Raw genomic sequence first — 576,716 nt, 5'->3', positions numbered from 1 at the left:
TCGGTATTTCCAAATGCGAGATTATATACAGAAGAAGACCACATTATTAGACAGTCGCTACAAATCGGATAGGGAGAGAAGAGTGCTATGGCCAATGGGTCCACCCTCGGTCAGTACCCTTTATCACTCATTACATAATGAAGTATCGAAAGACATGGAACAACTGTTTAAAACATGGAACCAGAAATTGGGGTTAGAAATCCCTTCATAAATGTGGGAGGAAATCTGGGAAAATGCAAGAAAGATCTCTATTTGTAATAGAACTCAAGCTATTCAATTAAAGATCCTCCATAGGGCTCATATAGCACCGGAACGATTGGCAAAATTTAGGGTAGGAACATCCCCAATGTGTCCTAAATGTAAAATAGAAGTGGGCACTCTCACTGTTGATGGACATGTCACAAGATCTGCAAATACTGGGGCAGAGTAGCGAATGCTCTGACAGAAAACTTGGGAACGGAGATTGGATTGTCTCTTCCCAGTGTCTCTTCTCCTGGGCTTTTCAAATCTGCCCTCCGTGGATGTGCACGGGAGGAAACTATTCTCCATCCTCTTTCTGTGCAAGGAAAAATACCTTAGTCAATTGGGTAGCTGAGGGCCCTCCAGGACTTTCGAATTGGCACAGGTTAATCATGGAATACATCCCCCTTGACTTCCTCACAAATATGGTGCACCAAAAAACTGAATTATTCTATAAAATATGGCAGCCCTTTCTGAACTGTATAGACACAGATATTTGGGCCATATTGTCAAGGGCTTTTGTCTAGCTGTGGTAGTGGTTCTGGCTGGTCTGGGGGCCCAGGAGGAGGAATCCCGTATAAATATGGGTTTTATTATGACTTGATGTTAATCCATTTTGAGTATGTTCTTAATTATTTAATTATTATGTTATTTCTTACTAGTAATGTAAGATATCTTATTTTATGTTTTGGTTGTTTGTAGGATAGATTAGTAGCTAGCTGAGTTTTTTTCTCTTTTTTGTTGTGTTTTGGTTATTATTTGTTTCTTTTTTATATATACTTAATTGTATATCAATGTTTATACTTGTTTTTATTACTTTGTAATTTTGTAAAAAATGTTTTAAAAATTCCTTTTTTTCTTTCAATAAAATACCTATTAAAAAAATTGCTTATTCCACCTATATTACATGGAATACAACACTCATTAATAACCTCCACGTGGTGTCATCACCAAACCTAAACCAGATAGTGCTCTTTCTTTCCTAAACCTTGCATTAGTGAATCATGGTTATAGTTTCAACAATCTGTTTCACATACATATTGAAGGTTTAATGCAGGTTGGAGAACAAGGTACAGGTAGAAGTGCTAGCACTAATAGCTAACACATTCATCATAGTGTCATGTAGATGCAGAGATGTCTGAACCTTTTAAGAGTTACTGGAAGGACACTTTAGAGTTTCTTTAAAACATTAAAAACATTTAATGGCAAACTCAAGTTTATATCTGGAGCTTGGTAGTCAATGGAACCTTTTTCTTTATTCTTTCATGGAATGTGGATGTTAATGGCGAGGCCAGCATTTTTTGCCAGTCCATAATTGCCAGAGAGCAGTTAAGAAGAGTCAACCACGTTGCTGTGGGACTGGAGTCCATTTAGGTCAGGTCAGGTAAAGATAGCACATTTCCTTTCCGAAATGACATTAGTGAACTAGGTGGTTTTTAAAATAATTGACAATGACTATGCAGTCACCATTCAAAATGTTTTTTTATTCCAGATTTCAACTGAATTCAATTTCACCAGCTCCCATGATGGACTTAAACTCCATGTCACTATGCCATCAACCTGGGGTTCTACATTATTAGTCCACCATGCCAATGCTTTCCCAATTTGTGAAAAGACATCATAGGTTTGGGTTTTTGGCTATCATTTAAAAAAAAAAGTTTGGAAAGGTCATTTGGAGTGTACTGTGCAAAACGCAAATGCATCTTTTCCACTCTTTTTTTGAGAAAACTGTTTTGAAATGACTTTGCGTGGGAGATCATGCCTCACAAATTTGTTAGAGTTCTTTGAAGTGACCAAGAAGGTTGACGAGGGCAGGGTGATGGATGCAGTCTATATGAATTTCAGTAAGGCCTTTGATAAGGTTCCACATGGTAGGCTGCTCTAGAAGGTTAGATCGCATGGAATCCAGGGGAGCTGGCAAATTGGATACACAATTGGCTTCATCGTAGGGAGTAGAGGATAACAGTGGAAGGATGCTTGACCCATTGGAGGCCTGTCACTAGTGCAGTGCCTCAGGGGCGGACCCATTGCTGTTTGTTATCTATATCAATCATTTGGACGAGAAAGTACAAGGCATGGTTAGAAGTTTGTAGGTGACACTAAAATAGGAGATATTGTGGACTGAGGAAGATTATCAGAAATTGTAGAAGAGCCTTGATCTTCTGGTGAAATAGATTGAGAAATGGCAAATGGAGTTTAATATAGGTAAGTGTGAGATGTTGCATTTTGGAAAGTCAAATTAAGGTAGGAGTTGCATGTTGAATGGTAGGGCCTTAAGGAGCGTCATGAATCAGAGGGACCTCTGGGTTTGGATGAACAGTTCTCTGAAAGTGGAGTCACAGGTGGACAGGGCAGTGAAGAAGGCTTTTAGCTCACTTGCCTTCATCAGTCAGGACATTGAGGATAGAAGTTGGGAAGTTATGTTGCAGTTATACAGGTCGTTGGTGAGGCCGCATTTGAGAGTATTGTATTTGGTTTTGGTCACCTTGCTGTAGGAAGCATGTTATTAAACTGGAAAGAATGTAGATGAAATTTACAAGGATGTTGCCAGGACTGAAGTATAGAGAGAGGTTGGACAAGCTAGGACGTTTTTCTTTAGATCTTAGAAGACTGAGGGGGAATCTTGTAGAAGTGTATAAAATAAGAGAGGCATGGATAGGGTGAATGCACTCAGTATTTTTCCCAAGGTTGGTCAATCAAGGGCTGGAAAGCATCAGTTTAAGGTTAGAAGGAAAAGAATAAAAAGGAACCTGAGGAGCAACATTATTAAACAAAGATGGTACACATGTGGAATGAGCTGCCAGGGAAGTGGTTGAGGTGGGTACATTAACAACATTTATGAGGCATTTGGACAAATACATGGATAGGAAAGGTTTAGACTGATCTGGATGAAGTGCAGGCAAATGGGTGGTGATGGACATTTTGGTTGGCATGGACCCATTTGGGCCAAAGGGCCTGTCTCTGTGCTGTAGGACTGTATGACTCTATGACAGCTGATTCACTGATGCAATAATTCTCCTGAACACCACTGGAAGATTTCCTTTTGATATTTCCTGAATGATGTGCTTCTTAAAAGATTGCAATTAAATTCACAAGTCTGGTGATACTCATCTACACGTATCAGGATGTTAGACTGAAAGATGCCCGAAACATTTCATATCTTATCTGTTTTCTTCAGGAATTACCAATTATTTGGCTAAAATATTTTTATTTCAAGGTGATGTCTGCAAAGAAAATGTACTTTTCTTTAAACAGTGTGTATGTTTGAGGCTATGTTAGACTACTTGGAAGGATTCATATTTACACTTTGTTATAGCAAACTGTGTGTTATCAGCCTTTCATCTTTATTGAGTAATTCTTGTTGTTTATAATAAACATCTAATTTTGTTGTTTTTTTGGTCCACCACTCCACGGTCCCCAGATTGTAAACAAAATCACATATGTGTTTATGACTATTTTTTCAAAGGACCAGAGCAGTTGGAATTAGAGAATGACAGTACATTCATCTAACTTTGGTGTTAGTAACAATTAAATTTCCTTTTATCCAGCATAATTTTTTCAGATTCATAATAATCTTTATCCTCTTCCTCGGAATTTTGATTAGATTAGATTCCCTAAGTGTGGAGGTAAAAACAATAACTGCAGATGCTGGAAACCAAATTCTGGATTAGTGGTGCTGGAAGAGCACAGCAGTTCAGGCAGCATCCAATGAGCAGCGAAATCGACGTTTTGGGCAAAAGCCCTTCATCAAGAATAAAGGCAGTGAGCCTGAAGCGTGGAGAGATAAGCTAGAGGAGGGTGGGGGTGGGGAGAGAGTAGCATAGAGTACAATGGGTGAGTGGGGGAGGAGATGAAGGTGATAGGTCAGGGAGGGGAGGGTGGAGTGGATAGGTGGAAAAGGAGCTAGGCAGGTCGGACAAGTCAAGGGGACAGTGCTGAACTGGAAGTTTGAAACTAGGATGATGTGGGGGAAGGGGAAATGAGGAAGCTGTTGAAGTCCACATTGATGCCCTAGGGTTGAAGTGTTCTGAGGCGGAAGATGAAGCGTTCTTCCTCCAGGCATCTGGTGGTGAGGGAGCGACGGTGAAGGAGGCCCAGGACCTCCATGTCCTCGGCAGAGTGGTGGTGGGGGGGGGGGGGGGAGTTGAAATGTTGGGCCACGGGGCGGTGTGGTTGATTGGTGCGGGTGTTCCAGAGATGTTCCCTAAAGCGCTCTGCTAGGAGGCGCCCAGTCTCCCCAATGTAGAGGAGACCCCATCGGGAGAACGGATACAATAAATGATATTAGTGGATGTGGAGGTACAACTTTGGATGTGGAAGGCTCCTTTAGGGCCTTGGATAGAGGTGAGGGAGGAGGTGTGGGCACAGGTTTTACAGTTCCTGCAGTGGCAGGGGAAAGTGCCAGAATGGGAGGGTGGGTTGTAGGGGAGTGTGGACCTGACCAGGTAGTCACGGAGGGAACGGTCTTTGCGGAAGGCGGAAAGGGGTGGGGAGGGAAATATATTCAAAGTTTGGGAGAAGATTTGTAGCTCAGGTGCTCGTTGTTGTGGTTCTGTTCGCCGAGCTGGGAATTTGTCTTGCAAACGTTTCGTCCCCTGTCTAGGTGACATCCTCAGTGCTTGGGACCCTCCTGTGAAGCGCTTCTGTGCTGTTTCCTCCGGCATTTATAGTGGCCTGTCTCTGCCGCTTCTGGCTGTCAGTTCCAGCTGTCCGCTGTAGTGGCCGGTATATTGGGTCCAGGTCGATGTGTTTGTTGATAGAGTCTGTGGATGAGTGCCAAGCCTCTAGGAATTCCCTGGCTGTTCTCTGTTTGGTTTGCCCTATAATGGTAGTGTTGTCCCCGTCGAATTCATGTTGCTTGTCATCTGTGTGTGGGGCTACTAAGGGAAATTGCGGTCTCTAAAGAAGGAGGCCATCTGGAGTGTTCTATGGTGGAACTGGTCCGCCTGGGAGCAGATAGGGCGGAGGTGGAGAAATTGGGAATACAGGATGGCACTTTTGCAAGAGATAGGGTGGGAAGAGGTGTAATCCAGGTAGCTGTGGGAGTCGGTGGGTTTGTAAAAAATGTCAGTGTCAAGTCGGTCGTCACTAATGGAGGTGGAGAGGTCCAGGAAGGGGAGGGAGGTGTCAGAGATGGTCCAGGTAAATTTAAGGTCAGGGTGGAATGTGTTAGTGAAGTTGATGAATTGGTCAGGGTGGAATGTCAGGCCCTTCGGCCAACCAATCCACACCGACCTTCTGAAGAGTAACCCATCCAGACCCATTTCCCTCCGATTAATGCACCTAATACTATGGGTAATTTAGCATGGCCAATTCACCTAACCTGCACATCTTTGGACTGTGGGAGGAAACCGGAGGAAACCCATGCAGACACGGGGAGAATGTGCAAACTCCACACAGTCACATGAGGCTGGAACTGAACTCAAGTCCTGATGATGTGAAGCAGCAATACTAACCACTGAGCCACCTTGCTGCCCTAAATTTGCTTCATCATTTTTTCCCATCACGGAATGGTTAGTCAGAGACTTTCCGATTGTAGAAATGTTAATTACTAGGGTGCATAGGTTTATGCGGTTAAGTCTAAAGGAGATGTGAGGGCTGGGTTTTTTAAAATCGAGGGTGGTAAGTGCCTGGAATGTGCTGCCAGAGGAGCTGCTGGAGGCAGATATACAATAACAACATTTAAAAGGCAACTTGACAGATTTATGAATAGACAGGCAATAGAGGGTTATGGGCTGTGTAGAGGCAAAAGGTTTTTTTTTACTTTAGAAAGACGTTATGTGTCAGCACTGTGTGTTGAAGAAAATCTCTTGAGACACAGACCTTGAGAACTGATTAGTTTATTACACGACATATCATGGGGAATTCACCATCCTAACTGTGGCTGGGTGCTATTCTGAAATACCTCAGAACACTACAGGATTATATAGAGAAAACAGATAGGAGCGGATCACTAATTACAAGGCTTCGGCATGCTTACAAGATGGTACTGAATTAGTGGTCAGCTGTTTGGGTCAAAACTGAATACTATGACACATTCCACAAGTGGACCAAAGTAAATGTTATCACTGTGTGTTCTATTTACACAGATCTGTTAACACTATGTATGAGTTAGCTGAGCAACCGTGAAATGGCAATAATTTGTAGGACTAATTGACAAGTCTAGGTCTGCTTGATTGACTACGCTGCATGCACTGGCCATCCATCCAAATGGGAAAAACACTAACTTGACAGGCTTAGAGGCCTTGGATAGATAAGGCCTACTTATAGCATTGTCTCATAATAAGGGGTGCACAGCTAACATAACAACTACCATTGCTTTACAAAATGGTTTCTCAGCTGGAATAGGAAAATGGCTTCCAGGCAAACCATGCCAAATTTTCCTCCACACACAGTGTTGGTGGGCTGAAGGGCCTGTTCTTGTGCTGTACTGTACTTTATTCTTCTTTATTTAACATTTCATGGACCATGCCTCTCCATTTGGGGCAGTTCACCATAAAATATTTTGAGTTTTACCTGAAGTATTTCTGAACTGTTCCATGGGTATTCCATGGATAGTCATTCATTCCACTTTTATCACCTGCAGATAATCAGGTTTGATAAGAATGCTTTCATCATTATTCTGTCTGCGTTTCATCCTTGCAGTGTTCTTTATGCCATTGTGGAATGTTCCATTTGTTTTCCCAAGAATCAATTAAATCACTCTTTCCCCATGATTGTTTTCGGGGCAGGAGACATCTGATCCAACAGGTCTCCCTCTCTGAGATCCAAACACGGTATAGAATCAGTGATCTGTCATTGAGACATCTTAACATGATCCAGCAATTTAAATATTAGGATGGTTGGAGTGATTTCCCAAGATTTTATATCCCATGTTAATTTTCATGATATCTTTTTCCATGGAATTTCTATCCATATTCTGCATTGCTCTATGTTCTATGTTCGATGTTCTATTCTGAAATCTGTCAAAATCTAAGCATGATTCAGAGGCATTCAACAGATCATCTTTAAATATAGACTTCACTAAAGAACTTTATTAGATAAATTTCAAGCTTCATCACTGTCCAAGTGACAGACATGTTTCTTGGAAAATAATTCTGATTTGAGTGTTCGTAAGAAACAATAGAGCCAAAGCTAAAATTATTATCTCTTTGCTGGGGCATATGCCATGTCCGCATACCCATTTTATTCTTCCACTGATCATATAGTTCAGAGAACATCGAAAGGTAATCATAGTCCACCAATTTACATTTGCTTTCTGACATTTTCCGCAATGACACATCAAATTGTACAGTAAGCTATGGTTACGTTGTTGAAAATTACAACTTTAACTGAAACAACTTTAAGTGAAACATAAAACCAAAAGAATTGTGGATGCTGGAAATCAGAAACAAAAAAAATTGGAAAAACTCATTAGGTCTGGCAGCATCTGTGGAGAGAAATCAGAGTTATCGTTTGGGTCGAGTGATTAGAGTCATAGAGATGTACAGCATGGAAACAGACCCTTCGGTCCAACCCATCCATGCTGACCAGATATCCCAACCCAATCTTGTACCACCTGCCAGCACCCGGCCCATATCTCTCCAAACCCTTCCTATTCATCTACCCATCCAAATGCCTCTTAAATGTTGCGATTGTATCAGTCTCCACCACTTCCTCTGGCAGCTCATTCCATACACGCACCACTCTGTGTGAAAACGTTGCCCCTTAGGTCTCTTCTATATTTTTCTCCTCTCACCCTAAATCTATGCCTTCTAGATCTGGACTCCCTGAGCCCAGGGAAAAGACCTTGCCTATTTACCCTATTCATGCCCCTCATAATTTTGTAAACCTCTATAAGGTCACCCCTCAGCTTCCAACATTCCAGGGAAAACAGCCCCAGCCTATTCAGCCTCTCCCTATAGCTCTGATCCTCTAACCCTGGCAACATCCTTGTAAATCTTTTCTGTACCCTTTCAAGCTAGTATGCTTCCAATTAAACCTGTTGGACTATAACCTGGTGTTGTGTGATTTTTAAGTTTCACAACATCTTTCCGATGGGAAGGAGACCAGGATTGCATGCAATATTCCAACAGTTGCCTAACCAATGTCCTGTACAGTTGCAACATGACCTCCCAATTCATGTACTCAATACTCTGACCAATAAAGGAAAGCATATGAAATGCCTTCTTCACTATCCTATCTACTTGCGACTCCACTTTCAAGGAGTTATGAACCTGCACTCCAAGGTCTCTTTGTTCAGCAACACTCCCTAGGACCTTACCATTATGTGTATAAGTCCTACCAAGATTTTCTTTCCCAAAATGCAGATTCTTCCTCAGAATTAATGGTAGCTAGGAAAAGATTGGTATTTATACAGAAGATGAGGTTGAGGGAACGGAGGAAAGTAAATGACAGGTGGAGATAGAGCTCAAAGAAAGAAAATAAGAGTTGGATGGAGAAAGGAGTGGTTAAAGGTCAGTCTGGGGGAATGAATAGCTACCAATGGGAGCTTTTAGTAGCTGACAATGGGTAGTGTGTGGTAGCAGCCCATGTCATAGAATCATAGAGTAGTACAGCACGGAAACAGGCACTTTGGTCCAATTCGGTAAAAACAATGACTGCAGATGCTGGAAACCAGCGTCTAGATTAGAGTGGTGTTGGAAGAGCACAGCAGTTCAGGCAGCATCCGAGGAGCAGTAAAATCGACGTTTCGGGCAAAAGCCCTTCATCATATTCCTGATGAAGGGCTTTTGCCCGAAACGTCGATTTTACTGCTCCTCGGATGCTGCCTGAACTGCTGTGCTCTTCCAGTACCACTCTAATCTAGACACTTTGGTCCAATTTGTCCACGCTGACCTGATATTCTAAATTAATCTAATCCTATTTGCCAGTATTTGGTCCATATCCCTCTAAACCCTTCCTATTCATGTACCAATCCAGGTGACTTTTAAATGTTGTAACTGTGTTGACAAGGCCTAGTGTATTGGGGGTGGGGTAAGGATGTGGCCTCAATCCCTAACATTGTTGAACTTGATATTACGTCCGGAAGACTGCAGAGGTCCCTAGTGGAAAATGAGGTGATGTTCTTCCAGCTTGAGCTAACCTTCGTTGGAGTACTGTAGCAAGCCCCTAAGATAGAGATGTTGGCCAGGGGGGACACTGGTGTGTTGAAGTGGCAGGCAGCTGTAAGCTCAGGGTCTTTTTTTGCAGACAGATTGTAGACATTCTGCAAAATGGTCACCCAGTCTGCACTTTGTTTCTCCAATGTAGAGGAGACCACATTGTGAGCAGTGAATAACTTGATTGAGTGAAGTGCAGGTATGCTGCTGCTTCAAATGGAAAGTGTGTTTGGGGCCTTGCATAGTGAGGAGGGAGGAAGGAATGGACAGGTTATATACTTACTATGATTTTTGGGGAAGGTGCTGTGAGGCTGTGGGGATATTTTAGGAGTGAAGGAGGAGCAGACTTGTGTGTCCTGGAGGAAACTGCCCCTGCGGAAGGCTGACAAAGGAGGAGAGGGGAATACATGTCTGGTGGTGGCATCCTGTTGGAGGTGGTGAAAATGGTGGCTAATGACCCTATGGATATGGAGGCCTGGTGGGATGGCAGGTGAGGACAAAGGGGACCCTATCGCTGTTTGGGAGCGAAGAGAGGGGGAGAGGGCCAAAGTGCGGGAGATGGGTTGGTTCGGGCTGAGGGCCCTGTTAACTAGAGTGCTGAGAATCCTAATTTGAGCAAGAAGGTAGATATTTTGGAGGCCCTCTTGTCGAAATTGGCATTGTTAGAACTGATGTGATGAAGACAGAGGAACTGAGAGAATTGAATAGAGTCTTTGCAGGAAGTGAGGATGTATGGCCAATGCAACTGTGGGGGTTTATTGGTTTGTAGATGGCCAGCTATCCCCAGAAATGGAAACAGAGATGTTATGGGAGGGAAGGAAGGAGTCAGAAATGGACCAGGTGAAGGTGAGACCAGGGTAGAAATTGGAAACGAAATAGGTAAACTTTTTTAATCCAGGAGGATAGAGGGAAGCAGCACGTCATCTATATACCGATAAAGATTTGTGGTGTCCTGAGTAGAAGGGATTAAGGAATGTTCCACATACTCCACAGAGTGACATGCATAATTTGGGCCTATATGGGTGCATATGGCCACACCTTTGAACTAAAGGAAGTGAGATGAGTTAAAAGAGAAGGTGTTTGGACTGAGGAGGCAGAGGAGGTGGTGGTGAATGGAGACAGTTCAGTCCTTTTTTCCAGGAAGAATCAGAGTCCTGAGATCATCATGATGGGGGATGGATGTGTAAAGGAATTGTACATACATGATAATGGGGAGGCAGCTGGAGCCCACAAACTGGAAATTCTGAGGCTGACATAGGGTGTCAGAGGAATTGCGGATATGAGTGGGAAGGGACTTGACAAGGGGAGAAAAATTGAGTCGGGTTAGGAAGAAATTAGTTCCTTGAGGTGGGAGCAGGCAGAAACAATGGGTCTGCTCAGACAGTCCTGTTTGTGGATTCTGGGAATGAGGGAGAAGCAGCTGTGTGAGGTTTGGACGTTGTGAACTTGGAGGCAGTGGTGGGTGAAAGATGACCAGATGAAATGAGGTTGGTGATCTTTGTGGACACATGACCTGGTGTTTGATAGTGGGGGTCATGGTCTGGGGGAAATAGGAGCAGGTATCTAAGAGCTGTTGCTCAGCCTCTGCAGGATCAGTATCAAGGACTCCCATGTGTACATAAATAGTGACTTGATCTTGGGATCTTAGCCTCTATGGAATTATTTCAGCAGGTTTAATTTCAAAGTTGGATCTGAAAGCACAGAGAACAGTCAGTTTAGAGGGAGATAGGTTGGAATGGGTGAGGGGGCAGAGAAATTGAGGTAACCAACATCATGTCGACATCTGCCTGACTAAGCTCATCCTCACTCTGCATAACGTCTCTTTGATCTGAAGAAAGTGAGAGCAGTTAAGAGGTGTGGCCATGGGTATGCCCGACTCAGAACAAGGGTGTTGAAGACCTAAAGGCCCAGATTAAACTTCTGGTCGACAAAGTCATGGTCCATCCCACATTGCTAAATGGAGCTGAAACATGGACTACCTCCACTAGGCACCTTTAAAGCACTAGAACAACACCACCAGAGATCCCTAAGAAAACTCTAATGGATCACCTGGGAAGACAAATGCATTAACACCAGCATGTTGGAGGAGGCCAACATAGCCAGCATCAACACCACCATACTTCAACAGCAACTTTGATGGACCGGCCATGTCTTCTGAATGCCCAACACATGCCTCCCAAAACAGATCATATACTCCCAGTTGAAGGAAGGTCAGCATGCTCCAGGGGCCAAAAGAAATACTTCAAAGGTAGCATCCAGCCAGCCTCAAGAAATTTTATATTAATATGAACAACTGGGAGTACGTGGCTACAAACCAGAATCACTGGAGAAACCTCATCCAGAAGAGGGCTATACAGGGCTACAAAACCAAGTCTTCGCCGCACCACTGACTCTTGTGCAAAGGAGAGACTGAACATCAGGATGGCCCGACCATTGCCACTCACCAATGCCCACACTGCAGTAGAATCTATGGATCCTGTATTGGCCTCTTCAGTCATCTGAAGACCAACAAATAGATGTCTTTATGGAGGGTAATCATACTCGACCTAAGTGACCACCATTATTATTATTATTATTACCTTGACTTCACAATACTCCGCACTTCTTTGTTTGTCCAAGCTCACTTTCTTATTTACTGTTCGATCTACAAGTAAAGTCTCTGCTGCAGAAATGCTGGGACCATTATAATCCATGGCCTGGGTGCTGCAAAACCAATAACAGCAAATGTTGAGACTTCGATTGATAGTAAGGACTCCAAAGGCAACGCAGTTTCCAGTGATTGCGCTTGCTCCTTATACTGGAAGTTGAGGTGTTCCTCAATGGGTTCCAGAGGATCACACACACTGTTGGTCCTGCCAGACTGGTGTGTGAAGCAACAGGGACCAATAATTTGGCAATTTAGAATGATTATCCTGGGATTTATGCTTACTTTTACCATTTGTTTTTCTGGGTTTATACTCATCGACAAGAAGGCAGCAGTCCTGGTCAGGAACACATAACAAGTATAAAATACCTGAACACGCTCTTGTTAAAAGTGGACATAGGTGCTTCTGCCCCTCACGGGTGTCATTCATCTCTAGAACCCTTGCTGATGTTAGAACTCTGGCATTATATTGGTTCGGGGAAGCTGCCTAAAGCCTAGTGCATGTGGATCACCCTTACCCACAGAGATGTTGGAGGAACCAGTTAGTACGATGGCGGTTAGTTTGTAGTCGTGTCAAAGCAACTGCTTTGTAATGGATCTGCTGAAACTGGGTCAGACTGGAAACAATGCCAAATTTACTTTCGTGATGTTAATCACGACTTGAGGCCCCATTAACCATAAAACATTAAAGTGAAATAATATTAAAGGGGCAATGTTAATGAGGGCTTACTGCAGCTTTTCCCTGGATTTTTATTCCTAGGTTCCAACCTTTACCTTCAGGCAACCTGTCTAAGCTATAATCCATTATTACTGAATTTTACTTTTTTTTGGCAAAGTCCATGTTGTGTTATGTTTGCTGGGGTGATTCTTGCTATGAGGCAGAGCAAGTTTTCACATATTATTTTACCAAACTCACTGCATTGCTTGACATTTGAACTCACAGTACGTATCATGTCTGATTTGCACCCCATCTTACCATGTGCCATTTCCTGAACAATTCCCAACTCCTAGATATTCTAGAATTCACCAGAATTCCTTGCAGCAATGCACACTTTCAAAGGCTGTTTTGCACCCAGACAGCACTACGAATTCAGAGTTGCTCTGCACTGTTTCTGATATTTTCCCCAGATGTAGCAGAAGGGAAAATCAGGGTGCTGGAGGTCCTGCTAAATGAGGTGGTGTACAGCCATCACATCCTGTTCCCTCAGGACCAGCAGTGGTGGCTACAACACGAGACTATGCCGACCTAGTCCAAGATTGATCCAGTTTAAAGCACTCTCAACTATCTGAAGGAACACACAGCACTGGAGGAAGAACTTTAACATTCTTCATTTTGCCAGGCTAAGTCCAACAATCTTCAGTCATTATTTCACATGAACACAATCTACTGCTCCTCCCACCAAGATACATGCTCAACCACATTCGCTCTGCAATACCTTCCACACCTATCCTCACCCACCCCCATCTGTGCCACCACAAACCCTGCATGCCCTCTGCAATGTCTACTCACTTGTTCAGGACTCCTCCCAACTACATGATCAGTGATAACTGTGCCACCTACTTTTGTCTTCCATCATACCTACCTTTCTGTTATTCCATGAAGAAAGTAACCCACTCAAGGGCAGAAAGATGGATGGTGTGCTGCCCATCATTTGGCTCCTCACCCCTTATGGTGGACAGATTCTGACTGTGACTGCACTGAGCAAGGTACCCTGTGCAAAGGCTGTTGCCCTTTACTTGACTGAGGTCTACTCACAGCCCTGCGTTAGCACTTAGTGGCATGGAAAGACTGCAATAATATGAGTCTGGTATCTCTGGCTGAGGGGACAAAGTATAAAATGCTAAGGCAACAATGCTTATGAGCTTTTGGGTTGGGTTCAGAATGAGTAAGAATAGTGACAGTCTGTGCAGAGCCTGAAGATATAGGTTGGTTCTTTCCATGACCTGGTGCATGTCCCTGAATGCAAAGTGTCCTATACAACTTGCGATGCAGCATTGAAGTACAAAACATCCTTTAAGTGGCTCAGAAATATTCCTTGATGGTTCTTAGAGGCTGATAGATGTCAGATGCCAATGCCTATGGATATGGGGTGCATGGGTCTTGTGCTCATGGAGAATACCCTGAAATGTTGGTCACTGGGGTCCAACATGTAATCTGGAAGTAAGGAAATCAGAGTTCAGAATAACTTGGAAGAAGCAAAAAGGGCACAACATCAAATCCTGTGCACTGGTGCTATTGAACTGTTACCCCAGTATTTTTCACACCATCCATAACATCTATTATTGGTTGTGTCTGTTTACATGCATAGAACATAGAACATAGAACATTACAGCACAGTATAGGCCTTTCAGCCTCAATGTTGCGCAGTCCTGTCATACTAATCTGAAGCCCATCCCACCTACACTATTCCATGTACGTCCGTATGCCTGTCCAATGACGACTTAAATGCACTTAAACTTGGCGAATCTACTACCGTTGCAGGCAAAGCATTCCATACCCTTACTACTCTCTGAGTAAAGAAACTACCTCTGACGTCTGTCTTATACCTATCTCCCCTCACTTTAAAGTTGTGTTCCCTCGTGTTTGCCGTCCCCATACTTGGAAAAAGGCTCTCCCTGTCCACCCTATCTAACCCTCTGATTATCTTGTATTTCTCTATTAAGTCACCTCTCAACCTTCTTTTCTCTAACAAGAACAGCCTCAAAGCCCTCAGCCTTTCCTCATAAGACATTCCTTCCATACCAGGCAACATCCTAGTAAATCTCCTCTGCACCCTTTCCAAAGCTTCCACATCCTCCTTATAATACGGTGACCAGAACTGCACACAATACTCCAAGTGTGGCCGTACCAGAGCTTTGTACAGCTGCAGCATAACCTCCTGGTTCCGGAACTCAATCCATCTATTAATAAAGGCCAAAACACAGTATGCCTTCTTAACAACCTTGTCAATCTGGGTGGCAACTTTCAGGGATCTGTGTACATGGACACAGATCTCTCTGCTCATCTGCACTCCCAAGAATCTTACCATTAGCCCATTACTTTGCATTCCGATTACTCTGTCCAAAGTGTATCACCTCACACTTGTCCACATTAAATTCCATTTGCCACCTCTCAGCCCAGCTTTGCATCCTATCTATGTCTCTCTGCAACCTACTACATCCTTCGTCATTATCCACAACTCCACCGACCTTAGTGTCATCTGCAAATTTACTAACCCACCCTTCTAAGCCCTCATCCACGTCATTTATAGAAATGACGAACAGCAGTGGACCCAACACCAACCCTTGCGGTATGCCACTAGTAACTGGACACCAAGATGAACATGTTCCATCAACTACAACCCTCTGTTTTCTTTCAGCAAGCCAATTACTGATCCAAACTGCTATGTCTCCCACAATCCCATTCCTCCTCATTTTATACAATAGCCTACTGTGGGGAACCTTATCGAACGCCTTGCTGAAATCCATATACACCACATCAACCAGTTTATTCTCATCTACCTGTTTGGTCACTTTGTTAAAAAACTCAATAAGATTCGTTAGGCACGACCCACCCTTCACAAAACCGTGCTGACTTTCCCTGATCAGATTATTCTTTTCTAGATGTTTATAAATCCTATCTCTTATAACCTTTTCCAACACCTTACCAACAACTGAAGTGAGACTCACTGATCTGTAATTACCAGGGTTGTCTCTACTACCCTTTTTGAATAAGGGAACCACATTTGCTATCCTCTCATCCTCAGGCACTATTCCTGTAGACAATGATGATTTGAAGATCAATGCCAAAAGCTTGGCAATCTCTTCCCTTGCTTCCCAGAGGATCCTAGGATAGATCCCATCCGGCCCAGGGGACTTGTCTATTTTCACACTCTGCAGTATTTCTAATACCTCTTCCTTGTGAACCTCAATCTCTTCTCGTCTACATGCAAGTATCTCTGTATCGTCCTTGCCAACATTTTCATTTTCTATAGTGAACACTGTCGAAAAATATTTATTTAGTGCTTCCCCTATCTCCTCTGACTCCACACACATCTTCCCACTAATATCCTTGATTGGTCCTAATTTAACTCTCGTCATTCTTTTATTCCTGACATACCCATGGAAAGCCTTAGGGTTAACCCTGATCCTATCCGCCAACAACTTCTCATGTCTCCTCCTGGCTCTTCTGAGCTCTCTTTTTAGGTCTTTCCTGACTTCCTTGTAACCCTCAAGCGCCCTAACTGAGTTTTCACATTTTGTCCTAACATGAGCCGCCTTCTTCTTCTTGACCAGGGATTCCACTTCCTTTGGGGAGAAAGTGAGGACTGCAGATGCTGGAGTTCAGAGCTGAAAATGTGTTGCTGGAAAAGCGCAGCAGGTCAGGCGGCATCCAAGGAGCAGGCGAATCGACATTTCGGGCATGAGGATTCCTGAAGAAGGGCTCATTCCGCTTCCTTAGTAAACCATGGCTCACGCGTTCTATATCTTCCTCCCTGCCTGACAGGTACATATTTATCTAGGACACACAAGAGCTTTTCCTTGATTAAGCTCCACATTTTTATTGTGCTCATCCCCTGCAGTTTCCTTCCCCATTCTATACTCCCTAAATCTTTCCTAATTGCATCGTAATTTCCCTTCCCCTTAGCTGTAACTCTTGCTCGGTGGAATACACCTATCCCTTTCCATCACTAAAGTAAATCTGACAGAATTGTGATCGCTGTCTCCAAAGTGCTCACCTACTTCCAAATCTAACACCTGGCCAGGCTCATTACCTAGTACTAAATCTAAATTGGCTTCACCCCTTTTAGGCCTGTCTACATACTGTGTCAAGAAGCCCTCCTGCAAACACTGGACAAATTTCTTGGAAGGGAATATAACAGAGTTATAAGTTGGTAATGAATATTTTTGTTTTCCTTTGGTAACAATTGATTTATTTGCAACGAATCATTGTTTCTTGTTCGGTACAGAAACTTGTATGGTGTCTTATCTGAAAGGAAACTTGGGGACTTTGAGTGATTTAGAGTCATCAAGCTGTACAGCATGGAAACAGACCCTTCAGTCCAACCCGTCCAATCCGACCAAATATCATAAACTAATCTAGTCCCATTTGCCAGCACTTGGCCCATATCCCTCCAAACCCTTCCTATTCATTTATCCTTCCAGATGCCTTTTAAATGTTGTAATTGTACCAGCCTCCACTACTACTTATGGCAGCTCATTCCATACACGCACCCCCTCTGCGTGAAAAGTTGCCCTCCGGTCCCTTTTAAATCTTTCCCCTCTCATCTTAAACCTATGCCCTCTAGTTTGGACTCTGCTACCAAGGGGAAAAGACAGCGTCTACTTACCATATCTATGCCCCTCATGATTTTGTAAACTTATAAGGTCACCCCTCAGCTTCTGTCACTCTAGGGAAAACAGCCCCAGCCTATTCAGCCTCTCCTTATAACTCAAACCCTCCAACCCTGGCAATGTCCTTTTATAAATCTTTTCTGAAGCCTTTCAAATTTGACAACATCCTTCCTATAGCAGGGAGACCAGAAATGAACGCAGTATTCCAAAAGTGTCCTAACCAATGTCCTGTACAACCACAACATGACCTCTCAACTCCTATACGCAATGCACTGACCAATAAAAGGAAGCAGTTATGATTAGAGTGGGGCTGGAAAAGCATAGCAGGTCAGGCAGCGTCCGAGGAGCAGGAAAATTGACGTTTCGGGCAGGAGCCCTTTAGCAGGAATGAGGTTGGAAGCCTCGGGGGTGGAGAGATAAATGGCAGGGGAGTGGGGCTGGGGGGATGGCAGCTGAGAGTGCAGTAGGTGGATGGAGGAAGGGGTAAAGGTGATAGGCTGGAGAGGAGGGTAGAGAGGATGTGTGGGAAGGAAGATTGATAGGTGGGACAGGTAATGAGGATGTTGCTAAGCTGGAATTTTGGAACTGGGGTAAGGTGGGAGGGAGACGAAATGAGGAAACTGGTGAAGTCCACTTTAATGCCCTGGGGTTGAAGGGTTCTGCGGCGGAAGATGAGGCATTCTTCCTCCAGGCTTTGGTTGGTGAGGGAGTGGCAGTGGAGGAGGCCCAGGACCTGCACATCCTTAGCAAAGTGGGAGGGGGAGTTGAAATGTTTGGCCATGGGGCGGTGGGGTTGATTGGTCCGGGTGTTCTGGAGATGTTCCCTGAAGTGCTCTGCGAGAAGGCATCCAGTCTCCCAATGTAAAGGACACCGCATCAGGTGCAACGGATACAATAAATGACATTTGTGGAAGTGCAGGTGAAACTTTGGATGTGGAAGGCTCCTTTGGGGCCTTGGATGGAGGTGGGGGCGGGAGGTGTGGGTGCAAATTTTGCAATTCCTGCCGAGGCAGGGGAAGTTGCCAGGAGGGGAGGGTGGGTATTTGGGGGACGGAGCGTGGACCTGACCGGGTAGTCACAGAGGGATGGTCTTTGTGGAAAGCGGATAGGAGTGGAGAGGGAAATATATCCCTGGTGGTGGTGTCCATTTGTAGGTGGCGGCGATGTCAGCGGATGATGCGGTTTACGTGGAGGTTGGCGAGGTGGAAGGTGAAGACTAGGAGGTTCTGTCCTTGTTGCGGTTGGAGGAGTGGGGTTTGAGGGCGGAGGTGCGGGACGTGGATGAGATGCATTGGAGGGTATCTTCAACCATGTGGGAGGGGAAATTGCGATCTTTAAAGAAGGAGGCTGTCTGGTGTGTTCTGTGGTGGAACTGGTCCACTTGGGAGCAGATACGGTGGAGGCAGAGGAATTGGGAGTACGGGATGGCATTTTTGCAGGAGGTAGGGTGGGAAGAGGTGTAATCTAGGTGGCTGTGGGAGTCTGTGGGTTGTAAAAAATGTCAGTGTTGAGTTGGTCGTCATTGATGGAGATGGAGAGGTCTGGAAAGGGGAGGGCGGCGTTAGAGATGGTCCATGTGAATTTAAGGTCAGGGTGGAATTTCCTCATTTTCCCCCCCCCCACCTTACCCCAGTTCCAAACTTCAGCTCAGCACCATCCTCATGACCTGTCCCACCTGTCACTCTTCCTTCCCACCCATCCCCTCCACCCTCCTCTCCGATCTATCACCTTTACCCCTTCCTCCATCCGTCTATTGCGCACTCAGCTACTTTCCCCCAGCCCCACCCTCCTCCCATTTATCTCTCCACCCCTGAGGCTTGCAGCCTCATTCCTAATGAAGGGCTTCTGCCCGAAACATCGATTTTCCTGCTCCTTGGATGCTGCCTGGTCTGCTGTGCTTTTCCAGCACCACTCTAATCTTGACTCTAATCTCCAGCATCTGCAGTTCTTACTTTTGCCTAATAAAAGCAAGCATACCATTCTTGACTTCCTATCTACCTGCGACTCCACTTTCAAGGAGCTATGAACCTGCACTCCAAGGTCTCTTTGTTCAACAATATTCCCTTCGACCTTACCATTAAGTGCATAAATCCTGCTCTGATTTGTCTTTTCAAAATACAGTACCTGACATTTATTTAAATTTGTTTAAATCTTTATACGAGTCTAATTTTCCATTCTAATACCAGATAGTCAGATAGTGACATTTTGAACTGGAGCCAATCTTTACATACATCTATGAACATTTATTTACAGTATTTACTTGTAACAATCACCCAAACGAACTCAATAACCACACTTTCCGTCTTTGCCTATTTTTAGGAGCATAGGTGAATCCCCACTCAATGCCGCTCGCTTCCACATAATTAAACACAAATGATGAACAATACAGAGTGAAGTCCTGATACCAGTGACAAAGCACACTATTAGAGTCATAGAGTCATACAGATGTACAGCACGGAAACAGACCCTTCGTTCAAACTCATCCATGCTGAACCGATATCCCAACCCAACCTAGTCTTACTTGCTCGTACCCGGCCCATATTCCTCCAAACCCTTCCTATTCATATACCCATCTAGATGTCTTTTAAGTGTTGCAATTGTACCAGCCTCCACCACTTCCTCTGGAAGCCCATTCCACACGTGCACCACCCTCTGTGTGAAAAAGTTGCCTTTAAGTCTCTCTTATATCTTGCCCCTCTTACCCTAAACCTATGCCCTCTTGTTCTGGACTCTCCCATCCCCGGGAAAAGATCTTGTCTATTTACCCTATCCATGCCCCTTATGATTTTATAAACCTCTCTAAGGTCACCCCTCAGCCTCCGAAGCTCCAGGGAAAACAGCCCCAACCTATTCAACCTCTCCCTATAGCTCAAATCCTCCAACCCTGGCAACATCCTTGTAAATCTTTTCTGAACTCTTTCAAGTTTCACACCATCTTTCTGATAGGACGGAGACCAGAATTGCACATAATGTTCCAACAGTGGTCTAGCCAATATCCTGTACAGCTGCAACATGACCTCCCAACTCCAGTACTCAATACTCTGATCAATAAAGGAAAGCATACCAAAAACCTCCTTCACTATCCTGTCTACCTACGACTCTACTATCAAGGAGCTATGAACCTGCACGCCAAGGTCACTTTGTTCAGCAACACTCCCCAGGACCTTAGCATTAAACTCAATTACTAACATCAGTCTGCAGCGCAAAAAGCTCTTAGCCACTGGCAAGTTGTTCATTGGAAGTGCTAATCTCACCCCCCTCATCCCACTCCTGATGACTCACTTTTGATATTGAAACTAAAAGAGATTATAAAATTAGAAAAGATTGTAAAACATAATCATATAAAAATATTATATACAAGTATCAGCTATATTAAAAATAATTGGAACAATGATTGAGAGGCATGAAGGAACTTATGGTATGAGCACCAACAAAATATTTTAATAAAGCTATGAATCAAAATTATTTCATGTGTTAGTTCCAATGCTGTGTTTTGCCTTCAAGAGTCTAGGTAGGTCTTCTAAAAGGTGGTGGTTGTGTTCTTCTGCAGTCCCACATTATAGAGAATTCTCACTTTACAAACAGCGTTTAAAGTGCTGGTGATACACGTTACAGCCAGCACACATTTTAAAAGTTCATGCTTGAGAAACTGTCCCCAGTTCGTCAATTGTGTTACTGCGAATTTAGGTTAACGAAACACACGTTATAGCAGAATAACTTTTATTGCTTAGACAAGCCTTTATAAAGTTAACAGGGAAAACAATTAGCCAGCTTAGCAGAAACCTTTCCAAGTATGGAATACTGGGGAAACTGACAAATTAAAAGTACACTCAGTAGAGAGTCACACTGGGTTAAGTCAACCACATTACACTTTTGCACTCTTTCTTGGGTGTTTTCTCTGTCTGATTGATGCTGTATAACTGAAAACTGGAAAGCAAAATCTTTTTATTAGGAAATTCACTCTCCCTGAAGAAGCCTCAGACCAATTCACGCCCAACAATGTGCTCTGAAAACTCCATTCACATTGGACAGCTGTATATATTTTCTATAGAGCAGCTGAGACAATCCATGACATTCTAAAACAATCAACAACATTCTCAATAAGACAATTCTCAACAGTCCATATCACAGGAGAGGAGGTGTTGGATGTATAAGAATGTATGAAGGTGGATAAATCTCCTGGTCCTGACCAGATATATCCATAAATGTTGCAAGTTGATAGAGAGGAAATTACAGGGATCCTGGCTGATATTTTTGCATCATCGTTAGCCACAGGTGAGGTCCCTGGAAGACTGGAGGGTAGTGAATGTTATGTCATTATTCAAGAAGGGCTGCAAAGAAAAGCCTGGGAACTATAGACAAATAAGCTGAACATCTGTCGTGGGTAAGTTACTTGAGAAGATTCTGAGGGATACGATATACATGCATTTTGAAAGACAGGGTTTGATTAGTAGTAGTGGGAGATCATGCCTCACAAACTTGTTAGTGCTATTTGATGAAGTGACCAGGAAGGTTGACAAGGGCAGGGCAGTAATTGTATTCTAAATGGATTTCAATAAGGCCTTTGATAAGGTTCCACATGGTGGGCTGCTCTGGAAAATCAGTTCATATAGAATCCAGGGCGAGCTGACAAATTGGATACAAAATTGGCTTGATGGTAGGAAGGAAAGGGTAATAGTGGAAGGATGCTTTTTGGACTGGAGACCTGTGATTGGTGGAGTGCCTCGGGTCAGTGCTGTGCCCAATATTGTTTGTTATCTATATCAATGATTTAGATGAGAATGTACAAAGCATGATTAGTAAGTATGCTGGTGACACTAAAATACAAGGTATCGTGGACAGTGAGGAAGGTTGTCAGAAATTGCAGCATGACCTTGATCAGCTGGGGAAGTGGGCTGAGAAATGGCAAATGGAGTTTAATATAGAGAAGTGTGTGAGGTGTTGCATTTTGGAAAATCAAATCAAGGTAGGAGTTTCATGATGAAAGATAGGGCCTTAAGGAGTGGAGTGGAGCAGAGGGATCTTGAAGTTCAGGTTCACTGTTCTCTGAAAATGGAGTCACAGGTAGACAGAGCAGTGAAGAAGTCTTTTTTTGCATACTGGCCTTCATCAGTCAGGGCATTGAGGATAGAAGTTGGGAAGTTATGTTGCAGTTATGCAGGACATTGGTGAGGCTGTATTTGGAGTATTGCATTCAGTTTTGGTCACCTTGTTATAGGAAGGATGTTATTAAACTGGTAAGAGAGTACAGAAGAAGTTTACAAGGATCTTGCCTGAACTCAATGGTCTGAGTTATAGGGAGTGGTTGGGCAAGCTAGGACATTTTCCTTTCAGGCGTAGGAGACTTAGGGGGCTCTTATAGAAGTGTATAAGATTATGAGAGGCATGACTGCACTCAAGTCTTTTTCCTAGGGTTGAGAAATCGAGGACTAGAGGGCATCAGTTTAAGGTTAGAAGGAAAAGAATAAAAAGGAACCTGAGGGGCAACTTTTTTTCCACAGAGGATGACACATGTATGGAATGAACTGCCAGTGGAAGTGGTTGAGGCAGGTACATTAACAACATTTAAAAGGCATTTGGATAAATATATGGATAGGAAAGGATTAAAAATGATATGGGCCACGTGCAGTGAAATGGATCAGCATGGACCAGTTTGAGCCAAAGGGCCTGTCTTCATGGCTGTCGGACTCTGAGTCTATTATTAAAAAAATCAATTTTTCTTTCAGGATCTGAATTCACATTTTTATTAAAACTAATCAGTTCCTCCTTGGGCCATACCTATCTCTGCACCATATTTCATTGAAACTATTAGCTTTCGACATTGTTATGAAGATGTGGGTGTACCTTTAAGAGAATGAAGGACTTGACAAATACATGGAGTGCTGGAGAATTTACAAAGTAACATTTGATTAAGAACAAACAGCATTTGCTGAGTTGCTATGAGACAAAAACACAAATTCGAATTCAGCCAATCAATTTAAATTATATCCCAAGAAATATCAAACTCCAATCCATTTGGATTGAGTATACTGATAATCTTAAAAGCCAATGACACAATTCGATGCTTTGGAGGGTATAAGACTGGGGAAAATTGAACAGTTGAGAGGAGAACTGTCAAGCCCAGCATGTTAACAGACTGCTTGAAAAATAGCTCTGTTAAAAGTACCTATTCGATCAGTAACCTGTGATGCAGAAATTCCTAAGAAGAAAAGAAGACACAGGAAGATCTGAACAGAAGCACAAAAGCTGCTTGGTTTTGAGATAAAAAGTGTGGTTTTGTAAATCTTAATTGGGAGTTTAATCAAACTAGTATTATAGAAGGGAAGGTAAAAGATAGGTTAAAGGAAGAAATGGTAAATAGTTGTTCATAAATTATTCTCTGTTATACTTCAAGAAATAAAGTTTTTTTTTTACTTTAAATAGTTCCTAGTGACTCGAATTTTTACGGATTACTGCATGGGATAAATCTTTTCTGTGTTACTGGTTTTAAATTAAGCAGGAGGGTTTACCCCATTTTGTAACAACATATTTACAGTCTAATAACCTCACAGAGGTAATTAAGCCATGAAGATCAAAGTTCTCAGAACTTCAGCCTAAGCAAGTTTTTACACCTTTAAATCTGATACTGCACAAAGTATGGATTTTTAATAGGTGTCTAAGCAGTGTGGGCTGCAGCGAGATGTGTGGCAGAATCAGTGACAACTGCAGTGAGGCTCATCTCAACATTGATATCTTTCATGCTTTTCACAAGTGTCATGGTGAAAGTTTTGCTAGGCAATGGCAATCCACCAATTGACAGTCATTATTGCTTGTTACATACCTTGGGGATGCCACAGGTCACCTCATTAACATCCACGCCTTCACTTTATCAAACATGCCAACAAGATGGGCATCAGGAAAATGTGACAGGGAGACCAAAGTGGTATACTGGCAGATTCAGCTCGATGCTTGATCTGAATTATCTTCGTGTAGCTTGTGACCAAACAGCAACCCAGGGCATGATACACAGGCACCAGCTGCATTTACTCACTCACTCCATGGGTATTACCATCTTACATTTCTCAGCTCATCATGACTGTCCTGGTGCTTTAACAAGTGTCTGGCAGTGCGATCTGGAAGCACAAATCCACACTGCAAAGTGCGCCAGCACCTTCCATTAAAAGACAGCAGGGACATTTTGCAAGCAGTGACAGGCACTCAGTTCACAGACTGGACTGAATTGCATCTTTGGGATGCTTACTTACTCATAGCACTCGCTCACTTACTGCTTGCCTGCATGCTCACAGCATCCTGCCTTACCTTGCCTTGCCATGTCAAGTAGTGCAGTCACACAACCAGGCAGTTTGTATTGTCACTAGGCAGTCCTCAGTCTAGATGTACATGTTTTGCTGTACAGCAGTGTGCAACTTCACCCCCGCATCTGCTCCATGTGCCAGCAGGGACTAGAAGCTGAAGGATCTGAGTACAGATGGAGTAAATTGGTGAAGGTGAGTAGAAGCATTTGCAAGGGGCAATGGGGTGGATGCTAGGACATCAGTGCAGAAGTCAACGCTGAAGCATTTGCAATCACCTTTTACCAGAAATGCTGAGTTTATGTCCCAGCTTGGTCTCCTCCTATGGTCCCCAGCATCATAGTTGACCATTTTCAACCATTTTGATTCACTTCATATGATGTGAAGAACCAACTGAAAGTACTTGACACTGCAAAGGCTATGTGCTCATCTTCCGCCTCGGAACACTTCAACCCCAGGGCATCAATGTGGACTTCAACAGCTTCCTCATTTCCCCTTCCCCCATCCTCATCCTAGTTTCAAACTTCTAGCTCAGCACTGTCTCCTTGACTTGTCCGGACTTGTCCGACCTGCCTATCTCCTTTTCGACCTATCCACTCCACCCTCTCCTCCTTGACCTATCACCTTCATCTCCTTCCCCACTCACCCATTGTACTCTATACTACTCTCTCCCCACCCCCACCCTCCTCTAGCTTATCTCTCCACGCTTCAGGCTCACTGCCTTTATTCCTGATGAAGGGCTTTTGCCCGAAACGTCGATTTCGCTGCTCCTTGGATGCTGCCTGAACTGCTGTGCTCTTCCAGCACCACTAATCCAGTATTTGGTTTTCAGCATCTGCAGTCATTGATTTTACCTCTGTCTAACTGACCCTGTTGAAGGCTTGGAGTAGTTTTTGCAGAATCATGCACCTATAGATATTGCTGGCCTATTACAGTTACTTCAAACTTGTGACCTTCTTTTATCAGTATATCAATGGTATATTTTCATAGAAGTACCTATTAGCAAGCTACATGCTGTAGCTTTCCATTAACATTTGCCTGTGGATTAGTTGAGTGCTTCCAAGGGAAGATTAATTCTTTCTTTGAATAACTGAACCTCTGACAGAATGTCATTGAAGTGCCAATCTAGAGTGTTTTAAGGTTTGCTTTTCATATTTGCTGGGCAGATTTGTGTGCTTTATAATTACCAAAAGGAAATCTGTGTTTCAGTATAATTATTTTATTTTCTGTTAGGTTCTCTGATGATTTCCTGGTTGCAGCTTAAACAAAACATAGCAGACTTGTGTCTGTAGGTAGCTTTATTTCAAAATGAAGTTTTTATGTCACAGCCTTTTCTCTTTGTCCTTGCACCCTTTCTCAGAAGCACAATGCTGGAACAATAACATCTGCACATGGATAAGACATTTTAATAAGTAGACCTTTTTAATGTTTATTTTCACTATATTTTATCCGAGACTGCTTGGCAGGTTGGAAAAAAATTAAATCAGCTGTGGCCTCCCTTTTTCTTCCAAAAATAAAGAAAGAGTTTATTTACAAATACATATAGTCAAAATAATGTGGATGCTGGAAATCTGACAAACACAGAGAATGCTGGATAAACGCAGCAGGTCTGGCAGCATCTGTGGAGCGAGAAATAGCTTAATCTTTTGAGTCCAGTATGATTTTTCTTCACAACTGAAAGATCCTGGAAAATCGTATATAAAACAACATTTTTTCCCACCCTTTCAATTCTGAAGATGTCATACTGACATAAAACGTTAACTGTTTCTCTTCTCATAGATGTTCCCGGAACTTTTGAGTTTTTCCAGCATTTTCCGTGCTTCTTATATTTTTATTTACAATTATTTCTTGCTTTGGTAGAGTTGTAGCCTTCAGGCCATGTTGTTGTTATTGTAACCTTAGCTCTGTGTGCAGACAAGCAATGGATGGCTGTTAGGAAAATACATTTTACATTGCCACTGCTAAAATAGTCTTTAGTACCATATTGCTGCCAATAGCTTGCAATCATTATCTTCTAGTATCCTGCTGAAACTCATTGAAACTTACAGAATACTGAGAGGCCTGGATAGAGTGGACACAGAGAAAATGTTTCTACTAGTGAGAGACTAGGACCCGAGGGCTAATGAAGGGATGACCATTTGGAACTGAGATGTGGAGGAATCTTTTAAGACAGATGGTGGTGAATCTGTGGAACTCATTACTGCAGTAGGCTGTTGAGGTTAAGTCTTTAAATGTATTTAAGACAAGGGGACAGGAGAATGGGGTTGAGGAACATATCAGGTATCATCGAATGGTAGCGCAGACTCGATGAGCAGTTGGCTTAATTCTGCTCCTATATCTCATGATCTTCTAGTCTTTTAGAATGTGGAAGATCGTGGTTCAGGTTCCAATTAAGTGGGTTGCTTTATTTTGAATCATGTTAAACTTCTAGATTGGTGTTGGAAATGCAGCCATCCAGGCATCCACACTCCTGACATATGCCTTGTTGGTGATATATAGGAACTGAGGAGACAGAAGGTGAGTTACTCACTCCAGATTTCAGAGTCTTTGATCTGCTGTTATAATGTCTGTTATAATGGCAATTCACATCACATTTAAGGGATCAAACTGTTTGTACATTGGCATCTATGATGCTGACAATGTCAGGAGAAGGCTGAAATAGATCATCTATTTGTTACTTTTATCTGAAGATGTTTATAAGTGTGACAGCCTCATCTTTTGATGTGCTAGGCTTCTTCACTGTCGAGTATGGGGATATTTGTAGAAGCTCCTCCTCTTGTCAATTGTTTAATTGTCTGTACTGCTGCTGTTGGCCCACAGTGCCTCATGGATGCATAGGTTTGAGCTGAGTTTTCAAAGTCTGTCCCATCTAGCATAGTGGTGGTGCCACACAACACAATGGAGGGTATCCTCAATGCGAGCAGAGGACCATGCAATGGTCACTGCTACTATAAGACGATAAGATATATGAACAGAAAATATGCCATTTGGCCCATCAAATCCAGTTAGTGGAAAAGGCAGGAAAGTGGAGTTAAGGATTATCATATCAGCCATGACCTCATTAAATGGAGGAGCAGACTTGATGGGCTGAATGGCGTAATTCTGCTCCAACATCTTCTTGCCCTTTTTTCATATAACCTTTGATTTCCTTACTGATTAAAGATCTGTCTATCTCAGCTTTAACTATAAAGCCTTGATAGCCCTTTGTGGAAATCTACAGATTGACTACCATCTGAGAAAAAAAATCTTTCCTCACCTCTGACTTAAAGGATGACCTTTCACTCTGAGGTTATGCCCTGTGGTCCTGTACTCTCCTACAAGGAGAAACAACTTATCCAAAGTAATTCTGTCAAGCCCTCCAAGAATATATACATGTGCAGAAATGAATACAATTATGGTCCAATGTATCTGCAATAAGTAGATTGATGCGGATGAAGTCATGTTATTCTTTTCCTCTTGTTGATTTTCTCACTATTTACTGCAAACCCAGTCTAGCAGTTGTAATCTGTATTTACTGACCTGACTTAATCCTGGTGGTGCTACTGAGCCACTCTTGATAATGGTCATTAAAGTCCTTCACCCAGCATACATTACATGTCCTTGCCAGCCTCTGTGCTTTTACCAAGGAGTGTTCAATGTGCAGGTGTACTGCTTCATCAGTTAGCAAAGGGCAGTAACTGATAATCAACAGTGGGCTTTCTTGTCAGTTTGACTTGATATCATGAAACTTCATGGGGTTCAAAGTCAGTATTGAGAATTTCCCACGCAATAGCATTCTGACAGTATAGCACTGTGCTGCCATCTTTGTGGATCTATTGTGTGCTATTTAATGCGCTCTGTGGGATGTTTGGCTATGCTGTGTCTGTTAACCATATTTACATTGTGCTAATTTTGATTATTAGCATAAAAGTTGAATTGTGGGTTCCCTATTTATGATCGCCTGACTTAAGAATGCTCGAGCTTATGAATGAGATCTCATACATTGGTGTAATTTGAAAGATCTGACATTCAAACACTTTCTGTCCAATTCCTTTATATCGTCCTGTAATATGTTCTGACTTGTACAAATAGACTTCAAAATGGACTACAGACAGAACCTATTTGCAATCTGGGACCTGCCTATAAATGTATTGGAGATTGTTTTACTGGACTAAGTTTACTTTGTTCATTCAATTTTGTCAAGTCTTGTGACTTTATTCTCGTATTAAGCAGCTTGGATATCAAATATTTTCTACTTTATAACAAAAATAATCCTTTCTTGATCCCTAGTTAGACTGTTAAGAAAATGTCAAAAAGGGTGGCGCTGGAAAAGCACAGCAAGTCAGGCAGCATCTAAGGAGCAGGAGTCAACATTTCGGACATAAGCCTGATCGTGATGAAGGGCTTATGCTCGAAACATCGACTCTTCTGCTCTTCGGATGTTGCCTGACCTGCTGTGCTTTTCCAGCGCCACACTTTTTGACTCTGAGGACTGCAGATGCTAGAGATCACTTTCTCCTGTTCAAAAAGTGTTGCAGTCTCATCAATGATCGTAACATATCATACTTACAATGTGGTAATTTTGAAATAGAAATAGTTATGAGTATACGCTGGATGCAATACTTGCAATTTTGAAAGATCAATGTTCTTCTAGTGTTAAACCTCTTTAGCAAACAGTACATTAGTTGGCTGATATGCAAATAACGTCTTTGCTTTGTGATAAAAGGCTATTTTTAGCTACAGTTTTAAAAATATCTTTAAGTTTTCATGTGAGAGCATGTGGTTGAAAATGTTTTGTATCTTTTAGTTCAACTATGCTATGCGCTAAAACATTTTATCCCGTGCCGGTTTTTAACACCTTAATGCAAAAAGTTCCCTTGCCATCGATTCTTGTAACCTTTATTCCGATTCATCTATTCTTCCTGCCTTCATTTGAGAATCATTAGCTTACTGTTTCTTGTACTTGTTTTATGTTCTTTAGTCTCACATCTATTTGTCAGCAAGCAATAATTAAGTTAACCAGGAATAAGCTGCCGTTATTTGATAACTGATTGTCATAGAGTCATAGAGATAGTACAGCATGGAAATAGACCCTTCGTCCAACCCGAACATGCCAACCAGATATCCCAACCCAATCTAGTCCCACCTGCCAGCACCTGGCCCATATCCCTCCAAACCCTTCCTATTCATATACCCATCCAAGTACCTCTTAAATGTTGCAATTGTACCAGCCTCCATCACTTTCTCTGGCAGCTCATTCCATACCCATACCACCCTCTGTGTTAAAAAGTTGTCCTGTAGTTCTCTTTTATATCTTTAGCCTCTTCCACCATAGTAATGCAAAAGAGTGGAGAAGAGTTCTTACCTTATTATACTAGTTTCAGTTCTTAACGCTTTTCTCTCTGAGTCGGAGGTTGTTGGTTCAAGTCTACTCTAGAGGCTTGAACACAAAATCTTAGACTGACTCTTCAGTAAAGCATGAGAGGATGTGCGGCACGGTGGCACTGCTGTTTCACAGCGCCAGAGACCTGGGTTCAATTCCCACCTTGGACAACTGTCTATGTGGAGTTTGCACATTCTCCCTGTGTCTGTGTGGGTTTCCTCTGGGTGCTCCAGTTTCCTCCCACAGTCCAAAGATGTGCAGGTTGGGTGAATTGGCCATGCTAAATTGCCCATAGTGTCAGGTGAAGGGGTAAATGTAGGGGAACGGGTCTGGGTGGGTTGCTCTTCGGAGGATCGGTGTGGACTTGTTGGGCTGAAGGGCTTGTTTCCACACTGTAAGTAATCTAAACTAATCATGAAGGAGGCTATTTTCAGATGAGAGGTAAAGGCTCTCTCATGTGGATATAAAAGATAACTCTGCACTATTTCAAAGTGGAGTCAGGGAATTAGCCCTGGTTTCTTGTCCAATATTTATTCCTTAATCAAAATCACAAAATCTGGTCTTTATGAGATTACTTTTTGTGTGAGTTTGGCTACATGCAAATTGGCTGCCTTATTTCCTACATTACAATATTTGAGACCCTTCAAAAGTTATTCATTGTTTGTAAAACACTTTGGATCATCCTGTAAATACTTGCTGTACACATGGATTTCCTGTTGCTTTCTACATTTTGCTAACTGCAAGAGTTTCTACTTTCCTTTTTCACTACTGATATGTCCCTTCTTTCACTCTCTGCCTCCAGTCTAGTAAATTAGATATTTACGTTTAGAACATAGAAAAGTACAGCAAAGAACAGGCCCTTTGGCCCACGATGTTGTGCCGAGATTAATCCTAATGTAAAATATAGTAACTTAATCCACGCACCCCTCAACTCACTGCTATCCATGTGCATGTCCAGCAGTCGCTCAAATGTCCCCAATGACTCTGCTTCCACCACCACAGCTGGCAATGCATTCCATGCATTCACAACTCTCTGTGCAAAGGACCGGCCTCCGACGTCTCCTTTATACCTTCCTCCTAATATCTTCAAACTATAACTCCTTGTACCAGTCAATCCTGCCCTGTGGAAAAGTCTCTGGCTATTGACTCTATCTATTCCACTCATTATTTTGTATACCTCAGTCAGGTCTCCTCTCTTCCTCCTTTTCTCCAGAGAGAGAAGTCTGAGCTTATTCATAAGGAAAGCCCTTCAGTCTGGGCAGCATCCTGGTAAACCTTCTTTGCACCCTCTCCAAAGCCTCTGTATCTTTCCTATAGTAGGGCGACCAGAACAGGACACAATATTCCAAATGTGGTCTCACCAGGGACTTGCAGAGCTGCAGCAAAACCTCGTGGTTCTTAAACTTGATCCCCCTGTTAATGAAAGCCAAAACACCATATGCTTTCTTAACAACCCTATCCACTTGGGTGGCAACTTTGAGGGATCTATGTACTTGCACACCCAGATCCCTCTGTTCCTCCACACTGCCAAGAAACTTGTCTTTAATTCTGTATTCAGCATTCGAGTTCGACCTTCCAAAATGTACCACTTCAAATTTATCCAGGTTGCGAATGTAATAGAATTGGGGAGTTGAATGAATTTTGTAAATAGAGAAGCAAATGCAGTAGAATAAATGAAAAATCTTTCAGAAGCATTTAGCTTGATCAAGCCACATTAATATCTCAGATACATATCTCCTAATAGTCCATAAAAACTGAATGCAGTACAACAGATGAAATCTCAACAATTCCTTATTTAACTGTAGCATCTCCTTGGCCCTTTGTATTCCTTTCTCTGAGATAAGGGCCAACATCCCATTGTCATTTTTGGATATCTTGTGCATCACAATTGCAGAGTTATTGTAACTGAAGATTTCCTAACTTTTGTGTAGCATATTGGACTTTGTGGTGCATTTAGAAAGTACACTAGCTACATCTACTGGTAGTTGAGGTGTACAGTGGGAACATTGAATGGCATGCTACCCAAACCAGATAAAATGTATATTGGAAAATTATTTATCTACTAGTCACAAATTAATTTATTATAGTAAACAACTCAACTTATTCGCATGAGATTCTTCATTCACGGGATTTGGGCATTGCTGGAGAGATCAGCATTTGTTGCCCATCCTGAATTCCCTTTGAGAAGGTGGTGATGAATATAACTTGAATGAAACTCTGAAACATAACTGGATAGTTTGTTAGGCTATTACAAAGGGTAGTTGAGAGTCAATCACTTTGTTGTTTCTCAGGAGTCATGTATTATATATACCAGATTAGGCAAGGAGAGCAGTTTCCTTCCCTAAAGAGCATCAGTGAACCAGCTGGGTTTTTACAACAGTCTGTGTTCACTGTAGTTTCATATTCACTGTTACTGGTAATAGCTTAGAATTCCAATTGACTTTAAGTTCCCAGCTACAGTTTGGTATTTGAAATGAATCGCCAGATCATTTTGCTGTGCTACTATAACCTTAAAGAATATTTACACTGTTTGGTAATTGATACCAATTTAAATGCAACAAAGACAGACAAAGTCAAAAATAGGAGCTCCTTTGGGTTACTAACTTTTGGAACAACCATGATTGAATGGCAGAACAAACCCGATGGGCTGAATGGCCTAATTTCTGCTCCTATGTCTTGTGGTCTTATGGCCTAATATGCTGCACAGTATTACAGCTGATATTTGAACGATTCCTTATATATTGCAGCATCTCCTTTGCATCTTTGTATTCCATCTTCTGAGAATAAAGGCAAAAATTCCAGTATCCTTTTAGGATTACCTCTAACATTTGTGGGTGGCATGGTGGCACAGTGGTTAGCACTGCTGCCTCACAGCACCAGAGACCTGGGTTCAAGTCCCACCTCAGGCGACTGACTGTGTGGAGTTTGCACGTTCTCCCTGTGGCTGCATGGGTTTGCTCCGGTTTCCTCCCACAGTCCAAGAATGTGTGGGTTAGGTGAATTGGCCATGCTAAATTGCCTGTAGTGTTAGATGTAGGGGAATGGGTTTGGGTGGATTGCACTTCAGTGGTTGGTGTGGACTTGTTGGGCCAAAGGGCCTGTTTCCACACTGTAAGTAATCTAAAGTGTTTCTGTATACAAACATATAGATTCTAAAAGTTCTTCAGAACTGATATTATTTTGAGAGATTCGAATAAGCTTTTTCTTTGCTTCCTTCTTAACTATTAGAGTGACATTTGCAAGTTTTGATTCAATTGGTACAAATATCTAAACTAGAGAATTTTAGAAAATGATGACCAACAATTTTGGAATGCTTTCCCTTGTTTCTTTTCATATCTTAGGAAGGAAGCCAGTACCAATGACAATCATTAGCCCAAAGTGCCGAGTCGATCCCAAAACCCTCAACAGCACAGGGACTATTCTTCATCAGATTCAATTCTGTTCTTGTGATATCAAGAAACAGCCAAAGGTAGAGGGCTATTGGCCCTGACAACATCACTGCTGTGGTATTAAGATTTGTGCTCCAGAACTGGCTGCACCCTTAACTAATTTGTTCCAGCACAGGTACAACAACATATGGCAAATTACATCGGTATATCCGGTTCACAGAAAGCAGGATAGCCCCAAGTGACAAATGACCACCTACTCAATGTATTTTCCATTAGTAAAGTAGGAAGCTGTCACCAGCAATGCTATCAAGTGGCATTTGCTCAGCTGGATTTAACCAGAGCCCATGGATCCTTGCTGAGTTGAATAGAGATTGTGATGACAAGAGTTAAGTTCCAGAGGAGAGCGAGAGTGACTGTCTTTGACATCACGGCAAGAAATTGACTGATTGTCGTAAATGATTGCTAACAAAATTGAAGTAATTAGAAATTGTGAGAGGATTCTCCACAGGTTGGAGTGTCACACCTAGCATACAGGAAATAGAATAGAATAGAAAATCAATTTATTGTCGTGTGTACTCAATTGCAGAAGTACAGAGAAAAGCTTTTACAATGTCTACTTTTTATGGCACCATCTTAGGTACAAGTACCTTGGGACAAATTTTGGATACAAAAGAGGAATAAAAAGTAGTTACATTACTTTACAGAGTTTAAAAGACAAGTTAGAAATAAGACATTGTTAAGGAGTGACGTTGCAGTCAGGTAAGAAATTTCAAATAAACATTGCATTGTAGCAACCCCGCACATGGTCTGACCGCCTGCGCCACACCCCAGTCCAACAGCCATTCCCACTACACTCCAAGTATCCAGGCTGTTCCATTCCAGCACACAGCTGTGCCAAAGTAAGTTCCAGGACTGTCGCCCCGTGCTGGTCTCTGCCCGGGACTCGCTGCTTTCCCGTGCGCTTCCCTACACGTTGCTCTGGGGCTTGCTGCCTATGCTGCTCCGGGGCTGCTTCCCAACACACTGCTCTAAGGCTTACTGGTCATACACTGCTCCAGGACTCGCTGCCCCACAACTCACTGCCCATGCTGCTACAGGGCTGCTTTCCCAAGCACTGCTCTGGGGCTTGTTGCCTACTACTCCGGGAGTTGCTGCCCACATGCTGCTCCAGGACTCGCTGCCTGCGCCTGCTGCTTCTCCAGGATTCACCTCTGAGTCTAAGGGGAGAGAAAGAAAGAAAAAACACAGACAGAGCAGAGGAACTCCAGTAGGTGCATCTTACTCTGCCACCATCTTGCCAATATGGTTTGATTGTTGGAAGCCAAACACCTTAGCCAGAGAACATCACTTCAGGAGTTCCTCAGGGTAGCATCCTGGACACATCAATCTTAAGCTGCTTCAAATATAATCTCCTCTCCATCATAAAGTCAAAAATAGAGATGATTCCTCAAAACTGGAGCAGTCTGTGTCCATATGCATCTAGACCTGGACAATATTCAGGATTGTACTATTGTCGTAAGAACTTTTGTGAAAAAAAAGCAAGTGCCTGACAATAATTATTTCAAACAAGAGAGAATTTAGCCGGCTCCCATTGCCATTCAACAGCATTACTCCCACTGAAAGCATGACATCAACGTCCTACAGGTTACCATTGATCAGAAACTAAACTAAACTGGACCAGCCAGTTATGGTTGTGAGAGCAGATCTGAGTCTCGGAATTCTATGCTGGTTAAATCACTTCCCAACTCACCAAAGCCTGACGTCTACTTACAAATGTTGGGTATGTGATGTAATTCTCTCTGCTTGTCTAGATGTGTGTAGCTTCAACAACATTCAAGCTCAATGAAATAACTCCTTTGATTCAAATTCCATCCAGTATCTTAACTATTCACTCCTTCCAACACTGTCTGGTGTCAGAAGTGTATAGAAACTCACTGAATGCCCTCTGATAGCAGCTTCCTAACTCACCAGTATCATCTAGAAGGACAAGAGCAGCAGATGCATGGGGACACCATAATCTGGCACTTTTTTACCTAGCGATGCACCGTTTGGCTTTTGAAATCAAACTATTGTTCCTTCAGCATGGCCATGTCAAATGCCTTGAATTGCTTCTGTGGGTGTATGTACACCAGGCAGACTGGAGCAGTTCACAAGACCCATTGCCATCTGCTCAAGAGCATGAAGAGAGCGGTAACAGATGCTGGCCTTTACAGCAATGCTCAAATCTCTTACCTATTTGTTATACATTGTTTGTTAATTACACAAGTGGTACATTATTTTAGGTGTATGTATTGGTATTTTATGAGATACTTTCTTTGAACAATTTGAATTGAAGATTTATTCATCAACAATTCTCATAGAGCCATAGAGATGTATAGCATGGAAATAAACCCTTCGGTCCAACTTATCCATGCTGACCAGATGTCCTAAGTAAATCTAGTCCCACTTGCCAGCATTTGGCCCATATCTTTCTAAACTGTTCCTATTCATATACCCATCCAGATACCTTTTAAATTAGTGAGTTTTGAGAAGATTTGTAGCTCAGATTGAGGTTTTGGATGTAGGTTTGCTCACTGAGCTGGAAGGTTCATTTCTAGACATTTCATAACTTTACTAGGTACCCTCTTTAGTGGACCTCATGCAAAGCAATACTGAAAATTCCTGCTTTATATTTATATGTTTGGGTTTCTTTGGGTTGGTGATGTCATTTCCTGTGGTGAAGTCACTTCCGGTTCCTTTTTTCAGGGGGTGGTAGATGGGATCTAACGTGATATGTTTGTTGATAGAGTTCCAGGTGGAATGCCATGCTTCTAGGAATTCTCGTGCATGTCTTTGTTTGGCTTGTCCTAGGATGAATGTATTGTCCCAGTCGAAGTGGTGTCCTTCCTCATCTGTGAGGATACTAGTGAGAGTGAGTCATGTCTTTTTGTGGCTAGTTGGTGTTCATGTAACCTGGTGGCTAGTTTTCTGCCTGTTTGTCCAATGTAGTGTTTGTTACAGTCCTTGCATGGTATTTTGTAAATGATGTTACTTTTGCTCATTGTATAGTTTCTTTCAAGTTCATTGGCTGCTGTTTTAGTGTGTTGGTGGGTTTGTGGGCTCTATAGGGTCTCCCCTCAGCTTCTGATCCTCCAGGGAAAATAGCCCCAGCCTATTCTGCGTCTCCCTACAGCTCAATTTACATTGAATAATCTTATTTCCTTATCCTCTACAAGTTTAAAATGAAGTGCAATTTGAATGAAAATGTAGAAATTGCATCAACTGAATACATCTCAAGAGGACCCTTATTAACTTGCTTTGCATTCATTAATAATTAACTCTGAAGGTATTCTCATGTATTCACTTGCAGCATTTTATAATTAGAATTAGTGTTAACTGTTTATTCCCCATTATTTGTAAGTAAGATATACTTTCTGTTGGGGTAAAGTTAACATTAATTGTCTGGAAACCATTTTCCTGATTCAGCTGAGAGTTCCATTTTGTGTCCCCAGCCAGAACTTTGCTGGCTATGCATTCCTTGCTATGAGGTAATGTGAAAGGTTGTCCTTATCTTCCTTCTCAAGATAGTGCCTCCTCCCTTTGCTGAATGATCAGTGCAGGCTGTAGAACCAGTCAAGCTAACATAGACTTAGTCCCCCTTCCTTCTCTAGTTATTGCCTCTTCACGGTCATTCAACAAATTAAGGATATCTCTGCTTCGTATTAGCAATTTGTGTAACTAGAGCAGATGGTGATACCATTTGATCTGTCCACTTGAAGAATGCATAATAGTGCTTTAGTTTTGAACTTAATGATTAACCTCTAATTTAGTATCAACTTGTAAGCTTGCCAAACTCTGTAATTAATGATCAACTCCTATCTGTTTTCTCTCTATAATCTTGTAGTATCCTGATGTACTTTGGAATAACACTGAGCCACAGTTAGGACGGAGAATTCCCCATGATATATTGTGTAATAAACTATTCAGTTCGCAAGATCCGAGTCTCGAGAGCTTTTTCAACATTTTCCAACAGGGAAGTCTGGTAGAATAGTTACACGGTAATCTACTTTTGACGTACATTTTCCCGTCAAAACATAAATAAACTAAGATTCATTTGTTTGTAAATGCAATCAGTTAACAGACACCATTGTCTTTGTCTGAATCTGTTTATTAATGGCACTGAGAGGGTCCTTTTACTTAAACTAGTATGAGTTCTATTAATGTATTGTATTTTTTATAATCATGGGATGAAGGTGTCACTGCATTTAATGCAGCATTTCTTGACCATTCCTAATTGCCCTGAGGGCAGTTAAGAGTCAACTACAAACTATATAAATGGACGATGTAATTGTGTGCAGCCCTGATATTGTCCATTTAAAACAATATTAAAAGTAAACATGAGGAGCCTTATTTTAAGTTTTCAATGTGCAATCACAGACTGGTAGAAAGCAAATTACCTCAAATGATTCTCTACAATTTTAGCTCTGATGTTGTGGAGCTGACTTAGATAAAGAATAATGTTAATAGATCCCTGTCTGCTTTTGCATCTGTGGCCAAGGAGTGCTGCGAAAATCATCAAAGTGTTATAAAACCATAGAGCATAAGACATAGGAGCCGAAGTAGACGGTTTAGCCCATTGAGTCTGCTCTACCATTCAATGAGATCATGATTGAAGGCAGGGAAACTTAAAAAAAATGTATAACAATGCTATATGAGATGTTATTTTGGCACAATGATATGCTCCTACCTTTGAGCATGGAGGCTGTGGTTCAAGTCCTACTTGCCCTGGAGTGTGTTATAACATGTTTGAACAGATTAATAAGCAATGCTGTTATGAAAATAGCCACAACATATCTTAGTGTAGTTGCGGATCAAAGTATTTCTTTATTATAGGCAAATTACCAACCCTAAATGCTTTACTGCAGTGTAAAGATTTCCGGGATACCACTGCAAAGAAATAATATGAACGTTGCAATTAAGCCTACTAAAAAATCAAGATTAAACTAACAACTGATTTATCATATTTAACTTAAAACCCAAACCCATAAAATGGAATAGTTTTACGAAAGGAATCTGTAGACTTGTTAGCATTGGTTTGTTGATCAAAGAATATATTGCATGAGTTCTGATAAATAGCAGTCTCTGCTGTGTTCAAAATCAATACTTTCACAGATCCTTTGATTATCTGAAAAGCTTATAAGAACCATTCTTCACAGGAGGTTATTGTTCAGTGTTGAATACATTTGACAGTTAGGAGATCTCGAATTTCAACTATATCATGATATTGAACACTTGGAAAGAGAAAAAAAGCAATTAAAAACAGCAGGAACTCCATAATGGAACACAACAGGGGATTATCCCATAACAGTTCTGTATTACAACTACAGATTACAAATGTGTAGGTTTGTAATGGATCATTTAAGCATTTTCAACCCACATACCCATTTCATAATATTGACTTAATGACAACAGTAATTGTTAAAGCCTATAACTGGCTAATACCAGCATAATGATTGTTAGCAAATAGTATATCAGCTGTGGTTCAGTCTCACTCCAGGAAGTTAGCCGTAACTAGTGCTGAATGAGACACCAATACAGTATATAAAGCTTTTACTTGAAGTGAATATATTAACTAATGCACAATGTCACAGATCTCTCCCCAATTCCAACCATTCCCTCTTTATGCTTTTGAGTACTTGTAAGAAAACATGTTAAACAATTAACTCTTAAATAAAATTTACAGTGACAGTCCCTTAATAGTGTCACACATTTATATTTCATCCACTGTCATACTGAAATTTGAATTCAAGTCCCTGTTATATGTCTATAGCTCTACACCACTTACTCAGGTGATTAATTAATACCTATCACACCAATGGTTTTCCTTTCAACCATAACTGTTTGATATTAACACATGACTTGAGCACAAAAATCAAAGAAGACATTTCAAGAACTGAGAGCACTGTACTGTTGGGGGTACAGGGTACTACATTCCGGATCAGATGGTAAACCAGATCCCTATCTGTCCTCTTCACCCTCTACGTGAAAAAGTTGCCCCTTAGGTCTCTTTTATATCTTTCCCCTCTCACCCTAAACCTATGCCCTCTAGTTCTGGACTCCCTGATCCCAGGGAAAAGACTTTGTCTGTTTATCCTATCCATGCCCCTCATAATTTTGTAAACCTCTATAAGGTCACCCCTCAGCCTCTGACGCTCCAGGGAAAACAGTCCCAGCCTGTTCACCTGTAGCTGAAATTCTCCAACCCTGGCAACATCCTTGTAAATCTTTTCTGGACTCTTTCAAGTTTCACAACATCTTTCCGATAGGAAAGAGATCAGAATTGCACGCAATATTCCAACAGTTGCCTAACCAACGTCCTGTACAGCTGCAACATGACCTCCCAACTCCTGTACTAGGAATGAGCTGCCAGAGGATGTGGTGGATGCTGGTACAATTGCAACATTTAAGAGACATTTGGATGGGTATATGAATTGGAAGGGTTTGGAGGGGTATGGGCCGGGTGCTGGCAGGTGGGACGAGATTGGGTTGGGATATCTGGTCGGCGTGAACAGGTTAGATCGCATGGTCTGTTTCCATGCTGTACATCTCTATGACTTTATGACGCTATTTAGCAGAAGCGCAGGAGAATTATTCTTGGTATCCTGGTTGAGACTTACCCTCCAATCCTAGAAACAGATTATCTGATCATTATGACATCATTGTTAGTGAGAACTTGCTGGGTGCAATTCCTACATTACAACAGTGACTGCACTTCAAACAATTTCATTGGCTTGCAATTACCATGGCCATTTTGTGGCATTTAAAGGCATTATGTAAATCCAGAATTTTATCTATAGCACTGTACTGAAATTGAAATCTAACAAGGGAAAACCTTAAATATACAGTAAGCATGCAATATAAGTGCAGAGTGAGGCTATTTGAATCAATGGAACAAAATTGCAAATGCACTACATGCTCATCAGTTGAGTTAAAATCCAAACCACTCATGTGCTTTTATTGTATTGAGGAAAAATGAATGATGTTCAAAGTGATTTCAATTGAAAGATAGATTCCATGAAAAATAAAAGCTTCAATGCTTTTTATTTACAATATTTGAATTCCAGAAACTTCATTATATTTGACATTCAAGACATATAGAAAGTTCTGAATGAAGCTTCATCCAGGGGCTCACTGGTGATGTTACCTAGTATGGTGACGAAACGTCTGAAAACTGAACCTTCTAGCTCAGCGAGCAACCTACATCCAGAGCCTCAATTTGAGCTACAAATCTTCTCAAAACTCGCTAACATGTAGAAAGTATTTTATATTTAAAAAATACTGAAGAGCAAAAAAGAGAACTGCTCAAAGGAATGAGAACTGAAAACCTGTTCAATCTCAGACTTTGATTTATAAAAATAGGAGAATGAGGATAGACTAGACTTGTTGATTAGCAAGCTTGCAGATGACACTAAGATTAGTAAAGTAGCAGATAGTGAAGGGGACTGTCAGAGAATGCAGCAGAATATAGATAGATAGATTGGAGAGTTAAGTGAAAAAATAGCAGATGGATTTCAATCTGGGCAAATGCGAGGTGGGCATTTTGGCAGATCCAATTCAAGAGTGAACTACCTGTACACGGTAAATGGAAAAACCCTGAGGAAAATTGATGTACAGAGAGATCTGGGAGTTCAGGTCCACTGTAACCTGTTAGTGGCTACGCAGTTTGATAGAGCGGTCAAGAAGGCATACGACATGGTTTCCCTCATCGGACGAGATATTGAGTACAAGACTTGGCAAGTCATGTTACAGTTGTGTAAAACTTTGGTTCGGCCACATTTGGAATACTGCGTACAGTTCTGGTCGCCACATTACCAAAAGAGTGTGGATGTTTTGGAGATGGTGCAGAGGAGGTTCACCAGGATGTTGCCTGGTATGGAGAGTACTAACTATGAAGAGAGGTTCAGTAGATTAGGATTATTTTCATTAGAAAGACAGATGTTCAGGGAGGACCTGATTGAGGTCTACAAAATCATGAGAGGTGTCTACAGGGTAGATAGCAAGAAGCGTTTTCCCAGAGTGGGGAACTCAATTACTAGAGGTCATGAGTTCAAGGTAAGAGGCAAACAATTTAAGGGAGATATGCATGGAAAGTTCTTTACTCAGAGGGTGGTGGGTACCTGGAATGCGTTGCCAGCGGAGATGGTAGAGGCAGGCACGATAGCGTCATTTCTTAGAGTCATAGAGATGTACAGCACGGAAACAGACCGTTTGGTCCAACTTGTTCGAGAATGTGTCAGTGTGCAACACTCAGATACTGACAGCTTGATGATGTTTACCTCAGTGTCCATTCCCACAAAAAGCCCATTGTACTAAGTCCCACATTATGAAATTCCTCGCATCTTCCTTAAGTACTTGCAATCACTTTAAGTACCTGATGGCTGCTTCATTTTGGCATAGGAGCCCACCATGCATATCAAATAATCACAATCCAGGGAATTGCATTTGGGTCGGGAGAGAACTAGAGGAATATTGTTTCAAGCAGTTGAAGAAGGGTGAATTTGCTCTCCTCTTCTCAACCTTCTCAACCTTCTTGGCCTACACAAGGCTACATTTCTCTCTAACAAAAGAGTAGTCACCCAATGTTTACTCTATCAGTAAAGAGTCAATGACGAAGCTTTCTTGTGTTAGAGCAAGACAAATTTTATTTTCTGCTATTCTTGATATTTTGTATCACACACTCAGGATAGAATCCAGAAGAAAAGGAAGATGAAATATATATTTGTTTAAAATACTTAGGATGAGTGCATTTCTGATCTCCCTCCTGAAGGAAGGATGTTGTGAAACTTCAAAGGGTTCCAAAGTGGTTCACAAGGATGTTGCCAGGATTGGAGGTTTTGAGCTCTAAGGAGAGTCTGGGGCTGTTTTCTCTGGAGCGTCGGAAGCTGAGGGGTGACCTTATATAGGCTTATAAAATCATGATGGGCATGGATAGAGTAAATAGACAAGATATTTTCCCTGAGGTGGATGAGTCAAGAACTCGAGGGCATAGATTTAGAGTGAGAGGAGAAAAATTTAAAAAGGACCTAAAGGACAACTTTTTCATGCAAAGGGTGGTGGTGTTTGGAGTGAGCTGCCAGAGGAAGTGATGGAGGCTGGTACAATTACAACATTTGAAAGGCATCTGAATGGGTATATAAATAGAAAGGGTTTCGACGGGTATGAGCCAAGTGCTGACAAATGGGAATAGCTTAATTTAGGATAGCTGGTCGGCATGGACGAGTTGGACCGAAGGGTCTGTGTCTGTGCTGTACAACTCTATGACTCTACGTCCTTGAGGTGCATGGTTTCTTCCCGAGAATATTGTTGTTGAATTGGTGTCTTGAATAATCAGCAGTATGGAATATTTCAGTTGTCTTTTGTTCTTAGTATTCTGATACATTTTAATCAGTCCTGGCACTAGGCATTCTGTTTCGAGAGAGGTCAATTGAGTATTTTATCCAGTTAGTTCCAGTTGCAGTCAAAAATCCATTTCTTCTACTCTGCCAAAAGCAGTTCCTTGAAATATAAACTTGTTTTATGCATTTCATCGATGGAAATTATACTTCTTTATATTTACTGATTGTTTGTGAGGCCACATCTCTAATATGAGAAAGATTGCATAAAGTTGTAAATCAAGACAGATGACAAAGCTTTCCTCACAGCTGACTGAGTCAATTAATTTCAGCGTCTATATCAAATGTTAATTTTGGTTCAGACTGTCTTTGCTTATCTCAGATTGCTTTCTTGACCTGGCCAACGAGTGACCAAGTGATTGTTGTGGCTATTTTAGGTTTTTCCATTTTAAAACCATTTCGGTCCACAAAAGTCCAAGATATTCAAAAATCAAAAGTCCATACTCTATCACTGTTGTGGCAGAATGCAGTACCCAGTCTCAACTGTTGTCAGAACTTCAAGTAGAAAAAAGTGTACATCCCAATCTGTGAACTGGATATCTTTAGTGAAATGTTAAGCAGGATTTATCGAAGATATACTTAGGACCCCAAGATGTGTAACTGTAATTGTGCATCATCTAATTCTGCTTAAAAAAAATTAACAAAGCAGCATAATGGTTTCCATACAATATATATTCCATACAATATACAATACGTTGAAAGATTTGTTGTGGTAAAAATTGAGTATCGTCCAGCAGGACTACATTGTTAAACACAGGAAAATCATAGAAATTTCAAGCCATCTTCAACTTTTGGAGTTATTCATCAATTGTTATTTCTAGATTAGATGCCCCATTGTGTGGGAATAGGCCCTTCAGCCCACACCAACCCTCCAAAGAGTAACCCACCCAGACCAACTTTCTTCTGACTAATGCACCTAGCACTATGGGCAATTTAACATGGCCAACTCACCTGACCTGCATGTCTTTGGATTGTGGGAGGTAACCAGAGCACCCGGAGGAAACCCATGGAGACACAGAGAGAATGTGTAAACTCCACACAGACAGTTGCTTGAGGCTGGAATTGAACCTGGGACCCTGCTGCTGTGAGGCAGCAGTGCTAACCATTGAGTCACCATGCCACCCTAATCAGGCCTTTTCTCGAGAATGTTAACACATGCCAATGAAGCCATTCAATGAACAAAGTTAAAAATCACACATCATCAGGTTATAGTCCAACAGGTTTAATTGGAAGCACACTAGCTTTTGGAGCGTCACTCCTTCATCAGGTGGTAGTGGAGGGCTCAATCCTAAAATACAGAACTTATAGCAAAAATTTACAGTGTGATGTAACTGAAATTATACATTGAAAAATTGATTGTCTGTTAAGCCTTTCATCTGTTAGAATACCATGACAGTTTCACTTCTTTCATGTGTAAATCACAAAACCTTTTTTTAAAACGTTGCCTTCTCAGGTTAGCTATTAACAATGGTGATAGCTAGACAATATGTTGAAGGTGTTGGCCCCCTGTGTTCTCTGTCTATGCCATGATGTTTAGTTTGATTCTAATCTAAAAAGTGAGATAACGGAGTTCTACATGAATGCATGCAGTTTTTGAGCAAAGTACAATGTAACCCTGCAAGTACAAATTCACCCCACAAAATATATGTGTGCATGTGGTTCTTTGTCGGTGTGTGTGTGTTTGTGTGTCTGTCTGGGTTGGGGGTTGCGACTGTGAGAAAGTATATGTGTATGTGTAGTGAGTGCAGAGTGTCTTAAGTCTGTGAGTGCAGAGCGTCTTACGCCATGTTCTTCATGACCCTGCAACACATTATCAATGAGGATGAGCACCTCACCAAGATGTTCCCCACACCTCCACTACTTGCCTTTAAACAACCGCCAAACCTCAAACAGATCGTTGTTCGGAGCAAGCTGCCCGGCTCTCAGGACAACTCCATACAACCCTGTCACGGTTGGCGCTGCAAGACGTGTCAGAGTGTGGACATAGATACCACTATTACGCATTGGGACACCTCCCACCTTGTACATGGGAGGTACTCATGTGAATTAGCCAACGTTGTCTTTCTTATACATTGCAGGCAAGGGTGCCCGGAGGCATGGTACATTGGGGAAACTGAGCAAAGGCTACGACAACGGATGAATGGGCACCACACAACAATCAACAGACAGGAGGGTTCCCTCCCAGTTGGGGAACACTTCAGTGGTCCAGGACATTCAGCCTCGGATCTTCGGGTGACCATCCTCCAAGGTGGACTTCGGGACAGGCAGCAGTGAAAAGTGACCAAGCAGAGGCTGATAGCTAAGTTCGGTACCCATAGGGAGGGCCTCAACCTGGACCTTAGGTTCATGTCACATTACAGGTGACCACCATTGCACTATACACACACACAGATAATCCTACTTACACACACAGGCACTCCTATACACATGGACACACATATACACAGATGTGCACACAGACACCCACACACACCCTTACAGACACACACACTCCCACACTCACACATGCACCCCCTCACAGACTTAAGCGACGCTCTGCACTCAGTATACACACACATACACTTTCTCACGCTCACAATCCCCACCCCAGACCGACAGACAGACACACACACAGACAAAGACCCACATGCACACATATATTTTGTGGGGTGAATTTGTACTTGCAGGGTTACATTGTACTTTGCTCAAAAACTGCATGAATTCATGTAAAACTCTGTTATCTCACTTTTTAGATTAGAATCAATCTAAACATCATGGCATAGACAGAGAACACAGGGGGCCAACACCTTCAACATATTGTCTAGCTATCACCATTGTTAACAGCTAACCCGAGAATGCAACTTTTTAAAAAAAGGTTTTGTGATTTACACATGAAAGAAGTGAAGCTATCACAGTATTCTAACAGATGAAAGGCTTAACAGACAATCAAATTTTTCAATGTATAATTTCAGTTACATCACACTGTAAATTTTTGCTATAAATTCTGTGTGTTAGGATTGAGCCCTCCACTACCACCTGATGAAGGAGCGACGCTCCAAAAGCTAGTGTGCTTCCAATTAAACCTGTTGGACTATAACCTGGTGTTGAGTGAATTTTAACTTTGTCCACCCCAATCCAACACCGGCATCTCCAAATCACACAAAGAACAAGTCGAGTCCTTGTCTGTTTATCAGGGTGTTTCTGAAGAATGCCTCTGACTTTTGGCTGGTGAGTTTTCTAAGCTTGTTAGGTTTCCAAGATAGTTAGGTTGGGAGAATCTTTCTAATATATTCACAAGGTGTAGGCATGCTGAAGGAAGTGAAATGTATCTGAAGTTTATAAAATTGTGGGGGGTCTGGTTGGAATGGTTAGGAAGACATAATTCCCTTTGGTTTAAGGGGCATAAATTTAGGGTAAGAAATAGTATGCTTTGGCGGATTGAAACATTTTTTTTCACCCAGTGGCCAGTGGAAATCTGTACCTAACTGCCTGAAGTGCTGATTGATGTAGAAAACCTCACAACATTTCTAAAATAGTTAGACCCTGTGATGTACAAGGCCATGAACTAAATTGAAAAGTAGGATTAGGCTGGATGACTACTTGCCACCTATAGAAATGTGCTTGACTGAAAATAGTCTCCTTCCAAGCTGTATCTTTTTGGTGCAAATATTAAAGATGGATAGTTATTGCCAGAGTTCAGTCTCAAAATAACTTTGCTGTTTAAATTACACAAAATCAGTACAATTAACCATGGATTTAGCTTGGCTATCAAACATCTTTTATGAAATGACCAGCACTAAAAATAAAAGCAGCAGGCCCTGCAGGAAACATGGGCACTTGTGATGCAAACCAGAGGGAAACTTATGCTAATAAGGTCACCTCACTGCATTAATTCCCTGTGTCAGTCATCAAATAGAATAGGTTTATGGTGTAGACTTTAATTTTGTTGAAATGGGATAAATATTAGTTTACTGAAGCTTCAGGTTTTAGGATTTGTGTATTTGCTTCTGTCTTTGGGTAAACTGTGAATAGATTACATTTTATTTCTCCAGTTTTTATTTTATACATTCATGGGCGCCACTGGTTGGGCCAGCATTTATTGCCTGTCCCTGGTTGTCCTTGAGAGGTGGTGGTGAGTTGCTTTTCTGAGCTACTGCAGTCCATGTTCTTAGGCAGATCCACAATGCTGTGTGAGAGAGAATTCCAGGACTTGCCCCGTGACTATTATTTATTACAAAATATAAATATTTCTTTCCACAGAACTCATCTTTGTAAGTAATGCCACTTAGAATGAATGTCTAACTTGTGGAAAGGCAACCAAGGAAATTATTGATCAAGGACATTTAGGAAATCATAATGCAATCCTATTGAATCAACATGGATTTATGACAGGGAAAGTGCAAATTTGCTGTTTATATGATGATAGGCAAGGAAGCAAGTTTTGGGGAAGATACAAAGAACTTGCAATGGGATATCAATAGTTGAGTAGGCAAAAACATTGGTAGGTGAGGAATAATATAGGAAAATGTAGGTTGCAGTTAGGACCCTGATAAAATCTATAAAAGATGTGGAGATCCTTACTCTGATATACCCAGTGAGATAATTAAATTTCTTTGTGTACTGCAGTCAGGTCTTTGTATAAATATTGCTTATATTCACACCGGTATTCTTTCACCGGCTTTGTTGAAAATTTACCTTGACCTGCAACACATACTGGGGTAGGTGTAAACTTCCTGTTCTCACAAACTTGTTACAACAGCAACTCCATAGATGATATGAAACATCACAGAGTTCTGCTACGACTTGTACTCTCCTGGCATTTTCTTGCAGTTCCATAATGTGTCTTTCCTGTATGACCATGACAAACAAAAAATTGCGCCCCTCTTAATCTGCTGTGCTTAAGATCCTGCAGCAATATTGCATTTCCTGCCTCCTAGTCAATAAGCTGCACATGGGAAGCACATGATATTTTGTATTAACTCCATTTGTAATTCCTCAGGAAATGAAATAGTCCATTCCTATATATAACATAATTCAGCAATGGAATAATAATTGGCAAGTCACATTTAAACCATATAGCTACCCAGCAATGACCATCTTCAGCAAGAGACACCAGAGCTCCTATTAATATTTAATGCCATTTTCATATTCCCCACCATCAACATGAGTGTCACCACTACCCATAAATTAAAGAGAATAATTATATAAATGTTGTAGGTACTGCCAAATTTTGTGGGTATTACCAAAAAATCTATTCCACACCATTTACAAGGACCAGGTCAGAGTATTGTCCAATTGTTTGGATGATTGTAGTTGCACCAGCAGTCTCAAAGCCCAAAATTGTCTTGAACAAAATAGACCATTTGATCAGGTCCCTGTTCATTAGTTTAAATATCCATCACTTCTGCTATCAATGTTGCACGATACCAGGGTAAGGGCTCCTCAGAAACACTTCCCAAACTTCAATCTCCACTGTTTAGGGGGAATAGGGCTGCAGATAATGGAAAAAACCATCACCTATTAGGATATGACATCATTCCTTCACTGTTTCTGAAATAAAGCCCTGGAATTCCATCCCAAAGATCATTGCACCTTCATTATATAGCCTACTGTGATTCAATAAAAGGACTGTGGACATCCTTCTCAAGGACAACTAAGGACCGGCAAGACATCCCAGCTCTCCTGGGTCATCCAAGAGTGAATAATTGAAGAAACATTTGTCTACTGTTTATTAGTGATGGGCCTGACTGGAAAATGAGGCAAAATATTTACAAGCTCTGCTAGGAAAGTTCCCATTGCCAGCTCTAATTTAGCCTAGAACCTGGAATCTTTACTTTGGAGGTCATATTTCTCTGGCTTAATTAAAGCCTATTGTAGGACTAGAGACTAGAGCACCATGTTAGATAATGTGCATCCCATCAAGATTGCATAATTAGGTCTCACTGTGTAGGGATGGGAGCAGGCAAGTGGAGTTGTCTAGATCCTCAGAAAAAAGGTAGATTTTTGTTTTCAAATCATTATGGTGGTGTTTCCCTGCAGTTGGAAGGAGTCATGAAGTGACGGGGAGTGGAATGGAACCTGACGAGCTGACAATGCCCCCTCAACTCCTACCACCCCATTAATGGCATCAAACCATTGTATTTCCTGGCAAATATCATTACAGCTCCAGGAATGCATTCGTAGTTATGTGGCCACCTGCTGGCTTCATGCAAGTGAGGTAACCTCCACTGACTCTGCAACATCTGATGGGGTCAGAACTGAGGAGCTCCAATGGGTGGGATCACTGAGGAGATTCTTCGAGCCTTTCAAAAACAAATGTTTCTGCAAACCCTTGGAATATGCATCTGAAGTAACATTTACACAGAGCCGTCTGTTCTCCAATAGAACATTGCAATGCCACAGTCACAATAATAACTAAAAAATCAGGCAGAAAAGCATAGTTAAGATGTTTGAACTGCTGCAACATCACTTTTTATAGATTAACTAAAAATGATAACTTCTCACAGTAGTGAAGCAGAGAGATACAAACAAATTACATTCAATGACATTAATAGTAAATCATACTCTTCAGCAAATGCTTAATTAGCAATATTTCAGTGGGACTGTGAGCTTGAATAAATAACTAGGTCATGAAGACTTCATTGTGAAACATGTTCTATTAATAAATAATAGTGTGAAGCAGTTACAAATGTTCAGATTGGGTGTTATTAAATCACTGCAGAGTAAAACTCACTTAATTCTTTTACATTTTAGCCTGTCAGAACATTTTTCTCTGAACTTTCTACTGCTAAATTACAGTGCACATTGGTTAATAAAATATATTTGTTCACCTCTAGTGCTGTATAGTTGACAAACCCTGTTGTTAATTCCTGTAAATATATACTAAATATCAACCACTGTAGAGATACTCATGTTTGGGAGCACAATAATCTGGGTAAGAAATAAACCATCTACCACCTTACAGGGATACAGTAGCCATGTAATGTTTGATATAATCATTCATAATGTCAATAATAAAAGTATATGCATTTTTACAGCTTATTCTGTATGCCAATCTAGTGTAAAATGAATTGCGAACTTTTTGTAATGATTAGAATGAATGGGACAGCCATCACTTTTCAAGGGCATGTGTTCATTACCTGACAAGATTTCCTTGCACAATCATATATCAATCAGAACAGCATTCAAGACAAACAGGAAATTTTCTACGAGGTAATAGAATATACCTAAATGAAATTCATAATTGCTTTTTATTTATGGTTATAGAAAGTATCACCTTGCCAAAATTTTGTGAATAATAATTTTTTTACATGAGATAGATGTACTTACAGAACATAGAACAATACAGACATGGTTTTGTTTTGGGATCATTCTTTTAAATTTTTTTGTATACCTTAGATCTTGTTGTTGGAGGAATCGTTTGCAAGTTTTGTAGTCTAAAATGTTTGTAAACTTCAGAAATGCGAAAGAGACTGAACTTCTGCAAACAGATTGAGAAATGGAGGCAAAAGATTGGACTGTAGCAGATGGCCTTCAGTGTAGGTAGATGGGCTGATTTAATGACAAGTGTACTTGGAGTCTACCTGGCACTGAATTAAAATCAATTGAGAGAGAACAGGATCATAAATCCTTATTCAAAGCAAATAATGCATTAGGTCAGAAAAATGGAACTATTTATTATCAAATAATATGCATTGTCTTTTCTTATAAGAGATTCTGGATGGAATCTTCTATACGGAATGGTTGGTGGCAGAGAATCAATCAAGCAGAAGGGTGATGGGTGGGGATCCCACCACTTTCCAGCTTCTGCACCAGTTAAATCCATGGGGAAAATCATCACAAATTTAATTGAGGTTTTTAAAGGAAGTAACCAAGAAGATTGCTGAGGGCAGATATTGTTTATTTGGACTTTAGTAAAGCCTTTGACAAGGTTCCACACAGTAGACTAATTAGTAAAGTTAGATCACAAGGGATTCAGGGTGAACTTGTCATTTGGATACAAAATTGGCTCAGCAGCAGGAGACAGAGTGATGGTGGAGGGTTGAAATTCGGGCTGGAGGCCTGTTACCAGCGGTGTTTCACAGGGATTGGTGCTGGGTACACTTTTGTTTGTAATTTTATATAAATTACTTAGATGAGAATATAGAAGACATGGTGAGTAAATTTACAGATGACACCAAAATTGATTGTATTGTGGACAGCAAAGAAGATTATTTAAGATTACAAAAAGATCTTGATCAATTGGATCAATCAGCCAAGGAGTGGCAGATGGAGTTTAATTTGGATAAATGTGAAGTATTGCATTGCTGGCAAAACAGATAAGGACAGAAGTTATACAATTAAAAGTAGGGCCTTGGGTAGTCTCGTATAACAAAGAGGTCTAGGGGTTCAGGTATATAATTATTTTTGCATCACATGTACCTCATAAGGCCATAGTATCAAGGCTTAATGAAGAAGAAGCTCTGCCTGCCCTGCTGTTACACTCACAAGCCATCTTTCCCTGCCCTTGAACTTGCTACAAACCTGTCATTTCTTGAACATTTTCCATTTCTAGTCAAATGTCATCAACCTGAAACATTGGATAGAATTTTATTACACAATGGCATGAGTTAATCTATAATCATGCATAAAGCTGTGATCGAAAGATAGTGTGGGAACTATGATTAAAGGTATGGGACTTATATGCATTTTAACTTAATTTATTTTACAGTTTGGATTTTGAACCAGTGACATATGGGTTTTGCTGTGTGTATATTAGAGGTTTAATGATCAATTTGTTGCTAGTTCTGGAGCCATAATTTTTCTTAAACCAGTTAGAGAGGGAAACCCTGGGGTGACAATGTGAAATTGTTTATATTTTGAGAGTTTAACAACCTTAAGAGTAAACAGTAAGGACCAGTAGCTTGCTTTCAGTTTGGAAGGATCAGGAGGTTTTTCTTCGCTTAGGAGAGGAGTGCAGAGCAGAGAATAGTCTGGAACTGTTAGGAAATAGGTTACTCAGTGTAAAGGTTTTAGGTTGGAAATTCCAGATCATAAAAGTCTGTTTAGAACCCTGAAAGGGTTGTTACAAGTTGATAAAGTCTAACCTTAGTTGTGTGACCACTCAAAGAAGAGGCTACCAAACTCTCAAATCTGGGAATTGAAAGAAATAGTTAAATTAATCTTTCAGACAACTCTCTGTAGTGTTTGCGTACTGCAAAGTGATGGTGTTGGAATTGATGGGATGGTGTTTGTGCAGTGTGTTTCAAAATCTTTTCATCTTTTCTTTTGCATAATCAATTTCAAAAACAAAAGTGTGACCTGGAAAGACACATTTTAGATTGATTTGATTTTGATGTACTGAGATGCAGTGAAAGTATTGTTCTGAATGCTAGCCAGGCAAATCATACCTTTACATATGGGCTCTAACTTGTCTAGGACAATTTTCATCTGCACTGACATTACAAAATCACATGTTATTATTCTTAATTTTTTGCAGCACACAACTGAATTATTCTGCTCTAGCTGGCTATCACAAAACAGTGCAGTGGAGAATACAACTTAAGTTTCCAAAAGGTGGCAGCGGAATAGATTTTTGATTTCCTCTCACTGTGAAGTAAATCCAGAACAAAATAAAATCAATACTTACCAGAACATTCTTGTCACTTTTTTGCTACATTTTGAAAAAAACAGCTAACTATTCTCTGATATCTGACTTAACTGACTAGTCCTACTGCATGAAGTATGGAATTGAGCATAAATTGAGTTAAAGAAATAGAGCCATTGAGGTTGCCAAATCACTTCCGTTCATTTTGCTGTCAAGACAAATTTATACTTCAATTAGTATTGGCAAACTATTCAACCATTTAAGGCAGCATAGTGATTTGCGATACTGTCCTGGCTCAACACTTGCACATGTACACTTCCCAATAGCATCACTAGATGGAGATCTAATGAAGAATCTTTGCTTACTTCTTCCTTGTCCAGAACATAGGATCTGTAAGTGATATTTTCTCTGCTGAAATCAGCGAAATCAACAATTTGATACTTATGTTATCTTTGTGGTTTAAGACTGTACATAGAGCAAGAAACATTAACCCAGATTTTCTGCTGGCCAGATAATCATTTCTGCTAGCTTAGATTGGAGGTGGACATGGACACCCTGCATGAAATAATCACTCAGGAAAATGCAACTATTAAATGTATAATGCAACTCCTGAGTAACCATTTAACAGACATCATACTTACCTCACACACATCCAACTACATCTCCCCCATACCCTTACACTCCCAAGACCTTACCTGACATCCTCCGGGGACTCAACACCCATGCTCACCAGAACCTGAAACCTCATCCTCAGACCTGACAATCTCTGCCCCACTCCACAGCTGATCCTCCCCCGCTGCACCTAAACCAACACCCCACTCCACTGCCTCTTCCATCACTGCCACCAGACCCAACCTAATCCCCATGCTGCTGCCCACTGACCTGACGCCCACCCTTACTGTTCCCTGTTGATCTGATTTCCTGACCATCCTGACTACCCAAAGCACAACATCATTTAACTGTCCCTTTGCCAGCTTATGCCTTGGTACCTTTACCACTTGACACTCTATGCCCTTTCCACTTGGCATTCTACCCACATGATATCCTACCCTTTATATATCTGGCACCCTGATGAGCTGTCACACTATTTAACTGGCACCCAATCCAAATGACACCCTAATTACCTAGCCCCATACCCACTGGGTACCTTAGACCTTAGCTCCCAGATACTCTATCCAGCTGGCTCCCTACTTACCGAGCACACTTCTCCTACCCACCTGGCAGTTTGCCCCCTACTACCAACACTCTACCTATCAGGCATCCTACTTACCTGGAACCTTACCCCTATCCATCTGGCATCCTACCTTCTAAGAACCTAACATTGCAGCTAGTGGCTATGAGATGGAGGCATGGGTTTGTTTCCTCTGACAGTTTTCAGCTATAAAAGAACTGTCAGAATGAAAACATAGAAGGTGCACTGAGTGAAATCGTCTTCCAGAAACACAGAGCTCCCTTCTTTCTTAGAAAAAGGGCAGAGTGGAAATCTGCATGAGATTGGGTGCTCACTCAGGTAAACACAGTAAAGGAAAATCCATGGCTATTCACAGACATTTTTCCTGTCAGTGTGGCATTCATGCAAAAAACACTCCCTAAAATAGACATGAGAGCATGTTATCTGTCATAAGGGGACTAATTGGCTTTTGGAGACAGCCTAAAAACTTATTAGTGGAAACTTCAAAGTTAGGCCACGTGTCCAAGGTGCCATTTCCGAGATACACATAACCATACAAACAAGGAGCAAGGATAGTTCATTCAATCTGTCCATATTTCAATAAAATCATAGATGATCCAATTGTAACCTCAAATCCACATGCCTACCTACCTCTGATAACCTTTCACCCCTTCCTTAAAATGATTTTATCCACATCTGCCTTAAAAATATTTAATGAGTCAGCTTCTACTGTCTTCACTGCATATTTTTAAGGCAGAATAGCCATGGATTTTTCCCTGAAAAAAATGCATCACTTATTTTTCAAATGGGCAACCACTTTATTTTTTAAACAATAACCCCATTTCTAGATTCTCCCATAAACAAAATACCCTTTCCACATGCAAGGGTGTCAAGCCCCCTCAGGATCTTTCATTTCAGTGAAGTGGCAACAGCTTTTCTAATTATTTGCTGCACATGTTTACTAGCTTTTTGTGATATATGCACTTGGTATACCGATTGCTCTCCATCTGAGACCTCTGCAATCTCTCACTATTAAGAACATAGAACATAGAGCAATACAGCGCAGAACAGGTCCTTCAGTCCTCATTGTGCCGACCTGTGAACTAACCTAAGCCAATCCCCCTACACTATCCCATCATTATCCATGTGCTTATCCAAGGATTGTTTAAATCTCCCTAATGTGGCTGAGTTAACTACATTGGCAGGCAGGGCATTCCACGCCCTTACCACTCTCTGAATAAAGAGCGTACCTCTGACAGCTGTCTTAAATCTATCACCCCTGAATTTGTAGCTCGTACAAGCTGACATCATCATCCTAAGAAAAAAGACTTTCACTGTCTACCCTATCTAATCTTCTGATCATCTTGTATGTCTCTATCAAATCCCCTCTTAGCCTTCTTCTTTCCAATCAGCCTTTCCTCATAAGACCATCCCTCCAGACCAGGCAACATCCTGGTAAATCTCCTCTGCACCTTTTCCAGTGCTTCCCCAACCTTCCTGTATGCGGCGACCAGAACTGTACACAATATTCTAAGTGAGGCCGCACTGGCGTTTTGTATAGTTGCAGCATGACATTACGGCTCCGGAACTCAATACCTCGACCAATAAAACCTAACACACAGTATGCCTTCTTCACAGCACTATCAACCTGGGTGGCAACTTTGAGGGATCTATGTACGTGGACACCAAGATCCCTGTGCACATCCACACTACCAAAAATCTTACCATTGACCCAGTACTCTGCCTTCCTGTTATTCTTACCAAAGTGAATCACCTTGCATTTATCTGCATTGAACTCCATTTGCCACCTCTCAGCCCAGTTCTGCAGTTTATCCAAGTCCCCCTGATACCTGCAACCTTCTTCCATGTTGTCCACTACTCCACTGACTTTAGTGTTGTCTGCAAGCATACCAACCCGTCCACTTGTATCTATGTCATTTATAAAAATGACAAACACCAGTGGTCCCAAAACAGATCCTTATGGCATATCACTAGTAAACCAGACTCCAGGCTGAATATTTTCCATCAACCACCACTCACTGCCTTCTTACAGAAAGGCAGTTTCTAATCCAAAATGCTAAATCACCCTCAATCCCATGCCTCTGCATTTTCTCCAACAGCCTACCATGTGGCACCTTACCAAAGGCCTTACTGAAGTCCATGTACACCGCACCAACTGCCTTACCCTCATCCACATGCTTGGTCACCTCTGGTATGAAACCTGTAGACAATGACGACTCAAATATCAAAGCCAATGGCTCCAACGCCTCAACCCTAGCTTCCCAGAGAATCCTCTGATAAATCCCATCTGGCCCAGGGGACTTGTCTACTTTTCACTCCTAGATTTGATAACACCTCTTCCTTACTAACCTTGATCCTTTCTAGTCTAATATCTCGAATCTCATTCTTCTTCTCTACAATATTCTCCTTTTCCTGAGTGAGAGCAAATGAGAAATATTCATTTAGCAATTTATTCATTTAGATTATATAGCTTTTTTTATTCTTCCTGTCAAGCTCAAACAATTTCATATTTTTCCTCATTATACTTGATTTGCCGGATCTTTGCCCACTCATATAACCTATCTACAGAGGAACCTCGATTATCCGAAGACACAGGCTGGGAGTATTTTGTTCGGTTAATCGAATTCCAGATAATTGAATGCCGAATAACATAGTTTAACTAAGCATTGGGACCTTGCAATCTTGCCAGATAGTCTAATATTCAGGTAATCGAATGCGGGATAATCAAGGTTTCTCTGTATAACTTTTTATTCCCTCCTTACGTTCTTTTCATAACTTACTTTCCTACCTATCTTCGTGCCACCAGGAAATTTTACAACCATACCTTCTAACTCTTCATTCAATCACTACTCATTACATGTTGCCAACCTGAAAAAAACACATTTATGTCTAGTCTCAGCTTCCTGTGAGCCAGCCAATCTTCTATCCATGCCAATATGACACCCTTTTATCATGAGCTTTTATTTACAGCATCACCTTCAATGGGGCACTTTATGAAATTATTTCTGGTAATCTGAGTATGATACTTCTGTTGGTTTCCATTTATCTCAGGATATGTCATTTCCTCAAAGAGCTCTATTAGAATAGTTCAACATGATTTCCCTTTTACAAAACCCACGTAACTCTGCTTGATTACTTTGAGTGTATTCAAGTGATATTTCTTTTTTAATTAAAAGCTCCTAATGTTTTTCCTGTGGCAAATATTAAGCTAACTGGCCTGTAATTTCTTGTTTTCTGTCACCCTGTTTTTTTTGTCATCCTTCAATCTAATGAGACCTTTTAGGAATCAAGGGAGTTTGGAAAATTAAAACCAATGCATCAACCACTGACTAAAGACTTCTTTAAGACCCTAGTATTGAGTCAATCAGGACTTTGGTACTTGTCAGCCCGCAGCTCCAACAGTTTAGTCAGTACCACTTCTCTGTATTTGTAATTCTCCCTCTTTTCTCCCCTGCTTCTATTTCTTGGTTTACCACTGCTTCTGAGATGTTACTTAGACTCTCTACAATGAAGACTGATTCAAAATACCTGTTCAATTCATCTGCCGTGTCTTTATTTTCTATTACTAGTTCTCCAGTTTCCCTTTCTAAAGGACCAATTCTCACGTTATTAGCTGTTTACATTTAAAAGTAATGACAGAAACTCTTAGAATCTGTGTTTCTGGCCAGCTTTCTCTCATAGTTTAATTTATCACTCCTTCATAAAATTTTAACTATTCTCTGCTGTTTTTATTTGGTGTTGCTCCGAGATTGCATTGCTTGTCAGTGTGGATTTGCTGTCTGATGCACATTCATAGGTGTTGGCACCCTCTATTGGATGAGCTCTACACAAGGCTCCTTCAGCAGCCAGGAGTTCCTCTCCACCATACTTCCACTAATAGACCCTTCCACTAACAGAGGCACTTCTTCCCCTTAAACTTAGTAACTTTTCTTAAGCGGTGTGGAAGGATCATATCTATTTATTTACCAATTTATCTTAGTCTATGTTCATGTGTTTAATGCTGTGGGTAGCCTAATTGGCTCAGGTTTACGATAATCATTGCAAGTGATCTTCATCTGTCTCTCATCCTAGTGAGTTATCAAATGGCTCAAATTTTGTGTATATCAGAGGATTTGCATTCATGACTCATTGGCACTCATTGTCAGCCAAGGACAGAATATTTTGGTAAAAAGCAGAAAAATTTACTGCCTATTCATTCGGTTAGTGGTGATATGCAGGTTTTGGATTAACATTTCTGCATTTAGATGTGCATATTCATGTAACTGGCTTAGAGAATATAATCTTCAGCATTTGAAATGAAGTTGGTCAGAAATCTGCTGTTTTTACAGCTTTCGGTGACTGGTGATTTTAAAAAAATCTATATGTGCGTATTTGATGCCTTTTTATGTGTTACATTCACAACTAGGTTCAACTGCAGACAAATGCGAAAAAAAAAGCAGATGTCTCATTAAATCAGTTCTAGTAGTTGCTGGTAAGAAGATGTACAAAATTTCATGGGGTGAATCAAGGATGGTTAATGCCTGCTTGAATGATACAAGTTTGACAGGTAAAGATTAGCCTTACAGAGTCTCCTTTATAATTATGTCCTCGTGTGGTGGGGGGGAGGAGTGGCGTGGGCATGTGCTAAGCAGTCATAATTGTAAATTTTGGCACTGTGCACTTGGATTTCTGATTATGTGGGCCAGTCAGAAAATATTTGAATTTTACACACATTTCACACCATTCAATCCATCACATCCATGCCAACTCTTTGACAAAGATTGATGTTCATTGATGTTCATATGATTTAGCACCTTTTATTGGGCTCAGATACAAGTGACTTGTGGGACGCATTAAGCCTTAGAAATTCTATGAGAGTTGACTGTCCCCCACTGTAACTTCTGCAAGAGAGCAGTGTAACCTGGAAGAAGAGCCATACATGGGAATTTTTAATCTTGCACAGTTTCTCTGCACATTTCAAATGCTGTCCCATTGTGACACAGAGAATATGTATGAATTTAGCATCAAAACCACGTTTGGTTATATATAGTGCTTCAAGTCCAGCTAATTTTAATATAAGGTCCAAGCTTCTACTGTTGCAGTTATTTGATATATGTTTTTGCCATGTCTTAACAGAACAGGCCAACATCAGCAGCCAATCTATCTTCTTCAGAAAGTTAAAAGACAACTGATATGAATAATATATGCCATAAAATGGTTGGTGTAGACAGCTGGGTGAGAGAAAAGGTTTTCTTTTTAAATAGCATTAGAGGAAACACATACAGGAAGGTTATGCATCATTGGTGGTGGCTTGTGCCCCATCCTTTGTCAATATTCCTCTTTGTACCTCTCCTCCTCACCCTCAAACCTCCATCCTACTTCCTCTGTATGCTCCCTGATACTTTTGCATTCAAAAAACCTGGACTTACCCCATTTCTGTCATCATTGTTCTCCTCTGTGGGGCTCCTTGCAGACACAGCAGTGCTTACTACTGATATCTGATACCCTCAGGATGAGATTTCCTTCAACTGAAGGACAGAAATCTGACTCTCAACTGCTTAAGGCTACCCAGAATGTATTATTACTGTTTAGTGCCCTTGTTGAGTGTCAATTTTCTTTCTGGAGGAGGCTATGGTAAACAGTATGCATGTCTCACCACAATCCCCATAGAATTTAATCCCCGGGGACATTGTCTGTAATAATACCTTTTGGTTGCTTCAAATAATATTGACCTTTAAGACATAATGGACGTCAAGTTGTCTTTATTTTACCAACGGGAATAGATGTTCAGTGTTAGCAGATCCTGTGAATTATAACACTTTTTAAATTAGTACTGAAGACTTGTAACTTATGACAGTGATCTTTCATGTGAATCAAATCAAGTCTGGAATTCTGTGTGACTGGCATAAAATACCTTTTGTTAGATCCATGCTATTCACTTGAAAATCTGGATTTTTCAGATTTTAACTTGACAGATTTGTTGCGCAATGTAATTTTGATTATTGATTTGCTTCTCTTACTGAAGTTTCTGCATTATTGCTTATGCATTAGGTTTTCCTACTACTTGCTGCTACATTAAAGGACCCACAGCAAGTCTTGATACTGCTGGCAGCTGCAAAACTTAGTTGCAATCATGGTGCTTCCTGCATAATTTATACATGATTGATAGTCAAACAGGATCTGTAAACTTGTTGGGAAGTACAACAGTATCTCTTGGTTCCCTTTTCATATATTTGTACATGGGATGTGGTGTCACTGACTACACCATCCTTATTGCCCATCCTTAACTGAGTGGCTTGCTTGGCCTTTTCAGAGGGCATGAGAAAGTGAGGACTGCAGATGCTAGAGATCAGAGTTGAGAGTGTGGTGCTGGAAAAGCACAGTAAGTCAGGCAACATCCGAAGAGCAGGAGAATCAACGTTTCAGGCATAAGCCCTTCATTGGGAATGGCTCTTCATCATTTCAAAGCGCAGTTAAGAAACAACATCTTTGCTGTGGATCTGGAGTTGCAAGCAGGCCAGACCAGGTCAAGATTGCAAATTTCATTCCCTCAAAGACAATAGAGAACCAAATGGGCTTTAACAACAAAAATAGTGCTAACATGCTAGCTTTTTTAAACTTCAATTCAAATTTTGTAACTTGTCATGATGGGATTTGAGCCCTTGGCACAGAAAACAAGTCTGGCCCCTGATTACTAGTCCAGTGATTATGTCTATTTCCTACCCACCCTGGAAATAAAGCTGGGAGTTCTACATCTAGCCTGAGCGTCGACAACGTTATTGCACACTTTTAAATGTACGTCCCCAGACGGGCAGAGGATGGATGAGAGCACCACTATCTACAAGTTCTTCTCAATTTTGACTTGGAAACAGTTCGCCATTCCTTCCCTAACATAACTGACTATGTCCTTACACCCCAAGGTCTGCAGCAGTTCAAGAAAACAGCTCACCTCCACCTTCTCAAGGACAGCTAAGGATGGGCAATAACCACTGGCTCAGCCAATGACAGTCCAGTGATTTCACCTCTTTGCCATGCCTCTGCCTCCTGATGGCTGATAAAGTTCTGCTCTACTTCAACTTCATTGTATCTTAGAGGATCTCAATCAGAATTACCATGGGCTGCTTTGCTTCAACGCAAGTTAAACATTGCAGATCTGTCCTGTGACCAAATCTTACCAAGTGACCAAATCTTAGAGTTTTACAAAAATACAAGAAGTAGGAGCAGGAGTAAACCATGAACCTGCTATACCATACAATAAGAAGATTGACCTTCCTTTGACTTCAACTCCATGTTCCTACAGATCCGCATATCCTCTTAGATTTCTGGAATCTATCAATTTCAGCCGTGACTATCTTCATTAACTGAGCATTTCAGAGTCTCTGGGGTAGACAATTCTGAAGATTCACAACTCTCTGGATGAAGATAATTCTACTTATCTCAGTCCTGTGACTGTGCCTCCAGTTATAAACTCTCCAGTTAGACAAAACAGCCTCTAAGGCACTGCCATCTCCATCCCTTGAAACATTTCAGGCTCATTTTCCAATGGACTCTTTAAAATGGCAGGCTGGGCATGATTCGTGGATTCCTGACCTCGTTCCATTTCCCAGCATTACTTTTTTTAAAATTCATTCAAGGGATGTGACTGTCATTGGCTGAGCCAGCGGTTATTGCCCATCCTTAGCTGTCCTTAAGAAGGTGGAGGTGAACTGTTTTCTTGAACTGCAGCAGACCTTGGGGTATAGGGACATTGTCAGTTATGTTAGTGAGAGGGTTCTAAGATCGAAGCAAACTATTTCCAAGTCAAGATGATGTGTGGTTTGGAGAAGGACTTGCAGATGGTGGTGCTCTCATCCATCTGCTGCCCCTTTGGAGATGCATGTTTCAAAAGTGTGCAATAACATTGTGGACAATCAGGCCAGATGTCGAACCTCCAGCTTTGTTTCCAGGCTGGGTTGGAAAGAGACATAATTCAAAGTCTCTCAGGCAAATCATGATTCAAGGAGAGCTCCTGTCTCAAGGGGGCAGCCAAGAAGAAAGTTTCCTATTTCAGTAATTCTTCAATTCGTAGGCTTTGAAAAATAAAAACAAATTGTTATTTCATATTGATTAGTTAGATGCTATATTGTAAGTTTGATGTGTTTTTGCTTCAGTGATTGATCCTAAGTCTCTGTCCTGCAAAGGTAAGTTGACTGTTACTTTGATCTGCATTCGAGTTTTCTTCTCATTGGGAAAAGTATGTTTATGCATTCAACTTGGAAAACAAAGACTGCTAACTGGATATAGTGTAAGGTGAGGTGATTTGAATTTGTTACTTTTAAACTGGAAAAATATACTTTGATTCAGCAGCTTGTTTCTATACTGTTTTAATTGACAGGATTTATCATGTAGCTTAGTCAAAAAAAGTGTTTTTTTCAGCTTCAGTGGATTCTTATATTTAGCTTTCCCAGTTTTGTTTTGACAATAAGCCCTATATAAATGCTTTGCTGTGGTAAGAAAGGATGTGGTAAGTAAATAAGTACAGGCTTGTTTATAAAGCAGATTGGCCATTTAAAGGGATTATTTTCTGAATGTCTTTTCAGAACCAGATTATTTTTTTCAGGATCAAGTGTGTTTAAATGACAACTGTTAGATTGTTAGAGCTTTTCAATTTTCACATTCCTTTACCCTTACTTCACTTGAATGACTTCTCTGAACGGTGATGTTGTATTCAGCTTGTTCATCTACTCTGGAGTTCGCCCTCTTCCACAACAGATATCAACAACCTCAAAGCTACACAACAGCAAAACACTGTAGATGCTAGAAATCTGAAATAAAAACTAAATATTGAAAACACTCAGTATGTCTGGCACCATCTGTGAACAGAGAATTAGAGTAAAAATTTCAGGTCTTTGACCTCTCATCAGGTGATCAAAGGGTCAAATGTCCCAGTTAACCCTTCCCCCCCATAGTTTGCTTCAATTATTACACCTTGGGCTTCCCCCTAACAATTCTGATCTACAGTTCCTCCACATTCAGGCAATAACTGTGGATATGGTTGTCCAGGATTATAATAAACTCCACATCCTCCAACGTACTGCAACAATGGTTCAAAACCTGTACTATATTCCTATCCAGACTTGTTTTAAGTAATTAATTAACTTAGTTTACACTTAAGTTAATTTGCTAACAATATTTTTTTTATCGAGTTAATTTTACAAATATAAATTAAAATAAATATTTAGCTGTAACTGAGATTGATACATGTGCAGGGGGCAAAAACTTTCTTCTTGCCCCACCAAATTCTCACTCTCGGCAAGTTTCCAACTTTCACATACTGTTTACAATGCACTCCATTTGCAAGCAATCTGTGCATCAACAGAAACTATTAACTTGGTTGTGGTTTTAAAAAAGGTGGATAGAAATTAAACAGTGCTTACTCAACTGTCTGTTCGCTTTCAGTTGATTGATTTTAACCCTCCTGTGAATCCTCTTGCAATCATACCTGCCTTGAAGAAGTTTTCCTCCTCTCTTTACAAGAACCTCAGTGAGTCTCTCTCTCGCTGCAATTCCCAGGTCATCTCCTCTGCCCTGAAGCTCTTCAACCATGTCCTGAAACAGACTTGACCTATTGTACTCTTTGCTACCTTCCCCCACCCTCCTCTCTGACCTATCACCTCCATCCCCATCCCCACTCACCCATTCTACTCTATGATACTTTCTTCCCACCCCCACCCCACTCCCATTTATCCCTCCACCCTGGAGGCTCCCTGCCTATATTCCTGATGAAGGGCTTTTGCCCAAAACATTGATTTTCCTGCTCCTCGGATGCTGCCTGACTTGCTGTGCTTTTCCAGCACCACTCTAATCTAGACTCTGGTTTCCAGCATCTGCAGTCCTTGTTTTTACCTACCTGATTGTTAACATTGCTGATTGGCAGTTTCTGTTAGGTGCTAACTGCCTTGTAGTTTCTTTTACAGTTTTTAATATTCTACATTAAAATCAAATATTAAATGAAACTTCTGTAAATCTTTTCACCCAGATCTTGGCAATGAATTCCTACTCTTCCCAAATACACCTCCTACAATGTTCAGGTAGAATATGACACTTCAACCACCACACTCCCTCCTCCCCGCCCCCCCCATCCACCACCACACTCTTGACTCTGATCTCCAGCAGCTGCAGTCCTTACTTTCTCCTTATATTTATATTATGAATATTCATGTCCATGTAAAATTCTGTTGTCAGAATAGATCAAAAGAGAAATTGTCTTCTGTATGAACCCTAATTTTGTGACACTAAGAGGAAACACACTTCTGCAAGAGGGCAAGGAGTAGATTAGATTAGATTAGATTAGATTAGATTACTTACAGTGTGGAAACAGGCCCTTCGGCCCAACAAGTCCACACCGCCCCGCCGAAGCGTAACCCACCCATACCCCTACATCTACATCTACCCCTTACCTAACACTACGGGCAATTTAGCATGGCCAATTCACCTTGCCTGCACATCTTTGGAGTGTGGGAGGAAACCGGAGCACCCGGAGGAAACCCACGCAGACACGGGGAGAACATGCAAACTCCACACAGTCAGTCGCCTGAGGCGGGAATTGAACCCGGATCTCTGGCGCTGTGAGGCAGCAGTGCTAACCACTGTGCCACCGTGCCGTTCAGTATAGTTTGGAAAGTTGAAGGAGAAATCCAATCCAATTATTGCTATTATGCAGCTTAACAAACAGATGTAACCTGCAACAAACATTCTCATGAGCAGTGCCAAGGCCCTTTTCATAAGATTATTACAGTTAGATCTTGCTGTTTGCTGCTAACTGCCTTGCAGTTTATTGTACGCTTTTAGTTTTCTGAGATGGTTTCCTGAAAGATGGTTCCTATCCCATTCTCACCTCCCTGAATTAGTGCAATGTTGCAAAAGTGACAGTCAGTGAGACTCCAGGTCTGCCCCTTTTCTGGAACAGCTGTTGTATCTTGTGCCAGTCATACAGATCTGTGGTAGGTCTTGCCCTGGGACTCTCGGGTCAGATGTCCTGTCTGATGAAATTTGCTGCCCAATCAGAGGCTGGCAACGCATGTAACTCTGCAGTTTCACAACGGAAAAGGTGGCTACTGCTGATACTGCACCCACATAATCCCTTAGTTTGAGGATAAACCCAGGCACAGTTGAATGATGGTGAGTTGGTGGTTGCAGGGGAGGGAGTTGGCAGCAGGAGCAGCAGGTGGCTTTCAACAGGAATAAGATCCCTGAGGCCAGGTCCCTTTGATCAGACACTAAACATCTCTGAATGATGACCCCTTTAGAACCCGAAACAAATGTGCCAGGCTTATTTGTTGTGCTTCCTGCAGCCTCCTCCCCTGAAAGCTGTCGCTGGGTTAGAGGGTGGGAAGGCCATCCATGGTTCTTCCTGTTAGAAACTTAATAAGGCTGGTGACAGGAAAATGACATGGTCCCCTGCTGCCTGATGAAAAGCCCCTACACTACCAAACTTTCCACACAAGAGAGCACAAGTTTTTGCCCAATATCTCCATAGCCCATTTCCATCTTCCACTAGAGCGATGTAAGATGTGGTGGAGTTTTCTGAAAAAAAGTCAAGATGGGTGGAGCTGGAAAAGCACAGCAGGTCAGGCAGTATTTGAGGAGCAGGAGAATCCTGGAAAAAGGAAAAGCAAGGTTTTTGCCAGCTCTTTAGCTACTGGCTAAGACGTCTAATACCCTTGACAAGATCTTCCTGTTGCGGCGTGTAGTAGAGTGGAGTGTAATGGCGATGAGATCATTCCCAGTATTGTACACAGTATGACTTTCAAGGCATAAAAGACAGTCGTCAATGGCATAAAAGCAGAGCATACAGATGCTCATCATGTGTGAATTCTGTATACTATTGGTACATGGCAGGCTGGGTCTGATTAATAAGGTAAGGTAGGGTCATAATAAAATAAAATGACCATCATCTTCCTGCAGGGAGGTTATTTATAGGACCTTTCCGTCGAGGTAAACCACTTGGTAAACTAAATCAAAGAGACTCTCGTCTTAAATAAAATGTAGTTTATTGGATGAAAGCAACCAGGTACAAGTTATGTTAATGGAATAGACATCTTTATAGCTGCTGTGAGGAAAACCCAAATGGTTGGTCTAATTTCTTTGAGATCCTATGCAGCTCTCCTACCAGGTCTGTAAGACATCATGAAAGGTGCTTATGACAGTCCTCAGTGTTAACTCTTTCAGATCCTTATTCAGCAGTCAAAGCATCTATCTTAGCAAAACTGTGATCTGGAGTTCCAACTCTTCATGAGGATTGATATAGGCATTCCCAAATATGAAAATATTCTCACAGAAGAATGTCATGTACATTCCCAATGTCTCAGTATGCAACAATGATACTGAATCAATCTCTGTCTTGCTTCCGATAAAGTTTATATGTTCTCATATAATTTAGAAAGGATTAGTCATGTCAAAATCCATTCAACTTTATTGCTACCATTGCCTCATTGCTTTCTTAGTCAACAGCAACAAATATGATGTCAACATGAACCTCTTTATCGTGTACCATAATAATCTTGGTTATTAGGCTACGATTATAAGGAATGATGCATTTAACTGAATCACACTAATTTATGTCAAGTTTCATTTAATTTTCTGGGAACAGTTGACACTGCTTGGGTAAGAGGTGAACCAAGACAATTTTTCTTACAGACTATGATTAAAATGTTATCTCCCTCCTGTAAAGTAGCAAAATTGACATTTGACAAAGAATGTTTAATGATACATTTTTGTATTTTGGATTAACTTCTGGCTCAGTATGACTGTAAAAACATATCACTTTCCAAACCTAATAAACAGCATTTTTAGAAAAGGATATAAGATTGTAATGTGCTTTTGTGCACCCTGCATATAACAAGGTTTAATAATATTATGTAATATGTATAATTCATGTGTATATCTCCCTAGGTGCACGGTAGCATGAATATGTTCATCAGAAAGAACCTTTATTTAATGCATGACATGCATGTGAATCCAAATATCTGTAATCATCTAGACCTGAAAGAAATTGGATTTAATATTCCATTAATATTAATGGTCTTAATGACTTTCAGGACAAACAGTTGATTAGGATTCTCATTTTCATTTTTTTATGATGCATTGATCTTCATCAAAGTTCTGCCTTCCTGACATGAAATTATTGATATACCATATTATAAGCCATTAATAATAATCATCTCTGTTCTTTTTTCATTCTGCTTCTGGGAGTATTAGCACAAAATGATTGTTGAAAAGACGTTTTCCTCAGTGTTTGCTAACCACATGTTAAAGGATGAAAGGAAACAATGCACTGAGAAATCTAAAGATCTCGCGAGTAAAATGCCAGACATCTTGAAAATGTACGGTCAAGCATCTGTATTCCAATTATACTTCCCTATCAATACTAATAACATCACAATGATGCAAAACTGCATAGGGTTCAGTTGCCCTTTAACACCCATATGGAGGAATGTTTTATACAGATACCTTCAAACCCAAATGCTTTCCTATGTGCTATACTTCCTTGTAACAAAAAAGAGCTGATGAAGCAGTTAGCTATTTTCAGTCTGTAGTAAGCACTGTACTGTGAGCACTGTGCTGCCAAGCCTGGACAAAAATGTAAATGAAAGGCAGATTGCACACAGCAGAGCTTGCAGAACATTGATGTAACTATTTAAAGATTTGCTCAGTATTAGTAGTGTAGTGCTGGCAGAAGCACAAAAAAAACCCATGGTGTAACAGAGGCTTTAAACATGAGGACAACAGCAGCCCACAGATTAAAAACTGGCGTATGTCCAAAGCATGTATCACCAGAATGCCAGATTTGAAAAAGCTCCACCATTTCAGAGGTATTAGAAATGCACTAAAAAGCTTGCAAAACGACGAGAGAAGGTTCAGGGTGAATGATGGCTGGTGTGCCCATCATTCTCTTTACCTTTTGAACAGTTTCAGGGCAGGTGGAGAACAGTATACCTCACCTGTCTAGAAGGCAATTGTGCCACTTAACTGACCATTGAAGGGCCCCTTTTTACAGCCACTGGCATATTACTCATAGCAAGAGACCTTCTGAATCTTGGGAATAGTGCCTGGTGAATCCCAGCAGGTTGGCAGTTTGAGGAGGTGGCCATCCTAGTTCAGCATTCTGTGACCCATGGAGTGGACTTCCATCAGCAGTAGCCACCCCACCTGCCCTCACCAATCACTACAAGTCACCTGCACTGAACCCAGGCCTGTCTAATGGTCCCAATGTCACCACTGCTCCCCCCCCCACCGACCCCACAGAATTGTTACACTCAGAAGGAGTCCACTCAGTCTCAATCTCCATCTGACTATTGCTGTGTTTTTTGGTTGGATGCAGAGAGTTGCCATTCCTACTGGTGCCACTGAGACTAACCAGCTCCCTGATTGGACTAAACAGCAGCTCTTGGGGGTAAACTCCCACTTTTAAAGGGTATCCCACTGATTGCTTATTAGTTGCAGAATGGATCTAGTTTTTTTTCTTGCTGGTGTTCAGTGCAAGAGGATTACTTGACACTCCCTGGGGTACTGCGAGTGATGATGGAGACAGTTTTTCCTTGATCGTCATTCTGCAAAGAGCCTACAGGTCCATGGAAGGGCACATGTTATCAGCCCAACTCTGCATCTTGTCAGTATCACGTTGCAATCTCAAACAGCCCTCCACACTATTTATCACTGAAACAACCTTGGTGTCATTGGCAAACATACTAATTCATCTTTCCACTTCCTCATCCAAGTCATTTATAAAAATCACAAAGAGCAGAGGTCCCAGAACTGATCCCTGTGGAACACCACTGGTTTCCAAACTCCAGGTTGAATACTTTCCATATACTACCACTCTCTGTCTTCTATGGTCAGCCAATTCTATATCCAGACAGCCAGATTTCCCTGTACCCCATGTCTCCCTATTTTCTGAATGACCCTACCATAGGGAACCTTATCAAATGCCTTGCTGAAGTCCATGTACACCATATCCACTACTCTAACTTCATCAATGTGTTTGGTCATATCCTCAAAGAATTCAATAAGGTTTGTGAGGCATGACCTGCCCCTCACAAAGCCATGCTGACCATCTCTAATCAAGCTATGGTTTTCCAAATAATCATAAGTCCTGACTCTCAGAATGATGTCCAATAGTTTGCCCACCACTGAAGTAAGATTGACTGGTCAGTAATTCCCAGGATTGTCCATATTCCCAGGATTGTCCATATTCCCTTTCTTGAACACCAGAATGACATTTGCCACCTTCCAATCAACTGGTTCTACTCCAGTGGACAAAGAGGATGCAAAGATCATTGCCAAAAGTGTAGCAATCTCTTCCCTTGCTTCCTGTAGTTACCAAGGGTAACATCCTTATTTTTTCAAAATTTTCAACACATCATCCTTCCTAACATCAACATATTGAAGCATATCAGTCTGTTTCTCCTATCTTCAGAAACGTCAAGGTCCCTGTCAGTAGTGAATACTGAAGCAAAATATTCATTAAGGACATCCTCTATTGCCTCCAACTCCAGGTGCAGGTTCCCTTCACTATCCCTGATTGGTCCTATCCTCATTCTGGCTATCCTGTTGTTCCTCATATAAGTGTAGAATGCCTTAGGGATTTCCTTATTCCTGCCTGCTAGAGCTTTTTCATGCCCCCTTCTAGCTCTCTGAGGCCTATTCTTCAGTTCCTTCCTGGCTACCTTGCAGCCCTCTAAAATCCTGTCTGATCCTTGCCTCCTCAACCTTAAGTAAGCCTCCTTCTTCCTCTTGACTGGATGTTTCACATGGTAAAAACAATGACTGCAGATGCTGGAAACCAAATACTGGATTAGTGGTGCTGGAAGAGCACAGCAGTTCAGGCAGCATCCAATGAGCAGCAAAATCTACTGAGCTGCTGTGCTCTTCCAGCACCACTAATCCAGTAGATGTTTCACATTACTTGTCACCCAAGGTTCTTTCAACTTACCATCCCTTCCTTCTTTCAGTGCGACAAACCTGTCCAGGACTATCAGCAAGTGCTTCCTAAACAACCTACACCTTTCTGTTGTGCATTTCCCTCAGAACATCTGCGCCCATTTTAGGTGCCCCAGTTCCTGCCTAATAGCATTGTAATTCCCCCTCACCCAATTAAATACTTTCCCAAACCATCTGCTCCTTTCCCTCTCCATGACTATAGTAAAGGTCAGGGAGTTGTGATCACTACTACAGAAATGCTCTTCCCCTGAGAGACCTGACACCTGACTTGGTTTATTGCCAAGCACCAAATCCAATTTGGCCTCCCCTCTGGTTGCCTATCAACATATTCAGTCAGGAACCCTTCCTGGACACACCTGACAAAAACTGCTCCATCCGAGCTATTTGAACTAAGTAGGTTCCGATCAATATTCAGGAAGTTAAAGTCACCCATGATAACAACCCTGTTACTTCAGCACCTTACCAAAATCTGCCTACAATCTGCTTTTCTGTGTCTCTGCTATTGGGGTATATGTAGAAAACTCCCTATAAAATGACTGCTCCTTTCCTCTTTCTGGCTTTCACCCATACTGACTCTGTAGACAAATCCTCCTCTGTGGTCTCCCTTTTTGCAGCTGTGATATTGATTAGCAATGCCATTCCTCCATCTCTTTTACCTCCCTCCCTATTCCTTTTGAAACATCTAAATCTTGGAACATCCTAAAACCATTCCTGCTGCTGTGATATCCAAGTCTCTGTAATGGCCACAACATCATAGTTCCAAGAGCTGATCCATGCTCTGAGTTCATCACCCTTATTCCTGAGACTTCTTGCATTGAAATACACATACTTCAACCCATCACACTAATTGCACCTTTCCCCAATCAAGTGCCTATCCCTCCTCACAGTCCATCTGCAAGCTATATGTGGCTGTTCACTACCTACTCTATCATCTGATCCATAGCTCCGGTTCCCCCCCCCCCCCCCAACATCTCCAGCAATCTGGTTTAAACCCTCCCGAAGAGCTCTAGCTCTTGTCCAGGATATTGGTGCCCCTCCAGTTCAGGTACAACCTGTCCTTCTCATACAGGTCCCACTTTCCCCAGAAGGTATCCCAATGATCCACGCACCCGAAGCCCTCCTTCCTATACCAGCCCTGCATCCACATGTTCATCTGCACTTGCTCTCTATTCCTAGCCTCACTGGCACGTGGCACCAGTAGCAATCCTGATTTTACTACTCTAGTCATCCCAACTTCTAGCTTCCAACCTAACTCCCTCTCTTCCCTTTTCCAGTCCTCATCCCTTTCCCTACATATGTCATTGGTACCAATGTGTACCACAACATCTAGCTGCTTTGCCTCTCTCTTAAGAATCCTGTAGATTCAATCCGAGACATCCCTGGACCTGATACCTGGGAGGCAACATACCAACCAGGAATCTCATTCATGACCACAAAATCTCCTGTCTGTTCCTCCCATGACTGAATCTCCTATCACTATCACTTTTCTATTCTTCCCCTTTCTTTCTGAGCCAAAGAGCCTCAATGCCAGAAACCTGCCAGCTGTGGCTTTCCCCTGGTAGGTTGTCCCCTCAATAGTATCCAAAATGGTATACTTATTATTGAGGGGAATGTCCACAGGGGGTCCCTGCACTGTCTGCCTATTCCCTTTCTCTTCCCTTGCCTATTCCTGAACTAGATTAGCAGGGGAGTGGGAAGCTGACCTATGGATCAGATGAAGGAGTAGGTAGTGAACAACCAGATACAGCACGCAGATAGAATGTCCGGGGGTTGGGAGGGACTTGACAGGGAAAAGGTGTAGTCAGTGTCATGGGTTAAGTGTGTCTATTTTAATGCAAGAAGTCTAAGGAATAAGGGTGATGAACTTTGAGCGTGGATCAGTACTTGGAACAATGATATTGTGCCCATTATGGATACTTGGATATTACAGGGGCAGGAACAGTGGTTGGATGTTCCAAGGTTTAGATGTTTCAAAAGGAATGGAGGTGGGGGGAGGGGGAGGAGGAGAGGAGGGTGGAAGGGGAAGGTAAAAGAGGTGAAGGAGTGCCATTGCTAATCAGGGATAGTATCACAGCTGCACAAAGGGAAATCATCGAGGAGGATTTGTCTACGGAGTCAGTATTGGTGGAAGTCAGAAACAGGAAAGGCGCAGTCACTTTATAGGGAGTTTTCTACAGGCATCCCAATAGCAGCAGAGACACAGAGAAGCAGATTGTGGGTAGATTTTCGAAAGGGGCTGAAATAACAGGGTTGTTGTCATGGGTGACTTTAACTTCCCTAATATTGATTGGAACCTCCTTAGTTCAAACAATTTGGATGGACCAGTTTTGTCAGGTGTGTCCAGGAAGGGTTCCTGACTGAATATGTTGATAGGCTGACTAGAGGGGAGGCCATATTGGTTTGGTGCTTGGCAATGAGTCATGCCAGATGTCAGATCTCTCATTGGGAGAGCATTTTGGTAATGGTGATCACAACTCCCTGACCTTTACAATGCTCATGGAGAAGGATAGGAGCAGGTGCTATGGGAAAGTATTTAATTGGGGAAGGGAGAATTACCATGCTATTAGGCAGGAACTGGGGCACCTAAATTGGGAACAGATATTCTCAGGGAGATGCACAACAGGAATGTGGAGATTGGTTAGAAAGCACTTGCTGTTAGTGTTGGACAAGTTTGTTCCACTGCGGCAAGGAAGGGATGGTAGGGTGAAGAAATCTTGGGTGACAAATGGATGTGGAACATCTAGTCAAAAGGAAGAAGCAAGCTCACTTAAGGTTGATGAGGCAAGGATCAGTCAAGGCTCTAGAGGGTTGCAAGGTGGCCAGGAAGGAACCGAAGAATGGATTTAGGAGAGCTAAAAGGGGGCATGAAAACGCTCTAACAGGTAGGATTAAGGAAAGTCCAAAGGCATTCTACACTTATGTGAGGAACAAGAAGATGGCCAGAATGAGGGCAGGGCCGATCAGGAAGAGTGGAGGGAGCTTGCGCGTGGAGTTGGAGGCAGTAGAGGAGGTCCTTAATGAATACTTTGCTTCAGTATTCACTACTGAGAGGGTCCTTGCCGTTTCTGAGGACAGTGTGAAATGGGCTGATATGCTTGAACTGATTAATGTTCGAAAGGAGGATATACTAAAAATTTTGAAAATCATAAAGATAGATAAATCCCCTGGGCCAGGCCAGGCATATCCTAGGTTACTACAGGAAGTAAGGGAAGGGATTGCTGCACCTTTGGCGATGATCTTTGCATCCTCACTGTACACTGGAGTATTGCCAGATGATTGGACAGTGGCAAACATTATTCTCTTGTTCAATAAAAGGAATAGGCATAATCTTGGGAATTTCCCATGTCTGTTTTGAGTAAAGTATTGGAGAGGATTCTGAGAGACAGGAGTTATGATTACTTGGAAAACCGTAGCATTATTGCTAATCAGTGAGTGCATCACAGCTACAGAAATGAAGGTTGTTGAGGAAGGTTTGTCTACTGAGTCAGTATGGATGGAAGTTAGAAACAGCAAGGGAGGAGCCACCTCATTAGGGGTTTTCTACAGCCCCCCCCTAATAGCAATAGGGAGGTTGAAGAACTCATAGGCCGGCAGATTTTGGAAAAATGTAGTGGTAGCAGAGTTGTTGTTATGGGTGACTTCAACTTTCCCAATATTGACTAGAATCCCCTTCCTGCAGATGGTTTGAATAGAGCCGTTTTTGTCAGGTGTGTTCAGGAGGGTTTCCTTACTCAATATGTAGACAGGCCAACAAGGAGAGAGGCCATTTTGGATTTGGTGCTCAGCAATGAGCCAGGACAGGTGTCAGATCTCAAGGTGGGAGAATACTTTGGTGACAATGACCACAATTGGCTCACATTTACCATAGCCATGGAGAGGGAAAGGAGCAGTTACCAAGGGAAGATATTTAATTGGAGAAAACGAAATTATGACGCTATCAGACAGGAGTTGGGAAGTACAGATAGGGAGCAATTGTTCCACACAAAGGACACAACAGACATGTGGAGACTGTTTAAGGAGCAGTTGTTACAAGTAATGCACAAATTTGTTCCTCTGAGACAGGTAAGAAGGGGTAAGATTAAGGAACCTTGGATGATGGGAACAGAGGAGCTTATGTCAAAAGGAAGAAAGCAGCTTATGTAAGGTGGAGGAAGCAAGGATCTAGCACAGCTTTAGAGGATTACAAACTTACTAGAAAGGACCTCAGAAATGGACTGAGGAGAGCCAGGAGGGGGCATGGAAAAGGCTTGGCAGGAAGGGTTAGGGAGAACCCAAAGGAATTTTACTCATACGTGAGGAATAAGAGAATGATCAGGGAGAAGGTAGGGCTGATCAGGGATAGCGTAGGGAACTTGTGTGTGGAGTCTGAGCAGATAGGGGAAGACCTAAATGAGTTGTTTGCTTCGGTTTTCACTAAGGAAAGGGACCTTGTTGTGAATAAGAACTTTGAGGAGCTAGGAAACAGGCTTGAACAGATCAAGATTGATGAGGTTGATGTGCTGGAAATTTTGGCAAACATTAAGATTGATAAGTCCCCAGGGCCAGACCAGATTTATCCTAGGCTGCTCCGGGAAGTGAGAAAGGAGGTTGCTAAGGCGCTGGCGAAGATCTTTGCTTCCTCACTCTCCATGGGAGTCGTACCGGAGGATTGGAGGGAGGTGAATGTTAATCCTCTTTTCAAGAAGGGGAATGGGGAAATCCCTGGCAATTACAGGCCAGTCAGTCTTACGTCTGTGGTCAGCAAGGTTTTGGAAAGAATTCAGAGGGATAGGATTTAAGACTGTTTGGAAAACATAGCGTGATTAAAGGCAGTCAGCAGGTCGTGCCTCACAAATCTTATTGAGTTCTTTGAGAAGGTGACGAGACAGGTCGACGATGGTCGAGCAGTGGATGTGGTGTTTGTGGACTTCAGCAAGGCATTTGATAAAGTTCTCTTTGGTAGGTTCATTCATAAAGTCAGGAGGCATGGGATACAGGGAGATTTGGTTGTCTGGATTCAGAATTGGTTGGCTGACAGAAGGCAGAGAGGGGTTGTAGTTAGAAAGTATTCTGCCTGGAGGTCAGTGGTGAGTAGTGTTCTGCAGGGCTCTGTTCTTATGCCTCTGCTCTTTGTAGTTTTTATAAAAGACTTGGATGAGGAGGTTGAGGGGTGGGTTCATAAATTTGACGATGACACAAAGATTTGACGTGCTGTTGATAGTATCGAGGGCTGTTGCAGGCTGCAACATGACATAGACAGGATGCAGAGCTGGGCTGAAAAATGGCAGATGGAGTTCAACCTGGATACATGTGAAGGTATACATTTTGGAAGTTCGAACTTGAATGCTGAATATAGGATTAAAGACAAGATTCTTGGCAGTGTGGAGGAATAGCGAAATGTTGGTGTTCAAGGACATAGATCCCTCAAAGTTGCCACCCAATTGGATAGGATTGTTAAGAAAGCATATGGTGTTTTGGCTTTCATTAACAGGAGGATCGAGTTTAAGAGCTGCAAAGTTTTGCTGCAGCTCTACAAGACCCTGGTGAGACCACACTTGGAATATTGTGTTCGGTTCTGGTCGCCCTAATATAGGAAAGATACAGAGGCTTTGGAGAGGGTGCTAAGAAGGTTTACCAGGATGCTGCCTGGACTTTAGGGCTTCTCTTATGAAGAGAAGTTGACTAAGCTTGGACTTCTCTCTCTGGAAAGGAGGAAGACAGGTGACCTGATCGAGGGTACAAACACCCCAGTCCAACAGCGGCATCTCCAAATCATGAAGGAAATGAGAGGCATGGATAGAGTCAATAGCCAGAGACTTTTCCCTAGGGCAGGATTGACTGGCACGAGGGGTCATCGTTTTAAGATATTAGAAGGAAGGTATAGAGGAAACATCAGAGGAAGGTTCTTTACGCAGAGAGTTGTGAATGCATGGAATGCATTGCCAGCAGTGGTGGTGGAAGCAGAGTCATTAGGAACATTTAAGCAACTGCTGGACATGCACGTGGACAGCAGTGAATTGAGGGGTGCATTGGTTAGGTTATTTTATTTTAGATTAGGAATAATCCTTAGCACAACATTGTGGGCCAAAGGACCTGTTCTGTGCTGTACATTTCCATGTTCTGTGTTCTGTTAGAGAGTGACAGAATAGCTTTGTGTGGGGCGGATCATGCCTCACAAACCTTATTGAATTCTTTTGAGGACGTGACCAAAAACAATTATGAAGGTACAGCACTGGACGTCATGTACATGGATTTTAGCAAGGTGCTTGAGTAGGTTCCCCCTGGTAGGCTCATTCAGAAAGTAAGGCGGAATGGGATACAGGGAAATATGGCTGTTTGGATACAGAATTGGCTGGCCCATAAAAGACAGAGTGTGGTGGTAGATGGAAAGTATTCAGCCTAGAGCTCGGTGACCAGTGGTGTTCTGCAGGGACCGGTTCTGGGACCTCTGCTCTTTGTGATTTTTATAAATGACTTGGATGAGGAAGTGGAAGGGTGGGTTAGTAAGTATGCCGATGACACAAAGCTTGATGGAGTGGTAGATATTGTGGAGGGCTGTTGTAGGTTGCAATGGGATATTGTCAGGATGCGAAACTGGGCTGATAAATGGCAGATGGAGTTTAACCTTGAAAAGTGTGAAGTGATTCACTTTGGCCGGTTGAATTTGAATGCAGAATACCGGGTTAAAGGCAGGATTCCTGGCAGTGTGGAGGAACAGAGTAATCTTGGGGTCCATGTCCATAGATCCCTCAAAGTTGCCACCCAGGTTGATAGGGTTGTCAAGAAGGCATATGAGGTATTGGCTTTCATTAGCGGGGGATTGAGTTTAAGAGCCGTGAGGTTATGCTGCAGCTCTTTCGAGCCCTGGATAGACCACACATTTCATATTGTGTTCAGTTCTAGTCGCCTCATTTTAGGAAAGATGTGGAAGCTTTAGAGAAGGTGCAGAGGGGATCTTCCAGGACACTACCTGGACGGGAGGGCATGTCTTATTAAGAAAGGTTGAGGGAGCTACAGCTTTTCTCATTGTACCGAAGAAGGATGAGAGGTGACTTGATAGAGGTGTAAAAGATGATGAGACGCATAGATCGAATGGATAGCCAGAGACATTTTCCCAGTGCGGAAATGACTGTCATAAAGGGGCATAATTTTAAGGTGATTGGAGGAAGATTTAGGGGAGATGTCAGAGGTAGGTTCTTTACACAGAGAGTGATGGGTGTGTGGAATGCACTGTCAGCTGTAGAGACAGATACATTAGGGACATTTAAGCGATTGACAGGATGTACATGTATTTGGAAAGGCAAGGACTGATTCGGGATAGTCAACATGGCTTTGTGCATGGGAAATCTTGTCTCACAAACTTGATTGAGTTTTTTGAAGAAGTAACAAAGAAGATTGATGAGGGCAGAGCTGTAGATGTGATCTATATGGACTTCAGTAAGGCTTTCGACAAGGTTCCCCATGGGAGACTGATTAGCAAGGTTAGTCTCATGGAATACAGGGAGAACTAGCCATTTGGATACAGAACTGGCTCAAACGTAGAAGACAGAGGGTGGTGGTGGAGGGTTGTTTTTCAAACTGGAGGTCTGTGACCAGTGGAGTGCCACAAGGATCGGTGCTGGGCCCTCTACTTTTTGTCATTTATATAAATGATTTGGATGTGAGCATAAGAGGTACAGTTAGCATGTTTGTAGATGACACCAAAATTGGAAGTGTAATGGACAGCGAAGAGGGTTACCTCCGATTACAACAGGATCTTGACCAGATGGGCCAATGGGCTGAGAAGTGGCAGATGGAGTTTAATTCAGATAAATGCGAGGTGCTGCATTTTGGGAAAGCAAATCTTAGCAGGACTTATACACTTAATGGTAATGTCCTAGGGAGTGTTGCTGAACAAAGAGACCTTGGAGTGCAGGTTCATAGCTCCTTGAAAGTGGAGTCGCAGGTAGATAGGATAGTGAAGAAGATGTTTGGTATGCTTTCCTTTATTGGTCATAGTATTGAGTACTATGTTGGGAGGTCATGTTGTGGCTGTACAGGACATTGGTTAGGCCACTGATGGAATATTGCATGCAATTCTGGTCTCCTTCCTATCAGAAAGATGTTGTGAAACTTGAAAGGGTTCAGAAAAGATTTACAAGGATGTTGCCAGGGTTGGAGGATCTGAGCTATAGGGAGAGGCTGAATAGGCTGGGGCTGTTTTCCCTGGAGTGTCGGAAGCTGAGGGGTGAACTTATAGAGGTTTACAAAATTATGAGGGGCATGGATAGGATAAATAGACAAAGTATTTTCCCTGGGATCGGGGAGTCCAGAACTAGAGGGCATAGGTTTAGGGGAAAGATATAAAAGAGACCTAAGGGGTAACGTTTTCACACAGAGGGTGGTATGTGTATGGAATGAGCTGCCACAGGATGTGGTGGAGGCTGGTACAATTGCAGCTTTTAAAAGGCACTTGGATGGGTATATGAATAGGAAGGGTTTGGAGGGATATGGGCCGGGTGCTGGCAGGTGGGACTAGATTCGGTTGGGATATCTGGTCAGCATGGACGGGTTGGATCGAAGGGTCTGTTTCCATGCTGTACATCTCTGTGACTCTATGACTCTTGGATAGGCCCGTGGAAGATAGTGCAATGAAGAGTATGTCGGTTGGTTTTATCTTAGAGTAAGATAAAAGGTTGGCACAACATCGAGGGCCGAAGGGTCTGTACTGTACTGTACTGGTTTTTTGTTCTGTCTTCTATGTTTTAAGTTTGATAATTGACATCCAGTTAGTTAACAATCTTACTGTTTGGACATTTTGTATGAACTGGGAGCTTAGTTGAAATAGTCATGGAACTTATATTGTAAAGCTTTGTTACTGTTAGCCTATGTTACATCAAAAAAGCATTCAAACATGTAAGGAGTAGGCCACTTAGCTGTGGCTGAAGGAGCAAAGAACAGTAAGCTAAAGCAATGTATGGCAAGGATGCTGTGACCATCCAGGTAGGCTCAGACTGAGTGACTGCTTTGACAGTAATCAGACAGGCCATTAATAAAGTCTGGTCCAGTCCATGAACTGGGTGTGTGTCCCTGAGCACAAATTGTCCCTGCAGCAGCAATACAATAATGGATGCCAGTGCAGTTCAACTTGCAACATGGAAGGTGGAGAAGCCTCCTGTAAGTGAATTGGAGATGTATCATGAGGGTTTATAGAAGCTGTTACATATCAGACATCAGTATCCATGGATTTAACATGAAGTGGTTGGCACTTATGGAGAGTGCCCTGAGTTTTGGTGCCTGAAATCCAACTTGAAGATTCTTTGAAGCAAGTAGTGAGCAGAAGTCACTGCTCTAATTCCCATATTGAGAATTCTCGGCATCTAGTTTTTCAACGTATTAGGTAAGATAGGAAGCTCAATGTTAACAAGGCAAGAGGTGCTGTTAATAAGGTGATTAACAAGCTGTAATCCCCTTTTACTGCCTTTTCAGAAACTCACATTGATGTCTGGCAGATTCAGAAGAGGCGTGCTAAGTTACTCTCAATGTCTAGACAGTTCTCAGATGCCTTGCGTGATTTTGCCACAAATATTGTCGTACTCATGTTGTGTAATAAAGATTCCGCCCATGAGTTTCATTGTCTTTTGAGGAAGAGTGCCAAAGACTCACAGCCCTTTATGACAAAATAATTTTCCTGGCTCAGATGACCCCTTACTTTAAGTCGAGTCCCTGGTTATACATTTTTCCTCAAGAGGAAAAGTCTTTTCTACGTGCACCCTGTTAAGATCACCTCAGGATCAAATATATTTCAATCAAGTTACTTCCTACACTTTTAAACATCAGTAGATGCAAGCCTAGCCTGGTCAACATTTCCTCCTGAAACAACCCACCTATTCCCAGCATTATTTTTGCAAGCCAGCCCTGAACTGTTTCCAACACATTTACATTCTTCCTTAAGTAAGGAGACCGGTATTGTACAGCATCTGTGAAGAGAGAAATGGAGTTAATATTTTGAATCCAGTATGACTCTTCTTCAGACCTCAAAGAAGTTAGAAAATTGTGTTGTATTATGCTGTTGGTTGAGAGAGAGGAGGAACAAGTGGAACAGAGTGTGAGGGGATGCAAAAGACAAAGAGAGTGATGGTGGAGGTAAAGGAGAGATAGACCAATAAATGGGTTTACTCTGTTGAGACAAAGTCAACGAGGCTCAAACGAGATGGGCCTGGGGAGGGTGGGGACTGTGAGCAAGATGGAGGCAGAGGTCATATTCTGAAGTAGCTCTCAATTTTGAGTCCTAGAAGTTGTACATTACCTAAGCAGAAACTGAGACTTTGTTCCTCCAGCTTTCATTGAACTTTGTTAGGCCCAGATGGAAATAATAGCAAGGGACCAAGGTGGTTCATGGAAATGGAAAGCATCCAAAGATCGGATATTCATAATAACAGAGTGGAGCTATCCTACAAAGCATCATGTGGTCTGCATTTGATCTTGCCAATGTAAAGAAAAATGCCCCTTTTCATGTGTTCACCCAAAAAGATATGAAACTTCATTTTTAAATTCCAGCACCAGGTAAATGTAATTAATGAAATTAATGCAATAAATGTAATTAATGACACAGTAAAATTGCATTAATTCACCCTCACTCGGTCCTTATCTTTCATCTCAAATTCTTAAACTATTCCCACACAGTCACATTTTTGATCCAAAATCCTCGCACAATCCTCTGAGAGATATAAAAAAAATCCCGTTATCTCTGTTCTAAACAGGCAAACTCCAATTTTAAAGCAGCACTTGCAACAGGAAACAATCTTTCCATGTCCAATTTGCCAGGGCCATTCAGGATCCTGTACACTTCAAATAAATCATCCTTCATGCCTCTAATTTTCAGTGAAAACAAGCCTAGTCTATCCATTGTTTCTTCATAAGACAATTCAAGCATTCCAGATATACCTAGTAAACTTCCTCTGAACTGCTTTCAATGCATTTATATCCTTCCTTAAATAAGGAGACCAAAACTGTACACAGTATTGGATATGTGGTCTCCCCAATACCCTGTAGAAGCGTAGCATAACATCCTGAACTTTTATGCACAATTCAAGATATTCAAGATGTTTGTTTGTATGTTTGTATCCTTATTTTTATGCCCATTTCCTTTCATAGTAAATTAAAGCATCCCATTAACCATCTTAATCACTTCCTGTACCTGCATACTAATGCATTCAACCTTTCCAGCTGTTCTGCTGTCATATCTTTGGACAATGGGGAAACTGAATTTGATCCAGATCTGGAAATAAGAACGTCTGTTCAAAAATTACAGCAGCCAATCAAGGAGAAATATTACCTTTCTTGCCAAAGTGTGGTTGATTTATTGGGAAAAACAAAATTACATACTAATTATTGTTCAAAAATATGCACCTTACACTTAGAATCTAATAAAAGAGACAGCAAAAAGCTGACAAAGATCTGATTTTTAAACTACTTTGGAAGCTATGCTTCTGACTTCAACTGCAGCTGTTATTTTATAGCTTGCCTACTCACGCTGATTTACCATTAAGAACTGTAGCAGCCTGTCTAGCTCATAACAAATACAGATTTTCTACTAATTTTTCTCTTCTGTATACTGATGCCTCTAATCTATTCTTCTATTAATTTATTATTGAGGACAAAGCAACATTCTCTGGAGATCATGATGCTCAATATTTTGGTACAATTTCAATCTCCAACATAATATATTCATGACTTATCTCTGTCTGTTACGAATCAATGTTAGCTCTCTCAGGTATAGTATTTGACAGCTGGATCAACAGCTGCTACCTAGGAGTCAGTTTTCAGACTGCCTGACTGTTTTCTCCACTGTTTGCATTTGAGTGTGTGCTTTCAAGGACCAGTGCTTGAGCTAATGACACTGTTTATCATTCATTTATGGAATGTGAGTCTTGCTGGCAAGACCAAAATTTATTGCCAATCCCTTATTGACCTGGAGACAGTGGTGGTGAGCTTCCTTCTTGAAACACAGCAGTCCATATGGTGTTAGATGCACCCAGTGCTGTTAGGGAGAAAATTCCAGCAATTTGACCCAACAACAAAAGAAGAATGGTGATGTATTTCCAAATCAGAGTGGTGTGTGTGACTTACGGTGAAACACACAAGTGGTGAAGTTCAAACGCATCTGCTGTCCCTATCCTTCTAGAAGGTAGAGTTCATGGGTTTAGAAGATATTGTCAAAGAAGTCTTGGCAAGTTGCTGCCACAGTGCGCTGGTGATGGAGGGACTGAATGTTTGAGAAGGTGGATGAGGTGTTGATTATCAGAGTGCTTTATTCTGGATCATGTTGATTTTCTTGAGTGACAAGTAAGCTGTATTTTATCAAGGCTAGTGTAACGTATTCCATTCTACTCCTACATCCATGTGCCTCATGGATGATGTTCAAACTTTGGCAAGTCTGAACCAGTTTCAAGGCATATGATTCCATCTGCAAAGCCACACTAAAGGACCTCTGTCCAAGGCCCCAAAGGATCTCTTCACATCTGGCAGAAATATTCCTGCACATCCAAGCACCTCATCTACTGTGTCCATTGTTCTCGATGTGTTCTTCTCTATATGGATGCCGAGTCGTGGAACATTTAAGGGAATATCTGTGGGACATGAGCATCAAACAACCCCACTGCCCTGTGACCAACCACTTCAATTCTCCCTCCCACTCCGCCAAGGACATGCAAGTCCTGGGCCTCCTCCACTGCCAAATCCAAGCCATCTGTTGACTGGAGGAAGAACGCCTCATCATCTTCCTTGGGACCCTTCAACTACACGGCATCAACATCGGCTTCACTAATTTTCTAATCTCCCTCCCCCCTACCATATCCCATATTCGTCCTTCCAACTCAGCACCGCCCTCTTGAACTGTTCTACCTGTCCATCTTCCTTCCCACCTATTTACTCCACCCTTTTCTCTGACCTATCACCATCATCCCCCACCTGCATCCACGAAGCTACCTTCCGCCCAACCTCCTATTTTTCTCTCAACCGCCTTCATACCACCACACACACACACACACACACACACACACACACACACTCCTGATGAAGGGCTTATGCCTGAGACATTGACTCTCCTGCTCCTCAGATGCTGCCTGACCTGTTGCGCTTTTTGACTTAAGTATTAGACACTCTGGGTTCTGTTGTAATTGTGATCTTTACCAGGGATGAAAAATAATAGTTTTCTGCAACTTTCTGACCAGGACACAAAAGTAGGGATGTTATGCTTCAGTTTTACAACACATTAATTGGTGAGACTACATTTGGAGTCCAGAGATGCTGCCAGACCTGCTGAGTTTCTCTAGCACTTCCTGTTTTTATTTCAGATTTCTAACATTTACAGTATTTTATGTTTTTTCACATCTGTTTATTTTGTTGGTCTATAAACTGAAATGAAAGTCAAACAGCGTCATATAGGTAGAATACCAGAGAGATTTGGAACTCAAAAAAAAAATCAAGTGGTATATTTTTTACATGGTGAAGGCTATGTTGATTTTGGAGATTTTAGGTCATTAGACAGCAGTACTAGGAATCTTTGAGTTAAGAAAAACCTGTCTGATTTAAGCTCTCAGCTTGACTGAAGTGTGATTTGATATGAAATTATGAGAACAGTGTAGCCAGAGCCATCCAGAGTCAGCAAACAGAAAACATCTCTCTCTCTCTCTCTCTCTCCCCCCCACTTCTTTTCACTGAGAAAAAAAGTCTATCAATTTAAAAGAAATAACTCGAATACAAAAAAGGCTTATAGCCACCTGATCCAGTATCAAACTGAAGAATGATCATTGCTCTACAAACAACAGCATGTCATCTTTCATAAAATCAAAAGAGTTGTGAGGAATAACTTTCCACTTCATGGTCTGGATTTAGATTTATAGAGCCATACAACACGGAAACAGACCCTTTGGTCTAACCAGTCCACATCAAACGCAATCCCCTATACTAGTACCACCTGCCTGCTCCTGGTCAATATCCCTCCAAACCTTTACTATTCATGTACCTATCCAAATGTCTTTTAAACATTGTAATTATACCCACATCCACCACTTCCTCAGGAAGTTCATTCCAGACTCAAACCGCCCTTTGTGTAAAGAATTTGCCTTTCATGTCTTTTTTTAATTCTCTCTCATCTCACCTTAAAAATGTGCCCCTAGTCTTGATATCTTCTATCCTGGGGGAAAGACAACTACTGTTGACTCTGTCTACACCCCTCATTATTTTATAAACTTCTATGAGGTCGCCTCTCAACCTCCTATACTCCAATGAAAGAAGTCCTAGCCTATTCAGCCTTTCTTTATAACTCAAACCTTCCATATCTGGCAACATCCTGATACATCTCTTCTGAACCCTCTCCCGCTTAATAGTACCCTTCTTATAACTGGGCAACCAGAACTGGACATAGTATTCCAAATGCCTTTTTAACCAACCTGTCTATATGTGATACAAACTTTAAAGAATTATGTGCTTGTACCCTTAGGTCTCTCTGTTCTACAACACTACCCAAGGCCCTGTTGTTAATTGTATAAGCCCTACCCTTGTTTGTTGCACCAAAATGCAATACAACACATTTATCCAGATTGAACTACATCAGCCATTTTCAGCCCATTGACCCATTTGTAATCTTCTGATTTCCAAAGTTTTGTTTTCCCTATCTATATATTTCCACCCATCATATTTGGGTCAAATAATATGTCTATTTCTCTTTTTTATGAATGAATGCCTTTGTGCTTGAATTTTAAAGAGGCGTAATGTAAGTTGTGTTGGAAAAGCTGAGCAGGTCAGGCAGCATCTGTGGACAGAAAAGAGACATTTTGGGTTGAGTTAACTCTCTTTTCTCTCCTCAGATGCTGCCAGACTGACTGAGCTTTTCTAATAATTTCTGTTTTTGCGTTGGATCAGCTTGGTGGCTTAAATTGGTTTTTCCATATTTGTGATTGTTTGTGGAACAGTGAGCTTTGATTATCTTTCCCCGTTAAGTTGTAACGATAAGCATATGTTGAAAGTATCCAGCCAAACGGGATCTGTCATAGTGTGCCCAGCATTATGTTGAGAATAATCGAAAAACTACACACTGAAATTTCTTTCGTAAATTTGTCTAACCAATAAATAGCCATACAGAGACAATAAGAATGTGCTACATTTAGAAAAGACTGAGGAAAATTTCTCAGTGAAATTATCAATAGTGATTCATGCTTAAAGTTAGAAAGAAAGGTCAATTAGCTAAAGCTTATTAGTTAATGAAAAGGAATTAGATTGAATTAGAGAAAATCAGCTGAATGCATTAAATGATCAGAAATATCTTGAACCATACAATATTATGTTACAATACGAAGACAGATGGCCAAAACAAAATCAGCCTTCCTGTACCTGTACTTGCATCACAGTAGAATTAAAATACTCAATCACCCTCAACTTTGACCCCAATGGTTCCAAAGCAGATTTTTTTGTGTAGCCAGTACTAACCTTTGTAAGTAATCAGTATGAGACACTGGGTTTATAGCTCAACGAATCATTAACAATTTATTAATAATACAGTAGCTTTAGCAGAGCAAAGTTAAAGCACAAAATCATTAATGTCACTGATTAAACCCAGTCTTCCTTAATTCTAGCCCCCTCTCTCACACAAAGACAGATGGACAAATTGACACAGTTAAGGGATAAATCAAAATGAAAAATAAATTAGATAAAACTAGCCAGTTCACTTTAGCATTCTGAATAATCCATAACAATTAATAGGTATCCAACTTTCCAAATAGCACGCATTTCTGAGGTTTCAAATACTTCCTTTTTTTCTCTTCAGCAACTCACAGCTTTTCCTGTAGACAGGCCTTCTAACCCACAATGCAGAGTCGTTTACCCTTTTCTGTTGTAATCTTCTTATAGGATTAACTGTAATCTGTCAAAATTGGCAGAATAACAAACTCAGATCTGGATATTTACTGATGTATTTACTTACAAATACTAAACATGAAACAGAGGTAGAATTCAATAAATCATGAACAGTACAACAAAAGATAATAGATGTCAATTGGAATATTCATATTGATATTCCAGAAGACTATATGTGCAATGATTAGACAAAAAAATGTTTTTTTTTTGTTTCAAGTGGCTAAGCATACAAGATGATATTCAAATACCAGAAGTTCCTTCTTTAACACTTGGTTAGTTGGCAACTCTTTTCCCTAAAACTTATTCAGGAGCAGACACAGATGGATTTCCTGACATGCAACATGATTTTGTAACCATCTTTCAATTTGATGTCAAGTTCCCAGTGAAGCTTTGACAAGATTATTGTACATAAATGCGTTTAACAAAGCTTGACAATATTCCGCTTCAAATACACAACTTCTCATTGAAGCTAAACTGCACTTTCGATCACTAGTTTTATTTAATTAACAAAACTGTGAACCATGAACATCCTTTATTTCTGTCAGAGTACAGCAAAGAATTATGTATATTTAAGTGACAATTAGTATTTTATAGTGACAATGTAATTGATTCAATGAACAAAGAAAATATTTACAGGATATATAATGAAAGGTTTAAATGAGGAAGGCCCTGCAATAAAGTCAAATTCATTTTTGTATAGCACTAACTATATCACCTTCTGATCATACTGACAGTTGTTTCTTATGTGAGTTCTGTATCCTATGCCCAATATCTCTATTCCAGCTGTTAATCAAATTTTGCATAAAGAAATACATCAAGTAATTAAAATGAATTGTGAAGGCATTATTTTTAACATCCGCTACAGATAGTATTAATTAATTGAAGGTTTACAATTACTACATAAATTATTAGATTAGATTAGATTAGATTACTTACAGTGTGGAAACAGGCCCTTCGGCCCAACAAGTCCACACCGACCCTCCGAAGAGCAACCCACCCAGACCCATTCCCCTACATTTACCCCTTCACCTAACACTACAGGCAATTTAGCATGGCCAATTCACCTAACCTGCACATTTTTGGAGTTATCATAGTTATCATAGCATTAACAGTCAAACAGCAAGATTAATGAATTCTAGCACCTGATTATTTATTGATGTTGAAGGCTGTGTTTTTCTTTTGTCAACATTATGAATTATATTTTCCCTCTCTTCACAGAATCCTTCAGAGGTTATTTTGAACAGGCTCAAGATCTGGTATTTCTTTCTTTAACTAAGCCCTGAAGAGAACAATTTCAGGAGAATCAACTTAAAAAGTAATGAGTTGTAATTTTATCTTACTGTTCTTAATTTGAAAATGTTTTGATACCGTACCACCACTAAACAGAATTTGCGTGCTGTCTCTATTAGTGTATAACTGCTGAAGACATTGAATGAGAACAAGTACTGACCAGCATTTTGTTTTATCGTCACCGTACAGAATTCTATCATTTCCTAAGATTGAGATATCCACATCAATCTGAGAATGAAGGACTTATTATGGTTGTTAAAATTTCAATACATTTTGCTGTAGAGCATTATTGACAGTAAGTATCTGACACAGCCAATTGTATAATAGTGGCAAACAAGCTCAGGGGTCATGAGGTTCTGCACACCAAGTCCAGGTCATCATTTTTTGCACAGTTTTTCAGTATGATAGATTGTTGGCAGTACTTAACATGCAAGTTGGGAGATTTCAGGCATCTTAAAAGGGCGAGCTGCAAAACTGGAGCTTTCGTACATTCTGTGATAAATGGACACATCCAATCCATATGAAATGGCTTGTGGAGCTCAAAAGATTCCTGTATTCAGGAGTTAGAAACTAAATATAGCAATGTTAATATTTTCCACGTAGACATCAGAAATCCCATGATATTTAGTTTACCAAGCAAGGATCAGTAGGAATAGAGAAGGATACTTGAGATATCAGGTGGGTGCTAGAAGTGCATCAAGGGCACTTATCAACAGGCTAATCCATTGTGTTATAAACCTGGCATAGTTACCTTGTCATAACTGAATAGTGCTCTCTCTGGAGGCCATGGTTTGTCAAGGAAACAATTCTGTAGCTTAGCCACTTGCTTTAAGGAGATACAGAAACAATCTTGAGCATTCAGTTAACACTGCTAGTTACTGTTAAAGTAATCAAGTTTCTTAACAGCTACACAAAAGCAGTAAGCACTATGGACACTGGAAATCTGCCAAAAAAGTAGAAAACTTTGGAAATGTTCAGCAGGTCAGGTAGCATCTGTGGAGAGAAGTTGAATTAATGCTTTGAGTCAGTAACCTTTCATCAGCTTTGAAATGAAACTCCAGGAGCTCACTTAGCAACACAGCTGACTCTAAGCCAGGAACTCCAGGCTCAACATCCTGGAGAATTGTTTGCTGCAGAAGGAGTATTTATGATGAAATTGACCACATTGATAATCACCCTCAATAATTTCTCATTTGAATCCTGCCACTTCCTTCAGACCAAAGGAGTAGCCATGGGCCCTCGGGGCCCCAGTTATGCCTGCCTCTTCATTGGGTACGTGGAACAGTCCATCTTCTGCAGCTACACCGGCACGTTCCCCACCTTTTCCTCTGCTACATTGATGACTATATTGGTGCCACCTTGTGCTCCCATGAGGAGGTTGAACAGTTCATCAACTTCACTAACACGTTCCACCCCGACCTTAAGTTCACCAGAACTATCTCGGGCAGTTCTCTCCCCACGCTTCCTGGACCTCTCCATCTCCATCATTAGTCACCGACTTAACACGCACATCTTCCTCACTGCTCCCCCCCACCCCTGACATTGATAATCAGCCTGTTAGTCCTTTCTGTTCTCACCTAACATTCCCAAAAGGGAAAAGCAGTATCAATATCAATATTTGTACAGTCAGTCCACTCACTGCTTCATGCAAAGAAAAATATTTTGCTCCCAGAAGGTGCAGCTAGTCTGACCAACCACATAATCCAGTGCCAGTTATGTTTTTACTTTGCAGTAATCATTAGGGAAGCCTCAATTACAAATGAAGGAAAACAAGAACGCTTTAGTCCTTGCTGAACCATTTAACTGCTTAGGAAAAGAAATGCAAATCCAAAGAAGCCTATGTAATCATCAGGAAAGCTGCTGAGCACATCATCAATATTTTAAAGTTGAGCTTCCTATGTTATGGCAGGTCTGGGAGTCTTACTATACTTTAATAAGTGTAGACGAGGCCAACATGGAATCAAGGCCATTGACCAAAAACATTGATGCAGCCAGGAAGGACTATAGGTTTATCATAAAGTAAAAGCTGTGATCAAGTGAAGGGAAGGAGCAGAACAGTCATTTTCTTGCGAGATTACAATGGTACAATGCTTGATCTCAGTTAGCCACTGCTTGTCAATAACATTGCATTGACAACTTTTTCATCCTGAAACATAGCAGTCTATTGGTCTTCTACTTGCTGATGACATTTGCAGCAAGATTATGGGCCATATATCATGTTAAGATGATTGTGAAAAAACTTTCAGGAGCCTCGTGCTTTACCGTTGCAACAGGATTTGATTTGAGAAGTTCTTACTACTGATACACAGAACTTTGGTGCGACCACACCAGGAGTATTGCATATAGTTTTGAACTTCTTACCTAAGAAAGAAGCAACTTGCCTAAGAGGGCCTGCAGCAGATCTTCACTAGGGTGATACTAAGGGTAGGAGGACTGTCCTAAAGGAGATCAGATTGACTGGTCCTGTAATTTTTAGTATTTAAAAGGATGAGCAAAGATCTCATTAAAACATATAAAATTCCAACAGGGCTGAACAGACGAGATGCAGGGAGGATGGTTACCTTGGTTAGATTAGATTAGATTAGATTACTTACAGTGCGGAAACAGGCCCTTCGGCCCAACAAGTCCACACTGCCCTGCCGAAGCACAACCCACCCATACCCCTACATGTACCCCTTACCGAACACTATGGGCAATTTAGCATGGCCAATTCACCTGACCTGCACATCTTTGGACTGTGGGAGGAAACCGGAGGAAACCCACGCAGACACGGGGAGAATGTGCAAACTCCACACAGTCAGTCGCCTGAGGCGGGAATTGAACCTGGGTCTCTGGCGGTGTGAGGCAGCAGTGCTAACCACTGTGCCACCGTGCCGCCCACGAGTCTAGATTTTGGGGACACAGTCTCAGGATAAAGAACAGACTACTTAGGACTGAGATGAGGAAAGATTTCTTCATTCAAAGTTTAATGAACCTTAGAACTGAATTGAATGATTTATTTTCATTTGTATTAAACAAATAAATAGAATGAAAAGTGTAATGTGTTACCACGTTCTGTTGCCATTTTGACTTATAGAAGATTTTAAGATAAGAATATCTTTTATTTTCACATGTATCCAATATAATGTGCAGTGAAAAGTGTGTACCATCGCTCATGCATAAGCGCCATTCACATTAACTTGGAATAAACTAAAAAAATCTTAAAGCGAATCCAACTTTCCTTCTTCTCTGCCGCTCCGGGCTTCCCAGCCCACACCATGCTGCAGAGAGTGTCCTGCTCAGGGCTACACAAGTCTATGCCATGTCACCATCAGGGGCCCACTCCACATGGAAGCGAGTTTCCTGCTCCAGGCTTCACAGGCCAATCAACCAACTGTGTGGCCATGCTGCTTCTGATGATGCCGCTGCTGCTCCAGAGCCCGTCGAAGCCACTTCCTGTCAAAGAGCACTCTTTACGTTTGAGAAAAAAAAGAGGGGCAGAAGGAAAGCACAAAAAAAAACACAGAGGACAGGCCTGGGCACAGGAGCCCAAACGCTGCCTACTCTGCCTTTGCCAACTTGACTTGAAAATATCCACAAAATAAGACTGAAATTAAGATTTAAGACTTAAATATTAGTAAAACAGAGTCGCGTTCCTCTTCTTTTGCTCCGCTGGACATTGGGAGCGGGACTGAAGCCCAACATTCCCGATTCCGACACTGACTACAGATACAGCCTTCTCCACCGATGCCGCCATGATGCCCATTCTGCCATCACTTGTCGCTGCCCGCACCGGGCCCAACCAATGTGGAAGTTGCTGATCATTAGGTGCCATCTTTCGCCACTGAGCCTATCTCGCCGACATCACCTCCACCAATGTAGCAGTCACCATTGCCGATACTGGCTCCTATGCTCGCGCCTCCACCAACATCTCTGCCACCATCTTATCAGAATTTTCCACCATCAATCCATGCTGGGCCCACTCAAGTACCCACTGGGCTTAGACAAATCCACGCTGTGCTCAGTCGCCACCATCAATGTCATCATCGCGACCGAGCTCTTCACAGAAAGTAAGTACAAGAAGAAAAAGAGTGAGAAGAGAGAAAAACAAAAAGAGAAGTGGATGGACTAGCTAAGTCCCGAGCTCAGGAGCCCTGCTCCACCACCATCTTGGAGAGGTCTTCTAACACAGATGTCTCTACTGGAGAAGTGGCATTGAATATATTCTAAAAAGTGATGAATAAATTTTTAGATTTTAAAGACAGCAATGGGTATAGGGAGAAATTGCAAATGTAGCATTGAGATAGAGATTAGCCATGATCATTTTGAATGGTGGAGCCGGTTCAGAGGTCACAATGGCCTACTGCTGCACAAAGATTCTATGTTTCTGTCTTCCTAAGTATAGTCTTATGTTGCAAGCCTCAGATTCACTGACATCCTTTGATTATTACTATGACTTGTGCCATTAGCCAAGTTCATACAGAATTTTTGGAATCTCCTAAAATAGTGTTTCTCAATCTATTTTCCAATGGGACCCCATTTTAATACTTGAAATTGACGTGAACCCAGGTGCAACACAAATATTCAATACTTCAGAATATTTGATTACTAAAGTTTGAAGAGTCAGCTAGACATTTGATGATTTTTTTTGTGCATTGTTCCCTGTGAATGATGCATTGAATCTCAGATAGACAGCGGTTGGAGATAAATAAGGTCTGCTGAGCGTGAGCTGTCAATAACAGACATGATCCCTTGTGGCAGGAAAGACTCATCATTTTTAGTTCTACGCGTGTTTCATGCCGTTTTACATTTGCAAAAGAATCAGATTTGCTGTTGGAGGTATAAGCCCTGAATACAAATGACCGAAGGTCTTATAGCATAGTGTTAGTTTCCAAAGGGGTCCCACCTTCAGAGGTGTGTCATAGCATATCTGAAAACGTTGATTTAAAAAAAATGTAAATATTTGCCCAGTTATTATTATCCTAAATTAGGTTGTGGAGCTGCAAATTCAGACGCACCCGGATATTTCTGCCCATTTTTCCCGCCCCCTTCCTCACCTCAACTGTGCAAATTTGCAGCATGACCCTCTCCTCACCACCACCATGAGCCGCGGAGCTTCCAATCGGGCTCCCTTTGATCAATGAGGCGTTCCACATGTTTTTGATTTAGTAAAGGGAGCTCTCGTTGACAATGTGAAGTGCTAACGCACGGAAAGTGTTAGGGTGTGCTGGGTGAAAATTCTTGAACAGTGCTTGCTAAACGTTTTCCTATGTGACCTCGTTTCCTCCTCGTGTCCCTCTCCCGTCCCTGGCATCTATAAGACATCGGAGTGTGTATTGATGTGGCAGGTACTGTTGGAAATCGCCGAGAGGACAAACAGTTCTGCCATGAACGTTTGGGAATCTTTGTCCTCGAGTTTACGCAGCCTGCTTTCAGCCAGAACAAATCTCGAACTTTCAATTCTCCCAGTCTCCTGCCGGCTCCCGGGTACCTGGCGAATCCTGAGGGAATTCTCACGTTGTTATCAGAGTCAAAAAGTGCGGTGTTGGAAAAGCGCAGTCGTTCAGGCAGCATCCGAAGCGCTTATGCTCGGAACGTCGACTCTCCTGCTCCTCGGATACTGCCTGACCTGCTGTGTTTTTCCAGCACCACACTTTTGACTCTGATCTCCAGCATCTGCAGCCCTCACTTTCTCCCTCCCGTTGTAATCACCCGGCTTTTCTTGATGGAGCTGGTCAGCGAAGCACTATTCTTCTTCCCAAACCGGGATGAACCAAAAAAAAACATCGCAAAGGAATTGGTGACGGGTTGAATGTACCTTTAAAGAGCTAAGCAGGTTTCCTAGACTTGTCTGCAACTCAGTGGCGCAACTCCGGCCTCGAAGATCTAACTGCAGCTCAAAAGCAAAACCCGTTGCAGATCAGGCAATGTCTGCTCTCACAGCACCGGACAAAGCAGTCTTTCACTGTGTCGGGTACTGGCTTCCCAATTTAATCAAACAACAGAAATGTCCCAAAATAATGAAACGCCTGTTCTTCAACGGTACTGAATTAATCCCATCGTGGAACCCAGTGACTGCAACCTTCAACCCCATAATGTAGCCTAGTGACTGCAACCTTCAACCGGGACTGCGTTAAAAAGAATGTTTTACAAAGATGGCTTACACTAACAGGGTTTTAGGATTAGAATAGCAACTCACGTCTCACGCTGGGGCTTTGTGTTTAGCACACGACACACTGTTTTGGATTCAGTCCACATTTTGCAATGTGCTGTCAAGTGAGCACAGGGGCTCCTGGCTGGTGCTGAAATGGACAGCGATATTCCCGGCTGGCGGCCGTTCGCTTTGAGCCTGAAGGGGACGGCCTGCTTTCGCAAACAGCTTTGAATTGACAACATCAACTTGGCGACGTATCCAACACACGGTGACTCATCAAGTGGATCACATTCTTTGCAATAATGTCTGAACATTCCAAAAACACTCTGCCTTCCCAGTGTTGCACCATCCAGTTGTCTCTTAGCAGTTGCAGCTAGTCGCCTTCAATTTTGTTATTTCAACCCGACCGAGAAGAAAGGGGAACCAAGGGGAGAACCTAAACTGGGGGAAAACTATGTAACTTTTGCACCGGACATCTTTGCGAGGGACATCAATATCTCCAGTGAACATTAACACAATCAACACGAGATACACCGTCGCCCAGACCCTTTTGAATATTGTGTACCGTTCACTACCTGGAGCTGGTCATGTATTCTATCTCAGTGTGGTTATCAGGACACCTTCAGTTCATTAGAAAATGAATATTGTGTATAGCCTGTCCCTAATATGCAGGATGGTGCAGTGATAGTGTAGAGATGAACGGCACTTGTTTAAGCTTCATTGAAATTTAGACTTGACGCATTTTAAAACGGCATCTAATATTCAATGGACCAGCGATAGAGTCCTTCAATTGAAAACCAAAAGGCAAGAATCATGGTATGGTCTAATTGTTCCGGCCATTAGCTTATCCGGAAACTGGCCGTATATAAGTCTTTGGACCTGGAAGTGAATTTGACATTTCAAATTTGGACTGAAAGGTGCAAACCCTTTTCACAAAGGAGCATCATAGTGCAGTGTGAACACAATTCGGCAGTCAACCACCTGCACTACTCTTCAGACTTTCAGTTTACGGGCGCTTTGACCTTCTGTGCATTGCCTCTCTCCCTTCAGACTCCTCTTTGTTCGTGTTGGCAGGGGTTCTGTTGGTGGCCATTTTATCCCTAAATCAGAATATTACGAATTAAACGTCTCACTTGCTCAAAGGCAGGAGCACAGAAATAGAGGCAGATTCTCCAGTGCATTACTGAGGGAGTGCCGTACTGTGTTTCGAACGAAACTTTAAAACAAAGTCGCACCCCAGTATAGAAACGGAAAGTGTTGGGGAACTCCGCAGCTCTGGCGAAATCTGTGGATAGAGACACGGAGTTAACGTTTCGAGTCCGGTATGATTCTAATCTTGGGAACCGGAGTGTAGGTGGATGGAAAAAAGATCAAAAGGAGCCATTTCAGCGAAGATTAGGGGATTCTCCCCAGGGTCCGAGTCAATATCCAGCTATTAATCAACGTCCCAAAATTATGACCTCGCCATTGTCACACAATAGGGCGTTGTGTGACAATGAGGACTAATATTGGTCACTTGGTCATTTTCACGACTGGGGGAATGTGCTTTAGTCAATTGGCTGCCCAGTTCCCTACATAAATAACGTGGCTTCAAAAAAAAGTATTTCAATGGATGTAATGCGCTATAAAATGTCCTGTGGTGAAAACTGCCAAATAAATGCAATTGTTTCTGATTTGCATTCCACGTCCTCATATACCTTTGACCTTCTCCCCGGATCTCCCAACTGCTACAACATTCAGAAATCATTTCCAAACCGTATTTTTGATCATGTCCAATCTATGCATTCGCCTGACTAGCACCTTAGGATGCTACGAATGTTCAAAACTTGGCTGAATATCGGATTGTATTAGTAATGCACCCAAGCTGTGCCTTTGTGGATAGGGTTTGCACCGTTGAATAGAAAATTATTATTTCACTACAGTCTCATGACTCCGAATAACTCTGGCGGTTCCTGCATTAAACGTTGACTTTTGGACATTTAACCTGGGACCTCTTTTCAAAAATAAAATTTTAATCACACCATTAAGATATGACATAACATACACGTCTGGAACAGGTAGAATTTGAAGCCGGGCTTCCTGGCTGAGAGGTGGGGACACTACCATGCGTCACAAGAATCCTACCTGGCGCCTTATTTTAGTTGGTCACCATTACTTTGTGTGCGTTGATATTCAAGATTTGTTGGCATTTTCCATATCAACCTGTTCTGAGATGCCATGACACACATGTCTGGAGCAGATGGGATTTGACCCCCGGGCCTCAGAGGTCGGAGTATTACCACTGCACCAGAAGAACCCTACCTGGGTCATTATTTATGTGGGGACTTTTGCCGTACGAATGCAGATTTTCAAAGATGTGTCTCAGACTGACCCCAATTTAAGTTGTGGCTGGATTCCATGAAATGGAGAGCAGCAGTCCAGTCTGATTTATTGGAGAGAATAACCTCGCCTGCCCCCCACCCAATTCTCCCCATATTGTTCCTGTAACAGTGATGATGGTGAGCTGTAATGCGGCGCCTCCTCCTGGGCAGTACAATTGAATAGGGATCACCTACTGACTCCCACTCACCTGTCCTGAGCTCGGCATGACAGCCCTGGCCGAACAAGGCGTCCGGGATGCTGCCCAATTGTGCATCACTGCAAGTGTGTGTTTGTGTGTGTGTGTAGTCCTGCCTTTCCCCGCTCCAACTTTTCACACTCGAATACATCGAGGCGCTGGGAGAAATCCGTTTGCGATTCTGGATGGGGCCATTGCGCCTTACCGAAGCAAGTAGCATCCAACAGTTAGCCCTGTCCAAAAACAGCCACTTCCACGTGGAGGGAAGGAGACTGCGGGCTTCAGACAGTCATTGGGCGCATCAATGCTGTGTCCCTGGGCGACTTGTGGGGCGAGAACTCCTTTTGTTTTAGTTCCTCTGCATTTGTTGCTTGTAACCATCTTTTTCCGCAGTCCCCATTCGCTTCCCATCAGCCTTACAATGCTGTAGCATTTTAGATTTAGAGAGACGTTTGGTTACAATTTATGCTTTTTACAAAAAAAAAGACTGCATTTCTTGATGAAATTATATTACGCAGTATATAAAAGTCATTGGCAAAGGATGATTTAACATCTTTTGTATTGCACGAGTAATTTCGCGCCTGTTCTGGAAATAGTACATTCATCGATCCCCTACACTCACGACTATGTTAATCTATATAATGTACAGAAAGAGAGAGAAATGAAGCGACTATATAGAACGCCCACGGAATGAAGGGGATCGAATGAATGAGATAAGCGGCGCTACAATGTGAGAATTCGCCAGGCGCAGCCAAAAAACAAGGGAACGAGCAGATTAATCTTCAAGCGGAGAAATTCCGAGCTACGTGAGCAATGTTGTAATGTGTGAAGGAAAGGGAAGGACGTGTTTTAAACTGCTCCAGGATCCCCTCCCCCTCCCACCCCCTTCAGACTGACATAGGTGACAAACTGCCTTCTAACCGGAGTCACTGAGGGATCTCTCTTTCGCATGGCGTGGATTTGGACTAAACCCGAGAGCCGAGTCGGATTGCTGCCCGGGTCATTCGGAGCACGAACGCTGACTCCCCCTGAAATTCAAACCAACGCTGTTCATGTTCAGTGGAGCTGAGGCGATATTTTGTCTTGATCTGCTCCCCCCCGCACCCCCCCCCCCCCCCAACCTCCCCAATTAACGCCCACTTTTGCTATTGCTCGCAACACCACATTCGCTCAGAGTTTTACGGAGCTCTCCGAATGCGGACTGTACTCCGATCTTGGTCTCAGTTATTCCTGTCCCGGTCCCCGGCGCACTCAGTATCCCACCCGGCTTCCTTCCCCCACTCAGTAAAGTCCACTTTATGTGTCCAACCTAATGTCCTATTGCGGTTAAGGCGTGAAAAAAGCTTCAACCGGTTCTGTTCCGGTACTGTGCACGTTCTCAGAGTTGGTTTGCTGTGTATACTGCTATTGCAGTGGACCCAGGCAGACCGACACATACCCTTGGTCAAGCAACGGCGGACCCTGTTCCTTCACAATATCCTTTGCTTTCTGCTTTTGAGCCAATTGATAGAACGAGCTGTTCGTTCCAAGCGACTGGATTCGGATGGATTCATTCACTGGGTTAGACCGTCCTCTAGTCTTTGACGTTCAGAAACCCTTAAGAAGTGGAGTCGGTTTGCTACGCTGAAAAAAAGATGGTACGTCAAACAAGCTGCTTCTAAGATTCCTTTTTTTAGTAAATAGGGCTGGACTGAAGACACACATCTCCATACACTTCTCCGAGTCACACCGACCGCTGCTGTAATTCACATTGTCTCCATAAGGATGTGTTGTTGACTTAATCCCTCAAACAGAGAGTATTGCAGTCTTGACTAGAGGCAGACTGGAGGATTTGGGGCAGAAGAGTTCGCCGAGTCTGGCGTTTGGTTTTACTGCTGTCTGAAAGTCCGAGGGAGCTCAGCCCAACGCCTCGGCACTGATGGGAGCGCCTTTGCATTTTCCACGATGAGACCGGCTGGTTTGGTGGCACATGTCAGGAGCATGTTATATGCATCCGCCGACAGGCGAGCGCACCGCGGAAATATTCGCTGGCGTTGTGGGTTTCAGTACAAATGGGTTATCCTGCAATCTCATTATCGAGCATAGGCGCTGCAGCGATGTGCGAGAATGATGCTGTAAGTATATTCGCTTTTGTTTCTTGTGTGCGCGGTCACCTTTTTTTTTGCAGTAGTCTTTATGTTTCCCTTTGCAACAATTATTCCTGAACATAAGATTCGCTCTTTGATTTAATTTTCCACCTTGCGGGCTTTTGCTTGCACAGTACCCCGTCTCACTGGGTTAACACCGCGCGTTGTTCCAAACTGAGTCGGATTTGTCCCGTGTGCAAACCGGCTTTTTCACAACGTGGGGCACTGCCGGCTGCAAATAAATTCACCCAAACCCAGAGAACGAGCAATTCGCAGCATTGGGGTGCCTCGTCTAAAACAAAAAGTGCAAAAAGAAAGAGAGAAAAGATTTGAAGCGTGTTGAACTTATTTTTTTTTCTTGTAATCGGGCTCACTGCATTTTATGCCCAATGTAGACCAACTTTGCATACTTTCATGCTTCGATAGTTGCCGGTACAAGGACCGCTGCTGCTGAGTGCAAAGGAGATAAACTGGAGATTAAAGTGGCATTCTGTGGAGATGCGGGGACCTACACAGTAACCCTCGGTGTTGGGGGCCAAGACATGCAAATCCTTCCAACATGCCAACAGGGAGATTCATTTTGTGATATTGAAGGTATGTGACCCAGGTAATCCTGCTGCTTGCTGTCCGCCTTCCTGCATCAGGCTCTCACGCCAGGCGCCAGCAGGGGCCGCTGTCGCTCTCTCCTCCCGCCAACTCGTGTGAAAGAGTCTGTGGCTTCGGGATGGACTTGATACCCATTTGTTTCACGTCGCTTACCGGTTCAGTTAGCTCACCAGTTTGAGCAGCCTAGCCTTCCCAAACGCGGGCTTCGTCGAGCCCACCTTTGAACTAGCTCGCGCCCATTAAAACATTGATGGTGTGTAGGGAATGTTGCGTGTGTGCAGATGGGATTGGGAAGTGTTTCAATGAGATTGATAATTCAATTCATGCCTCGCGTCTCTTGTATATCAACATGGTAGAGACTAAATGATTCATCCGATTATCAGTGAAACCTGAACGCCCACTCCATGCACAATGTTACATTTCGTGACTTCAAGCTGTTACTAAAATAGCTCCTCATATGCTGGCGGTTAAGTTGATATTCATTTACTACCTTCGCAATGACACTCGGAGTCGATTTGTACATTTTAACTAGCTCCCCCCAAACCACCGGCACGTTAAGCCAAACGTGTTTTCTTGATTGTTGCAGGGCGCTATGCTGCATTGTTCCAACTCCGGAAACATCCCCCTTCCGATTTCAAACCGAAATTGACAAGTTTGCCAAAGGCTACCGTGCAATGCATTAACCAGCACCTTTCGGGAGCTGTCTGGGGACAGGACTCTGATTTCTCCTGTGTGTGTAATATGAGTTGTGGGGGGGGGGGGGGGGGAACGGAACCCCTTGCTGATTTAAAACAAACACCCGCAGAAGCCCCAAATAATTGGTGACCCGAAGCGAGAGGAGAGTCTTATACACCCTGCCCTGAATACTCAGTAGGATGGAGATCAGGTCAGGTGCCTTTATTGGGTCTTCATAACGAGGGGGGGAGAGCAAGGCACCTCTCCAAAAATGCGGAGACTGCGGTTTCCTTTCTCCTTATTTGGTGAGCAGGTGAACTTTTCCATGTTTGTACCTTGCAAATGTTATTAAAGATCTAAAAGGGAGTGTGTATGTGTGTTTGGTGTGGGGTGTGGGGGTGGGGGGGGGGTGGTTAGAGAGAGAGAGAGGGTGTGTTTCTGGGTTTTGTTTTGGTGCAGTCTGAGAGCTGTTTCTCCGTCTTGCCCCTTTTTCAGGCGAAGGAGCTTCGGAGAATGGGGCGCGTGGGCTTGCTGGCGGTGCTGGCCTTGGACTTGCTGATCGTGCACTTGGAGCTGAGCGGGGGCCAGCCGGCTTACCCCACCCTGAACATCGCCGTCATCCTGGGCAGGAGCCCCGACAGCCCCGGCTTTCGGGACGTGTGGATCCGGGAGGACGGCCCTGCCTTCCCCATCGATGTCAACGTGGTGAGTGTGGCGGTGAACCAGACCGACCCGAAGAGTATCATCACCCACGTGTGTGACCTCATGTCAGGCACCAAGATTCACGGCGTGGTCTTTGGAGATGACACCGACCAGGAGGCTATTGCTCAGATTTTGGATTTTATCTCCTCCCAGACTTTTATCCCCATCCTGGGAATACACGGCGGCTCTTCCATGATTCTGGCAGATAAAGTAAGTGGAGGGGGCACTGTTTCTGCTGGTAGTTTGTCTTTATTTTCACAGGAGCAAGGATCCTTTCCTCACCAGCTGTGAGAAAGGTAGAATTAAGGTAGCTGCAGCATCTCTCTGTGTGTCACGTTGAAGGATGTCTGCAGTCCAAACTGCAACTCCAGAATTCCCTTTTCTATTTTTAGCTGGGACCCAGCTCGTTCTCGGGGTGCATGGTATGACTGGACTTTTGATGGGTGTAGAAAAGGGGCGGTAGGAGTGTTTCAGCCAGAGCACAATGAGCACTCCGCACATTGGGCAGCGGACCTCACTCCACCCGATCTCTGCTTAAGAGTGCAAGGCGTCTATTGTCCTTAGCGCTTCAGACATGAGGGAAATGGTGAGGTTTACAGTGGTCCTGGGAGTGTGAGAGAGAGGGGACTAGCGGAGTTGGACACCACTCACTTCATTCATACGCTCACTTCAATGAGTCAACCGCAGAGTCGCAACTCCAAACTCCCAAACTTGCCAGGCGTTATCTTAGGAAAGCAATTCAGCTGGACTGATCAAAGCAAGAACCATAGACTGGCAGCAACGATTAGAAACAGATTCTTGAGGAGGGGAACGGGGATAGCGCAAAGCAATCTCATTGGCTTGCAAGGCAACGACGATTTATTTAAATGGTTCCAGATAAATGCACTGTTCCCAAATTAAATAATTTACATCAGCAATTTAATGTTCATATTTGGAACATACCATCCAAATTATATCTCTTCTTAAACTTGATATGAATAACAGCAGTAACAAAAACATCATTTTGACCTTTGTCACAGTTTATGGTTTTGGGGGGGGGGGGATTTACTCTCAGTTTGGTTTAATTAAACATTTTTCTTCTAACAGTTGCAGGTTTCCAATGATTTATTTAGTACTGTGGACTCATGTCAGCAGAAATTCATTACACAACGTTTGGTATATGCCAGTTCTGTGAATGGAAGGGAGTTAAAACATAACTGGGAGTGAGCAATACATGAAATTAATCAAAGACCACAAGTGACATTATACACCATAGATATGTGAGAATGAATGAGACTGGGAACAAAACAAAAGATTATTTAAATCCATATTGAGTTATCCCCAAAATTAACCCACCTCCCCCAACCTAGAACACATGGTTCATCAACTCTATCTCTTGATTGATTCTCCCGCCGAATATGTGTCCAAAGGATAAGGCTTGAATAATGTATTGTGGACGTTGTCTGACCCAGATATTAAGTGATAACCTTTTGTTCACTCATTGTTCCAGTTTTATAATATATACTGTAATGGCTCTGGTGGTGTCATGCTAGTGACCCTACCCTCAAGGTCCACCTGGACCATAGGTGTGTCATAACCTGCCTGAACAGGTTGATTTAAAAATATGTATAATATATACTGCATTACTTTAGCCAATTCAAGATAATGTTGATCACATCTAGGTGAATTAATGAAATGAGGTCTATGAGAGCCTGTTGCTATGACATTACTGCAGAGTGATGAGTCACACCAAACAGTAAGTTATTCAGCCCCTCAAGCTTGCTCTACCATTCAATTTGATCACGGTTGATCCATATTGTAATTCCATTTACTTAGCTTGCTTCCATATCTCTTAATACCCTTGCTACATAAAATGGAGGGAGGTGCAATGAAGGAATTATTTTACATTTATCATCTGGAATTGTCAGAATTGAGAGTATGATATATATTAAAATGTCCTTTCATGCCAAATATAAAGATAATGTCCATTTGGAAATTGTAATGTCGCAATTAAAAATTCTAATGAAAGGACCAATTTTAATTGATTCTTTCTTTGTAGCAGTACTAGAAGACCATCTGAACTAGGAGCTGCAGAACTGATCTTTCCAGCCTGCTGTGTCACTCAATAAGATGATGGCTTATGTAACTCAATTTCAACCTCCTCCACTGTCCCCATTTCCTGTAATTCGCTTAATAGCCTGACATCTATTGATACGTTCTGTGACTTACCGTCCACAGCTTCTCTTATGGAGAGATTTCCAGACTCTCAGAACCCTTTGAGTGAAGAAATTTCACATCACCTCGATCCAAACTGGCTGATCAGTTACTCTGAGTCTGTAACCTCTATTTGTAGACTTACCAGCCAGATTAGATTAGATTACTTACAGTGTGGAAACAGGCCCTTCGGCCCACACCGACCCGCAACCCACCCAGACCCATTCCCCTACATTTACCCCTTCACCTAACACTACGGGCAATTTAGCCTGGTCAATTCACCTAAACTGCACATTTTTGGACTGTGGGAGGAAACCGGAGCACCTGGAGGAAACCCACGCAGACACAGGGAGAATGTGCAAACTCCACACAGTCAGTCGCCTGAGGCGGGAATGGAACCCGGGTCTCTGGCGCTGTGAGGCAGCAGTGCTAACCACTGTGCCTGAAACGTTCTTTCATGATTCACCCATGAAATATCACATTTGCGTCAATTAGATCTCCTCTCATTCTTAATGGAATATAGACCTAGTTTACTTAATTTCTCCCAGGACAATTCTCCCAGCCCAGGAATAAATTTAGCAAGCACTCATTACATTTTCTCGAAGACTTTGTTTGTGTATCTGGACCAAACTGTACAAGGTACACTAGGTATGGTCTCATCAAGACTCTATATAACACTAATAAGACTTCTTTACTCATAACTAACATATCATTTGTGTCTTAATTGCTTTGTGCACCTTCTCTGATTGATGTACAAGGTCATACAGATAGCTCTGAACGTCAACATCTCCTGCTCTCTCTCAATTTACAAAAAAAATTCTGTTTTTTGAGTTCTACTCACCAAGTGACTAATTTTGCATTCCCCCATGTTATAGTATAATCTGTGTTCCTGAAAGTTTTGTATTTAGTGTGTGTAGATTGTCTTTTGGCATGTTTCATAATTTCAAATTTATAACTGATTTAACAATATAAGGCAAATATGTACAAAGACCATTATAGAGAAACAGAAGGAAATACTGTGAATGCTGGAAAATTGAAACAAGTACAGGGAATGCTGGCAGCATCTGTGGAGAAGGAAATAGAATTAATATTTCAAGTCCAGTGTGAAGTTTGGAAGAAGAGGCATAATGGACTTGAAATATTAAGTCTGTTTCTCTCTCCAGCGTAAAAGTAAAAGCTAAATGAAGAAACCCTCCTCTGGGTGCTCCGGTTTCACCCCACAGTCACAAGTATGTACAGGTCAGGGTGAATTGGCCACGCTAAATTGCCCGTAGTGTTAGGTGCATTAGTTAGAGGGAAATGGGTCTGGGTGAGTTACTCTTCGGAGGGTCGATGTGGACTTGTTGGACCAAACGGCCTGTTTCCACACTGTGGGGAATCTAATCTATTCAAACTGTATATAAAAACAACTATTTCTTTTATGCCTTTGTAGAATGGTAAGAGGAGTATACCAGATCATTGAAACAAGAAAGGCATTAAATGTCCAAAAAGACTCTGGAGTTAAAAACAGATTCATAGCAGTGCAAGTACAAATTAGTTCTGGAGGATGAAAAGGGAGTATTTGAATGCTGAGTTAAAAACATTTATAAATGAATGATTTTCAGAAATTGTGAACAGTTAAACAAATAATTCAGTTCATTCATAGGATGAGGGTGTCACTGGTTAGGTCATTCATTTATTGCCATCTCTAATTGTCCAGCGGACAGTTAAGAATCAAGCGTATTGCTGTGGGCCTCCAGTCACATGTAGATCAGACCAGGTAAGGATGGCAAATTTCCTTCTGTAAAGAACAGTAGTGACCCATTTGCATTCATCCTTAACAATCCAACAATGGTGTCATGGTCATCACAATCACTTAATTCTAGAGTTTTATTAAATTCAAACTCCACCATTCGCCCTGGTGGGATTCAAATCTGGGTCCCCAGAACATAATCTACTACCTTTGTGTCTCTTTATTAATAATCCAATGATAATACCACTCAGCCACTGCTTTCCCATCATTATTACACTGCAATGAATATTCTGTATTTGGTTGGTCAAGGCAAATGAAAACTAATAAATTCTTCCGATTGCTGAAGGTTACAAGATTGTGAGTTAGTTGCTGTCTATAGTGGTAAAAGATCCTTTGGGTACAGGAGAGATTCTGTAAACATAGAATCATGGAGACAAACTATTGACGCTTTAAGGACATGTATTTGTTCTGGAAAATTGGATGCCAGGTTTTCCACCATTGCCAAGGGAGGGAAAAATAGAAACCACACTAATTTGGAGGCATCTGTACATAACATGTCTTAATGAGAAATCATCACCAAGGATTCAGAAGGGGACAATGCTGCTTGATTTATTTCCCAAAATTACCGAAACATAGACCGTGGAACCAACTTTGATGTAAATTATTCCAAAAAGCCTTTGACAAAGTACATCACAAATTAAAGTTAATCAAACTAGATTTTATTGGGACTCTAATGTTGACCATACAAAACAGAATCAAAAAGGTAGAAAACAGTGTACATGAGAAAGATAATGTCAAGCTGGATTGAGGAGCTGCTAAGTAGACTACTGATGAACCTCAGGCTTGAACGGCTGTTGTTTCTTATTTGCAACAATGTACAGGGAAGAGAAAACAGAAGCCAACTGTAAATTTGTCCTGTTAACAGCACTAAAGTAGGGAATACAGTAGGCATGGGGAATGTTAGTGAACAGATTAATGAGGATTTGTAAACTCTGTTATGAAGTTGAGCAGACAATTGCTAAAACTTTGCACTTGGAATGGAAAACAAGAAACAAATAATCAGGAAATTAGAATTAGTATTGGTAGATCTTTCAAAATGATTGGGTCCATTTATGATGCTCATGTCTGGGGCAAGGTGGAGAGGTGATTAAACAAAGCAAATAAAACCTTGGGCAGCATACTACACAGCTCGAAGGTCAGCAGAAATTATATTGAGGCACATACTATACTGGTGACATTCACTTGATGTTTTCTGTATAACATTGGCTAATCTGATTCCGAGTGGACATATGTGTATTTCTCAAGCTGAAAGAATGGGCAATTAGAATGATTGGAGTGTGAAAGGGATGATGAATGATTAGAAAAGTTTAAACTTTGAGAATGGAATAAATCGGCACTGTGGTGGATAAGTGAGAAGTATCTCCTTAATGGTTCATTTTTCCTTCTTAGAACTATTTCCCAAAAGGTATTCAAATACTTCAGTTTTCTTTCTAGTTTTGTTTGCCATTATTTTACCAATATATATTCTGATACTTCTGACATTATCGTCACTTGATATTGATTGCTCTCAGTCCAAGTGCTGTTGTATACTATTGATGCAGTATTGAAAACCTGGTATAGCGTGAGTGTCCTATAAGGAGTCTTGGATTCAATGTGACAAGAAACAGTTTGGTATCATATTTTCCCTTGGTACAAAATAAATTGTTCTAATAGATGTGGCACAAAAATGTTTCTTAATTATGTATCCCCTGAGATATTCTCAAAGGCGTCGGCCAATAATCCAGTGACTCAACTTGGCTATTGCTTTCAATCTTCTGGATTTTGTGTCTTATAGGATCATGGAACTAAATAGTATCTGCATTGCAGAAACAGGCCACTCAGTCCTAAAGCTTTATACTAATGCTTGTGCTGTGATGAGAGTTCTCCCACCCTTCTTCACTTAATCCCATCAGTATATCCTTCACAGAGATCCCTGATTTATGAATGTCCAATGTACAAACACTTGTACTTATGAACACGATAAAGATTTGACTTATGAACATATACTGTAATTATAAATGGCTCCTTCACATTGTTCTGCATTGTGTTCTGACTTGTACATAAATCAACTTACAAATGAATGCCAGAATGGAATCCGTTCACAACCTAGAACTGCCTGTATTCCAGTCTCTTTCATGTTTATCTTATTTACCCATAGATGATACACAATTCAACCATGTCTTATGGTAGTGAGTTTCATATTTTTACAGCTTTCTGATTTCAGAAATTTTATCCTGACTTTTTTGTTAATGACTGCTGTATAATTATGGCCTGGAATTCTGGTCTTATCTATACGTTGGAATATTGAAAACTCTTAACAAATCTTTTTGGAATATTAATGAGCTCCAAAGAGTCTTCATCAGTTCTTTCTTTCCTTGAGAGAAAATTCTGGCCTGTTCAGTCTTTCCTCAAAAGTGTATCTTCTCAGTTCTCATATCATCCTTGTGAATCTGATTTTGCACCTTTCTGAACACAAGAACCATGAGCTGAAGTAGTCCGTTCAGCCCATCAAGCCCGGTCTGTCATTTGATATGATCATGGCTGATCTCATATCGGCCTCAACTCCACTATCCTGCTCGGTTGCTGTCATCCTTCGTCCCAGTACTAATTAAAATCTGTGTATCTCCTCAAATTTATTCAATATACGAGCATCCACTGCACTCTAGGTAGCGAATTCTGTAGATTCATGACCCTTTGAGAGAAGTAATTTCTCCTCAGCTCTATTTTAAATCTGCTACCCCTTATGACCTCTCATTCTAGACTGCCCCACATTAGGAATCAGCCTTTTAATGCTAAATTTGTCAATCACTTTAGCATCATGTACACCTCAATTAGATCTCCTCTCATTCTTCTAAACTCCAGAGAGTATAGGCCTAAACTGCTCAAGCTCTATTCAAAGATAAAATCTTGATATGCGGAGGGATCTGGGTGTGCAGGTCTAGAGATCACTGAAGGTGGCAGCATAGGTAGATAAGGTGGGTGGTAGAAAAGGCCTATGGCATACTTGCCTTCATTGGAAGGGACATTGAATAGAAGGATAGGCAAGTTATGCTGTAGTTTGATAGAACTGTAGTTAGACCACTCTTAGAATATTGCGTAAATTACTGGTCACCACACTACCAGAAGGATGTGGATGCTTTGGAGAGCGTAAAGAAAAGGTTTACCAGGATGTTGCCTGATATGGGGGATTTCACTTATGAAGAAAGGTTGGATAGACTAGGTTTGTTTTCGCTGGAACACAGGAGGTGAGGGGCAACCTGATAGAAGTTTGTAAGATTGTGAATGACATGGATTAGAGTGAAGAGTATGAGTCATTTTCCCAGGATGGAGGGGTCAATTGTTAGGGAACACAGATTCAAGGTGTGGTGGGGGTGAAAGTTTAAAAGAGATGTGTGAAGCAGGTTTTTCACGCAAAGCACAGTGAGTGCCTGGAAGGCCCTGCCAGAGGTGGTGGTGGGAGCAGACACAAAAGCAGCATTCAAGAAACACTTGGACGAATACATGAATAGGATGGGAATAGAGGGATATGAATCCTGTCAGTGAAGACAATTTGAGTATGGAAGGGCAAAATGAGGCAGCACAGGCTTGGAGGGCCAAAAGGCCTCATCCTGTGCTGTGTTGTTCTTTGTTCTTATTCTTTGTCCTTCATCTCCAGAAGCAATCTAATGAACCTTCTCTAAGCTATCTCAAATGCAATTAAGTCTCTCCTCAAGTAAGGGGAAAAAAACTGTTAGCAGTACTCCAGGTGCGGTCTCAATAATGGGTGAAAGTGAGGACTGCAGATGCTGGAGGTCGGAGTCGGGAGTGTGGTGCTGGAAAAGGCAGCATCCGAGGAGCAGGAGAGTTGATGTTTTGGGCAAAAGCCTTTCATCGGGAATGCTGCCTGACCTGCTGGGCTTTTCCAGCAGCATACTCTCCATTCTGTGGTCTCAATAATATCTTATGCGGTTGCAGTAACACTTCCCTACTTTTATACTCCATTCCTTTAGCAATAAATGCCAAAATTCCATTTGCCTTCCTTATTACCTGCTATTAGTTCTCTGTGATTCATGTACGAGAACAATCAGGACTTCATCAGGACTTAAACATCAACTCTTCTGCTTTTCAAGCGCCTCATTTTTTGACTCTGATCTCCAGCTTCTGCAGTCCTTACTTTCTCCACATTTAAATCTGCCCTCATTGTACTGTTTATTCCTGTCTAGACGACCATGATCAGATTGTTTCCCTCTAAGTCCTTAAACTTAATTTACAGAAGACCAATCACAGGTTTATTTGCTTCAGTCACACCCTAAAAGGAGATGTTCACAAATCTTATAATTGAATTCCTTTGTACCCTCACTTCTTCCTACTATTCTGTTTTTGTTTAATATTCTCTAAATCCTGTGTACATTTAGCCTCAAACATTTTTGTTACTCTTATTCGTCCACTGTTTTATTCCCCTACATCTAATATTTTTACTGTACCTAACTATAATCCACTTCTTATACTTCCAAACAGGCAAAAGGCAGAAGGCGTCAGAGGGAGACAAAACAAACTGAAGACAAAAGGATATAAATGTATAAATTAGAGTGGAAGGCAAGCATCTTAGGGGAGATGTTGTTGCAGTGGTAACATAATTAGGCTAATATTCCAGAAGGCTAGGCTAATGCTATGATTAAATCCCACCAGCAGCCAGTGGAACTTAGATCCAATCAATAACATCTTGAATGAAAAGCCAGTTTTAGCAATGATGACCATGAAACCACTCTTCTGCTGTTGTAAAATCCCAACTGGTTCACTAACATTTGTACTTCAAATGTTAACACTTGGAAAAAATCATTCCAGGAATGAGAAACTTCAGTTATGGGGTTAGATTAAAGAAGTTGGATAGTTTTCAATGGAAAGAGAAAGGAAAAAGCTGTTCCCATTCGAAAAAGAAAAAGGAATGAATGGGTATAGCTTTAAAGTGATGTGCAAATGAAGTAGGGGTGATGTGAAAAAAAAAACCTTTTACCCAGCGAGTTGGTAGGGCCTGGAATGCACTGCCTGGAAATATGGAGGAGGCAGGTTTAATTGAGGCATTCAAGAGGGTTAAATGGTAATTCGAATAGAAATGAAGTATAGGGATATGGGGAAAAGGCAGAATAAAAGCCAGAGGTGATAGAAGAGCACGATGGGCCAAATGGCCTCCTTCTGTACTATAACAATTCCGTGATTCTGAACATCCTTTAGAGAAGGAAATCTGCCTTCCTTATTCAGTCTGGCCTGAATGTGACTCTGAAAAATGTGTTGCTGGAAAAGCGCAGCAGGTCAGGCAGCATCCAAGGAGCAGGAGAATGCCCGAAACGTCGATTCTCCTGCTCCTTGGATGCTGCCTGTCCTGATGCACTTTTCCAGCAACACATTTTTCAGCTCTGATCTCCACCATTTGCAGTCCTCACTTTCTCCTACACGTGACTCTGCTGACATCCCATGAAAGGATAAAATACTAGAGTTAAATTCAACTTTCAATGTTACAGAAGTTATTTGTCTTTATTATACTGGATGAAAAGTTTTCATGTGAGACAAAAACAAAGTATTCAATCCCAAACTCAAAGCAGAATATGCCAGCAGAATCAGTGAGGTCATTTCTACTAATGCATCCATTAAACTCTTCGTGTGTGAAATGATTCCCATCTCAGTCCATTACATCCACTCTGTCATATAGTTGAAAAGTGTTGTATCTTGGTGCCCGAGGGGCAAATGCATTATGGATATTTCTTCTGTGGGGCTGCGCCATTTTTAAAGCAATGCTTAACAAGAAAATGTGTAAATGTGAGGCTTTTTCATTTCTTCAGGTGCATGGTGAGGTAAATTACTTATTAATAGCCAATCCTGACACTTCATCATTCTTTTCAATACAAATATTTTCGGTTACAATTATAGTTGCTGTCTTTGATTTTTATCATCCACCCCACAGAAATAAAATTAAACCCTTTAGATCCTTTGCTGCAATGTTGTGAAATTAAATGGCACAATCCCTACAAATTCAGCTAGGTATCATGGCCAGAGAATGAAATTGTGATTGCATACGACACCAGAACCAAAAAATGCTGCTGATTTTCTGGAGATCAGAAAAATAGATGCAATTCTGTTATTATATAAAAATGCGATTTTTGGGCTGAATTTGGAAGAAGTCGTTTGGCACATCAATTCACTGCTGTCTAAACCAATCAGTCTCATTCCCCCACTCTATCTCTTTAGCCCTCAAAGGTTATATCACTCAAGTTGCCATTTATTGTCCAATGAAATTATCTGCACTTCCACCAGCCTTCCAAAGGGAAAAGGCAGTGAATTACTGGTAATACTTGGAAACAAATCTATTGGCCATATTGTTCCTCCATCTTGAAGTACAAAAGAAAACTTATGTGCCTCTTGGACTTTTACTGGTTTTTCTTTCTGGTCCACCTCAGAGGTAGCAAGTTCCAGGAAAACTATCAGCATCACATATTCAGTACACATATCCTTGCTAAGTGCACACAATGTTGAGTGTCCAGGTGTGATAGAAGAGTGTGGTGCTAGAAAAGCACAGCCAGTCAGGCAGCATCCGAGGAGCAGGACAATTAACATTTTGGGTGTAAGCTCTTCATCAGGAATGAGGCTGATGCCCAAAACGTCGATTCTCCTGCTCTTTGGATGCTGCCTGACAGGCTGTGCTTTTCCAGCACCACCACTCTTTGACTCTGATGTCCAGCATCTGCAGTCCTCACTTTCTCCTTCCAGTCATAATGTTGAACACCCCAGCATTTGTGCAGAGGATGTCACCCGGCAATCTTCAACATCTACAAAACAGTGCAAGTGGAAGTACAACTCTGTAAAACTCTGAGCTGTCTGACATAGTTTTCACTGGTATGGTAAAAATGAGTGGAGATTGTATTGAAAATCGGATTCAGATGCTATTGATCGCCCACTGACAGTATTAACTGGTCACTTACTCTCTAAGGCACGATACCTTTTTCTTCAGTGTTTTAAAAACATTGTAGGAGTTAATCTGTGAAGTAGTCACTCCAGAATCGGGTGGCAATCACAAAACTACATGACTGATTTCACTGAATTATGTTTTACTGAAAGTCCTATTTCCAGCTTCGAATATCATTTCATGGACTCCTCGCTCAAAATAATATGAAAGTAAAACTGTAATCTTTTAGACAGCACCTTTGTCTCAGCCCTAAAATTGGAGTTCCTTTCCTAAGCATCTCCATTTCTCTGTTTCACTTATCTCTCCTCTTTTGAAATCCTATCTCTTTGATCAAATTATTGGACATCTGTCCAATTATTTCTAATTTCTATTTCAAGATTATTGTTAACATATGCAAAAGTCCATTGCCCTTTAGTGAGTATTGGCATGGGATTTTTAATGTCTACCTTGAACTAAATGAAAGTTTGCTGTCTTATCCGAAGGACGTTATCTCCAACAATCAATCACTCATTCAGTATTGCACTAGTATGTGAGTCGAAACATAGGGCTTAAGCCAAGATGAGGAAAAAAAAGCTTTGACATGCAATTTCTGGCTGAAGAATTGAGTGATTGCAGAAGTATTGCCTTTCTTTTGAACTGTCAAAGCTAATTACCACAGTATTGTAATAATTGAAGTATTTTTGGATCAGTAGCAAATGAGCTGTATTTAATAAGAATCTGCATTTCAACCAGAATTCAGAATACATTAAACATCTTACTCAGATTTTTCAGGAGTTTGCCAGTGAAGCTCCATTCTGAACAATAAAAGGGATGTGGTCTTAACATAGTGAATCTCATTTGCTTAGTTCTCTAAGTACCTAAGTGACCTTGTGTATGGGATTCTGACTCCATGCTGATGGGTGCCAGAACCTTGGCCACCACTTTTACCGGTGAGCTCAATTAAGAAGCTCCCATTGGGGCTGCCATCTTTACCATCCAATTTAAAATGGTGCCACACTTCCCAGAGCTGCCAACTCAAACGGATGACCTACAGATTGGGAACCTTGGCAGTGTATGGAGAGAAGGTATAGTTCCCATCTATAATATGTCAGGGCCAGCCAGGCAGGAGTGAATATGGAATATATGTGAAATTTTAGGAGTATAAGAAAATATAGCACTGTTCCTTCAGAGTTACTGAATCAAAATCCTGGAATTCCCTCTCTAAGGGCATTGTCGTTTTCCCTACAGCACAAGGCAACTCACCCCTACCTTCTCAAGGGCAGCTAGGGACAGGCAATAAATGCTTTCCCAGCCAGTGATGCCAATGTCCCATGACTGAATAATAGTAAGAAAACTCAATGATTAGTGAGGAATGGGTGACATGGAGGGAAAATATGAACTTTATATCTGTGGCATCTAGCCCTAGGGCCTGCCATTACCCTGAGGGGTTGTCCCTCTGTAGTCCATAGTGTGGCCATAGAGGGATAAGATAGCCTTAGTAGTCAGGGCAGCTGGTTTGCAATGCAGTGTGATGCCAACAGTGTGGGTTCAATTTCCATTCCAGCTGAGGTTACCATGAAGGACTATCCTTCTCAACCTCTCCCCTCACCTTGTGGTGACCCTCAGGCTGAACCAGATGTCTCTCTCTCTCTAATGATTGATCAGGTCTATTATGGTGAGACTAGTTAGTTCCTTTCATAGAAGGATAGCTTGCCCAACTATATTCCTCTCCTCAAGGTTACCTGGTGGTCTCCCAGTGCAGGGGCAATGCCTTCAGACATTGGTGAAATGCTGGTGGGGTTGGGTTTGGTCCTTAATTGGGAAATGAGTGATTTATGTGGGCATAAGTATGAAGATATCCAGATCTGCTCTTGAGACCTTCTGATGTAATTTCACAAGCCATTGCACAACCCCACCTTTCTCAAGCACTCTGGTAAAATCCAGACCATTCTTTTCAAATCGTACTTCTCTTCCAGAAAACATTATTCCATCCATGACTATGATGATGTTAGGGGCATGGCTGTAGAAAATGTTCAAGTCAAAATTATTAATGCATTTTGACTAATTGTAGAATTCACTTTTGCTTCACAGTTAATAGAATTTTAATCTTTCAACAAAAAACATGTTGAATTCGGGAGATTGCAGAATATGAATATATTATTCGTGACACAGGAGGCAGAGAGCACTTTTTGCCACAGGCTTGGGACATTGGTGTTGTGTGTGGGGGTGGATAGTGCACTTTTCTCAGCTGGGTGGTGGAGCCTTTTAGTGAAAGAAGTCTAACCTTGTGCCCGAGGACCAAGAATGTTCAGCGATGACCAAAAGCCCTCTGTGTTAAAATTAAGCTTCTCACAATTCATTATCAGGTAGTGGCAGAAACATGGGTACCCATTAAGCCAATTCAGTACAATGAGTGTAGTGCCCATAAATTTGTATATGCCAGCGCTGAACTGCAGAGTGGAAAGATTTGAAAATACTTCTGGTGCAAATAACTCGACATGAGAAGGGAAGATACATAATGGTGCTCGCCTGCAGGGCGGATGGAGCAAAATAAAAGCCTGTGGTAATGTTCCAATGTAAAACCATGCTGAGCATCAGGTCTCCTGCAGGAGGTTTTGCACATATCCAAGACAACAGATGGGTCTTTTAGGGATGGAATGAAGTTGTGGATCAATAATGCGTGATACGGATGTTCTATGCCTCATGAAAAGAATCCAACTTACTAGTTTATACCAAGACATATTCAGGTTTCTTCTAACTGATAAAACCTGTGAAGGAAGAATGCTCACAGTGCAGTTACACCAGGAGGTCTAATATCTCGATTAACGTAAGAATAAAATGTGAATCGCTGAACTGAGGATTGATGGTCATCATTGTGAAGTGTGAAAAAAAGAGGAAACATCAGGAATTCATATTAATGTGGCACAACTAATTGAATTAGTCAATTGCATAAAGATATATTTAACAAGTAAAGCATTTTAAAAAGTAAATCTTTTTCAGCTTCCAATGCAAAGAGTTCATTGGAGTCATTTTGGTTTGTCATCATTGTAAGGATCTCATTCTGGGTCCATACCATAACAATTCATTCATAGGTCATGTTCAGTCCGAAAGAAATAAGTGGATGGTTGATGGAGAAACAAATGTTCACAAAGTGTCGAAATACGTATGCTGTCATACTTGATGATTTAGAGTCATAGACTCATAGAGATGTATAGCATGGCTGGTTTCATAATTAATGAGCTTCAAACACTGCGGCACATCCGGGAGGGGGAGAGTTGCCAGGACGCTTTGCTTAAGGAGACAGTCACACTTGGGAGATTAAGTAATTCACATTCAGTTAGTGATCAGGGACATCAGAGTGTGAATGTAAGTGAGGCAGGCAGGGGGAACTTGAGCCCAGGAGTGCAGGAGCCTCAGCCCTTGACCTTGTCCAACAGCTATGAGATTCTTGTTCCCTATACGGATGAGGAAAAGGGCTCTGGACAGGATGAAGTATTCTATGCAAGCCGGATCGGGAGTCTCGCATGGTGTGTTGCCTGCCCGGTGCCAGGATGTGGGACATCTCCGCCCGGCTTGAAAGGATATTGGAGCGGAGGGGGAGGATCCAGTTTTTGTGGTCCACGTTGGGACTAACAACATAGGCAAAGCTAGGATGGAGGACCTGTTTGGGAATTATCAAGCACTAGGAAGGAAATTGAAGTACAGGTCCTCAAGGGTCATAATTGCCAGATTACTGCCGAGCCACGTGCCAAGTGGCATAAGGATAAGAAAATTAGTAAATTAGGGAAGTAAACACATGGCTAAGGGATTGGTGTGGGAAAGGGGGATTCCATTTTATGGGGCATTGGCATCAGTTTTGAAACCGGGGTGATCTGTACCGTTGGGACGGTCTCCACCTGAACCGATCTGGTACCAATGTTCTAGCGAAGAGGATAAATAGGGTGGTCAGTAGGACTTTAAACTTCTGAGTTGGGGGGAAGGGAAAGTGAAAGCGACAGGGAGCATGGAGTTAAATGGAAAGATAAGCAGGAGAATAGCATGTATGCGGGTGGATTTAACCTTGAGGCAGATTAGGAATGCAATAAAAAGGAAGGATAACTTAGGACATGTTATGACTTCCAATATCTCTAATGATAAGAATGTTAGCATTAAGGCACTTTACCTGAATGCTCGTAGCATTCGTAACAAAATAGATGAACTAACGGCACAGATCATCGTGAATGATTATGATGTGGTAGGCATCACAGAGACATGGTTGCAGGGGGGTCAGGACTGGCGGTTAAACATCCAAGGATTTACAACTTATTGAAAAGACAGGGAGGTGGGCAGAGGGGGCGGGGTGGCATTGTTAGTTAAGAACAAAATTAAATCTATGGCACTGAATGACATAGGATCGTATGATGTGGAGTCTGTGTGGGTGGAATTGAGGAACGACAAAGGCAAAAAAACCATAATGGGAGTTATGTACAGACTTCCGAACAGTGGTCAGGACCAGAGGCACAACATGTACCGGGAAATAGAGAAGGCATGTCAGAAAGGCAAGGTCACGGTGATCATGGGGGACTTCAATATGCAGGTGGACTGGGTAAATAATGTTGCCAGTGGATCCAAAGAAAGGGAATTCTTGGAATGCTTACAGTATGGCTTTTTGGAACAGCTTGTCATGGAGCCCACAAGGGAGCAGGCTATTTTGGACCTAGTCCTATGTAATGAACCAGACTTTATAAAAGATCTTAAAGTAAAGGAACACTTAGGAAGCAGCGATCATAATATGGTAGAGTTCAGTCTGGAGTTTGAAAGAGAGAAGGCAAAATCGGGTGTAATGGTGTTACAGTTAAACAAAAGTAATAATGAGGGCATGAGAGAGGAACTGACGAAAATCGACTGGAAGCAGACCCTAGCAGGGAAGACAGTAGAGCAAAAATGGCAGGAGTTTGTGGGTATAATTGAGGACACAGTACAGAGGTTCATCACCAAGAAAAGAAAGATTATTCGGGGAGGGATTAGACAGCCATGGCTGACAAAGGAAGTCAGGAAATGAATCAAAGAAAAAGAGAGATCCTATAAAGTGGCCAAGAGCACTGGGAAATCAGAAGATTGGGAAGGCTACAAAAACAAACAGAGGATAACAAAGAGAGAAATAAGGAAGGAGAGGATCAAATATGAAGGTAGGCTATCCAGTAATATTAGAAATGATAGTAAAAGTTTCTTTCAATACATAAGAAACACACGACAGGCAAAAGTAGACATTGGGCCACTTCAAACTGATGCCGGAAGGCTAGTGATGGAAGATAAGGAAATAGCTGGAGAACTTAACAAGTACTTTGCGTCAGTCTTCACAGTGGAAGACATGAGTAATATCCCAACAATTAAAGGGAGTCAGGGGGCTGAGTTGGGTATGGTTGCCATTACAAAAGAGATAGTGCTAGAAAAGCTAAAAGCTCTTAAAATTGACAAATCTCCTGGCCCCTATGGGCTACATCCTAGAGTTCTCAGGGAAGTGGCTGAGGAAATAGTGGAGGCGTTGGTTGAGATCTTTCAAAAGTCACTGGAGTCAGGGAAAGTCCCGGATGATTGGAAAACCACTGTTGTAACCCCATTGTTCAAGAAAGGATCAAGACAAAAGATGGAAAATTATACGCCAATTAGCCTAACCTTGGTTGTTGGTAAAATTCTAGAATCCATCATTAAGGATGAGGTTTCTAAATTCTTGGAAGAGCAGGGTCGGATTAGAACAAGTCAACATGGATTTAGTAAGGGGAGGTCGTGCCTGACAAACATGTTAGAATTCTTTGAAGAGGTGACAAGTAAGTTGACCAGGGAAACCCAGTGGGTGTGGTCTATCTAGACTTCCAAAAGGCCTTTGATAAGGTGCCACACGGGAGGCTGCTGAGTAAGGTGAGGGCCCATGGTGTTTGAGGTGAGCCACTGGCATGGATTGAGGATTGGCTATCTGACAGAAGGCAGAGAGTTGGGATAAGAGGTTCTTTTTCGGAATGGCAGCTGGTGACAAGCGGTGTCCCACAGGGTTCAGTGTTGGGGCCGCAGCTGTTCACGTTATATATTAATGATCTGGATGAAGGGACTGGGGCATTCTAGTGAAGTTTGCTGATGATACGAAGATAGGTGGACAGGCAGGTAGTACTGAGGAAGTGGGGAGGCTACAGAAGGATCTAGACAGTTTGGGAGAGTGGTCCAGGAAATGGTTGATGAAGTTCAATGCGAGCAAATGCAAGGTCTTGCACTTTGGAAAAAAGAATACAGCATGGACTACTTTCTAAACGGTGAGAAAATTCATAAAGCCAAAGTACAAAGGGATCTGGGAGTGCTAGTCGAGGATTCTCTCAAGGTAAACATGCAGGTTGAGTCTGTGATTAAGAAAGCGAATGCAATGTTGTCATTTATCTCAAGAGGGTTGGAATATAAAAGCAATGATGTGCTACTGAGACTTTATAAAGCTCTGGTTAGGCCCCAGTTGGAGTATTGTGTCCAGTTTTGGTCCCCACACCTCAGGAAGGACATATGGCACTGGAGCATGTCCAGCGGAGATTCACACGGATGATCCCTGGAATGGTAGGTCTAACATACGAGGAATGACTGAGGATCCAGGGATTGTATTCATTGGAGTTTAGAAGGTTAAGGGGAGATCTAATAGGAACTTACAAGATAATACATGGCTTGGAAAGGGTGGGCGCTAAGAAATTGTTTCCGTTAGGCAGGGAGACTAGGACCCGTGGGCACAGCCTTAAAATTTGAGGGGGTCCATTCAGAACAGAAATTCGGAGACATTTCTTCAGCCAGAGAGTGGTGGGCCTGTGGAATTCATTGCTGCAGAGTGCAGTGGAGGCTGGGATGCTAAATGTCTTCAAGGCAGAGATTGATAAATTCCTGATGTCACAAGGAATTAAGGGCTACGGGGAGAATGCAGGTAAGTGGAGTTGAAACGCCCATCAACCATGATTAAACGGCGGAGTGGACTCGATGGGCCAAATGGCCTTACTTCCACTCCTATTCTTATGGTCTTATGGTCTTAAATCCTGAAATGCTGTTTATGATCAAAGTGTCATCAGATCAATTCAAAAGATGTGGAATGCCCAATTCAGTAGATGGAGCCAATGACAATTTATTGTGGTGGGATGATTCTGAAAGCAAAAGTGCCAAATTTGGTGAAGAGTGGGATCTTCATGAAATTATCAGTCAAAATGATTGGAATAAACAAATATTTGGTTTCTCTGGGAATAGTGGGATATGAAGAGTGAGTGTGAAAGTGGAGTTGAAAACTAGATTAACCATTGAAAGTGAGCAGATTTGATGAACTGGACAGCTTCCTTATACTACCATTTCTAATATTTCTTCTGTTCTATGTTCAGAGGGCTCAATGTAAAGGTCTTTTGGCACTCTTCAGCTTCCATCTAATTGGTTCCTGACCACTCTGATGAAGGATAGGTGTGTAAAAGACCTTAAACGGGCTGATATCAGGACTCCATTAGTGTAAGTCTCATTGAGACTTTTCAGGGGAGTGAAAGGCAGGAATTCTACTGACATCAATACTTGTCTCCCAACCATTAACCAAGCCTAGTGGGAGCTAAATATTGGTCTTCCCTCATATATAAAACAAAATGTGACTGCTGCGAAATAAGAATTCCCTGCAGTGTAAATTTTCTCTATGTCTTCTTAGCTTCCATAAATCTCTTCAATACAGACCAATCAGTAGGAGAGAAAGATAGAATTGTCTAACCCACAGTTTCACCACCAGCCAGCTTTGTTCTCTGATTAATAAGCGCAGTTAGTCTTCAGAAGATCAAGGAGAGAAAATATCCTCAGGCCTTCCACCCCCTACAACAGTTATGCTTTGTATTTGTTTTTCCTGATCTGATTTGACCCAGAATGACAACTGCATCCTGTAAATTGATTAATAGAGATTAGTTTAAAAGTTTTCCACTTAATGGAAAAAGTGAATATTGTAAATACTTTGCGCAAAATTTTCTTAGGACGATAAGTAATTTGCAGTTTACAAGGTGTCACTGGATAAGTGAACATCAGCCCTCCCCCCCCCCCACTGATTTTGCCCCCCATTTGAGCTCCCAGTTGATCATATCCTTCCTATTGTTACTCATTCCTTGATCCTCTCTTCATTGCGTCATTGCGATTGTGCATCAACAGATGAGATGCCTGCCGCTTTGTGGAGACTGATTACTGGCTCAATATAAATGTGGCCTGAGGCCCAAAAGTAAGGCTGCCTCAGGCCTCATCATTATCTGAATATCTGGGCCCGTTCCTCTGGGTTCTGCTTTAACCAGATTTCTGCCAAATTAATTGTCAAGGTTGGCGAAAATGGCAGAGGTCCTGCAGAGATTCTATTCCAGTGGCCTTCACCTGAATCCATGCTCATTGCTCTTTTACGTGTTATGTTTTGAATGTTCAGTAGAATCAAAAGCATCAAAGAGTTTCCAAATGTCAAACGTTAGAATTCCTGATGCTGATTCTCTTAGCTCATTTTTAAAAAATTGTCATGTTAAGCATTTCCTTTATTGTGCTGGATAACAGGATGATTGTGCAGCTACGTTTAAATCAAGTAATGACAAAATTAATCAACTATAACGTTTTGATATTTCAAAGAATGCTGAATATTGAATGTAATTTTGCAAGTGTAATGCATCTAGCTATGCATTGTGATGCACTTTTTGCTGCAACTTAGCAACCACAATTCTAAACTCAGTGGCTACAAGAAAATGAATTTAAACCTCAATTGATCATATTTTCTGACCAGAATCAAATAGATACACTAAAATTAACATATCCCTGATCATAATGCAACAATAAATGAGCACAAAATGCCAAAAACTAATTTACCTTTTTAATGTGCTCAGTTTAAAAAGAATAAAAATGGAACTAACCATTGTGCAAGATCTGTTTTGAAACTGAGGCTCTACAGTTTAGCTATGATATTCTATCTCCCCCACTCCCACATCTGACCATATTTCTTTATTAACAGTGAGAGAGAAGTACAAAGGAAAATCTGCAGCTTATGGCCTAAATGAAGATGTTATATAAAATGATGCAGCGTTTTGTCCCTGCTATTATAAAAGATGAGTGCATGGTATAGTGTCCTCAGAAGGCAGGACCACTGTGAATGAGTGCAATTCACTAAAATCTTTCAGTTCCCTGCCCTGCTGCGAGTCCCACTCCACACTTGGGACCTCCACATTGCAGTTTATCTCCCATAATGCATTTGCAATCACTAAAAAGTGGACAAAGTTCGAGAGATTGGATTGGGCTTTGGTGTTGTGTTAGTGGAGGTGAGGAACTTGAAAACAGATTGACAGATATTAGGTTTCTTTCACCAAACTCTAGAAATGTCCTTCTCAAAATCACTGACTGCTCATCCTGTTGCATTTCAAAAAATGAATTGCATTGAAGTTTTCCAGTGGAAAGTTTTAACTTGCGTAGAAATTGGCACCCGTCTGTGCAGGACTTTGTTGACACAGATCACTAATTCACTACTGTGAAGACTAATGAAAAACATATTAGAACTTTGAAGTTAGACTTCTTTGTGAAAATGACTTGCATAGTTATGTATGTTACTTTTGCATTAATTCACTAAGTGAACAGTAAGAGGGTAGTGAGAGAGAATGAGATTCAGTTCTCCTCAAAGTGTTGCATCAGGCTAACACTGATTGTTCTAGCTGAATTGTAAATGGAAGAACTAAGTAAAACAGATGGTGGTAGTGAGAACAATAAAGACAGTAAAGCCAGCCTTACACCATGCAATGAATTTGTTAGTGTTTCACTTTGAAAATCACAGGCATTGTTAGTAGGTTAGTAAGAAATACAATAATTCAAGTCCAAAGCAATATTTGGTTTGATGCCTGGGTGGAGAAAGTGAGGACTGCAGATGCTGGAGATCAGAGCTGAAAATGTGTTGCTGGAAAAGCGCAGCAGGTCAGGCAGCATCCAAGGAGCAGGAGAATCGACGTTTCGGGCATAAGCCCTTCTTCAGGAGGGCTTATGCCCGAAACGTCGATTTTCCTTTTAATGCCTGGATCTCCGTTTAAAGTTGAGCAGTGAACACTACTTCGTGCAATGATGTTTCTTTTGGTTTGTGGGATGTGAGTGTCACTGGCAGCATTTATTGCTGGTCCCTAGTTGTCTTTGAGAAGATGGGGATGAACTACCTTCTTGAACCACTGCAGTCCATGTGCTGTAGGTGGATCGACAATACCATTAGGAAGGGAATTTCAGGATTTTGACCCAGTGACAGGGAAGGAGCGGTGATATGTTTCCACGTCAGGATTGCGAGTGGCTTGGAAGGAAACATGCATGTTGTGGTGTTCCCATGTACTTGCTACCCTTGTTCTTCTAGATGGCAGTGTGCGTGGGTTTTGAAGATGCTGTCAAATGATCTTTGGACTATTTGTCCAGTGCATCTCATAGATGGTACACTGCTGCTACTGAGCATCGGTGGTTGAAGGAATGGACATGGTACTAATGAAGATGGCTGCTTTGCAATCACATTCACAAATATCCATTCTCTCCACCTCTTATGATTATTGAAGAATTATGTAACAAAATTTTCCTAGTTAAACTTGATTTGGCCAGGTTTTTAATTAAAGAAATACAGGCATATCTTTGCGTTTTAACTCTTACTTTGGTTCATTACATTACTGCATTACAGCAACTAATCAAAATGTACATTGTTATGGATTTTCCAAGCAGTTAAGAGAACTGCATTTGTTCATCTAAAGTAAGTAAATGTTGCATTTATGTAACAATGTAATATTTCAAATTATCAACTCAGCCTATTGGGACAATTCTGTTCTGCTGTGTATGTGTCAAAAGTTGCTGTGTGTCTTTATCAGAGAAGCCAGAAAACAAAGGTAGAAATAGTTTGATGGCAAAGAAAGAGAGAGAGGTGAGTCTCCAACATGAGCCCAAATCTGAAGGACCAAGACTGGCTTGAAATTAGGCCATATCTAAATATTTTGAGGAAACAGCTGAGACTGAGCACACCTCTGGACACAGCTTGCAATTGAGCACAGACGTATTTCTCCAAGAAAACCCGTGTGGAGAGGGATACAAACCCTGTGGGAAATAGTTGTGTGAATTCATGAAAGGCATTGTTCATCCTCATTGATCCATATCACCAATTCTAAAAAAAACTTTTTTTTTATTGGCCTGCTCCACTGAAGGACAGAGGGAGCCCAATTTTTCAGAGGGTTCTTAAAAAGGCACCATTATTACATGCAAATAGCCTAATTCTTTTATAGGCAGTTTCTTGAAAAAAAACGTTCATCATGATGTTAGAGGCCTTGATATTTACAGGGATTCGGGAAGTGTGTCAGAGGGTCTGCAGTTGACAACCTGAAAGGTTTGTTGTCACACTGCTAGAGTCTTGGAGTTTGGTGGTAGGCACAAAATGAGGATTTGGTAGGGAAGGAGGAAGAGTGCTGTCTGCCGCAGTGAGAACATGGAGAAGGATTGAGAGTTGGAGTGTGATGCACTCTTAAAAATTATGATGCAGAAAAGCTGAAGATGTTACATGGAGAGCTAACTTGGGCATTCCTACCTGAGCAAGTGACCTGACACACATCATTTATTCATCTACTTCCCGCTTTTTAGCAAATGGAATTTTATTTAGAAAGACTTACGAAATAGAACCATAAACCTACTGTAAGATACATTTGCTCCTAACGTGGCTTCTTTTAAAATGGCATAACGATGTTTAATCCTTCTTTCAACATTTACATTAATGTGTACTGTAAATTGCAACATGCATGAATTTTCTTGTGGCTTTTATATACTGCTGCCTTTAGTTTTTCGGTTGTGGTCAGGAATTTTGTCAACAGCAAGCCATTTCCAACTGCGAGTTGTTCTAGTTGAAACTGTGTGCCAATTCCACATTCCTTTTGCCATTTCTCATGTGATTATAACCTGAATTCCAAACACTTGTGGTGTGCCTATAAAACACATTCAAATTAATGCTGCGGATACTTCTGAGTGGGGATCTCTAAAACCTGTTGGCAATGCAGTATTCATGAGCAGCATGTTAAAGTGCCTCTGGTCAAACAAGGTCAAACTCTGGTCATCAAAGCCACATCTGTCCTAATCCATTACCATTGACATCAAATTTAAGAGCACAATAGCGGCATGGATATTGCATTAAATATTATGTGCAGCTATGTTATATTACAATGCTTTCACATTTGTCTGTGCATTATTATTGTTTGTTGGGATGAGCTTAGTTAGAGTGCAAGATGATATAGCAGACGTTATGGTCAGCGCCGTATGTTTAGAGTTATGGGGGAGTGAGAGACAGTTCCTGTTTTGTTTTTATTCACTCTTTACTGAATATTCATTTTAATGTCCAGCAATGTACTCACTGTGCTCAGCCTTCCTTCCCTTCTATTCACTGTCAAGGACTCATCTGAGGAAAACCTCAAATAGGTTTAGGAAATCTGGTAGGCATGGACGAGTTGGGCAGAAGGGTCTGTTTCCATGTTGTATAGCTCTATGACTCTGTGAGGATAATAATATGTTGTAGGTGAATTCAAAGCCTTGCAAAACATCAGTGAGTCAACATCTTGAGATGAACATAAATGTGGACAAGACTGACACCACCCTTTGTTGCCTTATTTTCTTACTTTGGTTGTCACTGCGACCCCCACCCTGGACACCAACATTTCCTACCATGCCCTCAACCCTTTCTTCTGCCCTTCGTCTTTGACTGCTGCATTACCTTAATGTTGCCTATCCTGAGCCTCCATGCAAGAGTCCATTCTCCTCTCCATTGAGTCATAGATCTAAACAAGTAAATCCACTCACCTTAAACACAGCTACATAAAAGCAATCAGTGCATGCCACCCTTCAACAATCATGAACCAAATGCCATGAATTCTTGTGCATTGCAAGAAGTGGAAATCTTTTGTGAGGGAGACAGAGTTTTAAAGAAATTTTGTCTTCCGTTCTTATTTGGATGAATTGCTGAGAAATTTGTGGGATCTGTCTTTGTTGTATCAGCCATTTAGTGTGCAGTTTGCAATGTATTAACCACAGTTTGTCAATTCATGTTTATCACATATTAATTCTGGATGTTAAGAGTTTAAGATAGATATTGTTATTTGTTTACTTTTGCATAGTAAACATTTCCACCATTTGTTTGGAAACAGTAGAATTATGTGCCTTTGCTCTCTGAGTAAGTAACTGGGATTTCAAATTTTATCTGCTAAGGAAAAAAGTTACTGGTCCCGAACTGGACGATAATGAGGTTAGGAGGTCTGGTCAGAGATCATAATATTTTATAGAAAATTATTATCCTGACCTTAAGTGTACTACTAACCCAGGAAAGTAACCATAAATACTCTTTGGAATCTGTAACTGATATCCATGTCTTTTGAATTTCTTGTACTACAAATCTCTAAAGTCAGATCACGCTAATACCAAATGAGAAGTTTGGTATTAACCACTTTTACACAGTAAGGATACTTATACAGAATAATAGGTCAATTTCAAAACACTCAGTTTAATTTAATTATTTGCGAAAACAAGAAGACATGACACTATTCAGACTGATTGGTCGCCTTACTTAACTTAAACGTATCTCTTTTTTCTTTCTTACACCACAAGAACAAGTCTTCCATTCTGAAACATGCTATCTTTTTAATTTTAAAAAATTGAACATTCTAATTGTGTTGATTTTAAATCTACTTTCAAATGCCAGGTTACCCCATTAGGTGTCTAAGATTTGGCTTAGTTCCTGACTGTTCACAGTTTATAGGTGATCAAAATTCCTCTAACACATTGGGTGCAAATTGTTGACCAGTTCTGGAGCCAAACCACCAAATTTTACATTGCTTACTGTCTGATAATAATAATCTTCAATTAGCATGGGATCTGCAGGGTTGGAAGACCCACATACCAAGAGCTGCTGGTTAACCAGATGCCAGCAGCTCTAATGAATGGCAGTGCAACTGGGGAGGTTGGGGCTACTGTCTCTTTGATATCTACCAGGTGTCTTGGATCATTGCTAGATCCCCAGGTCAGAGGTGAATGATAGAAAAGTTGGATTTGTTGGTGTGGGAAAATAAATGGCAGTCATGGGAATGTAGTGGAGGTTAATTCAATAGAAACACAAACACACACCAACATACATACTCCAACACATACGCACACACACTCTATAACATTCCAATACACACACCAATACACACATACACACACACCAACACACACACTCTAACGCACAGACACTCCAACAGAAACATGCACTCTCCAACACACAACACATGCACCAGCACATGCACTCACCAACACACACACATACACACACATGCATACCTACTCCAACACATGCACACACCAACACATCCATCATGCTGAAGTTCAGTTTTGAAGCAGGTTGTGAGTTGCTCCAAATAAAGGATATCCCGGGGGTGCATACAAAACAGTTCTGACTTACTGGCAACAAGAATGAAACTGTCACCTGATCTCAGTAGGTTTTTGTTTGTGTTTCACCTCATGGCAATCAGACTGTGTAGGCATATCTGTCAAGCTAAAAGAGACTGTTTAAAACAACCATTTTGGATTGTTCAACATCTGTGATAACATTAATTAGTGGACTATTTATGATGCAGTGCTTTTTTTCCACACATTCATATTTTGCAGCTTTTACCATTGGTAGCAGAATATGACTCTGTTATTTAAATTTACTTTGGTGAAATAAGCCTTCTTGGAAATCCATAGTGGTTGTATTGGTTCACAGTCGCAGGAGTGTTACGTGCAAAAGAGGCCATTTGACACATTGTGCCTGCACCTGCTCATTGAATGAGTGTTATTGTCTAATGCCTGCTTCCTGCCTGATACTCTTGCATACTATTTTTACCCAAATAATCATCTTATGCCTTCTTGAATGCCTCAATTGCATCTGGTGTTGACCACATTTCCAGACATTGCATTCTATATATTTAACTATTCACTGAGTGAAAAAAAGTTACCTTACTTCACTTTTGTTTCTTTTGCATATCACTTTAAATCCAGGCTATTGTGTTCCTGTTCCTTTTACAATCGGGAAGTTCCTCCTGGTACATTATCTGTGCCATTCATGATTTTGAAAACCTCTATCAGATCTCCTTTCAGCCTTTTTCTCTCCAAGGAGAACAGTCCCAACTTCTTCAATCTATCCTCACCACTGAAGTTCCTCATCCCTGCAATCATTCTTGTGAACTGTCTTTGCACTCTCTGCAATGCATTCACATATTTCCTATGATGTACACATGTACACAATATTCCAGATGAGGCCAAATATAATGAAGAATGATATTCAATAATATTCTTTTAGCTTGCTTTGTCAACTTATGTCACCGTCAACCTGGATTATAGGCTTCAGCTTCCTGAGTTAATGTTATGCAATAAGAATTAATTTTCAATCAATCTTTTTAGACACATTTCTTTGCAGATAAAATGTGAACCCAGTCCTTCTTGGCCAGAGCTAGGGATGTTATCATTACACCACAAGACCCTCACGACAAGACATGTTCAAAATTTGCATTTGTCAATTAGAAGTCATTCACCCGACTATTTCTCTACTTTTCTGGTGAATAATCTTCCACTTATGTAGCTGCTCTGTGTTATCTGCCTTCAGTGATTTAATCTTGTGTTCAGTTTAGTACAAAGCAGTTATACCAACATTTGGATTCATTTGCACAACATTCCAGTTATATTTTCACCAGTGATTGACAACAGCAATCTGTTATTTCTATGATAATCAGAACATCCTAATACATGCACCTCAGTCCCACTTATGCTACCTAGTAGGAAATTTAATAATTAACTACTGACAGTTTTATTTTATCACAGGATTGCTCTTCAGTCATTATAGCTCCTGCTACAGTCTGCTTCCCTCTCCAGTGGATTTCCTGATGAATCTGCATTGTATATAATCTGTTGTAGTTTGGTTTAATCAAACAATACTTGTATCCAAATATTGGTGGCCAACCTGAATCTGTTCTTGCTTCACCCATTTTTTTCTATTCTGGTCACACTTACATTAGATTTATTAAAAATTCAGTTCACACTGCGTAGAACTGAGCAATCAATTTCCTTTAGGGATGTATAATGTGTCCATGGAGGAGAAAGGGGCAGAAGGATATGTTGATAGAGTGAAATAAACCTGCAGTAATTCCCAGTATGGACCTGTAGGTCCAAATGTCCTGTTACTGGGTTAATAAATGCTATGAAATTCTATCTTATGCAAACAGCAAACAGAGATCAGCTTGCTCACTTATTTTGAATCACTCCTTCAACATGAATAAATGTGTGTAGGTGTTGTAAAAATTAATTTGTAAACTTATTGAGTGTATCTGGACCCAGGATTTAATTGCAATCATTGCACAACACATTCACCATCAGCTGGTAAAGTATTTGGATTATCAGATCCCTTTGTTTAGACAGATTGGGATATAGTTTGTGTTAATTTGTAAGGAAATTTGTCATGGTCATTAAGATTCCATTGGACAAGACTTGAGATACATTTACCACATCTAGTCAAAAGTGCTGGCATAATGTCAAACTGTAACATGAACAGTTGATACTGTAGGTTATAGATTGGGGATTTCTATTTAATTGTGCTCAATTTCAGTACTTTCCTCAACTAAGGTGAATCTGATGAGGTAAATGACTCCAATCAAACAATTTTGAAAAGTTTGAATTAATTTTAAGCAAATTATGAAAGATTGAGTATCATACCCCAATATAATTAAAAGTCGTTTTGTACATTATTTTCAGAAATTTACAATTGCTTACTCAGAGGTGATGAATTGACTCTGTGATAAATCAATTTTCATCTGTATTATTCGATTTTTGCCAAATCATTGCTCTTAAAGCAAGGAAATGTTATTTCAGCACACTTCAAAATAAAATTAACAAAGAAATTATGTTGTAAAATGCTGCCTGATTACAAAGTTAATGGCAGATTTTACATTTCGACCATAATTAGATCATAAGAAATAGAAACAGGAGTAGGTTGTTCGATCTTTTGAGCCATTCAATGGGGTCTTTGTTGATCTGACAACACTTGAAGCCCATTTTCGTTCTCTTTCTGCATTATATGCAAATGAGCTTGAGGTGCATCCTCAATGGGTTTTTTTTAAACCAGCTGCAATTTTAGGTGCACTTTATGCTGGAATCATCCATCACACCCAAGTCAAACAATGCTTCAATATACAGACAAATGATTATGGGGTAAAGAAAGAAACAAGCAAAGTAATCATGTCTTTTCCCACACGATTCTTCTTTAGGTGGTTCAATTGTGGTAAACCTTTGGCCCATCACTCCTTGATGCATCACACCAGTAAGACACACCTGCACTGTAGAATTTTAAAGATTCCATTGGCTGATAGGATGCTTCTTCCCTTATGGGGGTTCAGAGAATTAGTGGTATCGTGGTAAAATTGCTGAAGGGACAATCCAGCTGCCGGAGCTAATACACTGAGGACAATAGTTTGCAACAGCAGCTGGTGAAATTTAAATTCAGTGAACAAAACTGGAAATGAAAGCTAGTGTCAGTAATGGTAACCTTAGAACTATCATTAAAAGCTGATCTGGTTCACTTATGTTTTTGTGTGGGGAGCGTTGTCTGGCCTACATGTAAGTCCAGATCCACTGTAATGTGGATGTACAAATGGCTTAGCAAGACACTCAAAGTATTATGGATCAGCCACAAATACTGGCCTTGACAGTGACACTCACATTTTATCATATAAGGATGATAAATTCATATCCTCTCACATATTTCAAAGCTACATCTGTTGATGAGATGCCAGACTTTATGAGGCACTAGGCTAACAGGGCAGTAAGCTCCTGTTTTCCCTGTTGCTAACGTGCCCACACTCTGGTACATACTTTAATAGTGATGTAGGTTGTTAGTCACACTGTCATTTCTACAACAAAACCTTACTCGTGAGTGTTTCTCATTGTTCAGAAGTAAAGCTGCCACTTCAGATAGACACACATTTTTCAAAGTGTTGCTTTGAAATACAAACCTCACTGCTAATATGCAGCGATAAACTAACAGGTACAGAGAAAAGCTAAACATAACTCTCAGGTTTTCGTAATACAAACACAACTACGTTCAAAAACTGTTTCCTTCAAGAGCTTCGAATGACACATTTGCAAACCTGGCTCACAGTTCAGGGGATAATTCAGTCACAGAGAAAAGGCCAATCAAGTCTCACTGTCTCTGACAAAGTAGCTTTCTTTATTTTGAGGCATGTTTCTCAGAAGTTATAAAGAATTGATATTATTAGATGCAATAGCCCTTTTATTGTTAATGGAGAAATGGGACTAGTTAGTACCACACCCTGATACTGAACTATTGAGTTAGTTTTCAGCTTACATCCTCAGATTTCTTTTAGAACTTTACATCTTACTCTTCTCTAGAGGCTCTTGATTCATTTATGTGGAATTGTTGAAACTTTTCATAATAACTTGCCCTTTATTGAAGCAATTTTCAGAAAGTTATCTTTCCAGAGCTGATTTAAAGCTGGGCACATGGGGTTAAAATTCTTTGCTTTTAAATGTTGCGTTGTAGGTTAGAAAGAATGATGTAAGTAGAAGAAGCTGGAAATCACCAGCAGTCCGGCCCAGGCTGGACCATTAAAGTAAAGCACAAGGCGTCTTTTTTTTACCTTTGGGAGCTGCTACTGAGAGATTGAAAGGGTTTTTCTTCCTGGCTGTAGGTTGTTAGCGGATGGTTTATGATAAGAGACTGCAGGACAAAAAAGACACAATGTCACCTTCGCTCACCAGACCACATTCTCCATTTAACATAAAGATAGCTGAACAGCTTGAACTTAATTTGTTTCTATTGCACTAAATTACTATTAAGACAGTTCTTCATAGATAAATCAAGTTTATTCCGAAGTAATCCATGGTAATGAGCACCATGGAGGATGATTATTTAGTTTAGTTCACTGGAATAACATCTGTTTAATTGCACTTTCTTTGGGATAAATCCCATAACAGGTTGGTCACCACATCATGAAGAAATCTCTGAGCTTCACTTGGCATTTATTCTTCCTTAATCATAGCGCCTGTCATTGTCCTAAATTTGAAAAGTTGTACCTGATGACAAGGGAATCCAGAATCAGGAATCATAATCTAAGGATATGGATTAGGCCATTCAGGACTGAGGTGAAGAAAAGTTTCTTCACCCAGAGAGTGGTTAGCTTGTGGAATTCTCTTCTGTTGAGGCTAAAACATTGAATGTTTTCTGGAATGAGTCAGACATAGTTCTTAGGAGGAAAGGGATCAAAGGCTACGGGGAGAAAGCAGCAATAGGGTACAGAATAGGAACATTTACTTGCACTTCCACACACGTCATTTACTGTATCGGTTGCTCCCGACGCAGTCTCCTCTGCAATGGGGAGACAGGACATCTACTAGCAGAACGCTTCAGAGAACTTTTTTGGAACACACGCATGAAACAGCCCCACCACCCTATGGCTGAACACTTTAATTCCCCCTCCCATTCCCCCATAGGCATACAGATCCTGGGCCTCCTCCACCACTAAACCTTTACCACTGGCCACCTGGAGGAAGAACACCTCATCTTCTGCCTTGGGACCCTCCAACCACATGGGATCAATGTGGATTTCACCACTTTCCTCATTTCCCCTCCCCTCACCTTATTCCAGATCCAACCTTCCAATTCAGCACTGCCGTCTTGACTTGTCCGACCTGTCCATCTTCTTTCCCACCTATCCGCTCCATCCTCCTCTCCGATCTATCACCATCAACCCCCACCTTCATCAACCTATCACATTCTCAGCTAACTTCCCTCCAGCCTCACCCCCGTCACATTTAACTCTCAGTCCTCATGGCCCACAAGCTTCGTTCCTGGGCTTATACTTGAAAGGTCAACTCTCCTGCTCCTTGGATCCTGCCTGACCAGCTGTGCTTTTCCAGCACCACACTGTTGACAACTGAGTGGGAACATCAGCCACGAATTGGCAGAGCAGGCTTCAAGAGCTGAATAACCTAATTCTGCTTCCGTTTTATATGTTTCTATGCTCCCTGTTAGGGACTGCACCAAATGTGGTGTAAATGAAAACAGGAAGATAGGGCAGATGAATGCGTGGCTGAGGAGCTGGTGCAGGGGAGAAGGGTTCACATTTTTGGATCATTGGAATCTCTTTTGGGGTAGAAGTGACCTGTAGAACAAGGACGGATTGCACCTGAATTGGAAGGGGGCTAATATACTGGCAGGCAGACTTGCTAGAGCTGCTCAGGATGATTTAAACTTGTAAGGTGGGGGGGGATGGGACCTAGGGAGATAGTGAGGAATGAGATCAATCTGAGACTGGTACAGTTGGGAAAAAGAGCGAGTCAATGGTTATGGTAGGGGATTTTAACTTTCCAAACACAGACTGGGACTACCATAGTGTTAAGGGTTCAGATCGAGAGAAATTTGTTATGTGTGTACAAGAAAGTTTTCTGATTCAGTATGTGAATGTACCTACTAAAGAAGGTGCAAAAGTCTTGGAAATTAAGTGGGGAAGGTTGACTGAGGTGTCAGTGGGGGAGCACTTTGGCACCAGCGACCATAATTCTATTAGTGTTAAAATAGTGATGAAAAGGATAGACCGAATCTAAAAGTTGAAGTTCTAAATTGAAGGAAGGCTAATTTTGACAGTATTAGGCAGGAACATTCAAAGGCTGATTGGGGTAGATGTTTGCAGGTAAAGGGATGGCTGGGAAATGGGAATCCTTCAGAAATGAGATAATGAGAGTCCAGAGACAGTACATTTCTGTAGGTTGAAAGGAAAGGCTGGTAGGTGTAGGGAATGATGGATGACGAGAGAATTGAGGTTTTGGTTAAGAAAAAGAAGGAAGCATATGTTAGGTATGGACAGGAGAGATCGAGTGAATCCTTAGAAGAGTATAAAGGCAATAAGAGTATACTTAAGAGGGAAATCAGGAGGGCAAAAAGGGGACATCAGATAGCTTTGGCAAATAGGGCTACGGAGAATCCAAAGGGTTTTTATATATACATTAAGGACAAAAGGGTAACTAGGGAGAGAATAGGGCCCCTCAAAGATCAGCAAGGTGGCCTATGTTTGGAGCTGCAGGAGATGAAAGAGATACTAAATGAGTATTTTGCATCAGTGTTTACTGTGGAGAGGAACATGGAAGATATAGAATGTGGGAAAATAGATGGTGACATCTTGAAAAATGTCCATATTACCGAAGAGGAGGTGCTGCATGTTTTGAAATGTATAAAAATGTATAAATTCTCAGAACCTGATCAGGTATACCCTAGAACTTGGTGGGAAGCTAGAGAAGTGATTGCTGGGCCACTTGCTGAGATATTTGTATTATCGATAGTCACAGGTGAGGTGCAAGAAGACCGGAGGTTGCCAAACGTGGGGCCACTATTAAAGAAGGTGGTAAGGAAAAGCCAGGGAACTACAGATGGGTGAGTCTGACGTCGCTGGTGGGCAAGTTGTTGGAGGGAACCCTGAGGGACAGGATTTACACATATTTGGAAAGGCAAGGTCTAATTAGGGATAGTCAAGATGGCTTTATGCATGGGAAATCATGTCTCACAAATTTGATTGAGCTTTTTGAAGAAGTAACAAAGAGGATTGATGAGGGCTGAGTGGTAGACATGATCTATATGGACTTCAGTAAGGCGTTTGACAAGGTTTCTCATGGGAGATTGGTTAGCAGGTTAGATTTCTTGGAATGCAGGGAGAACTAGCCATTTGGATACAGAACTGGCTCGATGGTAGATGACAGAGTGTGGTGGTGGAGGATTGCTTTTCAGACTGGAGGCCTGTGACCAGTGGAGTGGCACAAGGATTGGTGCTGGGTCCACTACCTTTTATATAAATGACTTGGATGTGAATATAGGAGGTATTGTCAGTAAGTTTCCAGATGATACCAATATTGGAGGTGTAGTGGACAGTGAAGAAGGTTACCTCAGAGTACAATGTGATCTTGATCAGATGGGTCAATGAACTGAGGAGTGGCAGATGGAGTTTAATTTAGATAAGTGTGAGGTGCTGCATTTTGGAAAAGCAAATCTTAAAAGGATCTATACACTTAATGGTAAGGTCCTAGGGAGTGTTGCTGAACAAAGAGACCTTGGAGTGCAGGTTCATAGCCCCTTGAAAGTGGAGTCGCAGGTAGATAGGATAGTGAAGAAAGCGTTTGGTATACTTTCCTTTATTGGCCAGAGTATTGAGTACAGGAGTTGGGAAGTCATGTTGTGACTTTACAGGACATTGGTTAGGCCACTTTTGAAATATTGTGTGCAATTCTCATCTCCCTCCTATCGGAAGGATGTTGTAAAACTTGAAAGGGTTCAGAAAAAGATGTTGCCAGGGTTGGAGGATTTGAGCTATTGGGAGAGTCTGAATAGGCTGGGGCTGTTTTCCCTGGAGTGTCGGAGGCTGAGGGGTGACCTTATTGAGGTTTATAAAATCATGAGGACCATGGATAGGGTAAATAGGCAAAGTCTCTTCCCTGGGGTGGGGGAGTCTAGACCTCGAGGACATAGGTTTCGGGTGAGAGGTGAAAGATATAAAAGAGACCTAAGGGACAACCTTTTCACGGAGAGGGTGGTACGTGTATGGAATGAGCTGCCAGAAGATGTGGTGGAGGCTGGTACAATCGCAACATTTAAAAGATATATGGATGGGTATATGAATAGGAAGGGTTTGGAGGGATATGGGCCAAGTGCTGGCAAATGGAACTAGATTAGATTAGCACATCTGGTCAGCATGGACGATTTGGATCGAAGGATCTGTTTCCGTGTTCTACAACCCTATGACTCTATCTCCCACCTATTCATTTTAAACATGGTACATCACAATCAATCACGTGGCAAGGATTGTACTTGGGCAGTGACAATTTGTCAACCAATCTGAGTATTCACATTCAACTTCTCCTGATCAGCCCTGAATGTGGTGTGAAATTGAGTGAATAGTTAACAAGCCATTAAGCAAATATAATTAATAACACTTGCAGATATCAGCAAAAGTCATGTGACTGAATATCCAGAAATAGATCCAAAAGAATTTGGTAACTGCGCTTGACATTGAAGCATGTAGCCAGTACAAACCAGCTGTTCATCATATTGACTATAAAGGTTTGAATTTAGGTGAAAAATTCACAGCTTATTTAACGGGAAACCGAAAATGTAATTGTTTACTTCTGAATGTCTCCTTCACAAGGAACGTAACTGTCACTATTGGTATCATTCCTGTAATTAACTAGCACAACACTATAAGCCTCAGTAATATTAATGTACGGAGTTTGTATTTGAGTCTTCAAGGTCAACTTTGTGTAGCATTCAGCTGTAATTACTTTTCAATTCCAAACTACTTCACACTTATTACCACTGTGGTTTGATGTTAAATAGCTTTTAAGGAGATAATTTGTAAAATGTTAAGTTAATTTTGTTTTTCTTACAAATTACAGAAATGGGTTCAGAGTCAAACGATAGAATTGTGCTTTAACATGCAATGGATTTTAACCAAATATGCCCAGTGGGAAACTGAGCTGATTGGATTGGTTATCTGTTTTGCAATCCACCTATTAAAAACAGTAGAAAGTAAAATGGCATAAGGTGTAAAAGAAACTTTTGTTTGGATCTTGTTTGATGAGTTAGGATAAAGTAACATTTCTGTCCATTCCAGCATTGAAATTAATATCACAAACTCATCAGTCACTAACGATATTGGTTGACCATATTTGGAGTACTGTGTTCAGTTCTGGTCACTCAGCTATAGGCAGGATATTATTAAATTGGAAAGGTTGCAGAAAAGATATATAAAGATTTTACCGGGACTGGAGGGTTTGACTGAAAGGGAGACACTGTAAAGCCTTGGACATTTTTCCCTGGAGCGCAGGAGAATGAGGGGTGACTTTGTTGAGGTTTATAAAATCATAAGGGGCATAGATGGGGTAAATATCAAAGATCTATGTCCTAGGGTAGTGGAGTTCAAAACTAGAGGGTATAATTTTACAGTGAGAGGAGAAAGATTTAAAAGGCATCTGAGGGGCAGCTTTTTTATGCAGAGGGTGGTTTGAATGTGGAATGAACTGCCGGAAGAAGTAGTAGCAGAAAGGAGGTATAGTTGCAACATTTATATGACACGAACAGGAAATGTTTAGAGGGTTGTGGACAAAATGCAGGCAAATGGGACTAGCTTATTTTGGGAAACCTGGTCGGCATGAGTGTGTTGGACCAAAGGATCTGTTTCTGTGCTGAATGACTCTATGATTCTGTGCAAAACACAGATATCAAGACAATTAAGTACACAATGCTCCTGGCAGAGGAATAAGAAACTACTATGAGAAAACTCAAGTTTTACTGAAGAGAATCAGAAGTTATGCCTTAAAAGGAGTGATATCATAACTTTGTGTTTGATTCTTTATTAAATATTTGTTCAGTTATTATTTGATTAGCACTTCTAGACATTTAGATTGCATGATGCTCTGTAGCACAGTCCGCAGGATCAATGTCAAGTCTTTAGAGATCATTGATCAGAATTGTAAATATTGATGTTCACAGAGGATTCAGGAAAGCAAGTCAAGATAACAAAGATATCTGTTTAAACAAGCTTTCTTGCTAAAGAAGACTGAGTTTCAAGAACAGCATCTCCAAAATAATAATTAAAAATAATTACAGAAAGATGTTCTATGAAATATTTACAGCTCCAGCTTTGCAAATCAAATTAGAAAGTTACTCCACTGGATTAGATTTTGTGTTTGGAATTTACAGTGAGACAGATTTTAATTAGTAAGCGAATCAAGGGTTATGGGGGAAATGGCAGGAAAGTGAAGTTGAGGATTATCAGATCAGCCATGATCTCATTGAATGGCAGAGCAGACTCAATAGACTGAATGGTCAAATCTGCTCCGACAACTTATAATCTTACAGTGAGAGTGAAGAAGCATTAGCCAGTATGAATACAGTGTAATTAATAAATGCCAAAATATATTAATGTTTTGTAGGCATTTTCATATCTTTATAAAAAGCAATACATATTTTAACAGCCTGCTCAAAGACAACTGCAGAATAGGAGTAGACACTTTTTTTTGTGATTAGAAACTTCTAAAGCACTTTGCACTTACAGCTGGAGAAAATGAGGCTGCATTTAGTACCTATGGCCTCTCATACTGAAAGTGGAGTTTCACAGTAGAAACCACATAAGAATAGGGAAGAACTTTAATCATAGTGGGTATGGACTAAATTGGGAGCCCTAAGGCTTAGACAAAATTTTACCGCAGCCCTCATTTTATCAAATGTGGCAAACTGTTAGTAGGACCAATTACCTGACTGACCATAGCGAGTCCCCTGGCTGGATTTCGATGAGTCCCTTGACTAAATGTGTCAATACTCCCTAGCTGATCGCAGGCCCTTTGACCCTCTTTGATTCTCAGAAATAGCCATTTTCTCGAAGCTCATGCACTGTTTTTAAGGCGTAAACTAGTTGCTCATGCTACATGTCTGATGTTGACATAGCCTGGTGCCATACAATGAAATGTCCATCAAATCATTGTTCAGTGTGAAAAACTGTCTGTCTGTTACCCTGTGCTCCAAACCAATACAAGCCGCTATGAGAGGAAGCTTCCCAGTTAGTACAGAGTGGGTAAGCACTGAGAAAGCAAGCTCAGAGCTGTAAGCTATAATCTGTGTGGATGCAGGAGATTTGTGTGTGTCTTTGTACTGACAGTGACCTGATAGAAGTATGCAAGTTGGAGGTGTCGCTGAGCTCCACGTAAAGTGTTGGAGGGCTGAAGTAGTGTGAGAGTTAGTCAAAGAGCATTCATGATGATGTGGTCAGGCTGGTGGCTTGGCTGTACTGATATGTGAGATGAAGGGCCGAAGAGAATGATGGCCCGGACAAACAACTGAGGAGCTGTAGTCACTGGGTACCTGCTCTAACTTCCATGTTGGGAATTTGTACCATGTTGTTTATGAAAGAAGTAGAGGAAAATTGGAAATGGTGTAGAAATAATATGGGTCGGGATAATAATGAGATGTTACTTGCTGCTGAATAGCGCAATTTTGAAGCCATCATTAAAATCTCAAGCGGAAAATTGTAAAACGTTTTCTCAGTGTTGAGATCCTGACTTTTCATTCTTGCCAACTTTCTCCAACTTTCTCGCCATGTCCCATGCCACACAAGGGAGGGAAACCTTTGACCATCCTTTGTGTCTAAGTCATATCACCAAGCTCAATGGCACAACTCAAGTTTGCATAACAAGTTGGGAACTGGGAATTACTCATCATAGTGTTTCCATAAATTAACTTGTAGGATGAATGAAATAGCTCTGTAATAATTTGATCCAAGCTTGGCAAACATTTATATTTTAAATAGGTTGCTACAGGAATTACCTTTGGCTTCTGTAGGTGTTTTTCAGTAATGATTAGATTAGATTAGATTACTTACAGTGTAGAAACAGGCCCTTCGGCCCAACAAGTCCACACTGACCCTCCGAAGAGCAACCCACCCAGACCCAAACCCCTACATTTACCCTTTCACCTAACACTACAGGCAATTTAGCATGGCCAATTCACCTAACCTGTACATTTTTGGACTGTGGGAGGAAACCGGAGCATCCTGAGGAAACCCACGCAAACATGGGGAGAATGTGCAAACTCCACACAGACAGTTGCCTGAGACGGGAAGTGAACCCAGGTCTCTGGCGCTGTGCTACTGTGCCGCCCACCGTAGTCATTCATGTAATTTGTTGTGTAATTTGTATCATTTTGAATGGCAGAGCAAGTTTGAAGGGCTGAATAGCCTAATTCTGCTCCTTCTAGACTTTTATGCTTTTTGTTAAGTACTGCACAAATGAGAACATCTCCCACCTATTCATTTTAAACATGGTACATAACAAAGTAAAATGATGATTGTACTTGGACAGTGGCAATTTGTCCACCAGTCTGAGTATTCATATTTAACAATTTCTTCCTGCTCAACCCTAAACGTAGTGTGAAATTGAGTGAACAGTTAACAAACCATTAAACGAACACTTGCAACAACAGTCATGTGGCTGAATCTCCAGAAATAGATCCAAAAGGAGTTGGTAACTGCACTTGACATCGAAGTGCATAGTCAGTACAAACCAGCTGTTCATCATATTGACTGTCATCAAGGTTTGAACTTCGGTGGAAAATGTACAACATATTTAATGGGAAGCCAAGAATGTCATTGTTTATTTCTGAATGTCTCATTCACAAGGAAAGCAACTGCCAATATTTGTATTATTCCTGAGATATATTATTTGCAAAACCCTCAGTACTAACTGACAGTCTCATTTTGAGGCACTTGCATAATTTCCTTAATGAGGGCAAGTTGTTAAACCTGGTTGTACTTCTAATGAATGGCTTGTCAAATATGGGGAGTACGAACTGGTGCTCCCAAAGGCCCCTCCTAAGGTGTGATTCTCTCTTGAATAATGACTGCTAGAATCGCTGCTGCAGTTGAACTGTCTGGTGCTTTTCCTTGGACTGTGCTGTGGAGTCCTTGATGGTGGAAGTGGCTATAAGCAACAAGTTACCATTCCCACGAAGTAACCCAACAACCAAAAGCAGTGGTAGCAAAACACATGACTGTCAGGAATTTACCAACACAGACTGGCTGCAGTGTATAAAGAAGTATGAAGACTCAAACAAAGCTGTTCAAAAGTAAGATTCCCATTCATAGTTTTCTTATTATCTGTACTACTCTATAACCCCAGAATCTACAAGCTGTGCAACCTTTGCTTTCTAACTCTGATCACCCGTCAGTCTGCTTCCTCTTATTTCCACTTGTTCACTCTAAACCTAATAATGCTGTCACAACTACCGGTCCCTTTTCAATGCGATACCTTGTCTTTTTTAAACAAGTGAATCATGGTCTTTTTACTTGATTACAATGGGAACCTGTCAATGCCCACTTTCAGGGCAGGAGTTCCATTGGGCCTTTGAGGCCTATTCAGAGTGATGAGCTGTTGAAGACAAAATCACATCCCTTTGAGTGGCTGCACATTAACATGGTTCCATAGTTGTTCCTGAACAACATCTCCACCTCTAGAGGATGGCCACCAGATTAATGAAAGAGGTAAACGTCAGTACGAACTCAAAATTGTGCTTGATTAGGAGACCAAGGGAAATCTCCTAAGGGATGGCCAGACATCTTGTCTCTTGAGACTAAACACTTTCTCGTGACATATTGGGAATCTCAGGCTGGTGACCTATTCAACTCTTCTCCATTTACTCTTTATTCCCTTGGTCTGAATCATAGGCATATCTGGAGTGATGAAGTGGATGATAACCCCTTTGAAGAGGCGCTATTGTTCACTGTGTTCCTGGGCTACACAGTAAGTGAATGTTAGGGGCTGACACTGGATGATTCACTGAGCACAATTAGGAAGGGAGAGGAAAATAGAAACTTGTAATCATGGGAAAGGTAATAGCCCTGTCTTCCTATGTTGTGCAAACAGATAAAGTCACTTTCTCTGGAGATCAGGACTTCCATCATCTATAGGCATGCACAGTTGAATGACTAATATTGTTATTAACACATTGCTTTTGACACCTGCTGTCACTCAGGAAGAGCCTAGGCACAAACCGATCAACATCACCTGCAAACCCATAACTAGGTTTCAAAGTGAATGATGAAACTCTTCTATTAAAGGACCAGCGACAGCTCTTAAAAGAAGAATTTTTGCCAGATTCCTAATTAATCTGATGCAAAGAGCTAACGTTTTCCAAATGAGTTGCAAGGCAACCCCCTAGATTCCCCAATGCCTTCCTCTGAATTGTGATAGAAGACGTAAGGACAGAAACGAACATTCACTATCCCAGTATTGTAAAGAAAATTCCGAGGAAGGTTATGCTGCAGGCCTGGAAAGAAATGGCTGAGCTTGACAATTGAAGGAATATCATCCTAAAAACTGGACACGATAAACGAAACAATGTAGTAATCTGAAACAAGCAGCAAGGATGAGGATAGCTCTTTTTCTCTTAAAACTGGTAACAATGCTTCCCATCCCTTCCTCCAGAACTCTGAACGCTTCCTTAACCTGCATTAGAACCTTCCATGCCAATCACAATACCATCTATCATTCAGAGTAGTCATATCCTCTTTGCTCACAGCCATCACTGCACCACTAAATGCACTATATTCTGACATTGCAGCAATTACAGAATATGAATGTTGCTGAAAATATTGCTGAAAATCAGGACAATTTTGATACTGGGTGTTGCCATGGAGAATGTACCAGGTAGATGATGACTGACAGTTAACTGCCAAAGAATATCCAATGAATGAAGTGGTCTTTTGAGCAATAATTTTCAAGTAGTTTTTAAATAGATGTTTGTTTATCATGATAATTTTATGGCCACCTGACAGGATAGTTACGTTTGAGGTGAGTTTTAAATGAAATTCTTTAATTTGACAATTTTGTACACATCTCAAATACTTTCCAGTGCTATTATAGAGCCTACCAACTCTATGTAGAATGTATACTGGGTGTGCGCACATGAGGAATGAGGAGGTATGGGTAGCGATTGAGTGCATGAGAAAAGGAGGCATGGGACATGGTGGGTAGTGGTTCAGCATTGGGCAGCCTCACATATATCAACTGATTTGGGCCAATGTCTCAGAGCAACAGAGCTGAGACTCTCAGCTAGTCTGCCTTGGCATCTGCCCTCTTTCAGTCTTGCCTCAGGTCTTCTTCTGGAGATGGCAGCCCTGACTCCATCCTGGCCTCACCAGCCCATGATGAAAGTAATATAAGCAGGTGTAGGAAGCTGAACAGGATGAGTTTCATGACTTTGGGAAATGGCCCAACCAGTGATAACCTCTTTGAAAATGAAGACCTCGGTCCAGGTTTCTATTCATTAAGTTCAGCTTCCCAATGATTTTTGTTTAAAATCACCTTATCAACTGACTGTGCCACCTTCAATAGTTGTTTCTGTACTGCTTGGCTTCCCTGTTCCTGGATCCTGGTTAGCACTGCAGCCTCACAGCACCAGGGACCCAGGTTCGAATCCAGCCTTGGGCAACTGTTTACGTGGAGTTTGCACATTCTCCCCGTGTCTGCGTGGGTTTCCTCCGGGTGCTCCGGTTTCCTCCCACAGTCCAAAGATGTGCAGGTTTGGTGGATTGGTCATGCTAAATTGCCCATAGTGTTAGGTGCATTAGTCAGAGGGAAACTGGTTACTCTTCGGAGGGTTGGTGTGGACTTGTTGGGCCGAAGGGCCTGTTCCACACTGTAGGAAATCTAATCAAAGTTGTACCTAGTCATTTATACTGCTTCTGTCTGCATAGTACATGTTGAATTTCATCTTCCATATGTGTACCAATTCCATCAGCCTGTCCATTTGTTTTTGAACCATCGTTGTCCCCCTCACTGTTTACTATGCTTCCAAATTATAAACCATCTGCCATTGTATTTTGAGTCTCTTCCTCTTTTTATCCCTGCAGGTTATGAGTAACATGCAATTTGAATGTATCAATCAAAATTTTACAGTGCACCGGCTAATGCATTAAACTGACATTGAAAACAGAGAGAAAAAAAAGCATATTTCTCAGCATCCTTTGCTGCAAAACGAGCTTTTATGATGCAGAGATAGTGTCAGTAAATCTGATCCATGAGGCCCTGCTTCAAGGCCCTATCTGTTCCAGATGAGTGTAACATCTCTGGGCAGGTTGATGAGAAAATATCTCCATTGCTGTGAATTATGAATGGTGGAAAGAAACTGTTATAGTTACATGTGCCCCATTGATGGGATTTCACAAAAACATAGCATCAGAGTCTTGCTCTAATTCTTAATTCAAAATTTCAGGACTGACGCTTCAATTTTAGGTCATGCCCACCAGTAGGGTTTCAAAACAGGATTTAGGGGTTGTAATTTGCTCTGTGGATTGAATTCTAACAGCTCCTCTAAATCTATTATTAATGAGAATGGCTTAATGGACAAACCTCTGTCCTGCCTTCATGCTGCTGCAAAAACCATCTGAAAAAGGTACATGCTCATCTTCTCTGCAGTGAAACAACTTCCCCTTCCACCTTGTTCAGGAACTGAACTTCTCTCCCACATACCAGCTGCAATTGGCCTCCACCTCAACCTCATCTCCTGGGATTAAGAAAAGTCTGAGGCATTATGATGCGGTCACACTGGGAAAATGTTGTTCTAAAACTGAGAAATGCATTTTAAAAGGTGATATTGTAAAGTAAAATAAAGTGAGTCTAGTAGGATGCAGAAATTACTCGATTTTTTTGTCTGGTGATGATTAAGTATTGATTAGTCTCTTTCACACCAGGGAAATGTTCTGACTATTAAGCCCTTTATAGAAATATATATCACAATTAACCTGATATTAGTCATGAACTGCAGAACCACATGTGTATAGCAATTTCAGACTACTGTATCTGTAGTGTAAATTAGATAAAGCAGTGCCAGGCATGATTCATAATTTTGTTAATTATACTGCTAATTTTTTGTATTAGAGTATAAAAAGTAAGTATTGTAATATTTCCAAATGTTTATCTGCAATCACACACAAGTCACATGCTAGAAGCTGCTCAGCTGTGTTTTCTTGTAAAGTGAAATGAAATATGACTGGGATATCTTATGGTTCATTTGAGTGGAAACTGCTGTAAATATTTGTAATCACCCTGTTCAGAGATGGTAGGACATACCTCCAGAGCAGGTGGGCCATAAACCTGGGCCTTCTAATGCTGAGGTGGGGACATTACCTTCCACTGTGCCACAAGAGCCTACAAAATTTAACAATGGATGTGATAACACAAAACTTGGTTCCATGGAGATTTGAACACAGATTAATGGATTCAAAGTCCAGTGTGCTCACTGTTACACCTCATGGAATCTTATGATTTTTGTTTGTGGTTAAGTTCGGAGTCAAACTTGGAATCTTGTAATAAGAGTGTAACTAACTGAAGTGCAGCTGAAGCAGTGAGATCTGCTGCATAGCTATGCTATACTCTCCAGTTAAATGATTTTACTAACCAAAAGAGAATAAACGTTCCTTTTATTTCCAAAAAGGAACTAAGTTGTAGGATCAAATTTTTAAAACACCGTTGCACTTCAAAGACTTACTCCTAATTTTGCAGTTCATGCGATAAAGTTACATACAGGATTGAATACTCCCGGTTGGTCTACTACCAGGAACACCACAAAGCATTGTGGAAAAATGGTTATATAGGTAAGATATACTGAGAAGACATCAGGTTAATTAGGAAAGACTGACTGCATGATAAGCAATTAAATTGGGTCTAATTGCTCAGTTTAAATGCTGTGTATTGTTAGTATAACTACTCAACATCTCCATTAAATTTAATCTGAATGAAACTACTTACAGAAAATATTGAATAACTAATCTATGTACAATAAAACATTATCTTCCCAAAAGGTGCACATGAGAGATGTGTTTACATTCGCATCAATTTAAACAGAAGAGAAAAAGTCATTGCCTAAAGTTATAAAAATGACGCTATTGCCTTGACAGTGAAGTATTGATAGTAAATTAATAGATTAAAGAGGAAAGGAATGTATGACAGTGTATATTGTGTGCCTAATGCAATGCCGCCTTTTTTTATACAGCTAATTATTTCTGTGTTTATCACACAGTGTGAGCATGTGAAGGGGCAATAATGGATATCTGTGGCTTGAAGCTTGGGTATACTTCCTTGTAGGCATGTTGCAGTTCAGACCTCTGGGATGGTGCTCTAGAGTGGCACAAGGGGACAAATCTCCTCTCAAGTGTCTGTTAAATACATGAGGGTAAATGTTTGTTAGAATGAATCCAGGCATTTACTTTTCTAGTTTTATTTTAACCACAAATTCCCACAGAAGCGCTCAATCAATTTTGATGAGTTAATCAATAAACAGTTATCATTAGACCATTATCATAAAAAAATGGTTTAATCAATCATTGGTGAAAGGGATAGGGAGTGGCAATATGTACCAAATGGTACTACACACAGGGACAGAGGAACGTTGTAGTTCATATGTGTATCATATTGGATCTTCAGCTTAATAAATAGAGGTATTGAGTGTAAAAGTTGTGAACCTCTGCTTTAACCACAATTGGAATATTGCATCTAGTTCTGGTCACCAAACTTTAGGGAGAACTTAAGTGTCCTTGATACATCAGAGAATGACCAGGATGGTTCCATTAACACCAAGATAATCTTGGGAATCTGTAGTTATTTTTTATTTATTCATCTCCATAGAGCAAAGAAGATTGTGTGAGATTCAGTATAAATGCATGTATTAGATGGTGACAGGTTCAGAAAAAGAACACAAAGAAAAGTTATTCTTCGTAGATGGTGGTACAAAGTCTTGTGGACATAGCTGTAAGGTTTTAAACATGGGATGCAGTAAACATGCAGTAAACAATAATGTACTGAAACTCTGTGCTTCCAAAACACTTGGAGCAGGGATAAATGATTCAAAAGGAAATTGGATGTGCACACAAAGGAAATAAACTGACAGAATTATTGGGATGGAATGGAGGTATGAGATTGAATGAATTGCTCTACAAAATAAGCAGACGTTTGCCATTAACTATCAAACTGGAGGAACTTTAGAACCATAACATCTTCAGGCTGCAATATCTGGTCAAAATGCAATAAATGGCAAGAATATCCAATGCATTTTGAAAATAAATTACCCTACAGGCCTGTGATGCTAATATTGAGGTTGTCTATTCTGGTGTTGCAAAATCTCAAAGTCAGAGCTTGTAGAGGTTTATTGAAAAGCGAACAACTATAAATAATTTAATCTTTTCTTGCCCGAAATCATGTTGATAATGACTTTAAATGAACTCAATTTTATTTTACAAACAGTTGGCAAATGAACAGTTGAGTACCCAAGCTCCAATATGTCATTTTCTATGTAAAATATTCCTTTTGTATCTAGTCTCAAATGGCAATTTTTTCCCTATCATTTGCGCAGCATTTGGAAAATCATAGAAATCCCATTCGACCCATTGATCCCATACTGATCCTCTGAAGAACATCCCACTCAGACCCAACCCCTACCCTCTCCCTGCATTTCCCATGGCTAATCTACCTAGCCTGTACATCTCTGGACACTACGGGCAATTTAGCTTGACCAATCCACCTAACCTGCACACTTTGGACTGTGGGAGGAAATCGGAGCACCCGGAGGAAACCCACGCAGACAGGGAGCGAACATGCAAATTCCACACAGACAGATGCCAGAGGGTGAAATCAAACCTGGATCCTTGGTGCTGTGAAGTAGCAGTGCTAACCACTGAGCCACTGTGCTGCCCAATGTCAAATAGTAATTTATTCATTCATGGAATATGAGCATCATTGACTGCTACAGCACTGCTTGCCCGTCCCTAACCGAAGGGGATGGTGATCTGCCTTCTTGAACTGTTATAGTCCTTGGACTGTAGGAACACACTCAAGGCTGTTAGATCTTTCTTTAGATTCTGTATAATTTGATACAACTCAGTGGCTTGTGAGGCCAACTCAGAGCACGGTCAAGATTTGAGCACTTTGTTATAGGTCTGGAGTTGCATGAAGGCCAGACTAGGCAAAGACAGCAGATTTCCTTCCCTAGAAGGACATTAGTGGACCAGATGGGATTTTATGATAATCGATAATGATGATAGATGCTTAAAATTCTACTAAATAACTAATCAGTAGGGTTTCTTAGTAGCACAATTATTGAATGGGAATATTAGAGAGTACTATTGAAAGAAAATGCATATATATAAATTCAATGGAATGTTATAAGTTTACTATCTTTGACATTGAGCTTTCTTAAAGAATGTTTAGCAGTTTCCTGCAATTTTCATTAACTAATTTATTAATATTTTGCTGTTTTATAAGGTAATGCAGAATATTAGCATTACAACAATATGGTAGAATATTTGCTCTGTATTTTTCGTTTTATCAGTGACCACCTTTCTTGGCTGAGGGTATGAAACATTGTCAGCTCAAATGCACCTGCAATTGATACTTAATTCTCAGCCTTTAGGAGGTGCAGGAGATTATATGTTGACAATGTAAGAAAGTGGATTGCCCATCCAGATCAAGCAGCTCCCACCTTTCCTTCCTGCCTTCCCAGAACTGCATTCCTGAACTTTTGGACTCCCATGAGAGTACTGTTCTCCTCTCCAGAATCAGATTTAATCTCATGGTTTCCTAAATATATTCAGGGTCTCAAGGTGTTGCTGTTTTGCTTCCTCTTTTCTATTAGTTTCTTACACGACATCTTAACATACAAGTTAGAAGCAGAAATAGGCAATGTTCCATCAGGCCACACAGCAATTCAAGGTCTCCCACATGTTAATTGGACAAAAGGTGGAGGGAAGATAGTCAATAGCCATTCTCCCCTCAGGCCTGCTCTACCATTCAATAAGGTCATAGCTAATTTGTTTGAGTTCCAAATTCTACATTTCCATCTATACTAGAAGGAGATCAAACGTTTACAGAGTTGTCGTGGACTGGGCATTTGAGATGTGGTCTCATCAATGCCCCGTATAGCTGAGATACAACATCCTTACTTTTATTTTCAATCCTTATCGTAATAAGGGATTGCATCAAAGGGCTCCTGCATCTTGCAGTCACAGCTAATCAACTGTCCTGCCATCTATATTGTGTGCTAGTTAATTAATAATTTAAATGAATTTATAATTAATAAACACTTGATCTCTAGTCAGTATAATACTGTTGTTAAGCTTTAACAATACTAATAAAGAGCTATAATTACTCATGATTGTATGCAGTTCAAGTCTTTAAAATTTAGAAGTGAGTGAGTATAGAAAAAGAAAATGGATAAAGTACTCGCCTTACTTACACTGGAAAATTACAGAAAAATCCGATCACTTTCCACTCTTCCAAGGGTTATCTGATTTGATTTGAGTGGGACCTGAAAATATCTGGCCTAAAAAGAGCTTTATTTAAATTCGTATTGGGGTGTATGCAAAATGTAGGATAACATACATTTTCCAGGTATCAATGAGTGGAACAAATGCCACATTTCATCCCTCGAGTTTTACTAGTTGTTGTGCGCCTTCACCAATACCAATCTTTTTTGAAAATGGCCAGGTCCAAAGCTTTCATGCCGTAGATTTTTGTGGGGACTAACAATCATGAGTTTATCTGATCTGTTAAAAAATCTTACTATTCACCCTTTCCTGGCCCTGTTGTGAGGATTAACTGCTAATCTAACTCTCTGGAAGAGTTCCTGGATTTTCCAGATAATGAACTAACGAGACTAGGACCCGTGGACACAGCCTTAGAATTAGAGGGGGTAAATTCAGAACAGAAATGCGGAGACATTTCTTCAGCCAGAGAGTGGTGGGCCTGTGGAATTCATTGCCGCAGAGTGCAGTGGAGGCCGGGACACTAGATGTCTTCAAGGCAGAGATTGATAGATTCTTGTTGTCTCGGGGAATTAAGGGCTACGGGGAGAATGCGGGTAAGTGGAGTTGAAGTGCCCATCAGTCATGATTGAATGGTGGAGTGGACTCGATGGGCCGAATGACCTTACTTCCGCTCCTATGTCTTATGGTCTTATGGTCTTGTCAGTATTTATTGAGCATTTGAAAATCAAACAAATTCAAATTTGGCCTGACCATGAAAATACTTGCGACCTCTTGTTTGTGCTGTCGAATGGGTGGACCATGGAGGGTTGACATGGTCTTGGCATATTTGGATCAATACCATTAGCATTTATCATTTGGCTTGCCTGTCTGAACAAATTATGAGTTATGTATTTAGTGATACAAATGATATTTGACTCAAATTGCAATGCTATTCACTTTTGCTGATGAATGGGACATCTGAATGATTTGCAGGCAGTCCCGAAGAATAAAGTAGGCATGTTTTTCATCTTGGCTCCCTGGCATACCTTCATAATGTAGTCATTGATTTCCGCCAAATATATAGTCCATTCATTCTTATTGATCTCTTCTATGTCATCTTGTTGGACGCTAACCTGGTGTCACGTGTCTACCCCAGTCTGCCATCAGCACCTTCATGTCATCTTTTGTATCCCCTTTTTATTAATCATACTTTTTAAAGTCAATCTAAGAATGCCAAGAATCACTCAAATTGTGGTTAGTATCTACAGCTTGTTCTAAATAAGTCACAATTTTCTGTGCAATTTCTGATCTTATTTTTAACTTCAGTGTATAATGGTTAAGAAGAATGGCTATGTTGCCAAAACTGATTTTGAACAACCAACCTGATCAACCCTTGTACTCATTAAAATACTGATTACTATTCAACTCATTAAACTGGCTATTATGAATACTTAGTGTTGGAGCAGGCTACAAATATTTGATAAGATGGTCAGTTTGGGCTTTATTTTCCAGCAGAGATCCAGCCTTGCACATGTTGATTAAGCATGCCATTTAGAAAGCTATAGATTTTAGATTAGATGTTTCTTTTAATAACATCGAAGAAGTCTTCTTCACCAAATTAGACCAATTCTTAGAATTTGTTTCTCCACTGGGATAGAGTAATATCTGTTGATCATCCAATCAGAATGCAATATTTTAATATGCTCATGCACTAATGATTTCTAAAGTTACCTTAAATAGCACTGATGATACAAATAGTAATCACAGGCAATTATAATGATTTGAGAATGGCTGGTTGCTTCCCCTGGTGCTAATGAACTCCCACTAGGCAGATACAAACTTTGCAAGTATGTTGTACTCAAAAAGAATGTGAGACGCTCCAGGGAATGAAAAGACTGCAATAATTGCACATTCTGAACTCCAAAGGATCGGTACAATTGCATGCCCACGAGACGTTTTCTTGTGAGAATAAGTTAAACACCCCGAGAGATCCTAAGTGATGTCTTTGTTAAAATATAGGAAATGTAGCAAGTAACCACTTCCCACAGGTTTTAGCTTTGACAATTGCAATATTACACTGCACTTGCAATGCTCGTAAATTGTTAAAGAATAATTTCATATGACTTCAAAGCAATGGCTTAGTTTTCTTCTGGTCTGTGCAAAATAGAAGATTGCAACTATAAGCATTGAGTAACTTAGGTGTTTAAACAGGACTTATCTCTTTTTCTTGGCATGTGAGCATTGCTGGTAAGGTCATTTATTGCCCATCCCTGGTTGCTCTTGGACTAAGTGGCTAATTCAGAGGGCAGTGAAGAGTCAGACACATTGCTATAGGCTCATCAAATGAAAAGACCAAAAGTGATAACACTGAAAATAGCAAATGAAATACTAATTTGATTAAGAACCATTCTGAGGTGCATAAGAACATAAGACCTCGGAGCAGGAGTAGCCATCCAGCCCTTTGAGCCTGCTCCGCCATTCAATAAGTTCATGGCTGGGCTTTTCGTGGACTCAGCTCCACTTACCTGCATTTTCACCATATCCCTTAATTCCTTTATTTTTCAAAACAGTATCTATCTTAGCTTTAAAAGCGATGACTGAAGAAGCATCAACTATGAACTCTGCTTCTCATGAAAACATTTGCCTTATTTGGGGCTGTCAATTGAAAATATCCTCTTCTAGCAATTTTATACAGCTGTCTTTCTCTTAGTCATGCTGATCTTCTGTGAAAACAAAGCCTCCTGCTACTTTGTTGTCAAACGTAGTGATGAACATGGAAAAAAGCAAGGCGGTGACAGTTTAATTATTACGCGATGCCTTTATAAAATGCTGATTTCTTTGCCCTTTAAAAGAAATCCAGAAGCTGCTGCCAGTTGCACTTTGAGAGTGCATTAGCTGACACCTCAATGTGATTATACGATAGCGCTTGCTGAATAATTTACGTTCAAAAAGAACTTCAGGAGACGAAGTTCAATTTAAGCCAGCCTTATTTACATTGCAGAATCATCATGGATAATCCAGGCAGCCTTTGAAAGGTGTGATACGCAGGCAAGCCTGTACTGGGGCCGAAGAGCATGGCTACCTGAAATAGGTGTAAGGCTGCTTAGGTATACAGATCGGAGTCCTATAGTTGTTAGATCCTGACTGCAAAATTCAAGTGCATATGTCTGGACTCAATGCGACTGTATAAGACACATGGCTGAAAAGGGTCTTTTAAATAGCTCCACCCACTGATATATAAATGACTGTACCTAGAAGCAGCTAGTCAGATGTTAGTTGTCAGTCAGTTCCACTGTCTACAGACATGTAGCATAGAGCTAGTTATAGAGTCATCAAGTCATACAGATGTATAGCACAGAAACAGACCCTTCGGTCCAACCTGTTCATGCCAACCAGATATCCCAACCCAATCTAGTCCCACTTGCCAGCAGATGCCCTTTAAAATAAATCCTTCTTATTCATATACCCATCCAGATGCTTTCTAAACATTGCAATTGTACCAGCCTCCACCACTTCCTCTGGCAGCTCATTCCATGCACACACCACCCTCTGCGCGGAAAAGTTGCCCCTTAGGTCTCTTTTATATCTTTCCCCTCTCACCCTAAACCTATGGCCTCTAGTTCTGGACTCCCCCATCCCAGGGAAAAGACCTTGTCTATTTATCCTATCCATGCCCTTTATGATTTTATAAACCTTTATAAAGTCACCCCTCAGCCTCTTGACATTCCAGCCAATTCAACCTCTCCTTATAACTCAAATCGTGGCAACATCCTTGTAAATCTTTTCTGAACCTTTTCAAGTTTCACAACATCCTTCTGATAGGAAGGAGACCAGAACTGAAAACAGTATTCCAAAAAAGACCTAACTAATGTGCTGTACAGCCGCAACATGACCTCCCAACTCCTATACTCAATACTCTGACCAATAAAGACCAATATAGTTACAATCCCTTGGGAGATAACAATATTCCTGAATTCATATTGATTAAGTTAAGCATTCTTAAACTATTGTAATCTGTTATCTTACTATTATATAATGAACTCCTTTTCAGGTGCCTCTTCTGCCTTGTTCATGGTTCACTAATTAATAAGGACATTAGAATTTTGTTTGGATAGTAATGGTACAGGGAATGATACAGGAAATAGCAGGAGATTGGCATCAGGAAATAGAGCCAGACTAACCTGTACAGACATGATGGGTGGAATAACATCCTTCTGCACTGTAATAGTTCTGTGATTGTCCAACACTAGCAAGCCCAGAAGACTAGTATTACAAGAAGGGCGAGCAACTCTATCCAAAGACAATCCAAGCACAATAGGTGCCAGCTGTAGGCATTTTTCATAATATAAGGGCTGCATTGTAGATGAGGCATTGAGTAGCCTAAAGAGAACAATACCAGCTGCTCAAGAAAATACCAGAAGTAATGCCTCATTTTAAATTTTGTTGGAAAGAAGGAGTGCATTCCCTGAATCCACAAGAAAACTCCAGTCAGTCATAACTACCCAACTATTGATTTGTAGTGGCTTTGTTCTTTGTCTCTTTGTGTCTAAATTCTCTGGAAAGTTATAGAGTCATAGAGTTGTGTAGCAGGGAAACAGACCATATGTTCCAACCTGTCCATGCTGACCAGATATCCTAAATTAATTAAATCCCTTGTGTCAGTATTTGGCCCATATTCCTCTAAACCCTTCCTATTCATGTACCCATCCACGCACCTTTCAAATGTTGCAATTGTACCAGTCTCCACAACTTCCTCTGGGAGCTCATTCCATACAGAAGGAAGTGCCCTTTCTAATAACTCCACAGAGGCCGGTATCCCGTCACCAAGTCACCCTTTATTTATACGAGGAGAGTCCTTGACACTGATCCAGCTCCCTCAGAGTGAACAGGATGTCTGACGCTACTATTCTTTTTTTCTTTTCCCATTACCCCACACCACCACCTTACTGCAGTAGTACTTATTTTTTCCCCACACCCATGTTGTGTGTGTGCTAGTGCGAGACACAGTGAAAGACACAAGGTGCATGAATCTTTATTCACTTTCCACCACCAGAAAGAAAAGAAACACCCAAGTGGCCAGTGACCAGCACTGCCCCTCACATCAAAGGGCAATGCAGTGTGATCAAACAGTGAAGGGGAGGGCAGAGGTTAAATCAAAATAGAATTGGATGGGGAAATAATGCACTCCACTCCCTGCAGGGCCCACCTCTCCCTGAACAACTCCAGGGTGTTGGTGGACACCATATGCTCCTTCTCCAGAGACACCTGGGCTCTAACATAACCACGGAAGAGGAGCAGCTGGCAGTCGGCCCTAACAACCCCCTCCACGGCCCGATGCCTGGACCTGTTTATGGCCAGTTTGACCAGGCCCAGGAGCAGACCCATGAGGAGGTCTTCAGACATGCCATCCCCGCTCTGTACCAGGTGTCTGAAGATCAGGAGCATGGGACTGAAGTGCAACCAAAAACAGAGAAGGAGGTTTTTGACAAAATCAAAAAGGGAGTGCAAGCGCCCACACCCAATATTAACATGGTCCACAGACTCCACAGCACCGCAGAACAAGCAGTTGGGCTGGGAGTCCGTGAACCTCCTCAATCTGTGGTTACAGGGGACCGCTGCATGCAGCACCCTCCACCCCAGATCCCCAAGAGAGACAGTCCTGTTTTATCTGTCAGCCAGGGCTCCTTGATTGGACCAAATTAACAGCCCCAATCAGGGAACTCAAATTCTATGAAGTGCAATTGGCTGACCTCGTTACAATCATTGCATACCTAAACTAAAGAGAGCCCATGGTTGCACAAAAGCAGAATTAGTTGAAATTGATTCACAAGGGCTATATGGTGAAGTATGAGAGGTCATTAAAATAACAAAAGATTTTGGTATAGAGAATGTTTCCTTTTGTGGGGAGAACATACTTGGAGGCCATCAATATTAGATAAACACTAAGAGATCCAACAGGAAATTGAAATGATCATCTTTAGCCAAAGAATGGTATGAGTGTGGAACTGACTGGGTATGGTTGGGGAGAATAGTGTAGATGCAGTTAAGGGGAACCTAGTCAAGCAATTCAAAGAGAAGGGAATAGTGAGTTATGATGATAGATTTAGAAAAGGAAACTGGGATGGGGTCTTGAGTGGAACATTAAACCTGCAATGCACTGGTTGGACTCAATGGGCTCTTTCTGTGTCATGTTGCTTCTGTAATCTTCTGTAGAACATACAGTCAGATCAAAATCACAAGTCATATTAGGTCATTGCTGCAGTGATTACAGCATTAAAGAACAATATGTACAAAATACTAGACAGCACCAATTCCAGGTCACTTTGGAATGAACTCAGTTAACTGTTTTACAAAGATATTGAAACCTTCTTGGTTCCTAATGGATGTATTGGAGGTATAACTAGTAGGTGTTTGAGTAAAGTTCTCTTCTGGATCCCCCCGCTCCTGACCCCAACCGAAGTTGGTTTCCTACCCAGTAAGAATAATTAAAATTGACTACAATGTTAACTAATCATTGGACCTAATGACTCAGATCAGAAATTATTGAATTAAATGGCAAAGAAAAGCAGATTCTTCAACTAACATCTCTTTCCTCATCAAAATCTAAAATTATTACTTTTGTTCATGACTCTGAGACTATGATTTGCTCCTAAAACACAATAGGGAAATATTGATTCTATGATGCCTGTGCCAGACCGTGGCCCGAGCTAAATTGGACATTGTACCTCATTCAAAGGTTTATAAAATCATGAGGGGCATGGATAGGGTGAATAGCCAAGGTCTTTTTCCTAGTTTAGGTGAGTCCAAAACTAGAGGACATAGGTTTAAACTGAGAGAGGAAAGATTTAAAAGGGACCTAGGGGCAACTTCTTTCAGCAGAGGGTTTAGGGTAACAGGTAGGAAAATGGATTTGAGACCAAGATCAGACTAGCTATGATCTTCCTGATGGCAGAGAAAAGTTGAAAGGATGTAAAGCCGACTCTGTTGTACAAAGATTCCGGGACCCTGGAGCTATTTTGCAATAATATCATGGTGCTGTACAACACAAAGTTTTAAGTAGCACAGTGTGGATAGTGTTAGAGCACAGAAGAGTCAGATCTTCTGGGTGAATCACAGAGGGTACATGGAGATAATTGTCTGAAGAAAATGGTTTAGCCCTTACCTAACGCAATTATATGATCATAGTCTTGTATATCTGTGATTATCATGTGTGGCAATATTTAATATGAAAATATAACAAATTGTGTTATTTTAAAGTCTAAGCTGAAGTCCATTCTTTACTACATCTTCTCTTCAACTGCTGTGTCTCAAATCCAAACCCAGAGTGACATACATGATAAAAGATGCTCTCGATTATTGTCCCTAAGTCCTATTGCTCATTTCATTATCTTCAAACACATCTGTGTCTATTCTCAAAACTGGTTAGCACAGAATTCAACCAACAGTGTTAACCAGTATGGAGATGGAGGCATGAAGATAAGGAAATGGGCAACAGAGACAGTAGGATGAAGTAGACTGGATAGAAAGAAAACAATGGAATGAAGTGAAATGCCCTGTAGTGGCAGATAAGCAATCTTGGCTTTTCTTGCAAAGCACCACAGAAAGGTGAAGGACCAGAAGGGAGGTTGATTTTGAAAATCTGTTAAGTATTGACTAAGTGCTGGAATATAATCGGAGAAAATAAAATGCAAAGTTGGAATTAAATCAACTGCTGATTTACTAGAAAAGATGAATAACATGACAGCTGTGTAATTTTAGATCAATTTGCTCATAAAAGAGCTTTTCAAACATCTTTAAAAGTGATTCGTACAGGAGAAGCATGAGTTAATTATAAAAATTAATTTGCAATGAGACCATGTCCAAACTGTTGAGTATGTTCATCTTTATTGACTGAGACTGTAGAATGGGAACATCACAGTGAATCCCTGTAGAGATAACAAAATGGAATTTAATTTGAAGATAGGGAAGTGCAAGTGATTCACATGCATGGTAGTTTATATTGGTGTTTTCACTGGCAAAGGTACACGTTTGATCATTTTGAATTATCCTGAAAATTTCTTACTTGAACCATGTAGTTTGTATGATGATAGAATTATCTGTTAAACTATAAACTTGCTTTCAAAAGACTATCGCAGAATGGGATGGAGATGCATCTAGTTCAAATTGGATAGTGCTGGCAGCCTGACTTCCTGAAAGAAATTAGTGAAATGTTAGAGTTTTTATTACAATCCAATTATATGAATGGCTAATTTCTGTAACTAACTCAAAAAAATGTTAGGTTCATTGAACTTAATTTTGCAATTTGAGCTCACAGTTCGTTGACTACTATTTATTCATTCATGGAATATAGCAAGGAAAATGTTTATTGACCATCTCTAGTTACCCTTGAACTGCAGAGTGAATCATGTTGGATGTGAAGTCCCATGGGTCAAATCGACAACATATGGAAAGGGATGAGCTTTTTATAACAATTCCACGGTTTCGTGATTACAACTGATGAAACTAACATTTTATTCCAGATCTATTAATCAAATTTAATTTCTCTTAGCTACTGTTGTGCATTTTGAATTTATATCTCCAGAGCATTTTATAGGCTTCTGGATTACTACACAAATAACTTTATATGACCTTCAACCTTACCATGAGGCAACCTTCTGGCTGTTGCCCTTGAGAAGCTTGTGGCAAGCTACCAGCTTGACCTACTGCAGTGTCTCTTAAGTTGGTACACCCAGAGTGCTGTCAGGTAAGAAGTTTTAGGATTTTGACAGTGAAGGAGCGCTAATATATTTCCCAAGTGTGTGGTGGTAGAAGAACTTGCAGATATTTCCTTGTGTTTCTGCTCTTTTTGTTCTGAGTGGTGGAAGTCATGGATTTGGAAGGTATTGTTAAAGTAGCACGGTGCATTACTGGAGCTGTTTTAATACCACAATGCCTCGGCTGTCATACCTGTTAACAATTACACAATACCAGGTTATAGTCCAACAGGTTTATTCGGTGGCACGATAAACATGTTGAACTATAACCTGGTGTTGTGAGATTTTTAACTTTGTCCACCCTAGTCCAACACCAGCTCATGCAAATCCTTTTAACAATCATTTCTGAGTGGTGCAGGGAAATGAATAACTGTCAAAATCTAGATCAAATACTATTAAAGCTAATTTGTTCAAATTGATATCATCAGCCTACAAGGTGGAACTTTGCAATATTTGTTAACATGCTTTATGGAATCATACGAGCGATTTTTGTTTTTGACATTATCGTATAATCTCTTCTGTCTGGATATTTCACGAATGTTAATTTAGAACTGAACTTGTCATAAACTGACAACTGATGGGGATTATTCACCCTGAACCAGTCAAAGTCTGCTCATCTGGAACATAAATATGACCTAGTGAAGATCACAATGGTTTTGCATCACATGCTTACCAGCATGTCTGCTTATCTATAAATTTTATAACTAGGTAAAAAATATCTTAGCCAACAAAAAAAAGGCTGGATAACAACAATAGCTAATTGAGTATATGTTTAAAAAATACAGCTTAGCTCTACATCAGTTATTGTTAATGAGCACATGTGCTGACATGTACACAGTGTGAAATGAAGAATATGATCTTGTGTTACAGTAGATGTATGTACATTAGAAAACATGAATGTGACCTACTTATCTTATGCTCTTCATGCTTTCCTGGATTCATGTCCTTTGAGGTTTGGTTTAGCTTTGACATCCTGCTAGGTGCTCATTCCTCATGAGGATAGAGAATGTCGAACGGGGCGCAGTGTTCCTGTCCTTCCTCACACTGGAGCAATGGGATGGAAATTAGGAACTCCTCACTTGTTCCCTTGACTTGTGGCAAAAGGCTTGGTTAGTGGAGCTATTGCTGTTGCTTAGGATCAGGTAGAAGCATGGAATTGAGACCAAGTATACAGATCGGAGATGTTTCGATGCAAGTTAACAATTAGAAAGTTTCCAATGGTAAAGGAGTTAGCAACTAGTTGATGCATTTCAAACAATAGGCAGAAGAACCAGAGGGAAGTCAAGATTTTTATTGCTGCATGTTCTGATATGGTGTGCACTACTTTATTCTTAGCTCATTTGTGGATCGAGAAGAAAAGGACAGTTGGGAACTTTGACCAATTGGACCATTCTATCAAGCTGTAAGGACAATGCATTGAATTAATTCCTGGACTTCAACTCAACAAATGAAATATCAGTCATTTTCTGAAGTAAATTGAAATAAACTGTAAACCTATTTTTATCCTGTTTCTTACACCATTAATATGCTTGATTTTGTGGAGGTTTGGATGATGAAACACCAAAGTGTTTTCACTTTGCTTTTTCCTCTGAGTTGGAAATTTGATTATGATTATCTCAGTTGCACATACCTGTTGAGAAATCTGCTATCCTTTTCTGTTCTGACCTACACATGATCTCTGACCTAATATGGTTCATCCTCAGTGAAATAAAGGCTGTTATTGCTATAACATCAAGACTGTTTTTGTGTTGAAGGATGCTGTCATCATTCCTCTTTCCTTGATAGAGTCAAGAGGGAATCGAGAGTCAATCACATTGTTGTGGATCTGGAGTCACATGGAGGTGAGACCTGGTTAGGACAGCAGACTCCCTTCTCTAAAAGACTGAACCAGATTGGCTTTTTACAACAATTGGCAGTGGTTACAGGATTGTCATTAGGCTTTCCTAATTCCAGATTTTATTGAATTAATCTGCTATGGTGGGATTTGAACCCCTCTCCTCAGAACCTTCTGGCAGCATGCTGGATTATTAGACTAGTAACATTTCCACTATACCAGGCCTCCCCATATATGATAAAAATTCCCCACAAGCCTTTCTTTAGGATAGCTAACATTTGTACATTCACGTATGAAAGTGCATTTGCCATTACTGCATCTCCCCCTAAATCTTTGACTTCAAAAATTCAGGAGGTCTTGATATTTAACAGTTCTTGCTTGAACACAGTCTGTTCACACTTGGAAAATTGTTAGGTCCTTGACTTAAGAACTACTGACCTTGATTTTGATAATATATGATCAGTACAATGTGTCTCTGCTTGAGGGCATTGTCTCTTGGATATCCTTTACAGAGGACATTGTTTCTATTAACTTGGGTTGTTGGCCCATTTACCTCATCTGGAGGTCACTTAATTTCCTGACTGTCTTTTCAAGAGGACAATTAAGAGTCAACCCTCTTGCTATAGCTATGGAGTCACATGTAGGTCAGACCAAGTAAGGATAACAGATTTTCCTCCCTTAGCTGGCATTAGTGAACAAGAATTTCTTTAACAGAAGTTGACAATAGTTATTGTTTTATTCTGGATTTTCATTGATCTGCCATGATGAGATTTGACCCCAGACCCCTAATGGCACTACCACAACACTACTTTCTCCACACTTTATGGAAAGGAGGCATACTTTGGTGTTAAACTTACATGGATATTCAAAGTTTGTGAGAAGATTTGTAGCTCGGGTGCTCGTTGTTGTGGTTCTATACAAAGGTTAGATATGTGGATGACACCTTTGTAATTATTGAAAACACAGAAATAGAGAACACACACCAGATCATCAACGCCACACTCACAGGCATCCGATTCACTAGAGAGGAAGAAAAGGACAACCAACTCCCATTCCTAGACGTGATGGTACAGAGAACACTGAACGGAGAATTCACCACAAAGGTATACAGGAAAGCCACTCACACAGACCAAGTCCTGAACTACGAAAGCAACCACCCCAACACACACAAAAGAAGTTGCATCAAGAGACTGTTCCAAAGGGCCACAACACACTGCAGTACACCAGAACTGCAAAAAGAGGAAGAAGAACACCTATACAATGTATTTGCCAAAAACGGATACCCCGCGCAATTTCATCAACAGATGCCTAAGAGAAAGACAACGGAACGAGGACATGCCACAACCCAAAGGACTAGCCATGTTACCATACATCAAGAGCATTTCCAAACTGACAGCCAGACTACTACAACAAGTAGGACTCATAACAGCACACAACAACAGCCACTCTCAGACAACAACTCACCAGACCAAAGGACCTGATACCCAGCATGAGTAAAACCAATGTAGTGTACAAGATCCCATGCAAGGACTGCACAAAACACTACATAGGACAAACAGGAAGACAGCTAACGATCTGCATCCATGAAGCAGAATGGGACAACACTACTATTATAGGACAAACCAAACAGAGAACAGCCAGGGAATTCCTAGAGGCATGGCACTCATCCACAGATTAAATCAATAAGCACATCGACCTGGACCCAATATAGCGGCCACTGCAGCGGACAGCTGGAACTGACAACCAGAAGCGATAGATTCAAACCCCACTACAAATGTCAGAGGAAAAATCACAGAAGCGCTTCACAGGAGGCTCCCAAGCACTGAGGATGTCACCTAGACAGGGGACGAAATGTCTGCAACACAAATTCCCAGCTCAGCGAACAGAACCATTAAATGGATATTTGTTATTCATTCATGGGATATGGACATCACTGGTGAGTCTATTATTATATATCTCTAATTGCCCTGCAGGGGGGGCTGATGAGCTGGCTTCTTGAACCACTGCTGTCCTTCGTGTGTAGGAACACACTGTGTTATTAGGAAGGGAGCTCGTAGATTTAGACCCAACAACAATGAAGAAACCACGGTATAGTGTTAAATTAGGAGAGTATAAGGCTTGGAACATAACTTGGAAATGGCAGTGTATGCATCTATAGTCCTTGTCTTTACAGTAGCTAGGCACGAGGCTGGAAGAACATAGCAAGCCAGGCAGCATCAGAAGGTGCAGAAGTTCGGTTTAGGTTCGGTCTCCCCAATGTAGAGGCGCCACCTTATTTTCCGCCTGGGCACCCTATGGCCCAGAGGACTCAACCTTTGAGATCTCCAATTTCAAATCACCTCCCTTCCCCTCCACTGCTCCCTACCACCAACCGGATTCATTCCTCCCATTGACCAACCAGGTTGTACCCTCTACCTCATCTTCACCTATCCCCACTTCACCCTCCCTGCCCCGCCTCCCCCTTTTCCTGCAGATCCTCCCATACCCACCCCCAGTATGAAGAAGGGTTACACCCGAAAGATCGACGTTTGCACCTTCTGATGCTGTTTGGCTTGCTGTGTTCCTCCAGCCTGCTACCTGTCTTCTTTGGATTCCAGCATTTGCAGCTTTTTTTGTCTCCGCCCTTGTCTTTACAGGCAGATGATTTCACGGATTTGGTAAGCGCTATTTTGGGGGTTTCCTGAGTCATTCCATTGCATTAGTGCTGAGTGGGTGATTGTTGAAGATGGAGATTGGTTTGTCAATCAAATAAGGTGCTTTATCTTTGATGATGTCAATCTTCTTAAATGTTGTTGATCCACCCATGAAGGCCATTTAAAGCATTCAATCACGCTCATGATTTGTGCTTTGTAGATGGTGGACAGATCTTGGGGTGACAAGAAATCATAGAATTCCTAGCCTTTGACCTGCTGTTGTAGCCGCAATATTTATGTGGCGGGCTCCATTCAGTTTCTGGTCAGTGGTAACCCCCAAGATTTTTGTAGTGGAGGATTCAGTGATGATAATGTCATTGGGCATTTGGAAGTGGTTAGATTCTCTCTTGTTGGAGGTGGTCATTGCCTAGTATTTGGGTGGCATGAATGTAACTTGTCACTTATTAGCCCAAGCCAGGATGTCGTCCCAGTCTTGCTGCATATGGACATAATCTGCTTCAAACTGATTCTAAACATTCTATAATTATCAACAAGTACCCCTACTTCTGACTTTCTAATAGTGCTAAGTTCATAAGATGGAGTTTAAGATGATTGGGGCCTAGAAAAACATTCCGAGGAATTCCTGCAGAGATGCTCAGGGGCTGGGATGAATGATGTCCAACATCACACCATTTTTCTTTGTTCTTTGCTGGGTATAACTCCAACCAATGGAGAGATTTCCTTCTGAATCTCATTGACTCCAATTCTGTTGGGGCTCTTTGATGCCGTACTACTACCTAGATGTTAAAGACAGTCACTCGCCTCTGGAGTTTAACACTTTTGTCCATGTTTGGACCAAAACTGTGATGAGGTCAACATCTGAGTGGCCCTGGCAGAACCAAAACTAAGCACCTGTGAGCAGATAATCAACGAGCAATTGCCAAGTGATAATGTCAATGACTCCTTTCATCGTTTAAACTGATGACTGGGATAATGATTAGGTCTGCCAAAGCTGTCATGAAATTGTCCATGAGACCGAATCAAGAAACATTGCTAAGTATTTCACTGTTACTAGTTTCCTTTAGCTTGAGTTATTTTACTGGTGAGAGAGAGAGACAGGGACACACATCACCTTCCCTTCCTGAGGTCTGAGTGCTTCTCACTGTATTGTTCATATCCTCCAGCTGTTCAGCTACCCAGGAACCAATCAACCAGTTGTTTCTAGTCTGATGATCTTTAGCATCCATAATTGGCCATAACGGCACAAACCAATCAGCTACTTGTTGTCGATGAATCTCACTATGTACATGCTCTGGTGCCATGCCATCTATTTATAGGGACTGGAATATGAGAATGCAGAAGTCATGTTGCAGTTATGTCAAATGCTGGTAAAACCTCACTTGAAATACTGTGAGCAGGCCTGAGTTCCACACCTTAGGAAGGATATATTGACCTTGCAGGATGACCCCAAGTAGTTTTCCAAGAATGATATCTGGACTTCAGGGTTTAAATTATGAGGAGAAGCCTATTTTCTTTAGAATTAAGAAAGGTAAGGGTGACATGATTGAAGTCTTCAAGATATTAACAGGAAAAGACAGGGTAGAGAAAGATAAACTACTTCCACTCGGGGAATTTTAAAACTTGGGGCATATTCTAATTGGGGGGGTGGCATTGCTAATTAGAAATGGTATAACGGCTGCAGAAAGGAAGTTTGAGGGGGATCTGCCTCTGGAGGTAGTATGGGCTGAAGTCAGAAATAGGAAAGGTGCAGTCACCTTATTGGGTGTTTATTATAGGCCCCCCAATAGCAGCAGAGATGTGGAGAAACAGATTGGGAAACAGATTTTGGAAAGGTGCAGAAGCCACAGGGTCGTAGTCATGGGCGACTTCAACTTCCCAAATATTGATTGGAAGCTCTTTAGATCAAGTAGATTGGATGGGGCGGTGTTTGTGCAGTGTGTCCAGGAAGCTTTTCTAACGCAGTATGTAGATTGTCCAACCAGAGGGGAGGCCATATTGGATTTGGTACTCGGTAACGAACCGGGACAAGTGGTGGGCTTGTTGGTGGGTGAACATTTTGGTGATGGCGACCACAATTCTGTGACTTTCACCTTGGTTATGGAGAGAGATAGGTGCGCACAACAAGGTAGATTTTACAATTGGGGGAAGGGAAATTACGATGCTGTAAGACAGGATTTGAGGGGCATACGTTGGGAGCATAGGCTGTTAGGGAAGGATGGGGTGGAAATGTGGGACTTTTTCAAGGAGCAGATACGACGTGTCCTTGATATGTATGTACCGATCAGGCAGGGAAGAAATGGTCGTGTGAGGGAGCCTTGGTTGACGAGGGAGGTTGAATGTCTAGTAAAGAGGAAGAAGGAGGCTTACATAAGGTTGAGGAAACAAGGTTCAGACAGAGCAGTGGAGGAATACAGGATAGCCAGAAGGGACCTGAAGAAAGGGATTAGGAGAGCTAAGAGAGGGCATGAAAAATCCCTGGCGGATAGGATCAAGGATAACCCCAAGGCATTCTATGCATATGTGAGAAACCTGAGAATGACGAGAACGAGGGTAGGTCCGATCAAGGACAGTGGTGGGAGACTGTGTATTGAGTCGGAAGAGATAGGAGAGGTCTTGAACAAGTACTTCTCTTCAGTATTTACGAACGAGAGGGACCGTATTGTTGAAGAGGAGAGTGTGAAACGGACTGATAAGCTAGAAGAGATACCTGTTAGGAAGGAAGATGTGTTGGACATTTTGAACAACTTGAGGATAGACAAGTCCCCCGGGCCTGACGGGATATATCCTAGGATTATGTGGGAAGCAAGAGAGGAAATTGCAGTACCGTTGGCAATGATCTTCTCGTCTTCACTGGCAACTGGGGTGGTACCAGGGGACTGGAGAGTAGCGAATGTTGTGCCCCTGTTCAAAAAAGGGAATAGGGATAACCCCGGGAATTACAGGCCAGTTAGTCTTACTTCTGTGGCAGGCAAAGTAATGGAAAGGGTACTGAGGGATAGGATTTACGAGTATCTGGAAAGACACTGCTTGATTAGGGACAGCCAGCACGGATTTGTGAAGGGTAGGTCTTGCCTTACAAGTCTTATTGAATTCTTCGAGGAGGTGACCAAGCATGTGGATGAGGGTAGAGCAGTGGATGTAGTGTACATGGATTTTAGTAAGGCATTTGATAAGGTTCCCCATGGTAGGGTTATGCGGAAAGTCAGGAGGCATGGGATAGAGGGAAATTTGGCCAATTGGATAGAAAACTGGCTAACTGGTAGAAGTCAGAGAGTGGTGGTAGATGGTAAATATTCAGCATGGAGTCCAGTTACAAGTGGAGTTCCGCAGGGATCAGTTCTGGGTCCTCTGCTGTTTGTAATTTTTATTAATGACTTAGAGGAGGGAGTCGAAGGGTGGGTCAGTAAATTTGCAGATGATACAAAGATAGGTGGAGTTGTGGACAGTGAGGAGGGCTGTTGTCGGCTGCAGAGGGACTTAGATAGGATGCAGAGCTGGGCTGAGGAGTGGCAGATGGAGTTCAACCCTGCCAAGTGTGAGGTTGTCCATTTTGGAAGAACAAATCAGAATGCGGAATACAGGGTTAATGGTAGGGTTCTTGGTCAGGTGGAGGAACAGAGGGATCTTGGGGTCTATGTACATAGATCTTTGAAGGTTGCCACTCAGGTGGATAGAGTTTGTAAGAAGGCCTATGGAGTATTATCGTTCATTAGCAGAGGGATTGAATTCAAGAGTCGTGAGGTGATGTTGCAGCTGTACAGGACTTTGGTTAGGCCACATTTGGAGTACTGTGTGCAGTTCTGGTCGCCTCACTTTAGGAAAGATGTGGAAGCTTTGGAGAGGGTGCAGAGAAGATTTACCAGGATGTTGCCTGGAATGGAGAGTAGGTCGTACGAGGATAGGTTGAGAGTTCTCGGCCTTTTCTCGTTGGAACGGCGAAGGATGAGGGGTGACTTGATCGAGGTTTATAAGATGATCAGAGGAATAGATAGAGTGGACAGTCAGAAACTTTTTCCCCGGGTACAACAGAGTGTTACAAGGGGACATAAATTTAAGGTGAAGGGTGGAAGGTATAGGGGAGATGTCAGGGGTGGGTTCTTTACCCAGAGAGTGGTGGGGGCATGGAATGCGCTGCCCGAGGGAGTGGTAGAGTCAGATTCATTGGCGACCTTTAAGCGGCATTTGGATAGGTACATGGATGGGTGTTTAATCTAGGATAGAAGTTCGGCACAACATCGTGGGCCGAAGGGCCTGTTCTGTGCTGTATTGTTCTATGTTCTATTCTGAGAATTAAGACCAGGCTGTTCAAGAGATTTTCAGGAAGCACTTCTATACACAAGGATGGTAGATATTGGAATTCTGGATGTAGGTTTGCTCGCTGAGCTGGAAGGTTCATTTTCAGATGTTTCGTCACCATACTAGGTAAAATCTTCAGTGAGTCTCTGGACGAAGCACTGCTGATGTTCCTGCTTTCTGTTTATATGCTTGGGTTTCTTTGGGTTGTCAATGTCATTTCCTGTGGTGATGTCATTTCCTGTTCTTTTTCTTAGCGTATGGTAAATGGGGTCCAAGTCAATGTGTTTGTTGATAGAGTTCCAGTTGGAATGCCATGTTTCTAGGAATGCTCATGCATTTCTCTGTTTGGCTTGTCCTAGGATGGATGTGTTGTCCCAGTCAAAATGGTGTCCTTCCTTATCTGTATGTAAGAATACTAGTGAGAGTGGTTCATGTTGTTTTGTGGCTAGTTGATGATGATATCAACAAACACGTTGACTTGGACACCATTTACCACCCCCTGAGAAAAAGAACAGGAAATGACATCACCATCAGAAATAACATCACCAACCCAACAAAACCCAAGCATATAAATAGAAAGCAGGAATCATCAGCAGTGCTTCTTCAGGAGCTCATTGAAGATGTTACCTAGTATGGTGACGAAACGTCTGAAAATGAACCTTCCAGCTCAGCAAGCAAACTTACATCCAGAACCTCAACCTGAGCTACAAATCTTCTCAAAACTCACTAATATTGGAATTCTCTTACATAAATGGCAATGGATGCTGGATCAGTTGTTAATTTTAAACTTGAGGTAGATTTTTTTTGTTAAGCGAAAGTGTTAAGGGAATAGTCTGCCTGAACTGCTGTGCTCTTCCAGCACCACTAATCCAGAATCTGGTTTCCAGCATCTGCAGTCATTGTTTTTACCTCTTAAGGGAATAGGGCCAAAGGCAGGTATATGGAACTAGGCCACAGATCAACCATGGTGAAACAGGTTTGAGGGGATCGAATGGCCGACTCCTGTTCCAGTGACACCTCCCCTTGCTTGCAAAGCAACAGTGTAAACACAAGTTACAATGAGTCTCAGTAACCTAATTGCAGCAATTAGGACATCAATTCCTTTCCCAATATAGTCCACAATCAAAAATAAAGTAAAAAAGAAAAATTTTTAAAATGCTATTGTTGGATATTTCTATTTTCTCCCACTCTTATTGTAGTCTCATAAGTATTCTATCTCCTTATGATAAACATCTGCTTTAGCTTTTACATTGTCCCTATTGTCACTTTAAATCTGTTTTATTACATTCCTGCTACTATGACCTCAGTATAAATTATTTCTGTGGCCCTTGATTTCCTCATTGTCGGTGAGGCTTGCAGTATCTGTTCACTACAGTGACAATGCTCATTGTGAACTGAGGTTTTTTATTTTAACTTATCCTTCTCAACTTGCTTTTGCTCTGTTAATTTAAAGATTTTCCCCTTACCCGGTGGAATTTTTAACTTTACTCGTGGAGCTCTGCCAAGCTGAACTTTTAACTGAGAATGATACTGAAGATCACTGCTTCTTAATGGAATTTTTAGTTGCCAGATGTGACTTGTCCTTAAGCTGTTTCCAGCCCACATTCCTTCTTTGTTGTTGTACTAGGTCTGAAGTAAAGACTTGAGCCTCAAGTGCTGTTTCTCCCTTGTTTGACTTCCCACAAGTTCCTGCAGAGCATTCGCTTGTTCAGGCTCTTTCAGCTGTGAGTAGTAAAGACTTTAAAGCTGTAAACTCACTTAACATTCTAGAAATTTCTTCACCTGAGTTCAAAGGATTTTACCTTGCGGCATTAAGCAGCAATGAGCCCTGCTGATCACCATGTGGTATTTGTGGGAAAGAGGATTCTGCCACCATTCCTCATTCCTTGTCTGGGCTGTATTAAATATGAGAGGGAGAGGAACAACCACTAGTGACCACTAAAGTGGCATTGTGGCTCGGTAGTTAGCACTGTTAGCTCATACCTCCAGGGACTTGGGTTTGATTCTGCCCTCAGATGGCTGTTTGTGTAGAGTTTGCATATTCTCCCTGTGTCTGTGCAGGTTTTCTCCATGTGTTCTGCTTTCCTCTCACAGTCCAATGATGTGGGGATTAGGTGGATCATCCATGGAGAATGCAGGGTTTCAGGGATGAGTGGGTTTGGTGGGGTGCTCTTTGGAGGGTCAGTGGGATTTGTTGGGCTGAATGACCTGCTGTAGGGATTCTATTATATGATTCTTATCAAGGAGTAGCACTTAGGTTAGTATTGGTTCAACTTAAATTAGCTAGTTCGGAATTGATACTAAGGCCACTGGGAGAAACAGAAACCACATCTATCCCCTTCAAGGTCCAGAGGTATTCCCAGATTCCCCACCCAAGGCTTTATAACAGTATCAGGTTGCATAAAGCTTAATAATTTCAGGACTAAACTTCATATTCTGTGTGTGAGTAAATAACAGACAATTAAATTCTAGTGTAGTTTAATAATCTCTTAATTAGAGAAAGTAACAATAAAGTAAAAAAGGATAATATTAAACAGTACCTCTATAATGAGGTTGTACACACCATTCTAATGAATGCTTTACATTCATTTCCTGAGTTTTGTAAAGAACAATAACAAAAGACTGAAGAGTACTATGTGGATGATTATCAGGAAAAAATGAGGAAAAAGGAAAGCAAAAAGGTGTGAAGAATAAAGCTTGTGTGTTCAAACTCTACAAAGACATATATGAACTGCTTCAAACAATGTGACACTTCAAGAATAAATCTACATCTATACAGCTAGTCTGGGGCCAGGTGATAGACTTGGTGTAGAAGAGGCAACGTTCCAAAGAAGATTACAAAGAGGTTACAGTAAAAGTGGGAAATCTATAATTTGAACCTATAGAAATCTGAGATATACGACTTTATTTGGCAGTACTGTGGGAAAGAACATGCATTGTGTATTTGCACATCAAAGGTGGGAAATCATTCATTTTGACTGAAAAGTAGGAAATCCTCCTGGAGAAACGAAGGTGCATGAAAGCCCTGAGATCTGTATTTCCTGTCAGAAGTTGTTTCAAACTGGGTCAGGTTCTTTAGGTGTGTGCTATAAATCCAGGCTCGATCCTTTTTAAGAACTGCTGAAGATCAAAACAAAGAATGCATGAGAATCATGCAAATTTTTGCGCTGATTGGTAAGATTGAGGGTAGGCATGGTGATTGGATTCTATGATACCGATTTTGATCACAGGGAGGTTACAAAAGCATGCTCCATTAAGATGGATAATTTTGAGAAAGAATTATTCCATCCTACAGTTTTCATTTCCAATCTTTTCATTAGCTTTTCCATTATAAATCAACTAAAGACATCAAGCTCAAAAAATATTGAGATGGTCCGAAAGTAATGTCCTAAAGGAGTAGATAAATGATGATGCAAAAACTCTTTAAAGAATGCTGATGCGAGTTTTTTTAATATAAACTCCAGGCATAAATCTTTATGAGATCTCTTAATTTTATTCATTGTGATTTGAATCTTGGCTGCGATCACAAAATGTTGAGCAGTCAAGAACCTTGATGATTGATTGTCATTAAAAAATTCAATCTAATTAATGAATGGAATAATAAATATAGTGCTTGGCAAAGAATGAAGAACAACTTGGAACTCACACTCCAGGGGACTATTATACGTAATAGCCAATTCAACTACAGTATAAATACCTTGTTGCTGATTATTTTTCTTTAATTCCACAATGAATGTTCTTTTGCCTTACTGATCTCTCTGGGTTCACAGTTTCTGTCTCTGAGAACATGGCTGAAAATCTACTGCAGATGGAATTGCTACATTTTTGCCCACATAAGAAACTGGTTACCACAACAGATTGTTTCTATATGAGTGCCCTACGACTAGCTTTGTCCCCTGATGACAAGTTGAAATTAGTCCTATGGAGTCATGCTACAACCTGAGTTACTTGCTATTTTGATGATCAGTATTTTCGTTGGCTTGAAGGCAGTGGTGACAACTAGGCTCCCATCATGAAGTGCTGTTGGAATTGACTTCACTCAATGTTCCAAGGCCATTGCATACAATGTGCATATTATGATAGGGTAGGCACTGTCAAGAATAAATCTACATCTTCAACCCATTACTAATTTAAAAATCTATCTCCTCTTTAAATTTACTGAACGCTCTGGCATCCCATTAACAATAACTACAATACCCATCAAAAATAACCTCATCAGGAACCCCTGATCAGGTCAGTTACAGGGTGCTGTGGAAGTAAGGATGCTTTTTACAACTTTAGGCTATCCTAAAGGGCTTTACAATCAACAATGTATAGCACTGGGAACACAGGGGCCAATTTGCACACCAAAGTTCCTGCAAGTGGAAATGTGGTAACGACTGGATAGTTGTAGAGATGAGGAGGAATTGCTTCTCTTAAAGGTTCATGAGTTGGTGGACTATTTGTGTAACAAACAGCAAGTGCAGTGGATGCCAGAGTGTTGAGTAAATTGAAAGAGGAGATAGATTTTTAATTAGTAATGGGTTGAAGAGTTGCAGATGTCATGCAGAAAAGTGGAGTTGAGGCTGAATATAGATCAGCTATGGTCATATTGATTGTATTGTTCCCTCTATTATGACATTTGAGTAACACTGTTTGGTGACTGTGGAATTAGAATTATTTTAAAGCATTTTTTTCCAGATTTATAGCTGATTAGAACACAAACCTACTACTAAAACAAAAGTATGCTATACACTATCCTTCATGACAATCTCCATCAATGTGAAATAAAGTACATATTATAAAATAAAGCATGTCAATACATTCTTCACTCATTTAAAATTGATCAGGTCATCCTTTAAAGCTGTTGAAGACAGAATTCATGACTGTTGTTTCTGCTTTGAGGATATGTTTGACTCATTTTGTCAGAGTCCTATCAACCATTTTGTTTCAGTTGAGATGGCCACATCTTCTTTTAATTACTCAATCGGTTTTATGTGGTGAACATTTCTCATAAATATTGTCTTCATTGTTGATTTTCTTTCAATTTTGTCATAAAAGATTGTCTATGTTCAGTATCAGTCATAAAGGGGAAAAGTTGACTATTGTTTCACTCAGATAGTCCTAAAGAAACAGAACAACAAAACAAAGAAATAAACTGAGAGATTTAACAACTCACGACTGAGAGTGGTGTTCAGAATTAGAAATTAAATATATCTTGGTTTAAGTAAATGAGCAACACTGATTGAATGATTACCATAATTCAAAATCACATACACACCTAAAAAGAGTTGGAAAGCAAATCCCTTTTTTTATTTCATTCATTGCATATTATTTAGGCAGTGCTAGAGTTGTACCTGTTTGGAACAGTTTGGCTAGGGGAGCAGCATGTACTGGGGCACAAGTCTTCAGTATTACTGCCAGGATGTTGTCATGGCTCATAGTTTTTGCAGTACCTAGTATCTCCAGCCATTTCTTGCTGAACATGAAGTGAATTGAATTGGCTGAGAACTACTATCTGTGATGCTGGGGGCGTCTGGAGGAGGGCAAGATGAATCATCGACTTGGCATTTATGACTGAAGATTGTTGCAAATATTTCAGCCTTATCTTTTGCACTGATGTGTGGAGCTCCTCCATCACTGAGGCTGGGAAGGTTTGTGCAGCCTCCTCCTCCAGTGAGTTGTTTAATTGTCCCCCCCAATTCATAACTGGTTGTGGCCAGACTTTGGAATCTTGATCTGATCCACTGGTTGTGCGATCACTTATCTCTGTCAATTACTTGCTATTTTTGTTGTTTGTTACACAAGTAGTCCTGTTTGGTTTCTTCACCAGGTTGATATCTAATTTTTAGGTATTCCTGGTGCTGCTCCTGGTATAAACTGCTGCACTCTTCAAGTGAACCAGGGTTGATTCTGAGGCTTGAATAGTAATGGTTCATTAGGAAAATGCTAGGCCATGAGTTTGCAGATTGTGTACAATTTTGCTGCTGCTGATGGCCCACAGTATCCCATGGATTGCTACTTTTAAATTGTTAGCTAAGGTCAAAGCCTATCCCATTTAGAATGGTGATTGTACCACGTAACACAATGGAAGATATTCTCCATGTGAAGGACAAACTTTGTCTCCACAAGGACTGTGCGGTGGTCACTCTTATTGATTTTGTCAAGAACAAATACATCTGCAGTAGGCAGATTGATGAGGATAAGGTCAAGTATGCTTTTCATTTTTAATTATTCCCTTACCACCTACCACAAGCCCAGTCTAGCAGCTATGTCCTTTAGGACTCAACCAGTTCAGTCAGTGGTAGTGCTGCCAAGTCACACATGGTGATGGACATTGAAATCCCCAACCAGAATAAACTCTGTGACCTTATCACCCTCAGTGCTTCACTCAAGTGTTGTTCAACATAGAACATAGAACATTATAGTGGAGTACAGGCCCTTCGGCCCTCAATGCTGTGGTGACCTGTGACACCAATCCAAAGCCCATCTAACCTACACTATTCCATTATGTTTATTCAATGACCATTTAAATGCCCTTAAAGTTCACGAGTCTACTACTGTTGCAGACAGGACATTCCATGCCTTTACTACTCTCTGAGTAAAGAACCTACACCTGACCTCTGTTCTATGTCTATCACCCCTCAGTTTAAAGCTATGTCCCCACATGCTAGCCATCACCATTGGAGGAAAAAGGCTCTTACTGTCCACCCTATCTAATCCTCTGATTATCTTGTATGCCTCCATTAAGTCACCTCTTAACCTTCTTTGCACTAGTGAAAACAGCCTCAAGTTCCTCAGCCTTTCCTCATAAGACCTTCCGTCCATACCAGGCAACATCCTGGTAAATCTCCTCTGAACCCTTTCCAAAGCTTCCACATCCTTCCCATAATGTGGTGACCAGAACTGTAGACAGTACTCAAGTGTGGCCACACCAGAGTTTTGTACAGCTGCCACATGACCCCATGGCTCTGAAATTCAGTCCCTTTACCAATAAAAGCTAACACACTATATGCCCTCTTAATGATCCTATCAACCTGGGTGGCAACTTTCAGAGATCTATGCACACGCACACTGAAATCTCTCTGCTCATCCACACTACCATGAGCCTGTATTCCTGTTACTCTTATCAAAGTGAATCACCTCACACTTTTGTGCACTAAAATCCATTTGCCATCTCTCAGCTCAGTTCTGCAGCTTATCTATGTCCTCTAGAACCTGCAACATTCTTCCGCACTGTCCACAGCTCCACCGACTTTAGTATCATCCGCAATTTACTAACCCATCCTTTTATGCCCTCAGCTAGATTATTTATAAAAATGACAAACAGCAGTGGCCCCAAAACAGATCCTTGTGGTACCCCACTAGTAACTGAACTCCAGGATGAATATTTTCGATCAACCATCACCTTCTGTCTTCTTCCAGCTAACCAATTCCTGACCCAAACTGCTAAATCACCCTCACTCCCATGTGCCTGTATTTTGTGCAATAGCCTACCGTGTGAAACCTTATCAAATGCTTTACTGAAATCCGTATACACCACATCAACCATTTTACCCTCATCCACCTGTTTGGTCACCTTCTCAAAGAACTCAATAAAGTTTGTGAGGCACGACCTACGTTCACAAAGCCACATTGACCATCCCTAATCAAATTATTCCTTTCTAGATGATTATCAATCCTATCTCTTATAACCCTTTCCAACACTTTACACAGAACCAAAGTAAGGCTCACAGGTCTATAATTTCCAGTGTTATCTCCACTCCCCTTCTTGAACAAGGGGACAACATTTGTAATCCTCCAGTCTTCTGGCACTACTCCTGAAGACAATGATGACATAAAGATTAAAGAAGTGTACTGATTCATCAGCTGATGGAAGATGGTACATGGTACCCAGCAGGAGGTTTGCTTGCTCATGTTTGATTTGAAGCCATGAGACTTCATGGCTTCTAAAGTCAATTTTGAGGATTCTCGGCAACTCCCTTCCGACTGTTCACAAGTATGCTGCTATCACAGCTAGATCTGTCCTACATGTAAATGGGGATAGTGATAGTGTTGTCTGGGACTCTCCCAATTTTGGCATGAGTACCCATAGGATTTTGCAGGGTTGGCAGCAGTGTATTTAATGAAGTTGTTTCTAGTGCCTTAGTCTGTTTATTTTCATTCCTGTTCTGAGAATTTCTAGCATGACTTGCTAGGTATTCCTCAGGGCAGTTAAGAGTCGACCACACTGCAGTGGCCTGAACACATGTAAACCTGACCAGGTAAGGACAGCAGTGAACAGGTAGGCTTTTACAGCAATCAACAATGATCTCATGGTTATCATTGGGCCTTTAATTCCAGATTCGCAGTGAATTCATATTCCACGATTGGCTGTGCTAGGATTGGGACCCAGGTGCCCAGAAAATTACCTGGGTTACTAGTCCAGAGACAGTACCACCCATTGCTTCCCCTATTTGCAATATACATCAATTAAATCTCAAATTGTGCAGTCAATAAAAAAAAAGAATGTTTAAACAGATCTCTTTTCTCAGGAGATATTTAATGTCCAAATTATGGTGAAGGCAAATAAAGTCTTGCCTTCTGTTGAGTGTGCCTAAAGTTTGCTCAACTAGTTGACTAAATGAAGCAGATTGAGATGAATACAAAAAGAGATGATCTCAAACCCAAACTGACTAACTTTATGATAGTTGTCACATCTAAGATTGCAATTTACAATTGGAATGGATTCTTGTTGGCAAAGTTGCCATTTACATTCTCAGTGTTATGTTTTGGACTGACTCTGGGCATGTAAAGACCAAATAAAAAGATTGATTTGCTTTTGAGTCACAGCCAGTTGCAATTTTGCTTCGATGAAATACAACTTTGAAAAGACCTGCAGCCTTGTATGTAAAAAGTTATGAAGTGAAGTAGCACTAAAAGTCTGTAGTTTACTGATTAAAATGATGTACACTTATAATTTTAAAAGCTGTAATAGAAGTGGAGGAAGATTTACCAAAACTAAGTTGAATAATACAGCAATTTTGCAAGCAAATGACCTTGCTATAATGTCTTCTTGATGATCACTGAAACAATTGACTAAATCAGAAGTGGCAGTATTCCTGGAGCATTTCCATTTATATACCAGAATGTCAAATTGAAATTCATCTCTCTCAAGCAATGGAAACAATCTACATTTCGCTCACACACTGCAAGGAGGAGAGGAGAATAGAATAAGACCATCCATGGAAGAGTACAGCTGAAACTTGATCGAAGCACAACTTGTTTGCCAAAAGATGTTGCATTTGAACCAGGAGGCCAATAAAATAGAGATAAAAATAACTTGCCCTTTCCAACAGTAATAGGATCATTGAAATGTTAGCAGCAGCATGTTTCTATAGCTGTGACTCCTTCAAAACTGTGATTATCCTACAAAAAAGCAACTTATTGAACACGAAGAACTTTTAAGACAACCTCAAGGCACAATAAGGTGCAATGTAAATGCAGGATCTCTTCTTCTAAATGATTCCCTGTGTTGCTTATTTTGTTTCATTCAAAATAATCTTGAATAGTTGCAATGCTTAGTATATTAATATCTTATAATAGTGTATTAATATTATTAACTTGCTGTCAAAACCAGAATTAATTCAAGCAGTTTGACACAAAATAAAGGCTGATCTAGATTTTAGAGAAACAGAGTTTTTTTTATTTGTATTATTAAAATCATCAGGTTTTAATATTAAATAGGCTGAGCTATTGAGTGACAGAAAGCAGGACTTAGTGAAGTACAAACCATGTGGAACAAATACAGATAGAACACAAGTATATCCACAAAATGAAAGCTATTTGAAGCTTCTTTCATTGTTGAGAGCAGGGATTTGTAATTGATAGAGCCTGTTGATAAGAGTTCAACTCAACGTTTCAATATTTATGTTACCCCTCATGAAATAAGAAACTGATTATCGATACCAAGGTATTGAAAAATCCGACCAATGTTTATTGTATCTAGCTAACATTAAGCTGTTACATTACAATGAGCCAGTGCTTCCAGGAGAATGTCATGCTTCAAGTGATCTCGGGGTAAAATGGAATGTGACACTTTTATATCTATAGGTCACATGCTATGATACAGAGATAATATTGTGAACATGTTTCTCAAAGACACACTGAGCAGAATATATACCACAACATTGTAATATAATCACACTTTCGCAAGACCAACCACCACTGTCACAGTAGGACCCTATGTGGTAGTGGCCCTTTGTGGCAGAGGACCTAATTTGAACAGAATTTCCATCACAAATCTATTGATCAGGGTTTCAGAGACCAAAGGCTGGCCTCTTCTGCAGTCAAGTTAGTAAGGAGAAGGTGCTGGGGATGCTAAAAGGTCCAAAGGTGGATAAATATCCAGGTCCCGATGGAATACACCCCAGAATTCTGAAGGAGATAGCTGAGGACATCATAGAGGCAAAGGTATGATCTTTCAGGAATCACTAGAGTTAGGGAAAGTCACAGAGACTGGAAAATGGCTAATATAATAGCCCAGCTTAAAATGGAGGGAGGCAGAAGATGGAAAATTATAGGCCAGTCATTGGTATGACACCTCAGTCATTGGTATGATTTTTGATTTTGTTATTAACGATGAGATTGTGGAGTACTTGGAAGATTAGCGTAAAATAGGGCTGAGTCAACATGGGTTCATCATGGGGAGGTCATGCCTTACAAATCTGTTAGAATTCTTTGAGGAGGCGATGAGCAAGTTAGAAAAAGGAGAGCCAGTGGATGTGATCTATTTGGATTTCCAGAAGGCATTTGACAAAGTGCCGCGCCAAAGACTGATAAATAAGAATGAGTCCATGATGTTAGAGGCAAGGTACTGGCATGGATAGAGGATTGGCTGACTGGCAGAAGGCAGTGAGTAAGAATAAAGGAATATTTTTCAGAATGGCAGTCGGTGACTAATGAAGTTCAGCAGCGTTCCATGTTGGGACCACAACTATTGATGTTATGTGTTAACAATCTAGGTGAAGGAACTGAGGGCATTGTTGGTGAGTTTGAAGATGGCACCATGATAAAAGTGGAGGGACAGTGAGTTTTGAGGAAGTGGGGAGGCTGCAGAAGAATTTGGACGTAAGTGGCATTTAGAATACAGCATGGGAAAATGTGAGGTTATGCAATTTGGGAGAAGGATAAAGGCGCAGTTTACTTTCCACAAGGGGAAAGAATTTGGAAATCTAAAGCACTTCGGGCCTTAGGAGTTCTGATTCAGGATTATTTTGAGGTTAACATGCAGCTGGCTGTTGGGAAGGCAAATGCAATGTTGGCATTCATTTCAAGGGGGCTAGATTACAAGAGTAGAGATATACTGCTAAGACTGTGTAATGTTCTGGTCAGACCACATATGGAACATTAAGAGCAGTTTTGGGCCCTGTATCTAAGCTAGGATGTGCTGGCATTGAAGGGGGTCCAGACGAGGTTCACAAGAATGATCCCAGGGATGAAGAGTTCATCATATGAGGAGCGGTTGAGGACTCTGGGTTTGTACTTAATGGAGTTTAGATGGATGAGGTAGGATCTGATTGAAACTTATAGAATACTGAGAGGTCTAGATAGAAAGTATGTGGAGAAAATGTTTCTACGAGTAGGAGAGACTAGGACTTGAGCGCATAGTCTCAGAGTTAAGGGGCAACCCTTTAGAACTGGATAATCCAAGATGGAAGATGGGAAAAATTTCTGGCTGTGAGAGCTGCTCCTTTATTGAGATATTTCAGGTGTTGGAGGTGATTTCCTCAAATTCCAGGAGCAGCAATTACTGTTTTATATGCTGTTGCACTGTTTTGGAACTTTGGGGAAAAAAAAGTCAAAACAACAACAGTTTTACAAGGGATAAGAATAGACAAAGGAAGCACATGGTGAGTTCAGTGCAGGAGAGAGAGAGAAAGAATTTTTTACAGCAGTGAACCTGCACAGTTACTGCCTTTGCTGTTTGAATTCATGTATCACTGGACATCGGAGTACATCTGGGAAAATGAACAAACAGTGAAGTTCACAACTGATCTTGGAGGAAATATTTGGGCAAAGTTCAAAGCACAGAAGCAGATAGGTGTATTGTTTTTAAGTGGGACCTACAGAAAGTCTGCATTAGTGAGTAGAGTGGGTTCTTCCTTGGAATATATGCTTTTTGAGATGTCTCATGATTAAATTCAACATATAAGCCATAACTATTAATCTAACCTGGGACAGTGTTTCATAGACAAATAAGACCGTGTTATTTTCTATGTCTGTAGATTGTGAAGGAGCAAAAATGGCCTTTAATAGAGTGATACGTGCTTCTTGTCAGATGTGGGAGTTTAAAGAGAGTTTAAGGGTTACTGCGGATTATATCTGCAATAAATGCTATTGGCCGTGAATCCTAGCAGATCAAATGGATCGGTTGGAGAGATAGTTAGAAGCAATGAGGAATTTGCAACAACAGCAGTATGTGATGGATGGCAGTTATAGGAAAGGGGAAAGTCTCAGATTCAGTCACATTGATGAGTTAACTTCAGGAAAGGTAAGAGAGGTAGGCAGCTAATGCAGGTATATTCTGTGGCTATACCATTTCAAACAAGTGTGCTGTTTTGGAAAATGTAGGGGGTGATGGATTCTCAAGGGAATGTAGCACAAACAGCTAAATTTCTGGTAATGAAACTGGCTTTAATGCAACAAGGGGTATGTCGGGTTCCAAGAGATCAATTGTGTTTGAAGAATCTCTACTCCGAGGTACAGACAGACGTTTCTGTAGCCAGCAGCAAAAAATCAGAATGGTGTATTGCTTCCCTGGTGGCAGGATCAAGGATGTCTCAGAGAGGGTCAGAATGTTCTCAAGGGGGATAGGGACCAGCAATAGGTCATTGTCCACATTGGAACCAACGACATAGGAATGGAAAAGGTTGAGATTCTGAAGGGCAATTACAGAGAGTTAGGCAGGAATTTAAAAAGGAGGTCCTCAAGAGTAGTAATATCTGGATTACTCCCGGTGCTATGAACTAGTGAGGGTGGGAATAGGAGGATAGAGCAGATCAATGTATGGCTAAGGAGCTGGTGTATGGGAGATGGATTCACATTTTTGGACCATTGGAATCTCTTTTTGGGTAGAAGTGACCTGTACAGGAAGGACAGATTGCACCTAAATTAGAAGGGGACTAACACTGGCAGGGAGACTTGCTTGAGCTGTTTGGGAGGATTTAAACTAGTAAGGTAGACAGTGAGGAAAGAGATCAATCTGAGACAGGTACAGTTTAGAACAGAAGCGAGTAAAACAGTCAGGGCAGGCAGGGACAAGGTAGGACTAATAAATTAAACTGCATTTATTTCAATGCAAGGGGCCTAACGGGAAAGGCAGATGAACTCAGAGCATGGTTGGGAACGTGGGACTGGGATATCATAGCAATAACAGAAACATGGCTCAAAGATGGGCAGGACTGGCAGCTTAATGTTCCAGGATACAAATGCTACAGGAAGGATAGAATGGGAGAAAAGAGGGTGGGGGGTGGAGAGGTGAGGGGATGGTGTTTTTGATTAGGGATAGCATTTACAGCTGTGCTGAGGGAGGATATTCCTGGAAATACATCCAGGCAAGTTATTTGGGTGGAACTAAGAAATAAGAAAAGGATGATCTCTGATTGGGATTGTATTACAGGCCCCCTAATAGTCAGAGTGAAATTGAGAAACAAACTTGTAAGGAAATCTCAGCTTTTTGTAAGAATGATAGGGTGGTTATGGTAGAGGATTGTAACTTTCTGAACATAGACTGGGACTGCCATAGTGTTAAGGAGAAGAATTTGTTTAGTATGTACAAGAAAATTTTGTGATTCATGATGTGGATATACCTACGAGAGAAGGTGCAAAACTTGACCTGCGGTGTCAGTGGAGGAGCACTTTGGGGCCAGCGACTATAATTCTAGTGACGGAAAAGGATAGACCAGATCTAAAAGTTGAAGTTCTAAATTGGAGAACTGCCAATTTTGATGGTATTAGGCAAGAACTTTCAAAAGCTGATTGGGGGCAGATGTTCGCAGGTAAAGGGATGGCTGGAAAATGGGAAGCCTTCAGAAATGAGATAACGAGAATCCAGAGAAAGTATATTCCTGTCAGGGTGAAAGGAAAAGCTGGTCGGTATGGGGAATGCTGGATGACTAAAGAAATTGAGGGTTTGGTTAAGAAAAAGAAGGAAGCATATGTAAGGTCTAGACAGGATAGATCGAGTGAATCCTGAGAAGAGTATAAAAGAAGTAGGAGTATACTTAAGAGGGAAATCAGGAAGGCAAAAAGGGGACATGAGATAGCTTTGGCAAATAGAGTTAAGGAGAATCCAAAGGGTTTTTACAAATATATTACGGACAAAAGAATAACTATGGATAGAATAGGACCCCTCAAAGATCAGCAAGACAATCTTTGTGTGGAGCCGCGGAAAATGGGAGGTGGTGGTGAAGGGTTGTTTTTCAGACTGGAGGCCTGTGATCCGTGGAGTGCCACAAGGGATCGGTGCTGGGTCCTCTACTTTTCATCATTTATATATAAATGATTTGGATGTGAACATAAGAGGTACATTTAGTAAGTTTGCAGATGACATAAAAATTGGAGGTGCAGTGGACAGTGAAGAAGGTTACCTCAGATTACAACAGGATCTTGACCAGATGGGCCAATGGGCTGAGAAATGGCAGATCGAGTTTAATTCAGAATAAATGCGAGGTGCTGCATTTTGGGAAAGCAAATCTTAGCAGGACTTATACACTTAATGGTAAGCTCCTAGGGAGTGTTGCTGAACAAAGAGACCTTGGAATGCAGGTTCATAGCTCCTTGAAAGTGGAGTCGCAAGTAGATGGGATAGTGAAGAAGGCGTTTGGTATGCTTTCCTTTATTGGTCAGAGTATTGAGTACAGGAGTTGGGAAGTCATGTTGCAGCTGTCCAGGATATTGGTTAGGCCACTGTTGGAATATTGTGTGCAATTCTAGTCTCCTTCTTATCAAAAAAAATGTTGTGAAACTTGAAAGGGTTCAGAAAAGATTTACAAGGATGTTGCCAGGGTTGGAGGTTTTGAGCTATAGGGAGAGGCTGAACAGGCTGGGGCTGTTTTCCCTGGAGCGTTAGAGGCTGAAGGGTGACCTTATAGAGACTTACAAAATTATGATTAGATTAGATTAGTTACAGTGTGGAAACATGCCCTTCGGCCCAACAAGTCCATGCCGACCCTCCGAAGAGCAACGCAACCAGACCCATTCCCCTACATATACCCCTTCACCTAACACTGCGGGTAATTTAGCCTGGCCAATTCACCTAACCTGCACATTTTTGGACTGTGGGATGAAACCGGAGCACCTGGAGGAAACCCACACAGACACTGGGAGAATGTGCAAACTCCATACACACAGTTGCCTGAGGTGGGAATTGAACCCGGGTCTCTAGCGCTGTGAGGCAGCAGTGCTAACCACTGTGCCACTGTGCTGCCCCCCACTGTGCCACCGTGCCATGAGGGGCATGGATAGGATAAATAGACAAAGTCTTTTCCCTGGGGTGGGGGTTGGGGAGTTCAGAACTAGAGGGCATAGGTTTAAGGTGAGAGGGGAAAGATATAAAAGAGATCTAAGGGGCAATTTTTTAACACAGAGGGTGGTACGTGTATGAAATGAGTTGCCAGAGGATGTGGTGGAAGTTGGTACAATTGCAACATTTAAAAGGCATTTGGATGGGTATATGAATAGGAAGGGTTTGGAAGGATATGGTCCAGATGCTGGCAGGTGGGACTAGATTGCGTTGGGATATCTGGTCGGCATGGACGGGTTGGACAGAAGGGTCTGTTTCCATGCTGTACATCTCCATGACTATGACTCTATAACTGAGCCAGAGAGTGATGAATCTGTGAAACTCATTGCTGAGGAATGCTGTAAGGCCAAGTTATTGAATGTATTGAAGATCAGTTCTTGATTAGTAAGGAGATGAAGGGAGCAGGCAGAAGAACGGGTTTGAAAAGTATTATCAGCCATAATTGAATGGTAGAGCAGACTTTTATGGACTGAATGGCCTAATTCTATTTTTACATCTTATGGTCCTGTGAACTTGATGGTAATTAAGGGAGGATTTACTTGACTTCATTGCCACCCAGTTTGCTTTCCCAACCTACAGCTCTCTGGTCGTGCTCAATAATACACAACACCTTGCGAATAGTAGGATCTGTCTTAAATGATGAAGTCTCAGGGTGAAGCTCATTCATCTTACTCAATCACGAATGCACAGAAGAGTACCCATACCTTCAAATGACAGCACACAATAATTGCATCCCGAGGTGCAGAAACAGAGTGCTGGTGACTCATGCTTTCGGAGATCTTTTACAATTTATTTTGCCCCTAAAGAGCAATATTGCAAAGAAGCAACAAAACAATTTATTGGACACTATACTGATCCTTTTGCAGCTGCTGCTTAGCAGAAACACAACAGAGGAGAAAGATATCTTGCCAGGCACGCCTTATTTTTAAAATTTGTTCTCAGCACTTGTAGCGTAGTGGACTTGGCTATTATTGTCATTTTATTCAAATCTTTAATGAGCCTAGAACATTAAAAGTCAGCGGCTGTTCAGTGTCACAGGCATTTCCCAGTCAGCTTACAGCTTGCAGGGTGCTGAATAGCCCCTAGGCTTCAATACCTTATAATGTGAGGAGGTGGTGCCTGTGTATGCCAGGACTACCAACACTGACACTCTGATTATTGGCTTCGATTGCGTACACAACTGCATTGCACTTTTGCTGTGTTTTGAGATTGCAACAAGGTGACTGTTTCAGCAGAAACTGACATTCATCTGAACTTATTAACTAAGATGAGATAAGAGTCGAGAGTGTAATGCTGGAAAAGCACAGCAGGTCAGGCAGCATCCCAGGAGCAGGAGAATTGACATTTCAGGCTGGAACCCCGAAATGTCGATTCTCCTGCTCCTCGGATGTTGCCTGACCTGCTGTGCTTTTCCAGCAACACACTCTTGACTCTGATCTTCAGCATCTGCAGACCTCACTTTCCCTAAGATGAGATAAGCCCTAGTATGTAGCCCAAAAGGTTAAAGATCTGGCTGCAGGATTTTTTTTTCATGCCATTAATATGACCTGAAAGATCAAGATCTTGGTGCTTTCCATCCTAGCCCTTTGATGTTTCTTATCATTATTGGTTTATATTTGCAGCTCTCCACAGTACAATTTTCCTAAGTGTGATATTAGGCTCGGTAATGACTATATTTTTGTTCAAGCTACAAAGTGCTCTGAGTGATTGAGAGTGCCCTCCATAATTTGAGTGCATATCTCTCTATTGTAAAACATGCCAGATGTCATCTTGCTAAGAGTGATAGCACATAGTTAACATCTGGCAGAGATAGGCAGAGCAAGCAGAACATGTTGTCATTCAGAGCACATTGCGAGTGTTGCCATTTTGCCTCAGCTTCCTTAAGCTTGCACTGTTAAACATGGATGAAGCAGTGGGAAGGAGTTGGCATTGATACAAGTTTAGAGGATCATCAAATGGCTTATGTGTTAGTTGTTGGTTGGTTTCCATTGGCCGTTGTGCCAATTGCACATCGATCTGGATCATGTTTCAAAGGTTTACAGAGATTCTTGTGGCAAGTGGAGGGGTGCTTCATGTTTACTCCCAGGCTTTTGCTCTGAATGGCTACACCCATACAAGGAGGCAAGAGCAAGCCCATCCCTTGGAATAGAGCATAGTTTGGAGGATAAGCAGAAGCCATGTAGCTCTGGATAAGCTACTGGAAATGGTGGTGAGGGTGGCTCTCAGTAGACGGATCCTACCTGTCTACCAATTTGACTAACCAAACCTCAGTGTGGAGTAACATTTGAGATCTCTGTGCTTCATCAAAGGCATCTTTGCTAAACTCTGCCAATAAGTGCAAGTCACAATGCCGACCTTAGAATAGGGCAAGGACCCCTGTAAAGGTAGCTCTGACTATGAGCATTTATGCTTTGGACTCCTACTAGTCTGGATCTGAAGATATTAGCAACCTCCTGTCATTTGCTGTCCACGATAGTATAGAGGAGATCACTGAGACTCTAAGAGGAAGAGATGCCTTCATTTCTTTCCCTCCGGCTAGAGTCAGGCAGGTAGACAGGTAAACCATCAGCAATATGGTTTATAAGCTTCTCTGAGACATCACTGACTCCGCATGTTCATTCTGTCCTGGTCTAGAATTGAAAGAGATTCTACTCCCTCACTTTGCTTGCATGGAGGCAGCTCCAACAACACTCAAGACATTTGACACAATCCAGGAAGAAGCAGCCCACTTTATTGACACCACATCCACCAATACTCACACCCAGCATCACTGACCACTGCAGCAACAATGTGTCCCATCTACAAGATGCATTGAAGAAATTCTCCAAGGTTCTTTAGACAGAACCTCCCAAACCACAAACACTATCATTGAGAAGGATGAGGGAACACCACCACCTTCACCTTCCCTTCCAAGCTGCATACCATTCTGAATTGGAAATATATGGGATTAGACAGGATTGAGGTGCATAAGGAAGAGGTGTTAGCAATTTTGGAATGTGTGAAAATAGGTAAGTCCTCTGGGCTGGATGGGATTTATCCGAGGATTCTTTGGGAAACCAGTGAGGAAATTGCCAGGCCTTTGGCTTTGACCATTATGTCATCATTGTCGGCAGGAATATTGCCAGAGGACTGGAGGATAGCATGTGTCCCCTTGTTCAAGAAGGGGAGTAGAGACAATCCTAGAAATTATAGACCTGTGACCCTTACTTCCGTTCTGTGTAAAGTGTTGGAAAGGGTTATAAGAGATAGGATTTATAATCATCTAGAAAGGAATAAGTTGATAAGGGATAGTCACCATGGCTTTGTGAAGGGTAGTCATGCCTCACAAATTTTATTGAGTTCTTTGAGAAGATGACCAAACAGGTGGATGAGGGTAAAGCAGTTGATGTGGTATATTTGGATTTCAATAAGGTGTTTGATAAGGTTCCCCATAATAGGCTATTGCATTAAATTCGGGGATTGATGGTGTTTTAGCGGTTTGGATCAGAAATGGCTAGCTGAAAGAAGACAGAGGGTTGTCATTGATAGGGAATATTCATCCTGGAGTTCACTTACTAGTGGGGTGGGGTGGGGTAAGGATCTGTTCAGGGTCCACTGTAATTTGTCATTTTTATAATGACCTGGATGAGGGCATGGAAGGATGAGTTAGTAAATTTGCGGATGACACTAAGGTCGATAGAGTTGTGGATAGGTTAGGTTACTTACAGTGTGGAAACAGGCCCTTCGGCCCAACAAGTCCACACTGACCCTCCGAAGAGCAACTCACCCAGACCCATTCCCCTACATTTACCCCTTCACCTAACACTACGGGCAATTTAGCACGGCCAATTCACCTAACCTGCACATTTTTGGACTGTGGGAGGAAACTGGAGTACCCGGAGGAAACCTACGCAGACACAGGGAGAATGTGCAAACGCCACACAGGCAGTTGCCTGAGGCAGGAACTGAACCTGGGTCTCTGGCGCAGTGAGGCAGCAGTGCTAACCCTTGTGCTACCATGCTGCCCGTAGTGAAGGATACTGTAGGTTACAGAGAGACATAGGTAAGCTGCAGAGCTGGGCTAAGAGGTGGCAAATGGAACTTAATGCAGAAAAATGTGAGGTGATTCACTTTAGAAGGAGCAACAGGAATGCAGAGTACTGGGCTCATGGTAAGATTCTTGGTCGTGTAGATGAGCAGAGAGATCTCCGTGTCCAGGTGCATAGATCCTTGAAAATTGCCACCCAGGTTGATAGGGTTGTTAAGAAGGCATACAGTGAGTTAGCTTTATTGGTAGAGGGACTGAGTTTCGGAACCATGAGACCATGCTGCAGCTGTACAAAACTCTGGTACGGCCATGTTTGAAGTATTGCATACAGTTCTGATCACCACATTGTAGGAAAGATGTGGGAGCTTTGGAAAGGGTTCAGAGGAGATTTATTAGAATGTTGCATGGTATGGAGGGAAGGTCTTTTGAGGAAAGGCTGAGGGACTTGAGGCTGTTTTCATTGGACAGAAGAAGATTGAGACGAGACTTAGTTGAGATAATCAGAGGGTTAGATAGGTTGGATAGTGAGACTTTTCCTCAGATAGTGATAGCTAGCATGAGGGGCATAGCTTTAAGTTGAGGAGTGATAGATATAGGACAGATATCAGAGGTAGTTTCTTTTCTCAGAGAGTAGTGGGGGAGTGGAACGCACTGATTGCAATAGTAGTAGACGCGCCAATTTTAAGGGCATTTAAATAGTCATATGGACGAAAATGGAATAGTCTGGGTTAGATGGGCTTCAGATTGGTTCCACAGGTCAATAGACAATAGGTGCAGGAGGAGGCCATTCAGCACTTCGAGCCAGCACCACCATTCATTATGATCATGGCTGATCACCCACAATCAGTATCCTCTTCCTGCCTTATGCCCATAACCCTTGATTCCACTATCTTTAAGAGGTCTATCTATCTCTTTCTTAAAAGTACCCAGAGACTTGGCCTCGACTGCATTCTGGGCAGAGCATTTGATATATCCACCACTCTCTGGGTGATGCAGATTCTCCTCAACTCTGTTCTAAATGGCCTACCCCTTCATTTTAAACTGTGTCCTCTGGTTCTGGACTCACCAATCAGCAGAAACATGTTTCCTGCCTCCAGAATGTCCAAGCATAGTGTCATAGATATGTACAGCATGGAAACAGACCCTTCGGTCCAACCCGTCCATGCCGACCAGATATCCCAACCCAATCTAGTCCCACCTGCCAGCACCCGGCCCATATCCGTCCAAACCCTTCATATACCCATCCAAATGCCTTTTAAATGTTGTAATTGTACCAGCCTCCACAATTTCCTCTGGCAGCTCATTCCATACACGTACCGCCCTCTGTGTGAAAAAGTTGCCCCTTAGGTCTCTTTTATATCTTTCCCCTCTCACCTTAAACCTATGCCCTCTAGTTCTGGACTCCCCCACCCCACGGAAAAGACTTTGTCGACTTATCCTATCCATGCCCCTCATAATTGCATAAACCTCTATAAGGTCACCCCTCAGCCTCCGACACTCCAGGGAAAACAGCCCCAGCCTGTTCAGCCTCTCCCTATAGTTCAAATCCTCCAACCCTGGCAACATCCTTGTAAATCTTTTCTGAACCCTTTCAAGTTTCACAACATCTTTTTGATAAGAAGGAGACCAGAATTGCACACAATATTCCAACAGTGGCCTAACCAATGTCCTGTACAGCTGCAACATGACTTCCCAACTCCTGTACTCAATACTCTGACCAATAAAGGAAAGCATACCAAACGCTTTCTTCACTATCCCATCTACCTGCGACTCCACTTTCAAGGAGCTATGAACCTGCATTCCAAGGTCTCTTTGTTCAGCAACACTCCCTAGGACTTTACAATTAAGTGTGTAAGTCCTGCTGAGATTCACTTTCCCAAAATGCAGCACCTTACATTTGTCTGAATTAAACACCATCTGCCACTTTTCAGCCTATTGACCTATCTGGTCAAGATTCTGTTGTAATCTGAGGTAACCCTCTTCGCTGTCCACTACACCTGCAATTTTGGTGTCATCTGCAAACTTACTAACTGTACCTCTTATGCTCACATCCAAATCATTTATGTAAATGACAAAAAGCAGAGGGCCCAGCACCGATCCTTGTGGCACTTCACTGGTCACAGGCCTCCAGTCTGAAAAACAACCCTCCACCACCACCCTCTGTCTTCGACCTTTGAGCCAGTTCTGTATCCAAATGGCTAGTTCTCCCTGTATTCTGTGAGATGTAACCTTGCTAACCAGTCTCCCATGGGGAATCTTGTTGAACGTCTTAATGAAGTCCATATAGATTACATCTACCACTCTGCCCTCATCAATCCTCTTTGTTACTTCTTCAAAAAACTCAATCAAGTTTGTGAGACATGATTTCCCACACACAAACCCATGTTGATGATCCCTAATTAGTCCTTGCCTTTCCAAATACATGTACATCCTTTCCCTCAGGATTCCCTCCAACAACTTGCCCACCACCAACGTCAGGCTCACTGGTCTTTAGTTCCCTGGCTTGTCCTTACCACCCTTCTTAAAGAGTGGCACCACATGAGCCAACCTCTAGACCTCCAGCACCTCATCTGTGACTGTCAATGATACAAATATCTCAGCAAGAGGCCCAGCAATCACTTCCCTAGCTTCCCACAGAGTTCTAGGGTACACCTGATCAAGTCCTGGGGATTTATCCATCTTTTTGCATTTCAAGACATCCAGCACTTCCTCCTTTGTAATATGGACATTTTGCTCGGTGTCACCATCTACTTCCCTACATTCTATATCTTCCATATCCTTTTCCACAGTAAATACTGATGCAAAATACTTGTTTAGTATCTCTCCCATTTTCTGCGGCCCCACACAAAGGCTGCCTTGCTGATCTTTGAGGGGCCCTATTTTCTCCCTAGTTATTCAGATAGCTGCGATATCCTTACAAGTTTGTTTCTCAATTTCCCTCTGACTATTAGGGGTCTATAATACAATCCCAATGAGGTGATCATCCCTTTCTTATTTCTCAGTTCCACACAAATAACTTCCCTGGATGTATTTCCAGGAAAATCCTCCCTCAGCACAACTGTAATGCTTTCCCTTAACAAAAACGCCACACACCCTCCTCTCTTGCCTCCTTTTCTATCCTTCCTGGAGCATTTGTGTCCTGAAACATTAAGCTGCCAGTCCTGCCCATCCCTGAGCCATTTTTCTGTTATTGCTATGATATCCCATTCCCATGTTCCCAACCATGCCCTTCCCCGTTAGGCCCCTTGCATTGAAATAAATGCAGTTTAATTTATTAGTCCTACCTTGTCCCTGCCTGTCCTGACTGTTTGACTCTCTTCTGTTCTGAACTTTACCAGTCTCAGATTTATCTCTTACCTCACTATCTTCCTGGGTCCCACGCCCCCACCTTACTAGTTAAATCCTTCCGAGCAGCTCTAGCAAATCTCCCTGCCAGTATATTAGTCCTCTTTCAATTTAGGTGAATCTGTCCTTCTTGTACAGGTCACTTCTACCCCAACAGAGATTCCAATGATCCAAAAATGTGAATCCTTCTCTCATACACTAGCTCCTCAGCCATGCATTCATCTGCTCTATCCTCCTATTCCTGCCCTCACTAGCTCGTAGCACCGGGAGTAATCCAGATATTACTACTCTCGAGGACGTCCTTTTTAAATTCCTGCCTAACTCTCTGTAATCACTCTTCCGAATCTCAACCTTTTCCCTTCCTTTTTCATTGGTTCCAATGTGGACAATGACCACTTGCTAGCCCCTCTCCCCTGTGAGAACATTCCGCACCCTTTCTGAGACATCCTTGATTCTGGCACCAGGGAAGCAACACACCATTCTGATTTTTTGCTGCTGGCTACAGAAACGTCTGTCTGTACCTCGGACTAAAGAATCCCCTAATACAATTGACCTCTTGGAACCCGACGTACCCCGCATTGCACTAGAGCCAGTTTCAATGCCAGAAATTTGGCTGTTTGTGTTACATTCCCCTGAGAATCCATCACCCCTTACATTTTCCAAAACAGCATACTTGTTTGAAATGGGTATAGCCACAGAATGCACCTGCACTAGCTGCCTACCTCTCTTACCTTTCCTCAAGTTAGCTCATCTATGTGACTTTATCTGAGACTTCCCTCCCCCCTTGCTATAACTGCCATCCATCACTTACTGCTGCTGTTGCAAATTCCTCATTGCTTTTAACTGTCTCTCCAACCAATCCATTCGATCTGATAAGATTTGTAACCAACAGCACTTATTGCAGATATAATCTGCAGTAACCCTTAAACTCTCTTTAAACTCCTACATCTGACAAGAAGCACATATCACTCTACTAAAGGCCATTCTTGCTCCTTCAAAATCTAGGACCCAGAAAATAACACCCATTTTATTCCTCTACAAAACACTGCCCGGGGTTAAATTAATAGTTAATGCTTATATTTTAAGTTTCCTTTAATAATCTTATACCTCTCCATCAGATCCCCCCTCATCCTTCTATACTCAAGTCTATACAAGCCCAGTAGCTCCAACCTTTCCACAAATGATAGTCCCGCCATTCCAGGAATTGACCTGGTGAACCTACTCTGCACTTCCTCAATAGCCAGGATGTCCTTCCTCAAACTTGGAGACCCAAACTGCTCACAATACTTCAGGTGTGGTCTCACCAGCGCCCTGTACAGCTGCAGAAGGAGGTCTTTGCTCCGATACTCAATTCCTCTTGTTATGAAGGTCAGCATGCCATTAGCTTTCTTCACTGCCTGCTGTACCTGCATGCTTGCACAAATTGAGTTGAATAGGTAAACAGTGGCAAAAACAAAAACACAGGTACAGGCGAATGCTAAGAGTTTGTGAGTTCATTCAGAATTCTAACAACAGTAGGGTAGAAACTGTTTCTAAACCGGCTGGTGCGTGTGTTCAGGGTCACGTGTTTCAGGACTCAAAACATTAACTCTGTTTTGCTCTCTACAAATATTAACAGACTTTCTGACTATTCCTGTCGTCTGTCTGGCTATGTCAGGATTTTATATTTTTCAATGAAATCACCTCTCATTCTTCTAAACTCCAGTCAATACAGGGCCTAATATGTCCTTAAACAACAAACTTGCCATATCTACACTGCTCTCCATTGATGGTAAGTGAATGTTGGTTAGCTCAGTTTATTAGACAGCTGGCTTGTTGGATGATACCAACACTGTGGGTTCAATTCCTGTACTAGTTGAGGTTATCATAACAAACATTCCTTTTCAATCTCTTCTGTTGCCTGAGGTGTGTGACCCTCAGATTAAACCAGCACTAGGTATCTCCGTCTAATGACAGAGCAGCAGTGGTTTTATCTCTTTCATGGCAAGTATATCTTTTCTTAGGTAAAGAGACCAAAGCTGCAGGCAATACTCTGGGTGTGATCTCACCAAAATTCGGTACAGCTGCGATAAGATTTTCTTGTTCTTGTACTCAAACCTGCTCCCAATGAAGGCCAACATACCATTTGTCTTACTGACAACTTGCTGCAACTGCATTGCTTGCTTTCTGTGATCAATGTACACAGACACCTATGGTCCCTAAGTACTTCAACCTTTCCAAATGTTATCGCCATTTAAATAATACTCTACCATTCGGTTTTTCTTACCAAAGTGGACAACTTCACATTTATTCAGGTTATGCTCTATCTGCCATGTATTTCCCCACACACTCAACTTGTTTAAATCATCCTATAGCCTATTTATGTCCTCTATACCACTGACACTCCCACCTAGATTTCTGTCATCAGAAATTTGGAGATATTATACTCAAATCCCTCATCCAAGTCATTGGTATATATTATATATATATATATCAATGTGAATGGCTGGGGCCCAAGCGCTTTTCGGTGTAGTATCTCATTGTTACCACCTTCCATGCCAAAAATGCACTATATATTGCTACTCTCTACTTCTGTTTGCCAACAAATTCTCAGTCAATCTCAGTAAATATCCACCCCTCCCCCCAATTCCATGTGTTTTAATGTTGTGCAATAACCTCTAATGCAGGACTTCATTAAAAGCTTTCTGAAAATCCAAATCCACCGCATCCGTTGGTGCTCCCTTATCTATCCTACTAGTGGCATCCTCAAATAATTCCATAAGGTTTGTCAAACCCAGTTTCCTTTTCAGAAGTCCATGAAGACATCGTGTAATACCAGTGTCATTTTTTAAGTATCCTGTTATCATTTGCTTTGTAACTGACACCAGCATTTTCACTACTACTATCAAGCTAACCTTTCCCAGTTTTCTTCCGCCTTCCTTTTTAAAGGCGTGGTGCTAAATTGGCAACCCACCAATCTGCAAACCATCAAAACCACATTCCTGAAGAAGGGCTAATGCCTGAAACGTTGACTCCTTGCTCCTCGGATAGTGCCAGACCTGCTGTGCTTTTCTTGCGAAAACCTTTTCAACTCCAACCTACCAATCTATCAGGACTATTCAAGAAATTACAGAATATTTGAAGATGACTAGAAACGTATACACTATTTCCATTGCTGTTAGTTCCATTCCGTTAGTACTGCGGAATATAGATGATCAGGCCCTGGGCATTTATCAGCTTTCACTCACATTAATTTGTCTAGCACTATCTTTTTACTCATACTCATTTCCTTCAATTTCTCCTTCTCCATTGCCTCTTTTTTTTCTAGTGTTTGTGGAAAACCTGTGTGTGTTTCCTGTGAAGACAGAAAAAACGTGTTTGTTTAGTTGCTCTTCTATTTTCTTGTTCTCCATTATCCGTTCTCCTGTATCAGATTGTGAGAACTCAACATGTGTCTTCACTAATCTTTATCTTTTCTTTTTCCTCTTTTGAGGGAATGCTACACTATTGGAGGTACTGTCTTTTAGATGAGATATTAAACCAAGCTCTCTTGCATGGATGAAAAAGATCTGACAACCGCGTCTCAAAGCTGAGCCGAGCATTTCTCCCCAGAGTCTTGGCTAAACATTTATCCCTCGACTGACATCACTGAAATAGATCACCTGATCACTATCACACCGCTGTTTATCCACCCTTGCTATGTATAACTCATTGCTGTATTTCCTACATTCCAAAGTAGCTGCACTTCAAAAAGACACCATGAGGCTCTGAAAGGTGCAATATGGATGTGATAACAGTCAGATTATGCACAAAATGTAATCCATCAAAAATTGTCCTTCCTTAAGCAATAGAAGTAGCGACAAACAGACAGGTTGACTAGAATCTAATGTTAGGCAGCTGTCCACTCCCAGCAGGAGGCCCATACCGGATAGGCACTCCAGCTGCAAGGCAATTTACAGCTCATTTCACAAGTGCAGTCTGGCCCGAGGGTCCTGGCAAATTGACAGACGTTCTATAATCGGAAATTCTTAAAAATGGAAAGTATAAATGAAAAGGATATCCTTTCAACACTTCCAAGTATTAATGTTTCCAAACACAGGCTTCCATCATAGCAAGGAAGCTCTGCATGCCAGCTCACACAATGACCAATCGACCATGAATACTCCATCAACAGAAACCTAAGGGCACAGCCTTTCCTTTGTGCTGCAAAAGTATGTTTGCGATCTTCTACTTTTGATGATGGTAAGGCTTACCATTTATACTGAAAATATTTCTCCCTGTATCTTTGTTGGATTAGTCAACATGTTTATTTCCATTCCTGCACTACTGCTGAACTAGAACCAGTTGCCAGGAAGTATGAAAAATGGTCATCATGTAGTTCTCCATCTAATCTTCTATCTCTGCTGATTTTGAAAACCAGTTTCTTGTACTTTTCCCATCTTGCCAGTGAAATGGAAGCTTGCCAAGACTGAGTAGATTGATGCTCTACAAAATGACTCAACTTCAGCTAGCCCCCTTTTCACAGGTGACACATTGAGGAAGAGGTAGTTATGGAAATTAAAGAAGTGAGGCCATTTCACCAATACTTGAGGAACGGTGTTCCATATGCTCCTTGCGTTTCCACTGGGACCTTTATAGAATAAAGAGAATATTTGAAAATCATCATCAATGCACTGTATCTCTGCAACATTCTCTTTCTCTAGGAGACAAACCATTTCCAGTGGGCTTGTCAAACTTTAATCTCTTGGGTTTTCCAATAATTTTTCAGGGCTGATATTAATTATCTTAATTTCCTCACTCTTACTGGCCTCGAGGTTATCTTCTATTTCTGGTCTGCAATTTGTGCCTATTGTGAAGTCAGGCAAAAAATATTTGTTCAATGTCCATAGAATTTCTTTAATCACCATGAAAATTGCTCTTTTCCCCATCTCTAAGGACCAAAGTTTACTTCAGCTACTCTCTGTCTTTTTATTTACCTGTGAAGACTCTTAAAACTTGTTTTTATTTTCTTGGTTCGCTTAGTCGCATATTTGGTTATTTTCCTTCTTAGCACCTATTTGTTGACCCTTTACTTGTTTCTAAATTATACCTAATCCTCAGAGTTACTACTTTGTTTTTTGCAACTCTGTAAGTCTCTTCTTTTATTCTTGTGTGTCCTTAATCTCCTCAGGAAGCAATAAATGAATCTTTCTTGATAATTTTGCTTTATTGGAGCTATCTTGCTAAACATTTGTAATTGTTTCTATGATTGTTTCACTCTGTTTGATTAGTGTCATCCCTCTCAGTCAATTTACTCAAGCAAACTCAACTATCTCTCTCATAATACCCATGTCATTGGTGTTGTTTAAATTTAAGATTTAAGTTTCCAAAGCAGTATATAACTTTTAAACTTAACTTGGAACTCAGTTATATAATGATCGCTATTTCTCAAAGAATGTTTTACTGCTTGATTGCACAATACTAGACCTAAAATGGTTTTACGTGAGCCCATCTCCCCTTAGTTATCTCATTCACTGTGGAGAAAGGCTTCCAATTGTTACCAGTGGCACAGCAAGTGGCATACTCCCCTTTAACTGAACAGAAAGCTGCAGGGTTAAACTTGCCAGGCTGCACACTGCCAAACAGGCTCATCTTATCACAGTATCACTGGTTACGGAGTTAGGTGAAAAACCAGAAATCAGCTCTGGGTTTTATGACAGAGGCATTTTTCAAAGGGATCATTTAATCAGCCCTCTATTGAAGATTATTTTTTGTCTCTGCTGGGAAAGTACAATAGTGCAGATGCTGAAAATCTGAAACAAAAGCAGGAAGTCCTGGTGAACTCCAGGACTCTGGTAGCATCGGTGAAGAGAGAAACAGGGTGAATGCTTTGTGTTGAACTGTATTCCACTTAAAACATTGGCTCTTAATTTTTCTCTCTCCACATATATTCTGAGCATTTCCAGCCGTAATTATTTTATTTGGCTCTGATTTCTTTGCCCAGTAGAAGTCCCCAGCTCAGGCTGACTTTGACGTAGTGCACCCTTAGACATGCAAATGTATTTGGATCAGACACTATATATATGAAACAGCAGAAGAAGGACACTTCAGAATCTTGCCCTTGAGAAGAAATGTTGAAAACTGCCTATTTAAAATTTGGGGTCTTGAGGTTAGAATGATTTTGAAAATTAAAAAAAAGCTAAATCAATCATAGTTTTATGTGGAAGGGATGAACATTTTAATGAATAGTTTAAAATTATTTACAATATCTGTGCTTTCCATCTTCTTTTCATTGTTTACCCGTCTACATTTCTTAGGTTGATTTTAACTGGCTCTCTTAAACATCCATGTCTTTGTTAAATTCAGATTTAAATATTCCAATGCTCATCTGGCTGAGGTGTCATCTTTCACTCTCCATAAACCTATTCTCATTGAATACTCTGTTGTTAATTCCTAACCCTTGTTGCTTAGTCCTTTGTTCACCGATTTATGTTGACATACAGTCATTACAAGCCAATATTTTAAAATTCTATCATTCAAATCTTTCCACAGCCTCACACCTCTCTAACTGTGTATCCTCTTCCAGCCCCACAGCTCTTCAAGGTGTCTGCATTCATTCAACTCGAACATCTTATTTGTCACACACCTTTCCTTTACACTGCCTATGGTAACCAAAAAGGCTTAGAACATAGAACAATACAGCACAGGCATGGACCCTTCGGCCCATGACATCATGCTGAACATGACACCAAATTAAATTGATGACTTCTGGTCCATATCCTTCCATTCTTTAGATTAGAATCCCTACAGTATGGAAGTAGGCCCTTTGGCCCAATAAGTCCACGCCGACCCTCTGAAGAGTAACCCACCCAGATCCATTCCCCATATTTATCCCTGACTAATGCAATGGGCAATTTAGCATGGACAATTCACCTGGCCTTCACATCTTTGGATTGTGGCCACTTTCAGGGAGCTATGGGCTTAATCCCCAAGATCTCTCTGTACATCAATGCTGTTCAGGGGCCTGTCATTAACTGTATACTTTTCCTTAATATTTGATCTCCCAAAGTGCAGCACCTTGTATTACATGGATTAAACCTCTTCTGCCATTTTTCCTTCCATATCTGCAACTGATCTAAATCCTGTCATATCTTTTGACAACCTTCAACACTGTCACAACTCCATTGATTTTCGTATCATCTGAAAACTTACTAACCCACCCATCTACATTTTCATCCAAGTCATATCATAAACAGCAGAGGTCCCAGTTTGGATCCCTGTGGAACACCTCTAGTCACAGACCTCCAGCCTGAAAAGCAACTTGCCATCACTACCCTCTATAGGCAAATCAATTCTGAATCCATGTGGCCAAGTCTCCATGGTTCCCATGCACCTTTATCTTCTGGATGAGCCAATCATGAGGGATTCTGTCAAAAGCCTTACTAAAATCCATGTATACAACATCCACTGCTCTATCCTCATCAATCACTTTCGTCACCTCCTTGAAAAATTCAATCAAGTTAGTAAGACATGACTTGCCCTTCACAACATTATGCAGACTATTCCCAATTAGACAATGCTTTTCTAAATGTGCGTAAATCCTATTCCTAAGAATTGTCTCCAATAGCTTCCCAACTACCGATGTGAGACTCATCAATCGATAGTTTCCTGGATTATCCCTATTTCCCTTCTTGAACAGAGGAACAGCATTAGCTACTTTCCAGCCCTCTGGGACTTCTCGAGTGGCTAATGAGGGTGCAAAGGGGTCTTGGTCAAGGCCCCAGCAGTCTCCTCTCTTGCCTCTGTCAATAACCTGAGGTAGACACCATTGGGCCCTGGGGACTTATCCACGTTAATGCTCTTCAAGAGACCCAGTACTATTTCTTTCTTGATCTCAAAATGCCAGAGCACATTAGCATGCTCCACAAAAATCTCACTATCCTAAATATCATTTTCCTGGGTGAATATTGATGCAAAGTACTCATTTAGAATCTCACCCACATCCTCTGCCTCCAAGCAAAAATTCCCTCCTTTATCCTTGACTGGCCCTACCTTCTCCCTAGTTATCCTCTGGTTTTTAAGGTATATATAGAATGCCTTGGGATTCTTTTTAACCCGACTTGACAAGGTCATTTCACGATCCCTTCTTGCTCTCCCAATTCCCTGCTTGACTTCTTTCCAGTTTGCTTTATATTCCTCATTGGCCCTGTCCAGTTTTAACTTCCTAAACCTTATATATGCTTCTTTTTCCCTTTTGACAAAATTCATAACCTCCTTCATTATCCAACCTTGCCTTACCTTGCCAACCTTGTCCTTCCTCTTTACTGGAATGTGCCGGTCCCCATCAACAGGCCTTTAAACAATTTCCACATGTGAAATGTGGAATTGCTTGATAACAGCTCCTCCCAATGAACACTCCCTAGCTCCTGCCTAATACTGGTGTAATTTGTCCTCTCTCAATTTAGTACCTTGCCACAAGGTCCTGTCTTATCCTTATTTATCTTAAAAAGTTAAGGAGTTGTGATGATTGTTTCCAAAATGCTCTCCCATGGAAAGGTCAGTCACCTGGCCAGTCTTATTAAGCAGTATAAGGTCCAGTATGACCGCTCCTTTAGTTGGACTATCCATGCACTGTTTCAAGAAACAGTTCTTGGATTTCTTCCAAAAAAGTTTTACCTCTTTCTCTTCCTTTAATACTTTTTGTTAAGACCATAAGATATAGGAATTGAAGTAGGCCATTCAGCCCATCAAGTTTGCTCAATGAATCAATGATTCAATGTATCATGGCTGATCCGATCGTCCTCAACCCCACTTTCCTGCCTTTTCCCATAACTCTTTATTCCCTTACTGATTATTTTAGCCTTGAATATATTTAATGACCCAACCTCAACAGTCCTCTGTCATAAAGGATTCCACAGATTTGCCTCCCTCTGAGAAAAGAAATTCCTCCTCATCTCTGTCTTAAATATATGATTTCTTACTCTGAGTTTATGCCCTCTCTTCTTAGATTGTACCATTAGGGGAAACAATCTTTCTGCATCTCCGATAAGTTTCTAAGATGTCATAGAGTCATACAGTCCTCAGTGTCTATGCTGACCAACAAATACCAGACTAATCCCATTTACCTGTACTTGGCCCATAGCCAACTATGTCCTGACATTTTAAGTGCTCATCCAGATGCTCCTTAAATGTTATGAGCGTACCTGTTTCCACCACCCTCACAGGCATCACGTCCCATATTTCTGCCACCTCAGGCAAAAAGATATTTTCCCAGATCTCCTCGAAACCACTTGCTTCTCAGCTTAAACCTATGCCCTCGGGTCTTGGACACGTCTGCCATACGGAAGAGACTCTCACCATTTACTTGACAGTGCCTCTCGTAATTTTGTATAACTCAGTCAGATCTGCCCTCAACCTCCTTTGCTCCAAGGAAAACAAATCCAGTCTATCCAAAAAGAAAACAGTGTAGGAGAGCAAATTGAAGAGTTTCAAAAGGTTCATCTATTCCTGAGCAAATCATTGCTACGTACGAGTTATCCAAGGTATTTGCACCGTTTTCCAGTTAATCAAAGGACTTCATTTATATAGCATCTTTCACCATTTGAGGTCTCGAGAAAGTACTTTACAGCCGATCAAGTACTTGTTTTGAAGTGTATTCGCTGTTGTCATGCAGGAATCTTGGCAGCCAATTTGCACATGGCAAGATTCCACAAACAGCAATGCAGTAATGACTAGAACGGCATTAGTGATGTTAGTTGAGGGATAAACCACATAGTGATATTCTTAAAAATTAAGCTACAGAATCCTTTGCACCCCCCCTCCCCCACCAAGAGGGCAGATGGGACTTCGATTTATCATCCACCAAAAGGCAGCACCTTTGACAGTGCAGCATTCAGTGTGAGGGTCATCTTCGAATTCTAGACTGTTGTCTCTGGAGTGAGACCCAAACCCATATGATGTGCAAACACATTATCGTGTATTCAGATATTACCCACTGAGCTGCAGTCAGATCTTGATCAATGAAACAAAATAAGTAACCTATCCCACCGACAATTTGCAAATAAAGAAATTTTGCTTTTCTTTAACCATTTCAATCCTTTGATCCCAGTCTGAGGGAAACAGCTGTATTTCATGGAGAAATGAAAAGTCTTAGTCCTCACCCAGGACCTGAGTTTGATTCACATATGGCTCCAGTCAATCACAGCAGATAATGATTTAATGGTTTAAGGCAGCTGAAATACTTCAAAGGCTGCTTACATATGGCAAACAGTAAGTTAGTAACACAGATTAATTACTTCAGAGTCACATATACCTTCGAGACTGCTAGTCCTCGTAAGACTGGGTTCCCATGTTGTCCCAGTATCTCCCTTGTTCCCTGTTTCCATGTCAAGACCTCTAAGAATCTTGTATGTTAACAAATACCTCTTTTACCAAGCTATTGGCGTCTCTCCAATATCTAATATGTCCAATATTCTGCTTTATTTGATGGCGTTTTTGTTAGGTAATGCTGCTGTGAAGTGTTTTAAGTGTTTTACTATGTTAAAGTTACAATATAAATTCAACTTGTTATAAAAGCTGATAGTTCAATTTTATCTGCTGTTCTCCTATTGTCCTGCTAGTATTTGTTTATTCATTCATAGGGCTTGAGCATCACTCACTGGGCCAGCATTTATTGCCTGTTCCTAATTGCCCTTGAGAAGATGGTGGTGAGCTGCCTTCTTGAACTGCTGCAATCCATCTGCTGTGCATTCACCCATAATGCCAGCTGGGAGGGTATTCCAGGATTTTGACCCAGTGACATTGGAGGAATGGTGGTGTATTTCCAAGACAAGGTAGTGAATGGCTTGGAGGGGAACTAGCAGATACCAGCATATATCTGCTGCCCTTGCCCTTCTAGACAAAAGTGATTGTGGGTTTGCGAGATGCTGTATGAGGATCTTTGATAGATTTCTGCAGTGCATCTTGTAGGTAGTGGGTAGGCTTTGGGGGGGAAGGTGGTGAGCTAGTCGCCACAGTATTCCTAGCGTCTGACCTGTGTTTCTGGTCAGTCCTAACTTCCAGGATGTTGATAGTGAGGGATTCAGTGATGGTAACGCCACTGAATATCAAGAAGCGGTCATTAGATTTTCTCTTATTGGGTGATGTCATAGCCTGGCATTTATGTGGCGCGAATGTTATTTGCCACTTGTCAGCCCAAGCCTGGATATTGTCCACATGTTGTTGCATTTGGACACAAACTGCTTCAGTATCTGAGGAGTCGTGAATAGTGCTGAACATTGTGCAATCATTGGCAAACATCCCCACTTCTAACCTTTTGATCAATAGGAGGTCATTTATGAAGCAGCTGAAGATGATTGGGTCTAGAACACTACCCTGAGGAACTCCTGCAGATTGGTCCTGGAGCTGAGTTGACTGACCTCTAACAATCACAACCATCTTCCAATGTGCCAGATGTGACTCCAACCAGTGGAGAATTTACCCACTGATACCTATTGGTTTCAGTTTTGTGGAGATCCTTGATGCTGCACGCAGTCAAATACAGCCTTACTGTCAAGGGCTGACACTCTCCCCTCCCCTCTGGAATTCAGCTCTTTTGTCCATGTTTGAACCAAGGCTGTAATGAGGTCAGGAGCTGAGTGGACCTGTGGAACCCAAACTGGCCGTCACTGAGCAGGTGTTACTTGATAGTACTGTTGATGTCTCTTTCCATCACGAATATCATAGAGTGTAAATTCTGCCCATTCATGGTTTTGGATTTGGTGTATGACTGTGTGGCTACTATTGGGTAGGGATTCCATTCAGAAATACACATTATTGCTGTTGGAGTATTAATTTCTTATGGAGGTCAGAGGTAGCTATGTAATTGATAAAAATCATGCAGAACAAACCTGTCTGTCTCTCAATCAATTGATATATAGCTCCTGTGGGAGGCTCAGTGATATTGTAAACTTTGGTGTACTGTGTTCTGTATTTAAACTCCAACCCTGCAAGGCAAAACAAATTGAGAGATCTCATCCTTAGGTTTGAAGGAACAGAGTGCCTTTTATGTCTTTGAGTCTGTCCAGATTTTTGAAAACACTCCTGAAATCACTTCAGTTGACATTTCTGTCTTAAAACTAAATTCAACCAGTTTCTCTTAACGGCTTTTGATGACTGAACTGTCATCAATTGATGACTGAACGGTGACTGAACTGTGATTCAAAGATTATTGGATTATTGTGTTTTACAACACAAAGTGCAAGGAGCCATTCAGATCAGCCAGTGCAATCATATTATTTATTGAAAACTTAACTTCTCTCTGAGATCTCCTCATGATTTTGCCATCTGTTGTTAGTTTCAAGTACTTGAAATCAGGTGAAGTCATGCCTTTGGTTTTGAATCCAGTAATTATAAAGCCAAGGCTGAGGGGTGACCTTATAGAGTTTTACAAAATCATGAGGGGCATGGATAACATAAATAGACAAAGTCTTTTTCTTGGGTTGGGGGAGTCCAGAACTAGAGGCCAGAACCTGTGCCCAGACGGGTTGGACTGAAGAGTACATTTCCGTGCTGTACATCTCTATGACTCTATGACCCACACCTACATTGCAATCCCACTGGTCAATCCCATCGATTGAGTACAGTAGCCTTGAGCAGGAGGAACCCCCCCCCCCACCACCAATATACTGCAGACACACCCTGGCTCTCTACTTGAGAGGAGGGGAAAGACATAAAAGAGACCTAAGGGGCAACATTTTCATGCAGAGGGTGATATATGTATGGAATGAGCTGCCAGAGGAAGTGGTAGAGGCTGGTACAATTGCAACATTAAGAGGCATTTGGATGGGTATATGAATAGGAAGGGTTTGGAGGGATATGGGTCAGGTGCTGGCAGGTGGGACTAGATTGGGTTGGGATATCTAGTTGGCATGGACGGGTTGGACTGAAGGGTACATTTCCATGCTATACATCTCTATGACTCTATGACCCACACCTACATTGCAGTTCTTCTTCATTACAACATTACTTCCCTTCAAAGAAACTTCACTGGCTGCATTGAAACACCCTGAGATCACAAAAGGTTCCTTACAAACACAACACTTTCTTTACAAGCTAGGGAATTAGAAAGAATCGTGTAGCACTTTATTAATGATGTAGTGACTATAAATCCAGCATGCGTTGGCTAAAATCATTACAGTGTTCAGACTGTGAGAGACATCAATTAATCTGTCCTTTGCTATGATGTTCACTCAATCATCAAAATTTAATTGTTGTAACAGTGGGCTTTTCCACCAGGTAGAGAGCTGGAGGCAATCCCATTGCAGCCATTTCTGGGAACTCTGACGGGATAAAATCCCAATTGCAGAACCCACTGGCTACCTTTGGGGTTTTTGGTTTCTCTTGGGGTGATTCTGCACCTTGCATTCTGGTGTAGGGATAACTGCCAGGCAAGCAGAGGCTAGCATCCTTTCAGTAGTGCCTTTGGGCGTGATGGCCACTGCACATATTGTAGTAAGCTCGAGGATGAGGATCATTGTTGGAGCATGAGGATGAGAGTGAATGAGGTGGGAATGCTGGTGTCATTCAGCATGTGAATGGGGAGGGGAGTATTCTGAAGGGAAGGAGATGGCTTCCCACTGGTCAATCCCATCGATTGAGTACAGTAGCCTTGAGCAGGAGGGACCCCCCCACCACCAATATACTGCAGACACACCCTAGCTCTCTACTTCCACGATATGCCCCCAGCCTGAAGATCTTAAACAGCATTTAATTGGCTTATTGGAATAAGGCCTTTCCTCTATCCTCTAGTGGAGAACTAAATTCTGTGTGATGTTTCTGTTGTCCCTCAATCTCTGACTTAGAAAAGTAAAAAAAAAGTCTCCATCACAAATGAAATTGAAGGTGAAAAGGTAAACATTCTACTCTAAAGCTCCATTATAAGTTTTTATGCAACTGGAATTAGTTAGAGGACCTCAGAGGCATAAGCTACAGAAGCATTCAGGCAGGAATATAGTTGAGAGGATTAAAAATGGTTTTTCTTCAGAAAAATATCTAAGTTACTTTATGTTTCATTTCCATTCATTAATGCTGTAGTCTTTTGTGATTTGAATTCTGGATTTAAATAATTGACTGAATGAAGCTAAAATTACCTAAATTGATTCATCTTGATCCACTTCTATTAATTTTCTCATTAGCTAAACTTGATTTTTAATCTATCACTTAAATAAAAACAGCACAATGTTCTACGTAGTTGAAACAGATGTGCAACCATATGTGAATAGATAAAGTTTAAATTCTCTTGTTTCGCTCTCGTGAAGTGTACTATTTTCACAGGAAAGTTTGCTAATTATTTCTTTATGATGTTAATTTCTATAACTTATCATTCTCTGAAGTCTCGGAACAATGAAAAGCATAATAAATATATCTATGGTGATGTGTTACAGTGGGGAGAGTGAGTTTGTTGTGTTGTACCCTGTAGTTGGACAGTGATGCTAGAGACACCAATATTCTCTCCATCACTCAGCTCACCAAGATCTACATGCAAAGGACTTCAGAGGTTCAAGAAGGCAGCTGACCACTACCTTCCCCAGAGCAATTAAGGATGGGCAATAAATGCTGTTCAAGTAAAAACATCCACATCCGGTGAATAAATATGATAAAATGAATGCCCTTTTTTGCTGTTAATGTATGTTGGAAGAATTTGTAATTTGATAACTAACTTGGTTGCCACATTATGAATTCACGTTTTTGGGCATTTTGGAACTTGAAATGGGAGCTTTGGGCTCAGAGGTAGCAGTGCTACCCATTGCATCACAAGACCACAACCAACTAGTGACCATAATGCCATTTGAATAGCAGCGTTGTTTTTTCAGTAGTCCTAGTGAATAAAAAATAATTATAAAAGCAACTCAAAGGCATAGTAGACATTATTGCAAGTGATGGACTCTTATACCTTTTACTACAATACTATAAATGCATCTAAAGTGAATTAAATTGTGCAATGGACTACACACGGACCTTTCATCTTTGGGAACTTAGTTTGAATCCTGCCCTGACTGGTATAATTTATACCTCTTTTGTTTGTTGAATATTATAATTCTAAATTAAATCATTTGTCTTTCCGCCATACAGTTCTTGAAGCTGAACACATAATCTGACTTTTTCCTCAAACAACTTATTTTGAACTAGCTCATGGCCATTGTCATATAAACTAGGATGGACTCAGTAATAAATTCATGGATGTGATGTTAACAGTACTGTGAAAGTTGACAAAATTAGAATTTGAAAATTATGTTTATTTGCAATTCCTTGGAATTCCTTGGAAGAGCAATCTCAATACTAAGTGTAATAAACTTCAATATGAGGATAATGCTGTTGAATTTTAATTGCTTTACATCTCTATTTATTCAGTTTAGACTAATACTTTACAAAGCTATTTTGAATGATGAATAAGAAATTTGAATAATTTGAATAGTAAGCTGAAAAGGGTTCATTCGTAATAAAGGCTGTTACATTAATCTGCCTTCCTCTCAATTCAGAATGGGGATTTATCCATTTCAAGGGCCAAAATTAACATCTATCCTGTAAGTGAATAACCTAACAATAACATCATGGACTGTTGTTGAATCACATCTTGAAAATAATTGTATTCTTAATATTCAACTCAGTTCCTTGCTTTGTGACCTATGAGAGAATCATTTCATTCCCAACACCATTGGGTTTAATGAGCAAACTAGTCTGTTGTTATCAGAGCTATTATAGCAACTATTTTGTTATATATGAGTTTGGTTTGAGTTGTAATGGTGGGCTATCATCATAATGCTGGTTAACCAGTATCTATGGTGAGATTAAGCAGTTCTGAGTTGTGTTAATAGATGAGGCATTCATGTGAAGGAAATGCTGAAACAGCCAATGTTACCATATGAAAAGAATAATCTTTTAATTGATTTATGTGACAGAGTAGGCTTTCTGGATGAGTCTACCAACCATATTCTCAAATATTAAAAATAAAAATAAAGTATGTTGAAAATTCACTCACTCAGCAAGACTAAGTGACATCCCATTATTGCTGAACTATGAAATAAGACAATTTTGCTTTGCTTTTTATCACCATTCACTTTCCTCTATATCTAATCATCTTTCCTCTCTTTCCCAACTTCCCCTGATTTCTGGCTTCTGCTTTACTTCTGTTGCAACACAGACAAATATCCACATTCCGTCAATGTGTATATAACTGTAGCTAAATCAGACATTATCTGCTGAGAGGGTAGATCTGATATTGAAAGTATTTTATTGGAAATAATCTAAAGATGGACCTTGAAGGTTTCAAGAGACTGTTACTATTCATTTGGCATTTATTTCCTTGTGGGATTTTCTTTGGGAATAAACTGTCTTAAATTTTCCATGTTCCTTTTTGGAAGGGTTCTTATTTTCCTGTGGAATAATTTGCTTCAGAATACCTTTCCTCAACACCGTTGCGCATGTTGCTACACCAAATGGTCTTCAACGATTCAAGAAGACAACTCACCACTACCTTCTCAAGGGTAACTAGAAGTTAATAATAAATGTTTTCCCAGCCAGGGACAGCCACATCCCATGAATGAATTAAAATACATTTTTATTATTCATTCGTGGGATGTGGGCATCACTGGTCAGGCCAGCATTTATTGGCCATCCCTAATTACCCAGAGGGCAGTTAAGAGTCAACCACATTATCTGGTCTGAAGTCACATGTAGGATGGCAGTAGATAAGGATGGCAGTTTCCTTCCCTAAAGGACATTGGTAAACGAGATGGGTTTTTCCTGACTACTGGCGATGGATTAATGGTCATCATTGGGCTCTTAATTCCAGCCAATTATTGAATTCACATTGCATGATTTGCCTTGTTGGGATTCAAACCTAGGCTCCTGAAGATGACCTCAGTCTCCGGATGAACAGTCCAGCGATAGTGCCACTAGGCTGTCACCTCTCCTCGTTTTAATGTTAGTAACACTTTTTTTGGCAGTCAAATGATTTTTTTTGAATAAAATGTAAAAGTCTCTCTCAGCTGAGAGGCTTCTTTAAAATGTGCCTTCACGCTGAAACAGTATGCTGCCCATTCAGTGTCTGTACCACGGAATGATGGATGCTGGCTTGAGTCTGTGTTTTGCCACATGCTGAAATTATGATTGCAAACTGGCCATCTGTGGGTGGAATCAGCAAGGTCATTTCCCGCAGGGAGGGAGAAAGGAACATTTAGAAACTGAACGAACCAACACACGAACCAAGGATCTACATATAGGGTAGCATTGGAAAAATGTGGGTATTTGGTTGACTGCCCATATTGGTCATCATCTGTGAGGTGGAAAGAATTTATGTGAGAGAAACAAAAATCATATTTTATGCAATGTTTTTGCTCTGCTAAAAAAAAATCCCGCTCTTGTATGCTAGTGCAAGAATGTCATAACTATATTTCTGCCATCAAATATGTCTGCATATCATCCAGTTGATAGGTGTTCTGGCTTAATAGTTAATACAATCAATGCGCTTTGATGCTAACGCAATTTATCAATTTGTGGCCAATTTTCAGAGTGTGCGGATGGCTCCTCTTGCCTGCAAAATTACTACAATTAAAGAATTAACTCGTCACATAAATGTTTATAAAGCCACAGTCCAGGATTGCAAGAAGACCTTAAAATATTGGTTGGAAAAAGGATTAGAAGATGAGTTCTGATATCAAAATGAATAACTTTACACTAGACTAGTTTCATGTGACATGTTTTACATGAGTCAGTCCTCAAGAAAGGTCAACTTTCATGGTGATATTTCTCTGCTTGCTATCAAACTCCTGCAGATACAAGATGACAAGGGAATTGGTTACTTGCTATTTGTAACCCAGCTAGAAATTGGGCATTGATGCAGACACAGTTTTCACATCATTTGCTGCCAGTGAAAAACTGATGATTTTTTTTTCTATTATCCTGTAACATTGATTTGCTCCTTTAACAGGGGCTGTGTTTGGTATTAGCATTAACTATATCCATGTTGTTTTAGTAGAATGAGATTAAATATTCAACCATATACAAATGTCACGTTGTTTGAGATTGTTTGACTATTCTTCCCAGAAAAGATTTGGACAGTTTAGATTATATTCACTACAGTGTGGAAACAGGCCCTTCAGCCCAACAAATCTACAGCAACCCTCCGCAGAGCAACCCACCCCCCTACATTTACCCCTGACTAATGCACCTATCACTATAGGCAATTTAGCATGGCCAATTCACCTGATCTGCACATCTTTGGGCTGTGAGAGGAAACAGGAGCACCTGGAGGAAACCAACGCAGACGCGGGGAGAATATGCAAACTCCACACAGACAGTTACCTGAGGTGGGAATTGAACCTGAGCCCCTGACGCTGTGAGGCACCAGTGCTAACCACTGAGCCACCATTCCTTTTAAACGTTGAACTGATAAAGCAAATTGTATGCACATACACATGCTCTGCTAACAAAAAGAACATCTGGATCAACAATAGTTAATACACTAATAAAATGGTTCTCCAAAGCATGAAAATAATAATCGATATGTTCAGTTTTGGCAGTTGTTAAATATCTCACACTCACTGCTGGCTGCAGTAAATATGATTCCTGATGGAGGTCTTTTGTCCGAAATGTCAATTTTCCTCTCCTCGGATGCTGTTGTGCTTTTCCTGTTGTGACCTGTTGTGCTTTTCCAGCACCACCCTCTCGGTCTCACACTCACTGCTGACTGCAGTAAATATCTCACATTTTCTGGCTCTGAATAGAAAGTGAGACCAAACAGTGACAAAAAGCTTTAAAATCAGTTTAGCTTTAAGCACAAAGTGGTGGGAGCAAGCTTTGGCCAAACACTAGAATTTTGTACACAAGAATTATGTTATGTCAAGTGATGTGGAGAAGCATTGAGTAGTCATTATTTAATATTATTTGCAATGACGAGCTGTAATCTTTAACCTCCGTTAATCTGAACATGATTATTGCCCTACACCATTACAGACTCTGCAATAAAGCACCTAGGTTGACCTCTTGAGGAATGCTTTCCTTAGTTTGTCTGCAAACCTGGCAACAATGCTACATGTGATAGACCTGACTATTAAATTGAAGTTACAAGTTGATACCATTTTTATACCCCTGAATGATGCTGTTAACTAGTTAGACATCTGGCAGTGCAGACAGACCCTTACATAATAAGCAGATTGTGTGGAGGATCGATCAGAAACACTTAATCTGAGAGATTGACTAAACTTTTAACTCAGATCCACAGACAAGAAGTGGAAATCTCATCATATGATAGGTGTATAATGATATGTACAGTGTTAATCATCTTCAGAATTATGGAAGGCAATCAAGCTTACCTGTGACTCATAGCCAATAATAATGACTTTTAGAAATGGTAGAAGTATCAACCTGCTTTTTTTAAAAAAACTCAAATTTGCATCAAATATTCAGATCAAATTGAGAATCAAAATGAATTATTAAATGAAAACTTTGGACAGAGAAACATAAGAAATAGAAGCAGGAGTAGTGCATAAGGCTCCTTGAGCCTGCTCCGCCTTTCAATATGACCATGGTTATCTTATTTGGCTTCACCACCACTTTCCTGCTGGCTCACTATATCCCTTGCTTCCTTGAGGGACCAAAAAATCTGTCTATCTCAGCCTTAAGCACATGCAGTGATGGAACATCCCAATCCCCTGTGACAGAGAATTCAAAGATTTGAAAAATTGCTTGTTGTGAATACAGTTATAGAGTTATACAGCATACACAAATAAAGATATAAGATGAGAATTTAGGAGCACTTTAAAATGAAGAATTAGCTTTTAACCTTATCATATGCCCAATGCTTCATTTTACAACATATCCTGATACTTGGAGCATTGATTTGTGGCTCTGAAATTTCGCCGTTTTATGCTCCCTAAAAATCAAAGTTCATCATTGTCTGGAAGGGATTTTACATTAATTTGGCAAAGGAAATGAAGAAAAAAAGAAGAGGTAAATGTTTGGATTTTATCATACTCTGTGCCTCTTCAAAATATCTTCACATCAACATTGTCTTTGAATGCAGGTGAATGTGGCAAAGAAGTTTTGCATCGTTGTTTTGATAACTTTGAATGTCATTATTAAGCTTGGCATTGTAAAGTAGATGTGTTTCTTAAGTGTGATCACCAGAGAAATATGTTGCTTAAAAGTAAGTTCACTCTTATATTCACCAGCCTTGTATATTTTTTAGCATTGCATTGCTTTTCCAATGGAGAAAATGTTGTTAAAAAAAACCCTACAAAATGTTCTGGCATTCTGTGCTGTCATAATTTCTACTGTGATTTCAATTTCTTTGGCTAAGAGATAGAAAAGATAATTAAATCAAAGCATGTTATAGTAACCTGTCCAAATGTTTCAGGCTGCTCAGCAGCTTTCTATTTCCTTCACAATCTCTGAATACTGGTAGGATTTAATGGGCTTCCAAAACCCACAAATGGATAAAGATGGAGTAAAGGAAGAAATCCCATTTTTATTCCTCAGTTAATATGGGGAAACTGACTCCAGCAGGGTTGGGGTGTGCATTTTGAAAGAAGGCCCAAGTTTTTGCCACAATGGGGACAGTCCTGCTGTGGCAAAAATGCAAGCAGTTGGGAATGAAAAGTCTGACCCCTGAACCTGATGTTGCTCATGCTGAACAGGGCGAGTTTGGGGGCAGGCTGCAGCTCATGCTCAGCAGTCCCTGGAGGCAACTGGCCATTTAAATGATACCTGCCTCTACTGAAATCAGATTTTGGAGTATGGGACACAGAATGTGCAGGTTAGACAAATGTATTTTAATGAATTCATGGAAGGTGGGTGTCACTATCCAGGCCAGCATTTATTGCCCAGACCACATGCCCCTTGAGAGAATGCTGAGCTGGTTTCTTGAACCCCTGTTTCCTTGGGGTTTAAAGTTATCCACTGTGCTATTCGGGAGAGAGTTCCAGGATTTTAACACAGTGGCAATGAAGGAGCAATATAATACCAAGTCAGAGTTGGAAAATGTGATGCTGGAAAAGCACAGCAGGTCAGGCAGCATCTGAGGAGCAGGAGAGTCAATGTTTTGGGCATAAGCCCTTCATCAGTCATTCCTGATGAGGGGCTTAAGGCCAAAATGTCAACAGTCCTGCTGCACGGAAGCTTCCTGAAGTGCTGTGCTTTTCCAGTGCCAACTTCTCAACTTTGACTCTCCAGTATCTGCAGTCCTCACTTTCTCCGAGCAATATAATACCAAGTCAGGATGGTGGAGGGGAACTTGCAGGCAGTGGTGTTCCCATGCAAGTGTTGCTCTTGTCAAAGAGATTGAAAACTTGTAAGGTGCCTTGGTGAGTATATCTTTGTAGATAGTACACACTGCTGCTATGGCATGCCAATGGTGAAGTCAGAGAATGTTGAAGATGGTATCTGTGTAACTCATCAAGTGGGCTTCTTTGTCCTGGATAGTGCCAAGCTTCTTGAGTGTTGCCGAAGCTGCGGTCATCCAGTTTTCCATCACACTCCTGACTTGTGCCTTGTAGGTTGTGGACAGGCTTTGGAAAACCAGGAAGTGCAATATTCCTAGCTTCTGGCCTGCTTTTGTAGCCACTGTGTTTATATGGTGAATCCAGTTCAGATTGCTTTAAGATAGTGAAGCATTTCGTGATGGCAACACCACTGAATATCAAGGGCTGATGGGTAGACTTCTCTTGGAGATGATTATTACTTGGCATTTTTACCCTGAGGAACTTCTGAACAGATGGCATAGAATTGGGAAGATCAAACTCCAACATCACAACCATTTTCCCTTTTGCCAGCTATCACTCCAACTGATGGAGTGTTTCCCTCTGATTCCCACTGATACCAGTTTTGCTGATGTTCTTGCAGTCAAACACAGTCAAGTACTGCCTTCACCTCAAGGGCAGTCACTTGCAGCTCCTCACTGAAATTCAGCTCCCTTGCCCAGAATTGGGCAAGGCTGTATTGAGGTCAGCATTTTAAAGTGGCCCTGGTAGAACATAAACTGAGCATCCGTGAGCAGGTTGTTGCTAAGTATGGCACTTGATTGCACTGTCAATAACACTTTGCACCACTTTCTTGATGACTGTGAAGATGAATGGCACTGCCAAATCTATGAAAATTGTGGAGAAACATCCAAAGTTTTCAAAGAACTCTCTACAAAAATTCCTCTTTATCTCTGTCTTAAATCACCCTTTTAAAACAAAGATGTGTAGGAATTTCCCCTCTGAGGTTAGTGAACCTCTGCAATTCTTTATCAACGAGGGCTGTGGAGGCTGGTTCATTAAGTATACTCAAGGCTAAACAGATTTTTAGTCAGTAAGGAAATCAAGGGTTATGGGGGAAGAAAGTGAAGTTGAGCATAATCAGTTCAGCTATGATTGCATTGAATGGCAGAGTGGACTTGATGGGCTGAATGGCCTACTTCTGTTCCCATGTCCTATGGTGTTGAATTTAAAAGAAATCAATTAGGAAAAAGTGAGGACTGCAGATGCTGGAGATCAGAGTCAAAGAGTGTGGTGCTGGAAAAGCACAGCCAGTCAGGCAGCACCCGAGGAGCAGGAGAGTCGATGTTTTGGGTATAAGCCCTTCATTAAGAATGAGGATTGTAGACAAAGGTGGCTGAGAGATAAATGGAAGGGGGGATGGGGGGGGGCGCGGTTGGTGTGTGGTGGCAGTGGGGGGGCTGGGGAAAGGGAGCTGGGAATGCGATAGGTAGATGAAGGTGGGGTGAAAGTGATGGGTTGGAGAGGAGGGTAGAGCAGATAGGCGGGAAGAAAGATAGACAGGTAGGGCAGGTCAAGGGGGTGGCGTCGAGTTGGAAGATTGGGACTGGGATAAGGTGGGGGGAGGGGAAATGAGGAAACTGGTGAAATCTGCATTGGTCCCATGTGATTGGAGGGTCCCGAGTTGGAAGATGAGGCGTCCTTCCTCCAGTAATCGGGTGGTTAGAGTTTAGCGGTGGATAAGGTCCAGGGCCTGCATTTCCTTGGCAGAGTGGGAGGGAGGGTTAAAGTGTTCAGCCACAGGACAGTGGAGTTTGTTAGTGTGGTATCCCAGAGATGAAACAATCCACAAGTTGATGTCCTGTCTCCCCAGTGTAGAGGAGACCATATCGGGTCCAACTGATACAGTAGATGATGTTTGTGGAAGTGCAGGTAAATTTTTGTTGCAATGTTTGGTATTGCAGCATTCCTGGTAATGTAAGTTATTGTAGGATTAGTGCTGCATGACTGATTTGCCAAATTATCATTTTCGCTACAGGTACCTATCTAGAGAGCATACTGATGTAACTCCAACAGTTTATAGATTACATATGTTTAATGCATAAGTGATTAAGCAGTTGAGGGATTAAGCAGTAAACGGAAATGCTTGTTTACATAATGGATTCGTTGAAAGAATTTTAATATATTGATTGCTTTTCGTAGCAATCAGGATGTACATTTTCAGCAGTGAAATCATTAAGAAAAAATTACTTTTTCTGTCTGACATATGTCCACAGTGTGGATTTTAGATGAATTGACATGGAGAGGGGAGGCCATGAGGGGTGAAGGGAGATTGGTTAGCGAAATATTAAGATGGTATGTGAGGGTCTGGGAGAGGTATAGCTTGTACTAGTATAACTGTGATTTTGGGGCCATGGGTGTGGGTAGAGGGCAAAGATTGATATGAATGTATTGGGAAACTTGCATATGGGCACAGAGCATTAGCAAGCATGGGGTGGCATGGATGCAACATACAGCGTGAGGTGGTAAGAGCAGGGTTTATGTCTTATGTCTTTACCTTTAGTTTTACACAATGTCTGCATCCTCAGCCTGTCCCAGGAACTAACAGCCTCCTAGGTTACCTGGCCCTGCTCCCAGTCTAGTTTGTACCTTGAGATTAAAATTAGGAAACATAGGCAGCTATTTTTAAAAGTTGAGTTTGTGGAGCTAGGATTTCTCCCACTTCTTCTCATCCAATCGAGGAATGGGAATCTTGGCTCATGTGTTCACAGCCCAAAAACTAGGCCGGACAGGTGGTTAGAATGCGGAGGAAGTTTGGATTTCTTCCAAAGAAAAGCTAAGGCCTCAGTTTTCACTCCCTGTCAGTTTGATTCCTGGATTTGCAAACCTGACCCAGGCGCTAATGCTTGGGAATTTCAGATTTTCATTCCGGGGCTGGGAGGTAAATGGGTGCAGCTGACCCCAGAATGTGTACGGGGGACTTCTGGGCCATAAGCCTGCTACTGTGCTCTGACTCCACATTGAAGCTTTGAGAAAATAAAAGTAAAAATAACCTTCACCAATCATATCCCCTCAATCCACCTCTCAGGTCCCGTGCCCACTCCATACCAATACATACCAATGTACCACCATTCCCCACATGGCATCTCACCACCAGAAAGCCAGTCTCTGATCTTCTGCTTTGCCCAATTCCAAGGGCTCTCCTCATGCTAACTTAGTGCCAACTAATGTTAATACATTCTTCACCCTTCAACTTTACACCAATCAGGTGGTAGGTTCAAAACTGAAATGAGGAGGAACTCCTTCTCTCAGATGGTTGTGAATCTGTGGAACTCATTACCCCACAGTGCAGTGGATGCAGAATCAAGCAATAGACTCAAGAAAGAAATAAAATATGTTTCTGATGAAACACTAGATGATGGATTATGGGGAATAGACAAGAAAGTGGAGTTGACACCAATATATAATCAGCCATGATCCAGTTAAATGGCAGAGTGAGCATGAAGGGCTGAATTGCCTGCTCCCACTCCTAATTCATAATTCTTAACCATGCTAACTCACCAGTATCCAGCATAGGTTTACCTTAAAATTCATGCTGAAATCAAATAAAGTTCTTAAATGCAGGCTGATGAATTCATTGTTTAATCAATGATTTTTTCAAAAAGGCTATTTACTGCAGTCAATTCTTTATAAAATCAAACAATGAAATAAATGGTCCATTTCAAAAAGTTTATAAGCAGTTGGAGCTGTCAGTCAAACTGTAAACTGACGTGCACCACACTGTTCTAATGAAGGGTTGTGAAATTAACCATGCAATACTAATCGCATAATGATAGACATCAGGCTTACGTCAATAAACAGTGTATAATAATAAGCGTTGACTTTTTTTTTAAAACACAGCATTTTTTTCAAATATTTAAATAGCAGGCTTTAACATGCCACAACATCTTGACAGTTCCCTATCACAACTCTCTTTAATAACTGTATTGATAGTTCTTTTGATACTATCTTGACAATTGTAATGCCAGTACACTTGACAGTTATCTTGATGGTCGAATGGATTTCTGCGCTTCATACATATGATCATGCCTGCTTTTAACAATCTTAAAGGGCACCTTTCCTCACACAAATCGCACTTAAATACACATAATGATGGATTCAAGAACAGCTCCCTCCCCACTATTATTAGACTTTTGAATGGACCTCTGAAATTTTAAATTTAATGTTGATCTCGCTCTTTGTCCCCGTTCTCCACAGCCGTAACATTGTATTCCTCGTTCTGTTTTATTACCCTAATGCATTTTGTATGGTGTGGTCTGCCAGTACTGCATGCTAAACAAAACTTTTCATTGTACGGAGGTGCACGTGACAACAAATTAAATCAAAAAACTTGATCTTCACTGAAAATGCTGATTCAGAAGGATGTCTTGTCTTTCGAAAACAGCACCTTGCCTCCCCAAGGCTCCAGTGAAATTTTTCTTCCGACAGTAATGTTCTTCAATATCAACCTCCATGATGGTAACTTATGGAAGTAGACTATGTATTTATTGCAGACTGGCAAAGGCACTGAGTAATTAGTGTTTTTGAATTTAATAGCATAAGCTGCTTTGTTTTACTTTTTTGGTTGTGGTTTGTGAAGCTGTGGGATTTCTGAGCTGCAGAATTAATGCAAATTTATTTCTGCTCAGCTGAAAAAATGTTTTGCTGATTCGTGTTGCTGTTTGTCACAGCAAGAAACAGTAAAATGGAAATGGCAGTGACGGAATGCTCAATGCAGCCAACTTGGTTCATTAATAACTAATCACCACACAGGGTGATACTGAACCAGTCAGGTCAGAAAGACCCTTTGTCTGGTCTGGAGTTGACTGTTTTTGGTCTTAGAATCTTGAGGACATTGAAATTATGAACAGTATGTGAGGAAAGCTAATGTTGTGACCCTAAAAACAAATTGTCATTGCACTCATAGACAGAATTAAACTTCCTTTATGTGAACTTTTCTGGAAATTGTTTCTCACTTAGAGTCACAGAGTCAGAGAGATATATAGCACGGAAACAGACCCTTCGGTCCAACTCATCCATGCTGACCAGATATCCTAAACTAATCTAGTCCCATTCGCCAGCACTTGGCCCATATCCCTCAAAATCTTTCTTTTTCATCTTTCCCGTCCAGATGCCTTTTAAATGCTGTAGTTATACCAAACTCCACCACTTCCTTTGGCAGCTTAGTCCATACACATACCACCCTCTGCGTGAAAAAGTTGCCCCTTAGGTCCATTTTATATCTTTCCTCTCTCTTCTAAATCTATGCCCTCTAGTTCTGGACTCCCCCACCCCAGGGAAAAGACTTTATCTATTTATCCTAGTCATGCCCCTCATGATTTTATAAACCTCTATAAAGGTCACCCCTCAGCCTCCAAAGCTCCAGGGAAAACAGCCCCAGTCTATTCAGCCTCCCGCTATAGCTCAAGTCCTCCAACCCTGGCAACATTCTTGTAAATATTTTCTGAATCCTTTCAAGTTTCACAACATATATCCTGTGCAGCCACAACATGACCTCCCAATTCCTATATTTAATGCTTTGACCAATAAAGGAAAGCATACCAAATGCCTTCTTCACTACCTTATCTACCTATGACTCTACTTTCAAGGAACAATGAACCTGCACTCCAAGGTCATTTTGTTCAGCAACACTCATCAGGACCTTAGCACTAAGTGTATAAGTCCTGCTAAGATTTGCTTTTCCAAAATGCAGCACCTCGTATTTATCTAAATTAAACACCATCTGCCACTCCTTAGCCCATTGGCCCATCTGATCAAGATCCCGTTGTAATCTGAGGTAACCTTCTTCGCTGTCCACTGCACCTCCAATTTTGGTGTCATTTGCAAGCTTACTAACTATATTTTCTATGTTCACATGAAAATCATTTATATAAATGATGAAAGGTAGTGGACCCAGCACCGAGCCTTTTGGCACACCATTGGTCACAGGCCTCCAGTCTGAAAAGCAACACTCCACCACCACTCTCTGTCTTCTACCTTCAAGCCAGTTCTATATCCAAATGACTAGCTCTCCCTGTATTCCATGAGATCTAACTTTGCTAACCAGTCTCCCATGAGGAACCTGAAGGCTCATTTACAGTCCATTTTGTTTGGGGATTTGCCCTAACCTGACAGGGAAAGCTACTAAGTAGTCTTCTTCATGAGGATTCTCTGTTTTTTTTATTTCTTAGAGGAGGAATACCACAGGCCATCCAGGAGACCAAACTTAAAGGGAAGAAACACCAAAGATTTAGATTGTCTACAGTTACCTAACTACCAGGGAGTATTATCCCAAAAGACCATTCCCAATGTACTCATGAGGAGCTTATATGTCTTGTGAGGGTGTCTACAGCAGATCTTGGAGTTGATGTTCACCCTGATCTATTGCTTCAGGGTGATCTACTTTGGAGAGAACCCTGCAGTGATTTGGCCAAGAAGAACAGCAGCATTCAGAAGGCTTTGTAATGATTTTGTACCTAGCTAAGTTGGCTCAATGGCTGGGTTTGGAATACAGAGTAATATTAACAATGTGGGTTCAAGTCCTGCACTGACTGAGGTTCCTCCTTCTTGACCTTTCCCCTTGCCTGAAGAGCGGTGAACATCAGGTTAAACCATAACAACTTTGCTTTTTACTTAACATGGTCACCATTATGTAGCTTTACCCAGTTGGCAAAGATGAAAATTTTACCCTATTAAATTTTCATATAGTGATCAGAAGTCCTCAACTTAATTATTCCATTTTCCACCTAATGACGACAGTAATCACTTTTAGATAAGATCTTACATTGTTCTGTTGGTAGAGATTATAATATCTCCATAATGATGTATATCATTTCCAACCTTGATTACCCTGTCCCTCTTAATGGATGAATAGTTCCAACAGCTAACATGGACAAAAAAGTGATAAGAGTTATAAATCTATTGAGATAATATATTGTTCCCTTCAACTTGCTAATGTTCATAAAGCAAGAATAATTCATCCCATTCATGCTAATATTTCTGTCCTGACCTGCTGCACAGTTCCACTGAAGCACAAAGCAAGCTTCAGGAACACCACAAAGGCACTGTACAGCGAGAGGGCTCAAGATTAAATTCAATAACTTTAGAAACTGACTGTATTATGTTGTTTGCCATTTTTCTTACATCTCTCCCCCCTCATTCCCCTGTTGTTTTCATGCCTTGTTTACTTTGCACTGAGTAGAGGGAACTAATTTGATCCCTTTCACTCCTTAATTTTACTTACCTTTTTTTTTCTCCACTACTATCAATCTTTTTGTCTTTTGCACTGGGTCTCCACAGCAGTCAATCCTCTTGCGCCTTCTCTGCCTCTGTCAAAAAGAATAAAAAATAACCTATTTTCCAACACCTGTCAGTTCTGAAGAAGTCATACTGGACTTGAAATGTTAACACTGTTTCTCTCTGCACGGATACTGCCAGCCCTGCTGAGTTTCTCCAGCATTCTCTGTGTTTGTTTCAGATTTCCAGGATCTGCAGTGTTTTGCTTTCATTACCACAAAGTTTGCAAGGATGGTGGACCCCTCTTATGGACATCAATGCTCATTTGTGCCACAGCTTGATCATAATTTTGTGTTTCTCAGACTTTGTCAGATAGAATTGGATTTAGCCTGCTTAAAGTTGTCTCATCACCCTTGTCATTTTGTTTGAGAGATTTAATGAACTTGGCATAATATTGCATGAAGCTGGTGTCAGCTGGAAACCTTAAGAATGGAACCAACTGACTGAGAGATACAGACATCTGATGATGGGCCAACTTTAGTGGGGGAGATTGACTATACTGACAAGGCACACAAGGCTATGGGCCAAGTGCTAGAAAATGGGATTAGCAGAATTAAGTGGTTGTTTTTGACTGGCACAGACTCAATGGGCTGAAAAACCTTTCTCTGCACTGTAGACCTCTACGGCTGTATGACAAGAAAAAGGACAATGAGATGGTCACCCGCCATCTACCAAACCAACTGTAAATTACAGCATCTTTCCATTGTGAAGGTGAACACGGTCCATTCAACACATCACACACTGGGGAGAATCTTTCTTGGTCTTGAGGTGCAGGGCCAACGGTGAGAAATTTGGGGGAATGTGCTGAGAATGAAAGGTGGCTCAGTGGTTAGCACTGCTGCCTCACAGCACCAGGGAGCCAGGTTCAATTCCAGCCTCAGGTGACTGTCTGCATGGACTTTACACGTTGTCTGCGTGGGTTTCCTCACACAATCCAAAGATGTGCAGGTTAGGTAAATTGGCCATGCTAATTTGCCCATAGTATTCAGAGATGTGTAGGTGCATTAGTCAGGGGGATGGGTCTGGATGGGTTACTCTTTAGAGGATCAATGTGGACTTGTTGGGCCAAATGGCCTGTGTTCACACTGTAGGGTTTCTATGAAATTATATTTTCTCCATTGAGAAAAAGATGTCTAATTTTCCATTTATGATTTCAACAATTAGATATTGCCAGCAAACAACAAGGGCCCTCATTCCACACATTTGCACTTATGACTGATAAATGTTGCCTCCATTTCAAGGGGCTGAATGGCCATTCCTGTTCCTTGAGCTTGTTCAAAACACACTCCTGAGGAAAATCACACAACGTCATAGTAATGTTCATCAGAGCTGTTGAGAGCTTGGCAAAAACCTCATGCTGATACTCACCCACACACTCCCACACGACCCATCCGGCGACCTTGCAAATTATTCAACATATGGGAAGTGTTTAGTATCTTATTGTCTCTACAGCACAGATGTATATTGCTTACATTGACCTCCAATACAATGTCGTGTTGATCTTAATTTCATTAAAAGATAATTGCATCACATGTTGTACATAATTGCACATTCCTTTATCGAGACAGTTCAAGAAATCAAAATGATGCTGAAATTGAGCTCAATATTTCAAGAAAGACAGTTATGTGCAGATTATACAGTATGCGAGATCACAGAACAGGTTGAAGACCAAGAACTGAGACTTGCAAATTTCTCATTTAATGCAAAAAAACTTAGTACTTTAAGAATAAGATTACATATGCAAAAAATGTAAAATGTCTTTGGAACAGAATATGGACGATGTGAATGGGCAAAAAAGCTTGGAAGTGGTTATTAGGAAGGGAAAATATTTATTTGCAATCACGGAAAAAGTCTATTGGGTTTGATAACATCCAATTTGCATTGCAAATTTGCTACAATACAGATTGTATTGAGTCAAATCCTGCAAAATGTGTTATGTGCAGTTTCTTTGCCAATGTGCTGTGTCTTACTAAACCAAGGTCTGCAAGGTACAGGGTTTGGAATGAGTGACTTGCAGATGCTCAGTTTAGTCTTCCAACAATTTATCAAATAGGAGCTAGAAACACACATCAGAAAGTTGACAAAAAGCCCTGGAAGATAGTGAGTACAATGTATGCTTCAGAATTTTACGTTCGGGGTAATTCACTTAATATTTCCTGCAGGGTAAACTGTTGCCAAGTATTGCTCATTTCTATTTAAAGTTGTTTCAACTTCTGTGCAAGAAGGCTCAGCGTTTATCCTAATCTTCAGTTCTGAAGAAGATTCATAGCAGACTCAAAATGTTAACTCTGTTCCTCTCCACAGATGCTAGCAGATCTGCTGAGTTTTTCCAGCATTGTCTGTGCTTGTTGCATATTTTTCCAGCATCTGTATTACTTTGCTTTTATTATTTAGTAAATCCTAATTGACGTGTTTCAAATTACGGAGGGCTTTAATCGTGTAGATGTCGCAACATATTGCTACTTGTGGGGATTTGCAAAATCAGTGGTCATGAATATAAGTTTGTCACTAATAAATACAATAGGGAATTCAGGAGAAACTGCTTTACTCAGTGTTGAGACTATTAAACTTGCCACCGTATAGTCATAGAGTTGTACTGCACAGAAACAGACCCTTCAGTCCAATTGGCCCATGTCGACCAGGTATTCTAAATTAATCTTATCAAATTTGCCAGTATTTAGCCCATATCCCTCTTAACCCTTCCTATTCATGTACCCATCCACATATCTTTGAAATGTATTTATACCAGCTCCAGCACCTTCTCTGGCCACCTCCTGTACCAAAAGGAGTAACTGAAGCAAATATTATGGGTGGAATCTGATAGGGGCCTGAGTTACGTGGGCTATGGCAGGATCTGCAACAGAATTGGACAAGGTGTCCAGTGGGGTCCATTTCGATGTTGGGAGCCACTTGCTGTGCCTTTTTCTTTTACTCAGCAGTGATGAGTTGCCAATTCAGGGGATTATTGCTCATTAAACACCTTGTTAAAAACATAACACACCTCATTAACATTTAGCTTCCTAACTTATCAAAAGCTTGACCTGGAAGGCAGAGTGGGCACCTGGGGAACTCAACTTGCAGCTGGCTGTGAGGTGTCTCCATGTTGATCAGCACCAACCTGATCATGATTCATAAACACCACTCACATGCACCCTTCATCCATGGACATTCGCATCTGACCGTGCCACTGCCTCATGATCTTCATGGTGCCTCTCTGATGCACTTGCAGGTTGCTTTCCACCAGCAACTAGTGTTGAAAGGCTGCAACAGCTGGACAAGGTTATATCTCAGGGCTGCTCACTTGCTCTCTTCACACTCGTTCACTGAGCGTCCACCAGCTTGCTTGCAGCATCCATACATTGCCTTGTTAACACGTTGATGCTGCAGCCAGAGGCAAAGGGTATTAGTACTGCCATATCAACAAGCTCTTTCATGTAGACACCACAGGAAGGCTGCTTGTCAGCAGGGATCTGTTTGGCGTGACAAGGGTGGACATCCTGATGTATGGCACACGACGGTTTTTATCTAATACCTACAGCCGCCAATGTGGCAAACACATCATCTGTATACACAAATAGCTATGTTGGAAAGTGAGTGGGGTCTAGTCCTCAGTCCAGTCAAAGGGAGGATGGGAGGTGGCGGGCTCCATTGTTGGTCAAGGTTCCTGGTATCATCACTCATGGACTCAGTCCACGCAAAGCCCCAGGAGTTTGGCCATGGTCAGTCATCAACTTGGGCCAGTTACAGTCAGGGGACCTATCCAGCATCAGATTGAGGAGTGGGCAGCAGTCCGTCCTGTAGGGCCAGCAGCAGCAGTCAGGGTAATCATGCCTTGTTAGTCAGAGAGCTGTAAAGACAGTGACTAGGGTCTAGTCAGTCATGTCCAGGGGCTGATCTTCCAAGTTGGTCAGAGGTCTGTGGCAAATGCAGTTCTGGATGTCTGTCTGTTGAATATTAAGGAGGGTGCAAGGTGGGGGCCTTTTGGAGCAGCATCGGGGTCATCCCAAACAGGGTCGAAGTGTTCGAGGGGGTGCGGAGCAGAGGCATTTGCAGAGATGGAGACAAGGATGGCTGTGGGGATTACGCAAGGTGCATTGGATGTGACAGAATAGCGTCATAGGGCGGGGTAGGCTGTGACAGAGGAAACTTAGTGGCACTGACCACCACCCTAGTCTCCTCTATGGGAGCATAGAGGAGCAGGGTGGCATCATTAAGGTGCAATGTCAGGGTTTAAGGGTATGGTGGACACTTGGATGCAAAGTTCAATATAGTGGAATATAACATTGGAGGGAGGGGTGGAAATGGGCTGACAGGATGGAAAGGGGTCATTGATGCTTGGGGTGGCGGGGGTTGGGGGGCACCTGGTGACCAGATTGGACCCAGAACTAACAGTGCTCACTGTGAGCTAGCTTCCCTGCCATCACTCCCCATTCTCTGGAAACGCACGTTTCAACACCCAGGGTGGGCTAAGTCACTGTTAGTTTGATGGGAAAATGTGTGAGACCTTTGTCTAGGCTGGCCACAACAAAGACTTTGAATTCTTTTTACAATCCAGCCATATCATACTTTGAGTAGGATGACATTGGCTGGTTCAAAAGATGGAGAGTAATTACAAGATCTTCTTGAATGAAAGAAAGAAGAGTTTTATTGCTCAATCCTGAGAAAAATAATAAGATGTGCCAACAAATACACACAAACACAACGATAAAGTTTATGCAGTTAAAAAAATGTCCTAAGAATCGTTAGGCATCAGGTTTAAAATGAGACCCGTTATTTAATTGGTGACTTGTATCCTCTGCAATGACAAAATTTGTAGCTATCTTTGAATTCTTGGTAGATTGATGTTTCTCCCATTTGCTTTGTCATCTAGTCTTTTTTAGAGCCTGAGAGAAAACAGGGAGACAGCTCTCTCTTGTTCTCCTGTTATAAATATATCTTTCCCTCTCTCTGTTCTTCCCAAAAGCAGTTGCCTGTTTTCCTATGTCTGACCTTCTGGATGATTTACAGCAGGTTTCACACAAATATGTGAAACTTCCAGAAAATTATAAATCGAACAGGAGGCACAGGTCTGATTGACTGATTTCGATCTTTTGACAACATGTAATTTTCTATAGACATTGAGACTTGGTTGTTGATGTTCCCGTGAAGCTTGGCTCAACCTGGTTGGATATTCACTCCAACGATCTTAAGTTAATGTTTTTTGTTGAGGAGCATTGGCATTTAGAGCACAGAAGGAGGCCATCCAGCCCATCACATCTGGTACTAGTTAACAAAAATCTGATTACACTGATTTCATTTTCCAGCTCTTGTAGCCCTGGAAGCTCTGGCAAATCACAAGTGGATATCGAAATGCTGCTAAATGTTACAAGAGTTTCTGACTCATCCACTCTATCATGCAGTGAGTTCCAAGGAAAAGAATTCTCTGCAACATTCCCTTTTAAGAATAATTTTGATCCGTGAAATGTCCTACATATTATCATCAAACGATGCAAGATGAAACTTGATAGCCCACTTTTACCACTGTCATAACAAATAGCAATGAACCAGTAGGTAGGAGTGCAATGTTAAGTAGTTGTTTTGGATTGAAGGAACCATCCCTGGTCTTAACATAAGTCAGTATTGGGCACATGGAGCAGGAACCTGGGTTAAATGGTGGAGATCTGGATAGGGAAGCCCTAATTCTGCCTGCAGACTCTACACCTAATTTTTCAGTTCCCACAAACAAGTTAAAAATCAAACATTTAACATATTTGGCAACTCGATTGGTCCCAACTCCTTTGTCCCGCTCGGCTGACTTGCTATGGACACAGTTTAAACAGCAGCCATACTCCAGTGAGATAGTCAGGGCTGGATCTCTATAATCAAAGACTGATCTGACCAGTTTTTGCAAAATGTCTTTCCTGTCCAGGTTAAAATTGCAGCATGTGAGCAAGGTGTTTGTCCCACAAGCGATTTTAACTACCCACTTGTGTGGTGTTTACTGGGCAGGTTGGGAAGAAGCACACTACCAGTCATTGCTGTTTTTTAACCAAAGATAAATTTTGAACCCAAAATGGCTTGGTTCAGTCCTAGCTTTGGTAATTTGGAAGAATTTAAATCCAGATGAAGTCAGGATTCTTTGGATGCAATTTATTTTCATTGACAAAATAGCCCAGCAGTTGGATATGTTTCCATTGCAGCTCTAATGTAATCTTAAACTCATTGCCCATTCAACTGATCCTAACGATTGCTGTCAAATGCTTTGAATGGATGTTGAGGGGCTCCCACCAAATTACTGGCAGCAGGTTGTAGTGAGAAACATAATGAATTGAAGAAGAATCAATAGCTATTATGGAGAGCACGGTGACTGTTACTAATACAATGCCATTTTACTTAATGAAAAATTGATCTTTGGCTCCATTGATAAGCAATCTTGTCAACCAAGTTCACTTAAACAATAATGATTGTCAACCAGATTGCTGCATGGAACATTGACCTATATAGCTCTCTTTCTTCCATTAAGATGTTTTACAAACCTCTTTGACTGTGTTTTTGATCACCTGTGTCCTCATCTGGCTTTGTTACATTTTGTCTGAATTGCTCTTGCCAAGCGCCATGTGACACCTTTTTCAGATTTCCCCAAAGCAAGTTACCGTATCCATTGCATTTTTAATTGACTGCCAATTTTATTCACTGTGTTTTGTTTTCAATTGTTAAAACGCCTCTTCATTCCAATTGCAGGATCAGCAATCAACATTTTTCCAGTTTGGTGCTTCCATTCAACAACAAGTTGGAGTGATGCTAAATATCATGGAAGAATATGACTGGCATGAGTTTTCCATTGTAACCAGCACCTTTCCTGGATACCATGAGTTTATCAGTATACTAAAAACAATAGTTGAAAACAGTTTTGTTGGCTGGGAGCTACTCAGCACCATCACATTAGATGCTGTTGATGGGGATTCAAAGGCTCAAATCCAGTTGAAGAAAATACAATCGTCAGTCATTCTGCTGTACTGTTCGAAAGATGAAGCCATATTTATACTGGAGGAAGCCCGTTCACTGGGCCTTACAGGCTATGGTTTCATTTGGATTGTGCCCAGTCTGGTAACAGGTAACACAGACATCATACCAGAGGCATTTCCAGCTGGGTTAATTTCCGTATCGTACGATGAGTGGGACTACACCCTGACAGAAAGGGTGACGGATGGCGTTGGGATCATAACAACAGCTGCTTCTGCCATGATGGAACAATATGGATACATTCCGGAAGCAAAAACGAGTTGCTATGGCCAACTGGAGAGGAAAGTTCTTCCATTCCTTTCACTGCACAAGTAAGTTCCTGATGTGCATGCACAATTCTGAGAACACACATCACGCAGTATCTGACATTTCTATATTTACTTTTCTACTAATGAAACACTGTTGGGAATGAAAAACAAAGAAAACAACAGATAATATTTGCAGGACATGTAAGACCTCCCTTAGGTCAGAATTAAGCGAATGACTATTGCACATAGTAGAGCTCTGACTACAATCGATGGAACATCAGGACCTGGTTCCTGTCTTATTCTGGGTTTCTAATCAGGTAGATGTGGTTGGGAGAATTACTGACTGAAAGCAATTTGAACATGGCTTCAGGGAAAATTCACAGATTCTTTACCTGAGGTTACTTTAGTGCACTTGTTCACAGTCAAAGTAAAACAGTAAGAAACCTAGGAGGAAGCTATTGTCTCATTTGAGCACAGAAACCAGGGTGTAGAGACAACATACCCAGAAGAAAGAAGAGAGGGAATTGTAAATTTGTATGTATGTATGTATATAAAAATAATCTGCTTAAAACATATTTACTAAAAGGTTCGGGGGGAAAAGAGAATTGAGTAAAGAAAGATTAAAGACCATTGAATATCCAGTGCATTTGACCACATCTAATTAAGTCATCAGTGAATGATACATTTCCTGTGGGCTCCACAAAATCTGAAAGTTCACCTGTGGTTAAAAGCAGCAGCTATTTTACGCTCTGGAAACATTGTGGAATTTGCTTAAGCGACTAGGCCACTGCCAAGACAGTTATCTTGAGAAGTGTTGACATAGTTTCTACGTTCCTGTGGGTGTTATGATATCTTCTAAATTTATTAGTTGACTTTATTTTTAAAGAAACCTGCAGTTCCGGATGACAATTGTCAACTTGCTTCTGCATCATCTTTCCACTGAGAACGAATGGGAATATAATGGCGCCATGATGTCAGCAAATCTTAAGAGAACTTGATGGATGCTTGAAAAATAAACGCTGTGACGTAGGGGCATGAATGTGGAAATAATTGGATGGCCCTTTCAAAGAGGTATCAAAGGCATGCTGGGCCAAATGGCCTACTGTCCTGTGTCAATTTATGAATTATGTAAAAGCAAGATACTGCAGATCATGAAGCATCTATGGAAAGATAATGAATGAAAACTGGTGAAGGGATTCTAAAGGATCCCACAAGAGCAGAGAACATAGCATGCAGGGTGACGTCATTAGACAGGCTGTGAAATTTCAATTGATACTGGGGTTGGCTGCAGGAATAAAGTCAATGGTGTTTTTGCAGTGAGCTGGACTTCATACTGGGCTCTGGTTCTGACTAGTAAGATATTTGCATCCCATGAACATTCATTCGTGTGAAACATTTTAAAAATTGATATCCTACCTTGAAGATTAGACCATGCATAAAAGTGAGCTATGCACAGTAATCTCATGGCACCTGGTCCACCCACAATTGTGGTGTGCTACAGTCAGCTACATGCAGTTGTGTGCTAGGTCAGCAGCCTTCAATGTGTACTTCTCCAGCACAAGGGAGTGGAGCAGGAGAATGGACCCTTGCATGGAATCTCAGGGTCGGTCAGTGGTAAGGGGAGTTGTGGAGTGGGATTTGAAGGAATGGACATGGTGGGACAGAGGGGCATGGAGGAGTGAAATGGAAAGGGTTTGGCATCCTGGGTGTGGTGGTGGTGGGTTGCGGCCTATCAGTCAAGGTAAATAAATATTGGGACCAAAGGGTGTGTCAGTATTGTCCACAAATGTGTCGTAAGATCATAAGATATAGGAGCAAAAATAGACCATCGAGTCTGTCCCGTCATTCGATCATGACTGATTCTCAAACCCAATCTCTTGCCCTTATCCGTGTAATCTTTGAATGCCTTACTAATCAAGTAGCTATGTCTCTGTCTTAAATACACAGCCTTCTGCACCAATGAGTTCCACAGATTAACTACTCTCTCTCTGAAGAAATCCCCCTCATCCCCCAGTTCTGAAGGCTCTCCCCCTCACTCTGAGGCTTTGCCATCACGTCCTACCAGTGGAAATATCTTCACCATGTTCACTCTAAGCAGGCCTCTCAGCATACTGGATGTTTCAGTGAAATTCCCTCTTACCTTTCGAAACTCCATTGAGTACCCACCCAGAATCCTCAACCGCTTCTCAAATGACAAGTCTTTCACCTCTGGGATCATTCTTGTAAACCTCCTCTCTACCGTCTCCAAGGCCAGTACATTCTTTCTTAGATACAGGGCAAAAACTGCTCACAATATTCCAAATGCAGCCTGACCAGACTGTTAGACAGAATCAGCAGAACATCCCTATTCTTGTATTTGAGCTCTCTTGAAATGAATACCATCAGTGCATTTGCTATCCTAACTGCCAAGTGAACCTATATGTTAACCTTAAGAGAATCCTAAGTTAGAACTCCTAAGTCCCTTTGTATTTCAGACTTCTGAAGCCTTTCCCCATTTAGAAAATCATCTATGTTCTATTCTTCATAGAATCATAGAATCCCTACAATGGGGAAACAGACCATTTGGCCAAACAAGTCTACACCGACCCTCCGAAGAGTAACCCATCCAGACCCATTCCCCTACCCTATTACTTTACGTTCCCTCTGACTAATGCACCTAACCTACACATCCCAGAACACTGTGGGCAATTTAGCATGGTCAATTCACCTAACCTGCACATCTTTGGACTGTGGGAAGAAACCAAAGCACCCAGAGGAAATCCACACAGACACGGGGAAAATGTGCAAACTCCACACAGACAGTTGCCTGAGGTTGGACTTGAATCTGGGTCCCTGGCACTGTGAGGCAGCAGTTCTAACCACTGAGCCACTGTGCTGTCCTATTCTTCTTACCAAATTGCATAATCTCTTAATTTCCCATTTGTATTCCATCTGCCACTTCTTTGCCCACTGTCCTAGCACGTCCAATCCCTTCTGCAGCCTTCCTGCCTCTCCAACACTACATGTCTCTTCACCTGTCTCTGTGTCACCTGTAAATTTCACAATAATGCCATCAGCTCATTCATCCATATCATTAATGTATAATGTAATAGTTGTGGTTCCAACACTGACCCCTGCAGAACTGCATTAGTCACTGGCTGCTATCCTGAAAACGATCCCTTTATTCCTACTCTCTGCCTTCCGCCAGTCAGCTGATCCTCTATCCATGCCAGTACCTTGCCCCTAACAACATGGACAGTTATCTTATTTAGCAGCCCCTCATGTGCAGCACCTTGACAAATACCTTCTGAAAATCCAAAAATGTCACATCCACTGGCTGTCCTTGTATAATTTCATTCTCAAAGGATTCTATCATATTTAACAGGCATGGAACCCCTATGATGAAGCCATGTAGACTTAACCCTACTTTACCATACACTTCCAAGTACTCCCACAATTTCATCCTTAATAATCAACTCTGAAATCTTTGCAATGACTGAGGTCAGGCTAACTGGCCTAAAGTTGCCTGTCTTCTGCCTCCCTCCCTCCTTAAACAGGGATGTTACATAAACCATTGTCCAATTCTCTGAGACTCTTCCTGGCTCCAGTGTTTTCTGACAGATCACCACCAATACCTCCACAATCTCCTCAGCTGTCTCCTTCAGAACTCTGGGATATAGTCCAAACCAGGTGATTTATCCATTTTCAAGTCTTTCAGCTTCCCTAGCACCTTCTCCTCACAAATGCACTCACCTCTGTTCAACTGACTGACATTAAGCTAATAAATTAAAACTGAGCAGCCTGCTTTCAATAAAGTGTCATGCTTCAAGTGATCTTGGGGTAAGATTGTGAATAAGATGTATACCCTTATATCACCTGCAGTGATGCAGTGATGGTTGCACGATCAAGCATCTAAAAGGTAAACTGACATACTGACCAAGAGACATGATACAACATTCCGCACCTTCCACTGTGATACAGACTGTCTCTTTGTTTTTCTATTTGCCTCTTTCACTTAAGCTAAATCATTTATAACTCTTCTCTGCTCACAGCCCTGAAACATTGACCTTGTTTCCTATCTGCTGTTGCTGCCAGACCTACTTAGCACTTACAGCGTTTTCTGTGTCCGTTTTGGGCCATGCTTGCTTTGTTCAGGTTATAAAGTAAATGTCGATAGAGTGGTGCTGGAAAAGCCCAGCAGGTCAGGCAGCAGCTGAGGAGCAGGAGAATCGGTGGGAGAATTAACCTCATTCCTGATGAAGGGCTCTTGCCCAAAACATCGATTCTCCTGCTCCCCGGATGCTGCCTGACCTGCTGTGCTTTTCCAATACTACACTCTCGACTCTGATCTTCAGGATCTGCAGTCCTCACTTTCTCCTGGTAAAATAAATGAACAACTCCCAACCTGCTTTATCAGTGCACTGAACATTTTGCTATCAGCGTATCTTCCCATTTAAAAGCAAACTTGCTGATGGAAAACTGGAATCCTCATCTCTGCTCCAGTTTTATAAACTATGCCATAATCTGCAAACCACTAAAGCACAGCCAGTCTATGTCTGGATTATTCAGAGCCCACTTCTAATGTGATGCAGAAGACAGATGGTACTAAGCAATGTTTGGAGAATTGTGGTTGGAGGGCAAGGCTGATGATTAATGATGATAATTTATTAACACCAAATCATAACATTAGGTTATTTAAATTTTAACTGCAAAGGTGCAAACATCTTATCACATTCATGTCATAAGCTATTTATTTTTTAATAAAAATATTTGGATTACCATCATGCTTGCTGTTGTGGCAAACGTCTTTGTTTCAAAGGCAGCAAAACAACATGCAGGTCATGACATATTGAAGGAAACCTGAAGATAATTGTTCTGAAGGCATGTGATAAATGGGAGTGAACAATAGCAGGGGATAGGGTAGCACAGTGCCTCACAGCACTAGCGATCCGGATTTGATCCCACCCTTGGGTGACTGTCTTGTGGAGTGTCTGTGGGTTGCCTCCCACAGTCCAAAGATGTGCAGGTTAGGTGGATTACCCATATTGTCCAGGGTGGATTAGCCATGGGAAGTGTGTGGATATAGGGGATAAAGTAGGAGGCATGGGGCTGGGTGGGATGCTATATGGAGAGTTGGTGCAGAGTTGAATGGCCTGCTTCCATGTTTTAATGATTCTATGATTTCACTTGGGTTGCAGTCATGATAACTTACTCCTGTAACTTCCAAGTGCACTTTAGTGCTGTGACTGATGTTGGCAGATTTCTAGTACAATGTCTGACTGTGAACAGAACTTTTGTTGTTCCAATGTATGGAGGGTATGATAATGACTGCACTGGGCCTCAGGTACTTTTACAGCAATCTTTATGGGCAAGGAAGAATTGAATGCTATTCCAGGTCCTTGCTAGGAGTCCTGGATACCTCCTTGTCTCTGCATCCTTCCCTACCTGTAGATGTCCCTCTCTAACTCCGGCACTTCCCTTAAGCTGGGACCACCTCTTTTGATCCAAGTATCACCCTGTTCCTGCTCCAGTCCTAACTTCACCATTACCACTGGTTTCGGGCAAGATATAGATCTTTTCAACCATTGAAATCATCTGAGCTTCAATTGCTTAACTGCTTTCTAGTGAGACCTCTCCTGTATGATCTCGCCCCTCCCTCCCTGAATTATGATCAACCCCTCTTAAGATGTCAGTAAAGAAATAGTAGATAAGCCTTGGAAGAAGGTAAATGAGATGGTATGTGTGTATATAGGGAAAGGTAGTGGTACAGTGGTAATGTCACTGGGCAATGTTCTGAGGTCCAGCATATGAGGAATGGCTGAGGATACTGGGATTGTATTCATTGGAGTTTAGAAGATTAAGGGGAGACTTAATAGAGACGTACAAAATAATACATGGCTTGGAAAAGGTGGATGCTAGGAAATTGTTTCCGTTAGACGAGGAGACTAGGACCCGTGGACACAGCCTTAGAATTAGAGGGGGTCATTTCAGAACAGAAATGCGGAGACATCTCTTCAGCCAGAGAGTGGTGGGCCTGTGGAATTCATTGCCACGGAGTGCAGTGGAAGCCGGGACGCTAAATGTCTTCAAGGCCGAGATTGATAGACTCTTGTTGTCTAGAGGAATTAAGGGCTACGGGGAGAACGCTGGTAAGTGGAGCTGAAATGCGCATCAGCCATGATTGAATGGCGGAGTGGACTCGATGGGCCGAATGGCCTTACTTCCACTCCTATGTCTTATGGTCTTATGGTCTTATGGTCTTATGATATGGTTTCAAACCCCAACATGGAAGATAGTGAGACTTAAATTCAGTTAAAAGCTAGCATAATGGAGATTGCGTCACCATTGTCAATTGTTGTAAAAATTCATCTGGTTCACTAATGCCCTTTAGGGAAGAGAATATTTCATCTTACATGTGAGTCTCGACTCTGCAATGTGCAATGAGGAATAAGCAATAAATGCTGCTTTAATCAGTGGTGCCTGTGTCCAATGGAGGGATATTTCCATTTAAGACATGACTGAGGGAAAGAGGTCATTAACACATTGGAAAGTAATTGGAAAGTAGTTCAGCTTCTGATACCCCCTGTGCATCATTAGGAATGTGATGGTAAACCTCCCTGTTGTCTGGGTGGCAAACATCTACAAGATACACTGCAGCAACTCACTAAGCCTCCTTTGGCAGGATCTTCCAAACCCATGACCTCTACTACTCAGAGGAAAAGGTCAGCAGGAAAATGGGAAAAGCACCTGTAGGTGGCCTCAAAGCCATTGTGACTTAGAAATGTTACACCATTCCTTCAGCATCATTGCATCAAGCACCTGGAACTCCCACCCTAACGGTATGATGGATACACTGACACTACATGGACTGCAATAATTGCACCTTCTAAACAGCAACTAGAGATAGGTGATAAGTGCTGACCCTACTAGAGACACTGGCATCCCATCAATTAATGTAGAAAAGCAGTTCAGGACTGATTCAGGAAAGATTGGCAAAAATGGGATCAATGTAAGTCCACAAAGGGGTATTAATAATTTTCTTGATGGAATGTTGGAGGCAATAACTCACAAATAATTCAACACTTAGCGAGTTTTGAGAAAATTTGTAGCTCAGGTTGAGGTTGTGGATGTAGGTTTGCTCGCTGAGCTAGAAGGTTTGTTTTCAGACCTTCCAAAGGAAGCTGCACCACACTCTCTAACTCTTGAATTAGAACAGAATATGAAAAAGAACAGGAAATGACACCACCATAGGAAATTATGTCACTACAGGAAATGACATCACCAACCCTAGGAAACGCAAACATTTCAATAGAAAGTGGGCTACAACACCAGTGCTTTGTTCAGAGGTTCACTGAAGATGTTGCCTTCATTCCTGATGAAGGGCTTTTGCACGAAACGTCGATTTTCCTGCTCCTCTGATGCTGCCTGACCTGCTGTGCTTTTCCAGCACCACTCTAATCTTGACTCTGATCTCCAGCATCTGCAGTCCTCACTTTCGCCTACTTTGTCGAACTAAGGCAAAATACTGCGGATGCTGGAAATCTGAAACAAACAAAGAAAGTACTGGAGAAACACAAGTCTGGCAACATCTGGGGAGAGGGAAACAGTTAACTTTTGAGTGCAATATGACTCCTCTTCAGAAAAAGAAATTGCAGATATAGACCCAAGTATTCACAGGATCAGACAGGGGACAATTTTTTATTTCCAGGTGGAAAGAATTTGGCACTGAAGCTGGGATTTTATCCTTTTTTTCAGGAGACCTAGTTTGAATCCTTCCATGGCAGATGGTAGATTTTGAATTAAATTTAAAAAGTCTAGAATTACGATGACCATGAATCAATTGTTGATTATTAGAAAAATCCATCTGGCTCACTAATGCCCATTAGGGAAGGAAGCTGCCATCCTTACCTGGTCTGGCCTACATGTGACTCCAGACGCACAGCAATGTTGTTGACTCTTCACTGCCCTCTGGCAACTCAGAATAAGCAATAAATGTTGGCCTAGCCAATCCTGTGAATGATTGACCTGGTCCTTTGCATTCTAGTGAGGATGAGGAGGAGCAAGGAACACTGTGAGTGAATATGTGGTCAGCTTCTCCGCACCGCAGACTTTGGTTGGGAAGTGATCTTCAGCATTCCATTCTTTGTGTACTTAGACGATCTCAGCAGAACATATGCCAGCAGACAGCTGGGGTGAGATTTTCACTTCCAAGGCGAGAAGTCGAATCAAGAAATTTCCTGACTTGGCAAACCTGCTTCAGTTTAATGGGCCTTGCCCTCATTTGGGAAAGACAGCAGTGGGTTAGTATTAGAATGGCTGACTTCAGAAGTAGATTGTAGGTAACCACAAGGGTGAGTAAGCAGCTCAGCTGTGCTGGTCCACTTCAGTTCTCTGGGCCTTATAGAATCATAGAACCCTGGCAGTGCAGAAAGAGGCTATTCAGCTCATTGAGTCTGCATCAACCCTCCGAAGAGCATCCCACCCAGGCCCATCACCCCCCTGTAACCCCACATGATTTTTTTTTACCGTGTTCAATCCACCTAACCTGCATATCCCTGAACACTATGGGCAATTCCCCATGACCAATCCACCTAATCTGCACATCATTGGTCTGTGGGAGGAAACTGGAGCACCCAGCAGAAACCCACACAGACACAGGGAGAATACACAAATTCCACATGGACAACTGCCCAAGGGTGGAATTGAACTTGAGACCCTGGTGTTGTGAGGCAGCCATGCTGACCACTGTGCCAATGTGTTGCCATTCATTAAATTTTTTTAAAAGTGATCATCCAAGAACGGTTTCAGTCAAATTTCCAGACTTCCAGATGTCTGGTCACCTGATTAATCTAAAACCATTCTGAGTGGTGATGGTTTAATGGTAATATTACGAGACTAGTAATTCCAAGCTCTGGGCTAATGTGTGGGGTGCATGAGTTCAAATCCCACCATAGCTGATGGGGAAATTTTAATGCAATAAATTCTGGAATCAAAAGCTGGTCTAATAGCAACCTTGTGATCACTGTTGATCACGAATTTCCTTTTAAGGAAGGCAATCTGCCATTCTTACCCATGTCTCTGGACTCATCGAAATGTTGTTGACTCTAAACTACCCTTTGGCAGTTAAGGATGGGGAATAAATGCTAACAATTATCAACATCCCTTGGAGAAAAATAAATAAAATATATTTTTGGACATATGTATTCTCCACCTGTGCTTAAAGATTTATGGAGCTGTACAGCTGGTCCAATTCGTCCATGCTGACCTGATATCCTAAATTAATCTAGTTCCATTTGCCAGCACATGGTCCATATCTCTCCAAACCCTTCCTTTGCATATATCCATCCTTTTAAATGCTGTAATTGTACCAGCTTCCACCACCTCCTCTGGTAGCTCATTCCATACACGCACCACCCTCTGCATGAAAATGTTGCCCTTTTGGTCCCTTTTACATCTTTCCCCTCTCACCTTAAAACTATGCCCTCTGGTTTTGGACTCCGCTACCATGGGGAAAAGGCCTTGTGTATTCACCCTATCCTTGTTCCTTCATGATTATATAGACTTCTATCTGTAATATAGTTCAAGATGGTGGCAGAGTAAAATACTCCTCTGTTCCTCTGCTCGCCAATTCCTTTTACCTTTCCCTTCTCTTTCTACAGTTTTTCTTACTCACTTCCCCCAAAACTTTTAATTTCTTAAACTACCCCTCCTAGAGGAATGGAGAATGAAGTCCGGACAGAGGCCAGTACATGGTTGCAGTGAGACCTCGTGTTCTGAAGGCCGGTGGGCACGGACTCAATGTCCTGTACAACTGCAACATGACCTCCCAACTCTTATACTCAATGCACTGACCAGTAAAGGCAGGTGTACCAAATGCCATCTTCACTATCCTATCTACTTGAGGCTTCGCTTTCAAGGAATTATGAACCTGCACTCGCTTTGTTCAGCAATACACCCAAGACCTCACCATTAAGTGTGTATGTCCTGCCCTGATTTGCCTTTCCAAAATGCAGCACCTCACATTTATCTAAACTCCATCTGCCCCTCCTCAGCCCATTGGCCCACCTGATCAAGGTTGTGTTGTTTTTTGAGGTAACCTTCTTCACTGTACCTACACTACCCCTCCAATTTTGGTGTCATTTGCGAACTTATTAATCATCCTTTTTCTGTTCACATCCAAATCATTTATATAAATGACAAAAAGCAATGGACCCAGCACTGATCCTGTCTTACACTACTGGTCACAAGCCTCCAGTTTGAAAAGCAACCTTCCAGCATGACCCTTCGTCTCCTGCCTTCGAGCCTGTTCTGTATCCAAATGGCTTGGCTCAATGCCACAAATACTTTAGCCCAACAAGGCTTCTGATTTAACAATAGTGTTTATTTTGCTTGATTAATATCTTAATTTGGCCATAATAAGTGTTACATTCTGTTATGCCTTTTGTCAATACCTGAATATTTATTTGGACAAGATTAAGAGATGTAAAGTTGTTAAATGAATGACTACTATTTAGGTACTGTTCACGACTGGGCTGCAATAATTTCAGCTTCCACCAGATGAAAAAGGTGGATGCCATATAAACATAGAATTGGTACAGCCATTCGGCTCATCGAGTCCACATCATCCCTGTGAAGAGCACCCCACCCAGTCCCACCTCTCTACCCAGTCACTGTAACTCAACATTCCCCATGGCTAATTCAACTATCCTACATCCCCCTGGACACTATGGGAAATTTAGCATTGCCAATCCATCTAATCTCAACATCTTTAGACTGTGAGAGGAGATCGGAGCACACGGTGGAAATCCAGGCAGACACACAGAAAAAGTACACTCCATCTGCATTGACATAGGTCAGGGCATAGCCGCTGGAAGCCACCTTTGTCTTTATGTCTGATCTCCTTCCCTGTAATCCTCAATCCCAGAAACTTACTTCTCTGACAAAAAAACACTTCCCTGACACCATCCTTGGGATGTTAGTTGCTTTTTTGGCAGAGCCATGGTGGTCCTTATAGACAATAGACAATAGACAATAGGTGCAGGAGTAGACCATTCTGCCCTTCGAACCAGCACCACCATTCATTATGATCATGGCTGATCATCCTCAGTTATGCAGTGCTTCTTCTGAGTGTGAGAGCTGCCTACCTCTGACTCACGAGCAGCTCTAAAATCAGAGAAAGGACCAAGCTGTCTGATTACGGAAAATACTGTTTGATATTTTTAGGTGAGATAACACCAATATACAGAGTAGCTGGACAACAGGCAGTGAATACAATTATCAAATTACAGACAGTCACATACCAAAAATGACATTGCGAAATATGACTGTTAATTTGGCAGCTCCTCAGGAGTTTCCTATGTTCAACAGCATTCAGTATCATGTCTGCTTGCATGCACAAATGCACAAATGTAACATGACAGAACATCATTGTTGGCGAGTACAGTAAATGTGCTGCAGGATTCAGGATCGACTAACATTTAAGGGGTGTTGACACAATACAAGGAGTCTGGTGACTGTGGTAATACCTTGTTTTATTTATTCCCACCTATGGCCTGTCATAGCCCACAGTGAGATAATAAATATCTTCACTCAAGAGGCTATAACCCACTTCTAAGTTTGCTGTTCATACATTATCTAGTTGGCTAAGTTTGGTGACATTAATTGTAGCAGACTGTTCGCCTTGTTCTCTCTTTATAGTCATTGGATCGTAAGAATAATTATAAACAGCCCTAGAAAATATTCTCTGTCCCTATCAATGGTCATAGGTCAGGTATGAGCTATTTTGCCCTTCCCTAAGTGCAATCTTATAGTATTAAAAATATTGGGAAACTCGCAGTAGCTTGAGACACAATGGAGCTTTTAAACCAGAAGAGGTTTGACAAGAAATTGCTCTGGTGAGTTGATTTCCTTCCTGATAGTGGCCACAAGAATCCCTGACAATTCTAACCATGACAACTACTTTGTAGCAAAACATAATGAAGATTGGACAGCTCTTGGCTATACTGACTTTAGGTAAACATCTAGCCCCATGCAAAACATATTGAGACATGTCAGAGAGACGTCTCTTTTTTTCAGATCAATTTCAAACCCTCCTTCAAGCCAGCACAAAAATCAGAGGTGCTTCTTGATCAGACTTTGATTAAAATAGCATCTGGGTCCTCAATGCCAACATGCATAGATACATGAAGCAGGTGTCTACTTTAGTTGGCCACCTTGTCAGCTTGCAAAGCCCTGCAAATTAGCTTCACAAACAGTTAAGATCTAAACAAGAAAGTAACCTGATTCTTCGTAGCCACCGGTTTGCATTGGGATGTTCAGTTAAAATTAACTCTAATATGTGGGATGTTAACTCATTGAGAGCTCATCCACTTGCACAGAACTACAATATGGCTTGTGGATTTCTGAAAGAAATGAGCTTAGCATGGTTTCCAATCTAGATGTAAATATTTGATTACCCCTGTAATTGGGAATGGGTCTCTCGTAGAATGTGGTGGGGCACCAACATGCCTGGATGTGTGTAGATTGTTTTAAATGCCCGAACCCGAAAAAAAACCGAATAGTACTAAATAATCTATGGGAGATTGTTGAGGTCTAATGGCTGTCTTTAATATTAGAGAAGGTTTTGGTAGGTAGACAAGGAGAATATTTTCAACTGTTTGGGGAAGAGGCGGTATTCAAAACAAGGTAGTCATTAGTAACTCCAATAAGGAATGAGTGGGGTGGCACAATGGCTCAGTGGTTAGCAGTGCTCTCCTCACAGCACCAGGGACCTGGGTTTGATTCCACCCTCGGGTGGAATCAATGTAAGTGTGGAGTTTGCACATTCTCTCTGTGTCTGCTCGAGTTTGCTTTGGTTTCCTCCCACAGTCCAAAGATGTGCGGGTCAGGTGGATTGGCCATGGGAAATGCAGGGTTGCAAGGATGGGTTGGGTCTGCGTGGGTGGGATGCTGTTTAAAGGGTCAATGTGGACTCAATGGGTTGAAACTGAAAATGTGTTGCTGGAAAAGCGCAGCAGGTCAGGCAGCATCCAAGGAACAGGTGAATCGACGTTTCGGGCATAAGCTCCTGAAGAAGGGCTCATGCCCGAAACGTTGATTCTCCTGCTCCTTGGATGCTGCCTGACCTGCTGTGCTTTTCCAGCAACACATTTTCAGCTCTGAGCTCCAGCATCTGCAATCCTCACTTTCTCCTCAATGGGTTGAAAGGCTTGCTTCCAGCATTGGAATATAGGCGATATCTGTTTAGCCCAGCCATGGCTAGAAACTGTACCTCATGGAGTATATGAGATGAATAGCTTTGATGCAATTGATGGGAAGCCAGATACAGGAGGGAGAAAGGAGTAGAAAGAGTTAGAGGCCCTAGTTCAGCATTTACTCAGAACAAATACAGTCAGACCAAATGACCTATTTCTGTGTTTCAATTTTTATTTAAAATATTAGAATCCCTGACAGAATGTATGATGTGGAGGTGCCAGTGTTGGACTAGGGTGGACAAAGTCAGAAGTCACTCAACACCAGGTTATAATCCAACACTTTACTCACAATGTCTAACATTCTTGGTTGCCTGCAGAGACGTAGTATTCAACAATCCAATCATACCTGTTGTATAATCTTTTGATCTCTCTGCCTATAAACTCTGCATCTGTCTGCGCTACTCTCCCACTACATCTGATGAAGGGGCTGTACTCCAAAAGCTTGTGATTTCATATAAACCTGTTGGACTATAACCTGGTGTTGTGTGACTTCTGATTTTAACAGGATGTATGAAGACCTTTTGTTATTATTTGCTAAATTATTCAATATTTCATGTATTGTTCACAATGAACAGTAATATATCTGTGAATCAACTGCAAAATGAAGCAAAATCTTACTTAGTATCTGTGATATTCAAAGTGTGCAATTCTGATGCAGGATTCTGTTGTCTGCAGCTGGCGTAAAAATAGCATAGAACTACTCCTGTGAACTCTGCCTATGTTAGGCGAATGACTGCTAGCTAGAGTATCTGTCAAGGACATAATCTCATTCACAGTTCAAATGAGGCTTACAAATCATGTGAGTTTTGGTCTCATGCTTTTGTGACACTACCTGAACCTTTGGTGATGTCTCATAAAGCATTGTAGGTTTGTGCTGTAAAAATAAACCCATTCAGTCAGTTTGCTTACAAGAGAAACCTTTATAATTCAGTTGTTACGCCCTCTGCAAAAGAAATTCCTATTCTAGAGCTCTCCCTCTGAGTCTCCTCTAAATGTATTACTCTGTATTGCATGCAATCTATATTTAGATAAAAAATGTAAGGATCAAGTAAGTCTGCACTTACGTGACAGTAATTCAATGTGACAGTAACTGACCAGGGCAATCAGGTGCCCGATGCCTTTTAGTTCACTGGAGTACCATCATTTATGTAACAGGAAATGGGCAAAGATCCAAAGTGGAAAGCTGGATGGCAGACGAGTGGGTTTGCAACATCCTGAGAAGTCTTTAACATAACAGATGACATTGGTCTTCAGGCAGTCACTCTCATAGAATTGCACACAGCTCATGTCCACCTTGTGGAGCATTGTAAATATACTGATGAACAGAGGAGCTTGTTGCTATGCCTAAATCCCCATTTCTTGACGCTTGATCTGAACCCTGACATTGTGCTGCTTGATAGCATTTCAACTGCATTGAGAATCCTGAAGAGCTTTAAGCTTTATTTTCTTGGCAATAATAAAAAAAATGCTACCTAAACTCAACATTTTAAAATAGCACTGTCACTATGAGAGATCTCGCAACTTGCTTTGCAGTGATTATGAATAAATGATATCATCTACATGCTGCCTCTCACCTGTCCAATAAAACAGGATAGGGTTTGATGTGAAGACACCTAATTTTAATTCACCACCGCATCTCTTACCCCCCCCTCCTTTATCTCTCAATTATCACCCTGTATCTGATACAGGGTGAACAGAAATGTATCCAAGTAAATATTGTGAAAATTGGAGTTTTTGGCTTCAGACCCCCACCACAAACTCCAAACTGAAAACTCCAAATCTTCCGATTCCATCCCCTATCATAGAAACTGACTAAGTTGTTGTATTTGATCTAAAACTGAGTCTCTAACTGCCACATCTGTAACACTATCCAACTCCCCTCTTTTCTTAGCTCAATTATCCACTGCATATTTAATAATCGCTACTTCAATGAGTTTGAGTCTGTCTCTACCATCCTCCACAAACATCGGCTCATCTAGAGCTTGTTGCAAGCATCCTAATTCTCACCCCACTTTCTGATCATCTGTTATGACTGTGTTTACGCTCTTACACTGGCCCGTGGTTATGCGATGCCTCAATTTTAAAATGTGTACCTGTTTCAAAACCCTCCATGGTCTCAATCCTCCTTGTCGCTGTATGCATCTTCAGTCCGAACAACTTACTAGAAAGGCAAATGGAATTCTTTTAGCGTGGCATTATAGTCAGCACAGATATGATGGACCAAAGAGCCTGTTTGTGTGCTGTGTTCCAAATTGCATCATATATCTGTCTTCCTTCACTTGGATCTCTAAGCATTCCTGATTTTAATCACTTCACTATTGGTGTCCATAGCTTATGAGGTCTGGAATTTCCTCCCTAAACATTTCCGCCTCTTCACCTCTTTTTCCTCTTTTAAGGCACTCCTTAGTACCCATCTCCCCAATGCTTTTCATCATCTGCAGTAATAGCTCCTTAGTGGCTTGGTGTCACATTTTGTTTGATGACCCTCCTCCCTTGGGATATCTTCTGTGGCACTGTATACAGTTCTGGTCGCCCTGTTATAGGAGGTATATTATTAGACTGGAGAGTGTTCAGAAAAGACTTACCAGGATGTTGCTGGGAATGGAGACCTTGAGATCTAAAGATGGACTGGAAAGGCTGGGATGTTTTTCACTGGAGCATAGGAGTTTCGGGGGTGACCTTACAGAGGTTTGTAAAATCATGACGGACATAGGTAAAGTGAGTGACAACAGTCTTTTCACTGGTGTGAGGAGATGGGGAGGCGACGAGGGGGAGCTCAAAACTATGAGTCATATTTTTAAGGTGAGAGGTAAAAAGATTTAAAAATGACATGAGGGGGCAACTTTTTTACACCAAGAGTGGTTCGTGTATGGAATGAACAGCCAGAGAAAGTGGTGGATGCAGATACAGTTACAACATTTAAACAACATTTGGATAAGTTCATGAACAGGAAAGGTTTGGAGGGACATCAGCCAAGCACAGGCAAATGGAACTAGTTTAGTTTGGGAGCTATGGTTGGCGTGGATTTGTTCGATCAAAGGATCTGTTTCCATGCTCTATGACTCGACATTAGAGATGTTATATAAATGCAAGTATTGCTGTGGTGGGACTATTGTGGCTTTTTTTTTGAAAATTTTCTCTTATTAGAATCTCGGATTTAAACGTGAAAATATGCGGTACGGGTTTATAATGTACCAGCTGCACTGTGAGGTCTCCTGGTGATAATGTGGCTGCAATGCAGCAGTAATTGGAGCTGAACCTGCTGGCACAACCCTCTATAAGAGCGCATTTTCTGATTGCAATCTGCAAATAATTTGACAGAAAATATGAAATCTTGAAGTGCAGAGAAGTAGGAGTAAATAATTCATGTGGTATCAGGAATGTACCTGCAAATATTTCAATATTATAATGCTATTTGACTCCATTCAATTCTACACACTTAATGTTCAATTATGTGGCATTCATGTAGTAACATTTATTGGCACCGAAAGATCATTCTTTTAAGGGCACACACTCTTCTGCAACAGTAACAGCAAGGCAGAAAAGATTTTTAAACAGTTTGCAGATTGTTTTTCTTCAAAGAAAGAATTTTAATGGTGAAACTATTAATGATGTTAATTCCAAAAGCTTTCCTTCCTTTTTCCTTCACTTAAGTATAATTCTGACTCTAGTGGCTGGGAGTGATCCCCGGTCTCAACCAGTTCCTTGCAGACATAGATCCTCACAAAGGACTAAAAATTTGCTCTTAAGTTGCAGTAAAGTGGTAATTTTGCTCAGAGGCATACAAGGTTAGTACGCAGAAATAGACTGTTAAAGTATTAAGTTTAGGAGGTGTTTTAAGGAAATCATCAGAGCATAGCATGCATCGAGGATGCTGCAAACAGTGGGGGAAGGCAATTCAATGCATTCACTTAGTTCCTTGCTTTGATTATCTCTGATTGTTGCTATTGTAGATCCCATTTTTAAAGACCTTATGTTCATGATCATGTTTCAATTTAGCTTGAACCCTACTGTATGATCTTACTGACTTGCAGAGCAGACTCACAGGGCTAAATGGCTTACTTCTACTCCTGTGCCAAATGGTCTTAAGTGCTTTGTAAAGTTTCAACCTATTCTAAGGGCAATTCCAATTTTCAGTCTTATACTTTTTAATTATTTATGTTGCACATGTACCTTACCTCTGAAAGAGTCCACTTTTAACGAATCCATGTGTTGTGTGAGCACAGTGTCCGACTCTGCCTGACAATTAGTGTATGATCAGGGTCTGTGTCAGCTTGATAGCAAGCAAAGTCAAAGACTTATTGTTAGATTCATAACATTCTGTAGTTTAGTTTGGGATACAGCAGCTGCCCTAATAAAATTTTAAATTTTAAACTGTGCTCACAAGCCTCATTCCTGATGAAGGGCTTATGCCCAAAACGTCGATTCTCCTGCTCCTCGGATGCTACCTGACTGGTTGCACCACACTCTTCAACTCACAGCAATGGTTTTGAGGTTTGGGTGTGCCCAATGCAGAAAACCAAGCCATTGAGAGGTGTTTAGCTACTGAAAACAAAGTTCTTTATAGACTTAACTCATCAACAATAACAAATGAACATGAAATTGAGTCGGTTACGATCGTATACATTGGAGTTTGGAAGAATGTGGAGGGAATCTCATAGAAATCTACAAAATTCTAACAGGACTAGACAGGTTAGATGTAAGAAGGATGTTCCCTTTAAAGATAAGAGTACCAGTTTAGGATAGGGATGAGGAGAAATTTCTTCATGTAGTGATCTGGTGGAATTCACTACCACAGAAAGTGGTTGAGGCCAAAGCCTTATGTTGTTTTCAAGAAAGAGGTAGATAAGGGGATCAAGGGATATGGGGGAGGCATTAGGGTGTTGCGCAAAATGATCAGCCCCAATCGTATTGAACAGTGGAGCAGGCTCAAGAGGCTGAATGTCCTACTCTTGCTCCTATGTTTCCATGTTAAAAGATCACCAAAATACTTGTACCACATTAAAAGACAATTCAGAGTCAAATGAAACTTCTCTATTCATTGATTAGAATTCATTTAGTTTAGGCAGTAGCCTACAAACCATTTATATATAAATGCAGAGAAAAGGGCTCAGATAGGGAAATAACGAAAAGAATTGATAATTTGGTGATCTCCTCCAAACAAATAGAAGCTTTTGAGTTTTAGACACTGCGAGTTCAGCAATTGTGGGCGCACCGGCATTCTGTGACCTGATACTAGTCACAATCCTTGGAATTAGTCACCATCAGAAACAAATCAAACTCAAAAACTTCATGCACTGCTTCAATTCATGATTTAACATTGTACTTTGCAGAATATTTTGACAAAAAATTGGCATTGTACTTGAAGGAGAATCCATGCCCATCTATTGACTCACCACAAAAGCATGTCAGGAGCTGCACTGGATATACCTGAAAATTAGGTGCCAACCTGGTGAAGTCACCAAATAGGACTACTTGCCAAACAGCATAAGCACCAAGTGATGGTCAGAGCTATGGGAACCCACTACCACTCTGCAGTCCTGCCACATCTAGTCATGAATGGTGGTGGACAACTAAACAACTCACTGAAGGAGGACGCTCATTAGATATCCCCATCCTCAATGATGGAAGAGCCCAGCAATTCAGTGCAAAAGGTAAGGCTTAAGCTTTTACATCAATCTTCAGCCAGAAGTACCGAGTTGATGATCCATCACGGCCTCCTACAGTGGTTCCCAGCATCACAGATACCAGTCTTCAGCCAATTCGATTCACTCCACATAACATGAAGAAATGCTTGGAGACACTGAATGCAGCAAAGTCTACGAACCCTAACAACATTCCGGTAATAGTACTGAAGACATGTGCTCCAGAACTTGCCGCTCCCCTAACCAAGCTCTTCCAGTACAGCTACCACACTGGCATTTACTCGACAATGTGGAAAATTGCCCAGATATGTCCAGTACATAAAAAGCAGAACAAATCCAACCAGGCCAATTACCACTCCATCAGTTGACCCTTGATTTTCAGTAAAGTGCTCGGAAGCGTCATTAATAGTGCTATCAAGTAGCTCCTGCTTAGCAAGAACCTGCTCAGTGATACCCAGCTTGGGTTCCAGCAGAGCCACTCAGGTCCTGACCTCATTAGAGCCTTGTTGAAAAATGGAGAAAAGAGCTGAATTCCAGAGGGGAGGTGGGAATGACAGCCCTTGACACCAAGGCTGTGCTTGACTGAGTGTGCCCTAGCAAAACTGGAATCAGTGGGTATCGGGGACAAACTCTCCACGAGTTGGAGTCATAATGGCATATAGGAAGTTGGTCACGCATTCTGAAGGTGCGTCATCTCAGCTCCAGGGCATCTCTGCAGGAGTTCCTCAGGGTAGTAGCCTAGGGCCAACCACTGTCCACTGCTTCATCAACGACCATCCCTCCATCATAAGGCCAGAAGTGGGGATGTTTGCCAATGCTTGCACAATGTTCAACATCATTCGTGACTCCTCAGATACTAAAGCAGTCCATGTTCAAATGCAGGAAGATTTGGATAATATCCAGGCTTGGGCTAATAAGTGACAAGTAACATATACAGCACTTAAACACAAGGCTATGACCATCCCCAATAAGAGACAATCTAACCACTGCCCCTTGACATTCAATGATGTTGCCATCACTGAATCCCCCACTATCCACATCCTAGGGGTTATCATTGACCAGGAACTCAATGGAACTCGCCACATAAGCACGTTGGCTGCAAAATTAGGTCAGAGGCTAATAATACTGCGGCGAGTAACTCATCTTCTGATCTCTGAAGCCTGCCCATCATCTACAAGGCACTAGTCAGGAGTGTCTTAGAATGCTTCCCACTTGCCTGTATGGATACAGCCTCAACGACACTCAAGAAGCTTGACACCATCCAGGACAAAGCAGCCTATTTGATTGGCGCCACATCCATAAGTATCCACTCTCTCCATCACCAACGCTCAGTAGCAGCAGTGTGTACTATCTACAGGATGTACTGCAGAAATTCACCAAAGATCCTCAGACAGCATCTTCCAAACCCATGACCACTTCCACCTAGAAGGACAATGGTAGCAGATACATGAGATCACCACCACCTTCAAGTGCTCTTCCAAGCCACTCACCACCCTGACTTGGAAACATATCGCTGTTCCTTCACTGCCACTGGGTCAAAAACCTGGAATTATCTCCCTAATGGCAGTGTGGGTCAACCCACAGTAGGTGGAGTACAGTGGTTCAAGAGGGCAGCTCACCACCACCTTCACAAGAGCAATTAGGGACAGGTAATCAATGCTGGCCAGCTCAGTGACACCCACATCCCACAAATGAATAGAAAACTCATCAACTCATGCTGCACAGAACGAAGAATTAATATTCAGCTGCCAGGAAAGTCACATCAATATGTGATCAACATGTATGGTCTTTTTATTTGAGTATAAACATGCATCCTGACCCAAGTAAAGTCGAGAATATAAATCACTGCTGCCTCCTCAACACAAGTATGATATTCAAAGATGCCAAGGTCTCTTTAATTTCTTGGGACTGTGCATTTCCAATTTTGCTTGGATTCGAAGGGGAATTACTGAATAGAGATGTACCTTTCCAAAGATGCAAAGACCTGTCCATTTTAAAAATATCTAGCTTGCAGTTATGCTATTCTACTCCAGGGAGGCAATGATTCTGCAAATAGATGTTTCGCAGAAAGATCTCTGAACATGCATGCTACAAAAAGGCAAGCAGGTTGTACTTGATTCAAAACCTGCAGTCCAACTACTCAAATATGATCTGGGAACAAGGCCAGCTGGACTAAAAAGCTGAACTAAGCAGCTGCATGGGGCATCAGCCTTCTCAGGGTGCCAAATTAAACTTTTCCTTGATAAGTAAATAAAGGATACTAAATAAAGTATGTGACCCACTCTCACTAGTATCCTTACATACGGATGAGGAAGAACACCACTTCAACTGGGACAACACATCCATCCTAGGACAAGTCAAACTAGGACACACTCGAGAATTTCTTGAAGCACAGCAATCCAACCAGAACTCTATCAACAAACGCATTGACTTTGATCCTATTTACCACTCCCTGAGAAAAAAGAACAGGAAATGATGTCACCACAGAAAATGATGTCACCACAGGAAATTACATCACCACCCCTCGGAAACTCAAACATATAAGTGGAAAGTGGGCTACACCACCAGTGCTTTATTCAGAGGCTCACTGAAGATGTTACCTGGTATGGTGACAAAATGTTGAAAATCAACCTTCCAGTTCAACAAGCAAACCTAAACCCAAAGGGTACTTTTTTTCTACAAATTGAATATGGGGCTGGAGGAGGAGCTGAGGAGGTGCCAAAGTCATAGCCCACTTCTGATGTAAAGCTTATGCTCAAAACGTAGACTCTCCTACTCCTCGGACGCTGCCTGACCGGCTGTGCTTTTCCAGCGTGACACCTTTTCTCTCTTACTTTCTCATAGCCCATCTAGGGCATCAAAAACTCTGAGGCCAACTGTCAGCAGAAAATATTAGCTTTAGCTTTCATAGTGAATTGCTTTCATACCTATTTATTCAGCAAAAGAAAATAAGACGCTCAATAAAAGCTGGAGGAACAACACTTCATTTTCCACTTCAGCACCATACAACCTCTAGGACTCAATACTGAGTTCCACAACTTGACCTCTCACCTCCATTGTTTTTTACACTACCCTCCTTAGCTTTGCCTTGTTTGTGTCTTGCTGATTTTTGTTTCAGCAGAACAGACCCATTTTCTCTTTTTCACATCTGTCATTTCATTCATTGTACATCTTTATCACCACTATTAACACCCCCTGTGTGTCTTTTGCTCGGGGCACTCTCACAATCTGTTAAACACACTCTGCCTCCCCCTCTGTTTGCAGCTGAAAAAAAAACTCAATTTTCCAGTCCGTTTCAGTTCTGAAGAAGAGTCATATGGGATATAACAAAAACTCTCTTTCTGTCTTCATGGAAGCTACCAGACCTAATGAGTTTCTCCAGCACTTTCTGAATTTATTAAACACAGAAATTAGTTGGTTCACTGAAATATCTACTTCACAACTTTTATGTGTTTCACTGCTTTTATTAAACTAACTCCTGGAGTTAATTAATCTCAGCAAGTGGCTGATTGTTAGACCATTGTCATTAATATGACAATTTATATTTAACTGGTTCCCAAAGAAGGAACTTTATGTTGCATGAATCTATGTGGGAAGCAAAGAGTGTAATCACTGATATTTCATTCCCTGTTGCTAATGCATCACATATCACCCAGAAAAGGGACGAGCGAAGGGTTATGTATTAAAATAACAGAATCAGTCGCTTTACAAGCTTTAGTTCCTGGTTTTCCCAAGGAATCACCCATTCCTATCTTTGTCACTTCCCTCCAGTCTTGTTACCCTCCAAGACCTCTACTCTGCTGCAGTTTTGGCCTCTTTCACGTCTCTAATTTCAATTACTCCTCCACAGGCAGTCATGTCTTTAGCAGTCGATATCTTAAACTTTTCTTTCTGAACCCTACTGTCTCTTTGCCTCTTTCTCCCTTCCTCCAATGACTTCCTAAAACCCAATGTTTCGACCAAATGTTTCATTACCTCTCATGATAACCCCTTATGATTGCCCTCAAATTTTATCTGATCTCCTTCCTGTCAAAACTTACAAATTTAAGTTTGCTACTTAAACAAAATAGTTGTTGGTGTGTGGTTGTATGGCAGTTTAGCTGTTGTCCCAGTTAAATTATTATGAAGAGAACAGTTTGTATTTTTGGAAGTTTGATGTACAGTTCACTTCCTCTCAGACCTTTGTTCTTGTAACTGCCAGCTGCCAGAACCTATAAACATAGTGATAATTAAATTACAAACTGCTGCATTATTCATCGATCTCAGGGGACACTTAACAGCCAACCTGACTGCCCTTCAGCACCAAATCTTTTGACACACACTTTTTATTGTACAGTCCTGTGGTAAGCAAGTGACTTAATGGACTGCAACTAGTTTGAGAGGTCCAGGGTCCTAATGTGGAACTGCTTGTCTTTGACTGCCCCATCATCTTACTGAAAATGTGTTGCTGGAAAAGTGCAGCAGGTCAGGCAGCATCCAAGGAACAGGAGAATCGACGTTTCGGGCATGAGCCCTTCTTCAGGAATGAGGAAAGTGTGTCCAGCAGGCTAAGATAAAAGGTAGGGAGGAGGATGTCGGAACGTAGTCTGGAGTCCGTGTGGGATCAGTCGGTTCCGTAGGCAGGTGCTGAGGATGTCGGAACGTATCTTACTACTGACATTACTCCCAAGCTCGTGTAAGCACATCATTGCTGTATCACAGAGATAGGAACTGTCTTATAATTTCTTGCGATGGAAGCTTGTTGGCAGCAATAGATTGGCATCACAATTTGCTGCTGCAGCATGATTTTGAAGGAGCTGGCACACTGCGAGTCTGGTAAGAGGGCTTTCAAATGAGGCAGCAGTGCATTGTACATTGTCTGGCAAAACAGCAGGGAAGTGTTAGCTCATTGAACAAAGGGCGTGAAAGCTGAGTGCTGATCTTGTAAAAATGATGTGCACACAGGGGTACGATAGAACCTGCCTCTATTCTTCAGGTTTTCACTGAAGTAATCTGCTTTGAAAGGTACATAGTCCAATGGCTTGCTATACTTATTAGATTTTAGCTGCAGATTTTATTCAGTTTATCTCCCTCTGATGTAATCCATTACGTCATTTTTGATGTCTCTGCAGCATGTGACAGCAACTTCAGGGCACACAAGCATCAAAAGAGCACCCACAAATTGCTGGGGTAGTTCTTTACCCCTGGAAATGTGATGGGGCAGGGCATTCACCCCCCTTCAAATCTCAAGAAATTTGGGGATGGTGGCTGTCAAAGGGGATGAAGCCAGCTAAAAAAAATGTCGCACTTGGAAATGGAGATAGTTGGCGTGCTGGAGCTCCACTTGAAGTATACCTGATAACATGGACCTGTGTGCCTCATTCACTAGCTAAACCTTCTGGGATGGAAGACCAGCAGAGGTGTCCATCCCAATGAGATACCCAAAATTTGGAAGGACACAGTTTCGAAGAAGAAAATTTAAGGACCCTGTTGAATGAGAGGTATCAGATCCAGAAAAACATTTGTTCCCTAAATCAGAACAGAAAATGCTGTAAATATTTGTCAGGTCTGACAGTAACTGTGGAGAGAAAAACAGTTAATATTTCAGGTCTGTAAATTTTCATCATCATTTACTTCACACTATAACAATTACTAATTAATATACCTGTAAGATTACCAGTTAGTTGCCTCCTTTTGAAGTTCAAATGACAGGAAGTTGTTAGAAATTAAGGTTTGCTAGGGATACCTCTCATGGCATCAGATTTTCCCTTTCACATTTTGAGTTTTGATCCATTGACAGCCCTTCGCCAGTCTCAGGGGCTGCTATCTCAGGCTAAGCCTGTTCTGCCTGAATGGGTGAGCTCCTCCTGCAGTTCCCCCTCATGACCTTAGGCACCATTCCAGGTTTACCTGAGCACTGAGGGTCCGCCATACTCCTCTGCCAGACATCCGGTTTTTCATTGATGCCCCAGTACAGTGCCAGGCATTATTGAAATCTTCTGTAAGCTCACATAGCAGCAGTTGTAATGGTTGCCACACGGGGAGTTTAGATTGAGTCTGCATTTCATTCATCCTGTCTCCCTCCTTGTCCTCTGTGGCTCCAAAATGGCCACCTAGCCCAACTCCAATTAAGGGGTTTCCCACAAAACCAAGAGTTAATTCTGATTCCCCACTCTTTACAGGGATTAGATACAGGAGCTGAAAATAGTCCAGGTCTGTACTTCCTGACTGTGATAACCCCTACAGGGCCCATTAGGAATCACTAATTAATGTTTTTGTGGAGCTTGTTGAGTATGAGTCCCCTTGGTAACAGGCAATGGTGTCCCCAGCCGGAACTCAACACCTGAGCTCTTTATGTCCTTACCCCTGGCCACCCTCTTGTGGTGCAGTTGTAGTGTCCGTACCTCGAGTCCGAAGGCCCAGGTTTAAGTCCCACCTGCTCCAGAGGCATGTACTAATACCTCTGATTAGAAAATAGGTCAAAAACAACAAAAAAATGGTCTGTAGAACTACTTGTCCTGGCCTAGTGCTCGCCTATATATGCCATGCGTTGTGGCTCTATTTTAGTGTACAACAATAAACTGTGTTCCTTTCCAGTCAGGCTTCCTGAGTTATCAAACTGACCCAACATGTCAGCATGAAAATACGAAAAATCAGCCCTCCATGTCTTTCGCTAGTACAATTCTTCAATTCTCTGAAGGTGGACTCTGTTACTATAGATATGAAGAGGTTTCGCTCAGATTATTGAGTTGCCTTGTTCCCCTAATCTCCACAAAATGGTATAAAACTAATAGAAACATCACATTACATCACATCGGCCTCTCATATTGCTCATTCTGATCATGAAATTCTTCTGGAGTTACCACAGGCTACGATCATAACCTTGATAGGAGACTAATGCAACCCACAGGAAGACGGGCCCAGTAAATGGTCTAACCTGCCACTGGACTCCATTTATTCATTTTTCTCTGGGGATTCTCTGGTAAGAGCTCTAGAATTCCCCAGTGTTCAGAAATTGGTCTAAGTCAAGGAAGTTGAATGGTAAAATATCTTTGTTAACGAATGCAAAGGAGTTTGGGAAGTGTTTTGGCCACTCAGCAATATCACTCAAACAGATTAGCTCATCACAGATTTAAGTGCCATTTCCAGGACCTTGCTGTGTATGTTACAACAGTGACTAAGTTTAAGAGTATTCATTTGGCTGTGGAATGTGTTGGAACATCCTGGAGATGGGAAAGACACAATGAAAATTTCAGAGAAGCATGCTTATGTGAATAAGTGGAGAGAAGACATTTACTGTTTGATGCTGTGTTATGTTAAGACTGGAGATGGTGATGTAGTGATTGTATCATTGGAAACAGGTTCAAATCCCACCATGGCAGCTGGCAGAATTTAAGTTAATAAAATGCAGAATTGAAAGTTAGCCTTAGTGATAGTGACCATGAAACTATTATCGATTGCTTTAAAACTTATTTCTTTCATTAATGTTCTTCAGGGAAGGAAATCTATGATACTTACCTGGTATGACGAGGAGAAAGTGAGGAGTGCAGATGCTGGAGATCAGATCTCCAGCATCTGCACTTCTCACTTTCTCCTAGTCACACCAGGTAAGTATCATAGATTTCCAGCACCACTCTCCCTGCTTACTTGGTGTGACTCCAGTCCAGTACCAACATGTTGGACTCTTAAGTCTTTTCTGAAGTGCATTAGTTAGCCATTCAGTTCAATGGCAAGTAGAGATACCCTTGCCAGTGATGTCCAAAACCATTGAAAAAAAAACTTTTCTTCCATTTGAGCTCCATTTGCAACCTTTTGGATTCTCATCTATTCTCTGGTTTCTCTAGATGTCAATAGTTGTTTTATTTATAGGATGTACGCATCACTGGCTGTGCCAGCATTGATTGCCCAACCATAACTGAGCATGGATAGTATGGTTTGCTAGGCCATTTCAGAGTACACTTGGAACTTTTCCTTCCCTAAAGGATGTTTGTGGTGAAATAATCTTACTGTTTATATTTCTGTCTGCAGTTTTGATGTTTGTCTAGTTTTCTGTTTGACCCTTTGATACCCTTTAGGGGCAATGCATGTTTTGCATTTATTTCAATGAATTCTTTCAGCTTTCTTCCTGAAATATTTGTAATGTTGCGGAAAGGGGAAAGAAAACTATCATGGATGGGATCCATCTGGATTCCTTGAGGGAACTGTGTGATGATTGTTTACATCACTCAGAAGAGAATGTGATAATATTTCATTTGCCCTTAGTTTTATATCCTGTTAATTTTGCCAAAGGGCACATGCAACAGAAGTTTCTATTATTACTCAAGTCTCAAATAGAACAAACAGTCCAATCGATGAAAGCTCTCCAGTATAATAACCTGAGATGTGTTTGTCTCCTCAATAAAACCTTGGAGCCAATGGAGTTGCTCGCACAAGTGTAAACAAAATTCTCATTGTACGAACAAAAAGCTTTCTGATGACCAAAGTAGCTCTTTCACCACAATGATACTTGTAGATAAAATTTTGTCCCTATTACTAATTCGTGCTCAAACATAGTTTTGCTGTCAGAAGGCACGTTATTTGTTACTGTAAATGTTAACAAGCCAAAACTCTGATGTAAACCACTTGCCAGTTCTGGAGGCTTTATCATAATGAGATTAGACTGTAAAGCAAAATCACTCCTTTTTTCATTTGTTTTGGTATTCTGCAGTAAGATTTGATATCTAAAGACAAGCCATGTACTATGGATAGTGGAAAACCCTTTTGTTCTAATAGCCAGTTGCCACTCTCATTGGTCCTGCATTACACTCTTTTGTCATTTAATTTCTCCTGTTTAACATACAGTCACAGATCTTCCCTTCTGCCATGTCTCTCAATTGATCTACAATGGATTCTGTGGAGGATGCAGGTTTACATGCTCAAAACCACAGCCATAGGAGCAGACATAGGCTATTCAGCCCATCAAGTCTGCTACCCTATTCAGTGAGACCATGGCTGATTTAATCATCCTCGATTCCTCTTTCCTGCCTTTTCCCCACAACCTTTGATTCCCCTCCTGATTAAAATCTGTCCGGTCCCAGCCCCGACAGTCCTTTGGAGTAAAGAATTGAATGGATTCACAACCTTCCTGAGAGAAGAAATTCCTCCTCATTTCTAACGTATATGTAGTCTCATGGCCGTCCATGGGAGTCACAGTGTGAGGGGTGGTAAGGGTGCTCAGTAGCAAGGACAAAGGGGCTGCTGGCCATCCTGAATACCTTTGAACAAGGTCCCTGCCAACATTGGAACCACCCAAGCATGCCACGGAGTTGACACGTCCTGTACACTGCAACTCAAAAGCCCCACCTGACATTGGCCTATTCCAGTGGCAGGAGATGAAATCATTGAGAGACTCAGTTAAGGACCAATGGCGTAGCAAGGCTTTCCCACCCCTCAACTGCTTTGTGGGGGAGGATGGGAGGCAGTGAGTTGAAGGCTTATTCAATAACACGTCCTTCCTGCCTCTGAACACGCCAAGAGAGAAGCAGCAAAATCCTATCCATTAACTCGCTTTCTCTCACCACAGATTCTGTGTGACCTGTTAAAGTATTTCCACCTTTTTCAATCACGTGTTTCAAATACAGAGGAACCTCAATTATCCAAATGACACGGGCGGGGATTATTTTGTTTGGATAATAGAATGCCGGATAACACAGTTTAACCAATCATCAGGACCTTGCTATCTTGTCCAGATAATCCAAAATTCGGATAATCGAATGCCAGATAATCGAGGCTCCTCTGTACATTGTAAAATCCAGGAGTAGAAATGTAAAAACAAATGATCTAAATGATTTAACCTTGAAGACAAAATAACGCAGATAAAAGCAAAATAAGCTGGTGATGGAAATCTGAAACTCACCCAATCAGTCCATTGGATTAAAGTCCCAAAGATCCAAGCTATCAGAGCAGAATTTAGTTAAATTCACCCCTGGTCTGTATCCAGTAAGATTACCATAACCAAGGCAGCAGTAGCAGCACTTAAACTCTCAGCCATCTCATATCAGCATGAGATATTAGGAAGAATAGAAAACAGATGAGATATGGATTGTGTTCAGCTGTATTGACTTCCACCACTTACTGGAGAAAGTGAGGACTGCAGATGCTGGAGATCAGAACTGAAAATGTGTTGCTGGAAAAGCGCAGCAGGTCAGGCAGCATCCAAGGAACAGGAGAATCGACGTTTCGGGAAGGGCTTATGCCCGAAACGTCGATTCTCCTGTTCCTTGGATGCTGCCTGACCTGCTGCGCTTTTCCAGCAACAGATTTTCAGCTTCCACCACTTACTATTTGGGTTAAGAGGGAGGCCGGTAGCTTGGACAACATTGGGCTAAAGATGGCAGAAGTTTTTGTTTTCCATTAGCAACTGGGTTTTTAGTCAATTAAGTCCTAAACTCAGGAATAACCTGACTAAATGGAAAGAAGAAGGCTAAGAGGGTATTTGATAAGAGACATACAAGATGATCAGAGGATTAGATGGGGTAGACAGTGAAAGTTGAGGGGGCAAAACTACAAATTGAGGTGTGATAGATTTAAGACAGATGTCAGAGGCAGGTTCTTTACTCAGAGAGTGGTAAGGGGGTGGAATGCCCTACTTGCCAATGCAGTTAACTCAGCCACATTAGGGAGGTTTAAACAATCTTTGGATAAGCACATGGATAATGATGGGATAGTGTAGGGGAATGAGCCGAGAATAGTTCACAGGTCGGTGCAACATTGAGGGCTGAAGGGCCTGTTCTGTGCTGTATTGTTCTATGTTCTATGTTCTAAATGCTTAGAATGCTGGATAATCTCAACAGGTCCGATAGCACCTATGAAAAACAAATCCAAAATTACTTTTCTTCAGAATTCTACAGAGAACTTCTTTAGAGTTCTGACAGAGTCATACTGCACTCACAGCATTAACTCAGTTTTTCTCTCAGTTTTTCACTCCCCTTCAGTTGGAGTGCAGGTTCATAGCTCCTTGAAAGTGGAGTCGCAGGTAGATAGGATAGTGAAGAAGTCGTTTGGTATGCTTTCCTTTATTGGTCAGAGTATTGAGTACAGGAGTTGGGAGGTCATGTTGCGGCTGTACAGGACATTGGTTAGGCCACTTTTGGAATATTACATGCAATTCTGGTCTCCTTCCTATTGGAAGGATGTTGTGAAACTTGACAGGGTTCAGAAAGGATTTACAAGGATGTTGCCAGGGTTGGAGGGTTTGAGCTATAGGGAGAGGTTGAATAGGCTAGGGCTGTTTTCCCTGGAACGTTGGAGGCTGAGGGGTGACTTTGTAGAGGTTTATAAGATCCTAAGGGGCATGGACAGGATAAATAGTCAAAGTATTTTTCCTAGAGTAGGCGAGTCCAGAGCTAGAGGGCATAGGTTTAGGGTGAGAGGGGAAAGATATAAAAGAGACCTAACGGACAACATTTTCATGCGGAGTTTGATACGTGTATGGAATGAGCTGCCAGTGGAAGTGGTTTTGTGCTAATAATTAATACTTGACAAACCCACAATATTTCGGCAATAAAAATGAACTTGTTCCATAAAAATATTAACATTTTTGTCATAAATAGTTAATACATGCATGATGAAACTGTCAAAACAAATGTAACCATTAATATATTCGAAAGCTCTGCATGCATGTTGCACACTAACAAGTAGTGATGACATTATGTGAGATGTGTATTTTAACACATTCATCATTTGCTGGCCAAGTATCCATGGTTTAAGATCCAAGAAGTTGTATGAGGCTTGCACCCAAGAGTTAATTACCAGCCATGAAGATTGAGAGATCAATGAGAGACACTACCATGAACTGATTATATTTTATCTACAGCTTAGATGAAGTAATAGAAATTAATTCAAGTGGCATACAGGATTTTTAAAATTGATCACATACAACTTACATGTAGATGGTAGTCATGATTTGGAGATGCTGGTGTTGGACTGGGGTGTAAAAAGTTAAAAATAATGCAACACCAGGTTATAGTCCAACAGGTTTAATTGGAAGCACTAGCATTCGGAGCACTGCTCCTTCATCAGGCGGTGAAACCTGATGAAGGAGCAGTGCTCCGAATGCTAGTGCTTCCAGTTAAACCTGTTGGACTATAACCTGGTGTTGTGTGATTTTTAACTTAAGCGTAGTTGTGTTGCTCCATTATTCAAAACCACACCAATGTTTAATGTTTAAACTCATAAAATATCATGTTTAAAGCAGGAATTGAAAAAAATATAAAATAAAGTCAACAAAACATATTTGAAACATAGCATGTTTTATTATTCAAAACTCCAAGCTGGACCAGCTAATACTTGCTGTTTTCTATTCATTCCTTCCACTAATTTCTTTCAGGTTTATGATGAACGTGACCTGGAATGGCAAAGATCTCTCCTTCACACGAGATGGATACCAGGCCAACCCTAAACTTGTGGTGATTGTACTAAACAAGGAACGCACCTGGGAAAAGGTTTGTTTTGAACTGTTCCAGGGGAACAGGGTTTAGATAAGCCAGTCACCTGATCGGAGAGCAAACAGTCTACCAATGTTCAATTTTTATCATGGGACTCAGGATCCCTTTAATGATCATTTAATTGTGATGAAGTATATGCTTTCCCACACATTTACCTGGATTGTTAAGTTCAAGAATGAGAATTGGGAATCTCCACTGCCACTGTTAATGATACTGAATTGTTGATTTACAACAGGACCAGATGGTAATTGCATTTTCATTTCTTCCTCTTTCCTCTTGTTCCGATTGAGTGGTAATTTTCCCTTATTGCAAATCATTCAACTTGACAATGTGAATAAAAACACATCCAAACAGTTGTTAGGCTTTGGTCTTTAATCAGAAAGTAACACTTTAAATGGGCTGTTTTTGTCTGTGTATGTTTATGTGTTTAAACTAATTCACAGAATATGGGTGTCGCTGGCTGAGTCAGCATTTATCACCCATCTTGGTTGCCCTTGAGAAGGTAGTGAGTCAAGATTAGAGTGGTGCTGGAAAAGCACAGCAGGTCAGGGCTGATGAAGGGCTTTTGTTCAAAACGTCAATTTTCCTGCTCCTCCGATGCTGCCTGACCTGCTGTGCTTTTCCAGCACCACTCTAATCTTAACCCTAATATCCAGCATCTGCTGTACCCACTTCTGCTTTGAGAAGGTAGTGGTGAGTTGACGACTTATACCATTGTAGTCCATTTGGTGCTGTGAGAAAGGCAACTCCAAGACTTTAACCCAATGCCATTGCTGTGCTTTGGCCAGTTGAACATTTCTAATCAGAACATTTGTCACCTTCATTCTGGTTTCATACCTACAACCTTTTATTCAAATAGAAGATTAAGAAGTGTTCAGATGGTAAGTACAGTTACAATTCTACGTGATGCTTGTACTCATTTTTAAGAGGTGAGGGTTTATTACCGGGTGACTTCAACATTTTACATTTTCTCACTCTTAAATGTAGTTTTCTTGCAATTTGCTGTCCTCAACTCTTCAATTGGATTCTTATCGTGTAATGTTTGTGATTGATTGAAGTGCTCCAGAAAGTGAGGCAATATAACTTTGCCATGTGGGTGGCACGGTGGCACAGTGGTTAGCACTGCTGCCTCACAGTGCCAGAGACCCGGGTTCAATTCCCGCCTCAGGCGACTGACTGTGTGGAGTTTGCACGTTCTCCCCGTGTCTGCGTGGGTTTCCTCTGGGTGCTCCGGTTTCCTCCCACAGTCCAAAGATGTGCAGGTCAGGTGGATTGAACATGCTAAATTGCCCGTAGTGTTAGGTAAGGGGTAGATGTAGACGTAGATGTAGGGGTATGGGTGGGTTACGCTTCGGCGGGGCGGTGTGGACTTGTTGGGCCGAAGGGCCTGTTTCCATACTGTAAGTAATCTAATCTAATCTAATCTAATGTTGTATACAAATAAATGTTCTTTGTGTCTTTGCTGGCACAATTCTGGATTCAACCTGAAGACTTGCAAGCAGTCCTCCTTCCAACTACATTGCGCTGAATACATGAAGCTAACCCATAAGTAATCTGGGAAATAGATCCTACATTTCACATGGTTTCATAGTAAATTCCACTCACACAACCTTGTTGTCATGTAGGCCTCAGAGGAAATCCTCTATCACAAGTTATTACATTCAGGAAACAGTGTGATTACTTAAGTAAAGATAATTGCATGTCAAAAAAAAAGCAGCTTCTATAGTATCCTACATCAGGTACCCTTTATATTGCTGATTCAAGTTCATTGTAAATAAACAGAATGAATTTTCAGACATGTACCTACTCATGTCTTTGCATCAAGAAAAAATATTTATTTTTTAAAAAGGCACTATGTTGTTAAAACCCATCTTTAAAGATTCAGTAGAATAAACAACTTTATGTTAAAAAAAAAGGCTTATGTTCCTTGACAGCTTGACCAAGAGTGCATCAAAACAACCTGTCTAGCTGTTTTAAGCATTAGAGTCATAAAGTCATAGAGTTGTGCAGCACAGGAACAGACCCTTCGGTCCAACTCGTCCATACTGACCAGATTTACTAAACTAACCTAATCCTATTTGCCTGCATTTGGCCCATATCCCTCTAAATTCTTCCTATTCATATACCCATCCAGATGCCTTTTAAATGTTGTAATTGTACCAGCCTCCACCACTTCCTCTGGCAGCTCATTCCATACATACACCACCCTCTGTGTGAAAAAGTTGCCCCTTAGGTTCCTTTTACATCTTTCCCCTCTCACCTTTAAACCTGTGCCTTCTTATTTTGGACTCCCTACCTTGTGAGAAAAGCCTTGTCTCTTCCCCCTATCCATGCCCCTCATGATTTAATAAATCTCTATAAAGTCAGCCTCCAATGCTCCAAGGAAAACAGCCCCAGCCTATTCAGACTCTCCCTGTAGCACAAGCCCTCCAACCCTGCCAACATCCTTGTAAATCTTTTCTAAACTCTTTCAACTTCAACAGCAACTCTCCTATAGGAGACCAAAATTGAATGCAGTATTCCAAACGTATCCTAACCAATGTCCTGTACAGCCGCAGGATGACATCCCAACTTCTATACTCAATGCACTAACCAATAATGACAAGCATACCAAATGGCTTCTTCACTACCCTAACTAACATTATAAACTGATGAAATGGATGGAGCATATTGACCAAGCAGGCGTTCCACTGAATAAGGGAATAAGATCTTAACTGGCCATGGAAATTTCAAGACTTATTACTTTACTTTGAAGATACTTACATGGCACAGACAGAGTGGGTCAGAAGGCTTCCTTCGATGCTGAAAGTGGAATGGTGACATGGCATTGCTATTGCCAATGTGTTGCGGAATTAATGTGCTTTCATTCAAGAACAAAATGGGCCTATTGAGAGAGATAGCTGCTGTGATTTTGGTCATTGTCAGGTGGACTGCAAAAACACAATAGTGTCTTAAAGATCTATTGCACCGATAAAGGCTCTTTGGTCCATCGTGTCACACTGGTCTAACTATTCTAATAACAGAGAGGTTAACATAAAATTAAAGCCCTGGGCAGAAAGAGATTAGTTTTGTTGGAAGATGAACAACTGCAACATATGACTCAACCAGCCAGCAGATCCATCACTGATGCAGAATCTCTAGTAAACATATGCTCTGTACACCAAAGAGAGCTGGATTGTGTTGAAAAAATAATGAAACTAATGCTTCACTAATACAATGGGAAAATAATTCCTGTAATTTTAAGTTATGCAGTTCAGTGGTAGGTCCTTCAACATATAAAATTCCCATCTCTTCCTATGGGTTGCATTCTTTAAGATACACCTTAAAACCAATCTATTTAAGAAAAACTTTGTTCAAAAGCCGATATTTATTTACGTGCCATAGCATCAATATTTCTCTAACAATGTTCTAAATGAGCACCCTGGGACATTCCCCGATTACAAGCATTGTATAATTACTGGCTGTTATAGTTCTTGACTTGACTTGACTTAAGCTAACCCAAATAAGTGCACAAACACAGCATTAATTCATCATTTATATAGGCTTCACTATTTCTTCTTGACACCGAAAGTGTGTTTTCCTCTTCATTTGGCACTGGTGGTGATCATTTTTAATGCATTCCCAATGTCTCTACCCAATGGGAGTTGGTCAACCGAGCTAGTTCGCAATATGGAGAGACACCAACAGCATAGGTTTGATTCCTGAGGTTCAATGGCTGAGATTACCGTGAAGGTCTCTCCTTCTCAACCTCTTCCCTTGCCTGTGGTGTGGTGACTTTTGGGTTAAAGTGCCAGTCATCCTTCTCTAATGAGAGAGTGGCCCTCTGGGACGAGGGTAACTTTACTCTGCAGTCATTGGAGAAACTATATTCCCGTTGCATTGCTATGAAGCAGTAAAAATCAGATGCAGTAAAAATTCAATATACCCTCAGGAATTGATACCCCTTAATTTTTCAGGGAAATTAGGTAAAAGTTTGCTGTGACTCAGTATTCGTGTCAGTATGCAAGTATATTATATATTTTCCAACTGAACTATGAGCATAAACATAGGGACTTTTGCTGCTAAGACTCTGGTGCAAAAACTTGCTGTGTACAATATAGTGAAGAAGGCTTTTGGTATGCTTTCCTTTATTGGGCAGAGTATTGAGTACAAGAGTTGGGAGATCATGTTGCGGCTGTACAGGACATTGGTTAGGCCACATTTGGAATATTGCATGTAATTCTGGTCTCCTTCCTATCAGAAGGATGTTGTGAAACTTGACAGGGTTCAGAAAAGATTTACAAGGATGTTGCCAGGGTTGAAGGATTTGAGCGATAGGGAGAGGCTGAACGAGCTGGGGCTGTTTTCCCTGGAGCATTGGAGGCTGAGGGGTGACCTTATAGAGGTTTTTAATATCACGAGAGACATGAATAGGATAAATAGACAAAGTTTTTTCCCTGGGGGAGTCCAGAACTAGAGGGCATAGGTTTAGGGTGAGAGGGGAAAGATATAAAAGAGACCTAAGGGGCAACATTTTCATGCAGAGGGTGGTGTGTGTGTGGAATGGGCTGCCACAGGAAGTGTTGGAGGCTGGTACAATTACAACATTTAAAAGGCATCTGGATGGGTATATTAATAGGAAGGTTCAAAGTTTGTGCAAAGATTTGTAGCTCAGGTGCTCGTTGTTGTGGTTCTGTTCGCTGAGCTGGGAATTTGTGTTGCAGACGTTTCGTCCCCTGTCTAGGTGACATCCTCAGTGCTTGGGAGCCTCCTGTGAAGCGCTTCTGTGATCTTTCCTCTGGCATTTATAGTGATTTGTACCTGCCGCTTCCAGTTGTCAGTTCCAGCTGTCCGCTGTAGTGGTCGGTATATTGAGTCCAGGTCGATGTGCGTATTGATTGAATCTGTGGATGAGTGCCATGCCTCTAGGAATTCCCTGGCTGTTCTCTGTTTGACTTGTCCTATAATAGTAGTGTTGTCCCAGTCGAACTTATGTTGCTTGTCATCTGAGTGTGTGGCTACTAAGGATAGCTGGTCATGTCGTTTCATGGCTAGTTGGTGTTCATGGATGCGGATCGTTAGCTGTCTTCCTGTTATAGGACACTACTATTATTCCTGATGAAGGGCTTTTGCCCGAATGTCAATTTTACTGCTCCTCGGATGCTGCCTGAGCTGCTGTGCTCTTCCAGCACCACTAATCCAGAATCTGATTTCCAGCATCTGCAGTCATTGTTTTTACCCACTACTATTATAGGACAAGCCAAACAGAGAACAGCCAGGGAATTCCTAGAAGCATGGCACTCATCCACAGATTCAATCAATAAGCACATCGACCTGGACCCAATATACTGTCCATTGCAGCGGACAGCTGGAACTGACAACCGGAAACGGCAGATTCAAACCACTACAAATGCCGGAGCAAAGATCACAGAAGCGCTTCACAGGAGGCTCCCAAGCACTGAGGATGTCACCTAGACAGGGGACGAAACGTCTACAACACAAATTCCCAGCTCAGCAAACAGAACCACAGCAATGAATAGGAAGGGTTTGGCGGGATATGGGCCGGGTGCTAGCAGGTGGGACTAGATTGGGTTGGGATTAGATTGGGTTGGGATATCTGGTCGGCATGGATGAGTTGGACCGAAGGGTCTGTTTCTATGCTGTACATCTCTATGATTCTATAAGCTGGGACGCAGACAGTTTCAACCAAGATAAATACTTTTGATATCATCAGAAATGTTTCACATTGTTTTTGTGATTTGCTGTTACTTTACCTTGGAAGTTATTGCTGGCAAACACTAGCAGTGAAAATGTATTCAGAAGTGAGCTACAAAAAAACTCAAAGTGCTTTGCTAAAAAGCTCACAATGTTGTGTGATGTACATTTAACAGTATTTTAATATATTACAAACCATAACCAATAGCAACACAACCCAGCAGTCTCTCTGTATAATCATGCATTGTTTTCTGTGAAGGACGATGTGTCCCACAGATGATTTATCATTAATAAAATGAATTGATTTGTCATTTTCGATCGCAAACATTTGCAACCCATTTCAACCCATATTCCGAGAAAGCGAGCCATTTTTAAAAAACATAATAGTCTTTATTTTCTATCTCTGCCTTGTGAGAGGTTTTGAAGAAGTCAGATGTAGTATTAATAAGGCAGTGGGTGGTGTGTAGTATAAGAGAAATCCAAGAAAGTGTATAGTGTTTTCGGCTTGATGCATGAAATTAGTTTATATTCTTGACTGCCTCACCCAGCAATGAAATATTTTATTGAGACCACACTGGCATTATGAGAGGATTTAACTGCACTACTCACAACTTTGGTATCCTATTTGACCCCAAGATGCGCTCCAGACCATTTTTTCTATTTCTTACTAGATCTCCAAACTTCCATTTCCAGATCTCCAGACTCCACTCAAACCTTGGCTCATTTCCTGTGCAAACCCTCATCTAAGGTTCTGTCATCTTTAGACTGGTGTGTTTCAATGCAATCTTGCCAGCCTTCCATCTTTGACCCTCTGTAAACCATGGGATCTCGAAGTCTGCTGCCTGGATCCTAGCTCACAGCCAAAGTCGTTCACTCATCACAACTCTGTTAATTTACCAACAATTCATTCCGTTTTAGCAAACTCTCAAACTTCAAGTTCGCATTCTTGATATGAATCCTCCATGCCCTCTCTCCTTCCTCAGTCCATCACCTCCTCCAGGCCTGGAAACTAGTAAGATCCTTGCACTACTTCAATATTGGTACATCTCAAACTTCAATCTCCCCACCAGTGGAGGAGATGCCATCAGACGTCGAAGCTGTATGCACTGACACTCCCTCCCAAACATCTTTCTATCTCTCTTTCCTTCTTAAAGTTGCTGCTTAAAATGTCTTTGACTCTTCGACATAATCAGTAATTTGTCCTGATACCTTATTCAGTGGCTTGGTATTGAATTTTGTTTGGTAACAGTTCTGTAATGTGCTTTGGGCTACTTTACTCCTTTAAAGGCATTATAGAAATGTAAGTTGCTGTTGAGCTCAAATCAAAAGTTTGTTCCCCCTTTCTGAACCTGTTCCAGGATTGCATTCCGCTGATGTTGTGTTTGCTAGGAGCTCTGCAATGTGGTTACACAAGATGAAAGAAGTCTAAAGATTATATCAAGGTCCTGCCTTTGCAAATCAGAGCTGAAAGATCTTATCGTAAGATGTGGAGGCAAATTATTAGAATTTGATAATGTACCTGTCAAGCTGCTTCCTTTGTCTGTAGTCATAGATATTTTGTTCTCCCTAAGCATCAGACCTTTCTAGTGGAACAGGCAGAATAAGGGAGAACATGAGAACTTGGGGGGAAATATGCAATACCAATGGGGCATTGAAGCAGAAGGATCTAATGAGGGGCCTAAGGGAGTTGCAGCTTCAACACAAATGTGAGGCCTTGTTAAATTTATGACCTTCAAGGGAATCCTTTGTATTGCATGAGTCAGGATGACCCAATGGGTTACAATGGCCATGAGAACATAAAAGATATTTTATCATTCCCAAGTCAATATCCTTTCCTTTAATTCCACTGTTAACAGTAAAGTTAAATGTAAGTATAAAACATAATTTATTCTTGTATTAATTTTCCTTTATAAATTTGTGAAGCACTAAAGACAGAGTAGTTGTTGTGATTTCATTCATTACTTATATTGCAGTTCATGACACATTCATATTTCATCCCGTGGAAATTAAATCATTGGAACAAAAATCAAAATCAAAACAAAAACAAATTACACATGCTTAATATCTGAACTAGAAACAGATAATGCTGGAAATATTCAGCGAGTCATTAAATCATATAGCTTTATAAAATCATTCAACCAATCATAACCAATCAGATTCTGGAAGAAGTATCTGATTAATCCCACTTTCCTGCCTTTCTTTCTCTATTCACTTGCTGTTCTTTTTTTGATCAAGTTTTTATTCAACTCTCTTTTGAAAGCTACCATTCAATCTCCTTCCATCATCCTATCAGGCTGTGCTTAATATCTTACTGAAATTAAAAAATGTTTACCTTCTGGCTGTTTTGCCAATTACCTTTGTTTCCTCAGATTACTGATTCTCTTGCTGATAGTTTCTGCCTGTTTATTCCATCAATACAGTTCTTAATCTTGAAACAATTATGTATTAAGCTTTTTGAAAAAGAATGATCACAACTTCCATAGTCATCTCATAAAATGTGGTGTCTGGACAGGACACAATACTACCTCCCAAGGCCTAATTGGTGATTCTTAAACTTTAGTATACCTTCCCTGCTTTGTACTTTGTGCGTGTATTAATAAAGCCAAGGATCCCAAATGTCTTTTTATTTATGTGACCTACCCATCTGTGTAGAATTGTATTTGTGAATTCACTGGTCCATTTGCTTCCAACCACTTTAAAAATTGTATAATTTAGTTTACATTATTTGGAGATGCCGGTGTTGGACTGGGGTGTACAAAGTTAAAAATCGCACAACACCAGCTTATAGTCCAACAGGTTTAATTGGAAGCACACTAGCTTTCGGAGCGACGCTCCTTCATCAGGTGACAGAGGAGCGTCGCTCCGAAAGCTAGTATGCTTCCAATTAAACCTGTTGGACTATAACCTGATATTGTGTGATTTTTAACTTAGTTTACATTGCCTCTTTTCATTTTTCCTTCTGAAGTTTAAAGTTCTCAGACAGCTTTCCTTTGCAAGTCCATCAGCAGCTGAAAAGAGTGAAATGTGGTTACCATTTTCCATACAAACATTTAATCAGACTTATTCTGAATAGGATTCCATGCTGATTAGTATTTGAAATCCATTTCACTTGCATAGTATTTTTAGATTTTGTTGTATACTTCCAGTGTGTTCAGTTTTTCTTCCAATGTATCACAGTCCAAAGACACACAGGTTAGATGGATGGGGGAGCTGGGGCTGGGTGGGATGCTCTCTGGTGGATCGGTGCAGAATTATTGGCCATTAGAAAGATAGAAATGATGATTAAAAAAATAACTATTCTTCATGTTTTTGAAAAGCTTTTCTGAAAAGACATTTAAAATGAAAAGAAGTCTTAAGATTAGTGTCATATTGCCTGCAGACAGGATGAAATGTTACTTGTTAAACGGCATTGTTGCTGTTTGTGGAAATTACATTACTATTATGTTAGAGCTAGCCCTCAGTGTAAAGCTGTGAATTGATATGTACCTTTACAAATAATGAATAATTATGATTGAGTTCTCATTTTATTCATCTGCTGTTTGACCAGAATTTCTATAAATAGATTGCATATACACAGTAATAGCAAGTGTTAACTCAAATAAATATTCACGTCCTTAGCAAATGAGTTGAAAGGAGTCTGGGTGCCGTGATGGCACAGTGGTTAGCATACTGCCTCATAGTGCCAGCAACCTAGGTTTGATTTCAACCTGGTTTGTGCAGACTTTGTATATTCTCGTCTGTCTGTTTGGGTTACCTTTGGGTGCTCTGGTTTCCTCCCACAGTCCAAAGGTGTTCAGATTAGGTGATTGGCCATGCTAAATTGCCCATAGTGTTCAGGGATCTGCTTCAGGGGTTTTCTCCTGAATTCTAGACATGCACCACTTTGCAATCACAGGCTGAGTTCTTTGCTACAGCAGCATGAAATGGGAATTAGCTTTATTTCCAGTCAGAAATAGCATGCCTCCATTTGAAAATTGATTTCAGATGTTTGCATGGCAAAGCTTTTAATTTGAATGAAGATTCGTTTTCTATCTACTCAGAACCAGTGGGATTGGAACTGGGGAGGGTAAGGTGAAATATGAGGACCACTTATTACAGATCCCACACAGTCATCATTGAGGCCACTGGCTACACCGAAGAGAGCTGTGTGAAGCCTTCCATTTCACCAGAGGGATGTGAGATGTCACAGGGGCAGCCCTTCACTTCATCGATGCCAATCTGGATCTAATACTGTAAATGTCGGCCTCAAGGGAGAGGTGTTGCCCTTCACGGCCACTGCATCCAAAATCTGATATTAACTCACCGCCCCAACCCCTCCCCCCTCCCCCATTGCCGTCTGGAGGTTCTCCTTGGCAGCTTTGCCTGCCAATGCCAAGGGATGCTGCTGCCCCCATTCAAAGACTTGGTACTGTGTGACCATTCTCCTTCTCTGAAAAGCCAACAGAAGCCCCTACCAACTACCTGGTTCCCCTTCTCCCCATCGACTGTCCTGAAACTGAAGTGACAGCCTTTGTTAACCATAGGGTGCTGCCCGCTCTTTACCCACAGTCTTTCAGCTGTCTAGCGTCCAACCTACCCTTCTAAAGGTTTAAACTGCACCGTGACAAGATCTTCCCAAGCTTTTAAATGATGTCAGTTGGCACAAGTACAGGATTCCTGTTTAAATGAAAAATTACTCAACACCGGGTTATAGTCCAACAGGTTTATTTGGAAGCACTAGCTTTTGGAGCGCTGTTCTTTCATCAGGTGGTTGTATGAAGTAGCAGCTCTCCGAAAGCTAGTGCTTCCAAATAAACCTATTGGACTATAACCTGGTGTTGCGTGATTTTTAACTTTGTCCATCCCAGTCCAACACTGGCACATCCAAATCAGGATTCCTGTTGTTTTCTCTCCCCCTCACCTCTGCGTTCATCTTGGGGAGTAAAGGGTGAGGGAATCCAAACATTTTGAGCCTAGATTCTTTTTCTTGTGGCAAATAGCTTACATGTGAAACAAACACAGAGAATGCTGGAGAAACTCAGCAGGTCTGGCTGCATCTATGGAGACAGTGACTGAGTTGATGTTTCTAGGCTGGTGTGACTTCTTTGGAAAGCCAGTACAGCAGGGTCTGAGATTTTCCAGCATCCTCTGTGCTTGCTTTACATTTCCAGCATCTGCAGGCAAGGTGGATACTTTCTAATGGATCTTTTCAGACCTGTTATGACAAACCTCTGGAATGCTGGGACTTAAACCTGGACCTGCTGACTCAGAGGTAGAGACACTGCCACTGTGCCACACATGTCCCCAAAGATGATGTTGTAAGGCGATAGAAAGAGTCACTAAGTTGCAGCTTGATGGGAGTTACAGTTTGACTGCAAGTTGTCACTTAAGAAAATGGTTTGAAACTAATTTGTATTGCCATGTGGATAAAGGAGTGACAATGCATCATGCTTGGTTCAATGTGGAGACAACAGAGATTGTTGTATGACCTGACAAGTTAGGGCTACACATGAGATAGGTGGCTTGAGATTCCTTGCTAGATCATGTTGCCTGTGAACCAATTCCTCTTTTACTGCTTGAGCAAGTCTACATAACCCTATTGTTTCTCATCATTTGTCTATGCATAATCCAACAGGGGAAAGGAAGGCACATAATCAAGTTGTTTGATATTCAATGCAAAATTGAATATTTATCTATGCTAGTAAAACAAAAAAAAACAAAGAAGGTTTTTCAAGCCTGTTCTGCAGAAGGGTCACTGGATCTGAAATGTTAACTCAGCTTTCTCTCCACAGATTCTGCCAGACCTGCTGAGTTTTCCCAGCAATTTCTGTTCTTGTTTCTTGTTTCATTTAGCTGTGCCATCAGCTTTCTAAAAACTTCACATTGTACCACAAACCTGTGGGCTTTGTTTCAATGAGAATGGCCTGTTATTAGGTCATTTGGTGCTTTTAATGATGCATCGCTCCTTGAAACATGCCACAAACCAGTGACACAGCATTGCCAAATTGTACTATTCATTGGGAAGGGAGACAAGTTGCTGGTTAAGTGATGCTTTGCAAATGGAGATTGATCCAGATATGTTACAGTTGAGGACTGTGAACAGCCAATGACAGCACTGTCCCTATGTTGTAGTTAGGCTCCAGGGCATTGCAGTCAAAGCTCTGCTGCTAGCTCCCTGAAGAATTACAGCAAACTAAGGCAGGCCTTCCTCTGTCATTTGCGGTGCCACATCTTCTGATACCTGCTGATGTTACTCGTTCTCTTCTTTCATCTTGTTCCACTTCAATTCAGGAAACTATTCACGCAAGTCACAAAATGGAGCAAAAACAAAAGAAGGCTGTAGGTTGTCTTTGTGTTGAACCTCTGGAGATGGGAGAGATATTAAATGAATATTTCATGTCAGTTTTTACTGTGGAGAAGGAAATGGAGGCTAGAGAACTCAGGGAAATAAATATTGATGTTTTGAAAACAGTTCGAATTACAGAAGTGGAAGTACTGAAGGTTTTAGAAAATATAAAGGTGGATAAATCTCCAGGATCTGATTTAGTGTTTCCCAGGAAGTTGTGGGGAGTTAGGGAAGAAGTTGCAGCGTCCCCCGCAGAAATATTTGAGTCATCTATAACCATGGGTGAGGTGCCAGAGGGCTGGAGAGTAGCTAATATTGTGTCTTTACTTAAGAAAGGCTGTAAGAAGAAGCCTGGGAACTATAGACCAGTGAGTCTGACATCAGTGGTGGGTAGGTTGTAGGAGGTGTTTCTCATCGCTAGGATTAACATGCATTTGGAGAGGCAAGAACTGATTAGGGATAGTTAGCATGATTTTGTGTGAGGGAAATCGTGCCTCACAAACTTGATTGAGATTTTTGATGAAGTAACCAAAAAGATTAATGAGGGCAGAGCAGTAGAATTGGTTACTTAGACTTTAGTAAATCCTTTGATAAGGTTCCACATGGTAGACTAAGTAATAAAGTTAGATCACATGGAATTTAGGGTAAAGTTGCCAAATGGATACATAATTGACTTTATGGTAGGAGACAGAGAGTGGAGGGTTGTTTTTCAGAGTGGAGGGCCGTGACAAGCAGCGTTCCACAGCGATCATTACTGAGACCACATTCGTTTGTCATTTTTATAAAAGATTTTGACAAGAAGATAGCAGGCATGGTTAGTTAGTTTGTGCATGATACCAAAATTGGTTGTATCGTGGGCAGTGAAGAAGATTATCTAAAATTACAAAGAGATCTCCATCAATTGGGTCAATGGGCTGAGGAATGGCAAATGGAGTTTAATTTGGATAAATATGAGGTCTTGCATTTTGGTAAAACAAACAAGGGCAGGGCTTAATGATAGAGTCCTGGGTGGTGTCATTGAACAGAGAGAACTAGGGGTTCAGGTACATAGGTCTTTGAAATTTGCATCACAGGGAGGTAGGGTGGTTAAGAAGGCATTTACCAGGCCTACCTTCACTGCTCAGACCTTTGAGTTTAAGAGTTGGGATGCAATCTTGTGGTTCTACAGAACATGGGGAGATCTTTTTTGGAATATGGTATGCAGTTCTGTTATAGGAAGGAAGTTATTCAGCTTGGGAGGGTTCAGAATCCAGGATGTTGCCAGGAATGGAGAGTTTGAATTACAAGGAGAGGATGGATAGACTGGGACTTCTTTCCCTGGAATGTCAGAGATTGAAGGGTAACTTTTTAGCAGTTTAGAAAATCAAGAGAGGTATAGATAAGGTGAATGACAGGTGTCTTTTCCCTAAGGTGTGGGATTTCAAGATGAAGGGGCTTATTTTTAAAGTGTGAGGAAAAAGGTTTATACAAGACATGAGGGGCACGTGTTTTACACAGAGTGTGATTAGTGTGTGGAATGAACTGCCAGAGAAAGTAGTACATTTACAACATTTAAAAGACATTTGGATAATTACGTGAATAGGAAACGTTTGAAGGGATTTGGACCAAAAACACAGGCAGATGATACTAGTTTAGTTTGGGAACATGGTTGATGTGGATTAGTTGGACCAAAGGGTCTGTTTCCATGTTTTATGACTGTATGAGTCTACTAAGCTGGGTTAAGCATTTCTTCATCAATCTGGAACTTTAATAAGATTAAGGCATGGCAATGGTAACTCATAAAATGCTGCTGGCTATGGAATTCAACCCAATAGGAAATGGGCACATGGCCTTCTGTCTGTGTTGTGTGATTCTGTTGCACACCTGCTTTTCTTGGAACACGTTAAAACTACACCATAACTCAATCCTCGACTTTTTATCAGTCTTATGGGCCACAGAAAAATGCTGATCGTCTATTTTATTTAAAGCACACCCTCAACCCAAAAAGACAGCACATTCTCTTTTAAAAAGTGTTTTTGGTGCCTCCATTCATTTCAATGGCATCCTGGATTGCTTTAATCTAAGGACCTGATATGATATCTTTGTATCTTAACATTCAAATGCTCAACACATTTATCATGAATTCAAATCTCTCTCAGTCGTTTATGTGATAATGTGGCTATCTTCAATGATTGAACAACTCTGAGAAGATTGTGAGGATTCCAATTTCAGAAAAATTGCTTCAACAAAATACAAATGTAAGGCTTGAAAGGCAGCTTTAAGCATATTGTCAGTAAACTGTTGCATTCCTGATTAGGTTGAATGAAGCTATCTAATGAATCTGGTTGTGAAATGACTAACTTAATATCAGAGTTGGCACAGGCTAATGAGACTGTAATCTCCTTGCAGCCATGAGGAATGCATATAAGTAATGAGTTTAGACAGTCTCAATTGACAGTATCTTTAAAGTTGCATTTTCTATTGTACAAGGACAATACTCTTGATTTTTTTGCACATTCCCTATAATGTTCAATTTCTCACTTTAAGGAAGTAGATTTTTCCAGATTGAATAGCTATCAGAAGGATAAGATTGCATTTGTCATAGGCAGAATTCTAACAACCAACGATGTTCAGTGCCATTCACCAGTAACTGTTGCTGAAGCAGTCTGTGTCCATGTGCAACAAAGTCTGGGCAACATTGAGGCTTGGGCTGATAAGTGCAAGTAACATTGGCACCACATGCATGTCAGGGAATAATCAATTGTGAAAAGAATCTATCTCCCCTCGGCATTCAATGGCATTGCCTTTGCTGAATACCCCACTAACAATATCTAGAGATATAGTGATGAATAGAAATTGACATGAACCAGGCACATATTTACCACCAGAAATGGCAGAATAGATCAGAGACTGGACATTCTGTGTTGAGTAACTCAATTCCTAGCTTTCCAAAGTCTGTCTACTGTCTACAAGTCAGGATTGCGATGGATCTCCACTTGCCTGAATGAGTGCAGTGCCAACTATATTGAAAAAGCAACCCACTTGAGTGGTATCAACTTACACATTCACTCCCGACACCAGCAACAATGGAGACAGAAGTGCATATCATAATATGATGCATATCACATCAAGCCTTCTTCAATAGAACCTTCTAAATCCATGACCTTGACTTGGACCCCAGTCTGTCTTGAGATGTAAGGACAGGGACAAGCAGATGCATGAAGTACCACCACCTACAAATTCTCCTCCAAGCCATACACCATTTTGACTTGGAAGTATTAGCATGGTTCCTTCATTGTTGCTGAGCTGAAATTGTGGAACTCTGCTCTGTACTGTGGGTATATCTCTAACAGTTGACTGCCACAGTTCAAGGTAGCAGCTCACCACCACCTTCTCAAGGACAACTAAGAGCAGCTAACAAAAGCTGGACTTGTTAACAATGTCCCCCTCCCATAACTCCATGTAACTCAAGACTTGGATAAAAACTTCCTTGTTACTATTGAGCAATACATTCTACTGGACTTGAACTTGATTAATATGCATGATTTAACTCACTGTGATATTTCTGCAAACTAAAGGAATATGATCAAGATCTATGTCCTTTCTGAAGTACTTGGAACTTGCAGACCAGGCAGCATCTTAGGCAATCAGAGTTGACTTTCCAACCTCACTCTCAATAAAGTTGTTGAATAATGAGAGGCATATACTTGTTTAAGTTTTTCACAGCGTATAGTTCACACACTTCTCTTAAAGTTTTATTTTTGTGTTAAAGCTATTGAAATATGAATAGGTTACTGTGCAGAATAATGAAACTCCAGTGTTATAGTTTATAGAATATTCAGTCACATCTAATCCATTGCCCCCACACAGTAGTCAATGTGGTTTGTCTCAATGGAGTGAATAGTAGTGACACATTTGATCCTTTTGCTCTAGTTGTTAACCTTAACCACTCCTTGTGTGGCTGAAAGGAATTAATATTGTATATTTGCTGTGCTAAGCTATGATATGAATAATATCCTTATCAAACATTTCCTTTCCTTTTTCATACGTGTCTGTGGAAAAGCCCTTGCTTGACCATGATAGAGTCATAGATCTGTATAGCATGGAAACAGATCTTTCGCTTCAACTCGCCCATGCTGAAGAGATATTCTAAATTAATACCCTTCCTATTCATATTCCTATCCAGATGCCTTTTAACTGTTGTAACTGTACCCGGCTCCACCACTCCCCCTAACAGTTCATTCCATACACGCACCACCCTCTGTGTGAAAAAGTTGCCTCTTAGGTCCCTTTAAATCTTTTCCCCTCTCACCCTCAACCTATGTCCTCTACTTTTGGTGCCTGCTAGCCAGGGGAAAATACCTTTATTCTGCAAAAGGTCTTAAACCTGCTCACTGATTTGAAAAGACCATCGATGCATTCCGCATTCTAGATGCATTCTAGAGCAATTTCAATAGCTCTAGTATTAAAAAAAGACTTGCCAATCAAGTGCAATTTTGGACAAATGGATTTCCTGCTGCAAAATCTGCTCGGAATCCTTGATGGAAAATCAAGGGTAATCAAAGGAGGTCTCTATCCTGTATGGTCCCTGTAGAAGTGGCATTGATTTCACCCTTCAATACTTGCATAAGTCGTGGTATTCAGAGAGAATCCTCAGATTACTTTGGGAAGATTGGGTGTGTGTGTGTGTGTGTGGAGGTGCATGTCTGATTGAAAGCCAGAACGATTCTAGATAAATGAAGTACATTATCACTTTATTCTCCATCTTGGTTTCTCTAGGATCACAGTATTTACTCTTATATAGGCTTCACCTTCTGATTACCGCACTCAGATAATGTGCGACTTTCAGAATGGTGTGCAACCTCCATCATCATGGCTATCAAAACTGAAAGAGCAATATATGAAATCTGATGGCAATTCAATTTATGCTGAATTGCTCTTGTGATTTAGAGAGACTTTTGTTTGGAGACAAACCAGATATTGTCTCTCTCGAAATAAAAATACTTATTTGTTCTTATATATTTCATATAAATGCAGGATGTTTTTTTCTCTGTCTCACCAAAACATAACTCTGAATTAAAAGTATTGAATTCTGAAAAAGAAAAGACACAGATAGATGAATTTGATTGTTGCTGGATTGCTAAAGAAGTGCGTGTGCAAATTAAACGGCAGGACATCTCAAAATGGGTTAAGCCACAGAAATACTTTACTGAGTAGAAATAAACTATTGCAATTTATTGAAATATGACAAGCAGCCACAGCAAGATCACACAAACAACAAGGATAGAAATGAAAATGGAAAGATCTGAGGATGCTGTAAATCATAAATAAAAACAGAAATTGCTGGAAAACTCAGCAGGTCTGGTAGCATCTGTGGAAAGAAATCAGAGTTAACGTTTTGGGTTGAATGACTCTTCCTTGGAACCCTGAGATAGAAATAACCAAGTTGCCTCTTATGAAGGGCTTTTGCCCGAAACGTCGACTCTCCTGCTCCTCAGATGCTGGTTGACCAGCTGTGCTTTTCCAGCACCACACTCTCGACTCTAATCTCCAGCATCTGCAGTCCTCACTTTTGCCTGGATTGTGTCTTATGCTGATCTTGGTTGAGGGTGTGTTCTTGGTGAGTATGCTGTGAAAACCCGTCCTACCCTTATTTTTCAGAAGATGGCGTGGATCTTAGATTAACAACTCAATCAAAAGCCATCACCTCTGAAAGAACACCACCACTCCAATATTGCAGAAAGAAATCGCACTCTCTTAGATGCTCACATCTCCATCCAGGAAATTGAATTCCCAACCTTCTACTTTAGAATGAAGTCACAGTCATTGAGCTAAAGCTAAGACTACTTCTGAAAAATGCTTGTTAAGTGCCATGCAATTTGACTCTGTGCTTCTCAGCTGTCAGGTACTGCAGAGCCAGTCTTCATTTCCTGCTGCAAGCTAGGCTTTAGCATCTGTGAGTCGTTCACTTAGTCAAATTGTCTCATTTGCTAAATACATTGTGTGGAATGATTATTCAGTGATTATGGGTATAATCGATGATAAGTTTATTTTATTGTCCCTTTGTGCTCATATAAACTGGACAAGTGTTATCTGCAGAACATAAATTTATGTGGCATGGGATCAACACTATTGTTATCGTGTTTGCTCTGCTTGGTCTTGAAAATATCAATTTCTTGAAAACACCACAGAGAAAAATAACCATGCACATCATCAAAAGAAGGTCATTGTTGAGTGAGATAGCACACATAACAAACATAATCCTAATGAGTGTGATTTGCATCGGAATGAACTGCTACTGGGAGAAATCCTTGAACAATGTTCCTTATTAAGTCACTACTGTTAATTTGAATATTAGGAGTGCAGTTGAAATATTCTTGTGAAGAACTATTGACATGATTAAATGTATCATGTGAAATACCTCAAGGGTGATATTTCCTTTCTTCAAAATAAATTACTTGTGGACAGAGAGCTATATTTCTGGTAGGCATCATTTAATGGTTTTGGCACCAGATGGTGCTTAATGTTTACCAATTAAATGGAGATCACCAAAATGTGCTTTTGCAGTATTGTTTTGGTGCCGATAAATCAGGATGGAAGAACGAAACAAAAGTAAATATTTTGAGTGCTTTTTTTAAAAGCATGAACATAAATTTAATATTATACATTAAAATTTGTGTATCAGTAAAAATAAAATTAGACTAAGTTCCCTGCCAGTTACCTTTTTACTGGACCTCTTGTTTTAGTGAGCAGCTGAAAGTAAATCAGAACAGTAAATGGAGTACTACAAATGGAGTATACAATTAGCAGCTACACATTTTGTTGCTGTGTTTGTGTCTTGCAGCCTTTTCCTGTGAAGGAGATTTTTTTTCAAAATGTAATGGATGGTTCAGTTGTGCTGTAAATACAATGGAATGTGTGTTACCAATGCCAAGCTAAGGCAGCACCATGAACAAATGACCACAGATACACCTACAGCACACTTACCAGGATAAAAACACCAAGAGAGTTTTGACGGGCGTATTTTGGAATACTGCATTCAGCACCGGTCTCCCTCCAATAGGAAAGGTGTTGTTAAACTTGAAAGAGTTCAGAAAAGGTTTACAAGAATGTTGCCGGGTTGGAGAGTTTGAGCCATACGGAGAGGCTGATTAGACTGGGGTTATTTTCTGTGGAGGGTCGGAGGCTGAGGGGTGACCTGATAGAAGTTATAACATCATGTGGGGTATGGAGAGGGAGAATAGTCAAGGATTTTTCCTCAAGGTAGGGAAGTCCAAAGCTCAACGGCATAGGTTTAGTGTGAGAGGGGAAAGATTTAAAAGGGCCCTAAGGGACAGAGGTTGGTGCATGTATGGAACGAACTGACAGAGGAAGCAGTGGAGGCTGATACAATTACAACATTTAAAAGGCATCTGGATGGGTATATGAATAGGAAGGGTTTAGGGGGATATGGGCCAAATGCTGGCAAATGGGACAAGATTAGGTTGGGATATCTAGTCGGCACGGACAAGTTGGACCAAAGGGTCTGTTTCCGTGCTGTACATCTCTATGACTCTATGACTCCATTAGATGTGAAACTTTACTTACATTTTAGAATGACTTCCGTAATGAGATGAATACATGTTTTTGTTTATGATATTGAATGGGACTACATTCAAATGCCAGCATTTTAAATATTGATCGGAGGCCTTTGTTATTAGTAAATATTTTCCATGGCTGATACTGAGCAGTCATTTCTTTGTATGAATATCATCAGAAATGAGTAGTTGTTTCTGTTGACTGGTTTCCCCTGCATTGTGGAAGGTATGAGGGTGAAGTCGTAAAGTCCTACTGGACCATAGCGAGAGATGATTGGAGGTGGTTGAACCTGAGGATTTCCACGCTTCAGGTGAGGGGCGAATTTGAGAAGGAAAGGCCTTCCCAGTAATCTTGGCCAGTGTTGGAATTGAATCCATACTATTGGTATAACTCTGCATTACAAACCAGCCAACTGAATGAACCCATCCCCACTATGGATAGCAGCTGATTGTACGGCAAATCCAAAGGAACTTGGCAATTTTGTGGATTAGTGTGCACTGTTCCACCTAGTGATGCCATTTTATGAATACTGTCGAACTGGATAGGTGTCTAAGGCCTCAATTGAGATTTAGCCCCAGTTTGAGGCTGAATAATTCTTCAGTAATTTTTGTATGTCTTTTGATTCACATTGAAATTACACATTGGGCAGATGTTAATCTGGTGATCTGGAACAAGCTGGGAGATAGCTGGAACCAGGATAAAGGCTGCCTACCCAACTCACTGAAGGGAGATAAGGTTAAAGGTGATCTTTCTGCTCAGAGACGAATTAAGGCCCTTGAATGGCTAATGGATGAGCACCATAGAACATAGAACAATACAGCACAGAACAGGCCCTTCAGCCCTCGATGTTGTGCCAACCTGTGAGCCAATCTAAGCCCATCCCCATACACTATCCCATCATCATCAATGTGCTTATCCAAGGATTGTTTAAATGCCCTTAATGTGGCTGAATTAACTACATTGACATTCCACACCCTTACCACTCTCTGAGTAAAAGACCAGCCTTTGACATCTCCTCAATTTGTAGCTATGCCCCCTCGTACAAGCTGATGTCATTATCCTAGGAAAAAGACTTTCACTGTCTACCCTATCTAATCCTCTGATCATCTTGTATGTCTCTATCAAAACCCCTCTTAGTCTTCATCTCTCCAATGAGAATAGACCCAAGTCTCTCAGCCTTTCCTCATAAGACCTTCCCTCCAGACCAGGCAACACTCTGGTAAATCTCCTCTGCACCCTTTCCAATGCTTCCACACCCTTCCTGTAATGGGGCGACCAGAACTGTACACAATATTCCAAGTGCAGCCGCACCAGTGTTTTGTATAGTTGCAGCATGACATTACGGCTCCGGATCTCAATCCCTCTATCAATGAAACCTAACACATTGTATGCCTTCTTAACAGTACTATCAACCTGGGTGGCAACTTTCAGGGATCTGTGTACATGGACTCCAAGATCCCTTTGCATACCAAGAATCTTTCCATTGACCTAGTACTCTGCCTTCCTGTTATTCTTCCCAAAGTGAATCACCTCACATTTATCTGCATTGAACTCCATTTGCCACCTCTCAGCCCAATTCTGCAGTTTATCCAAGTCCCCCTGAAACCTGCAACATTCTTCCACATTGTCCACTACTTCATCGACTTTACTGTCATCTGCAAACTTAATAACCTACGTCCAAGTCATTTATAAAACTGACAAATAGCAGTGGTCCCAAAACAAATCCTTTTGGAACACCACTAGTATCTGGACTCCAGGCTGAATATTTTCCATCGACCACCACTCGCCTTCTTTCAGAAAGCCAGTTTCTAATCCAAACTGCTAAATCACCCTCAATTCCATGCCTCTGCATTTTCTCCATCAGCCTATCATGTGGAACCTTATCAAAGGCTTTACTGAAGTCCATGTACACCACGTCAACTTCCCTACCCTCATCTACATGCTTGGTCACCTTCTCAAAAAAAGACATCACCTGCCGGTGATGAAACCATGTTGACTATCTGCAATCAAATTGTTGCTTGCTCGATGATTATAAATCCTATCTCTTATAATCCTTTGCAAAACTTTTCCTACAACAGATGTAAGGCCCACTGTTTTATAATTACCTGAGTCATCTCTACTGCCCTTCTTGAACAAGGGCACAACATTTGCAATGCTCCAGTCCTCTGGTACTAAACCTGAACACAATGATGACTCAAAGATCAAGGCCAAAGTGTCCAACATCTCCTCCCCTAGCTTCCCAGAGAATCCTCGGAAAAATCCCTTCTGGCACAGGGGACTTGTCTATTTTCAATCCTTTTAGAATTGATAACACCTCTTCCTTACTAACCTCGATCCTTTCTAGTCTAATATCCTGTTTCTCATTCTTCTCCTCTACAATATTCTCCTATTCCTGAGTGAAAACAGGTGAGAAATATTTATTTAGCATCTCCACAGGGTCCACATACAATTTCCTACTTCTGTCTTTGACTGGCCCTATTCCTACCCTAGTCATCCTTTTATTCCTCACATACCTATAGAAAGCTTTAGGGTTCTCCTTTATTCTTCCTGCTAAAGACTGCTTATCTCCGCTCCTTGCTCTTCTTAACTCTCTCTTTAAATTCTTCCTAGCTAATCTGTAACTCCCCATCGCTTCATCTGAACCATCTCGTCTCAATGTCACATAAGCCTCTTTCTTCTGCTTAACAAGAGATGCAATTTTTTTAGTAAACCACGGTTCCCTTATCTTATCACTTCCTCCCTGCCTGACGGGGACATACCTATCAAGGACACACAATATCTGTTCCTTAAACCAGCTCCACATTTCGATTGTCTCCTTCCCCTGCATTTTACTACTCCTTTCTATGCAATCTAAGTCTTGCCAAATCGCGTTATAATTGCCCTTCCCCCATCTGTAACTGTTGCCCTGTGGCATGTACCTTTCCCTTTCCATCACTAAACTAAACATAACCAAATTATGGTCACTCTCTCCAAAGTGCTCACCTACCACTAAATCAACACCTGGCCTGGTTCATTACCAAGAACCAGATCCAGTGAGGCCTCCCCTCTTGTCGGCCCTATGACATACTGTGTCAGGAAACCCTCCTGCACATATCGGACAAAAACTGATCAATCAGACCTATTTGAGTTATAGCATTTCCAGTCAATGTTGGGGAAGTTAAAGTCCCCCATAATGACCACCCCATTCCTTTCACTCCTACCCAGAATCGTTTTTCTGATCATCTCCTCCGCATCCCTGGAACTCTGTGGAGGCCTATTAAAAAAACTCCCAGCAGTCTGACCTCTCCTCTCCTGTTTTTAACCTCAGCCTGTACCACCTCAGTAGGCGAGGCTTCGTCAAAAGTTCTTTCAGCCACCGTTATACTATTATACTATCCTTGACTAACAAGGCCAACCCCCCCCCTCCTCTTTTACCGCCTTCCCTATTCTTAATGAAAGATCTAAATCCTGGAACCTGTAACAGCCATTCCTGACCCTGCTCTATCCATGTCTCTGAAATGGCTACAAGATTGAAGTCCCAGGTACCTATCCATGCTGCAAGCTCACCTACCTTATTCCGCATACTCCTGACATTGAAGTAGATGCACTTCAAACCAGCATGCTAACTGCGAGCACATTCCTGTGACCGTGAAATCCTGTCCATGCCCTCCCTACTCTCATCCTCCTGTGTACTGGAACTACACCTCAGGTTCCCATGTCCCTCCCCATAGAGGGCGAGAACCAACCTCATTCCTCCCTTCAGCATTACTGGCTGACCCCTTGGGAAAGAATCTCTCCTGCCGCAACAATAGTCTGACTCACTTAGCTGGGTTCTCAGGACTGCTCCGTTTTCATTAGTTCAGGTCCGTTGCAGATCCAGCAGTGGCCACTGCTTCCATTGGTGCTACAGAGACTGAAGAGCCCCCTCCGATTTTCTGGCAGCACCTGGAAGCCTAATCTTTTCCCTTCACTGGATGGGAGTCCCAGTGCCAGTCAATAAATTGATAACGCTGAATTGTTGCTGGAAAAGCACAGCAGGTTAGGCAGCATCCAAGGAACAGGAGAATCGACGTTTCGGGCATGAGCCCTTCTTCAGGAATCCTTGGATGCTGCCTGACCTGCTGCGCTTTTCCGGCAACACATTTTCAGCTCTGATCTCCAGCATCTGCAGTCTTCACTTTCTCCAATAAATTGATGACGACCATGCAATTCCATTGGGACTCATGGAAATGTTTGCAGTGGGATTACTGGCTTGCCAATTGGACAATTACTATAGCCATGGAATATTCCCAGTCAGAATATTCCCAGCCTTTGACATCTCTTCAATTTGTAGCTATGCCCCCTCGTACAAGCTGATGTCATTATCCTAGGAAAAAGACTTTCACTGTCTACCCTATCTAATCCTCTGATCATCTTGTATGTCTCTATCAAAACCCCTCTTAGTCTTCGTCTCTCCATTGAGAATAGACCCAAGTCTCTCAGCCTTTCCTCATAAGACCTTACACCTTGTGTAGTAAACTAGTGGAGCAAATAAACCACCTGCCATTGGTGCTGCCCGTTTTCCCTTCTTGGCAGGTCCTAAATCAAGCGGGTGATCTGCTCTATCACTTTAATGCCCAAGTAGACATTAAATTCACTGACTTAACATTGACGCACAGTCCTAGTTGTCATCTGTGCTGGCCATCAAGGTGAATAATGAACTTAGTTATCCAGTCTCAGTTTTTTTTTCCCCTTGTTAATGTGAGTCTGCATATCACCATTTTGGTTGCACAATCTGGCATTAATCTGTCTAAACAAGGCAACAAGCTGACCTAGATCAGTCATGGAGATATACTGATTTAATAAAGGTCTTCTGATTTTGTGATTATGACAGTTGTATAGAATTGTAGAATCCCTATAGTGTGAAAACAGGCCCTTTGGCCCAACGAGTCCACACTGACCCTCTGAAGGGTAACCGATCCAGACCCATTCCCCTACCCTAATATCCTATATTTCCCCCTGACTAATGCACCTAACCTACACATCCCTAGATACTATGAGCAATTTAGCATGGTCAATTCCCCTAACCTGCACATCTTTGCTATGTGGGAGAAAACCAGAGCACTCGCAGGGAACCCACATAGACATGGGGAGAACGTGCAATCTCCACACAGACAGTCAAGCAAGGCTGGAATTGAACCAGGGCGCCTGACTGTGAGGCAGCAGTGCTAACCACTGAGCCACCGTGCCACTCTCAGGTGAGATGTATGGGTGGAACATTTTTCTCACTTTAACTTGGATTTAAAATAAAGTGGAAAAGTAGTTAATTTCCAGAATCAACTGCTGGGCTGTTGCTTTTTTCATGCAACAACTATTCGTAATGACAAAGTGATATGATTGCTTGAATATTAATCCAGAGATCCGGGCAATTCTCTGGGGACCTGGGTTCAAAACCTGCCATGACAGATGGTGAAATTTGAATTCAATGAGTCTGGAATTAAGAGCCTCATGAAGCCAATTGTTGCAAAAACCTATCTGGTTCACTAATGCCCTTTAGTCTTTAACTAGCCTATGTGTGACTCCAGATCCACAGCAATGTTGTTGACTCTTGGCTGCCCCCTAGACAACAAGTGATGGGAATAAATAATGCTGAGAGGTGCCCATTGTATTGAAAGCTACCATAATACACAGATCGTAATATACATAGGCAAGAGACCATACAACAATTGTACCTTTTGTTTTACGAATTGGATTCACTGCTGAAATTGTTATAAATTTCTGTTCTTGTCTCAACAAATTCTTAGAAAGGTGTAGCCTGTGGTATTGTAAATGCAAGATTTTCTTTTAGTCATGTAGGATATACAAAAATAATGTCAATGAGAAAAAAATTGTTTATAATATCAGAAACTTCCTAATGTTATTCAAATAATTTCTTTGCAGCTGGTAAGTGGTTCAAATATCAACAGTGTGAATAGTTTAATCATCAGTGGAAACTAGAAATTATAAGTTAGTAAGGGCATTTATTTAAGATGTAATACTCTGCCCTGTATTTCAACTAGACTCTGTTCATGTATGGAACAGAATTTGCATCTCAATGTAAACATGAATAGTTTTAAAAGGCCATCCATATTCTCATTAGCATTTTGTTAATGGATAGTTTGTAAATCTACCTGGGAATAAAATATTTCAAATTCTTAGATTCCCCCCAGCTAAATGACAAGTCTGTTGGCATTATGACATAAATACTGAGTGAATGTTGACATATCAAGAAGATCACATCAGTGTGATCAATGACAAAATCTTTCTACATTATCCCTTCATCCATTCATCTATTCCTCCACCCCTCCATCTATCCATCCCTCCATCCCTCCATCCATCTATCCATCCCTCCACCCCTCCATCTATCCATCCCTCCATCCCTCCATCCATCTATCCATCCCTCCACCCCTCCATCCCTCCATCCATCTCTCCATCCATCTATTCATCCATCCATTCATCTATCCATCCCTCCATCCGTCTATCCATCTCTCCATCCCCCCATCCATCCATCCATCCATCCATCCATCCATCCATCCCTCTATCCATTCATCCATCCATTCATCCATCCATCTCTCCATTACTCCATCTATCCATCTCTCAATCTCTCACTATCTCTACCTCATTCTTATGATCGTAACTTGTCATCTCTTAAAGCTGCTTGCCTGACTGAAGAGGAAGTCACAAGGCCCAGTTTGACCATTGTTACCACACGGGGTAAACCCTCCTGATAAATTTAAAACCAGCAGCACAGAAATGATTTATCCCATGCAGTAATCTGTCAAATTTTGAGTGGCCAAGAACTATTCAAAGTAAAAACTAACAACCTTATTTCTTAAAGTATAACGGAGAATAATTAACTAACCACTATTTCCAATTCCTTCCTCTAATCTACCTTTTACCTTCCCTTCTATAATACTAGTCCAATAAAACTCCCAATTAAGATTTACAAAACCATACTTTTTATCTCAAAACCAGGCAGCTGTTGTTCTTCTATTCGAATCTTTCTGTGTTTTCTTTTCTTCTTCTTTGGAATTTCTGCATCACAGGTTACTGATCAGATAGATACCTTTTTAAGAGAGCTATTTTCAGGCAGTCTGTTTATATGCTGGTGGCTTGTCAATTCTCCCCTCAGCAGTTCAATTTTCCCCCGTCTTATACCCCCAAAGCATCGGATTGTGTCATTGGCTTTTAAGATTGCCAATATACTCAATTCAAACTGGATTGGAGTTTGATATTTTTCAGGGTATAATTTAAACTGATTGGCCGCATTCAAATTTGTTTTTGTCTCCAGGCAACGAGCTAATTGAGTTGTCTGACCAAGTGTTACCTTGATGCCCTATTGAGAATACTTGGTGCTGTGTCCGGTAGTTCTGCTGCTTTTAACTCTCTTCCAGAACACCCACATCTTCATAACACCTCTCCCCTTAAGAAAAAATAAGCCATCCTAATGAAAAGATGGCTTCTTTCTTTTCTCTACTTTTTAAAAACATTACCTTAACATACAGATAATTTTAATATAACTTCACTTTAACTTCTTCCCATATACCTGTATATGTATAACTTTAAAGATAAATTCCATCGAAACTCTAAGTTAAATCCGTAATAATGCATCTGCGATTACATTCTTCTGACCTGCAACATGAATGATTTTTAAATTAGTAGCCTGTAACAGAAGACTCCAATAAAATAGTCTCCTATTCTTATCCTTAAAACGTTCTAAGAATGTAAGTGGATTGTGGTCAGTGTTCACAACCATATCCGACACATTGTTCGTGACATACACATTAAAATGTTGTAGGGCCAGTACCAAACTAATAGTTCCTTTTCGATTGTTGAATATTTCCTCTGGTGGATGTTGACCTTCTTCAAAAAGTAACCATCCCATCCTCATCTTCCTGTAGGAGTACAGTTCCAACTCCAATGTCACTAGCATCGATGGCGACTTTAAAAGGTTTTGAAAATTTGGTATGGCTAAAACTGGTTTGGTGGTTAATATCGATTTCAAATGGTGAAGTGCCTCCTGGTATGGTTCTGTCCACCGAAACTTTGTGTTCTTCTTCAGCAAATTAGTTAATGGTGCCACTGTACTGCTGAAGTTTGGAACAAACTTTTGATAGAATCTGCTGAATCCTAAGAATTGAAGCACTGCTTTCTTCGAGGTTGGTCGTGGAAATTCTTCGATGAGCTTTGACTTTGCATTGCATGTAGTCAATGATCGGCGTTATGTCCCAAGAATGTCACCTCTGCTTTCGCGAATTCCATTTTATTTAAGTTTATCACCAGCTTTGCTTCTCGTAGTCGTTCAAAGAGCTCTGCCAACTATACCATGTGATCATTCCAGGACTTACTAAAGATCACCACATCGTCCAAATAGACTGCACAGTTTGTAATCCAGCCACAACTCTGTTCATGAGTCTTTGGAATGTGGCAGGTGCGTTCTTCATTCTAAAGGGCATCACTTTAAACTGTAGCCCATTTGGAGTTAAGAATGCAGAAATTTCTTTCACCGTCTCTGATAAAGGTACTTGCCAGTAACCACGCATTAAGTCCAAATTGGTGATGTAACTGGCTTGTCCAACTTTCTCGATACAGTCTTCCAATCTAGGAATTGGATATGAGTCCGATTTTGTAACGGCATTGACCTTCTGATTGCGTTAGATAATCTGATAATCCATGCAGAACCGATGAGTCACATCTGGTTTGGGAATTAAGACGATCGGTGAACTCCACTCGTGGCTTGGTTTGATGATGTTCTCTTTGAGCATGGCCTCCACCTCCATCTGGTCCTGTCTGCTTTGAAAGGATTAAGCCGATAGGGGTGTTGTTTTATTGGAGCAGTATTCCCATGTTTACTTCATGAACAGTAGCATTAGTCCTCCCCATCTGATTCTTACATATGTCCTTGTACTGTAGCAACAAATCTTTCAACTGCGTACTATGCTCCTGAGACAGATAGTTTACTAATCTATCCCACACCTTAAGGACTTCTTCATTTTTTAATCTATTTTGATGTGCCTCAAAATCCATATCATCTGGATGTGATTCCTCACTCTGTGGGGCAGTAACTAACACCTGTTTCTCTAGTTCCTTCTCTCTAGCGTAATACGGTTTCAACATGTTCACATGACTACTGGATACCTTTTTTTTGATCTGGAATCTTTACTAGATAGTTCAGCTGACTCAACTTTTTCTCAACTTGATAGGGATCACTAAATCTGGCTTTGAAGGGATCTCCTATCATTGGTAACAGTACTAACACATCATCCCCTTGGGAGAACGTCCGCGTCTCAGAGCTTTTATCTGCCACCTGCTTCATTCTACACTGTGCCCTCTTTAGGTGCTGTTTAGCTAACTCGATTTAATCTCTCCCTCACCTCCAAGAGATAATCTAAGTGTGAGATCTGCAACTTTGGTCCTGTCAATTTTTCTTTAATTAATTTCAAAGAGCCTTTCACTTCATGACCGAATATTAACTCAAAGGGAGTAAACTGAGTAGATTCGTTTCGGGCATCTGTAATGGCAAACATGAATGAGATACTTTTATCCCAAGCATTTGGTAATCGTGACAGTACGCTCTCAACGTGGTCTTCAGGGTCTGATGCCACCTTTTGAAAGCTCCCTGGGATTCAGGATGATATGCACTGGATTTAAAGTGCTGCATACCTAACCTATCCATAACCTCCTTAAACAGCCTAGTAGTAAAATTTGACCCTTGTTCCAACTGAATCTCTCTGGGTAGCTCATACCATGTGAAGAAAGCTACTAACTCCCTACTGCCGTTTTTGCCTTTATACTCCACAATGGAATCGCCTCCGGAAATCTGGTAGACACATCCATCATGGTTAACAAGTACTGGTTCCCACTTTTTGTTCTCGGGAGGGAACCTACACAATCAATTATAACCCCTGTGAAAGGTTCTTCAAATGTGGGAATTGGCAACAAAGGGGCTGGTTTTATTCCCACCTGTGGCTTACCTACTATTTGCATGTATGACACACATGGCAAAAATTAACCACATCTTTGTGCATTCCAGGCCAACAGGAATGTTTTTGTACCTTAGCCTGAGTCTTTCCTACCCCTAGGTGACCTCCTACAGGTAGTTCCTGTGCTACCTGTAACCTCTCCTGTCTCTATGCTACCAGCAACACAACCTGGTGCACTTCAGCCCATTTCTCCTCTGCATTAACATGCCATAGTCTCCATTTCCATCTGAGGATTCTATCTTTCAGATAAAAACCCTCCGGAATATTCTCTGCCTCCTTTTCAGAGTATGCATCCACATAGATATCTTTTATCATCTTGTCTTGGCTGTTGCAAGTCTCTTAGTCTTTCAGGACTGAACACTTCTGTCTCACCCTCAACCCCTTCAGGTTTTTCCTACACCATTATGTCAAACAGGGTATCTGCTAACTGACCCTCAACTCCTTCATCTCTCTCTTTACTTTTCACTTCGTGCTGTGACTTATGGCAGTGGGATCTTGTTACCACACATTGTAACTTCTTGTCCTTCTCCCCCTGTTCTTTCTGAGTAAATTTTACCCACAGAGGTGAATTCTTTGTAGAGATCAGGTACTAATCCCATACCCAGATCTTGCCTAGGCTGTACACTCTCCTGCAGCTCCTCGGCTCTTCTTGGGGTCTTCTTTACTACCTTCACTAATGCCACTGGCTTAACTTCTTTTACCAAATCTTTTCCCACAGCGCCTTTCTTTATTGACCAGCACTGTGGCTTTATGTGTCCCACCTTCTGGCAGTGAAAACACCTTTCCCAGTGCCCTTCTGAAACCACCAACGCTGTAATTTTCTGTATCCCACTCCATTAGTGAAAACACCTGAGGCCTTTTAACTCCTGTCCACCCTCTTGGGCTTCTCTTTTATCCTGTGGCAAATTCTTACTAGTGCTCTCCACTCTTGGATTATTAGTGTAGGATCTCCCAACTTCTATCCCTCACAGGATGAAATTCTAGCCGGAAGCTTGTCTTACGCACCAGCAAATACTTATCTGCTAATTCTGCTGCCCTTCTCACTTCCTGGACTTTTTGATCCTCCATGTGAATTCTTACCATCTCTGGAAGTGAGTTTTAAACTCCTTCAGCAGAATAATCTCTCTTAGAGCCTCAAATGACCTATTTATTTTCAAAGCACGCCCCCATCGATCAAAATGACTATGTTTAATTATTTTGTACTCAACATAAGTCTGACCTGGTTCCTTCTTTGAGTTTCAGATCTGCTGTCTATATGCATCTGGTACCAATTCAAAAGCACTTAAAATAGCTTTTTAACCTCTTCATAATCTCTTGACCCCTGATCTGACAGCACTGCAAATACCTTGCTAGCTCTGCGTACCAGTTCAGTTTGAGTTAGCATTACCCATAAATCCTCAGACCACTCCATCTGTCTAGCCAATTTTTTGAATGAAATAAAGAAGGTTTCAACTTCTTTCTCATCAAAGTGCGCCAGAGTTTTGACATTTTTGTATATATCACTGTCTTCTCTTTTAATCGCCATTCTGTTAACTTGACTTTGCTAACTAAGTCACAACTTCTCAAGTTCAAATCCTCTCTTTCTCTCTCCCTTTCTTCTCTCTCTCTTTCTTCCTCCCTTTCTGCTCTCTCTTTCTCTCTCTCTTTCTCTTTACTTTTCTTCTCTCTTTGCTCTTCTCTCTCTTTTCCCCCTCTCTCTTTCTCTTTCTCTCTCCCTTTGTTTGTCTTCTAACTCCATTTTCCTCAATTGTAATTTAAGTTTTCTACCTCTACCTCACTTGTCTGTTTCTCTGACACACCTAAGTGTTTGAGGAATTCCCTTACATTTTCAGCTTTACTTTTGTCCTTAGTTTAACTCAAATCTAACTTCTTTGCTAATTCTAAAAGTATGGCCTTTTTATTTCCTTCTAAACTTTCTTGGCAAATTTGAGAATCATCTTCAAATCCCAGGACCTCCAGCAATTTTAAGAGCCACTTCTCTCACTTTTAATAAGCAACCACAAGTCACTGAAATTAAACAATTGTCTCACCTGCATGCATTTTTATTTCAAATCAGAATGGTGTGTTGTTTCCCTGGTGCCAGGATCAAGGATGTCTCAGAGAGGGTGTAGAATGTTCTCAAGGAGTGAGGCCCAGCAGGAGGTCATTGTACACAATGGATTCAATTACATAGGAAGGGAAAAAAATTGAGATTCTGAAGGGAAATTACAGAGAGTTAGGCAGGAATTTAAAAGGAGATCCTCGAGAGTAGTAATATCTGGATTAATCCTGGTGCTACGAGCTAGTGAGGGCAGGAATAGGAGGATAGAGCAGATGGATGCATGGCTGAGGAGCTGGTATATGGGAGAAGGATTCACATTATTGGATCATTGGAATCTCGTCTAGGGTAGAAATGACCTGTACAAGAAGGACGGATTGCACCTAAATTGGAAGGGGACTAACATACTGGCAGGCAGACTTGCTCAGGAGGATTTAAACTAGTAAGGTGGGGGGGAGGGGGGGTAGGGTTCCCAGGGAGATAGTCAGGAAATAGGTACAGTACTGAGACTGGTACAGTTGAGAAAAGAACTAAATCAAACAGTCATGGACAAAGCAGAGATCAAGGTAGAATTGATAAATTAAACTGCATTTATTTCAATGCAAGGGGCCTAACTGGGGACATAGAACATATAACAATACAGCGCAGAACAGGCCCTCAGCCCTTGATGTTGCGCCGACCTGTGAACTAACCTAAGCCCATCCCCCTACACTATCCCATCATCATCCATGTGCTTATCCAAGGATTGTTTAAATCTCCCTAATGTGGCTGAGTTAACTACATTAGCAGGCAGGGCATTCCACGCCCTTACCACTCTCTGTGTGTAAGGCAGATGAACTCAGGGCATGGTTAGGAACATGACACTGAGATATCATAGCAATTGCAGAAACATGGCTCAGGGATGGACACGAGTGGCAGCTTAATGTTCCAAGATATAAATGCTACAGGGAGGACAGAAAGGGAGGCAGGAGAGAAGGGGAAGTGGCATTTTTGATAAGGGATAGCATTACAGCTGCACTGAGGGAGGATATTCCCGGAAATACATCCAGGAAAGTTATTTTGGTGGAACTGAGAAATAAGAAAGGGATGATCACTTTATTGGGATTGTATTATGGACCCCCTAATACAGAGAAATTGAGAAACAAATTTGTATGGAGATCTCAGTTATCTATAAGAATAATAGGATGGTTATGGTAGGGGATTTTAACTTTTGAAACATAGACTGGGACTGCCATAATGTTAAGGGTTTAGATGGAGAGGAATTTGCTGTGTGTGTACAAGAAAACTTTCTGATTCAGTATGTAAATGTACCTACTAGAGAAGGTGCAAAACGTGACCTACTCTTGGGAAATAAGGCAGGACAGGTGACTGAGGTGTAAGTAGGACCAGTTTGGGACCAGTGACCATAATTCTATTAGTTTTAAAATAGTGATTGAAAAGGATAGACCAGATCTAAAACTAGAAGTTCTAAATTTAGAGGAAGACTAATTTTAGTTGTGTTAGGCAAGAACTTTCAAAAGCTGATTGGATGCAGATGTTCGCAGGTAAAGGGACGGCTGGAAAATGGGAAGCCTTCAGAAATGAGATAAAAAGAGTCCAGAGAAAATATATTTCTGTTAGGGTGAAAGGAAAGGCTCATAGGTATAGGGAATGCTGGATGACGATTGAAATTGAGGGTTTGGTTAAGAAAAAGAAGGAAGCATATATCAGGATAGATCAAGAGAATCCTTAGAAGAGTATAAAGGTAGTAGCAATATACTTAAGAGGGAAATCAGGAGGGCAAAAAGGGGACATGAGATAGCTTTGGCAAAAAGAGTTAAGGAGAATCCAAAGGGGTTTTACAAATACATTAAGGACAAAAGGGTAACTAAGGAGAGAATAGGACCCTCGAAGATCAACAAGGCGGCCTTTGTGTGGAGCCGCAGGAAATGGGGCAGATACTAAGGAAGCATTTTGCATCAGTATTTACTATACAAAAGGACATGGAAGATATAGATTGTAGGGAAATAGATGGTGACATCTTGAAAAATGTCCATATTACAGAGGAGGAAGTGCTGGATGCCTTGAAATGCATAAAAGTGGATAAAACCCAGGACCTGATCAGGTGTACCCCAGAACGTTGTGGGAAGCTAGGGAAGTGATTGCTAGGCCTCTTGCTGAGATATCTGTATTATTGAAAGTCACCGGTGAGGAGCCGGAAGACTGGAGGTTGGCTAACGGAGTGCCACTGTTTAAGAAGGGTGGTAAGGACAAGCCTGGGAACTATACACCAGTGAGCCTGACATCGGTGGTGGGCAAGTTGCTGGAGGGAATCCGAGGGACAGGATGTACATGTATTTGGATAGGCAAGGACTGATTAGGGATAGTCAACATGGCTTTGTGAGTGGAAAATCATGTTGTATAAACTTGATTGAGTTTTTTGAAGAAGTAACAAAGAGAATTGATGGGGCAGAGTGGTAGATGTGATCTATATGGACTTCAGTAAGGCGTTCGACAAGGTTCCCCATGGGAGACTGGTTCGCAAGGTTAGGTCTCATGGAATACAGGGAGAACTAGCCATTTGGATACAGAACTGGCTCAAAGGTAGAAGACAGAGGGTGGTGGTGGAGGGTTGTTTTTCAGACTGAGGCCTGTGACCAGTGGAGTGCCACAAGGATCAGTGCTGGATCCACTACTTTTCATGATTTATATAAATGATTTGGATGTGAGCAAAAAGGTACAGTTAATAAGTTTGCAGATAACACCAAAATTGGAGGTGTAGTAAACAGCGAAGAGGGTTACCACAGATTACAACGGGATCTTGATCAGATGGGCCAATGGACTGAGAAGTGGAAGCTGGAGTTTAATTCAGATAAATGCAGGGGGTTGCATTTTTTTTAGATTAGATTAGATTACTTACAGTGTGGAAACAGGCCCTTCGGCCCAACAAGTCCACACCGCCCCGCCGAAGCGTAACCCACCCATACCCCTACATCTACATTTACCCCTTACCTAACACTATGGGCAATTTAGCATGGCCAATTCACCTTGCCTGCACATCTTTGGACTGTGGGAGGAAACCGGAGCACCCGGAGGAAACCCACGCAGACACAGGGAGAACGTGCAAACTCCACACAGTCAGTCGCCTGAGGCGGGAATTGAACCCGGGTCTCAGGCGCTGTGAGGCAGCAGTGCTAACCACTGTGCCACCGTGCCGCCCACAAAGCAAATCTTAACAGAACTTATAGTAAGGTCCTCGGGATTGTTGCTGAACAAAGAGACCTTCGACTGCACTTTCATAACTCCTTGCAAGTAGAGGCGCAGGTAGATAGGATAGTGAAGAAGGCGTTTGGTATGCTTTCCTTTATTGGTCAGAGTATTGAGTCTAGGAGTTGGGAGGTCATATTGTGGCTGTTTAGGACATTGGTTAGGTCACTGTTGGAATATTGCATGCAATTCTGGGCTCCTTCCTATTGGAAAGATGTTATGAAACTTGAAAGTGTACAGAAATTATTTACAAGGATGTTGCCAGGGTTGGAGGATTTGAGCTATCGGGAGAGGTTGAAAAAGCTAGGGCTATTTTCCCTGGATTATCAAAGGCTGAGGGGTAAACTTATAGAGGTTTATAAAATCATGAGGGGCATGAATAGCATAAATAGACAAAGTCTTTTCCCTGGGGTGGGGGAGTCCACAACTAGAGGGGTGAGAGGGAAAAGATATAAAAGAGACCTAAGGGGCAACTTTCTGATGCAGAGTGTGGTACATGTATGGAATGAGCTGCCAGAGGATGTGGTGGAGGCTGGTACAATTGCAACATTTAAAAGGCATCTGGATGGGTATATGAATAGGAAGGGTTTGGAGGAATGTGGGCCGGGTGCTGGCAGGTGGGACTAGATTGGGCTGGGATCTCTGCTTAGCATGGATAAGTTGGACCGAAGGGTCTGTTTCTCTCTATGACTCTCTGACTCTATGACCAAGGACACTAATCTGCAAGTGTTTAAGTCTGCTGGGATTTTGTGTACCCCCAAATCTATTCAAATCTGTCTAAGCCAGGTGTCCCAAAATGTTACAACACGGGGTAAACCCTCCTGCTAAATTTAAAACCAGCAACACAGAAAAGTTTTATCCCATGTAGTCATCTTTAAAAATTCAAGTGGCCAAGAACTATTTAAAGTAAAAATTAACAACTTTATTTCTTAAAGTATAACAGAGTAATTAACTAATCATTATTTACAATTTCTTCCTCTAACCTATCTTTTACCTTCCCTTCTATAATACTAGTTTGATAAAACTCTCAATTAAGATTTACAAAACCACACTTCTTATCTCAAAACAAGGCAGCATTCGAGCTTCTATTCGGATCTTCCTGTGTCTGCTTTTCTCCTTGTTAGGAATTTCTGCGTCACAGGTTACTGATTGAAAAGTTACTTTTAAGAGAGCTATTTTTCAGGCAGTCTGTTTACATGCTGGTGGCTTGTCAGTTCCCCTCTCAACTGTTCAATTTTCACGGTCTTATACCCCCAAAGCATCGGATTGTGACATTGGCTTTTAAGATTGTCAATATACTCAATTCAAACTGGTTTGAAGTTTGATATTTTTTGGGGTGTAATTTAAACTGATTAGCCAAATTCAAATTTGTTTTTGTCTCTAGGCAATGAGCTAATCGAGTCGTTCGACTCGATTACATTGTTACATTGTTGTCTTATTGAGAACAATTGGTGATGTGTCCGGTAGTTCTGCTGCTTTTAACTTTCTTAAATTACACCCATCTCTTCATAACACCATTGCAATGGTTACTATATTAAGGAAGGACATTAACAGGTTCAAAATGGTGCAGTGAAGAGTTATAATCTGTTACTTCCCAACAGAGACCTTAGACATAAGGAGTGATTTCAGAAGTGGTCTTTGTGTTAAGAGAAGAGAACTTTAATTGAGGTTGCAAAGTTATTAGAGGATCAACATTTTGAACATTGAAATAGCATTTATCATGTTTCCAATAATAACAGAGGACATTTCTTTTTGTATTCTTTCACAAGGTGTTGGTGTTAGTGGGAAGGCCTGCATTAATTATTAATCTCTAGTGGCCCCTGCACTGAGTAGGTTACTGGATTAACTTCACAGAACAGTTAAGAGTCAATTACATAGCTGTGGATCAGGAGGCATATGTAGACCAGATGAAATAATGACAGCAAATTTGCTCCCCTAAACAACATTGCGTAAAAGAGATTAGTAAACTTGGTGGGTTGTTATGATAATAAAAGGCAACTGCCAGGGTCATTATTATCGAGATTGGCTTTATATTCTAGATTTATGAATTGAATGTAATTGTCACCAACTGCTGTGGTAGGATTTGAACCTGACTCCCTGCATTGCTAACATATTGCTTTACCACTGTACTGCCACCTCTTTGGGTAACTTAGGGCAGGGAGAATAATTGGACAGTTCAGATTTAATTATTTTACAGCGAACTTGGTGTCTGCTTGAAACTTTCTGCCTAGTGGTAGCAATTGATCTGACAGAATCAGCAATTAAAGGCTGGTTATGGTACCAGCCGGTAATTTCCTCCATCAATGTGGGTGTGTGGTGACAGACAGTGACTCAGGATGTGAATTGCACTTGGAGCAGTGTGTGTAAGTCTGACACCCACTCCCAATGTTTGTCACAATCTGACATCATTGTGTACGGAGCCACTTGAAAATATCAAACTCAACCCTGAACACGAGCAATAGATCTTTGCAAAACCATTGATAGGAATGGAAATAGGAGAAAGTGAGGACTGCAGATGCTAGAGATCAGAGTCAAGAGTGTGGTGCTGGAAAAGCACAGCTGGTTAGGCAGCATCTGAGGAGCAGGAGCATCGATGTTTCAGGCAGAAGCTGATGAAGGGCTTATGCCTGAAACGTCGATTCTCCTGCTCCTCAGATGCTGACCTGTTGTGCTTTTCCAACATTCCTGTTCAGGAATGGAAATAGTCAGCATGATGGACAAGAGGGCAGGGAAGAGAACTAAGTAAGCATTTCATTAACATCTTTGTCCACAACAATACAAAGATTGGTGGAGGAGCAGGAAATATTGAGGAATTGGCAGGCTAGGACAATGAGAAAATAAGCGGCAAATGGATTACAATGTTGGAAAATGTGAGGTTGTGCACTTTGGTAGGAAAAAAGTGGTGTAAGCTATTTTCTCAGGGAAAACTTCGGAAATCTGAGGGGATTGAGGGACTTAGGAATCCAGTTCAGAATTCTCTTAAGGTTAACATGCAGCTTCAGTTGGGAGTTGGGAAAGTAAACACAATGTTAGCACTCGTTTTTATAGGGCTGTATTTTAAGAGTATTGCTGAGGGGGTATAAGACCACATTTAGAATATTGTGAGCAGTTTTGGATGGGTGTGCTGGCTTTGGAAGGGGTCTAGAGGAGGTTTACAAGAATGATCTCAGGAATGGAGGGCTTGTCATAGGAGGTGTGGTTGAGGACTCTGGGTCTATACTCAAAGGAGTTTCAAAGGATGGGAGGATATGTCATTGAAACTTAAAGAAAATTGAGGTCCCTGGATAGAGTGGATATGAATAGACAGGTGGTTCCACAGGTAGGGGAACCGAGGACCCAAGGACATTGCCCCATAGTAAAGGGATGACTGTTTAGAACTGAGATGAGGAGAAATTTCTTCAGCCAAAGGGTGATAAATGTGTGGCTCTCATTGTTGCAGAAGGTTATTGGAGGCCAAATCATTGAGTGTCCTTAAGATAACCGTAGATAGGCTCTTGATCAGGGGACCAAAGTTTATGGGGAGAAGGCAAGAGAATGGGATTGAGAAACATATCAGCCATGATCAATAGCAGACTTGATGGGCTGAATGGCCTAATTTAGTTCCTATATCTTATGGTTTTAAGGTAAATATTATTTTTTATGTTCATGAATTTGAGTTTCAGCTCTTGTATTTTATGTAGTCAAGATTAAGTATTTCGAAATATAATTCTGGTTACGATTATTTAGTTTCTGTATTGTCACTCTGGGTACATTTATTAAAGTCATTGAGATGAAATGTTACACATGGATGCCCCTAGTCCTTTTGGGTACATGTAAAAGACTCCATGTAATGATTGTAAAGAAGAGTGGGATAGTTCACTCAGTGTCCGGTTAATATCTATCCCTCAACGTCATTAATAACAGATTATCCACTCACAATCTTCCTACTATTTGTGGAGTTTTGTTGTACACAATTGGCTGCTGTATTTCCTACAATACCACCGAATTTATTATTCAAGCATACTTAATTAGCTTCAAAGTGCTTTGTGTATTTTCTTTTGCTGCCAGTAGATTACTCAGATCTAGGGATCTCTGCTTTTTAAAGAAAATCATTCATGGGAATGTAGACCAGCATTTATTGCCCACCCATAATTGCCCTTGAGAAGGTGATAGTGAGCTCCCTTTCTAAAAGAGCCAGAATCCATGTTGTGTAAGTGTACTTACAGTACAGTGAAGGAGGGAGTTCTAGATTTAACCAAATGACACCGAAGAAACAGCAATATATTTGCACGTCAGGATAGCGTGTGTTTTTGAATGGAACTTGTAAATGGTGGGTACTGGCTGCTTTTTAAAATTCTAGATGGTAGGTTTGGAAGGTGCTGTTGAAGATAGGTTGCATGGTGCATCTTATAAATCATGAACGTGGGAGTCCAGGGTTTGTCAGGGTTGCAGTGAGTAAATATTTAAGGTGGTTAAGGGGTTGCCACTCAAATGATCTGCTTTGGTCCTCGATGGTGCTGTGTTTCTTACCTGTTGTTGGAGCTGAGCTCATCCATGATAAGTGAAAAATGTTCCATCAAACTCCAGATTTGTGCCTGATACCTGCTGGAGGGGGTTTGAGGAGACAGGAGGTGAGTTACCTTGCTTTAAAGTACCCAGGCTGTCATGTACTCTTGTAGTCCCAATGTTTATGTACTTGGTCCAGTAAAGTGTTGCAGGTGACCCCAAGGATTTGCTGGTTGACTCACTGGTGATAATCCCATTAGAGAATAGGTTAGGCTCCATGTTTTTAAAGATATGTCTTCGACATAAGTATGATTCTATGCATTTTATGCAAAATCCTCTACACATTTCATGTGCTAAATTAGAGAATTGGTCTTCCTCCAGAATCTCCCATTTGGGTCTGTGGCACTCCATCGCTTTAGAGGCAGACAATTTAGCATATTTTGATCTTTACCTCATAATGTTTTTGCATCTGCATCAAGTATTTAATTGTTTATTTACAGCCCGTAAATCTTATTCATAACATCTCCTTTTTTCTGTATTGTAGTAATGATGCATTACTATGCATGATATTTTTAGTCCGTACAAATACAATACTGGCTTGCAAATTTGTTCAAGCTTGCTCTTTACCAGTATGTTTTCTGCTGTTTTTTTGATCTCCTGATATGTCACATTGTACTCTAGCATGTTTCTGTTGCTCTTGTCTGTGCTGCTGTTAGTAATTGGATTCCAGAGATCTGAGTGACACATTGGAGTGAGATTAGCCTTTGGTGATCACATCAAAGAGGTCAGATAGAATCAACAGCCTCTTCTACAAATTGCCCCATTTACTTTTCTATTGACTTCAAGTAAACTTCAATTGCATAATTGTTGATGACCTCTCTCATGAGGTCTGTTTTCTCTACCTTAAGTGAGTATTTAGCATTGTTTCATTCTATTCGTCTGACATGTTCTGAAGCAGAAACTCATTTGTGGTTGTGGGATATTGATCCAAAATTATAGCCCTTGACTGGAATCAACCAATGGTTAATGCAGTACAATAGGGAAAAGAATTTGTCGATTTATCCTATCCATACCCCTCATGGCTTTATAAACCTCTATGAGGTCACCCCTCAGTCTCCGACGCTCCAGGGAAAACAGCCCCAGCCTATTCAACCTCCCCCTATAGCTCAAGCCCTCCAACCCTGGCAACATCCTTGTGAATCTTTTCTGAACCCTTTCAAGTTTCACAACATCCTTCCGATAGGAAGGAGACCAGAATTGCACGCAATATTCCAAAAGTGGCCGAACCAATGTCCTGTACAGCCACAACATGACCTCCCAACTCCTGTACTCAATACTCTGACCAATAAAGGAAAGCGTAGCAAACGCCTTCTTCACTATCCTGTCTACCTGCGACTCCATGAACCTGCACTCTAAGATCTCTTTGTTCAGCAACACTCCCCAGGACCTTACCATTGAGTGTACAATCCTGCTCTGATTTGCTTTTCCAAAATGCAGCACCTCGCATTTATCTAATTTAAACTCCACCTTCCACTTCTTAGCCCATTGGCCCATCTGGTCAAGATCCCATTGTACTCTGAGGTAACCTTCTTCACTGTCCACTACACCTCCAATTTTGGTGTCATCTGCAAACTTATTAACTACACCTCCTATGTTCATATCCACATCATTTATATGAATGATGAAAAGTAATGGACCCAGCACCGATCCTTGTGGCACTCCACTGGTCACAGGCCTCCTGTCTGAAAAGCAACCCTTCCACCACCATGCTCTGTCTTCTACCTTTGAGCCAGTTCTGTATCCAAATGGCTAGTTCTTCCTGTATTCTGTGAGATCTAACCTTGCTAACCAGTCTCCCATGGGTAACCTTGCCAAATGCCTTACTGAAGTCCATATAGATCATGTCTACCCCTCTGCCTCATCAATCATCTTTGTTACTTCTTCAAAAAACTCAATCAAGTTTGTGAGACATGATTTCCCACGCACAAAGCCTTGGTGACTATCCCTAATCAGTCCTTGCCTATCCAAATATATGTACAATCTGTCCCTTAGGATTCCCTCCAACAACTTGTCCAACACCGACAGGCTCGCCAGTCTATAGTGTCCTTGCCACCCTTCTTAAACAGTGGCACCACGTTAGCCAACCTCCAGTCTTCCAGTACCTGACCTGTGACTATCAATGATCAAATATCTCAGCAAGAGGCCCAGCAATTACTTCTGTTCTAGGGTACACCTGATCAGATACTGGTGATTTAACCACTTTTATGCGTTTCAAGACATCCAGCACTTCCTCTGCTGTAATGGACATTTTTCAAGATGTCACCATCCATGTAGAGTCATTGAGAAGTACAGCATGGAAACAGACCCTTCAGTCCAACCTGTCCATGCTGACCAGATATCCCAACCCAACCTAGTACCACCTACCAGCACCCACCCTACTCACCTCTGTAGACTTACAGCAGGATTACATGTTAAAAACTATGCACGTATCTGTTCCTGTACTGTGAGCTCTCCCACACAGGATCCTCCAAGATCAGTTGTGAATTTCGCTGTTTGTTAAGTTTTCCTATACACACTCCAATGTCCAGAAATACATGAATTCAAACAGCAAAGACAGTAACTGCGCAGATTTACTGCTGTGTCAGTTAGGTTTCTTTCACTTGATTCCTGTTGAATTGATCATTGCTTGTAATGACCAGTTGCTTATAGTAATTAGAATTTGCATCCCAAAGCTACCCCAATTTGATACCATATTATTCCAACAATTTAATTTGACTTGTAGAGTTATTTTATTACCAAAGACAATTCCCTTAGTTTTAGCACTGATGCCCTGCGCTGTAAAACGCCAAAAGATTAAGACATTATCAATAGAGAATTGATCACATCTGTTGCATAATAAGTATGTTATAAATGTTGATATGCATGTATTTTGTCTTACATTCATCAGGACAATTTGCAAAAATACCATTGTTAAAGTGAAAACAAATTTTTACTGCATGAGAAGAGAGAGACAGAGTCAGTTTGGTAAAAGGTGTTGTCATGGCGAATGATTGACTCTTGCCACTTGCCTGCCAAATCAGCATTTTACAATTGAAATACGGAATTTGGCTGTTGGGCCTGCACTGGACATAGTGGGGGGGCAGAAGGAAAATTCCTTTTGACAATGCTTTAGTGGCATGGGTGTACAAGCACTGTACAGGACGAACACTTCTATAAATATACCTCCACTTCCATGAGTCTAATGTCTGTTCTAGTCTATTGTCCCACTAACACCAGAGAAAGTACTTCTCTGAAGATGTGGAGCATCTTCAACCAGAAAAGGGATGTGCTTCATTTCAACCACTACATCTTGGAACTGCTCCCATAATCAGCAAAGTAAGTGACTCCTCCACCATGGAATAAAAGTGAGGTATGCAGTTAAGGTATTATGACAAGTCTTAGTGACACTGAGGGTGACAGTAAGACCTGGGGAAGGAGTTAATGACTGGGATGCCCAATAAGCCAACTTTGTTCATGCACCTTATGGAGCAATGACAGAAACTGCCAGGTGTCTCTGCTTCAGGAGGGAAAGGTCTGTCCCATGTCTGGGTTCTCAAAACTGCAATGCAATGTTTAAGGCTGTAGGGTGTACAGTGACTACCATTATCGAGGAGAGCGATGTTGTGACCCGATCCACACCCAGCAGCCAGAGTATTGGAAACTTTAGCCAATGAGGATACTTAGACGTTACAAGGGTAGAGGTTCATTTTATTCTGTAGAATGCTTCCTTCTGACCTTGATGTGGTGACATATATCACTTTTATTCTGGGGTTTCGTTGTGTCCTATACCCACATACTCCTGTTTTTCCTTCCTGTACTAAAGTGACACCTGAGAAAGTGACAAAGGTGCATTATCATTGTTTGGTTGGTTGGACAGTAGTCCAGGGAGACACTTCAGTCTACATGGAGGTGCCTACTGCAGAACCAGCAAAACCAAAGGGAGCAACAATTCTGAGATTACTGGTAGAGGCAGCAGAAGCTGTGTATTGACCCAGACTGGAGGCAGAGGAGCCAAGTCACCACATACCTACTTGGCTAATGCACTATAATTTCTGAAGCATTTGGTATCTTCATTGGGTAGAATTTTATTGGGAAAGGGAAATTCAGTGAGTAGAGTAATTCGTCAGATCCAAGTGGAAACGGATAGGCTTCTCACTACCTGGGGTGAAAGTTTATTTCGAGCACGAGAATCTAATTTTTGGGCTCTCACCTGATGAACTCATCCCACTCACCATTATTCTCACCCCTTCAGGGAGTGGAAAATTGTGCCCATATAGGTTTTACTTTTAGGTGTCACACTGTGGAAGCCAAAGCCCCTGCTGTAGACACATACCTAGCAGAAAGACCATGTAGACTGCTAGCAAGTATACTTTCAAGGAACGTTCAATCTCACATCAGAAAATTTCTTATTTCCACTGTGGAACAACATCAGCTTACGGTGCTCCAAAAGCTAGTGCTTCCAAATAAACCTGCTGGACTATAACCTGGTGTTGTGTGATTTTTAACTTTGTCCACATCAGTCCAACACCGGCCCCTCTACATTGTGCATTTTAGAAGTACCTTTTATAAGCTGCAGAGATAATCCAGAAAAATTAAGCAAAAATGAAAACATGCAATGTTATAGTAGTTGTAACGAGGTCGGCTAGCTGGACCTCATAGAATATAAATTCCCTGATTGGGGCTGTTAATCTGTCCAATTATGGAGTCTTGGCTGACAGAAAAGTAGAGGCGTGTCAGAGATACTGCCACTATAAGAACTGACTCCGAATGGGGCTGTAGTAAAGTCAAGGACTATTCATGTGTAAATAAAGGATGACATAGTGGCTGGTACTTAGCCTCTGTGGAGCTATCACAATGGACGGTTTTGAAGTTTCAAGCCAAGACATTTATGAAGAGCAATCACTTTGACAGCTTCAACATGGTGGCCTAACAATTCACCAGTGGTGAATGGGAAACACCTCAACTGACATTAGTGAGCAAGAGGGCCATGCAAAATCACTCCTCTTTGGTATAATATTTACTCGGACAGCACTTACCTGGATTCATTCATAATAGCAAAAACAGGAAATGTTTTAAATGATAAAATAAAAGAAGGAACAGAGGATAGTGGAAATCTGAAACAAAAGCAGAAATTGCCGGAGAAACTCAGCAGTTCTGGCAGCATCTGTGGAATAAAAGTAGAGTTAATGTTTCAAGTCCAGTGACCCTTCCTTAGAATGTTCTTCAGCAATTTCTGTTTCATTAAAAACTTTAGACAATTCAGTCTGTTTGGCAAGGTGACTATAGTAAAGCAGTTGACAACTACTTCAGATCTACAATTGTCATTTTGGGTTGAATATTCATCTTGGTGGCACTAATTGTAAATTGGGACTTCTTGAAATTCTTCCTTGGGATGTGGGAGTGGTGATGGCTAGGCCAACATTTATTGTGCATCTTGAATGCCCTTGAATGGGTGGTAAAGCTGATTTCTTGAACTGCTGCAGTCCACGTGGTGTAGGGTCCACCTACAATACTATTAAGAAGGGAATCCCAAATGTTTGAGCTGACAACAGAGAAGGATCAGTCCACTTTTCATTACACCAAGGTTAGCTTCATGCTAGAACTTCTGACTTTGGCTCCAGTCCACAACTTTCTCCCTAATAATTCTCCTCTTGCGTACTATCCTTGTAAATGTTGCTCTATGTAGACTTAATTTCATGTTTTTTTTAGCTTTATCAGCCACCTGAAGTCATTATATTTTATATCCTAGTCATTTCTTTATGTGTCAAGTATTCTGAAATTATGATTCTGTGCTATGGTTTTGATATAAAACATTGGAAGTAAGGTTTTACTCTTTCCTTCTTTCATTTCCTGGGCTTTGGCATTCAAGAATCTCTTATGCAACACTCTTCTGAAGTGCTTTTCAAAACCCAATTATCCAACATTTGCTACAGCCCCTTAATAAATGCATTTTCTTCAAGTTAACTTAGTCCGGCGTTAACTGACTTCTACAAATCCATAGGAACTGCCCTTGATTAGTCCTTAGCTCTTTCTGCTGAGGCAGAACATTTGCACCACCAAAGGTTTTAACAAATAAAAGGTTCCTGCTTGGACATGCAGCCTAGGTTTTTGTTCATTGATATAAAGAGCTGAAAGATCAAACTGGAAACAGAAGAATAATGAATTTTCACAAAAATCAGAGGATATAAGAACTATTAGGAAGAACAAAACCATTTGGCCCCTTAAGCCTGCACCACTATTCAGTGACATCGTGACTAATCGGAATGTGGCTTCAACGTCTATCACTGCCTGATCCTCCAAATGATTGATTCCCTTTTTGATCAAGATATATCCAATGTCCCAGTCTGTGCTATTTGCTGGAGATGGGAGGAAGGGCAGCAAGATAGGATATTGCAAGTCAATGAGGTAACAATCCAGTTGATGCAAATGCAACAATAAATTAGTCATTTTGCAGCTCAAAAATTATGATTCCCATTAATGATCAGTTGGAGGAAAGAGTAAATGTAAGGCTTGGTATAATTTATTAGCTACCAAACATTGCCGTAAATTAGATCTGACTAAAAGCTCCCTAATCAAGTACATTCTCAGTAATAAAATCTTAGAATGAGACAGAACAGAAGGAGACCATTCAGCCCATCATGCCCTTGCCAGAATTGAAGAGCAGCTCCAACATTGAAAGCAGCTAAAGAAAATTTGAAGGAATAGGTTGAGGAATTGATGAGGACATTGAAAGAGTCTAAGGATCAATCAGTAACCATGGAGCAAACTGTCTGCAAAGAAATGAAAACCCATGGAAAGTGGTCAAATTTGTGGATGAGTTTTACAAATGATGCTGAAAATAAGGAACTGATTCAAACAGAGCAGGTGTTCAGCTGAATGAATAACCTGGGAAGGAATTGGAAAATAAGAGAGTAAGCAAATATATGGAGGGAGGTTTTGAAGAAGATAATGTTGAAGTACTTTTCAAATCTTACATACACTTCTTCTGTAGAAACTTTAAAGGATGAATTGAAAAACATGTTTGCATTAACAGAGAAGTTTAAAAAAAAGCATAATCTTCTGAATTAAAGTTGAAAAGCCAATGTGAAAGTCATTTTTGTCAGATAAAGACTGAAATGCATCCGTACATGCAGAGGGATAGGTTGCTAGAATATTGGTTTATGGTTCCAGCCGAAAGATTGAAAATCCATGGCACAAAATACAAATAAAATTGAGTAAAAGCATTGTAATTGTTAATGTTCTTTGCGGAATTAAATAAAGGGCATACAAAATGAACACTAGTGCTGATTATGTTAATGCTATAGTTTTAAACTCTGCCAGTCTTTTTTTTATTGCATGCACTTGCTTTTAAATCTTTATTAATACGATATTTGTGAATGCATGAATGAAAAAGTGTTTTCAGTCGAGTAGACAATAAGCTATTTGTCAGAAATTTAGAACACTAAGAACTTCTTGTACTTTCCAAGCCATTGTAAATCTTTCTTTCTTTTGAGGGAAAGATGTAATGAAACCCATTTCTCTGTGTCCCTGTGTGTCTGTCTATGTCCAGACGTTTGCAATTGTGGAAAGGAAGTTGGCTGGAGAATTGTAAAATGCATGAAAGAGAATGCTCCAACATTGGTAATGTTTGGTTCCACGCATTAATAAAGGCAGGACCCTCTGGAAGCATTTTAACAGGTCACTAGAAAATAGTGGTCAGTGAATAGCAGTTTAGGAGTCAGTAAGATTTAGTCAGAAGGAAGGGAAGACGCCACACGCAACTAACGTGCTGCTATTAGCTGCATCCGTGCTGTTGGACAGTTAGGGCTTGGAAACCTCACTTATCAGCTCAGTGCAATTTAAGGGAAGCAATCTGTTAGAGAAGATGCCAATTCAGTCCAGCTGAAAGTATGGTTGAAGGAAGTCCACAAGTAGTGTTTGCTTGATGTAAGTAAAACTAAAGGTTCAGAGAAATTCAGAGGCTGTGTTTCATTAGTGAAGCTAGATGCCTCGGAAAGAATTGGAATCATGCCAGTAATTAGAGACAAGTGCAGAGATTTGCAAATGTTGTGGTACACCGTCTTGGGGAGGAGATTGAACAGAAGGTGAAGCAATCCAATTTGGAGAAGTGGCCTTCTAAGGCTTGGTCTTTGAAAGTGAAAAATTGGAATTCCATGTGAAGGAGTCAAACTTTTAACGACATTTGCTGACCCACAGTGTCATTAATTTGCTTCAGTATTCACTACTGAGAGGGACCTTGTCATTTGTGAGGACAGCATATGATCGAACAGATTGATATTAAGAAGGAAGATGTGCTGAACATTTTGAAAAACATAATGATGGATACGTCCCCTGGTTCAAGCGGGATATACCCTAGGTTACTACAGGAAGTGAGGGAAGAGATTGCTGCACCTTTGGCGATGATCTGTGTGTCTTCACTGTCCACTGGAGTAATGCCAGATGATTGGAGCATGGCAAATGGTATTCCCTTGTTCAAGAAAGGGAATAGGGATAATCCTGGGAATTACAGAGTAGTCAGTCTTACGCCTGTGATGGGCAAATTATTGGAGAGGATTCTGAGAGACAGGATTTATGATTACTTGGAAAACTATAGTTTGATTAGAGATAGTCAGTATGGATCACTGAGGGGCAGGTCATGCCTCACAAGCCTTATTGAATTCTTTGAGGATGTAACAAAACACATTGAAGGTAGAGAGGGATGTGGTGTACTTGGATTTTAGAAAGCTGTTAGATAAGGTTCCCCATGGTAGGCTCATTCAGAACGTAAGGAGGCATGGGGTACAGGTAAATTTGGCTGTCTGGATATAGAATTGGCTAGCCCATAGAAGTCAGAGGGTGTAGTAGATGGAAAGTATTCAGCCTGGAGCTTGGTGACCAGTGGTGTTCCGCAGGGATCTGTTCTGGGACCTCTGCTCTTTGTGATTTTTATAAATGACTTGGATGAGGAAGTGGAACGGTGGATTAGTAAATTTGCCGATGACACGATGGTTGGTGGAGTTGTGGATGGTGTGGAGGGCTGTTGTAGGTTGCCATGGGACACTGGCAGGATGCAGAGCTGGGCTGAGAAATGGCAGAAGGCGTTCAACCTGGAACCGTGTGAAGTGATTCATTTTGGAAGATCAAATTTGAATGCAAAATACAGGGATAAAGGCAGGATTCTTGGCAGTATGGAGGAACTGAGGGATCTTGGGGGCCCCGCCCATAGATCCCTCAAAGTTGCCACCCATGTGATAGGTTGTTAAGAAGGCATATAGTGTGTTGGATTTCATTAGTAGCGGGAATTGAGTTTAAGAGCTACGAGATTATGCTGCAGCTCTACAGACCCCTGATTAGACCACATTTGAAATGTTATGTTCAGTTCTGGTCACCTCATTATAGGAAGTATGTGGAAGTCTTTAGAGAGGGTGCAGAGGAAATTTACCAGGATGCTGCCTGGGCTGGAGGGCATGTCTTATGAAGAAGGGTTGAGGGAGCTAGGGCTTTTCTCAAAGGAGTGAAGAAGGGTGAGAGATGACTTGACAGTGGTGTACAAGATGATGAGAGGCATAGGTAGAGTGGATAGCCAGAGACATTTTCCCAGGGCAGAAATGGCTATCACAAGTGGTCATAATTTTAAGGTGATTGGAGGAAGGTTTAAGGAGATGTCAGAGGTAGGTTCTTTACACCGAGAGTCGTGGGTGCGTAGAATGCACTGTCAGCGGTGGTAGTAGAGTCAGATACATTAGGGACATTTAAGCGACTCTTGGTTAGGCAAAAGGATTATAGTAAAATGAAGGGTACATGGGTTAGTTTGATCTTAGAGTAGGATAAAAGGTTGGCACAACATCAAGGGCCAAATGGCCTGTACTGTGCAGTTCTGTTCTATGTTCTATGTAATGTATGGATGCATTGCTGATATAACGATGGGATCTTTCTTGATAACATTTGTAATTCAATGGGATCTGTGGAGCATTTGACTACAATTTGCATTTCAACCCATACTTGCCTAATGTTGATTCTAGTTATTAATAAATAGGTTATAAAATACAATAAAAAAATACACAATACAGCCCTGGAACAGGCCCTTCAGCCCACTAAGCCTGTACCGATTCCTAATCCATATTTAGACCTGCTACTGATTGTCTATGTGCAGTTTCTATCCCTATGATTAGATTAGATTACTTACAGTGTGGAAATAGGCCCTTCGGCCCAACAAGTCCACACCGACCCTCCAAAGAGCAACCCACCCAGGCCCATTCTGTTCGACTCTCATTCATCTGTCTTTCAAGATATGCTTGAAACTTTTCACCACCTCCACTGACAGTGCTTTCCAGGCATCCACCATCCTCTGGGTGAAAACTTTTCCCGACACTTCTCCCCTAAAATTTCCCCTCTCACCTTGAACTTATACCTTATTGTTGATGACTTTACCACCCTGGAAAAAGCCTCTGATTATCCACCCTATTTATGCCTCTTATAATTTTGTAGACCTCTATCAAGTTGTCCCTCAGCCTCCACCTTTCCAGTGAAAACAATCCAGGATTATCTAACTTTTCAGCCTTGCCTCAAAACCAAAATCCTCCAGACCAGGGAACATCCTGGGAAACCTTCTCTGCATCCTCTCCAAAGCATCCATGTTTTTCTGGTAGTGTGGTGACCAGAAGTGCATGCAAAATTCCAAATGTAGCCCAATTAAAGTTTTGTACAGCTCTAACATAACCTGCCAACTTTGAAATTCAGTGCCCCTGCTGGTGAAGGCAAGCATGCTGTATGCCTTCTTGACCACCATGTTCACCTGTGTTGCCAGTTTCCAGGATCTGTGACCCTGCCCACCCAGATCCCTCTGCATGTCGATGCTACTAAGGCGTATGCCATTTAGTGTATAATTTGTACCTGAATTTGATCTTCCAAAATGCATTACCTCGCATTTGTCTGGATTAAACTCCATCTGCTACTTCTCTACCCAAATCCCTCTGTATCCTTTGACAATCCTCCTCATTATCTGCAACTCTACCAATTTTGGTGTCGTGCATATGGCCATACGCATACAGTAAATTATTTCACATTCTTAACTTTGTATTATTTTGTTTGTTCAAAACCGGAGAATTCTGTAGCTTTATTATTTTAGTTTGAAATTCCACATGCCTACATTATCTACTTTAAACAAAAAAGTTGCTAACCCTCTAACCAAATTATGCCATAAATTAATGTGAATTTTGAGAAGATTTGTAGCTCAGGTTGAGGTTTTGGATGCAAGTTTGCTCGCTGAGCTGGAAGATTCATTTCCAGACGTTTCATTACTGTACTAGGTAACATCTTCAATGGGCCTCAGGCGAAGCAATGCTGAAAATTCCTGCTTCCTATTAATATGTTTGGGTTTATTTGGGTTGGTGATGTCATTTCCTGTGGAAATGGAAATGGCACCACAGGAAATGACATCGTCAACCCAAAGAAACACAAACATATAAATAGAAAGCAGGAATTTTCAGCATTGCTTCACCTGAGGCCCACTGAAGATGTTACCTAGTAGGGTAACGAAATGTCTGGAAATGAACCGTCCAGCTCAGCGAGCAAACCTACATCCATAAATTAATGTCTCGCTTAGAATTGTAACCTAGCTTTGGCGAAGAAGAATGCATTCCACACTGGCATTCTCCATGGCCTTGTGTTTTCCTAGTTCAGTGATCTCTAACAGTAAAGCCAAAGGTTCTCTGCAATCCTCCCATTCTGGCCTATTCTGCATTTTCTGGTTTCCATCCCAGCTGCCAAAGCCTTATGTTCAGAAGTTCCATGTCTAAAACTTACCACCTCGCTTCGTCTTTTGCCTTTTTTAAGATAAACCCTATAAAATTTACCTCTCAGATCAACCTTTGGCAATCACCGTTCTCTTTTTATGTAGCTTGGTGGCAAATCTGCAAAGAGCGTTGGATAATTTACCGCATTCAAGGCTCTGCACAAATGCATTTATTTTGTTGCTAACAGTTGCATATATCTTGGCCTCCAATGCCCACATCTCATGAATGAATAAAGAGAAAATTCTGGTGAACTTTAATTCACTTGTAAATGACTTTGTATTTTCATGTTGCAGGTTGGAAAGTGGGAAAACCAAAGTCTAGCACTGAAATACCCAGTGTGGCCAAGATTTAATTCCTTTGCAGACAGTGAGGTAGATGACAGCCACCTAACTATCGTCACTTTGGAGGAAACCCCGTTTGTCATTGTGGAGGACGTGGATAAGTTGACTGGAACCTGTGCGAGAAGCAACGTGCCATGCAGGAAAAATATCAAAGCTGTGTGAGTAAAGTCCGAGGTCATTTTCATTTCTCCTGTGAGTTATTTCATTGTCACAAACGGAGTCCCAGTCATTTAGAGAGTGGTATGCTTTATAGAATCTTCCATAATCGGCATGTTTGACAACACCGCCTAAATGTTTAAGGAAACAGAGCTAAACCAAACAAAGGTTTGTAGCTATCACATCAAACTAATTTCATTTTTTCTGTTTTAAAAGTTGCAGCCCATTGGGCGGCACGGTGGCACAGTGGTTAGCACTGCTGCCTCACAGCGCCAGGGACCCGGGTTCAATTCCCGACTCAGGTGACTGACTGTGTGGAGTTTGCACATTCTCCCCGTGTCTGTGTGGGTTTCCTCCAGGTGCTCTGGTTTCCTCCCACAGTCCAAAGATGTGCAGGTTAGGTGAATTGGCCATGCTAAATTGCCCGTAATGTTAGGTGAAGGGGTAAATGTAGGGGAATGAGTGGGTTGCGCTTCGGCGGGGCAGTGTGGACTTGTTGGGCCGAAGGGCCTGTTTCCACACTGTAAGTAATCTAATCTACTATTTGTCCATAGAAGCTGCCGTGCATTTCTACAATTAGCTGTATTTGTTTTAGATTTGCAGAACTTGCAGGTTATTTTACTTTTGAATTTGTTGAAGGGCTGTTCTTTAATTATTTCATTGTCATCTGTCAATAATATATTACAGTTGCTGAATAGTATATAGGGTTTTACCAGCATTAAAACTAGTATTCGGCCATTTAGCTCAATAGGTCTATGCTGGTTTTCTGATGAAGGGCTTTTGCACGAAACGTCAATTTTCTAGCTCTTCGATGCTGCCTCACCTGCTGTGCTTTTCCAATGCCACTCTAATCTAGACTCTGATCTCCAGCATCTGCAGTCCTCACTTTTGCCTCGGTCAATGCTGGTAGTTATGGTGCACTCTAACTTCCCCACATCTTCTTTATTATAACATTATTCACTTATCCATCTGCCCCTTTTGCTCCTTCATATGAAACAACAGACAGGATAGTGAAAGAAGGCATTTGGTATACTTGCATTTATTAGTTGGTGAATTGAGTATAGGAGTTGGGAGGTCATGCTGTGGCTGCACAGGACATTGATTAGGCCACCATTGGAAGAGTCAATTCTAGTCTCCCTGCCATAGGAAGAATATTGTGAAACTTGGAAGGGTTCAGAAAAGATTTACAAAGATGTTGCCAGGGTTGGAGGGTTTGAGCTACAAGAAGAGGCTGAATAGGTTGGTGTTATTTTCCCTGGAGCGTCAGAGGCTAAGGCATGACCTTATAGAGGTTTATAAAATCGTGAAGGACATGGATAGGGTAAATAGACAAGGTCTTTTCCTCAGGGGGAGGGGTGTCCAGAACTAGAGGGCATAGTTTAAGGGTGAGAAGGGAAAAAGATTTAAAAGGGGCCTAAGAGGCAACTTTTTCACATAGAGAGTGGTGAATGTATGGAATGAGCTTCCAGAAGAACTGATGGAGGCTGGTACAATTACAACATTTTAAAGACATCTGGATGGTTATATGAATAGGAAGGGTTTAGAGGGATATGGGTCATGTGCTGTCAAATGGGACTAGATTAATTTAGGATATCTGGTCAGCATGGATGAGTTGGACTGAAGGGTCTGTTTCCGTGCTGTACCTCTCCATGACTCTGTGACTCTACAACTTCTCCTTAAGTTCATTTATGCTTGTTGCCTCCACTCTGTAGAAGCAAGATCCACATTCTCACCACTCTTGCTCTTCAATGATACATACAATCCCTGGAAAAGGTCAAGGGGAGCAAAGTCATGGAGAGTTATAAATACAAGATCAAGAATTTTAAATGTAACATGTTGTAAAAATAAAATTCCATGGTTACAGGGGTGATGGGTAAGCAGGACTTAGTGGGGTAAACAGGATATAGGAAACAAAGTTTTAGATGAGGCAAGGTTATGGGGATACAAAATAGTCGTAAGAACTTTGGAATAATTGATTCTGGAAGCCATAAAGGCAGGAATAAGGGTTTCATTGAGAGCTGGACTGAGTCTGGTCAGAGGAAGATAATATTAAAGGGGTAATAAAAAGTTTGTCCTTGAAAGGGCACTCTATGGGGTTGAAATCTCAACTTGGGGTTAAGTCGTATTTTGAGGATGCAAACAAGATCAATGTACTCGAGCAAGGTGTAGGTCTTAAGGCGCTGTGGGTAATGTCCCCATCTCTGAGCACGAGACTCTGGGGTTTGAGACCCACATTACAGATGGTACTGGTGGAAGATGCATTTATGACCTGGGACAAAAAGTTGATTATAAGCCTTTAAATCCTCACTGTGGCAGGCTGTAAGAGTGGTCACCCTTACTTGATTGAGAGTGACATTCCTGAAGCAACAGGTTAGTGGTCTGATCCAGGAAAACTCAAGCGGTACAAACATGGAAACATTTGCTTTACACTTCTAAACTTTGGAAAGCCTCTAGGTCTAAGTAAGGCTGGTGAGATAGGTTTTCATTTGTGAGCTAACTTTAATTATTTTCTTGAACATTACATATCTAAGTGGGCTAGGTGTGCACAGGTACTTTGAAGTTACTAAAAGCAACAAAAAAAAAAGCAAACCAAGCACCAGAGTTTATTTCTTGTAGAATGGAATTGAAAATACAGAAATTATGGTAAACCCATATTGGTTAGATGATACATGCACAGTTCTGGTCACCATGTTATAAGGCCATTGAGGATAGTGCAAAAAGAGTTGCAAGGATAGCGCTGCAAGGTTACAACAACTAGGAAAGAATTAATGTTCTGGGACTGTTTTCTTCTGGCAAAGAAAAGGCCACGGGATGACCCAATAGATGCATTAAAATCACGAAAGACTTTGATAGAGAGCCTAAGGAAAAGAAAAGACTGGAGGCCATCTATATAAAATGATCTCCAAGAAACCAATTAAGGCATTCCGAAGAAACCTTACCGAGGGATTGGCAAGAATAAAAACTTGCTGCTGCAGAAGGTTATTGAGGCAAATAGTTTAGACATATTTTTTGGGAAGCTGCTAAACATATGAGGAAGAGAATAAGGGAGTCTGATAATAGTGTGACATATGGAATGTTGGTGGAAGATTCTGTGCAGCAGAAATGTTGGCATGCATTAGTTGTGTCTTGTAGCCATTTTCTACTCTGGGTATCCTATGTAGTTCAATGAAACTCTGTGACTGTTGACATACTTGCACAAGTGAGGAGGGAGAAAACTTTTATGGTTTTATAGATCAGATAAAATATTCATGAAAACAAATGCTCTGATCAGTTGGATTTAAATAAAGAGCTCATTTAAAACCTTTTGTTTAAAAATGAAAGCTGAATTATAACTCGCTGATTCTGTAAATTACATCACAGTCCCAGTTTCCACCAATATCTCCATAGGCACTCTGATGACTTGTGAAATCATTTTGATATCTTTTTACACTCTACCATTCTATCCATTTGCCAATAACCATTCAGATGATATTCTTGTCCTTCGTCTTCTGCATTCCCCTTGAAATGTTCCCTCTCCAACATCTCTTAAAAGTCCATTTTCTTCTGGAGAAGCCAGATTCTCTGCCTTTTTTCAATTATGTTCAATTTGTTCACTTGATCTCCTCAGAACGTCATCATTTGTTACTTTCTATGCTCAACTGATCATTTCTTTTTATCCTCCTTCAAACTTGCATTTGAAAAGTTGGTCTTCTCTTTCCTGAGTCCAAGTCTTATGTTCTTACAAAACAATACTTCAGATCAGGCTATCATAAAATCCCTACAGTGTGGAAACAGGCCCTTTGACCACACAAAGTCCACTCCAACCTTCCGAAGAGTAACCCACCCAGACCTATTCCCCTAACCTACACGTCCCTGAACACTATGGGCAATTTAGCATGGCCAATCAACTTAACTTACACATCTTTGGACTGTGGATGAAACCCACACAGACATAGGAGAATGTACAAACTCCACACAGACAGTCACCCAAGGCTGGATTTGAACCCAGGTCCCTGGCACTGTGAGGTAGCAGTGCTAACCATAGAGCCACCATGCTGCTGGTGCTAACCACTGTCTTTATAGGTCTCTTTTTAAGTTGTCCATTCAGCTTTCTGGTTGGCAACCAACTCTTCTTCTCAAATGTGGTCAACCAAATCATGTGATGTCTGTTATTATGGTGGCCTGAGACTACCTGCTGCGATGTTGGACTGGGGTGCACAAAGTTAAAAATCACACAATACCCAGGTTATAGTCCAACCGGTTTATTTTGCTATAAATTCTGTGTCTTATGATCTTATACTCCACAATCACTTGATGAAGGAGCAGCACTCCGAAAGCTAGTGCTTCCAAATAAACCTGGTGTTGTGTGATTTTAAACTTGCTGCAGTGTTGGAGTTGTTGGTAACTATACTGACACAATAGCTGGACATTACAGTGACCCACCACTGAAAATAGCTGAGAAAGTAGCTCAGGATTGAATTAGAAGAAAGAAGTGTGAACAGTGCAGATCAGAACCTTGCTACAGGATGAGTACTCGGCATAATAGAAGGTGAGGCCTCCTAGTTGCCGTGCAGTGAAATCCTCTCCAGGTTGCAACCTATTATAAGTATTGTTCTCAAGAGTGAAATACAATCTATTTATAAGGCTGTGATTAATATTGTGCATCTCAGAAATGCCCCCAAGGGAAACTCTTGTCCCGACATAATAACTAATGGTACAGAAAGAGAGCATTGATTGCAGAATCTGATGTAATTACAGCAGAGTTATTTGATGGGTCTGGCCTGTTAGTTGTTAACAGGGCCATTTAGAGTCATAGAGTTACAGAGACGTACAGCACGGAAGTAGACCCTTTGGTCCAACCTGTCCATGCTGACCAGATATCGCAACCCAATCTAGTCCCACCTGCCAGCACCCGGACCATATCCCTCCAAACCCTTCCTATTCATATACCCATCCAATGCCTTTTAAATGTTGCAATTGTACCAGCCTCCACCACTTTCTCTAGCAGCTCATTCCATACACGTACCACCCTCTGCGTGAAAACATTGCTCCTCAGCTCTCTTTTATATCTTTCCCCTCTCACCCTAAACCTATGACCTCTAGTTCTGGACTCCCCCACCCCAGGGAAAAGACCTTGTCTATTTACCCTATCCATGCCCCTCATGATTTTATAAACCTCTATAATGTCACCCTTCAGTGTCCAACACTCCAGGGAAAACAGCCCCAGCCTATTCAGCCTCTCCCTATAGCTCATATCCTCCAACTCTGGCAACTTCCTTGTAAATCTAATCTGAACACTTTCAAGTTTCACAACATCCTTCCAATGGAAAGGAGACCAAAAGGCTTTAGTTTCCAGATAATCTTAGGTAAGCTACATTTAGATATTGGTGTTGGGGGGAGCAGAAGATTATCTGAGATTCTGGAGAATTCCAGTGTGAAGTAGTTATACCGGCTGAGGAATACAACTATGGAGTATATGAGTTCCAAGCCCTCAGAGATCTCCGAAGGTTCTATCTAGTGAGAAGGAGATTGGATGACCATTTAATTATCTTTAATGAAGCTGGAAACTAAAATTTCAGATTGAGATTCTCATAGATCTTGCAGCTGCACATGAGACTGCAAGCTTATTTGTAGATTTCTTATAGTTATGACATTTCAGTAGTACAAAACTTTTATTGTGATTCATTTTGGTTATTTTATAGTCAAAAAGGCAAAAAAAGCTCTGTAGACACACTCTGTATATAAAAAAAATGTTTTTCTTTTCGTATAGAGTTGTGTTTACAGAGCTTTTGGACAATTCAAACTTCCTTTTTCTAACATTATACGCTAAAAAAGTATACATGTTGGAGAGATTGTTTTGAAGATCACAAAATAGTTTTTTTAAAAAAATCGTGAAGGAGCATTTTCTTTTTAAACGGAGTTGTGCTTATGAAGCTTTTAGAGAGTCCTAGACATAACAGTCATAGAGAGTCATGGAGATGTACAGCATGGAAACAGACCCTTCGGTCCAACCTGTCCATGCCGACCAGATATCCCAACTCAATCTAGTCCCACATGCCAGCACCTGGCCCATATCCCTCCAAACCCTTCCTATTCATATACCCATCCAGATGCTTCTAAATGTTGCAATTGTACCAGCCTCTACCACTTCCTCTGGGAGCTCATTCCATACATGTACCAACCTGCATGAAAAGGTTGCCCCTTAGGTCTCTTTTATATCTTTCCCCTCTCATCCTAAACCTATGGCCTCTAGTTCTTGACTCCCCCACCCCAGGGACAGCTCTGGAGTGAGATTACTTTTATGAGAGGATTGAAAGATGTCTGCTGGACTACTTGAGAAGGAATCATTTTTAACTTAATTGTTTAGCTAAGTGGTTGATTTTATTTGAGATTTACATGCTGGATGTTTTCTATTTTTTGCATGCTTAATATTCATTCTTTCAGTAAGGAAAGGTAGTTTATTTTGTATATAAGGTGCTATTGAATGCTGCTTTGTTTTAGGCTTGATGTCATTGATACACACACGAGACAGAGTTAGATGGCTAGCAGATTTAGAGGACTGATTACTCAGCAGGATCGGTGAGATAAATGGGTGACTGTCTGGAAAGTTAAGAAGTTAACTCAGAAGTCTCCTGTGGCTATTTCCCATCTCAGTTTTGGGTACTGTTTAAAGGGATTAATCTCTCAGAGGAAAATAGAAGGGGTAGTCATTTCTTGGGCACTAAGAATGAATCTTATTTTATGTAGGGCTTGACAAAATTTAAAAGGACTCTTGTCAGGGGCACAGACCAGAGATTCTGCGCAGTGAGCATGAATCTAGGATAACGTGTTGCTTTCCTGGTGCCAGGATTAGGGATGTCTCAAAACCTTTGATGCCTATTTTTAAAGGAGAGAGTGAGAAACTGGAAGTTATTGTACACATTGGTGACATGGTTAGGGAAAAGATTATAGCTTGAAAGAGTGAATATAAGAGGTTAGGTAGAAGATTTTTAAAAAAACAGAACCTCAAAAGTAGTCATCTCTGGTTTACTCCTGGTGCTAAGCTTGAATGAAGGAAGCAATAAAAGGATAAAGGAGATAAATCAATGGCTGAGGAGATGGTGTAATGTTCAGGGATTCAGGTTCTTGGATCATTGGGATCTCTTCTAAGGCAGAAAAGACCTGATTGAAAAGGATAGGTTTCACCTGAACTACAACGGGACTAATATTCTTGTGGGGAGAGTTACTAGTTCTATTAAGGGAAATTGTCAACGATTAGGAGAGAGTGGAGGGATCTTAAGTGGGAGAGTAAATAGAAAGAGAGATGAGGAGGGTTCTGAATTTAAAAAGAGCAAGTTAATTAAAAAAAAGGACAGACAAGAGCAAGTCAGAGTAACTCTGAAGAATTTTACTGCATTTATTTCAATGCAAGGGATCTTACAAGCAAGGCTGATGAAGTCGGGGACATAAAATTCATAAAGCCAAAGTACAAAGGGATCTGGGAGTGCTAGTCGAGGATTCTCTCAAGGTAAACATGCAGGTTGAATCCGTGATTATGAAAGCGAATGCGATATTGTCATTTATCTCAAGAGGGTTGGAGTATAAAAGCAGCGATGTGCTACTGAGACTTTATAAAGCTCTGGTTAGGCCCCATTTGGAGTACTGTGTCCAGTTTTGGGCCCCACACCTCAGGAGGGACATACTGACACTGGAGCGTGTCCAGTGGAGATTCACATGGATGATCCCTGGAATGATAGTCTAACATACGAGGAATGGCTGAGGATCCTGGGATTGTACTCATTGGAGTTTAGAAGGTTAAGGGGAGATCTAATAGAAACTTACAAGAGAATACATGGCTTGGAAAGGGTGGGCTCTAAGAAATTGTTTCCGTTAGGTGAGGAGACTAGGACCCGTGGGCACATCCTTAAAATTAGAGAGGGTCAATTCAGAACATAAATGCGGAGACATTTCTTCAGTCAGAGAGTGGTGGGCCTGTGAAATTCATTGCCGCAGAGTGCAGTGGAGGCTGGGACGCTAAATGTCTTCAAGGCAGAGATTGATAAATTCTTGATGTCACAAGGAATTAAGGGCTATGGGGAGAATGCGACTAAGTGGAGTTGAAACACCCATCAGCCATGATTAAATGGCAGAGTGGACTCGATGGGCCAAATGGCCTTACTTCCACTCCTATGTCTTATGGTCTTATATTGAGAACATGGAATTGGGAAACTTGGTTGAGGGAGGGATGGGACTGACAGCTCAATGTTCTGGTTTTATCTGCTATAGGAAGGATAGAGAAGGAGGCAAAAGAGGAGGAGGGGTGGCATTTTTGGTGAAGGAAAACATTACTGCTGTAACCAGAGGAAATATTTCTGAAAAGTTATCCAGTGAAAATATATGGATTAATATTAGAAATGAGAAAGGAATAATCATCTTGATGTGCTTATACTCTAGGCCTCCAATAGTCACAGTGAAATTGAGGAATAAATATGTAGAGAGATCCCAGATATATGTAAGAACAATAAGATTGTAATAGTAGGTGATTTTAATTTTCCAAATATTGAATGGGACCACCATGGTGTTAAAGGTTTGGATGGTGAAGAATTTGTAAAATGTGTTCAAGAAAATTTTATTTATCAATATGCAAATATTCCTATTATAGAAGTATCAAGGTTTGGGTAATAAAGGAGGGAAAGTGACTGAAGTCTTACTAAGGGAACACTTTCAGTCTCGTGATCATAATTCTATTAGTTTTAAAATAGTTATGGAAGAGGATAAGCCTTCCACAAAAGTTAAAGCTTTAATTTGGAGTATGACGAATTTTAATGGTGTGAGACAATAGAAGTTGTTTGGCGTAGACCGGTTGCAGATGTTTAAAAAGTGAGAGGCTTTCAAAAGTATGATAAAGAGAGCTCAGAAACATTTGTTCCGGTTAGTGTGAAAGGTAAGGCTGGTAGGTTTAGGGAACAATGGATGAATAAAAATATTGACATTCTAATCAAGAATAGAAAAGAATCATACATTGGATATAGACAACTGGGTTCGAATGAATCTCTTGAAAAATGTAAAGAATGTTGGGGCATTCTTAAGAGATCAGGAAGGCAAAGAGGGGATATGAGATCACCGTGGCAGATCAGGGGGTTAAAGATAATCCAAAGAGATTGTACGAGTACAATAAGATCAAGAGAGCATAAGGCCCCTTAAAGATCAAAGTGGTCGTCTTTGTGTCAAACATCAGGAAATAGGAGATATATTACGTGAATATTTCAGGTCAGTTTATACAGTGGAGAATGAAATGGAGGTTAGAAAGCTCAAGGAAATAAATATTGATGTTTTGAAAACAGTTCACATTTCAGAAGAGGAAGTGCTGAAGGTCATAGGAAATATAAAGGTGGGTAAATCTCTGGGACATGATGTGATGTATTCCAGGAGATTGTGGGAAGTTAGGGAGGAACTTGCAGGGCCCTGAGCAGAAATATTTATATCATCTATAACTATGAGTGAGGTGCCAGATGACTGGAGAGTGGCTAATGCTGTACCTTTGTTTAAGAAGGGATGTAAAGAGGAGCCTGGGAACTCAGAGATGACTTTGATGGTGGGTAGGTTGTTGGAGTTGATTCTGAAAGATAAGATTTACATGCATTTGGATAGATAAGGTATGATTAGGGATAGTCAGCAAGATTTTGTGCAAGGTAAGTCATGCCTCACAAACTTGATTGAGCTTTTTGAGGAAGTAACTAAGAAGATCGATGAGGGCAGAGCAATAGGTGTTGTTTTCTTGGACTTGAGTAAAGCCTTTGACAAGGACCTGCATTGCAGACTAATTAGTAATGTTTGATCACATGGAAAAGGGCTGAGCTTGCCAATTGGATACAAAATTGGCTGAACAGCAGGAAATAGAGAGCGGTGATGGAGGGCTGTTTCTCAGACTGTTGGCCTGTGACCAATGGTGTTGCGCAAGGATTGGTGTTGGGTCCACTTTTGTTTATTATTTATATAAATTATTTAGTGAGAATATAGAAAGCATGGTTCGTAAGTTTGCAGGTAACACCAAATTTGGTGGTATAGTGGACAGTGTAGAAGGTTATCTAAGATTACAAAGAGATCTTGATCAATTGAGTCAATGGACAGAGTTTAATTTGGATAAATGTGAGGTATTACATTTTGATAAAACAAACAAGGGCAGGACTTATACAATTAAAAGTAGGACCTTGGATATTATTGTAGAACAGAGAGACCTCAGGGTTCAGGTACATAATTTTTTGAAGTTGGAAGAATTTGACATTCTAATCAAGAATAAAAATGAATCATATATTGGATATAGACAACTGGGTTCAAATGAATCTCTTGAAAACTGTAAAGAATGTTGGGGCATTCTTAAGAGGGAGATCAGGAAGGCAAAGAGGGGATATGAGATCACCTTGGCAGAAAGCATTTAGCACACTTGCCTTCATTGCTCAGACCTTTGAGTATAGAAGTTGGTATCTCATGTTGAGGTTATACAAGAGGTTGGTGAGGCCTCTTGTGGAGTACTGTGTGCAATTCTGGTCGTTCTGGAGAGGGTTGCCGGGAATGGAGGATTTGAGTTATCAAGAGAGTCTGGATGGGCTGAAACTTTCTTTACTGGAACATATGAGATTTAGAAAATCAATTGGGGTATAGATAAGGTGAAAGGCAGGTGTCTTTTCCTTAGGGTGCAAGATTTCAAGATAAGAGGACATATTTCTAAGGTGTTTTTACACAGAGAGTGGATTGTGTGTGGAATGAACTTCCAGAGAAAGTGGTGGATGTCAGTTACAACGTTAATATACATTTGAATAAGTACAAGATTAATAAATGTTTGCAAGGATATGGGCCAAGTGCAGGCAGGTAGGATTAGTTTATTTTGGGATTATAGTCAACATGGACTGGTTGGACCAAAGGGTCTGTCTTCACGGTTTATAACTCTATGACTCTCAGACTCTATGACAGCCTCTGGTTTTAACCTGATTTTCTGGTTACACCCTGGCCAGTTGATAGGAGGTGTGCACAGCTTTGGAAAGAAAATAAAAGTATGGTGGTAAGATCACTGGACTGGTAATCCAAATGGAATAAAATCCCAAAGCATTTTATTCTTATATAAGAAGCAAGTGGGTAACTAGAGAAAGGATTGGTCCACTAAATGATAATGAAGGAAGGCTGTGTGTTGAACCTGAGAGAATGGGTGAGATTCTGAATGATTACTTTGCATCAGTGTTCACTGTGGAGAGGAACATGGTGAATGTTGAAATTAGAGATAGAAGTTTGATTACTCTGGATCACGTTGACATAAGTAGAAAAGATGTGTTGGGTAGGCTAGAGGTTGCTAAGGTGGACAAATCCCCAGGACCGGATGGGATCTATCCCAGGTTGCTGGAGCAGGTGAGAGAGGAAATAGCTGGGGCCCTGTGAGATATCTTTGTGGCATCCTTAAATACAGGTGAGGTGCCGGAGGACTGGAGAGTTGTTCATGTTGTCCTCCTGTAGAAGAAGGGTAGTAGGGATATTCCAGGCACCAACAGACCAGTGAGCCAGATGTCAGTGCTGGGAAAGTTGCTGGAGAAGGTACTGAGGGATAGGATCTATTTATATTTAGAAAAGAATAGGCTTATCAGTGATGGTTTTGTGCGGGGGAGATTGTGCCTTACCAAATTAATAGAGTTCTTCGAGGAAGTGACTAAGTTGATAGATGAAGGTAGGGCTGTTGATGTCATATACATGAACTTTAGTAGGGCGTTTGATAAGGTTCCCCTTGGTAGACTAATGGAGAAAATGAAGTCACATGGTGTGCAGGGTGTTCTAGCTAGGTGGATAAAGAACTAGTCGAGCAAAAGAGAGTAGTAAATTGAAGGGAGATTCTCGAGATGGAGAAAGGTGACCAGTGGTGTTCCACGGGGGTCAGTGTTAGGGCCATTGTTTTTTGTAATATACATAAATGATCTGGAAGAGGGCATTGTTGGTGTGATCAACCGCTCACTGTTGGTGTGACACGAAAATTGGCAGAGTAGCAGAAAGCATAAGGGACTGTCAGGGAATACTGGAGGATATCGATAGACTGGAGAGTTGGGCGGAACAGTGGCAGATGGTTTTCAATCCAGGAAAATGTGAGGTGATGCATTTCTCGAGCGAATTATACAATGAACGGAAGAGCCTTAGGAAAAGTTGATGGGCAGAGAGATCTGGAAGTGCAGGTCCATTGTACCCTGAAGTTTGCTGCACAGGTGGATAGAGTGTTCAAGAAGGCATATAGTATGCTTGCCTTCATTGGACGGGGTATTGGGTATAAGAGCTGGCAAGTCATGATAAAATTGTACATGACATTGGTTCGGCTGCATTTAGAATACTGTGTACAGTTCTGGTTGCCACATTACCAAAAGGATGTGGATGCTTTGAAGAAGGTACAGAGAAGGTTTACGAGGATGTTGCCTGGTATGGAAGGTACTAGCTATGAAGAGAGGTTGAGTAGGTTAGGTTTATTTTCATTAGAAAATAGGAGATTGAAGGGGGACCTGATTGAGGTTTACAAAATCATTAAGGGTATAGACAAGGTTGATAGAGACAAGCTTTTTTCCCAGGGTGAAGGATTCAATAATGAGAGGTCACGCTTTTAAGGTGAGAGGTGGAAAGTTTAAGGGGGATACATGCGGCAAGTACTTCACACAGAAGGTGGTGGGCATTTGTAACGCGTTGCCAGCAGAGGTGGTAGAGGCAGGCACGGTAGATTCATTTAAGATGTGTCTGGACAGATGCATGAGGAGGTGGGGAGCAGAGGGATACAGATGCTTAGGAATTGGGTGACAGGTTTAGACAGTGGATGTGGATTGGCTCAGGCTTGGAGGGCCAAAGGGCCTGTTCCTGGGCTGTAAACTTTCTTTGTTCTTCTTGTTCTAGGCCAGCGATTTTACCATCATGTGTAGGGGTATGAGTTCAAATCTCACTATGACAGCTAGTGGAATTTCAATTCTAATAAATGTGGAATTAAAAGTTATGATACAATGAATGTAAAATAAAAAGCTAGTAGTGGAGATCATAATTGATTGTGGCAGAAGAAAAGCTTATCTAATTCCCGAATGTCCTTTGGGGAAGAAAATCTGCCATCCTTACCTGGTCTCACCTACACGTGACTCCAGATCCACAGCAATGTGGTTGAATCATAACAGACCCTCTAAAATAGCCTACCAGATTACTGTGTTCAAGGGCAATTAGGAATGGGCAACAAATACTCCTCTTTCCAACAATGACTACATCCCATGAATACGTAATCCAAAAAATAAGTGTGCTTATAGGATCTATACAAATGATTTGGATGTGAGCATAACATCCACAGTTAGTAAGTTTGCAGATGACACCAAAATTTAAGGTTTAGTGGACAGCAAAGAAGGCTACCTCAGATTACAACAGGATCTTGATCAGATGGGCCAATGGGCTGAGAAGTGGCAGATGGAGTTTAATTTAGATAAACCTGAGGTGCTGCATTTTGGGAAAGCAAATCTGTGCAGGACTTATACACTTAATGGTAAGGTCCTAGGGAGTGAACAAAGAGACCTTAGAGGGCAGGTTCATAGCTTCTTGAAAGTGGAGTCGCAGATAGATAGGATAGTGAAGAAGGCATTTGATATGCTTTCCTTTATTCGTCAGAGTATTGAGTACAGGAGTTGGGAGGTCATGTTGTGGCTGTACAGGACATTGATTAGGCCACTGTTGGAATATTGCATGCAATTCTGGTCTCCATCTTATCGGAAAGACGTTGTGAAACTTGAAAGGGTTCAGAAAAGATTAACAAGGATGTTGCCAGGGTTGGAGGATTTGAGCGCAGAGGGAGAGTTTGAATAGGCTGGGGCTGTTTTCCCTGGAGTGTTGGAGGCTGAAGGGTGACCTTATAGAGGTTGACAAAATTATGAAGGGCATGGATAGGATAAATAGACAATGTCTTTTCCCTGGGGTGGCAGAGTCCTGGAGGGTATAGGTTTAGGGTGAGAGGGGAAAAATTTAAAAAGGACGTAAGAGTCAACATTTTCATGCAGAGGATGGTAAGTGTGTGGAATGAGCTGCCAGAGAAACTGGTTGAGGTTAGTACATTTGCAACATTTAAAAGACATCTGGATGGGTATATGAATAGGAAGGGTTTGGAGGGATATGGGCCAGGTGCTGGCAGGTGGGACTAGATTGGGTTGGGATATCTGGTCAGCATGGACAAGTTGGACCGAAGGGTTTGTTTCCGTGCTGTACATCTCTGTGACTCTATGATTATGGAACTGAAGTATTCCTTACCGCCCCATTTAATCACTCCCTAATAGGGACTCCCAGTGTGGGATCCCATCTTCATCGTTGGGGATCAGACCTACCTGTTCCGATCTTCTCTACCTAAGCCAGGCCTGTCAATCAGATTAGCTTTTTGGAAGTAAGACTGCAGCAAGAAAAGACACATGCAGTGCAGTGTACCCACGCAGCATCTGGGGTGATTCCAATGCCTCGCTATTCTCTACAGGTTTCCTGTCCAATAACCAGCCTGATTGGCCAGGAAGAGACCTTAAGGAAGGAATTCCCACGGCACCAGGCTAAACTTCAGCAGGTCTGAGAACAGCAGGCCTAGTGGCTGTGGAGAGGGAGTGGAGCACAACTTGGGGGTGCTTGTTTAACAGGTGATGAAGTGAAACTCAATTGCGAGTGAACCCTAATGAAGTCCCCAGTGATGGTTGGTGGGAATAGGTTGTGTTCAAGGATGTCCAGTGATGGTTGGTTGAGGTTTGCTAGTGGGGAGGCCATCAGTGGTAGCATTAAGTTTGTGCAGATGAAGGCAGGTGCTCATGGTAGTGTCCCAAACACTGAGCCAGGAAATCTGGGTTCAAGTCCCACCTGCTCCAGAAGTATGTTGTAACATCTCTGAATAGGTTGGTTGGAAAATGTCTTTTGGGGTTGGAAGAGACATTACTGCTCCCCATGACCCACAAACAGTGCTGTCAACGTCATGCAATTAGCCCTTTTCACCTTGTTTTGCCTGTTGGGTTTCCCAATGCCTGGGACACCTGGGTGCCTGTGCTTACAAATAAAATAATTGCCAAAATGAAGACAAGGGAACCCATTGGAACACACTTTCAATGAAGGGTTTTATCACTTGCTCCAGCTTCCACCTCCATTAAAGCTGGAAGCAATCAGATTTGGGACTGTCTTCCTTCCTCAGACTGTTGAAATGTGAATCTCTGAGCCAGTCCCAGCATATCCAATTTTGGGAGTGAAGGTTGAACCCTTGATGTCTGGAACATTTTAGAATATTAAAAGTTTCAAACAAGAACTGTTTATCTAAAAATTTACTACTAATCAAAAAAAAAACCTTCATAACATGAGCAGTCACATTTTCGACATCTTCATTTTGCAAAGTGCAGAAGGATTAATTATGATTGCAAGTCAAATGTGGAACTCTTGAATTTTCTATGTTCAATATCATCATTTGAACACTTGGCACTATTTTGTAAAGTTCACCTTATCACCAGTTTAAAAATGACATGCTGTAACTCATTGATGCCTCTGCTAGAGTAACAGACAGAAAAATTTGATGATGTTTTCTGCATCCAGATCATGACTATAGTTGCGCTGATTTCCTGGTCAGGGTAATTAGCTTGAAGTCTGTTTAGCTACATAGCTTTTGACAGTGGCGTCAAATATTCGGGTTCTTATTTGTTACTCCTGTCTCATTGTTTATTTACTTCTGTTGTCAGCAATTCCACCGACAAGGGGATCTATGTGAAGAAGTGCTGCAAAGGATTTTGCATCGACATATTAAAGAAACTTGCAAAGGCTGTGAAATTCACGTATGATCTGTACCTGGTGTCAAATGGGAAGCATGGCAAAAAAATCAATGGTGTATGGAATGGAATGGTTGGTGATGTAAGTCGCTTTAGGTAATAAACAGTCGCAAGAAGTTTTGCAACTTAAGGGTTAGAATGCATTAGTAAAGACAAAAAAAAACCCCTCAATACAACACCCCCTAGGTACAGATGAAGAAAATCTCTGTGTACTTTACCCTAACTCTGTTCCTTTCCTTTTCTTTGTTGTTGCCCACACTACCTCCAGGTGATGTATCAAAGAGCAGCTATGGCTGTCGGTTCGCTGACCATTAATGAAGAGAGATCCGAAGTTGTTGACTTCTCGGTACCATTTGTGGAAACAGGAATCAGTGTCATGGTATCTCGGAGCAACGGCACAGTTTCTCCCTCTGCATTTTTAGGTAGATGCTTTTGTGGTGCCTTATCCGGTTCTGCCAGTTCCCTTATCTATGGTTGCTCTATAGGTAGAGCTAAAGTTGCAATAGTTCTACTGAACCAAAGGACTGCCCTCTCATTAGAGAGAGAGAGAGATGGCTAGTGGTGGTTTAACCTGAGGATCACCACACCTCAGGCAACTGAGAGGTTGAGGAAGAGAGTCTTTCATGGTAACCTCAGCCAGCCAGTGCAAGAATTGAACCTGTATCACGCTATGTTGCAAACCAGCTATCCAGCCAACTGAGCTAACCAACCCCTTTTTTTTCTCAGACATAGAACACCACTAATGTGGGTGGCATGGTGGCACAGTGGTTAGCACTGCTGCCTCACAGTGCCAGAGACCTGGGTTCAATTCCCGCCTCTCTGTGTGGAGTCTGCACATTCTCCCTGAGTCTGCGTGGGTTTCCTCCGGGTGCTCCGGTTTCCTCCCACAATCCAAAAATGTGCAGGTCAGGTGAATTGGCCGTGCTAAATTGCCCATAGTGGTAGGTGAAGGGGTAAATGTAGGGGAATGGGTCTGGGTGGGTTGAGCTTTGGCGGGTCGGTGTGGACTTGTTGGGCTGAAGGGCCAGTTTCCACACTGTAAGTAATCTAATCTAGCAATCTGCCTTATTTAATATCATTGGATTATTAATGCTCAAGTGATTTCCCCCTTCAAATTCATTTTAATTTAATCCTTTCCATCTCTTCACACTCACCCCTATTTTCTTATTGCTGCACTGCCCCTTGATTAATTTAATCCAAGGCATGGGTGATTGAGTGCTGGTTTATTTTTAAGTACTCAAGTGTCAGAAACACTTGAATACTTAAAAATAAACCAGCACAACTGACCAGCTCTGTTGGCCTAATAACCTGTTTCTGTGTGGTACACTCGATTCCGTCACCAGCAACTGGGACAGAAAAGAAGGGGGTGTTAGGGGACATCTCTAGCGTGTGAATGCTGTTGCTGTAGCATTCTAGCATGTGCTTAAACAACATAGTACAGCCTGCATGGTGACAGGAAATTCATAACACTAAAAAGACATAGGCATGCGCCCTCATCATTCAGACCCCTGATGCTGGCTTCCTAGGCATGATGGGATTACCTATAATCCTAGCAGCGATTACTGCTCCTATTTGGAACTGCTTGGACATCAGGGCTGCTGGCTGTCTGAATGACAGACGGCTCTCTGAGGCAGGATACCCTCCTGAGAAAGGGCAATGGTCTTTTCTTAAAACAGTTAAAGTATTAGGTTTCTGCACAGTAATTATTGGATCATGGCTGGATTACTGACCATACCCCTGGCATTCTTTTAGCCAAGGGAGCAAGGAGTGTGGTGTTCCTCCCTAAATTGCACTTGATATAAAAAAAATCAAAGCTGCTAAACTGCCAGACCAAATTTACAAGGGTGGATAAACTATTTGCACGCTGAAAAGAAGGAGTTTGGGATTATAGTCGAAGGTGTTACGAGTCATAAATCAAATGAATGTGGTCTTCTCACAAATCCATGCTGAGAGTTCATGGTTAAATGTATCCCAGATATCGCACCATATTTGTCACTGTACAGAGCAGTCACAGTTCAAGAAAGCATTGAATTGTTCTTTATTAAGTCGTGGCTGGGTGATTTTGTTGCACATTACATTCCCAATTCTGCATCTTATCCATCATAGCTGACCTGAGGGAAGTGTCAGGTGATTTCAGATCACTCGATGATTTAATGTCTTCTGAAATGTAGGCCATACCTTAAGTTTATGGAACTGTTTTACTTTCAGGTACTTTGGAAATCGTAGTTCTTTGGACAGGAGGAGAAATGATTCAAATAGTATCTGAAACTTTCTTATAATGTAGTAAAATGTAATTTTATTCCAACCATTCCCGCATATCGAGGGCTGCAACATGCCATACAGGCAAAGTGTTATTTTCCTTTCATCACAATTATGATTTTTCTTCAATTGCTGACCCGTTGTTATGTTTTGTTTTTGCTCTATCTTCCACTTTTACTGTCATGTACAGACAAGGCCAAATCTGACCATTTCTGTTTACGCCTAGCCCCCAAATCTCTTCACAGTTTATGACAACCATTTTCAACCATTCAGCTTTGTGAAGTAACACAGCGAATGGACGAACAATCTGTCAATCTGCTTAATCACTTCCTTCTCTCTGCCTATGATACCTGGCCCTCAGTAATACGCTTACTCTCACCCACTGTGGTTCTCTCCATATTGTGGTCCTCATCATCACTCCAAGGGGCACACACCGGGGGGCATGAGGTTGCAATCATTGAAGCTCCGTAAGTTGGATGAGAAGAAAGGGGTGAATTCCTGGCTCTGTGATCCTGAGCTTTAAAACAGCTGCCTGAAACCCCCTTTTTTTTGGATCAGGAGGATTAGCGTGATCCAAACCAAACCAGGAGACCTGGGAAGTGCAGAGGAGGCTGCCAATTGCTGAGTTCAGCTGGGTAGAAGGCCGACCTTGAGGGCCCAGAACAGTGCCCAAAGAAGCAAATAAGAAAAATTTCCTTAACCCTTACCCCTCATGTTTCCCCTGCCCAAACGTTACCCATACCCCATCTATGCCAACCCCTGTAACTTAATCCTCCCTACCCGTTCCAATGGCCTCTCATACCCCAATACCACCCTATAACCCTCTACCAATCCCTGTATTGCCCTTCATACTACCTGAGCTAACTTAGTCCCAGTTTATGCCAACGCACAGTTCCATTTGTTTGCCTTCACCTACCAAGCCAACTCACCCAGTATCTACCAGTTCCCAAACACACAGGAGAAAAGCAAAGTTCTGTTGTTTATAGTTTTATACTGTAACCTATACCTCATTGTGAGAAAAAAAACACATTTTTGCAGCAAGTGACAGGTTTGATGCTTCTTGATCGTCCCTGACAGTTCCTGACAAGTTTGACATTTCTTGATAAATTGCACACTATTTTGACAGCTTTTCAGTTCCAAGGGATTTATTGCACCTTTTAGACACAATCTTCTTTACCATTAACAATCCCAAGGGATACCTGAAACACATCCCTACAGGTACCCCACCCTCCCCAAGGAGTCATGAACCCACCCAAATGTGCCCCACGATTGTATCTATTGGGTTACATTAATTCTCAAGTAGGGTACCCTGGCTATCTAGATAATTCCACTGATATGGAAATCGTGCCCCCAAGCCAGGCAGCATCAGGACGTAGAGAAGTTGACCTTTCAGGTGTAACCCTTCTTCAGGACAATGGGGCTGAGACGTGAGCTGCAGATAAAGGGTGCAAGGTGGTGAAGTGGGGATAGGTAGGGGGGATGATCTGGTTGGTCAATGGGAGGAATGAATCCGGTTGGTGTCAGGGAGCAGTGGAAGGGAGGGGGTGGGACAGGGAAGGGAATTGGTGGATGGGGAGGGAGGTTATTTGAAATTGGAGAACTCATTGTTGAGTCCTCTGGGCTGGAGGGTGCCAGGCAGAAAATAAGGTGCTGTTCCTCCAATAGATGCTGTGTTTGTTTTGGCAATGGAGGAGGCCAAGGATGGTCATGTCAGAAAGGGGGAATTGAAATGGGCAGTGACGGGGAGGTCCAGTTGGTGCCTGTGGACCTGGCTGCAAGGCTCGATGAACCGTTCCCTAAGTCTACGTTTGGTCTCCGAATGTAGGGAAGACCACGTCGGGAGCACCTGATGCAGTAAACTAGGTTGGAGGAGGGGCAGGTGAACCTCTGTCTCACCTGGAGGGACTGTTTGGGGCTCGGGATTGAGGTGAGGGGGATGGTGTACTGGCAGGTTTTGGATCTTTTCCAGTTGCAGGGGAAGGTACATGGGGGTTCGGGAGGGGTTGGGTCGGTGGGGAGAGTGGCGCAAACCAAGGACTGTTGAAGGGAACTGTCCTTGTGGAAGGCAGAGAGTGGTGGGGAGGGAAAAATGTTTTTGGTGGTGGAGTTTAGTTGGAATTGGGGGAAGTGTTTAAGGATAATGAGTTGGATGTGGAGACTGGTGGGGTGGTAGAAGAGGACAAAGGGGTCCTGTGTTTATAGCATTGGGAAGGTGGGGTTTAGAGCAGTGGAACGGTAATGAAGGTGGTGTGGTGTAGGGCTGTCTGGATGACAGAGGGAGAAAAACTGCGTTGTTCGAAATAGGTGGACATCTGGGATGCTTGGGAGTGGAATGGTTACACCCAAAACGTCAACTTCTCTACCCCCTGCTGCTGCCTGGCTTGCTGTGTTCTTCCAGTGTCCTGCCTATCTACTTTGGATTCCAGCATCTGCAGTTTTGTTGTCACTAACCCAGTTGAGAAATGGCCAATTGGTTGTTAATTATCTGTGGGATGGCTGGTGTTCTCAGTAACAGACCCTTTCCCCCACCACCAGTCATTTAGTGATTGGTCTGAAGAGGGCATGAGATTCTGGCACCTCATGTAATCGATCCTATTCTCTCCAGCCTTATCACTCTTTGAGAACTCAGCCCTGCTCCAATGTTGGTAGCTCATACATCTTCCATTTCTTTTACTGCTGACTTCAACCTCAATATTGGAGTTCCTTCCCTAAATGTCTTGGCTTTTCCACCTCATTACTATCCTTTGAAGATCTCCACCAAATCTTCCTTCTGAACAGACTTTTCCCTACCCTTCTGACTATTAGCCTTCTAAGTTTAGTCTTTACTTTTGTCTGATTATGCCCCTGTGAAGGAACCTAGATGATTTTGCCACTTTAACGGTTAAAAATACTTTAAAGGTAAATGAAAGTATTTTTTGTTGTCTTTCCGTTTGGACTTTACAATTTACAAAGTAACTGGAAATTGTGGACATCTTTTCAGACTTCTCTCAGGCGTCTCTTAGCATTTTGTCCACCGAAATGCACAGTCAGGACATATCTTGCTTATTTTTTACCTTTCTCCTTCAGTGAGATAGTACGAGATAATGACCACAATCCATACTGGCACCTTGTCACTTGGGGAAATGATGCTAACCAAGATGAGCACTTTCTATCCAAAATCCACTAATCGAGGCAATAAAATGAACTTAGTGCATAAGGTCTAATATTTTCATTGCACAATAAGCTGCCTTGCAATGGTCAAACAATCAATGTAGTTGTTTTAATGCAATTATAAAGACAGATTGACACTAAAACTAAAATTGCTGAAAAATCTCAGCAGGTATGGTTAAATCTATGGTGAGGAATCAGAGTTAATGGTTTGTAAACGATAAACAATAGGTGGAAATAGAAACCAAAGAGACAGAAAAAAAACAGTTGGACATAGAGCCCGAAGATAGATTGTTCATTAAAAAAAATGGCCTGTATATTGTTGTGAAGTAGTACAGTGTGCATTGAAATTATTATTATTTAGCAGATGCAAATCCCTGAAGCAAAGTGTTAGCCTCCCAATTTGTTGAGGTTAAAGTAATTAATTTGCCACTCAGTCTCACTCCTTGGAAATGTGCAGCATAGTCTATCTCTCTCCGCACATGAATAAGGGGTTTGCACTGAGACCCTAGTGATGAGGGTTGGCTGAACAAAGGTTTTGGCTCGTTTTGAATCAGTTTAGCAAGGACCAGTCTCACAGTGGAGGTTCAAAGCCTGCCATTCAATAGAAGGAACTTGGTCATATGAAATTTGTTAGTGACTTCCCATTTTACCTATTCCTTGATCCAAAGGATGTCTTGCTTCCTTTTGTTAAACCATCATGTTCAATCCCATATGCCTTCTCTGTTTTACATTTGAGCAAAGTCTTACCTTAAGTAAACATTTTCCCACTAAGCTACAGTCAATTTGGACGGCAATATATTTTTAAACAGTACGTTGCCATCCACAGGATTGTGCTATTCACTTTTGCCAACGCTATAGTGGCCAATGGCTTTCCTTATGATTTCTTGAATTTGTTTTCAATGAATGATTTATGGAATTACTTCAGGCTTTACCTCTGCTTTCTTCCAGAGCCCTTTAGTGCTGCTGTGTGGGTCATGATGTTTGTCACACTGCTCATTGTGTCTGCTATTGCAGTTTTTGCATTTGAGTACTTCAGCCCAGTAGGGTACAACAGAAATTTGGCAAAAGGCAAAGGTAAGCTGAATACTTTTATCTTGTTTCTTTTCTTCCTTGGTGTAAAACTGTGAAAATGAGCACATTTCCACATGTTGCAGTGCATTACAAATTACATAGTAGGTGCTGATCCTTAGATTTTCGGGCAGCATTGATTATTAATTCTATGCCTAGCAGAACACTTGGATTGGGTGAAAGAAAGCTCATAGTAATTCACAACATGAGATTTGTCTTCTGGCTTCAGGGACATAGCACAGTTCATCTGTGTTCAAAAACATGAACTAAAGAAAATAATTACTTGCAATTTATAAATCATCATTCACAACCACAGTATGTTTTTTTTAATATAGTGAAGTACCCTTGAAATATTGCTCAGAAAAGATGCATTTTATTGAAGCTTTTCATCTTGCAGTAAACGGCAATCTGCAAGAGTGAAAGTGACTGGAGAAACTCAGCAGGTCTGGCAGCATTTGTGAAGAGAAAACTGAGTTCAGTCAGAACAACTTAAAATGTTAACTCTGTTTGCTCTCCACAAATGCCGACAGGCCCGCTGAGTTTCTCCAGCCATTTCTGTTGTTTTCTTTCAGATCTCCAGCATCTGTAGTTCTTTGGTTTATTACAATTTGCAAGAATATCCATAATTAACAATAGACAATAGACAATAGGTGCAGGAGTAGGCCATTCTGCCCTTCAAGCCTGCACCACCATTCAATATGATCATGGCTGATCATCCTTAATCAGTATCCTGTTCCTGCCTTATCTCCATAACCCTTGATTCCACTATCCTTGAGAGCTCTATCCAACTCTTTCTTAAATGAATCCAGAGACTGAGCCTCCACTGCCCTCTGGGGCAGAGCATTCCACACAGCTACCACTCTCTGGGTGAAGAAGTTTCTCCTCATCTGTGTCCTAAATGGTCTACCCTGTACTTTTAAGCTGAGTCCTCTGGTTCAGCACTCACCCATCAGCGGAAACATGTTTCCTGCCTCCAGAGTATCCAATCCTTGAATAATCTTATATGTCTCAATCAGATCCCCTCTCAGTCTTCTAAACTCAAGGGTATAAAAACCCAGTCGCTCCAGTCTTTCAGTGTAAGGTAGTCCCGCCATTCCAGGAATTGACCTCGTGAACCTACGCTGCACTCCCTGAATAGCCAGAATGTCTTTCCTCAAATTTGGAGACCAGAACTGCACACAGTACTCGAGGTGTGGTCTCACCAGAGTCCTGTACAGCTGCAGAAGAACCTCTTTGCTTCTATACTCAATCCCTCTTGTTTGAAGGCCAACATACTATTAGCCTTCTTCACTACCTGCTATACCTGCATGCTTACCTTCACTGACTGGTGTACAAGAACACCCAGATCTCTTTGTACTGCCCCTTTACCTAAATTGATTCCATTTAGGTAGTAATCTGCCTTCCTGTTCTTGCCACCAAAGTGGATAACCATAAATTTATCCACATTAAATTGCATCTGCCATGCATCTGACCACTCACCTAACCTGCCTAGGTCACCCAGTAATCTCCTAACATCCTCCTCACATTTCACCCTGCCATCCAGCTATGTATCATCAGCAAATTTGCTAATGTTATTACTAATACCATCTTCTATATCATTAACATATATTGTAAAAAGCTACGGTCCCAGCACTGATCCCTGCGGTACCCCACTGGTCACTGCCTGCCATTCCGAAATGGAGCCGTTTATCACTGTTTTTTGTTTCCTATCAGCCAACCAACTTAAAATCCAAGTTAGTACTTTGCCCCCCCCCACCCCCCCCCCCCCCCCATACCATGTGCCCTAATTTTGTTCACTAACCTCCTATGTGGGACTTTATCAAAAGCTTTCTGAAAGTCCAGGTACACTACATCTTCTGGATCTCCCTCATCCATCTTCAGAGATACATCCTCAAAAAATTCCAGAAGATTAGTCAAGCATGATTTCCCCTTCATAAATCCATGCTGACTCTGACCTATCCTGTTACTACTATCCAGATGCATTTCCCCATGGCATCATCTCTACCAATGCAATTTCCCAGTGCTAATCCATGTTCTTCTCACATTCAGTGTAAGATGTTAAAAAAATAGAACAATAGGCCATTCAGCCCCTCAACTCTCCTCCACCATTCAATAAGACACTCCTCATTTTCTCTTGCCTACATAACCTTTGATTCCCTACTCTGATCAAGAACCCAGCTATCTCAGCCTTAAATAGAAATAAGGAACATATCTCCACAGGTATTTGAATTAAGGACTTCCAAGACTCACAAACCATTGAGACAAGAAATTCCTCCACATCTCAGTCTGAAATTAGTGTCCTTTCTCCTAAGACTATGCCCTCTGGTCCTAGATTCTCACATGGAGGAAACATCTCCACATTTAACCTGTCACACACCTTAAGAGTGACATATATATTTTAATGAGATTAACTTTTATTCTTCTAAATTCCAGTTGGATAGAGTCCCAACCTGTTTTGTCTTTATTCACAAAACAATCCCTCATACCGGGGATCATTCTTGTGAACCTCCTCTGAACTGCCTCCAATGAATTGATGTCTTTCCTTAGATAAGTGGACCAAAACTGCTCATAGTTTTCCAGATGTGGTCTCACCCAACACCTTGTACAGTTGCCGTAAGACTTCCCTACTCCTTCTAGTGCAATGGCAAATTATTAGCCCTCATTGAAAAGCAGAGATTAGCCAGTCATTAACACACTGCTGCTTGTGACATCTTGGGTATTTTTCTACATCATGGTGGTAACGACATTTCAAGACTGCTTAATTAAAATGCTTTGAGATATCCAGACCTCGAGAAGGACAGAATCATATCTTTATCCGGTTAAAAAGAAGCATCCAGTAATCTGAGCTGCAAATTATACATTTATTTTGCAAACGACTGCTGAAATTATTATCCAAACATAGTGCAGCCTGTCATTTCCAAATCCTGGGTGGTATGTCTTATGCAGAGAATATTGAGCATTATTCTGAATGGTTTCTTGATAATGTTCTAAGTGAAATTAGCCCGATGCTGCCAACAATTGCCTTGTATGTCAAGCAGCCATCTGGCTTGGTAATAAAATATTTGTACTCTTAGGGAAATGCAGTTTTTTTAAAGGACTAAAATAACACAAAAAAACTGTGGATGCAGGAAATCTGGAACAAACACAAAAAGTGGTGGTGAAACTCAGGAAGTCTGGCAATATCTCTGGAGAGAGAGAAAACCAATTAATGTTTTGAATCCTGTCACCCTTTGTCAGAACTCACAACTGTTATAGAATCACAGTCATACAGCACAGAAACACACCCTTTGGTCTGACAGTTCATGCCGACCACGTTTCCAAATAAACTCGCTCCACCTCCCTGCACTTGGCCCATATCCCTCCAAACATTTCTTATTCATGTCCTTATCCAGATACCTTTTAAATGCTGTAACTGTACCCACTTCCACCACTTCCTCTGGAAGTTCATTCCACACATGAACTACTCTCTGTATGAAAAAACTGTCCCTCGTCTTTTTAAAATCTTTCTCCTCTCACCATAAAAATATGGCCCCTAGTCTTGAAATCTTCCACCTGAGAGAAAAGACTCCTGCCGCTTACCTTATCTATACCCTTCATGATTTTATAAACCTCTATAAGGTCACCCCTCAATCTCCTACGCCCCAGTGGAAAAATGTCCCAGCCTATCCAGCCTCTCCTTATAACTCAAACCCTCCATTCCCAGCAATATCTTGGAAAATCTGTTCTTAACCCTCTCCAGTTTAATAATATCCTTCCAATAACAGGGCAACCAGAACTGCACACAGTACTCCAGGGGAACTTCACTAATGTCCTTTACAAACTCAAGATGGCATTCCAGCTCCTATACTCAAAAGTATGACCAATGAAGGCAAACATGTTAAATGCCTTCTTAGCCACCCTAAGTACTGAGAGCAGCCTCAGCATTGAATTGGGAGACCAGCAATAATTACAAGGCAGTCTCCCACTGGCAAGCTGGACGCCAGTAGTCTGTCAACTCACTCGAGTCACTATTAATCACATGAATCTAAAAGGGGGCAGCCTGTGTGATGACCATTCCCCTCTGCAGTGATGAGCTGTGGGTATTTCTGATGTTTAAAATTTCAGTAGACACTAAAGATGGCTCCATTACATGCTCACCCTCTCGTAACTGCTTCTGCAGCATCCATTTCTCCCAGTGACAATTAATGAAATCATACAAAGGCACTAAAATAATGGCTGAATGATAAGATCATGCCCTAACAATTGGCAGTTCTGAGAACGGACTTGCATTTAAAGAATTCCTTGCTCCACCTCAGCAAGTCCCAAAGAATTTCAAATCCAAAGAGATTTTCTTTATTTTCTTCCCTCTTGTTTGTTTATTCTATGCTACTGTCAGAGAGAGTCATAGATTCACAGAGTCATACTGCATAGAAACAGGCCCTTTGGCCCATCATCTCAATGCTGACCAACAAACACCAAACTGCACTAATCCCATTTACTTGGCCCATTGCCTACTGTGCCCTGGCATTTTCAGTGCTCACCCAGATGTCACTTAAATGATGCAAGAGATCTGCCTCCACCACCCTTTCAGGCAGAATGTTCCATATTTCCATTTCCCTCAGAGAAAAAATAATTCTTCAGGTCTTCTCTTTTACACTTCCTCCTCACTTTAAATCTATTGTTCTTCTAAGAGCAGAGAGAAAGAGACCATAGAGTAAGTAGAAAGAAGGTTGAAGAAGAAACCACAGGTTTGTGATAACTGTCCCAGCGAAGAGTAATTTCAGATATGAAGATAGATTGGTGTAGGCTGGGACTGTTCTCTTTGGTGAATAGAGGGCTCGCAAGGTGAACTGATAGAAGTATTCAAAATTATGATAGGCCTAGGCAGAGAAAATGTGGCATGAGGAAAAATATTTTCATACAAGTGGTTAGTGTCAGGAATGCACTGTCTGAGATTACAGTGGAGACAGGTTCAATCAAGTCATTCAGAAGAGAATTCGACTGCTATTTGAATGGAAGAATGTGCAGGATAATGGGGAGAAAACAGGAGAATGGGTCATGAGGAGAGATGTTCATTTGGAGAGCCTGTCCAAACACAGACACCTGAATGGACTTCTGTGCTGTACCAATTCTGTGATTCTGTGAATTCTGAGAAAGAGCAGGGAGAGGAATGATTGGTTCAGCTAGCGATGCCAGTACATTGAAGGAGACATTTAGTCAAGGATGCAGACATTTGTGGAAAAATAATTCCTCATATTTAAGACCGACTTGGAGTGAAACTACAGTTGGTAGTGAACTTGAAAGCTCCACCTATGTTCTGAAGTGGCAGATGACATGATGATAGCTGTTTTCCAGTTTAAAGTGCATCTTCATTATGATACTGGGCATCATGAACATATCCAAACCTCCACTGCCTTTCTTCATTCCTCCAACTGCTGGCGTTTCTTCTTCCTGCTTTTCTCTTTCCAGCTTTGATACATTGCGGAGAATATTTCAGAAACTGAGGCAATTGCTGGCCCCTGATGCTATCAATGAGGAGAAATGTCTTCACCCAGAGAGTGGTGAACCTGTGTAATTCTCTGCCATAGAAAGCGGTTAGGGCCAAAACATTGAATATTTTCAAGAAGGAGTTAGGTCTAAAGGGATTAAAGGATATGGGACAAAATCAGGAACAGAGTACTGAGTTGGATGATTAGCCATGATCATATTTAATGATATAAGAGACTTGAAGGACCGTATAAACAGCAGCTGTTATTTGCTATGTTTATATGTTGCATCCACATTCTTCAAAGATCATGTTGTAACATTTTATTTCCAACCTGTTCAGCATTCATTCATTTGCTTTCTCGGGAAGATTCCATTTCTGCTGTGTACATTGTTGTTGCCCTGCCTGTGATTTATCTTGGGTTTTACAATCACCTGTGCAGTTTTCCACTAGCTGCACTTCATGTATTTTCTTATTAAGGGACTGAGAAAATAAAAGCTCTTTGTGCTATTCATTCATCACAGACACTAGTAAACAAGAAGTTGTCTCCAAAATGAAGTTTTTTACTTATCAAGGAATTATTATAGACTGCAGTGAGAACTCAGTGTGAAATACTTCCATTCAAGAAAATGACACCTAGGACCTGCTTAAAGTGAATAACGCTTTCAAATAGATTTAAGCAGGGAGCTACAGACAATGAAAGTTCAGTGCAATATTTATCTGTGACCAAACTTAGCTGTGAAGCTGCCCTCTCCTTTAAGGATAATGGGAGAAAGTGAGGACTGCAGATACTGGAGATCAGAGTCGAGAGTGTAGTGCTGGAAAAGCACAGCAGGTCAGGCAGCATCTGAGGAGCAGGAGAATTGACGTTTCGGGCATAAGCCCTTCTTCAGGCTTCGTAAGTATAAAGGTCAAGGCTTCTGAAAGAACAGCATGAGATAATAAGTTGGAATGAGGGTGGATTTTGAAGCAATGGCAAAAGAAAGTTGAAGCGCACTATCTTACTGAGTGTTTTGTGAAGCCTTATTTGGAAGATTCTCGCTTTGTGGAAAGCATGTTCTCATGTACTTTGATCTTTATTTGCAGCTCTGCATGGACCATCATTCACAATTGGCAAAGCAATATGGCTCCTTTGGGGCTTAGTCTTCAACAATTCTGTGCCTGTAGAGAATCCGAGAGGAACAACGAGTAAAATAATTGTCTCAGTATGGGCGTTCTTTGCGGTGATATTTCTGGCCAGTTATACTGCCAATCTGGCTGCTTTTATGATCCAGGAGGAATTTGTGGACCAAGTGACTGGGCTCAGTGATAAAAAGGTAATCGTTGCTTTCATTACTTGTTGGTGTAGTCTTCCACTAACAATCACTCAAATCCCATTACTGAGTGTCAAAGCACATCCTTAAATGTCTTTGAGTTGATTTGTTACTGGCTATAAAATTCTGATAACATTTCTGCAGTATATTCTTTTGTTGCGAGTACAGCAGAGTAACAAATGGGACTTGAAAAATGAGGCAAACTTTGGGTTAGGATTGGATTTCTTCATCTTTCAGCAGCTGAGAGGTATTCTGATGGCGAGAGGGATAAGGGGTGAGGGAGGACAAATCCTGCATTTGCAGCTACACAATAAGGGGGCATATCTAGGGCAACTCCTGATAGTGGAGAAATCACGACGGTTCCATTGAGGCACTTAATAGGACCCCAGATAAAAGTAAATGATCCTGGAGACAATGAATTCCTTATAGAGTCATAGAGATGTACAGCATGGAAACAGACCCTTTGGTCCAACCCGTCCATGCCGACCAGATAGCCCAACCCAATCTAGTCCCACCTGCCAACACCTGGCCCATATCCCTCCAAATCCTTCCTATTCATATACCCATCCAAATGCCTCTTAAATATTGCAGTTGTACCAGCCTCTACCACTTCCTCTGGCAGCTCATTCCATACCCGTACCACCCTCTGTGTGAAAACAAATCTCTTTTATATCTTTCCCCTCTCACCCTAAACCTATGCCCTCTAGTTCTGGACTCCCCAATCTCAGGGAAAAGACTTTACCTATTTACCCTTTCCATGCCCCTCATAATTTTGTAAACCTCCATAAGGTCACCCCTCAGCTTCCGATGCTCCAGGGAAAACAGCCCCAGCCTGTTCAGCCTCTCCCTATAGCTCAAATCCTCCAACCCTGGCAATATCCTTGTAAATCTCTTCTGAACCCTTTCAAGTTTCACAACATCTTTCCAATAGGAAGGAGACCAAAATTGCATGCAATATTCCAACAGTGGCCTAACCAATGTCCTGCACAGCTGCATGTTTCCATTCAGTTGAATATTTTTAACAGCTTCCACTATCTTCAGCCGAGGAATCTGTTCTTAAGTCTCCTTGCAAATAGGTGTGGAAGAGGTAACAGTTGTGGGTCAGAGAGTGAGCAGAAAAGATAATCCAATGGGAGAGTCAAAGGACTTGTGATGCCCAGGGGATGGGAATAAATTCTTTCACTGGTCTCACACCTCAGAAACAGTAAGAAGTATTAGAATCACAGTCATACAGCATAGAAACAGACCCTTCTGTTCAACCGGCCATGCTGACCATAATCCCAAACTAAACTAGTCCCACCTGATTGCGCTTGACCCATATCCCTCCAAACACATCCTGGTCATCTACTTATCTAAACATCTTTTAAATGTTGTAACTGTAGCTGCATCTACCACTTCCTCTGGAAATTCATTCCATACACAAACCATTCTCAGTGTAAAAAAGAATTGCCTGCCATGTCTTTTTTAAAATCTTTCCTCTCTCACTTTAAAAATATAAGTCCAGGTCTATGGATGTAGAATGCAGGTTTCAGAAATCACTTGTGCAATTCTTTATGAAGCTGGAAGGTCAGGGATCTTTCACCTGTTTGTCTTGCTCAATCCCAGTCAGAATGCTGGCTCCTGGCTCCCAGTCTAAGTTATCCTGAGTGCTGCATGAGTGTGAAGACAGCTTTACTGACCCTCGTTACAATTTACGGTTTGACCAGTTAAAGTTGGATTTTATGGATAAAAGGACAGGAAAATTATGATAGGGATGATAAATGCAGAGAATTGGGAACAATCAATTTGGGATTGGAAACTGAAAGCGTAAGATTTTGGGTCATTTTCCTGCCAGAAAACTTGCCCTATAACAATGCAGAAGATGATGTTGAAATTCTCCTTGCTAGGTTTTGGATATTCCCTGAATGAGGACATTGTGCCCACTGGCCCACTTTTAAAAATTTTCAGACGCTGTGTGTCTAAAATTGAACATCAAAACATTTGTCACTTCAGCTTTTGAAGAGCACTTTCAGCTGATCGCTGAGAATGCAGCAATTCTCTTTTCAACCTTTGTGTAACTAGTCATTTAGCAGTACAATGTTGACATTCCTGACCCATTTTAAGCATTGTTATGAACAGATCGAGCTTATCTATTGTACTGCGTGGTATGCAGTCTGTGATGTTGCAGTGCCTGCAATTTCCTGTAGTGACAATGATGAATTGCTCTGGCCCAGCAGGCAGTATATCTCAATGGTAGCACTTCCCTTATTTAAAAAAAAAGTACTTGAGCCAATAAGGCTTCCTGAAATCTATTCTAAACTGGTGAAAATTAAAATGTTTTTCCTATTCCATGTAGGGAGTTGTGTTGCTACACTTGCATTCTAATTCACTGGAACAAAGATAGATTTCATGCCACAGGTTCTTGCTCTACGAGTTCTGTGCCGTTGAGGGAGTGTCAACCATACAGTCGGCACTTGGGGGTGGAGGAAGCGAATTCAGAGAATGGGAGAATGACCAATAGGGACCCTTATGCCTCTGCTGTGCTTTCTTGCTCTGAGTTGAACAAATTAGAGATGTTGACCTAAACTTGTTGGTTAGACAGTAGAGTGGGCAGTGTGGAATTATCTAAAAGAGAATAAAAACAGAGGAGAAATAACATTCCAAAGAATCAAATACAGATTTAAAACACTGGTGAAAATATTCTCTTGCTCTTGAATCTGGGGGTGGCGTGTTTCAACAATATACAGTGGCCAAAATTAAAAGCAAGAGTGAGTTCAAAAGAATGCATATCCATGTAAACCGTTGCAATAAGTGGATGAGTACTCTAACAGGCCAAGGCTAGGTTTCTGGGAATACAGGTTCAAATCCCCCACCGTAGCGAGTGAAACTTAAAAGCAATTAATAAATTTGTGATTAAAAACTAGTCCCAGTAGGAATGAACATGAAACTGTCTCAGTTGTTGCAAAAAAAATGTTTGGTTCTCTAATGGCATTTAGGGAAGGAAATCTATCATCCTTACCTGGTCTAGCCGATGTGTGACTGGACCCACAGCAATGTGGCTGACTCTTAACAACCCTCTGAAATTTTCCAGCAAAACACTTAGTTCAAGGGCAGTTTGGGATGGGCAACAATTGCAGGCCTTGCCTGTGATGCCCACATCCTGTGAAACAGTACTCATAAAAAAAAAGAACAATCATTGCTATTAACCTGATCTATGCTGTGTGAATTGAAGTTCTGCCCGTAACTGAACCAAATATGTCTGACCATAAATCATCTGAAACCTAAAGTTGAGATGCTGAGAGAAAGTAAGGAAGCAAGTTGAATGCAGATTTTACAACGTTGTGACAGACAGCCACAATATTGATAAGAATCTATCTGATTTATACTCATCAAAAAATGATACAGCTACAAGGCATGAAGAGGATGCAACAACATATGAAGAGGAACTTTATTAATACTTAATATACTGATATGTTGTTTGTATTGGTTTTCTCCTTTGACTTTAGAAGTCATACTTTTGAACCCAACATTTGTAAAATGGCTAAGGTTTAATGTTGTAAGGTACCAAAATATGTTTTAAGCTATCGCCTTAAAACAGAATGTAAAGTGAAATCAATTGCTATAAAGCTCCATGCTGGCAGGAGATTATAAACACATCCTTTAGGGATACTTCCGCCCTTCATCATCTGGTTACATTGTTCAATTAAAATGTATCACTCTGGCTGTCTCTGACAGAGTTAATATCGAAGGCATGGATCTAACCTGCCTGTCTAGGAGACACAAACCTTTCAATGTTTTACACATCAGTATGTAACTACAAACTGATGCTCTTTGATCTCTATTCCCCTTATTATTTACTACAGGAATGCTAAAACTGTGAGAATGAAAAGGACTATTCCATTCCATTGTTTTGAGAATCATTCTAAAGCTATTCACAGTGGCTTTTCTGTCTCTTATAGTTTCAGAGGCCGTATGATCATTCGCCACCTTTTCGATTTGGTACTGTTCCGAATGGCAGCACTGAGAGAAATATTCGAAATAATTACCCTGATATGCATGCCTATATGTCCAAGTACAACCAGAAAGGAGTACAAGATGCCTTGGTCAGCCTGAAGACTGGGTAAGTATTAGCTAATATCTACTGCTTTATCCAACAGCAAAGGTCAGGAGCCCAAATTCAACATGTCCAAAACTAAATTCTATATAGGTTTTTTCCTAATGTGGTTTCTGATTGTAAAATGTTCTTCAGTTTTGATTTATACATGCAATGTGCAAAGGAACCATGATAAGCATTTCTAAATCACTGGAAAGGTCTCAGCAAATGGGGAGAGTTCAGTTCTACAGCAAAGATGACAAAGCCTTGGAAAAAGTGCAAAGAGGATTTGTGAGGGTGACGATCAAGACAAAAGATTGTAGTTGTGTGCAGGGACTGGAGAAGTTGGGGTTAGCTGCTGTAGAGTAGAGAAGGCCAAGTGGAGATTTAATAGAGACATTCAAAATTGAGAAGGTTTGGTTAACTAATTAAGGAGGAGCTGTTTCCTTTAAACCTTGAAACTAATAACCTTTAAGAAGTAAACAGATGAGCACTTGAGATGTCATAACATTCAAAGCTATAAGCCAAGCGCTGGAAAATAGGATTAGTGTAGATAGGTCAGTGGGTGAAAAGGCCTCATCTGTGTTGTGTGACTCTTTGACTTTGTGACTGTTTCCACTGACAAGCAGGTAAATTTAAGATAATTGATGAAAGAATTATGGGAGAAATTTGGAGCTTTGTTCACACGGTGAGTTGCAATGATCTTGAATGTGTGACCTAATAGAGTGGTGCAAGGAAATTCAATTGTAACATTCAAAAAGAAATTAAACATCTAACCCCAGCCTTGGAGAGCTCCAGGGAAAGAGCAGGCTACAGTGAGATTAATTTCTATTTCCTAGAATGACCTGGCACAAGGTTAGTGCCACAAATGGCTTCATGTACAACACTTCTGTTTGGCTGCATTTGCTCACACAGAGGAGCTTGTGCAATATGCTGTAGCGAGAAGACACTTGCAATTGTGCTAGAGACTGAGAGTTTTTGAAAAATGTCCGCAGGCATATCTTTGTCACTGTGCTAGCTGGCAATATGGAAGAGACCAAGAGGATGGACCAGGGTTGGGGGAGAACAGACCGGAGTTGGAGGAAGCATGGAGAGAAGGAAACAGACTCAGAGTAAGAGTGACGGACGGGTGGTGGTGTAAGGTGAAGGGGAGAGAGGTTGGGCAGGGCATATTCTCCCTCCACCTCATCAACTGTCTCATTCTCTCAATTAAAAAGAAACAAAAACAGGCAATACAGGACTTCAGATTCTGGTGCTTGGACTCTTCACGTCTTCAGCTGGATATTGTCATGTGTGTTTAAATAGTCTTGATGGGTTACCAGTGGGTGTAAGTCTCACGGATGAAGTTGGAGTTTGGGCTTAAATCCTCTTGCAGTAAGAGTCGATTAAACTTCTACTATCAATCTAGTCTGTATAATGCCTCAGCTTGGAACACTTAAAGCTGCTGATTTCAAAAACAGTCTTATTCTGAAAATGGATGAATGATTAAGGGAAATTCTCTCTCCTTATAAAGGTGGCAATTATTTCAAATTGCCTTGGGAGGCATGTTCGACAGCTTATTCCTTTACAGCCATTTCATGCTCTGTATTCGCTAAGACGGGATTTATTCTGATCTGAAACATACCATCGAATTGAAAAGTGCTATTTAAAATAAATTAATTTAGTTTAGAGATCACATCCCGTACTAATCCAAATTGCCTGTTTGTCTGGGATATATGCTGACTATTGCTTTCCAAAGAGAGCTTATTTTATTGGTAATCAATATGAATCAAAGCCTGAATTTTCTGCTAACCTCTGCGTATTGTTAGGGTAATAGAGCCCTCTTTTTAAGCTTGAGTCCTGCTAAATGCCAACTGTGTTGAAAGCATTTGTAATTTCTTCACCAGAGAATGAGTTAGGAGGAATAAGTTACATATGCAGGGATGAAAATATTGACTCATGCTGGCGTGCAGTATCACGGATACCAGTAATCCCTTGGTTCCTCAGGCATTTGTCAGCTAAGCGAATGAGTTGGAGAAAGTGAGGACTGCAGATGCTGGAGATCAGAGTCGAGAGTGTGGTGCTGGAAAAGCACAGCCAGTCAGGCAGCATCTGAGGAGCAGGAGAATCAATGTTTCGGGCTGAAGGACTTATGCCCGAAATGTCGATTTTCCTGCTCCTCAGATGATGCCTGACCTCTACTTTTCCAGCACCACACTCTCGACTAAGAGAATGATTAGCCAATTTTCGTCCTAATTCTGGTTAGGGGCTTAATGGGGGTTGGGACTGGTTTGCAAGGAAAATTGGGGAGCAGCACACATTGCCCTTCATACCGAAACTGCTGTCGTTCATCTTATCCAGGGTTGCACATTTTCTATCAGGGGCAGGAATCAGCAGATGCGACTGACTCCATGTTATATTTCCTCATCTGTCACCACCGTACAATGAAGCATGGTTCATTCAGGTTTGAAGTCTTCACCACATTAGGGACAGATCTCCTGGCAAATTACTGGCTAGTGGCAATGGGACCTTCCTCAGGGTAGTGCCCACAAGTCCAATTACCTTCAGCTGCTTCATCAATGACCTTCCTCTAAACATAAGGATTGGTGGTTTGTTGGGGATGTTTGCTGATGATTGCTCAAAGACTCATGATTAAAGAGTAATGACTCTTTAAATACTGCAGCAGACCATGTCCAGATCCTTCTGGATTTGGGCACTATCTAGACCCAAAAATGCCAATGACCATTTGTGCCACACAAGTGCTGGGCATTGGGCATCTTCAACAAGAGAAAATCTAAACATTGCCGCTTGGCATTCAACAGCATTACCATCACTGAAATCCCACTGCTCAGTACATTAGTGCTTTGGAATTCTGAGCATATTTGCCCTCTTGGGTTGGTGATGTCTCTTCTGGCTGAGTCATGTGTGTCAAATAAATCATGGGAAGTCATGTTGAGGTTGTATAGGACATTGGTGAGGTTGCTTCTGGAACATTGCTGTAGGAACGATATTGAGCGGAAGAGGGTTCAGAAGAGATTTGCCGGGAAATCGCTGGGTATGGAAGGTGGAGGCCCAGTCTCTGGATTCAATTAAGAAAGAGTTGGATAGAGCTCTCAAAGATAGTGGAATCAAGGGTTATGGAGATAAGGCAGGAAGAGGATACTGATTAGGAATGATCAGCCATGATCATATTGAATGGCGGTGCAGGCTCGAAGGGCTGAATGGCCTACTCCTGCATCTATTGTCGATTATTTGAGTTATAAAGAAAGGCTGCATAGGCTGGGACTTTTCTCACTGGAGTGTAGGAGGTTGAGAGGTGACCTTGTAGAGGTTTATAAAGTCATGAGGGGTATAGATAAGGTTAATGGTAGGTGTTTTTTCCCTAGGATGGGGGATTTCAAGACCAGGAGACATATTTTTAAGTTGCGAGAAGAGAGATTTGAAAAAGATACGAGGGGCAAATGTTTTACACAGAGAGTAGTTCACATGTGAAATGAATTGCCTGAGGAAGTGCTAATGTGGGGGGCAGCACGGTAACACCGCAGTTAGCACTGTTGCCTCACAGCGCCGGGTTCAGTTCCTGCCTTGGGCGACTGTCTGTGTGGAGTTTGTACATTCTCCCTGTGTCTGCATGGGTTTCCTCCGGGTGCTCCGGTTTCCTCCCACAGTCCAAAGATGTGCAGGTCAGGTGAATTGACCATGCTAAATTGCCCATAGTTAGGTGCATTAATCAGGGATAAATATAGGGAATGGGTCTGAGTGGGTTACTCTTAGGAGTTTTGGTGTGGACTTGTTGGGCCGAAGGGCTTGTTTCCACACTGTAGGGATCTAATCAGTTACAACATTTAAAGACATTGAGATAAGTACATGAATAGGAAAGGTTTGGAAGGACCAGGAATAGGCAGGTGGGTCTAGCTTAGTTTGGGATTATGTACAGCAAGGATGGGTTGGGTGGAAGGGTCTGTTTCTGTGCTGTATGACTCTATGTATCTATCGAAGACCACTTTCCGAAATTAGTGCTCTATGCAAGCTTGCTATCAGCCGGAAACCATGAGGTTGTCTGTGTCTGCAATAGAAGGATGTCTGCACATGTGAACTAAAGTTGACCAGGATTGAAATTGATGCATGGGAAGTTCTTGCTGTCATCAGAGTGCATGGAGTCAAACTGTTACGAAGAGCATGGAACAAGGAGAGGTTAAAAAAAAGATCAAATAGCAGAGAAAGAGACCCTGGCAGAAGGAAAACTCTTTGTCAATCTCAGCCCAATGCTATTTATTTGTGATTGCTGTGGAAGGGACTGCCAGTGATGAGCCAGCCTCCATGATTCCATTAGAAAATGTTCAATCCAGAGGTAACATATACCCTGGATACAGACCATCAGCTCCCAAGATGAATAGATGCTGACAATCCCTCCAGATTTTAAAATTGAAATCCTGGATGCCCAAGTTTAAGTCATTAATGTAAATCAAAAAAGGCAGGGGTCCAGGCACTTGGGATCTTCAATATGTATCTTCCTCCAGTCTGAAAAGTGGCTTTTCACCGCTACTTTCCATTCTATGTAACTTGGCCACTTTTGTTTCCACGTTATTTATGGCTGTCCTGTCCCAGAATGCAGCACATCAGTCTCAGTAACCGCAAAGTGTTCAGTCATCCATCAAGAAGCATCAGGTTAGTCCTGGAACCAACTATTATTGTCTACCTTCCACAGATGGATACACTTTCGATTTTCTGCTTTCAAGATGGAATTTCTGTTTAAAATTCCACTGTGAGAATTTCAATGTATTGGGACCAGTCGGGTAAACGGGAATATCCTGTGCTCTTTGCAGATGCATGTTACAGAATAAAGCCATTATCTCATCTTTTTTTATCGAATGATGTTCAGCTTTACTGGCAAGTCTTTTATGTGGCACTTCTCAAATGCGTCTCGGAAGTCTGTAGATATCACTTCAACCACACAGGCCTCATCAACCTTCTGATTTGTCTCACCAAAACCTCAGTCTATTTCATTGAACACCATTTGTACAATTTGTAACAATTCCATTCTAGTTTTCTTTAATTGTCCAGCTGACTGTGAATTTAGTCCAAATTATGATTTCTGATAGCTTCCCAGAAACTGAAGTGAAAATGATTGGCTTGTGCTTGTTAGGTTTATCCTTACAGCCTTGACTGAGCAAGGGTGTAACAATCATAATCCTCCAGTACTCTGGCACTGTATCTCAAGCAGATTGGAAGATTATGGCCATTTCATGGAGTTTGCTTCCGTACTTCCTTCCTACAGGAGATCACATTAACAAATGAAACATACATGAAATCAAAACACTGCACATTCAGCATTTTTCTACACGGAAGATTTTGGTTTTCTTCCACCCTAAATCATCCCAAAAAGAGATTGAAGTTTGAAGTTGTGTAAAATCCTGACTTTGTGAAGGTCTCCAGAGGCACTGATCAGACTAAGAGGCGGACTTTGCTGTCAACGGTTAGAGTATTGAATTGAAAGGCTGATAAAGAGCAGCAGAATTATTAAAAAAAAAACCAAAGAATTGTAGAGGCTGGAAATCTGAAATAGAATCAGAAATTGCTGGAAAAATGGAGCAGGTCTAGCAACATCTGTGGAGAAAAAGCAGAGTTAACATTTTGGGTCCAATGACCCTTCATTCTGAATTTCTGATTTTGTAGCAAGACCATTGACTCTGCACTATGCCATGTTTGCCAACTCATCATGTCAAGTGGCTCCTGCCCCCTGAGCTGCGGTCATGTGATCCAATGAGGTCCAAGGAAAATATAAATTCTGGAAAATTCCACTGTAACTCCTTATGGCAATCTCATTCTCTTCGGGGTTACTGTGTAAAGGCTGTCAATGATCTAAGTGGGAGAGACAGAAACCCAATTGCCCATTGCCTCAAAAGCTAATGATTAATTCTGCGAAAATTCTGAACATGTCTCAGGAGTTCAGGTGAGAATGGTGGAAGGGAATTTTCCAGACACACCACTTATAATGACATCTTAAACCTGCTTGCTATAAATCGTTTGATTAAAATTTGATCTCAGTTTTTGGCATATGGTGGCGCACACCATACAGGGCATTTATCCTGCCCGACATAACGATGAAATAATAGGTTGGTGTTGCAGGCTGATGTGCAATCCCGATAGTCTTTTTCCACATGATAGCTTACCACATAAATTTTGAAGCAACGACACTTAAGCTTGAGATAAATGGCAGTCCTATCCCACGGTGTGTACTGCATTGCAGGCCCAGAATGCGGCACATAAATCTCAATGGCTGCAAGTGTTCAGTCATCCATCTGGTTATATCAAGAAGCATCAGGTTAGTCCTGGAGCCAACTATTGTTGTCTACATTTTATGGTTAGATGCACTTTCAATTTCCTGCTTTCAAGATGGAACTTCTGATTGAAATTCCACCGTCAGAATTCCAATGTATTGGGGCCAGTTTGATAAAGGGGAATATCCTGTGTTTGGTGCAGATGCACTCGACAGAACAAAGCCATTATCTCATCTTCTTGGCTAGTATTCAAGTGCATTGCATGATAAATTGTTAGCTAAGTGGGATAGACTGAAATCATTAATAACCTTAAGCACTAGCATACTCCAGTGAGACACACACTGTGCTGTGAGCAATAGTCATCCCAACAGGTTCTATAAAGAACCCTTGGGTTTTTAAATTACAGCATGATATTAGTCTAACTACACAGCTACTTAGAATATCTAATCTGTGAAAGAATTTATATAGACCTTGGAGTACATGTCTTCTCAGTGATTAAAGTTAAACTGACTTAGGACATTTATGAAAATCCTGTCATCGGTGATCTTTTTTTAAAAAAAATGTTGTCAACAAACTGATGGATAGAGTATTGATTACAACCCTGGATTAAAATGGCCCCCTCCCACCCCCATTCAGGAAACTAGTCCCATTGATTAGGGAAGTTCCAGCTGCCAAATGGTCTGAATGTCTCCCGGGAACACCCAGAGTGGGAGACCCTGCTCCTGACAATGGGACACTCACATGAATGTCAGATTTGAACTGGATCAGTCTCTGCTGTGATTTGGTCAGCTATTCGCTGTCCAGACTGATGCATGAGTCATGATCACTCGACCAAGATCTGAGTGATGTACTAAGGAGTAATCAGCAGCTTTAAACTGTTTAATTCCAAGGGATGGCACTTCTGACAGTCCGGCACTTCCCCAGTACTACGCAAGAGTGTCAGCTGTGATCGCTGGGCTCATGTCTTAGAATGAGACATGACCCCAGGGCTAGGCTGCTACTGACTGACTCTGGCGGTTAAATCCTTCAGAAATGAAATAAAGAAAACGGCCTGCATTCATACAGCACTTTTCATGATCAGTCCCAACAGCCAAAGAGGTACTTTCGAAGTGTATAGTCTGTTGTAATGCCACCCCGGCACAACTTTCCCCATGCCCTGTTCTCTCTTCCCACCACTGAACCCTTGTTCAAAATCACATGACGATGTATTGTGTCTGGAACCATGTGCATGCATGCTCCAAAGTGAACATGAATGTGTAGTTCTCCACAGTAGCCAGTGGGTCAGCAATCAATGCCTACCCAACACACAGCAGTGCAATAATGACCAGTTCATCTTCTTGTATTGTTGCTTGGCCAGGACACCAGGGGTAAAACTCCTGCTCCTTTTTAAATGGGACCTTTTATATGATACAAATGTATGAATCTGGAGCAGGAGACCATTCAGCACTTTGGGTCTATTCTGCTGCTCAACAAGATCATGGCTGATCTCATTGTAGCCTCAAATCCACATTCTCTGCCTGCCCTCCCCGCCCCCCCCCCCCCCCACCCCCCACCCCCCACCCCCCGATGATCTTTCTGCACCTTTCTTTCATCCAGAATCTATTCACAGCCACCTTAAAAATCTTTAAGGACTCTGTTTCTACTGTCCTTTCAAGATGATGGTTCCAAAGACTCATGACCCTCTGAGAAAAAAAAAAGAATTTTGTTTCAATTCTCCTTGTAATGGGCAACCTCTGATTTTTAAACAGTGAGCCTTAGTTCTAGACTCTCCCTTGAGAGGAGACATCCTCTCCGCATCTACCCTTACATTTACCTTGGATGACAATTAAGGGCCTTGGTTTAACAGCTCATCTAAGGGACAGCATGTCTAACCCTGCAGCACTCCCTCGGTCTGGCGCTGGTTAGTCACTTGAATTTTGTTTAGTGCTCGAGTTGTCAGTGGGAATCACAACTATTGACCAGAGACTGGAGTGCCCCAGTAACAAACTGACAGCAGATACGGCAATACACAATAAGAGCATTAAAAAAAAACAATAAAAGTAAATTCTCAAGTATTTAGTCAAGCTGATTGTGTGAATGGGTTCTCCCAGCAAGGATCTTCCCAGCAGCTTCTGGAAGTTAGGTAATCACAGGCTTGCACCCTGTGATTTTTCTGTCCATTAGGTTTAATAGAATCTACAGGCTTTTGGCACGCAATTGTTCTGTTTGCACTTCATGGGAGCACTCGATTGCCTAATCAGCCAAATAATGTCACCTTCTGAAGACACCATCAGTCCTGGAAAGATTTCTGCTCAAACCAAATGATATTGCTCAACGTAATGCATTAATCAAATACCATTAATACATCTCAATAAAAACATGACAGAGGAGGCTCTGTTGAAATCTCACTGGTTTCCTTACCTACATTAACATTTTCAACTGACATTAAATCTTGGGAAGTGGCAGCAACTGCTGACAAGCAAAGACACATTTTTCTAAATCCAGTAACAGGTTACCACAGATTTACCGCTCTACTTGGGGCCTGTTTCATTTGATAACGTATGCTCATCAAAATAAATGAATAATAGAAGACAGAGAGTTGGGATAAGGCAGGCATTTTCAGGATAGAAATTTGCAACTAGCGGAGTGCCACAAGGCCTGGGTCCACAATTATTTACAATCTATATCGATGGTTTAGATGAGGACAGTGAGTATACTGTAGCCAGGTTTGCAGATGACATGAAAATAGGTGAAAAGGCAAGTGGTGAAGATGACATAAAGAGTTTGCAGAAGGATATAGACAGGTTAAGTAAGTGGGCGAAAACTTGGCAGATGGAATATAATGTAGAAATGAGTGTGGTTTTGCACTTTGGAAAGATGAGTAGAGGAGCTGAATATTATTTAAATGGAGAAAGACTGCAGAACATTACAGCACAAGGATTTGGAAGTCCTCATGCATGCATCACAAAAAGCTGGCATCCAAATCCAATTGGTAATAGGAAAGGCAAATGAAATGTTGGCCTTTGTTTCAAAGGGACTGAAGTACAAAAGTAGGGAAGTTTTGCCAAAAATATACAAAGCAGTGGTTAGAGCACAGTGGGAATACAGTGAATATTTTGGGTGCCTCAACTTAGGAAAAATATTTTGGGATTGGGGGCAATCTAAAGAAGGTTCGCTGGGCTGACCTGCTGTGTTCTTCCAGCGCCACACTTTTTGACTCTGATCTCCAGCATCTGCAGTCCTCACTTTCTCCTGATAACAGGTAAGAAAAAAACTGTCTTGTGAGAATACATTGAGTAGGTTGGGCTTGTAATCATTGGAGTGTAGGAGAATGAAAGGCAACCTTATTGAAACATACAAGATTCTCAGGCGACTTGACAGGCTAAATATAGAGAGGTTGTTTCTCTAGTGGAAGAGTCCAGGACCAGAGGGCATAATTTCAGAATCAGAGGTGACACATTTATGACCGAGATGGGGATGAGTTTCTTCCTCAGAGAGTAGTGAATCTGTGAAATTCTTTACCACAAATTCTGTTGAGGCTATGTCATCAAGTATATTCAAGACAAATTCTAAATCTGTAATGGAATAAAAGGTTAGGGGGATAAAGCAGGGAAATGGAATTCAGGGTTATCAGCATGATCTCACTGAATGGCAGACTCAGTAGGCTAATTCACCTTTTACTCCAAAGTCTTATGGTCTTATATATTTAATATTGATTAAGATATCTTCTGTCTTTGTGTGTTTGTGTCTTTGTATCGTTCTGATGTGAACCTCTGCATGCTTCCTGTGTCTACGTTTCTCTGTCTTGTCTCTTTCAAAATTGTGTTTCTGTTTTCTTTTCAAAGCCTGCTTCAGCACCCTTCTCAATTCCAACCCTTTCGAATCCCTGTCTCTTTTCTTTTTCACTGATTCTCTCACGTATTTACTATTGTATCACATTCACCCTTTCTCTAATACCCCTCTCATGCCTAATGTATCATCTTCTGTCCAGTCTGTCTCTGCTGTCCTGCTCCACTTTCTTCAGATTTATCTCTGTGCTGAATTTCCTTTGCATATTTTACTCTCCACTTTTGCCTCCTTCTCAAATCATTGACTTCAGCTGCTTTATTGCACCTGTCTGGTTTTGTCATTAATTTCTGCCCTTTTCTTAAACTAACCTCATCTCTCCTTGATTTTGCTTTCCCAGTCTCTTCTCTGTCCTGGGTCCTGTGGAAGTATTCTCTGCTCTCATCCTACTATGTCTGGTCCAATTTCATCTTGAAGAAAGTGCTGTATCATTTTCACTGATCAAAAGCATCCCAAGCTTTTGATTTACTTCTATCTGAGGAACAGTAAAAACGAGAATCATCTGCAGTAAATGGGCCTCTATTGTAAACCAGCAGCAGATTGACTGATAAGTTCTGAATGCATTGAAATGTTTAGTGAGAGCCCTTTTTAATATACCAGCAATAATTTGGACATATTGGTTGTAAAATTAAATTGACCCTCTAGCATGGCATCTTATTTGTTTCAGCATATATTCTGCATTCTGGAAGATTAAGTTAAACTTAATAGGATCAGTAATAAGATCATAGTATTGCTATAATGTGGAAAGAGGCCATTTGACCCATTGGGTCAGCACCAACCCTCCAAACAGCATCCTACACAGACCTAGGCTCCAACTCTATCCCTGTTACCCTTTTAATCCACCTAGATGGTACATCAGAGATTTATAGTATCCCTACAATGTGGCCTGTTGAGTCCACACCAACCCTTCAAACAGCATCCCATCCTGACCCATTCCCCTACCCTATACCTGTAACCCTGTAGTTCCCATGGCCAATTCACCCAACCCACACATTATTTGACACTACAGCCAAGCCACCTAAGCACTACATCCATGGACTGTGGGAGGAAACCAGAGTACTCAGAGAAAACCTGTGTAGACACGAGAAGTATGTGCAAACTCCACACAGTCACCCAAGGCTGGAACTGAACCTGAGTTCCTGGCACTCTGAGGCAGCAGTGTGAACCACTGAGGCACTCTGCCACCTTAGTGATACCAGTGATGCTAGAGTGATGGACATAGACCCTTGGAGTAGGTTGCTGAATCCTTTGTTTCTGTTCTGCCATTCAATTTGATGGAAGTAATGTATATCTTAACTCCTTTGATCTAACTATGAATCTTCTTGCCTTACAGAAATCTGTCAATCTCAGTTTTGAAGTTTACAATTGACCAAACTCAACAGCCTTTTGAGAATTTTTTTTGGATGGGAGGCATTATTCCCAGATTTCCCCAATTTTTTGTGTGATAATGTCCTTCCTGATTTCACCCTCAATAGTCTAATTTTAAAGTTATCCCACTGTATTCTGGGTCCCACTGATATGCATAATGTTTAGATTCATACCTGTATAGAGGGGAAAATAATAATAATCACAATTCTGAACGCGAAATAAAACATGAAAATGGGTTGTTAAACATTGAGAACAGTGAAAGGATGTTTCTCACCAGCAATCTTTCATTCGTTTGGTAGCTGGCCTATCTTGGAGGAAAAACTAATTAAAGTTAGCAGTGGATTTGGCAATCACATTAACTGCAGGCTTGAATAAACCAACATCTAATTTATCAAATTCTGGTTCTCTGGGTGCTGAGGCCTTGAAATCTTTTAAAACAGCGATCACAACAATGCATTAAAAAGTTACAATATTTTCAGACCACTGTTTTATGACTTTGCTTTTCATTTCCAGCAGAATAATATTTCCTAATCCATTTAAGAACAGAATCTTGCTGTGCATGTCACTTTCCAACTTCACAGAATTCTGTAGATGTTTTGAAAAATTTTTTAAATATCATTGGGGCACAATTGGACCAGTGATTGTTTGTGTGCCATGGAGTATTAAACACAGCAACCACACAGTGACAGCTTCCCTTTACATTATGCTTCCAACATATTAACATTCCCTAAAGTCTTTGACAGAAGCAGCATCAGAATTTGGTACCGAGCCTCATGAGGAAATGTTAATGCTATTCAAGGGCTTCAGGGCTCTAGAACAACTTTGCAATTATGTCACAGCGCTGTGCATCACTGAGCATAAATAGCACAGTGGAGGAGGAGGTAGTGAGTGTGTTGGTTAGTGGTTGGTTGAAGTCTAACGGCGTAATAGATTATTTAGAAGAGAGAAGCACATATAGAGAACATTCTTAACTAATGTAACTAAGTGTCAGTGGGCTATCTATGATTACCATGAATAGCAGGATATAGTGTTAATATTATAATAAATCATGTGATTTGGAAGTCCATGCCTGAAGATAGTTCTTGCCTTCTGCTAAACCGGTCTGTCTTGAACTCAAACACGTTGGGTGGCATCATGCTACATTCAAGCTTTAAGAAGTGATTTAAAGGAGAAGAGATGGGCAGATTTTGGAATACACAATGAGTGGAATCATTTGTCCAAAATGTTTCTCGTCCCATTTAAAACATGATGCTGTCAAGGTGGACACTTTTTAACCTTTGTCTGGATTTTTCTGAGAGATGGAGATAGGGAAACAGTCTTGCCATCTCCCCAAGTTTGGATAAGGATTTCCCTATGTAATATTAAAGGGACTATTCCCAATTTGTTTCCCATCGTTAATTCCTTAGCAATCTCCTGAGCAATGAACAGTTACACTTATTTCTCGTTTCTTGATAAAGATAAATTTTAAAAACCATATTCATTCTACTAAAATCACACAATCCAAACAGCTATCTGACTGCTGGGCTTACTTTAAGGAGAAAGTGAGGACTGCAGCTGCTGGAGATCAGAGTTGAGAGTGTGGTGCTGGAAAAGCACAGCAGGTCAGGCAGCATCCGAGGAGCAGGAGAATCTTGCTTTACTTTAACTTCACTTAAGAGTAAAAGAGTAATTTATCTAGCATTTGCTGTTTTAGGCAACAATTGTAGACATTGTCCTGAAAATTACTAAGGACTTCAAAACTTGCTCCTCTCAATTTCTTAGCATTCAAGTACCCACGCTGTTTTATTGGTAACCAGCACATAGTACACTATAGGTGCTAAGTAATAGGGGCAGAAAATGCTGTAACTACTCAGAAAATCTGCAGGATCCAACGCAAGAAAAGTGAAAGCAAAAAGTGCTGGAGAAGTCAATAGGTCTGGCAACTTCCGAGGACAGAGAAACAGTATTTACATGAACAAAAGCAGAGAATTCTGGAAAACTCAACATGTCTGGCAGCATTTGCAGTGATCAAAAAGAGTTAACATTTCAAAATCCAGTGACCCTTTGTGAGAACACTGATCATGTTAACTCTGTTTCTCGCCCCACAGATGATGAGTTCTTCGGCACTTTTTGTGTTAATTTCAGATCCCTGCTGTCAAAAGTATTTTGCTTTAATTTGAAACAAAAAGAAAGTTTGCTTGATAAAGATGGTCACCACCCTGTCCAATCAATGATATTGATATTTAGAAAGACATCAGAACAAGTAATTTCAAGTAATTGTTCAACTTAATGTAACTAACTTACAAGTCATTTTTTGACTTTACTAAGTTTTCATGGTTTACAGATGTTTCCAAAGTTATAGGCCTCTCTGATTGTCTCTTATTCAGGTTACATTTTATTAGGAAACACTTCACCACATCTCACTTTACCTTTGTCTCAGCTTGTCTCCTCATGGCTCTGTTTTCTTAAAATAATTCTCCTGTTCTTTATTTTGAACTGTAATTTCTGTCAAGTGTTGTAAAATATGATTAGTTCTTAATGGTGAAAAGCAGCCTGCCAATGTGGACCTGAACGTCCTTATTGTGTATGAAGTGGTATTTAATTTTGTTAACCAGGTGGGCTATTAATGTTAAGAAGGCAAAGAGTACATCTTCATCCTACCAAAATCAGAAAGCAATACCAAATGGTATAGAACAGAATGTCAGAGTACAAAAGTTTTCCCCTTTACTTCCCTGCTAGTAATAGCCATTTAAGTGGAGTCATTGACTGTCATTCTGTTCCCTCAGTCTTCTTCCTAGTAGGTTTAATCGGTGGGTGTGACAGAGCAAAAGGAGAAGGGCACAGCAATAAGAATGGCAAATCAGGGAATGGTGCAAATTGAAATTGACTGAGTCAGAAAAGGGACGATTTTAAGGCCCCAGCAAACCCTGATTTCCTAAAAAACTCAGCGAATGCTTGTTTATCTCTGAAATTAATTATCCACTAAATTAACAGCCCACGAATGAAATCAAGAGGAATGCCTGGATGAAAACATGCAATTTTCCGAGTTCATTTGTTGGTGAGCCATTAATTACCAAGAGAAACAGTCATTCTCCCAATTTTCACTGGAAGGAATATTGCCTCTATCGTACCACATGGGAAAAAAAAAACACATCAGTGACTACATATCAATAATTTCTCTAATGAGGTTTGTTCAACAAATTGCCTGACATTAGTACAATCAGTAAGGAATGTATTTTCATTTGTTTTGGTTTCACATACCTAATTACAGATTTCAGTATTCATATAACATATGATGCTTAATATTTTCCCCTGAAGACCAAAATATAATCAGTTTGTTTTATATTCCAGAACTCATTTTAATTTTTATCTATCAGGGAAGTAATCATATTTTTGTTTTATTTCCACAAATTATAGAATAACAGTTCATAAACTTGACATAAACATATTACTTTATCCTGACCACGATACGCAGTGGCTTTCAACCAAATGCTACCTGATAAACAAAGACAATTGCCAATAATTACACTCAGTTCAGTTGTTGTCAAGTCCTTGGGATTTTCTTTCAAACAAATCAACAATTAGCTCAACCATTCCTTGTTAACTCCTCAGGATTTTGATGTAAGATCTGTCTTTGTCAGACCAAAGTCTATGGCTTGACCAATACCTTCCCATCCTATTGTCACAGCTATAATGTAATTCCTTGGTCCAGCTACCAATTACTCTTCAATGCCCATCCCACCAGTATGCGATAAACTGAATACACAGGGCCTCAGCACAACCAGGCTTACATTCATTAATAGGGAAGAGATAAAGGTTTGGTGACATAATTCAAAATGATCAATACAATGAAAGCGTAAATAACCTGTTGGCTTAGAGTGTGAGAGAGAGTGTGTGTGTGTGTGTATGTGAGTGGGAGTGTGTATGTGTGAGTGTGCATATGTGTGTGTCTGTGTGGGAGTGGGAGTGTGCGTGTGTCTGTCTGTGTGGGAGTGTGTGAGTGTGCATGTGTGAGTGTGCATGTATGTGTGTGTGGGGGTGTGTGTGTACGCGTGTGTGTGTGAGTATGTGTGCGAGAGTGGGAGTGAGAGTGTGTATGTGAGAGTGTGCATGTGTGGGAGTGGTAGTGTGTATGTGTGAGTGTGCATGTGTGAGCGTGCATGTGTGTGTGGGAGGGACTGTGTATGTGGGAGTGTGGGTGTGTGTGTGTGGGAGTGTGTGTCTGTGTGTGCATGCACGCATGTGTGTGTGGGAGTGTGTGTCTGTGTGTGCATGCACGCATGTATGTGTGGGAGTGTGTGTCTGTGTGTGCATGCACGCATGTGTGTGTGGGAGTGGGAGTGTGTGAGTGTGCATGTGTGTGTGAGAGTGGGAGCGTGCGTGTGTGAGTGTGAATGTGAGTGTGCATGTGTGTGCGTGTATGTGTTTGGGTGGGGGTGTGTGTGTGGGTGTGTGTGTGTGTGGGTGTGTGTGTGTCTATGTGTGTGTGTATGTGTAATGGGCAGTACATAGAAGGTATCCCATGTCGGTATTTAAGAAACAAATGGGAAATAAAACTACCTTTGTAGGAAACAATCTTTCATCATTAGATAGATTGGCATACAGTAACACGGCTGAGTACAACAAAGCTGCTGGCTTCTTTGCACTGGCAGCTCTGAATGGATGGGATTTTCACCCCTGGGTTTTTGATTGCCACAAAATGTGGCAATCCTTTTTGAATAAAGATGATGCAGTGCTCCTGCTGATGTCCAACTGAAGGCGGAAACTGCTGTGGTCTCCACAGGATTTTACCCCTAGCTATGGTAGGAATTCAGAGATAAGGCTGCATTTGAAACCTCTTGATGCACTTTAAATCTTTTCATTTCCCCATTAGTCCCCTGGGCATGAGAAGTCAGAGCAAGTGTAGTTTTCAGGTGCAGTGGTTTTAGAGAACACTGGAGAATTCAACCAAAGTACACTGATGCAAAGCAGTCTCCAGTTCAAAATGGTATTAACAATATTTATTTTTATACATTACTTTAATATTACATAATAAACTTCTTTAATATAACATATCACTCCAATCTTATGTTGTTATTTGTTAAGTAACAAAGCTAATTACTATTACAACAACCCTATCGCAATTGACATTGGTGCAACACTTTCAACATTTCATGGAGCAACAGAGAAGTCGAGTTGATTGAAGGAGCTTCTCTGAAGCAAAGGCTGAGGGGATGGCAGATACAAAAGTGTTTCTATAAAGATAAGAAACCATGAGGAGATAAATTGAGACAAAGTTGAAGTTCTTACAGCAGTGCAGATTTAAATTAGCGGTGGTAAGATGGATATAATATTTTGCGTTTAGAAAAGTTGGCACAAAAAAAAGTGACACTAGTCAGGAGGTTCCAAAGGCTGAAAGATTGAAACAGTGAATCAGATTTTTCTGTGGATGGTTTTCCTGACCAGCTGTTACAACATAGGATGAAGGTTGGTGGAATCTGCTCAAGGTTCTAAAGCCTGTGAATGAATGTGAGACAGAGAAGGTGTTTTCATTCATGGACAAGACCAGACCCAGGGCAGACGTAAGGTATTCACTAATAAATCCAATGTAGAATTAAGGAAAAAAAAGCTTCTTTACGTGGAAAATGTTTTGAACATGGAAACTTCTACCACAAGAAAAGTTAAGACAATTAACATAGGTGCATTCAAAGAGAATCTGGAGAAGCACACAAGGAAGTAAATTATGGAGGAATATGTTGAGGAATTAGGCGAAGAGGGTTAAGAGGAGAATCATGTGGAGCATAAACGCTGGAATGAACCTGTGGATCAAATTGGTTGTTTCCAATTTGTGGCTGCTGTGCCATCCGAGTCACTTTTTGACAGGTACAAGAACAGGCCACAGTGAGTCATTCTTATGAAGTTACCAGTGACTGATTAGAATACCTCAGAATAATGACATTTAATATTAAATTTGGATATCACCATGTGGCGAATCACAACCATTTCACAGCATAGTCCTGATAAGTCATTAATTATCACTTTGTTTATTTTGGTTACTTAGTGTCTGAAACTGATTTAAAATGACCATAATGCCAGTATTGGATGCCCTCAAATCTCCACTGTGTAATGAGATTTTCAAAGCAATAACAATGCTACGCGAATGCTTCCAAGGATAAACTTTATAAAAAGGTATCTGACTGAAGCATGCTGTCCCTTGTGTGAAGTTCCACAGTGTATGATTAAACAAAGAACATCACTCCATCAACATAATCCAGCATTGTGAAGAAACTACTGCAATAATCTTATAGGCACTTTGATAATTTTGCAAACACAAGTAGAACGGGGAGAAGGCAGTAGATGGGCACCTGACAAAAGATGGGCCGAATGGTCTCATTCTATGCTGTATTGGTTCTGTGACTCTGAGAATGTGACCCACCAGAGCTTAGTAATGCCCTATTTGCAAGTTCAGCTTTTTTTTTCTGAAATGCGCAGTGTTTACTTGCCGCGGGAAACCTGTAAAAAAATCCTGTAAATCTGGCAGTGCTGTTTCAGTAATGTTATTTGTTTTATTTTAGAAAGTTGGATGCATTCATATATGACGCGGCGGTGCTCAATTACATGGCAGGACGGGATGAAGGCTGCAAACTCGTAACAATCGGCAGTGGATATGTCTTTTCGACCACTGGTTACGGAATAGCTTTGCAGAAAAGCTCACCTTGGAAACGTCAAATTGACCTGGCTCTCCTGCAGTTTGTTGGTGATGGTATGGATAACTTACCTTATTCATGAGCTCACGAGTTCTTGTTGGATATTCACATTTACCTTCTTGTTAAATTCACACTCTCTCCAAACCCCGCCCCCCCCAGCATGCAGCTCCTGTTGCTTAAATAAGAAGATTCTTTACAGCACAAGTTGTGAGATTCAAAACCGAGAGTGCAATGCCATTCCTGTCGTAAACCAAACTAAGAATTTTTGGTGAAATCATTCAGCGCAGAGGTGTGTCGAAGCGACAGGAAAATGGGTGGCACGGTGGCTCAGTGGTTAGCACTGCTGCCTCACAGCGCCAGGGACCCACGTTTCGTTCCACCCTCAGGCATCTGTCTGTGTGGAGTTTGCACACCCTCCTTACGTCTATGTGGGTTTTCTCCCACAATCCAAAGAAACAGGGGGTGGTGGTGGAGGGTTGTTTTTCAGATTGGAGGCCTGCCACAAGGATTGGTGCTGGGTCCTCTACTTTTTGTCATTTATGTAAATGATTTGGATGCGAGCATAAGAGGTACAGTTAGTAAGTTTGCAGATGACACCAAAATTGGAGGTGTAGTAGACAGTACAGAGGGTTACCTCAGATTACAACAGGATCTTGACCTGATGGGCCAATGGGCTGAGAAGTGGCAAATGGAGTTTAATTCAGATAAATGCGAGGTGCTGCACTTTGTGAAAGCAAACCTTAGCAAGACTTATACGCTTAATGGTAAGGTCCTGGGGAATGTTGCTGAACAAAGAGACCTTGGAGTGCAGGTTCATAGCTCCTTGAAAGTGGAGTCGCAGGTAGACAGGAAGACAGGATAGTAAAGAAGGCTTTTGGTATGCTTTCCTTTATTGGTCAGAGTATTGAGTACAGGAGTTGGGAGGTCATGTTGTGGCTGTACAGAACATTAGTTAGGCCACTGTTGGAATATTGTGTGCAATTCTGGTCTTCCTCCTATCGGAAAGATGTTGTGAAACTTGAAAGGGTTCAGAAAAGATTTACAAGGATGTAGCCAGGGTTGGAGGATTTGAGCTACAGGGAGAGGCTGAACAGGCTGGGGCTGTTTTCCCTGGAGCATCGGAGGCTGAGGGGGTGACCTTATAGAGGTTTGCAAAATTATGAGGGGCATGGATAGGATAAGTAGGCAAAGCCTTTTCCTTGGGGTCGGGGAGTCCAGAACTAGAGAGCATAGGTTTAGGGTGAGAGGGGAAAGATATAAAAGAGACCTACGGGACAACGTTTTCACAGAGAGAGTGGTACGTGTATGGAATGAGCTGCCAGAGGAAGTGGTGGAGGCTGGTACAATTGCAACATTTAAGAGGCATTTGGATGGGTAGATGAATAGGAAGGGTTTGGAGAGATATGGGCCGGGTGCTGGCAGGTGGGACTAGATTGGGTTGGGATAACTGGTCCACATGGACGGCTTGGACCGAAGGGTCTGTTTCCATGCTGTACATCTCTCTGACTCTATTGCAGATTAAATGGATTGGCCATGAGAAATGCAGGGTTACAGGGATTGGGTTGGATGCCCTTCGGAGGGTTGGTGTGGACTTGATGGGCCAAATGGCCGGATTCCACACTGTATAGGGATTCTGTGATTCAGACATGAAGATATTTGATATATTAGTAAAATGGTGCCCAGTTGTGGCAGTTTGAATCTCTTTCCATTTTATATCCTGTCTTTTAAATGGGGTTGTGTTTCCTCATTTTCTGTGTTTCACTATCCCTTCTCTTTGACTTACTCTGACAGTTGCGAGTTTGCATCCAGATTGAGGGTTATAAGGTTTGAAATGTAAACCTGCCCAAATTCCCCTCTGTGTACGTGCTTCCTCACTTGCTGAATGTTTTCAGCTTTTTCTAGTTCTTTTTTTTAACCAGATTTCTAGTATTCTCAGGAACATAGCCTGCCACCAAAATGTACCAATTCCTCCAACTCTAATGCATATCATCTCCACATTGTGGTACTGTACAGCTGTGTCACAATTAAGGTCTGAGCTGTTTTCAAGATTAAATAAATAGAATGTGAAATATTTTGGAGCATAAATTGATTCTTCTCGACTTACTGTTTATACCATATTGAATTTTTTTTTATAGGCATTGATTTATGGGCTGAAGGGACCAGGAGCTGAATTTTAATCAGACACAAGATCATTTGAGTTGATTTAGATTAGACTGGCAAATTCTTTCAGGATCGTGGTGCTGTGCATCTAGTTGGGAGAGTATTTTCAGTGGGCTGGCATGATAGAGGTTTATATGTCTCAGTGCAACATGAGATTCTGATGGAAGAAATTGTAAGAAAATAGGTGCCTGATGGTTTTTTTTTAAAAAAATCAAAATGTAACCGTCTCTTAGTTCAACAATTTTTTGCAGCCAATTCTATGTGAGTAAAGCTTTGCAAATAGGGGCTGGATTACAGGGAGGTGGTGAACCACAGGCCAATCTGCTGGAGGCATGGTCTCAAAATCCGTCATGGCAGGCGGTAAAATTTAAATTCAATAGAAATCTGGAATTAAAAAGTTAAGAATCACAACACCAAGTCATAGTTCAACAGGTTTAATTGGAAGCACACTAGCTTTTGGAGCCTGGTGTTGTGTGATTTTTTAACTTTGTGCACCCCAGTCTAATACCGGCATCTCTAAATCATGGAACTAAAAAGATAGTCTCATGGTGAGCATGTAATCATTGCTTACAAAAACACATCTAGCTCACTCGTGTCCTTTAGGGATCAAAATCTGCCATCCTTACCTGGTCTGGTCAACACGTGGCTCCAGTCACACAGCAAAGGGTAACAAATATGGGTCCAGCCAGCAATACCCACATCCCATGAATGAATAAAAACAAAGATCAAACTTGTTTCTCAAAGAAGTGGCTCTTTCTAAAATGAGTGGGGGCGTTAATAAATGAGTGTGTATAATCGACATGAAGCATTTCTCGGAGGTATCCTACCAAGCCTTACTGAATGTGCAGAGACACTCTTTTCCAAGAACATGAAATGCAGAACAGCACAGTTCAGGAACAGACCCTTCAGCACACTATGTTTGTCCCAACCATGATGCTATTCAAAATTAATGCCATTGACCCGCACATAGACCTAATGCCTCTACTCCTTGCCTTTTCATGTTTCTGAACTCTTGCCATCATATTTGTTTCAACTACCTTCCCTGGAAATACATTCCAGACACCTACTACCCTCTGCATAACAAAAACCTGCCTCACATACCTCACTTTAAACTGATGAACCCGACCATTTGACATTTCCTCATGGTAGACTGGTTAGCAAGGTTAGATCACAGGGAGAATTAGCCATTTAGACACAGAACTAGCTCAAAGGTTGTAGACAGAGGGTGATGGTGGAGGGTTGCTTTTCAGACTGGAGGTCTGTGACCAGTGGAGTGCCGCAAGGATCAGTGCTTTTCGTCATTTATGTAAATGATGTGGATGTGAACATAGGAGGTATATTTAGTAGGTTTGCAGATGACACCAAAGTTGGAGGCGTAGTGGACAGCGAAGAAGGTTACCCCAGAGGACAGTGAGATCTTGATCAGATGGGCCAATGGGATGAGGAGTGGCAGATGGAGTTTCGTTTAAGTACATGTGAGGTGCTGCATTTTGGAAAAGCAAGTCTTAGCAAGACTTAAACACTTAATAGTAATGGGGTAAAAACAATGACTGCAGATGCTGAAAATCAAATACTGGATTAGTGGTGCTGGAAGAGCACAGCAGTTCAGGCAGCATCCAACGAGCAGCGAAATCAACGTTTCAGGCAAGGCTTTTGCCCGAAACGTTGATTTCGCTGCTCGTTGGATGCTGCCTGAACTGCTGTGCTCTTCCAGCACCACTAATCCAGTACTTAATAGTAATGTTCTAGGGAGTATTGCTGAACAAAGAGACTGCTGTGCACATTCATAGTGCTTTGAAAGTGGAGTCACAGGTAGATTGGATAGTGAAGAAGGCATTTGGTATGCTTTCTTTTATTGGTCAGTGAATTGAGTACAGGAGTTGGGAGGTCATGTTGTGGCTGTACAAGCAATTGGGCAGGACACTTTGGAATACTATGTTCATTTCTGCTGTCCCTGCTATAGGAAGGATGTTGTGAAACTTGAAATGATTTAGAAAAGATTTACAAGGATGTTGCCAGGATTAGAGGGTTTGATCTATAAGGAGAGGCTGAACAAGCGAAAGCTATTTACCCTGAAAAGTCGGAGGCTGAGGAGTGACTTTACAGAGGTTTATAAAATCATGAGGGTCATGCATAAGGCAAACAGACAAGGTCTTTTCCCTGGGGTAAGGGAATCCAAAACTAGAGGGCATAGGTTTAGGGTCAGAGGGGAAAGATATAAAAAGGACCTAAGGGGCAAGTTTTCATGCAGCTGATGGTGTGAGCTTGGAATGAGCTGCCAAGGGAAGTGGTGGAGGCTGGTACAATTACATCATTTAAAAGGCATCTGGATGGGTATATGAATAGGAAGGGTTTAGAGGGAAATGGACCACATGCCACCAAATGGGACTAGATTAATTTAGGATATCTGGTCAGCATGGGTGAGTTACACTGAAGGGTCTGTTTCTATGCTGTACATCTCTATGACTCTATCCCCATTCTTGGAAAAGGACGCTGACTATCCACCCTATCCATGCTTCTCATAATTGTAAATACTTCTATCAGGTCACCCTTCAGCCTTTAATGCTGTAGAGAAAATAATCCAAGTTTGTCTAACTTCTTCTTATAGCTAATGCACTCCAATCCAGGCAACATCCTGGTAAACCTTTACTGCACCCTCTCCAAAACCTCCACATCCTTCCTATAGTGTGGTTACTACACAATATTCCAGACATATTCGGATGCTGCCTGATCTGCTGTGCTTTTCCAGCACCACTCTAATCCTAACTAAAGTTTTATACAGCTGCAACATAACTTGCCACTCCAAAAGCTTGAACACATGCACCAGCAAGTTCAGGAACAGCTTTTTTCTGGCTGGTATTAGATTGATGAATGGACTCTCTAACTTCAAATAATGCTGATCTTGCAAATATTGATCTTGCTTCATGCACACCCTAAACAACGTAATCTGTATGCCTCTGTCTAAACTTTTTATTCACCCTATCATCTGTATGTCCTTGCTTACTATGATCTGCGTGCACTGCTTGCAAACAAAGATTTTGACTGTACTTAGATACACGTGACAAAAAATAAATCAAAACAAATCACATCAGATCAAATTTTATATTCAATACCTTTACAAATGAAGGCAAGTATACCATATGCCTTCCTTACCACTTGCACCCCACGATCCCTCTGTATACCAATGTTCTTGCCACTTACTGTGTACTTTCCTCTTGCATTGAACCTTCCAAAATGTATCACCTCACTTGTATTCATTAAACTCTACCTGCCATTTTTCCACGCAACTTTCCAACTTTGACAAGCTTCCTCACTATACACAAATCCATAATATCCGCTGCCCTACCCTCATCAATCATTTTCCTCACTTCTTCAAAACACTCAATCAAATTTATAAGACAAAGCCTCCCCTGCACAAAGCCATGCTGACTATCTATAATAAGTCCATTCTTTTCTAAATGTAGTTAAATCTTGTCCATAAGAATTGTCTCCAATAATTTCCCTACCACTATGTAAGCTCACTGGCCTACAAGTTCCTGGATTATCCCTGTTGGCCTTTTCAAACAAGTAAGCAACATTGGCTATTCTGCCTGTGTCTAAAGAGGAGACAAATATTTCTGTCAAAGCCCCAGAAATCTCCTTCTTTGCCTTCCATATTAAGGCTCTGGTAACTTATCTACATTAATGTTTGTTAAGATACACAACATCACCACCTTCTTAACATTGACATGCCCTAGAATACATACATATCCCTCCCCAATCTTATCTAGGTCTTTCTCCTTGGTGAATACCAATGCAAAGTACTCATTAAAGACCTCATCCATTTCCACTGGCTCCATGCGTAAATTCTCTCCTTTGTCCTTGAGTAGACTTACCCCTTCCCTAGTGACTCTCTTGCTCTTACTGTATGTATAAATGTCTTCAGATTCTTCTTAATCCTAACTGCCATTTCATTGCCCCTTCTAGTCTTCCCAATTCCTAATTCCTTCTTTAAGTTCTAAGGGGGATATCCAAGCACCCAATTCATGGTCATGTCACAAAGACTGCTCCTTTTTAGAAAGAGTATGTGTGTGTAGTCACCTGGTCTAATGGAGTCTAGTGGAACCAAACTGTGTAACTCTTGATATCAATGATTTTTTGGTTAGGACAAGGGTGGTGGGGGAGCGTTGGCAAAGCTTATTCACACAATGTACTTGCATCCCTCTTTAAATATTGCAGACTATAATGCATTGTATTTGTTTGTCTCCATATTGAACCCAAATCTATTACCATTTGAACCTTACCTTGAAGATTCATTGTTATTCAGTAAAGGTATTGAGGATTTGGATCAAAGGTGGGTCTACTGAGTTTGGGTATGGGTCAACAATAACTCAGTAAAATAGGTTGGTCAACTAAATGGTCAACTCTTGTTCCTTTGTCCAGGGTTTCATTTGCTCTCAGGAGGCGGTCTGGACAATAAAATCACAAAGAGTTGAGTCAGAGTGGTTCCGAAAAGTGGTCCTGCCATCCGTGTGTTTTCCCAGGACCAGCACCAGATGAGTCGAGGCTGCCCACTCCAAGTTATACTTTAATAAGCTAAGGCTCAACTAGTTGCCATTTTATGCTGCTTCTAGCAAAACTGCAGTGGCAGGGTGAACGTCCACCCAGTGGAAGGTTGTCAGCTAATTGGAAGCAATCGGCTTCCCTACAGCAACCTTGGAGGGATAGCAATTTGGGGGGAAGTGAAGGTGGGGTGGATTTGGGCAAAGTGAACAGACAACAATGGCACATTGATGGGTACATACATTGAAAGGCTGTCTCTGCACTATCAATGTTAGGTCAGCATAACAGACAAGTACAGCAGCTATATAAACTGGGATAGGGTTAGGCCCATGCTATCAACAGACACCACTTCTAGGACGACATTTAGATTGTCTTGGTTAACTTTTGTACATTGCCTTTTATAACTAATTGAAAATTCCCGAGCATGACATGTGATAATCCACTTGCTTGCTTGTTTCCTTCATTCATGCTCATGTTCAGAAACATTTACAATCACAGCCTTGTGAGCTTCCTAACATAGCATCTTCATGACAATGCTGATTATCAGTGCATCTCTTTGAGAAGGTATTTGTCACAAATGTCACTTATTAAAATTTATAGAGGTTCACAGAACAAAACAGACACTCTCTCATTCCCTGTTTCCTTCAGACAAAAAGAACTGTGGGAACAATTTTTTTCCTCTTCTATATAATCAGAGCTCTGTTATACATGGTTCTTGCAGTCAGTGAGGTTGCTGTATTTGGTCCCTGCCATCATTTACATTCCCCTGTGGTCTTGGTGCTGAGCCTGACTTTTTCTGTAAAATTGACTAGGGTTCTGTAACACAGGAAAAGGTTGAGACAATGTTAAACTGTGAAAGTGAGGCTAGAGGATTTTATTCATGTGATGAGAGACAGAATTCTGAATACCTGTCATGCTGATTCACACAGATGTATCAACTGCCAAAATAGAATATATTACTTCAAAGTTCCTCCACTGAAACAGGCCATTCAGCCCAAATAATCTGAGCTGGTGTTATGTTTCATGTGAGCCTCCTGCTAAACCATTCCATCCAGCCCTATTTCTCTGCTCCTTTCTCCTCCCTGCATTTATCTAGCTTCTCATTCTATCAGTGAATTGTGGACATAGCCCACAAGAACACATTTCAGGTATGTGGAGCATTTAGCCCGCCGCTTAACTGGAATGGACAGAATGTTGATTTCAGATGCAAACAGAGGACTTTGCTTCATGGGTGGATTTGACATCAACTGACTGGATTGATTGGATTTGCAGAGCAATTACTCACGTTCAATAACAGTGTGAGACAGTTAGGCAAGCTGCTGGTTGCACTTTTGTTTATTCACTTGTGGGACATGGGTGTCTCTGGCTGGCCGGTAATTATTGCCCGTCTCTAACTGCTCTTGAACTGAGTAGCTTGCTAGGCCATTTCAGAGGGCAGTTGAGACTCAACCACATTGCTGTGGGTCTGAAGTCACATGTAGGCCAGACCAAGTGAGGATAGCAAATTTCCTTCCATGCAGGACATTAATGTGTCAGATGGGTTTTTCTAACAATTGGCAATGGTTTCATGGCCATCAGAAGATTCTTAATTTTTAAAAAAAATATTGAATTCAAATTGTGTGTGTGTGTAGTCCTCTATCAAAATACAATTCAAATAACAGATAACAAGGAAGTCATGTGTCTGTAGTGGCTACCTCTACAAACTAAGGTTTTCAAGGCATTGAACTTGATGTCATTGTGAAAGTACAGTTGAAGTAGCTTTATATGTTCAACAAAATAGAGTCATAGAGTCATAGAGATGTACAGCACGGAAACAGACCCTTCGGTTCAACCCGTCCATGCTGACCAGATATCCCAACCCAATCTAGTTCCACCTGCCAGCACCTGGCCCATATTTCTCCAAACCCTTCCTATTCATATACCCATCCAAATGCCTCTTAAATGTTGCAATTGTACCAGCTTCCACCACTTCTTCTGGCAGCTCATTCCATACCTGTACCACCCTCTGTGTGAAAAAGTTGCCCCTTAGGTCTCTGTTATATCTTTCCCCTCTCACCCTAAACCTATGCCCTCTAGTTCTGGACTCCCCAACCCCAGGGAAAAGACATTGCCTATTTACCCTATCCATGCCCTTCATAATTTTGTAAACCTCTATAAGGTCACCCCTCAGCCTCCGACGTTCCAGGGAAAACAGCCCCAGCCTGTTCAGCCTCTCCCTGTAGCTCAAATCCTCCAACCTTGGCAACATCCTTGTTAATCTTTTCTGAACCCTTTCAAGTTTCACAACATCTTTCCAATAGGAAGGAGACCAGAATTGCATGCAATATCCCAACAGTGGCCTAACCAATGTCCTGAACAGCTGCAACATGACCTCCCAACTCCTGTACTCAATACTCTGCCCAATAAAGGAAAGCATACCAAACGCCTTCTTCACTATTGTATCTACGTGCGACTCCACTGTCAAGGAGCTATGAACCTGCACTCCAAGGTCTCTTTGTTCAGCAACACTCCCGAGGACTTTACCATTAAGTGTATAAGTCCTGCTAAGATTTGCTTTCCCAAAATGCAGCACCTTGCATTTATCTGAATTAAACTCCATTTGCCACTTCTCAGCCCATTGGCCCATCTGGTCAAGATCCTGTTGTAATCTGAGGTAACCCTCTTTGCTGTACACTACACCTCCAAATTTGGTGTCATCTGCAAACTTACTAACTGTACCTCTTATGTTCACATCCAAATCATTTATGTAAATGACAAAAAGTAGAGGACCCAGCACCGATCCTTGTGGCACACCACTGGTCACAGGCCTCCAGTCTGAAAAACAACCCTCCACCACCACCACCCTCTGTCTTCTACCTTTGAGCCAGTTCTGTATCCAAATGGCTAGTTCTCCGTGTACTCCATGAGAGCTAACCTTGCTAATCAGTCTCCCATGAGGAACCTTGTCGAACGTCTTACTGAAGTCCATATAGATCTCATCTACCACTCACCTCATCAATCCTCTTTGTTACTTCTTCAAAAAACCCAATCAAGTTTGTGAGACATGATTTCCCACGCACAAAGCCACGTTGACTTATCCCTAATCAGTCTTGCCTTTCCAAATATGTGTACATCCTGTCTCTCAGGATTCCCTCCAACAACTTGTCCACCACTGAGGTCAGGCTCACTGGTCTATAGTACCCTGGCTTGTCCTTATCATCCTTCTTAAACAGTGTCTTAGTGTTTTATAAAGAATAATCTCTATTATTCAAATGGAAAGATTCTTGGTAGTGTAGATGTGCAGAGGGATCATGGTGCCCATGTACATAGATCCCTGAAAGTTGCCACCCAGCTTGATAGTGCTGTTAAGAAGGCATATGGTGTGTTAGGTTTTATTGGTAGAGGGATTGAGTTCTGGAGCTGTGATGTCATGCTGCAACTTTACAAAACACTAGTGCGGCCTCACTTAGAATATTGTGTACAGTTCTGGTCGCCCCATTACAGGAAGGATGTGGAAACATTGGAAAAGGTGCAGAGGAGATTTATCAGGATGTTCCTGGTCTGGAGGGAAGGTCTTATGAGGAAAGGCTGAGGGACTTGTATCTGTTCTCAGTGGAGAGAAAAAAAGGCTAAGAGGGGATTTAATAGAGACATGCAAGATGATCAGAGGATTAGATAGGGTGGACGGTGAGAGTCTTTTTCCCTAGGATGATGACATCAGCTTGTACGAGGGGGCATAGCTGTAAATTAAGGGGTGATAGATTTAAGACAGATGTCAGATTCTTTACTCAGAGAGTGGTAAAGGTGTGGAATGCCCTGCCAAGTAGTTAACTCAGCCACATTGGGGCATTTAAACAGTCCTTGGAAAAGCTTATGGATAATGATGGGATAGTGTAGGGGGAGGAGCATAGATTAGTTCACAGTTCAGCGTAACATCAAGGGCTGAAGGGCCTGTTCTGCGCAGGATGGTTCTATGTTCTATGTTTGATGTAAATCTCAAAACCTCAGTGGGATAAGTAGAAAGGGAACCAAGGTGAACATTTCAGGTCAATAACCTTTCATCAGAACCATACAATAATTAGAGGCCCAACACATTTGAAACAGAGCCAAAGGTGGTGAAAGTAGAAGGCAAATCATAAGAGAATGTCTTTGATAGAGTGGAAATCAGGAGAGATTAAATGAGAAAAAGAACAATAGCAGCATTCAGAAGAAATGAGGGCGAGGGGAAATTTGTCATCACAATCTCCAAAATACTCAGGAAAATTCACAGGGTGACCAATCAGAGAAGAGTTGCCCGTGTAAGGAGATTGGACAGAATCTCTGTGGAGCTGTTCCCCCAGTCACAGGCTGGCTCTTATCCACATTGACTGCTGATAGGCTCAATATGTATCTGTCAATAGCAAACCTAAGAGAGAAATAAGCTGTGATTGGAGGAACACTGAACAATAAATAAAAAATAAAGGAAAGGAAACTGAGTGAGCCTTTGGGATATGTTTTGCTGATGGTTCCAAAGTCAGGTTATGGGGGCATGGGCCAGGATGCCAAGACTGGGAGCTGTCTGATGGCATTCCACCTACTGTGTTCTGTGGGGATGATGGGAAAAGATGTTCACAAAGGTTTGAGCAGTAGTTAAAGATGGTGGCTGAAAGAGAGCTGGGGGAATATGAGAGGCTGCAAAGACTTGGGGGAGAAGGGAAGGCAGCAAGGAGGATATGTGGAAGGATGGCAAAGGGAATAGGGGAGGTGTAATAGAGGAGAGAGGCTGCTGGGGGAGAGGGAGGCCACAAGGAGGGAGAGAGGGGCATCACAAAGGGCATGGAGAGAAGCAGGCTGCTGGGGGAGAAGGAAGCTGGGAGTGGGCAGACAGAGGCTACAAAGGAGAGAGAACAACTTTAAAAGCACCTGCGCAGGAAAACCCAGCTAACTAGGAGCCAGGAAAACTTAACATTGCTGAGATAATGAACTCCTTGCAATTGATTGTGTAAACTCTAGCTGAAGACTGCACATGATCAGGAGCTAATATATGGAGGAAATTAAGTAGATGCTATTGTAATGAACACTGTAAATTTGAATCTAAGTTTGAAATCTGAGGTGCAGTACAAAGCTTTGTGACTTCCTAATCAGAAATCCTCCAGCTTTGTGCAGATAGAATAAAAATGCAATGGCTGTTACTTCACGAGAATGTAGAAGATGCAGTGATGGTATTTTTGTGTGTAGAGATGTGTGTGAGTTATTTTTGGAAAAAAACTTTTGTTGCTAACCTATGCCTGTTGTGTTGTGCCAGTTTAAATGCTGTGGTGTGTAGGGACTTAACGCATTTCTGATGTCTTGTGGTTTTAAGGTTATTGGTGGGTTGGAAATTACAGAGGACATTGATGAATTGTTCTGATTGTGATTCTGTATGAGTTCAAAAACCTCATGCATCTACACATATATAATGAAATACAGGTAGACAATCCTTTATCCAAAATTCCAAAATCCGAAAAGCTCTGAAATCCAAAAAAGCGCCGTAATCCGAAGTTTCTCCCGTGAAGTTTTTTTCTCCATAACAAGGTTGGTTGTCGTGCAAACAGTTAACCCAACTCCACACTCACTCGACCCGTGTGGCCCAGCACTGGCAGGTGCCAATTCTGTCTCAAGCCCTTATGGTATTCACATGTGCATCTGCTGCTCAGTAAGATTTTTTTTATTTCACCGTGAAAATATCATTTGTTCCGAATTCCGAAAACTAGCTGGCCCCCTAGAGTTTCTGATAAAGAATTGTGTACTTTGTTGTATTATGTGATTGAAACACTTAATACAGGAGTTAGTGAGAATGAAAAAAACAATTTCCTGAAACCAAAAAAACCCTGAAATAGATCTTTAGAAGAGCCGTTGAGGTAAAAAAATTGTACCCTAAATGATGGTGCAAGGTAAAACGAGGTGGCAATTGAACAAGTAAAGCAGAAGATAGATCTACAAGAGGTGTAAATGCTTATTGCAGAATCATTGCTGACTACTGATGCCTGAAATGATGGGAATAATTGCTATAGTTGTGTAACTGTTAAACTCAGTGAATTCAGAAAGCTATAATGATCCCCAATCAAAATGTGAGGTGCTGTTTGACATGTTGATTGAGTGGGCAAACATATAGCTGATGAACTAGAATGTGGATGAATGTGAAGTTATACATTTTCATAGCAAAAACAGGAAGACAGATTATTGTCTGAATATAAGTAGACTGGGGAAGGAGTAGGTGCAATGAGATCTGGGCATCCTAGTACACCAGTCGCTGAAAGTAAGCATGCAGTTGCAGCAAATAGAGAAGGGGGTGGCACAGTGGCTCAATGGTTAGCACTGCTCCCCCACAGCACCAACGATCCGGGTTTGATTCTACCCTAGAGCGACTGTCTGTGTGGCGTTTGCACATTCTCCCTGTGTCTGTGTGGGTTTCCTCTGAGTGCTCTGGTTTCCTCCTACAGTCCAAAGATGTGGAGGTTAGGTGGATTGGCCATGCTAAATTGCCAGGGGTGTTCAGGCTCAGTGGAAAATATGGTTTGCAGGATAGGATGTGGGTGGGTCTGGGTGGGATGTTCTTCTGAGGATTGGTGTGGACTTGATGAACCCAATGGCCTGCTTCCACACTATGGGGATTCTATGATTCAGAAGGCAACTGATACAATGGCCTTCATAATGAGAGGATTGCAGGACAGGAGTCGGGATGTCTTGCTGCAATTGTGCAGGGCCTGGTGAGACCACACCAGGAGCGCTGTGTGCAGTTTTTGACTTCCTATCTGAGGAAGAATGTTCTGGCTATGTCTGGGGAGCAACAAAGGTTTAACAGACAGATTCCTGGTGAGGCAGAACTGGTGTATGAAGAGAGACTCAATTGATTAGGACTACTGTGTATTGACTGAAATTTGATGAGTGAGGCAGGAGCTCAGAGAAACCTCAAACTTCTAAGAGAACAGGGTGCCCAGGGCCAGAGGTCACATTTAAAAATACAGGATAGGCCATTTGAGACTGAGATGAGAAATTTCTTCACCCAGACAGTGGTGACCCTGTGGAATTATTTACCACAGAAAATATTTGAGGTCAAAACATTGAAAGTTTTCAAGAAGGAGTTAGATTTAGATATTAGGGTTAAAGGGATCATAAGGTAGAGGTACAAATGGGAACCGAGTACTGCGTTGGATGTTCATCCATGATCATATTGAATGGCAAAGCAGACTTGAAGGGCTGAATGGCCTACTCCTGATTTTATTTTCTATGTTTCTATGTTCCCCAAGTTTATATTGAGCTTCCTTGGTAGACCAAGGACAGTGAGGTTAGGGTGGGATCAGACTCGAGAATTAAAGGACCATGTAGTCAGATATATGGAAGTTACCCTCCAAGCTGCATGAAAATGTTTCAAGAAACTTAAGTTTCATCTCTTCCTTGTGGAAAGGAAGAGGTTAAGGGGATAAAGTATTGCACCCTGTGTTTTTACATTTGATGTATTGAATGTAGAGCCTGGTGGGCCAGAAGATGAGGACAAGGAGAATCCCGTGTGGGATTCATGATTCCGAGGGGGCGAGGACAGGATGGGAGCAGAAATGCAGGAAACGGGACAAACACGAAAAGCCACAATTGAAGAGGAGCCATGCTCGAGTCAAAAGGAAGACATATCCAAAGGAATAGTATGGAAGGTAGCATCATCAGAACAGACATAATGAGATGGCGAAATAGGGAGAATGAAATAGAATCCTAACAAGAAAGAGTGATTAACGGAATCATGGTCAAGGTAGATGTGGGAATCAGTGAGTTTATTGTAGATATTGGTCAACAGTTTGTCCTCAGAAATGGAGATAGAGAATTTGAGGAAAGGGAGGGAAAATCAGAGATGAACCAGCAAAAGCTGGTCATACTAAGTCCATTAAATAATTCAAGTTCTTCAGTGTTCATTGTTAGCATTGTCCATCACAACTATTCCTCTGGAATGCCAGAGTTCTTTGCGTCCATGCATTCTGAAATTTCTACTGTTTTTGAAGCAAGTGTTGGTTTATCCTCAATATAGATTTTTTTGTTATTGTTACTTAATTTTTTTCCCTTCTGAGAAGTGAATATCAGCAGAGCTATGATTGATGATTAAGAGGTTGAGAAAAGAACTGACCACAAGGTTACACTAAACAAGTGATTTGGAGTAGTAAGAGCAAACTGGAGAATAATAATAAAACATGTAAAATATCAAACCAATTGGTTAGTTTTGCTGCCAGGACAGAGTGAAACAAAGAGACTAACAGGTTGGAGCCTTGAGTGAATTGAATATAGAATCGCAGAATCAACATGGAAGAAAACTATTCAGTCTATCATATTTATTCCGGATCTGTATAGCAATCCAGTCAATACTATTCCCTCATGCCAGGTGGATAAAGAAAAACTACTAAATGGAATGATTTTAGGGCATTTTTATGTGGCATAGGTGGGTATTCAAACTGTTAAACTTTTCACCCCACCAGACTGGCTTCCATTTCACCTCTCTGCTAAAATTTGCAAATTGTCTAATTTGATTTGGGATCGTGGCATTTGTGAAACAAAGCCGTAGACTTTCTACTGTGGCTCATCATTTGTACATGGGAATCTGGTGAGGTTGGGGAGATGGGACTTTAGGAAATATGCTGTTTTATGGTGGTTTCTGAGCCTGGGCAAGCAACTGCAGTAAATCACTCCCACCATCACAGTGCTTCCCCTGCCCTGACCACCACTGAGATCATTAATATGTGATGGCATCAAAAACCAATCAACTTCCAGGTTGGATAAAAGTGAAGACTACTCAGGAGCAGGAAGATTTATGAGATGATGACATATGTTTTGAAAAAGGTAATAAAGACTCAAAAAGGAATGGAAGTGGGAAAATTTTTTGGAAAGGCATGTTGCTGGCTCAGCCAGCATTTATTACAAACCAAAAGAGAAAATGCTGGAAAATCTCAGCAGGTCTGGCAGCATCTGTAAGGAGAGAAAAGAGCTGACGTTTCGAGTCTAACTGACCCTTTGTCAGTTTATTACTATCTCAATTTGCCCAGAGGGCCATTAAGAGTCACCCACATTGCTGTGTTGCTGAAGTCATATGCAGGCCAGACCAGGTAATGGTGGCAGATTTCCTTCTTTGAAGGGCATTTGTGAAGCAGCTGGATTTTTATGACAATTGACAATTGTTCCATTGTTGTTACTAAGATCGTAAGACATAGGACAAATACTTAGCCATTTGACCCATTGAGTTTGCTCCATCATTCAATGAGATCATGGCTGATCTGAAAATCATCTGCTTCACTTTTCTGCCTTTTCTCCATAACTTTTGATTTCATTACAGATTAAAGATCTTTCTGCATCAGTCTGAATATATTTAATAACCCAGCCTAGACAGCGTTTTGTGGTAAAAACATTCACTACCCCCTGAGAGAAAAAAAATCCTCCTCATCTCTGTCTTACCTGGGGACCTCTTCCTCCAAGATTATATCCTATGGTCTTTGACTCTAACAAAAAGGGAAACACCCTCTATGTAAATTCCTCTAAGAAACTTAAACCTTTCAATAATGTCACTTCTCATCCTTCTAAATTCCAATAAGTATCTGCACGAGCTCTCCTCTACAAACTTCCTCCATACCAAGGATCAACTTAGTGAACCTTCTCTGGATTGTCTCCAATGTCACTGGGGGTGGCATGGTGGCTCAGTGGTTAGCACTGCTGCCTTACAGCACCAGGAACCCAGGTTTGATTCCGGCCTCGGGCAACTGTTTGTGTGGAGTTTGCACATTCTCCCTGTGTCTGCATGGGTTTCCTCCCACAGGCCAGGTGAATTGGCTGTTCTAAATTGCCCATAATGTTAGGTGCATTAGTCAGAGGGAAATGGGTCTGAGTGGGTTACTCTTCGGAGGGTCAGTGTGAACTTGATAGGCTGAAGGGCCTGTTTCTACACTGTAGGGAATCTAATCTAATCATATCTTTCCTTAGATCCTTTATCTGAAATGCTCAGGACTAAATGGTTTTCAGAATTCAGAATAAGTGACAGTTAAATGGTGAAATTTAAAAAAATCTTACTGAAGGAGCCTGAGTCACTAAGTAAAACAGGCCTTATAACAGAATTGAGGCCTGCTGGTGCTAAGCCACATCCCCACACGTCGCATCTGAGTGACATGCATCGAGTGGGTGTCAACTTGGGTTAACTGTTTGCACGCCAAACAACCTTGTTAATGAGAAAACAACTTCACAAAAAATGTTTCAGGCTTTGGAGCTTTTCGGATTTTGGGATTTCAGATAAAGGGTTGTCTACCTTCAGATTTTTATTGAATTCAAATTTCTGTAGAGCTGAATTCACTAGATTTTGCAGGGTCTGTTTCTGTACTACATTAGCATTTTTTCTGTTCCAAATCATGTATTAAAGCAAAGTGTACTGTCCTGGGTATGCCTGGAATTTTGAGTGCAGTGTCAAATGGCCAAAAGTTGGGACCACATTGAGGACACTGGAGCTAAGTAAGAGAGTGCTTGACCGAATCAGTTTCCTGCAATGGGTAGCTGCATTGAGTCACAACCCATGTGATACTTCATTTATCGTTTTTAAGACTGTTGCACTAGAGGATCTGGACCTAACGGCTGCAGAGGAGCATTGTAAACTGAACCAAAAGGAAAGCTTCTAATTTCAAGATATTTATCATTTAGAAAGATCCCTTCTAAGTTATTGCAGGTGTGTGATCCAGCTCCCTGGCGATAATTTCAATGAGGTGTCTGAATTGTTGCCACTTAACTTTAGTTCTTGACATCCTCATGGAGAATCTCCCATGATGATTACATAGAGTGCTTTAATTAGCTTGAAAGTACCCTTGCTTAAAGCCCCTCCTGTGCACTGAAACAGCTAAAGTAATACCTCATCATTCCAGACCATTGCAGGGAGCTTTACCAGCTTTATGTTGCAATGGTAAAGTCAAATCTGATTGCCCAAAGATGCGCCATACTCAGGCTATAAATGCATGAAACTAGTATACACAGGTAACCAGATCAATAATCAGGTAATTATAAATGATTAACCTTGTACAATATTGCAAAACAATCAGAGAGTCAGGTATATAAAAAAGCACTGTAATTCACTTCATGGTAACAGAAACTGGACAGTACATGCATGGTACTAACAACTGGATATAATACGGACTCACTGGTCATAAAGCATTGGGTAGCTATCCTTAGAAACAAAAAGTAGATTAATAATTACTGCACACTTCAGTCCTGACTATTGGATGGATATCTTGCAGATGGAATTAGGTCAAGTGAACATTGCAGAATTCTACATGACAACTGAAATGTATCATAATACATCTTAAGTCTACCAGACAAATGCAGACAATGAAAACATAATGAGATTTGTAAAGGCCACTCCACTGAAGGTCAAACTCTGATTAAGAGTGTGCTGCAGGCATAGATTTTACATGTCATTTATTTGTAAATCCAATTTTCAATAAGAGATTTTCTTCCTCCTTCTGCATATTTGTTCTTCAGTTCCAATCCAAGTCGAAAAGTGTGGCACTGGAAAAGCACAGCAGGTCAGGCAGCATCTGAGGAGCAGGAGAATCGACATTTTGGGCATTAGCCCTCATTCCTGATGATTCCTTATGCCCGAAATGTCAGTTCTCCTGCTCCTCAGATGCTGCCTGACCTGTTGTGCTTTTCCAGTGCCACACTTTTCGACTCTGATCTCCAGCACCTGCAGTCCTCACTTTGTCTGACTTGGATTGGAACTTGGACATTGATAAGGCAACATTTATCAATGAGTGAGATACCTCACTACTAATAATGCAAATGATTATCTTGAAGCTTCTAGACAGTTGCCATTCTTTGCAAACACCTCGACTTAAAATAGTGGCTTAATTTACTCCTTACTATCTTTTAATTCTTTAACCTTCCAGTCTTGACTCATGGGGATAGATTAAGGAGGTATTGGCTAGTGGGTAAGTTTGATTGTTTGCAATATATAATGGATGATAATGAAGCAGAAACTTATTTAACATATCTCCCAATTGGTGACAAAGCCTTCAGCGATAACACTATTGTTAACAAAAATTGCTAGAAAAACTCAGCAAGTCTGGCAGCATCTATGGAGGGAAATCAGAATTAATATTTTGGGTCCAGTTACCCTTCCTTTGAACTCCAGACAGGAAAAGTTAACTCTGATTTCTCTGTACAGATCTGTCAGATCTGCTGAGCTTTTTCAGCAATTTTTGTTTTTGTTTCTGATTTACCGCATCCGCTGTTCTTTTGGTTTTTATTATGCTATTGAACCAGTTGTTTTCATTAATGGTATGTTAATTATATTGCTAAGATACACAAATGAAGGACATTGTTTAATTAAGTGTTTAGAGTACTTACAAGAGAGACTGTGACCCAGTATGGAGGCCATTTCTCATGGGTCTGCTCAGGTTCTTGGTTGTTGCTAAGTCCAGGCAACGATGGTTCTTGGAGCTAACTTCCTAGCTGTCTGCTGTGGTTACATCTGGGTGGTCTTTGAGATGCTGCGTGCGATCTCCATTGTTATGCTGGAGTCCATCCACAACTGGTAGGCACTGTAAGAGCTGGAGTGTATTATCACCTCATAAAACCAAATTTTAAGTTGATTTACCAAGCTTTCTTTGTGTTTTTATCTTGAAATACTGTGCTCCCTTAAAGGGACATTTGACTTAATTTGTTTTATCATTTCTACCAAAATAGCATGAAGAAAGGTTATGACGTCTTAACGTGCTGCCATGCTTTTACTTTGGCTTGATTTGGCTCTAAAACAGTGTAAAGGGAGACTATTGGGAGGTAGACAATGGGTTTATGGAGTGCTGCATTCCATGAATAAACCTGTTATTAAGAAAAGGTATTAAAATCTCATTTTGCAGTTAATCAACTAGTTTGGTGATCAATTTACGAGTTTGGATGTACGCAAGAACAGGCAGAAGCAACTCTTATCTATCTGATATTCCTTCCCCTGTGGAGTTTCAGCCTTTTACTTGATGGCTACCCACAGAGGCACACTGAGCTCATAAACCTTGCGTATGGGGAATCGCTGGTTACAAAACTGTATGCAGATATGATTTCATGTTCATGACATTATTCAAAACTCTGATTTTAAGAATAATGACTGAAATGAAAACATTTTTTTCTTGAGTTCTGCTTTTTCCTAGTGAGAAATGATGCACCTAAAAGGATAATGTTTCTGAATGTTCTCTGTTTAGGTTAAATCAAACTGAGAATACATCCTTGCTGTCTGTAGGAATTCCCATTTCACAAGGAGTCAGAAATGTAAATAATAAGCTGCACTGACATTAATTTTGTCTTTCACTGACATACATATCTTCATACAGATGATCTAAGTTTTTGAATTATTAAGTATTTTATTTCTCCTGGCTGCTTTTGGAAAATGAGTGTGCTCATTGTTGCCTGTTTTCGCTTCACATTTCCCAATATTGTTTGGAGCTCCCTTCTAATATGGGAAGTGGTCAAAGTTAACCTTGATGACTTTAGAACTCACTGTTATAAAACTCACAATCAGTCCAGTTTGCTACAACCTTGAGGCACTTAAAAAGAAATCTCAAGACAACATCTTTGCTGGTAAGGAACATAGGGAGCAAAAGCAGTTAAATCGATTTGAGATATGAATCTACATTTTATTTAATATAATAGCAAACTGGATAAATTGACAACTAGTTTAAACATTGGACGAAAGAGCTTTCTGTCAGCTAAATCTACACAAACGTTTTTGGATTATATATTGTGTTGATATGGAAAGCATATTTAGTAATTTAGTTAATTTTGATAGTAACCACTTTACGAGTGTAACAAATATACAATCTCACCATTTCTTTCTGTTTGTATGATACCATAATTTGTAAGCTGCATTGTTAAAAAGGCTTCATTTGTTGCCGATTTGTATGATCTCTACATTTTGTTGATTTAACTCTGACCCATTTATCTCATTGGAGTTGTTGGTCTTGAAGTGATGGTCTGTAAATATTAATGTGCAATTGTTCAACATATTTCTGTGAATCCCTTTGTATTGTTTTAATGCACATTTACTATTTATTTTAGACAGGTTTAAACGGTAGATAAATAATTTTATATACATATAATGTGTCAAAAGCTAATACTTGTCAAGAAAAACCATGGCGATTATTAACACATTGCTATTAAATTAATGTGTTGTTGGATAGGTGGACATTTTCCATTACAAGTAAACAAGTACTTAGCAATATTGTGGCAATGGAGAGGTTAACAAAGATAGCCTTCTGTTCCAGAGTATATATTTATAAATCTTCAGCCCCATGGTGTACTCAATCCTCCTGATTCTCATTTTGTGTTAAAATGGGGAGCAGTGATTTAATTTTTCTACAATCACTTCTCAGTTTTCTCCATTAATCTCAAATCAATATCTATGGTAAATTGTGTTTCACATCTCCTTCAATTTGAGAAACAATGCATTAGGAGCTGTAACTGTCATTGGCACTGCTTTGTGGATGTCACTTGCTCATGTATTGAATCTGCGTGGATCTGTGTTTCATGTGCAGGTGAAATGGAAGAGCTGGAGAGTTTGTGGCTGACTGGAATCTGTCACAATGAGAAGAATGAAGTGATGAGCAGCCAGTTGGATGTTGACAACATGGCGGGCGTGTTTTATATGCTGGCTGCCGCTATGGCACTGAGCCTGATCACCTTTGTGTGGGAGCACTGGTTCTATTGGAGCCTAAGGCACTGTTTCATGGGAACCTGCACTGGAAAACCAGGCCTTCTCTTCTCAATCAGCAGAGTAAGTGAAGAAAAAGATGGAGCCTCATTATGCCCGTTGATTGCCTGGGTTCTTTTCTCTAACCTTTATCTATATTTGAATCCTAACTTTATGATGTAAGAATACTTTGTCAAGCACCCAGCTTTAGAAGACACCCACACCACCCTGTGGCCAAACACTTCAACTCCCCCTCCCACTCTGCCAAGGACAGGCAGGTCCTGGGCCTCCTCCATCCCCAAACTCTAACCACCTGACCTGGAGGAAGAATGCCTCATCTTCTGCCTTGGGACCCTCCAACCACACGGGATCAATGTGGATTTCACCAGTTTCCCCATTTCCCCTGCCGTTTCCTCCTTTCCCCTCCCCCCACCTTATGCTAGTCCCAACCTTCCAACTCAGCACCGTCCTCTTGAACAGGTCCTACCTGTCCATCTTCTTTCCCACCTATCTACTCCACCCTCTCCTCTGACCTATCACTTTCACCCCCACCTTCATCTACCTATTGCATTCTCAGCTACCTTCCCCCCAGCCCCACCCCCCTCCCATTTATTTCTCAGCTCCTCCTTGGTCCACAAGCCTCATTCCTGATGAAGGGCTTATGCCTGAAACGTGGGTTCTCCTGCTCCTTGGATGCTGTCTGACCGGCTGTATTTTAGCACCCCACTCTTTGACAACAACTTTAGAAGAACCATAAAACCACACAAATGATTCAAGAGAGAAGGAGGCCTTTTAGCTCATCTCATCCATGCCGACCCAAAGGCATCCAAATACCTTTCTAATCCCATGTTTCTGCACATGGCCATTGCCCTGCATCTTATGGCACTTAAAGTGCAGATTGAGGTTCTTTTTAAAAGAGTTTAGGGTCTATGCCTCTGCCACCAAGTAAGGCAGTGAATTCCTGACACCACTACCCTCTGCATAAAAAGATTAGATTAGATTACTTAGAGTGTGGAAACAGGCCCTTCTGCCCAACAAGTCCACACCAACCCTCCGAAGAGCATCCCACCCAGACCCATTCCCCTACATTTACCCCTTCACCTAACACTACGGGCAATTTAGCATGGCCAATTCACCTAACCTGCACATTTTGGGGCTGTGGGAGGAAACCAGAGCATCCGGAGGAAACCCACGCAGACATGGGGAGAATGTGCAAACTCCACACAGACAGTTGCCTGAGGCAGGAATTGAACCTGGGTCTCTGGTGCTGTGAGGTAGCAGTGCTAACCAGTGTGACACCATGCCACCCAAAAGGGTGTCTCCTCACGTGTCCTCTAATCCTTCTGCTAATTGTCTTGAATCTATGACCCCTAATGTTTGAATGCTCTCTCAAAGGAAACAGATTCCTTCTATCTCTACCCCTCACAATTTTGTATCCTGCAATTATCCTGCAATTCCTCTCCGTTCCAAGGAAAACATTCCCAACCCCTCCAATCTCTCCTTGTTGCTACAATCTCCAGTCCTGGTAAGAAGTGAGTCCTAATCGAATCATTTTTCAGGCAATATAATTAATCATCCTTAATTGCAAATACTGCTGTATATTCAATCTCACCCAGTGCTAAGGCAGTCAGCTGACAGACTGAAAGTGAAATAACATGTGACATTGTACTTTTAAAAAGAACAGTTATTACACAAAGTGGGTAATTTTAACGTCTAGCAATGATACAAAACATTTCAATCAGCGACACATTTTATATGTCAGCTGATTTCCAAAACTGAAAGTTAAGCTTCCTACTCCTCTTCCAGCCCCATAAATCTCACCAAATGACATACATGGGGGATCCTATACTACAACGTGCCTAGAATCATATAACTTACAGGAAACAAGATACAAACTTGTTGTGCTGTGCCTAGTCCTGTATACTCAATCTCATTCCCTTGAAAAGGATTGCTTTTAAAGTAAATATTCAATTCCCTTTTAAAGGTACTTATTGATTCAATTTCCACATTCCTTTAAATGTCCCCCATATTAGAACATTTTACTGTGTAAGACATGTGGACACAATTGAGTTGATGCGTAAGTGTCATTGCTTTATTTATTCATCCGGGAATATGGGTTTCATTGGCTGGGCCATCATTATTTACCCATCACTGATTGCCCTTGATAAGGTCATGCTGAACTGTAGGTTTTTCACAATGCTGTTAGGGCGGGAATTCCCAGTGACAGTAAAGTAATGGTGATATATTTCCAAGCCAAGTGAGAAATTTGAAGGTGGTGTTCCCATGTATTTGCTGTCTTTGTCTTTCTAGCTAGTAGTGGTCATGAATTTGGAAGGTGCTGTCTTAGGAGCCTTAAAGATTTTCTGCATCCTACAGTTGACATACACAGCTGCCACTCAGTGTGGTTGGTGGAGGGAGTGAGTTTTGAGGATATGATGCCAATCAAGTGAGTCGTTTTGTTTTGCATGGCGTCAAGCTTCTTGAATGTTATTGGAGCTGCATCCATCCAGGCAAGTCACACTCCTGACTTTTGCCTTGTAGATGGTGGACAGGCTTAGAGAGATAGGTGTTGAGTTACTTGCTGCAGGATTTCTAACCTTTAACCTACCACTGTATTTATATGGCTTTTTCAGCTCAGTTTCTGGTCAATAACAACTTCCAGGATGATGATAATAAAGACATTCTCTACTCATAATGCATTGATTATTAAGGGACGATGATTAGATTCTCTCTTGTTAGATATGATCACTGGCTGGCACTTGTGTGACATGTATTATTCCTGTCAAATGTCAACCCAAACGTGAATATTGTCCAGTATCCGAGGAGCCATGAATGGTGCTGAACATTGTACAATCATCAGCTAACATCCTCACTTCTGGCCTTATGATGGAGGGAGGGTTATTGATAAAGCAGTTTGGTAGCAAAATTCATTCTCAACACACACGAATCACAGAACTTGCATCAAAATATAGAAATTTTAGCCATTTAAAAAATTGTCATTTAGTCATTTATGTAGAGTTTACATAACAGAACTCACCATGCATAATCCTATTTTTTGTTGCTTTTCTTCATACTTCGCACTATTTTGACTGTCACTTCATTGTTGGGGTTGACTAGTTGTTGAGGTTTACCAGGCTCATTTCTGAGATGACAGGACTCACATATGAAGAGAGACTGGATTGGTTTGGATTTTATTCATTGGAGTTTAGAAGAATGGGGTTCTAGAAAATAGAAACCTATTAAAATTCTCATCAGGATGAGATGGGAAGATGTTCCCAATGATCGGGGAGTCTAGAACCAAGGGGCACAGTCGAAGGATATGCGTTAGTCCATGTAGGACTGAGATGAGGAAAAATTGCTTCACTTGGATAGTGATGAGTCTGTAGAATTCTCTGCCGTGGAACATGTTTGAGGCTAAGAAGGGGTGTGGTATTTTAGTGATTGCAATGAGGTCAGCCAGGTGGACCTCATAGTAACATGAGATCCCTGATTGGGGTTAAATAAAAAATGAAAGAACTGTGGATGCTAGAAATCAGAAACAAAACCACAAATTGTTGGAAAAGCTCAGCAGGTCTGGCAGCATTTGTAGAGAGAGAGAGAGAGAGAGAGAGAGAGATCAGAGTTAATGTTTCTGGTTCAATGGTCCTACTTCAGGACAACTAGGAAAATGTTGTGTTTTTTTTAAGCAGAAGGAGGGAGGGTGTAAGGAGTAAACAATAGGTAGAGATAGAGCCCAAAGAGAGACAAGAACAATTCAACAGACAAAAGTCCTGGCTGACAGATGTAAACAGGAGTGTCAGAGGTTCTGCTTACTCCAGGAGCTAGCTGGATCAGTGTCAAGTACTATGCATGCATAAATAAAGGGTGACTTAGTGATAGGATGCCAGCCTTCATGGGGTTATGTCAGATATAGTCCTTAGGGCAAAAGCAATCAGAGTGTATGGGGGAAAAGTGAGAACAGGGGTCAAAGTTGAATGATCTTTCATGATCATATCGGAGGTTTGAACTTCTGGCCTCCTCCTCCTATTTTCTATGTTTTTGTGATCGTACTTCAATCCCTGTGCATGATAATATATGCCCCATGCAATGTCTTCGCCTGGAAACATTCTTTTTAACTACCACACCCATCCCTGTGCAGGCACACCTTAGCTCCCCTTTATGAACCTGGTGTCACCTTGTTACCTATATACAAACCAGTGGGGATAGTTAATAGTTTCACAATAGGGGGCAGTAAAATCTGAAGCACCATGTGAGATAAACACAGTGCACCTTAAGACATAGAAGCAGAAATTAGGCCATTCAGCCCTCTCGAGTCTGCTCCATCATTCAATCATGGCTGATAAATTTCTCAACTCCATCCTCCTGCTTTCTCTCCACAACTCTTGATCCCCTTTGCAATCAAGAACCTATCTCTCTCTGTCTTAATTATATTCAATGACCTGGCCTCCACAACCATGACCAAAACAGTTGGGGCTTTAAAAAGACACAGAAAGAATTAAAGGAGGAAAGAAATCCATGATGTAGACATGAGTCTGAAGTCCCAGTGACAGAGCAGTACAATACTCAAGCCTCTGATTAATGACTGCTGAAATGAAGGCAGTGTAGCATAACGTTGTTGCAAACGCGATCATCCTCTGTGGCAAAACATAAATGATTTATAACAATTAGCACCAAAATTCTTATGTGCATAAGTTTCAGCAAGAAAATAAAAACAAATGGCTGAGATCTACTTACCTGAATTAGTTGTACCCTTTCCATGTTGCATAATCATTCCTCCAATAAAAATAGATGCTTATTTACATGATGTGGTATACACCTGCAAACAGCCACTGTCATGTTACCGTACACCTTAATATGTAAATGAAGTAATTCCTCATATACAAAGTATACTTTGCCATTTGTCCTCCCTCACTGAACTAGATCAAGACTAAAAGTGGCTAGATTTCTGGCAGACTGGAGCTATTATTAATGTTCTGCTCCCAAAATCCCCTCATGTCAATGCATAAGACATTGCAGTTGTATGAGACAGACTGATGGAGTGGTCAGTCTGTTCCTGCTTTCATGTTTGTATGCTCATATATACCTAAAGGTGTTCTCAAATTGAATTGAATTGAATTGGAATCAGCTTTTTTGATACATGTACTCAAATGAGTACAATGCAAAGTTTACAAGTCACCACCTCCGGCCCTATCTTAGGTACAGATTCTTCAGTACAAGTTCTTAGGAAAAAAGTTAGAAAAATAAAGAAATGTAAAGTCCAACATTACAGCAGGTTTATCATCATCTACTATCCAATGCTTGTGCCTGGTGACCTTCTCTGATCCAGTTACTGTTATCAGCGAAACAGTAAGAAGTGCTACTGAAGTAAATGGAGGTAGCAGAGTAGCACGTAGAGGGAGAGCTATAGAAGCAGCATTGACCACAGTGTCTTTAGCTGCCAGAGAACTGCTTAAAGAGCAGATCAGCCAAGAGCAAATCACATTAATCTGACCGTCCCATCCTCAGTGTAGGGCAACATTGATTATCCGTATGATACAGGCAGGGAGTACTTTGTTCAGATAACCGAATGTTCGAATAACACAGTTTACCCAAGCATTGGTACCTTAAGATTTTGTTTGGATAATCCAAAATTTGAATAATTGGTGTTTGGATAACCGAGGTTGCACTGGACATCAACAGTTTCACAATCCTTACCACCATCGTCATTTCATCCAAATGTATTCCTTCATTGCAGTTTTGTGGGTTTGCCTTCACTTCAGTGTAAATATTAGCTCACACACCAAAAACAATAAAACTAGGAGAAAGTAAGGACTGTAGATGCTGGAAATCAGAGTCGAGAGTGTAGTGCTGAAAAAGCACACCAGGTCCGGCAGCATCCGAGGAGCAGGAGACTCAATGTTTTGGTCATAAGACCTTCATCAGGAATGAGACATTCCTCATGAAGGCTTATGCCTGCAATGTCGATTCTCCTGCTCCTCGGATGCTGCCTGACCTGCTGCGCTTTTCCAGCACCACACTCAAAGACAATAAAAAGTCCAATGTCAAAACTCCATTGGATTGTCTTTTCTATAAAGCTTGAGTATTTGCCTTGAGTGCCAGTGAGCTGCTTCCCCAGTGATTACAGGTTGGGAGGTGGAAAGCTGATTTTTCCATTGACAACACTCAAATGGCTACAGTGGGAGGCTCCAAGCAGCTTTGAACTCTGTGGGCTTGCCGACACACTGAGGCAATCTGAGCCAGTTAGTGATTTCACACTAAAGAGGTCACTGGTAAGATTTGTGACACAAGAGCAGGCCACAGTGGCCTACGTAATGCCTCTCTCAGGTTCCTCTCCCAAGGAGCTGAGACCAATGTCCACCTTTCCAGCTCTGTACCAGAGAAATTAGATGCTCCATTGTGTTGGGTCCCAACTTCATGTTGATGGAAGTGACCACTCACTCTATGTTGGTCTCCATGCTCCAACACCACATGGATTTAAACTTATGTATATCTGGACTATTACACATCAAGTTGCCAATTGGTGAGCACAGCTAATGCATTGTGCTGTGTGCTCTGTACATTTTTCTCGATTGGTGGTTCTGGCAAGCTTGCACCTGAGGTTATTCATGTGCCCTGACTCCCATTCTCTCGCCTCCACACTGCTCCAATGCCACCTTCCTGACCCTCAAACCTCCTCAACGCCCCCCACCTCCATCGACAACCTGAATAAAAAGGTGCCCATCTGCTAGCTTTTGGTTGCTTGGGTCATCTTATGAAGATCTATATGTAGAAGAGCTGGTCTCCACCTCTTGACATCAATGTTAGAAATGTTGGTCTCTTAAAGGGTAAACCAGAACAGGTCCAGAGTTGATTGAGAGACTGTTATGTGGCGGTAGTGTCCCCGCCTTTCATGCAGAAGCCTGGAGCAGATCCCACCTGCTCTAGAGGTCGTAAGATTACTGAACAGGTTGATTAAAATATCAAGAACTTGGTTTTGAGGAGTCCTGAGTGGAGGATCTCTACGCAGGATTCCTGTCACTTTCCATCAGGGATCTGGGGGTGGAAGATGTTGCACGTAATTAGCCTGCACAGTTCGAGGTTTAGGTGGTTCATGGACAGTCCAACTGACTTTTCTGTGGTACTATGAAGTCTATGGACATTGCAGGTTGTAGGAGTTGCTCTCCTGGTTTAGTTAATTCGTAATAAAACATTTTTTTATTGTTCCTCTGTTTACTTTACAGTCCCACACTCCTGGTCTTTGGTCACTCTGTGTGGAGGGATCTGGCAGGTCAGAGGGCCTCTCCTTGACCAGGCTAAAGTAGCCATCAGCAGATCCAGGCCCTGAGCTGTGGAGAGGGGCATAGTTCCCAACTGACTTCCCTGTCCTGCGGCTATGCCTATCCCTAGATGTCCACTTGTAGCCTCAAAGCCTTTAGGGATTGTGGCCACTGCAGAGGTCAGGGTTCATAGTCTCCTTCTCTGACACTACTTTGATCATGTTCCTCCCATTATTTCCCCCATTTTTGGGTATTGGTTTTTGTTGCATTGCCCCTGTAGTATGTTCACAGGCTGACTGGTTAGCTTGGTGGCATGCATGTAAAGTGCTGGTTTCTGCCCCAGTGGATGATTGCTTGACAGGGAAAAATCCATAAGAGAAAGGTGGAAACTGGTTTTTGTGCTAAACTATAGATTTAGCCAATCGCCAGTACTTCTGCATACAGTGACTCGGAGAGTGCAAAGAATGAGGAAAGATTTGTAGTCTCATTATGAATATTTATGTAGATGCAGCTTCTCAATGGAATCATGTCAACCCGTGGATCAAACTCTCAGTCACAATGATTTAATGAATTGTTGGGTTACAAACACTAGCACTGGAATAGAATACATCATTTATCACAGAATAAATGAAACGTTGTGGAAAGAAATGCAGAAAGTATTCAAGATTTGCACACTTCTCTTGCTTTTTGTTCTGGCACAATGGAAGGAAATTACTTTAAACTGAAGTATCTGCATCTTATAATTAAATTGTCTGTCAGTACATTAGATTACCTCTAACATCACCCTTTGCAGGAGCACAAAAGGCTTTGAGTAATGTGAGGTCTGCCACACAACACTGTCTTGTCCATCAGTGAAAAAAAAGGCATGCAATGATTTGGAGTAGCTATCAATAGTATCCAAAGCAAAAACAGAAATTGCTGGTGAAACTCAGCAGGTCTGGCAGATTTCGAATCTGGTGATTATTGGTTAAAACTGTCCCGAAATGTTAACTCTGCTTTGTCCCCACACACCTGCTGAGTTTTACCAGTAATCTTCACTACCTCCAGTTAACTTGATCCCTCTCGGATGGCTTCCAGCATCATGGTACCATGGTTAGTTTGCCCGTCGATCTTGTAGCCCCTGCATCCAATCAAGTCAAAACAACATTAAATTTATTGGACAATTATCGTACCAGCATCTCCTTGGAATTTAAATACCACCAATTGCCATCGTGTGGTTTTAACCCATGTGACCGGAATCCTGACCAATTAGATTTGACCTCAGCCTCTGGATTGCTAGTGACACTTGAAGTACACCACCATTTCCTATAATAATTAAATCTATGTCTTACACATTAACGATTGCACATTTGCTTCAATTTCCTTCATCATTGCATGTCATTTGAAATGCTTCCTCCTGACATCAGAAAACACTTAACTTCGTTTTGATTTAAATCCTTTTATCAATGAAACAGATTGAGATACTGCTGAGAGGCAGACTCAGGGTCTCCTGTTTCCTAGGCAAGCATTTTAATCTACTAAACCACAGGGCCAATATGCAATTCAGTTAAATGACTTCAGTTAATCATATACATTTGGAATTAAAAACTCATGTCAATAGTCCTAACCATGAAAGTACAGGATTGTTATTTCAGAAGAAGGAAACATTTAGTTCACTGAAGTTTTATAGGCAAGGAAATCTGCTATCTTTCCCCAGTCTGGCCTAGAGGTGAGGCCAGGCTTCACTCTTAATTGCCCTCTGAAATAGCACATCCACCCAGTTGTGTAAAACAGCTGAGAGAAAGAATATCACGTTGATCGAAGGGACTCCGTTCAATTCCAAGAACAATTAGAGATGGGCAATAAATTCTGGTCTTGTCCGCGATAGCCAAAAATAAATTATTGAAAAAAAGCACACACCATATTTATTAGTTTCTAATGAGTCACTTGTGATTTTTTATATTAAGAATATGCTTAACCATGTCAGTGTTTTCAATCAGTGTTAATCTAATAGCTCCTAATTTTCGTATCAAATTTCCAATTTGACTTGAATGTTTGAAACAATTCATGTAACTTTGGCTGCAAGTGTAGATGCAATTAAGCACGATGCAAAAACACTTTTCATGTAATATTCCTGACAAATTAGCAGCTCTAATGTTATTTGATAAATATATTAACAAGGAACTACTGGGAGAAGTGTAGCATAGTACTGACCCAGAAACTTGACTAATTCTCTGCACACCATTTTCCTAAGTGCATTACAAATAGGTAGACAAGAAAGTCTTTAGAAAATCAATAAGAAAGGTAGAATTCCAATAACTTTAATGGCCTTGAGTGAGACAGTCAATTTATGCAATTCTTGATATAAATGAAGTACTTTTCAATCACAAGATCATGTTTGTTTTTTTCTGAACAGTATTTCATATTGTAATAGATAACAACTACTATACACCGGAAGGAAGTTGTTTTCAACAGAGTCCAAGTCCACACTTTTTTAATGAAAAGTTTACTTCAGTTAACTGTCCTCCATGAAACTCATACCCTATTGATTGCTGGCTCCTCATATTTACACATCCAATTCATGTCCAACTAATCCTTAATTAATATCCATTGCCTGTTGCCTCACTTCATTAGGTCACAGACATTCTTTCAGAACATATTAATTATCAACTGCAAGAAACAGTTTGGGGCGGCACGGTGGCACAGTGGTTAGCACTGCGGCCTCACAGTGCCAGAGACCTGAGTTCAATTCCCACCTCAGGCGACTGACTGTGTGGAGTTTGCGCGTTCTCCCTGTGTCTGCGTGGGTTTTCTCCGGGTGCTCTGGTTTCCTCCCACAGTCCAAAGATGTGCAGGTCAGGTGAATTGGCCAATCTAGATTGCCCGTAGTGTTAGGTAAGGGGTAAATGTAGGGGTATGGGTGGGTTGCGCTTCGGCGGGGCGGTGTGGACTTGTTGGGCCAAAGGGCCTGTTTCCACACTGTAAGTAATCTAATCTGAAGTTATATTCATATAGCACCTTGAACATCCCCCAACTTAATTTGTTCAGAGGAGAGTTATTAAAGTCTGACACCAAGTCTGATACGGTGATATAAAGATGAGGGATCAACCACTTGGTGAAAAGATAAATTTCAATAACGTTTTATTGGAGGTGTGAGTGGCAGAGTGGAAGAGAGTTTAAGGAAGGGTTAGGTTCAAGACAGCTGAATGCATAATGCTGAAAGTGGAACGATTAAAATTGGGGTGACACAAGAGTCCAAACGTGGAAGATTGCAGAGATTTTGCAGCATTGTACCAGTTGAGGTACTTCAGAAATAGAACTGACGTGGAGGTGCTGGTGTTGGACTGGGGTGGGCAAGCTCTTCACCTTGAAATTTCACCTGATGAAGGGGCAGTGCTCAGGAAGCTTGTGATTTCAAATAAACCTGTTGGACCATAACCTGCTGTTGTCTGATTTCTGACCCCAGAAACCGAGATGGGATGAGAGGAAATTGGAAATGGACAACATGTTGGACAGCGTCCTTGCCACCTCCATCCCACAAAATGAATAAAATATGCTTTTTGATGTAGATTTTTTTTGTCAGCATGAAAGGAAGGCAGAGAACTCAATTACTGGATTTGTGAAGCTAAGGCTGAGGGGAGAATGATTAAAAAAAAAGTCATAAATAAAACTGGAAAATTCTGGGAATACATAGTGGGACTGGCATCGTCAGTGGTGAGGGAAACAAAATCAGGTCTGTGACCTTTCATATTGAATCTGTTTCTCTTTCCATTGCAGACCCGCTGATTACTTCAATCCTCTGCAGTATTTTGATCTTGAAATAACAGTTACAAATGCATTAACTTTGGTGGAAGAAGCTGAGTCCTTCAGATTTGAAAGGACGTGACTGTCAGGGGACTTGATAGAAGCATACAAAGAAATATTTTTTTCATGTTTTACTGCCCTATTTACACAGAAAATGGGACAGTACCTTGACCAAAATAGTGCATGAGAAGACTTACCACTGAGTTCCCATCTGTGCTGGTTTTCAGGCGGGTTTTGATCCAGGTGGTCAACCTTCCTTCAGATACAGGCAGGAGCAGCAAGAATGTAGGCTTATCAAATAACTTAGCTATGAAGCCACCACACCCTACCTTCCCCAGTAGCGATAATTTTGCAACCTCCTGCAGGATTACTCTCAGTTCCAGTTTATGACAATCAAGTCAGGATGAAGCACTTTCAGGGATCTTGTGCTGCAGTGGGAAAAGCTGAATATGAATCATAATAGGGAATGTTAGCAGGCTTTTAAGATTAAAATCTTCCACATTTAATGTCAGACACCCTACAAGTGTTGCCAGCTGCTCTATGTCGATGTCTCCCAAAAATGCTGCTGATGGCCCTTCCAGATCAGCTGGATCACTGGATCTCCCAGTCCTCCTGAGGAGAAAGGTCTCTATCCTAACATCTATTAGACTATAGCCTCAGCTGGGCAATTGTGGAAAGATAAATTCCCTAAATTACCCAACCTTAACTTGGGATGTGAGAAATTATATCTGGAGATCCTAAGATCCTGAGCGTGGCACTGTGGCTAGCACTATTGCCTCACAGCTCCAGGGACTTGGGTTCGATCCCAGCCTCGGGTTACTGTCTATGCGGAGTTTGCACATTCTCCCCATGTCTGCATGGGTTTCCTCCCACAATCCAAAGATGTGCCAGTTAGGTGAATTGGCCAGGCTAAATTGCCCAGAGTGTCCAGGGATGTATAGGCTAGGTTGGTAAATATAGGGTAGGGGAATGGGTCTGGGTGGGTTACTCTTTGGAGGGGTTGTTGTGGATTTCTTGAGCTATTTCCACACCGTAGGAATTCTAATTTTAAGGTCATCACGTGTTTAGGATTGCAAACCTTGTGCTAGAAAGTGCCCTCACATGATGCTGTTTAATATTCCCTTTGTTCTTACCTGTCAGAGAGTCGTAGCTTCACAAAAGCAAAATTTATTGTCAGTCCCTGCAAAAGTATGACCAGTCATTTCACAGTTCATGGACCTCATCAACAGCTCCTAGGTTAGCAGCGTTATAGATAAAAGAGCCTTTGCAGGCACAATAAGCTGAATGGCTCCTTCCATACCCTAATACTTCTGTGATTACATTGAAAAATATCTAAAAAGAACATTTCCTGTTTTGGGATATTTTCAACAGAGCTATTCAGGTCAACAGCTCATATAAAATGCAACACATCTAAAAGTAACTTTTTATGCTTTTAATGTTAATATCATTAAAAAAAATTCTTATTGGCTGTAGGCGTTAAAGGTTAAACACTTTCAAACTACTTAGTTTTTATAGGTTGAATGTATGGGAATGCAGCAGTTTATGAAAAAGTGATGCCATATGAATTTGTAGAGTGTGCTGGTACTACAGAACTGTTAGGTAATAATAGAAAATTGAGAACATAGATTGAGCAAAAAGCAGAAAACCCATATGATTGTGCAATTTGGCTTGACAGTGACCGTTTATTTTTAGTTGGATTTCTTTCCAGCATGCATCTTTTGCATGAGTGATAGAGGTTGACCATCCAAAGTTTCACAGCAGTGATGCAAACAAAGACTCATGTTTTTCTTCTGCAATACCAGTGATCGAGTTAGTGAGTCATTGAAGAAGCAAGACAATTAGCTATATCGCACTTGGCAAAATATAATGTAGAAAGTCTTGCATTAGTGATACAGAACCATCAGTCTCCATTGATCTTCTCATTGCACTTAGGTTTAATCAACTAATTATTCGTCTAGTATGCATTTATCCTGACAGAGTAGACAGCAGGGTTATTAAGAAAAATGAGCTTGGTCATTATATTGGATATTTATGTGTGTCTTTTAATGCCGAATTCTCTGTAAGAAAGTTGCATTTCATTAGCAACCATCAAAGGAAAGATGGATGAGAATGAATGGAAATACTGATGCACATTATAGATTGATAGGTGATCTCAGATTTTTTTCCTGACATTCAGTTGAGCTATTCTATATTGTAGAGAAAGGATGAAAGACATGAATTTACAAAGTGCCTTTCAAAATGTCTCACAGCCAGACGGGTGCAAGCCAAGTAAATATTAAGAAATATTTAATGAAACATTAATTTATTGTCTTTAATCTAGCAGACCTGATCCACATGACCAGACCACTGTCATTTTAAAACTACTTACATTTATATCGTACTTTTAATATATTTGTACATCCCAAAGTGCTTCACAGAAATGTAATACTTTATAAAAGACAAAAGACCTAAAATTCTTAAGAACAGGGAAGAAGCACTAGACTCTATGCATCTGCCCCATTTCCATTGAACAACCAATATACCCATCACTCAATCATTTTATTCACCAGAAGGGCATGTTGAATTTATATTTTGCTGTCCACTCAGTTGTCTTTCCAAACTTCAAGGAGACCACAGTGCATCTGGAACCTTGGGCGAAAATGGTTTGTCTAACATTCCTTCTTGTTCATGGTTCCTTCATTTGTGTATCCTCAGTTATCGCACTGCCATAGTTAACAAGTTGTTTGGATCAGTTTTGTTCTTGCATAACCCTTAAAACTTTAGTTAGGTCCACCTAAAATCTTCTACTTTTCAATTGAAAGCAAATCGACTTTTTAAATTGTTCATAACTTAATTTCCTGGTACTCAAATCAACTTCATTATTTGCCTCTGAATCCTCTCAATAACAATAATATCTCCCTGAGCTGCTAATTCTGATATGACCAACGCAAAAGCTAATGCATAATTTGATCTTTATTTTGCCTTATGCTATTTCCTAATTCCACAGGGACATCATTTATGCTGCAATTATAAAGTTAGTTGAAACATTTAATGTTCTTAATTACTTTTTTTATTATTCAGTACTGGAACTTTCCTGTTGGATTCAAGCAATAATGTATGTATATTTCACAACAGATAGGAAAAGCAAAAATATGTATGATAATGAAGAATCGGACCAGATTTCAAGCTCACCAATCACACTAACCACTCTAGGATTGCACTACATCTGTATTTTCTATAATTCATGTTGAGTTAATTATTTCTCACTCAACTGTTGATTATCACTTGTAAATTTGCAGTGATTACACATCTGTTAATCTTGTGATATGAATGCCTTTTGTGCATCAACAGCCTGATCCATATCAGTTTTGCATCTACCAAGACAACTCCAATTGACAGCAAAAGAAGCAGCTCAAAATTAAGCAATGCTGCAGGATAATGTTGAGCCTGTACTGTCAGATCTGGGTTTGGGTGGTACTCATAGACAGCTGAAGTTTTCACCTTGATACTTACATTGTCATCTAAATCTATTGATGAAGTGACTGCCTTTTAACAATGCCAAGATAACTATTATTATCTATTCTTATTGTAAAGATTCCTATCCCAGTGTTTTGTAAGGCCTATATATTTTTCAAATATTTCAGAGATAATATTTTGTTCTGCTGATTATATGATATTGTAAATAGTGACAACAGAGTTAAATGATAGGTAGATGTTAATATTGAATTCTACTGTATAACATTTAACACCATGTTCTAAAGTCAAAATGTCTTCAAACGCAACATTTTCATTTAAGATAGCATGTTCTATTTCACCGAGGTAGCCTCAACCAAGTTAATTTTTTTTTCTGATGCAGCAATGCAGGAACCCCTCAAGCCAGAGGGGTTAGAGTTATTCATAATTATAAATAGTAGGATGGAAAAATAAAATAAAGATATTTCTCTTTTTCTGGTCATTGGATTTAAATTCCATATTTATCTTTTAAATCCAGCTTAAGCAATGAAGCCCTGGACTTTTTCATCCATTTGATATGATTGCATGTCTCAACCCTGCCAATGTCATATAAATGTTATATTGCAAGAAGATTTGAGTTCAGAAGTAGGGATGTCTTACTACTGTTATCCAGGGGCTTGGTGAGACTGTACTCAATGTACCTTGTGCAGCTTTGGTCTCCGAACTTAACAGAGGATATAAATGCCGTAAAGAGAATGTAGTGAAGGCTAACTAGGCTAATATCAGGTTGTCAGGACTGTTGTATGAGGAAAGGTTGGTTTGATTGGACCTACATTCTTTGTGGTTTTGAGAGAGAATCTGATTGAAATACATCAAATTCTAACCTGACTATGTGCAGGGAGGACATTTCCCTTGGCTAAGGAGATAAGAACAAGGGACCAAACTCTCATGATACAGGGTAGAGCGTTTAAGATTGAGATGAGGAAGCATTTCTTTATTTAGAGGGTGGAATTCATTATCATAGAAGGCTGTGGAGGTTAGGTCATTGACTATAATGTATAAGTATGGACAGAAAGTGGGGATATTGCATTGAGTTAGAAGATCAGCCTTGATCATATTGAATGGTGGATCGCACTTGAAGGGCAAAGTGGTCCACTCCTATTCCTATTTTCTATGTTTCAAAATTAGAACCTGCAATGTCACTTATCTTCCCCGAATGTGACTGTGCCTCTGGGATTTATTTGTTTCAGCTCCAGCAGCAATCCAACACAGAACTAGGAATCAGTCTCTTGGTTGTGTTAGACAAATATCAAAAGCCAGTCATAGTCAAGTCCCCAGAGACTGGAATTGAAATTGTTCAGTTGAGGCTTGGGCGACGCATTAACAATGGAGATAGGGCTAAAAGACCAGATTAAAGTAATTGCTTAACTCCCTCTAGTGGAGAAACATTCAGCCTGACAGGAACTGATCCATTCTCCCTCCAAGTCACATCTCAAAGGAAAAAAAGAGCATTTTGATTGTTACTTTAAAACACATTACTTTACCACTCAATAATATTGTTCAATATTTGTTTGCCCACAGGGAAGCATTGTATTTTAATCCTATTTGAAAAATGCAAATGTATGTATTTACAGTTTATAACTGAAAGATATAGTCAGGCAGTTGATATACATGCATCAAATATTGCTCATTAGATGCTTCATTGGTTGCAAAAGCTTTAGAAAAATGTAGTTTGATGTACTGCACAGCAGTTCCACAATGAGGTGTCAAAGCAGCTTGTGCTCATTTGTTCGCCCTTTCTGTTGTTGTTTTATAGGGAATCTGGAGCTGTATACACGGTGTTCCCTATGAGGAAAAGAAGAAATCACCCAACCTGGATTTGAACAGTCCTCAAACAAATATTCTGAGGCTTTTTAACACGTCAAAAACAATGGCCAATATGTCAAATCTGAATGCTTCAAGAGCAAACTCCCCTAAAAGAACTTCCAATTTCATCCAAAGAGGGTCTTTACTGCTTGATGTGGTTGATCAAAAGGGAAATTTCCTCTATTCTGACAACAGGCCCTATCAACCAAAGGAGACAGGCTTCACTGATAACACCGGCGAAATAATGACATTTAACGTCAACAGGCAGAAAGATAACCGTAACAATTATATACTCCAAGGGCAGCATCCACTGACTCTAAATGAAGCAAATCCCAACACCGTGGAGGTTGCAGTTAGCTCTGATACTCCTAAACTTAACTCCAGGCCGAGGCAGCTGTGGAAAAAATCTGTGGAAACGTTGCGGCAAAATCAGGGGTCAGTAGTAGAAAGTGTCAATGTAGAGCCCAAGCCACCTGTTAAAAACCAGAGGTACCTTCCAGAGGAAGTTGCCCATTCAGACATGTCTGATTGTTCAAGCCGCACTACATCCTACAAGGATCCTGACAACAATCAGAAGCATCACAAACATAAAGAAGCCTTCAAGAAGAAATCCATGATGGCCAAGTATCCTCGCGACTGCAGTGAAATAGAACTCTCTTACCTTAGAGCAAAGGAGAGCCAGCTACACCATCGTGACAAAGTCTACACCATTGATTCTGACCGGGAGTCCAGTTATCATTCAGATCAGCATCATTACCGAGAAAATGTAGCAATTCCAGAGGATCTGGACTATCCTCCGGTGTATCATGATCAGAATGAGAATTACAGGAAACAGGAAGCAGTTCTGCACCTAAACAGGACTCCTCAGCATAATGAGGACAACCTTACCAATGCTGAAAATAAATACAGCCTGTATAATAAGCACTACAGCTTGAAGGAGAAAAATCTTTCCCCTGTAGATTACAATGATAGGTACAAACAGCCCGTTGCCCACTGCAGAAGCTGCCTGTCCAAGCTGCCAAACTATACACCTCACTACTCAGTCAGGTCTCCGTATAACAGATGTGATGCTTGTGTACACACAGCAAACTTGTATGATATTAGTGAAGATCACATGTTGCAAGAGCCAGTAAGCCCCATGTGTCCTGAAGAATCCTTTGTCCACCACTGGGCAGGTTCTGAAGCCTCCAACATGCAAAAAGTGAACAGGCTGAGGATTAGCAGACAGCATTCATTTGACAATATCCTTGAGAACCCTAAAGAAGTGGATCTTGGAAGGCCTGCCCGAAGTGTAAGCTTGAAAGAAAAGGACAGATTTCAGGATGACCCTTATGCACATGTATTCAATATTAAGCCAGAGAAACTCTTTAGCACCAAGGTTTCTGTTTTTGACCATAATCTGGAAGAGAGCAAGCGGAGTAAGTCATTGTATCCAGACCATGTCTCTGAGAATCCATTCTGGCATTCCTTTCGTGAAGATCAGCATTTGGTCCACGGGCGAAGTTCTTCTGACATATATAAACAATCGGCTGCATCAAAGGCACGCAACGCTAATCACTTTAGATCATCTATTAGGTCGACAACATCATACTGCTCCAGAGATGGACAAGTTCCTAATGAAGTGTACATTTCAGAACATATTATGCCTTATGTATCAAGCAGGAATAGTATTTACTATGCTCCCAGGGTTTTGAATTCTTCCAGCAATAGATGTGTGTACAGAAAAATGCCTAGTATTGAATCAGATGTTTGAATCATCATTTGTTTGTCTAATTCTACATTAATGCCATTCATTTGCTGTAGTTAGTGATGCACATAGTTGCCAACATTCTGACATAGGAACTTAGGAGACATTAAGGGGCAGCTTTGCCAGATAGTCGTTGCTAACATTGTCTTCTTTCTCCTATTTTCTGATAGATAGGGCTGACTGGCCTTTCCTACTATCTGATGGCAAAGGAGCAACAGAAAAGAGATACATGTTGATGATCATACCAACTGGTTAGCTTTGCTGCAGATGAAGACTACATAAAATGACCTAGTGGAATTTATGTCGCCCTTTTACAGTGCATTAATCTATAATAGACCACACTAGACAGGTCACAGAATCTTAGGAGAATTCCGGTTATGTAAAGTACGTAAGAAATAGATGACAAACTCAATATTGCTGTATAAATGTAGGGAGTTGGCAACTATGCTATTATGTGTACTCCAGTTCTGTATCTGCTGATATTTTTTAAATCAACTGTTTTCTAAAGTGAAACCCTGAGCTAAGCAGCTAATGGCAAACTTTATAATTTTCTGAAACGGAATGGGGCCCTGAGAAGCCAGATCCTTTTTCCGTTAGAAAATAACCAAAATGTTCTCTGCATGAATCATATTGTAGAGCCAATTGCTCCATTATTCAAACTCATCTTTGGGGCAATGACCTGTGAGAACATCAATAGATTAGAGTACAGTGAGGATTACAGTATTGACTTAATCATAACTTTAATCTCATCCCATAAATATCAGCATATTATTCCTTTAGTAGAAAGTGTCAAAATATTTTGACCCACATTCTCTATTGAGACATCTAATAGTTTGTTCCAGCCTTTATTGCTTAGTTAAGTTTGGTAACCTGATGACAATGTAGACCAGCAGTCCAATGGGGACACTAATGGATTACTCACTGGGGAGAAACAAAAACACTTTGCTACCAAAATGCACGGCATGGAAGTTCAGGGATTTTGAGCTTCTGAACATTATAGATCTTATAACTCCCAGTAGTTATAAAATGTAATATCTCAGCTGTTAGCTTGGGGGTTCACTTCAAATGAATTGCTTAACCCTCCCCAGATTTGATAGACATCAACACGTGAAATGTGAAAGACTCTGCTATTCCATCTCTTTGCAGTATATTCCCATTGTATTATATATTTATCATGTAAGCTTGAAATTATTATTTTGACTATGGAAACAGGGATATAGGATATGCCTGTAATCTGACAAGAAACATTAGAATGTCACCATTGTAGAAAAAAATATAATTATTAAAGCTAGTATAAGTAAGTATCTTCAGTTAACTCTAGATTTCTACCAGTGCTGAATTTTGCTGCTTGATAAATTGAAATATGCCCACAGCTTTGAATAAGAGCCTCCATTACTACTAGCATTCTGTGGGAATTTTGTACATTGAAAGGGCTGGAACTTATGACTTCATGTACCAGTGAAATGCTTAAATTATAAATTATTGTTTGTCTCTTGAATATATCCATTTAAGGCTTAAAAGTACCTGTATTTTTATGATATACTTTTTTCACAATATCATGTTGATAAAATCACGAAAACAATTGTCAGATTGATTCTGTGAATTTAAAGATTGCTTAGGTACTCCATGTAAATTATGAAGAAAAGGTAATCAGTAATATATATGATGAGCTAACATCTCAGCATATTGTTGCACAGTTAGTCCTCATTTAATTGTGCAGACCACAGGTTTTACTTTGTGGATTGCATCTAACTTTAGCCCAAAAGACCGCTCCTTTAAAATGCCCAACAGTAATATGGTGCAGTGTGATCTTTAGGCATGTGATAATTGCGTGGATTCTAAATGATCAGCCTTACCTATTACCATTGGTCATCGGGAGCCATTTTGAATCTGCCAGCAAATGCAGTAAAGATCAGTCAAATGTTTTTGAGGATGGAAATCCCAAATTAAAAGCAAACTTAAACCTAACAAATATGCTCGTAATTGTTGATATTAAAGCAGAAAAACTCCCATAGAAATAAAGCAATAATGGTCTATGTCTTCTTAGTCACCAGAAATGCCTGTGGGAATGTGCCAAAGTCAATTAATCTTATTCACTGCCATTTAGTGGAGAAGTTATGGCATCCCACTAAATGGTTAGTTTTGAGGACTTCAAAACTCAGTGAATGCAGAGTGTCTTTCTGCTTGTGGTTAGGGCCAGGCTACGTGGTGCATGTGATAGAAAGTTAAAAATCACACAACAACAGGTTATAGTCCAACAAGTTTATTTGGAAATACCAGCTTTTAGAGCGTTGTCCTTTTATCAGGTAGTCCAACACTGGCACCTCTGCATCATGTGATATAAGTGAGCTGATCATTGACATGCCCACAGCTGCAATATTTACAGCTTTTCAAAGAATCAATGCTCCTTTCCTAGAGCTTTCATTCCAAGCATCTACCGAAACCCTCACAGACTCTCAAGAGCAAGACAGAGAAAGAAAAATAATAAAAGTACCACATGAACGTCTACGCTGTAAGGTTGTTAAGCAACCCTTTGGTAGGAATTCTGAAGCCCTGCTAAATTTCCTGCTTAATTTCAATTAATTCTCAAGGCTTCTTCAATACTCCAGATCAGTAAAGCCTCAGCAAAATGAGCTGACAGAATATATTTCCAGCATTGCTTCCATATGTTTGCAATGCAATGTTATTTCCCACTTAGAACATAATTCAATTTCAAGCAATAATGTAATTTCTATCGAAAATCAAAACAGTGAGCTCCACTGAATCTCAACAAGCTTCTCTACTCCTGACAGGGGATCTTTTGAGCAAATTAAACCCGTACTGAAACCTGTAGCCTGTCAATCTATTTAATATACAGCCTACCAGTATCCACTGCATATATATAGTGCCATTTAATAACGTGTTGTGCATGAGTACGCCACTTCCAATTTTGCAGGCATTACATCACTTTTAACCTGTAATCTAAGGTAGAGCCTAACTTTATGGTCCCTACTTAATATTCTCATAAAACTGTTTAAGTAGTAACCTATTTAAATAGCTTTTACTCCTTACTTACTGAATACTGTTTCAATATATGAACTATCTAATGTCAGCATTTTCTTTTCTCAGTTTCTAAGAAAAATCAATGATACTGAAATCATTCATTTTCCTTTTGTAACTGCCAGTTTTTATAAATACTCTGCTTTTTAATTATATTTTTTGTTATAGTTAATCTAGAGCAGAACAAATGCTTACATTACTTAAGAGTATTTTGAACAGCTTTCAGATAACTGAACAGTTCAGCCTTCTGCCACAATGGGAGTGTAAATTAATTGCTGTACTAAATTTAGAAAATAACTTTGAGAAGCTTGATTATTTTATCATTCTCTGAACACTTTTTAAAATATATAATGGAAAACACCAGTGATATCTGAGCTGTAATCAAGAGATGTTTTTATTGTAGTAGTGTATGTGAAAAGTAGTGAAAATATAAACAATCATTTACAGAACTGGTTAAACATACACCAAGGCATTGGTAATCAGTGCAGTTTTTTTGTTACAAGGCATTGTGCATTTCAACTGCACAAAGCAATTAGTAGTTTCTCATCCCTTTTCCATACCCATTAATGCTGAACCTTTACCTCTATTTTATAGAGAAGCTATAATAATAGTCTGCAACATAAATTTAGAAAAATATGAATTGCATTTATTATTTCCTTTATATAATTAGCCCCTTTTACTTAAGGTTATTTCTAAGGTTAGAGGAGTAACATGATATTGTGGAAAACTCATTGCTGCATCATGTTTAATTCAGGTACAACAGATACAAATTGTGGCTGGCGTTGTTTTTTATCCCTGGATGACAAAAACAAAAATTGGGAAGCTGCACAACCCTAAGCCTAACATTACTAGTTCGATATGCATTTTGTTTTCTGGTTTATAAAACAAATCTGAGCTGTTTTGTGTTCTCCAGACAACAGAACTATCAGTCATAACTTAATTTTTGAAATGAAGTAAGTTTGAAGAGAATGATAGTAATGTACGTTTAGACATGGCAGGCTGCATTATATGAGAACTACAGAAACAAGGAACAGAACATGAAACTGGAAAGGAAAAACATAGATAACTTAAGATATATATTTTGCAAGACCGTGTGAATTAAAAGCTAATAACCAAATTTTGGGGTTTGAAATGTTCTTTGGATGTGTGCATGTTGTCTTCAATTCCATAAAGTATGTGTGATGCTTACCCAGTTTATATCTGTGTGCAACCCTAATGTAGAAACATTGGAATCCACATCCCGTCTTGCCTACCAATCCCTAAAATATTTCATTTGACTATTGGTACTAAAGTAATTTGATTCCTGCCTATTCCTTCATTAGATGAGAAAATACTAATTATTTCTTTGTGACAATATAGATTTCAAACATACCTGCATATTAAAGTCTGTATTTACATTTGTTTTGGTCTTTATATAAATTCTAATTGTAATATTTGCCAAGGTTGTCTTCAAAACTGTAATAAGTGTCTTTTTTTCTGTTGTAGATGTGTAGAAATTACAACTGGAATGGATATAGAATGTTCAAAGTGTTTCCACAACAGTATTTGATGTAAATAAGTTGTCAATCGTGCCAGGAAATCTAATGTAAAAATGTAAATAAGTAAAAGTATCACTTTTCTAAGGAAGACTATTTCTGCCACTTTATATCAAAATTAAAATTACAGTCACTTAATTTTCTTTAATAGTGTGATTTCTTTTGCATGAACCTCTCTGCATTGATGGTCTCCTTGTTTTAGTCTCTACATTGGAATCCTAAATACTTTACACAAAGAGTGTGAATCTGAGCAACTTAGTAGTCTTAATATTTTATTGATTTGTTGAATTCCCGATGTTAGGAACCCAAGGTGCTTTACATTTTTGTCACTCTTACACTGATGACTTACTTAAATTTCCACATATTCCCATGTGTCTGGCTTTAAGAAGTAACAAATATGTGCATCACGTAAAAAACTAATGACACTTGCCTACAAAGTGTTTATCAATCTCGTGTTACATTCCACACTTAAACATGGAAATGCTTTCTGCTAGTATTGAAAAATGATTGTGTTCTTTGTTAAAAAGGTTTGAGGATCATTGAATCAAGTGCCATTGACAACTCAGTGTTTTTCGCATGGTACTGTCAATAGTGCTTGATTAATGGGAAATCTTCATTTTTCAGTAATCACTTCTGATCTGAAAGAGAACAAAGATGATAATCACTGTAGAGTGAGAACTCAATTCAAGTGTTCAAACATGATACCTTTTTGATAATCTTATTGAGCATTGGGGAAAAAAAAACTAGATAGTGAAATAGAGACAATATTTGCACAGACACTGGAGTGTCACAGTGGAGCATATAACAGATGTTCACATTCATGGGTTTGTATTTATTTTCATTGATATTCATTTCAATTACAAATGCAAGTGACAGCAACACACAGTCACCATTCACTAGATCTTATTCTGGCTGAATCTGTCAGCCTTGTAGAGTTTATTATGGGTTATTTCAAGGAAGATGTGATCTTGCCACCCAGTGTGATGGCTTGCATTGTGGGTGAAATCTTGGTTATCTTAAACAATTTCATTCAGTTCCCAATGGCTGAATCATTTAAGTCCTGGTGAATAGTTTCAGCCCAAAATGTTGACTTTCCTGCTCCTCAGGTGCTGTCTAACTTGCTGTACTTTTCCAGCTTCACATCTACTGACTCATATAAAGAATCCCCTGATGTTATGGATGGTTGAAAGATCCCAATCTGACATTGCTCATAAGTAGCCATTGGAAGTTGTGCTGTGGTGTGATTCCACTGCCCATTTCCCTTTCTTTCCTGGTTGCGAGCATGTGGCTTCCTCTTCTACATCTCTCTGAGATTAGATTAGATTACATTACAATGTGGAAACAGGCCCTTCGGCCCAACAAGTCCACACCGACCCGCCGAAGCACAACCCACCCATACCCGTACATTTACCCCTTACCTAACACTACGGGCAATTCACCTGACCTGCACATCTTTGGACTGTGGGAGGAAACCGGAGCACCTGGAGGAAACCCACGCAGACACGGGGAGAATGTGCAAACTCCACACAGTCAGTCACCTGAGGCGGGAATTGAACCCGGGTCTCTGGCACAGTGAGGCAACAGTGCTAACCACTGTGCCACCGTGCCGCCCACAAAGATCTGAATCTTTATGTCATCTCTCCCTGAATGTGCTGGACCAGACCATTCAAAGAGTCAAGGCCACATGCATCAAGATGCCTTTAACATCTCACGGGGCTGGGAGGTGCTGTCATGCTTGAGATGTGGAGGTCAACTGGCCCAAAACTAAAGAACTCCCTTGAAGCATTTGTTTCCTATCCATGGCCCACATTTCTGTTCGTGAGGTCCTATCTTTCCAATGAACCAATTTGACAAATACACTACTGCATAAAGGAAAATCGTACTGAAGAGAAACCTATTCCATTGGATTCACACACTGAGATGGAGCTATGGCCTATCTCTTTAAGACTACTATTTAAAAACTCCTGTGGGAAAGCGATTTTCATTATCAAATACAAGTAATGCAATCACTTTTCAAATTGGTGGCATCAAGAAAAGGGAAGCTAGATTTTAGTGATTAATTTTCTTTTTCTTGATAAGATTGTGTGTAGCAGGACGCTGTACACTGAAGTCCAAAGTGAGGATACTGTGCACTACATGCAAAATGCTTCATGGATGTCTCTTGCATTGTCCATGGTTAATTGGAAGATGCACTGCAGGCACACAATGCATTATTCTGCTGCTGAGTTAACATTGTGCTTTAGTGGCCTGTATCCTTGAAGGCCATTTAAGTGAAAGTGCTGGATTCACTCAGCATCTGGTCACCAGGTTTTGCGGATTGGATGTGTGCATCAGTTTCAGGCTCCAAGCCAAAGGTTATCAGCATGAAGTCCGGCGTGTTGGAGCACTGCTGTGGCAGAGTGTGCGTAAATGCGGGGAATCTGTGACAGAGTGTACGTAAATGTGGGGAATTTGGTGAGTGAAGGAATTCAATGCGCTGCGGGAAGAGATGCCATTCCAATCTTTTACAGAACAAGGAGTAGAATAAGAGAGAGAGAGAGAGCAGGAGATAGTGAGCCCAGTGAGCTGAAGCCCAGAGAAACTCATTAAATAAGTGGGTGATTGGTTGGCAAATTTTAAGGTTTATTTTCCTCTGAAGTCTGACAGTAGTTTAAACCAGAAACAAAAGGGTATTAGTTCTGTACTAAATGTTTAGCCCCACAAGTTAAATGATCATTGAATAAATACGTCAATTAATTAAATAATAAAGGCTGCTCTAACATATGGTAGGGCAGGTTGTCTTTCTGTGTTGCAGAGTATGACGCTGCAAATGTCGTGACTTTCCTAAAGAAGCACATCTGCAGGAGTGTCTCCATCCTGAGTCTCTCTGGCTCAGTCACTGAGTTCACCTGAGAGTAGGAGAAAACGCCAACTTCAAACTACAGAGCTCATTACAGAACCTATATTCAAAGTAATCTCGATATACATACTTACATATGCCTGCACATATATATCCACAGGCTTGTTACACACTTTAAGTTATGAAACAGAATCGTTTTAAAACATAACTGTGTCTTTGAGTAAAAGCCTTTTACTGTATAGCATTTTCATAGGCTGTAAGCTGAAGCATACATCAGTGTGAGTCAGAAAAGTGTCCATAAACACATACATCCATGATATTACATTGGACTTGGGCAACATGGCATTCTTCCTTAAGAAAACTGTTTGCAACTAACCACAATTATAATTTAATTCCTCACTTCCTTAAGTAAGTCAAAACTCTGCTAAGCAACTTGGGGGAAGTGACAGCCTATTGATATTTTCACTGGACTGTTAATCCAGAGACACAGGAAATTTTCTAGAGACCTGGGTTCAAATCCAATTTGAATTCAAATCTGGAATTAACAGTCTCATAATGACCATGTTGATTGTCAGGAAAAAAACAATCTGGTTCACTAATTCCCTTTAGGGAAAGAATCTGCCATCCTACTTGTGAGTCCAGACCCATAGCATTGGGGTTGACTTTTAACTGTCTGATTGGCAATGAATGCCGACCTAGCCAGGGAAACCCTCATCCCGTGAATGAATTTTTAAACATTTTACCCTATACTTTGAGGATAATAATCTCAAGACTTTTGTCCACACCACAATTGGGCAAATTGTCAGAATTGCAAATATATCTGAAGGATGTGTATGTTTCAAAGGGCTGGTTTTTAGAAATGATACTCATTTTCATGGTAAATGGCACCAGTTCTGAGACAGGGAGGCATTGGTGAAATGGAGCGGTCTTCACCTGAATCTGGTTCGGATCCCATTGTCTATGGTAAAAGGTAATGGGGAGGTGGAAAAGGACTTAAACATAACAGGATCCACAAAAAAAAGTTTAAACAGGGCAGGAGAATATAGGATTGAATAAAGGGGAAGAAACAAAACATTAAACAGAAACATAGCAGGAGTGTAAAAAGATGGTTAAACTAAGATTAAGAGAAATTACTGTTAAAAATTAGTTACATCTCTCCAGCTATACACAACGTCGGTAATAAAACAGATGAGCTGGAGGCAATTGTATTGGGAAGAACAAGAGGAAGGAATTACTGAGATTTGACTACAGAAAAATCATGACCAAGGATTAAACATTGTTGTGTATAACATATTTAGAAAATAGTGAGGGGGCAATTGGAGGTGGAGGAGCTGTACTTCATGACAACAAAGCAGCATAAGGAAAAGGAGATATTTTAAAAACTTATTTAACCTATTTTTCTAATCCACCTGTTCTGATATGTTACTGCGCACCTCTAGATCAGGTGGGACTTTAACCTGGGCCTCCTTGGCCAGGGTATGGACACGGCCACTGTGCCACAAGAGGACCCAGAAAGGAGGCAGGTATCAGCAAAGCATAAATGAAATCCATATGGATCAGTAATCATCCAGATCAGATGGCTAACTAAGTTGATAGGGCAAGTGATTTGCAATGTTGTGTGATGCCAACAATGTGACAGTGTGGGTTCACTTCCTATGTTTGCTGAGTTTAAAATAAAGCTCAAATTCTCCCCTCATCCGCGGTGTAGTGACACTCAAGTTAAACCATCATTAGTTGTCTGTCTATCTGTCTCTGTCTCACTCTCTCTTTCTAACGAGATAGCACATGCCATCAGTAGAACTGTGATTATTTTATCTTACCAAGGTACCAAGATAATGGGAGGGGAATAGGGATAGAATCATAGTGACAAATTGAATTAAAAATAGAACAATAATCATGACGGTTATTTCAACTATCCTAATATTAATTAGAAAGAGAATATATGAAATTCCTGCTATTGTTCAGGATTCAACATCCGAGTAATCTAATGAGGAAAGATATACTTTTTGATAGAGTCATAGAGTCATACAGTGCGGAAACAAACCCTTCAGTTCAACTCATTCATGCCAACCAAGTTTCCGAAAACTAAACTATTCACCTTGCCTGCATGTGGCTCACATCCCTCTAAACCTTTCCTGATCATGTATCAGTCCTGATATCTTTTAAATGTTGTAACTGTACCTGCATCTGCCACTTCCTCCGGCAGCTCATTCCATACACCAACCACACCCTGTGTGAAATGCTTGCCCCTCAGATCAGTTTTAAATCTTTCTCCGCTTGTCTTAAAAATATGTCCTCTAATTTTGAACTTACTCACACTAAAGAAAAGACCTTTGCTATTCATCTTACGTATGTCCGTCATGATTTTACAAACTTCTCTAAGGTCATTCCTCAACCTCCCATGCTCCAATGAAAATAATCCCCCCACTCCCCAATCCAACCAATCCTTATAACTCAACACTCTCCAGTCCTGGCAAAATCCTGGAAAGTCTTTTCTGAACCCTCTCCAATTTAATAGTGCCCTTCCTATAGCAGGATGACCAAACATGTACACAGTACTCTGAAATTGGCCTCACCAATTTGGTATCCTGTACATGCACACATACACATATAAGTTTATGGGGTGAATTTGTACTTGCAGAATTACATTTTACTTTGCTCAAAAACTGCATATATCCATGTAAGATTCTGTAAATCCACTTTTTAGATTAGAATCAGTCTGACCATTGTGGCACAGACAGTCTCACACAGGGCAGCCCACACCTTAAATACCTTATCTGAGCCAACATGCCACCAATTGTTAAAGTTCACTTGAGAATGTAACATTTAAATGTTCTGTGATTTACATATGAAAGAACTGAAACCAACATGGTCATTCTCAAAGATGAGAGATTTAACAAACAATCCAGGTCTTTTTCAATATATAATTTCAGTTACATCACACTGTAAACTTTTGCTATAAATTATGTGTCTTATGATCTTATACTCCACAACCACCTGATGAAGGAGCAGCACTTAAAAAGCTAGTGCTTCCAAATAAACCTGTTGGACTATAACCTGGTGTTGAGTCATTTTTAACTTTGTACATCCCAGTCCAACACTGCCACCTCCACATGATGACCAATTTTGATGTCATATGCAAATTTACTAACCATGCCTCCTAAATTCTCATCCAAATCCTTTTTCTAAATTAAGAACAATTCACAATTGCAAAGGATGCCCACAGCTCCAGCCCCTGTCTACATTTTTGAAAAGCAGGTCACAATACCATGCACTTCCTCTCGCGTTACAATCAGAAGTTGAAGTATGAGGCCCCCGTACAGAAATTTGTGCAAAATTGCTTTGAGGCAATGGAAGGGTTTCTATGCAAAGGACTGGTCCATTTTCAACCAGCCTGTCACTACCATTACAGATTTCATTAGTATTTGTGTGGAAGATGGCATTGGGTTTTGGAGGGGAGCGGGCTTAATAGGGTAGATGCTGAAAGATTGTTTCTCTCTGTAGGGCAGTCTAGGACCAAAGAGAAAATTCTCAGAGTAAGGGATCCCCTAGCATGGATAGAGTTGAGGACATTTTTCTTTTCTCAGAGGTAGTGGAATTCTTTACTGCAGATGGCTGTTGAGGCTGGGTCATTAAGAATATTCAAGACTTGTGTGGACAGACATTAAGAAAATCCAGGGCTATGTGGAAAAGGCAGCACCAAATCAACCAAGATCACATTGAATGGAGGTGCATTCTCAATGGGCCAAATAGACTACAGTATTTCTACTCCTACATTTTATGGTGTTAGCACTGCTGCCTCACAGCCAGAGACTCGGGTTCAATTCCCACCTCAGGCGACTCTCTGTGTGGAGTTTGCACATTCTCCCTGTGTCTGCGTGGGTTTCCTCCAGGTGCTCCGGTTTCCTCCCATAATCCAAAAATGTGCAGGTTAGGTGAATTGGCCATGCTAAATTGCCTGTAGTGTTAGGCGTAGGGGAATGTGTCTGGGTGGATTGCGCTTCAGCAGGTCGGTGTGGACTTGTTGGGCTGAAGGGCCTGTTTCCATAACTACATAAGGAAAAGAAGTCCACATTGAGCACAGTTAGAGCAGAGGAGCAGAGGTTAAAAGGGAATACAAGGACATTGGAAGACACTTCAGAGAAACAATTTGCAAAGTGATGCAGGAGCTATAAAACTAAATCATTAAAGTACAGAAGACAGAAAAATGAAATATTTTACATCAGCGTTTTCAAACTAAAATAAGGAAACATTGTGATAGGAATTGGATCAGTAAACAATTGAATCAGATCACAAGTAACACTGAAGACAGCAAAAATGTTCAATTATTATTTTGTTTCTGGTATTTACCAGGTAGAGAGAAAAAGTAGGCATGATTTTGTACAGTGGGATGGATAATGAGGATAAGCACACTGAAAAGAAGAAAGAAGATACACTTAACAAATTCAATAAATTCAATGAACTTAATCCAGATGGATTGCATCCACATATTTTGAATGTAGAGCAGAAGTAGCAGAGGCTTAACTACATAACTGTAATCATACATTAGAAAAAAAGTGTAGTGTCAGAAGGTTATTGGACAGCTGATGTAATTCCTATATTTAAGGACAACAGAAGATTGACAAAGAGCAATAGACTTGTCAGCTTAAAATCAGTGGTAGGATAAAGAATGGAATTACCACGAAAGGAGAAAAGAGAAGACCATCTAGAAATTTATGAGGGGCATGGATTGGGTAAATAGGTAAAGTCTTTTTCCTTAGGGTCAGGGAGTTGAGAACTAGAGGGCATATGTTTAGGGTGAGAGAGACCTATGGGGCAACGTTTTCAGAGGGTGATACGTGTATGGAATGAGCTGCCAGACAAAGTACAACATTTAAGAGGCATTTGGATGGGTATATGAATAGGGAGGGTTTGGAGGGATATGGGCCGGGTGCTGGCAGGTGGGACTAGATTGGATTGGAATATCTGGTCGACGTGGACGGGTTGGACTGAAGGGTCTGTTTCCATGTTGTACATCTCTATGACTATGTGACTCTATAAATTAGATTACTTACAGTGTGGAAACAGGCCCTTCAGCCCAACTAGTCCACACCGACCTGCTGAAGCGCAACCCACCCAGACACATTCCCCTACGCCTAACACTACAGGCAATTTAGCATGGTCAATTCACCTAACCTGCACATTTTTGGATTGTGGGAGGAAACCGGAGCACCCAGAGGAAACCCATGCAGACACGGGGAGAATGTGCAAACTACAAAGAGAGTCGCCTGAGGCGGGAAATAAACCCGAGTCTCTGGCGCTGTGAGGCAGCAGTGCTAACCACTGTGCCACTGTGCTGCCCATAAAATGAGAAATATAATTTTCTCTTTGTAGGACAGTTTGGGATCAAAGAGAAAATTCTCAGAGTAAGGGATCCCCTAGCACGGATAGAGTTGAGGACATTTTTCTTTTCTCAGAGGTAGTGGAATTCTTTACTGCAGATTCCTGGATCTCATTTTAGGAAAGATGTGGCAGCTTTGGAGAGGGTGCAGAGGAGATTTACCAGGATATTGCCTGGAATGGAGAATAGGTCGTGTGAGGATAGGTTGAGCCTTTTCTCATTGGAACGGTGAAGCCTGAAGGGTGACTTGATAGAGGTTTATAAGATAATCAGGGGAATAGATAGACAGTCAGAGACTTTTTCCCCAGGTACAACAGAGTGTTACAAGGGGACATAAATTTAAGGTGAAGAGTGGAAGGTATAGGGGGGATGTCAGGGGTAGGTTCTTTACCCAGAGAGTGGTGGGGGCATGGAATGCGCTGCCTGTGGGAGTGGCAGAGTCAGAATCATTGGTGACCTTTAAGTGGCAATTGGATAGGTACATGGATAGGTCCACGTCGACAAATGTTCGGCACGACATCGTGGGCCGAAGGGCCTGTTCTGTGCTGTATTGTTCTATGTTCTATAATAATAAATAGTCAATGTGGATTTGAAAAGGGAAATCTTACTTGACCAAATAGATTGGCTCTTTTGAGGAAGTAACAGAAAGTAGACAGTGGTAACACAGTTGATGTAATTCACCTGGATTTTCAATAGGGCTTTGATGCAATAGTCCACAATAGACTAATGAAGATGATTGGGACAATATGAAGCAAGAGACCAATATTAGGATGGTTTGCTAGCAGCTGTAAGACAGAAAGCAAAGAATGGGAGTAATTACTGAAAATGGGAGGAAGTAGGAAATAACATTTTTAAAAATTCATTCATTGGATGGGGATATTGCTGGCCTTGCCCATCCATAATTGCCCGAGGTTAAGTTCATAGTGAACCACATTGCTAGTGAGTCTGAAGTCACATGTAGGCCAGACAAGGTAAGCATTGCAACAAAACAGAAATTGCACAAAACTCTGGCAATATCTGTGAAGAGAAACTAGAGTGAATGTTTCCGGGTCCAAAGACCCTTCCTCAGAACAGATAAGGATAGCATTTTCAAACTCTAAAGGACAAAAATGAACCAAATGTGTTTCTTCAACAATTGACAATGGTTTCATTGTCATCATCCGATCCAATATTCTGGATTTTTATTGAATTCGCGTTCTACTATCTGCCATGGTGGGATTCAAAACCGTCCACAAGGGTCAGTGCAAGGAACATTTTTGCTCATGATCTATATTAATGACCTGAGGTTTGGGAATGATGCCAATTTGGGTGTGTTAGTGAACAGTGATAGGGACTCCAACAAGTAAAGGATGTTAAAGCAAATAGCTAAAAATGATAGTGATTGCTGTTGTGGTGATCTTCTACGAATCCTTACATTCTGGAAAAATTCCACAGAATGGAAAATGGTCAATGTAACACCTTTATTTAGAAAGTGATGGAGACTATAAACAAGTAACTATAGGGCAGTTGGCTTAGCATCTATTGTTGGGAAAATGATAGAGGCAAACTCAATTACAAAGGATGTAAGAGCAGAACATATAGGAATGCATAATTAATCAAGCAACATCAGCAAGGCTTATAAAAGGGAAATTGTGCCTGACAACTTTATTAGAATTCTTTGAGGAAGTAACAGGCATGACAGATAAAGAGGAAGCAGTGGCTGTGATGTAAAGTATATGGATTTTCAGGAGGTGTTTGACAAGGTACCATGCGTTAGGCTACTTAATGAGTCCATGGTGTTGGAGACAGTGTAGTGGAGATAGTATAGCATGGGTAGAAAATTGGCTAACTAATAGAAGACAGAGAGTTGGGATAACATGGCCATTTTCCAGATGGAAACCTCTAATGAGTGGAGTGCCACAGGGATCAAAGCTGAAGCCACAATTATTTACAATATATTTTAATGTCTGGATGAAGAAAGTGAATGTATTATGGCCATAAAAATAGGAGGAAGTGAAATAACTGCACAGTGGCCAGTATCCCGTCATCAAGTCACCCTTTATTTATGCATGGAGTGGCCTTGACACTGATCCAGCTCCCTCAGAGCCAGCCCTCAGAGTGAACAGAATCCCTGACACTCCTGTTTATATCTGTCAGCCCCAATCGGGGAACTCATATTCTATGAGGTCCACCTGGCTTATCTTATTATAATCATTACAGGAAAGCAAGTGGTGAAGATGACACAAAGACTCTGTAGAGGGATATAGACAGGTTAAGTTAATGGGCAAAAGCTTGGAAAATAGGGAAATGTCAGGTTAAGTACATTAGCAGGAAGAATAGTGGAGCTGAATAATATTTAAATGGAGAAAAACTGCAGAATGCTACAGAGAAGAGGCTTTGAGAATCCTTGACCATGAATCATGAAAACAAATTCAATAGGGAAGGCAAATGGAATATTAACCTTTACTTCAAAAGGAATGAAATATAAAAGTACAGAGGTTTTACTAAATCTATACAAGGTAGACCACCGCTAGAATATTGTGAACAGTTTTTGACCCCTTTTCTAAGGAAAGATATGGTGGGATTGGAGTCAGTCCGGAGGTAACATAGGAGCTTACTTAGACCACAGTTAGAGCACTATGTGCAGTTCTGGTGGCTATACTGTAGAAAAGATAATGAGGTATCAGAAAGGGTGCAGAGGAGATTTATGAGGAAGGTGTTATTATACATAACAGAAAACAATTGCCAGGCTGGCAATCTCTGATGTCCTGATCCAAGAAGGCTGAGACATGACTCTTTAAAATTATGAAAGGTTTTGTTGGAGCAGATACAGACAGAATGTTTCCTCTTATGGGGAAGAGCATCACCAGAGGCTATCAATGTAAAATGATCAACAAGAATTCCAATAGGGAATTCAGACGAAACTATTACAGGGAGTTGCTGGAATGTATTAAAGGGGAACTTTTACGAGAATTTGATGAGTAGGCCACTGTGGTAGATTTATGTATGAGAAAATGGAAAGAGGTTCACATGGAGAATTAACACTGGCATGGATCGTTTGGGCTGAGTGGCATGATTCTGTGCTGTATTGTCCAAGTAATCCTGTGTTGCAGATTAAAAGCACCAACTTGGGTTTGCGTTGTAAGCAACAGTTGAATACCTCAATGGGATTAATGGAATTTGGCAGAATTGCAGATCCAGGGAGTACTGAGATTTTGAGCACAAGGGAGGAGCTCGGAGCAGAATGAGTGTTTCCAAATTATTCGGCACTGTGACAGGAGCCATGGGTTTTGCAGCATTGCTGGGAGAAGAGGGAGAGAACTTTGAGAACAACAACCATGAGATGTTTGGGAGTTGTGATCCTGGGCTTGAGGACTCAGGTTTGTACAGCAAAAAAGAGATTGGGGGAGCAAGGCACTGACATTAATATTAGACTGCACATGATCCCCTGAAGGATAAGCAGCAGGAAGCATGTATATATTCCATAGTGCTGGATGGATTCTATAATGACAGATGTGAACACTCACTCCTCCTGTTGCTGAAGAAACACATTATTCACATAAAGGTACACTTCTCAAATAGTACTCATTTTGCTTCTGTATTACTGAAGAGAGGCTTTTCCATATAAAAGGCCATGCAGGTCTGATTTGCAAAAGAATCTAGAGGAGAAGCTAGTATTACACGTTAAATTCATGAGGACTATATCTGATATATCTGGAAAAAACCCCACAATGGACAGACTTTTGTCATCAATTCCTAATCCAGAGACTGATGTAAGAAATCTTAAGTGACAGCAAATTCAAATGATGAGCTGAGTTTCATTTTCTGGTTTGGGGAGGCTAATTTTATCAATGGTGTCAGCAACGTCTCACCGTTGTTTGTAATATCCAAAACAATATTCATTAAGGAGCTGTGAAACTTGGAGGATCTTTTCCTGCAGTGACTCATTTTAGACATTTTCCAACAAAACAAAACCTTCATGTTAGAAATTCCTTGTCAAATCGGAAGGCAGATTACAAAGCTCCTGAAGCTGTATCAGGACCAGATTAGATTAAATAACTAAATGCCACCTACTTGGAGATGGCTATCCTGCCTCTGAGAAATACTACATGCACAACGTAGTTCTATAAATATATATATATATACATATACACATATATATGCAAGGTGTGAGCTGAATGAAGGATGCTCTTGATTCCCCTCTGCTGTCTTAACTTCCCATTTTTGTTAGCTCTTTCTCTCTTTCTTCTCTTCTTCCTCACTCTCTCGTTCTTTCTTTCTGCTTATCCATCTCCCTGAGTGACAGCAAAGGTATGATCCAGAGCTTACTGTACATGCAGTTGGAGGAAATCACTTCTCGATTTGAGCACCAAAAAATGGTGCCAGTTACTTGCGTCTAAGGATTAACAAGTACAAGAGTTAGACTGAAAAGTCAAATCACTGGCTTGCCTCCAACTGAAGAGGTTGAATGACTATAACAGGGTCTGAAAAACCAACAGAATTTTTAATGCACTGATCTATGTTCATTCTATTCTCATAATTATTGGTAAGCATTTGGGTTGTACAATGAAAGTTCCAAATATTTTAAGCATATGAAACAAATGCAGTTTTACATACTTGAGGCAAGTATCTAATTGAAACATGAATCGAGTTAGGAACATGATCGGCATACATCAAACTTCATTCAGCCATCAAATTTAACACCTTGCTTTAGCAAAACACAGAGTGCACCATTGACAAGATACACAGCGGCATCTCACCAAGACTCCTGTAGAAGCATTATCCAAGCCGTGGACATTGTACCGTGTAGCAGTCCAGGGGCAGCAGATGTTTGTGATTCCCACCTTCAAATTCCTTTCACACCATCCCAACTTGGAACAAATCACCATTCCTTCACCGCCACGGGGTTAAAACCCTGGAATTCCCTAATAGCATTGTGCATGACCCTATGTGCTAAAGACTGCGGCAAAAATGCAACTCACCACCACTTTCTCAAGGGCAATAAGAGATGGGAAAAACAAAATGCTGGCCTAGCCAGTGACACTCGCATCCCTGATTGAATTAAAAAAATGTACAATTGAAGTTTCTGCCAAATAAAATCACTTGATGGCATTCACACTGGGTTACATATATTTTAAACATAGAAAGACAACAAGTTATCCTTAAATAATTAGAGCTTCATATGAGACAGCAGCCAGGCATTCTCCAAAAAGAACACAGGATGGAATTTATCCATGGAGCCAGATCCTACCAATATACCTTATATTGGTATTCACTAAGGAGAAGGACTTGGGTAATGGAAGGATTGTGGGGGGGCATGTTGGTATTCTAGGGCCATGTCCATATTAAGAAGGAGGAGATATTGGGTGTCTTGAAAACTGTTAAGATATCTATATCCCTAAGGCTTGATGGGATCCATCCTAGGATATAGAGTCAAGGGGCCGTGACTGAGATGTTTGTATCCTCTTTAGCTCCAGGCAAAGTCCCAGAATAGCCAATGCTGTTCCTTTCTTCAACAAGGGCAATAGGGATAATGCAAGAAACTAAAGTCCAGTGAGCTGTCTTAACTAGGGCGTTTGTTTAACCAGTATGGTTAGATTTATCAAGCCCTGGGCCCTGGAGGGGGTCTCCTGAGTTAATGCAGGTATATATACAATGCTCCCGTTCCTTTGTTTGGGAGATTTGCACCAAACATAGCTGTTCTGTATTTTGTGGGGTTTTGTTTTGTTTTTTTTTGGTGTTGCTTTGCAACAGTGTTAGGGTTTGTTTTGTATTAGAGGGTAGGTTAATAGTTAGGAGACAGTAGTTGCATTGTAATTCATGTTTTTTTCTTTTTATTATACTGATATTTGTTATTGATTGTATTTTTCAATAATCTTATATGTTTTAAAGTTAAAAGAAATTGCTAATAAATATATTTACAAAAAAAGGCCAGTCAGCCTTATATCCGTGGAAGGGAAGTTATTGGGAAGATTCTTAGAGACAGAATTTATTTGCATTTGTAAGAGAATGGACGTATTAGGGATAGTCAGCAAGCCTTTGCGTTGGGGAGGTCTTGTCTCCCAAACATCACTGAGTTATTTGAGGAAGAAGTAATGAAGATAATTGATGAGGATAGAGCAGTGGATGTGACTACATGGACTTCATTAAAGCAAGGTCCCTCGTGTTAGTCTGGTCCAGAAGATTGAGTCATATGGAATCCACTCTGATTTGATAAGTTGGATACAAATTTGCCTTGGTCATAGAAGAACAGCGGGTCGTTGAGAAGGGTTTCTTTTCTGACTGGAGCCCTGTGACCAATGGTGTTCTGCAAGGATTAGTACTGGGATACTGTTGTTTGAAAATCTTTGAAAATCCAGGTGGTCTCATGAGTAAGTTTGCAGATGGCACGAAAATGAGTGGAGCTACAGTTGGGGGAATGTTGTCAAAGGATACAGGATCAATGGGAAAGTTAGTCAGAGAAAATGGCAGATGAAGATTAATCCAAACAAGTGCGAAGTGATACATTTTCGGACGTCAAATACAGGAGGAAGTATACAGTAAATCACAGAGCGATCTGACCTAATGAGAGACATTCATAGGGTGGTTAGTCAGTATCTTTTTCCCCAGAAGAGAAATGTCAAATACCAGAAGGCAGAGGTCTAAAGTATCAGGTGGTATATTTAAAGGACTTTTGTGAGGCAAATATTTTACACAGAAGATGGGAGGTGCCTGGAACATACTGTGAGGAGACATGATAGATGCAATTAGGATAGCATCGTTTAAAAGGCAGACACATGATAAGGCAGGCAATAGAAGGGGGAGAAAACAAAAGAACTGTAGATGTTGGAAATCAGAAATAAAAAAAAGAAATTGCTGGAAAAAAACTCAGCAGGTCTGGCAGCATCTGTGGGGAGCAATCAGAGTTAACATTTCGCGTCCAGTGACCCTTCTTCAGAATAGGGAATAGAGGGATACTGATAATGTGTAGGCAGATGGGATTAGCTTAAAATGGTACCATGCTCAACACTAACATGGTAGGCCAAAGGGCCTGTTCCTGTGCTGTAGTATTCTATGCTCTATGTTAGTTCCACAAAAGGTGACAAAGAAAAAGCTTCAAAAATGTTATTTCATTGCTCATTTGCCTTTTCGTGCACATAGGAAAAAAACATGGGTAAGGATTTTCTTCAGAGGTTTCTCAATGTACAGCTGAAATGTTAGCAGTAACCAATCTAAAGGGTACAAATTTCAGCTTCATAGGTATTGATTGATGCACCTTGTCACCTCTGCTTAAGACTTCTGACCTTTCATGGGGTGGCACGGTGGCTCAGTGGTTAGCACTGCTGCCTCTCGGGACCAGGGTTCAATTCCAGCCTCGGGTGGCTGTCTAGTGGAGTTTGTAAGTCCTCCATGTGTCTGTGTGGGTCCCGTCTGGGTGCCCCCGAATTCCTCCCACAGTCCGAAGATGTGCAGGTTAAGTGGATTGGCCATGGGAAATTGTCCTGTAGTGCCCAGAGATATGCAGGCTGGGTGGATAGTCATGGGGTTACGGGGATAGAATGGGGGTTTGGGTCTGAGCAGGATGCTCTTCAGAGGGTTGGTGTAAACTTGATGGACTGACTGGCCTGCTTCCACACTGTAGGGATTATATGATTAATAGCAGCTGGAAGATGGAAGACCCAAGGATTGCCTTGTGGGTAAGAGATGGTGAATAGTATGGGTAAAGTGGAATAGCTTTCTTACTACAACCCCATGATTCTTTTCCACCCTTGAGCTGCCCCTCAAATCCTGACTTTTAGTTCATGGACACCTATAGCTCCAATAACCTACTCCAGAATCACGGAACAGATTATTGAGTAGTAAATTGAGATGGCAGGTTGGGAGACCTACTGGAATACCGTAGAAACACTGGCCCAGTGGTGTCATTTCAGTAAACTCCTGAAATCCTGGAGAGGGATAGAGACTCGAGCCCTTGTGGATCTGGTCCTTTCTACTCTTCATTGCATTTGGAAACTAAGATTCCAGGTGCCATAATTCTTCACACGGGCTTTACTTTGCTGACAATTTGATGCTTTTAAAAATGCATCCCCAGATGGGGTGAGGAAATGTTTTGACATTTTTACTAATTAAGTGGCTCATTAGCTGCTTGGGAAGATTTCAACTATCGTCTTGCCGGTGCATTTTAATCGAATTTCTTTTGTTCCAGCTAATAAATGAATAAATCACTTGCACCTGTAATTTTGTCAACGGGTCATTTATTTTAATGAGAAGTGGGCTTTCCTCCTGATTTCCTTGAGTTGATGAAAGTATACTCCGTGGAGACTGTGATGATCTGTTCTCCATTGTCTGATTTCTCATGACGTTGCCTTGACAGAATGAAAATTAATGGGGTACACTGATTGCCTGAACAACTTCTACCTGAAATCTTTTTGTTGCATGTCAGATTTACCCGTGTTATCTCACAATTTCACAGACAAAGCTAGCCACTTTGATAGGTTATGTTGCCATGCTAACAGAGACTCATTCTACTAGAATAGTTAATTTCTATTAAATATTCCAAAATTCAGGTTTGTCAGGAAAGGTAGGAAAGGTGGGGGTGACCGTATTATTTAAGGAGATCAGCACAGTGCTGCAGAGCAGGTGGCAGAGTGACTCAATGGTCAGCACTGCTACCTCCCAGTACCAGGGGTGTGGGCTCAATTCCCACCTTGGATGACTGTCTGTGTGGCGTTTGCACATTCTCTCTGTGTCTGCATGGTTTCCTCTGGGTGCTCCAGTTTCCTCCCACAATCCAAAGATGTGCAGGTCAGGTGAATTGGCCATGCAAAATTGCCCATAGTGTTAGATGCATTATTCAGAGGGGAATGGGTCTAGGTTGTCTCCTCTTTAGAGGGTTGGTATAGACTTGTTGGGTTGAATGGCCTGTTTTAACACTGTAGATAATCTAGAGCTAAGAAGATGTTCAAATACATTGATCAATATAATCTATAGGCCACCAACAAGTGGGAGGATATTGAGAAACATATTTGTCGAGGAAATTACTGAAAAATGCAAGAAATTTTGAGCAAGTGCAAAAGACCACTTTAATCTTTTGAATACAGACCAGTAAAGCAGTTGATCAAATGGCAGGAAGGGGCAAGAGTTCATGGAGTCAATGAAGGAGAACTTTCTACATTGCGGTATGTTCTTTCCAACAAAGGAGGCTCTGCTAAGCCAGGTTTTGGGAATGAGATGATCAGTTGGATACAGTGTCAGCCGAAGCATACACTTAGGGGTCAGTGATCATTATATCATAGGGTTTTGGTTTAACATGGAAAAGAACAAAGAGAATCCCAGAGTTAAAGTAATTAACTGGGGGTAAGCCAACTTAATGTGGGCCAAGAATGTATCAGACTCAGATAAATTGAATTGAAAGATCAGTAGGCAAAACTGCAGCTGAACAATAAGCTGCCTTTCAGGTACATATTGTTTAAGGTGCGTTACCGCCTAGGAGAAAATAAAGACAAATATATCCAGAGCTCCCTGGATCATGTAGAGACTACATATACTTTATTTAAAATATAAACAGAGAAGAAATAGAAGTATAAACGTTACAATATTCCAGAAAATGATCCTTTTTTTTAACTTGAAGGTCAAAAGTAGAACTATGTGGAGCTCACTTATTGGTTATTCAATATCATAATTTTTGAAGAAGCGAGATTTGGTGCTTTTTTTGTGAGGCACGTTGACGGCAGATGGGTTTGGACTAAATAATTGACCAGCAATGCTTTTATATTGTTTTGATCAAGAATCACACAACACCAGATTATAGTCCAGCAGGTTTATTTGAAAACACTAGCTTTTGGCTCCAAAAGTTAAGTTCCCAAATAAACCTGTTGGACTATAATCTGGTGTCATGTGACTTTTGACCTTGTCCAACACTAGCACCTCATCAGCGTAGCTTTGGGTTACAAGCAGAGGCTGGATAAGCTATGGCTTTTTTCTCTGGAGCGTAGGAGGTTGAGGGGGTGACCTTATAGAGGGTTATCAAATTTTGTGGGGTATAGATAAGGTGAATGGCCAATATGCTTTCCCTAGGGTGGGGGAATTTCAAGACCACGGGGTATATTTTTAAGGTTAGAGGACAAAGATTTTAAAAAGATGTGAGGAGCAATTTTTTTACACATAGGCTGGTTCATGTGTGGAATGAACTTCCAGAGGAAGTGATGGATGTGGATACAGTTACAACGTTTAAAAGATATTTAGATTAGTACATGAATAATAAAGGTTTGCAGGGATATGGGTTTACCACAGGCAGATGGGATTACCTTAGTTTGGGATTATGGTCAGTATGGACTGGTTGGACCGAATGGTCTGTATTTCCATGCTGTGTGACCCTATGATAGCTAGGATGCAGTTTACCACAGAACTGAGAGAAGGGGCAGCTTGACTCAGATCTTCAGCAAGCAAAAGTATTATTCTCTCTCTCTCTTTTTCTCTCTCTATCTCTCATTGTAAGAGGGGAAAAGAAATACCACCAAAGACTTTGAAAAGGAAGAACTTACCAACTCAAGCAAAGCCTAAGACGAACTGATCGGCGTCTGAACTGAGGATGTTACAACATGACGCCAATACGATAATCATTGGCAGAGACCATAAGGAACTGTAAGAAATCACCCTGTGCCATCCTTCTGGTTTGGACTCAGTGTTAACTCCAACAAGACCCGTGGGAATTACTAATTAATCTCCTTGTGGAGTATCATTCCCTTGTGAACAGGCAATGGCTTGCTCAGCTGGAACTCATCACCTGAGCCTCTTTTGGCTTGATGATAGTGTCCTTACACCTGGACTAGGAGGCCTGGGGTCAAGTGCCACCTGTTCCAAAGGTCTGTAATGACATCTCTGAACAGATTGATTAAATACGAGGATAAAACAGTCCCACGCAAATCAGTGGATCTCCTAATGGGTCTGGCCAAGCTGTCTATAAACAGGTCCAGGCAGTGGGCTGTGAAGGGGGTCATATCTACTGACTGTCTACCCCTCTTCTGCAGTTGTGTTCATACATAGGCGTCACTGCCAGTGGTGCCCATCAATACCCTCGAAGCCTTAGAGGGAGGTGAGCACTCAGGGGATACAGTGCTTTATCTCTTCCTCCAACTCCATTGTGACTTAGCCCCTTCCCTCTCTCTTTGTCCCACTTTCACTTTTGATGGTTTGCACTGCCGTTAACAGGTTTTGCATGCCGGCTTTTACTTGGTTGTATGGGTGATTTACTCATGGCGGTTAATAGCTAAATAAAAAGTCATGATGAACCGGTGGTGAAGAAGACCATTCAGTCCTGTGTGACAGTACTTCTGGATATTAAACAAAAATAGGTCCAGACATGTTCACAAGACTGCTCCTTTCCAATCAGGCTTCCTGAGTTACCCATTGACAAAATTGCAAGTGCAAATGATTTATTAATTTATTACTGGAACAAAAGAAATCCAATTAAAATGCACTGGCAAGACGATAGTTGAAATGCTGGCAAATGAGGACTAGATTAATTTAGGATTAATTTAGAATATCCAGTCAGCATGCACGAGTTGGGCTGAAGGGTCCATTTCCATGCTGTGTGACTCTAATCAATTATCCATTTTTTCAACTGCTAGAGGATAAGTTGGTTCATTCTCAATACGTCTTCTTCTCTTGTTTATTGATGAATCCTGGTGTATGTTTATTGTATTTTAGATCGTGGTCAAAGTCAGACAAGTTAATGACCTCACCAAATGCTTTGGAGAATAGTATGGTTTGATTTAGCACACTATTTCTATCAGGGTCAAGAAAATGCTGTAGAGGTAGAGATTAAGATGAAGAAGATAAATGTGTCTTTATGACAAACATCAGGTGAATGATACAACCAAGAAGAAAGCTGAATATCAAAGTTTCAAAGAGGGATTGGAGAAACTGATAAGACAAGCAAAGAGAGAGCATGAGACCAAACCTGCAGCTAACATAAAAGGGAATCTAAAAGTCTTTGAACAAAGAACAAAAAACAAAGAACATTAAAGCACAGGAATATTCTCTAAAAAAAATCTGCCTATTTCCTAAGTATCCTTCTGCTCCCTGCCCATTCATGTATCTGTCTAGATACATCTTAAATGATGCAATTGTTCCTGCCCCTACCACCTCTGCTGGCAATGGATTCCAGGCACCCATCACCCTCTGCGTGAAGAACTTTCCATGTATATCTCAGCTATATCGCCCCTAAACTTGTCCACTCTCACTTTGAACTCATGTCCCCTAGTAATTGAGTCCTCCACTCTGGGAAAAATGTTTCCACCCTGTCTATACCTCTCATGATTTTGTAGGCCTCAATCAGGTCCCCACTCAACCTCCTTCTTTCCAATGAAAATAATTCTAATCTACTCAACCTTTCCTCCTAGCTAGTGCCCTCCATACTAGGGAACATCCTGGTGAACCTCCTCTGTACTCTCTCCAAAGCATCCACATCCTTTTGGTAATGTGGTGACCAGAACTATGCGCAGTATTCCAAATGTGGCCGAACCAAAGTCTTATACAACTGTAACATGACCTGCCAACTCTTGTACTCAATATCCCGTCCGATGAAGGAAAGCATGCTGTATGCCTTCTTGACTACTCTACTGACCTGTGTTGCCACCTTCAGGGTACAATGGACCTGAGTACCCCGATCTCTCTGTACTTCAATATTCCCCAGGACTTTTCCATTTACTGTATAATTCATTCTGGAATTGCCTCTTCCAAAATACATCACCTTACATTTGTCCAGATTGAACTCCATCTGCCATTTCTCTACCCAACCCTAATCTATCTATATTCTGCTGTATTCTCTGACAGTCCCCTTCACTATCTGCAACTCCACCAATCTTAGTGTCATCTTCAAACTTGCTAATGAGGCAACCTACACTTTCCTCCAAATCATTTATATATATCACAAAAAACAGTAGTCCAGCATGGATCCTTGTGGGACACCACTAGTCACAGGCCTCCATTTTGAGAAGCTCCCTTCCACCACTACTCTCTGTCTCCTGTTGCCCAACCAGTTCTCTATCCATCTAGCTAGAACACCCTGGACCCCATGCAACTTCACCTTCTTCATCAGCCTACCATGGGGAACGTTATCAAATGCGTTACTAAAGCCCATGTATATGTCATTTACATCCCTTCCCTCATCAATCAACTTTGTCACCCCTTCAAAGAATTCTATTAGGTTTGTGGATGTGACCTTCCCTGCACAAAACCATACTGCTGATCACTGATAAAGTTGACAGACATAAAAACATTGAAATGGTGGAAAAAGGAGGAATGTAACTGATTAGGAGCCAACAAAGAGTTTTGATTTAGAGGCTTTTAGAACTAATAATTCTGGTAAAATTTAGTCACTTGATAAATACAGGAGAAAATGAGGACTGCAGATGCTGGAGATCAGAGTCGAGAGTGTAGTGCTGGAAAAGCACAACAGGTCAGGCAGCATCCGAGGAGCAGGAGAATCGATGTTTCAGGCTTAAGTTCCCTGATAAAGGGCTTATGCCTGAAACGTCAATCCTCCCACACTTGATAAACGCCGGTAACTAAGGAAAACCAACATGTATTTGCTAAAGGCAAATTGTGTTTAACTATTTAGGGTGGCATAGTGGTTAGCACTGCAGCCTCACAGCACCAGGGTCCTGGGTTCGATTTCAGCCTTGGGCGACGGTCTGTTTGTACATTCTCCTTGTATCTGCATGTGTTTCCTGTGGATGCTCTGGTATCCTCCCACAGTCCAAAGATGTGCAGCTAAATTTCCCATACTGTTAGGTGCATTAGTCAGGGGTTAATATAGGGTAGGCAAATGGGTCTGGGTGTGTTATTCTTTGGAGGGTCGGTGTGGACTTGTTGGGCTGAAGGGCCTGTTTCCATACTGTAGGGAATCTACTGAGTCTTTGAGTTGGGAATGGGGAGAAAGTGGAAGATCAGCCCTCAAGTGAAATAATTTCATTGAAGATGGTATCCCATCACCAATCCACCTTTTACTTACATGTGCAAAATACTTGACACTGGTCTGGCTTCCTCAGAGCCAGCTCTCAGAGTGAATAGAACCCCTGGCACTCCTGTTTATATCTGTCAGCCAGGGTTCCCTGATTGGACCAGATTGACAGCCCCAATCAGGGAACTCATATTCTCTGGCTGACCTTGTTACAATCGCGAGAGATGGGACTTCAGTTTTGAAGAAGATGTTATGACATGGCGCTGAACGCTTCTGCTAATTAAACCAAACACCCAGAAAAGCTCACCTCACCTTGTAATCTGTTAAGTATGAGTGACAGAGAACTGCCAAATTCCGCTATTTAAAGAAAAAATATTATTTTTTTCTTTAACTCTAAAAATGAACATTAAACAACAACTATATACAACTCTAAGCCTCCTTTCTCTTAAATGCTTGTATCTGCCTCTAACTCTGTAATAACATACTGTTCCAATAAAAACCCGTATTAAAATTACATCAACTTAATTTCAAAGCCACTCAGTGGCTGTCATCTCCAGTGTCCTCCTTCTTTCAACTGAGGATCTCCCAGGGTCGTCTACTGTCTTTCACTGCAAAGATGTTTCATCTGAAAAATGTACCTTTGATAGTGTGTGTTTTGCTGGCACTTACTCAGTTGGTCTCTCTGTCTAACTTTCAAAATGCCTGCTTCTTTATACCCCAAAGATTGGATCATCTCATTGGTTCAAGGTTGGCAATAACAATAAATTCAAACTCAATTGGGTTTTAGTATCCTGGGGCACAATTTAAACTGATTGGTTCAATTTGAATTGTTTTCAAAACAGCTCAGGTATCTAGTTTACAGCCAAATGTTACATATTTTCATTTTTCCAGTACACTCTGAGACTGCTAGTCAGTCATACGACAGGTGCCTGTAAACTTTCAATGCAAAACAGCATTCACTCTCTCTTAAAGGTACAGTACACACCTTCAACTTCATAACAGAGAGTCATACCCAAAACTTAAAACATTAACTCTGTTTCTTTCTCCACAGATTCTGCCAAACTTGCAGAATTTCTCCAGCAAACTCTGTGTTTGTTTCAGATTCCCAGCAACTACAGTGTTTGCTTTTATTGAGATGAAATTTAATGTTCTCCATGACGATGTGTTTGAAGATGGGTACAGCTTAATCGGATGGGAGGGTGTGGTGTCGGGACTGTGCCTAAGTTTACAGTGTGATTTTGCTATAAATTCTGTGTCTTATGATCTTATACTCCACAACGACCTGATGAAGGAGCAGTGCTCCGAAAGCCAGTGTTTCCAAATAAACCTGTTGGATTATAACCCTGTTGTTGTGTGATTTGTAACTCAGAGGTGATGTTTCTGATTCTTGGACTCATTCATGTAAGTGATTTCCTTCTTGCTCATGAAATCTCAGCCTAAGTGAAGTTACTAAATGAAGTCAAACAAGTTTCTCCTGTAGAGGAGATGTTGATTCCCAAAAATGAGTTCTAACTATGTTCAGACGAAAGAGAGTGTGCTGGATAGAACGATTATTTTTCCATGATGTTTTAATATTTGTCAGCTCATTAAGATGAACTAATGTTGCAACATTTGATCACTCTTGTTACCAATGGTGTGACTCTCTTTGATCTAACATTGGGCAACACCCCTGAAGGGGTGGAGGAGCAGAGGGTGTATACCTGCATGAATCACTGAAGTTGGCAGGACAGGTTGAGAGAGAAATTAATAAAGCATATTGTGTTCTCCGTTTTATTGATTGGGATGTGGAGTACAAGAGCAGGGAGGTGATGTTGAACTCATACAAGATAATTGTTAGACCTCAATTGGAGTATTGTGTACCGTTGTGGGTGTCACATTATCTGAAGGACGTGAATGCTTTGGAGAGTGTGCAGAAACAGTTTGATTCCAGGGACGAGGAACTTCAGTGATAAGGGTAGGTTGAAGAAGCTGAGACAGTTTTCCTTGGAGAAGAGAAGGCTAAGAGGAAATCTCATGGAGGTTTTCAAAATCATGAGCAGAAACGTTTGACTCATGAAAAGAACAAAAATAAGAGGGCACAGATTTTAAGCGATTCTGAAAAAGGAGCAACTGTGATGCGAGAAAGATTTTCACACAGTGAGGAGTTAGAGTCCGGAATGCACTACCTGGAAATGTGGTGCAGGCAGAATCAACTGAGACATTCAAGGGGACCATTGGATGATTATTTAGAGTCATAGAGTCATAGAGATGTACAGCACAGAAACAGACCCTTCAGTCCAACCTGTCCATGCCGACCAGATATTCCAACCCAATCTAGTCCCATTTTCCAGCACTTGGCCCCTATCCCTTCAAACCCTTCCTATTCATATACCCATCCAAATGTCTCTTAAATGTTGTAATTCTACCAGCGTCCACCACTTCCTTAGGCAGCTCATTCTACACACGCACCACCCTCTGCATGAAGAAGTTGTCTCTTAGTTCCCTTTTATACCTTTCCTCTCTCACTCTGAACCTATGCCATCTAGTTCTGGACTCCCCCACCTCAGGGAAAACATCTTGTCTATTTACCCTATCCATGGCCCTCATGATTTTATAAACCTCTATAAGGTCATTCCTCAGTCTTTGACACTCCACTGAAAACAGCCCTAGCCTATTCAGCATCTCCCTATAGCTCAAACCCTCCAACCCTGGCAACTTTCTTGTAAATCTTTTCTGAGCCTTTTCAAGGTTCACAACATCCTTCTGATAGGAAGGAGACCAGAAATGCACGCAATATTCCAAAAGTGGCCTAATCAATGTCAAGAAATAAGGTCCAAAAAAAGTACAGGGAGAAAGCAAGAGATTGTCACTGGGTGATGATACTCATTTAACAAACCGGTGCAGACACATTGGCCTGGTTGGCCTCTTTCTGTGCTGTAACAATGCTATTGATTCTGAGTTGATTACCAAGCCCCTCCATCTGGGTGACAGGTGTGGTTTCGTTGTTAACCCTCCCACTTTCAAGTCAACAAAGTTCTGAGTTCAAGTCCTTTGACATCCTTTGTGGTACGTGTATGGAATGAGCTGCCAGAGGATGTGGTGGAGGTTGGTACAATTGCAACATTTAAGAGGCATTTGGATGGGTATATGAATAGGAAGGGTTTGGAGGGATATGGGCCGGGTGCTGGCAGGTCGGACTAGATTGGGTTGGGATATCTGGTTGGCTGGACGGGTTGGAGTGAAGGGTCTGTTTCTGTGCTATAAATCTGTATGACTCAATGACTCTATAACTAGCTCTATGCTACATGTCTGTAGACAGTGGAACTGACTGACAACTAACATCTGACTAGCTGCTTCTAGATACAGTCATTTATATCTGGGATATGGGTCGGGTGCTGGCAGGTGGGACTAGATTGGGTTGGGATATCTGGTTGACATGGACGGGTTAGACCGAAGGGTCTGTTTCCATGCTGTACATCTCTGTGACTCTATGACAGAGACTTGAACAGGGAATGCCAGTTTGACTTGGAAACGTGACAGATGCACAAAATGCAGAACCACAGCAGTGGGGAGCTCAGACAGCAATGGAAAGGCAGATGGCACAAGTATCCATTTGGGATAAATTTAAGTCCAATGACAGACACCAGAAACCCAGAGATGAGGACATTATTGAGATGATAAAAGAAGCCAGCTGCTTCTGGTGGTGTTGCTCGAGGGGATGAAAATGACTCGAGGTAAAAGTGAACGGAGTGGCAGCCAAGAACAGGGTGAGGTGCACTTAAAACATCCCATGACACTATGTAGTAAAAAAGACGAAGACTTCTCCCTGGTGTTTCGCATAACATTAATCCTCAAATCACATCACTAGAACAGATGAAAATTCAACAGACTGTAACAGGAATTATATTTCTCTTCCAATTGCAAGATGCTGCCTGATTTATTAAGTATTTATGTTAAATTTTCAGTTTCCAGCAACCTTGATATTTGTCCGTTAAACCCATGATCTGGTCATTCATTTCAGTGGTGCCTGTAGTTCAATAGTAATGCATCCAATCTGACAGCTACCCAGTGGAAATTTGCCATCTTTACCTGGTCTGGCCTACATGTGACTCTAGACTCACAGCAATGTGGTTGACTCTTAACTGCCCTCTGGGACAATTAGGGATGGGCAATAAATGCTGGCCTGGCTAGTAATGCCCACATCCTGTGAGTAAATAAATAAAATGACAACCTTGGAATCAGTGAAGGTGCTGAAGAAGTGCACCCTTTTCTGTTCTTTTGTGGACAGTTTATCACTAAGTAATATTGGGATCAGTTAGCTCAGATGGCTGCATGGCTGGTTTGTTAATGCCGTCTGAAGTTACAATGAAGGACTCATCTTCACAACGTCTCCCCCTTCACCTGAGGCCTGCTGACTCTCAGGTTAAACCACCACTGATCACATCACTCTAATAAGAGAGCAGTCCTATAGTTTAGGAGGAATATGGCAATTCCTATATAGAATACAGAATATATTCTATATATTCTGGTATATAGAATATACCTTTCATCATTAAGTAACAGGTGAATTGCATGTGGAGTTTGATATAGTTGCAGCCTATGGATGAAATAATCGCAAAGATATTTACATTTCTATAAATGCCTTTTTGAAACGTCAGATGCTTCAGATGCAGCGTTATATAAAAAAAAGCCACAACAGAAAATGTTGTTAGCAAGTTGTACCCTGCACGATCAATTTACGAACTGCTTCATGCCGTGGGACAAACCTGATGTTTTATGGAGTGCTACACTCTCTGAGGTAGAAATTCATTTGTTCTCTGTGATCTATTACCACTGAATGTGCCAAGCATCACATCAACTGATCCACTGAACTTAAATTCAACAAACCATTGCAGGCACAGTCTTATGCAATCCTAATGAAAATTAGCCATTCAAATGATTGATTTCAAAACCCGTGATAATGTGAAATCGATGGATACTGACACCTGGGCAGAACTGTTCCTTCTGATTGCATTGCAGGGAGCAAATTGGAGCCTGATAGTATCCAATTGAAATAAGTGATCACTGTATGGTCCTTATATATATGTGTGTAAATCTGACGCCTCTGTTGGGATTAAGAAAAAAGAATGCAGGAAGGTACAGGCAGAATGACATCAACCACACAGCTTTTTGTTAGCTACCAGAGCACTGAGCCTTCTATTGGAGAACTCTCTAGTTTACAATAACAATTTCCAGTTCTACGGTGTGCTCGATGTCATGAAAGAGCTCAAGGTGTTTCACTAAACAACCTCATAGCAGATGGTGAAATTTGATTTCAATTTTAAAAATCTGGAATTAAATGGCCGTGTAATCGCTGTTGGTTGTCAGAAAAAAAATCGATCCGGTTCACACATGAGAAGGAAATCGACCATCCTTACCTGGTCTGACTAAATGTGGCTCCAAACCCATAGCGTTGTGGTTGACTTTGAACTGCCCCCCTGAGCATTATGGCCTGGTCAATAAATGCTGGCCCACACAATGACACCCACATGCCATGAATGAATAAAAACGAAATACATTTGATGCCGTGGGAGACATTAAGAACGAAAGCCGGAAGTTTCATCAAAGAGGGAGGTTCAAACATCTCACAGGAGGGAGAGTGAAGGAATTTCATAGTTTAAAGACAAGGCAGCTGAAGTTACAATCGCCAGTGATCAGTGATAGACACCAGATCTAAGCTACTAACTGAGTAGCTCATGTTGGGAATCTTCCCAAAACACCATGCTTACCTCATTGGAAAGTGCTTTGAATGGTGCACTTTGTTTCAGGGAAATAGAAGCTACATCGGAAAGCGGGGCTGGTTAAGAGCTGAAAATGTGTTGCTGGAAAAGCGCAGCAGGTCAGGCAGCATCCAAGGAGCAAGAGAATCGATGTTTCGGGCATGAGCCCTTCTTCAGGAAAGAGGTTAAGAGGCCTAGCTTAGATCTTTGGGACTTCTTTCCAGTTTTAAGCCCTCTGGCCCTCATCCCTGAAACCCCAATGCCACTTCCCACCAACACATATTATGCAAGTAAACACTGAGACATTGACAAAAGAGATCACAGAAAAAAAAGAGCATTATAACCTCATGTCAAGGGATATCAAACAAGAAGACAATTTTTCTTGTTACCTGTGTGAATAGAACTCCCACAGAATTAATCCTCCGTACTTCTTAAAAGAATCAAATTAAATCCCACAATTTTTGACATGACTTATTCTTCTTTACTCTATATTAAATCCAATGAATTTAAATAAATCCTCTTGATTTATTTTTAGTTTCCCTTGTATAATTAGTATTTATCCTGAATGCGATGTATCAATTTGAGCTGAAATGTTGTCAAGTGTTTTTCTTTGCAGATGCAAGCTTTTCCAATGTTTATGTGTTTTCTTTTTCAGATTTCCAAAATCTGCAGCATTTTACTTTTGTATTATTCATTTGTCATATCTTTTTAAAGGAATCCCTGCTTCCTCATGGGGATAAGATGTTCTCATTTTACATTCTATACGTATTTTGCAAAAAATAACAAACAAAAGAAGCTATGCTCTTCACCGTTATAATGTAATGTAACACTTAACCCTGTGTGTGCTAGGACATAGTTACCTCAAATTAACACGATTAAGGGTTAATTCTCAATATGATGACCAAAGCATCCAATTCATTGGAAAAATCACTCAGCCTGAATACTGAAAAAGAAAATCAGAAGCACATTAGAGAAAGACAAACAATTCAGCAAGACTTCCTGTACAAGGGGAGGTGATAATGTAGTGGTAATATTGAACATAGAACATCGAACATAGAACAGTACAACACAGTACAGGCCCTTTGGCGCTTGATGTTGTGCCGACCTACTCTAAAATCAAACTAACCAACAACCACTTAACTTTACTATCGTCCATGTGCCTATCCAAGTGTCACTTAAATGTCCCTAATGTATCTGACTCCACTACCACCGTTGGCAGCTCATTCCATACACCCACCACTCTCTGTGTAAAGAACGTACCTCTGATATCTCTCCTAAACCTTCTTCCAATCACCTTAAAATTATGCCCCCTCATGATAGACATTTCTTCCCTGGGAAAAAGTCTCTGGCTATCCACTCTATCTATGTCTCTCATCATCTTGTACACCTCTATCAAGTCACCTCTCATTCTTCTTCGGTCCAGTGAGAGAAGCCCCTAGCTCCCTCACCCTCCCTCACTCCAGTCCAGGCAGCATCCTGGTAAATCTCCTCTGCACCCTGTCTAAAGGTTCCAAATCCTTCTTAAAATGAGGCAACCAGAACTGAACATAATATTCCAAGTGTGGTCTAACCAGGGCTCCATAGAGCTGCTGCCTAACCTCGTGGCTCTTAAACTGAATGTCCCTGCTAATGAAAGCCAACACACTGTACACCTTCTTAACAACTTTTTCAACTTGCGTGGCAATTTTGAGGGATTTATGGATGTGGACCCCAAGATCCCTCTGTTCCTCCACACTGCCAAAAATCTTGCCTTTAACCCTGTATTCTGCATTCAAATTCCACCTTCCAAGATGAATCACTCGCACTTTTCCAGGCTGAACTCCATCTGCCACTTCTCAGCCCAGCTCTGCATCCTGTCAATGTCCCGTGGCAACCTACAACAGCCCTCCATATTATCCACAACTCCACCAATCTTCGAGTCATCTGCAAACCTACTAACCTACCCTTCCACTTCCTCATCCAAGTCATTTATAAAAATCAGAGGTCCCAGAACAGATCCCTGTAGAACACCACTGGTCACCGAGCTCCAGGCTGAATACTTTCCATCTGCCACCACCCTCTGTCTTCTGTGGCCAGCCAATTCTTTATCCAGACAGCTGTATTGCTGGACTGTTAATCCAAAGACCAAGGTAATGCTTAGGGGACTTGGATTTGAATCTTCCAATGGCACATGAATGAATTTGAATTCAATATAAATCAGGAATTAAAAGTCTAATGGTGACCCACGTAACCACTGCTGATTTTTTGAGACTGACCCATCTGGTTTACAAATGTCCTTTAGGGAAGGAAACTGCTGACATTTCTGAAGTGTAGTTAAAAGCAATGAAGAAAGCTACATTAAGTACTGTGGGAAAGGTGGTGAAAGGAGTTCCAGAGTTTTCCAAGTTTGCTGTAATTGCTGGTGTAAGATTTCTCCTTTCAAGTCACTTGAACCATAATGTTGTAGCCTTTGCTCAAAGCATCAGTACTTTAAAGAGACAAGTATCTTTTGAGTTTAGTGACAATTCTTTCAGAGTCATAGAAATGTATGGCATAGAAACAGACCCTTTGTTCCAACTCGTCCACGCTGACCAGATATCCTAAATTAATATAGTACCATTTGCCAGCATTTGGCCCATACCTCTCTAAACCTGTCCTATTCATATACCAATTCAGACAACTTTTAAATGTTGTAATTGTACCAGCGTCTACCATTTCCTCTGGCAGCTCATTCCATACATGCACCATGTTCTGCTTGAAAAAGTTACCCCTTAGGTCCCTTTTAAATCTCTCCTCTCTCACCTTAAATTTATTCCCTCTAGTTTTGGGTTCCCCTATCCTGGGGAAAAGACCTTGGCTATTCACCCTATCCATGCCCCTCATGACTTTATAAACCTTTATAAGGTCACCCCTCAGCCTCTGCCACCCCGGGAAAAAGTGCCCCAGCCTATTCAGCCTTCCACGATAGCTCAAACCCTCTAACCCTGTGTGAGTTTTGCTTTGTTCTAGCTTCAGTATGAATGGGGAACTACAATGTTCATTGTCTCATCACAGTTTAAGGCGTGTATTCAAGCAAACAATCATGAAAAGTAATTGACTCCATCTGGAATATTGTCTTATGATTAACCTAACTGCTCATTATAAGTTGTTATTCATAAAAGACCTGCAGAGTTTTCCCTCATGTCCTGATGAATATGAATCTCTCAATGGAAGTTGGTGATGCAGTGGCGTGGTGACTGCGCCAGTAATCCAGTGACCCAGACTCGTACTCTGTGGATATGTGTCAAATCTCACTGTACCAGCTGGTGAAATTTGTGTTCAGTAAGATCTGCAATAGAAAGCTAATCTCAGTAATGATGACCAATCATTGCCAATTGTCTTAAAAAATGCTTCACTAATGTCTTTTAGGGAAGGAATCTGCCATCCTTACCTCGCCTGGCCTCCATGTGACTCCAGACTCACAGCAGTGTGGTCAAGTCTTACATGTCCTCTGAAATGGCCCCTGTAAGCCACTCAGTTCAAGGGAAATTGGGAAATGGCCAACAAATGCCAGATTTGTCAATCATATCCATATCACATCAAAGAATCAGCCAACATAACAGGACTCTTGTGGAACAGTGGTGTTGTTCCTTCCAGGATGTCCAGGTTCAAGCCACACCCTGCTCCAGGGAACTATGGAGCTATGAGGGAGGAGCTGGCCAAAGTTCAATGGTGCAATGCCTTAGCAGGGAGGACCGTGGAGGAACAATGGTGGATATTTCTGAGTATAATGCAGAAGTTGCAGGATCAGTTCATCCCTAAAAGGAAGAAAGATCCCAGGAGGAGGCATGGGCCGCCGTGGCTGACGAGGAAAGTTAAGAAACATATAAAGTTAAAAGAGAAAAAGTATAACATTGCAAAGATAAGTGGGAAAACTGAGGACTGGAAAGCTTTTAAAGAGCAACAGAGGATTACTAAGAAGGAAATATGCAGAGGAAAAATGAGGTACGAAGATAAACTGGCCAATAATATATAGGAGGATAGTAAAAGCTTTTTTAGGTATGTCCAAGGCAAAAAAATGGTTAGGACTAAAATTGGGCACTTGAAGACAGAAACAGGGGAATATATTATGGGGAACAAAGAAATGGCAGAAGAATTAAATGGGTACTTCAGATCTGTGTTCACTGGGGAAGACACAAGCAATCTCCCTGAGGTAACAGTGGCTGAAGGACCTGAACTTACGGGAATTTATATTTGCCATGATTTGGTGTTGGAGAGATTGTTAGGTCTGAAGGTTGGTAAGTCCCCGGGGCCTGATGGTCTACAACCCAGGGTACTGAAGGAGGTGGCTCGGGTAATCATGGATGCATTGGTGATTATTTTCCAGAGTTTGATAGATTCAGGGTCGGTTCCTGAGGATTGGAGGGTGGCTAATATTATACCACTTTTCAAGAAAGGTGGGAGAAAGAAAGCAGGAAATTATAGACCAGTTAGTCTGACCTCAGTGGTGGGAAAGATGCTGGAGTCTATTATAAAGGACGAAATTAAGGCACATCTGGATAGTAGTAACAGGATAGGACAGAGTCAGCATGGATTTATGAAGGGGAAATCATGCTTGACTAATCTTCTTGAATTTTTTGAAGATGTAACTCTGAAGATGGATGAGGGAGATCCAGTAGATGTAGTGTACCTGGACTTTCAGAAAGCTTTTGATAAAGTCCCACACAGGAGGTTAGTGAGTAAAATTAGGGCACATCGTATTGGGGGCAAAGTACTAACTTGGATTGAAAATTGGTTGGCTGACAGGAAACAAAGGGTAGTGATAAACGGCTCCATTTCGGAATGGCAGGCAGTGATCAGTGGGATACCGCAGGGATCAGTGCTGGGACCGCAGCTTTTTACAATATATATTAATGATATAGAAGATGGTATCAGCAATAACATTAGCAAATTTGCTGATGATACAAAGCTGGGTGGCAGGGTGAAATGTGATGAGGGTGTTAGGAGATTACAGGGTGACCTGGACAAGTTAGGTGAGTGGTCAGATGCATGGCAGATGCAGTTTAATGTGGATAAGTGTATGGTTATCCACTTTGGTGGCAAGAACAGGAAGGCAGATTACTACCTCAATGGAATCAATTTAGGTAAAGGGGCAGTACAGAGAGATCTGGGTGTTCTTGTACACCAGTCAATGAAGGCAAGCATGCAGGTACAGCAGGTAGTGAAGAAGGCTAATAGCATGCTGGACTTCATAACAAGAGGGATTGAGTATAGAAGCAAAGAGGTGCTTCTGCAGCTGTACAGGGCCCTGGTGAGACCACACCTGGAGTACTGTGTGCAGTTCTGGTCTCCAAATTTGAGGAAAGACATTCTGGCTATTGAGGGAGTGCAGTGTAGGTTCACGAGGTCAATTCCTGGAATGGTGGGATTACCTTACACTGAAAGACTGAAGCGACTGGGCTTGTATACCCTTGAGTTTAGAAGACTGAGAGGGGATCTGATTGAGACATATAAGATTATGAAAGGATTGGACACTCTGGAGGCAGGAAACATGTTTCCGCTGATGGATGATTTCCGAACCAGAGGACTCAGCTTAAAATACGGTGTAGACCATTTAGGACAGAGATGAGGAGAAACTTCTTCACCCAGAGAGTGGTGGCTGTGTGGAATGCTCTGCCCCAGAAGGCAGTGGAGGCCCAGTCTCTGGATTTATTTAAGAAAGAGTTGAATGGAGCTCTCAAAGATAGTGGAATCAAGGGTTTTGGAGATAAGGCAGGAAGAGGATACTGATTAGGAATGATCAGTTATGATCATATTGAATGGCAGTGCAGGCGAGAAGGGCTGAATGGCCTACTCCTGCACCTATTGTCTATTGTCTATCAGTGGTGTGTCATAACATCCCTCATCAAGTTTAATAAAAGTAGTTAAACTAACATCCTGAAAAAATGTTAGTTGGTCATCAATTGCTGTGTAACAAGCCAGCCATGTTTGCTGTCCCACAATTCCAACTACACAACAAAAAACTATTAAATGACCTCTTAAATGTTTTTGGGGTGTTCTGAGGTTTGGGGCATCTCTCAATCTTGAAAGGTACGTTAAATATAAAGGAACAGTTAAAAAAAAGGAGCAACACATCTCTGACGATGTGGTTAAGATGGGGGAATAGGAGGAGCTATTTTTTCCTGACAGTTTGGATTTTGTGTTCACATCTCTTTGCAGAACATGGATGCAACCCCATCACCATCTCAGTCGCCTTCTATTCCCCACACATTGCATTAGTACACTTTTACACACACACACATACACACACACACACACACCTGAAATGTATATTTAGGGAAAACAATCTGAACATTCACAAAATGCCTTTCTTGTGAAAATTGCATTGCATTTCTATTTTTAAAAAGAGAACACTGTGTTTACAACTGATCTTTTATAAACAGTATTTAGTCCGGATGTCACTTAATGAGATATGATTCATCTAATCAGCACTCTCACTAAATTAATTGTTAATGCTAGAGTGCAATCAGAACTGAAATATAAATAAAAATTACCACGAGTTTCTGAGGCACAATTCACGGGATTAAATTTACTTTCATTGATTTAAAATTTACAGCCAGATTTGTTCAGTCGGAAGAGTGCTGGATAAATTATGACTTTGTTAAAATTGGTGACTGCGGCCATCATTGTGCAAAGCTGTAGTCTGTGTTTGCTGCTGTTACACCAACTATCACAAAGTGCTCTTCACACATGCTGTTTGATACTGTTACTTGTTTCAGTTTTGTGATGCAATGGCTTGAGTTTATTACGCTAGCTCAAAAAATAAGAAGACATCATTTGGTCAGGACTGATGCTGTTATATTTCCTAATTCCTCTCGAGTAGAGGCTGAAAGCCCAGCCCTCCCACATGTCATATTGGTGAAAGGCTCTAAATCAAGCATTGCTTCCTCGTCAGGCTAAGTTAAATTGATTCAGCCTGAGATATTTTGAAGGCCTAAGATCTGGATACTTGGGTTAAACGGTTGCACTTGACTCTTACCGGGACCTCCTAAGATATATCACATGCAAAACATTGGATGAAGGGCAAGTGGAATAATTTCAGTGCATTCTGGATGTCCATCTTGACCCAATTGCTGCGATAAAATAGGGGTGCAAAGTTGGGATAAACCTCATGGTTATAAAAGCTCTTTGATAGCATGAAGCCGAGTCTGTTTGAATTGTAATGGGAACTGAGGGGACAGTCTTGTTATTAGATAGAAAGGTATTTGGGATGCTGGCAGAATGGAAGATGGGGGATTTGGATGACCTGCTCCCTCTCTCTCTCTATTAGCCCACAAGGAAAATTGATCCATTTGGGCTGCTTCTGGCAGTACCTGATCTTTCTCACAAATGCTTCTCTTTAGGATAACAGTGACAAAAGAAGCTGGGTCCAGCAACAGAAGCTGTATGCATCACGAAAAACCCTGCTGGTTTCTGGTCAGTGTCCTCAAGAGCTCAAGAAAACTCCAGGAAGGAAAAACAATGTTGGCAAGAAACTTTCAGAGCATTTGAACTTTTGAGTACCCAGCTAGCTCAGTTGGCTGGACAACTGGTTTGTGATTCCAATAGTGCATGTTTAATTCCTGTACTGATTGAAGTTAAGAAGAACTGTCCTTCTTAACCTCCCTCATCGCTTGAGGCGTGGTCACCCTTAGGGTAAACCATCACCAGTCATCTCTCTCATTCTCTCTAATGAAGTGGACAGTGAAAGTCTTTTTTCCTAGGATGATGACGTCAGCTTGTACGAGGGGGCATAACTACAAATTGAGGGGTGATAGATTTAAGACAGATGTCAGAGACAGGTTCTTTACTCAGAGAGTGGTAAGGGCGTGGAACGCCCTACCTGCCAATGTAGTTAACTCAGCCACATTAGGGAGATTTAAACAATCCTTGGATAAGCACATGGATGATGATGGGATAGTGTAGGGGGACGAACTGAGAATAGTTAACAGGTTGGCGCAACATTGAGGGCCAAAGGGCCTGTTCTGCGCTGTATTGTTCTATGTCCTAAAGTAGGCCTGTGGCCAGGTAGGACAATGACAACTTTAACATTACCTTTTAAAAAGAAGGCCAGTGTTAAAATAGCCATTTATAAGCTTGAAAAGCATGCAATGAATCTTCTGATCACAATTGGCAATTGGCAAGCTCAAAGAGTATTTGATAACCATGCGGTTTGTCTCAACTATACACCCTTGTTTTATCACAGGCATTAGGTCAAGCTGGCCACCCAGAATGCACTCCTTCTGATCTCTATTCTTCATTCTTGTGACGACTGAGATCTGAGGAGTTCAATGCAATCGCGTAATTACTTTCAGAAATATAAAAAGAATTGATCGATTGGTTACATCTGCAAAATGAGGGGATGTAGGATTTGTTGAGATTCTGATTAAAGTGCACACCATTATCGACTTAGATAAACACAGTGCATTCCAAAAAGTCAAGATTGTTTGAGCTGTTCCAACTACATGATGTTGTGTAGATTTAAAGTTTTTTTTTAATTACAAGTTAAATATACCTCTGAATCCAAAGCATTAAGTTGAAATTTAGATGTTCATGAGTTGGATTTGTTCTATTTTTGATGGGTTAGATACTTTGTCTGATGATTATTTTCTTTATTTGGATTAGCAGTTGGTAGAATGAGATCCTAAGTGTCTTGATCCGATGCATGTGTGCAAAACATTAAGACATTATTTTAACCAAAAGAAAGGAATTGATTACATAGTACATGGATATAACACACAATAGTGTCAGTTGTATAATGGACCCTGATCACAATTTAACATGGGTATGATTTTATAATCTTGAGAATGTTTCTCAGTTTACATGGAGTTGTTAATATTGGTACTGGCCATACCAGAATGAAATATGGTATTGCTTCGATAATACTAAGACCAGAATTTTATTCCAAGTTAATCAGTTAACTGAACTTAAATTTCTCCAGTTGCTGTGATTGGATTTGAACTCATATCTCATAAAGCACTAGTCAGGAGGTCTGGGTTGGTCCTGTAACAAAATCACCATGTTACCAGCCTCTCAATGGGCTGGAGTGTGACCTTTGTCTTTATTATGGCAGACAAGGAAGTACAATTTGGAAATGTGCCACTTGCCATATTTGTAAAGGGCATAATGACCTGCACAGCCCTTGCCTGAAATAGGCATTAAAAACCGTGTCTGTTCAAGTGAATTGTCTAATACCTATTTGAGGCTCTCGCTGTGAGATTCACTTAGAGTCATAGAGTCATACAGATATATAGCATGGAAACAGATCCTTCAGTGCAACTCATTCATACTGTCCAGATATCCTATTTAAATCTAGTCCCATTTGCCAGCATTTGGCACATATCCTGTAAACCATTCCTATTCACATAATGATCCAGATGCTAAATAAATGTAACTCTTCCAGCCACCACCAAATCCTTTGGCAGTTCATTCCATACACGCACCACCCTGTGCATGAAAACTCTGTGCCTTAGGTCTGTTTTATTTCTTTCCCCTCTCACCCTAAATCTATGCCCTCTAGTTCTGGACTCCCCCACCCCATGGAAAAGACCTTGCCTATTCACCCTATCCATGTCCCTCATTAGATTATAAATCTCCATAAGGTCACCCCTCAGCCTCTGATGCTCCAGGGAAATCAGCCCCAGCCCCACCGTCTCCCTACAGCTCAAACCCTCCAACCCTGGCAAAATCCTTGTAAGTCTTCTCTGAATCCTTTCACGTTTCACAGCATTCTTCCGATAGGAAGGAGGCCAGAATTGCATGCAAAACTGTAAAAGTGGCCTTACCAATATACTGTACAGCCACAACATGACCTCCCAACCTCTTTACTCAATGCATTTACCAATAAAGGCAAGTATACCAAAAGCCTCCTTGACTATTCTACCTACCTGTGACTCCACTTTCAACAAATTATGAACCTGCCCTCCAAGGTCTCTTTGTTCAGCTAGGATCTTCCCATTAAGTGTATAAGTCCTGCCCTGATTTGCCTTTCAAAAATGCAACAACTCACATTTATCTAAATTAAACTCCATATGCCATTTCTCGGCACATTGGCCCATCTGATCAAGATCCAGTTGTACTCTCAGGTAACCTTCTTCACTGTCCACTACACCTCCAATTTGAGTGTCATCTGCAAACTTACTAACTGTACCCCTTACGTTCACATCTAAATCATTTATACGAATGACAAAATCTTCAAGACAGTTGTCACTGGCTTCAATATGGAAAACTCACTCTTTATTCAGTTGAAAAAGCGACTGTAAATGGGGCTTAAACTGTTGCAAATGCAGTTAAGCCAACTTTCTCAACCTTGATTTGTGGTTGACTTTTCAGGGCCTTTTGTAGTGGAATGTAAAACATGTAAAACAGCAACAACTTTTTACCGCATCAATTTAACAGTTATTTCTGAAAGCATAGAGTCCTATTAAAAATAGCTGGCCGCTCTTAGAAAGTTCACAATATTATTGGGATGTTATTAAAAGGCAATGAATATAGTTCACAGTTCAGTAAGCTGTCATGTAAATGCGTATGCATGGTAAGTGCTAATTAGCACGAGCTGCACATGTTTAACACCAGCACTTATAATGGGGTGGGAACTGTTCTGTTTAATTTGAGGAATTTAATAGTGATAAAATGCTAATTTTGGAATTCAACCAAAATAACATTTTAGAAAAGTGCGGCACAATTGGAAAATGCTATAAATCACTTAGCAGTGTCTGTGGCCAGGCAAATAGAGTCAATGTTAGCGCAAAGGGAAAATTCTGCAGATGCTGGAAATCAGAAGTAAAATGCAGATCTCACTGCATTTGTGCTGAGGGAAACAGAGTTAATATTTCCAGACAACAACTTTCCATCAGGATTCTGATGCGAGGTCACAGACATGAACATTTAACTCTGCTTTTTGCTTGACAGAAGCAGTCAGAGTTGCTTTGTTTTCCCGACAGAGTTAACATTTTAGGTCAATGACCTTTCATCAGGACAGGTGAAAATTCTTTTGAACAGTCTCTGTGTCAAGGAGAAAGGGACACAGAAAGAGCTAAGGGAGAGGTAAGTGATAGAGTACTATGACTAAGGGGTATTACAGTCAGATTTGGGGCTAGTACCTTTTGATTAAAGTGGATGAAATTTGAAATCCAAATTACTTATTTACAGATTAACGTCAGGCGACACAATACTTTCAAACAGAGGAGAAGAAATTTTACTATACAAGCATCAATAACAAAAACAGTTGTTTTCTAACGAATACTCAAACGTTCAGAATTAGGATGAGGTAAACATAAATAAACAGGCTAATTATGGTGAATACGCAATTAAGTATACACCAGGGCAGACAAAACCAGCAGAGGTCCTCCAGAGTTATGAGCAACTCACCAATACGTCAGCCATCACTGTGAACCACACAAAAATCTTAAAATCTACTTCCTCATGAGGAATTTCAGCTCCTCTCCTTCAAGGTGGAAGTGGTGATTGCTAGTAGAGAGCAGCTCTACTCTACCTGAATTTTACAATCCTTTCCCAAACAGTGCACTATTCCAAAAAAACAGAAATTGCTGGAAAAACTCAGCAGGTCTGGCAGCAGCTGTGGACAGAAATCAGAGTTAATGTTTCGGGTCAAATGACCTTTCCTCAGGACTGTGTGCACTATTCCAGATCTCTCTCAGGCCTGTTACCAGCTTTCTTGCTTTTCTTTTCTCGTTATTCTGATCTACCACTGAGCCTCCACCTGTTGTATTCACGAGGCTACGGTCGAGCATCTAAAACAAGACAGAGCTTTCCAGCTGCTTTGAACAGAATGCTAATGCTTATGGGCTCCTCTGAGTCTCCAACTGCCGGGACTGAGCAATCCCTGACCTCCAAATTTTTTTTTTACTCTTTCAGGAGCCATGGCATCCCTGGCAATGCTACTTATTGCCCACCTTCTAAGGGTTTACTTGGATTATTTCTGATGGCAGTTAAGAATCAATCACACTGTCATGGGTCCAGAGTCACATGTATGGCAGACAGGGGTGAGGGTGGCAAACTCCATTGCCTGGAGAACAGAAGTGAATCAGATGGGGTTTTCAAAAAATGGTGATAGTTTCATTAATGACACCAGATTTCATTAATTGAATCAAAATCCTGCTTTGGGATTTGAACCCATATCACCAGAGTAATTGTCAGGGTCTTTGGGTTACTAGCCCAGTGGTACTACCTCTAGGCCAACACCTTCTCCAACCCCTGCTGCACACAGAAACAAAAACAACATTTCAATTGCTACCTTTTCACTTCCGAACTCCCATGTCACTTGGGCTCTTCTATTTGCACCAAAACCCCAGTCCTCTGGTCACTTTTTTGTCCCATGCAAATGCCTTGCCAACTCTGGAAGAATGTCCAAACTGAGCAAATGTGTTTTTTTTTCTCCCTGTTGCACCCTACATTCACACTGGGGCTCCAAGCTCCCAATACAAGTCCGCTGCTGCGGAAAAGAAAGATGATGGGACAACTTTAAACACATGTTTAAGATGATCACAAGACAAATATAAAAACAAACAAGTGTGATATGACCAAGAGTGATTGAGGGAGCTTGGACAATCTGGCAAGATGGTGGCTTTGGCATGGGCTGGAAATATGGAAGAAAGTTGAGCAATGGATCAAGTTATTGCATCCCGTCAATATTTTCTGTGCTACAGCTATGACAGCCTACATTTGCTTCAGTGTCTCTTCCTCTCCATTTCTCTCCTGACTAGAAAGCATTGATACCTTCAGTGAAAGATGTAATTGAGGTGAAATTGATCTTTGGTGGTTGTATGAATGGCATAATAGCAAATTGATAATCCATTTAACAGCAGGCTAGGTCTCTCTCTCCTACAGAAATATTATATATGAACATCAGCTTTCCAATTTTTATTCAGCGAGGAGCAAAAGAACATTTCTCATACATCAGTGGAAACAAGTTGCAAAGCATTTAATCTGTATCGGCACACTGACTGATTTTCTTAATTAGGCATTTAATAAGCTTTGATTCTAATTCAGCTACAGGGAACAGTCAATCACAAGGTTATAGCATGTCTCAAAATGAAAGCAGATCAGTTTGGAGGCTCACAAACCGCTGATCTGGAGAATATAATGGGGTGGAAATTGAATGTGTTGTGCTTGCTTGCTGGAAGTCAAACAGATGCAACATTTGCGAATGTGTAAGTGTGCCATGGCCCAAAGTGAAAGCAGAATTCTTTACCAATCTCATTGAATCCTTTGAAGCAATAGCAGTGAATGTAGACAGGATGTTTTAATATATTTGGGATTCCAGAATTCCTCTGTGAGGTGCCATTTCTTCAGTAAAAAAAACTCATGAGCAGTAGAGAGTAGAGAGTAGAGAGTAGAGAGTAGCGAATGTTGTGCCCCTGTTCAAAAAAGGGAATAGGGATAACCCCGGGAATTACAGGCCAGTTAGTCTTACTTCTGTGGTAGGCAAAGTAATGGAAAGGGTACTGAGGGATAGGATTTATGAGTAGCTGGAAAGACACTGCTTGATTAGGGACAGCCAGCACGGATTGGTGAAGGGTAGGTCTTGCCTTACAAGTCTTATTGAATTCTTCAAGGAGGTGACCAAGCATGTGGATGAGGGTAGAGCAGTGGATGTAGTGTACATGGATTTTAGTAAGGCATTTGATAGGGTTCCCCATGGTAGGCTTATGCGGAAAGTCAGGAGGCATGGGATAGAGGGAAATTTGGCCAATTGGATAGAAAACTGGCTAACCGGTCGAAGTCAGAGAGTAGTGGTAGATGGTAAATATTCAGCCTGGAGCCCAGTTACAAGTGGAGTTCCACAGGGATCAGTTCTGGGTCCTCTGCTGTTTGTAATTTTTATTAATGACTTGGATGAGGGAGTCGAAGGGTGGGTCAGTAAATTTGCAGATGATACGAAGATAGGTGAAGTTGTGGACAGTGAGGAGGGCATTTGTCGTTTGCAAAGGGACTTAGATATGATGCAGAGCTGGGCTGAGGAGTGGCAGATGGAGTTCAACCCTGCCAAGTGTGAGGTTGTCCATTTTGGAAGAACAAATAAGAATGCGGAATACAGGGTTAATGGTAGGGTTCTTAGTCAGGTGGAGGAACAGAGGGATCTTGGGGTCTATGTGCATAGGTCTTTGAAAGTTGCCACTCAGGTGGATAGAGTTTGTAAGAAGGCCAATGGTGTATTATCGTTCATTAGCAGAGGGATTGAATTCAAGAGTCGTGAAGTGATGTTGCAGCTGTACAGGACTTTGGTTAGGCCACATTTGGAGTACTGTGTGCAGTTCTGGTCGCCTCACTTTAGGAAAGATGTGGAAGCTTTGGAGAGGGTGCAGAGAAGATTTACCAGGATGTTGCCTGGAATGGAGAATAGGTCGTACGAGGATAGGTTGAGAGTTCTCGGCCTTTTCTCGTTGGAACGGTGAAGGATGAGGGGTGACTTGATAGAGGTTTATAAGATGATCAGAGGAATAGATAGAGTAGACAGTCAGAAACTTTTCCCCCGGGTACAACAGAGTGTTACAAGGGGACATAAATTTAAGTTGAAGGGTGGAAGTATAGGGGAGATGTCAGGGGTGGGTTCTTTACCCAGAGAGTGGTGGGGGCATGGAATGCGCTGCCCGTGCGAGTGGTAGAGTCAGAATCATTGGCGACCTTTAAGCGGCATTTGGATAGGTACATGGATGGGTGCTTAATCTAGGATAGAAGTTCGGCACAACATCGTGGGCCGAAGGGCCTGTTCTGTGCTGTATTGTTCTATGTTCTATGTTCTATGTTCTACAGAATTTCTACAGTGCAGGAAGAGACCATTCAGTCCATACTAACCCCCTTGCCCTAATCTGGCATTTTTACTATGGCTTATTTACCTAAACTGCCCATCCCTGGACATCAAAGGGCAAGTGAGCATAGCCAGTCCATCCAATCTGCACATCTTTGGATTGTGGGAGGAAACCCACGCAGATACAGGGAGAATGTGCAAACTCCACACAGACAGTCACCTAAGGCTGGGGTCAAACCCTGGGTCCCTAGTGCTGCAAGGCAGCTGTGCTAACCACTGAGCCACTGTGCTACCCAGCATTCATTGTCCATCACTTCATCAACACATAAAAGAATCCAAAAACTTATATAAAAATAATTCACAAGCACAGCACCCTGTCAATATCCACACTTACTCACTGCCTCTCTAATTTCCGATTATTAATTTTTGTCAGCGCACTGACTGCTTGAGAAGAAAACAATTACCAGACATGGATCTAATCTCTGCCTCCTACGCACTGGCACCCGGGCATTGAAGGTTGTGGGCTAGATGGCTCCAAACGTCAAGATGAAGGCTGTGACTGAGGGACTGCACCTACCTCAGTGACACTGATATTCTTGTATCTTGGATCAGTTCATTAGGATGGAAATCACAGGAAATATACAACTGGCAGCTGTCACCTGCCCTACACTGTCAAGCAAAAGTCAAAATGTCTCCGTCTCTCTGATGAATTTCACAATGACAGCCTGAAATTCATGCGTCTTACAATTATGAATCAGTGCTTTGTACTGTAATGTTATGCTCCTGATTTACCTCTTCTCTTCTGTTTATTATCATGTATTTCTTCATTGATTCTAAACAGCTAGAACAACTATCAGTACTGATAGTCCACCCCCACAAATCTCATCACCTCAGACTGAGCTTACATTACACATTCTGCATTCAAAAACCATTTTGCTTTTTTATGGATATTTATGTTGTTGTCCCTTGTTGTGACTTTGATGTCACACGCTGCTGCTGAATGTCAATGAGCAAGGAAGCTTTAGAATACAAATTCTAATTTCAGCTTCCTCTTTGTACTAGATTAAACTAGCTGCTTCACGCTGCACTGCATTGATGCACATTTCTATGGGATTCCCCTGGTGTCAATCTTTAAATTCATTCATCAGATGTGGGCTTCACTGGCTAGGCCAGCATTTATTGCCCAATACTAATTACCCTTGAGAAGGTGATAGTGAGCTGCCTTCTTAGGCTGCTGCAGTTCATTTGCTGTTGGTACACCCACTATGCTGTTAGGGAGTGAGTTCAAGGATTTTGAAGGAATGGCTACATATTTCCAAGTCTGGATGGTAAGTGGCTTGGAGACGCGGTGTGATTCCCTTTGCCTGCTGTCCTTGTCCTTCTAGATGGTAGATGGCATGGATTTGGAAGGTGCTGTCTCAGGAGCCTTAGAGAATTTCTGCAGGAATACAGACAGAGGTAAGTTACTTGCTGTTAACCATCTGACCTGCTCTTCCAGCCACAGTATTTATATGGCTTGTCCATTTCTTGTTGCTGAGGTAAAAAAACAATGGCTGCAGATGCTGGAAACCAGATTCTGGATTAGTGGTGCTGGAAGAGCACAGCAGTTCAAGCAGGCATCCGAGGAGCAGCGAAATCTTCAGGCAGCATCCAAGGAGCAGCAAAATCTTCACATTTCTGTTGCTGGTCAATGGTGAACCCAGGATATTGATAGTGAGTTTCAGTGATGTTAATACCATTAAATATCAATGAGCAAGGGTTAGATTTCCCTTGCTGGAGATGGTCATTGTGCGGTGCTTGTGAGGCACAAATGTTCATTTTCCACTTGATAGTCCAAACTTGCTGTATTTGTAAATGGGCTGCCACCTAACTGCTGCACACTATGTTCTAAGTTCCACCCTCCAATATGGCAACCTGGTCTTAAGAAGGAATGGTACTTTCACAGTGTGTATGGCTGTGTGATATGATTTCAACCAATGGCAATTTTCAAGAGAAAAACCAATCAAAAACAGTGGTTCCAAAAAGGAGCAGTTGTCCGTATTCACACTAAAGGATTAGTAGATGAACACAATCTGAAGATTTGGTCCATGGACGTTTCTGTTCAGGTAGATTGCAGAAAGAAAAATAACTCCTCATCTCAGACATGTTCACTTTGCACTTTGTTGAGTTGTTGGCGCTAGCATTCATCATCATGAAACAAAGATGTTGCACTGATTCTATGTGGTCCAAAAAACCTTGTTCAATCATTGGATGTCTCTCAAAACAGGTCCTTCAAAGAGTGCATGAGGACAAAGTGGAGGGAGTGGTTGATCACTCATGGGAGGCAGGAATTCAATGCTATCGATGCTTATAAATGAGATGTAAAAGCTCAGGTTGAATGATATAAGAATGGAGACCGGTCAAATCATTCACAAAATGTAAGGTATCTGATGCACCAGAGGCACAGAAGATGATTACTATCAATGATATGGGTTGATGATGATGTGGATGCAGATAACCAGAACCCCATCGATAAACACATCGACTGAGATCCCACCCATCTTCCTTTGAAAAAAAAGAACTAGAAATGACATCACCCACCTTAAGAAGCCAAAACCTATAAATAGAGAGGCGGGACATACCACCAGTGGTTCACCGGAGACTCTCACTGATGATCTTACATCGTCATGGTGATGAAACGCCTGAAAACAAACCTTCCAGCTCAACGAGCTAACTTACACACTGATGCAGATAATGTTGATGACCTGTATGTTGCCAATCAAGAAGCAGATGAGGGTGAATTATTCGACTTGGATGGTGATTTCAGTGGATTTGATACATATTTAGTGCATGCTGTGCTGCTAAAATGCAAGATGCAATTTATTAATCCAGAAACCCAGAATAATGTTCTGGGGACCTGGGTTCAAATCCCACCATGGCAGTTGGTGGAATTTGAACTCAATAAAAAAAACAATCTGGAATTAGGAGTCACCTGAAACCATTGTCAATTGTTGAAAAAACCCATCTGGTTCACTAATGTCCTCTGGAGGAAGGATATCTGCCATCCTTACCTGGTCTGGCCTACATGTGACTCCAGAGCTACAGCAATGTGGTTGACTCTTCACATTGAGAATAATCTCCATCGTGTTGTGTGGCACTACCACCGTGCTAAATGGGGCAGACTTCGAACTGATCTAGCAGCTCAAGACTGGGCATCCATGAGGCACTCTGGGCCATCAACAGCAGCAGAACTGTACTCCAGCACAATCTGCATCTTCATGGCCCTGCATATCCCCCATTCAACCATTACTATTAACCTAGGGGGATCAACTCTGGTTCAATGGAGAGTACAGGAAGGGCATGCCAGGAGCAGCATCAGGCATAGGTGAAGATGAGGTGTCAACCTGGTGAAGCTACCAAACAGGACTACCTGTGTGCCAAGCGGCATAAACAGCAAGTGATAGGCAGAGCTAATCGATCCCACAACCAACAGATCAGATCTAAGCTCTGCAGTCCTTCCACATCCAGTCATGAATGGTGGTGAATAATTAAGCAACTCACTGGAGGAGGAGACTCCACAAATTCCTCATTGTCAATGATGTAGGAGCCCAGCACATCAGTGCAAAAGATAAGGATGAAGCATTCGCAAAACTCTTCAGTCAGAAGTGCCGAGTGGATGATCCGAGCATCACAGATACCAGTCTCCAGTCAATCTGATTCACTTCACGTGATATCAAGAAATGGCTGGAGGCACTGGATATTGCAAAGGCAATGGGCCCTGATAACATTTTGACAATAGTACTGAGGATGTGTGCAGCTCTGCTGCTGCCCTAGCCAAGCTCTTCCAGTACGGTTACACCATTGGCATCTACCCCATAATGTGGAAAGTTGCCCAGGTATGTCCTGTACACAAAAAGCAGGACTAATCCAACCCAGCCAATTACCACCCAATCAATCTATTCTCCATTATCAGTAAAGCGATGGAAGGGGTCATCAACAGTGCTATCAAGCAGCACTTGCTCAGCAACAATCCGCTCAGTGATGCTCAGTTTGAGTTTTGCCAGGGTCACTCAGCTCCTGACCTCATTCCAGCCTCGGTTCAAACATGGACAAAAGAACTAAATTCAAGAGGGGAGGTGAGAGTGACAACCCTTGAAATCAAGATTGCAATTGACATCAAGGAGCTCTGGCAAAGCTGGAATCAATGGGTATCAGGGGACAAAAACTCTGCTGGTTAGAGTCATACTTGGCACAAAGGAAGATGGTTGTGTTTGTGGAGGAGCAGTCACCTCAACTCCAGGACATCTTTGCAGGAGTTCTTCAAGGTAGTGTCCTAGGGCCAACAAACTTCAGCTGCCTCATCAATGACCTTCCCTCTGTCATAAGGTCAGAAGTGGGGATGTTCACTGATGATTGTGCAATGTTCAGCACAATTTGTGATGCTCAGATACTGAAGCAGTCTGTGCTCAAATGCAACAAGATCTGGACAATATCCAGGCTTGGACCGAGGAGTGGCAAGTAACATTTGCACCACTCAAATTCTAGATAATGACCATCACTAATAAGACACTTTAACCACCACTCCTTGACATTCAATGGTATTGCCATCACTGAAGCCCCCACTGTCAACATTCTTGGGGTTACCATTGACCAGAAACTCATTGGACTCACCATATCAACACAGTGGCTACAAGAGCAGGTCAGAGACTGTGACAAGTAACTCACCTCCCGACACCCCAAATTCTATCCACCATCCTCAAGGCACATTTGAGGAGTGTGATGGAATACTTTCCACTTGCCTGGATGAATGCAGCTCCAAGAACACTCAAGAAGCTTGACACCATCCAGGACAATGCAACCCACTTGATTGGCACCACACCTATAAAAATTCAATCCCTCCACCAGTGGTGCTCAGTAGCAGCAGTGTGTGCTATCTACAAGATGCACTGCAGAAATTCACCAAGCATCCTTAGACAGCACATTGCAAACCCACAACCACTTCCATCTAAAAAGACAAGGGGAGCAGGTACTTGGGAACACCATGAACTGCGAGTTCCGCTCCAAGCCACTCACCACCCTGACTTGGAAATATATCTCTGTTCCTGCACAGTTGTTGGATCAAAATCCTGGAGTTCCCTCCCTACTGGCATTGTGGGTCAACCCAGAGCAAGTGGACCGCAGTGATTCAAGGAGGCAGCTTATCACAACCTTCTCAAGGGCAACTAGGGATGGGCTATTAATGCTGGGCAGCCAGAGATGCCCAAGTCCCACAAATGAATTAGAAAAAAGACATGTAAAAAAGCAGAGAAGATACCAAAAGAACGACAGTGTCATGACTTATCTGTTGACACTCTTACTTACCTGGAATTATCTTGCCATATCTCTCTGCCTACATATTCATATCCATCAACATCAACCTGGCCAAGGAAACACTGACTACACTATTTGACGAATCAAAGACACATACACCAAACACCACCAACTTCATCAGCAAGGACAGTATCATCAAACTAGTGGACCTATGCCATACCACCCACTTCACCTTCAACAACAAAACCTACAAACAAACCGATGGAACACCCATGGGATCTCTGATATCAGGGTTCTTAGCAGAGACAGTAATGCAGAGACTCAAACACGTAGCTCTGCTAATCATCCAACCCAAACTTCGGGTCCGATACGTAGATCTCACTTTTGTCATCACTAAACGAAACAAATTAGAGGGAACCTTCAAGACCATCAATAATACACTTACTGGCATAAAATTCACTAAAGAGGAGGAAAACAACAACAAACTGCCATTTATAGATGTCACAGTAGAGCAAACAGCCAATGGGGAGCTTCAAACTAGCATCTACAGGAAAACATATGGGCTAAATATTGAACTACAGAAACAATCGCCCCAACATTCACAAACGAAAGGGCATTAGAACATTATTTCAATGAGCCACCACACACTGCAGCACAGAGGAACTACGCAGAGCAGAGAAAAATCACCGATACAGCATATTCAAAAGGAACGGGTACCCAATGAACACATACTGGATTAGTGGTGCTGGAAGAGCACAGCAGTTCAGGCAGCATCGAACGAGCAGCGAAATCGACGTTTTGGGCAAAAGCCCTTCATCAGGAATGGCTTTTGCCCGAAACGTCGATTTCGCTGCTCGTTGGATGCTGCCTGAACTGCTGTGCTCTTCCAGCACCACTAATCCAGTATTTGGTTTTCAGCATCTGCAGTCATTGTTTTTACCCAATGAACACAGTCTGCCGATTTCTCAGCAACAAACCCAAACAAGCAGACAGAACATATCCAGAAACCCGAGCCACTGTCTCCTAAATCAAAGACATCTCGGAAATGACTGCCAGACTACTTAGACCCCTTGGCATCATGGTAGCCCACAAACTTCCCAACACACTAAAACAGCAGCTAATGAACTTGAAAGACCCTATACAGACAACAAGCAAAATTAATGTCATTTACAAAATACCATACAAGAACTGTAACAAACACTACATTGGAAAAACAGGCAGATAACTAGCCACCACAATAAATGAACATCAACTGGCCACAAAAAGACATGACCCACTCTCACTAGTATCCTCACATACAGATGAGGAAGGACACCACTTCGATTGGGACAACACATCCATCCTATGACAAGCCAAACAAAGACATGCACGACAATTCTTAGAAGCATGGTATTCCAACCGGCACTCTATCAACAAACACATTGACTTGGATCCCATTTATCACCTTCTGAGAAAAAGAATAGGAAATTAGATCACCATAGGAAATGACATCACCACTGGAAATGACAACACCCAACCCAAGGAAGCCCAAACATATAAATAGAAAGCAGGCTACACCACCAGTGCTTCATCTGTGGGCTCACTGAAGATGTTACCTAGTATGGTGACGAAATGTCTGAAAGCGAACCTTCCAACTCAGCGAGCAAAGCTACATCCAGAACCTCAACCTGAGCTACAAACCTTCTCAAAACTTATTAAAAATACTTTTGATTTGTTTGAGCCACATTTTGGGAGTGAAAGCAATCTCCCTTGAGGCAGCTACAATAGTGAGGTGATGGGAGAGCCTGCCTTTAACCTCTTGAATAATGTTGCTTGTGCACTTGCTGAGTCCTTATTTTTAGCTAAAGGTTTGGTCTTAGAAACTCAACTTTTACTTGCGTATATATGTTAAATAAATAACACTGTAAAATTGGCTGAATTCTTAATTGATTTTATACCCAGCGGCATTTAATAAAAGAAAAGCAATGAGGTAATATTTGCACAAGACTTCACTTAGGCTGCAGTTGGAAAACCATATAAATGCATTGGCCAAGTGGAGTCTGGCTAGGAAAGGGATGAAGGGAGATGTATGAAGTGAGTTTTTTTTTATAAAGAGCTGAAAACAAAAGTAAACCACCTGACGAAGGAGCAGCGCTCCGAAAGCTAGTGTGCTTCCAATTAAACCTGTTGGACGATAACCTGGTGTTGTGTGATTTTTAACTTTGTACACCCCAGTCCAACACTGGCATCTTCAAATCCTGAAAAAAATATGTAGCGAGCTGAATCATGGGTCTTCAAGATAATGAAGGCTTAGAAAATTGATTCCTCTTCTTGGTTGAGACAGCAACAGGCAAGTGCAAATTTGAGATGTAATCAGCGGAAGATATAAACTGGAAGACAGAGGAGAAAATCTTTAAATGCAACATGGAGTTCTCTTTGAGGGGATAGTGAGGCATGATGCATAATTTCTCCGTAAATACAGATCTAGCTACTGGAGTCAGATACAGAGCAGCCTTGCATTTAGATGAGATGAGATGGATGGTCTTTGAAGTGTTGAAGACAAACACTAAAATTATCTGTGCAACCTTCCTAGGTTCTGAACAATGTGGGCCATGGTAAATAATTTAGGGAAATCACATTTTACAATGAAATCCTGGGCAGCAAGCTGAGATTCTCGCTAGTGATTGGTAAGATGCCTATTCAACGAGAATTATCGTTCATTATCATTTACGTTATTACTTAATCTCACCTCATGCTCTCACCCATCAGATAGAAATGCCAAGAATTCCTGACATGAAAATTTAGTTCACCCCAAAACCTAACACTAACCCATCCCTAATCCTAACCCTAACCCTAACTCTAACCCTCACCGTAACTCTAACCTTAATCCTAAACCAACCCAATTGCAGTGTGGCGCACTTAGATCATAAAGCATTAGGACATAGGAGCAGACATTAGGCCATTCAGCCCATCAAGTCTGCTCCACCATTCAATCATGGTTGATAGGTTTCTCATCCCCATTCTCCCGCCTTCTCCCCATAACCCTTGATCCTCTTGACAATCAACAATGTATCTATGCCCATCTTAAATATACTTAATGATCTGGCCTTCACAGCCTCCTGTGGCAGTGAATTCCACAGACTCCCCACTTTCTGGCTGAAGAAGTTCCTCCTTATCTCCATTCTAAAAGGTCTTTCCTTTACTGTAAGGCTGTGCCCTCAGGTCCTAGTCTCTCCTGCCAGTGGAAACATCTCTCCAACATCCACTCTATTCAGGACATTCAGTAGTCTGTATGTTTCGAATAGTTGCTCCTTCATCCTTCTAAACTCCATTATGTATAAACTCAGAGTCCTCAAACATTCCTCATATGTTAAATTTTTCATTCTTAGGGTCATTCTCGAGAGCCTCCTTTGAACACGCTCCAAGTCCAGTACATCCTTCCTGAAATATGTGCACAATGCTCCAAATGAGGTCTAACCAAAGCCTTATAGAGCCTGAGAAGAACATTGCTGCTTTCGTATTCAAGACTTTTCAAAATAAATTAGTTTGTGATTGCAGTGCCACTATGTGCACAGAGAAGGGCAGCTCAGAACTGCTGAATTTTGAGCAAATGCATATCTGGGGATCAAAGCCGGTGCTGATATCTATACAGTGGTGAGCGGGAGAATTGGGCTAGCGTTGGACAAGAGAGGTGCCATGGAGGTGTAGTACGTAGTTGCTGAGATGAGTTTGGGATGATCACACGAGAAAGCTTGCGTGACCTTGCTAAGAGAAAGCCTCGATGAAACTGAAAGATAATGAGGTCGCAGAACCTCATGCTGGAGATGCTCAATGTCGGTGGGGTTGAAACGATTGGCTGCTTATGATATATAGAATGGCCAATCCCGGAGCTCAGAAAGATCAGGCACTCGTTGGGTGATGTCACCATGCACATGGTGATGGTGTTCTGCACAGTTTGAAAGACAAAGACAAAGGCGTGAGGCAGTGTGAAAAAGTATTATAAAACACACACTTTTGCATCCATGTCACACTGAGACTACTGTGGATAGGGAAAGATAAAGGACTATAGGTGAAAAAACTAGACTTAAGGTTATCTGGTGTCAGACCTAAGTCAGAGCAGCTCAAAACAGGACTGTCCAGAATCAAACTGGGTATCTAAGCTCTCTGGTAATATCCTAATCAATCACTCATTCACCTCCACAGTTCCCTGAAAATGGCAACATTAATAGATAAGGTGGTGAAGCAGGTATATGGCATGCTTGCTTTCATGAGTTGGGGAATCAAGTATAATAATTGGCAAGTCATGTTAGTTAGGCCACATTTGGAACACTGGAGACAGTTCTGGTTTCCACTCCATCAGAAAGAGATGGAGACTTTGGAGATAGTACAGAAATGGCTGAAAAGGATGTTTGCCTGGTTTGGAGGGTATCAGCTATGAGGTGAGATTGGATAAACTTAGTTTGCTTTCACGTGAATTTTGAAAGATATGGATAGAAGTTCACAAAATATTGAGAAGCATGGATAGAATGATTAATTACAGTCGTCGTTCCCAGGGTAGAAATGTCAATGCCTAGGGGACATAGTTTCAGATAAAAGGGAATAAGTTGAAAGGTGACCTGACGGGCAAGTTTTTTAAGTAGAGGGTGGTAAGTGCTTAGAATGTGTTGCTAGAGGAGATGGTAGAACCCGATATGATAGCAACATTTAACAGGCATCTTATTGGATAAATTAATAGACAGGGAATGGAGAAATATGCACCGCACAGAGGCAAAAGGACTTTAGTTTAGGAAAGCATTGAATTGAATTGAATTCATTGTCACGTGTACTGAGGCACAGTGAAAAGCTTTGTCTTGCGAGCTATACAGCAGATCACAGAGTTAAGTAGCAGAGAAAGTAAATAATAAGTAAACAGCGGCAAAAACAAAAACACAGGTACAGGCGAATGTTAAGAGTTTGTGAGTCCATTCAGTATTCCAACAACAGTAGGGTAGAAACTGTTACAAAACCGGCTGGATGCGTGTTTTCAGGCATCATGAGTTAGTGCAGGCTTGGTGGGTGAAAGGGTCTGCTCCTGTGCTACACTGTTCTTTGTTCTTTGTTAATCTTCATTCTGGTTCAAAATCATGGGGAGAAGTAACAAATGGATTGTAAAGTGGGCAATCTGTCCAACAGGGACTACTTTACATTACTCGCTAGTCAGCGTGGAAAGTTTCACACTGAGATGCCCTGAGAGTTTCAGTGAGTTGGTGCCTAAAACATTGTAAGTTACATTTCTTTGCTTTTTAACATGGGTAGAGGATGGGCTAACCAACAGAAGACAGAGAGTTGGGATAAGGAGGGCATTTTCAGTGTGGGAGCCTGTAATTAGTGGAATGAATGCTGGCACCATGATTATTTACAATATTTATTAATGACTTGGATGAGGAAAGTGAATGTACTATTGTTAATTTTATGCATGATGCAAATATAGGTGGGAAGGCAACTGGTAAGGATGAGACAGAAAATGTACAGACATGTAAGGACAAGTTAAGTGAATGGACAAAATGTCAGAATTTAATGTGGGGACGTGTGAAGTTATGCACTATGGCAGGAAGAATAGAGGTGCTGCACATTATTTAGATGGCAAAAGGCTTCAGAAAGCTGCAACACTGAAGGATATGGGGGACCTCTGCATAAATCACAAAAAGCTAGCATCCATGTAAGAGGGAAGGCAAAGTAAATGTTGGCCTATATTTCAAAGAGAATGGAATCTTACCAAAACAACACATTAGCTCAAGTTAGGCCACAACTAGGATATTGTGAACAGTTTTGGCCCCCTTATCAATGGAACACTGGCATTGGTCACAGTATAAAGAAGGGTTACTTGGTTGACCTTAAGTATGTAGGGATTGTCTTATAAGGAGAGGTTGAGTAGATTGGGAGTTTTGCAGAATAAGGAGCAACATTATTGTAACATACAAGATTCCTAGAGGGCATGACAGGATAGATACAGAGAGATTGCTTTCCCTTGTGAAAGAGTCTAGGATCAGAGGGCATATTCTCAGTGTAAGGGATTAGCCAGTTAGGACAGGAGGAATCTCTTCTATCCAAAGGCAGTGAATTAGTGGAATTCTTGATTGCAGAGGACTGTCATCGCTGTATCAAGTAAATTCAAGGCTGAAATAGATATATTTTTAATCAGTAAGGGAATAAAGAGTTATGGGGAAAAGGCAGGAAAGTAGAGTTGAGGATTATCCAATCAGCTAAAGTTAAAAATCTCACAACATCAGGTTATAGTACAACAGGTTTATTTGGAAGCACTGGCTTTCACAATGTTGCTCCTTCATCAGGTGGTTGTGGAGTATAAGATCATAAGACACAGAATTTATAGCAAAAGTTTACAGTGTGATGTAACTGAAATTATATATTGAATAAGACCTGGGTTGTTTGTTAAGTCTCTCATCTTTTAGAATGACCATGTTGGTTTCAGTTCTTTCATATGTAAATCCCTGGACATTTTTTAAAGTTACACTGTCAAGTGAACTTTAACCATAGGCATGTGGTTTGAACCATACACACACCCTCTCACAGACTTATACCCCTTTACACCCATACTCACGCACATATACATAAACATTCTCTTACAGGCACTCACACACCCCCTCGCACACAACCACATGTGCGCACACACACAGACACACATACAAGATTTGTCGGTGAATTTGTATTTGCAGAATTACATTTTTTTTTCAAAACCTGCATGAGTCCATGTAAGATTCTGTAAGTCTCTTTTTTAGAAATAGAATCAGTCTGAAACCTGGGGCACAGACAACCTCACACAGGGCACCACACTTTCAATGCTTTATCGGAGGTGACATGGCACCTATTGTTAAAGTGCACTTGAGAATGTAAATTTAAAATAAACGTTCAGGGATTTACGTCTGAAAGAACTGAAACCAACATGGTCATTCTAAAAGATGAGAGACTTAACAAACAATCCAGGTATTTTTCAATATATAATTTCAGTTACATCATATTGTAAACTTTTGCTATAAATTCTGTGTCTTACAATCTTATACTCCACAACCACCTGAAGGAGCAATGCTGTGAAAGCCAGTGCTTCCAAATAAACCTATTGTACTGTAACCTGGTGTTGCATGATTTTTAACTTTGATTACCCCAGTCAAACACTGGCATCTCCAAATCAGATCAGCCATGATCGCATTGAATGACGGAGCACATTTGACAGTCTCAATGGCCTACTTATGCTCACGTCTTACGGTCTATCTTTGGAGCAGATGTTATATCTTACCCTTCCAATCCCATAACTCCCGAAATTCCCTGCTAGTCAAATCATTTTTACCACAGCCTGGAGCATTACGATCAATCCCAGACCGGAACCTGGAAACTCTGGTTAAGACATAATGAGAATGCTTCATTCCTCTATAATGAAGGACCCAACTTTCAAGGGGTTGTATCATGACTTACTCACCTCCTATCTCGCACTTATGACGTTATGGCATTGAGAATCCTGATCCAAATGTAAGTGGCACATAGGCATTTGTTCAGATGCATCCAGTCATTGAGTGCCAGCATTTCTAAACTAATGAAACAATTCCTTGGGACTTCTTTACTAATAACTTTTTAACAGCAACTTTATTTCAGCTGCTATTGGTGAGATTTTACCGAAGATCAACTTGATTACTTTTGCATGTCAAGCTGTCGAAAAGGAAGCAATTGCTTCCTGAAACTAAACTACAAACATTGCCTTATATCAGAAAGTGGTACAAATTTGAAGTGATGATATTGAGAGAGCTTGTCCCCTTTATGAAGATTTGCTTAGGCCAAGACTAGACCCTCAAATTATTTTGTGATCTGGCTAAAGGCCATTAACTTTAGTTTCAGTTAATGTCACTAAAATTTGAGATTTCATGTACTCACCGTGAGAATGAAACCATAAAATTCAATCGTTTTTGAACAAGCAACAATGAACGTTACCGCATAAAGTTAGCAAAGTGAAACAATGTACACCTCCAATGTGGGGATGTAAATATGAATTAATAGACAAACGGTGGTTGGATATCCCATTAAGAACATTAAATAGCAGATACAAGTCAAGAACGATGCCATGGATATCTTGGCAGCACCACTATCCCCATCCCTGATGTTATGAACAGTGTAGGTCATAAAATCTCACTAACCCTTGGGTTGCATCTTATGTGACTCCAATGGGGTAGGGAAGACATGTACAATTGAGATAGCATCCATGTAACACCCTCCCATCCATTCTGGGATCACTTCCCCATAAAATGGAGGATGTGTGAGTGCCAAAATCAGCAGCTCACCTACCATGGTCAATACATTATTCAGGGTGTATTAACCTCAACAATACACATCTCAGGGCATAATAGAATTAGCATGTGGAGCCAGGCTAACGGGTGACTGAGTTTTTCAGAGGGTAGCTAAGAAGGAGAGAAGTGCTACCCTTTGTGGACCAAGAGCAAACCCTCCTCTCTTGAAGATGAAGGTCAGTTAGTCTCTGAGCTGCTTTATAGTTAGGGGTGGTGTGGAGTAATCCAGTCAAAGGCACAGTCATAAAAGGTAGCCAATTGTCACCTTGACAAGGGATTCCAATTCTGCATTTTTGAAGATATAGCCTTGAAGTAGACCATGCAGGTTTGCTTCACCATTCAATTAAACCATGACTATTATAGCCTTGAAACTCTCTCAAAACCAGTTTACCTCGGACTGACTGCTGAACCCTCAGTTGTTCAATGTCTTCCCTGAGACTGTGCATGTCTTAAGATGACACTCCAGCTGCTAAATGCTGGTGCAAGTCCAGCTTTTTTACAGACATGAAGCTGGTACTGCTCCTGGCAGACTTTGACCTTTAATATTTCACAGCTGCAATAAGAAAGTACTATTTGTGGGTTTCCTTCACCTCCAGTCTCAGTTGTACCGAACAGACAATTACTCCCAGGGCTATTTCTGAGCTGTATCTCTCTCCAACGTACAGTGACCTTCTCAGAACATTCTCCCAAGTTTTGCCTGACTGGAAACTGTTACCTGCAGCACCTTTATTACCTCTCCCATCCTCAAGAATGCAAGGCTGTAACAGGTAGGATCAGAAGTAGTCTATTCAGCCCATCCAGTGTGCTCTTCCATTCAATGAGATCATCCATGATCTGACAGTCCTCACTTTCACTTCTTTTGGTTTTTTTCCATCACCCTTGATTCCCTTACAGATTAAAAATGTGTTCATTTAAGCTTTGAATATACTTAACAATCCAGCCTTAACAACCCTCTGTGGTAAAGTATTCCACAGATGCATCAATCTCTGAGAGAAGAAATTCCTCCTCATTTCTGCCATAACTAGGTGACCCCCTTATTCTGAGATTATTTCCACTGTTCGTAGAGTCTCCCATAAGGAGGAAACAAACTCTCTGCATCTGCCCTGTCAAGTCTCCTAACAATCCTGTATGTTCCAATCTGGTTGTTTCTCATTCTTCTGAATTCCAATGAGTACAGCTAAGTACGTAATTAACCAGCGGCACTAAGGCAGAAACCTTCTATTCTGAAAGCCTCCAATCAGCAGACTGAGTTCTGTGTCGACATTCTCTTCAATGCAGATACATTTGGTATTCTTAAAATAGCTGAGTATTACGGTGAAGTTTATGACGCCATTGTAAAAGCACTTTGACTCCAAGGGCATTTCAGGGCTTCAGATTCTCAGATCCCATGCAAAACGCACGTCAAAGCAGTCACTGCAGCCTCCCCAGGAAAAAGATACAATGGCATTTCTTCACAGCCCCTACTAGAGTCTTGCATCCAGTTGAGAAGTTCACCAAAGATCCTTGGACAGCGTCTAGAATTACGAGGGCAGCAGGTACTTGGGAACATAACCACCTTCACGTTCACATCCAAGCTGCTCACCATCCTGACTTAGAAATATATCACTGTTCCTTCACTGGGTCAAAGTCCTGGAATTCCCTCCCTAGTGGAATTGTGGGTCAATCTGCTGGTGGACTGCAGCAGTTCAAGAAGGCAGCTCATTACCACCTTCTCAAGGACAACTAGGGACAGGAAATCAATGCTGTGCCCAGCCAAATGTGCCCATGTCCCACGAGTGAATTATAAAAAAAAGACCATGGCATTTTAAGAAGGCTATGAGGATCTGTGAGATTTATGAATGGAAGTGTTGAAGTGGTTTACCAGGTGGGACTTTGTTAGAGGAGATGGGATTGTTCTGCTTGGAAGGAAGGAGATTGAGGATGTTGTGGGAGTGTGGTGTTTGATAGAAGCAGAGAAAAGATAGAGACAGGATTGACAAGTTTCCTCATTAGCCAACAGCACAGGGACTGACCGGAAACAGAGTTAGTGTTTTGGATAGGGGATACCTGAGGCACAATTTTATTTTGTGGTGAATGGGAACAACTGTAGCCTAACTGTGGCCAATCCATGATTTCCAAAGGACATTGGATGGACACATAAATGAATAAACATACAGGGCTGCAGGGATCAAGCAGGACAGTGAGATTGACTGGATTGTTCTGTGAGGAGGCAGTATGGACTTAATAGGCTGACTGGCATCAGAGCCATTTCTGGCACAGGATAACTCTCTGATTAGTTGATCATAATTACATCCAGTCTTGCGGAGCAGTGAGGAGGGTGGAGGGGGGGGGGGGGGTGGGGGGTGGTGCTGGTGGTGATGGTGTTGAAGATTACACAGCACAAACCATCTTTTTATTTGCATTCTTCCTCTTGGCAATGCGAACCAATATGCTATTCATCTCTTTTTAATTGTAGCCCAGAACCATTTGCTTATTAAAACATAATCTCTGAAATGAGTGTCTGTCAGGTTAATCAAGAAAACAAATGCAATGCCTTTATGACTTCAGGCTTGCTGCCATTCCTTGTTTGATCTCATACAAGGGACTCTCATCTGCTTGCAAGTCTAACCTTGCAAACTCACGGCAGACAGCGTGATTTTCTAACCTTCCATTCAAACAGCCATCACATTCAGAAATAATATTGCTTCATTTTTTTTTGATAGTGTGCTCCCGATAAACAGAACTCCCTGCTGGGATTGTGACATCAGAAGCTGTTGCATCTCTTTTATTCAATGCCAATCTCTAACAAAATCAATGAACACACACCCTCAATTAAAACTATTCAGATATGGAGCAAAATGTAAAAAATACACCAGGAACTACCGATCCACTGATTAACGATGAGCGGTTTAAGGTAGCACCGTAAGCTTTCAATAAAAATAGACCTCTCCCCGGGCTACAGCTTTTTTGCAATAAAATCATAATGGTTAATTTATTCTGCAAAATGTTCTGCAGCATTTGATATCAGTTCTTTTTGTGCTGATTGCTTCTTTTCATTGTCCTGTCAGCTGGAACACACACAAATTACTCCCTCAATAATGTGTCATTGAGATACTCTTCATCTTTAAAGCTAGGAAAAGAGAACAAAGGGAGACAAAACAACATAAGGATTTTCTACGGTTCCACCTGCCAGCCCTAGTATTTACATGTTGATGCATGTTGGCAAATCGAAAACCAGAGAATCACAGCAGCAGCTTCATTGTTTATAACAAATCAACAAATGGGTTCATGAAACAGCTGTCTGGTCTCGGTCAGTTATTTCAGAAGTCGAGCATTTGATATTTCATTTTGAAACAGAATGAGCGATTCCGACAATCAGTTAAAAAAAAAAGATCTCCAAAGAAGTTGTTGAACAAATGGGTCAGGTTGTAACATGGGTTAGAGAATGAACTGTTGCCTAAAGGAAGCCACACAGTACCACAGGGCTTCACCTGATCTCAGGAGGTCCCATACCATATTGCAGGAGCAAATTACTGCAGATGCTGGAATCATGTACTGAAGACAAAAAAAAAAGCTGGAAATCACAGTGGGTTGGGCAGCATCCACGGAGAGACATCATATTGCAACTGTTCTTGAAGTGCAAATACTGTTAGAATGTAGGCAATGCTGCTTGGTCTCTGAAAGCAATCTGTCTTACGTTTGGGAACATTTGAAGGATAATTATTGGTTGGGACATTCCTGTGAATTATACAACATTTAGGGGTTAATAGTATTCATGGGGCAACAGGGAATATGTTTGTGCTGATTTATGGAAGCAGACAGGACATTTGATTGGAAAAACCCTACATAATGCATCTCTCTAAATTGAAGCTCAAACATTTATAAAGGTACTCTAACTTTCACTCTTTGAATGTGAAAATCCTCTGCTCTTCATAATTGTACCATGAGAACATTTACCTCCAGCTGAGAGGGTAGCAGTGCTTCTTAGCTATAAAGGCAGCACTTTCAGCAGTGCCTCTCAGTCCTGCACTGGAGTATCAGCCTAGATAATGGATTAAACTGAGAAACACTGAGCTCAACTGACCCATTCAAAATAGAGAAGAGTCAGCCGAGTTGGTGGACAGGAAAGGAGATAAATACCACAGCTGTATAGAAGTGAAAATGATGTGTGTGTTCTGGAGAAGCATAAACTGATAGGGTGAATTGAACCATTACCTCATTTTCCCAGAATTGCCAAATGGTTTTATTTTGAATTATACAGATTGTCTATTAGTGCAGATGATGCAGTTAATGAGAATAACTAAAGCACAAACAGTAATCAGATTCTAAAACCAGAAAAAAAGCTCATCCTTATATGGAACCATGTTTAACGAACCAAAAATAAATCCAATGGTTTCACTCTCTGTCAACTTTTGACACGTTCCTTGACATTTAATCTAGGAAAGAATTATTATTCATAATGTGTACCTTTGCTCTTAACTTAGCTCAAGCTTCTAATGAGTTTGGAGCATTTCAGAGTCCTGTTAATATCAATTCTTAAAACAAAAACCATCTTGGAATATCTGTCATATTTATAGTAGTCATTCAATTACATCATAATCTTGCAATCTCTTTTTATACTTAACCTCTCTAATTTACTCAGAGCATAAACAAGAGCAGAGCAATCACTAATGTTACACATATAGGGACCCCTCTCGAACATTGCTGCAACCGAAACATTCTCTAAAGGCCCATTGAAGTTGACATTGTTGTGTTAGTGAGATCCATTGTAAAGGCTTCCAAAACCTGCTCTTTGCTTGATTTGTAACTCATTAATGTTGCTCAGTAATACAGAACTGAAATGTTACTGAGAAAAAGGCAAAAGCAGAATCTTACAGGGACCTGGATGATGCTGGCTATGGTGAAAAATCTGAGGGATGTGCAGGAGAAGGAAAGTGAGGTCTTTATCAACGTCAGGTGCAATTGTACTTTCAAAGAGACTCCTGGGCCTTGAGATGGGATTCTTGCTTGGTGCCATTGAGATACCTAATCATGGAGTTCATTATAAGTTGTTGGCCTCATGATCTGCAAATCTCTCCTCAATAGAATGCAGCTTCCGATCCTACTATCCACTACAAATAAACTAGACACTGGCAATCCATGAAGGAAATCAGAGTGGGGAGGTGGTGACCTCAGCCTACCCCTCGCTTCTCTACCACGCTGCCCTCTTGGACAGCTGGCAACGACATCTCAGGGCATCTCCATGGCACTTATTGCATTCTTGGGCCCTCCTGGCACCTTTCTCAATGATTCTGCCTTTTAAAGCTCCACTTCAGTATGCATGAGTGACTGGCATTGCATTGCTGCTGCACGCAGGGACTAGACTAAGCTGCATCTCTGCATTGTTTAATTAGTCATTTAGTGGTCGCTTACCCCTGACCTGGCTTGGACTCCCACATCGCCCCTGCCTTGCCCATGCCCTTGTCTCTCTCTGCTTTATGTCCATTTTGAGCTACCAGGCTCACCTTGCAGCTGACTTGCCCTGCTGGTTAGCACAGATGTAAGCCAGGAAGCTTTGTCATGATTATCATTAATCCTCAGTTGAGTCCAGGAAGATGGATAGTAAGTCAAGGGCAGCCTCCACTGTTGGTTCAGAGGCCTGGGCACAGACAGTTGGCCACTCAGGGTGGTCAGGGCCAAGGTCTTTGCTTCCTGGGGTGTGGAATCAAATGTCAGGCAACCCCTGGCTCCTTCTACCAATTTGTGGGCTTTCTCTTGCAATGAGAGAATAGGATGTGGAAGATTTGAGTTAGAAAGAAAGATTGTAGGGCTATAGTAGCTGGGACTTTGTTCACTGGAGCGTGAGAGGTTGAGAGACGACCTGATAGAAGATTATAAAATAATGAGGGGTACAAATAGAGTTAATAGTAGTTGTCTTTTCCCTAGGATGGGGGATCTCAAGACTAGGGGGCACATGTTTAAGGTGAGAGGAGAGAGATGTAAAAAAGACATGAGTGGCAAATGTTTGTTATAAGGAGAGTTGTCCGCGTGTGGAATGAACTTCCTGAGGAAGTGGTGGGTGTGGGCACAATTGCAACATTTAAAAGACATTTGGATAAGTACATGAAAAAGAAGGAGTTGGAGAGATATGGGCCAGGAGCAGGCAGGTGGGACTGGTTTAGTTTGGGATTATGGTCAGCATGGACTGGTTGGACCGAAGGGTTTGATTCTGTGCTGTATGACTCTGTGACTCTAAGGGGGTATGAAGGTAGTTGGCACAGCTGGTGGTACTGGGGGAAAAGTGGTGAAGTACCCTGAAAGGGTCAGGAGGCAGTATGGAGGACAGGAGGGACAGGGTTTGGGGCAGGTGACAGAGTGAGGAAAGGTGTTGTATGGAACAGCGAGAGTGGTCGAGCACCAGCTTTGATGGGAGCGGTACAGAAGGGGATTGAGTGTGAGGTAGCAAAATTGATTAGATTAGATTACTTAGAGTGTGGAAACAGGCCCTTCGGCCCAACAAGTCCACACCTACCCTCCAAAGAGCAACCCACCCAGACCCATTCCCCTACATTTACCCCTTCACCTAACACTATGGGTAATTTAGCATGGCCAATTCACCTAACATGCACAAAATGAATAATGGTGGCTCTTATCCTGGCCCATTGGAGAAGGTCATTGACCTACTTCCTTCAATGTCGATCCTCCTGCTCCTCGGATGCTGTCTGACCTGCAGCACCACACTCTCAACTCTGATCTCCAGCATCTGCAGTCCTCACTTTTTCCTTCAATCCTAGGCATCCCTCCAGATAACCAGCACTGCAATGAGGTAGGTGGCAACTTTGAACCAGGCTGGCAAGGTCTGATAGCATGGTATCCTCTGCTGGTCCTGAGGGAATTAGACAACACTGCTCCACACCACGCCATCCAGAAGAACCTCCAAACACATGTCTACAAAGCAGAGAGTCAAATATGGGCAGTGTTTGGCTGGGACTACGGCATGGTTGCCAGAGCTGTCGACCTGTTCCAGGATATCTCGGCAATGACGAGTACTTCTGGGTATGGTATGTGGTAGAAACCAGGTAGCGTCAGACAAGAGGGATGACGGGTCCAGGGGCATGATTGATAATAAATGAGACAGGTCTGGGGCAATAACACAAGAAAATGGAGAGAGATTCTCAAAGAAAATTGTCACCCAGTCAAAATATTGTGAAATCCAGCCCTAGAAGACAAAGCCTTTTGACTTACACTGGTCAGGACAAGGACACAAGTTCGGAAGGAGGCAACAACTTATGCAAGCATGAGAAGAGAAGCTCTAATGTGTGGAACTCATTGCTACAAAAACCTGTTGAGGACAAGTCATTGACAGAAATGGGTAGGTTCTTGATTACAAAAGGGGTCAAAGGGGAGAGCGCAGGAAAATGGGGTTGAGAAACATATCAGCCATGATCAAATGGTGGACCAGACTTGATGGACATAATTCTACTCCTATATCTCACAGTTTTATGCTCTTAACCTAGTGCTCTTTCAAAAACTTGTTTTTCAGATCCACTCAGTGCAAATCACAAAACGGTGACTTCATGTATTTTATTTCACAATGTTTGACCTATTAATAGAATGTTCCTGTCTTATCCAGTCCAAAGTGACCCTGATGGAGAAGGTTATAAATAGATGGCTCAGTTTAAAGGTTGGGGAACATGCGAGTACGAAGGCTACACGTGCAATACAAATATGAACCAAGAGGCAAGATGCATTTGGGAAGATTATTGGAATAGTTTGGGAGAATATTGTGATACAGATAGTTCATGTTGAGACGAGTGAATATCATACACATAGGCACAAAACGAAATGTGACAAATTCGACATTGATAGCCGCATGGTTGGAAAACAGTGCTGTATTGTACAATTCTCCTGACCCAGAATAAAATGCTGGATTTGACTTTGCAGCTGCAGATTTCTAAATTAGCTCTTCATTGTCATAAAGCAAGATTCATCTGGCCAAAAAACCGAGATGTGTTAGTCACTTTGATTTTTGGTTTTTCTAACATTATTTTTCAATCCAGGGAGGAATCCTCGAGTAGTTGTGGACAAGTAGCTCATTACTAATGTTGTATCACTTCATAGACACCCCTATTTGCCCATTTAAATTAGCAATAATGATTAGTGTTTTAATTCCTCAGAGTGTGCATACAGCCTACTGGCCTGAGAATTGAAAAATATACACTTTTCCTTCCCACCTTTTAAAACCATCTCAGTTTCAAGCAAAGCTGAGAACAAAAATGATAGAGTAAATATTGTATCGGTTAAACAAAGAACTTTCCTACTTTACTATTATCTTTAATCAAATAATTTTGGTAGTTATTGGAGCAACTGTGATTGTTAATGTAATATTGTTGCATTGATTGAAAAACTGCCCTCCCTTCTTTGATAAATTATGATTCAAGATTATCGTGCAGTTTCTTTACAATATAATTCTGCAACACCTATTCTCCCTTCAAGAAAGATCTATAAGCTCTTGTGAACGCAGTAGCTGGGTCATTTTAAAGCAAAATACTTGAAATTCTGGAAATCTGCAATCAAGCCAGAGAATACTGCGGAATCTCAGCATAATTACAAGGATGTTGCCAGGGTTGGAGGACTTGAGCTAAAGGGAGAGGTTGAATAGGCTGGAGCTGTTTTCCCTGGAGTGTCAGAGGCTAAGGTGTGACCTTATAGAGGTTTATAAAATCATGAGGGGCATGGATAGGATAAGTAGACAAAGTCTTTTCCCTGGGGTAGGGGAGTCCAGAACTAGAGGGCATAGGTTTAGGATGAGAGGGGAAAGATGTAAAAGAGATCTAAGGGGTAACTTTTTCACACAGAGGGTGGTACGTGTATGGAATGAGCTGCCAGAGGAAGTGGTGGAGGCTGGTACAATTGCAACATTTAAAAGACATCTGGATGGGTATATGAATAGGAAGGGTTCGGAGGGAGAGGGGCTGGATGCTGGCAGGTGGGACTAGATTGGGTTGGGATACCGAAGGGTCTGTTTCCGTGCTGTACATCTCTGTGACTCTAACTGGCAGCATCCTTTGAGAGAGAAACCGAGTTAACATTTTAAATCCAATGCTACTCATTTCAATTCTCAGGTTTTCAGAACAGATCAGAAGAAGAAACAGATTGGACTCGAAATATTGCTTCTGTATTTCTTTCCCAGATCCTGACAGACCTGCTGAGTTCCCCAAGTACGTTCAGGGCTTGGTTTGCTCACTTGACAAGATGGCATGTTTGCAATATAGCATGGTGCTAATAGAACAGTTTCAACCTCTGAGGTTACCAGGAAGGACTTTCCTTCTCAACCTCTTCCCTCAGCTGAGGCATGGTAACTCTCAGGTTGTGCCTTCACCAGTCAATCCCCCTCTATGACAGAGGAACCCTGTCGTGTGGCAGGGCTATAACGGAGGTCAGTTGGTTGGATAGTAGGTTTGCAGGGCAGAGTGAGTGAGCAGCTTGCAGCCAATTCTTGCTCTAGCTGAGACTGCCATGAAGATCACATGTTCTCCAACTTGCTCTTCACCTGAGGCATGGCATCCCTCAAGTTAAACACACCAGCAGATGGCTCTCTTTAATGGGTTGTAAGACAATGGCACCTTTAATATGTTCTGTTGTTAGCTAGGTTGGCAATTTATTTGGTGCCCATGTGAAAGCTATTTGGAAGTCTCAAAGAGATTTTATAATCACCTTAGAGAGCATTACAACAGCATCAGCTCCTTGTACAGTGGAGATTATGGTGGTAGAGGGGTACGGTCACATAATAGCTTTGATATTGAACTTAGAGACCTAGACTGATGATCTGGAGACCTGTTATAGGAAGTGTATCTATTTAAAACAGAGACAGATAAGTTTTGAATGCCATGGGGATCAAAGGTTCCGGGGACAAAGAGGGAAATGGGGTTGTAAAATCTATCAGCCATGATGGTATGGTAGAGCAGACTTGATGGGCTGAATGGCCTACTTTCTGCTCCTATGTCTAATGGTCTTATGGATATTATTAAACTGGAGAGGGTTCAGAAAAGATTCCCTACAATGTTGTTGGCAATGGAGGGTTTAAGATATAAAAATAGACTGGAATGTTTTTCACTGGAGTGTAGGAGATTGGTGGGTGACCTTATTGAGGTTTAGTGGGTGGCACGGTGGCTCAGTGGTTAGCACTACTGCCTCACAGCACCAGGGTCTCAGGTTCGATTCCTGCCTTGGGCAACTGTCTATGTGGAGTTTGCACATTCTCCCTGCGTCTGTGTGGGTTTCTTCCGGGTGCTCCGGTTTCGTCCCACAGTCCAAAGATGTGCAGATCAGGTGAATTGGCCATGTTAAATTGCCCATAGTGTTAGGTACATTAGTCAGAGGGAAGTGGATCTGGTTGGGTTACTCTTCGGAGGGTCGGTGTGGACTGGTTGGGCTGAAGGGCCTGTTTCCACACTGTAGGGAATCTAATCTAATCATAGAATCATAAGGGGCACAGCTAAGGTGATTGGCGAGGGTCTTTACCCTACAATGGAGGAGTTCAATATTAGGGGGCATGTTTTTAAGGTGAGAGGAGGAGTATTTTAAAAGACATGGGCAACTTTTTTATGGTTTGTGTGTGGAATGAACTGCCTAAGTGACATTTAAAAGACATAAGTTCATGAATAGGAACAGTTTGGAGGGATATGGGTCAAGCACAGGTAGGTGGGACTAATTTAGTTTGCGAACACAGTTGGTCTGGACAGGTTGGACCGAAGAGTCTGTTTCCTTGCTGTATGTCTCTATGACTCTATGTGAGTTAAAATCCCACGATGGCAACAAAGGAATTTAAATTCAACAAATGAAATGAATCTGAAATATATAACTAGTAAAGGTGACTGTCTTTTTTCACTTCTTTCACAGGGTGAGGACCTGATTAACCTGGACAAGATTATGGTAAGCTGCTTTCTCATTCCACTGCAGTCCATGTGCTGCTGCACAAGCATTCACTCTAAGCATAGTTGTATCTTTAAATGATTCCCTGTGGCATTTGGCAAGCATTTTGGGGCTGTAAGACTTTACCTTTGTCGAGAATTATTAGGATAGACACAGGCAGCTCACATGCCTTCTCCTACCTCTTGCAAAGGATTCGCATAATGTTTCCTGCATTGAGTATGAATGACAGATGCAGGCCACCCCTGAAATAGGTGTTCTGTTTTCAGCACGAGGGCGTAATGATATTCAAAGAGACCTGAGAGAGATGACACAGGAACTCAAGATCACTTGCCTTGGAAGAAGGGATTCTTTTAAAGACAGAAGGCAAAGCACCAGTGGCTATATACCTTGTGGAAGGGTGTAGCGTTCAAAGAGTTGTCCTCCAGTGGCTGTGTCAAGGAGGTGCCAGCTACAGAGAAGGTTGATGTTGTAGGGTTTCAAAGGATTAGGCAGCCCTGTGAGCCTGATTGAAGCTGTACAGAGGGAGGCCATTCAGCACATGAAGTCTGCACCGACCTTCTGAACAGCGTCCCACTCAGACCCACTTCTCCACAACCCCCCCGCCCCTCCCTTCCCTACCCTATTTGACATGGTAAATCCACCCAACCTGCACATCTTTGGACTTTGGGTCGGAACTGGAGCACCCAAGGGAAACCCACACAGACACTAGGAGAACACAGACAGTCAGCCAAGGCTAGAATCAAGTGCAGGTTTCTGGTGATGTGAAGCAGCAGTGCTAACCACTGTGTCACTGAGCCTGCGTACAGTACAGTGCATGGTCTGTGACAAATCTCCTTTCCCTTTAAAAGCTCTATGATTAGTGGTTGCTGTTGCCCTCTCCCTCACAGTTTAAGCCACTTACCCTGCCCAGTCCAAATGTGGGCACAGCCATCTTCCTGCCCATCGCATTCTTGGCATTTCCAGCATGATGGAGGATGACAGACATCGTTCCTCTGCCAATTGTTTCCAGTCTCAGCCTGAACGGCCCAGTGAGCTCGCAAATATTCATAACGCCCATCCTTAAACCCCCATGGGCTTCACCTTTCCTCAAGTCTCCATCCAACCTACTACCCATGCCTGCCCTTGCCTACCTTGCCCACCCAGCTCCTGATGTGGGAGGTGACCGTGTTCATACATGGTCCACCACCTATCCTCTCCTCATCACTATCCCTTGAAGCCAGGGTCTTCCAGACAGTGGACAACCCCTCTCCCACGTGACACTGTTCCTAGCCATGTTTTACCATACCCCCCACCCCTTACAAATCTTGTGTCCCCTTCATAATGGTACCACACACTTACCCAGAGCCTCGTGTCTCCAGGCTCAGAGCATAACCTGCTGAGGCAATATTTGCCCTTTGACCCCTAACCCCTACACCCCTCTTTCTTCCCTCATGTTTGCTGTGGGTGGATCCAATGGACTTACTGTAGCCCAATGCCTTGACCAACCTGAGTGGACAGCCCCAGACAAGACATGACCAGACTGCTGACTGGTGTCAATGCATCTCCCCAACCACATTAGCCTTGACCTCTGTACTGGCCACTATGGAGCTAAAGCAGTGACTGGGACCCACTCCCCGGACCTCAGAGGCACCTTCCCCCTCTCGCCCTGACTGCTAACATCCTGACCTGGTGCCGGAACATGGCCAATCCTCTTGACCAGTGTCAGAGGCTGCCACACTTAACTTACTGTCCTAGGATCCCCTGACTGATGGGGGAGGGCTATTCCCCGAAGAGATGCAGCCTGGCTGCAGTGAGCTGTTGAGGCATGGTGTGGGTGTGAGACTGATGTAGCATGCTGCCTCACAGCAAGGTGCCTGAGCCCTGACTGAGCCTTATTGACCACTGAGGCAAGCTGACTGGTCATGTGACTGTGCTAATGGGCAAGGCATGGATGGTGTGAGCATGCAGCTAGGCACAAAGTGAGTGAGTGCTCAGAGAGAAAGCATCGAGCTCTGTGAGGCAGGCTGGCTCAGTCCACGATCTGAGAGCCTGGGACCAAAATGTCCTCGCTCAAGCCTTTCAGTGCTAGCACCATGCAATGCAGCTTTGTGCTTCCAGACTGCCATTGATATGGAGAGGTGATATGAGGGTCAGGACGGGCTGTAATGGAAGAATGTTTCAGCTGGTGCCTGTAGACTGTGCCCTGGGCTGCAGTTTGGTCATAAACAATGCGGGGGTCATTCAGAACCTGGTTTCCATGTCGGGAGTTCTTGGTGTCATGGTAAGATAGAAGGCAGAATGTTAGCAAAGTCGGGCCATTGACGAGGCACTTGACAATCTCCCTTAAGCAGCAACATGCTGCAGAGCAGTGAGCAACTTGCAATTCCACTTCTGGGAAGCATGAGGGATGGAGCAAGATGTCCCTGATTTTGAGGGGAGCCACGTTCAAATTCTTATCTGATTCCACCAGACAACTCGCTGTAGTCCATCTCACTCAGACCCCTAGACCATTCCACCCACAAAATACCTCCTCAGTGAAACAACTGAAATTGCAAAACTGAGTGATTTTACATGCACACAGAACAAACTAATCAACAACAGTGTGGCCCTCAGGGCAAGTGTCCTGTATAAAACACATAGACTAAAGAGAGCAATACTGAAATTATTCTGGCAGCTATGTAGTTAACTTAGTGTTGCAATGTATGTCTGGGATCATGTTACAGGGCTCCAGTAACAGATAATGGTAGTGCATTGTGATAGGTTGGTTAAATCACTGGGAGATGGAGTAATGCTGAAGGTGATGCTGTTGTAATGTGCAGGGTTAAATGTGATGGAGGGAACCGTTGTGGCAGATGATGATTTGGTTAGCAAGGCAAAGCAAGCCAGCATGATTGGGTATGCTAATACTATCAGATAAGCGCAGGAAGAATAACTCTATCTATTGCAGGAGCCCAAAGAGATTGTGGGGAGTCAGGAAGACATTTTGCTGGCTCCCACAGCTTTGATTTTGCAAGATTTAAGTTTAGTTTTGTGAAGGATTTTCTGGTAATTTTTTAAGTAGAACATTGAGTGATTATTTCACAACGGCAACCAGTTACTTTTGCCAGCAACTGATCCACTTGTAATTATCTACATGCCTGACTAAACAGGTATTATTCTTGCTTATTTCCAGGTATTAAAATACCCTGTAATAATATGAGCATTTAAAAGAAAAAGAGCTGGAATATTTCTCATATCTCGCTGACATCTGGTTGCTTTATTGGGAAGGCGTAAATATTTGCAGGTCCCTGTTTTCACAATGGGTCAATGCAACTTGTGGTCGGAAGCTAAGCCATGTACAGCACGCTAGCTTATTTTGACACTCACAATACTTGCAAGCACACTGCTTTTGTTATTCTTTGGGAAGCGATGTTAGAAAGAAAATAACATGGAGATTCTTCTTCTGTCTAATAACTAGTCATTCCCATTGAAACGTGTGTACATCGTGTGTCCAGTTGGGACAAAATGGAGTTTGAGGTATCCAAAGGTGCGCAGGTCAGGTGAATTGGCCCCACTAAATTGCCCATAGTGTTAGGTGCATTAGTCAGGGGTATATATAGGGTGGGGGAATGGGTCTGGGTGGGTTACTCATCGGATGGTCACTGTGGACTTGTTGGGCTAAAGGGCCTGTTTCCAAACTGTAGGGAATCTAATCTAATCTAATCCAATAGTTTACCAACACTCATTGCCTGGACTTGTACATAAACATTGACTAACTAGGTAAATGACCATAGAGTCATAGAGATGTACAGCACGGAAATAGACCCTTTGTCCAACTTGTCCATGCTGACCAGATATCCTAAATTAATCTAGTTCCATTAGCCAGACATTTGACCCACATCCATCGAAACCCTTCCCATTCATATACCCATCCAGATGTCTTTTAAATGTTGTAATTGTACCAGCCTCCACCACGTTCTCTGGCAGCTCCTTCCATACACACATCATCCTCTGCATGAAAAAGTTGCCCCTTGGGTACCTTTTAAATCTTTCCCCTCTCACCCTAAACCTATGCCCTCTACTTTTGGACTCCTCTACTCTCGAACAAAGACCTTGGCCATTTATCCTATACATGCCCCTCATGATTTTATAAACCTCTATAAGGTCACTCCTCAGCCTCCACTGTACCAGGGAAAATATCCCCAGCCTATTCAATCTCTTCCTATTGCTCAAACCAACAATAGGAAAGGGATTGGGGGTGAAATCTTCTGTGGGGGCAGCCTGTCTTAACTGCACTCAATTTACTTTGTCATTGTCTCAAGAATGTTTAATAGTCAGTTAATCTGCTGAAGGAGGATGGGCACTGGATTTGAAACATTAACTCTGCTTTCTCTCCACAGATTCTGCCAGACCTAGTGAGTTTCTCCAGCAAATTCTGTTAGTGTAGATTAAGTGACAAAAACTGATTAAAGCAATGGGAGAGTTTCTTGCTTTCTCTAGAAAACCTGCCATTGGATCTTTCACAACTACATTGAGAGGATTCCTGCTACAATGTCTTATTCAATGTATGACAACTCCTGACAAAAACACCTCCCTCAGCACAGCCGAGATTATATGCTTGAGTCCCAGAATGCTATTATAGAACCAAGCTGACATTTGTGTAAAAAAATGTAAATTTATTCAAAAGGCACAATTTCACTGTACTTTGGAAATCTGACTTACTACTAGGCTTCTTGTGGCTGACATTAGCTGCTCATCTGTCTTTTGAAATGTCGATTGAATTATTCGGAGTTGAATTTGATGCAAGGGTTTAGAGCTCACTACAACTATTGCAGCTATTAACTGCAATCTCCCGTGCCTAATAGCACAGGAGTGAAGTCCCTTCTGTCCTGACCAAACGGCTGCAATCAAAATATCATTTCACCTTGCAGATCAAGGTCTTCCTCAGCTGATGTCTGTATTCATAATGATACAGCAGACTCAACCCATTATTTTCATGGTGAGATTTAATTTGGCAGGGGTGTGAAATTTACATTGCACGTATCCCTTCAGTTTCATGTTGCATGAGTTTGGTTTAAATCATCTCCTCCGCTTGGCAAGTTGTCCTTGTGACAAGGTATGCCATGATATTGTCAGATCATTTTACTGACTCTCAATATTCTCAATACTGGGGGTCAGTCTTTACTTCAGCTTGTATCAGTCTGGCTTGGATGGCCATACCACGAGTTATACTGGAATGTTCAATGGTTAGAAGTACCTTTGTTTGATTAAGTTGGGGTCTGTTTATAAATACTAATATATTTGCTTAATTGCTTATGCATGTGTGTGCGTGTGTGTGTGCAAGTGTGCATGCATTTGTGTGCTTGTGTGTGTACAAGTGTGCATGCATTTGTGTGCTTGTGTGTGTACATGCACATGTGTGTGTGTGCATGTGTGTGCATGTACACATGTGTGCGTGCATGTGTGTCCATTTGTGTGTATGTGTGTGTGTCCTCACAACACATTTGGAGCTTCCAGAAAATAATCTTGTGTTCTGAACTCTGAACATGTTTCTATCCAAATTCATTAAGTTCTATGATGTTTTAACTTTCAGTAAATAAAACAGTTGCACTTCTGTGTTGTTTTGAGATAATTTAGACAAACAGGATATGCCGCAAACTGACAAATTACTTCTCGCATCACTCTACAAATTACATTGTCACACAAGTGGAATGACATTATTAGAACAGGAAACAAGCAGGAAAAGTGTAAGGGGACAAGACTTATCCAAAAGTTTTTTCTCACCAACCAACCAAATCAAAGTACAGCAGAACCTCAATTATCCAAACATCAATTATTCAAATTTTGGGTTATCTGAACAAGAACTCAAGGTTGCATGAAAACAGCATTCAGTTATTAGTTAAATGGCGTTATGGCATGCATTGCTGGATAACCGAGAAATGTTTGATAACCGGCACTAGTATTACTGCTTGTTTATGATCAGATTGATTATCCGAATGATCAATTATCCAAACAAAATACACCCTGTCCGTCCTGTCCGAGGTTTTACTGTATAGTGTTGGACTCTAGCTCAATCTACCAGCTTACTTTCCCTTATGTGTGAGCCGAGTCCTGTGTGTTCTTTTAATGAAGCAATAGGAGAAGATATTCGGTCTCAAATTCTTACTTTATTTTAGCAGTGAGTGGATAAAGTATACAGAGCTCTGGGTCTAGACCTTCCCATCCCTGACAAACAGCAAAGTGTGTCAGTTCACGAAGTCCGACCCCTATCCTGCCCCTGACTCAGTCTTTTATACAGTACAAAACGTCATGTAATCACAGAACATTGTGCAAGCATTGAGGTGTGGGTTGTCTTCTTGATTGACTGTTGACCTGACTCCATTCTCCGCCTTCTCGCGTTCCCGGATATCTGACCCCATGTGACCTTCTTCTGTAGGTGGTGGTGCGAAATAGTTCTTGTTTTTTACCACAGCTTACAACATGTCCTGCATCTGCACTCACAGGGCGGCAACACCCCCGCTGTCTGCCTCGCTCTCCCAGCTGCCACCAAGGCCGCCAGTACACACTGCTCTTTGTTAAAAGTCATTCCTATTGTGTGTTTACATCAGCATATCTTTACATGTCAGATCTACTCAGTACTTTTCCACTGTCTGTTCGTCCCCACAAGGGTTACATAACCCACTGTGTTAGTTAATGGTTAAGCATAGCATTGTGTTATAAGTAACTGAAACAAATATATCATTTAAATGCTTCTGAATGCTTCGTACTAAGGCATATATTTACAATAGCTTTTGCGTAAAGCATGTACTGTGCTCCATGTGATCTTTTCCAATTTCTTCATTGATATTAATCAAAACCAACTACTTCCAAATTGTTTCAAAATCCTTATTTTATGCCTGCAGCAGAAATAATTGAACTGAGAACAATTTAAAACATTAAGCATTCAGGTAAGGTTATCAAAAATAATTTAAAGCGTTTCATTTTGAAGTGGTTTGAGGCGATGTGGAAATGGTTGAAGAATTAATTGTGTGAGCTGTTACACATCAAAGCCAAGCCCCATATGTATCATATTTGGTTTTCAATTAATTCTTAAATCAGTGAATACTGTTATTAGTTTTACTGTGTACAATTTTTAATCTATAATAACCAATAGAGTAGGAACATGCGGGCTAAATAACTGACTTTTCTTTCAGAAATAATTTGCTGGAATATTATGATGCATGCGAAGGAGGACAACAATGTATGTCTGATTTTCTCCTGATCCAGTGGTAAATTTGTATCAATTAAAGTATAGTAACTAATCAATATTTCCTGGCAGTCTGGTTTTACATTGATGTGATTTGCAGTCACACCTGTTGAGTCTGCTCTGATCAAGTCCTTAGTGCATTGCGTTGGTTCTGTATCTGTATTTCCTGGCTGTTGTAATAGTGTGCCAACATGTTCCATGGACAGTCTGTAATTGGGCTCCATGGCAAAGCTAGCAACCTATTATAACATTGAACATAATGCTCTAAAAGACTCGAATGTAATTCTCAGCTTTGGAAGTGCAAGGTAAAAATGAAAGCATCTCGTCAACAGAATACATCGACAGTGTATTTTCGGAAAGGTTTTGGTTGTAATCTCATTTCATGTCCCCAGACAATGTGTTCCTAGTGCACACCATAAATTTCACGCCCAAACTTATAAATATGTTTGCCATCTTGGGGAGAATTGGTAAACTTCATCACATGATAGCTTCATCTTTGTATTATCACATCATCGTGCTACTCACAGAAATAGCATTGGTACATAGTCTGACAAGCTTTGAAGAATATGATCTGGCAGCACACTGTGAATCTGCCACAATCTGTTCGGTGCATCTATGCCTGAAGTATTCATTTAGCAAAATCTTGAGAGAACTGATGATATAGTGGGTTAGAACACACACTTCTTTCAGCTTCAAGAACTTGGCTGAAATATTAACTAGCATGAAAATACAGCAGATTTGGGTATTTGCCACTTACATCTGAGTTGTTGCAAGTCTGCGCGTCACAAACTGGCATGGAGTTACCACACTCAATCAGAAAGACCGCATGGATATTTGGGAAATGGAACAGTTACATGAGCTCAACAAACAGCAGTCTTCTGTAGCTATGGTTTAGCATGCTTTGATCGAAAAACTGAGGTTTATTATTCAATAGATGACGGTATTTCTTTTTGGTGTCCTGCACTGACATCCCACATAACATCAGCCAAACCTGCATTCTAAAGTAGGTATGCATGTTGTCTTAAGTGGAAGAAATCTTGACAATAATATTTTTCCCTCATTGGCCAACATTGATTTTGAAGCTGAGTTTTCTCTCCAATTGCCTATTTTGTCATGGAACATCAGGGAACAGATTTGACAGTTAAAATACATTTTGGGCTCAAACAAATTAAGACTAAAAGCATGCGTTTGCATGGAAAGAATTGTAGGATAATTGCACAATCCTTTTTTTAAGCTCCGTGCATCAAAACACTAGAAGAACAACAGATTATATTTAAGGAAAGTGGGAATATTACACCAGGGTCTTTCTCTGAATAGAAACAGAAATTGGCAATTTATAGAATGAGCTGCAGAAAAATAGCTACAGAAGAATCACTATTCTTTCAGATAATTTCTGAGTCTCCCCTTGCCCTTTGGGTTGCTTGACATGCCTAATGTGACAATCCTTCACTCTTTCTTGTATGGCTATTCCATACGGTCTCCTATTTTCATCTGCGTATAAAAGGACAGTTCACTTAATTGTAGCTTCTATCAGATGGCATTGTTTCAGAATTTTAAGCAGTTTGGGCAAACATTGCATCTGTCATCTCCCCCCTTGATGTGTCTCTGAATTATACCTAATTCATTCGACTTAGCCTTTTGTTAAAGATTAATTTCTTCTCAATAGGACCAAGTCTACCAATATAGGTCACCTGACTAAGGGCTCTTGTGATATAGTGGTAATGTTCCTATTTCTGGGCCAGTTAGCCTAGGTTCACAACCTCACCTGCTTTCAAGGACATATCCAAACACGTTAATTGAAAATAGCCTCAAGTCACATTGTTCGGTTTTATCTTCTGCCATCATTGCTTGCCAAAACACTGAACATTGGATCCTGTTTTTGTGGTTAAGTTCAAAGTGGGGTTGAGTATTCTTAAGGAATTTTCACCAAGAGGCCTAGCGGGTTGTCCCACTGACTCTTCCCAAACTTTTCATATGAGCTACCTCCACTGTCTCCAAGGCAACCTTCCCATCCTGTCCCAGCTCTATCTTACCACTGCACCACTCTGCACCACTCCCAGAACAACAGGCCAATCAGCAGGGAGTGGTGCAGTGCTCACGCAGGTAGTTGACAACTGAGCAAGTGCTAAGTGAGCAGCCCTGAATTGCAGCCTAGTCCAACCCTTCACCTAGCTCTCTACCTCAGTGGGCAAGGTGTCCTTGCTGCAAATCTTCAAAGCTAGTCAGTGAAGTGTGTGTCTGTGCTTGTATATCGGTGACCGTGCTGGATTGGCAGTATCTCTGGATGAGGGGGTTTGATGGCTGATTTCCCTTGCTTAATGGAGGTCCTTTGAAGCATGAGGCGAGCTGAATCCACAGTGTTACCCACCCTGGTTCCCATGTGACATCAAGCTCATTTGGCCAGTTTGGTCAAATAGGAAGCTGAATATTGACAAGTGAGCTTGCCATTAGATCAGATTACCTACACTGTGGAAACAGGCCCTTCAGCCCAACATACCCACACTGACCTTCCGAAGAGCAATCCACCCAGACCCATGCACCTAATGCTATGGGACAATTTAACATGGCCAATTCACCTGGTCTGCACATCTTTGGATTGTGGGAGGAAACCAGAGCACACCCACACAGGCAGTGGCCCAAGGCGGGAATTGAACCCAGGTCCCTAATGGTGTGAGGCTGCCACTGAGCCACCATGCCGTCGCAACACATTGATAAAGTGTTTAACAGGCAGCAATCCCCTTTAATTGGCAACTCACTAGAACTCAGAAAAGACTCACCACATTTCTCATGAGAAGCAGAAAAGATGGTGCAAAATGTTCTAGCGATGGAACTTCTTGCTCAATTCATTCACAAATCTCATCACAGCCCAGATCTTTATAAAATTCTTTTTTATTCATTCATGGGATGTGGGCCTTGCTGGCTGGATGGGCATTTATTGCCCATTCCCAATTGCCAAGAGGGGAGTTAAGAGTCACCCACATTGCTGTGGGTCTGGAGTTACATTTAAGCCAGACCAGGTAAGGACAGCAGATTTCCCAACCTGAAGGACATTTGTGAACCAAATGGTATTTTCCCAACAATTGGCAATGGATTCCTTGTCATCACTGGACTCTTAATTTCATATTTCTTTTGAATTCAAATCCTATCATCCCCAGAACATTCCCTGTGTCTCTGGATTAATAGTAAAGAGATAATACTACTACGATCATTGATTTTAAAAGTTTCTTGCTGTGGTCTATCTGTTCTTAATTTTACACACATTCACTTCACAGAACTGTGCTTCAAATAAGGCAGCCATGTTTGTTCTGCTTTTACTCAGTGACAGGCTCTTTCTTTGATCATTCTGCGTGAAGGGTATCTCCGGTGTCATGAATGACCTCTTATGTAAAGTTTGCACTGTCACGGGCTGAGGTTGGCACTTCCAATTGGTTTTGTTGTGCATGCCTTAAACCAGAGGCTTAATCAACACTTTGATAACTTGCACACTCTGCTACAAAGACACATTACATGCTGTTTATGTTTACAGTAATTATAGTTTGTCATAGATTAATTACAATACCCTGCTCAATTGGCAGGCTTGGCCCAATGCTAATACCTTTATTTGCTCACTTTGTGCATGCCTTTACAAACAGTCATGTGACACATTCATCCATTTTTCTGTAAGCATTATTGTAACAATTGGCATCAGAGTCAGAGATATTTTGACATTATCTGAGACATTGCTGTATCCAGTTTTGGTCCTCATGTCTTGTGACAAATATAAAGATTCTAGTATGAGTGTGCAGGAAGCCAAATGGATGGTACCTAAACTTCAACCTCTTACTATGAAGTTCAGGCTTATAGAATTGACTCCCTACAGTGTGGGGGCAAGCTATTCAGCCTTTTGAGACCACACCCACCACCTGAACAGCATCTCACCCAACCTCTGCATTTCCCACGACTAATCCACCCGACCTGCACAACTTTGGACTGCAGGAGGAAACAGGAGCACCCGACGAAATCCCACGCAGACACAGGGAGAATGTACAAACTCCACACAGACGGTCACCAGAGGGTGGGATTGAGGCCAAGTCCCTGTTGCTGTGAGGCAGCGGTGCTGACCACTGAGCCACCATGACACCCAGAGGATTATGTTTCTGCTTTATTTTACACTAATTAGACTTTTACAAGATAAGATACTTTTTTTATTCAAATCATAAAATGACTGGATAACGCACATAAAAAAATGTTCGTACAAGAAGAATACCAGCCTTCTCATCTGTTTGAATCCCAATCCATTTGTCTTTCCTCACAGCCTTTAAATAATTCTCTACAAGTGTTTTGTTAATTCCTTCTTAAAGTATTGCCAATGACTAACCTTCAATAGTAAATTTCCATGTGAAATAATTCTCTATCCTAATGGTGTTGGAAATTATTGTAAACACACAAATTAAATTAACTTTGGGGCTCCTCAAAAGTTTGAAAACCTAGTTAGACATGAAAGTTCAGCCTGCAGATTTCTACCCATCCTCTATTAAGAGCAGCTAGCTGGTCAGAATGGGACAGCACTAAATGTTATTAATAAGGCACAGTGGTAGTGTCCCTACATCTGGACTAGGTGACACCACTGCAATCCCACCTGATCTAGAGATGTGTAATAACATCTCCGAACAGGTTGATAGCAAAAATAAATATGTCAATGTTATTAATCAATTATAAACCACAACCAGATTGAGCACTGGAAATAACATTAAGAAGGAGAAGCCACATTCCTCTGCATTGATTGAGGAAGATAGCTGAGGGGCTGAGGGATCCCATGCCTACCCCAGAGTGCATGGGAGAAATTAGCTCAAAGCAGGCAGTAGCAGATAGCACCCACAGCACTGAATCATAACAGGGAAAATTAGTCAAACCCAATAGACTGTCAGTGCGGTTCCATAGCTAGCAGCCACTCGGCTCTCACATGGGACTCATTCCAAAAGATTGGTCGATTAGATGTCGCACATTTGAAAGATTGCAGAAAAACCCTGCACTGTATCAATTCCAATTGTCAACATTCACACAACAAATGCCTTGTACTTGAACATTGAGCTAAGTATTCCATTTGCCTGGCTACATTTTACAAGAGACCAGCCTACAATGACATTAAATGATGTCTCTCGTGAAAAACTGGTTTGTAATATGATGGTTTGAGCAACTTTTGCTGTTACAAATTTTGAAAGCCTTTTGGAACTGGTGTGTGTGTCTATGTGGGCTGTGCGTGTGTGACTGTGTTTGGGAAGTGATGTGCATGTGCGTGTGTGTGTGTGTGTGTGTGTGTGCACGCGCGCGTGCGTGTGAGTATGTGTGTGTGGGAGAGAATGTGTGTGCATGTGTGTGTGAGAGTGTGTGTGTATGTGTATGCGTGAATGTGAGAGTGTGTGTATGTGTATGCGTTAATGTGAGAGTGTGTGCATGTGAGAGTGTGTGTGTGTGTGTGTGTATGTGTATGTGAGAGTGTGCGTGTGCATGTGTGCGTGTGTGTGCGTGTATGCTGTCTTCTCTCTGTTGCATTGCTGACCATTTACTGTGAGACCCAAACTAATTGATTCCATCAGAACCTGGAGACTTGTCTAACTTAATGCTTCCCGACACACCCAACATCCCTTTTTCTAACATTGACATGCCCCTGAATATCCCTAGGAGAAAGTGAGGACTGCAGATGCTGGAGATCAGAGCTTAAAAATGTGTTGCTGGAAAAGCACAGCAGGTCAGGCAGCACCAAAGGAGAAGGAGAATCGATGTTTCGGGCATAAGCCCTTCTTCAGGAAATTTCATTAAGGAACTCACCCACCTCCTCTGGCTCCACGTTCCTTCATCCACGAGTGGACCCAATCTATCCTCTTGCTCCACATACATGCATAAAATGCCTTTGGATTTTCCTTAATCCTGTTAGCTAAGGACATTTCATGGCCTCTTTTAGCCTTCTTAATTTTTTGTTTGCATTCTTTCCTGCTATCCTTGTATTCTTCAAGGGCTCTGTCTCTCTTCAACTTCTGCAACCTTACATATGCCTCCTTTCTCTTTTTGACTAAGCACTCAGTTTGTCTTGCCTCCCAATGTCCCGAATCTCACCATCTTATCCTTCACTTCCACAGAAACACACTGGTCTTGAAATTTGATCAACTAGCGTTTTGAAGGATATCCACAGGCCAGCTCTGGATTTAACCTCAAACAGAGTGCCTTATACCTGATGACCAGACTTTTACCCACAGTGGAGAGTGTGTGGTGCTGCCAAAAGCCTATTTTCTGCCTCACATTGGTGATGCGCTCCTCCCAAAGTTTTGTGCACGTCCTGGCCCCTCTGAATCATATTCCAAAACATTCAGGTAATCTGTCCTGATAGTGAAGGGCATAAAAGATCAGTCAGCCCTGTTCCCAAAGAACATGGCCTCCCTCTTGCCTCGATTAACCCTGGCTCCCGAGACCAGTTTGAACTGGTTTCAGATGCTCATGAGTCTGCACACAGAGCAGGTCCAAGCAGAAAACGGGGACGCCATCCATGTACAGGGAGGCTTTGACCTGCAGGCCTCCGCTGCCTGGAATAGTCACTCCTCTCAGGCTTGCATCCTTCCTGATGGACTCAGCAAAGGGCTCTACCCAACACACAAACAAGGCAGGAGAGATTGCGCAGCCGTACCTGACTCCAGATCTGATCAGGAAGCTTTCTGATTCCCACCCATTGATTGAGACTGCACTAATGTTTGTGTAGAGCAGCCTGACCCAATTGTGGATTCCCTCCCCACAGCCCATTTTGGAGAGCATGTCCCACATGTAGGTGTCTGATATCCTGTCAAAGGCCTCCCCTGTTCTACACGTAGCAGTCATAACTATGAGGAACCCAAGGCTCTCAGACATCGTCCTGCCTGGCACAGCACAGGTTTGGTCAGGGTGAATCACCGATCCCAGAGCAGACCTAACCTAGTTGGCACTGGCCTTAGACAGGAGTTTGTAGTCTGCATTCAGCTGTGAAACTGGTTGCCAATTTCCTATTTCCCCCCCCTCCCCTTTCTGCTTGTAGGTGAGGGAGATGATACCTTTCCTCATGGATTTGGACATTCTACCTACCAGAAGTATACTGTTGTACAATTCCAGCAGGTCCTGATCATAAAGTTCCACAGAGCTGAATACACTTCAGCCAGTAAGCTTCCGGGAGTTTTGTTCTTTTCTCAGGACTTGAGGGCTTTGGTCAGCTTATCCAGAAATAATGATTGGTCCAGTCTCTCCCCCATGTTGTTGTTGAAGACCTCCATGATAGAGGACAGGGACAGCTGCGAGACTGCACTTCCTGTGGGCCTCATGTCACACAGTATGGCATAAAAGGATTTGCTGATCCTCAGGATGTTGGACTGAAGTGACATTACCCAGCCATCTTCGTCCTTCAGGTTGCTGAGAGTAGAGCTCTGTGCACCTTCTGAAGGAGAAACTTGAGTACATCTCATCCCGTTCCATGCTTTGAACCCTGGACCCTGACTTGCTGTTTCTTCACCTCCTGGAGATCCTCCATGACATCAACACTCATTGTCAGCAGCAGGAGGAGGTTCTGCACCTTTTTTGGCATTTGGACAGTGTCCCCCATCTCTCTCACCTTCTGAACACCCTTGTGGATAAAGAACCTCTTGATGCTCCCCTTGACTGTTGCCCACCAGTCTAATGGAGACTCAAAGAGGGGCTTCACTGTTCTCCAATCCGTGTAGTCTCTTTTGAGGTCCTCATGTAGTGTGGAAGATGCTTTTTCTTTCTAATGTCTAAGTTATCACAAGGAAAAGTGACATCACTTATCTTTTTACAGCCTTAATTGTTCATGTTATTGAAAAACACACCACGAGATATTTGAAGACAAAGTTAATCATTGGACTGACATTTTGTTTAACATTGTTCAAAAATCAATCAGCAAGAAACTTGATCTGAAGCTTATTACACAGTTAGATGCATGAATTTAATTGGTTAGCTTGCAGTTATTACAACTGGTCACATTCTCCATTGGCTTGCAAATCTACATGGGTTTATATATTCAGGGCTACTTGTAGGGATAGATTTCTGCTTCGCAGGCAGCTATTTGTTAACACCAAGAGAGTCAGACAAAAATAGTTGCTCTCTCCTAACCTTTGAAATATTGAAAAGGGCAAGTTTACAAAACTCCCTAAAGATCTAACCAACTGCTCACTACTTATAGAATACTGAACAGTACTTAGACACTTAAACTTCAGGAAATAAAAGGTCAGCTGTCACTTTGATACTGTATTTGGGGTGATAAACCTAAACTTATCCTAAATCCCCCAGGTAGGCCCATGGTAAGCCACACCAGAAACCTCTTTGCATCAATACAAAAATGGTGGAGCAATTGCAGTCTTCATGAAATTGACAGCAAGGAATTTGATACATGTTAGTGTCAATTTTTTCTGTAATTCAAATATATTTTTAATCCAGACTAGAAATTCTGTTTGAAACCGCAAAATACATGATAAGTAGTAATGGAGAAAGCTCTCAATTGCATTAAAAGAGAAATATTAGCCTAACTTGCAATTTAGTTTTATGGTTATATAATTCCGTAAGACAGCATTGATAAATGGCTCACACATTATAAATACTAGCCATTGTTTTATATTTGTGACTAGATTATCAATATACAGAGCCATACTGAGCCCATGCATAAAGTTTGAGATGTGCACAAGTGATGTTTATTAGAGGTAATTCTGGAGTGGTGCTGGTGGTACTCTCACGTTCAAAGCCAAACATTGTAGGTTCAAACTCCACATCAGAATTTTCAGCACATTACCCACATTGACTCTTTGACTGTTGCCAGGGAGTGTTGTATTGTTACAGGTGCTGTCCTCTTTATGAGATGCTAACTCAAAGTGCTGGCTCAGGTGGATGTAAAATTACCCAGGATACTATTGCCCTGGACAATATTTATCCAACAATCAATACCAGTTGGATAAAAATAGTGCTGACTAGGATTTTATAATGGTAAAGACAGCAAAACTTAAAGCATTCATTACTATTAATCAACTGAAGGTGATACCAATGGCAGGGTACATGATGGCCTAGAGATACTACCAAAGGATTACTAATCCAGAGACCAAGCTAATACTCCAGATACTTGGGCTCAAGCCCTGAACTCATAGGTGGTGGGATGTGAATTCAATTTAAAAAGAAATCTGACATTAAAACTCCACTGATGAAAATGGAGCCATTGTGGATCTTTAGAAACAACCCATCTGGTCCACTAATTCCCCTTTGGGTAGGTAACTGCCACCATTATCAGTCAGAGCTACACATAACTCCAGACTCCACAGCTGACTCTTAAATTCTCTCTGGGCAATTAGGGATAGGCAAGAATAGCTGGTCCCCAGCCCGTGACATCCACTTCCTGTAAATGAATATAATTTGGAGACCCTAATAGAATAAAATGGAAATCCAAACGTTTCTGTCAATGATTCTACATTTCTTGAGAGTTTACGTTGCTGAGGCCATTTTCCAACCTCATTCTATACTGCACTCAGTGCAAATCAATTCAGACAATCTTATATTGTTGATTTTCTGAAAATCGTTGCCATCATTCTTAAAGAATGCAGTGTAACTGGGTTTTTAGTAATGCACTGACTTCATCATTACTTTTGAATACCATCACTGGCTCTGAAAAGCTAATTTTGCGTTTAAGGGGTGCCACTTTTCTCTCTAATGGTAGAGGTTCCAGATATTTTAAAGAAAGCAGAAAAAATGCTGCTTAAATCATTATGCGTCTTTATATAATCGTTACGGAGAATCATAGAGCTGTACAGCATAGAAGCAGAAGCTACAGTCAAACTCATCCATTCTGACCAAAATCCTAAACTAAACAAGTCCCACTTTCCTGTGCTTGGCCCATATCTTTCCAAACATTTCTTATTCATGTACTTATCCAAACAGTTTTAAATGGTGTAACTGTACCCACACCCACCACTTCCCCAGCAGTTCACTTCACACAGCAGCTCTGACCAAAAATGTAACTCCTCACGTCCTTTTTAAACCTTTCTCCGCTCACCTTAAAAGTATGCCCCCCTAGTTTTGAACTCCCCCACGCTGGGGAAAATATATTTGCTATTCACCATATCTATCCCCTTATGATTTTGTAAACCTCAACCCTCAATGTCCTACACTCTCGTGAAAATGTCCCACATTACCCAGCCTCTCCCTATAACTCAAGCCTTCCATTTCTGGCAGCAACCTGAGAAGTATTTGCTGTACCCTTGATAATATCTTTCCTATAACTGATGACCAGAATTTGACACCATACTCTGTTTAAAATATATATTAATAATGAAGGATATTCAGAATTTTAACCTTCCTGACTTGCTGTGATTACTTCAATGTGATTTGTTCCTTATCTTGTTTGCTGTCATTACTGTTGCTGCATATGGAGACATTCATTAATATAGCTCCCAAGTTAAACTATGACTGAGGATGGAGGGAAACCATCTTACAGAGATCACTACAAGTTGCTGTTTTCAGGGAAAAAGGGAAATGTGTTTATGAGTGGTTAGTATCTCATTGCAGTTAGTCGAACCTTGCATTTACTGAAGAGGCCAATTATAGGCCAACCTGTTGGACTGGAGACACATGCAAGTCAGGTCAGGTGGGGATGGCACATTTCATCCAGTAAAGGCTATTAGTAAACCAAAAGGATTTTTACAACAATCATGGTGCCATGAGACTAGCTTTTATAAAATTCAAATCCCACCATCTGCCATAGTGGGATTTGAACTGTTGACCCCAGAGCAGTGACCTGAACCTCTGTATTGTGAGACATTACCACCACACCATTACCTTCCCAAAAGCACTGTGTGAATTGCTGCGAATGTTAAGAATGCTATGTAATGCAGGTTCTTTGTTTTCCTCCAGTGCGCCATCAGAATTTATCACATAATTTAATGTTTGAACAGTAATAAAGTGTACCGATTTGTCAGATAATTTATACAGCTGAAATGTGACATGCAAAGGGAGCAGAGAACAATGGAGTTGGCATGGTTTCCATTGTAGAGGACTCATGGAATCTTAAACACTTGCCTTTTTTACATCAGCCTTTTTTGTTGATGAGGGTGGATTAGCCGCGCTTTGTCATTTTTCGTTATATCAAGCATATAATTTCGTTACTGTGGAGTTTGCATCATTCCAATGTGTTTCTATTGATGTTTTACAGGAGCTGTTTTAAAGTGAGAAAAGTCTTACAGAGACAAAGCATGAGATTGCAGCCATCATCTCTCTCACATACAGGGTCAAGGGTAAGGTGGGCTACTCAATGTAACCACTCAGTACAAAAACCACACTTCTTCAAATTATTCAAAATGGCAGAACACTTCACGTAAAGCTAGCATCCATTTAAAAATCTGCATGAAATTACAGGATCGCTTTTTAAAAGTTCTTCCATGGGATTTGAGGAGAGCTGATGGAGCAGACATCTGATGCACACCCTACTCTTTCTTCTTGAACTAAAGAGAAAGGGATTTTTAAATTCCTGTGCTGTAAAATTTTTCATTCTGGCACATGTCTCCATTTGAATAAAAACTCCATGAAGTCATTTATTTGCTTTGCCTTCAGGGCATTAACAATAATTTGATTCTCAATCTCACTGTGATTCTTCAGATGAGAATTGCATATAAGTAATCCTTAGAGGCATGGCATTCTAACCAGACCTCCATCAATAAACGCATCGATTTAGATCCTATCTACCTTCTCTTGAAAATAAGATCCGGAAATGACATAGACCACCTTAAGAAACCAAGACCTATAAATAGAGAGGCGATACATACCACCAGTGCTTCACCGGAGACTCTCACTGTTGACATTACCTAGTATGGTGATGAAACGTCTGAAATTAAGCCTTCCAGCTCAGCGAGCTAACTTATGTGCTTGTTATTATTTGCTTCTCAACTCCATGAATCTGTAGCTCATGGTACTTTTGCCAAACAAAAGTCTATCAACTTCAGTTTTTAAATTTTCAATTGATCTAAGTTCAAACATTTTTTGGGGGCATATGACTGAAGATTGTGTGAAGAAGCAAAAACCAGAATTTTCTGGAAAATCTCAGCAGGTCTGGCAGCATCTTTGGAGAGGAAGCAGAGTTAATGTTTTAGGGCCAGTGGCCCTTCCTCAGAAGAAGTCCTATCGGAAATGGCAATGTGTGAAGAAGTGCCATTTGTAAAGTCCAGTTCTTTGAACATTATGCCCTTGAACAAGATGTCTCCAGCAAATAAAGTAGCTTCTGTTTATGTTTCTCTCAACTCATTCAACCATCTTGAATACCTCTGAAATATCACTGCTTAATCTTATAAATTCAAGAGAATACAAGCTTGTACTGTCCAATCTGTCACTACTATTTCACCTGATTTAGCCAATATCCTTCTGATGAATGTGGACCTCACTCTATCCAGGGACTCTGTCCTTTCTGATGTTTGATGGTCGGAATTAAACCGGAGCCAAGAAAGAATTTATGTTTGTAGAGCATCTGTCTGTGCCCTCGTGGTATTTCTAGGAGCATTCCAACCAACAGTTTCTTTGTGAACTCCAGTTCGATGTAAACTGGACAGGTGTGGCAGTCATTTTATAAGCAGCAAATAAATCAAAGCTGAGATAGTGCATTAGGAGAACGATTAGACCACTAGGCCCCATCAAAAAATTCTACTATTTAATAACATCACTGCTGGTTTGATCACACCATATTCCTGTTCATCTTTCATCATTTGCCTCATCAAGAATAATCTACCGCTGCCTAAAAGTGTTTAAGGATTCTGCTTCCACTGCCTTTTGAGGAAGACTCCTTATTATCTTTGTTTTAAATGGGCAAACCTTAATTTTGAAACAGTATTCCCCCCCAGTTGTAGAATATTAACGTATGTAATGTGTTAATGTGGCACACATCACCTATGGGTTATTGCAGCTCTATCACTAAGAGCCGTCCTTGGGATCTCTGGCAGCTGACTGGTGCTTTCCCCGGAAGAAAGCACCACTCATCATCTTTCCTGTCAAGGAAGAGAGAACGTTTCAGTTTGCCAGCACCCCCAGATTTGCCCAGGTGCAGAGAAACATTGACTGTAAGTATAATTGGAAAGCCAGAATTTTTTAAAAATATTCATTCACAGGATGAGGACCTTGCTGGCCAGATAGCATTTGCTAGAAGAAAGCGAGGCCTGCAGATGCTAGAGATCAGAGTCGAGTGTGTGATGCTGGAAAAGCACAGCAAGTCAGGCAGCATCCGAGGTGCAGGAAAATTGATGTTTCGGGCAAAAGCCCTTCATCAGGAATGACTGAAGGGCTTCATTAACGAGAATCCAGAAAAAGTATATTCCTGTTAGGGTGAAAGGAAAGGCTGGTAGGTATAGGGAATGCTGGATGACTAAAGGAATTGAAGGTTTGGTTAAGAAAAAGAAGGAAGCATGTGCAAGTTATAGACAAGATAGATCGTGTGAATCCTTAGAAGAGTATAAAGAAAGTAGGAGTATACTTAAGAGGGAAATCAGGAGGGCAAAATGGGGGCATGAGATAGCTTTGGCAAATAGAATTAAGGAGAATCCAAAGGGTTTTTACAAATACATTAAGGACAAAAGGGTAACTAGGGAGAGAATTGTGCCCCTCAAAGATCAGCAAGGCGGCCTTTGTATGGAGCCACAGAAAATGGGGGAGATACTAACTAAGTATTTTGAATCAGTATTTACTGTGGAGAAGGATCTGGAAGATATAGACTGTAGGGAAATAGATGGTGACATCTTGCAAAATGTCTATATTACAGAGGAGGAAGTGCTGGATGTCTTGAAATGGGTAAAGGTGGGTAAATCCCCAGGACCTGATCAGGTGTACCCTAGAACTCTGTGGGAGGCTAGAGAAGTGATTGCTGGGCCTCTTGCTGAGATATTTGTATCATCGATAGTCATGGGTGAGATGCCGGAAGACCAGAGGTTGGCAAACATGGTGCCACTGTTTAAGAAGGGTGGCAAAGACAAGCCAGGGAACTATAGACCAGTGAGCCTGACCTCGGTGATGGGCAAGTTGTTGGAGGGAATCCTGAGGGACAGGATGTACGTATTTGGAAAGGCAAGGACTGATTAGGGATAGTCAACATGGCTTTGTGTGTGGGAAATCATGGCTCACAAACTTGTTTGAGTTTTTTGAAAAAGTAACAAAGAGGATTGATGAGGGCAAAGCGGTTGATGTGATCTTTATGGACTTCAATAAGGAGTTCGACTAGTTCCCCGTGGGAGACTGATTAGCAAGGCTCAGAAAAGATTTACAATGATGTTGCCAGGGTTGAACTATTGGGAGAGGCTGAACAGACTTGGGCTGTTTTCCCTGGAGCGTCAGAAGCTGAGGGGTGACCTTATAGAGGTTTACAAAATTATGATGGGCATGGATCAGGTAAATAGGCAAAGCCTTTTTCCTGGGGTCGGGGAGTATAGAACTAGGCGGCATAGGTTTAGGGTGAGAGGGGAATATTTAAAAGAGACCTAAGAGGCACCGTTTTCACACAGAGGGTGGTACATGTATGGAATGAGCTGCCAGAGGAAGTGGTGGAGGCTAGTACAATTGCAACATTTAAGAGGCATTTGGATGAGTATATGGATAGGAAGGGTTTGGAGGGATATGGGCCAGGTGCTGGCAGGTTGGACCAGATTGGGTTGAGATATCTGGTCGGCATGGACGGGTTTGACCGAAGGGTCTGTACATCTCTATGATTCTATAAAAGGCTTATGCCTGAAATGTTGATTCTCTTGCTCCTTGGATTCTGCTTGACCTGCTATGCTTTTCCAGCACCGCACTCTTGACTCTAACTGACATTGTACACAGGAACAAGGAGACCCATTTAACTCAACAGTAAACCTCCCATTTTCCTTGTGGGTTTAACAAATTTTCACTCTCTCAATGACAAACTAAAATCACCCCAAAGAAGAACAAGGAAAAACCTCCAATGTTAAGTGAAAACAGAAATGACTGACAGCCTGCCGTAAATGATACACTTTCTCAGGAACCATATGTAAGTGGAAGTTTAAGTTGAACAGGACAAAATATACGTCACCCCAGGAGTCCCTGCAGGAAACATTCTCCAGCCTCACTAGCACTTAGCTCCTGGTGTTTGTATAGATGGGAATGAAGATTATGACCATGCTCCTATATTTGTATCCTTCTTGTAATTGACTGTTCTCCAGCAAGGAAGGAAGGAGATAGTCATCATTAATGCTTGCAAATGTGCAATTTAAAGTGAAATTGTGAAATTGGTTTGTGGAGGGTGGTGAAGGAATGAGGAAGGGAAGGAGATAATATTGAAGATAGTAGTAGACATACCATCTTGGATTAAAGGTAAAAGGAGGTAGAATGACTTTGGTTGTAAGTTTGCTCGCTGAGCTGGAAGTTTTGTTTTCAGAAGCTTTGTCACATGCGAGGTAACATTATCAGTGAGCCTCCGGTGAAGCACTGGTGGTATGTCCCGCTTTCTATTTATATATCTTGGTTTCTTAAGGTGGGTGATGCCATTTTCTCAGAGGATGGTAAATGGGGTCCAAATCAATGTGTTTGTTGATGGAGTTCTGATTAGAATGCCAGGCTTTGAGGAATTCCTGTGTGAGTCTCTGTTTAGCATGTCCCAGGATGGATGTGTTGTTCAGTCAAAGTGGTGTCCTTCTTTGTCTATATGTAAGGATACTAGTGATAGTGGGCCATGTCATTTGGTGGCTAGTTGGTGTTCATGCATTCCAGTGGCTAGTTTTCTGCTTGCTTTTTGATGTAGTGTTGATTACAGTCCTTGCATGGTATTTTGGAAATGATATTCATGCTTATAGGGTTGTTTAGGTTCATTAGCCGCTGTTTACGTCTGTTGGTGGGTTTGTGGGCTAACATGATGCCAAGGGCTCTGAGTAGTCTGGAAGTCATTTCAGAGATTTTTTTGATGTAAGGTAATGTGGTGGGGGTTTCTGGGTGCATTGTGTCTGTTTGTTTGGGTTTGTTGTTGAGAAATCATCAGACTGTGTTTATTGGATACCTGTTCTCCCTGAATATGCTGCATAGGTATTTTCTTCTGCTGTTCGTATTTCCTGGGGGCTGCAGTGTGCTGTAGCTCATTGAAATAATATCCTGATGCAGCGCTGTTTGTGGGTGTTGGGATGATTGCTTCTGTAGTTAAGTATTTTGTCTATGTGAGTTGTTTTGCTGTAAACGCTGGTTTGAAGTTCTCCATCATTCTACTGTGACATCTAGGAATGGGAGCCTGTTATCATTCTCCTCTTCTTTTGTGAATTTTATCCCGTAAGGATATTGTTGATGATGTTGTAGATTTCCTCTAATTTGTTCCGTTTTGTGATGATGAAGGTGTCATCCACATAGCAGACCCAAAGTATAACATCAAAGACATCTCTGAAATGACGTCCAGACTACTCAGACCTCTTGGCATCATGGTAGCCCACAAACCTTAAACAGTGGCTAATGAACCTAAAAGACCCTATACAAACAACCAGTAAAACTAATGTCATTTACAAAATATCATGCAAGGACTGTAACAAACACTACATCGGACAACCAGGGAGAAAATTAGCCACCAGGATACATGAACACCAATTAGCCACCAAAAGACATGACCTACTGTCACTAGTATGCTTACATACAGACGAAGAAGGGGACCACTTTGGCTGGGACAACACCTCCATCCTGGGACAGGCTAAACATGACATGCACAGGAATTCCTAGAGGCCTGGCATTCTAACCGGAACTCCATCAACAAACACCTCAATTTGGACCCCATCTACCATCCTCTGAGAAAAAGAACTGGAAATGATATCAACCAACTTAAGAAACCAAGACACATAAATAGAAAGCAGGACATAACACCAGCACTGCACCAGAGGCTCACTGATGATGTTGCCTAACATGGCGACAAAACGTCTGAAAACAAACCATCCAGCTCAGCGTGCAAACTTATCACCTGATCCACAGCCTGAGCTATAAATCTCCTCAAATATCATGTGTTCGAATGAAGTATTTTACAGTTATTGAAATGATTAAGAGAGTGTTAAAAAACTGGGATTACAGCTTGTGCAGGGTTATGCAGATGGCAGTAGGAAATTGAAGTTAGGAGTCTTACCTTAGCAAGACTAGTTAGGTCAACTTCTTCCTACATTGCAACCAGGTTATTGCCATGATGATTGTGGAGCTGATCCATTATGCCAGTACTGCTATTACTACCCAACAGGTTAAATTATAACTTCCTGTCACCTTTTGTGAAGATTTTGCCTTAACCTTTGACCATTTCCTTTGCCAAGGTCAGAAATGTTATCATCAATATCAGACACTTATAAAACTAATTAGGAATTCAGGAGAATCTTATCCTAAAAGGCTTAAGGAATGTCGAAACTGCTAACATAAGAAGAAAAAAAACTTAAATGAGAGAAAGGAAGAGAAGGATGGGTTGGAGGGTTTGAGAAAGGATAGATGGGAGGAGAAATATTAAGATAGACATAGACCTGATCAATGTAAACAGTTGGTAAAGACTGTCAAACGGATTTCTTCTGATAATTGACTGTGGTTGGTGGGAGGTTACAAAGCGTTTGTTGCAACAGTCCTTTTACCTGGACTTTTCAAAAACGTTTTGTGATATCTGCTTGCAACCAAAGTGTATTTGTGCATTTCCTCTTCAAAAGGCATAGTACGTTTTTAAAAGGGTTATAGATACAATGCTCCCCTTGTGCCTTTCCCCATATATAAGGTGGTCTCTTTCTCTGTCTCACATTCACACCTACACACACATATTGTTAAGGGTTACAGTTCCTGTTTTTTGAATGTTGAAATGCATACAATGCTTCTCATGTAAAATTGCCTGTGAGATTTATTACTCTCTTCGTTTAACACTGAAATGAACTGCTTTATCATAACTCAGAGGGGTGGTGCTCTGCCGTTAGTGGAAGCCATGATTAGGAGGAGCCAGTGTTTGGCCAGAGTGGATGAAGAGAAAAATAGCACAACACCAGGTTATAGTCCAATAGATTTATTTCATGGAAAATTATTGGAAGCGATGCTTAGCATTTGAGAGAGAATATCTGAAAGAATGCTCTCCAATATGTGTAGCAATGCAGCAACATATTAAACTGCTCAGTTTACATGACCAATGTGTTTACTGTAATGTAAGCAGTGTGAAATCAGGTCTAATCTAGGAAGAAATGGGTTCCAAAATTGGGTTCAACTACAGCTGTCAAAGCCACCAGCAATTTACCCAAGAAAGTCACCGTTAGGAGTTTCCTACATTAAACCATTTATAACTCTAGTGATGAACAAACCACAAACATCGTCATCACATGTTCTGACAAAAACAAACTGTTTTATTTCCATTTCAACAAGGTATGTTTGATCACACAAGACAACTTTCTTTCTTCACGTTTTTTGCAAATAATAACTGTTAAGAGTGAGGTTGGAGAAAAGCACTGGATATCTCTCTCTAATCCCATTACTCCACAAGGTACAACATAAAATCAAATCCTTTACCCAGCTACTGATACATACTTTATATTGGGCTTGAAATAAAAAAAATCTATTGAGCAGGTTTCTTTAATAAACAACAGAAATATTGATTTATAGTGAAAATGAAAAGTAGTTGACAAAGATGTGAAGCTAATTAACATGATATTTGAAACATTAAAATACAAATTATCTATCCTTCTAAATATCCCAACACACACACACACACACACACATAGCAGGTAATGAAAACAAAATAAAGTTTATGATTTCTCTGCAGAAATTCACTTAGAAAAAAACACACATTTTGGCTAATAATTGTTACTTCTTGAAGGAAAAAGGATGGAGTGTAGAATATTTCAATGATGAATGGACTGGTGCTCTGGCATGTGAACAATAGACATGCAAACTTATCCCTGGCATCTTTGCAAATACAGTCATTCAGGAAGTATTAAAAAATTTCCCTCAGAGGTTTCTTGCAAGAACAGCTCAATCAGTGTTCCAGGTAGCACACTGGATGCACAAAGAAGGCTGTTACAGAAAATAATAGCACCCAGCTGGGTAGCTTCTTCCTTTCACCAGCCTGGACATCAAATCTCCCAACAACAGCATTTGAAACCCAACTCAAATAGAAACTAGCTCTCTGACAGTTGTAAAACCCAGGCAGGTAATCTCCTGCCAAAACAGTTCAGCAATTAGCTGAAACAGCATGATTTCTAAGTATGATGATCTCAGCTGACATTATTACAGGACAAGTCATATCCCAGGCCAAAATCTGGCTTGATAGGTCTTTTTTTTTTCCAAGTTCAATAATAAATTATATCATTTTAACCATATAATCTTTCACTGAAATGTAAACATGTAATGCCATAAATTTGATTTTAACAATAAAACAGAAATTTATTATGCAAAACAAAGGAAAAAAAAACACTGACAAAACTAACAAAATATATTACAAGTTTAAAGATTTCAAAACACATGGTAAAATACAATCCTAGTAAGACCAACATTAGTCCTTTATAGTATTCACACTGGACATTCTGCTTTCTATCATATCTATGCAGCTTAATTTATTTGAGGCTTCAATATTCCACCTTTAGAATCTGATAATTTCTTCCTTAAGTATTCATACAACTAAGGTTAGACTTTCTCAGCTTTGAATAATCCCTTCAGGGTTTTAACCAACCACTTTAGGTTTGCTTTTAAACTAAATTCCTTATATTGAGGTAACCCATTTCTTCACAGTTCTAAAACAGCCCCTTTTTTCAGCAGCAAGTGTCTGACACATCCAGCTCCAGCCAAGACTTCTGTGAACAGAAAAAAAAAAGGAACTCTGGCTGTTTATCCAAAGCTAAAAAAAAATATTTTTCTACCTGAAGCTGAAAGCACAACTGTTTACTTTGTTGCCTTGTAAAACTCACCCAATATAGGAAATTCCACATGACTCTCCAGGAAATTTCTGCCTCTCCAGTTGTGTTTCAATCAATCACCATACCTCCAGAATACATACAAGTTAAACGTTAAACCACTTAATTGACACAAATCAAACCTATGCATTCAAACTCCAAACCCTAACATAAATTATTTTATAATATATAAAAATCACACACTGTATATCACCCAATAAATGCTATAATGCCCAAAGTGATTTTTTTTTGAAAGAAAATAAATCCAGGTTTCCACAGAATTTGAATGAACTAGAACAATTTCTCCACAATCCTCCCAAAATCAAGTATTCAACATCATGAAGCTTTCATCACAAACACATCTTCATTTAAAAGAAACATTGCCAGTTAATTTCCCTGTTGGAAGAATACATGGAAAACATTAAGATGCAAAAGTCAGCTCTTGAGGCATATCTGTCATTCTCTTCTGGTTGTTTCTGTAAATGTTACTACAGAGCAATTACAGCACAGAAACAAGCCTTTTGAGCCCTACAGAACTTGTCATTATTGATGTTCCACAAGAGTCAATTCTCAGCCTCCTTTTCCTAACCTGCTCAGAACATCCTTTCTCCCTCAAGTGCTTTTCCAAATTCAGTTTAAATACATTTCTACTATTCACTATTCAACTACTCCCCGTGCTAGGATAATCTCAACAATATTATGCCATTTACAAAATAAACTGCAGAAATTCACCAAAGATCCTCAGACAGCACCTTCTAAACCCAAGACAGGCACAGGCAACATTACATGGGAACACTACCACCTGCAATTTCCCTCCGAGCCACTCACCATCCTGACTTGGAAATGTATGACCATTCCCTCACTGTCACTGGGTCAAATCCTGGATCTCCTTCCTTTTTGGCATTTTGAGTGGACCTGCACTAAAATGGACTGCAGTGGTTCAAGAAAGCAGCTCATTACCACCTTCTCCAGCGCAACTAGGAACGGGCAATAAATATTGGTTCAGGCAGTGATGTGCACATCCTATAACGAATGAATGAAAACAATGGCATTTTTAGTTCAGTTCGTTTCCATGGGATCTGAGTGCCACAAGCAGGGTAAGCACTTATTGATCACCCCTAGTTGTCCTGGAGATTGATGAAGGGTCCCGATCTGGAACGTTGATTCACCTGATTCTCTGATGCTGCTTGACCCACTGTGCTTTTTCCAGCTCCTCACTTTATTGACTCTGGAGGCTGTCTACCTTGTTGACTGCTACTGTCTATGATGTGTAGGCACATCGATAGTGTTAAATGAATGCCTGGCGGTTTGTCTATGTTTATAAGTATTACATTTATGAAATCTAATGCCATTTGCTCTCTTCCATTCCCCAAAAGATTTTTTTGTTTAGGCTGATTGACAATCTTGCTGAAAAATCCTTGTCATTTGTTTCCAGCCTTATTAACTCGACGAAAACAGCGTTCCTATCAGAGATCGGTGCACATATCATCTCACAATGGAGCAATAATTTTTTAACCAACGGATGCAAATAAACAACCTAAAACATTGAACTGCCCTATTGACTGGCTGTAAAACATGCTGGGCTAGAGCTATCAATAAAAACCAAATATATTTGACTTAGCATTAATTCAATATTGCTGGGATCAATACTGCATGTTGTAAATGCACATAGTTGATGAATATGAATTTCTCTGTTACTCTTGTTAAATAAATTTGGTTTGAAATTTTTGTTTCTTGCTTGGTCATTGAATGTAGAAAATTTCTTTTTCTGCGGATATGAGGTGCTGAAGGCCACAATTCTTTCAATGTTGAGGTGTGAAACATCAAGTCATCAGACCCCTTTCTATTACTCATTACTTTCTGTAGCTTATCCATTGGAGTCTTCCTGACTGTGGCTGTAAGCTCAGTGAGGGGAAGCAGGTAGTTGGTTCAGGGAGAGAAATCAGAGGAGAATGGGCAAAGGACTTGCTACTTATGGGGTTAATGAGTATTGGTTCTGAAAGGCTTAACATGGGAGCCTGCACTAAAATCCACCCAAGGTGCTGATGATGATGCCCAGTGTGGGAAGGGGAAAAGAGCAATCTAGCTTGAGATCTCGATGGAGACAGATATGTCACCACTGTCTCCTGATTTACCTTCAGACACAGTAACAAAGACAATATGACTTACACCCATTGCTATCATTGCAATCAACCACGTCTTGTTAAAGTAATATTAACATTACACTGCTTCACATCTCACTACTGTTAAGAAAACAGGCCCTTAGACCAAGCACTGGAAGGGGAGGAGACTGGTGGACACCACAGAACTTGGGCTGCTGCATTACCCTGGATGACATTATTCTAATTTAGTCAGGCTCCATTTTGTTATGTTAGTTTTCGTTAACCCTTAATTTGCATTTTTCTTACAGTGCTGTTTACCAGAATTGTGTTTGCTTAAAGGAGTAGAAAGTAGAGGGGAAAGTGGCATTGTCCCTACCCCTAAACCAGAAGGCCTGGGTTCAAGTCTCACCTGCTCTAGGGGTGTGTTCATAACATCTCTGAATAAGTTGCTTAAAAATATCTGGGAGAGGATGGGGCTCTTGAAGCACAGAGGTAGTGTCCCTCCCTCTCGACCAGGAGAACCTGGTTCAAGTAAAATCAAAACAGAATATTGCGGATGCTGGCAACCTGAAATAAAAACAGAAAGTACTGGAAAAAGTCAGAGAAGCATAGAATATGTTCCATGTCTAGTGACACACAATTACAACATTTAAAAGACATTTGTATAAGTTCGTGAATAGGAAAGATTTATCGGGATATGGGCCAGGAGCAGGCAGGTGGGACTAGTTTGGTTTGGGATTATGTTTGGCATGGACTGGTTGGACCGAAGGGTCTGTTTCTGTGCTGCACGACTCTATGACTCAGTGGCACTTCTTCAATTCACCCTCAAAATGTTGAGCTTTTTCTCTTTCCACAGCAGTTGCCAGACCTGCTGAATTTCTCCAGCATTTTCCTTTCTCATAGCAGATTTTCTGCATCCATGTTATTTTACTTGCTTGCTACTGCTCAATTCATTGCCACTTTGATGAACAGGGATCTGATGAGAAATAAGTCATTGTCCTTCTTCTACACTTTCAAAGGACAGCTTCAGAACAAGACTGGGGAGATCTGGGTGCAATAAATTCTCAATTTTGTAAGGCCAGTTTGACACAGGCATTAAACACTTGACATACAATTGACACATTCATCCAAAGAATGTGTTAACAAAATAAAACTTCAGTGACAGTGTGTTACAGATGAAACAATGAATGGATCTGTAATGGGTTTGTCAATATAAATGACTTTCTTGACAGCAGTTTTCCTCTGAAACTACTGACTATCTAACTTTGTTCATTGCAGATTTGACTTCTTCCAGACAGAGGTGATGAAGGGGCCAAATGGAGGGTCAATTCAACCATGACTCAGCCTCAATAGTGGGGCTGGCCACTATTGTCAATGTACAACACACTCTGGTGCAGCATGGGGGCTCAGTGGTTAGCACTGCAGCCTCACAGCACCAGGGACCTGCATTCAAATCCCGCCTCGGGTGACTGTCTGTGTTGAGTTTGTACATTCTCCCCGTGTCTGCGTGGGTTTCCGCCTACAATCCAAAAGATGTGCAGGTCAGGTGAATTAGCCACGCTAAATTGCCCACTGTGTTAGTTAGGGGTAAATATAAGGTGCAGGAAATGGGTTACTCTTTGGAGGGTTGGGCTGAAGGGCCTGTTTCCATCTAATCTACTGTCAGAAGAAGGAAGTTGCACTTTCTCCCTGATGTTTTTACTTAAAAATTCCGTGTCCTCTGTATCCTGCCCCACTAGCTACCTGACTAAGGAGCAGTACTTTGAAAGCTTGTATTTTCAAATAAACCTGTTGGTCTAAAACCTGGTGTTGTGTGATTTTTAACTCAGTCCAGTCAACACTGGCACCTCCACAACACATTGGTTCCCTGAAAGCTGAGCAGCATGGTCAATCAAGGTTGTGGAATGCAGTGAGTTCTCTTGGAGGCTCCTTTATTAATCAGAGTATAAAAGGCTGAATGGAACAGGACTTTTGTTGCAGTAGTATGTCCAGACTGTTGTACACGAGCCATTGTTCTTTTTTTTCCCAAAATTGATACTTGTAGTGAGTCACAAATGTGCCTTTGAGCACCTCAGTTTGGCAAAAAATGCACGAGGTTCGCATTATAAATAAAGGCTCCCCAGTGTTCCAGGGAGAACGAGACAGCATGAGCCACTTCACTGGCTTTACCTTCTGCTGAAAATAGAAAAATCGAGTGCATATATCAGGGGAAGCATTTATTAAACTGAATTATGCTAAACACTTAAGAGAAAACTTTAATTTGAGCAGTTCTTTCAAATCACTTGACTTGTCAAACTTAGTTTTGACGCACTTAAGTCAGTCTGGGATAAATCCAACAAATTACCGAAGAGAAAGATTCGCATTTTTGCAGATCTCAGGACATCCCGAGCGACGAAACTCTTCTCAAATATATTCCAGGAATGTGCAGCGGTCAAGATGTGCACAGCAAGCTTCCAGCATTCTGAGAACGCCAAGCTAATCTGTTGGTTGAAGGGTAAAAGTTGGCCCAGATACTGGAGATAGGTTCCTAGCACTTCTTTGAAATAATGCCACAGTTTTTTTTTAATTCAACTGAGAAGGCTTTTAGATTAGTGCCTCAGTGAGACTTGAGATAAATATTTAGGTGTCTGTACAGACGCCTTCCTCAGTATCATTTTGGCAATCACTGCAAAGGAACAAAATAGATATTTGCAGAGGTCTATGGTGGAACAGGTGATTGTAAGGAATCTTGTGTCTGGAATTGAGGTACAGGTAGACAACCCTTTACCTGAAATCTGGAAAGCTCCAAAGTCTGAAGGGTTTTTTTGTGAAGATTTTTTCTCATTAACAAGGTTGCTTGGCGTGCAAACAGTTAACCCAAGTTGACACCCACTCGATGCGTGTCACTCAGATGCGATGCGACGTGTGGGGGTGTGGCCCAGCACCAGCAGGCCTCAATTTTGTTTCAGGGCCCATTTTACTCACAGTAAACCTGTTCCTTGGAAAGATTTTTAAAAATTTCATCATCAAACTGCTACTTATTCTGAAATTCGAAAATCAGCTGGTCCTGAGCATTTCGGATAACAGATTGTGCACCTGTATTTCAACATGGAATAAGGTAAAATTATCTCTTCGTTACTAAAAACAGAACAGTCTAGTTATGGCCTGATGATTCCACTAAGAGGAAGCAGGGAGAAGCGCTTTATTTGGGTCATTTATGTTGAACCAGATTGATTGTAACTATTTTCACTGAAGGTGAAATACTCAACAGTGGGTTTGATGTACATGATTTGCTTGATGAGAGGACATTGAATTGATCCTCTTTGTGTGCCCGCATCTTGTCAAGATTGTTAATTTTTCTGTATTTTTGATTGTGTACTGAAACGGGAAAAGAACGGTCTTAAAAACCAAGGATTGTGGATGGATTTGCTACACTTTATAAAGGCGAATGATTGATGCTCATTGTAAGTGGTGCTTACACTGCTGCCTTTTCAAGCAATGAGGGAAGGTTTCTGCAGTTGGACAGGTGTACGTACAAAGTGAGTTTCGGCTGGCAGCATGTAGCTGCTTAACCTGTGGAATGTTGTCAATATCAAGGCCTTTTGTCTGTCAACAATGACGCGATTGGCTTTCAGGTACCTGAATAGCTTGTGGGTGTCAATGATATGGCCAGAAGCCTTCTGACCTCTCCATGGAGTAAAAGAAACACTTAATGCCCAAAGAAAGCCAGCTTATTTTCCCTCCCCAGTTGCTGTAAGCATCAGCTTTTAATTAGCAACTAAACTGCATTGTAATTTGTGAACCAGTTGCTCTATGGAGAAAGTGAGGACTGCAGATGCTGGAGAGTCAGAGTCAAAAAGGGTGGCGCTGGAAAAGCACAGCAGGTCAGGCAGCATCCGAGGAGCAGGAGAGTCAATGTTTCGGGTATAAGCTCTTCACCAGGATTGAGGCTTGTGGACGTGGGGACTGAGAGATAAATGGGAGAGGGTGGGGAAGGACGGAAGGTAGCTGAGAATGTGATAGGTCGATGAAGGTGGGGGAGAAGGTGATAGGTTGGAGAGAGGTTGGAGCAGGAAGATGGGAAAGATGATGGACAGGTCAAGAGGGTGCTGCTGAGTTGGAGGCTTGGGACTGGGATAATGTGGGAGGAAGGGGAAGTGAGGAAACTGTTGAAATCCACATTGATCCCATGTGGTTGCAGGGTCCCAAAGTGGAATATGAAGCATTTTCCCTCAAGGTGTTGAGTGGTAAGGGTTTGGCGATGGAGGAGGCCCAGGACCTGCATGTCCTTGGCAGAGTGGGAGGGAGAGTTGAAGTGTTCAACCATGGATGTTGGTACATGTGTCCCAGAAATGTTCTCTGAAATGATCAGCAAGTTGGCGTCCACATTGGATGCAATGGATACAATAGATGACATATGTGGAAGTGCAGGTAAATCTCTGATGGATGTGGAAGGCTCCTGTGGGGCCTTAGTGAAGGGAGAAGTGTGGACGCAGCTTTTGCAATTCCTGCGGTGGCAGGGGAAGGTTCCGGGAGTGGGGTGTGGGCTGGTAGGGGGTGTGGATCTGATGAGGGATTCATGGAGCGAATGGTCTCTCTGGAATGCTGATAGGGGTGGGGAAGGAAACATATCTCTGGTAGTGGGGTCTGGTTGTAGATGGCGGAAGTGGTGGAGGATGATGCGTTGTTTTCAGAGGTTGGTGGGGTGGAAGGTGAGGACCGGGGGTGGTCTGTTCTTGTTGCGGTTGGAGGGGTGGGGTTTGAGGGTGAAGGTGCAGGAAGTGGAGGAGATGCTTTGGAGGGATCATCGACCTTGTGAGAGGGACAATTGTGATCTTTGTAGAAGGAAGCTATCTATGATGTTCTTTGGAGGAATTGGTCATCCTGGGAGCAGATGCGGCAGAGGCAGAGGAATTGGGAATGAGGGATTGTATTTTTAGAGGAGGTAGGGTGGGAGGAGGTGCATTCCAGGTAGCTGTAGGAGTTGGTGGGTTTGTAGAAAATGTCAGTATTGAGTCGCTCACCAGGGATGAAGATGGAAAGGTCCAGGAAGGGGAGAGAGGTGCCAGAGATTCTCCAGGTGAAATTGAGGTCGGGGTAAAAAGTGTTGGTGAAGTTGATGAACTGTTCAAACTCCTTGTAGGAGCATGAGATGGTGCCGATACAGTCATTGATGTAACAGAGGAACAGGTGGAGGATGGTGCCAGTATAACTGCGGAAGATGGACTGTTCCATGTACCCAATGAAGAGGCAGGCATAGCTGGGGCCTATGTGGGTCCCCAACCCTTCCCATTTATGTCTCAGCCCCCCAGCCCACAAGCTTCATTCCTGATGAAGGGCTTACACCTGAAACGTTGATTCATCTGATCCTCTGATGCTGCCTGACCTACTGTGCTTTTCCAGCACCACACTCTCAGACTCTGATCTCCAGCATTTGCAGTGCTCACTTTCTCCCGGGAATTAAATACCTACCTAATTACCATTTCAAGTACCATTTTTAGAACATGCTGCTTGGCTGTAAATGGTCTTGTGTTGCAGTGATAGTATCCCAGTTTCTGAGTCAGTAGCTTTGGCTTCAAGGCCCCTTTAGGACTTGATGGCCATGGAAGCTTAGTTTGTAACTTGGTTACATAAGTTGATTATCAGCTCATAAATACATCCAGTATGCAGGTGGTAAGCACCGTAGAGTCTCCTGGTCAATCTTGCTTGATGCAGAGTAGTACCCATTAGGCACCAGTCTCTGGCAATAGGCTAGAGATCTGTTCCAGAAAAAATTAGCTATGCAAGCACATGCTTTATCTGCTTTAATGTGGCACTAACCTAAAGAAGAAGATGGAAGACCATCATGTCCTGACTGGGGTAAACTACAGAGTTACAGACTTTCCAAAAATGTCATGCTCCATGTCCAGAGTGTGTTGCTAGAAAAGCACAGTAGGTCAGGCAGCATCCGAGGAGCAGGAGTATCTCCAGTATCAGCAGTCCTCACTTTCTCCAAGCTGATCTCCTCGGATGCTCCCTGACCTGCTGTGCTATTCCAGCACCAAACTCTCTAACCAGTCACTCTATGCCTGAAGACAGCAGGTGAAAACCACCTGGAGAAGGGAGATCAGTGACCAGAAACAGCGAATTCTAAAAAGACAATCTCAGTAAACCCTGGAGGGAAGGAATGTTGAATTTCCTTCCATTCACAATACCATTACTGTCTTCTCTGTCTGAGGCAGTCTGTATATTTAATAAGGAGTTTGAGTTTTAACCAGTTGAAGTATGTGTTGGCAGTTTATAGTTTCCATAGTTATTTTATGTAGTTAGAATCTATTTATTTGAAATGAATAGCAATTCTTGTTAAGTACAGAAACCTGTTCCATGCTTTGTGTTAAATGGGTCTAAACAGACAGATAATACACAACTATTCCTATACTAGCAACAGACCCTTAATAACCAAAATGATCCCGTTTCCAAAGCAATCACATTGCCTCTTTAAAGGTGTTTAGACAATAAGAGTAAATCCATTTTAAAGAAGTAACTGCCCTGTATCAAATGACTTTGTTAAAAATCGCACAACACCAGGTTATAGTCCAACAGGTTTATTTGGAAACACTAGCTTTTGGAGTGCTGCTCCTTCATTAGGTAATAACACCTGATGAAGGAGCAGCACTCCAAAAGCTAGTGCTTTCAAATAAACCTGTTGGACTATAACCTGGTGTTGTGCGATTTTTAACTTTGTCCGCCTCAGTCCGACACAGGCTCCTCCGCATCAAATGACTTTGGTAGCTATCTTTTGATTTCCACCTCTTTTGCTAACCCATGAACAGTGCACCCATTTCAGTGGAGCTTGTTTGGTCAAGTAGGGGAAGGGGAGGTTGGCTTCCTGCTCCTGATTCCGAGTTTACATCAAGCTTGGTCATGCTGCTGTCATTAACCCAAATACCCTGAGATTCTAGCTCAGACATACAGAGCGGAAGGAGAAACTTTGGAATTGTAACATTAGCCATCACCTTCTTCTCTTATTCAGAAATGTGGGCAAAAAAAAGATAGTCCAGAGGTGTTCTTTGATTTTATCTGCACCTGTACTAAGTATTCAATTATTGCTGAGAAGAAAGACATATTACAAATGGCCCATATTCATTTTCTACATAAGGTCTCACACAGGGGCCCTTTCCCTGCAAACAAAAGGGGCATGTTCCTTTTTAGAATTATCCTGGAGCATGGGGCCCACAGACACCCGAAGGCCAACGTGTTATCACGAAGAACATCAATCAGTTACGACTTGCCAATCAGTCAAAACCTTGTCTGCGATTTGGAATTTTTGCATTGTCCTGATGAGTACAAGATAAAAATCTTCACCAACTTGACTTTCCAAAAATGTATGTAAACCCTACCACCCAGAATCCCCCCAACAGCTTACCCACCATTGACGTCAGGCTTAACGGTCTATAGTTCCCTGGCTTTTCGTTACTACCTTTCTTAGGTAACCGCACCCTCTAGTCTTCCAGCACCTCACCCATGGCTATCAATGATACAAATATTTCAGCAAGGGGCCCAGCAATCTCTTCCTTCACTTCCCAAAAAGTTCTGATCAGGTCTCAGGGATTTAGCCAGTTTTATGCATGTTTGGACATCCAGCACCTCCTCTTTCTTAAATGGACACTTTTGAAGATATTATTTATTTATTACTGTTTCTTTCCTAAGTTCTCTCACTTCTCACTTCCCACCTCAGGCGACTGTCTGTGTGGAGTTTACACATTCTCCACGTGTCTGCGTGGGTTTCCTCCGGGTGCTCCAGTTTCCTCCCACAGTCCAAAGATGTGCAGGTCAGGTGAATTGGCCATGCTAAATTGCCTGTAGTGTTAGGTGAAGGGGTAAATGTAGGGGTCTGGGTGGATTGCGCTTCGGCAGGTCGGTGTGAACTTGTTGGGCCGAAGAGCCTGTCTCCACACTGTAAGTAATAAGAGGAAAATCAGGATGTCAAAAGAGGGATATGAGATAGCTTTGGCAAATAATGTTAAAGAGAATATAAAGAGTTTACAAATACATTAAGGATAAAAGAGTAACTAGGGAGAGAAAAGGGTCCCATAAAGATCAACAAGGCTGTGTATATGTGGAGCCACAGGATATGGGTGAGATACTAAACGAGTGTTTACTGTGGAGATGGGCTAATCTAATCTAAACTTCTCTGCCCATCTCCACAGTAAACTCTTGTTTAGTATCTCACCCATATCCTGTGGCTCTACATATACACAGCCTTGTTGATCGTTATGGGACCCTATTCTCTCCCTAGTTACTCTTTTACCCTTAATGTATTTGTAAACTCTTTATATTCTCTTTAACATTATTTGCCAAAGCTATCTCATATCCCTCTTTTGACATCTTGATTTTCCTCTTAAGTGTACTCCTAGTGTCCTTATCCTCCTCGAGGGATTCACTCGATCCTAACTGTCTATATCTGACATATGCTTCCCTCTTTTTCATGACCAGAGCCTCAATTTCTCAAGTCATCCAACATTCTCTACACCTACCAGCCTTGCTCTTTACACTAATAGGAACATACAGTCCCTGAGCTCTCATTATTTCATTTTTGAGGGCGTCCTACTTTCCAACCATCCCTTTACCTGCAAATAGCCTCTCCCAATCAACTTTTGAAAGTTCCTGCTTAATACCAACAAAATTGGCCTTACTCCAACTTAGAACTTTAACTTTTAAACCAGGTCTATCCTTTTCTATCACCAATTGAAAGCCTAATAGAATTATGATCACTGATCCCAAATGCATTTATATGGGAAATCATGTCTCACTAATTTAACTGAGTTTCTTGAAGAAATGACAAAGAGGATTAATGAAGACAGAGTGGTGGACGTTGCCTATATGGGCTTCAGTAAGGCGTTCGACAAAGTTCTGCATGGTAGCCTGGCTAGTGAGGTTAGATCGCATGGAATCTGGAGGAGCTAGCTAATTGGATATAAAATAGGCTTGAAGGTAGGAGGTGGTGGAGGGTTGGTTTTCAGACTGAAGCCTGTGACAAGCGGTGTGCCAAGAATTGGTACTGGGTCTCTGGCTTTTCGTCATTTATCTAAATGATTATGTGAACATAAGAGGTATAGTTGTAGGTTTGCAGCTGACAACAAAATTGGTGGTTTGGTGGACAGTGAAGAAAGTTACCTCAAAATAAGTGGAACATAGTTCAAATGGGCTAATGGAGGAAGAATGGGCAGATGGAGTTGAATTTGGATAAATATGAGGTACTGCATTTTGGAAACGCAAATCAGGACAGGAACATTTATGCACTTAACGGCTAAAAGTCAGGCAAGACCAGGTTATAGTCCAATAGGTTTACTTGGAAGCACTAGCTTTCAGAACACTGCTCCTTCATCAGGTGGTCGTAAAACACCGAATAAGACCTTAAGACACCGATTTTTTAGCAAATGTTTACGGTGTGATGTAACTGAAATGATATATTGAATAAGACCTGGATTGTTTGTTAAGTGTCTCACCTTTTAGAATGACCATGTTGGTTTCAGTTCTTTCATATGTAAATGGAATAACTTTTTTTAAGGTTACATTCTCAAGTGAACTTTAACAATAGGTGCCATGTCAGCTCAGATAATGCATTGAAGGTATGAGGTTAAAGTCTGTCTGTCTGTGCCCCAACGTCAGACTGGTTCTATTTCTTAAAAAGGGATTCATGTAGTTTTTGAGCAAAATAAAATGTAATTCTGCAAGTACAAATTCACCCAACTCTGTGTTTGTGTGTGTGTGTGTGTGTATAGAGAGGACGGGGTGTGAGTGTCTCACAGAGAGCGTGTGAGTGTAAAGGGGTATACATCTGTGAGAAGGTGCTGGGTGTGTGTGAGAGAGAGACACACACAGAGGTGGGGGTGGGGAGAGAGAGAGGGAGGGGGAAGAGAGAGAGAGAGAGAGAGAGAGAATTCCATCGTGTCTGCTGCAAGACCAATGGGGTCCATTTTGGTGGTGGGGCAGAAATTGAGACCCTGCTAAGAACTTCAATCTCTTCCGGCTGAAGGGTGTGTTCCGTTAAGTTGATGATCGACTTCCCTGTGGTCATAATGTGGTGCCAGGGCGGACTTGGCTACTGCTGGTGATGATGCCAAGTCTCTCCAGTTTCTTGTTCTTGGTGTGCATGTACGTGGTGTAGTTTTGTCGCCTTGACTGTTTATTGCTTCGGTGGCCTCGGACCTTTGGGTGACCATCCTCCAAGGCGGGTACTGGGACAGGCAACAATGCAGAGTGGCACACACAGACAGACACGCTCCTACAAACCCATACACTCACGCAGACCCTCTCTCTCACACAATTTTTCTCTCATATGCTCATGTATACACTCACACCCCCCTCACAGACACACACCCACATTCTAAAAGATGAGAGACTTAACAAACAATCCAGATCTTTTTCAATACATAATTTCAGTTGCATCACACTGTAAACTTTTGCTATAAATTCTGTCTTACTCTCTTATACTCCACAACCACCTGATGAAGGAGCAGCACTCTGAAAGCTAGTGTGCCAAATAAACCTGTTGGACTATAACCTGGTGTTGTGTGACTTTTAACTTTGTACACCCCAGTCCAACACTGGCACCTCCAAATCACACTTACTGATAAGATCCTGGGGAGTGTTGCTGAACAAAAAGACTTCAGAGTGCAGGTTCATAGTTCATTGAAAGTGAAATCTCAGGTAGACAGGGAGGTGAAGAAGGCATTTGGCATGCCTGTCTTCGTTGGTCAGTGCATTGAGTATAGAAGCTGGAAGGTCATGTTACAGCTCTACGGGACTTTGGTGAGGCCACTTTTAGAATTCTGATTTCAATTCTGGTCTCCCTGCTATATGAAAGATGTTGTGAAACTTGAAAGTATTTAATATAGATTTACAAGGATGTCACCAGAGTTGGAGGATTTGAACTATCGGGAGAGACTGAAAAGATAGAGCTTTTTTCTCTGGAGTGTTGCAGGCTGAGGGGTGACCTTATGGAGGTTTATAAAATCATGGGGGGCATGGATAGAGTGAATAGCCATGGTCTTTTTCCCAGAGTAGGGGAGTCCAGAGCAAGAAGGCATAGGTTTAAGATGGGAGCAGAAAGATTTAACATGGACCTGAGGGGCAAATTTCACTGAGAGGGTGGTGAGTGTATGGAATGAGCTGCCAGAGGAAGTGGTGGAGGTGGGTACAAATAAAACATTTAAAAGGTATCTGGATGGATATATGAATAGAAAGGGTTTGGAGGGATATGAGCCAAATACTGGAAAATGGGACAAGATCAGTTTAAGATATCTGCCAGCATGAATGAATTGGATCGAAGGGTCTGTTTCTGTGCTGTATAACTTTAGGACTCTCTTTCCAGCAAAATTCAAGTTCATACCAGATTTTGTAGCCACTATTGACTGAATTTATTTTAAGGAACTGCACAGATGCAATATCTTCTCTGATGCCCTACTTGAAAGGTTGACCGTACAATTACTAGACCAAATAAATATAGAAGTGATGTATATATAGATGCTCCTCTTTTGTTTGGTCCATCAGTTTCCATCCCCAGACACAGAACTGTTTGTACTCAGATAAAACTAATGGAAGTTTCACTTTGAATAAAGTACAACCATAAGTAAATATATTGCCCCAAGGGAGAGCTCTCTCTTAAGAAAAATACTTAATGAGTAAAGCAATACTTGGAGGAGAAAGATCAATAACCCCAACACAGGAAGAGGAAGGATTTGGAAATGTCACATCAGGTAAGATCAGTCTGTTATTTGTCTTTAGATTGTTTCCAATGTTTGATTTTCAGTATGAGATGTCTGGTCATGTGCAATTTAAAGGTAACTAGGGAACATGGTTTTTGTGTTCTCATCATGAGATCAGCCCTCATGTCTGTGAGCCAGATATTCATAGGTTCAAACCCCACTCCAGTGTTTTGGTTGGTAGTATTGATTCATACTGAGAGACTGCTTAATTATCTCTGAGGAATTCAGCTGAAACACGATTTACCTAATTAGACTCTTAAAGACTCTGTTTGACCCAAGGTGCACGTTGCATCATCACTGACACTAAACACACAAGGTGACTGACCCTGAACCACACGTAAAATGTTAGTGAGCCGATGTTCTGCAAATCTCTTGACATTAAAATCAAACTGAATTGAGTTTGCCAGTGTGTTGCCCAGCTGATAGTGTCACTGTTTCAACAAGAACTGAACCATCATATTAGATACCACTTGGTGATCCATGCTGGAATCATTTAATTGTGAAGGCTCTAGCTTGCTGAAATTGATCTTATCTTCAGTTTCATTCCAGCTCAGCATACGCTTTTGCCCTTCAGCAGGAATTTTCCTGCTCCTCGGATGCTACCTGACCTGCTGTGCTTTTCCAGCACTACTCTAATCTTGACTCTAATCTGCAGTACCCTCTTCCACATAGGAAGGTGCTTGTGGTTACTGGAGAGCAATCAACTCAGCTCCAGGAGATCTCTGCAGGATTTCCTCAGGGTAGTGTGATAGGCCTTACCAACATCATCCACTCATCAATGACCTTCCCTTCATGATACAGTAAAAGATAGAGATGTTTGCTAATGATTGCACAATGTTCAAAACCATTCACAACTCCTTAGATACTGAAACAGTTAGTGTCTGAATACAGCAAGAACATAGAACATTACAGCGCAGTACAGGCCCTTCAACCCTCGATGTTGCGCTGCCCTGTCATACTAATCTGAAGCCCATCCCACCTACCCTATTCCATGTACGTCCATATGCCTGTCCAATGATGACTTAAATGCACTTAAACTTGGTGAATCTACTACCATTGCAGGAAAAGCATTCCATACCCTTACTACTCTCTGAGTAAAGAAACTACCTCTGACATCTGTCTTATACCTATCTCCCCTCACTTTAATGTTGTGTCCCCTCGTGTTTACCATCCCCATACTTGGAAAAAGGCTCTCCCTGTCCACCCTATCTAACCCTCTTGATTATCTTGTGTGGATAATGTCCAGGCTTGGGCTAAAAAGTGACGAGTAACATTTGTGAAAAAAATGAGAACTGCACGTGCTGGAGATCAGAGTCAAGAGGGTGGTGCTGGAAAAGTACAGCAGGTCAGGCAGCATCTGAGAGGCTTATGCCCGAAACATCAATCCTCCTGCTCCTCGGATGCTGCCTGACCTGCTGTGCTTTACCAGCACCACACTCTCGACAAGTAACATTTGTGTCATACAAATGCCAGGCAATGACCATCTCCAACAAGCGAGAATCCAACCACGACCTCTTGACATTCAATAACACTCCCATTACTGAATGTTCCATTATCACATCCTGTGGGTTACCATTGTCAAGAAATTGAACTGGATTAGCCTTGTAGCTATTGGAGCTACAAAGCAGGTAGAGGGCTGGGAATTCTGTGGTGAGTAACTCTCTTCCTGACTCCCCAAATCCAGTCCACCATCAACAAGGCAGAGGTCAGGAGTGTGGTGTGCACTTGCCTGGTCTAGTGCAGCTCCTGTAACACTCAAGGAGCTCAACACCATCCAAGACAAAGCAGTCCACTTGATTGACACTACAGCTAATGCCTTGAATGTTCATTCAATAACCAATTAATTATAGTTCTTAGGCTTAAGGGATCAAAGAGTATGGGGAGAAAATGGGGACAGCATACTAAGTTGGATGATCAGCCATGATCATATTGAATAGCAGAGCAGGTACGAAGGACTGAATGGCCTACTCCTGCTCTTATTTAAAAAAAGAATAAACTGAAGAATTCCTTCCACTACTCCTGCCCATTGGAGCAGTATGTACTACGACAACTCACTATGTCTCCTCTAATAGCACTTCCAAATCCATAACCTCTCTCCCCGAGAAAGCCAAGGGCAGTAAGGTATTCGGGAAACACCACCAGCTGCAAAATCCTCACCCCAACCTCCCAAAGCAGCTCACCATCCAGCCATTACTGTTCCAATGGTGTCACTACCTCAAATTCCTGGAACTCACTCCCTCTTGCTCTAATAGCCCTGTGGGCTTAGCTACACCTCACACCCTGCAGCTTACCTACACCTCACAGCCTGCAGTTACCTGTGGGCTCACCTACACCTCACAGCCTGCAGTTTACCTACACCTCACAGCCTGCAGTTTACCTGTGGGCTCACCTACACCTCACAGCCTGCGGTTACCTGTGGGCTTACCTACACCTCACAGCCTGCAGTTTACCTGCACCTCACAGCCTGCAGTTTACCTGTGGGCTCACCTACACCTCACAGCCTGCAGTTTACCTATGGGCTCACCTACACCTCACAGCCTGCAGTTTACCTGCACCTCACAGCCTGCAGTTTACCTGTGGGCTCACCTGCACCTCACAGCCTGCGGTTACCTGTGGGCTTACCTACACCTCTCAGCCTGCGGTTACCTGTGGGCTTACCTACACCTCTCAGCCTGCGGTTACCTGTGGGCTCACCTACACCTCACAGCCTGCAGTTTACCTGTGGGCTTATCTACACCTCTCAGCCTGCGGTTACCTGTGGGCTCACCTACACCTCACAGCCTGCAGTTTACCTGTGGGTTCACCTACACCTCACAGCCTGCAGTTTACCTGTGGGCTTATCTACACCTCTCAGCCTGCAGTTTACCTGTGGGCTCACCTACACCTCACAGCCTGCAGTTTACCTGTGGGCTTACCTATACCTCACAGCCTACAGTTTACCTGTGGGCTTATCTACACCTCTCAGCCTGCAGTTTACCTGTGGGCTCACCTACACCTCACAGCCTGCAGTTTACCTGTGGGCTTACCTATACCTCACAGCCTGCAGTTTACCTGTGGGCTTATCTACACCTCTCAGCCTGCAGTTTACCTGTGGGCTCACCTACACCTCACAGCCTGCAGTTTACCTGTGGGTTCACCTACACCTCACAGTCTGCAGTTTACCTGTGGGCTTACCTACACCTCACAGCCTGCAGTTTACCTGCGGGCTTACCTACACCTCACAGCCTGCAGTTTACCTGCGGGCTTACCTACACCTCACAGCCTGCAGTTTACCTGTGGGTTCACCTACACCTCACAGTCTGCAGTTTACCTGTGGGTTCACCTACACCTCACAGCCTGCAGTTTACCTGTGGGTTCACCTACACCTCACAGCCTGCAGTTTACCTGCGGGCTTACCTACACCTCACAGCCTGCAGTTTACCTGTGGGTTCACCTACACCTCACAGCCTGCAGTTTACCTGCGGGCTTACCTACACCTCACAGCCTGCAGTTTACCTGTGGGTTCACCTACACCTCACAGTCTGCAGTTTACCTGTGGGTTCACCTACACCTCACAGCCTACAGTTTACCTGCGGGCTTACCTACACCTCACAGCCTGCAGTTTACCTGTGGGTTCACCTACACCTCACAGCCTGCAGTTTACCTGTGGGTTCACCTACACCTCACAGCCTGCAGTTTACCTGCGGGCTTACCTACACCTCACAGCCTGCAGTTTACCTGTGGGTTCACCTACACCTCACAGTCTGCAGTTTACCTGTGGGTTCACCTATACCTCACAGCCTGCAGTTTACCTGCGGGCTTACCTACACCTCACAGCCTGCAGTTTACCTGTGGGTTCACCTACACCTCACAGCCTGCAGTTTACCTGTGGGTTCACCTACACCTCACAGCCTGCAGTTTACCTACGGGCTTACCTACACCTCACAGCCTGCAGTTTACCTGTGGGTTCACCTACACCTCACAGCCTGCAGTTTATCTGTGGGTTCACCTACACCTCACAGCCTGCAGTTTACCTGTGGGCTTACCTACACCTCACAGCCTGTGGCACCTCAGGAAGTTCACTGTCCACCACCTTCTCAAGGGCAATTGAAGCTGAACAATAAATGCTAGCCCAGCCAGGAATGCACACATCCCCTATATGAATAAAGCAAGATTGCTGTGGCCATTTGGATGGGCATCACGAGAAATAAATTGCAGTGAAAATAAAAGTGCTCCAAGTTTCAAATCAAAAGCCCAGAGATTTGTTTACTCACTCCAGTCCTTTCTTATGTACATGAGCTTATCTCATGTACCACCTTCAACTGTTGGCTTTAATTAACAACTTCAGTCATGTATTCCACAAGTTGACAATTGAAAAGCCATCTGCAACTTTTGTAGAATGCAATGTCCTAACTTCACCCTTATAATGAGTACACTGAATGAACTTCATCATTAAAACTTTCATTAACTGAAGTTGACTTTTTTCCAAAAATGTTTCAAGCTATTTCTAATCATCTTAAGTGAAGAAAATATTGATGATCAGAAGAACTTGGCATTATGCATTGAGAGATGAATAGATATGACCGACAGGTTATGAGATATCCATACACTGTATGGTTGTGAACTTGAAAGTTCTATTAGCTGATCCTTAAGCAGAACTACACTACATTGACATAACACACTCCTTCAACGCTGTGTCACTGGAGTGAACTTTGGTATAGAACAGGTATCTGATGGACAGTTTGAATATGTGGTCAAATCCATTGAATAGTATAGATTACTTTGGCTTCATATTTCAGAGACAATGGAACTTGCACACACTGAGGATGGAATGTCTTTGCCCGGTCTGTATTCCTGACTTTAGGATCATCGAAATGCAGAGGTGAGGATTTTTGAAATTGGGACAGATGTCAATCCATGCAGGGTACAGAGACCGATGGGGAACATTTGGGAGCCTGCCGGTAAGGTACACAGAGATGCATAGATGACAAAGGATTTTACTTGCTCTTGCTCAGGTCTGCATGGTCATACTCTGATAACAGTAGTGGACTCTCCCTCTTTATGGGTATTTAAGCGGGCATTGGATAGGTATATGGAGGATAGTGGGTTAGTGTAGGTTAGGTGGGCTTTGATCGGCGCAACATAGAGGGCCGAAGGGCCTGTACTGCGCTGTATTCTTCTATGTTCTATGTTCTATGTTCTATGTTCTAACACTCGGATACACCTTCACCAGCAGAAACTCCAAGACCTCCCTTCATACAGCTGACCAACACCAACCCACAATTGGGTCAAATAGCAGGAAATATGACAAAGTCTGTGCTTTGCCTCTGTCAGTCTAATTTGCTTGTCTGTTTCTGCCAACATTTGTATGGGGTTGAATAACATTATTGAAAAGCGATGGACTTGGTGGGGTGTCATTTAGCACGTCCATGGGAGTTGGTTAGCTCAGTTGCCTGGGCAGCTGGTTGCAATGCAGAATGCATTGCCAACAAGCTCGCTTCAATTCCCACATACTGGCTGAGGTCATCATGAAGGTCCTGCCTTCTCAACCTTGCCCAACTCCTTAGAGGTGGTGACCCTCAGGTTAAACTCACCACCTCTCTCAAGCCCTCCAGGATTATGATGACCTTACTGAGCAGTGTCCTGACTATGCGTGTAGTCTGAAGGTACTGTGCCTGGATGCCATAGAACTTCCAGCCTCGAGATGACTCCAGAGCAAGACTCTCCTGGCCTTGAGGTGAAGCCTGGCATGGTCTGGAGTCAAGGCCCTACACGGACTGGAGGCTAGATGCTGGTCTAGACTGGGTTGAAAGGACTGTATTCTGAAATTTGTATTTCTTTAATTTATTCCAATGATCTGTAATGCTGGACTTTCTATATATTTTCTTTTCTTATTTTTTCCCCTAATTATTTGTACTTTAGAATTTGTTCCTCAGTACCTATGTACCTAAGATGGTGCCATAATTGGTGACTTCTAAACTTTTCACTGCACTCATGTGAGAACATGTGACAATAAAGCTCATTCTAATTCTAACATTCTGGGACCCTCTATCTCTGCACATTTCATGAGCCAACCCTTTAACTCTCAGCTCTTAATCTCCCTGAGGACCAAAAGCTACGCATTGTTAATTGTAAACTAGAGAACATGCATAGTCCCATTTACTCTCCAATAATATTACACTTACATGATTATTTCTATTTTCCTCATATTGCAAATCTACCAAGGCAAGCAGGCAAGAAAAACTACAATTCCAATTTCTGGTGAATTCTTACTCTATTACAGGAACCTTAGGGAAGAGTAATGCTTACAGAGCAAAAAAAAATCAATCTTCATTCTGTTTTAATAACATCAAAATAATAATCCACTTTCTTCATTTTCTTTTTACATTTCATATTCTTGTAAATGGATTTACTTCTGAACGTGTCTTTTTGCAGCATTCATTACAAAAACGGAACAGAACATCATGTTGCATTTAATAGTCACTTGTCCCCAGTTCAAGTAGGCTGTTTTCTAAGTGTTTGCACTGATGACACTTTTCACACAGTGCCCAATAGACATGAATGTGCAGCAAAATGACCCTTAAATTTAATCATTTTAACTGAAGAAGCTATTGCATGATTGATGCGAGTGTTTCTGCAATTCAGTTCAACTTCAGTCAATGGGTATTTTTGTAATTGAAGTTGAATGATCGTTTGTATTTTTCTCCTTTAATCATCAGCCTCTATTTGCCTTGCATTCTAATGGCCCCACAATCTTTGGGTTCCTTCCCAAAGGGGCTAGCCTTGTTTTGGCAGTCTTAGCAGTGAGTCTTGAAAGAGAATCTGCCATTGATAGTTGCACCCAATCCAATCATGGCCTTATCCAATGAGGTATATGCACACAAATGCGCAGAGACTTAAAGTTACATGAGCACACATGCACAGATAGGAATACATGCATGGATGCATGCACACAGATTCACGTGCATGCACAGATACACACCCATCTATAGACACAGAGCGTTCATCATTGGTGATCCATTGCAGATGAAGATGACTCTCTCCCACTCTCAGGGTGAGTCTGTAGGTGACTGTACAGACCAATGAAACTATCACAGGCTCTGTCACACTTGGAACAGAAAGTGGTCATGTGAAGGGGTGATTGGGACGTTGGTGTGGCATCAAGCTCCTTACGCTGTTTTCTCCTGGTTTCCGTTTTTTTCCTGATGGAAAGTCTCGAGGTGCTCAATGCCTTCCCAAAAGCGCTTCCTCCACTTTGGATGGCTTTGGGCCAGTGATTCCCAGGTGTCTGTGGGAATGCCACTGTTGGCCAGTGAGGCCTTGAGGGTATCCCTGATGGGCTTCCTCTGTCCACCGAGGGCTCACCTGCTGCATCAGAGCTGGGAATAGAGGTCTTTTCCCTGCGGTTGAGGGAGGCCAGAACTAGAGGTTTAGGGTGAGAGGGGAAAGATATAAGAGGGTCCTAAGGGGCAACTTTTTCACACAGAGGGTGGTGCATGTATGGAATGAGCTGCCAGAGGAAGTGGTGGAGGCTGGTACAATTACAACATGTAAAAGGTGTCTGAATGGGTATATGAATAGGAAGGGTTTCGAGGGATATGGGCCGGGTGCTGACAAATGGGACTAGATTAATTCAGGATATCTGGTCAGCATGGATGAGTTGTACTGCAGGGTCTGTTTCCATGCTGTACAACTCTATGACTCTTGAGTTTTGTGTCACACTGACATACAAACACACTGGCAGACACATATAGGCACACTCCTATAGATAGATACACATGCATCCATACACAGAAACAAACATATACATCCAAAGGCATATACAGTCCTTCATGCACACTCAGACACACAGATGCACACACATATTTGATTGTACTCCAAACTGATTTTATTTACAGACACAAACAGCAGCTTTATTGCACCACTCTTCCCACTCTCCACTCCCTGGCTTCAAGCTGATTCACCAGCTTTTAAATAAAAGACAAATTGTTGTCTTTGATGCCTGGACAACATTATGACAAAGACAATGAAAAATGCTGGAGATCACAGTGGGTCAGACAGTATCCATGGAGAGAGAACACGCTAACGTTTCGAGTCTAGCTGATTCTTCATCAGAACTAAAGTGAAATGTGGAGAGGGCAGCAGTTATGCGATAGTGGGAGGTAGAGGGGTGTGGAGTGCTAGGGGAGAAAGGATATTGATGGTTCAGGTTAAGTGATTGGAATGTAGGGAATGGCAGAGCAATGGCGTGTCTGACTATCAGATAGGAAAGAACAGACAGTCCTACAGGGTTGAGGGGAGAGGAGAGAAGACATGCTGACAGAGAATGTAACAAGTAAAGCTAAAAGAAAGGGAAGGAATGCCTGTGGGTTCACAATCTGAAGGTGTTGAATTCACTATTAAGTCCACAAGGGGCTTAGTGGTTTGGATACTGCTGGTGGGGAAAGCCATAGTTGTCAAGTCTCTGGCACTGAGCCTGGATTGACAGGAGATTTTGTGGTCAGGAACAGGACTCCCAGAGGGTATGGTGCCTCCCAGGTGCCAAGTCGGGTTTACAAGATTTTGAAGGGGGTGGGGGGTGGTGGTGAGGGAGGGGAGAGGTGAGCAGCCAGAAATCGTGGTACATATTGGCACCAACAATATAGCCAGGAAAGGGATTGAGGAGCTGAAAAGTGACTACAGAGAGTTAGGTTGGAAGCTGAAGAGCAGGACGAGTAGAGTAGTGATCTCGGGTTTGCTACCGGTGCCACGAGATAGTGAGGTAAGGAACAGTCAATGAATGCAACTTAACACGTGGCTGTGAGGCTGATGCAGGAGGGAGGATCTCAGATACCTTGACCATTGGGATATCTTCTGGGGAAGGTGGGACCTGAACATGAAGGACAGGTTGCACCTGAACTGGAGGGGTACAAATGTCCTGGGTGGGAGATTTGCTTGAGTGGTTCAGGAGGGTTTAAACTAGTTTGGGAGGGGGGTGGGAACCAGAGCTGCGCATCTGAGGGCGGGGGAGGGGGTAGTTGAAGATGAGGCAGTGACAGGATGTAATGAATCTATTGGGAAGGTTTTTCATGGTTTGGAATAAAGGGATGGGTTAAAGTGTGTCTGCTTTAACGCAAGGAGTGTCAGAAATAAGTGTGATGAACTTAGAGTATGGATCAGTAGTTGGGACTATGATGTAGTGGCCATAACAGAGACGTGGGTTTCACAGGGGCAAGAATCGTTGCTAGATGTTCCAGGGTTTAAAACATTTAAAAAAGAACAGGGAAAGAGCTAAAAGAGGAGGGTGTATAGCATTGCTAATCAGTGAGTGCATCACAGCTACAGAAACGAAGGTTGTCGAGGAAGGTTTGTCTACTGAGTCAGTATGGGTGGAAGTTTGGAACAGAAGAGGAGCAGCCACCTCATTGAGGGTTTTCTACAGACCCCCTATTAGCAGTAGGGAAATTGAAGAACTCATAAGCTGGCAGATTTTGGAAAAATACAAATGTAACAGGGTTGTTATGGGTGACTTCAACTTTCCCAATATTGACTGGAACCCTCTGAGTCCAGATGGTTTGGATGGAGCTGTTTTTGTCAGGTGTGTTCAGGAGGGTTTTCTTACTCAGTATGTAGACAGGCCAACAAGGGGAGAGGCTATTTTGGATTTGGTGCTCGGCAATGAGCCAGGACAGGTGTCAGATCTCACGGTGGGAGGACACTTTGGTGACAGTGACCACAATTGGCTCACATTTACCATAGCCATGGAGAGGGAAAGGAACAGTTACCAAGGGAAGATATTTAATTGGAGAAAAGGAAATTATGACGCTATCAGACAGGAGTTGGGAAGTACAGATTGGGAGCAATTGTTCCACAGAAAGGGCACAGCAGACATGTGGAGACTGTTTCAGGAGCCGTTGTTATGAGTGATGCACAAATTTGTTCCTCTGAGACAGGTAAGAGGGGTTAAGATTAACGAGCGTTGGATGCTGAGAACAGAGGAGCTTCTCATCAAAAGGAAGAAGGCAGCTTATGTAAGGTGGAGGAAGCAAGGATCTAGCACAGCTTTAGACCATTACAGACTTACTAGAAAGGAGCTCAGAAATGGACTGAGGAGAGCCAGGAGGGGGCACGAGAAAGGCTTGGCAAGAAGGGTTAGGGAGAACCCAAAGGCATTTTACTCATATGTGAGGAATAAGAGAATGATCAGGGAGAAGATAGAGCCGATCAGGGATAGCATAGAAACTTATGCATGGAGTCTGAGCAGATAGATGAAGCCCTAAATAAGTTTTTTGCTTCAGTTTTCACTAAGGAAATTGACCTTGTTTGTGAATGAGAACTTTGAGGAGCTGGGAAACAGGCTTGAACAGATCAAGATTGATGAAGCTGATGTGCTGGAAATTTTGGCAAACATTAAGATTGATAAGTCCCCAGGGCCAGACCAGATTTATCCTAGGCTGCTCCGGGAAGCATGAAAAGAGATTGCTAAGCCGCTGGCGAAGATCTTTGCTTCCTCACTCTCCGTGGGAGTTCTGCCGGAGGATTGGAAGGAGGCGAATGTTGTTCCTCTTTTCAAGAAGGAGAATAGGGAAATCCCTGGTAATTACGGACCAGTCAGTCTTCTGTCTGTGATCAGCAAAGTCTTGGAAAGAATTCTGAGGGTTAGGATTTATGATTATTTGGAAAAGCATAGTGTAATTAAAGGCATCCAGCCTGGCTTTGTGAGGGGTAGCTCATGCCTCACAAATCTTTGAGGAGGTGACGAGACAGTTTGATAAAGGTCGAGCAGTGGATATGGTGTACATGGACATCAGCAAAGCATTTGATAAGGTTCCCCATGGTAGGCTTATTCAAAAGGTCAGGAGCTATGGGATACAGGGAGATTTGGTTGTCTGGATTCAGTATTGGTTGGCTGACAGAAGGCAGAGAGTAGTTGTAGATGGAAAGTACTCTGCCTGGAGGACAGTGTTCAGTGGGGTCACACAGGGCTCTGTTCTTGGGCCTCTGCTTTTTGTCGTTTTTCTAAATGACTTGGATGAGGAGGTTGAGGGGTGTGTTAGTAAATTTGCTGGTGACACAAAGGTTGGAGGTGTTGTCGATAGTATTGAGGGCTACTGCAGGCTGCAGCGTGACATAGACAAGATGTAGAGTTGGGCTGAGAAATGGCAGATGGAGTTCAACCTGGATACATGTGAAGTAATGCATTTTGGAATGTCAAACTCAAATGCTGAATATAGGATTAAAGACAGGATTCTTGGCAGTGTGGAGGAACAGAGGGATCTGGGTGTGCAAGTACATAGATCCCTCAAAGTTGCCACCCAAGTGGATAGAGTTGTTAAGAAAGCATATGGTGTTTTGACTTTCATTAACAGGGGGATAGAGTTTAAGAGCCACAAGGTTTTACTGCAGCCCTACAAAACCCTAGTGAGACCACACTTGGAATATTGTGTCCAGTTCTGGTCGCCCAACTATAGGAAAGATAAAAAGGCTTGGGAGAAGGTGCAAAGGAGGTTTACCAGAATACTGCCTGGACTGGAGAGCTTGCCTTATGAGGAGAGGTCGACTGAGCTCAGCCTTTTCTCTCTGGAGAAAAGGAGGGAGAGAGGTGACCTGATCGAAGTATATAGAGTAATGAGAGGCATGGATAAAGTCGACAGCAAGAGAATTTTCCCTAGGGCAGGATTGGCTGGCACAAGGGGTCATAGTTTTAAGGTGTTAGGGGAGGTCTGAGGTATAGAGGAGAGGTCAGAGGTAGGTTCTTTACGCAGAGAGTTGTGAATGCATGGAATGCATTGCCAGTTGTGGTGGTGGAAGCAGAGTCATTGGGGACATTTAAGCGACTGCTGGACATATACATGGATAGCAGTGAGTTGAGGGGTGAATAGGTTAGGTTATTTTATTTTAGATTAGGAATAATCCTCGGCACAACGTCATGGGCCGAAGGGCCTGTTCTGTGCTGTACTTTTCTATGTTCTGTGTTCTATGTTCTAAGGCTGGAAATTGCCTAGTCTGAAGAGATGCTGATCCTCCAGTTCGCGCTGTGATTCGCTGGAGTGTTGCAGCATCCTACATTGTGACAAAGCAGCTTGTTTGCTGTTTCGGGTCCCAAACTAATTCCCAGCCCATTGACTGAAACAAAAAAAGATGAGTTCTACTCCATCAGCTTCAGAGGTGATTATCGCGTAGGTGTTAATGTTGATGACTTGCTGCCAGGAACAGAAATTTTAACTTTTCTGGATGGCATGACTCAGTGACTCACCCAATCATCATTCAGAAGGAGAGAAAGACTTGCATTTACATGGTGCCTTTCATGACCTCAGATATTTACAGGGCATTTTACATCCATTGAAGCACTTCAGAAGTGTATTCATTATTGATTATTGGAAATGCTTTGCTATTTACACAAAGTGAGGTTGAACACGTTATGTACAGCAAGAAAAATCAAAAACCATCCTGAGCTTTCTGTTACAGATCAATAGTGATACAATTACTGGTCTAAACTATTCCATGGCAGTCGGAGGTTGCACATTCAAATCCATTTATCCTAGCGCCATTACCTTAAATGCAAAATGAACAAATTAGTTCTGTGACTCAATAAAGTTGGCAGACTCTAAATGTTGGCAATGATTTATGCATTTTTAAAATGAAAGGGTTGTCTTTATGACAGACAGAGAGTGGAAGAATCACAGTGCCCTCAAAACACATCACCACATAAAACATTTTATTCAGCATGCTCTGTAATACATAGATTGCTTTTCATTTCTTAAATTGCACTTTTTTGTATTGGATAAATTTGTTTTTTGCAATTCTAGTCTCCTGTAGTGACAATTAAAAGCTGCAACAATCTCTATTGTGTCCTGTATTCCTGTGCATAGGGCCATAGAGATGTACAGCACAGAAACAGACCCTTTGGTCCAACCCATTTATACTGACCAGATATCCTAAATTAATCTAGTCCCCTTTGCCAGCACTTGGCTCATCTCCCTCAACCTTTCCTATTCATATACCCATCCAGATGCCTTTTAAATGCTGTAATTGTACCAGCCTCTACCACTTCCTCTGGCAGCTCATTCCATACATGCACCACTCTTTGCGTGAAAAAGTTGCCCCTTAGGTCCCTTTTATATCTTTCCTCTCTCACCCTAAACCTATGCCCTCTAGTTCTGGGCTCCCCTACCCCAGGAAAAATACATTTCCTATTCACCCCATCCATACCCCTCTATAAGGCTACCCCTCAGCCTTCGACGTTCCAGGGAAAACAGCCCCAGCCTATTCAGCCTCTCCCCATAGCTCAAACCCTCCAACCCTAGCAACATCCTTGAAAATCTTTTCTGAACCCTTTCAAGTTTAACCAACATCCTTGCTATAGCAGGGAGACCAGAATTAATGGCAATTTTCCATCAGTAGCCTCACCAATGTCCTGTACAGCCGCATCATGATTCCCAACTCCTACACGCAATCCAGTGACTAATGAAGACAAGTGTATCAAACACCTTCTTCACCACCCTGTCTCCCTGCTTTTTCACCTTCAGTTGTGAATTGTGAACCTGCACCCCAAGGTCTCTTTGTTTGGCAGGATCCTATCATTCAGAAAATTCCTTTTTTTGGTGTTCTTATTGTTTCAGAAGGCTCTGCAGATGAAGTCAATATTTATTTCCTTCAGAAGGTGGTGTTGAGCTTCCTTCCTGAATCTTTATTTTCACATGACAAGTAATGAAATAAACCTTGAGATGGGCTGCATCCTTGATCAGGTCTCTTTTTGCCTGAACTTTTTGCCATTTCATTTTTTCAGAGTATTTTAAGCTCAAATAATAATGAGCCAAACTGCAGCCTCCTGTGGATGAGCGCGAGTGATATTTCATTGTATGGAGAAGGATATTTTCAACACTGCGGATGTTTGCTAAAGGTTAGTCTGGTATCCTGGAGAGTTCTTTATGAGGCAAGAACACAAGGGGGTGAGAAAGTACCAGCAGCTACAAGAGTAAAAGTAAGGTATGATACATCTAAAAACACCTTCTGGCCTGTTACACAACACATTGTACACACCTTTTGGAGGCATGGAAGCAGAACTTTCTATTTATCTGAAGAAAAGTCATATTGGACTTGAAGCATTAACTCTGTTTTTCTCTCTTACAAATTCTGTCAGAGTTTCTTCAGCATTTTTAGCATTTGTTTCAGATTACCAGTCTCTATAGTTATTTCAATGTTTAATTCACAGCCACTTCTTTTCCAGGTATACCCATCTTGAAGAATGATTTGGAGATGCCGGTGTCGGACTGGGGTGTACAAAGTTAAAAATCACACAACACCAGGTTATAGTCCAACAGGTTTAATTGGAAGCACACTAGCTTTCGGAGCGACGCTCCTTCATCAGGTGATAGTGGAGGGCTCGATCGTAACACAGAATTTATAGCAAAAATTTACAGTGTGATGTAACTGAAATTATACATTGAGGTCAACCTAAGTGGGTTCGTGATCCATAATCCTTTCGGGATCTTTCCTGCTTGCCTGCATTCCTGTAGAAACTTGATGTCTGTGTCGATATGTGCAATCTTCTTGGAGATCTTTCTTCCTCTGGACCCACTGCGAGGAGTCACTGATACAATTACACAGTGACATCAACAAGTTTCATCCCACCATCAAACTCACCATGGACTACTCTCGACTGTCTGTCTCATTCTTGGACACATGCGTCTCCATCTAGGACGGTCACCTCAGCACCACACTCTACCGCAAACCCACAGACAACCTCATAATGCTACACTGCTCCAGCTTCTACCCAAAACATATTAAAACAGCCATTCCTTATGGACAAGCCCTACACATACACCGGATCTGCTCAGATGAGGAGGAACGTGACAGACACCTGGAAGTACTTAGGGATGCCCTCACAAGAACGGGGTACGATGTTCAACTCATCGACCCCCAGTTCCAACGTGCCACAGCAAGGAACCGTAATGACCTCCTCAGGAGACAGACACGGGCTGCAACCGACAGGGTACCCTTCGTTGTTCAGTACTTACCAGGGGCTGAAAAATTACGCCATGTTCTTCGTGACCTGCAACACATTATCAATGAGGATGAGCACCTCACCAAGACCTTCCTCACACCTCTACTACTTGCCTTTAAACAACCGCCAAACCTCAAACAGATCATTGTTCGTAGCAAACTGCCCGGCTCTCAGGACAACTCCATACAAACCTGTCACAGTGGACGCTACAAGACGTGTCAGATTGTGGACATAGATACCACTATTATGCGTGGGAACACCTCCCACCTTGTAAATGGCAGGTACTCATGTGACTCAGCCAACGTTGTCTATCTTATACGTTGCAGGCAAGGATGCCCGGAGGCATGGTACATTGGGGAAACCGAGCAAAGGCTACAACAACGGATGAATGGGCACCGCACAACAATCAACAGACAGGAGGGTTCCCTCCCAGTTGGGGAACACTTCAGTGGTCCAGGACATTCAGCCTCGGACCTTCGGGTGACCATCCTCCAAGGTGGACTTCAGGACAGGCAGCAGAGGAAAGTGACCGAGCAGAGGCTGATAGCTAAGTTCGGTACCCATAGGGAGGGCCTCAACTGGGACCTTGGGTTCATGTCACATTACAGGTGATGACCATTTCACTACACACACACAGATACTCCTACACACACACACACTCACACACACGCGGACACAGGTACACACAGACGCACACACAGACATCCACACACACCCTTATAGACACACACACTCCCACACTCACACATGCACCCCCTCACAGACTTAAGACATTCTGCACTCACTAAACACACACACACACAGACAGACAGACAGAGACACACACACACACTTTCTCATACTCACAACCCCCATCCCAGACAGACACACACAGACAGACAGACAAAGACCCACATGCACACATATATTTTGTGTGGTGAATTTGTACTTGCAGAGTTACATTGCACTTTGCTCAAAAACTGCATGCATTCATGTAGAACTCTGAGCTCAAAAACTGCATGAATTCATGTAAAACTCTGTTATCTCACTTTTTAGATTAGAATCAATCTAAACATCAGGTCATAGACAGAGAACACAGGGGGCTAACACCTTCAACATATTGTCTAGATATCACCACTGTTAACAGCTAACCCGAGAATGCAACTTTTAAAAAAAGGTTTGTGATTTACACATGAAAGAAGTGAAACTATCACTGTATTCTAACAGATGAAAGGGCTTAACAGACAATCAATTTTTCAATGTATAATTTCAGTTACATCACACTGCAAATTTTTGCTATAAATTCTGTGTTACAATCGAGCCCTCCACTATCACCTGATGAAGGAGCGTCGCTCCGAAAGCTAGTGTGCTTCCAATTAAACCTGTTGGACTATAACCTGGTGTTGTGTGATTTTTAACTTTGTGCACCTTGAAGAGGGTAGCCATGATGTGGAAGTGCTGGTGTTGGACTGGGGGTGGACATAGTTAAAAATCACACAACAGCTACCAGATGAATGAGCAGCACTCCAAAAGCTAGTGCTTCCAAATACACTTGTTGGACTATAACCTGATTTGGGTGATTTTTAACTTTGTCCACCTAGAAGAAGTTTCGCAGTGACATTTCTTTCCTTGATGACTATCTCTGCCTCTGCCTTACGCTGCACGATTTCCAACTGAAGTTCCATCCTTTGTGATTCGAACCCAGCTAGGAATTCTGGAGAAGTGTCATACTGGACTCGAAATGTTAACACTTGTTTCTCTCTCTGCAAATGTTGCCAGGCCAGCTGAGCTTCTCCAGCATTCACCGTGTTAGTATTCCATTTTAAGCTTTCCTCTCCTGATTGTTAACTGACATATGGGGTGCATGGTGGGACAGTGATTAACGCCGACTCCTCACAGGTGAAAGTGGGACTGCAGATGCTGGAGATTAGAGTCGAGAGTGTGGTGCTGGAAAAGCACAGCAGGTCAGGCAGCATCCAAGGAGCAGGGGAATCGATGTTTTGGGCAGAAGCCCGTCATCAGGAAGGATGACACCTTATAGTGCCAGGGACCTGTGTTCGATACCAGCCTCACGCGACTGTCTGCGTGGAGTTTGCACGTAATCTGTGTGGGTTTCCTGCTGGTGTTCCGGTTTCCTCCAACAGCACAAAGACGTGCAGGCTGGCTAAATTGCCCCATATTGTCCAGGGATGTCTAGGCTAGGTGGATTAGCCATGGGAGATGCTGAGATGGGGTATGCAGAGTGGATCTGTGTGGGATGCTCTTTGGAAGGTTGGTGTGGACCCAGTGGGCTGAATGGCCTGCTTCCACACTGTAGGGATTCTATGATACAGTAGTACCAGAGACAATGGTTGGAAGTTAATCTGTGATGTCTAACTCTAACAGTAAGGTTATAGCAACATGACAGTTGGAGGAAGAGCGCCTCATCTTCCGCCTAGGAACCCTCCAACCACAAGGGATGAACTCAAATTTCTACTGTTTCCTCATTTCCCCTCCCCCCACCTTGTCTCAGCCAAATCCCTCGAACTCAGCACCACCTTCCTAACCTGCAATCTTTTTCCTGACCTCTCTGCCCCCACCCCACTCCGGCCTATCACCCTCACCTTGACCTCCTTCCACGTATCGCATTTCCAACGCCCCTCCCCCAAGTCCCTCCTCCCTACCTTTTATCTTAGCCTCTGGACACACTTTCCTCATTCCTGAAGAAGGGCTTATGCCCGAAACGTCGATTCTCCTGCTCCTTGGATGCTGCCTGACCTGCTGCGCTTTTCCAGCAACACATTTTCAGCTCTGCCCCTTGTCCCCAACTCCTCCATTAGAGGAGATCTCTATTGTTACCCTATCAGCCGCTGTAATTATCTCAGTGACATGAGGTCTGCATTAAGGTACACGATGAATTGTAATATTTTCCAGACAAACAGTTGACAATATTGTATCAGAAAGGAAGTTTTGAACTTTAAAGTCGATCTGGTGCAATGGTGCAAGTTTGTTTCCCACAAAGGTAGATTTAATTCCCATTTGTTTATTAATGCCTACCCTGCGGAAATATTCTATATGATGTACTCCTTACTTAGACACGCAATCACCTGTGATACACCAATATCTATTAACTCAATGAAGCTAAATTCTTACACTGGGATTATCAAAATGCATTGAGATTCTTTTTAAACACCCCCTGGTAGAAGTTGTATCTTCCTGGGTCACTTTTACTCTGCCAAGCCTCAAGAAGAAGTGATACTTCACACAGGTGACACTCAATATTTGTCAGGATAGGAGAGACAGGGAATAGAAATACCAAAAGAGACCAAGCAGGGTCCAATTGCTCATCACCAAAGAGTCTGTCCTACAATATCTCTTTTTAATAACTCATCTCAGTTTTGAAATGTTAACTGTGTTTCTCTCTCAGCAGACACTGCCAGATCTGTTGAGATTCTCCAGAAATCTTCACTTATGTTTCAGATTCTAAGCATCCTCAGCACTTTGCTTTTATTACTTTTTGATTCATTCATAGGATGAGGGTGTGACTGACTAGGTCAGCGTTCATTGCCCATTCCTAAGGGATCATATGTCGTTTCCTTGCCTCAAGGACATTAATGAACCAGATGTCTTTTTTCCTGAACTTTTGTTTGAATATGCTTGCTTACTAGGATTTCTGTATATGTAAGAATAAATCAATCAATTAATTGAGGATGGCCATCATTCGATTTTTAACTCCAGAGTTTTATTGAATTCACATTCCACCATCTGCCGTGGCGGGATTCAAGCAAACATTACCTAGGCCTCCAGATCAATGTTTGAGCAATGATACCACTGGGCCATCACCAGTTCCCGTCACCTCTCCCTTTATTTCTTTGTAAAGACAGACTTTCTGAAAAGAGCTTCATGTCAAAGGATTCAATTCCCTTTTAACAGTACATTTAACTTAATCACTCGCAATCTAATCGCAACTGGCTTTGATTTTCCAACTGCAAACATACCTTCAGAAATTAAAAACAAATTGCAAGGAAATAAATTGGGTTTGCTAAGAACCCACAGCATAAAACATTCAGTGTGCTTGTTCTTTGAGTATGTTAATCACACATGTAACTTTTGAACTGAAGCTAAATTATATGCAATTTCTTACAACAGATGACGCAGTGGAAAACAAGGCTGAGGATATGTTAATGTCACTGTCGGATATGTAAGACAACAAGCTCAGAGCAGATATTGGCTGACTTTTGACAAAGGCATGAACAACTTTATACCTTCCAACATTAACTTGTGTTTGCTAATCCTAAAGATAATACTTTATGCTGATAATTCAATTTAGATTTTCAGAATCTGTTTTAAGTAAACTCTGTGGGTTGGATTGTGCAAGGTGTCATAAACCCACTTATTTCAATCAAAACATTTACTGAAGTAGTTTTTGGCTACGTCATTAAATATTTTTAAAGCTAAGATAGATTTTTTTTGAACAGTGAAAGAATTAAGGAATACGGTGAGAGCTCGGGGAAGTGGAACTGAGTCCATGAAAGAATCATAGAATCCTTGCAGTGTGGGAACAGGCCCTTCAGCTCAACACATCCACACCGACCCTCCGAAGAGTATCCCACACAGACCCGATCCCCTACCCTATTGCTCTACAGTTCCCCTGACTAATGCACCTAACCTACACATCCCTGAGCACTATGGGCAACTTAGCATGGCCAATTCACCCTAACCTGCACATCTTCGGACTGTGGGAGGAAACCAAAGCACCTGAAGGAAACCCAAGCAGAGAACGTGCAAGCTCCACACAAACAGTCTGCCGAGGCTGGAATCAAACCCAGGTCCCTGGCACTGTGAGGGAGCAGTGCTAACCACTGAGCCACCGTGCTGCTCCAGATCCATGAGCTTATTGAATGGTGGAGCAGGCTAGAAGAGTCAGATGGCCTACTCCTACTTCTAGTTCTTGCGTTCTTATGCTCTGATGTCAATTGTCAGCCTTTCCATCCAAAAGCTGACCGCCCTGTGATGAGATGACACTGGGAGCAGCTTTAATTGTTTCAGAGTGGGACCTCGAAACCCATCTGGAAGGAGATCCTGCCAAAGGGAACTGTTATCTCATCAGATTGAGCAGCAGCCCTGCAGACTCAGCAGCGCTAAGTCCCAACAGTGGCCACTGCTGGGACTACAGGCAGCCCCTGAGGAAGAAGCTTGAGGAAGCCTGGACTTCCAGGTAAATTTGAGATTTTGATGAGACTGCCTGAGAATCCCTGGTAAGGTGGTGAGAGGTAGTGAGGTGGACCGTGAGGGGGGCTGCTTTGACAGGCTTTTGTGGGGCATAAGGAGGAATAGAATGGAGGCAGGTATGATCTTCCAGGGGCTCTTTTGGGCACTGGGAGCCCACCCAGTAAAAGGTGCTCCCTTCTCCCACTCAATGATATCCCACAGAGTGAAAGCTGGCTGCCTAAACATACAAAATAGAAGCAGAACACTCCCATCATTTCCTGGTAACCTTTGGCTCCCCTACCTAAAAAGAATCTACGCACTTCTGCTCTAACAATATTCAGTGACCCTTCAATCACTGAGATCTGAGCCAGACAGATCCAAAGTTACACGATGCATGGAGAGAAAAAAAATTCTTCTCAAGCCTGTCCAAAAAGAGCAGCCCCCTAATTTTTTTTATTCATTTATGGGATGAGGGTGTCACTGGCTAGGCCAACATTTTATTGTCCATTCGGAACTGCAGAGAGGGTAGTTAAGAATCAACCACATTGCTCTGAGTCTGGAGTCACACATAGGCCAGCCCAGATAAGGATGGCAGATTTTCTTCCCTAAAGGATATTAATGAACCAGATGAATTTTTCTGACAATCGGCAACAGTTCTCATAGTCCTCACTAGACTCTTAAATCTAAACTTTTTATTGAATTGAAATTCTACAATCTGCCATTGCAGATTTGAGCCCGGGTCCCAGAACATTACCTGGATCTCTGGATTAACAGTCCAACAATAATACCACTGGGGCATCACCTCCCCCAAATCAGTATCCCTGGATCTGACACCTTTATTTCAACAACTTGAATTAATCCTGTCACAATGAGCTGCCAAAAGAAGTGGTGGAAGCTAGTACAGTTAAAGCATTTAAAAGGCATCTGGATGGGTATATGAATAGGAAGGGTTTAGAGGGATATGGGGCAAGTGCTGGCAAATGGGACTAGATTAGGTTAGGCTATCTGGTCGGCATGGGCGAGTGGGACCAAAGGATCTGTTTCCATGCTGTATATCTCTATTACTCTATGACTCTGTTGTACTGTACTAAGCCTAATATGACCAGCTGTCTGGTTGTTCCAAAAAGAGCTACTCAAAATAGCTATCTTGAAAGCAGTCTGTGAATATCCCATCCAAGTTAATGTATCCAATTGCATTTTTCTAGCTTATGTATAAATTTAATTACCAATGATTATTGCTGTCCCCTGATCATAAGCACACAATATTTCTTCATGTATGCTTTCCCCACAATATGGTTAAACTAACCCCGAAAGTTGAGCAGTACCTGATGAGTGAGTGATTGATTGATTGGACTGCGATAACATCACAGCAGTTTGGGCATCACAAGGCCCTGCAGATGACAAGCAATAATGGCCTGATCAACTAATTTCATGGTTGGTTGCAGGATTAAACTGGCTTGGATACCAGGGAGAACGGAATGTGGAGCTTTTATCATCAGGACTTCTGTTTGAATATCTCAGCTGAAAGACAGGATCCTGCCACTTCCTCAGTATTACACATATCTTCCAGCTATGATAACATGCTTAACAGTCTAGGGTGGGCTTCGAACCCATTACCTCTGTGATGATTGTGCTATCGACTGACCCATGATTGACAACGGGCATTGGATTCCTGTATATCATTTCTACCACCTTCTAATCTAGTGTACAAGGATGCAATAATGCCTCAGATGGAGAGCAGTCTTATTAATGGTTTATATTCCCTTAGGACTTCCTGGAGGCACTCAGCTCTGTCACAGTTGTCATACCTGCATAACAAAGCGGCAGTCATGAATGCATAATATCCATAAAAATGGAGAGGGTGACAGGAAATTTTTGTTGGACTCACTGGAACATGAATACTTTAAGAAATGACCCATCTTTTGTATTTAGAAGAAACACAATATCCGTAGGGCTTCCTGGTGTTTGGGTTGGATACATATTTCACACTGTTATGCAAACCGTGCAAAATTAATTAATGCGTGGATATATAGCTGGCCTTTATTCACTGCCCATGTAAATGTTTAATGAATAAAACATGAGAGGAAATGTACTCGAAGCATCTTCAGCAGAATTTAGGAGCACATCAATTAATTTGACATTTCCTTTGTTAAATGGAACAGAGAGTCAGTTTGCTGATCCAGATATCCACAATATTCTTTCCTGTGAAAGCATTTGCCTCCATGACCTTGGCTGCAATTGCCTTTGAACTCAACTCAATAGTCAAATTTAAAAGTTTAATTAATCTTTCATAGTGCTTACATACATTAACAGCACTACGCAAAAAAATTGTGTGAGACTAATTGAAAGGTTGAATCTGTGACGCTTGGTTCAATGTGCGTTTCACCCCATCTGCTCATGAGCTTTAAATACTTCCTCAAGTATTACATAGGATAGATTCAGACTCAGCTGCGCGTGCCCATTAGAAGCCCAGTCCATATAGGTTAGATTTCCTACAGAATGGACACAGGCCCTTCAGTCCTACAAGTCCTCACTGACCCTCCCAAGAGTAACCCACCCAGACTCATTCCCCCTCACACTAGGGGCAATTTAGCATGACCAAATCACCTGGCCTGCACATCTTTTGGGTTCTGGGAGGAAACCAGAGCACCCGGAGGAAACCCACACAGACACAGCGAGAATGTGCAAACTCCACACAGACGGTCACCTGAGGCGGGAATCAAACCATGTCCCTGGCGCTGTGAGGCAGCAGTGGTAACCACTGAGCCACTGTGCCACTCTTTAGGCCATGGGTTCCTGATTTACATAGTTAAGGGGTCTCCACTGGATAGGCTGGGATTTTTTTCCCATGGAGTACAGGAGGTTGAGGGATAGGACCATAAGACCATAAGACAAAGGAGCAGAAATCAGGCCATTCGGCCCATTGACTCTGCTCCTCCATTCAATTAGGACCGATAAGTTTCTCAATCCTATTCTTCCACTTTCTCCCCATAACCCTTGATCCCTTTGACACTCAAGAACCACACATCTCTACCTTAGATAAACTCAAGTGATCTGGCCTCCACAGCCTTCTGTGGCAATGAATTCCATAGATTCATAGATAGTGTGATTTTATAGAGGTTTATAATATCATGAGGGGCATAGAAAAGGTGAATGACAAGGGTCTTTTCCCTAGGGTGGGGGAGTTTGAAACCAGGGGACACATTGTTAAGGTGAAAAGAAAATATTTTTAAAAGGACATGATAGGGTAACTTTTTTACACAGAGAGTAGGGGTGGCATAGTGGTTAGCACTGCTGCTTCACAGCACCAGGGTCCCAGATTCGATTCCAGCCTCGGGCAACTGTCTGCGTGGAGTTTGCACATTTTCCCTGAGTCTGCATGGGTTTCCTCCGGGTGCTCCGGTTTCCTCCCACAGTCCAAAGATGTGCACGTTAGGTGAATTGGCCATGATAAATTGCCCCATAGTGTGAGGTCAATTGGTCAGTGGGAAATGGGTCTGGGTGGGTTACTCTTCGGAGAGTCGGTGTGGACTGATTGGGCTGAAGGGCCTGTTTCCACACTGTAGGTAATCTAATCTAATCTAGTTGGTGTGTGGAATGTACTGCCAGAGAAAGTGATAGAAGCAGGTACAGTTACAATGCTTAAATGACATTTGGAAAAGTTCGCAAATATGAAAGGTTTGTAGTGATATGGACTAAGCATAGGAAGGTGGGATTGGTATAGTTTGGGATTATGTTTGGCAATGATTGGTTGGACCAAAGGGTCTATTTCCGTGCTGTAATTCTCTGACTCTGTGACTGTAGGAGCCATTGGCTTTTCAACGCCAGGTCCCACTCAGGGAGACATTAGACAAATCAAGAGCGAGCACAGGCAGTTGCTATTTTCCTTCAATGAGCTTTGGCTTCCTGATTAATTGAACTTTATTTCTACCAGCTCCCAAAGTTTCAGCTGAGGCTCCTGAATTTCTATTCCACTGAAATTACCACCTCACCAGCCATCTTCCCCCAAGCAATTTGTTCCAGCCAAAATATTGTGTCAAGACATGAAGAGTGAGGAAATAGAGGTTTGCCTAAAAGGGTATGATGATGTTTGAAATCTGTCCGGTGCACGCAGAGTATGAGTGTTGCCCCAGAACAATCGAAAAGTTTAAGAATTTGATTCTGATCCCTCCATTGAATTTCCAAAAATGAGGTCAAGGAGGAAAGCTGGAGGAACAGTTGGTGCAGTGATGATTGGAGCTAATAGATTTCTCTAACGGACATTAGTAACCAGTAAAATTATTAATCTTGTCTAGTGGTAAATGAATGTGTTAATGATGATGTCACTTTGGAATTAGCAGAGAATGATTGAGACTCATAGCAGAAAAGAAGGAACTCACCATACCAGAGAGCTGTCATCAGTTTAATGTATATTAGAATATGACATAGCATTTATATGAGGGCAACATTGGTCTCCATGGTGTGGTAGGCCTGAGTTCATGTCCCACCTGTCCCTGATGTTTTAACCTAAATACTATTAGCGGGACGGGGAGTGGGTTCAGTTGCATGGAAAATTATGAACAATGTTAAAGCATCTGCTGAGGTGACTAAAGTTTCCAGAACAATTATTAAGACAGAGTTAGGAATCTAACTCGGGCACAGCAGATGAGGGAGAACAATGAAAAGGGGTGCCGTCAACACAATGTTTGGAGTTTGGAGGGAGGAGCTGGCCAGAGTTGATCGGAAAGGGAGCCTAGCAGTGAAGACAGCAGTATGGCAGACAATCCATGTGGGTGAAATTGAAGAACTGCAAAGAGGAAAAGACACCCAATGGGAATTTTGAAGAGGCCTCACTTCAGTCATCAAGATGTGGGGAAGGAAATAAATCAGGAGACAGAAAAGACAGGTAAGAAAGGCATTATCACAATAAGCATGGGTGACTTCAATATGCAAGTGGACTGGGAACATCAGGTTAGTAGCAGACCTCGGGAAAAAAGGAGGTCGTGGAATGTCTTAAGAGATTTTCTTTGGAGCATCTTGTGGTAGAGCCCACTCAGGAACAGGCAATTCTAGATTTGGTGATGTGTAATGAGGCAGACTTGATTAAGGAGCTTGAAGTAAAGGAACCCCGAGGGGCCAGTGAGCACAATAAAATAGCATTCACCCTATAGAATTACAACTAAGTAAAGGAAACTACAAAGACCTGAGGGAGGAGCTGGCCAGAGTTGATTGGAAAGGGAGCCTAGCAGTGAAGACAGCAGTATGGCAGGAGTATCTGGGGGAAATTCGGAAGACTCAGCAGAAATTCATCCCACGGAAAAGCCAACATGCTAAGGGGAGGATGAGGCAACCATGGCTGACGAGGGAAGTCAGGGACAGCATAAAAGCAAAAGAGAAACCATGCAATGTGGTGAAGATTGGTGGGAAGGCAGAGGATTGGGAAGACTTTAAAAACCAGCAAAGGATAATGACGGAAGTAATAAGGGGGGAGAAGATGAAATATGAGGGTCAGCTAGATAGAATAAAGAAACATTTCAAGAGTTTGTTTTAAGATATCCAATAAGTAAGAGAGAGGCAAGAGTAGATATTTGACCATCGGAAGACAATGCTGGAGAAGTAGTAATGAGGAACAAAGAATTGGTGAAGGAACTGAATAGGTACTTTGCAACAGTTTTCACAGTGGAAGACACCAGAGGCATGCTAGAACTTCACGAGAGTCAAGGAACCGAGGTGAGTGAAGGGGCCTTCACTAAGGAGAAGGTGCTGAGGAAGCTGGAAAGTCTGAAGGTTGATAAATCACCCACACCGGATAGACTACACCCCAGAGGTCTGAACTAGGCAGCTGATGACATTGTGGAGGTTTTAGTGGTGATGTTTCAGGAATCACTGGAGTCAGAAAAGGTCCCAGAGGACTGAAAAATTGCTTTTTACTTATTGCTGTTTAAGAGAAGAAGGAGGCAAAAGACTGGAAACTGCAGGCCAGACCTCAACCATTGGTAAGATTTTAGAATCTGTTCATAAGGATGAGATTGCAGAGTACTTGGAAGAGCATGATAAAATAGGACTGAGTCTGCACAGTTTCATCTAGAGGAGGTCACGCCTGACAAATCTGTTAGACTTCTTTGAGGCAGTAATAGTAAGTGGCACCATGGCGCAATGGTTAGCACTACTACCTCACAACACTAAGGTCCCGGGTTCAATCCCAGCCTTGGGCGAATGTCTGTGTGGAGTCTGTCTGTGTCTACGTGGGTTTCCTCCCACAGTCCGAAGATGTACAGATTCATCAGATTGGCCATGCTAATTGACAAGGTGATAGACAGAAGGTTACTAAATAAGATAAGAGCCCATGGACTTGGGGGAAAAGTATTGGTATGGATAGAGGATGGGCTGACTGGCATAAGGCAGAGAATGGGCACAAAGTGGCTTTTTTCAGGCTGGCAGCTTGTAACTACTGGAGTTCCACAGGGGTGTGTGTTGGGACCAGAGCTATTCATGTTATACATTAATGATCTGGACAAACAGGAATTTGAGGGCATTGTTGTGAAGTTTGTAGATGACACAAGGATAGGTGAAGGGACAGTGTTAAAGAGGCTATAGAAGGACTTGGGCAGGCTAGCAAAGTGGGCAAAGAAGAATGGCAGATGGAATATAATATGGGAAAGTGTGAGGTTATGCACTTTGATAAGAAGAATAAAAGCATAGACTATTCTCTAAATGAGGAAAGGCTTCAGAAATCTGAAACATAAATGACTTTGGGTGTCCTAGTCAAGGAAGCTTCTTAATGTTAACATGCAGGTTCACTTGGCAGTTACGAAGGTAAATGTAATGTTAACATTCAGTTCAAGAGAGCTAGGAACAAGAGAGCGATGTATTGCTGAGGTTATATAAGGCTCTGGCCAGACTGCATTTGAAATATTGTGTGCATTTCGGACTCTGTATCTCATGAAAGATGTGCTGGAATTGGTGGGGGTCCAGAGAAGGTTTACAAGAATTATATCAGGGATGAAAGGCTGGTCGTGTGAGGAGGGATTGAGGACTCTACGTCTGTACTTGTTGAAGTTTAGAAGGATCGGGGGAATCTGATTGAAACATACAGGAAGGCCTGGATAGAGTGGACATTAAGAAGATGTTTCTGCTAATAGGAGACCCACAGGACTCGAGGGCACAGATTCAGATTAAAGACACTCATTAGATCTGAGATGAGAAGGAATTTCTTCCGCCAGAGGATGGGAAATCTGTGGAAATCATTGCCACAGAAGGTAAGGAGATCAGAGATTACAAAGGAAAAGGCAGGACAATGGGGTTGAAAAACATATCAGCTATGGTTGAATGGTGAAGCAGACTCAATGGGCTGAATGGTCTATTTCCACTTCAATTTCTTAAATTCATATTAGATGTCTAAGCAAGTTGATTTAACAGCAATAACCAATGAATGGGGTGGGGGGGGGGGAGGTTACCCATTAGATAAGATGCAGTAGATTTAGAGAAGGACTAGTTGAGGAACCCAGAGTGTGGGGTTAAGTACATGAAAGTTTTTGGTACTTACTGTCTTTAATTTCCCATATGGCTAGGAAAACTGTTTGTCTAGTGTATGGATTCTTCTGTGGATGAAGAACAGTAGAGGACCTTTGCATGTCTGTGAGAGGGGTTGTCCTGAGCTGGGGTAGGGCTGATTACAGGGAATGTAGGTAGCGGCGCATGGCTGCGAGCGTGGAGAAGAGGATCCAGAGGGAGGTCTGTTGCTGGAGGCTTCGGATTTGTTGTAGGTACTGGTTGTCCTGGTTGGCTCCAAATTTTGTTGGTCTGAACGTAGTCCGGAGTCTGTGCGGGGTCAGTCGGTTCCGTAGGTAGGTGCTGAGGAAGGAGATGTGGCTGTGGTAGTGAGTCTGTTTGAGAATGTGGCTGAAGAGCTTCTGGGCAGAGGAGATGACCTGGGGGGTGCAGTGAGAGAGGGAAGAAAGGCTCATGCCCGAAACGTTGATTCTCCTGCTCTTTGGATGCTGCCTGACCTGCTGCGCTTTTCCAGCAACACATTTTCAGCTCTGATCTCCAGCATCTGCAGTCCTCACTTTCTCCTTAGAGAAGGAATAGTCAAATTGGATATATCCAGCTTAGAGAAAACAGTGCAAACAATCAATGCCCAATAAAATCAAGGAGGATAATATGTATAAAGGAATAATGGTGGGTTAAGACTGTGGGAGCAACCTATTCTATAGATATAGCCATAACATTACTAGCATTGAATTCAGTTAAAGCAAGCTCTTAATGGGAAAATGTGTACATTGGTGATCCACTTTCATAGTTTTTGATCTGATCTGTTAACAAGTCCTGATGCTTTGAATCTTTATAGATGTTTGTTTAAATTCTGATTCCATGTCAGTAAAGGAAATTATACATTCCATCCCTCACCTTTCCCCGAAGGATCAATTGTTCTCTCAGCCATGGCCTGTGTACTGTGGGGACTGATTCTATTCAAATCTGCACACACAAGTCAGTTTGCAAGTGTGAGTGTCTGATCTCAGAGGAGATCAGCACACTCTTTGTGCCATCATCAATTACATTGTACACTCCCAGCATGTCAGTATCATGCCTGTCCCAGTTATTTTGGCTTTACAGTAACACACTGCACTATTTTATGCATGTTTGATGGTATCATTAGAAGCTGTTGCAGAGTAACAACTCTTGGTTTTAAGTAAAAATCACACAACACCAGGTTATAGTCCAACAGGTTTAATTGGAAGTACACCCCAGTCCAACACTGGCAACTCCAAATCATGGTTTTAATTAGTACAAGATGTTTAATGTGTCAACAATGGCTTTATTGGTAGTCAGAAGGCTGTGGATTCAAAATGGCTCAGTGGTTAGCACTGCTGCCTCACAGCATCAGCGACTTGGGTGATTGTCTGTGTGGAGTTTGCACATTCTCCCGTGTCTGCGCAGGTTTCCTCTGGGTACTCCAGTTTCCTCCCACAATCAAAGACGTGCAGATTAGATGAATTGCCCAGAGTGTTCAGAGATGTGTAGGTTAGGTGCATTAGTTAGGGGTAAATGTAGGAGAGGGGAATGGGTCTGGGTGGGTTTCTCTTGGGAGGGTCGGTGCGGAGTTGTTGGGCCAAAGGACCCGTTTCCGCACTGTAGGAAACCCATTCCAGAAACTTCAGCCTAAACTCTAGACTGACACTACTCTCTCAGAGATGACAGAGAGCCAGTAGTAAAACAAAGCCCCATCTGCTCTATTATGCGAATGCAAAAAATTCAATGGCAATAGAATAAACAATGACATCTCTCTCTCATCTCCTGGCCAATGTTTATCCTACAATCAACATCACAAGATTATCCAGTTATTATCACATTACACTTTGCTGAAGCTTGTGTGTTGGTTAGCTACTGTGTTTCAGGCAGTGTAACAGAGACTAGACTTCTAAAGAACTTCAATGAGGTAAAAACAATGACTGCAGATGCTGGAAACCAGATTCTGGATTAGTGGTGCTGGAAGAGCACAGCAGTTCAGGCAGCATCGAAGGAGCTTCGAAATCGACGTTTCGGGCAAAAGCCCTTCATCAGGAATAAAGGCAGTGAGCCTGAAGCGTGGAGAGATAAGCTAGAGGAGGGTGGGGGTGGGGAGAAAGTAGCACAGAGTACAATGGGTGAGTGGGGGAGGGGATGAAGGTGATAGGTCAGGGAGGAGAGGGTGGAGTGGATAGGTGGAAAAGGAGATAGGCAGGTAGGACAAGTCCGGACAAGTCATGGGGACAGTGCTGAGCTGGAAGTTTGGAACTAGGGTGAGGTGGGGGAAGGGGAAATGAGAAAACTGTTCAAGTCCACATTTATACCCTGGGGTTGAAGTGTTCCGAGGTGGAAGATGAGGCGTTCTTCCTCCAGGCGTCTGGTGGTGAGGGAGCGGCGGTGAAGGAGGCCCAGGACATCCATGTCCTCGGCAGAGTGGGAGGGGGAGTTGAAATATTGGGCCACGGGGCAGTGTGTTTGATTGGTGCGGGTGTCCCGGAGATGTTCCCTAAAGCGCTCTGCAAGGAGGCGCCCAGTCTCCCCAATGTAGAGGAGACCACATCGGGAGCAACGGATACAATAAATGATATTAGTGGATGTGCAGGTGAAACTTTGATAGATGTGGAAGGCTCCTTTAGGGCCTTGGATAGAGGTGAGGGAGGAGGTGTGGGTGCAGGTTTTACAGTTCCTGCGGTGGTAGGGGAAAGTGCCAGGATGGGAGAGTGTGTTATAGGGGGGCGTGGACCTGACCAGGCAGTCACGGAGGGAACAGTCTTTGCAGAAGGCAGAAAGGGGTGGCGAGGGAAATATATCCCTCGTGGTGGGATCTGTTTGGAGGTGGCGGAAATGTCGGCGGATGATTTGGTTTATGCAAAGGTTGGTAGGATGGAAGGTTAGCACCAGGGGCGTTCTGTCCTTGTTACGGTTGGAGGGGTGGGGTCTGAGGGCGGAGGTGCGGGATGTGGACGAGATGCGTTGGAGGGCATCTTTAACCACATGGGAAGGGAAATTGCGGTCTCTAAAGAAGGAGACCATCTGGTGTGTTCTGTGGTGGAACTGGTACTGTAGCAGAACCGGTGGAGGCGGAGGAATTGGGAATACGGGATGGCATCTTTGCAAGAGGTAGGGTGGGAAGAGGTGTAATCCAGGTAGCTGTGGGAGTCGGTGGGTTTGTAAAAAATGTCAGTGTCAAGTCGGTCGTCATTAATGGAGATGGAGAGGTCCAGGAAGGGGAGGGAGGTGTCAGAGATGGTCCAGGTAAATTTAAGGTCAGGGTGGAATGTGTTGGTGAAGTTGATGAGTTGCTCAACCTCCTCGCGGGCGCATGAAGTGGCGCCAATGCAGTCATCAATGTAGCGAAGGAAGAGGTGGGGAGTGGTGCCGGTGTAATTACGGAAGATCAACTGCTCTATGTAGCCAACAAAGAGACAGGCATAGCTGTGGCCCATACGTGTGCCCATGGCTACCCCTTTGGTCTGCAGGAAGTGGGAGGATTCAAAGGAGAAATTGTTAAGGGTGAGGACCAGTTCGGCCAAACGAATGAGAGTGTCGGTGGAAGGGTACTGTTGGGGACGTCTGGAGAGGAAAAAACGGATGGCTTGGAGGCCGTGGTCATGGCGGATGGAGGTGTAGAGGGATTGGATATCTATGGTGAAGATGAGGCGTTGGGGGCCGGGGAAACGGAAGTCTTGGAGGAGGTGGAGGGTGTGGGTGGTGTCTCGAATGTATGTGAGGAGTTCCTGGACTAGGGGGGATAGGACAGTGTCGAGGTAGGTAGAGATGAGTTCAGTGGAGCAGGAGCAGGCTGAGACAATGGGTCGGCCAGGGTGGTCAGGCTTGTGGATCTTGGGAAGGAGGTAGAACCGGGCAGTGCGGGGTTCCTGGACTATGAGGTTGGAAGCTGTGGGTGGGAGATCTCCTGAGGTGATGAGGTTCTGTATGGTCTGGGAGATAATGGTTTGGTGATGGGGGGTGGGGTCATGGTCGAGGGGGCAGTAAGAAGAGGTGTCCTCGAGTTGGCATTTGGCTTCAGCGGTGTAGAGGTCAGTGCGCCAGACTACCACTGCGCCCCCTTTATCCGCTGGCTTGATGGTGAGGTCAGGATTGGAGGGCTGCGCGTTGTGAGGGTGAGAGGTTGGAGTGGGGGAGGGAGGTAGACAGGTTGAGGTGGTTAATGTCCCAGAGGCAGTTGGAAATGAAGAGGTCGAGGGCAGGTAATAGGCCAGCGCGGGGTGTCCAGGTGGATGCAGTGTGTTGGAGGTGGGCGAAGGGGTCCTCGGAAGGTGAGCGGGAGTCCTGATTGTGAAAGTAAGCTCGGAGGCGGAGGCGATGGAAGAATTGTTCGACATCACGTCGTGTATTAAATTCATTGATGTGTGGACGGAGGGGGATGAAGGTGAGTCCTTTGCTGAGGACTGATCGTTCATCCTCAGTGAGGGGGAGATCTGGGGGGATGGTGAAAACTCGGCAGGGCTGGGAGCTGGGATCTGGTGTGGGTGTGGAGCTGGGAGTGGGGGCGGAACCTGTAACTGGAGTGGGTGTGATGGTGGGGGAATGGGGGTGGAGTCATGAGCAGGGGTGGTGTTCCCCTTGGGGTTCTGGGGGGTGGGGATAGTGACAGTGGGGTCTGTGGGGGGCATGTCAGCAGAATGCAGGTGAGTGGCACTGGTGGGGGCAGAAGTGGTGGTGACCACGGCAGTAGGGGTGGCGGAAGTCACTGAGCATGTGGCATCAGCGATGATGTGAAGGGAGAAAGTGATGTCACGTGTGACGCATGAGGAATTGTGAGGGGTGGAAGTGGTTGTGGGAGTGGCCATGATGGCGGAAGTGACATCATCATTAGCAGTAAGGTGGCTAATGATGTGTTCAGGTGCTGAAAAGCACAATATAAATGCAAGTGCAGGTCTGAAGTCCTCCTGGTGGGTCTGCTCCTGGGCCTGGCCAAACTGGCCATCAACAGGTCCAGGCAGCGGGCCGTGGAGGGGGTCATTAGGGCCGACTGTCTGCCCCTCTTCCGGGGTTACGTTAGAGCCCGGGTGTCCTTGGAGAAGGAGCACGCGGTGTCCACCAACACCCTGGAGTTGTTCAGGGAGAGGTGGGCACTGCAGGGAGTGGAGTGTATTATTTCCCCGTCCAACTCTATTTTGATTTAGTCCTTACCCTCCCCTTCACTGTTTTGATCACACAGCATTGCCCTTTGATGTGAAGGGCAGTGCTTGTCACTGGCCACTCGGGTGTTTTCCTATCTTCCTGGTGGTGGAAATTGAATAAAGATTCATGCACCTTGTGTCTTTCACTGTGTCTCACACCTGCACACACACACACACCATGGGTGCTGGGGAAAAATAAGCACTACCGCAGTTAGGCGGTGATGTGGGGGTTAAAAAATAATATAAATGCAAGTGATTTTTTTTCTTACTGATGTGTACACATTGTCTTAGCTACATGATCTGTTTTGCGGAGCATTCCACTACATGACAATGCAGTTGACAAAGTAGATGGAGCCGTAGTAACAACCACAGCAAGTCTTACACAGCGAAGAGATTGTTTAGCTACATCTGCATGAAGAAGTCATTAATATGCACAGGCATGAATACAATAAAGAATTAGAAAGCTTTGAGGGCCACTAATTCTTGGTGACAATTAGTGACAGCTAGTCAAAGCTCTGTTTCAACCATATTCAGAGTACTGTAAGCAACTTTAAATGCTGAGATGATGTTTTCCCTCATGGGAGAGTCTAGAACCGGGGACATAGTCTCAGAATAAAGGGGTGCCAATTTAAGACTGAGGCGAGGAGGAATTCCTTCTCGAGGAGGATTTGTAAGTCTTTGGAACTTCTTGCCACAGAGAGCTGTGAGGACATAGTCCTTGTATCTTCAAGGCTGAGAAAGATTGACTCTTGATCAGTTGGAGAATCAAGGGTTATGAGGAAAGGACAGGAAAGTGGATGGGAGGAATGTGCTGGATCGGGTCGTGATCTTATTGAATGGTGGAGCAATCACGAGGAGCTGAACAGTCAACTCCCGTTCCTATTTCTTAACACCTTATGGACTCTAACCACACTTTACAAAGGAGTGCAACAGTGTTTAACCAGAAGTATATCTGTACTCAGAGCGTTAATTTACGAGAAACAATTGCACAAACCAGTCAACATTGTCCTTCAATTCATAAGACAAGTCGTGCTGGGCCATCGCTATGATACTAGTTTGGTTAAATCTTCAATCACTGTAATTAATGTATACTAATTATGTTGTTAAAATATGCCGGCGATGGTATTGTTCAATTAAGCACCCAGAGCATTTATAACGAATGCCTGCTGGGACATTGGGTCAGGAGGTAAGAAGCAGATATATTTAATGCTGCATTCTGTAATTTTGTTTAATGAATGAAATATAACTTCAAGTAGTTTCACATTTCTCCATTTGGCTTTTGGTCCATTTATCAATGACTTGCTACATTTATAGGATGACCTCCCTCATTAGATGATGGGTGGTAAGGGATAGGGTTGGATACTAATCCAAGAAATGTGATTGAGGTGAGATGGATTAAACTCATTTCTTGCAGGCAGTGGGTTACAAGGTAAAGTTCTGCAGCTCATTTAAAATCAAATATTTTTGTCTATACAATAGGCATTTATGGTCTCTTCAGGAAAACTTACTGGGAAGTATCACTGAGCTCCACAATGCAAAGATTGATAAATTGCGACTCACAATTGAAATGACAGAGATCTTTGAAGCGTGCTGGCTTAATACTCATCTCACTTTAAATTCAGTCTGCATTTCCAAATGGCTGGGCCTATATTTTCCCCAAATGCAATATACCCCCAACATGCAGCACCTTAAAATTGGGTAGCTCCAGGATGTAAAGTAAAATTGGTGTAACAAATCACCTATATCAAAGTGAAATATATTATTTTATTTGTTCAGTTCCAATGCTACGAAGCATTTGCTTCCTCAAATAATGAAAAGTCAGCATTGTGCGGTCCTGGAATTTGCAAGGCATTTATTTGATACCGGTCTAATGTTACAGTTGCAGCTCTATTGCAATTTGTAAATGCAAGAGGTATCAAAAAGAACAAAAGAAACTGAACCCATTATTTTCGTAGCCTTCCCATGTATTGACCCGTGAAAACAAAGCATGTAGTAAACTTACTGAATAATTTAATAATTTAAATATAAAATGACAACAGCAAAAAAGAAAGTCATTCAGCCTATTGTCTCCAATATTTTCTAATTAACCTGTTCAAGAATGTTATTACGCACTGCTGAAGTAAGAGGGACTTGAATCCAGGCCTCCCAGCTTAAAGGTAGGGACACTACCACTGCACTACAAGAGCCTTCCAGCTTTGTGCGTCTGTGCTAACTCATTGCAAGGGTGACTCTGATAGTTCCACTGCCCTGCCCTTTCTTAATACCCTTGCAATTTTATTCTATCTTCAGATAATAATTATGCAATCCCCCTTTTGAAAGATATAATTGGACTCATAGCTTAAGATGTACATGACAAGCTAACATAAAGAGTATGCCAAACTGCAGATACAAGTAACAGCAGTGGAGTTACAAAGTTTCACAAGGTCAGGCAAAGTCCAGCTATGACAGAAACACGACATTTGTCAAACGGTTGAATGTTTCCAAAAGGTATGGGAAAATCAGACACCATCTCAGAGCCACAAGTTAAAAGTTCCTCCAGCAGAGAAATGATTTACAGATATTCAGAATCAAGGTCAGTAATCCTCAGGCTAAGAATCTCCCAATATTTCAAGTCCAAAGTGAATGCACTTTGAAAAAAAAAACGCAAAAACCACTAGACTGTCTGAATTTGTGAATTTATTGAGTCTGGCAGGGATGATATCATGGAAAATGTAGAAGTATTTACATACCTGAATGTATAACTGTTAATAATATGGATAAATGCTTAAGGGTTGGGATGATATTGTGTAATGTAATGGTTGTGAAGGAGTTAACATTGAAATCACATTCAGCTCCATATAATCAGTTAACAGCGCTATCTTAGGGTGTAGAATTGAATAATTGAGTTTGAGGCACCAATGGAGACAGTTATGTCATCTCTGACTCATGACAGTCTTTGTAATTATGCCTCACAACTCAGTAAAACTTTTATCTATTGTGCCCATGCAATATATTGTGCTGTTTCAACAAGTGTTTCTTCTCATTAAGACTCAATACTGATATACCCTCCACCATTAAAACAGCATGGAAGAGATGATTAATGGTAGCACTCTATCCAAAACCCAAGACACCAGAGGTTGGTACTGCAAAATCTAACAATTGTGACGATAGCAAGGCTTTAATAGGTGTATGTTGTGCTGGTTTCATTTTGAAGAGAGGTTTTAAGATAGAGGTTGTGAACTGTCTATTTCAATCCAAAAATGTAAACAGCTTTTGAAGCTTTGGGTTTTATTTTAAAAAGCTGGAACAATAGAAGCAGCCTGAATGGGTGGGGTCAAGCTCCCATAGAATAAGAATTTTTAGTTTTAGTTTTTCCAGTAGCATTTGTTGGGGTCTTGAAGCTGGGTTTGGAAGTTGCAGTACATCTCTCCCCATTACTGTGTCTCTCTCTCTGAGTTTTCTCTTCATGTTTCCTCCTGGAGATTGGCATATGAGGCAATCTGTTTTGCTGAATTTGCCATTGCCAAGGGTGTGTTTATGTGATGTCACTATCTTGGAGCTACTGTTAGGATGTTAATAATCTGTTATTCTGTTGTTATCCAAAAAAGTTAAGTTATCCCAATTCCTTCTTTGTTTTGTGGTGTTTTAACTATTGTTAATAAAGTGCATTTTTGCTTCAGGACTGGCAGTTTGACCAATTGAATTACATCCAGAATGCAACACCTGGCACTTTAAAATAAGGAAATGTTAGGGTCTAGGTTATCTCCTTAATATATTTTGAGAGGGTTTGCCTGGTCCATAGACAATTAAACTGAGCTTGACTGCGATGCTTGTATCTAATGAATAAATGAAAGAACAGTTAGCATGCTATAACATATTTTGAATTTAATAGCATCAAATCACACATCAAAATAGTTAATTAATCATGCAGGTAATATATTCACACACAAGAAACAATTTTCAAAGTGCAAGTCAGACCAAGAAAAGCAACCACAAACTTCCCACTGCTGTTCTGGCTACCAAACAAGTGCTATTAAAGTACATCTGAATTAATTGCAACCCCAATTATAAGAAGTGCTGGAGCTTTACCATACATTCTACTGTGTTTTGTGGTTATACCCAGAAACCTATGCAAGAGGACAAGAAGGCTGCATTTTATCCAACTGTTTTTAATAAATTGCCTGTCACACAATAAACCACTTGTTCCATGTACATATTAAGTATAGAATGAAATACAGAGGGAAAAATCCATGGCATACTTTGTCCAAGGGCGGGCTACAGCATTCACTCTCCATTTTGAAATAAATGGAATGAAGCAGAGTCAAATGAGGAACTGATTTAAAAAAAACTCTTTTGGTAATAAGTCTTCAACAGCAGCAAAAAACATTTCTATCCCACTGTTCACATCAAGGAATTGTCTCAGAGCTCATGGAGAGGAAAGATAATGCTGAACATCAAGAAGTGGAAAGGGAGGAAAGTTTGTATTTATATTACAGAATGGGCACAACCCCAAAGGAGGCCGTTCAGTGAGTCAGGCATTTGCTGGTTCTCTGAAGAAACTCATGCCTCTCTCACCTTTACACTTGGAGCAACATTCGTGATCTCAGGACATTCTAAACTGTCTGCAAACCAACACAATGTTTTTTAAAGTGCAGTCACTGTTATAACAAGCACAGTTAAGGAGAAAGTGAGGACTGCAGATGCTGGCGATCAGATTCAAGAATGTGGTGCTGGAAAAACACAGCAGGAATTCCTGATGGAGGGCTTATACCTGAAACATTGAGTCTCCTGCTCCTCAGATGTTGCCTGACCTGCTGTGTTTTTCCAGCACCACATGCTCAACAGCACCACAGTTAAGTCAAGGCCCCTACACCCAACAATCATACAGCACAGGAACAGACCTTTTGGTCCAACTTGTCCAAGTATCCCAAAATAATCTAGTCCCATTTGCCTGCATTTGGCCTATATCCTTCTAAACCTTTCCTATTTATTTAACTGTCCATATGTCTTTTAAATGTCGTAACTATACCTGCATCTGCTACTTCCTCTGGCAGTTCATTCTATATATGAACTACCCTCTCTGCGAAAAGGTTGCCCCTCAGGTCCAAATAAATCATTCTCCCCTCATCTTAAAAATATGCCCGCTTGCTTTGAACTTGCCCACCTTAGAGAAAAGACCTTATTCATCTTATCTATTCCCCAAATGATTTTATAAGTTTTTATCAGGTTACCCCTCAACATCCTGTGCTTCATTGAAAAAAAAGGTCCCAGCCCCTCTGTATAACTGAAACCATCCATTCCTGGCAATATCCTGGAAAATCTTTTCGGTACGCTCTGCAATTTATTGTACACAGTAATCCAGAAATGGCCTCACCAATGTCTTGTACAAACTCAACATGGCATCAATGGTCTGAGCAATGAAGACAACTTGTGATGATGGTGCTCCTTTTACAAGGTTATTCTATCCTTGGTTTGTGTTTTGAGAGGGGTTGTAAAGGCGGAGATTTCAGTATGTCTGGACGTATTTACTTGATAAGCTTTTTAAGTGATTTATTTTTTGAAAACACTTGTACAATGAAAGGGAGTGACCAGTTCTCCCAGCTCAAAGTTTGATTTGGTTTTAGCTGGAAACATAGAGAAACTGCAGGAGCCAAAGATCCTGTCTCTCTCTCTCTCTTTGACATGTCTCCTGTATGAACCTATATTTGTTTTTACCTCTTTTGCAAAAGGGGTGATTAATGGGGATATTGCAAACATTTGGGAAAACATCATTAAGTTGCGAAAGAGTCGATTGGGTTTTCAGGTAGGTTAGGTTATTCTAAATTCGGGGGAATCCAAGATCAAGGAAGATCACGTTGCAGAGCTCCACACCACATTGCCAGTGGGACGAAGTCTGAGCCCGCCCTACACGGACCACCGCGATATCCTAGGACTCTGGAAAGGTCGTGGAGTTTGTCTTTTTGTTTTTTGTTGTATATAATCTTCGATAGCTTTGTATGTTTGTTAACTATATTGGGTTTAGTTTATGTAGTTTTTATGTTCGATGGATCTTGCGACACTAAGGCTTGGTGATTTGTCATTCAAATTCCTCTTCTCTGGAATCTAAATGTTACTGCAGAAAGTTATTGCTAATGACTTGATTAAATGGTCTATCTGGAACATCAAGGGGAGTCATTCTCCAATTAAGAGGAAGAAGGCACTTTCATGTCTAAAAAAGGAAAAAGTGGACATTGCTTTGTTACAGGAGACACACTTAGATGATAAGGAGCATTTGAAACTACAGCAGAAGAGCTTTGATCGGGTTTACTTTTCATCTTTTAATACCAGAAGTAGGGGAGTGGCTATATTGGTTTGGGGGAATCTCTCATTTTAGTAACTAGAGTGTGTTAAAGACACACATGAGAGGCTTGTAATCCTCAAAGCCCTGATAAACGGGGAAGAATATGGTGTTTTAAATGTTCATTGCCCTCTGGCCTATCCCTTCAAATTTCTGGTAGATGGATTCTCTAAACTGAACAGTCTTGAATCCCAGCACATCATTACAGGGGGAGATTTTAATGTCCTTATGGATCCCACAGTAGACAGGTTACTCAAAAGCCCCCCCAATACCCTCTATACAAACTAAACAATTAGTGGATCTGTATGTGGAGTTAGGGTTGGTGGGTACCTGGAGACGTTTCCACCCTACAGACAGGGATTTTACATTTTTTTCCAATCCATACAGATGTCACATCAACACTGACTTTTCTCTGGCCCCATTGCAACCCCGGTCTTGGTGGCATTTTGTACAATTGCTAATATTACCATCTCTGATCATGCTCCACTGTACCTGTTGGTTAAGATTAAGGATGCTATAGAGGGCCCAAGGCACTGGCGAATGGATCTCTTTAGTCTTAAGGATAATAGGTTTGTGGAGTACTTCTCAAAGGAATTTCAGACGTTCCTAGACTTTAACAGTGCGGATGTATGGCACGGAAACAGACCCTTCGGTCCAACTCGTCCAGACTGACCAAATATCCAAACCAATCTTGTCCCGCCTCCCAGCACCCGGCCCATATCCCTCCAAACCCTTCCTATTCATATACCCATCCAAATGCCTTTTAAATGTTGCAATTGTACTAGCCTCCACCACTTCCTCTGGCAGCTCATTCCATACACGTATCACCCTCTGTGTGAAAAGGTTGCCCCGTAGGTCTCTTTTATATCTTTCCCCTCTCACCCTAAATCTATTTCCCTCTAGTTCAGGACTCCCCCACCCCAGAGAAAAAAAACCTTCTCTATTTATCCTATCCACACCCCTCATGATTTTAGAAACCTCTTTTAGGTCACCCATCAGGCTTCAACACTGTTGGGAAAACAGCCCTAGCTGATTCAACCTCTCCCTATAGCTCAAATCTACCAATCCTGACAACATCCTTGTAAATCCTTTCTGAATCCTTTCAAGTATCACAACATCTTTCTGATAGGTAGGAGACCAGAATTACATGCAATATTCCAACAGTGGCCTAACTAATGTCCTGTACAGTGCAACATGACCTCCCAACTCCTGTACTCAATACTCTGACCAATAAAGGAAAGCATACCAAAAGCCTTCTTCACTATCTTGTCTACCTATGACTCCACTTTCAAGGAGCTATGAACCTGCACTCCAAGGTCTCTTTGTTCAGCAACACTCCCTAGGAACTTACCATTAAGCTTTTGCCCAAAACTTCGATTTTACTGCTCCTCGGACGCTGCCTGAACTGCTGTGCTCTTCCAGCACCACTAATCCAGAATCATTAAGTGTATAAGTCCTGCTAAGATTTGCTTTCACAAAATGCAGCACCTCACATTTATCTGAATTAAACTCCATCTGCCACTTCTTAGCCCATTAGCCCGTCTGATCAAGATTCCATTGTAATCTGACGTAACCTTCTTCGTTGTCCACTACACCTCCAATTTTGGTGTCATCTGTAAACTTACTAACTATACGCCTTAAGCTCATGTCAAAATCATTTATATAAATAATGAAACGTATTGGACCCATCACCGATCCTTGTGGCACTCCACTGGTCTGAAAAAAAACCCTCCACCCCCAACCTCTGTTTTCTACCTTTGAGCCAGTTCTGTATCCAAATGGCTAGTTCTCCCTGTATTCCATGATATCGAACCTTATTAACCAGCTTCCCTTGGGGAACCTTGTCGAATGCCTTACTGAAGTCCATATAGATCACATCTACTGCTCTGCCTTCATCAATGCTCTTTGTTACTTCTTCAAAAAACTCAATCAAGTTTGTGAGACATGATTTCCCACACACAAAGCCATGTTGACTATCCCTAATCAGTCCTTGCCTTTCCAAATAAATGTACAACCTGTCCCTCAGGATTCCCTCCAACAACTTGCCCACCACCGAGGTCAGGCTCACTGGTCTATAGTTCCCTGGCTTGTCCTTACCACCTTTCTTAAACAGTGGCACCACCTTGCCAACCTCCAGTCTTCCAACGCCATAGTAGAGTAGCCCTTATGTCCTTTGGGAAACTGCCAAAGCCTATGTTATCTCCTACTCTATCAGTAAGAAGTTGCAGAAGGGCGATTAGCAATGTCTCCTCGAAGCACAGTTGAAGGCAGCCAAGAAGGCTTACTTTGACAGGTCCTCATTGGTCAAGCTCCAGAGGATTACGGCACCGTGGTCTGTATTGAATTTGTGCTAATGAAGACGGTAAAGAAGGAGCTTGCTTTTGCAAAACAAATATTATATGAGCATGGTGACAGGCCAGGCAAGTATCAAGCATACCTCACCAGGAAAAGGAGCACCCCTCAAGACATTATGTCAATTAGGGAAGGGTCTGGGAACCTAACATGTGATTCCAAAAAGATTAACATGAAATTCCAGAGATTTTACTCTGAATTATACCAATCTGAAGGTTGTGAGGATGGGTGGACCAAGATGGAGTCCTTTTTCAAAGATCTGGAGCTCGCGGGTGTGACTCCTGAACAAGAATCTTTTCCCAGTGCCCTATTATCGGAGCAAAAGGCACAGGAGGCTGTTAAGCAGCTTCAGTGTGGAATAGTGCCCGGTCCTGATAGACCTCCCAGCAAATTCTATAAGAAATTTATAAACATACTGTCAGTCCCAATGCTCAATATGTTCAACGACTCATACAGTCATGATTGCCTCCCGCCATCTCTAAGACAGGCCAATGTTGCACTTACTCTTAAAAAAGTGATGGATCCGGAAGACTGTGCTTCATACAGGCCCATCTCACTTTTAAATGTGAACTTTAAAATCCTCTCTAAGACTCTCGAGTTAAGGCTGGAGACTGTGTTACCTTCTATTGTTAAAGAGGACCAGACGGGCTTTATAAAGGGTCGCAGATCCTCCAATAATGTTAGGAGGCTGCTTAGTGTAATTGAAACATGCCAACAGCAGTCAATACAGGGATTGGTGATTTCTCTCGATGCAGAGAAGGCATTTGACCGAGATGAGTGGCCATATCTTTTCTATACTCTGGAACGGGCTCAACGGTCCCAATGATTGCTGTTGTTTCTTGTTTGTACATTCCCCTCCATCTGCTGGCCTTGTTCATCCAGATGGTCGAAGTCGCGAGCTTGGATGGTGCTGTAGTGCATTGAAGAGGATGCATGAAGAAGAGTAAGACAGTGTTAGAAAGGTGGCAAAAACCGGTTGGACAAGGTAGAACAGACTGATGCCAAAACAATTGAAACACTGATGTGGATCTTGTAATCAATGACTTCCATAAGAAGATTAAACAGATTAGCTTTAGATTTTCAGGCAACATTTATAGTTGTGATCTGTGGTCTTGAGCACTAAAATGTGACCTTTAAATTCTCCTCATTCTTGTTTACACATCCTGTAGAATCTCCAATCTTGCTAGCTCTATAACCTCATCCAGTTACATTGAGCAGAGACAACTGATCTTCTTCACCCGTTCATGTCCTCATCCTGTCTCAGTCTTCCCAGCGTTCAAGATTTCTAGTACAGAGTGGAGTTTAGTTTTGCATAGTTTAGTGTAGTCTGTTCTAACACCACCCAGTCTGTGCCATTTATGCTTAGTGGTGTGTAGTTCATGACATCATCAAAAGGTTGCTTCTGGGTTCTGAAGCCCTTATCCAAGATCTCGGCATTTTTCTAATTCTAGCCTGTTGTGGATCTCCAATTTTCTTTACTTGACAATTCCATGCCTTTAGCTATCCAGGGCCTGAATTCTGAAATATGCTACCGAATCCTTTCTCTCTCCTTTCGCTAGATTAGCTAAGGATATCTGGACTGAGGATCTGTTTCCAAGCTGTTCACCTCTATGATTCTATGACACTCCTTAAAATCTATCTGTCTGGCCAAGATTTTGGCCTCGGAGTATTTCTTAACATGCCACAGTGTCAAATTTTATTTGATGGCATTTCAGTGAAAGGTGATTATATTATAGTATTAAAGGTGCTATACAGATGTAGATTGTTATTCTGTCAGCCTGTGCATTCCCCCTACCGTCTCACCCCCTGCCCTTGTGCCCATTATTGATGTTCTGCCCTGTTCATTGATCAGCGAGCTAAATTTAAAACGAAACAAGCTGAAGTTAAACATTTTTCAAAGATGATTAAATGTCTAACTACAGACGTTTTAATCAAAGCGACAGTCACATTAGAGCTAATTAAAATCTTTACATAGAAGCATGCGGGGAAGAAGCTTCCTACTGAACATAGTATTGGCTGGGATTGAGTCTGGAAGAGGTTGCTGTGTGCAGGTATTATCTCGCTGACACAGCACTACAGTCATTCCACAATAAGCAAGTGATTCATGGTTTGCAATGAGCAACAGTCTACAAGTTGGGTGCATAGGCCATGAATTGCGAAACTGTCTGGCTCCCTGGATACAAGCATATGAGGCTCACAGCAGCTATCCTACCCCACAGTGGAAAGAGAGAAGACAGAGCTCTTGCAGCATCGAGCGATGATTAGTGGGTTGACCTGATGTTACCACTGAGAATATGACTCCAGGGAATTGGATTGCAGTTCCAAAGTAGAATTATATGTGAATCAGTCACGTAATATACCTTGAGAAAAAAATCTATTCTTGCAACCGCACATAAAATAATCATGGCACAGGAAGATGTCACTTGTCAATCGTGTCTGCATGAAGCAATCTACCTCTGAATATCATGACCCAAAAATTCCACTTCAAACCGTACACTGTCTTGACTTGGAACGATATCGCTGTTCCTTAAAAAACAAACGGATCTTCTCTTTATTCACGCTTGGGATATGGGCATCACTGGATGTCCAGCGTTTATTGCCTGTCCCTAGTTGCCCTTGAGAAGATGGTGATGAGCTGCCTTCTTGAACTGCTGCAGTCCACCTGCTGTAGGTCCATTTGAACTCAATAAGATGCGTGGGTTTCCTCCGGGTGCTCCGGTTTCCTCCCACAGTCCAAAGATGTGCAGGTCAGGTGAATTGGCCATGCTAAATTGCCCGTAGTGTTAGGTAAGGGGTAGATGTAGGGGTATGGGTGGGTTGCGCTTCGGCGGGGTGGTGTGGACTTGTTGGGCCGAAGGGCCTGTTTCCACACTGTAAGTAATCTAATCTAATCCACCACCTGCCTCCAATGGATAAAGTAAATATTACACAAGATCTTACTTTCAGTAGGAAACAAATCAGATGTTTTGACCCAAAGCAGTTTGGACCTGGTTACAATAGTGATTTTATTTCTCTTTGCTGTAAAGACTGCATGTATAATTCATGTTCCACTTTGCCTTTGTGACACTTGGAGTGCAACATTGAAACAAGCTGTTAACATTGTACCATTTCTGCTTTTTGATGCTGTTGTGTTCTGTCTTGAAGCAGATATGTAATACATCTTTAAGGGACATACTGTCAACACTATATCAAGGCAAGTGTCCTAATAGTATAAAGATCTTAGATTCCATCTTACTGAGTTTTCTTGCAGCATGACATGCTGAGGGAAATATGCTGCAGTACATCTGAATTGCTGAGCTTCAGTCCAGACATGCAAGTGCCTGTGGCTATCGGGTTCATATATAAATATCAGCAGCTGTAATAAAGCCCATTGAATTCCTCAGTATTAGGTGACCCACATCTCATCCATGTATTGTGGGAGCTAATGTAAGTATCACAGTGTATTAGTCGCAGGTCATTAGCCATCACACTGCAACATTGCATGAGATCAGAACCAAATTCTATCAGAGCTGAGGAAAATTTTGAAAAACCTGTTTCCATTCAACCAATCAACTCTGAGTCCTCTTGTCTGGATCACTGCATTGAGTGACAGTTTTGAGTTCTCAGTATTGGCCAGTAAGGGGTTTTTGAATGAGCATTGCTCTACAAAGGATATGAACAAAGATCAATATTGAGTGTGCATTGATTCTATTAACAAAGTTCAAGGATACCATTTGAAATATAAATATCTTGTCCAAAATATCTTTACGTCGGTGGAAACAAAACAACAGTTCTTTCAAGCCAGATCATCCACTGACTTTATAAAAGGCAGCAAAAGATCTACTCAACTTTTTGCCCAAGTCAAGATTTTTATTTTACATTGGCTGAGTTTCTAGTTGCCTTTGTAGATGAATTTGAAACTACACACACTTGGAAGGTGTCACTGTAGGCTGACTCTCCAGTGATGTGAGGTGATTATTCAAGGAAGGCTTAAAGCACAGGGCAAAGCAACGCACATTGTGACAGCAAGATATCAGATTCCCACCCCAATGCCGGTTCCACCACTCTCCAATATTGACAGCTCTCCTGCCTTTCAGCTCGTTTCCAAAAGGCCGAAGTAATTCAAACTCTTAATTCGGTCTCTCTCCACATCAACTGCCTTCCAGCTGAGTGGTATCTAGCAGCATTTATTTTTTTGCCTTCTGACCTGAAACAGTAAAATACCTTGAATGTGAGCATTCACTTGTTCAACATACTGGTTCTGAAGGGGTTAATGTTCATAATTTATTGACTCCGTCCACTCTATGTCACACGCTAGCCATGATTGGAGTTCTATGCTGGCTTTCAGAGGAAGCAGACATATCTGTGGCATAGCACTAAGGTCCTAGTAATTCAGTCAGACCAAATATATTTGTACTTATTACTAACATGCAAGTGTCTCTTCTGTAGGTATTCTATGATGGTATATTCTCTACCACTAATTACAAGGTAGGCTCAGGGAAAGCAAAGGCAAAGAGGAGGTAACAAGGGACTCTCACCCAGTACCACAGAGTGGTAACAATGATAAATACCAGGCTGGGCCAGCTGTGGACCTATGGGAATATACCTCAAAGGCTGAGGTTGTGTTTGGAAGCATCTAATTAGATCAGAGATGAAGCAGCAGCTATGTATATATGATGAAGCTAAGCAGGGGTTGACTGGATGTTGCTTTGTTTCACTTAAAGTTACATGGAGATACATTAGGTTTATCCCTTTGCCAAAAAGTAGAATTATATTGTCATTACTGTGTATGAACAGGCTTTAGGCACAACTGATCTACGTCAGTGTTTATGTTCCACACATGACATCATCAAGATGGTGGTGGGTTAGGGTTCCTGAACCTGGTTTACCTACATTGACCAATTTTCCCTTTCTTTCCTCTTTTCTTGTCATTTTTCTTCTCTAACATCTTGTCCTGAGGTCAGATGGCATTGCCGGTGGCAAGGGATCCCAACACAGACATGTGCGAGTGAGCCCTTGCCTACTTTACCAGAGTTAACATGACATTGGAACTGGTAGCTGCTACATCGGCGGAGGTGGTGTTGAAGAGTGGGGCCCCTGTAGTGAAAGATGGTGCCTGAGGATCGCTGACTATGACATTGGTTTGGTCTGGCACTGGTGGTGTGAGGCGGTGGGGGAGGAGAATCAGCCCAGCAGTTGAAAGATGGCACCTGAAAGGGGCAACTTCAACATTATTCTGGATTAGTGGTGCTGGGAGAGCACAGCACCACTAATCCAGAATCTGGTTTCCAGCATCTGCAGTCATTGTTTTTACCAACTTCAACATTAGTTGAGTCCAGTGCAAACGGTGTTGAGAAGTGACAGCCATGCAGGTGCTGTTGATGGTGAGTTGGGTCAAGACTGACGAAGTCGAAAAGTGTGGGTGCTGGAAAAGCGCAGCAGGTCAGGCAGCATCCGAGGAGCAGGAGAATCAAGATTTCAAGCATAAGCCCTTTATCACGAATGCCTGAAACGTCGACTCTCCTGCTCCTCGGATGCTGCCTGACCTGCTGCGTTTTTTAAAGCACCATGCTCTTCGACTCTGAATCTTCAGCATTTGTAGTCCTCACTTCCTCCTTCAAGACTGATAGACTCTCTTTAAGCTTTATTTTTCTATATTTTTTTCCTTATTCTTAAACTTTTCAAGATGGTGCCAATCATGGTGACATTGGAAAAGCTTTTCACTGTAGTTTACCGAGTGTTGCTTACGGTAAAATACATGCGACAATAAAATTATTCATTCAAATATCCTCATACCCTGCAATGTACACATTGTACACTAAATTATAGGGAATCCTAGCCACAATATGAAAATAAAACACAGACATTCAGTGGGAATGTAAAACTTTTATTGTCATTCTCCCAATCTCCCACCCCAGCTTAGCTTCAGTGGAAACCACAGAGAGACAACTTTTCCATCATGGCTCCAGTGTTTATGCCTATCCACTGCATAAGATACAATGGATGATTAGGGGAACAATTGCAGCAACTCCAGCGAAATATGCCAATAAGAAGGAGAGGTGGAAGAGGAGAGTCTCAGCTAGAAACCCTATGAGAAAAAAATGAAACAAAATAAAATGACTAAATTTCAGAAGATTGGAAATGGTATGGTTCATATGAACATGCAGAGTAGGAGCAGGAGTAGGCCAATCAGCCCCTTGAACTACTCCATGATTCAATAAAATTATAGCTGCTCTGGTTATGGAGTTAACTCCATATTCCAAACCCCCTTTTGCTCCCTTGTTAGTCAAGAAGCTGTCTACGCCAATCTTCAAAGTATTCAAAGACCTCCAGGAAGAGAAATTGTCAAACTCACAACCATTTGAGAGACAACACTTCTGATCTCTGTCTTCAAAGAGAGAGCATTCATTTTCGAAGTCTTCCTGAATTCCAGTCTCTCCCACAAAGAGAAACATCCTTTGAGCATTCACCTTGTGAAATTCCCTCAGGATCTTATGTGCTCCCATATGATCACCTTTCATTCTTTTAAACTCTGATAGACATAGGCAGTACTCACTTTCTCCTCGATGCAGGCCTAACCTAGTCACCCTTTATGGAAATTTGGAATTTATTTAAGAGTTGTAAGCGGAGATGATAAACTAAAGAAAATATAAATTCTAGATGTTTGGAGTCAAATGAACAGTAAATACTTTCTTTTCAATTTTGAACAAGAATAGAATGTAATCATGAGTACCTCAGAAAGATACTGCAATGGGATCTGACTTTTTTTTTGACGGGCAATTTTCAGATGTGGATAGTAGGTATAGGTTAAAATATAATTGAATTCATAGCTCACAGAATCTCTAACATTGGAGATCATCATTTGAATGAAAACAAGCTAATTCTCAGTGTGAAGAACTGCCAAGGGAATGAGACTGGAACTCTGAAAACACAGGGAAATAAATGGCAAGAAAAGAACAGGCAGAAAAATTATTCAGTGAGTAAAAATTGAAGCACTAGGGCAGTAACTGAGGTACTGAATCTGAACAGACAAATGCAGGCTGGCATTCTCTCAACTGAAGTTAAATGAGAGAAAGAGAACAATTACAAGCAAACAGAGTGAAACAGCATAGATCCAGATATTGTACTTGGATGTGGTGTAGCTGCAAAATGAAACAAATCACTGAAAAGGCAAAATCAAAGGCTTTGCTGCAGAAGGTTAATACCTTGAGAAATTTTACATGCAGATGCAAGCTGTAAGTTAAACAAATAAAAATGATCTTGAAGAAAAGTCACATTGGACATGAAAGCTCTGTTTCTCTCTCTAGAGGTGCTGCTAGACCTGCTGAATTTTTCTAGCATTCCCTGGGTTTATTTCAGATTTTCACCACCTGCTGTATTTTACTTTCAAAATGGGTTTTATGTTACTGCTACTGGAAGATAAAACATTTAAATCACAGAATTCCTGTGGATCAGAAGGGCCTTTTAACCCATTCAATTTTTTAAAAAAATTATTCATTCATTTACAGGATGTGGGCATTACTAGTTAGGTCAGTGTTCATTGCCCATCCCTAAATGCCTGGGGGTCAGTTAAGAGTCAATTACATTGCTCTGGATCTGGAGTCACATGCAGTCTAGACCAGGTAAGATGGGAGTTTCCTTCCCTAAAGGACATTAGTGAACTAGATGGGATTTCTCCACAAGAATCATTTCATGGTCATCATTAGACTATTGATTGTAGATTTTTATTGGATTGAAATCCCACCATCTGCCATGCCAGGATTCAAGCACATGTCCCTACAATGTTACCTATATCACTGGATTGACAGAGTCAAAAAGTGTGGAGCTGGAAAAGCATAGCAGCATCTGAGGAGCAGGAGAGTCAACATTTCGGGCATAAGCCCCTCATCAAGAATGCGATGAAGGGCACATTACTGATGAAAAGTTTATGCCCGAAACCTTGACTTTCCTGCTTCTCGGATGCTGCCTGATTTGCTGTGCTTTTCCAATGCCAGACTTTTTGACTCTGATTCTCCACATCTGCAGTCTTCACTTTCTCTCAGTCTCTAGGTTAATAATCCAGCAATAATACCACAACACCATTTTTTGATTTGATTTGATTTATTATTGTCACATGTACTAATGTACAGTGAAAAGTTTTGTTTTGCATACAGTGTAGACATTTCATACCTTACAAGGTGTATTAGGGTGATAGAACAGAGCAAGGAATACAAAGTTAGAGCATGATCAACATTAAATTTAAAATTTGAGAGGTCCTTTCAGACGTCTAATAACAGCAGGGAAGTAGCTGTTCTTGAATCTGTTGGTCTGTGTGTTTAAGCTTTTGTATCTCCTGCCCAATAAAAGAGGTTGGAAGAGATTATAACTGGGGTGGGAGGGGTCTTTGATGATGTTGACTGCCTTCCTGAGGCAGCGGGGAGTATAGATGGAGTCAGTAGATGGAAGGTTGGCTTGTGCAATGTACTGGGCTGTGTTCACAACTCTCTGTAGTTTCTTATAGATAAAAACAATGACTGCAGATGCTGGAAACCAGATTCTGGATTAGTGGTGCTGCAAGAGCACAGCAGTTCAGGCAGCATCCGAGGAGCAGTAAAATTGACGTTTCGGGCAAAAGCCCTTCATCAGGAATAAAGGCAGAGAGCCTGAAGCGTGGAGAGATAAGCTAGAGGAGGGCGGGGGTGGGGAGAAAGTAGCATAGAGTACAATAGGTGAGTGGGGGAGGGGATGAAGGTGATAGGTCGGGGGGGGGCGGGGGGAAGGTGGAGTGGATAGGTGGAAGAGAAGATAGGCAGGTAGGACAAGTCATGGGGACAGTGCTGAGCTGGAAGTTTGGACCTAGGGTGAGGTTGGGGAAGGGGAAATGAGGAAACTGTTGAAGTCCACATTGATACCCTGGGGTTGAAGTGTTCCAAGGCGGAAGATGAGGCGTAAGATGCGTGGACGGAGAGAGATGAAAGTGAGTCCTTTGCTGAGGACTGATCGTTCGTCCTCAGTGAGGGGAAGGTCTGGAGGGATGGTGAAAACTCGGCAGGGCTGGGAGCTGGGATCTGGTGTGGGTGTGCAGCTGGGAGTGGGGGCGGAGCCAGTAACTGGAGTGGGTGTGATGGCGGGGGGAATGGGGGTGGAGTCATGAGCAGGGGTGGTGTTCCCCTCAGGGTTCTGGGGGCCGGGAATGGTGACAGTGGGATATGTGGGGGGGCGTGTCAGCAGAATGTAGGTGACTGGCTTTGGTGGGGGCAGAAGTGGTGGCAGACACAGCAGTAGGGGTGGCTGAAGTCACTGAGCGTGTGACATCAGCGATGATGTGATGGGTGGAAGTGATGTCATGTGTGATGCATGAGGAATTGTGGGGGGTGGAAGTGGTTGTGGGAGTGGCCATGATGGGGGCGGAAGTGACATCATCAATCAGCTTGGCTCATGGCATCCAAGCAGTTCCAGAGGCCGGTGGAATTTTCTGGAATGTTTGAGGAGCACTGATTATGGAGGTGGATAGATAAAAGTTTGTTGTACTTTCAGTTTTTGATGTTTGAGATGGAGTTGAAATACTGTTTGTTGAGAGTATGAATTCTCCTGAGGATGTAGTACAGAGTGGGTCCTTTGCAATTCTGAGAGAGTGCAGCCCTCAGCTGAGGCAGGGATGACTGGAGAGAGGTTAGGTGCCGGCACATTGTTGCAAGTGTGGAGCAGAGGATCTTGAAGGAGAACTGTTGCTGGTGTTTTTGAATCTGTAGTCTGTACTGTTTGTCCTGTTCTGGTCCTGGGCAGAGCAATTACCATAGCAAACCATGACGCATTAGAATAGAATGTTCTCTATGGTGCATTGTCTCCCCTTTGCTTCCCTATAGCAACAGTTCATTGAGACATATATTCTGTCACTACACCTTGGCCTCTGAGTCTATCATAAGTGAAGACCCAACTGAGATCAGTGCTAAAGTTATCTATTGTTAGGTTAAACTGTGCCCTCTAGCTTTACTGCTTTCACAATTTGGTTTAAGGTAGCAATACAAATTAAGTGTGCCTTTTAAATTGGTACTAACAACATCAGATGAAGAAGGGAACTTTTGTGATGATGCAGAGGATATGGGAAGAATTGTCAATGTTTCTTGGCCTCTATATTCACAAAAGGAAAGGAATGATGTAGATATATTAATCGATGAGGAGCAGTGGGAAGTATAGGACAAAATAATCATAATGACAGATGAAGTGCGAGAGGATTTAGAATCGTTGAAAGAGAATAGGCCAAGGATTGCTCACTTGAATGGTGAAGGGGAGGTCAAAGAGGAAATAGCAAATTAGGATTATTTTCCAAACTGCACTAAGCACAGGTGAGGTGATGGAGGACTAGAGAAATGCAAATGTGGTCCTGTTGCTTAAAGATGGTACACTGGAAATGCCATACAAATTGTAGGCCAGTTAGTCTAACTTCAGTGTTGAGCGAATTGTTGGAATCAATCCAAAGAGATCTGAAATGCTGTCTCTTAGAAAGGCATGGCTAGTCAGGGATAGTCAGCATGGCTTTGTTAAGTGAAGGTCGATCCTTAAAAAATTGGGGAAGGGGCAAGAGGATTTATGAGGGTAGTGCCATTGGTTGTTCTCTACTTGGATTTTAGTAAGGCATTTGACAAGATTGCACATGGCAGAACGGTCAAAAAAGTAAAAGCCACTGATACAAGATAAGTGTTGAATTGGATCCAAGGTTGGCTTGGTAACAGGGAACAAAAGGGAATAGTCAATGGCTGCCTTTGCAAATGGAAAGCTGATTCAAGGGTGCTCCATAGGGCTTGGAGACCCCTGCTATTTGTTTTATTAAAAACTTGGAATTCTACACTGGAGGGGGCACATTTAGGAAATTTGTAGATTGCAGAAAAAGATAACTGTGTAGTGGATGGTGTGAAGGATAGCTGTAGATTATGTAGGTAGGTCAGTAGAGTGGGCAGGAAAGAGGCAAGTGGACTTCATCTCTGATAAGTGTGAGGTGATACATTTTAGGAATGTTAAACGGTAAAAAAGAATACACAATTAATGGGAATATACTGAAAGGGGATGATGACGTGAGAGATCTTGGTGTGCAAGTGCCCAGGTCCCTAAAGGTAGCAGTACTCATGGATAAGGTTGTAAAGAAAGCATCAGGAATGTTTTCCTTCATTAGCAGGCAGATATAGTACAAAAATAAAGATATAAAGTCTAAGACACAGGTGAGGCCACAACTGAAGTGTTGTGTGTGGTCCTGGTCAGCATATTACAGAAAGGACATAATCACACTGGAGACAAAGTGGAGAAGATTTACCAGAATGTTGCCAGAACTAAAGAACTGTAGCTATGAGGAGAGATTGGAGAGGTTAGGGTTGTTTTGCTTGGAACAGAAAAGGCTGAGGGTTGACGTGATTGAGGTATACAAAATTGTGAGAGGTAAAGAGAGTTAGACAGAGGAACCTGTAGCTATTGGCAGAAAGATCAAAAACCAAGTGTCATAGACTCAAGACAAGTTGTAGAAGGATCAGAGGGGATGTGAGGAATAAACATTTTTTACACAGGAGGTATAAAAGTCACTGTGTGAGTTGGTGGGAAGGCAGTGTCAGAGGTACTTCAAAAGGTACTATAAGCTGCAGGGCTGTGGGTCGTGTGCAGGAAGATGGAATTAGAAAGTCCACCTTAGTTGGCATGGACAAGATGGGCTAACTGTGCCCCCCCTTGCACCCCCCCTGTGCTGTACATTTCTATTGTTCTAATATAAGTAAAATTCATGTCTATTAACAAATTGTAGGTATGGCCTAAATGGAAGGAGATTATTCAAAGGTGTATGTGCTCTTAGGAACAATATGGCTGAGAAGAAAATCAGTTGTTTGCACCACATATTACAGGGGCAAATCTGATTCAGTGATGGATGTAGGTTTGCTCGCTGAGCTGGAAGATTCATGTTCAGACTAGGTAACATATTCAGTGAGCCTCCGGATGAAGCACTGCCAATGATTCCCGCTTTCTATTTATACGTTTGGGTTACTTTGGGTTGGTGATGTCATTTCCTGTGATGATGCAATTTCCTGTGATGATGTCATTTCCTGTTCTTTTTATCAGGGGGTGGTAAATGGTGACGAAACATCTGAAAATGGACTTTCCAGCTCAGCAAGCAACCCTACACCCAGTACCTCAACCTGAGCTGCAAATTGTCTCAAAACCCGCTGATTCAGTGATGCCAAGTGGAATCCAACTTGTTCAAAGTCTTTTTGGTGGTGGGAATATGTGATCCACTCGAAGTGGTGTTACCAGCAACAACTTATAAAACCATGGTCTTTGGGATACTTACAGAGAAATGGAAGGTTAATTTTGAAGAATCAGCTTGTTTGCTAAGGAAACCATGGATTAAGAATGACCCTGTAAATGACTGGGAGGGGTGGGGCTGGGGGTTGGTGGCGATGAGGAGTTTGTGTGGGACCCTTTGAATGATGAGAATGATTATATGCAAGATTAAACAACAGCTGTAGTCATAAATTCCTTGGCGCATGGGAACATGTGGAATATAAATCATCTTAAAAAGTTTAAGAAATCCCCAACAACCTTTGAAACTCATTATTGCCAAAACAATCTAAAGTGAACAAAAATCTATTAGTGTTGCACTATTGCCAAAACAATCTAAAGTGAACAAAAATCTATTAGTGTTGCACAAAAAGGAAATTAGAGTTAAGAATCAAAAAACTGCTTTAAAAGAAAGCACCATGGCTACGGAAATACTTACAAATGAATTATGAATGTTAAGTTTGGTGACTCTTTATCAGAACCAGATTTGAAATGTTAACTCTGCTTTCTTTGCACTGATGCTACTAGCTTTGTTGAGTTTCTCCAACAATTTCTGTTTTGGTTTTAGATCTTTGCCATCAGGTGGCACAGTGGCTAGTACTGCTGCCTCACAGCGGCAGGGACCCAGGTTCAATTCCACCCTCAGGCGACTGTCCGTGTGGAGCTTGCACAATCTCTCTGTGTCTGCGTGGGTTTTCTCTGGGTGTTCGAGTTTCCTCCCACAGTCCACAGATGTATAGGTTAGGTGCATTAGTCAGGAGCAAATGTACAGTAATGGGGTGGGGGAATGGGTCTGGGTGGATTACTCTTCAGAGGGTCAATGTGGGCTTGCTGGGTTGAAGGATCTGTTTCCACACTTTAGGGATTCTATCTGCAGTTATTTGTTTAATTATTAACTTGACCCATATTTTACTGACTCAAAAATCAAAATCCTCAACTCATAACAAATTGTATTAAAAATATACCAAGTACATCATCTACTTTACACCTTGCTTACTAAGAAATCATCCGGTCTGCATTAAAACTAATCAATGACTTTGCTTCTACCATCTTTTGTGGAAGAGAGTCCCAAACACTCATAATCCTTGGGAGAAAACAAAATTTCTTAATCTCTGTTTTAAGTGGACAACTTCAATTTTTAAACAGTAATCCTCAGTTTTAGATTCTCCCGCTAGAGGAAACAGCCTGTACGCATCTACACTGTTGAGACATAGAACATAGAACATAGAACAGTACAGCACAATACAGGCCCTTCAGCCCTCGATGTTGTGTTGGCATTTCATCCTCCTCTGAGATCAGACTAACCTACATACCCTTCGTTTTACTATCATCCATGTGCCTAACCAAGTGTCACTTCAATGCCCCTAATGTATTTGACTCTACTATCACCGCTAGCAGTGCATACTACACACCCACCACTCTCTGTGTAAAGAACCACTGATATCTCCCCTAAACCTTCCTTCAATCACCTTAAAAGTATGTCTTCTCATGATAGTCATTTCTGCCCTGGGAAAAAGTCTCTGCTACACACTCTATCTATGCTCCCCATCACCTTGTACACCTCTATCAAGTCACCTCTCACTCTCTACTGAGAAAAGCCCCAGCTCCCTCACTTCCTCCAGTCCAGGCAGCATCTTAGTAAATCTCCTCTGCACCATCCCTAGAGCTTCCACATCCTTCCTATAATGAAGTGACCAGAACTGAACATAACAGTCCAAGTGTTGTCTCACCAGTGTTTTATAGGGCTGCAGCAAAATCTCGCGGCTCTTAAACTCAATCCCCCTGTAATAAAAGCCAAAACGCCAAATGCCTTCCTAACAACTCTATCAACTTGAGTGGCAACTTTGAGGGATCTATCACTGTGGACCCCAAGATCCCTCTGTTCCTCCACACTGCCAAGAATCCTGCCTGTAACCCTATAGTATGCATTCAAATTCGACCTTCAAAAATGAATCACTTCACACTTTTCCAGGTTGAACTCCATCTGCCACTTCTCAGCCCAGCTCTGCATCCTGTCAATGTCCCATTGCAACCTACAACAGCCCTTCACATTATCCACAACTCTACCAACTATGCGTTATTATTACTAACTTCACTCTTTCACTTCCTCATCCAAGTCATTTATAAAAATCACAACAAGCAGAGGTCCCAGAACAGATCCCTGTGGAACATCATTGGTCATTGAGCTCCAGGCTGAATACTTTCTATCTATTACCACCCTCTGTCTTCCATGGGCTAGCCAATTCTGTATCCAGACAGCCAAATTTCCCTATATCCCATGCCTCCTTACTTTCTGAATGAGCCTGCCATAAGGAATCTTATCAAACACCTTGCTAAAATCCATATGCACCACATTCACTGCTCTACTTTCATCAATGTATTTTGTCGCATCTTCAAAGAATTCAATAAGGCTTGTGATGCATGACCTGCTCCTCACAAAGCCATGCTGGCCATCTCTAATCAAACTATGGTTTTCCAAATAATCATAAATCCTGTCTCTCAGAATCCTGTCCAATAATTTGCCCATCACAAACGTAAGACTGACGGGTCTGTAATTCCCAGGATTATCCCTATTCCTTTTCTTGAACAAGAGAATACCACTTGCCACCCTGCAATCATCTGGTACAGTGGACAGTGAGGGCCAAAGGCACAGCAATCTCTTCCCTCACTTTCTGTAGTTACCTAGGGTATTGTATCACATCTAGCCCAGGGGACTTATCGATGCTTATGTTTTTCAAAACTTTCAGCACATCTTCCTTCTTAACATCAACCTTTTGATCATATCAGTCTGTTTCATACTGTCCTCACAAATGACAAGGTTCCTCTCAGTAGTGAATACTGAAGCAAAGTATGCATTAAGGACCTTCCCTGTCTCCTCTGACTCCAGGCACAAATTCCCTCCACTGTCCCTGATCAGCTCTATCCTCACTCTGGCCATCCTCTTGTTCCTCACATAAGTGTAAAACACCTTTGGGTGTTTCTTAATCCTCCCCATGAAGGCTTTTTCATGTCCCCTTTTCGGTCTCCTGAGTTCATTCTTCAGCTCCTTCCTGGCTAACTTGTAATCCTCTCCAGCCCTATCTGATCCTTGCCTCCTCAATCTGAAGTAAGCTTCCTACTTTCTCCTGATTAGATGTTCCACATGTCTTGTCACTCAAGATTCCTTCACCCTACCATCGCTCTCTTGCCTTAGTGGGACAAACCTATCCAATACTTGTAGCAAGTGCTCCCTAAACAGCCTCTAAATTTCTGTCATGCATTTTCCTGAGAACATCTGTTCCCAATTTATGTTCCATAGTTCCTGTCTAATAGCATTGTAATTCCCCATCCCCAATTAAATACTTTCCCATACTGTCTGCTCCTATCCCTCTGCATGACTACAGTAAAGGTCAGGGAGTTGTGATCACTATCATTGAAATGCTCTCCCACCGAGAGATCTGACACCTAGCCTGGATCGCTGCCAAGCATCAACTCCAATATGATGGCTCAAATCCCCTCTAGTCAGCCTATCTACATGCTGAGTCAGGAATCCTTCCTGGAGACACTTGACAAAATCCGCTCCATCCAAATTATGATTTGGAGATGCCGGTGTTGGACTGGGGTGTACAAAGTTAAAAATCACACAACACCAGGTTATAGTCCAACAGGTTTGATTGGAAGCACACTAGCTTTCGGAGTGACACTCCTTCATCAGGTGATAGTGGAGGGCTCGATCGTAACACAGAATTTATAGCAAAAATTTACAGTGTGATGTAACTGAAATTATACATTGAAAAATTGATTGTCTGTTAAGCCTTTCATCTGTTAGAATAGTTGAACTAAGGAGGTTCCAATCAATATTAGGGAAGTTGAAGTCACCCATGAGATCCTTCAGGATTTTATATGGTTCAATCAAGTTACATCTTAATCTTCTAAACACCAGTAGATATAATCCTGGCTTGTTCAACCTTTCTTGTTAAGATAACCTGTCGAATCAATGTATTCATCTGGTAAACATCTCTGAACTGCTTCCAATGACCATTCCTTGAATTAGCCGATGAATACTGTACACAGTTCTCCAGATGTGGTCTCACCAGTGCCCTGTATAACAGAAAAACAACCTCCCTACTTTTGTATTCAACTCCCTTCCCAATAAAAGATAACATTTTAACAGCTTTCCTAATGATTTGAACAGCTGCATACTTGCCATTTGCAATTCAGATTTGTCTGTCACAACCTATCTATGTATTTTTGTAGCTTCCTCATGTTGTGTTCACAACTTATTTTGCACCATATTTTGGTCATCAGCACATTTGGTAAACAATGGGACCTTCTCCCTGTTAATCTGGGTAATTGGTATAAATTGTGAACAGTTGAGGTCTCAGCACTGATCCCAGTGACAAACCTGTTCGATCCTGCCAAACCGAAAATGATTCTTTTATGTGCACTGACTGTTGTCTGTTAGCTAGCCTGTGTTTAATCCATGCTTAAAAATGTGTTGCTGGAAAAACGCAGCAGGTCAGGCAGCATCAAAGGAGCAGGAGAATCGATGTTTCGGGCATAAGCCCTTCTTCAGGAAAGTGTTTAATCCATGCTAATATTTTATCTCCTCCCAGTATGAGCTTTTACTTTACATGATGATTTCTGATGTGACACTTTATCAAATGCTTTCCGTAAATTTAAGTACAATATACTGATACATCTCTCATATAGAATCACAGCACTGTTAAGGGTCAGAAGCAGGCCATTCAGCCTATTGTGTCTGCCCTAGCTCTTTAATTCAACATCAATGCCTGGTGCTAATCCTCTACTCCTTTCCGCATTCACTTGCACACTGTTTCTATCTAAGACACCAGCCAATGCCCTCTTGAGTGCCTGAGTTGAACCTGCCTCCACTGTATTTATCCACAGCACTTCCACAAAGAACTGCAATAATTTGGTGAAATGTGATTTCCCTTTCACCAAACGAAGTTGACTCTGCCTGATTGCTTTGAACCTATTTAAGTGTCTTGCTCAAATTGTTCAATATGACTTTCTAATATTCTCTCTGTCCCTGATGGGCAGAAAACTGCAACCAAACAAGAGGCAATTCTCCTTGGATGCTGTCTGACCTGCTGTGCTTTTCCAGCAACACAGTCACAACTCTGATCTCCAGTATCTGCAGACCTTACAGTCTCCAGGAAGCAATCCTTACGTAGCCCAAAGGTTGCCTATTTAAATGCCTCAAGAGGGATGAGACCAAATGGGTAAAGCCTCTAGGCCTCATCAGCTCCCTGACAAAATTGGACAGAGAATAGAGGCAGGCAGGGATGTGGTAGGAAGGCTGACCCTGGAATTTTACAGGCACTTTAAACATTCTGCCCAATGTTTATGGTTCGACTTTTTATCAGAACCCAAGTCTTGATCACTCCCTAACAAATCTGGTTGATATCCTTGTCTTCCAACAATCACATTCAATTTTCCCGTCCTCATTATGAATACAGTTTAAGCAATTTGCTTTCCTGAACTCATATAGAACCTTAAACCTATAGTGCAGAATACAATGGCTTCATTACAAAAATAGTTATTTAGGAATTGGTCATATAATAGTTCATGTATAGTCTTTGTGTAGCTTCTGAAGGTAATTTGATATAACAGGAGTGTCTAGATTTTGTCAACTAATTCCATTTGTAATAGAAGAAAGAAATTTGAACTGTTTGACAGCTCGTCAATAAAAATATATGTTATGTAATTATTCAATGTCAATTTGCTTAACATAATATTGTGTGACACAAATTAATGCTGAACATCACAACATTAAAAGGATTCAGAAGTGAGATTGACTTTAGTTTGTAAGTTGAATACATTCTTTGCTCTGTTTAATAATTATATTCTACTTCCACTATTGGAATGAAACTTATATTTTTAATGACATTTGCATTATCTAGCATCTGCCTTTCATGATAACTATTATGATCACAGAATGGGCCATTTATATCATAGAATCATTGAGCTGTACAACACGGAAGCAGATCATTTGTTCTAACTCGTCCATGCCAACCAGATATCCTGAATTAATTTAGTCCCATTTGCCAGTATTTGGTCCACATCCCTCTAAACCCTTTCTTTTTAAGAATCCATTCAGATGCCTTTTAAGTGTTTTAATTGTACCCACCTCCACCACCTCCTCTGGCAACTCATTCCATACATGGACCACCCTCTGTATAAAAACATTGTCCCTTAGGTCCTTTCTATGTATTTCCCCTCTCATCTTAAACCTGTGCACTCCAGTTTGGACTCCCTTATCTTAGGAAAAAGACCTTGGCTATTCACCTGATCCAAGTACCTCACGATTTTATAAACTTCTATAAGGTAGCTCCTCAGCCTCCGATGGTCCAAGGGAAATAGTGCCAGCCTATTCAGCCTCTCCTATATTCTTGAGTAGAAAGGAACTCTGATGGGGAATCATCATTTGACAGGGGGAAATGAAGAGTTGTACTCACCAATCTGGCCTGGCTCCCTAGAGACTGTTCTCCACTGAGTTATGGAGTTGGGCAATCTGCTGAACCACACAATGATACTTAAGGCAATTTTAAGGAGATTGGAGGAAGGTTCAGGGAGATTTCAGAGGTAGGTTCTTTCTACCAAGAGTGGTGGGTGCGTGGAATGAACTGACAGCAGTGGCACTGGAGTCAGATTCATTAGGGACATTTAAGCAACTCTTTGATAGGCACTTGGATGATAGTAAACTGAAGGGTCTGCAGATTAGTTTGATCTTCAAATATGATAAAATGCTGACACAACTTCAAGGACTGAAGGGCTTGTACTGTCCTGTACTGTTTTATGTTCTATGTTCTATGTTAAAGATGTCCAGCCTTTGAAACACCCCTTGAGATCAAAAATGTTGCACTGATTTGTTATTTCAGTGGTCTTTATGTCTCAACATCATGGATTCCATTCTGGATTCTTTTCATATTACGTTTTGGACAGTCTGACTATTTCTTCATACTGAGAGATCATAGAGTCATAGAGGTGCACAGCACGGAAACAGGCTCTTTGGTTCAACCCATTCATTGCCGACCAGCTATTCCAACCCAATATAGTCCCATTTACCAGCACTTGGCTCATATCCCTCTAAACCTCCTTATTCATATACCCATCCAGATGCCTTATAGATGCTGTATTTGTACCAGCGTCTACCACTTCACTGGTAGCTCATTCCACAGAAACACACCTTCTGTATGAAAAAGTTGTCCTTGCGGTCCCTTTTATATCTTTCCCCTCTCACTCTCAACCTATGCTGTTTAGCTTTGGACTCTCCTAACCTGAGGAAAAGACCTTGTCAATTTTACTCTATCCATGATGCTCATAACTTTATAAACTTCACCCGTCAGCCTCCAACACTCTAGGGAAAATAGGCTCAGCCTATTCAGCCTCTCCTCATAGCTCAAACCCTCCAACCCTGGCAACATCCTTATAAATCTTTTCTGCACCCTTACAAGTTGACAACATCTTTCCTATAGTAGAAAGACCAGAATTGAACACAGTATTCCAAAAATGGCCTAACCAATGTCCTGTACAGCTGCAACATGACCTCCCAACTCCTATACTTAATACACTTACCAATAAAGGCAAGCATACCAACTGCCTTCTTGATTAACCTGTTGACTTACGACTCCACTTTCAAAGAATGATGAACCTGCACTTCAAAGTCTCTCTGCTTAACACTCTCCAGGACCTTACAATTAAGTGTATATGTGTTCCTGCCCTGATTTGCCTTGCCAAAATGCAGCACCTCAAATTTATCTAAACTAAACTCTATCTGCCACTCCTCGGCCCATTGGCCCATCTGATCAACGCCCCATTGAACATTGAGGTAGCCTTCTTGGGTGTCCACCAAACCACCAATTTTGGTGTCATCTGCAAACTTCATGACCACACCTCCTTTTGTAGATGATTGTTAAATAAAATCCTACAGCAATCATGAAGGAAGGCAGATGAAATTATGCAATTAGATGTGATCGTTTCCTTTATTGTTCAAACATTTCCAGAAGTCTTCTTTTAACTTGAATTCTTAAATCACATCAGATAACTGGGTCTTCGCAAAAATTCAAATTTCAGAACAACAATACCTTTTGGAGTGTTTCCTGCCTTAACAGGTTAAACCTTTGACTTGATCTGATTTATTATTGTCACATGTACCGAGGTACAGTGAAAACTGTGGTCTTACATGCTTGTCAGGCAGAATGTATAAACAAGTGCATCAGAGTCGCGGAGCGGAGTGCAATGTTATGGCTGCTGAGAAAGTTCAACATTAACATTAAAGAGGTCCATTCAAAATTCTAATAACAGCAGGAAAAAAAGCTGCAGTGAATCTGTTTGTACGTGTATACAAACTCTTATACCTTCTGCCTGATGCTAGAGGGTGGAAGAGAGTATAACCAGGGCGGGAGGAGGACAGAAATTTCTGATGTATGTACTTGTGCAAGTCCAGGTATTGTTGTTCGAGATTCCCTCTTACTTCATGTGATGTCCTTTTGTCATCCTTGCATTCGATTTAGTACAGAAACGTGGCTGGATAAGTTGCTATCTAGTTCTATAGTTACAAAGAAAGAGAAGTTTAGAGTTGGGTGCATTGATGAGAAACTGAGTCAAGCATTGTGGTAAGAGGTAACTGCAACTAAACAGCCTCATTGGCCTTAATGCGACATTTTTTGAAATATGAAGTCTCATTTCCTCAGAAATAAAAAAGTATGGGAATGTTTAATTGAATAAAAAATCATTTTCTGCCTTTCTCAATTTTTATTTTGCTTTCTTCATACCATTTATATTTCCTGATTTATGCTTTCTCATTAAAACTTTGCACATCGCCGGGTTGGCACGGTGGCTCAATGGTTAGCACTGCTGCCTCACAATACTGGGGATCCGGGTTCAATACTATTCTCGGGAAACTGTCTGTGTGGAGTTTGCGCACACTCCCTGCATCTGTGTGAGTGTCCTCTGGGTGCTCTGGTTTCCTCCCACATCCATGGGATTGCCCATAGTGTCCAGAGATGTGCAGAAGAGGTGGATTAGCCATGGGAAATGCAGGGTGATAGGGTGTGGGGGGGGGGTGGGATGCTCTTCAGAGAATTGGTGTGGACTTGATGGGCTGAATGGCTTGCTTCCACTCTGTAGGGTGAGGAATGCTTCAGTAGGATCCTTTGTTCTGATTAATGGAAGTGATGTGTGACATAATCCCTCGCTCAGACATGTCAGGACAGGGCAAATCTCAACTCTAACGTCTGTGAAAAATCTGTGGTAAATTGCATTCATCATAAACTGTGAATACTATTCATTCCCAATGGCTACAAAAGTGAACCAATGAGATTTTTAGTATATTACACACTAAGTTGAGAAAGGTGCAGGTTGTTTATTCAATAGCATTTGTACATGTAGTACAAAACAGGACTTTAACAATGCAGCTGTGAAAGCATGCCGTGAAAATCCAGAACAACTTTTATTGTTACCTCATCAACTTCCATGCATTTATAATTCCCTTAATTTTATTAAAATAAATTAACTGCAAGGGGTACACTTATTTCCTCCAGTGTTTTTATTGAGTGTCTTGGCTGTTCATTGCTGTTATTGCTGACTTGGGATTTGCTAAATGTCTCCTGATCATCTGTAGCCTCTATAAAAACAGTAAAATGATAATGGTCTGTTTTATTTCCACAAATTTTTGATTAACATTCGAATCTGTGTTAAATCTGACTCTCAGAAGTCATTAATAAAGAGGAGGTGACCAAAAGATATTTGTCCAAAGGCTATTTTTACGAAACTTGGAAGGGCTTCAAAGTAAGAACAGGGATTTCGGCAAGAAATATTTAATGGGTGAATAACATCTGATGCTTATAGTTTTGCTTTTGAAATAAATGAATGGTTTTCTGGTTTCCTGATTGTAAAATGTTGCATGTAATTATCTTCCCCTGTAGGTACTGTTGAAGAAGTCACTCTGCTTTATTTGGGATATTTAAGCTGCAGTTTCCCTCGTAAATTCTGTTTGTTGTGGCTTGTGGAAACTGTTTTGTTTAAATAGACTCTGTAAATAGACTTTGTTGGTTTTTCTGTTTGTTCACTAAATGTGCTTAACTGTAAAATAAACTGTTCAATGTGAGCCCTGTCCTTTGACTGTTTTTCCAATTCGTTCATTGATGTGGCTGTGTCAATAGAAAAACTGCAAAATGCATGTTTGGTCCCACATTTGGAAAGGTACAACAACTAATTACCAAGGGATAGATCCCTCAGGCATCATAGAATCCTTACAGTGTGGAAGCAGGCCATTCTGCCCATCAATGAGCATTCCACTCAGGCCAATCCCCCTCCCCTATTACCCTGCATTTCCCATGGCTAATCCACCTAGCCTGCATATCCCTGGACACTATGAAGCAATTTAGCATGGCCAATCCATCTAACCTAAATATATTTGGACTGTGGGAGGAAACCGGAGCACCCAGATGAGACCCACACAGGCACAGGGAGTATGTGCAAGCTCCACACAGACAGTCACCCCAGGCTGGAATCAAACCCTGATGCTGAGGCAGCAGTGCTAACCACTGAGCCACCATGCACATGTTTAGTTAACGTTCTTTCCTTTCCCATCTGTGTGAAGCCCATCTGACAGGTTGTGTATTTGAATATCCTGTCCGCAATATTGTGCCTGTGAGAGGAGACTTATTTATAGAATCATAGAATCCCTACAGTGTGGAAACAGGCCATTTGGCCCAACGAGTCCACACTGACCCTCCAAGGAGTATCCCACACATACCCATTCCCCTACCCTATCAGTCTGCATTTTCCCTAACCAACACATACCCAAACGTTAAGGGCAATTTAGCACAGCCAATCCACCAAACCTGTGGGAGGAAACCGGAGCACCCAGAGGAAACCTGCACAGACATGGGGAGAATGTATAAACTCCACACAGACAATTGCCCGAGGCTTGAGTCAAACCTGGGTCCCTGGTGCTGTGAGGCAGCAGTGCTAACCATTGAGCCACTGTGCCACTTTCTTCCTTGAAACGAGGGCAGATGACGATTCTCCTCGCAATATTTTCCACTTGTTTCCATTTGCTGTCTCCACTAAACAAAGCTTATCTTGTGATGTGCTCTGAATGGGGATGAATAGGAAAGCATTATAGATGGATATTAAATAAAATTATTGATATTTTGAAGTACACGGTTTATCGACAAGATATCCCTTGTGATTTTTAAGCCTTTCTTTGACAGAATATTAATATTGCAGTTTAGAAACACACTAACCTGTAATATTAATGAGTTTGCCCCATATGTCAGACTCCCGCTAAGGTGGTGAAGTCATGCTAATGTAGACACATAGAAAGGATACATTTTCCTGGGTCTTTATGTGATTGCCATCACATTTCTGCTCCCTAATCAAACTAGGTCACGTGGTTTACTACAACTTCAACACACCCCCAGAGGAAGGATCTATACTGAGCTTTTTCTGCTCTTCACAATGTCTTTTTGACATTGGAAATGAAAATACAGAGAAACATATCATAAGCAGATAATCCTTTGCCTATTTTACACTATTGCCAGAAGTCAAAATGACCCTGTACAATGTTCCTTTTCTAAAATAAGATACATGGTTTCAAAATAGGGTCAAATTTGAATTTGTCCTGCTGTGTTTCACTTTGGATAAATTTAGATTTGCAATAGATTTGCCTTGCTGCTTACCTGCAGTCAGTGCACGAATGACGAAAACTTGCAAGCTCTCATGTAACAAGTGATTTAAACATACATGCACAGAAGTGATGAAACAAGGATTTATTTTTGAAAATAAGAGCAAGAGTAGGCGATTTGGCCTTTCAAGCCTGCCACACCATTCCATATGATCAGGCTGATTGTCCATCTCTCAACCCTGTTCCCCTTTCTCCCATTCCCTTTGATCCTTTTAGCTCTAAAAACTATATCTATATCCTTCTTGAAAGTATTCAAAATGTTGGCCTGTCCGTGGCAGAGAATTGCACAGGTTCACCACTCTTTGGGTGATGAAATTTTTCCTCATCTCAGTCCTACCCCGTTTCCCCAACTATCTGGTCATTGGGAAAGTCCTTCTGTGTTTACAATGTTTACTCTTGTTAAAATGTTATAAGTTTCTGTGAGGCTCCCCCCCTCATTCTTCTAATCTCTACTGATACCCAATCACCTAAGAGAAGTCCAATCTCTGTTCATAGATCAGTGCTATTCCCATTTTTTATTACTGCATGGGTAAGAGGTTGGTGTGACAAGTGGGCAGGATGTTCAACTGGCAGGATGGTGAGAGGATAAAGGGCTACACAAGTGGGTGAGAGCTGAGGGTAGATTAGAGAGTGGGAAGGTTGGCTCCATGGGTAGTTGGAACAAATGACCCACACAGTCATAGAGCATGGAAACCACCCCCACCACATCCCCCATCACACCCCCCCACCACATCACCCACCACACCCCCCCACCACACCCCCCACCACACACCCCCACCACACCCCCCACCACACACCCCCACCACCCCCCCCACCACACCCCCCACCACACCCCCCCACCACACCCCCCACCACCCCCCCACCACACACCCCCACCACACCCCCACCACACCCCCCACCACACCCCCCACCACACCCCACACCACACCCCCCACCACCCCCCCACCACACCCCCCACCACACCCCCCCACCCCCCCCCCCACCACACCCCCCCACCACACCCCCCACCACACCCCCCACCACACCCCCCACCACACCCCCCACCACACACACCCCACCACACACACCCCACCACACCCCCCCACCACACCCCCCCACCACACACCCCCACCACACCCCCCACCACACACCCCCCACCACACCCCCCACTACACACCCCCACCACACCCCCCACCACACACCCCCCACCACACCCCCCACTACACACCCCCACCACACCCCCACCACACCCCCCACCACACCCCCCACTACACACCCCCACCACACACACCCCACCACCCCCCCCCACCCCCCCCACCCCCCCCAACCACACCCCCCACTACACACCCCCACCACCCCCCCACCACACCCCACACCACACCCCCCACCACCCCCCCACCACACACCCCCACCACACCCCCACCACACCCCCCACCACACCCCCCACCACCCCCCCCACCACACACCCCCACCACACCCCCCACCACACCCCACACCACACCCCCCACCACCCCCCCCACACCCCCCCCACCACACCCCCACCACCCCCCCCCACCACCCCCCCCACCACCCCCCCCACCCCCCCCACCACACACCCCACCACACACCCCCCACCCCCCCCACCCCCCCCCCCCCCCCCACCATTGTCAGCCACTAATACTCCCCATTGACAGCTATTCCTTCCCCCATACTGACCCTGTCCACTCCTTTGTCTGTCCAATTATGCCTGTCTCTCTCTTTGGGCTCTATCTCCCCCTATAGTTTACACTCACACTCCCCCTACCCCAATTGCCATATAAAAACCATCCTTTTCCTAGCCACCATCAGTTGAAGGGTCACGGGGTCTGAAATGTTAACATTGATTTCTCACCACAAATGCTGTCAGACCTGCTGAGATTTTCCAGTAATTTCTGTTTTCATTTCAGATTACCAGCATCCATTGTTCTTTTGGCTGGAATTTTTGCTGTATTAGAAAAGAGACCACTTTTTTCTCAGTTTAAAACTCGCCTGCCCTCTTAAAACTTGTATTTGTGCTTTGTAGCTTAAGGTTTCCAGTGTGTCTTGGTTTTTAATAGGATGTGGTTGGGTGCCATTCATTAATGAAGGAGTATTGATTTTAAATATACGTTTCAAACAGAATGTCAGGTTGGGCTGGATGACATTTTGTGCAGCCATATTATCAGAACAAGAACGATCTATGATCTTTCTTTACAAAGTTATTGACGAACATGCTTTTATTATAGAGCACGCCCTCACTCCTGCCTTGTGAAATGACATTCTGTTGATGTTTTTGCAAAAACTATTGATTCAATGGAAAAAATGAGAAGGTTGTTTTCCAAACGTTTCCTCTGTAAACACCAACAGCACACAAACCAACAGCCACCCTCAGACAACAACTCACCAGAACAAAGGACCCGATACCCAACATGAGCAAAACCAATGTAGTGTATAAAATCCCATGCAAGGACTTCAGAAAACACTACATCGGACAAACAGGAAGACAGTTAACTATCCGTGTACACGAACACCAACTAGCCACGAAACGACACGACCAGCTATCC

The 576,716-nt window shown here is 41.7% G+C and overlaps 1 protein-coding gene and 1 long non-coding RNA gene across 7 annotated transcripts; both read left to right on the top strand.

The window, feature by feature from the left end:
- The first annotated feature begins 96,194 nt into the window (after positions 1 to 96,194).
- grin2aa (glutamate receptor, ionotropic, N-methyl D-aspartate 2A, a) lies at positions 96,195 to 400,837 on the top strand. Of its 6 annotated transcripts, none has more exons than XM_072560002.1 (15): positions 96,196 to 97,480; positions 97,888 to 98,086; positions 99,269 to 99,685; positions 221,928 to 222,520; positions 253,681 to 253,795; positions 305,230 to 305,435; positions 321,126 to 321,294; positions 321,481 to 321,634; positions 327,570 to 327,695; positions 334,240 to 334,469; positions 338,405 to 338,565; positions 356,525 to 356,712; positions 377,887 to 378,125; positions 394,329 to 395,669; positions 396,300 to 400,837. In XM_072560002.1, the coding sequence occupies exons 3-15, from the start codon at positions 99,287 to 99,289 to the stop codon at positions 396,303 to 396,305; spliced, it is 3,927 nt and encodes a 1,308-aa protein (XP_072416103.1). In that variant the 5' UTR covers positions 96,196 to 97,480; positions 97,888 to 98,086; positions 99,269 to 99,286; the 3' UTR covers positions 396,306 to 400,837. The 6 variants fall into 6 exon arrangements, with proteins under 6 accessions (XP_072416099.1, XP_072416098.1, XP_072416103.1 ...); XM_072560001.1 differs by having other exon boundaries at positions 396,296 to 400,837; XM_072560000.1 differs by having other exon boundaries at positions 394,329 to 395,918; positions 396,296 to 400,837.
- A 73,731-nt stretch (positions 400,838 to 474,568) lies between these two features.
- On the top strand, positions 474,569 to 496,614 carry LOC140464646 (uncharacterized). Its single transcript, XR_011954957.1, has 3 exons — positions 474,569 to 474,743; positions 486,243 to 488,133; positions 496,373 to 496,614. It is a non-coding gene; the product is annotated as an uncharacterized lncRNA (long non-coding RNA).
- Positions 496,615 to 576,716: the final 80,102 nt, after the last annotated feature.

The sequence above is a fragment of the Chiloscyllium punctatum genome, chromosome 40 (assembly GCF_047496795.1).
Source record: "Chiloscyllium punctatum isolate Juve2018m chromosome 40, sChiPun1.3, whole genome shotgun sequence".
NCBI classification, from domain to species: Eukaryota; Metazoa; Chordata; class Chondrichthyes; order Orectolobiformes; family Hemiscylliidae; genus Chiloscyllium; species Chiloscyllium punctatum.
Note: the sequence above shows the minus strand (reverse complement) of the source record. Positions and strands in the feature narration are given on the sequence as shown.

Excerpts from the sequence above, each read along its gene's own strand:
- grin2aa (XM_072559998.1), top strand. The coding sequence starts at position 99,287 with ATGGGGCGCGTGGGCTTGCTGGCGGTGCTGGCCTTGGACTTGCTGATC. Across the intron at positions 222,521-253,680 it reads CCATTCCTTTCACTGCACAA|GTTTATGATGAACGTGACCT; the intron begins GTAAGTTCCTGA and ends AATTTCTTTCAG. Across the intron at positions 356,713-377,886 it reads CCTGCAGTTTGTTGGTGATG|GTGAAATGGAAGAGCTGGAG; the intron begins GTATGGATAACT and ends TTTCATGTGCAG.